The sequence below is a fragment of the Hemitrygon akajei genome, chromosome 1 (genome assembly GCF_048418815.1).
Source record: "Hemitrygon akajei chromosome 1, sHemAka1.3, whole genome shotgun sequence".
NCBI lineage: Eukaryota > Metazoa > Chordata > Chondrichthyes > Myliobatiformes > Dasyatidae > Hemitrygon > Hemitrygon akajei.
This window is the reverse complement of record NC_133124.1, coordinates 1,830,000-2,264,639: the sequence shown is the minus strand read 5'-3', so window position 1 is coordinate 2,264,639 and position 434,640 is coordinate 1,830,000. Positions and strand designations below refer to the sequence as shown.

Sequence of the window (434,640 nt, the reverse complement as noted above, 5' to 3'; positions counted from 1 at the left end):
GGTTGGCAACTTAACTGGAAGGAAAATTTTGATCTCAAACCTATGCTGCCTTGTGGCTATACCTACTCATGGGGAAGTCTTCAGGAGTAAATCTCGAGAGAAAACTCTGGAGCTGGAGCCCCTAAGACAGTCCTACACTGAATTCAATGTTGACCAGCAACTCCTGCGACACTACTGCTACCAACACGACTCCCTTGTCCATTCATCCCCCCCCATCCCTTCCCACCGATCTCCCTCCTGGCACTTATCTTTGTAAGTGAAACAAGTGCTACACCTGCCCTTACACTTCCTCCCTCACCACCATTCAGGGCCCCAGACAGTCCTTCCAGGTGAGGTGACACTTCACCTGTGAGTCGGCTGGTGTGATATACTGCGTCTAGTGCTCCCAGTGCGGCCTTTTATATATTGGTGAGACCCAACGCAGACTGGAAGACCGTTTTGCTAAACACTACACTTTGTCCACCAGAGCAAGCAGGATCTCCCAGTAGCCACACATTTTAATTCCACGTCCCATTCCCATTCTGATATGACAAGATGAAGCCACACTCAGGTTGGAGGAACAACACCTTATATTCTGTCTGGGTAGCCTCCAACCTGATGGCATGAACATTGATTTCTCTAACTTCTGTTAATGCCCCTCTTCCCCTTCTTACCCCATCCTTCCTTTATTTATTTATTTATTTATTTGTCTATCTATCCTTTTTTTTCTTCTTTTCTCTCTCTGTCCCTCTCACAATCACTCCTTGCCTGTTCTCCATCTCCCTCTGGTGCTCCCCTCCCCCTTTCTTTCTCCCTAGTCCTCCTGTCCCATGATCCTTTCCCTTCTCCAGCTCTGTATCCCTTTTGCCAATTGCCTTTCCAGCTCTCAGCTTCATCCCACCCCCTCCGGTCTTCTCCTATCATTTCGGATTTCCCCCTTCCCCTCCTACTTTCAAATCTCTTACTATCTTTTCTTTCAGTTAGTCCTGACAAAGGGTCTCGGCCCAAAACATTGACAGTGCTTCTTCCTATAAATGCTGCCTGGTCTGCTGTGTTCCACAAGCACTTTGTCTGTTGCATGAATTTCCAGCATCTGCAGATTTCCTCGTGTTTGAGTCTCTGCCATTCATCAAATGCGTGGAGAGGTGGAGCTCGCTGCATGGGTAACAGCTTACTCTCCATACATTACTGCCCAGGCTTGCATATCTAGAGAGATCAGACACAATATCCATGTTCAACTCTGACCGACAGAGGCCTCAGATATATTTGTAATTAATTTAGATCACTTTGTAGAGATCTGTTGTCACTTTGACACAAAATAAATTTTTTCTGTTAATTATTGTCAAAAATGCCAAGTTAAATCCACTGTGGTTCAATGTTGTAATGCAATAAAATGAAAAATTCCAAGGGGGTGGGGTGAATACCTTTTATAGGTGCTGTAGATGCTCTCCAAGGCAGTTTCTTTCACTTCCGGTAGCATCATGCTGAAAAATATGGCAAAGAGCGTTGGTGCGTAAATACAGCCCTGTTTCATGTTGGTACTGATGGGGAATGGGTCAGACAGGTTGCCGTTGTGTGTAACAGGATGGAGAGGAATTTCATTGGACTGCCAAGCTTCGACAGAATCTTCCAGAGACTATTGCAGCTGTCTGACTCAAAGGCCTTGGTCAGATCAATGAACACTGAGTACAGTCCCAGGCTCAGTTCATACTTCCCCTGTATCTGGCACAGGATGATAAACATGTCAAACGTGCCTCTGTTCGCTCTGAATCCTCACCGACTCTGAGAGGTGCATGGTTTTGTGTAACCTCTGTCATATCTCCTCTCAATTTTCACAGTCCAAGGAAAAAGACCATAACAAAATAAGGTATAGGAGCAGAATTAGCCATATGGACCGTCGAGTCTGCTCTGTCATTTCATCATGGCTGATCCAATTTTCCTCTCAGCCCCAATCTCTTGCCTTCTCCCTGTATCCTTACCTGCCCTGACCAATCAAGAATCTATCAACCTCTGCCCTAAATATACATAAAGACTTGGCCTCCCCAGTAGCTGGTGGCAAAGAATTCCACAGATTCACCACTCTCTGGTGGAAGAAATTCCTCCTCACACCCCTCTATCCTGAGGCTGTGTCCTCTGTGTTAGACTCTCCCACAAATACTCTATCAAAGTCTTTCTCCATTCGATAGGTTTCATTAAGGCCACCTCTCATTCTTCTGAATTCCAGTGAATACAGGCCCAGAGCCATCAAACGCTCTTCATATGACAAGCCATTCAATCCTGGAATCATTTTTGTGAACCTCATTTGAACATTCTCCAGTTTAAGCACATCCTTTCTAACTTAAGGGGACCGTAACTGCACACAATACTCACCAGTGCTTTATAAAGTCTCAACATTACATCTTTGAATTTATATTCTAGTCCTCTTGAAATGAATGCTAACATCACATTTGCCTTTGTCACCACTGACTCAGCCTGCACACTAACTTTAGGAAGTCCTGCACAAGGGCTCCCAAGTCCATTTGCCCCTCAGTTTTCTGTATTTTCTCTCCATTTACTAAATAGTCAACCCTTTTATTTCTTCTACCCAAGTGCATGACCATACACTTCCTAACACTGTATTCCATATGTTATTTCTTTGCCTATTCTCTGAATCTGTATAAATCCTTCTATAGCCTCTCCCTCAAAACTACCTCCCCCTCCACTTTTGTTCATATAATCTGCAACTTTGCAAGAAAGCCATCAATTCCATTAAAAGAATCGGTGAGATCCACAATTCAGTGTGAGGACACCGACCGTTCGCTGATGACACGGCCATAGTGGGGTGTGTCAGGAATGGACAGGAGGAGGAGTATAGGAAACTGATACAGGACTTTGTGATATGGTGCAACTCAAACTACCTGCGTCTCAATATCACCAAGACCAAGGAGATGGTGGTGGACTTTAGGAGATCTAGGCCTCATATGGAGCCAGTGATCATTAATGGAGAATGTGTGGAGCAGGTTAAGACCTACAAGTATCTGGGAGTACAGTTAGACGAGAAGCTAGACTGGACTGCCAACACAGATGCCTTGTGCAGGAAGGCACAGTCGACTGTACTTCCTAAGAAGGTTGGCGTCATTCAATGTCTGTAGTGAGATGCTGAAGATGTTCTATAGGTCAGTTGTGGAGAGCGCCCTCTTCTTTGTGGTGGCATGTTGGGGAGGAAGCATTAAGAAGAGGGACGCCTCACGTCTTAATAAGCTGGTAAGGAAGGCGGGCTCTGTCGTGGGCAAAATACCGGAGAGTTTAACATCGGTAGCTGAGCGAAGGGCGCTGAGTAGGCTACGGTCAATTATGGATAACTCTGAACATCCTCTACATAGCACCATCCAGAGACAGAGAAGCAGTTTCAGCGACAGGTTACTATCGATGCAATGCTCCTCAGACAGGATGAAGAGGTCAATACCCCCCAATGCCATTAGGCTTTACAATTCTACCGCCAGGACTTAAGAACTTTTTAAAAGCTATTATTAATGCTTTTTGAGATAGTGATTTAGATGCATATCATATTTTTTTACTGAGTTCAGTATTGTGTGTAATTAGTTTTGCTACAACAAGTGTATGGGACATTGGAAAAAAGTTGAATTTCCCCATGGGGATGAATAAAGTATCTATCTATCTATCTATCTATCGTTAGGATCCACAATTCGGTGTGAGGACACCGACCGTATCGGTGAGATCCACAATTCGGTGTGAGGACACCGACCGTATCGGTGAGATCCACAATTCGGTGTGAGGACACCGACCGTATCGGTGAGATCCACAATTCGGTGTGAGGACGCCGTATCGGTGAGATCCACAATTCGGTGTGAGGACACCGTATCGGTGAGATCCACAATTCGGTGTGAGGACACCGACCGTATCGGTGAGATCCACAATTCGGTGTGAGGACACCGACCGTATCGGTGAGATCCACAATTCGGTGTGAGGACACTGAACGTATCGGTGAGATCCACAATTCGGTGTGAGGACACCGACCGTATCGGTGAGATCCACAATTCGGTGTGAGGACACCATATCGGTGAGATCCACAATTCAGTGTGAGGACACCGACCGTATCGGTGAGATCCACAATTCGGTGTGAGGACACTGACCGTATCGGTGAGATCCACAATTCGGTGTGAGGACACCGTATCGGTGAGATCCACAATTCGGTGTGAGGACACCGTATCGGTGAGATCCACAATTCGGTGTGAGGACACCGACCATATCGGTGAGATCCACAATTCGGTGCGAGGACACCGACCGTATCGGTGAGATCCACAATTCGGTGTGAGGACACCGTATCGGTGAGATCCACAATTCGGTGTGAGGACACCGTATCGGTGAGATCCACAATTTGGTGTGAGGACACTGACCGTATCGGTGAGATCCACAATTCGGTGTGAGGACACTGTATCGGTGAGATCCACAATTCGGTGCGAGGACACCGACCGTATCGGTGAGATCCACAATTCGGTGTGAGGACACCGTATCGGTGAGATCCACAATTCGGTGTGAGGACACCGACCGTATCGGTGAGATCCACAATTCGGTGTGAGGACACCGTATCGGTGAGATCCACAATTCGGTGTGAGGACACCGACCGTATCGGTGAGATCCACAATTCGGTGTGAGGACACTGACCGTATCGGTGAGATCCACAATTCGGTGTGAGGACACCGACCGTATCGGTGAGATCCACAATTCGGTGTGAGGACACCGTATCGGTGAGATCCACAATTCGGTGTGAGGACACCGTATCGGTGAGATCCACAATTCGGTGTGAGGACACCGACCGTATCGGTGAGATCCACAATTCGGTGTGAGGACACTGACCGTATCGGTGAGATCCACAATTCGGTGTGAGGACACCGTATCGGTGAGATCCACAATTCAGTGTGAGGACACCGACCGTATTGGTGAGATCCACAATTCGGTGTGAGGACACCGACCGTATCGGTGAGATCCACAATTCGGTGTGAGGACACTGAACGTATCGGTGAGATCCACAATTCAGTGTGAGGACACCGACCGTATCGGTGAGATCCACAATTCGGTGTGAGGACACCGACCGTATCGGTGAGATCCACAATTCGGTGTGAGGACACCGACCGTATCAGTGAGATCCACAATTCGGTGCGAGGACACTGAACGTATCGGTGAGATCCACAATTCAGTGTGAGGACACCGACCGTATCGGTGAGATCCACAATTCGGTGTGAGGACACCGACCGTATTGGTGAGATCCACAATTCGGTGTGAGGACACCGACCGTATCGGTGAGATCCACAATTCGGTGTGAGGACACCGACCGTATTGGTGAGATCCACAATTCGGTGTGAGGACACCGTATCGGTGAGATCCACAATTCGGTGTGAGGACACTGAACGTATCGGTGAGTTCCACAATTCGGTGTGAGGACACCGACCGTATCGGTGAGATCCACAATTCGGTGTGAGGACACCGTATTGGTGAGATCCACAATTCAGTGTGAGGACACCGACCGTATCGGTGAGATCCACAATTCGGTGTGAGGACACCGACCGTATCGGTGAGACCCACAATTCGGTGTGAGGACACCGTATCGGTGAGATCCACAATTCGGTGTGAGGACACTGAACGTATCGGTGAGATCCACAATTCAGTGTGAGGACACCGACCGTATCGGTGAGATCCACAATTCGGTGTGAGGACACCGTATCGGTGAGATCCACAATTCGGTGTGAGGACACCGACCGTATCGGTGAGATCCACAATTCGGTGTGAGGACACCGTATCGGTGAGATCCACAATTCGGTGTGAGGACACCGACCGTATCGGTGAGATCCACAATTCGGTGTGAGGACACCATATCGGTGAGATCCACAATTCGGTGTGAGGACTCCGTATCGCCACAATTCAGTGTGAGGACACCGACCGTATCGGTGAGATCCACAATTCGGTGTGAGGACACCGTATCGGTGAGATCCACAATTCGGTGTGAGGACACCGACCGTATCGGTGAGATCCACAATTCGGTGTGAGGACACCGTATCGGTGAGATCCACAATTCGGTGTGAGGACACCGACCGTATCGGTGAGATCCACAATTCGGTGTGAGGACACCGTATCGGTGAGATCCACAATTCGGTGTGAGGACACCGACCGTATCGGTGAGATCCACAATTCGGTGTGAGGACACCGTATCGGTGAGATCCACAATTCGGTGTGAGGACACCGACCGTATCAGTGAGATCCACAATTCGGTGTGAGGACACCGTATCGGTGAGATCCACAATTCGGTGCGAGGACACCGACCGTATTGGTGAGATCCACAATTCGGTGTGAGGACACCGACCGTATCGGTGAGATCCACAATTCGGTGTGAGGACACCGTATCGGTGAGATCCACAATTCGGTGTGAGGACACTGAACGTATCGGTGAGATCCACAATTCGGTGTGAGGACACCGTATCGGTGAGATCCACAATTCGGTGTGAGGACACTGAACGTATCGGTGAGATCCACAATTCGGTGTGAGGACACCGTATTGGTGAGATCCACAATTCGGTGTGAGGACACCGACCGTATCGGTGAGATCCACAATTCGGTGTGAGGACACCGTATCGGTGAGATCCACAATTCGGTGTGAGGACACTGAACGTATCGGTGAGATCCACAATTCGGTGTGAGGACACCGTATCGGTGAGATCCACAATTCGGTGTGAGGACACCGACCGTATCGGTGAGATCCACAATTCGGTGTGAGGACACCGACCGTATCATTGAGATCCACAATTCGGTGTGAGGACACCATATCGGTGAGATCCACAATTCAGTGTGAGGACACCGTATCTCTTTATTGTTTTTAAAGCTCTGAATGGTCTGAGATCAGACTACATCACAGAATTGTTTTCATTTTATAATTCTGCTTGAGCTCTCAGGTCTTCCTTTGACAGTCCCTTAAATTTAAACAATCTCTTCTCAAAATATAATTGGCAGGTCAGATATTTTGAACTGTGCTCCTGAACTATGGAATTCAATGCCTAAAACCATAAAAGATGCAGACTCAATTGACGCTTTTAAACACCAGCTTTATTTACTAATTTACTTAACCTTGCTTTTAACTAACATATTTTTGTCTTTTATTTTCATGTAAATTTTACCCCATTGTGAACCGTATTGTCTGCATGAAAAGTGTTCTATAAATAAGCTGTTATTATTATTTATTTTTTCTTAGCTCAAGCTGATAAAACTTGAGGTATCGGCATTGCCAAGGACACTCAAGTCTCAAATGCTAGAAACTTTCTAACTTTTCTAGTAGCTTCTTGAAGATTTACATAAATATTGCTGTGTAGGCTTAATGGTTTAACAATATTGTGTAGTGAATTTGGGATGATACCAGTTGTAGATATTACTAACGGGACAATGTATATCCTGCTCGTAGAAACATAGAAAACCTACAGCACAATACAGGCCCTTCAGCCGACAAAGCTGTGCCAAACATGTCCTTACCTTAGAAATTATCTAGGGTTACCCATAGCCCATTCCATGCTGCTGCAAAATATAGTTTTTGGGACTCTGACTCTGAAGCTAGAACGGGCTTGTATTTATAGTAAAGTATATTATTAAGTTCAGTAACTTTTCATATTTTGCAGCCATCGTGGCCAATGCAGATACTGTTACAAACAAATACACAGGACTGACAACAGGGGTTGCACATGGGAGAATCTTTAAAAACATTTGCATATTTGTCTTGCACAATAAATAACTTTTATTGTTCTAGAGTATTCAATGTTTCAAAACAGCATCATCAGAACTTTTTATCAGCACTTTTATTATATTCTATAGAGATTGGTGTAGATGCATAAGATCATTTAGTGTTACAAAATAAACTTAATCAGTAAATCAGTTTTCAGAGAATCAGTGTAAAACACATCCATTAACAACAGTCCCAAACCCAGCTGCGAAAGGAGGAGGGTTGGATGTGAGGCTAGCAACGGCATCCCGTAAAAACCCAGAGCTATAGAAACGCCAGTGGAAGCTCCAAAGACCTCATTCCTGGGAGAGAAAGGATCTTCAATGAGTTACACCTGGGGCCAAATTGAAAGACAGGCCCAGGGGCTAAATTGAAAGACAGGCCCAGGACAGAGGACTGTGGAGAGCTGCTGTCAACAGCCTAGGTCCCAGTAGGGGTGATGGGTTTAACCAACCAACCAACCAAATACATCAACATAACAAATATTTGAGAACAGCATACTGACAAGAGATTGAAATCACTTCCGAAGGAATTTGCAAATTAGAAATCTGAATTATCACCAGGAAAACGGAGTAAAATTAGTTACATTCAGCGTTTCTGGCCTGGACTTCATTTGGAGAATAATAACGAGCCTTTGTTTTATCAGAAGCCAGAAAGAGTAACAGCAAGTACTGGCCTAGGTTTGTGCTTGTTTGTACAGAGAAATATGGCTTGTTTTCATCAGCTAACAGTGCAAAGCATATCATTTAAATATCTGACTGGTCAAGCATTATTGAAAGATCATTCAACAAAGGAATACATAAGGAAAAAGAAATCCAGTCAGATTTACACCTGCTTAACATCTATGGTTCAAGAGAGGTTCCTGTGAAAAGACAAAATCTTCAACATAGCACTGGAAACGTGCTGAGTATGAACTCTAACATAGAGCATCTTTATGAAGCTAAAGATTTAGTTTTAATCATCTCTATAATTCGGCAATAATCCCCAGACAGAAACACTTATAAATTGATAATGCAGGCAAGAAAAAGGAACAGCTTTATACACAAAAATGTATAAACGTAATAAGTCACTTTCTCATTCTAGTGTTTGAAAAAAGTTATCAGGGGTTAGGAGTAAATTCTTTAAGAAACAATGATATAACAATTTATTATAGAATATATGACAGAGATTGTTCCTTCAAAATTCTGCTAACTGTAAAACAAAATTTAACAATTGTTTTGTCCTGATAGCTGATGTCAAATCAATAGACATCCTAATCAGGAAAATAACCACAAAATATCAACGCTACATCTCCAGGTCACAAAAGTGCATTTTCATCAGTGGATGTATAAAAATAGAAGAGTTTGTTTTATGTCTCGGGATATCAATAAGTGAGAATACCATGTGTTACAGTATGCTCTTCGAATGTTCAAAGTCCTTTGTAGTTGTGTTGCTTGCTGAAGATGGGGGTGGGGGTGAGGGCAGTAGCAGATGAGCCTGGAACCCCTTGGCCACTGCTAGGAATGCTGGGTAAGCCTTCTGTAGTGCGGCAGCACTTCATGTTCGGAAAGATGAAGAGCAAATTCCAAGGCAACTAACACGGGAAACTCAAAGGCTAACAGTTCTCTTCGGTTAAGTCGGAATTTTTCTTCCAGTTTCTGTCGTGAGAAAAGAGAAAAACAAGCGTTACATTCCGATTTCCTCCCACAGTACAAAGATGTACCAGTGAGTCAGGTAATTAGTCATGTAAATTGTCCCGTGATGAGGCTAAGGGTTAAATAGGTGGGCTGCTGAGTGGTGTGGGTCATTAGGCTGAAAGGGGCTGTAAATAAACAAAGGAATAACATTTACTGTTACAATAGGGCTGTTAGGGTAGCACAGTAGTGGGGTGGTAGCTGTAGTGGGCAGCCTGGTAGCAAAGCATTAGAACATAATTTCACATCACCATCTGCAAGATGGGGGTTCAATTCCCACTGCTGTCTAGAGGAAGTCTGTACATTTCCCTCATGACCGTGTGGTTTTTTCTGGGTGCTCCAATTTCCTCCCACATTCCGATTAGTGTCAGTGAGCTGTGGGCGTAGTGTGCTGGGGCTAGAACTGTGGCAGCGCAAGTGGGCTGCCCAGCACAACGCTCACTGACTTCATTTGATGCAAATGACATATTTCCCTGTGTGCTTTGATGTTCATGTGACAAGTAAAGCTAAACTCTTTAATATTATCCAATTTGATTTGATGCATTTCACTGCATTTCGATGTACATGTAATAAATAAACTAATCTAATTGAAGCACATTTAATTTAATCTGTCTGAAATTGAACCACTGTGTTTTATATTTTTCACCTTAGCTCATGCTTAGAAGAGTCAGAATCGGGAGAACACTTACATGTCACGAATTTTTTTTGTTTTGGGGCATCAGTATAGTACAAGATATAAAGATACGGTGTCCTCACACTGAATTGTGAATCTCACCGATACAGTGTCCTCACACTGACATAAATCAAATCGTTTTTGGAAATTTGGAAGAAGGGTGATACCAAACACGTAGATGCAATAGTGATCTGGACACTGCGGAGTCTACAAGTACACTGCCAGAGGTTACAGTCTCAGAACTACATGGCACAGATAACAGCCCACAGTGCCTGTCACAATTTTCTGTGTTAGGGCCATATTCCTCTTAACCCCACCCCTCCATACCTATTCAAATGTTTCATAAATGAAACTGTCGTACTGAAACTGGCAGCTTGTTCCATATATTTATATATCTATATATATATATATATATAGTATATATTCCATATACCCGTCTCTGCATCTCTCCATAACAGCATCAGACTTGGAAGCAAAATTGGGCTGTTTGGCTATCAACTCTGCTCTGCCATTCCATCATGGCTGATCTATTTTCCCTCTCAACTCCATTCTCCTGTCTTTTCCTTGTAACCTTTGACACCCTGATTAATCAAGAATCTATCAAGCTCCACTTTAAATATACCCAGTGGCTTGGCCTCCAGGCCGTCTGTGGCAATGATTTCCACATATTCGCCACCCTCTGGTTAAAGAAATTCCTCCTCATCTCCGTTCTAAACAGACGTCCCTGTATTCTGAGACTGTGTCCTCTGGTATTTGACTCCCCCACTATAGGAAACATCCTCTCCACACTCTTTCTATCTAGGCCTTTCAATATTCCATAGGTCTCAATGCGATCTCCCTCATTGTTCTAAACACCCGTGAGTACAGGCCTAGAGTCAACAAATATTCCTCATACATCGAATCATTCCTGGTAAGATTAAGATTAGCTTGTTTGCCTCAACAATATATTGTGTCATGGTGTTCAATCTCAATATCTAATCCATTCATTTTTTTCTCTTTCTCTCCCCCTCTCTCTCTCCCATTCTCTTCCTCTCAGGTACTTACATCAATCAGATGTTTGACTTCATGCTTCCGTAGATCGCTGCCTACTTTGGCTGCTAGTAAAACGCAGGCGCCTGCACAGAGCTTGCGGTTTTGTTTGTTCAGTTTGCCTTTGAGTGCCAGTTTCTCAAAGTAGACAAAGGCCATGGCCACGGTTGGCTCTTCCAGACCACACTCCTCTTGTGCCAGCTTCCTCATCTCCCGTTTCAGACTGGGGAAATCAAAAATACCGTAAGTAATCTTTCTTTCCAAACAAATACAACTGTGTGAAGTTCAGGTAGTCCTGGGGCAATAATGTTTCTTCAGGATGTGTATATCGGGTTCTTTTTGTTTGACAAGATATCCTGATTTAAGGCAAACAAGTAGTGAGGTCATGGAACCTATACAGATTGAAGAGGAGGAGGTGCTTGCTGTCTTGAGGCAAATCAGAGTAAATAAATCCCCAGGACCTGACAGGGTATTCCCTCGGACCTTGGAGGAGACTAGTGTTGAAATCGCAGTGGCCTGTGACTAGTGGTGTGCCACAGGGATCGGTGCTGGGGCCATTGTTATTTGTCATCTATATCAATGATCTGGATGATAATGTGGTAAATTGGATCAGCAAATTTGCTGATGATACAAAGATTGGAGGTGTAATGGACAGTGAGGAAGGTTTTCAAAGCTTGCAGAGGGATTTGGACCAGCTGGAAAAATGGGCTGAAAAATGGCAGATGGAGTTTAGTACAGACAAGTGTGAGGTTTTGCACTTTGGAAGGAAAAAACAAGGTAGAACATACAAGGTAAATGGTAGGGCACTGAGGAGTGCAGTAGGACAGAGGGACCTGGGAGTACAGGTACAAAATTCAATATAAGTGGCATCACAGGTAGATAGGGTAGTAAAGAGAGCTTTTGGTACATTGGCCTTTATAAATCAAGGTATTGAGTATATTAGTTGGAATGCTATGGTGAGGTTGTGTAAGACATTGGTGAGGCCGAATTTGGAGTATTGTGTGCAGTTTTGGTCACTGAATTACAGGAAGGATATTAATAAGGTTGAAAGAGTGCAGAGAAGGTTTACAAGGATGTTGCCGGGACTTGAGAAACTGAGTTACAGAGGAAGGTTGAATATTTTAGGACTTTATTCCCTGGAGCATAGAAGAATGAGGGATTTGACTGAGGTATATAAAATTATGATGGGCATAGATAGAGTGAATGCAAGCAGGCTTTTTCCACTGAAGCTAGGGGAGAAAAAAACCAGAGGACATGGGTTAAGGGTGAAGGGGGAAAAGTTTAAAGGGAACATTAGAGGGGGCTTCTTCACACAGAGAGCGGTGGGACTGTGGAATGAGCTGCCAGATGAAGTGATGAATGCGGGCTCACTTTTAACATTTAAGAAAAACTTGGACAGGTACACGGATGATTTCTTCAGCAGTTTGAACGGGGCACGACTGCGCAAGTGTGTGAAGGTCGGCCTCTGAGACAGTGGGAGAGTTTAAAAAGTGAGCAGATTGAGAAGGGGAAGGTCACTTCTTCGGCAGTTTGAATGGGGCACAACTGCGCAAATGCGTGAAGGTCGGCTTCTGAGACTGCAGGAGCATTTAAAAAGTGAGCAGATTAACGGAGCAGGCGACGGAGTAGTGGGAGACAAAGTAGGAAGGCTTTGGCTCAAGAGGCTTCGGTGAGCAGAGGCTGAGGACGAGCTTGCTCCCAGTCAGGTAAGGCCGGTCAGCTCCTTTAATTAATCTAATTAACTTAGGAGTAGGTCTTCTTTTCCCCTTGGCGAATCGGTCCAGACAGAAGGAGGAACAGCAGGGCTCACACAGCTAACTGTACAAGCTAACGGTTTAAAAAGTTTGTGTGCTTGGCGAGGTAAGTGGGTGAGTAAACTTATTTTTCCTTGTTTCATTCCTGTAGAATTAGGTAGCATGTCTGCAGGGTTAGTGCTTTGTTCAGGGTGTCAGATGTGGGAATCCCGGGAGACCTCCAGCCTCCCTGATGGCCATATCTGCACCAGGTGCACCGAGATGCAGCTCCTCGGAGACCGTGTTAGGGATCTGGAGCTGAAGCTTGATGACCCACGGCTTATTAGGGAAAGTGAAGAGGTGATAGACAGGAACTACAGGGAGGTAGTCATCCCTAGGCTACAGGGGTCAGAAAACTGTGTGACTGTCAGGAGAGGGAGGGAAAATGCCCGGATAGTGGAGAGCACCCCTGTGGCTGCCCCCCTCAGCAACAAGTATATCGTTTTGGATGCTGTTGAGGGGGATGACCTGACGGGATGGCCACGGTGACCGGGTCTCTGGCACTGAGCCTGGCGCTGTTGTGCAGGAGGGAAGGAGGGAGAAGAGGAGTGCGGTAGTCATAGGGGATTCCATAGTCAGGGGAACAGACAGGAGATTCTGTGAGCCTGATAGAGATACCCGCATGGTGTGCTACCTCCCAGGTGCCAGGGTACGGGATGTCTCGGATCGGGTCCAGAATATTCTGAAGGGAGAGGGCGAGCAGCCAGCTGTCTTGGTACATGTTGGTACCAATGACACAGATGGGAAAAGGGAGGAGGTCCTGAAGAGAGATTTCCGGGAGTTAGGAAGGAAGCTGAGAAGCAGGACCTCCAGGGTAGTAATCTCAGGATTGCTACCAGTGCCACGTGCTAGCGAGGGCAAGAATAGAAGGATCAGGCAGATGGATGTGTGGCTGAGAGACTGGTGCAGGGGGCAGGGTCTCAGATTCTTGGATCATTGGGATCTCTTCTAGGGGAAGTATGACCTGTTCAAAAAGGACAGGTTACACATGAACCCAAAGGGGACCAATATCCTGGCGGGAAGGTTTAATAGAGCTGCTAGGGAGGGTTTAAACTGATTTGGCAGGGGGATGGGAACCAGAATGATAGAGCGGAGGAGGTGGAAAACAGAAATAAATCTAAGATAGTGAGCAGTTAAGATGTCAGGAAGGACAGGCAGGTGATGGGGCAAAATTGCAGCCATTGGGATGAGTTGCAGTGCAATAAAGTTACAGTACAATCAAAGCAAAAAGTACCAAATACTGGACTTAAGGTGTTATACTTAAATGCACGCAGCATAAGGAATAAGGTGGATGATCTTGTTGTACAGTTACAGATTGGCAGGTATGATATTGTGGCCATCACTGAGACGTGGCTAAAGGATTCATGTCTCTGGGAGCTGAACGTCCAAGGATACACGGTGTATTGGAAGGATAGGCAGGTAGGCAGAGGGGGGTGGCGTGGCTTTATTGGTAAGAAATGATATTAAATCATTAGAAAGAGGTGACATACGATTGGAAGGTGCAGAATCTTTATGGGTTGAGCTAAGAAATTGCAGGGGGAAAAGGACCCTGTTGGCAGTTATATACAGGCCTCCTAACAGCTGCAGTGATGTGGACTACAAATTACAACAGGAAATGGAAAAGGCTTGCCAGAAGGGCAGTGTTATGATAATTGTGGGGGATTTTAACATGTGAGTGGATTGGGAAAATCAGGTGGGCACTGGATCTCAAGAGAGAGAATTTTTTAAAATGTCTACGAGATGACTTTTTAGAACAGCTTGTTGTTGAGCCCACTAGGGGATCAGCTGTACTGGATTGGGTATTGTGTAATGAACCAGAGGTGATTAGAGAGATTGAGGTGAAGGAACCCTTAGGAGGCAGTGATCGTAACATGATTGAGTTCACTGTGAAATCTGAGAAAGAGAAGCCGAAATCTGATGTGTCGGTATTTCAGTGGAGTAAAGGAAATTACAGTGGCATGAGAGAGCAACTGGCCAAGGTTGACTGGAAAGGGACACTAGCAGGAAGGACGGCAGAGCAGCAGTGGCTGGAGTTTATGCGAGAAGTGAGGAAGGTGCAAGACAGCTATATCCAATAAAGAAGAAATTTTCAAATGGAAAAAGGATGCAATCGTGGCTGACAAGAGAAGTCAAAGCCAAAGTAAAAGCAAAGCAGAAGGCATACAAGGAAGCAAAAATTAGTGGGAAGACAGAGGATTGGGAAGATTTTAAAAGCTTACAAAAGGAAACTAAGAAGGTCATTAAGAGGGAAAAGATGAACTATGAAAGGAAGCTAGCAAATAACATCAAAGAGGATACTAAAAGCTTTTTCAAGTACATAAAGAGTAAAAGACAGGTGAGAGTAGATATAGGACTGATAGAAAATCATGCTGGAGAAATTGTAATGGGAGATAAGGAGATGGTGGAGGAACTGAACGAGTATTTTGCATCAGTCTTCACTGAGGAAGACATCAGCAGTATACCGGATACTCAAGGGTGTCAGGGAAGAGAAATATACGCAGTCACAATTACGACAGAGAAAGTACTCAGGAAGCTGAATAGTCTAAGGGTAGATAAATCTCCTGGACCAGATGGAATGCACCCTCGTTTTCTGAATGAAGTAGCTGTAGAGATTGCGGAGGCATTAGCAATGATCTTTCAAAAGTCAATAGATTCTGGCCTGGTTCCGGAAGACTGGAAGATTGCAAATGTCACTCTGCTATTTAAGAAGGGGGCAAGGAAGCAAAAAGGAAATTATAGACCTGTTAGCTTGACATCGGTGGTTGGAAAGTTGTTGGAGTCGATTGTCAAGGATGAGGTTATGGAGCACCTGGAGGCATATGACAAGATAGGCAGAACTCAGCATGGTTTCCTTAAAGGAAAATCCTGCCTGACAAACCTATTACAATTTTTTGAGGAAATTACAAGTAGGCTAGACAAGGGAGATGCAGTGGATGTTGTGTATTTGGATTTTCAGAAGGCCTTTGACAAGGTGCCGCACATGAGGCTGCTAAACACGATAAGAGCCTATGGAATTATGGGAAAGTTACATACATGGATAGAGCGTTGGTTGATTGGCAGGAAACAGGAGAGTGGGAATAAAGGGATCCCATTCTGGTTGGCTGCCAGTTACCAGTGGTGTTCCACAGGGGTCCATGTTGGGGCCACTTCTTTTTATGTTGTATATCAACGATTTGGATTATGGAATAGATGGCTTTGTGGCTAAGTTTACTGATGATACAAAGATAAGTGGAGGGGCCGGTAGTGCTGAGGAAACAGAGAGTCTGCAGGGAGACTTGGATAGATTGGGAGAATGGGCAAAGAAGTGGCAAATGAAATACAATGTTGGAAAGTGTACAGTCATGCACTTTGGTAGAAGAAATAAACGGGCAGACTATTATTTAAATGAGAAGAGAATTCAAAGTTCTGAGATGCAACGGGACTTGGGAGTCCTCGTGCAGGATACCCTTAAGGTTAACCTCCAGGTTGAGTTGGTGGTGAAGAAGGCAAATGCAATGTTGGCATTCATTTCTAGAGGAATGGCGTATAGGAGCAGGGATGTGATGTTGAGGCTCTATAAGGCACTGGTAAGACCTCACTTGGAGTACTGTCTGAAGTTTTGGGCTCCTTATTTAAGAAAGGATGTGCTGACGTTGGAGAGGGTTCAGAGAAGATTCACTAGAATGATTCCGGGAATGAAAGGGTTAACATATGAGGAACATTTGACCACTCTTGGACTGTACTCCTTGGAGTTTAGAAGAATGAGGGGGGACCTCATAGAAACATTTCGAATGTTGAAAGGCATGGACAGAGTGGATGTGGCAAAGTTGCTTCCCGTGGTGGGGAAGTCTAGTACGAGAGGACATGACTTAAGGATTGAAGGGCGCCCATTCAGAACAGAGATGTGAAGAAACTTTTTTAGCCAGAGGGTGGTGAATCTGTGGAATTTGTTGCCAAGGGTGGCAGTGGAGGTCAAGTCATTGGGTGTATTTAAGGCAGGGATTGATACGTATCTGAGTAGCCAGGGCATCAAAGGTTATGGTGAGAAGGCAGGGGAGGGACTAAGTGGGAAAATGGATCAGCTCATGATAAAATGGCGGAGCAGACTCAATGAGCCAAATGGCCGACTTCTGCTCCTTTGTCTTATGATCTTATGACGGGTGTATGGAGAGATATGGTCCAGGTGCAGGTCAGTGGGACTAGGCAGAAAAATGGTTCGGCACACCCAAGAAGGGCCAAAAGGCCTATTTCTGTGCTGTAATGTTCTATGGTTCTATATATTTAAAATGTCAGTTTCTACGGGTGAGGTGCTGGAGGATTGGAGGATAGCTCATGTTGTTCTGTTGTTTAAAAAAGGCTCTAAAAGTAATCCGGGAAATTATAGGCCGGTAAGTTTGACGTCGGTAGTAGGTAAATTATTGGAAGGCGTATGAAGAGATAGGATCTGCAAGTATTTGGATAGACAAGAACTTATTAGGGAGAGTCAACATGGCTTAGTGCATGGTAGGTTGTGTTTAACCAATCTATTAGAGTTTTTTGAGGAGGTTACCAGGAAAGTAGATGAAGGGAGGGCAGTGGATGTTGTCTACATGGACTTCAGTAAGGTCTTTGAAAAGGCCCCGCATGGGAGGTTAGTTAGGAAGATTCAGTCACTTGGTATACATGGTGAGGTATACTTGGTTCAATGGGAGAAGTCAGAGAGTGGTAGTGGAAGATTGCTTCTCTGAGTGGAGGTCTGTGACTAGTGGTGTGCCACAGGGATCAGTGCTGGGTTCATTGTCATCTATATCAATGATCTGGATGATAATGTGGTAAATTGGATCAGCAAATTTGCTGGTGATACAAAGATTGGAGGTGTAGTGGGCAGTGAGGAAGGTTTTTAAAGCTTATAGAGGGATTTGGACCAGCTGAAAATGTGGGCGGAAAAATGGCAGATGGAGTTTAATGCAGACAAGTGTGAGGTATTGCACTTTGGAAGGAAAAACCAAAGTAGAACATACAAGGTAAATGGTAGGGCACTGAGGAGTGCAATAGAACAGAGGGATCTGGGAATACAGATATATAATTCCGTAAAAGTGGCGTCACAGGTAGATAGGGTAGTAAAGAGAGCTTTTGGTACATTGGCCTTTATAAATCAAAGTATTGAGTATAAGAGTTGGAATATTATGGTGAGGTTATATAAGACATTGGTGAGGCCAAATTTGGATGTGTGCAGTTTTGGTCACCTAATTACAGGAAGGATATTAATAAGGTTGAAATTCGAGTGCAGAGAAGGTTTACAAGGATGTTGCTGGGACTTGAGAAACTGAGTTTCAGAGAAAGGTAGAATAGGTTAGGACTTTATTCCCTGGAGCGTAGGAGAATGAGGGGAGATGTGATAGAGGTATATAAAATTATGATGGGTATCGGCAGAGTGAATGCAAGCAGGCTTTTTCCACTGAGGCTAGGGGAGAAAAAAAACCAGAGGACATGGGTTGAGGGTGAAGGGGGAAAAAGTTTAAAGGGAACATTGGGGGGGCTTCTTCACACAGAGTGGTGGGAGTGTGGAATGAGCTGCCAGATGAAGTGGTAAATGCTGGCTCACTTTTAACATTTAAGAAAAACTTGGACAGGTATATGGATGAGAGGGGTATGGAGGGATATGGTCCAGGTGCAGGTCAGTGGGACTCGGCAGAAAAATGGTTTGGCACAGCCAAGAAGGGCGAAGGGCCTGTTTCTGTGCTATAATGTTCTATGGTTTTACATTTCTGTGTGTCACCAAAGGAATGATATTTACTTTGGAAAATTAAAGCAGAAAATTATAAATACAAGAGATTCTGCAAATGCTGAAAATCCAAAGCAACGCACACAAAATGCTGGAGGAACTCAGCAGGTCTGATAGCATCTATGGAGGGAAATAGCTGGTTGACATTATGGCCCCGATGAAGGGTCTCAGTATGAAACATGGGCTCTTTATTCTTCTGCATAGATGCTACCCGAGCTGCAGAGTTCCTCCAGCACTTTGAGTCCGTTATTGGGGTAAAAGGCATTTCTAAAGAACATTGTGGAAGTAAATTGAAGGCAAACATGATAAAGATCTTCACATCCAGAATGCTAAGGATTTGGCAAACACACCAGCTGGTGTCACTCAAACACATCCTTGAGGGCACTCATGTTGAGGATGACAGGGAAGGAGGAGCATAGAAATGTTCCTCGTCCTTGGACAAAGGATCATTTTCATACCAGCTTCAGCGAAGGCTGCAGAATTTAAAATGGCAGCAAATACAGCATTCAGAGTGTAATATCTCAATGCACGGATTGTAAGAAATAAGGTGGATGATCCTGGTGCACTACTGTAAATTGTTGGGTATAATGATGTGGCCATCACTGAATCGTGCCTAAAGGATGGTTGTAGTTGGGAGCTGAATGTCCCAATGTTACAACTTACACGTTGTATTGGAGAGCTAGGAAGGTAGGCAGAGGGGGTGGTGTCTCTGCTGGTAAAGAATGGAATCAAATCAGTGGGAAGATGTGACATAGGTTCAGAAGATGTTGAATCCTTGTGGGTTGAGTTCAGAAACTGCAAGGGTAAAAAGACCCTGATGGCAGTTATATACTGGCCTCCCAAGAGGAGCTGGGATGTGGACCACAGATTGCAACAGGATATAGAAAAGGTGTGTCAAAAGGACAATATCATGATAGTCATAGGAGATTTCAACATGCAGGTCAATTGGGAAATTCAGATTGTTAATGGATCTCAAGAGCGAATTTGTTGAATGTCTACGCATTGGCTTCTTAGAGCAGTTTGTCGGATTGGATGTGATGTAATGAACTGGAGGCCATTTGGAAACTTACTGTAAAAGAACCCTTAGGAGACAGTGATCACAATATGATTGAGTTCAACTTGATATTTGATGGGGAGAATATAAAGTGTGATGTAGCAGCATTTCAGGTGGAGTAAAGGAGATTACAGCGGTATGAGAGAGGAGCTGGCCAAAGTAAATTGGAAGAAGCTGCTGGCAGGGATGTCAGCAGAGCAGCAAAGGTGTGAGTTTCTGGGGAAAATGAGAAAGGTGGAGTATAGATGTATTCCAAAAACAAAGAGCAAAATAACACTACTGTACAACAAACAGTACAATAAGGGAAGTTAAAGCTAATGTAAAAGCAAAAGAGAAGGCATACAACAAAGCAAAAATTTGTGGCAAGATAGAGGATTGGGAAACTTAAAATTCTACAGAGCAACTAAAAGAATCATTAGGCGGAAAAAGATGAAATGTGAAAGCAAGCTCGCAAAGTGGATAGTAAAAGCTTTCTCAAGTATGTAAAAAGTAAAAGAGAGATGAGAGGAGATATGGGACTGCTAGAAAATGAGGCCGGAGAAATAATAATGGGAAACAGGGAAGCGGTAGATGAATTAAATGAGTATTTTGCAACAGTCTTCAGTGTGGAAGAGACTAGCAGTCTGCCAGATGTTGAAGGGTGTGAGGGAAGAGAAGTGAGTGCAGTTACTATTACAAGGGAGAAGGTGCTCAAAAAACTGATAGACCCAAGGGTACAGAAGTCATCTGGAGTAGATGAACTGCACACTCAGGTTCTGAAAGAGGTAGTGGGTAGAAAATATGGAGGCATTAGCAATGATCTTTCAAAAATCATTGGACTCAGGCATGGTGCCAGAGGACTGGAAAAATGCAAACGTCACTTCACTCTTTAAGAAAGGAGAAGGCAGCAGGGAGGAACTTATAGACCAATTAGCCTGACCTCAGTGGTTGGGAAGATGTTGGAGTCAACTGTTAAGGGTGAGGTTATGGAGTACTTGGTGATACAGGGCAAGATAGGACAAAGTCAGTGTGGTTTCCTTAAGGGAAAATCTTGCCAAACAAACCTATTGGAATTCTTTGAGGAGATTACAAGTAGGATAGATAAAGGGGGTGAAGTGGATGTTCTATATTTGAACAACCAAAAAGCATTTGACAAAGTGCCACACATGAGACTGCTTACCAAGTTAACAGCCCTTAGTATTAAAGTATTATAGTATTACTGGCATGGTTAGAGCATTGACTGATTGGTAGGAGGCAGCGAGTGGGAATAAAAGGATCCTTTTCTTGTTGGCTGCCAGTGACTAGTGCTGTTCTGCAGGTGCCGTTATTGGGACCACTTCTTTTATACTGTATATCAATGATTTAGATGATAGAAATGCAACTTTGTAGATGATATGAACCTCAGTGGAGGGGCAGGTAGTTTTGAGGAAACAGGTAAGCTGCAGATGAACTTAGACAGATTACGAGAATGGGCAAGAGAATGGCAAATGGAAGACAATGTTGGAAAATGCATGGTCATGCACTTTGGTAGCAGAAATAAATATGCAGACTATTTTCTAAATTGGGAGAAAGTCCAAAAATCTGAGATGCAAAGGGACTTGGGAGTCCTTGTGCAGAACACCCTAAAGGTTAACTTGCAGGTAGAGCTGGCCGTGAGGAAGGCAACTGCAATGTTAGCTTTCATTTCAAGAGGTCTAGAAGACAAGAGCAGGGATGTGATGCTGTGGTTTTGTAAGGCACTGCTGAGACCTCACCTTGAGTATTGTGAACAGGTTTGGGCTCCTTGCCTTAGAAAAGATCTGCTGACATTGGAGAGGGTTCAGAGGAAGCTCACAAGGATGAATCCGGGAAAGACAAAAATTATCAGACGAGGAATGTTTGATGGCTTTGGGACTGTACTCATTGGAATTTCGAAGGATGAGGGTGGTTCTCATTGAAACCTTTCGAATATTGAAGGGCCTAGATAGAGTAGATGTGGAAAGGAGATTTCCCATGGTGGGAGAGTCCAGGACAAGAGGGCACAATCTTAGGATAGCAGGGCCCCATTTAAAACAGAGATGGGGAGAAATTTCTTTAGCCAGAGGGTGGTGAATTTGAGTAATTTATCACCACATGCAGCTGTGGAGGCCAGGTCGTTGGGTGTATTTAAGGCATAGCTTGATAGGTTTTCAATTGGACACGGCATCAAAGGTTATGGAGAGAAGGCCGGGGAGTGGGGCTGAGGAGGGGAGAAAAAGGATCAGCCATGATTAAATAGCGGAACAGATTCAATAAGCCAAGTGGCCTAATTATGTGCCTAAGTTTTATTGTCTTATGATCTTATTGGCACTGTGTGATAATAAAATGACTTTTTTGAACTTTGCTCCCTGGCCTGATATAAACAAACTCTGACTGTTCTGCCCTCAGTGCAATTGATTTATGTTCTTCTCTGTGATTAAGTATATTCAACTTTTATTTTGAAATTAGAAGTTACAGGTCTGTATTGGATCATGGACAAGTACATGGAGCTGAGAAATATAGAGGGCTATGTGTATCCCTAGGTAATTTTTAAGGTAAGAACATGTTCGGCACAGCTTTGTGGGTCAAAGGGCTGTATTGTGCTGTAGGTTTCCTATGTTTCGATGAAAGTCAGCCAGTATGAGAACGACACAGAATTCAGGGGCTCTCTCCCTGCTATCAGTGTTAACATCGTTAAAAAACCACAGTCAATCTAGCAGAGTTACTCTTTAACTTCTCCTGAAACCTTGGGTTACTGACTACAGAGTGACTGTCTGTCTTACCTTCTTATCTTACTGAGGGTCAACTTGATATGGGGAAACTTTTCTCGGAAGGTTTCATTCATGTCCTTTTTAAGATCAGAGGGTTTGACATATTCAATCACTGTAGTCTAAACAGAAAAGAAATACTGATTTAGCATTAGATGTAACCATAGCTTTATGAGCTACCAATCAAATGTGCAGTTCTTGACAAAAACATCAACAAGACTATGAGTCATAGAAAACTACAGGACAGAAACAGGCCCTTCAGGCATAGTAACAGAATTAGGCCACTTGGCCCATTGATTCTGCTCTGCCATTCAATCATGGCTAATCCTTTTCTCCCTTCCTCTGCCCCGCTCCCATACCTTTGATGCCACGTCCAATCAAGAACCTATCAAGCTCTGCCATAAATACACAGAACGACCTGGCCTCCACAGCTGCCTGTGGCAATAAATTCCACCATTCACCACCCTCTGGCTTAATAAATTTCTCTGTGTCTCTGTTTTAAATGGACATCCCTCTATCCTGAGGCTGTAACCTCTTTTCCTTTCCACATCTACTCTGTCTAGGCCTTTCAACATTTGAAAGGTTTCAGTGAGATCCCTCCTCATCCTGCTAAATTCCACTAAGTACAGACCCAGAGCTTTCATATGTTCCTTGTATGATAACTCTTTCATTCCTGAATTCATCCTTGTGAACCTCCTCTGAACACTCTCCAATGCCAACACATTTTTCTTCAATGAGGAGCCCAAAACTGATCACAATACTCAAAGTGAGGCCTCTCCAGTGCCTTATAGAGCTTCAGCATCACATCCCTGCTCTTGTATTCTAGAACTCTTGAAATGAATGCTTGCATCTTTGGAAACAGATCTATTTCTACCTTTAATATCTTTATTTTTCCCTTTCAGGGTTCTTTTGAAGACCCTGACCTGGAATTACACACAGGCTTCAGTTCTTTGCGGGAATGGGACCCGTTCTTGGAGTTACACGACTGGCCGCTATTCAACATGCCAAGGGTTTGGCCTGAGAGTCTCGATCGTGTTCGGAAGCCTAAGATCTCGGGGATATGGAGATGTGCGGATCGAGGATCGGTATCACGGCAGGAGACTCGTGTCATCGGGGAGGCCCGAAAATCTTTCACTGTGGGCCCGAAGACCCAAGCTCTTTACGATCTTCGGACACAGAGCTCAAAAAAAGCAACAAAACAGACTTTTAAGATCGTAAACCAGCAGACTGTTGTTATGCCTCCCGCCCACTGTGAAAATGGGGAACACCTCCCTCTCCTTTGCCAGGGAGAGAGAGAACTGGCAGGTTGTCAAATTTCGATGAAATGTAAAACTTTTGGGGTAACTTTGGTCTGTGTCTTTGCTATCACTTAGCACATGCTTGGGCTCGGTGATTGTACAGATGCACGTTTATTTTTGCTGGTGGGGGGAGGAAGGATCGTTGCTTGCTGCCACTTACGCGCGGGAGGGGGGAGCTGGGGGGATTTTGGGTTCTCACGTTTAACTGTCGTTCATTCTTTGGGCACTTCTCTGTTTTCATGGATGTTTTGCAAAGAAGAAGCATTTCAGGATGTATATTGTATACATTTCTCTGACATTAAACTTGACCTTTGAACATTGCATTTGCTTTTCTCACTCAGCGATTCAGGAACAGCTTCTTCCCCTCTGCCATCCGATTCCTTTCTTTTTCAATCTTTTTATTAATATCAACATGATAAGATTAGTACATAGATAATGGGATTACAAACTTACAAAATTAAAATGAACATAAAAGGATACACAAGCAATAAGTACAATATAGATAAGTCTTCCCAAATCATGAATGATACAAATGTCATATAAACGAAACAAAAAAAACCAAGTAAATCATGTTGGAAAAAAAACAGAAAAGAGAAAAAGAAAAAAATATTAATACCCTAAGAAAAACTAAACTAACAAACTAACCACTAACTATTAAAGAAAAAAAAAAGGAAAAAAATGGGCTGTTTATAGTATCTATTAAAAAAATTACAAAATCATCAGTGTCCCCAACTCCGATCCTCTCAACATATGTATAATCAAAACCGGAAAAACAAATAGGATTGGAACAGGGTCAAATTACATCATGTGAAAATATTGAATAAATGGCCTCCAAATCTTTTCAAATTTAATAGAAGGGTCATATACGACACTTCTAATTTTCTCCAAATTTAGACATAACATAGTTTGAGAAAACCAATGAAATATGGTAGGGGGATTAATTTCTTTCCAATTCAACAAAATAGATCTTCTAGCCATTAATGTAAGAAATGCAATCATCCGACAAGCAGAAGAAGATAAATGGATTGACTCCATCATTGGTAAACCAAAGATTGCAGTAATAGGATGAGGTTGTAAATCAATGTTCAATACTGTCGAAATAATATCGAAAATGTCTTTCCAATATTTTTTCAAAAGCGGACATGACAAAAACATATGAGTTAAAGAAGCTATCTCAGAATGACACCTGTCACATATAGGATTTATATGGGAATAAAAAACGAGCCAATTTATCCTTGGACATATGAGCCCTGTGCACTACTTTAAGCTGTATCAATGAATGTTTAGCATATATAGAGGATAAATTAACTAATTGAAGAATTTTATCTCAATTCTCAATAGGGATTAAGTTCTCTTTCCCAATCATTTTTAATCTTATAAAAGGCCTCTGAATGTATTTTCATAATTATATTGTAAACATTTGATATTACACCTTTCTGAAAAGCATTTAGTTCTAACAATTTCTCCAAAATAACCGGAGAATCAAGATTTGGAAAGGTAGGAAGTACAGTGTTTAAGAAATTCCTAATCTGTAAATATCTAAAAAAATGAGATCTGGGCAAATTATATTTATTAGATAATTGTTCAAAAGACATAAAACAATTATCGAAAAATAAATCAGAAAATCGTAGTAATCCTTTAGTCTTCCAAGCTGAATAAGCTTGGTCCATAATAGAAGGATGAAAAAAGAAATTGGATACAATAGGAATAGTTAAAACAAATTGATTCAACCCAAAAAATTTCCGAAATTGAAACCATATACGTAAAGTGTGTTTGACTATCGGAACTATTTTAGGGACTTCTCTTCCCTTTGCTCTTTCTAAATTGCATAAACGAATCCGATTCCTGAATAAACATCGAAGCTTTGGACACTACCTCACATTTTTTAATATACAGTATTTTTGCTTTTGCACAATTTTTAAAATCCATTCAATATACGTAATTAATTTACTTGTTTATTTCTTATTATGATTTATTTTACTTATGATTATTATTATTATTTGTTCTTTCTCTACTAGGTTATGTATTGCATTGAACTGCTGCTGCTAAGTTAACAAATTTCACATCACATGCCGGTGATAATAAACCTGATTCTGATTTTGAACAGCGACTGAGAACAAGGGAGAACAGACACTTGGGGATTACAGGCACTGACAAGTGACATTGAGAACAGGGGCAACATACACTGAGAACAGGAGAGATCAGATACTGAGAACAGACAATCAGAATGGGGTCGGTCAGACACTGAGAATGGGGGAGAACAGACACTGAGAACAGTGGAAGGGATACTGAGAATGGGCAAGAACAGACTGGGAATGGTGGCCACTGAGAGCAGGAAAAAACAGACTTTGAGAATGGGTTTAACAGACACTGAGACTATGGGAGAACAGACACCTACAAGCGATAGCAGGCACTGGCAAGTGACACTGAGAACAGGGGAGATTAAATAACGAGAACAATGGGACAAAGATGGAGAACGGGGGTAACAAACATAGAGGACAGGGAAAACGGTCATGAAAACAGAGAAAAGACTGAGAACAGGAGAAACTGCACTGAATTTTTGGGAGAACAGCCAGTGAAAACGGTGGAGAACAGACATTGAGAATGGAACAGAACAGACACTGAGATTGGTGGAGAATAAGGAGGAAAGACACTAAGGATGGGATAAAAGACACTGAGAATGGGACAGAATTGACACTGCAAATGGGGAGAACAGGCACTGAGAAAGGTGAAGAACGGACCTTGAGAACTGAGAGAAAAGACACTAAGAATGGGGGCAGAAAAGACATAGGGAAGAAACGCTGAGAGCATACACTGAGAACAGGGGATTACAGACACTGAGAAAGGGAGAATGGAGACTGAGAACTGGGATGACGAGCAATAGAGAATGGGGGTCGCAGACATCGAGGACAGGGGGATGACGGCCAGTGAGAACAGGTAGAACAGACACTGAAAAATTGGGAGAATAAACACTGGGAACAGTGGAGAACAGACTTTGAGAATGCAGACAGGGAGAAAAGAAACTGAGAACAGGGGAGAATGGAAACTAAGAAAGGAAGAGAATGGACATTGAGACATGGCAAATAGACACTGAGAATGGTTGATAACAGACAGTGAGAATAGGAGAGGACAGACACTGAGAACGTTTGATAACAGTGAGAATAGGAGAAGACAGACACAGAATGGAGAGAACTGACTATAAGAACAGACACTGAGAACGGGGGAGAATATGTATTGAGAATGGTGGAGAACAGACACTGAATGGGTGGGAACAAACACTGAAAATGGGAATGAATAGGCACTGGCACTCAGAATGTGGAGAACAGACACTGAGAATAGACTGAGAATGGGAGTGAACAGACACTGGGGATGGTGGACAACTGGCATTGAGAGCCTGGGAGAACAGAGAATGGGAATGGGAGATAAAAGACACTGAACACGGGAGAAGTGGTACTGAGACAGAGAAGAACAGACACTGAGAACGGGGGACAACAGATGGAAAGAGAGATAGTGAGAACAAATAGTATAATACAGGGGAGAACAGATCCTCTGAAAATGGGGACGTCAGACACTGACAACGGGGACAACAGACACTTTTAACTGGGTCAACAGACACTAACAATGAGGACAACAGACACTGACAATGGGGACAACAGATGCTGACAATGGGGACAACAGATGCTGACAATGAGGACAATAGACACTGTCAACAAGGACAACAGACACTGACAGCAAGGACAATAGACACTTAGAACCAGGGAGAACAGACACAAAGAACAGGGGAGGACAGACAGTGATAACGGTGGAGAGCAGAGAGTGAGATCATGGGAGAACAGACATGGAAAATGGGGTAGAATAGTCACTGAGAGACAATCACCGGAATCCAAGAACAGAAACTCAGAAGGGGTGGGGGCAACAGTCACTGAGAATGCGGTGGAACAGACTGAGAATAGATACAATGGGAGAGAATAGACACTGAGAATGGAGATGAACTGTTTACTGGGAAGAATAGACACTGAGATTGGGGGAAGACAGGCACAAAGAGACACTGAGAACATGGAAAAAGGGGGAGAAAAGACTGTGATATGGAGAGAACAACCACTGAGAATGGGGGTATTAAACACTGAGTACAGTGGGGAACAGACTCTGAGAACAGGGAAACATATACAGAACAGGGGAGAGCAGACACTGAAAATGAGGGAGAACAAGCACTGAGCCACTGAGAACAGACAGTGAGAAAGGGGGACAACAGCCACTAAGAATGGGGAAAAACAAACATTGTGACTTGAGAGAACAGACACTGACAACAGGGAGAACAGACACTGAAAATGGGGAGATCATGCACAGAAAACCAGGAAAACATCACTGACAATGAGGAGAACAGACACAGAGAATAGAAACTGAGAACAAAAGAGATTAGACACTGAGAATGGGGGAGAACAGACACTGAGAATGGAAGAGAATAGAGACTCAGAATGGGGGAGAACAGACACTGAGAATAGAGAGAATGGGAGAGAATAGAGATTGAGAATTGGGGTGAACGGACACTGAGAATAGAGAGAATGGGAGAGAATAGAAACTAAGAATGAGCTTCAGATTTACCCTAAACTTAGACAGGACATAATGGAGGTAAGCCAATAGAAAACAGTAGGTGGATCAGAGTCCTTCCATTTAAGCAAAATGGCTCTCCTAGCCAATAAAGTTGTAAAAGTGATCATCCATTGAGCGGAAACAGGAATATATCTTGCTTCTGGTGGAGTGATCCAAAAATTGCTGTAATTAAATTTGGTTCTAGGTCCAAATTCAAGATTTTTGATAAAGTTTTAAAGACATCTTTCCAAAAATTATCTATCTTGATACAAGAGCAAAACATATGAGTTGAAGTAGCCACCTCAACATTACATCTGTTGCAAATAATGTTGCATCTGTTGCAAAGGGTTTGGCAAATAAGGTGGAAGTAAATCCGAAAGGTTTCTACAGTTATATTAAAAGCAAGAGGATAGTGAGGGATAAAATTGGTCCCTTAGAGAATCAGGGTGGTCAGCTATGTGTGCAGCCCAGGGAGATGGGAGAGATTTTGAACGATTTCTTCTCTTCGGTATTCACTAAGGAGAAGGATATTGAATTGTGTAAGGTGTGGGAAACAAGTAAGGAGGTTATGGAACCTATGACAATTAAAGAGGTGGAAGTACTGGCACTTTTAAGAAATTTTAAAGTGGATAAATCTCCGGGTCCTGACAGGATATTCCCCAGGACCTTGAGGGAAGTTTGTGTAGAGATAGCAGGAGCTCTGACGGAGATCTTTCAGATGTCATTAGAAACGGGGATTGTGCCGGAGGATTGGCGTATTGCTCATGTGGTTCCATTGTTTAAAAAGGGTTCTAGAAGTAAGCCTAGCAATTATAGACCTGTCAGTTTGACATCAGTGGTGGGTAAATTAATGGAAAGTATTCTTAGAGATAGTATTTATAATTATCTGGATAGACAGGATCCGATTAGGAATAGCCAGCATGGATTTGTGCGTGGAAGGTCATGTTTGACAAACCTTATTGAATTTTTTGAAGAAGTTACGAGGAATGTTGACGAGGGTAAGGCAGTGGATGTAGTCTATATGGACTTCAGCAAGGCCTTTGACAAAGTTCCACATGGAAGGTTAGTTAAGAAGGTTCAGTCGTTAGGTATTAATGCTGGAGTAATAAAATGGATTCAACAGTGGCTAGATGGGAGATGCCAGAGAGTAGTGGTGGATAATTGTTTATCGGGATGGAGGCCGGTGACTAGCGGGGTGCCTCAGGGATCTGTTTTGGGCCCAATGTTGTTTGTAATATACATAAATGATCTGGATGATGGGGTGGCAAATTGGATTAGTAAGTATGCCGATGATACTAAGGTAGGAGGTGTTGTGGATAATGAGGTGGGTTTTCAAAGCTTGCAGGGAGATTTATGCCGGTTAGAAGAATGGGCTGAATGTTGGCAGATGGAGTTTAATGCTGAGAAGTGTGAGGTTCTACATTTTGGCAGGAATAATCCAAATAGAACATACAGGGTAAATGGTAGGGCATTGAGGAATGCAGTGGAACAGAGAGATCTAGGAATAACAGTGCATAGTTCCCTGAAGGTGGAGTCTCATGTAGATAGGGTGGTGAAGAAGGCTTTTGGAACGCTGGCCTTTATAAATCAGAGCATTGAGTACAGAAGTTGGGATGTAATGTTAAAATTGTACAAGGCATTGGTAAGGCCAAATTTGGAATATTGTGTACAGTTCTGGTCACCAAATTATAGGAAAGATATCAAGAAATTAGAGAGAGTGCAGAGACGATTTACTAGGATGTTACCTGGATTTCAGCACTTAAGTTACAGCGAAAGGTTGAACAAGTTAGGTCTCTATTCATTGGAGCGTAGAAGGTTGAGGGGGGATTTGATCGAGGTATTTAAAATTTTGAGAGGGATAGACAGAGTTGACGTGAATAGGCTGTTTCCATTGAGAGTTGGGGAGATTCAAACGAGAGGACATGATTTGAGAGTTGGGGGCAAAAGTTTAAGGGAAACACGAGGGGGTATTTCTTTACTCAGAGAGTGATAGCTGTGTGGAATGAGCTTCCTGTAGAAGTAGTAGAGGCCAGTTCAGTTGTGTCATTTAAGGTAAAATTGGATAGGTATATGGACAGGAAAGGAGTGGAGGGTTATGGGCTGAGTGCGGGTAGGTGGGACTAGGTGATATTAAAAGTTCGGCACCGACTAGGAGGGCCGAGATGGCCTGTTTCCGTGCTGTGATTGTTATATGGTTATATGGTTAAATAGGATTCATTTTGGAAAAGATACGGGCTAATTTATCCTCTGACATATGTGCCCGACGTACTACCTTGAACTGTATCAAGGAATAACGGGCACAAATAGATGAAGTATTTACCAAATGGAAAATTTTATCCCATTGATTATCTGAAAATGACTCTCAAAATTCCAATTCCCATGCAGCTTTAATTTTATTGTTAGATACCATTCGCAAATTCAATAACCATTTATAAATTATAGCTATCAGTCTTTTTTAAAATGGTTTAACCTGAACAAGAGTATCTATTATATTAGGTGAATAAGCCAAGGGAAAATTTGGAAGTAAACTACATAAAAAATTCCTAATTTGTAAATACCTAAAAAATGTGCATTAGGTAAGTCATATTTGTCCACTAACTGAGTGAAAGACATTAAAAACAATCCCCCATAGACAAGTCTAAAAAAGTTTGATACATTTTTTAAATTTGAAGAAACCAGGTGACCTTTTATTCACTATTTTCATATGGTTTGAATTACTGCTCTTCCAGTTACTTTCTCGAAACTTTGGATTTGATCAGAAAGTTTCTCTTTTTTCTTGCTTTTACTCTCAGTATGGGCTGCCCAGTCCCTTTCTTTTCCTCTTTTCCTTTTTGTTTTGTTTAGTGTTTTTTTATGTATATAAAAATTGTAAAAGTTTCTTGATCTTTTTTCTTCTTTTCATGGAATGATAAGAGGAGAATTGATTATCTTACTTTTTATTACATACTATTAAATACTATACATGATCTTGATAATGTTTATTTTACCTTTTATATAAATTGTTATAGATATTTGAGATAATTCTCCTTTTGTTTATATATATATGTACTTTTTTAATTAATAAAAAGATTGATAAAGAAAGAAAGAAGAAACTAAGAATGGGGGAGAACAGGCACTGAGAATAGAGAGAATGGGAGAGAATAGCGGCTGAGAATGGGGGAGAACGGACACTGGGAACCAAAGAGAACAGAGAATGAGAACAGGAGAGAAAAGACACAGAACACCAGTGAAAAGAGTCACTAAGACGGAGGAAAACAGGCATTGAATACAGGGGAGAATGGACATTGAGAACTGAGAGAACAGTCACTGATAACTTGGCAAAGGAGGAAAACAGACACAGAACGAGTGAGGACAAACAATGAAAATGAGGGAGAACAAGCACTGAGACACTGAGAATGAGAAAAACAGACACTGAGAACAGAGGACAACAGACAGAAAGAAGAGACACTGAGAACAAACATTGAGAACGGGTGACAACAGACACTAACTAAGGGGAGAACAGACACTGAGAATGGGGAGAACAGACACTGAGAACAAGGAAAACAGACACTGAGAACATCAGAGAGAGCAGGGGAGAACAGACACTGGTCAACATCCTGTTGAGGAAACCAGCAAATTGATCTTGTTGGCACTGTGATTCAGCTATCTGTGGTCTGCATCCTACAAAACATCAGAGTCTTTTGGGCAACACAAACTACTGGAACTCAGCAAGTTAACAGTTGTCATTAAAGGTCTTATCCCAAAACATTGACTTTCTGTACATTTCCATTGATGTTGTTTGACTTTCTGAGTTCCTCCAGTATTTTGTGTGTTTTGCTCTGGATTTCCAGCATCTGCAGTATCTTGGGATCCTTCATCTGAATTCTGTTCCGATGAAGGGTCACATACCCAAAACATTTGCTGTTTCTCCTTCCCCAGATTCTGACTGGCATATAGTGTACGCACCTTGATAATAAATTTTCTTTGAAGTTTCCAAAAGTGGGTAGACACAGCAGATATACTCAGAAATTCCCTTTCCCATTTTCCCCTCAATTTGTGGCAGTGCAACAGCAGGAAAAGTTTTTGAAGGACGAACAAACAGAACCATTAATTGACCAACAGAGTGCAGCAAGCAGCCCCAATTTCCTATCAACAACCTCACAGCAGGAGACACAAGACATCAGTGGCTTCAAAGTCAATTAACAGACTGGGCCACTGCTTCTGCTGTGGAAAATTTGCTCTGCTTATCTGGTAAATAATAACCAGCAACATAACCCAAACCAATGCATACAATGTGTGTCGTGATGGCACACACCTGCCACTGACCAAAGTCTAAGCTCTACAAGGCGTTCATTTCTCTCTCTGATTAACGCTTTCAGGGATAGCTTAGGAGAGAGGCAATGTTTTAGAAATAGACGTGACATAAAATTCTGATGAATCTTGGCTGGACAGATTGAAAATTAATCTCAGGGTCATATTTGGTGATATATACAGAACAGTGCAATAGTCTTAGGCACATATGTATAGCTAGGGTGTCACGGCACTGTAGTAACTTCATGTATTGCACTGCACTGCTGCCACAAAAAAAACTAAAGTTCATTACATATGTGAGTGATGACAAACCAGATTCTGATACGAGTCCCTATTGTGGACTGACAGTGGGAAGGGGACAGGGAGAGGGGAGGGAGCAGGAAGCACAGACAGACATTCTGTAATGATCAATAAACCAATTGTTTGGAATCAGGTGACCTTGCCTGGTGCTTCAGGGCTGGGTGAGGCTGCACCCACGCCACCTTCTGCCCCTGGCACTCCTCTGCCAACTGTCCCACACCCCTCCCGAGGCGCTCCACCCTCACCATTCACAATATCCTTTGCTCCCACCAGATCTACAAACTCACTCTGCTCCACATTGACAAACACTGTACTGTGTACAGGTCTTAGATACCCTCGTTATATATATGTACCTCAGGCAGTTCTGTATGTACCTTGATAATAAATTTATTTTGAACTATGAGATTCCTTTATTGCAGTACTGTAGCCAAATTCCAAGCACTGGAGATATACTGCTGGTGTTGTGGCTAATGTTATACGTACAAAAAGACACAAACATAGAGCAAAGAACAACTCAGTACATGCTATTTGATTGTGCTGACCTTCTAAGACCTACTCCACTCTTAAAGAAAGGAGGAAGGCAGCTGAAAGGAAATTATAGATCAGTGAGCCTGACCTCAGAGGTTAGGAAGATATTGGAGTCAATTGTTAAAGATGAGGTTTTGGAGAACTTGGTGACACAAGTCAAGATCAGCATGATTTTCTTGAGGGAAAATCTTGCCTGATAAACTTGCTGGAATTCTTTGAGGAGATTACAAGTAGGATAGATTAAGGGGACGTAGTGGATGTTGTAAAGTTGGACTTTCAGAAGGCCTTTGACGAGGTGCCACACATGAAGCTGCTTAATAAGTTAAGAGCCCATGGTATTGCAGAAAAGTTACTGGCATGGTTAGAGCATTGGCTGATTGGTAGGAGGCAGCAAGTGGGAATAAAAGGATCCTTTTCTGGTTAGCTACAATGACTAGTGCGGTTCTGCAGGGGTTGATGTTGCGACCACTTCCTTTCATGCTATATATTAATGATTTAGATGATGGAATAGATGGCTTTGTTGCCAAGTTTGGAGATGATACGAAGACTGGTGGAGAAGCAGCTCGTGTTGAGGAAACAAGTAGGCTGCAGAAAGACTTATACATAGAAACATAGCACAATTCAGGCCCTTCAGCCCACAAAGCTGTGCCAAACATGTCCTTACCTTAGAAATTACCTAGAGTTACCCATAGCCCTCTATTTTACTGAGCTCCATGTACCTATCCAGGATTCTCTTAAAGGACCCTATTGTATCTGCCTCCACCACCATCACCAGCAGCCCATTCCACGCACTCACCACTCTCTGCATAAGAAGCTTACCCCTGACATCTCCTCTGTACCTACTTCCCAGCACCTTAAAACTATGCCCTCTCATGCTAGCCATTTTAGCCCTGGGAAAAAGCCTCCGACTATCCACATGATCAATGCCTCTCATCATCTTATACACCATCTACTAATTTCCTCAGAAAATTCTGTAAGATTGGTCAGACATGACCTATAATCAACAAAGCCATGCTGACTATCCTTAATCAGTTCATGTCTATCCAAATACTTATATAACCGGTCCCTTAGAACACCTTCCAATAAATTTTCCACTACTGATGTCAGGCTCACCAGCCTATAATTTCCTGGTTTATTATTAGAGCCTTTCTTAAAGAGTGGAACAAGATCAGCTATCCTCCAACATGCACATAAAGTACTGAAGGAGCTCAGCTGGCTAGGCAGCATCAATGGAAAGGAATAAAGAGATTTATCAGTACCGGAAAGGAAGAGAGGTGAGCGTAAAATGCTAAGAGGAGGGGAGAGGGAAGTACAAAATGGCAGGTGATCAGAGAGGGAGGGGTGAAGAAAAGAGCTGGGAAGTTGATTGGTGAAAGAGATAAAGGGCTGGAGAAAGGGAAATCTTATAGGAGAGAACGAAGACCATGGAAAAAAGGGAAGTGAGAGGAGCACCAGAGGGAGGTGATCGACAGGTAAGGAGATAAGATGAGAGAGGGAAAGAGGAATGGAGAATGGTGAAGGAGAGGAAGGGGTGGTTAGAGAAAGTTAGAAAAATTAATGTTGGAGGTTGGAGGCTACCCAGACAGACGTCAAGTCAAGTCAAGTCACTTTTATTGTCATTTCGACCATAACTGCTGGTACAGTGCATAGTAAAAATGAGACAACGTTTTTCAGGACCATGGTGTTACATGACACAGTACAAAAACTAGACTGAACTGCGTAAAAAATATAAGACGTTGCTCCTCCAACGTGAGCATGGCCTCATTGTGGCAGCAGAGGAGGCTGTAGACTGAAATATTGAAATGGGAATGGGAAGTAGAATTGAAAAGGGTAGCAACCGGGAGATCTCACTCCTAGTGGCCTTCGGAGCAAAGGTGCTTGACAAAGCAGCCTTCCAATCTACATCAGGTCTCACTGACACACGGGAGGCCAGACCGGGAGCACCGGATACAGTAGATGGCCCCAGCAGACTCGCAGGTGGAGTGTTGCCTCACCTGGAAGAACTGCTTGTGGTTCTGAATGGCAGTGAGGGAGGAGGTGTACTGGCAGAGTTTGACAGATTCTTGATTAGTCAGGGCATGAAGGGATACGGGGAGAAGGCAGGAGATCGAGGCTGAGAGGAAAACTGCAAGGCCATGATGAAATGGAGGAGCAGACTCGATGGGATAAAGGCCCTAATTCTGTTCCAATACTTTATGGTCTTATAGAAATGGACGCGATGCGGTTGAGGGCAGCATTGATGGTGAAGGAAGAAAAGCCCCTTTCTTTGAAGATGGAGAGCATTTCAGTAGTTCTGGAATGAAAAGCCTCATCCTGACAGCAGATGTGGTGGAGACGGAGGAACTGAGGGATGAGGATTTTATTTTTACAAGTGACAGGGTGGGAAGAGGTATAGTCCAGGTAGCTGTAAGAGTCAATAGGTTTATAAAAGATAACAGGAGAAAGACTGTCTCCAGAGATGGAGACAGAGAGATCGAGAAAGGGGAGAGAGAGACCATGTAAATTTGGGGCAGGGTGAAGTTGGAGGTAAAGTTGATGAAATCGACAAGCTCAGTATAGGAGTGGGAAGCAACATCAACGTAGCGTAGAAAGAATTGGGGAGCAATGCCAGTGTAGACTTGGGACATGGACTGCTCCTCATAACTGATGAAATGGCAGGCTTAGCTGAGACCCATGTGAATGCCTAGAGCTACACCTATGGTTTGAAGAAAGTGGGAGGAGCAGCGGGAGGAATTATTGAGGGTAAGAACGAGTGCCCACCGAGTTCCTCCAGCATTCTGTGTGTGTTGCTTGGGATTTCCAGCAGCTGCAGATCTTGTCATGTTTCTTAACTGTCCTCCAATCCTCACTTTTTACCACACCTACTGTACATTGAAACATACAGTGAAATATGTTTCTGAAATGTTCTCCCACTGAGAGTTCTGACACCTGACATGGTTCAGTGTTGAGCACCAAATCCAATATAGATTCTCCTCTAGTCAGCTTGTCTAAATATTGTGTCAGGATTTCTTCCTGGACACACCAAACAAATTTCACCCATCTAAACCTTTTGCATGAAGGAGGTACCAATCAATATTAAGGAAGTTGACCTGACTAATTAAGAACCTGTCTACCTGTGCTTTAACTATTCCTAAGAACTTGGCCTCTGTAGCCATCTGTGGCAATGGGCACCATCCTTGTGGTGACCAAAACTGTACTTTGCAATTCAGCTGCGTTTAATAGAGTTGCACCTGTAAACTCCCATTGTGAACACTGTCAGCACTTTTGGACCAATTATTTGAGAAAAGATGTGGAGAGGGTTCAGAGAAGGTTCACGAATATGATTCCAGGAATGAAAGAGTTAATGTATGAGGAGTGTTTGGGCCCGTGCTACCGAAGTTTAGAAGAATAAGAGGTGAAACTCATTGAAACCTATGAAATATTGAAAGCACTAGATAGAGTGGACTTGGAGAAGATGTTTCCCATAGTGGGGGAGTCTAGGACCAGAGGGCAAAGCCTCAGTACAGAGCAATGGCCATTTAGAACAGAGATGGGGAGAAATTTCTTTAGCCAGAGGGTGGTGAATCTATGGAAGTTATTGCTACACACGGCTGTGGAGGCCAAATCACTTGGTATATTTAAAGTGGAGGTTGATAGGGTCTCGATTAATAAGGGTTTCAGTGGTGGAGTGGACTCTACAGCCGCTCCTGTATCTTGGCAGCACTCCATAAGACCCTAAGGCCATAAGACATAGGAACAGAAGTAGGCCATTCAGCCCATCGAGTCTGGTGTGCCATTCAATCATGGTTTGATCCAATTCTTCCAGTCATCCCCACTCCCCTGCCTTCTCCCCATACCCTTTGATGCCCTGGCTAATTAAGAACCTATCTATCTCTGCCTTAAATGCAACCAATGTCTTGGTCTCCACAGCTGCTTGTGGGAACAAATTCCACAGATTTACCACCCTCTGACTAAAGTAATTTCAATGCATTTCTGTTCTAAATGGACGTCCTTCAATCCTGAAGTCGTGCCCTCTTGTCCTGGACTCCCCTACCATGGGAAATAACGTAGCCATATCTAATCTATTCAGGCCTTTTAACATTCGGAATGTTTCTATGAGATCCCCCATCATTCTCCTGAACTCCAGGGAATACAGCCCAAGAGCTGTCAGACACGTTCCTCATACAGTAAGTCTTTCATTCCTGGAATCATTCTCGTGAATCCTCTCTGAATCCTCTCCAATGTCAGTATATCCTTTCTAAAATAAGGAGCCCAAAACTGCACACAATACTCCGTGTGGTCTCACAAGTGCCTTATAGAGCCTCAACATCACATCCCTGCTCTTATATTCTATTCCTCTTGAAGTGAATGCCAACATTGCACTTGCCTTCTTCACCACTGACTCAACCTGGAGGTTAACCTTTATGGTATCCTGCACAACAGCTCCCAAATCTTCAGCTGAGAAGATTAACGGGGTCTCTCTTCCCGCCATTACGGACATTTACACTACATGCTGCATCCGCAAAGCAAACAGCATTATGAAGGACCTCATGCACCCCTCATACAAATTCTTCTCCCTCCTGCTGTCTCAGAAAAGGCACTGAAGCATTCGGGCTCTCACAACCAGACTATGTAACAGTTTCTTCCTCCAAGCTATCAGACTGCTCAATACCCAGAGCCTGGACTGACACCAACTTACTGCCCTATTGGCCTGTTTATTATTTATTGTAATGCCTGCACTGTTTTGTGCACTTTATGCAGTCCTGGATAGATCTGTAGACTAGTGTAGTTTTTTTTCTGTGTTGTTTTTTACGTAGTTCAGTCTAGTTTTTGTACTGTGTCATAAACACCATGGTCCTGAAAAATGTTGTCTCATTTTTACTATGTACTGTACCAGCAGTTATGGTTGAAATTACAATAAAAGTGACTTGTCTTGACTTGACTTGAAGTCCCATTGCATCTCTGCATTTTGAATTCTCTCCCCTTCTAAATAATAGTCTGCCTGTTTATTTCTTGCACCGAAGTGCATGACCATGCACTTTCCATCTTATGGTCTCCCAGCTGTTACATTCTATTCCCAGACTAATAAAGACAGCTATGCTATTTATGAGGATGCTGTGTTGGCACCATAATATGTGGCAACTCTCGCTGGCTGACCCCAGCACATCCTCGGGTTGTGCTAGTTGTTAACATGAATGTCATATTTCACTCTACAGTAGGTGTGGTAAATGAATCTGAGTCTGCTTCTCAGCCACATAGATGACCGCCAAATAGTTCAAAAAAACAACAAAATATTGTATATGTACAAAATCCAGAATTAGCACAGAAACAGCAAGCATTATTTTCTGAATTTTATCAATGTCTGGATGTTTGGCCTAGTCCCATACATATCCTTGAGAACTTCACCTTGAAGTCTGTTTCTCAACAAAAACAAGATTAACGCCCTTACGCTGCCTCAATGCTGCTCGCCATTACGCAGGCTGTTTAAAGGTGCTGAGTGTTATGTACTGTTTCTTCCATGGTAATCTCTTACAGTGCATTTTCAGATGACAGGGAGATGCTTGTCAAACCAACACTTTTGTTTTGACCATGCAGCTACATAAAACCACAGCACACAAGCAAGAGGAATGTGCCGGCACCTACCATATAGGAAGGGAAAATGAGAACTCGCTTGTGTTTTCCACACGGCCACTGTGGGTCATCCACCAGGTTGGGATTGTATTCTGCAAACTCTGTCACTTCAGTACCTGTGAGGAAACACCAGTGTTAATCTGTCCATCTGGGTAGCCTCCACCCTGATAGCATGAATATTGATTTCTTCAACTTCCAGTAATACCCCCACTTCACCAGTCCCCATCCCGCTTTTCCCTCTCTCTCCTTATCTCCATGCCTACCTGTCACCTCCCTCTGGTGCTCCTCCCCATCGTTTCTGTCTTCATGGCCTTCTGTCCTCTCCAGCCCTGTATCTCTCTCACCATTCAACTTTTCAGCTCTTCATCCATACCCCTCCCAGTTTCACCGATCACCTTGTGATCCTTTCTCCCCTCCCCCACCTTTTAAATCTACTCCTCATCTTTTTTTCTCCAGTCCTGCCCAAGGGTCGCAGCTCAAAACGTTGACTGTACACTTTTCCATTGATAATTCCCAGTGGGGACGAGTGAACAGGGATAATTCCCAGTGGGGACGAGTGAACAGGGATATTTCCCAGTGGGGATGAGTGAACAGGGATATTTCCCAGTGGGGATGTGTGAAGAGGGATATTTCCCAGTGGGGACGAGTGAACAAGGATATTTCCCAGTGGGGACGTGTGAAGAGGGATATTTCCCAGTAGAGACGAGTGAACAGGGATATTTCCTAGTGGATAGGAGTGAACAAGGATATTTCCCAGTCGGGATGAGTGAACAGGGGTATTTCCCAGTGGGGACAGGTGAACGGGGATATTTCCCAGTGGGGACAGGTGAACAGGGATAATTCCCAGTGGGGACGAGTGAACAAGGATAATTCCCAGTGGGGACGTGTGAACAGGGATGTTTCCCAGTGGAGAGGAGTGAACAGGGTTATTTTCCAGCGGAGAGGAGTGAACAGGGATATTTCCCAGTGGGGACAGGTGAACGGGGATATTTCCCAGTGGGGACAGGTGAACGGGGATATTTCCCAGTGGAGAGGAGTGAATAGTCCTGAAATAGTGTCCCAGCCCGAAATGCCAACTGATGAGATTGGGTGCAGATGAGATTTACAAGGATGTTGCCTGGATTGGGGAGCGTGCCTTATGAGAGCGTCGGAGGATGAAAGGTGACCTGATAGAGGTGTATAAGACGATGAGAGGCATTGATCATGTGGATAGTCAGAGGCTTTTTCCCAGGGCTGAAATGGTTGCCACAAAGAGGACAAAGGTTTAAGGTGCTTGGGAGTAGGTTCAGAGGAGATGTCAGGGGTAAGTATTTTACTCAGAGAATGTGAGTGTGTGGAATGGGCTGCTGGCAATGGCGGTGGAGGTGGATACGATAGGGTCTTTTAAGAATCTTTTGGATAGGAACATGGAGCTTAGAAAAATAGAGGGCAATGGGTAACTCTAGTAATTTCTAAGGTAGGGACATGCTCGGCATGGGCCGAAGGGTCTGTATTGTACTGTAGGTTTTCTAGTTTCTATAATTGTTCCGACAGGATGAGATTATTTCAGACTGACACAGTGGATAATTATTCCGATGGGATGGGGTTATTACAGACTGACACGGTGGATAGTTGTTCCGATGATATGGTGTCATTGCAGATTGACACAGTGGGTTGATTTAATAGAATATTTATTGCAGAACAGTACAGTGGATAATTACTGCAATGGGATTGTTATTACACAGTGGCACGATGCATACAGTCGGCCCTCCTTATCCGCGGATTCCGTATGCGCGGATTCAACCAACCACAGATCGGGAAAACCCGGAAGTTCTCTCTCCAGCACTCATTGCTTGAGCATGTACAGACTATTTTTACTTGTCATTATTCCATAAACAATACAGTATAACAACTATTTACATAGCATTTACATTGTATTGGGTATTATAAGTAATCTAGAAATGACTTAAAAGTACAGGCAGTCCCCAGGTTATGAATGAGTTCCGTTCCTGAGTCTGTCTTTAAGTTGGATTTGAAGTCGGAACCCGTACATCCGGTATTATTTAGCGTCAGTTAGTCAAACGTTTTTCTTAGTATATAGTACATATTTTAACTTTCTATGCATATAAAACACTTAAGTATTTAACACTTACGTATTTCAATAATTAAATCACTGCGTTGCTTAGTAATAATTGTAGCTTTCATCGGGGTAGGGCCTTTCTCATGCTCCATTAAAATTGTTCCGATCGTTCACCGACTGTAGCCTAACGCTTTTCTAATGACCGATGGCGTTTCAACTCTTTCCGATAGCTTTTTTCCACCTTTGTTTCAATCGCGATCATGATTATTTTCGTGAACAGAAACACTGCAGATTCAGAGCTGCGACGCCAGGTCCTAATGTCCACCACACGGAGACATGTTAAATAAAGTCCGGGGTTCCGCTGGGTCCTAAAGACCACTGCACCCATACATTAAGGGACTTGAGCATCTGCGAATTTTGGTATCTGTGGGGGGTCCCGGAACCAATCCCCCGTGGATAAAGAGGGCCAACTGTAATTGTTTCAAAGAGATTTGTATTGTTCCAAATGGATAATTCTTCTGATGGGATTGAGTTACTAGAGACTGGCATGATGGGTAATTGTTCTCTTGAGATGGGATTGTTACAAACTGGCACAGTGGATCATTATTCCACTACAATGAGGGAGGTATAAAACAGTGGCACAGTGGATAATTATTCCGCTACAATGGGGTGGGTATAGAACAGTGGCATGGTGGGATAATTGCTCCATAACATCATAAGGTACAGGAGCAGAATTAGGCCATTTGGCCCATCAAGTCTACCCCAGCATTTCATCATGGCTGATCCATTTTTCTTCTCAGCCCCAGTCTCCTGCCTTCTCACCATATCATTTATTAGAACAAAGAAATCTACAGCACATTACAGGTCCTTCGGCCCTCAATGTTGTGCAAAACCATGTAACCTACTCTAGAAATTTCCCTACCGCCCAGCTCTAGCACCATTGCTGGCAGTGCATTCCATGCATCCATCACTCTCTGTGTGAAAAACTTAACCCTGACATCCCCTCTGTAGCACTTCCATGCTCCTTAAAACTATGCCCTCTCGTGTTAGCCAAGGATCAATGCCTCTCATCATCTTATACACCTCTATCAGGTCACCTCTCATCCTCCATTGCTCCAAAAAGAAGAGGCCAAGTTCCCTCAACCTATTCTCATCAGGCACACTCTCCGGTCCAGCCAATCTCCTTGTAAATCTCCTCTGCACTCTTACTGTCGTATCCACATCCTTCCTGTAGTGTGGTGACCAGAACTGGGCACAGTACTCCATTTGGAGTCTGTACAAGTTGGGGATTGCCTGACAAATCAAGAGTCTATCAACCTCTGCCTGAGATGTACATAAAGTCTTGGCCTCCACAGCTGCCTGAGGCAACAAAGTCACCTTAAGACAATAGACAATAGGTGCAGAAGTAGACCATTCGGCCCTCTGAGCCTGCACCACCATTTTGAGATCATGGCTGATCAATTACTATCCATACCCGGTTCCTGCCTTGTCCCCATATCCCTTGATTCCCCTATCCATAAGATACCTATCTAGCTCCTTCTTGAAAGCATCCAGAGAATTGGCCTCCACTACCTTCCGAGGCAGAGCATTCCAGACCCCCACAACTCTCTGGGAGAAGAAGTTTTTCCTTAACTCTGTCCTAAATGACCTACCCCTTATTCTCAAACCATGCCCTCTGGTACTGGACTCTCTCAGCATCTGGAACATATTTCCTGCCTCTATCTTGTCCAATCCCTTAATAATCTTATATGTTGCAATCAGATCCCCTCTCAATCTCCTTAATTTCAGCGTGTACAAGCCCAGTCTCTCTAACCTCTCTGCGTAAGACAGTCCAGACATCCCAGGAATTAACCTTGTGAATCTACGCTGCACTTCCTCTACAGCCAGGATGTCCTTCCTTAACCCTGGAGACCAAAACTGTACACAATACTCCAGGTGTGGTCTCACCAGGGCCCTGTACAAATGCAAGAGGATTTCCTTGCTCTTGTACTCAATTCCCTTTGTAATAAAGGCCAACATTCCATTAGCCTTCTTCACTGCCTGCTGCACTTGCTCATTCACCTTCAGTGACTGATGAACAAGGACTCCGAGATCTCTTTGTATTACTCCCTTACCTAACTCTACACCATTCAGATAATAATCTGCCTTCCTGTTCTTACTCCCAAAGTGGATAACCTCACACTTATCCACATTAAACGTCATCTGCTAAGTATCTGCCCACTCACTCAGCCTATGACCTTTGAGTTTGCCTGGCACTTTTTTCTTTGTAATAGCAATGACACTCACTCCTTCTCCCTGACATTCACCGACTTCTGGCACACTGCTAGTGTCTTCCACAGTGAAGAATGATGCAAAGTACTAATTAAGTTCATCTGCACAAGACACACAAAATGCTGGAGGAACTCAGCAGGCCAGGCAGCATCTGTGGAAAAGAGTACAGTCGATGTTTTGAGCTGAGACCCTTCAGCAGGACTGGAGAAAAAAACATGAGGAGCAGATTTAAAAGGTGAGGGTCCATACTTTTGTCCTCCATTACTATCTCACAGGCATCACTTTCCAGTGGTCCAATATGAACTCTCACCTCCCTTTTACTCTTAATATAATTGTAAAAACTTTTCAAACTCTGCTTTATATTATTGCCTAGTTTGCCCTCAGATTTCGTCTTCTCCCTTTTTATAGCTTTTTTCGTTGCCTAAAATGAATGCAGCAAGGAAATAAGGCGAAGACTAGCAATGGCATGCACAAGCACTACCAAACTCTGGAACATCTGGAAAGATAGATCTGTGAGCACTGACACCAAGATACACCTCCTCAAGAGTCTCGTCTGGCCAGTAGCCCTACATGGCTGTGAAACATGGACCCTAAAGGAGCTGATGAAAAGAAGTTGACAGCATTTGAGATGAAGACATACAGACGGATCCTCAGGGTATCATACATTGAAAGGAGATCCAACAATTTCATCCTAGAAAAGGTTGGCATGAAACCAATACTTCTGGAAACTGTTATCCAAAGGAAACTTTGTTATTTTGGACACATCTCAAGAACCGATGACAAACGAGAACACACTGCGCTTAAAGGTAGAGTAGAAGGAGCCGTTCCCGAGGCAGTCAGAGGACAACTTGGATCGACAACATCAAGCACTGGACCAGCCTCACTGCCAGAGATGCAAGAGGTTTGACTGCCGACAGATCGCAGTGGAAGAAAGTGGTCGCCGAGGCTCTGGCAGAGTGTGGCACATGATGATGATGATGAGTTGCCTTTGGTTGGATTTTAAAAGCTTCCCAATCAGCAACATCCCACTCACTTTTGCTACCGTATGTGGCCTTTCCTTGGCTTTTATTCAGTCCTCAACTTCCTTTGTCAGCCACAATTGCCCACCTCTGTCCTTTGGGAACTTCTTCCTCTGTGGGATACATCTATCCTGCAACTTGTGACCTATTCCCAGAAACTTCAGCCATCTCTGCTCTGCTGTCATCCCCACCAGTATCCTCCTCCAGTCCACCTGGGCAAGCTCCTCTCTCGTGCCTCTGTAATTCCCTTTATTCCATTGTGACTCTGATACACGTGACTTATGCTTCTCCCTGTCAAATTGCAGTATGAATTCAATCATATTATAGAACATAGAAAGTTCTAAGATCTGGGTTATTACACAACACCCAATCTAAGATGGCCTTTCCCAGAGTAGACTCAAGCACAAGCTGCTCTAAAATCCATCTTGTAGGCATTCAAGAAATTCCTTTCCTTGCGATCCGACAGCAATCTGATTTTGCCAATCCCCTTACATATTGAACTCACCCATTACAATTATGTCATTACCCAACAAACAGAATTACAGATAATGAAATTTGTGGCTTTGTGGCAAAGTTTATGAATGATACTAAGATAGGTGGAGGGGTAGGTAGTGCTGAGGAAGCAATGTGATTCCAGCAGGACTGAGACAAATTGGAAGAATGGGCAAAAATGTGGTTGATGGAATACAGTGTTGAGAAATATATGATAATGCATTTTGGTAAAAGGAACAATAATGCTGACTATGGTATAAATGGGAAGAAGGTTCAAACATCAGAGGGACTTAGGAGTCCTAGGCCAAGTCATTGGGTGCACTTAAAGCAGAGATAGATAGTTTCTTGATTAGCCAGGACATCAAAAGGTATGGGGAGAAGGCAGGGGACTGAGGATGACTGGAAGAATTGGATCAGCCATGATTGAACGGCCAAGCATTCTCAATGGGCCAAATGGCCTACTACTGCTCCTATACCTTATGGTCTTATAGTCCTTGTCCAAACTCCCAGCAGGTTAATTTACAGATTGAGTCTGAGATAAAGAAGGCAAATGCAATGTTGGCATTTATTTCAAGGGGAAAAGAATATAAAAGCAAGGAGAAAATGCTGAGGCTTTGTAAGACACTGTTCAGGCCACACTTGGAGTATTGTCAACAGTTTTGGGGCTCATATCTTCGAAAGGATGTGTTGTCATTGCAGAGAGTCAAGAGGAGGTTCACGATGATGATTCTGGGAATGAAGTGGTTAAACTATGAGGAGCATTTGGCAGCTTTGGGCCTGTACTCACTGGAATTTAGAAGAATATGGGGGGGGGGGGGTGGAATCTCATTGAAACCTACTGAATGTATGTTGAAGAACCTAGATAGGGTGGATGGGGAGAGGATATTTCCTCTGGTGGGGGTATCCATAACTAGACAGCACAGCCTCAAAACTGAGGGGCAATCCTTTAGAGCAGGGGTAAGGAAGAATTTTTATAGCCAGGCAGAGTTAATCTGTGGTATGCTCTGACACAAACTACGGTGGAGGCCAAGTCCATAAGGCAGAATCTGATCTTTTCTTGATTGGTTAGGCCATCAAAGGATATGGCAAGAAAGCAGTTGTATGGGTTTGAGTGAGATCCAGGATCGGCCACGATGGAATGGTGAAGCAGACTCGATGGGTTGAATGGCCTAATTCTGCTTCTATGTCTTATGGTCTTATTACATTCCTTTCCAGCTCCCTTTGCAATCACAACCCCACATCTTGGCTATTACTTGGAGGCCTATCTATGACTCCTATTATGTTTTTCACCCTTGCAGTTTCTTAACTCTAACTACAAAAGATTCAACATTCTCTGACCCTATGTCATCTCTTTCAAACGAAGTAACTCCATCTCTTACCAACAGAAGAACCACACCACACCTAGGCCTTTCTGCCTGTCCTTTTGATACAAAGTATATCCTTTGATGTTAAGCTCCCATCTATGGCCTTCTTTCAGCCACAACTCAGTGATGCCCACAACATCATACCGACCAATCTATAATTGACCCACAAGTGCCTTTAAAAAAAAGCACCTTCAGTCCTTCATTCTTCGCCCTTCTGAATTTTGCCTCTCTGGTAAAATTTAACTCCTAGCTCTGTCTGCATTTGTACCCAATCATTGGATTGTCCTTCCTTACATTCATGTTACATCCATCATCTGCTTGTAAACCTGCTGGTTCATCCTCAGCTCCATCAAACTGGTTTCTATCCCCCTGCAATATTAGTTTAAACTATTCCCAACAGCTCTAGTAAATCTGCCTGCAAGCCTTCCCAGGATCTGGACCTGGACCTCCTTACCTCAACATACCACCACGTTGTTATGGTTTCCTGTCGTCCAGCTGTAATTTACATGGCAAAGTCAAGTATGAATTGGAACTTTATGTGGACTCTGTGTGCAGGTCTCTCGAACTCTGCAATAGGAAAGTCCAACATACAGTAAGCTTGAACTTCATGTATGATCATCTTACACCCATTACATACCTGTTTCGATGCTTCCCTGGGAACTGCTGGCCCTCCCGAGAGGAGTGTTACGATGGCTAGTGTTGCGAAACTGGGATAAAGATGCCGTGGAATCTATCGTGTTCCTCCGTCCACCAAGCACGTTAGTTGGATAAAGAAACTGTGTGTAGGAAACAGTCTGGGAAGGAAATGATTAAAAATGTTATCAGTGAAAATGTATCCTGAAACACTTCTTGTCCCTGATCCCCAACAGAGCCGACATTCCAGGAGACTGACAATAACCTGATCCTGATAGAGCTGAGGTTGTACAAGACTGACAATAACCCCCATGTCTCTGATCCCGATAGAGTTAACGTTGAAGAAGAGACAATAACCTCCTTGTCCCTGATCCCCAATAAAGCTGAAGTCGTACAAAGGGGACAGCCACCCTCTTGACCCTGATCCCGATAGATCCAAGATTGTATAAGGAGTACAGTAACCTCCTTGTACCTGATCGTACCGGATCCTGATAGAGCTGATGTCGTATAAAGAGGACAAGAACCTCCATGTCCCTGATCCCGATAGAGCTGAGGTTGTACGGGGGGGGGGGGGGGGGGGCAATATCCACCTTCTCCCTGATCCCAATAGAGTCGAGGTACAAGTTGGACAATAACCCCCTTGTCTCTGATCCCCATAGAGCTGAGGTTGTACGTTGGACAATAGCCCCCTTGTCTCTGATCCCAATATAGAGTTGAGGTTGCACAAGGGGGGACAATATCTGCATTGTCCCTGATCCTGATAGAGACAAGGGTGTACAAGGGAGACAATAACATTCCTGTTTCTGATCCCATTAGAGCCGTGGTTGTACAAGACAGACAATAACCTCTTGTCCCTGAGCCCGATAGAGCTGAGGTTGTACAAGGGAGACAATAATCTCTTTGTTTCGAATTCCCAATAGAGAAATTGGGATTATTGACCTTGTAACAGAGAAAGTTGGGATATGGAGGGGTTGGTTTCAAAGAAGCGAATCGTGCGTAGATCTGGAACATAAGGAGAAAGGGCATCCACTGGAAGGGTGATGTTGAAGGACATAAAGACACCTGTTCTCATACTTCCCCTTCGCTGATGATTTGTCTTCAAGCTGAATCCTTAAATCTATTTCTCTTTCCATAGATGCTGCCTGACCCAATGAGTATTTTCCATATTTTCTGCCTGTATTTATTATTTCCAACATCTATAGTTATTTGTTTTATGTTAGAAATAAACTTTTTGTAATAAAAGTCTGTTTAAATGAAAGTTCAATGTCAATTTATTATTGAAGTGAATATATGTCACCACTTACAACCCTGAGATTCATTTTCTTGTGGGCATACTCAATAAATCAATAATAGAATAATAACCATAATAGAATCAATGAAAGACTGCAACAACTTGGGTGTTCAACCAGTGTGTAAAAGACAACAAACTGTGAAAATTCAAAAAGAAAGTAGTAATAATAATAATAATAATAATAAGCAATAAATATCAAGAACCTGAGATGAAGAGTCCTTGAAAGTGAATCAATAGGAACACTTCAGTGATGGGGCAATTGAAGTTGAGTAAGGTTATCCCCATTGGTTCAAGAGCCTGATTGGAGGGGTAATAACTGTTCCTGAACCTGGTGGTGTGAGTCCTGAGGCTCCTGTACCTTCTTCCTGATGGCAACAGTGAGAAGAGAGCATGACATGGGTGTTGGGGGTCCCTGATGGTGGATCCTGCCTTCCAGTGACAACACTTTGTGTAGATGTGCTCAATGGTGGGGAGGGCTCTCCCCATGATGGACTGGGCCGTATCCACTACTTTCTGTAGGATTTTCTGTTCAAAGGCATTGGTGTTTCCATGCTAAACTGTGATGCAGCTAGTCAATATACTCTCCACCACACAACTCCAGAAGTTTGTCAGAGTTTTAGATGTCAAATCTTCGCAAACTGCTCGGGAAGTAGAGGCACTTCCATGCTTTCTTTATAATTGCCCTTACGTTCTGGGGCAAGGACAGGTGCTTTAAAATGATAACACCAAGGAATTTAAAGTGTCCGACCTTCTCTACCTCTGATCTCCCAATGAGGACTGGCTCATGGAAGTCTTGTTCCCTTCTCCTGAAGTCTACAATCAGTTCCTTGGTCTTGTTGACATTGAGAAATAGTCTGTAGTTCTGCCATCACTCAGCCAGATTTTCAATCTCCCTTCTATCTGCTGGTCATGACCTATGATTCAACCTACGACAGTGGTGTTGTCAGGAAATTTGAATATGGCATTGGAGTTGTGCTTAACCTCACGGTCATTGGTGTAAAGCCAGACGAGCAGGGGGCTAAGCACACAGCCCTGTGGTGCACCTGTGCTAATGGAGAGCACGGAGGAGATGTTGTTGCCAATCCAAACTGATTGGGATCTGCAAGTGAGGAAATTTAGAATCCAATTACATAAGGAGGTATTGAGGCCAAGGTCTTGAAGCTTATTCGAGCAACACACACAAAATGCTGGAGGAACTCAGCAGGCCAGGCAGCATCTATGGAAAAAAGTACAGTCGAGGTTTTGGGTCAAAACCCTTCAGCGGAACTGGAGAAAAAAAGCAGAGCAGCAGATTTGAAAGATGGCAGAAGGGGACAGAGAAACAGACGACAGGTGAAACTTGGAGGAGGAGGGATGAAGCAAAGAGATAGGGACTTGATTGGTCAAAGAGATAGAAGGCTATGGAAGAATGAAGATGGGGCGGGGGAGGAGCACCAGAGAGAAGCATTGGGCAGGCAAGGAGATAATATGAGAGAGGGACAAGGGGATGGGAAATGGTGAAGATGGGGGAAGGGGTGGAGGCATTACTGGAAGGTTGAGAAATTAATGTTTTAATTTCTGTTGAACCTAATGTTCATACCATCAGGTTGGAGGCTACCCATATGGAATAGAAGGTGTTGTTCCTCCAACCTGAATGTGGTCTCATCATGACTGTAGAAGAGGCCTTGGATTTTTTTTTCTTTTTTTAAAATCTTTTTATTAATCTTTAAACAAACATAAGAAGAAAAACAGCAAATACAGAGAGCTTGAGAGTACATAATTAATAAGGCTAGGATGCAAATACAGTTAATAATCCAAATATGTATAATAACTTCCCAAACTCATGGTGTATTACAAAAAATGGAAAAAAAACCCAAAAGAAAAAAAGAGCTAACTTAACCAACATGGGCTATTGTATCATGTCGAGTATACACAGTAGTGTCAATAACTCCGCACCTCCATCCAAATAACTAAAGGTGTTAAGAAAAAGGTTTGGGAAAGGTCAGTTTAACTCATGAAAATATTGAATAAATGGTCTCCAGGTTTCTTCAAATTTGACCCAAGGGTCAAAAATGACACTTCTAATTTTTTTCTAAACTCAAACAAGAAATAGTTTGGGAAGACTATTGAAATATAGTTGGGGGATTAATTTCTTTCCAGTTCAGTAGAATAGATCTTCTAGCCGTTAGTGTGGCAAATGCAATCATCCGCCGAGCTGAGGGGGATAAACAACTGTTATTCACCATTGGTAAGCCAAAAATTGCAGTAATAGGATGAGGTTGCAAGTTAATACTCAAAACTGTTGAATTGATACCAAAAATATCTTTCCAGTATTTTTGCAAGCAGGGGCATGACCAAAACATGTGAGTCAATGAGGCTACTTCAGAATGGCATCTGTCACAGATTGGATTAACATGAGAATAAAATTGAGCAAGTTTGTCCTTGGCCCTATGAGCCCTATGTACAACCTTGAATTGCATTAGGGCATGTTTGGCACAAATAGAAGAGGAGTTAACTAGCTGTAAGATTTCCTCCCATTGCTCTGCAGGTAAGGGACATTGAAGTTCTTTTCGCCATTCATTCTTAATTTTATCTGACATCCCTGGTTGTATTTTCATGATCATATTATAAATGACGACTACTAAACCCTTCTGATAGGGATTTAAACCTAGAATTTTTTCCGTAATATCAATTGGGCATGAATTCGGAAAGGACTGTAGCATATTATTCAAAAAATTTCTAATTTGTAAGTTTCTAAAAAAATGGGCCCTGGACAAATTATATTTATTGGACAGCTGTTCAAAGGACATAAAACATTTATCTGAAAATAAATCATGAAAACATGTTATACCCCTTGTTTTCCATAGCACAAAGGCTTGATTCATAAGAGAGGGCTGAAAAAGAAAGTTAGATATAATAGGGCTTGATAAGATGAACTTATTAAAGCAAAAAAATATACAGAATTGAAACCATATTCATAATGTATATTTAACCATAGGGTTAGTCATTTGTTTATTCAGTTTAGAGAGGACAAAGATGCTAAGATAGAGAACAATGAAAAACCTTGTACAGATTTACCCATTGTCAACTTTGTATTGCCACCAACTCCTGTGTCCAAAATATTAAATATCAGATGTTAACTGCCCAGTAGTAAAATCTTAGGTTTGGCAAAGCCAAACCACCTTCCTTCTTAGGCTTATGTACATATTTTTTACTTAATCTAGGATTTTTATTCTGCCATACATACGAGGATATTTTGGAGTCAATAATATCAAAGAAAGATTTAGGAATAAAAATTGGTAATGCTTGAAGTATAAAAATTTAGGTAAAACTATTATCTTAATAGAATTGATTCGACCAACCAATGACAAAGACAATGGGAACCATCTAGTAATGAGTTGCTTAATCTGGTCAATTAAAGGTAAAAAGTTAACTTTAAATAAATCCTCATGTTTCTTGGTAATTTTAATACCCAAATAAGTAAAGTTATCTGTAACTACTTTATATGGTAGATGTTTATAAATTGGAACTTGCGTATTTAATGGGAATAATTCACTCTTACTAAAATTCAGTTTATAGCCAGAAAAACTACTAAACTGAGCAAGCAAAGATAAAATAACAGGAACAGATCTCTCAGGATCAGAGATATATAGTAACAAATCATCAGCATATAGTGATCGCTTATATGTCCATTCCCCACGGGAACTACCAAAAATGTTAGGTGAATCACGAATAGCAATGGCTAAGGGTTCCAAAGCAATGTCAAATAGTAGAGGACTTAAAGGACAGCCTTGCCTCGTGCCACGAAACAGCTGAAAAAAGGGAGATCTTTGATTATTGGTAAGAACCGAGGCCAAAGACTTGTAATATATTAAATAAATCCATGATATAAATGTCGGGCTAAAGTTAAAATTCTGAAGCATATTAAATAAATACGGCCATTCAACTCTGTCAAACGATTTCTCAGTATAATTTCCAATCTAGTGGCCAAAATTTTGGTAAAAATCTTGGAATCCACATTCAGCAAAGATATAGGTCAACATGATGCACATTCAATAGGGTCTTTGCATTTTTTAAGAATTAGAGAAATGGAGGCTTCATAAAAAGATTGTGGTAATTTACCTACAGTTAATGCATCCTTAAAAATTTTACATAACCAAGGAGAGAGTATAGAAGAAAAAGATTTTAAAAATTCTGCAGTATAACCATCCGGACCAGGGGCTTTACCTGAATTCATTGAAAAATTAGCCTCTTCTATTTTGGTTTCCATAATGGGTGCATCTAATGATACACAATCCTCGGCTGTTAATTTCGGGATATTCAGTTTCCTTAAAAATTCATCCATTATGGAAGAATCATCAGAAAATTCTGATTGATATAAAGAGTTATAAAATTCTTGAAAGGCTTTATTTATCTCTTTATGATCAATCGTCAGAGTACCATCTCGTTTACGGATCTTAATGATCTGATGTTTAACCGAAGCAGTTTTCAATTGATTAGCCAATAATTTACCAGATTTTTCCCCATGTATATAAAACGGAGTCCTAGATTTAATTAATTGATTTTCAATCGAAGAGGATAATAGCAAACTGTGCTCCATTTGAAGTTCAACTCTCTTTTTATAAAGCTCTTTACTAGGAGTCACAGAGTAAGTCTTACCAATTTCTTTAATTTTATCAACCAACATAAGTATTTCAGTGTTAATTCGTTTTCTGACTCCAGCAGAGTATAAAATAATTTGTCCACAGATAAATGCTTTAAAAGCGTCCCATAATATTTCACTAGAAATCTCTTCTGTAAAGTTTGTTGAAAAGAACAAATCAATTTGTTGTTTAATAAAGTTGAGTAAGTCTGAATCCTGAAATAGAGAAGAGTTGAACCGCCATGATTTAACACTTGAGGATGAATCTGTTTTCTTAATAGATAGTTTCAAAGGCGCACAATCAGAGATAGTAATAGAGTCATAATTACAATCAATAATGTCTGTAAGTAAACGATGATCGATAAAGAAATAGTCAATTCTTGAATAATCATGATAAACATGACAGAAATATGAAAATTCTTTATCCTTAGGGTGTAGAAATCACCAAATTTCAGAAATTCCCGAATCAACCATAAAGGAGTTAATGAGAGAGGCCGATTTATTCGTAAGAACCTGAATAGATTTAGATCTATCCATTGAGGGATTTAAACAACAATTAAAATCCCCACCCATTATCAGCATATACTCATTTAAATTAGGAAGGGATGTGAATAAACACTTAAAAAATTCCGGACAGTCAAATTTTGGAGCATAAGCATCCACTAAAACAACTTTTTGGTTAAAAAGTAAACCAGTGAGGAGCAAAAATCTACCTTGTGGGTCTGAAATTATTTCATAATGTATAAAAGAGGTTGAGGAGTCTATAAAAATAGAAACGCCTCTTACTTTATCTTGAGAATTCGAATGATACTGTTGATCCTTCCAAAACCTTAAAAAAAGTTGACTATCCTCTTTCCTCACATGAGTCTCTTGTGCAAAAATAATATTAGCATTCATTCTATGGAATACTTTAAATATTTTTTTCCATTTAATCGGATGGTTTAAACCATTTGTATTCCAAGACACAAAGTTAATAATCTTATCCATATTGTTAATATTTATCATAGTAAACACACAAGGTTAAACAGAAGATAAACTCATGAATCCGGAAGAGGAGAGCAGATTCAAAGAGGAACCTATAGTTACGACACTTCAGACATTTTGGTATATTCAAGTCAGCCCATGAAGGTAAAACTAAGCGAAAAGCAAAAGAGAAACCCCCTCCCCCCACCCGCGAAAACCCAAGAAAAAGCCAGAGAAAGGCCAGCAGGCAAACTAACACTAATTTTACTCCCATCTCTCAAGATGGCAGCTCAAAAAAAAATGAAAAAAAGAAGACACAAACCGTCCATATTAAAAAAAACAAAGGGTTAGTATAACAGGAAGAAGACTATAAAATTAGTATTATTTAAAAAAATAGACAAGATTAAGAGAGAAAAAAAAGACTAAACCGTTAAAACCTAAAACAGGGTAGCATAATACTAATATTTCGATAGAACACCAGCAGTCTTGTTCAGACACACCAGAACGGATGTGACGTGTCCAAGAACTAAGGTCTTATGGGAAGAAGAAACAACATCTAAAAAGAGAAATTTTTTTAAAAGACTGAATGTTTCAGCATAAAAGATATAAAGCAAAAATATATTCAAACTTAAAAACATTTAATTAGTAGCTTTCAAAATCAAAAGAATAATGATAAAAGGGTCTCAAAAGAAGCCGAAAACAGCCCTTTACTTTAACATGTAGAAAGTAATTATACTACCAGTCATCACATACGGATCTTCAAATTATGAAAGGTCCGAATCTATAAGCTAGTTGTTAGCTTAAAAGAAAAAGCAGAAACAATAAAAACCATTAAAGAGAGATAATAAAAATACAATACGTTAATCAGCTCATAGTAGAAAGATGATGTTCCTCGAGAAATCTTTGGGCATCAGCTGGAGATTTGAACAGCCGACGAGAATTATCAGGAAGAACAACTCTCAGATGCGCTGGGAATAACAGCACTTGTTTGAAGCCTTTCCGATAGAATTCCGACATCACCTGTTTAAAAGCCATTCTTTCCCTCAAAACTTCAGGGCTAAAATCTTCCTCAATACGAAATTTGAAATCTTGAAAGTCGATCATGCCTTTTTGTCGGGCAGCTCAAATCAGGCGATCTTTAATATGAGCATAGTGAAGCCGTAGGATTACTGGCCGTGGTCTCTCACCTGGAGCTGGTTTTAAGCGAGAAATGTGGTGCCCACGGTCGATCACTGGAGGGGTATCCAGAACATGAGCCGAACACACCCATTAAGAATATAGAGAAAAATTCAACCGGATCTCCCTTCTTGACATTTTCCGGGAGCCCAATTATCCGCAGGTTCTGTCTTCGAGATTGATTTTCAAGATCAATAATTTTGGATTTGTAGCGTTCCAGCACTTGAGAAGTCGAAGACAGCTTTTGTTCCAAAGTTTCGATTTTACAATCTCTCTGACGGACGACTTCTTCAAGAGCTGAAATTCTTGCATGTTGTTGTTGAATTTCCGATTTAAGTGATTGAAGACTTACATTGACTGTCTTTAAAGTTTCATCAAGCTGAGAAAATTTTGGGCTGAGTTTATCCTCCAGTCTCTCATCCATGAGTTTCCTGATTGCATCCAGAGTTAATGGTTCTTTAGTTGGTCTCGCTTCTTTAGTTTCTTGTGATCACCCAGCCATTTTAACAAGTTGAAAATATAATTCAAAAAGTCGAAAAGTATATCTTAAATATCAACCCCTTTAGGGTAGGTATAAATAAGTCAGTTAGGGGGTGATTGCAGGTAAAAGTAGTAAAAGGATTGGAGAGAAGCCTAATTCAGCTTCACACCATGAGCGCCATCTTGAGAGTCTGGGATTTTCATATTGGAATGGGACGTGGAATTAAAATGTGTGGCCACTAGGAGATCCTGTTTTTTCTGGCAGATGGAGCGTAGGTGCTCAGCGGTGGTCTCCCAATCTACGTCGGGTCTCACCGATATACAGGAGGCCACACCGGAAGCACCAGACACAGTAAATGACCACAACAGACTCACAGGTGAAGTGTCGCCTCACCTGGAAGGACTGTTTGGGGCCCTGAATGGTAGTGAGGGAGGAGGTGTAAGGGCAGGTGAAGCACTTGTTCTACTTACAAGGATAAGAGCCAGGATGGAGATCAGTGGAGGACGAACGGACAAGGGAGTCATGTAGGGAGCGATCCTTATGGAAAGCAGGAAGTGGGTGGGGGGGGGGATGGAAAGAGGTGTTTCCATTCGTCCCTCCCCACTGGTCTCCCTCCTGGCATTTATCCTTTCAAGTGGGATAAGTGCTACACCTGCTCCTACACCTCCTCCCTCACTACCATTCAGGGCACCAAAAAGGCCTTCCAGGTGAGGGAACACTTCACCTGTGGTTTCAGCCCAAAACGTCGACTGTACTCTTTTCCATAGACCCTGCCAGGCCTGCTGAGTTCCGCCAGAATTTTCTGTGTGTTGCTGTTGAAGCTTATTGTATAGTTTTGATGGTACTTAATGCCGAGTTGCAGCTGATGAAGAGCATGCTGATGTATGCATCTTTGCTGCCCAGATGTATTGGGATTGATTGAAGTAGCTCCAGTAAGCAAATTGAAGCCAATTCAAATCACTTCACAGTCAAGAGTGGATATGCCTCATCGCCAGCCTCTCAAAGCACTTCATCACAACAGTCATTGAGGCAGATTACTATGTTCTTCTTAAGCATCGGTATAATTGAAGTAGGTGGGTACCTCAGATCGGCAAATTGAGAGGTTAATGATCTCAGTGAAGGCCAGTTGGTCAGCACAGTTCTTTAGTACTTGGTTAGCTACCCCATCTGGGGCGTGTGTGCTTCCTGGGTTCTGTATCGACCCCTGAGATATACATTATATCTTTAGCCAAAGAGTGGTGAATCTGTGGCATACTTTGCCAGACAGCAGTGGAGACGAAGTCTTTATGTATACATAAGGCAGTAGTTGATAGATTCTTGATTGGTCAGGGCACAATAGGATAAGGGGAGAAGGCAGAGACTGGGGCTGAGAAGAAAATTGCATCAGCCATGATGAAATGGCAGAACAGACTTAATGGGCCAAATGGCCTAATTCAGCTCTTATATCTTATGGTCTTAGGGAGTTTGTGATGGTTCCTCCACGTTTAGATGATCAAAGTGAGCACAAAAAGCATGCAGCTCATCTGGAAGAGAACTCCTGCTGTCACCAGTGTAGCTTCATAAAAGGTGATAGTTTTCCAGCCCTGCTACAACAGTCTTTCATCCTTTGTTGACTCGTTTAGTTCAGAATTGCCATTTTCTCCATGAGATGACTTTCCAGAGATCATAATACCACAGAATACAAGATGTAAGAACAGAATTAGGCCATTTGGACCATCGAGTCTGCTCCACCATTTCATCATGGCTGATCCATTTTACCTCTCAGCCACCCCCCGTATCCCTTCATGACCTGACCTATCAAAAATCTATCAACCTCTATCAGCCTTAAGTATACATAAAGACTTGGCCTCCACAGCTGCCTGTGGCAAAGAATTCCACAGATTCACCACTCTCTGGCTAAATTCCTCCTTATCTCCATTCTAAAAGGATGCCCCTCTATTCTGAGGCTGTGTCCTCTGGTCTTAGACTCTCCCACCACAGGAAACATCCTCCCCACAAACACTCTATCGAGGCACTTCACCATTTGATAGGTTTCAATTAGATCATCCCTTATTCTTCTGAATTCTAGGGAATACAGGCCCAGTAACATCAAATGCTCTTCATATGACAAACCATTCAATCTTGGAATCATTTTTGTGCACTTCCTTTGAAACCTCTCCAGTCTAAGATAAAGGGCCCAAAGCTGCTTACAATAGTCCAAGTGAGACTTCACCAGTGCTCTATAAAGTCTCAACATTACATCTTTGATTTTATATTCTAGTCCTCTTAAAATGAATGCTAACATTACATTTGCCTCAATCCGTACGCTAACTTTCAGGGAATCCTGCGTCTCAAGTCCCTTTACAGTTCAGATTTTTGTGTTTTCTCTCCATTTAGAAAGTTGTCAACATTTTCTTTTCTTCTATCAAAGTGCATGATCATATACTTCCCGATGCTGTATTCCATCTGCCACTTCTTTGTCCATGCTCCAGATCTGTCTAAGTCCTTCTGTAGTCTTTCTATTTCCTCAGAACTACCTGCACTTCCACCTAGTTTATCATGTGCCTCCAAATATTCTGAAACCACATCCTTAACAATTGACTCGAACATCTTCCCAACCACTGAGGTCAAACTAACTGGCCTATAGTTTCCTTTCCTCTGCCTCTCTCTCTTCTTGAAGAGTGGACTGACATATACAATTTCCAGTATTCTGGAACAACTCCAGAATCTAGTGATTCTTGAAATATCATCACTAATCTCCTCTGCCAACTTTTTCAGAACCCTTTGGTGTACACCATCTAGTCCAGGTGACAACTACTTTCAGACCTTTCAGTTTCCCAAGAAACTTCTCCCTAGTAATGATAACTTCACACAATTCAGGACCCCCGACACCTGGAACATCCAGCATATTGCTAGTGACTTTCACAGTGAACACTGATGCAAACTACTTATTCAGTTCATCCAACATTTCCTTGTCCCCCATTACTAGCTCTCCAGCATCGTTTTCCAGTGTTCCAATATCCATTGTCAACTCTCTTTTACACTTTATGTATCTGAAGAAACATTAGGTATCCTCTATGTTACTATTAGTGAGCTTACTTTCATATTTCATCTTTCTCAATGACATTTTTAGTTCTGTACTACTGGATTTTTAAAAGCTCTCAATCCTCCAACTTCCCACTAATTTGTTGCTCTATTATATGCTCTCTATCTTAAATTTGAAACATAGAAAACCTACAGCACAATACAGGCCCTTCAGCCCACAAAGCTGTGCCAAACATGTCTTTACATTAGACATTTCTAGGATAACCAATAGCCCACTATTTTTCTAAGCTCCATGTACCTATCCAAAAGCCTCTTAAAAGACAGTATCGTATTCGCCTCCACCACCGTTGCCGGCGGACCATTCCACGCACTCACCACTCTCTGAGTAAAAAACTTAACCTTGACATCTCCTCGGTACCTACTCCCCAGCACATTAAATCTGTGTCCCCTTGTGGCAACCAGTTTAGCCCTGGGGAAAAAGCCTCCAACTATCCACACGATCAATGCCTCTCATCATCTTATACACCTCTATCAGGTCACCTCTCATCCTCTGTCGCTCCAAGGAGAAAAGGCCGAGTTCACTCAACCTATTCTCATAAGGCATGCTCCCCAATCCAGGCAACGTCCTTGTAAATCTCCTCTGCACCCTTTCTATGGCTTCCACATCCTTCTTGTAGTGAGGCGACCAGAACTGAGCACAGTACTCCAAGTGGGGTCTGACCAGGGTCCTATATAGCTGCAACATTACTTCTCGGCTCTAAATTCAATTCCACGATTGATGAAGGCCAATACACCGTATGCCTTCTTAACCACAGAGTCAACCTGCGCAGCTGCTTTGAGTGTCCTATGGACTCAGACCCCAAGATCCCTCTGATCCTCCACACTACCAAGAGTCTTACCATTAATACTATATTCTGCCATTATATTTGATCTGCCAAAGTGAACCACTTCATACTTATCTGGGTTGAACTCCATCTGCCAGTTCTCAGCCCAGTTTTGCATCCTATCAATGTCCCGCTGTAACCTCTGACAGCCCTCCACACTATACACAACATCTCTAAGCTTTGTGTCATCAGCAAACTTACTAACCCATCCCTCCACTTCCTCATCTAGGTCATTTATAAAAATCACAAAGAGTAAGGATCCCAGAAGAGATCCCTGAGGCACACCACTGGTGACCGACCACCATCCAGAATATGACCCCTCTACAATCACTTCTGTGGGCAAGCCAGTTCTGGATCCACAAAGCAATGTCCCCTTGGATCCCATGCCTCCTTAGTTTCTCAATAGGCCTGGCATGGGGTACCTTATCAAATGCCCTGTGGAAATCCATATACACTATATCTACTGCTCTACCTTCATGAACGTGTCTAGTCACATCCTCAAAAATTTCAGTCAGGCTCGTAAGGCAGGACCTGTCCTTGACAAAGCCATACTGACTATTCCTAATCATATATCTCTCCAAATGTTCATAAATCCTGCCTCTCAGGATCTTCTCCATCAACCTACCAACCACTGAGGTAAGACTCACTGGTCTATAATTTCCTGGGCTATCTCTATTCCCTTTCTTGAATATAGGAACAATATCTGCAACCCTCCAATCCTCCAGAACCTCTCCTGTCCCCATTGATGGTGCAAAGATCATTGCCAGAGGCTCAGCAATCTCCTCCCTTGCCTCCCACAGTAGCCTGGAGTACATCTTGTCCAGTCCTGGCGACTTATTCAACTTGATGCTCTCCAAAAGCTCCAGCGCATCCTCTTTTGTAATATCTACATGCTCAAGCTTTTCAGTCTGCTGTAAGTCAGCACTACAATCACCAAGATCCCTTTCCATAGTGAATATTGAAGTAAAGTATTCATTAAGTACCTCTGCTATTTTCTTTGGTTTCATACACTTTCCCACTGTCGCACTTGATAGGTCCTATTCTTTCACGTCTTATCCTCTTGCTCTTCACATACCTGTATAATGCCTTGGGGTTTGCCTTAATCCTGCCCACCAAGGCCTTCTCATGTCTCCTTCTGGCTCTCCTAATTTCCTTCTTTTGCTCCTTCCTGTTAGCCTTATAATCTTCTAGATCTCTAACATTACCTAGCTCTCTGAACATTTCATAAGCTTTTTTTTTTCTTGACTAGATTTACTACAGCCTTTGTACACCATGGTTCTTGTACCCTACCATAACTTCCCTGTCTCATTGGAACGTACCTATGCAGAACTTCACACAAATATCCCCTGAACATTTGCTACATTTCTTCTGTACTTTTCCCTGAGAACACCTGTTTCTAAATTAAGCTTCCAATTTCTTGCTTGATAGCCTCATATTTCCCCTTACTCCAATTAAATGCTTTTCTAACTTGTCTGTTCCTATCTCTCTCCAATGCTATTGTAAAGGAGATAGAATATGATCACTATCTCCAAAATGCTCTCCCACTGAGAGATATGACACCTGACCAGGTTCATTTCCCAATACCAAATCAAGTACAGCCTCTCCTCTTGTAGGCGTATCTACATATTGTGTCAAGAACCCTTCCAGCACACACCTAACAAACTCCATCCCATCTAAACCCTTTGCTCTAGGGAGATGCCAATCGATGTTTGGGAAATTAAAATCTCCCATCACGACAACTCTGTTATTATTACACCTTTCCAGGATCTGTTTCCCTATCTGCTCTTTGATATCCCTGTTACTATTGGGCGGCCTATAAAAAACACCCAGTAAAGTTATTGACCCCTTCCTGTTCCGAACCTCCACCCACACAGACTCCGTATACAATCCCTCCATGGCGTTCATCTTTTCTGCAGCTGTGACACTATCTCTGATCAACAGTGCCATGCCCCCACCTCTTTTGCCTCCCTCCCTGTCATTTCTGAAACATCTAAAACCCGGCACTTGACTTAACCATTCCTGTCCCTGAGTCATCCGCACCTGGAGTACTGCGTGCAGTTCTGGTCTCCTTACTTGAGGAAGGATATACTGAGTTCTCTTGTTAGCCATGGTTCTGTCATCTTGCCTTTAGAATACTTCTTCCTCTTTGGGATGTATATATATTCTGTCTTCTGAATTGCTTCCAGAAATTCCAGCCATTGCTGCTCTGCCGTCATCCCTGCCAGTGTTCTTTTCCAATCAATTCAGGCCAACACCTCTCTCATGTCTCTGTAATTCCCTTTATGAGACCATAAGACCATAAGATATCGGAGCAGAATTAGGCCAGTTAGGCCACTGAATCTGCTCTGCTATTTCATCATGATTGATTCAATTTTCTCTCAGTCCCAACCTCCTTCTTTCTCCCCATATCCCTTCATGACCTGAACAATCAAGATACTATCAACCTCTGTCTCCTGTGGCAAAGGATTCCAAATATTCACCACTCCCTGACTAAAGAAATTCCTCTTCATCTCTGTTCTTTATTCCACTGTAACACGTTATTTACCTTTAGCTCTCTAATCAATTTTGGTTCATTGCACAACACACAATCCAGAATAGCGGAATAGGCGTTCAATAAGGTACCGCATAAAACACTTGTCCATGAGATAAGGAAGCATCGAGTTGGGGGTGATGTATTAGGATGGATAGAGGATTGGTTAACTAATAGGAAGCAGAGAGTTGGGATATATTGGGTTTCACTGGTTGGTAATCAGTGATGAGTGGTGTGCCACAGGGGTCGGTGCTGGGCCCGCAACTGTTCACGATATACATTAACAACCTGGAAGAGGGGACTGAGTGTAGTGTATCTAAGTTTGCTGATGACAATAAATTGAGTGGAAAAGTAAATTGTGTAGAAGACACGGAGAGTCTGCAGAGAGATATAGATAGGTTAAGTGGGCAAGGGTCTGGCAGATGGAATACAATGTTGGTAAATGCGAGGTCATCCAATTTAGAAGGAAAAATAGAAGATCAGATTATTATTTAAAAGGTAAAAAATTGCAGCATACTGCTGTTTAGAAGGACTTGGGAGTGCTTGTGCATGAATCACAAAAGTTTGGTTTGCAGGTGCAGTGGACTATCAAGAAGGCAAATGGGATGTTGGCCTTTATTGCTAGGGGGATTGAATTCAAGAGCAGGGAGGTAATACTGCAAATGCACAGTGTACCAGTGAGGCCGCACCTGGGGTTCTGTGTGCAGTTCTGGTCTCCTTACTTGAGGAAGGATATACTGGCTTTGGAGGCCGTGCAGAGGAGGTTCACCAGGTTGATTCCAGAGATGAAGGGGTTAGACTACAAGGAGAGATTGAGTCGCCTGGGACTGTACTCGCTGGAATTCAGAAGAATGAGAGATCTTAAAGAAACATGCAAAATTATGAAAAGGATAGATAAGATAGAGGCAGAAAAGTTGCTTCCACTGGCAAGTGAGACTAGAACTAGGGTATATAGCCTCAAGATTTGGGGGAGTAGATTTAGGATGGAGCTGAGGGGGAACTGCTTTTCCCAGAGAGTGGTGAATCTGTGGAATTCTCTGCCCAATGAGGCAGTGGAGGCTACTTCAGTGAATATGTTTAAGACAAGATTGAATAGATTTTTTGCAAAGTAGGGGAATTAAGGGTTTGGGGGAAAAGGCAGGTAGGTGCAGATGAGTCCCTGGTCAGATCAGCCATGATCTTATAGAATAGTGGAACAGGGTCAACGGGCCAGATGGCCGACTCCTGCTCCTATTTCTTATGATCTATTTGCTAGTGGGCTCAACCACAAGCTGCTCAAAAAAGCTATCTCATAGGCATTCTAGAAAATCTCCCTCTTGGGATCCAGCACACCAATCTACCTGCAAGTTGAAATCCCCCATGACTATAGTAACATTAGTCATACCTGGCCCCCTTTGAATTTCCTTGATCACCAGACTTGAAAACTTATCTGGCCCTCAGCAGATTGCAGATCTCATTGTTTATCCAGGACTTCATGTTGGGGAAGATTCTGAATGACTTCTGGGGGTAAGCTTGTCTACAACTATTTTAATAAAGTCCATGACAGCCATGGTATACTCATTCAGATCCACAGATTAGTCCTTGAACATGGCATAATTTATCAACTTGAAGCAATCCCATAGCCATCCCTCTGCCTCTTGCAAACACTTCTTTGTTGTGATCACCTCTAGAGCTTTGCTCTTTAGCCTCTGCCTGGACGCAAGTGGGAGGCCAGCCAAAGGATCAGATTCACCAAAATTGGGTCTGCTCATGGAATAGTAGGCACTCCTCACCTTAGTATAACAGTGGTCGCATATGTTGGGACCTCTGGTGCTACAGGTTATATGCTGATGGTAACTGGGCAGAGTTTTCTTCAAACAAGCCTAGTTAGAGTCTGACTATGATTTGAAATGCATCAGCGTGGATCGTTTCTTGTTTGGGGACGCTGGCATGCAGCATCTTAAGTGGTTGATTATATTCAACTGCTGGTGGTAAGTAAACTGTGGTCAGGATTATGGAGGAGAACTCCTTAGGTAAACAAAATGGGTAGCATTTGACCATGAGCTGTTCCATGTCAGGGGAGCACAAGTTCAACAATAACACCACACCAGAGTATCACAGGTTTATCATGAAACACACACACCTCCACCTTTTCTTAAGAGAAGAATAAGGGTACATACAGTGTCTTGAGGTTGGCAGGTCCTTGGTTAGTCAGGGCCTCAATAGTTATAGGGAGAAGGCAGGAGAATGGCACTGAGAGGGATACTAAATCATTATGGAATGGTGGAGCAGACTCAATGGGCCAAGTGGCCTAATTCTGCTCCTATACATGAAGAAGTCTGCAGGTGCTGGAAATTCAAAGCAACACACACAAAATGCTGAAGGAACTCAGCAGGTGCATTTGACCATAAGACCATTCAGCCCATCGAAGCTGCTCCACAATTCCATCATGACTGATCCCGGATCCCACTCAATCCCTTATACCTACCTTTTCATCATATCCTTTGATGCCCTGACCAATCAGGAAACTATCAACTTCCGATCAACATCTAGACAAATGAATAAGCAGTTGACATTTCTGGACAAGACCCAGGTCTCGGATTTTGTGTGTGTTAATTCTCTGCTGGGTCTGAGTGACATATCTTCTGTCATTGAGTGCAGTGGCTGAAAATGGGAGTAGATTCAATAATAACAATCAAAGGGTATTAGAGCTGGATTCGAACAGGAGGAAGTGCATTACCATGGAGGAACTGTGATTAACTGGATTAGTCTTTCAGAGAATTGACAGTCATGTTGACCTGAAAGCTCTGGTTTATGCCATGTGAATCTATTATTAGGCACCCTGGTCTAGGCAAGATAACTGAAGACAATGCCTCACCTTAACCTGTTCGGTATGCGTTATTCAGCCAACAAAAATGAAGAGACTAAAATGTCATTCCTTTTGTCACCATTTGTGGAAGTTTCACATTGAACAATTTAACTGATGTGTCTGCCCACAAAACAACTGCAGTTACAAGCCAGCCATGGGCTGTAAACTACCTTGAGATGTTTCAGGGTTTAAAGGCCAGTTGTACCATGGATTACTTCATAGAACACTGAACATCACAGCACAGTACAGGCCCTTTAGTCCAGAATGTAGTGTCAACCTCTTAAATACTCACACATCAATCAAACCCTTCCCTCCCAAATAACCCTCCATTTTACTATCATCCAATCAAAGAGTCTCTGAAATACCCCTAATGTATCTGCCTCTACCAGCACCCCAGGCAAGTCGCTATATGCACCCACCACTCTCTGTATAAAAAACCTACCTCTGACATCACACCGACACTTTCCTCCAATCACATTCAAATTATGCCCCCATGTATTAGCCCTTTTTGCCCAAGGACAAAGTTGCTCGCTGTCTACTCTGTCCATTGAACATCTGGACAGCAAAGATGTATACATCAGGATGCTCTTTATTGATTACAGCTTGGCATTAATATTATATTTGGCATGCCCTGCCCTTGACAAAGCCATGCTGACTACTCCTAATCATATTCTCCAAATGTTCATAAATCCTGCCTCTCCGGATCTTCTCCATCAACCTACCAACCACTGAGGTAAGACTCACTGGTCTATAACTTGCTGGGCTATGTCTACTCTCTTTCTTGAATAAGGGAACAACATCCGCAACCCTCCAATCCTCCGGAACCTTTCCCATCCCCATTGATGATGCAAAGATCATCGCCACAGGCTCAGCAATCTCCTCCCTTGCCTTCCATAGTAGCCTGGAGTACATCTCGTCCTGTCCCAGTTACTTATCCAACTTGATGCTTTCCTAAAGCTCCAGCGCATCCTCTTTCTTAATATCTACATGCTCAAGCTCTACAATCTGCTGCAAGTCATCACTACAATTGCCAAGATCCTTTTCCATAGTGAATACTGAAGTAAAGTATTCATTAAGTACCTCTGCTATTTCCTCCAGTTCCATACACTGTCACACTTGATAGGTCCTATTCTTTCACATCTTATCCTCTTGCTCTTCACATCCTTGTAGAATGCCTTGGGATTTTCCTTAATCCTGCCCGCCAAGGCCTTCTCATGGCTACTTCTGGCTCTCCTAATTTCCTTCTTTTGCTCCTTCCTGTTAGCCTTATAATCTTCTAGATCTCTAACATTACCTAGCTCTCTGAACATTTCATAAGCTTTTCTTTTTTTCTTGACTAGATTTACTACAGCCTTTGTACAGCACGGTTCCTGTACCCTACCATCCTTTCCCTGTCTCATTGCAATGTACCTATACAGAACTCCACGCAAATATCCCCTGAACATTTGCCACATTTCTTCCATACCTGTCCCTGAGAACATCTGTTCCCAATTTAAGCTTCCAATTTCCTGCCTGATAGCCTCATAATTCCCCTTACTCCAATTAAACGCTTTTCTAACTTGTCTGTTCCTATCTCTCTCCAATGCTATTGTAAAGGAGATAGAATATGATCACTATCTCCAAAATGCTCTCCCATTGAGAGATCTGACACCTGACCAGGTTCATTTCCCAATACCAAATCAAGTACAGTCTCTCCTCTTGTATGCTTATCTACATATTGTGTCAAGAAACCTTCCTGAACACACCTAACAAACTCCACCCCATCTAAACCCTTTGCTCTAGGGAGATGCCAATCAATATTTGGGAAATTAAAATCTCCCACCACGACAACTCTGCTATTATTACACCTTTCCAGCATCTGTTTCCCTATCTGCTCCTCAATACCCCTGTTACTATTGGGCAGCCTATAAAAAACACCCAGTAAAGTTATTGACCCCTTCCTGTTCCTAACCTGCACCCCCAGAGACTCCGTAGACAATTCCTCCATGGTGTCACCTTTTCTGCAGCTGTGACACTATCTCTGATCAACAGTGCCATGCCCCCACCTCTTTTGCCTCCTTCCCTGTCCCTTCAGAAACATCTAAAACCCGACACTTGAAGTAACCATTCCTGTCCCTGAACCATCCAAGTCTCTGTAATGGCCACCACATCATATCTCCAGGTACTGATCCACGCTCTGAGCTCATCCGCTTTGTTCACAACACTCCTTGCGTTAAAATAGACACATCTCAAACCATTGGTCTGAGCGCATCCCTTCTGTATTACCTGCTTATCCTCCCTCGCACACTGTCTACAAGCTTTCTCTATTTGTGAGCCATTATTCCCCAGTCTCTTCAGTTTGGTTCCCACTCCCCAACAATTCTTGTCAACAACATCTCCTCCATCATCTCCATTAGCACAGATGCGCAACAGAAATGTGTACTCAGCCCCCTGCTCTACTTACTTTGCACTTACGACTGTGTGGCTAAGCACAGCTCCAACACCATATTCAAGTTTGCTGATGACACCACTGTTGTGGGCCGTATCAAAGGCGGTGATGAGTAGGCATACAGGAGGGATACTGAACGTTTCACTGAGTGGTGTCATAACAACAACCTCTCACTCAATGTTAGTAAGAACAAGATCATAGACTTCAGGAGAGGGAAACCGGAGGTCTATGAACCAGTCCCCATCAGTGGTGGAGAGGGTGAGCAACTTTAAATTCTTGGGTGTTACTATCTCAGAGGACCTTTTCTAGACACAGCCCATAAATATAATTGTAAAGAAAGCATGGCAGCTCCTCTACTTCCTTAGGAGTCTCTGGAGTTTCGGCATGACATCAAAAACTTTGACACATTTCTATTGGTGTTTAGTAGAGAGTGCATTGATTGGTGGCTTCATGGCCAGGCATGGAAATACCAATTCCTACACAACAGAAAAGCCTGCAAAAGGGACTGGATTTGGCCCTCCCAATCACTGAGCACATCTACATGAAACACAGTCATAGGAAAGCAGCATCCATCATCAGAGATCCCCACCACCCAGGCCGTGCTCTCTTCTCACTGCTGCCATCAGGTAGAAGGTACAAGTGCCTGAGGTCTCACACCACCAGGTTCAAGAACAGTTACTACCCCTTATTGTTTTGTTAAACAGGCTCTTGAACAAAAGGGATAACTGCATTCACTTGCCCATCCATTGAGATGTTCCCACAACCAATGATCACACTTTAAGGACTCTTTATCGTGGTATTTCATATTCTAGTTATATTTTGCTATTTATTTATGTTTGCATTTGCAGTTGTCTCCTGCACTCTACTTAACCTTTCACTGGTCGTGTTATAGTTACTATTCTATATATTTGTTGAGAATGCATGCAAGAAACGAAGTCTCAGGGTTGTACATGGTGTATGTATATATGTATTCTGTATGTATGTATTATGTATTCTGATAATAAAATCAGCTTTGAACTTTGAACATTTTATGTCTCTTATAATATTGCACATTTCTATCAAGTCACCCCCCTTCCTTATTTGTTTCAACGAGAAAAGCCCTAGCTCGCGCAAACTCCTGTCATAAGGCACCATCCAGGTGAGTCTCCCCTGCACCTTCTCTAAAGGTTCTACAGTGTGTATGGTGTTAAGTGGGATCTGGGATCAGCCATGATGGAATGGCAGAGCGGACTTGATTGGCTGTAAGCCATCATTCTGCTCCTATGTCTTACAGTCTTATGATCTTATGGATCCTTCGGTCAATGACGTTGTGCCCACATCAATCAAGCTTATTGAATATGCTTCAACACAAGGAAATCCAGAGTAACACACAGAGTAAAACTGCTGGAGGCACTCAGCAGGTCAAGCAACATCTATGAAGCGTAATATACAGTTGACGTTTTGGACCGAGACCCTTCATCAGAACTGGAAAGGAAGGGGGAACGAGCCAGAATAAGAAGGTGGGGGAGGGAAGGAGTACCAGCTGGAAGGTGATTGGTGATTGCAGGTGAATTCCACACTCAGGCTTTCCTTTTACCCTACTCGTCTCCTCACCTGCCCATCACCTCTCCTGGTATCCCTCTTCCTTCCCTTTCTCCCTTAGTTCAATCTCCTCTCCTATCAGATTCCTTCTTCTTCAGCATTTTACCTTTTCCATCTATCACCTCCCAGCTTCTCCTTCACTCACCCCCTCTTCCCCACCCACCTTCTAGCTTGTCCTCCTTCCTCTTCCCCCACCTTCTTGTCCAGGCATCCTCCCCCTTCCTTTCCAGTCCTGATGAAGGGTCTCAGCCTGAAATGTCAGTTGTTTATTCCCCTGCCTATATGTTAAATTATTTATATAGAGATACATCGTAGGGCAGGCCCTTCTGGCCCACTGAGCTGCACAGCCCAACAGCTCACCCATATAACCCGAACCTAATCACACGACAATTTACAATGACCAACTAATCTACTAGTGTCAAGTCAAACTTGAGTTTCTAGAAAGTATTGGGACCTGGAGGCAAAAGAAAATAAAATTTAAAAGTAAGAGCAAGAATTCACCGACAGACCGGACGGAACCTACTGCCTGGAACATATGGGCGGACCCCGCAGCATCACAGCAGCAGTCAGGGAGCAGCGTTGGAATCTGTGGTAAGATGCCGAACTTTAAATACCTTCAGACTGTTTCAAGGAAAAGAGCACTGCTGTCACTGCGTTTGGGTTAACTCTGCCACGGGGATCATTGCACGAAGGCACTTCTTCGAAACAGCGCGAGGCTTAAGAAGAGCTTGCGAACCTTCAAGAGAGTTCACCCGGTTTGAAACCATAATGGTCGGAGGCCATAACGGTCCATTAGAGAAACGGAGGTGCAGGTCCGAATTCGTCTACAAAGTCCGAGAGGCAGCCAGTTTTTTCACCTTATGACTAACCTAATAACTTATGCCTTATGACTAATGACTTATGACTAGCCTAATGACTGACTTATGACTAATGACTAATGGAACTAACAGAACTATTAAACTGCCGCACTTGCGAAAAATAAAAGGGGGAAAAAAAAGGAAAAGTTGTTTGGTCATTGAGTGGAATCCGGTTAAAAACCTTCGGGTAGGCGTATTCAATCCCTTTCAAGTGAGGAAGCTGCACATGTTCAAGGAAGAACAAGAACTCCGACTTGACAACACACACACACACACACACACACACACACACACACACACACACACACACACACACACACACACACACACACACACACACACACACACACACACACACACACACACACACACACACACACACACACACATACTTGGAATTGAACTCTAAACTCCAAAGCCCTGAGCAGTCATAGCATCATATTAACCACTATGTTCCAAAACTTTGTGTGTTACTGAGCAAATATGCTTATCTTTAAAGTTGCTGTAGTCAGATACAAAAGCCATAGATCTCCTTGGATCCACAGGCACTAAAACTCACCTTGCCATTTGCACCCAGTTCCACTCCTTCCAGACCAACCACCACTTCCTTGGCACCAATTCCTCCAGAAGGATGCCTCTGCCTCGCACCCTCCGCTTGCATTTCCCTGAAACCAGAGTGAATAAACATCATTACAATTACAAAGTTTCACAATTTCCACTCGAACTTCTTGCACATTCACTGATGTTACATCAAAACTGAGGTAGATTTTGATTCATAGTCAAGATAACCACATTTGTATAGCACTTCTGCTAGAATGAAGGCAATCACAGCTTGCAGCAGGGTCTGCACCAGATGAAATAATATGCTGAAAAATGCATTAGATCATTAGGCATAGGAACAGAATCAGGCCAGTCTGCTCCGCCATTCCATCACAGCTGATGTATTATCTCTCTCAACCACATCCGTCTGCCTTCGCCCCATGAAGCTTTGACACCCTGACGAATAAAGAACCTATCAACCTCCACGTTAAGTTTGCTCAATGACTTAGACCCAAGAACAGACTGTGGCAATGAATTCCACAGATTCACCACCCTCTGGCTAACGAAATTACTCTCAGCTCTATTCTAAATGGATGCCCCTTTATTCTGAGGCTGTGGCCTCTGGTCCTAGACTCCCCACTATTGGAAACATGCTCTCCACATCTACGTCTTTCAATATTCAATAGGTTTCAAAGAGATCCTACCTCATTTACTAACCTCCAGTAACTCAGAAACAATATAATCATGGAGAAGGTTAAGACTGGACCCAGGGTAGAGATTTTTGATTGGAGAAAGGCTAACTTTGAGGAGATGTGAAAGGATTTACAAGAGTGGATTGGGACAACTTGTTTTATGGGAAGGATGTAATAGAGAAATGGAGGTCATTTAAAGGTGAAATTTTGAGGGTACAGAATCTTTATGTTCCTGTTAGGTTGAAAGGAAAGGTTAAAAGTTTGAGAGAGCCATGGTTTCCAAGGGATATTGGAAACTTGTTTTGGAAAAAGAGGGAGATCTACAATAAATATAGGCAGCATGGAGTAATTGAGGTGCTCGAAGAATGTAAAGAATGTAAAAAGAATCTTAAGAAAGAAATTAGAAAAGCTAAAAGAAGATATGAGGTTGCTTTGGCAAGTAAGGAGAAAATAAATCCGAAGGGTTTCTATAACTATATTAATAGCAAAAGGATAGTGAGGGATAAAATTGGTCTCTTAGAGAATCAGAGTGCACAGCTATGTGTGGAGCCAAAAGAGATGGGGGAGATTTTGAACAATTTCTTTTCTTCGGTATTCACTAAGGAGAAGGATATTGAATTGTGTAAGGTAAGGGAAACAAGTAGGGTAGTTATGGAAACTATGATGATTAAAGAAGAAGAAGTACTGGCGCTTTTAAGGAATATAAAAGTGGATAAATCTTTGGGTCTTGACAGGATATTCCCTAGGACCTTGAGGGAAGTTACTGTAGAAATAGCATGGGCTCTGACAGAAATATTTCAAATGTCATTAGAGACGGGGATGGTGCCGGAGGATTGGCGTATTGCTCATGTGGTTACATTGTTTAAAAAGGGTTCTAAGAGTAAACCTAGCAATTATAGGCCTGTAAATTTGATGTCAGTGGTGGGTAAATTAATGGAAAGCATCCTTAGAGATGGTATATATAATTATCTGGATAGACAGGGTCTGATTAGGAACAGTCAACATGGATTTGTGCGTGGAAGGTCATGTTTGACAAATCTTATTGAATTTTTTGTAGAGGTTACTAGGAAAGTTACGAGGGTAAAGCAGTGGATGCTGTCTAGATGGACTTCAGTAAGGCGTTTGACAAGGTTCCACACGGAAGGTTCAATCGTTAGGTATTAATATTGAAGTAATAAAATGGATTCAACAGTGGCTGGATGGGAGATGCCAGAGAGTAGTGGTGGATAACTGTTTGTCAGGTTGGAGGCCAGTGACTAATGGTGTGCCTCAGGGATCTGTACTGGGTCCAATATTGTTTGTCATATACATTAATGATCTGGATAATGGGGTGGTAAATTAGATTAGTATGTATGCAGATGATACTAAGATAGGTGGCGTTGTGGATAATGAACTAGGTTTTCAGAGCTTGCAGAGAGATTTAGGCCAGTTAGAAAACTGGGCTGAAAGATGGCAGATGGAGTTTAATGCTGATAAGTGTGAGGTGTTACATTTTGGTAGGACTAATCGAGCCTTGATCTTAAAGAAGTTAGTCAAAATGCAGCTGACCTTTCTTCTCGTTTGGAAAAGGCTCAACAACCAATCGTCAATCTGGAAGCTCGGTCGCATCGGAATAATATCCTAATTGTTGGATTAAAAGTAAAATCAGAATCTGCCGACACTCTAGATTACTTTGCTAAAATGTTTCAGTCTCTATTTCTGGAGGCTTGTTCGCAACCCTTGGAGACGGAAATGGCACACAGAATCGGTGCTTTAAAACTTTTGGACCAAGGTAAAAACGGGCATATTGTTGTGCGTTTTCTTCATTTTAAAGACAAAGACCGCATTATTAAGCTTGCAAGAAAACAAAGGTTGTTTCAATTTCAAAGTTCGGAGATTAGCTTTTTTGAAGATTTTCCAGGAGAAATTGTTAAGAAGCGTGCTGGATTTGCCTCGGCCATGCGTTTAGCTTAACAAAAAAAGCTCTATCCATCGCTTCAATATCCAGCTAAATTAAGGCTTTTTGTCAAAAATTCTGGGGCTCGTATTTTTGATGACCCAGCCGAAACATTGCATTTTATTAACTCTTTGCCTGACGAGTCTGAAGCCTGAAGTTTGAATGATTTACAACTGTTCAATTGTCTTGCAACGTAAGGAGTGATGAAATTGGAAGATTTGATGGTTATAGAAAGTCTTTACCTTAAAATGTATTTTTTCTCTGAAAAAGACTGGTTTGGATGGTTTTAACCTCAGAAGACATAGCGGGAGAACTGTGAAAGACTGTAGATAATTTTGAACCATCTAGAATTTTTTCTCTGCAGTATTTAAATGAACAGTTTTTTTTTGTTCCATATGCTTTTGTAAAGATCTCTTAAGTAATTATTTAAAGATGGTGATTGTTTTACTTTTGTGCAAATATTTCAAGAATTGTTTTGGATGTGTTTTTCTTCCCTTATCTAATATTATGAAGGTTACTCTCAAAATTGAAGGTCGTTTTGTTTTACAAAAAAAAACACTGTTCCTTCCAACTTACTTACATTGAGTTATATGTCGACTGTAACAAGTTTTATGTTTGGTAGAGGGAGACAGAGATTACTTTTTTCATTTTTCATTTTTTATTTAGATAGGTGGAGTTTATATTCCCTTTCTATGCTTTCTTTGGGGCTTGCGTCGATTGATATCGACTTATTTCCGGGCTTCATAGTTCAGGTGGGTTTTTTTCTTTTTCTTCCTTTTTATATCCCCATTATGGAATCCCGGAGCATACGCAGATAGTAATAATTATTGTTGTTCATCTCTGCCATTTTCGACTACCTTATCCTGACATGCGTCTAACTATTCTTTTTAGATACGAAGTCTCATGATGATATCTAAACAGTTAAATGTTTTAAGTTGGAATAATTCTATTAAGCATAAGAAAACATTTAAAATTATTAACCGATTCCAACCTGGTATAATCTTTGCTCAAGAGACGCATATCAGGTTATGTGATAAAAATCAATTTTTTTAATTTTGGAAGGATCCTCAGTTTCATGCAAACTCTCAGAGTAAAATTAGAGGTGTTTCTATTTTTATTGATTCCAATATCCCTTTTAATCAGGAGGATATTATAGCCGATACTAATGGTAGATTTTTGATTGTTAAAGGAATAATTTATAATAGGAAATCGGTTTTGGTTAATATTTATAGACCAAATGTTGATGATCCCTCATTTTTTAAAGCTGTCTTTGCTCTATTACCTGATTTAAATGAATATTTGTTATTAATGGGTGGTGATTTTAATACTTGATTAAATCCTTTAATGGGTAAGTCATCATCCAAACATCAACTCCCTAATCGTTCTGCATCACTTATTAATTCATTTTTAATTGATTATGGCTTAATTGAAATTTGGGGGCATATGCATCCTCGTGATAGAGAATACTCTTTTTTCTCACATGTTCATAATAAATATTCCAGAATCGACTTTTTTATAGTCGACCCTCGACTTCTATTTAATGTTCAGAAATGTATGATGCAATTGTTATCTCTGATCATGCTCCTTTAAACCTAATATTTGAACTGAAAGATGTTGCTTCTACCAGATCATTTTGGCGTTTTCCAGAATATTTGTTACAAAGTTCAGAATTTGTTGAGTTTATTGAAACTCAGATAAATGAGTTTTTCCTCTTTAATAATACAGGAAACGTCTCAAAGTTAGTAATCCGGGATAAATTAAAAGCCTATTTTCGTTGTCAATTATTTTGTATATAGCTAAACTGAAGAAACAAACAAGAATGGGATTAGATAAAATCTCTAAACAAATTAAAGAATGAGATAACATCAATGCAACCTCTCCAAATGTTGTTTCATTTAAAAGAAGAGTAGAATTACAATCACAATATAATTTATTATTAACATATCCTATTGAAGGATATTTGCTTAAATTGAAAACTCGGTTTTATATTTTTGGGGATAAAAATAATAAGCTCTTAGCTTCCCAATTAAGATCAGCTAGAGCTAAAAGACAAATTTTAAAGATTCGTAAAAGTAATGGAGATATAGCAAGTAACCATGAAGACATCAATAATATTTTTCAAGATTTTTATTCTGATCTTTATAGATCTCAATTTCCTGCAGATTCCTTCAAAATGAAGGCTTTTTTACATAAGATTAAATTTCCTCAAATTTCTGTTGAAGATCAACAGATGCTTGATGCTCCAATTACTGAGCATGAAGTTCAGAAAGCTATTCTGTTAATGCAATCAGGTAAAGCTCCTGGACTTGATGGTTATTCGGTAGGATTTTACAAAAAATTTGAAAGATTACTTTCTCCGTATCTTTTGGAAATATTTCATGAATCCTTTGAGAAGGGTAGTTTACCTTCTTTTTATGAAGCTTCTATTTCCTTAATCCTTAAGAAAGATAAAGATCCTACTGAATGTTCATCATATTGACCTATTTTGCTATTAAATATGGATGCAAAAATTCTCTTTAAGATAATGGCTAACTGCTTGGAAAATCTTTTAACTAAAATCATCTCTATGGATCAAACGGGCTTTATTAAAGGCCGTTACTCTTTCTCCAATGTTCGGAGATTGATGAACATTATATATTCATCATTATCTAAACAACCCCAATTTGTTATCTCTCTCGATGCAGAAAAGGCATTTGATAGAGTTGAGTGGCCATATTTGTTTAAAGTACTAGAAAAATTTGGTTTTGGTAATAATTTCAATAGGTGGATTCAAATGGTTTACAAGAATCCTATTGCCACTGTTATTACTAATAATTTCAGGTCCTCTTTTTTTCACTTTCACGTGGTACTAGACAGGGATGTCCATTAAGCTCTTTATTATTTAATCTTGTATTGAAGCCTTTGGCCATAACACTACGTGAAGCTAAAAATATTCATGCTGGCTTTTATAAATCAGAGCATTGAGTATAGGAGTTGGGATGTAATGTTAAAATTGTACAAGGCATTGGTAAGGCTGAATTTGGAGTATTGTGTACAGTTCTGGTCACCGAATTATAGGAAAGATGTCAACAAAATAGAGAGAGTACAGAGGAGATCTACTAGAATGTTACCCAGGTTTCAGCACCTAAGTTACAGGGAAAGTTTGAACAAATTAGGTCTTTATTCTTTGGAGCGTAGAAGGTTGAGAGGGGACTTGATAGAGGTATTTAAAATAATGAGGGTGATAGATAGAGTTGACGTGGATAGGCTTTTTCCATTGAGAGTAGGGGAGATTCAAACAAGAGGACATGAGTTGAGAGCTAAGGGGCAAAAGTTTAGGGGTAACACAAGGGAGAACTTCTTTACTCAGAGAGTGGAAGCTGTGTGGAACGAGCTTCCAGTAGAAGTGGTAGAGGCAGGTTCTATTTTGTGATTTTAAAAAAATTGGATAGGTATACGGACAGGAAAGAAATGGAGGGTTATGGGCTGAGTGCAGGTCAGTGGGACTAGGTGAGAGTAAGCGTTCGGCACGGACTAGAAGGGCCAAGATGGCCTGTTTTCGTGCTGTAATTGTTATATGGTTATAACTACAGGCCCAGAGCCATAAAACAGTCCACATACATTAACCCTTTCATTCCCAAAATAACTCTGGTGAACCCCCTCTGGACCCTGTCTTAAAAAGGGGGCCCAAAACTGCTCACAATAATCCAAGTCTTGGAGGCTGATGTCAAGCTGTCTTTCAAGAGGGTGAACTCTTGCAAGGCAGCAGGTCCTGATGGAGTACCTGGTAAGGATCTGAAAACTGGTGGGGGTGTTCAAAGATACTTTCAATCTCTCACTGCTACAGATGTAAGTTCCCACCTGCTTCAAAAGGGTAACAATTATATCAGTGCACAAGAAGAGTAGTGTGAGCTGCCTTAACAACTATTGTCCAGTATCACCCACATTCACGCTGATGACATGCTTCTATTGGCTATCATCAACTTTTGCCTCAGCAAGGGCCTGGACCCATTACAAGTTGCCTATCGCCCCGAAAGGACAACGGCAGGCACAATTTCACTGGTTCCCCGTGCGGCCCTAGATCACCTGGACAGTACAAACACCTATGTCAGGATTCTGCTCATCAAATATAGCTCAGCATTTAACACCATTGTTCTCACAGTCCTCATTGATAAACTACAGAATCTGGGCTTCTGTACCTCCCTCGGCAACTGAATCCCTGACTTCCTAATCAGAAGCCACAATCTGTGCACATTGGTAACAACTTCTCCACTCTACTGATGATCAACACTGGCACACCTCAGGGGTGTGTGCTTAGCCCACTGCTCTACTCTCTGTATACGCATGATTGTGTGGCTAGGCACACAAATGCCATCTATAAATTTGCTGATGATATGACTATTGTTGCCAGTATTTATGGTAAGACTCTTGGCAGTGTGGAAGATCAGAGGGATTTTGGGGTCCGAGTCCATAGGACACTCAAAGCAGCTGCGTAGGTTGACTCTGTGTTTAAGAAGGCATACGGTGTATTGGCCTTCATCAATCGTGGAATTGAATTTAGGAGCCGAGAGGTAATTTTGCAGCTATATAGGACCCTGGTCAGGCCCCACTTGAGGTGCTGTGCTCAGTTCTGGTCACCTCACTATAGGAAGGATGTGGAAGCCATAGAAAGGGTGCAGAAGAGATTCACAAGGATGCTGCCTGAATTGGGGAGCATGCCTTATGAGAATAGGTTGAGTGAAGTTGGCCTTTTCTCCTTGGAGTGACGGAGGATGAGAGGTGACCTGATACAGGTGTATAAGATGGTAAGAGGCATTGATCGTGTGCATAGTCAGAGGCTTTTTCCCAGGGCTGAAATGATTGCCACAAGAGGACACAGGTTTAAGGTGCTGGGGAGTAGGTACAGAGGAGATGTCAGGGGTAAGTTTTTTACTCAGAGAGTGGTGAATGCATGGAATGGGCTGCCGGCAACGGTGGTGGAGGCAGATACAAAAGGGTATTTTAAGAGACTTTTGGATAAGGACATGGAGCTTAGAAAAATAGAGGGCTATGGGTAAGCCTAGTGATTTCTAAGGTAAGGACATGATCGGCAAAACTTTGTGGGCCGAAGGGCCTGTATTGTGCTGTAGGTTTTCTACGTTTCTATTAATCTCAGATGGTAGTGAGAGGGCATTCAGGAGCAAGATTACTCAGCTAGTCGGTGTTGCAGCAACCACCTAAAGAGCTGATGGTGGACTTCAGAAAGGGTAAGATGAGGGAACATATGCCAGTCCTGACAGAAGGATCAGCAGTGGAGAGCAGGAGCAATTTTAAGTTCCTGTGTGTTAATATCTCTGAGAACCCACACTGGTCCCTAAAGCTGTAAAGAACACAAGACAGTGGATATATTTCATTAGGAGTTTGAGGCAATTTGGCATATCACCAAAAACTCTTGAAAATTTCTACAGATGTACCGTGGAGAGCATCCTGACTGGCTGCATTACTGTCTGGTATGGGGGGCGGTGACTACTGCACAGGATCAAGGAATGCTGCAGAGAATTGTTAAATTAGTCAGTTCCATCATGGCTACTAGCCCCATAGCATCCAAGACATCTTCAAGGAGTGGTCCATCATTAAAGATCCCTGTCACCTGGGATATGCCTTTTCTCATTGTTACCATCACGAAGGAGGCACAGAATCCTGAAGGAACACACTCTACGATTCAGGAACAGCTTCTTTCTATCTGCCATCTGATTTCTGAAGGGACATTGAAACCATGATCACTACCTCACTGCTTTTTTTTATTTCTGTTTTGGCACTACTTACTTGATTCACATATATATATATATACTGTGGCAAGCATTCAGGCCATGGTGACAGATAAAAGAGTTCCTTTATCTCAAATGGCTTCTTTACTGTGACAAGCACAAAAACAGACCGAGCGCTATGACCCAGGCAGAGAACTCACTCAGTCACATACAGACAAGGAGGTGTTTATTACACAGCCCACTTACAGTCAGGGTGACCCACAAACAGCCATGCAAATAGCTGTATAACCCAAGCTAAAATGTAACAATAAATGAACTTGAACATCCGAGCAATATCCCATTTGAAAACAAGAACAATAAATAGCGCTGGCCATTAGGAATGGGGAGGAGTGCTGTTGGCTATGCCCACCCCTGGAGCACTACACTGCCTCCACCTCCCCAGCAACACCAGAGTCCACAACAGAGTCAGAAAGTCCCGGCGGTGGTCAATGCTGCCACCTCAGGCACTGTGGGGAAGCCCCTCATGGGAAGCACTGTTTGGTGAGATAAGAGCAGGGCTCCCGCAGTGTCACTTCCTTCCTCCAGCCTCGCTGGCCTGGTGCTGGTCGAGGGCCAACGTGATGTCCGCTGGTCCCAGTACAGCAGGGTTGCTCTCTGCCACTGAGGAAACCGCACCCGGTATACACATCCGAGATGTGGTACAGCACCTCTCCCGGCCCCTTCCAGTGGCTTCCAAGCTTCTTGGAGAGGTAGCCCATTTCTCTGGAGGGGTAAGTACCCCCATACCAGGGTCCATACCAGGTACTGCTGGATGGGGGCCCATCACAGCAGTGCACGAATAGCTCCGCGTCCTGCCTACAGCCAGGCCAACAAAAACATTCACACAGCACCCACAATGTCGTTGTAACCCCAAAACAGCCAGCCCCCACCAGCTCATGCACTGACCACAGTGCGTTGCACGGAGTCCCCGGGAGACCACCAGCTCCAGCAGGTCTCTGTGCCATTGGAAAACTGTTACCGCCAGCTCAACAACCTGCCAACACGACTGGAAAATGATGCTGGTGAGGTAGTAATGGGAGAAAAATAAATGGCAGATAAACTTAATGAGAACTTTAGCAGTGTGCCAAAGGTCCATGAGTGTCAGGGAGCAGGAGTGAGTGCCATTGCTATTACAAAGGAAAAACTGCTAGGCAAACTCAAAAGTGCTAAGGTGGATAAGTCACCTGGGCCAGGTGGATATATCCCAGAGTCCTGAGAGAGGTTGCTGAAGAGATAACAGATGCATTGGTCATGATCTTTCAACAATCACTTGATCATGGAATGGTCCTGGAGGACCGGAAAATTGCAAATGTCACTCCAGTCTTTAAGAAGGGTTAGGAACCCTCATGCAAGGATGGCAAAAGAAAGGAAGTTATAGGCCTGTTAGCCTAACCCCAATGGCTGGGAAGGTGTTGGAGTCTGTTATTAAGGATGAGATACTCACTGGAATTTAGAAGAATGCGAAGGGATCTCATTGAAACCTACATGATGCAATGATGCAAATTACTTACTCAGTTCATTGGCCATTTCTTTGCCCCCCATTACTACCTATCCAGTGTTATTTTCCAGCAGTCCGATATCTACTCTCACCTCTCGTTTCCACTTTATATATCTGAAGAAACTTTCGGAGTCATAGAAAAAATACAGCACAGAACAGGCCCTTCAGCCCATTTAGTCCATGCCAAACCATTTAAACTGCCTACTCCCATCGACCTGCACCCGGACCTCAGCCCTCTATATCCCTCCTATCCATGTACCTATCCAAACTTCTTTTAAACATTGAAATCGAGCTCGCATGCACCACTTGTGCTGGCAACTCATTCCACACTCCAACAAACTTGCAAGTAAAGAAGTTTCCTGTCATTCTCCCCTTAAACTTTTCCCCTTTCATCCTTATCCCATGACATCTGGTTGTAGTCCCATCCAATCTCAGTGGAAAAAAGCTGCTTGCATTTACCTTGCTTTTTCCTTCATAATTTTGTATACTTCCATCAAATCTCTTCTCAATCTTCTGTGCTCCAAGGAATAAAGTCCTAACTTATTTAATTTTTCCTTATAACTCAGGTCTTTCAGAAAATTTACATCCTTTTAAATTGTCTCTGTACTCTTTCAACCTTGTTTACATCTTTCCTGCAGGTAGGTGACCAAAACTACACACAATTCTCTAAATTAGGCTTCAGAAATGTTTTATACAACTTCAACGTAGCATCCCATCTCCTCTTTTATTTTGATTTATGAAGGCCAATGTGCCAAAAGCTTTCTTTACGACCCTGCCTACCTGTGACACCACTTTCAATGAATTATGGACCTGTATTCCCAGATCCCTTTATTCTACCACACTCCTCAGTACCCAACTGTTCACTGTGTAAGACTTACCCTGGTTAGACCTACTTAAGTGCAACACCTTGCACTTAAGAAATAGGAGCAGGAGTAGGCCATCTGGCCCATCGAGATTGCTCCATCATTCAATAAGATCATAGCTTTCCACTGACGCTGGGTGAGACCTTGTCAAAGGTCAGAGGTCATGGGTTAATGGTGAAAGGTGAAAAGCTTAAGTGGAACATGAGGGGGGACCTCTTCACTCAGAGGGTGGAACGTGTTAGGGTTCCTCCAGCTCAGAGGACAAAGCCCACAGCTGCAGGGGCTTCTTAATGTTGCTCAACGACCACAGTCTCAGGCTCCTCATTGCATCGAGCGCTCACAGACCAGACTCGTCTGAGAAGAATTACAACCACAACAAGTTCAAAATCTCATTCTCCATTGAAAGGGATGGAACTAACGAGGGAAACAAGGGAGTAGTGTAGCGGTTAGCATAACATATTACAGCGTCAGCAACCTGAGTTCAATTCCCGCCATTGTCTTTCAGGAGTTTGTATATTCTCCACGTGACTGCAAGGATTTCTTCTGGGTGTTCCAGTTTCCTCCCTCTGTCAAAGTTTAAAGTAAACTTATTTTCAAAATGCATATGTGTCACCATGTACAATCCTAAGATTCATTTTTTTGCGGGCATTCACACTTCAGTGATTGGTAAGTTGATGGAGAAAATCCTAAGAGGCAGAATTTATGAACATTTGGAGAGGTAGAATATGATTAGGAATAGTCAGCATGGCTTTGTCAAGGGCAGGTCGTGCCTTACGAGCCTGATTGAATTTTTTGAAGATGTGACTAAACACATTGATAAAGGAAGAGCAGTAGATGTAGTGTATATAGTCTTCAGCAAGGCATTTGATAAGATACCCCATGCAAGGCTTATTGAGAAAGTAAGGAGGACTTTGCTTTGTGGATCCAGAACTGGCATGCTCACAGAAGGCAAAGAGTAGTTGTAGATGGATCATACTCTGCATGGAGGTCGGAGACCAGTGGTGTGCCTCAGGGATCTGTTCTAGGACCCTTACTCTTCGTGATTTTTATAAATGACCTGGATGAGGAAGTGGAGGGATAGGTTAGTAAGTTTGCTGATGGCACAAATGTTGGAGGTGTTGTGGATAGTGTGGAGGGCTGTCAGAGGTTACAGCGGGACATTGATAGGATGCAAAACTGGGCTGAGAACTGGCAGATGGAGTTCAACCCAGATAAGTGTGAAGTGGTTCATTTTCATAGGTCAAATATGATGGCAGAATATAGTATTAATGGTAAGACTGTTGGCAGTGTGGAGGATCAGAGAGACCTTGGGGGATCCGAGTCCATAGGACATTCAAAGCAGCTGCGCAAGTGACTCTGTGGTTAAGAAGGCATACGGTGTATTGGCCTTCATCAATCGTGGAATTAAATTTAGGAGCCGAGAGGTAATGTTGCAGCTATATAGGACCCTGGTCAGACCCCACTTGGAGTACTGTGCTCAGTTCTGGTCGCCTCACTACCAGAAGGATGTGGAAACCATAGAAAGAGTGCAGAGGAGATTTACAAGGATGTTGCCTGGATTGGGGAGTATGCCTTATGAAAACAGGTTGATTGAACTCGGCCTTTTCTCCTTGGAGTGAAGGAGGATGAGAGGTGACCTGATTGAGATATATAAGATGATGAAAGGCATTAATCGTGTGGACAGTCAGAGGCTTTTTCCCAGGGCTGAAATGGTTGCCACAAGAGGACACAGGTTTAAGGTGCTGGGGAGTAGGTGTAGAGGAGATGTCAGGGGTAAGTTTTTTATGCAGAGAGTGGTGAGTGCGTGGAATGGGCTGCCAGCAACGGTGGTGGAGGCGGATACGATAGGGTCTTTTAAGAAACTTTTGGATAGGTACATGGAGCTTAGAAAAATACAGGGCTATGGGTAAGCCCAGTAATTTCTAAGGTAGGGACATGTTCGGCACAACTTTGTGGGCCGAAGGGCCTGTATTGTGCTGTAGGTTCTCTATGTTTCTAAATAAAAGAAACACAATAGAATCAATGGAAGGCCACACCAACAGAACAGAGAACAAACAATGTATAAAAAATGTTATAAACTGTGCAAATGGAAAAGGAAAGAGGAAAAAAATAATATTAATTTATGAGCAATAGATATCGAGAATATGAGATGACTGTTTATTCGCCTTCATAGATGCCACCTGACTTGCTAAGAACCTCCAGCATTTCGTGTGTGTAATGTTTTAAAGATACTGTATATAGCTCTGCAATTTTTAGATTAGTTAATGTAGTCAGTGTTCTTTAAATGCATCTAAATCCTATTCGGTGCATTGACTGGTTTTTCTCCTGAGCAGATCACAGCTTTGCATTGTTTGTGTTCCCTGCTCCCTACTTCCCCTTATTTTTGAAGGGTCAAAACCCTGTGAATTTGGGTCACAGTGATGTGGACAACTCAGTTTCTGTTGGCTCTGAAGCTTTGAAAGCAGAGCTCTGACTGTGACATCCAGGAAGAGTGCACAGTCCTGTTACAGAGCCATCCAATCACTTCCTCTTGTTTAGTCTAGACGGGAACCCGTGGATCAGCATGGTAGGCAGTCAGCAAATCTCCCGTGAGATTCCCGACTCTGGCCCAAAACATCGGGCTTGTGTTTAACATGATAACATACAGAGAATGATTAAATCTCAACACTCACGCTTAAGGATAATTAATTACATTGCCCAGTTGTTATTAAGGCCAGTTATTTCATAATCAAGTACCACTGACAGTGGGTATTCCAGAAACAGATTTCACTCGGATAACAAGACCATAAGACAAAGGAGCAGAATTAGGCCATTTGGTCCATTGAGTCTATTATCGTCACCCCATTCTTCTGCTCCTCTCCCTGTAACATTTGATGCCCTGACTAATCAAGAGCCTATCCACCCCTGCCTTAATATACTCAATGACTTAGCCTCCACAGCTGCCTGTGGCAATGAATGGCTCAGATTTACCACCCTCTGACGAGAAGAAATTCCTCCTCATCTCTGTTCTAAATTGTCGCTCCTCTCTATTCTGATGCTGTGACCTCTGGTCCTAGAATCTTCCACTGTTGGAAACATCTACTCTATCTCGGTCTTACTCTCTGGCTAGTGATTACATTTCATTGTATGATTCTGGAAGCTTCTTCAGATCACATGTTTTGAATAAAGGCTCTCAGATTGGTTAACTAATATACTCTGATATACTAATTTGAATGGAAAACGGAGCTGAGGAGGAATTTCTTTAGCCAGTGAGTGGTGAATCTGCAGAATTATTTGCCACAGGCAGCTGTGGAGGCAAAGTACTTGTGTATGTTTAAGGCAGAGGTTGATAGATTCTTGATTGTTCAGGGCATGAAGCGATACAGGGAGAAGGCAGGAGATTGGGGCTGAGAAAAAAATTGGATCAGCCATGATGAAATGGTGGAATAGACTCGATGGGCCAAATGGCCTAAATTGGCTTCTATATTTTATGGTCTTATGGTATCTGTACAGATCACGGGGTTTATCTATCTATGCACTTTTCAGGGTGAATGTATCCATACAGTTCTCAGGGTGTAAATATGATCGATCACGTTACTTAAGATTGTCATAGCCTCTGTCTGTAAACCAACAGCACCATCCTCAGCCTCAGCCTTATCACTCTGGTTCCCATCCCCTGCCAAATTAGTTTAAACCCTCCCCAACAGCTCTAGCAAACCTGCCTGAAAGGATATTCGTCCCCCTCGGGTTCAGGTGTAACCCGTTCCTTTAGTATAGGTCATACCCCCCAGAAGAGATCCATGAATCTGAACCTCTTCCCGCTCAGCCACACATTCACCTGCTAAATCAACATATTCTTACCCTCACTGGCGTGTGGCACAGGCAGCAATCCAGAGATTACTACCCCGGAGGTCCTGTTTCTCAGTTTTCTACCTGGTTCCCTAAAATCTCTTTTCAGGATCTCCTCACATTTCTGTCCTATGTCAATGGTGCCAATATGTACCAAGATTTCTGCCTGCTCACCATTCCCCTTTAGAATGCCATGGACCTGATCCAAGACAACCCTGACCCTGGCATGTGGGAGGTAACATACCACATGGGTCTCTATCGCATCCACAGAATCTTGTGTCTATTCCTCTAATGTTGGAATCCCCTGTCACTACCGCAGTCCTCTTCTCCCCTCCCCCCCCCGGGCCACAGTGCTAGAGAACCGGTCACTGCAGCTTGCCGCTCGGTAAGTCACCCCCCTCAACAGTATGCTTATTATTGAGGGGAATGGCCACTGGCTACCCATTTCCCTTCTCTCTGCCGACATTTACCCATCCACCTGCCTCCTGCAACTTGGGAGTTACTTTCTTCACAGGTTGCAACACTGTCTGGTATGGAGGGGGGAGGGTTCACTGCACAGGATCGGACAAAGCTGCAGAGAGTTGTAAACTCCACCAGCTCCATCATGGGCGTTAACCTCCCCAGCACATCGAGAACATCTTCAAAAGGTGATGCCTCAAAAAGGTAACGTCTGTCTTCAAGGACTCTCACCACCCAGGATAATGCCTCTTCTCATTGCTACCATCAAGGAGGAGGTACAGGAGCCTGAAGACACACACTTCTTCAGAAACAGCTTCTTCCCCTCTGCCATCAGATTTCTGAATGGACAAAGAACCCATGTACACTACCTCACTATTTTTCTTTTTCTGCTCTCTTTTTGCATTACTTATTTAATTTTGTATACATACAGACATACAGCATATTGGTAGTTTTCTTATTATGTATTGCAATGTACTGCTGGCAAGATAAAACAGGGTTCTGGTACTATCACTGCTTATGTTGTTCCATGTAAAACCAGAAGTTAACCTTACTTCCTGCAAACCAAAGCACAGCCTGAGGGGTGTCTGAGATACATTTCACACATTTAACTGAAACTCTGTAGAAAAGAACTCTCTTTCGCTCCACTATCCTTGACCTTCTTAGAACTGTAAAGGCAAAAATTGAACAGAAGTGATCACCTCACAGAATAACTGGGTTCATACATACTGCTCAGATGCTGGAGGATGTCAGGCTGGAGATGAATTCTTCACTGGTCTGGCCACCCTGCAGACGCCAGACACACTGCTGACTGACAGGGCCATTGTGCTCTCTGCTGATTCAATACCAAGCACGAAGTGGCACATCACATTACCACATCAGCCCTTGGAGGGGTCTGACAAAACAAGCCACGACAGCCAAGATGACAGCTTACTACGTCCCATCAAAACCTCAAATTAAAGTGTTATTTTGGTCTTGGTTTTAAATTATACTTAAATATTGTTTCAAAGGCAAAATGTTAATGCTTACTTTGTCTACAGATCCAGAATGATGTCATACTGATAAATGCTTGGTGTCACAAAACAACATTAAAGGTTTGAAGGATACTCGCTTTCTCAGGAATGTTTTTAATATAGATGTGATCACTTAAACATACAGAGATTGATGGATAGAAATAAGCAGCTAGGAGACCATAAGACTGCAAGGCACAGAATCAAGACTCGGCCATTTGGCCCATTGAGTCTTTTGACTAGTACACCTGATTGAACATAAAGACAGAAATTCCTGCAACTGACTTCACCTCCTCCTCAAAAAATCCATTCCAGTAATGAGATGCATCTTAATAAACCCAGGCGGAAGTCTGATCGAAGAAGACAAAGATTAGCTTCATTTGCCGCATATACACTGAAACTTTGAAACATACAGGAAAATGCGTTGCTTGTGACAGCAACCATGGATATGCTGAGGGCAGCCCATAAGTTTCTGCCCCTACCGAAGCATGCCCACAACTTACTAATCATATTGCGTACATCTTTGGAATATGGGAGGAAACCAGAGCACCTGGAGGAAACCCACATGCACCTGGGAGAACAAATTAGCTCCTTACAGACAGTGGGGGGAATCAATGGTAAACGCTCGTGTTACAAAGTTATTGCGCTAATCACTACATTACCTGCCACACCAATTCATGCCTTTCTAAATGGAAGTTTGTATTGTCCCTCCAAATGGATGCCAATTTGTTAGCCAAAGTTAAAATAAGCATGTTACAATTAATTTTTAAACATTATCCATTTTAGGATCTTGTTAAGCAACCTCATGTGATGCACCTTGTCAAAGTCCTTCTGAAAATCCAAATAAACAACAGCCACTGATTCTCCTTTGTCTATCCTGCCTGTTATTTCCTCAAAGAATTCCCGTAGATTTGTCAGGCATGATTTCCCTTCAAGGAAAACATGCTGATTTTGTCCTATTTTATCGTGTGCCCCCAACTACCCTGAAACGCCATCCTTAGTAATAGGCTCCAACACCTTTCCAAACGTTGAGGTCAGGCTAACTGGCCGAGAGTTCCCTTTCTTCTGCCTCTCTCTTAAACGGTAAAGGAATAGCACACGTGACTTGTGGCGAGGGTTCCATACCATCGCAGACTTCAAAGCCAAACGTTGTGGTGCCGCCAACATCATGGCCTCCTTCTCAGTTGAGCTCAATCGTTTTTACGCTCAGTTCAATGTCGCTAACTCTGAGTCTCAGAGGAAAGCCACCGCTACAACCTGCAACCTGGTCATCTCCGAGGCTGAGGTACGCAGATGTTTCTAATGCGCAAGGCTGCGAGGCGAGTACTCAGAATGTGCACAGCACAACTGGGAAACGTGTTTACTGACATTTTTCATTTCTCCCTCTCAGTGTAGAGTGCCCTCCTGCTTCAAAGTATCCACCATTGTCACTATACCAAAAAAGACCAAGGTAACATGCCTGAACAACTGGCGTCCTGTCGCACTCAGCTCAATAATAAGCAAATGCTTTGAGATGCTGGTCAAGGTTTACATCTGCAACCTGCTACCACCCAAACTGGATCCCTTACAATTTGCCTACCGACACAACCGATCAACAAATGACACAATAGCCACTGCTCTACACACCATCCTTACATGCCTGGAGAAGAAGGATGTTTATGTGAGAATTCTGTTCTTGGACTACAGCTCAGCATTCAACACCATAGTTCCATCCAGGCTCGACAAGAAGCTCAGAGACCTCAGTCTTGACCACGCCTTGTGCAACTGGATCCTGGATTTGCCGTCAGATCACCAGCAAGTTGTAACAGTGGGCTCTTTCACCTCCACCGCTCTGACTCTCAATACAGGAGCCCGACAGGTCCCCTCGTTTATTCCCCGTATACCAATGACTGCATCACCACCCACAGTTCCAATCTGCTAATTAAATTTGCTGACGACACTACATTGATTGACCTTATCTCAAACAATAACGAGGTGGTCAACAGGGAAGAAGTCATCTCTCTGACACAGTTGTGTCAAGAAAACAACCTCTCCCTCAATGTCACAAAAACAAAGGAGCTGGTTGTGGATTACAGGAGGAATGGAGACGGGCTAACCCCTATTGACATCAATGGATCTGGGGCTGAAAGGATGAACAGCTTTAAGTTCCTCAGCATCCACATCACCGAGGACCTCACGTGGTCTGTACACTCCAGCTGTGTGGTGAAAAAGGCACAACAGCACCTCTTTCACCTCAGACGATTTAGTAAGTTTGGTATGAGCCCCCAAATACTAAGAACTTTCTAAAGGGACACAATTGAGAGCCTCCTGACTGGCTGCATCACTGCCTGGTATGGGAACAATTGCAGGACTCTGCAGAGAGTGGTGTGGACAGCCCAGCATATCTGTGGTTGTGAACTTCCCATGATTCAGGACATTTACAAGGACAGGTGTGTAAAAAGGGCTCGTAGGATCATTGAGGACCCAAGCCATCCCAAACACAATCTATTCCAGTTGCTACAATCTGGGAAGTGGTATCGTAGCATCAAAGCCAGGACCAACAGGCTCCGGGACAGCTTCTTCCACCAAGCCATCAGACTGATGAACTCACGCTGATTTAAATGTACTCTATATTACATTGACTGTTCTATTTATTATAAATTACTATGATTGCACATTGCACATTTAGACGGAGATGTAACGTAAAGATTTTTACTTCTCATATATGTGAAGGATGTAAGAAATAAAGTCAATTCAATTCAGCTCAATTCAAGAGAGTTGAGGGTAGATATAAGACCAATAGAAAATGACGATGGAGATATTGTAATGAGAGACGCAGAGATGGCAGAGAAACTGAATGTGTATTTTGTATCAGTCTTCACAGTGGAAGACATCTCCAGTATATACTGGATATTCAGGAGTGTCAGGGAAGTGAGGTTGGTGCAGTGAAAATTATGACTGAGAAGGTGCTCAGGAAGCTTAATGGTCTGAGGGTGGGTAAATCTCCTGGACCTGATGGAATGCACCCTTGGGGTTCTGAAGGAAGTAGCTAGAGAGATTGTGGAGGCATTAACGATGATCTTTCAAGAATCAATATGTTCTGGCATTGTACCGGATGACTGGAAAATTGCAAATGTTACTCCGTTATTCGAGAAGGGCGGGAGACAGCAGAAGGGAAACTATAGACCTGTTAGCCAGACAACAGCGGTTGGGAAGTTGTTGGAATCGATATTTAGGGATGAGATTACGGTGTACCTGGAGGCACATGACAAGATAGGCCAAAGCCAGCATGGTTTTCTGAAAGGAAAATCCTGCCTGTCAAACCTACTGCAATTTTTTGTGGAAATTACAAGCAGGGTAGACAAAGGAGATGCAGTAGATGTTGTGTACTTGGATTTTCAGAAGACCTTTGACAAGGTGCCGCACAGGAGGCTGCTTAACAAGATAAGAGCCCATGGAATTACAAGAAAGTTACTAACATGAGTGGAGCATTGGCCTGTTGGCAGAAAACAGAAATTGGGAATAAAGGGATCCTATTCTGGCTGGCTGCCGGTTACCAGTGGAGTTCCACAGGGTTCGGTGTTGGGACCGCTGCTTTTTACGATGTATGTCAATGGTTTGGACTACGGGATTAATGGATTTGTGGCTAAATTTGCCGATGATACAAAGAAGCAGGTAGTGCTGAGGAAACAGAGAGCTTGCAGAGATTTAGATAGTTTAGGGGAATGGGCAAAGAAGTGGCAAATGAAATACAATGTTGGCAAGTGTATGGTCATGTACTTTGGTGGAAGAAATAAACAGACAATTATTTAGATGGGGAGAGAATTCAAAACGCAGAGGTGCAAAGGGACTTGGGAGTCCTTGTGCAGGATACCCTAAAGGTTAACCACCAGGTTAAGTCGGTGGTGAAGGCGGCGAATGCAACGTTGGCATTCATTTCTAGAGGAATAGAATATAAGAGCAGGGATGTGATGTTGAGGCTCTATAAGGCACTGGTAAGACCACACTTGGAGTACTGTATGCAGCTTTAGGTTCTTTATTTTAGAAAGGATATACTGGCATTGGAGAGGGTTCAGAGAAGATTCATGAGAATAATTCCAGGAATGAAAGGGTTACTGTATGAGGAATGTCTGGCAGTTCTTTGGCTGTATTCCCTGAAGTTCAGGAGAATGGGGGAGGGGGGGGATCTCATAGAAACATTCCAAATGTTAAAATTTGGCCTGAACAAATTAGATAAGGCACAGTTATTTCCCATGGTAGGGGAGTCTAGGACAAGAGGGTATGACTTCAGGACTGAAGGACGCCCTTTTAGAACAGAGATGCAGAGAAAATACTTTACTAAGAGGATGGTAAATCTGTGGAATTTGTTGCTAGGAACGGCTGTGGAGGCCAAGTCACTGGGTGCATTGAAGGCAGAGATAGATAGGTTCTTGATTTGCCAGGGAATCAAGAACCTACCCTATTCAGTCCTTACAATATTCAGTAGGTTTCAATGAAATCCTCACCAATTCTTCTAAATTTCAGTGAGTACAGGCCCAAAGCTGCCAAACACCCCTCATATTACCAGAATCATCCTTGTGAATCTCCTCTGGATTCTCTCCAATGACGACACATCCTTTCTGAGATATGGGACCTAAACTGTTGACAATATTCCAAGTGCCACCTAAGTAGAGTTTATAAAGGCTCAGCATCATCTCCTTGCTTTTATATTCTATTCCCCTTGAAATAAATGCCAACATTGCATTTGCCTTCCTTACCACAGACTCAACCCCTAAGGAAAAATCCGGAGGTGGAGTCCCTATGGCAGTTGTGCTCTCTGGTAACTCCTGCGACGCCACTCCTACCAAACTACATCGGCCTTTGCTGTTCCTTTGGACTCATCCGCTTGGGGGAGAGGGGGAGCCTGCTGCATGGGCAACAGCTTGCTCTCCATATCGCTCTGCCCTGGCTTGTGTATCACGGAAACAGCTGGAAAGCAACATTTACTGTCGACCCCGATCAGTGCAGGCCTCACACTAACTTGAAATTGATTTTCTTGCAGCCATTCACAGTAGAATAAAGACGTACAATAGAACCAATGAACAAGTGTCTGCATTTTCACAGGAAATGCCACAAAAGCAGAAGATAGAGCCTATATAATGCGGTGTGGGGACTGTTAATCTACTCACCCAGGCTGACCGCTGTCTTGATACGGCATTACTGAGAACACCGAGCAGAAGGACCTCTTGCCGCTGATTAACACTATCCTAGAAAAGCAGAGATTAACAAATTACTCACAATTAGCTTTCAGGAATCCAGCAGCCAGAGGAATGTAATCACCTTCTCCATGTCAGCAGCACCAGATATCTCAGCACCAATACACAGTGAGTCTCGATTTATACGAATTTCCAAAAATAAACCATTGGTTTGTGCATGTTATTATCCAGTATCATGCATCAAGCCTTCAGCACGGCTTCCCAACCTCGGTTAATGGAAGGGGTCCACAGCATAAACATCTGGGAACACTTGCATGCACCGGAGGATGGTGAATCTGTGAAATTCATTGCCACGGATGGGTGTGGACGGCAAATCATTGGGAATATTTAAAGCTGAGGTGAACAGATTCTTGATAAGTCAAGGCATCAAAAGTTACAGGGAGAAGGCAGGACAGGGGTCCTTTCCGACCAATATGTGACCATAAGAAATAGGAGCAGAATTAGGCCATTCAACCCATCTAGACTGCACCAGCATTTTATCACAGCGGATTTACTATCTGCCTTCTCCCTGTAACCTTTGACACCCTGACCCATCAACTGTTCCTCATATTCATTCCCAGGTTTCAATGCCTGTGTCCTTGCCTGACAACATAAACAATTCAAGCCCTTTCTCTGCCATTGTTAAATGTACCAGTACAAAGCTGGATAATGAAAACTGGACCCTGTCCTGAATTTGCCCACAAACACTACTTCCTTATTCAGGAAACTCACTCACATTCATATAAACACGGAAAAGCTTATTCAGTAAGGCTCCTCCTTACTGCAGCCTCAAAGCACCACTCTCAACCCGAACCTCTCTCCTCCCTCATTCATTCATTCCTTGTTGTTTTATATCAATTCCAAAGATCATTTTTCTATGTCCAGGACAGAGAAGCAGACAGAACATCACTGCAACACTGCCCTCCCTGCAAGCTGCCTTTTCCAAAAGCTCCCTTCTAGAAAGTTCCATAGGGCTACTAAAACAAAAGCTTCACACCAACTAAAAAACATATTCCTCTAGGTAGTGAATCTGATCAACCATTCTAGTTTGCCACCCATCCCTCTCTATCTAATACCCCATCACTGCAACTGGCCGTAAACGCTTTGTCACTTTTATAATGCTCTGTAGATTGTAAATACTTGCTGGTATTATGCGCATTATATTACATATCAATACTTTAATTACTAAGTATATTTTCTTTATCTGACAAGGTCCCCCATGAGAGACTCATCCAGAAAGTCATGAGGCATGGGATCAGTGGAACCTTGGTTGTTTAGATAAAAAACTGGCTTACAGGAAGAAAGCAGAGGGTAGTAGTGGAAGGAAATTATTCTGCCTGGAGGTCGGTGAATAGTGGAGTGCCATAAGGATCTGTCCTTATGTTACTGTATTGTGTACAGTTCTGGTCACCGAATTATAGGAAAGATATCAACAAAATAGAGAGAGTACAGAGAAGATTTACTAGAATGTTACCTGGGTTTCAGCACCTAAGTTACAGGGAAAGGTTGAACAAGTTAGGTCTTTATTCTTTGGAGCATAGAAGGTTGAGGGGGGACTTGATAGAGGTACGGTATTTAAAATTATGAGGGGGATAGATAGAGTTGACATGGATAGGCTTTTTCCATTGAGAGTGGGGAGATTCAAACAAGAGGACATGAGTTGAGAGTTAGGGGGCAAAAGTTTAAGGGTAACACAAGGGAGAATTTCTTTACTCAGAGAGTGGTAGCTGTGTGGAACGAGCTTCCAGAAGTGGTAGAGGCAGGTTTGGTATTGTCATTTAAAGTAAAACTGGATAGGTATATGGACAGGAAAGGAATGGAGGGTTATGGGCTGAGTGCGGGCCAGCGGGACTAGGTGAGTGTAAGCGTTGGCACGGACTAGAAGGGCCAAGGTGGCCTGTTTCCGTGCTGTAATTGTTATATGGTTATATAGTCCTAGGACCCCTGCTCTTTGTGATTTTTATAAATGACCTGGATGTAGAGGTGGAAGGATGGGTGAGTAAGTTTGCGGATGACACGAAGATTGGAGGAGTTGTGGATGGAGCTGTAGGTTGTCGAAGGTTACAAGAGGATATAGACAGGCTGCAGAGTTGGGCACAAAAGTGGCAGATGACATTCAATCTGGATAAATGTGTGGTGATGCATTTTGGAAGGACAAACCAGAAGGTTGAGTACAGGGTTAATGGTTGGTTATTTAAGTGTGTGGATGAACAGAGGGACCTTGGGGTTCAAATCCATACATCCCTCAAGGTCACTGCACAGGTTGATAGGGTAGTTAAGAAGGCCTATGGGATGCTAGGCTTCATTAACGGGGGATTGAGTTCAAGGGTAGAGAGGTCATGTTGCAACTCTACAAATCTCTGGTGAGACCAAACTTGGAGTATTGTACTCAATTCTGGTCACCTCATTATAGGAAGGATGTGGAAGCTATAGAGAGGGTGTAGAGGAGATTTACAAGAATGTTGCCTGGATTCGAAAACAAGTCTTATGAGGCAAGTTTAATAGAGCTGGGACTTCTCTCTTTGGAGCGTAGAAGAATGAGGGGGGACTTGATAGAGGTCTACAAGATTATGAGAGGCATAGATAGGGTGGATAGTCAGTACCTGTTTCCCAGAGCACGAATAGTAAACACCAGAGGGCATATGTACAAAATTAAGGGAGAAAGTTTAGGGGAGACATCAGAGGTAAGTTTTTTACACAGAGAGTTTTGAGTGCCTGCAATGACTTGCCAGGGATGGTGGTGGAGGCTAAAACATTAGGGGTATTTAAGAGCCTCTTGGACAGGCACATGGATGAAAGAAAAATAGAGGATTACGGGGTAGTGTGGGTTTAGTACTTTTTAAGGAATATATGGGTCGGCACAACATCGAGGGCTGAAGGGCCTGTACTGTGCTGTAGTATTCTCGTGTCTAGTTCTAGTGTCTTATCATTTCATATTCTTTATAAGTGTTGTATGCTGTTGCTTTTTTTGTTGCATGTCATGCCTGAACAACACACCACAGCAACTCCTAACGTGTAAATGGATATGGTGAATAAAGATTATCCTTGATCTAAAGGACACTCTTCCTTTCCAGCAAACTCTGCACTCTGCTTCCACTTCTCTACTCATTTGCTTCCACCCTTCACACCATCGAAGTCCGACCTGCTCCAAACATTTTGTTACTGTCAATCTACTTCACCATCATGCTGCCGTGACTAGATCTGATTCCCCCTGCGTTACCGCCTTCCCCTTCAGCCCAGTCTCTTCAGCAGGACTATTCACTCCCACAGCTGCTCTGAGTTACAACAATGTGATGAATTTCATTCTCAAAGGGAATTTTATCATTCATTTATCATAACATGGGACAAATATACTCAAACGGAATGTTTCTGTGAGATCCCCCTTCATTCTCCTGAACTCCAGGGAATACAGCCCAAGAGCTGTTAGACGTTCCTCGTACGGTAACCCTTTCATTCCTGGAATCATTCTCATGAATCTTCTCTAAACCCTCTCCAATGTCAGTCAGTATATCCTTTCTAAAATAAGGAGCCCAAAACTGCACACGATACTCCAAATGTGGTCTCATGAGTGCCTTACAGAGCCTCAACATCACATCCAGACAGACAGACAGACATACTTTATTGATCCCGAGGGAAATTGGGTTTCGTTACAGTCGCACCAACCAAGAATAGTGAAGAAATATAGCAAAATAAAACCAGAAATAATTAAAATAATAATAATAAATTATGCCAAGTGGAAATTAGTCCAGGACCAGCCTATTGGCTCAGGGTGTCTGACACTCCGAGGGAGGAGTTGTAAAGTTTGATGGCCACAGGCAGGAATGACTTCCTATGATGCTCAGTGTTGCTCTTATGTTCTATAACTCTCAAAATAAATGCCAACATTGCATTCGCTTTCTTCAACATTGACTCAACCTGGAGGTTAATCTTTAGGGTATCCTGCACAAGGACTCCCAAGTCCCTTTGCATCTCTGCATTTTGAATTCTCTCCACATCTAAATAATAATCTGCCTGTTTATTTCTTCCACCAAAGTGCATGACCATACACTTTCCAACATTGTATTTCATTTGCCACTTCTTTGCCCATTCCCCTAAACTATCTAAGTCTCTCTGCAAACTCTCTGTTTCATCAACACTACCCGCTCCTCCACCTATCTATGTATCATTGGCAAATTTAGCCACAAATCCATTAATAGTGCAGTCCAAATCATTGACATAAATCATAAAAAGCAGCAGTCCGAACACTGACCCCTGTGGAACTCCACTGGTAAGCAGCAGCCAGCCAGAATAGGATCCCTTTATTCCCACTCTGTTTTCTGCCGACCAGACAATGCTCCACACATGTTAGTAACTTTCTTGTAACTCCATGGGCTCTTATCTTGTTAAGCAGCCTCCTGTGCAGCACCTTGTCAAAGGCCTTCTGAAAATCCAAGTACACCACATCTACTGCATCTCCTTTGTCTACCCTGTTTGAAATTTCCTCAAAGAATTGCAGTAAGTTTGACAGGCAGGATTTTCCTTTCAGGAAACCATGCTGGCTTTGGCTTATCTTGTCATGTGCCTCCAGGTACTCTGTAATCTCATCCCTAACAATCGATTCCAAAGGACTTCAAAAAGGGTAAGATGAAGGAACACATACCGATCCTTATACAGGGATCAGAAGTGGAGAGAGTGAGCAGTTTCAAATTCCTGGGTGTTAAGATCTCTGAGGATCTAACTTCGTTGAAGTTATAAAGAAGGCATGATAGCAGCTATACTTCATTAGGAGTTTGAAGAGATTTGGCATGTCAACAAATACACTCAAAAACTTCTATAGATGTACCACGAAGAGCATTCTGACAGGCTGCATCAATGTTGGTATGGGGGCGGGGGCTACTGCACAGGACCGAAAGAAGCTGCAGAAGGTTGTAAATTTAGTCAGCTCCATTTTGGGCACTAGCCTACAAAGTACCCAGGACACCTTCAGGGAGCGGTGTCTCAGAAAGGCAGCGTCCATTATTAAGGACCTCCAGCACCCAGGGCATGCCCTTTTCTCACTGTTACCATCAGGTAGGAGATACAGAAGCCTGAAGGCACACACTCAGCAATTCAGGAACAGCTTTTTCCCCTCTGCCAAGCGATTCCTAAATAGACATTGAACCCTTGGACACTACCTCACTTTTTAAAATATACAGTATTTCTGTTTTTTGCATGATTTTTAATCTATTCAATATATGTATACTGTAATTGATTTACTTATTTATTTATTAATACTATTTCTTTTCTTCTTCTATGTTATGCATTGCACTGAACTGCTGCTGCTAAGTTAAAAAATTTCATGTCAGATGCCTGATAATAAACATGATTCTGATTCTATATATAGTCTCTGACTACTTTACCTCCTGTACCTAATAAAGTGGCCATTGAGTGAATATTCACGGTTTCCACTTCAAGGTTCGATGTGTTGTGCATTCAGAGATGCTCTTCTGCACACCACTGTTGTAACACGTGGTTACTTGAGTTACTGTCACCTCCCTGTCAGCTTGAACCAGTCTGGCCATTCTCCTCTGACCTCTCATTAACAAGGCATGTTTACCCACAGAAGTACTGATCACTGGATGCTCTTTGTTTCTTGTACCATTCTCTTTAAGCTCTAGAAACTGATGCATATGTAAATCCCAGGAACAGATTCTGAGATTCTCAAACCACCCCGCCTGGCACCAACAACAATTCCACAGTCAAACTCTCTTAGATCACATTTCTTCCCCAGTCTGAACAATAACTGAACCACTTGACCACGTCTGCATGCTTTTGTGCATTCAGATGCTGGGAAAGTGTACAGGTGTACCTAATAAAATGGCCACTGAGTGTACATTATCAATACTGGATAAGGTAAATATTAGGATACCGTTCTTGCAATGTGTGAATTTGGATTTGTACGTGCCACCTACAATGAGAATATTAGTCACTATTTCCACTAGTTTTTAAAGATACAGATTAGCTTCATTTATCACAAGTACATCAAAACATATAGTGAAATGTGTTGTTTTTGTGTCAATGACCAATACAATTCAGCTCACAAACATTGCCACACATTCTGGCACCAACACTGCATGCCCACCATTTACTAAACCCAACCCGTATATCTTGGGGAATGTGGGAGGAAACTGGAGCACCCAGAGGAAACAGACAGCGGCAGACACTGAACCCCGATCAGTGATATCTGGTGCCATAAACGATTGGGTTAACTGCTATGCTCAGTACAGAAACACTATATATGCCCTAATCTTTCACAGACACAGCAACAAGTTTACATCATGCGTTGTGCGGTTCCAGCCTTCTACACGAGGTGCAACACAACACTACTATTGGAAAAAGGAAGATTGATAGTTTCTGAGCTGCAGTTAACTTGTTCAACTGAACAAGAATGGGAAAGAGATGAAATCTCCGCTGTCCAGAATAAGAATTTTCCAATTTAGGCCCAGGTGGTTTCCTTTAATGAATGACTCTTTGTAACAAGGAACAGTTACGACTTTCCTCTACGCTGGTTTTTACAGAATGCAAGTGATCACTTAAGAATTCAATTACAGCCCTTATCAAATCTTACTCACTGAGCGCATTCCCGATGTAAAACCTTGTAAGGCAAGACTACATTGATACTTTAGATGAAACAGATTTTTAGCACGTTTGTCAGTGTTCCATAGACAAAAAAAAATCCCTTCAAGCCAAGCAACACTGAGATGTTCCTTTAACTTTGATTCTCCAGAGTTCAAAGTTCAAAGTAAATTTATTATCAAAGTACAGATATGTCACTGTATACAAACCTGAGATTCAATTTTCCTGCAGACATTCATCGTAAATACAAGAAACATAATAGAATCAATGAAAGACCACACCCAACGGTACAGGCAAACAACCAATCTGCAAAAAACAAAGCACCATGATGATAACAGGCTTTATATTGGAGGGAAAAATGAGGCATTGATTGTGTGGATAGTCAGAGGCTTTTCCCCAGGGCTGAAATGGCTAACACGAGAGGGCATAGTTTTAAGGTGCTTGGAAGTAGGTACAGAGGAGATGTCAGGGGTAAGTTTTTTACGCAGAGAGTGGTGAGTGCGTGGAATGAGCTGCCGGCAACGGTGGTGGAGGTGGAAACGATCGGGTCTTTTAAGAGACTCCTGGATGGATACATGGAGCTTAGAAAAATAGAGGGCTATGGGTAAGCCTAGGTAGTTCTAAGGTAGGGACATGTTTGGCACAGCTTTTTGGGCCGAAGGCCTGTATTGTGCTGTAGTTTTTCTAATTTTCTTTGTAGGTTCCTTATTTATAGCCACAAGGGAAGGGGGAGGTCCAGGGTTCTAGTTCAAGCTCAAGTTGATTGTCGTCTGACTGCACATAAATACAACCAAACAAAACAATGTTTCTCTGGTACACAGTGACTCACAAAACATGTATCACATAAACCAAAAAATAAAGTATAATACAAAATGCATGTAGTGCACAGCAGAGGTAAATGGTAAACAGTTCGCTGTCCTAGTGAAGAGACCTCAGTGATGGCAGGGTACTGATTAGTCTCACAGCCTGTGGGAAGAAGCTGCTACCCAGTCTGGCAGTCCTAGTCCTGATACTCCTGTACCTCTTCCTGATGCTAGTAAGTCAGAGAGATTGTGGGATGGGTCATAGGGATCCTCAAGCCCGGCAAATGCCACAAATAGGAGGGAGGGAGACCCTGGCTCTCCTCTCAGCAGTGGTGGGCTTGATAGCTTTGTGTAGAGCTGGATCAGTGCATTCATTGGAGAGGCTCTGCTCAGACTGGGGCCCAGGAGAGAGAGAACCATTCCCACCCTTGGGTCACCAGTCCCAGGTAGTGCCCAGACAGCTCAGGAAATCAGAATCAAAATCAGCTTTATTATCCCGACCATATGTCATGACATTTGTTGCTTTGTGGTGGTATAGTGCAAGAGATAATAATTAAAACATTATTCTAGGTGAGAAAGGAAATATAAAAAATAAATAAGTAATGCAAAAAGAGAGCAAAATAGTGAGGTAGTGTTCATGGGTTCAACGTCCATTCTCAAATCTGATGACAGAGAGGAAGACTCCTATAATGTTGAATGTGTGTCTTCAGGCTCCTGTACCATCTACTTGATGGCAGCAATGAGAGGAGGACATGTCCTGGGTGATGGGGGTCCTTAAAGACAGATGGTCCCTTTCTTAGGCATTGTCTTTTGACCCAGGTGGCAGTTATATACAGGCCTCCCAACAGTAGCTGGGGTGTGAATCACAGATTACAACAGGAAATAGAAAAGGCAGGTCAAAAAGGGCAATGTTATGATAGTCATGGGAGACTTCAACATGCAGGTCGAGTGTGAAATCAAATTGGTAATAGATCTCAAGAGAGTGAGTTTGCTGAATGCCTACAAGGTGGCTTTTCAGAGCAGTTTGTCATTGAGCCTTCTCGGGGATCAGCTATACTGGATTGGGTGTTATGTAATGTACCAGAGGCAACGATGGAGCTTAAGGTAAAGAAGCCCTCAAGACAAACTTACTTTAGAAACATGTACTCACTTTAGAAGTTACCTGAGGTTACTCATAGCCCTCTATTTTTCTAAGCTCAATGTGCCTATCCAGGAGTCTCTTAAAAGACCCTATCATATCCGCCTCCACCACCGTCGCTGGCAGCCCATTCCACTCACTCACCACTCCCTTCATGAAAAACTTACCCCTGACATCCCCTCACTACCTACTTCCAAGCACCTTAAAACTATGCCCCCTGGTGTTAGCCATTTCAGCCCTGGGGAAAAAGCCTCTGACTATCCACACGATCAATGCCTCTCATCATCTTGTACAACTCTATCAGGTCACCTCTCATACTCCGTCGCTCCAAGGAGAAAAGGCCGAGTACACTTAACCTATTCTCATAAAGTATGCCCTCCAATCCAGGCAATGTCCTTGTAAATCTCCTCTGCACTCTCTCCATATTAACCATATCCTTCTAGTAGTAAAGTGACCAGACTGAACTCAAAGTGGGGTCTGACCAAGGCAACATTACCTCACAACTCTTGAACTCAATCCCATGGTCGATGACCAATGCACCATACACCTTCTTAACAATACTGTCAACCTGCGCAGCAGTTTTGAGTGTTCTATGGACGTGGACCTCAAGATCTCTCTGATCCTCCACACTGTCAAGCATCTTACCATTAATGCTATATTCTGTCTTCAAATTTGATATATCAAAATGAACCACCTCACAATTATCTGGGTTGAACTCTACCTGCCATTTCTCAGCCCAGTTCTGCATCCTATGGATGTCCCTCTGTAACCTCTGACAATACTCCAGGCTATCCACAACACCTCCAATCTTTGTATCATCAGCAAACTTACTAGCCCACCCTTCCTCTTCTTCATCCAGGTCATTTATAAAAATCTCAAAGAGCAGAGCTCCCAAAACAGACCCCTGTGGCACACCACTGGTCCCCAGCCTCCACGCAGAATCCTTTTAGAATGGAGATGAGAAGGAATTTTAGAATAGAGAAGGAATTTTTCCAGCCAGAAAGGTGAATCTGGGGAATCCTTTGCCATAGGCAGCTGTGGAGGCAGAGTCTTTATGTACATTTAAGGCAGAGGTTGATAAATTCTTGATTAGTCAGGACAAGAAGTATTACAAGAGACAGCAGGAGATTGGGGCTGAGAGGAAAATTGGATCAGCCATGATGAAATGCTGGAGCAGACTTGATAGGCCAAATGGCCTAATTCTGCTCCTATATCCTATGGTCTTATTGTCTTATTATCTGCCAAGTTTCATAAAGAGAAAGGCCAAGTTATCTACTGGCTAATATTCTTACAGCCTTATCAAGGCTGTGGAAGCTTTAGAGAGAGTGCAGAGGAGATATACTATACTTCCTTTATAGAAAGCATGTCTTCTGAGGATAGGATCAGGGCATCTCTCTCTGGAGTAAAGGAGCATGAGGGGTGACAATCGAGGTATACAAGTTAATAAGGTGCATCGATCAAGTTAAGCCAGAGACTTTTCCCCAGGGCGGATATGGCTCATACAAAGGGACATTATTTTAAGATGATTGGAGGAAAGTATAGTGGAGATATAGAACACAGAATGTAGAAATCTACAGCACATTACAGGCCCTTCGGCCCAGAATGTTGTGCTGACCATGTAACCTATTCCACAAACTGCCTAGAATCTCCCTACTGCATAGCCTTCTATGCTCCATGTATCTGTCCAAGAGTCTCTTAAAGACCCTATTGTATCCACTTCCACCACCACCTCTGGCACATCTGAGGAGTTTTTACACAGAGATGGATGGGTGTGTGGGATACCCTGATGGGGTGGTGGTAGAGACAAACGTGTTAGGGACATTTACAAAACTCTTAGATGGGCACACGGATGATAGAAAAATGGAGGGAAAGTGTGAGGGAACGGTTGGATTGATCTTGGAGTAGGTTAAAAGGTTGGCACAACATCGTGGGCTGAAGGGCCTGTACTGTGCTGTAGTGTTCAATGTGCCACAACCTCCACAACAACAGGACGCAGGAACCCACACTTGTCAGCAGCACAGTGATGGAGGAACTGGATGTAGGGTTGGGGGAGAGTTGCCCCTTGTTGCCCCCCTTGTCCTGGGGTTTTAAGGGTCCAACCTGAGGCACCTTTCACCAGTACACCACTGGCCACTTTTGGGCGACAGAGGTGACGCTCTGTTCGCAGAAATCCTCCCAAAACCTCTAGAACGACTGCAGGTCACACTGCTTGACTAGCTTAATCATAGATTAATACACATGTAGCAGATAGCACAACACTCAGGGCATCCCGGAGTTCAGAGTTCAATCCCTGCATCCTCTGTACATTCTCCCCATGACCCCGTGGGATTTCTTCCGGGTGTTCCCAATTCCTCCCATTGTCCAAAGACACATCGGCTGGTAGGTTAAATTGGGTATTGTACAATGTCCCGTGATAGGGTGAGGGTTGAGTAGGTGGGTTGCTGGGTAGTGTGGCTTAGTGGTTACACCCAAATAAAGACAGAAAACAACACATTACAGACTCTTCAGCCCACAGTGTTGTGATTTCTGTATATTACATTATACCTCTGCAGGACAGCTGTGAACTTTCAGTGTCACCATGTGGAATTGGCTACTGGTACAGAGGTGCAACCCCCAAGCAATCAGAACTATTCAAAAGCTCAATTCTGAATAAGAAACATCCTGATGAAGTGTCTCAGTCTAAAATGTCCTCTCCACAGAGGATAGCCTTAAATGCTGAGTTCCTACAGATTTCCAGCATCTGTAGAATCCCTTGTGTTTATGGCAAGTATATAATCTCAGTTTGCTCAAGGTCCAAAACACAAACAACCATAAAAACGGACTGTTTCTAACAGTCAGCCAACCTTGACCATATTACTGTTGACAAGCACACAGAGACAAAGTAAAATAATTCAGTTTAACAGAGGAAAACTGATTTCACAGCTGATTATATCACTATTCACCAAATATTAATTGTCTTTAATCACCCACATTATTGGATGTTGACAGAACAACTGTACTGGAAGAAATAATTAATTACCCAAATGTGAAGACAAGATTTGATCTGTCAGTACAGTATCCATAAGAGTCTTGACAGATGACTCAGCCATTGCCCAGACCGGCTACTCTCATTATATTACACGGACCACATTACTCTCATTATAATACATTGACTGCATTACACTCATTATATTACACTGACTGCATTACACTCATTATATTACACTGACAGGGTTACTCTCATTATATTACTCATTATATTATTATATTATTGCACTCATAAAATTACACTGACTGTATTACACTCATTATATTACACTAACCACATTATACTCATTATATTACATTGACTACATTACACTCATTATATTACACTGACCGCATTACACTCATTATATTACACTGACCGGATTACACTCATTATATTACACTAACTGCATTACACTCATAAAATTACACTAACTGTATTACACTCATTATAATACACTGACTGCATTACACTCATAAAATTACACTGACTGTATTACACTCATACTACACTGACTGCATCACGATCATTATATTACATGGAATGAAGTGCACTTATTAGACCATAGACCATAAGACATAGGAGCAGAATTAGGCCATCTGGTGCATCGAATCTGCTCCGCCATTCAATCATGGCTGATCCTTTTCTCTATCTACTCCTTCTCCCTGTAAACTTCGATGCCATGTCCAATCAAAAACACACCCAACGGCCTGGCCTCCACAGCTGCATGTGGCAACAAATTCCACAAATTCACCATCTTTTGGCTCAAGAAATTTCTCCACATCTCTGTTTTGAAAGGGCTCCCCTCTATCCTGAGGCTGTGCCCTCTTGTTCTAGACTCTCCCACCATGGGAAACATCCTTTCCACATCTACTCTGTCTATGCCTTTCAACATTCAAAAGGTTTCAATGAGATCCTCCCTCATCCTTCTGAATTCCAGTGAGTACAGACCCAGAGCCATTAAATGTTGCCAATATGATAACCCTTTCATTCCTGAAATCATCCTTGTGAACCTCCTCTCGACCCTCTCCAATGCCAGCACATCTGTTGTAAGACAGAGAGCAAGGCAGACAGAGGAACAGATAGACAATGAGTGAGGGGCAGAAAGAGACAAAGAGAGACAGACAAGAGAGAGAGTTGGACAGACAGACACAGAGACAGAGAGAGGCAGAGAGACAGAAAGAAAGACAGACACAGACGCAGACAGAGATAGAGCAAGGGATACACATGGAGAGACAGAGAGAGAGAGAGATGGTCAGGCAGACAGAGTTGTGGAAAATCTAACATACAAACTTGTACAATTACAACTTTCTAGGAAAGCACCCCTTTTGATACCCTGTAAACTGTGGTCTAGTAATCTATTTGTTAGTTTCAACACATACCCATGTAAACTGGCTACTGAATGAATAGTGTGCTTTTCTCATAGAATTTAAATTTGTTTGTTCTGGAAATCTGCAGAAGAGCCTGCAGTAATCAGCGTGATGCTTTAAAAAAGGACTGACGACAAATGTTTAGTCAAGGTCAAGTTTTATTGTCTCAAGTATGTTGAGAGGACGAGATAAAGTGGATGTGGAGAGGATGTTTCATATGGTGGGGTATCCAGAACTAGAGGTGACCCTTTAGAACCGAGGTAAGGAGGAATTCAGAGGGTGGTGAATCTGTGGAATGCTCTGTCACAGACTGCAGTGGAGGCCAAGTCCATGGGTATAGTTGAAGCCGAAGTTGATTGTTTTCTGATTGGTCAGGGCATCAAAGGATATGGCAAGAAGGAAGGTGTATGGCATTGAGTGGAATCTGGGATCAGCCATGATGGAATGGCAGAGCAGAGTCAAGGGGCTGAATGGCCTAATTCTGTTTTATGGTTGAAGTACATGTGAAGAGGGGCAACAAAAAACACTTGCAGCACCATCGCAGGTACTGTTGCAGGAATGCTGCATCAGATAAGCAGCATGCACAAAGAAAACAGAAATTATACATAGAACAAACACAACTAAAATACAAAAGATTGATTGTAGTGCAGATTGATCAAAATAATCAGTGTTGCTGTACTGAGGTAGTGATTAGTGATTTGATGGTGGTTCGAGATCTGGATGGTTTAAGGGAAGCAGCTGTTCTTGAACCTGGTGGCTTGGGACTTCAGGCTTCTGTAACTCCTGCCCAGTGGCAGCTGTGAGAAGATGCAGTGGCCTGGATGGTGGGGATTTTTGAAGACAGTTATTGCTTCCTTGAAGCCGTGCCTCCTGTAGATAGTACCAATTGTGGGAATGGATGTGCCCATGATATACTGGGCAGTCGACTACTCTCTGCACTTTCTCTGCATCTGAATTGCTATACCAGACTGTAGTGCAACCTGTCAGGATACTTTCCACAGTACATCTGTAGAAGTTGCTGCGTAGTGACAAGTAGAATGCCCTTAACCTCCTCAGAATGTAAAGAAACTGAAGCCTTGTACTTGCATCCATGTGATGGCCACAGGACAGGTAAATCTGTTCATTCTCTCCACTGTGAATCTACCAACGTAGACTGGCACATGGTTACCCTCTCTCTCCATTGTGAGTACACCAATGTAGACTGGCACATGTTGACCCTCTCTGAGCTGTGAATCTATCAATGTAGACTGGGACATGGCTACCCTCTCTCTGATCCTCCACACTGCCATGCATCTTACCAATAATACTATATTCTGCCATCATATTTGACCTATCAAAATGAACCACTTCACATTTATCTGAGTTGAACACCATCTGCCACTTCTCAGCCCAGCTCTGCATTCTATCAATGTCCCGCTGTAACCTCCGACAGCCCTCTAGACTATCCACAACAACCCCAACCTTCTTATGTCATCAGCAAACTTACTAACCCATCCTTCTACCTCTTCATCCAGGTCAGCAATAAAAATCACAAATGAGACGGGGTTGCAAAGCAGATCCCTGCGGAACACCATTTGTCACTGATCTCCCTGCAGAATACGAACCATTTACAACTATCCTTTGCCTTCTGTGGGCAAGCCAATTGTGGATCCACAAAGCTAGATCTCCTTGGATCCCATGCCTTCTTATTTTCTGAACCTTATGAAATGCCTTACTAAAATCCATATACACTGCATCTACAGCTCTACCTTCATCAATGTAAGGTTCCTTTAGCTTAGGCTTCCTAATCACCTCCAATTCATTACATAACACACAATCCACTATAACTGATCCCCTAGTAGACTCACTGACAAAATACTCTAAAAAACTACCGCACAGGCATTCAACAAACTCACTCTTGAGATGCTTTACCAACCAGATTTTAACCAATCTACTTGCATGTTCAAATCTCCCAAGACTATCATAACATTGCAAATTTGACATGTCCTTTCCATTCCCCGGTGTAATCTGTATCCACGCGTTGAGAGGCATATATATAACTGCCATCAGGGTCCAATCCCCTTGCAGTTTCTAAACTCAATCCACAAGGATTCACCATCTTCTGATCCTATGTCACATCTTTCTAACAATTTGATGCCATTATTTACCAGCAGAGCCGTGCCAACCCTCTGCCTGCCTTCCTATCCCTTCGATCTCCCATACAACATGTGACCTTGGACATTCAGCTCCCAACAACAACCATCCTTCAGACATGATTCAGTGATGGCCACAACATCATACCTAACAATCTGTAAAAGATCATCCACTTTATTTCTTATTCTCCGTACAGTGAGATATTACACTTTGAGTACTGTATTTGTTGCCCTTTTAATTCTGCATCCCTAATGCACTGATACTCACCATGTTGGCTACAATTTTGTGGAATTTGCTACCACAGACAGCTATTGAGGCCAGGTCATTGGGTGTATTTAAGGCAGAGATTGATAGGTTCTTGATTGGCCTTGGCATTAAAGGTTACGGAGAGAAGGCCGGAGAGTGGGGCAGAGGAGGTGATAAAAAATGATTAGCCATGATTGAATGGCAGAGCACACTCGATGGGACAAGTGCCCTAATCTAGCTCCTATGTCTTATGGTCTTGACTGGAGCACTCCACAGATGCAACTGAAGCATTCCCTCCCGCACAGATCCGGCAAAAAGCTTTCAAAGCCCAGTCTCTACAAAAGAGGAATTCCATCTAGTGGAGCGGCCATTGTCAGACTGGCCGTCATTGGAGTGGTCTGAGTCAGAGCAGGAAGGCTTTGGCTCAACAAGGCTATGCTGAGAACAGCCAAACACAAAGTAAATAGGGAAGTTTATTCCTTATTTATTTCTTTTCTTCTTATTTAACTCGGGAAAGAATAGTGGGTATGTCTACAGAGCCAGTGTTTTGTTCTGGGTGTCAGATGTGGGATATCTGGGAGACTACCAGCCTCCCCAATGGCCACATCTGCACCAGCTGCATCGAGAAGCAGCTCCTCAGAGTCTCTGTTACAGAACTAGAGCTGCACCTTGATGACCTTAGGTTGTTTATGAAGCAGTGATAGACAGGAGCTACAGTAAGATAGTCACCCCAAGGCTACAGGATTCAGATAAATTGGAGACTGTCACAAGAGGGAAGGAAGAATGTCAGATAGTGGAGAGCACCCCTGTGGCTGTCCCCTTCAACAAAGAGTACTCCATTTTGAGTGCTGTTGGGGGGAACAACCAACTTGGGGGAAGTAACAGTGGCCGTGCCTCTGGCACTGAGTCAATAGACAATAGACAGTAGGTGCAGGAGTAGGCCATTCGGCCCTTCTAGCCAGCACTGCCATTCACTGTGATCATGGCTGATCATACATAATCAGTACCCCGTTCTTGCCCTCTCCCCATATCCCTTGACCCCGCTATCTATAAGAGCTCTATCTAACTCTCTCTTGAAAGCATCTAGAGACTTGGCCTCCACTGCCTTCTGGGGCAGAGCATTCCACATAACCACCACTCTCTGGGTGAAAAAGTTTTTCCGCATCTCTGTTCTAAATGGCCTACCCCTTATTCTTAAACTGTGGCCTCTAGTTCTGGACTCACCCATCAACAGGAACATGCTTCTTGCCTCCAGCGTGTCCAATCCCTTAATAATCTTATATGTTTCAATCAGATCCCCTCTCATCCTTCTAAATTCCAGTGTATACAAGCCCAGTCGCTCTAATCTTTCAACATATGACAGCCCCGCCATTCCGGGAATTAACCTTGTGAACCTATGCTGCACTCCCTCAATAGCAAGAATGTCCTTCCTCAAACTTGGAGACCAAAACTGCACACAATACTCCAGGTGGGATCTCACCAGGGCCCTGTACAGCTGCAGAAGGACCTCTTTACTCCTATACTCAATTCCTCTTGTTATAAAGGCCAGCATGCCATTAGCTTTCTTCACTGCCTGCTGTACCTGCATGCTTGCTTTCATTGACTGATGTACAAGAACACCTAGATCTTGTTGTACTTCCCCCTTTCCTAACTTGACTCCATTTAGATAGTAATCTGCCTTCCTGTTCTTGCCACCAAAGTGGATAATCTCACTTATCTACATTAAAGTGCATCTGCTATGCATCTACCCACTCACCCAACCTGTCTAAGTCACTCTGCATTCTTCTAATATCCTCCTGACATTTCACACTGCCACCCAGCTTTGTGTCATCAGCAAATTTGCTAATGTTACTTTTAATCCCTTCATCTAAATCATTAATGTATATTGTAAACAGCTGTAGTCCCAGCACCGAACCTTGCGGTACCCCACTGGTCACAGAAGATTAGTCAAGCATGATTTTCCCTTCATAAATCCGTGCTGACTCAGACTGATCCTTCTACTGCTATCCAAATGTGTTGTAATTTCCTCTTTTATAATTGACTCCAGCATCTATCGCACTACTGACATCAGGCTAACCGGTCTATAATTCCGTTTTCTCTCTTCCTCCTTTCTTGAAAAGTGGGACAACATTAGCCACCTTCCAATCTGCAGGAACTGATCCTGAATCTATAGAACATTGGAAAATGATTACCAATGTGTCCACGATTTCTAGAGCCACCTCCTTAAGTACCCTGGGATGCAGACCATCAGGTCCTGAGTCTGGCCCTGTGGCTCAGAAGGGTAGGGAACAGAAGAAGATGGCAGCAGTAATAGGGGACTCTAGAAAGGGAGACATCAATTCTATTGACAGAAAAAGACACACTGATGATAGTTTGCCTCTCAGGTGCCAGGGTCCGCGAACTTTCTGAACACATCCACAATATCCTGAAAAGGGAGGGAGAGCAGCCAGAAGTCGTTGTACATATTGGTACCTACAACATAGGTAGAAAAAGGGAGGTGGGAAAGGTATGTAATAAGGGTAATGAGACGATTGTAATGGGGGACTTCAATATGCAAGAGGATTGAGAGGCTTTTTAGAGCAGTTTGTGCCTGAGCCTACTCTGGGAAAGGCTACCTTAGATTGGGTGTTGTGTAAAGACCCAGATCTTAGAAGGGAGCTGAATGTAAAGGAATCCTTAGGAGACAGTGATCATAATGTAAGACCATAGACTTCAGCAACCTCACTCTGGACTCTGGGTCTTAGTCCAGGTGACTTATCCACCTTAAGACCTTTGAGTTTAAACATAGAACATAGAATAGTACAGCACATTACAGGCCCTTCAGCCCACAATGTTGTGCCGACCCTCAAACCCAGCCTCCCATATAACCTCCCACCTTAAATTCCTCCATATACCTGTCTAATAGTCTCTTAAACTTCACTAGTGTATCTGCCTCCACCATTGACTCAGGCAGTGCATTCCACGCACCAACCACTCTCTGAGTGGAAAAACCTTCCTCTTTATCCCCCTTGAACTTCCCTCCCGTTACCTTAAAGCCATGTCCTCTTGTACTGAGCAGTGGTGCCCTGGGGAAGAGGTGCTGGCTGTCCACTCTGTCTATTCCTCTTAATATCTTGTATACCTCTATCATGTCTCCTCTCATCCTCCTTCTCTCCTAGCTCCCTTAATTGGAGCTACTCTCCAAAGAGTAAAGCCTAGCATTTTTCCTTTGTAATGGCAATGGCACTCACTCCTGCTCCAGGACACTCACAGACCTCTGATACACTGCTAATGTCTTCCACAGTGAAGACAGATGCAAAGTACCCATTAAGTTCATCTATCATTTCTTTGTCCCCCATTATTTTCCAGTGGTCCAATAACAACTCCCCTTTTATTCTTTATCCTGTTTTATATTATTGGTTAGTTTCCCTCATATTTCATCTTTTCCATACTTATAGCTTTCTTAGTTGTCTTTTGTTGGATTTTAAAAGCTTCCCAATCATCCAACTTCCCACTCACTTTTGTTACCTACATGCTCTTTCCTTGTCTTTTATGCAGACCTTAATTTCCCTTGTCAGCTACTGTTGCCTACCCCTGTCATTTGAGAACAATGTTTTCTTTGGAACATAACTATCCTGCGCCTTGTAAACTATTCCCAGAAATTTCAGCCCTCTCTGCTCTGCTGTCATCCCTGACAGTATGCTCCTCTAATGCTCCTACCAAGTTCCTGTCTCATGTCTCCATAATTCCCTTTATCAAGCTCCTGTCCAAGCTCCTGTCTCATGTCTCCGTAATTCCCTTTCTCAAGCTCCTACCAAGGTCCTGTCTCATGTCTCCGTAATTCCCTTTACCCCATTGCAACACTGATACATCTGACTTGTGCTTCTCCCTCTCAAATTGCAGTATGAATTCAATCAGTGATATTGCAAATGTCACTCCACTCTTCAAGAAGGGAGGAAGGCAAAAGAAAGGAATCTACAGGCCAGTTAGTCTATCCTCAGTGGTTGGGAAATGGTTGGAGTACGGTATTAAGGATGAGGTTTTGAGCTACTTGGAGACTAATGATGAAGTAAGGCAAAGTCAGCATGGTTTCTGTAAAGGGAAATCATGCCTGACAAATCTGTTAGAGTTCTTCGAGGAAGTAACAAGCAGGGTTGTCAAAGGAGAGGCAGTGAGTGGCATTTACTTGGATTTTCAGAAGGCATTTGATAAGGTTCCACTCTCACGGCTGCTTAACATGATAAAATTCTATGGGGTTATAGGAGAGATATTAGCATGGATAGAGGAATGGCTGAGAGGCAGGAGGCATTAAGTGGGAATAAAAAGGGCATTGTCTTGTTGGCTGCCAGTGACTAGTGGTGTTCCTCAGGGTCAGTATTGGGAGCACTACATTTCACATTGTTTGTCAATGGTTTGGATAAAGGAATTGGTGGCTTTGTGACAAAGTTCATGGATGATACGAAGATAGGTGGAGGGGTAGGTAGTGTTGAGGAAGCAATGCATTTGCTGCAGGACTAGACAAACTGCAAGAATGGGGAAAAAAATTGGCAAACGGAATACATTGTTTAGAAATGCATGATAGTCAGCACTATTACTTAAATGGGGAGAAGGTTCAAACATCAGAGGTGTAAAGGGACTTAGTAGTCCATTTGCAAGAATCCCAGAAGGTTAATTTACAGGTTGATTCTGTGGTAAAGAAGGCAAATGCAATATTGGCATTTATGTCAAGGTGAATAAAATATAGACACAAGCAGATAACACTGATTCTTTTAAGGCACTAGTCAGGCCACACTTAGAGTACTGTCAATAGTTTTGGGTCTCATGTCTCAGAAAGGATGTATTTTCATTTGGAGAGAGTCCAAAGGAGTTTCACGAGGATGATTCCAGGAACAAAGGGGTTAACATATAAGCAGCGTGCAGCAGCTTTGAGCCTGTACTCAATATAATTCAGAAGAATGCGTGGGGATGTTATAGAAACCTACTGAATATTGAGATGACTAGACAGGGTAGATGTGGAGAGGATGTTTCCTAAGGTAGGGATATCAAGAACTCAAGGGCACAGACTCAAAATAGAGTGGTGGCCTTTCAGAACAGAGTTGAGGAATTTTTTTTAGCCAGAGTGCACTGAATTTGTGGAATGCTCTACACTGAATGCGGTGGAGGCCGAGTCCATGGGTATATTTAAGATGGAAGTTGATCATTTCCTAATCGGTCAGGACATCAAAGGATATGGTAAGAAGGTAGGTGTATGGGGTTGAGTGGGATCCGAGATCAGTCAGATGGAATGGTGGAGCAGACTCGATGGGCTGAATGGCAAAATTCTGCTCCTGTGTCTTATGGTCTTGTAGTCTTATGTTCTTATATGCTGTACGATAACCATGACAATAAGGATCACAAACCTCTTTTATGGATAAATTACTCCAGGACAATCTTATAAGCCTCCCTACCATCAAGGACATTCAATAGGTGGTGCCTCAGGGTGGCATAGTATCCTCACCACTCAGGACATGCCCTCTTCTCATTTCTACCATCAAGGAGGAGGTACAGGAGCCTGAAAGCGCACACTCAAAGTATTAGAAACAGCTTCTTCCCCTCTGCTATTTGATTCCTGAATGGTCCATGAATACTACCTATTTTGCTGTCTTTTTGCATTACTTACTTTTTTTTCATATTTCTTATTATCGTTTATCATCATATTGCACTGTACTGCTGCCCCAAACCAAAAACATTTCACAACATATGTCAGGGATAATAATTGCCCTGCCATTTCTCAAACAATGGTAACCTTCATTAATGACTGAAGGTTGACACTGGGTGAAGAGCACCAAATCAAAGTCATAGAGGACACCAGCACAGAAACAGGCCTTTCAGCCCATCTAGTTCATACCAAACTATTATTCTGCCTACTCCTGTTGACCTGCACCGGGGACCATAGCACTCTATACCCCTCCCACCCATGTACCCATCCAAACTTCTCTTAAATGTTGAAATCAAACTTGATTGCACCACTTCCACTGGCAGCTCATTCCACACTCTCATCGCCCTCTGAGTAAAGAAGTTTCCCCTCATGTTCCCCTTAAACATTTCACCTTTCACCCTTAACCCATGACCTCTGGCTCTGATCTCATCCAACCTCAGTGTAAATGCTTGCATTTACCCTATCTATATCCTTCATAATTTTGTACACCTCTACCAAATCACCCCTCATTCTTCTGTGCTCCAGGAAATAATGCCCGAACCAATTCAACCTTTCCTCATAACTCGCGTCCTCAAGTCTTGACAACATCTTTGTAAACTTTCTCTGCACTCTTTCAATTTTATTTACATCTTTTCTGTAGGTAGGTGACCAAAACTGCACACAATACTCCAAATTAGGCCTCACCAACATCTCATACAACTTCAACATAGCATCCCACCTCCTGTACTCAATGCATTGATTTATGAACATGTGAAGGAGAGGCCTGCATACTTCAAAGAACCTCAGTCTCCTCAGGAAGTAGAGGCGACTTGGCCCTTCCAGTATAGAGTCTCTGTGTCGGTGCTCCACTCAAGTCTGTCATGCAGGTGCATCCCAGGTGCTTGTAGGTCCTCACCACATCCACATCCTCACTTTCAATAGTAACAGTGAGCAGTGCAGGCTTAGTCTTCCTAAAGTCCATCACCATCTCCTCTGTCTTACTGATGTTGAGCTGCAGACGATTCAGCTTGCACCAATTGACAAAGTCCTCCACCAGGGCCCTGTATTCACCCTACAATCCTCCCTTTATACATTGCTGAGCCATCAGAGATTTTCTGTAGATGACATGACTCAGTGTTGTATCTGAAGTCCGGGGTATACAGGGTAAACAGGAAGGGAGTCAGTACAGTCCCCTGTGGGGCCCCAGTGCTACTTATCACCATGTCTGACACACTGCTCTGAAGCCACACCAACTGTGGTCAGGTAGTCTATTATCCAGGACACAATGGAAGTGCCAACCTGCATTGAACAGAGCTTTTTCCCCAGCGATGAGGGTTGTATGGTACTGAAGGCACTTGAGAAATCAAACATCATGATTCTCACTGTGCTGCCCTGCTTATCCAAACAGGAGTGGGCTCTGTTCAGCAGGCAGACGGCAGCATCGTCGACTCCAGTGTGCTCCTGCTGGACAAACTGCAGGGGATCGAGGGCTGATCTGACCAGGACCAGCCTCTCTAGGGTCTTCATAATGTGTGAGGTCAGGGCCACTGGACGGTAGTCATTCAAGACCTGTGTTTGGCCTTCTTGGGTACTGCGGCCACAAATGTTCACACAAATGGCCGAGACTCAGATTGAAAATGCCCTGAAGAACTCCACACAGCTGTTCAGCACACTCCTTCAGGACCGTGGGGTTCACATTATCTGGTCACAATGCTTTGCCATGTTTCAGTTTTACCCAGAGCCCTTCTCACCTTCTCAGTAGTGAGTCCATGATAACTGGAGAGTTGGTGGAAGGTGGGACAGTAGCAGTTGGTATGTGGATGGCAGGAGCAGGGCAAGGAGGGAATGTAGACACTGGTAGCCTGTGTTGTTGAACTGGAGGGTAGGCATTGGTGCTGAGGGAGCATTGGATGCCTTGACACCAGGACTGGTGTGTTGAGGGGGTGTGAACAGGAGGGCAACAATAGAGGAATTGGATTAACTCATCAGCCCTTTCACAGCTGCATTCAGAGGCTTCACAGCTAGGCTGATTGAAGCCAGTGATGTTCTTCATGCCTCTTCACACCTCCTGTGTGCTACTCTGCACAAGCTTGTTCTCCAGCTTTCCCCCATATGCCTCTTTAGCCCCTTGATCTTCTCCTTTAGCTCCATCTGCACGTTTCAATCCCTCCCTGTCTCCTGATCTAAAGGCCCTCCTTCTGTGGTTGAGAAGAGCCTTTAGATCACTGTCCACCCACAGTCCCTAGCAGCACTGTGGGTGAACCTGCACCTCAGGGACTACAGCGGTTCAAGAAGGCAGCTCATCACCACCTTCTCAAGGGCAGCTAGGGATGGGCAATAAATGCTGGCTTAGCTAGTGACACCCACAACACAGGTGCCCCTCAGAGCTATGTACTAAGCCCCCTCCTTTTATCTCTGTATACCCATGACTATGTCACCACCCACAGCTCCAATCTACTAATTTAATTTGCTGAAGTCACTACACTGATTGGCCTAATCTCAAATAATAATGAGGCAGCCTACAGAGAAGAAGCCATCACCCTGACACATTGGTGTCAAGAAAACAACCTCTCCCTCAATGTCGCAAAAACAAAGCAGCTGGTTATGGATTACAGGAGGAATGGAGACAGGCTAATCCCTATTGACATCAATGGATCTGGGGTTGACAGGGTGAACAGCTTTATATTCCTCGGCATAAACATCACCAAGGATCTCACATAGTCTGTACATACCGGCTGTGTGGTGAAAAAGGCACAACAGCACCTCTTTCATCTCAGATGGTTGAAGAAGTTTGGCCTGGGCCCCCAAATTCTAAGAACTTTCCACAGAGGCACAATTGAGAGCATCCTGATTGTCTGCATCACTGCCTGGTATGGGAATTGTACTTTCCTTAATCGCAGGACTCTGCAGAGAGTGATGCGGATAGCCCAGTGCGTCTGTAGATGTGAACTTCCCACTATTCAGGACATTTATAAAGACAGGTGTGTAAAAAGGGTCCGAAGGATCACTGGGGACCCGAGTCACCTCAACCACAAACTGTTCCAGCTGCTACCATCCAGGAAACGGTACCACAGCATAAAAGCCAGGACCAACAGGGTCCAGGACAGCTTCTTCCACCAGGCCATCAGACTGATTAATTCATGCTGACACAACGGCAGTTCTATGTCATATTGACTATCCCATTGTACATAAAATTTACTATAAATTACTATAAATTGTACATTGCACATTTAGGTCAAGACATCACATAAAGATTTTTACTCATATATATGAAGGGTGTAATAGTCAGTTCAATTCAATTCAAACAAATAAATAAAGACAAATCAGTAAGTCCATTAATGTCCTCCCCATTTGGTTCAGAAAGCACATTCCAGTCACTTCAAAGCAGCCTTTCAAGGTCTCAGGTGCCTCAAGGGACCATTTCTTTACTATCTTGGTGTTGCTGGTTGTTGCTGTACTTTGGTCTTATACAGGGGCATGGGCTGAACCAAGGTTGTGATCCAACGGGGAAAGAGCTGTGGAGCTGTATCCATCTTTAACATTTAATGTAGAGTTATATCGCTCCGTCAAACACTACACAATACTATAAGATCTTCCAGCAGCTTCTGTCTCCACTGGTCTGCTCTTGATCTAGTTATTACCACTGTTGCTGAGTGACAAGACATACTGAGGATTGTCCAGAGACATCTAAATTAAAATACCATTGGATAAAATGTTCATGTACTCACATTAAACTTGGTTTTGAATTATTTTCTTAAAAGTACATCATACCTGCCATTCCTGGTGTCGTGTTGTCGCATGCTTTTGATAAAGTGAATCTTCTTAAAGCTCTTTGGTCTGGGGGAACCTGACAGAGTCCGACATCTGGAAAAAACCCAAGTTAAACATAAGTTACGAGACTGAGTGAGAGGAAGTACTCCCACCTTCAGTAATTGCTGTGTGAGAGAAATCCAGACTGGTGGCCCCACAGGGTCAACACCAATTATGACACTGATTGAAAGCAGATCCCCCCACCCTCAGTAACTCAGTGAGAGCCACACTGATAATGTGACCGAGACTGATTCCCATGGAGGGCAGATGATAGTTACAGAACCACTCTTTGCAGATTGGATGAGTAACCTACATACTCAGTGACAACTGGAATCAGCCAATCAGCTGGCAGCAACTCAATGTGTAAATGCATGCAGACATGGTCAAGGGGTTCAGTTGTTATTCAGATTAAACATCAGAAATTACAAAGAAATGTGAGCTAAGTGACTTTGACCATGGAAAGATTGTTGGTGCCAGACGGTGGTTTGAGTATCTCAGAAACTGCTAATCACTGGCATTTTCACACACGACAATCTCTACGGTTTATAGAGAATGGTGTGAAAAAAAAAATACAGGGAGCTGCAGTTCTGTGGATGAAAATGCCTTGTTACTAAGAGAATCAGAGGAGAATGGTCAGACTGATTCAAGCTGACAGGAAGGCAACAGTAAACCAAATAGACATATTTAATAACAGTGGTGTGCAGAAGAGGATCTCTGAACGCACAACACATCTAACCTTGAAGTGGATGGGCCACAGCAGGAGAAGGTCACCAACATACACTCAGTGATCACTTCATTCGGTACAGGAGGTATGTAATAAAGAGGCCACCGAGTGTACACTTTTCTGTGAAGAATGGATCTTTTGCAGTGTAATCCTTCAATGCATCAATAATTCGTCCTTGTAGAGTTGGGACGAATCCACCTGAGGCAACAATTCAGCATGTCTGCAACATTGCAGTTTGATGGAATAGATGTGATTCACTTGCATTCTGGGCAAAAGAGTGGTTTCACAATACTGAGACCCTCCATTGGCCAGGGTCGACCATGGATGTTATGTCCTAGCTTTCCACATAATATGCAAGGCAGACCAATACGATATGGAGAGCAAGCTCTTGCCCTTGCACAGGCTCCTCCTCTCCACACAGCTGATGAATCTAAAGGGCAGCACAGACCGATACACTTAGGCACCAAGAGTTGCCAGTCAGCATTGAACTGCACAGGACTGCCTTAGCTCCGGATTTTTCCTCAGGGTTTACTCCTGATGCCTTCCCCATAGCCGCAAGACAGTGGAAGTTTGAGATCAGAGTTTTCCTTCTCCAAGATGAGCTGCTAACCATGGTTGACGAGCCCCATCTGCCCGAAGCGAATAGTTTTAAGGTGCCAGTAACCCACCTTTTTCCCTTCTCCTGTCAACAGAAAAAGTTCCACTGGACTGAGTAGTGTAACGTGCTGTAAGGTTTCACCGCTAATGTAATGGCCTCTTTGTAATGTTCCACTGCTAATGTAATGGCTTCTCTGTAGCAGCAATGTTTGGGTTATGTCTAGAGATAATGCGGGCTTTGGAATGTGCACCATCCAATGAGAGGAATGTTGTTCTTTCTTGTCAGAAGGGATTTTGCAGTCTTTTGTTGGGGAGAGATGCAGAGAGAAGATGCGAGCAGAGAAAGTTAGTAGACCACCAGATGGAGTGGACGGAGTGAGGGTACAAGGACCCGCCACACTTGGAGAAGGTCAATGGGGAACGAATGGATGGAAACGAGCTCCAACGTACACATTAGACTGTCTCATTAAAATGGGCCCTTTTTTTTTTGTTTCTTTACTAACCTATAGTCAAATTAAGAATATAAAGCTCAATCGTTTAATTGCATATTGTGTACTGTTTGTTATTTTGTGGTACTGATTTGTAACAGGGGAACACATCACACAGCATCCACCCAAACAAGATTTCTGAGGTTTGGCTGGGCTGAGGGCTGTCTTCCCCTCGAGTAAGCTGCCAGCTGAACCTGAGGGTTACAGTAGTTAAGTCACACGTGAAGGACAAGAGCTGGACTTGGTTGTCATAGGCTGTTTGAGACGCATGCATTGGGAGCTCAATTACGGCCCCTCACACCCCACCACCGATGACAACCTGAAGGAATCATAATACTACAGCGTTAGAACTGCATCACAAGTTCAAGAGTGCTTCTGTTTTCACCAGTCATTTTCATACCTCCGCAATGGGGCATTTTCCTCAATGTCTTCCAGAGTCTCCAATGAAGAACGCTGAGAAACCAAGCGGCGCCTGGAAGGAAGAAGACCACACAATGAAACTCTGCTCTCCATAGTCCAGTTCAACCCACACTGACTGTGGAACTGTCTCTGAACCTGCGGGTCAGTAGAGGACAGAATTGCTGTTTCAAATGAAACTCCTTTGGTAATTTTGCACCAGAAACAATATGTAGAAATATTATTTTTGGACTGAAATGTCACTGTGTGTTCCTCTGGATTTCCAGCATCTGCACAATCTTTTGTTTAATGTTTAGAAATTCCTCTTTTTCTCTGGTGAAATATCTATAAACCAAATTATACCAACTTGGACAGGTTGTGAGGGAGAACACACAGACAAATTGTGCAAGCATCATCAGAGATCTTTCATCATGGACCAGAATGGTCTATGTTCTTCTACTCAGCGAATGTTGAAATGCCTTGATAGAGTGAACATAGAGAGTATGTTTCCTAGAGTGGGAGAGCATAGGGCCAGAGGGCTCTGCCTCAGAATAGAAGGACATCCATCTAGAACAGAGATGAAGAGGAATTTCTTTAGTCAGAGGATGTTGAATCTGTGGACTACATTGCCACAGATGACTTAGAGTGCAAGTTGATAAATTCTTGATTAGTCAGGGCGGGGAGAAAGCAGGAGAATGGGATTGAGAGGGATAATAAATGAGCCATGATGGAATGGCGGTGCAGACTCAAGACTCAGACTTATAAGACCATAAGACATAGGAACAGAATTAGACCATTTGGTCCATCTTTCTTTTTCAATCTTTTCATTAAATTTTCAAAAACAAATACATAGTGGTCATAATAATACAAAGGGCGTGGGAGTACATTGTTGGTAATTAATACACGTAGTAGAAACTATAGGTAACGCCAATGTAACTGACCTCCCAAACTCTTAATATAGACAAGATACGAAGAAATAAAAAGATGGAAAAAAGCCCAAAATGAAAAATCAAAAACAAAATAAACTAAACTAAATAAAACTAAAACTAAACTAAACAAAGCTGAGCTATTCTATTATATCGGATAAAGTAATTAATGTTGTCAACTCCACTCCTCTACTCAAATTAATAAATAATATAAAGGAATCGGAAAAGGTCAAATTACATTCTATGAAAGTATTGGATAAATGGCCTCCAAGTTTCTTCAAATTTAACCGAGGGATCAAAGGTACCACTTCTAATTTTTTCTAAGTTTAAACAGGATATGGTTTGGGAAAACCATTGAGATGTCGTTGGGGGATACATCTCTCTCCAATTCAATAAAATAGATCTTCCAGTCATTAAAGTAGCAAATGCAATCATCCGCCAAGCTAAAGAGGGCAGATCAATCATTGGAAAACCGAAAATTGCGGTAATAGGGTGAGGTTGTAAATCAATGTGCAGAACTGTAGAGAATGTATCAAAAATATCTTTCCAATATATTTCCAAAAGAGGACAAGACCAAACATATGAGTCAGAGAGGCTATCTCAGAATGACATCTATCACAGATCGGATTTATATGAGAGTAAAAACGAGCTAATTTATCTTTAGACATATGAGCCCTATGCACCACTTTAAACTGAATCAATGTATGTTTAGCACAAATAGAAGAGAAGTTAACTAATTGAATGATTTTCTCCCATTTCTCTATAGGTAAAGAAAGTTGAAGCTCCTGCTCCCATTCATTTTAAATTTTTTATCAGATATATCTGACTGTATTTTCATAGTCATATCATAAATGATTGCTATTAAACCCTTTTAATAAGGGTTTAAGCCTAAAAAAATTTCTGTGATATCAGTTGGATAAGAAATTGGAAAAGTAGGTAACATCGTATTTTAATAATCTCTGATCTGTAGATATCTAAAAAAATGTGATCTGGGCAAATTATATTTATTAGACAACTGTTCAAAAGACATGAAACAGTTAATTCAAAAATAAATCACGAAAACATATTATACCCTTTGTTTTCCATACCAAAAAGGCTTGATCTGTAACAGAGGGTTGAAAGAAAAAATTAGATATAATAGGACTTGATAAAATAAATTTATTCAAGCCAAAAACTTTACGAAACTGAAACCATATTCGTAATGTATGTTTAATTATTGGACTAACCATTTGTTTATTCAATTTAGAAAGAACAAAGGGAAGCGAGGTCCCTAAGATTGAAACCAATGAAAATCCTTGTGCAGAATTACATTCAAGGTTAACCCATTGCGGACTGACATTAATATCCACATCATGTGTCCAAAATATTAAATATCAAATATTAATTGCCCAATAATAAAATCTTAAATTCAGCAGTGCGAAGCCGCTGTTCTTTTTGGATTTCTGCAAGTATTTTTTACTTAACCTAGGATTTTTATTCTGCCACATATAAGATGAAATTTTTAAGTCAATAATATCAAAAAAAGATTTAGGAATAAAGATTGGTACTGCTTGGAAAAGATATAAAAATTTAGGTAAAATAATCATCTTAATAGCATTAATTCAACCAATCAGTGATATAGACAGTGAAGACCATTTAGTAAGCGATTGTTTGACCTGGTCTATTAGAGGTAAAAAAATTGGTGTTAAATAAATCCTTATGTTTTTTAGAGATTTTAACACCTAGATAAGTAAAATAATCCATAACCAATCTAAATGGTAAAAGTCTATAAATTAGAACTTACATATTTAAAGGGAAAATTTCACTCTTAAGATTCAGTTTGTAACCAAGAAAGTTACTAAACTGAGCGAGAAAGGATATAATAGCAGGAATGGATTTCTCAGGATTCAGAATATATAGTAACAAATCATCTGCATATAATGATAACTTATGTATCACATTGCCACGAGAAATGCCAAGTATAGTAAGTGAGTCATGAACAGCAATAGCAAGAGATTCCACGGCAATATCAAATAACAATGGGCTAAGAGGACAGCCTTGCCTAGTGCCACGAAATAACTGAGAAAAAGGAGATCTTATATTATTGGTAAGTACCGAAATATATCAATTTAATCCAAGATGTAAATTGCGGGCTAAAATTAGATTTCTCAAGCATACTAAATAAGTATGGCCATTCAACTCTATCGAACACTTTCTCGGCATCCAATGAGATGACACATTCTGGAGTTCTAGATGAAGGAGTACAAACAATATTCATTAATCTCCTAATATTAAAGGACGAATAACGGTTTTTAATAAATCTGGTCTGGTCAACCGAAATAATTCGAGGCAACATATTCTCCAATCTAGTTGCCAATATTTTAGAAAAAATCTTAGAATCCACATTCAATGAGGATATAGGCCTGTATGATGCGCATTAAGTGGGATCTTTATCTTTTTTAAGCATTAAGGAAATAGAGGCACCATAAAAAGATTGTGGCAATTTACCTATAAATAATGCATTGTTAAAGATTCTACATAACCAGAGAGAAATTATAGTAGAGAAGGATTTTTAAAATTCTACTGTGTAGCCATCTGGGCCAGGTGCTTTACCTGAATTCATCGAAGAAATAGCATCTTTTATTTCTTGTTCCATAATAAGAGCATCTAATACTAAACGTTCATTAGGTGATAATTTTGAAACATTCAATTTCCTTAATAATTCATGCATTATAGTGGGGTCATCAGGAAATTCTCATTGATATAAGGAGGTATAAAAGGGAAAAAATAATAAATAAGGGATGGGGTAAGAAGTGGAGGGAGGATTTAACTGAAGTTAGAGAAATCAATGTTCATACCATCAGGTTGGAGGCTACCCAAACGGAATATAAGGTGTTGTTCCTCCAACCTGAGTGTGGCTTCAACTTGACAGTAGAGGAGGCCATGGATAGACATATCAGAATGGGAAAGGGATGTGCAATTAAAATGTGTGGCCATTCCACATTCTCACCTCATCCCTTATTTATTATTTTTTCCCTTTTTTTCTTCTTTTCTCTCTCTCTTTTTTCCTCTCTCTGTCCCTCTCACAATCACTCTTTGCCTGTTCTTCATCTCCCTCTGGTGCTCCCCTCCCCCTTTCTTTCTTCCTAGGCCTCCCGTCCCATGATCCTTTCCCTTCTCCAGCTCTGTATCCCTTTTGCCAATCAATTTTCCAGCTCTCAGCTTCACCCCACCCCCTCCCACTTACAAATCTCTCACTATCTCTTCTTTCAGTTAGTCCTGACAAAGGGTCTCAGCCCGAAATGTTGACAGTGCTTCTTCCTATAGATGCTGCCTGGCCTGCTGTGCTCCACCAGCATTTTGTGTGTGTTGCTTGAATTTCCAGCATCTGCAGATTTTGTCATGTTTGTGACTTTGTACTATCTTGTTCTGTGTCACCAAGTACACCCTCACCTCATTCTTAACAATTGACTCTAACATCTTCCCAACCATAGAGGTCAGGCTAACTGGTCTATAATTTCCTTTCTGCTGCCTTCCTCTTTTCTTAAAGAATGGAGTGACATTTAAGAAAGCATATGGTGCATTGGCCTTCATCAATCGTGGGATTGAGTTTAGGAGCCGAGAGGTAATGTTGCAGCTATATAGGACCCTGGTCAGACCCCACTTAGAGTACTATGCTCAGTTCTGGTCGCCTCACTATAGGAAGGATGCGGAAACCATGGAAAGGGTGCAGAGGAGACTTACAAGGATGTTGCCTGGATTGGGGAGCATGCCTTATGAGTATAGGTTGAGTGAACTCAGCCCTTTTTCCTTGGAGTGACAGAGGATGAGAGATGATCTAATAAAGGTGTTTAAGATGATGAGAGGCACTGATCATGTGGATAGTCAGAGGCTTTTTCTCAGGGCTGAAATGGCTAGCACAACAGGGCACAGTTTTAAGGTGCTTGGAAGTAGGTACAGAGGAGATATCAGGGGCAAGTTTTTTATGCAGAGAGTGGTGAGTACGTGGAATGGGCTGCCGGCGACAGTGGTGGAAACGGATATGATAGGGTCTTTTAAGAGACTCCTGGACAGATACACGGAGCTCAGAAAAATAGAGGCCTTTGGGTAAACCTAAGTCATTTCTCAGGTAAGGACATGATCTGCAGAGCTTTGTGGGCCAAAGAGCCTGTATTGTGCTGTAGGTTTTCTACATTACTATTTGCAATCTTCCAGTCCTCTGTCACCATATCAGGGTCCAATGATCTTTTAACAATTATTACTAATGCCTCCACGATCTCTAGCGACACCTCTTTCAGAATCCTAGTGTGCAGTTCATCTGGCCTGGGTGACTTACGTACCCTTAGGTCTTTTTTGAAAGACCTTAGTTACCTTCTCGCTTGTAACGGTAGCCACACTTCCTTCTCCATGGGGATGAATAAAGTATCTATCTCTTCCCTCATGCACTTCAACATCTGGCACACTACGAGTATCTTCCACAGTGAAGACTGAATCAGTTCATCTGTTGCCTCGTTGTCATCCATTATTATTTGTCCGGCCTCATTTTCTGGTGGTCCTATATCCACTCTCAGCTCTCTCTTAGGGAACAGTGATCACAACATGATCCAGTTCACTTTGAAATTCGAGAAGGAGAAACTAAATTCCAATGTGTCGGCATTTCAGTGGAATAAAGGAAATTACAGTGGCATGAGAGGGGAACTGGCCAAAGTTGGCTGGAAAGGGTCACTAGCGGGAAGGACAGCAGAACAGCAATGGCCGGAGTTTCTGTGAAAAATGAGGGAAGTGCAAGACAGATATATTCCAAATAAGAAGAAATTTTGAAATGGAAGAAGGACTGTGGCTGACAAGTGAAGTCAGAGCCAAAGAAAAAGCAAAAGAGAGGTCATACAAGGAAACCAAAGCCAGTGGGAAGATGGATGACTGGAAAGCTTTTAAAAACGTCCAGAAAGAAACTAAGAAGGTCATTAGGAAGGGAAAGATGAGTTATGAAAGGAAGCTGGAAACTAATATCAAAGAAGATACTAAAAGCTTTTTGTGTATAAAGGGTAAAAGAGAGTTGAGGTTAGATAGGACCAATACAAAATGTTACTGGAGATATTGTAATGAGAGATGCAGAGATTGCAGAGGAACTGATTGTGTATTTTGCATCAGTCTTCACAGTGGAAGACATCTGCAGTATACGGACATTCAAGAGTGTCAGGGAAGTGAAGTCTGTGCAGTGAAAATTACGACAGAGAAGGTGCTCAGGAAGCTTAATGGTCTGAGGGCGGATAAATCTCCTGAACCTGATGAGATGCACCCTCGAGTTCTGAAGGAAGTAGCTGGAGAGATTGCAGAGGCATTAACAATGATCTTTCAAAAATCGATAGATTCTAGTATTGTACCGGATGACTGGAAAATTGCAAATGTGACTCTGCTATTGAAGAAGGGCGGGAGGCAGCAGAAAGGAAACTATAGACCTGTTAGCCTGACATCAGTGGTTGGGAAGTTGTTGGAATCAATTATTAAGGATGAGATTACAGAATACCTGGAGGTGCATGACAAGATAGGCCAAAGCCAGCATGGTTTCCTTAAAGGAAAATCTTGCCTGACAAACCTACTGGAGGAAATTAAAAGCAGGGTAGACAAAGGAGATGCAGTGGACATGATGTACTTGGATTTTCAAAAGGCCTTTGACAAGGTGCCGACACAAGGCTGTTTATCAAGATAAGAGCCCCTGGAATTACAGGGAAGTTACTGGCATGGGTGGAGCATTGGCTGATCGGCAGAAAACAGAGAGTGGGAATAAAGAGATCCTATTCTGGCTGGCTGCCGGTTACCAGTGGAGTTCCACAGTGGTCGGTTTTGGGACCGCTGCTCTTTATGATATACGTGAATGATTTGGCGAAGGTATTAATGGATTTGTGGGTAAATTCGCCAATGATACAAAGATAGGTGGAGGAGCCGGTAGTGTTGAGGAAACAGAGTGCCTTCTTAAAGAACAGGGATGCAGAGAAATTACTTTAGTCAGAGGGTGGTAAATCTGGAATTTGTTGCCATGAGCAGCTTTGGAGGCCAAGTCATTGAGTGTATTTAAGGCAGAGATAGATGGGTTCCTGATTAGCCAGGGCACCAAAGGGCACGGGGCCTAGGCAGGGGAGTGGGGATGACTGGAAGAATTGGATCAGTCCATGATTGAATGGTGGAGCAGACCCGATGGGCAAAATGGCCTACTTCTGCTCCCATACCTTATAGTCTTATGGTCTCTTGTATTATTTTAAACTATCCCCCCACCAATAGCTCTAACAAACCTGCCTGCAAGATTATTAGTTCCCCTCGAGTTTAGGTGCAATATGTCATTTTTGACAGGTCACACCAGCCCCAGAAGGGATCCCAAGGAAGCCTTGGCCCTGCACCAGATCGTCCTGCTTTTACCTTCACTGGAGCATGACACAGGGAGCATTGCAGACATTACTATCTGGGAGGGCCTGCTTCTCAGCTTTCTTCCTGGCTCTCTAAATACTCTTTTCAGGACCTCTTTCCTTCCTATGTTATTGGTATCAATACGTATCAAGATATCTGGCTGCTTTCCCTCCCTCTCCAAAATGCTGTGAATGTGATCTGAGACATCCCGGACCCTGGCACCTGGGAGGCAACATACCATCCGGGTGTCCCGTTCATGTCCACAGAACCTCCTGTCTGTTCCCCTGACTATTGAGTTCCCTATCACTACTGCTCCCCTCTTCTCCTTCTTTCTCTTCTGCGCCACGGACACATGCTCAGTGCCAGTAACCCGGTCCCCATGGCAACCTCCTGGGAGATCATCCCCCACCGCAGTACCCAAAGCCGTATCCTTACTATTGAGAGAATGGCTCTGCACAAACTGCCTCGTCACGTTTCCATTTCTCCTGACCGTCACCCAGCTACTCGCCTCCTACAACTCAGGAGTGATCCCTTCCCTGTAATTCTGATCAATTATCTCTGCAGCTCCGGATCCCTAACATGGTTCTCAAGGTGCAGCATACAGATGTAGTTCCCCATGAAATTCCGGGTCTTCCAGGACACTTCCGGCATGAAGAACACACAACAGCCACTTACTACACTAGGTACTGTAAGAGAAAACAGCAAGTAACGTTTGCTGAAATATATTTGGTAATTCAATTCCAGACTGCTGGCTCATTTGTTCTTCTTGAGGTTTGTTGTGATCTTCCCCACTGCTGACTATTCATCCCACAAAATGAACATTCTATCACTTTGCAAATTTAGAAAAAGATTTTTTGTTTTGATTCTGAAGACTGAATTAATATACTGCAGATTTTGAACAGCTGTAATGGTAGCTGTGATCCTTACAGATGCCCCTTGAACACCTTCTGCCACTCAGATCTGCCAGCCTTCTCTAACCACCCATTCAATTGTGCCAATTTTGTTGATCTAGAGATACAGAATGGAACAAGCCCTTGTCACCCTACGAGCTGTGTCACCTAGCAACCCACCGATTTAACTGTAGCTTAATCACACAACACTTTACAATTATCAGTGAACCTACTAACTCTTTCAACTGTGGGTTGGAACCGGAAGAGCCAGAGGAAACCCATGTGTAAACAGGCAGGAACATACAAACCTGTTTATTGAGGACATCAGAATTGAACTCTGAACTCCGAACTCCGACACCGAGATGTAATAGTGTTCCTCTAACTGCTATGCTACCATGGCGTCTCATGTAGATTAGCGTTTGTCACCTTTAAATTTCCTTTTTTTGCTCGATTTTATTTGCCATTAATGCACTTACGTAATGCTCCTATTTATTGGGAGTCAGTTCACCTATGCCAGTCTGATCGATACCGAAGCAATGGAAAAAATGGATATTTTGACACCTTCCTATCACAGCCTGTGATTGGACCAGCCCATTCCTATTCTCTGCACAACTTCACTGTCAACAGCAGAATCAGGTTTAATAATAATGGCATGTGTCATGAAAATAATTTGTTTGCAAAAAAACATAAATTACAATATATATATTTTAAAAAATAGTGAAACAGTGTCCAATCGGAAATTTGTTGGCGGAGCTGTTTCTAAAACATTGAATGGGTGTCTTCAGACTCCTGTACCTCCTCCTTGATGGTAGCAATGAGACCCAAAGGCATCTCAAAAAACAGGATAGACCGAACTGCTGATTCAGTGAAGGCAAAAGGTGGGGGTCTGTGTTTCATGGATAAACTCTTTGAGGAGTTCAGACATGGTGTTTTGTCAAACTCTTGTTCCCACAACCTGGAACATCTAACGATTAAGTGCTGACCATATACTTAACAAGAGAGTTGTCCTCTGTGACTCTGCCCAAATATCATCAGCATATAACCTGTAGCACCAGAGGTCCCAAGATGCTAGACCACTGCTATATTAAGATCAAGAATGCCGACCGTTCCATGCTCAGACTGCATTTTGGGAATTCTGATCACATGGCTGTTTGCCTCTTACCTGCACACAGGCAGAGGCCGAAGAGCAAGGCTCCAGAGATTAAAACAAAGAGGTGGTTGTGGGAGACAGAGTAGTGGCTGCGGGATTACTTCGAGTTGTGTGCTGCGTCCAAAAACTCAACACAGGATCTAAATGAATACACCACTGTCGTCGCAGACTTTCTTAAAACAGTTGTAGTTAAGTGTGTCCCTACAAAATCATTCAGACTCTTGCCCAAGCAGAAGCCCTGGATAAACCATCAGACCTGAAATATGCTAAGAGCCAGATCAAAGGCATTCAAAATGCTGGTGGAACACAGCAGGCCAGGCAGCATCTATAGGAAGAACTGTCGACGTTTTGGGCTGAGACCCTTCAGCAGGACTGGAGAAAAAATGATGAGAAGTAGATTTAAAATGTGGTGGAGGGGAGAGAAAAATACAAGGTTACAGGTGAAACCTGAAGGGGGAGGAATGAAGGAAAGAGCTGGGAAGTTGATTGGTGAAAGAGATACAGGACTGCAGGAGGGGAATTTGATAAGTGAGGACCCATGAAAGAAAGAAAAGGGGGAGGACCACCAGAGGGAGGCAATGGGAGATCAGTGGGGAAAGGGAAAAGGGGATGAGAAATGGTGAAGGGGGTGAGGGGCATTACCAGAAGGTCGAGAAATCGAAGTTCATGCCATCAGGTTGGCGGCTACCCAAACGGAATATAAGGTGGTTTTCCTTCAACCTGAGTGTGGTGTCATCGCAATAGTTGAGGAGACAATGGATTGACATGTCGGAATGGGAATGGAAAGTGGATTAAAATTGGTAGCCATTGGGAGATCCAGCTTCTTCTGCTGGACAGTGCATAGGTGCTCGATGAAGTGGCCTTCCAACATGCGACAGGTCTCAGTGATGTACAGGAGGCCACACTGGGAGCACCGAGCACAGTAAATGACCCCAGCAGACTCACGGGTAAAGTGTTGCCTCACTGGGAAGGACTGTTTGTGACTCTGGATGGTGGTGAGAGAGGAGGTGCAAGGATAGGTGTGGCACTTGTTCCACTTGCTTGTTGGGTGTATTTAAGGTGAAGATTGATTGGCCATGACATCAAAGGTTATTGTGTTCAGTTCTGGTCACCTCACTACTTCTGTGTTCAGTTCTGGTCATCTCACTACAGGAAGGATGTGGAATCTATAGAGAGAGTGCAGAGGAGATTTACAAGGACATTGCCTGCAGTGGAGGGCATACCTTATGAGAATAGGTTGAGTGCACTTGGCCTTTTCTCCTTGGAGCAACAGAGGATGAGAGGTGGCCTGATAGAGGTGTATAAGATGATGAGGGGCATTGATCGTGTGGATAGTCAGAGGCTTCTTCCCAGAGCTGAAATGGCTAACATTAAGGGGCATAGTTTTAAGGTATTTGGAAATAGGTACCAAGGGGATGTCAGGAGTAAGTTTTTTTAGACAGAGAGTGGTGGTGGTGGTGGAAACGGATAAGGTAGGGTCTTTTAAGAGACTCTTAAATAGATACATGGAGCTTAGAAGAATAGAGGGCTATGCGCTAGGGAAATTCTAGGCAATCTCTAGAGTAGGTTACATGGTTGACACAACATTGTGGGCCAAAGGGCCTGTAATGTGCTGAACATTTCTATGTTCTCTATGTTACGGGAAGAAGGTCAAGGAGTGGAGCTGAGGAGGGGAGAAAGGGTCAGCCATGACTGAATGGCAGAGCAGACTCGATGGGCCAAATAGTCTACTTCTGCTCCAATGTCTTATGGTCTTACATTTACTTTAATTTGTCATGGTCCGGTCCATGAAATCGGCGTTCCGGTTCACGGTCCGGTCCGTGGACGCTGGACTCCGGGTCTTCTGGCTGTCCGTTGTTTCAGTTGGGTTTAATCACAGGCACCTGATTCTCATATTGGGGCTGAAATATAAGTGGCCCTGGGTTCAAGTGTGGTTGCTGGTTCGTCTTGTTGGTATCCTGTCCTCACCTCTGTGGGGTATGTCAGGCCGTTATTTCCGTTACCCTACGGTTGGATCTGTCCCTTCCTGTCCTTGCCTCCATTGGGTAAGTCAGGCCATCTTTGCCATTACCCTGAGGCTGGACTGTTCCCTTCCTTCCCTCTGAACCCACGCCTGAAGCACTGGCGGCAACCTCGTCTGCGTCCTCGCCTGTATCACCGACAAGTTCAGCCACCGAAGTGAGACCAGAACCTTGCCACACCAACAGAAGGAACTATCTATCGTTGAGCTTGGAACTGTCTCTTTGTGTCCCTGTGTTTAGTGTCCGTGTATGAGTCCTGGCCCTATGTCCTGTTCCCTAGGAAGGGGCCCGGCTCTGTGTTCTGTGTTCCTGTGCTCCAGTCCAAGGCTCAGTGTTCCTGCGCTCAAGTCCAAGGCTCTGAGGAGGTTCCAGTCCATGTCCAAGGCTCCAAGGAGGTTCCAGTCCATGTCCAAGTCCAAGTCGTGGCCTAGGCCCTGAGTCCTGGTCTCATCCGGGGCCAGTGTCCGTATCCAGCTACGCCTCTCCCCACTTCTGCTTTGCTCTCCCTCGACCAAGACCAAGTCTGAGCTTCATGTCCTCCTCCAGCCCTGTAGTCCCGCGTCCTGCCCCCACATCCAGTCCTGTTGCCTTGCCACGACCAGTCCTCGCCTTGATCCGGAGTCCAAGCCCGAGTCAAGACCCAGGTTCCGGGTCCCTGTCCAGTCTCTAGCTTGGAGTCCTTGTCCAGGTTCCTCGTTCCTCATTCCCAGTTCCTAGTTCCTCGTCCAGGTCCCACTTTCCTACTCTAGTCCTAGTTCATGCCCTGTCTCCTAGTCTTGCCCAGGGCCTGTGTCTTGTCCCGTGTCATTTCTTCCCCACTTCCCTTGCTTTCATGATACACGTAGTCCTCTCCCTAGTACTTCAGTGTCTGTGTCTTGCATTTGGGTCCATTCCCAACGACCACCTTATGACATAATTTCCATTATTTACTTCTCAACTGATTTGATTTCTTGTCAATAATAAATAAGAAATCCCCCTTCATCAGTCTACATTCACACCAAATTCAGAAGATCTAAGGCAATACACACAAAAAGCTGGAGGAACTCAGCTGGTCACACAGCATCTACGGAGGGGAATAAACAGTCGACCTTTTGGGCCGAGGCCCTTCACCTGGACTGGAAAGGAAGGGAATTGTGAGAATAAGAAGGTGGACGGAGGGGAAAGGGTAATCTAGATGGTGACAGATGAGACCGGTGAGGGAGAAAGTGGGTGGATCAATGAGGGAGGATGAGGTAACAAGCTGGGACGTAATAGATGGAAAAAGTAAAGAGCTGAAGAAGGAAGAATATGATAGGACAGGAGAGCAGACCATGGGATAAAGGGAAGGAGGGGCCACCAGAGGGAGGTGATAGGCAGCTGAGGAGAAGAGAAGGGGAGGAAAGGAGTGAGAATGGGAAATGGAAAAGTAGAGAATGGGAAGGGGTAAGAAATTACTGGAAGTTAGAGAAATCAATGTTCATGTCGTCAGGTTGGACGCTACACAAACAGAATATGAGGTGTTGCTCTTCTGACCTGAAAGTGGCCTTGTCATGGCAGTAGAACAGGCCATGGGCTGACATGTTGGAATGGGAATGGGGAATGGAATTATAATGAATGGCCACCGGGTAATCCTGCTTGTTGTGAATGGAGCCAAGGTGCTCCAGAAAGCAATCGCAGTCCACCAATGTAAAGGAGACTATTTCAGGAGTGACAGATACAGTAGATTCACAGTGTTTGCTCACCTGGAAGGACTGTTCGGAGCACTGAATAATGGTGATTGGCAGGTGTGCAGTTCTGTCACTTGTAGAGCGAAGTGCTACGAGGAAGATTAGTGGCGAGGGACAAATGGACAAGGGAATCACAGAGAGAGCGGTCCCTACAGAAAGCGGTAGGGGCAGGGAAATTAAAGATGTGTCTTGTGCTAGGATCCTATTGAAGATGACGGTTGCAAAAAGTTATGTGTTGGAACTCCTCAAAGGATTTAATTTATAACTTGGCAAATGGATGATAGAAAACTGGAGAGCTATGTAAGAGGGAACAGTTACTTAACTTGGAGTAGGTTAAAAAGTCGGCACAATATTGTACACCAAATGACCTGTACTGTGCTGCAATGTTGATGAAGGGAGAGCAGTAGATGTAGTGCATATGAATTTCAGTAAGGCATTTGATAAGGTACCCATTGCAAGGCTTATTGAGAAAGTAAGGAGGCATGGGATCCAAGGGGACATTGCTTTGTGGATCCAGAACTGGCTTGCCCACAGAAGGCAAAGAGTGGTTGTAGAGGGGTCATGTTCTGCATGGAGGTTGGTGACCAGTGGTGTGCCTCAGGGATCTGTTCTGGGACCCCTACACTTTGTGATTTTTATAAATGACCTGGATGAATAAGTGGAGGGATGGGTTAGTAAATTTGCTGTATTGTGCTGTAGGTTTTCTATGTTTCTAGGTCAGTCAGCATCTACAGAGAGAAATAAAGAGTCAATGTTTTGGGCCAAGACCCTTCATCAGCACTGGAAAGGAAGGGGGATGAAACCAGAATAAGGTGGGCAGAGGTGAAGGAGGATAAATGAGAGGTGACAGATGAGACCAAATGAGGGGTAAGGTGGGTGGGTAGGGGCACCTGGCTTCACCTATCATCTTCTAGCTTGTACTCCTTCTCCCCCACCCCCCATCTTCCCTCGTCCTTTCCCGTCCTGAAAAAGTGTCCCAGCCTGAAATGTTGACTGATCATTCATTTCCATAAATGCCTGGTCTGCTGAGTTCTTCCAGCATTTTATAGGTGATGCTCTGCATTTCCAGCATCTGCAGAATCTTCTGTGTTTTTAATAATGAAATTAACTTCATTTCTAAACCAATATATTACTGATCTGAGAAGAGGTTTGATAAGATGCTTTTTAAAGAAAATGCTTTTAGAATATGCTTTGATATCATACAGGTGAGGTTCTTGCAAAGTTTTATTGCCCTGAGGTGCCATATAAGTGTAAGTTCTATCACTATTGGCTGTGGAAATAATACAGGCTTCATGCTCATGTCTCGCTGGGACAGGAGGAATGGCACTTCTTAGCAATGAAATTCAGTGGCAGTCTACAATAAGGTGTCCCATTTCACCTGTTACCAGGGAGCTAGCCTGATGCCTCATTCCATTTCGCCTGTTACCAGGGAGCTAGCCTGATGCCTCGTCCCACTTCACCTGTTACCAGGGAGCTAGCCTGATGCCTCATTCCATTTCGCCTGTTACCAGGGAGCTAGCCTGATGCCTCGTCCCACTTCACCTGTTACCAGGGAGCTAGCCTGATGCCTCGTCCCACTTCACCTGTTACCAGGGAGCTAGCCTGATGCCTCATTCCATTTCGCCTGTTACCAGGGAGCTAGCCTGATGCCTCGTCCCACTTCACCTGTTACCAGGGAGCTAGCCTGATGCCTCGTCCCACTTCACCTGTTACCAGGGAGCTAGCCTGATGCCTCGTCCCATTTCACCTGTTACCAGGGAGCTAGCCTGATGCCTCCTTCCATTTCGCCTGTTACCAGGGAGCTAGCCTGATGCCTCGTCCCACTTCACCTGTTACCAGGGAGCTAGCCTGATGCCTCGTCCCATTTCACCTGTTACCAGGGAGCTAGCCTGATGCCTCGTCCCATTTCACCTGTTACCAGGGAGCTAGCCTGATGCCTCGTCCCATTTCACCTGTTACCAGGGAGCTAGCCTGATGCCTCGTCCCATTTCACCTGTTACCAGGGAGCTAGCCTGATGCCTCGTCCCATTTCACCTGTTACCAGGGAGCTAGCCTGATGCCTCGTCCCATTTCACCTGTTACCAGGGAGCTAGCCTGATGCCTCGTCCCATTTCACCTGTTACCAGGGAGCTAGCCTGATTCCTCGTCCCATTTCACCTGTTACCAGGGAGCTAGCCTGATGCCTCGTCCCATTTCACCTGTTACCAGGGAGCTAGCCTGATGCCTCGTCCCATTTCACCTGTTACCAGGGAGCTAGCCTGATGCCTCGTCCCATTTCACCTGTTACCAGGGAGCTAGCCTGATGCCTCGTCCCATTTCACCTGTTACCAGGGAGCTAGCCTGATGCCTCGTCCCATTTCACCTGTTACCAGGGAGCTAGCCTGATGCCTCGTCCCATTTCACCTGTTACCAGGGAACTAGCCTGATGCCTCATCCCATTTCACCTGTTACCAGGGAGCTAGCCTGTTGCCTCGTTCCATCATTCCACCTTCTACAAATCACACAATGATCACCTAGGTCATGCAGGATAGCATAGTAGTGTAGCAGTTAGTGTAACGCTATTATCGTGCCAATGACCCAGCTTCAATTTTCACCGCTGTCTGTAAGGAGATTGTACATTGCCCCCGTGACCACGTGTGTCCCCTCTGGGTTCTCTGGCTTCCTCTGACATTCCAAAGATGTATTATTTAGTAAGTTAATTGATCATTGCAAATTGTCCTGGGATTAGGCCAGGGTTAAAGAGCAGCAGAGGATGAGAGGTGACCTTTTAGAGGTGTATAAGATGATGAGAGGCATTGATCGTGTGGATAGTCAGAGACTTTTTCCCAGGGCTGAAATGGTTGCCACAAGAGTACACAGTTTTAAGGTCTTGGAATTAGGTACAGAGGAGATTTCAGGGTTAAGTTTTTTACGCAGAGAGTGGTGAGTGCGTGGAATGGGCTGCTGGCAACAGTGGTGGAGGCGGATACGATGGGGTCCTTTAAGAGACTCCAGTCTAGATACATGGAGTTTAAAAAAATAGAGGGCTATTTGTAACCCTAGGTAATTTCTAAAGAAAGTACATGTTTGACACAGCATTGTGGGCCAAAGGGCCTGTATTGTGCTGCAGGTTTTCTATGTTTTACGTTTTTAAATAGGTGTACTGCTGACTGTAGGTTTTCTATGTTTCTATGTTTCTGAATAGGAGTGTTGCTGACTGTAGGTTTCCTATGTTTCTGAATAAGAGTGTTGCTGACTGTAGGTTTCCTATGTTTCTATGTTTCTGAATAGGAGTGTTGCTGACTGTAGGTTTCCTATGTTCCTATGTTTCTGAATAGGAGTGTTGCTGACTGTAGGTTTCCTATGTTTCTGAATAGGAGTGTTGCTGACTGTAGGTTTCCTATGTTTCTGAATAGGAGTGTTGCTGACTGTAGGTTTCCTATGTTTCTATGTTTCTGAATAGGAGTGTTGCTGACTGTAGGTTTCCTATGTTTCTATGTTTCTGAATAGGAGTGTTGCTGACTGTAGGTTTCCTATGTTTCTATGTTTCTGAATAGGAGTGTTGCTGACTGTAGGTTTCCTATGTTTCTGAATAGGAGTGTTGCTGACTGTAGGTTTCCTATGTTTCTATGTTTCTGAATAGGAGTGTTGCTGACTGTAGGTTTCCTATGTTTCTGAATAGGAGTGTTGCTGACTGTAGGTTTCCTATGCTTCTATGTTTCTGAATAGGAGTGTTGCTGACTGTAGGTTTCCTATGTTCCTATGTTTCTGAATAGGAGTGTTGCTGACTGTAGGTTTACTATGTTTCTGAATAGGAGTGTTGCTGACTGTAGGTTTCCTATGTTTCTGAATAGATGTGTTGCTGACTGTAGGTTTCCTATGTTTCTGAATAGGAGTGTTGCTGACTGTAGGTTTCCTATGTTCCTATGTTTCTGAATAGGTGTGTTGCTGACTGTAGGTTTCCTATGTTTCTATGTTTCTGAATAGGAGTGTTGCTGACTGTAGGTTTCCTATGTTTCTGAATATGAGTATTGCTGACTGTAGGTTTCCTATGTTTCTATGTTTCTGAATAGGAGTGTTGCTGACTGTAGGTTTCCTATGTTTCTATGTTTCTGAATAGGAGTGTTGCTGACTGTAGGTTTCCTATGTTTCTGAATAGGAGTGTTGCTGACTGTAGGTTTCCTATGTTTCTATGTTTCTGAATAGCAGTGTTGCTGACTGTAGGTTTCCTATGTTTCTGAATAGGAGTGTTGCTGACTGTAGGTTTCCTATGTTTCTATGTTTCTGAATAGGAGTGTTGCTGACTGTAGGTTTCTTATGTTTCTATGTTTCTGAATAGGAGTGTTGCTGACGTAGGTTTCCTATGTTTCTATGTTTCTGAATAGGAGTGTTGCTGACTGTAGGTTTCCTATGTTTCTATGTTTCTCAATAGGAGTGTTGCTGACTGTAGGTTTCCTATGTTTCTGAATAGGAGTGTTGCTGACTGTAGGTTTCCTATGTTTCTGAATAGGAGTGTTGCTGACTGTAGGTTTCATATGTTTCTGAATAGGAGTGTTGCTGACTGTAGGTTTCCTATGTTTCTATGTTTCTGAATAGGAGTGTTGCTGACTGTAGGTTTCCTATGTTTCTATGTTTCTGAATAGGTCTGTTGCTGACTGTCAGTTTCCTATGTTTCTGAATAGGAGTGTTGCTGACTGTAGGCTTCCTATGTTCCTATATTTCTGAATAGGAGTGTTGCTGACTGTAGGTTTCCTATGTTTCGGAATAGGAGTGATGCTGACTGTAGGTTTCCTGTTTCTACGATTCCGAATAGGAGTGTTGCTGACTGTAGGTTTCCTATGTTTCGGAATAGAGGTGTTGCTGACTGTAGGTTTCCTATGTTTCTATGTTTCTGAATAGGAGTGTTGCTGACTGTAGGTTTCCTATGTTTCGGAATAGGAGTGTTGCTGACTGTAGGTTTCCTATGTTTCTGAATAGGTGTGTTGCTGACTGTAGGTTTCCTATGTTTCTGAATAGGAGTGTAGCTGACTGTAGGTTTCCTATGTTTCTGAACAGGAGCGTTGCTGACTGTAGTTTTCCTATGTTCCTATGTTTCTGAATAGGAGTGTTGCTGACTGTAGGTTTCCTATGTTTCTGAATAGGTGTGTTGCTGACTGTAGGTTTCCTATGTTCCTATGTTTCTGAATAGGAGTGTTGCTGACTGTAGGTTTCCTATGTTTCTATGTTTCTGAATAGGAGTGTTGCTGACTGTAGGTTTCCTATGTTTCTGAATAGGAGTGTTGCTGACTGTAGGTTTCCTATGTTTCTGAATAGGAGTGTTGCTGACTGTAGGTTTCCTATGTTTCTATGTTTCTGAATAGGAGTGTTGCTGACTGTAGGTTTCCTATGTTTCTGAATAGGAGTGTTGCTGACTGTAGGTTTCCTATGTTTCTGAATAGGAGTGTTGCTGACTGTAGGTTTCCTATGTTTCTATGTTTCTGAATAGGAGTGTTGCTGACTGTAGGTTTCCTATGTTTCTGAATAGGAGTGTTGCTGACTGTAGGTTTCCTATGTTTCTGAATAGGAGTGTTGCTGACTGTAGGTTTCCTATGTTTCTGAATAGGAGTGTTGCTGACTGTAGGTTTCCTATGTTTCTGAATAGGAGTGTTGCTGACTGTAGGTTTCCTATGTTTCTATGTTTCTGAATAGGAGTGTTGCTGACTGTAGGTTTCCTATGTTTCTGAATAGGAGTGTTGCTGACTGTAGGTTTCCTATGTTTCTATGTTTTTGAATAGGAGTGTTGCTGACTGTAGGTTTCCTATGTTTCTGAATAGGAGTGTTGCTGACTGTAGGTTTCCTATGTTTCTGAATAGGAGTGTTGCTGACTGTAGGTTTCCTATGTTTCTATGTTTCTGAATAGGAGTGTTGCTGACTGTAGGTTTCCTATGTTTCTGAATAGGAGTGTTGCTGACTGTAGGTTTCCTATGTTTCTATGTTTCTGAATAGGAGTGTTGCTGACTGTAGGTTTCCTATGTTTCTATGTTTCTGAATAGCAGTGTTGCTGACTGTAGGTTTCCTATGTTTCTGAATAGGAGTGTTGCTGACTGTAGGTTTCCTATGTTTCTGAATAGGAGTGTTGCTGACTGTAGGTTTCCTATGTTTCTATGTTTCTGAATAGGAGTGTTGCTGACTGTAGGTTTCCTATGTTTCTGAATAGGAGTGTTGCTGACTGTAGGTTTCCTATGCTTCTATGTTTCTGAATAGGAGTGTTGCTGACTGTAGGTTTCCTATGTTTCTGAATAGGAGTGTTGCTGACTGTAGGTTTCCTATGTTTCTATGTTTCTGAATAGGAGTGTTGCTGACTGTAGGTTTCCTATGTTTCTGAATAGGAGTGTTGCTCACTGTAGGTTTCCTATGTTTCTATGTTTCTGAATAGGAGTGTTGCTGACTGTAGGTTTCCTATGTTTCTGAATAGGAGTGTTGCTGACTGTAGGTTTCCTATGTTTCTGAATAGGAGTGTTGCTGACTGTAGGTTTCCTATGTTTCGGAATAGGAGTGTTGCTGACTGTAGGTTTCCTATGTTTCTGAATAGGAGTGTTGCTGACTGTAGGTTTCCTATGTTTCTATGTTTCTGAATAGGAGTGTTGCGGACTGTAGGTTTCCTATGTTTCTGAATAGGAGTGTTGCTGACTGTAGGTTTCCTATGTTTCTGAATAGGAGTGTTGCTGACTGTAGGTTTCCTATGTTTCTATGTTTCTGAATAGGAGTGTTGCTGACTGTAGGTTTCCTATGTTTCTGAATAGGAGTGTTGCTGACTGTAGGTTTCCTATGTTTCTATGTTTATCAATAGGAGTGTTGCTGACTGTAGGTTTCCTATGTTTCTATGTTTCTGAATAGCAGTGTTGCTGACTGTAGGTTTCCTATGTTTCTGAATAGGAGTGTTGCTGACTGTAGGTTTCCTATGTTTCTATGTTTCTGAATAGGAGTGTTGCTGACTGTAGGTTTCCTATGTTTCTGAATAGGAGTGTTGCTGACTGTAGGTTTCCTATGTTTCTGAATAGGAGTGTTGCTGACTGTAGGTTTCCTATGTTTCTGAATAGGAGTGTTGCTGACTGTAGGTTTCCTATGTTTCTATGTTTCTGAATAGGAGTGTTGCTGACTGTAGGTTTCCTATGTTTCTGAATAGGAGTGTTGCTGACTGTAGGTTTCCTATGTTTCTATGTTTCTGAATAGGAGTGTTGCTGACTGTAGGTTTCCTATGTTTCTGAATAGGAGTGTTGCTGACTGTAGGTTTCCTATGTTTCTATGTTTCTGAATAGGAGTGTTGCTGACTGTAGGTTTCCTATGTTTCTGAATAGGAGTGTTGCTGACTGTAGGTTTCCTATGTTTCTATGTTTCTGAATAGGAGTGTTGCTGACTGTAGGTTTCCTATGTTTCTGAATAGGAGTGTTGCTGACTGTAGGTTTCCTATGTTTCTGAATAGGAGTGTTGCTGACTGTAGGTTTCCTATGTTTCTATGTTTCTGAATAGGAGTGTTGCTGACTGTAGGTTTCCTATGTTTCTATGTTTCTGAATAGCAGTGTTGCTGACTGTAGGTTTCCTATGTTTCTGAATAGGAGTGTTGCTGACTGTAGGTTTCCTATGTTTCTATGTTTCTGAATAGGAGTGTTGCTGACTGTAGGTTTCCTATGTTTCTATGTTTCTCAATAGGAGTGTTGCTGACTGTAGGTTTCCTATGTTTCAGAATACGAGTGTTGCTGACTGTAGGTTTCCTATGTTTCTATGTTTCTGAATAGGAGTGTTGCTGACTGTAGGTTTCCTATGTTTCTGAATAGGAGTGTTGCTGACTGTAGGTTTCCTATGTTTCTATGTTTCTGAATAGGAGTGTTGCTGACTGTAGGTTTCCTATGTTTCTGAATAGGAGTGTTGCTGACTGTAGGTTTCCTATGTTTCTGAATAGGAGTGTTGCTGACTGTAGGTTTCCAATGTTTCTGAATAGGAGTGTTGCTGACTGTAGTTTTCCTATGTTTCTATGTTTCAGAATAGGAGTGTTGCTGACTGTAGGTTTCCTATGTTTCTATGTTTCTCAATAGGTGTGTTGCTGACTGTAGGTTTCCTATGTTTCTATGTTTCTGAATAGGAGTGTTGCTGACTGTAGGTTTCCTATGTTTCTGAATAGGAGTGTTGCTGACTGTAGGTTTCCTATGTTTCGGAATAGGAGTGTTGCTGACTGTAGGTTTCCTATGTTTCTGAATAGGAGTGTTGCTGACTGTAGGTTTCCTATGTTTTTATGTTTCTGAATAGGTGTGTTGCTGACTGTAGGTTTCCTATGTTTCTATGTTTCTGAATAGGAGTGTTGCTGACTGTAGGTTTCCTATGTTTCGGAATAGGAGTGTTGCTGACTGTAGGTTTCCTATGTTTTTATGTTTCTGAATAGGAGTGTTGCTGACTGTAGGTTTCCTATGTTTCTATGTTTCTGAATAGGAGTGTTGCTGACTGTAGGTTTCCTATGTTTCTATGTTTCTGAATAGGAGTGTTGCTGACTGTAGGTTTCCTATGTTTCTAAATAGGAGTGTTGCTGACTGTAGGTTTCCTATGTTTCTATGTTTCTGAATAGGAGTGTTGCTGACTGTAGGTTTCCTATGTTTCTGAATAGGAGTGTTGCTGACTGTAGGTTTCCTATGTTTCTGAATAGGAGTGTTGCTGACTGTAGGTTTCCTATGTTTCTATGTTTCTGAATAGGAGTGTTGCTGACTGTAGGTTTCCTATGTTTCTGAATAGGAGTGTTGCTGACTGTAGGTTTCCTATGTTTCTATGTTTCTGAATAGGAGTGTTGCTGACTGTAGGTTTCCTATGTTTCTGAATAGGAGTGTTGCTGACTGTAGGTTTCCTATGTTTCTGAATAGGAGTGTTGCTGACTGTAGGTTTCCTATGTTTCTATGTTTCTGAATAGGAGTGTTGCTGACTGTAGGTTTCCTATGTTTCTATGTTTCTGAATAGGAGTGTTGCTGACTGTAGGTTTCCTATGTTTCTGAATAGGAGTGTTGCTGACTGTAGGTTTCCTATGTTTCTGAATAGGAGTGTTGCTGACTGTAGGTTTCCTATGTTTCTGAATAGGAGTGTTGCTGACTGTAGGTTTCCTATGTTTCTATGTTTCTGAATAGGAGTGTTGCTGACTGTAGGTTTCCTATGTTTCTGAATAGGAGTGTTGCTGACTGTAGGTTTCCTATGTTTCTATGTTTCTGAATAGGAGTGTTGCTGACTGTAGGTTTCCTATGTTTCTGAATAGGAGTGTTGCTGACTGTAGGTTTCCTATGTTTCTATGTTTCTGAATAGGAGTGTTGCTGACTGTAGGTTTCCTATGTTTCTATGTTTCTGAATAGGAGTGTTGCTGACTGTAGGTTTCCTATGTTTCTATGTTTCTGAATAGCAGTGTTGCTGACTGTAGGTTTCCTATGTTTCTGAATAGGAGTGTTGCTGACTGTAGGTTTCCTATGTTTCTGAATAGGAGTGTTGCTGACTGTAGGTTTCCTATGTTTCTATGTTTCTGAATAGGAGTGTTGCTGACTGTAGGTTTCCTATGTTTCTGAATAGGAGTGTTGCTGACTGTAGGTTTCCTATGTTTCTATGTTTCTGAATAGGAGTGTTGCTGACTGTAGGTTTCCTATGTTTCTGAATAGGAGTGTTGCTGACTGTAGGTTTCCTATGTTTCTGAATAGGAGTGTTGCTGACTGTAGGTTTCCTATGTTTCTATGTTTCTGAATAGGAGTGTTGCTGACTGTAGGTTTCCTATGTTTCTGAATAGGAGTGTTGCTGACTGTAGGTTTCCTATGTTTCTATGTTTCTGAATAGGAGTGTTGCTGACTGTAGGTTTCCTATGTTTCTGAATAGGAGTGTTGCTGACTGTAGGTTTCCTATGTTTCTATGTTTCTGAATAGGAGTGTTGCTGACTGTAGGTTTCCTATGTTTCTGAATAGGAGTGTTGCTGACTGTAGGTTTCCTATGTTTCTGAATAGGAGTGTTGCTGACTGTAGGTTTCCTATGTTTCTATGTTTCTGAATAGGAGTGTTGCTGACTGTAGGTTTCCTATGTTTCTGAATAGGAGTGTTGCTGACTGTAGGTTTCCTATGTTTCTATGTTTCTGAATAGGAGTGTTGCTGACTGTAGGTTTCCTATGTTTCTGAATAGGAGTGTTGCTGACTGTAGGTTTCCTATGTTTCTATGTTTCTGAATAGGAGTGTTGCTGACTGTAGGTTTCCTATGTTTCTGAATAGGAGTGTTGCTGACTGTAGGTTTCCTATGTTTCTATGTTTCTGAATAGGAGTGTTGCTGACTGTAGGTTTCCTATGTTTCTGAATAGGAGTGTTGCTGACTGTAGGTTTCCTATGTTTCTGAATAGGAGTGTTGCTGACTGTAGGTTTCCTATGTTTCTATGTTTCTGAATAGGAGTGTTGCTGACTGTAGGTTTCCTATGTTTCTATGTTTCTGAATAGCAGTGTTGCTGACTGTAGGTTTCCTATGTTTCTGAATAGGAGTGTTGCTGACTGTAGGTTTCCTATGTTTCTATGTTTCTGAATAGGAGTGTTGCTGACTGTAGGTTTCCTATGTTTCTGAATAGGAGTGTTGCTGACTGTAGGTTTCCTATGTTTCTGAATAGGAGTGTTGCTGACTGTAGGTTTCCTATGTTTCTGAATAGGAGTGTTGCTGACTGTAGGTTTCCTATGTTTCTATGTTTCTGAATAGGAGTGTTGCTGACTGTAGGTTTCCTATGTTTCTGAATAGGAGTGTTGCTGACTGTAGGTTTCCTATGTTTCTATGTTTCTGAATAGGAGTGTTGCTGACTGTAGGTTTCCTATGTTTCTGAATAGGAGTGTTGCTGACTGTAGGTTTCCTATGTTTCTATGTTTCTGAATAGGAGTGTTGCTGACTGTAGGTTTCCTATGTTTCTGAATAGGAGTGTTGCTGACTGTAGGTTTCCTATGTTTCTATGTTTCTGAATAGGAGTGTTGCTGACTGTAGGTTTCCTATGTTTCTGAATAGGAGTGTTGCTGACTGTAGGTTTCCTATGTTTCTGAATAGGAGTGTTGCTGACTGTAGGTTTCCTATGTTTCTATGTTTCTGAATAGGAGTGTTGCTGACTGTAGGTTTCCTATGTTTCTATGTTTCTGAATAGCAGTGTTGCTGACTGTAGGTTTCCTATGTTTCTGAATAGGAGTGTTGCTGACTGTAGGTTTCCTATGTTTCTATGTTTCTGAATAGGAGTGTTGCTGACTGTAGGTTTCCTATGTTTCTATGTTTCTGAATAGCAGTGTTGCTGACTGTAGGTTTCCTATGTTTCTGAATAGGAGTGTTGCTGACTGTAGGTTTCCTATGTTTCTATGTTTCTCAATAGGAGTGTTGCTGACTGTAGGTTTCCTATGTTTCAGAATACGAGTGTTGCTGACTGTAGGTTTCCTATGTTTCTATGTTTCTGAATAGGAGTGTTGCTGACTGTAGGTTTCCTATGTTTCTGAATAGGAGTGTTGCTGACTGTAGGTTTCCTATGTTTCTGAATAGGAGTGTTGCTGACTGTAGGTTTCCTATGTTTCTGAATAGGAGTGTTGCTGACTGTAGGTTTCCTATGTTTCTGAATAGGAGTGTTGCTGACTGTAGGTTTCCTATGTTTCTATGTTTCTGAATAGGAGTGTTGCTGACTGTAGGTTTCCTATGTTTCTGAATAGGAGTGTTGCTGACTGTAGGTTTCCTATGTTTCTATGTTTCTGAATAGGAGTGTTGCTGACTGTAGGTTTCCTATGTTTCTGAATAGGAGTGTTGCTGACTGTAGGTTTCCTATGTTTCTGAATAGGAGTGTTGCTGACTGTAGGTTTCCAATGTTTCTGAATAGGAGTGTTGCTGACTGTAGTTTTCCTATGTTTCTATGTTTCTGAATAGGAGTGTTGCTGACTGTAGGTTTCCTATGTTTCTATGTTTCTCAATAGGTGTGTTGCTGACTGTAGGTTTCCTATGTTTCTATGTTTCTGAATAGGAGTGTTGCTGACTGTAGGTTTCCTATGTTTCTGAATAGGAGTGTTGCTGACTGTAGGTTTCCTATGTTTCGGAATAGGAGTGTTGCTGACTGTAGGTTTCCTATGTTTCTGAATAGGAGTGTTGCTGACTGTAGGTTTCCTATGTTTTTATGTTTCTGAATAGGTGTGTTGCTGACTGTAGGTTTCCTATGTTTCTATGTTTCTGAATAGGAGTATTGCTGACTGTAGGTTTCCTATGTTTCGGAATAGGAGTGTTGCTGACTGTAGGTTTCCTATGTTTTTATGTTTCTGAATAGGAGTGTTGCTGACTGTAGGTTTCCTATGTTTCTATGTTTCTGAATAGGAGTGTTGCTGACTGTAGGTTTCCTATGTTTCTATGTTTCTGAATAGGAGTGTTGCTGACTGTAGGTTTCCTATGTTTCTAAATAGGAGTGTTGCTGACTGTAGGTTTCCTATGTTTCTATGTTTCTGAATAGGAGTGTTGCTGACTGTAGGTTTCCTATGTTTCTGAATAGGAGTGTTGCTGACTGTAGGTTTCCTATGTTTCTGAATAGGAGTGTTGCTGACTGTAGGTTTCCAATGTTTCTGAATAGGAGTGTTGCTGACTGTAGTTTTCCTATGTTTCTATGTTTCTGAATAGGAGTGTTGCTGACTGTAGGTTTCCTATGTTTCTATGTTTCTCAATAGGTGTGTTGCTGACTGTAGGTTTCCTATGTTTCTATATTTCTGAATAGGAGTGTTGCTGACTGTAGGTTTCCTATGTTTCTGAATAGGAGTGTTGCTGACTGTAGGTTTCCTATGTTTCGGAATAGGAGTGTTGCTGACTGTAGGTTTCCTATGTTTCTATGTTTCTGAATAGGAGTGTTGCTGACTGTAGGTTTCCTATGTTTCGGAATAGGAGTGATGCTGACTGTAGGTTTCCTGTTTCTACGATTCTGAATAGGATTGTTGCTGACTGTAGGTTTCCTATGTTTCGGAATAGAGGTGTTGCTGACTGTAGGTTTCCTATGTTTCTATGTTTCTGAATAGGAGTGTTGCTGACTGTAGGTTTCCTATGTTTCGGAATAGGAGTGTTGCTGACTGTAGGTTTCCTATGTTTCTGAATAGGTGTGTTGCTGACTGTAGGTTTCCTATGTTTCTGAATAGGAGTGTAGCTGACTGTAGGTTTCCTATGTTTCTGAACAGGAGCGTTGCTGACTGTAGTTTTCCTATGTTCCTATGTTTCTGAATAGGAGTGTTGCTGACTGTAGGTTTCCTATGTTTCTGAATAGGTGTGTTGCTGACTGTAGGTTTCCTATGTTCCTATGTTTCTGAATAGGAGTGTTGCTGACTGTAGGTTTCCTATGTTTCTATGTTTCTGAATAGGAGTGTTGCTGACTGTAGGTTTCCTATGTTTCTGAATAGGAGTGTTGCTGACTGTAGGTTTCCTATGTTTCTGAATAGGAGTGTTGCTGACTGTAGGTTTCCTATGTTTCTATGTTTCTGAATAGGAGTGTTGCTGACTGTAGGTTTCCTATGTTTCTGAATAGGAATGTTGCTGACTGTAGGTTTCCTATGTTTCTGAATAGGAGTGTTGCTGACTGTAGGTTTCCTATGTTTCTATGTTTCTGAATAGGAGTGTTGCTGACTGTAGGTTTCCTATGTTTCTGAATAGGAGTGTTGCTGACTGTAGGTTTCCTATGTTTCTATGTTTCTGAATAGGAGTGTTGCTGACTGTAGGTTTCCTATGTTTCTGAATAGGAGTGTTGCTGACTGTAGGTTTCCTATGTTTCTGAATAGGAGTGTTGCTGACTGTAGGTTTCCTATGTTTCTATGTTTCTGAATAGGAGTGTTGCTGACTGTAGGTTTCCTATGTTTCTGAATAGGAGTGTTGCTGACTGTAGGTTTCCTATGTTTCTATGTTTCTGAATAGGAGTGTTGCTGACTGTAGGTTTCCTATGTTTCTGAATAGGAGTGTTGCTGACTGTAGGTTTCCTATGTTTCTGAATAGGAGTGTTGCTGACTGTAGGTTTCCTATGTTTCTATGTTTCTGAATAGGAGTGTTGCTGACTGTAGGTTTCCTATGTTTCTGAATAGGAGTGTTGCTGACTGTAGGTTTCCTATGTTTCTATGTTTCTGAATAGGAGTGTTGCTGACTGTAGGTTTCCTATGTTTCTATGTTTCTGAATAGCAGTGTTGCTGACTGTAGGTTTCCTATGTTTCTGAATAGGAGTGTTGCTGACTGTAGGTTTCCTATGTTTCTGAATAGGAGTGTTGCTGACTGTAGGTTTCCTATGTTTCTATGTTTCTGAATAGGAGTGTTGCTGACTGTAGGTTTCCTATGTTTCTGAATAGGAGTGTTGCTGACTGTAGGTTTCCTATGCTTCTATGTTTCTGAATAGGAGTGTTGCTGACTGTAGGTTTCCTATGTTTCTGAATAGGAGTGTTGCTGACTGTAGGTTTCCTATGTTTCTATGTTTCTGAATAGGAGTGTTGCTGACTGTAGGTTTCCTATGTTTCTGAATAGGAGTGTTGCTCACTGTAGGTTTCCTATGTTTCTATGTTTCTGAATAGGAGTGTTGCTGACTGTAGGTTTCCTATGTTTCTGAATAGGAGTGTTGCTGACTGTAGGTTTCCTATGTTTCTGAATAGGAGTGTTGCTGACTGTAGGTTTCCTATGTTTCGGAATAGGAGTGTTGCTGACTGTAGGTTTCCTATGTTTCTGAATAGGAGTGTTGCTGACTGTAGGTTTCCTATGTTTCTATGTTTCTGAATAGGAGTGTTGCTGACTGTAGGTTTCCTATGTTTCTGAATAGGAGTGTTGCTGACTGTAGGTTTCCTATGTTTCTGAATAGGAGTGTTGCTGACTGTAGGTTTCCTATGTTTCTATGTTTCTGAATAGGAGTGTTGCTGACTGTAGGTTTCCTATGTTTCTGAATAGGAGTGTTGCTGACTGTAGGTTTCCTATGTTTCTATGTTTCTCAATAGGAGTGTTGCTGACTGTAGGTTTCCTATGTTTCTATGTTTCTGAATAGCAGTGTTGCTGACTGTAGGTTTCCTATGTTTCTGAATAGGAGTGTTGCTGACTGTAGGTTTCCTATGTTTCTATGTTTCTGAATAGGAGTGTTGCTGACTGTAGGTTTCCTATGTTTCTGAATAGGAGTGTTGCTGACTGTAGGTTTCCTATGTTTCTGAATAGGAGTGTTGCTGACTGTAGGTTTCCTATGTTTCTGAATAGGAGTGTTGCTGACTGTAGGTTTCCTATGTTTCTATGTTTCTGAATAGGAGTGTTGCTGACTGTAGGTTTCCTATGTTTCTGAATAGGAGTGTTGCTGACTGTAGGTTTCCTATGTTTCTATGTTTCTGAATAGGAGTGTTGCTGACTGTAGGTTTCCTATGTTTCTGAATAGGAGTGTTGCTGACTGTAGGTTTCCTATGTTTCTATGTTTCTGAATAGGAGTGTTGCTGACTGTAGGTTTCCTATGTTTCTGAATAGGAGTGTTGCTGACTGTAGGTTTCCTATGTTTCTATGTTTCTGAATAGGAGTGTTGCTGACTGTAGGTTTCCTATGTTTCTGAATAGGAGTGTTGCTGACTGTAGGTTTCCTATGTTTCTGAATAGGAGTGTTGCTGACTGTAGGTTTCCTATGTTTCTATGTTTCTGAATAGGAGTGTTGCTGACTGTAGGTTTCCTATGTTTCTATGTTTCTGAATAGCAGTGTTGCTGACTGTAGGTTTCCTATGTTTCTGAATAGGAGTGTTGCTGACTGTAGGTTTCCTATGTTTCTATGTTTCTGAATAGGAGTGTTGCTGACTGTAGGTTTCCTATGTTTCTATGTTTCTCAATAGGAGTGTTGCTGACTGTAGGTTTCCTATGTTTCAGAATACGAGTGTTGCTGACTGTAGGTTTCCTATGTTTCTATGTTTCTGAATAGGAGTGTTGCTGACTGTAGGTTTCCTATGTTTCTGAATAGGAGTGTTGCTGACTGTAGGTTTCCTATGTTTCTATGTTTCTGAATAGGAGTGTTGCTGACTGTAGGTTTCCTATGTTTCTGAATAGGAGTGTTGCTGACTGTAGGTTTCCTATGTTTCTGAATAGGAGTGTTGCTGACTGTAGGTTTCCAATGTTTCTGAATAGGAGTGTTGCTGACTGTAGTTTTCCTATGTTTCTATGTTTCTGAATAGGAGTGTTGCTGACTGTAGGTTTCCTATGTTTCTATGTTTCTCAATAGGTGTGTTGCTGACTGTAGGTTTCCTATGTTTCTATGTTTCTGAATAGGAGTGTTGCTGACTGTAGGTTTCCTATGTTTCTGAATAGGAGTGTTGCTGACTGTAGGTTTCCTATGTTTCGGAATAGGAGTGTTGCTGACTGTAGGTTTCCTATGTTTCTGAATAGGAGTGTTGCTGACTGTAGGTTTCCTATGTTTTTATGTTTCTGAATAGGTGTGTTGCTGACTGTAGGTTTCCTATGTTTCTATGTTTCTGAATAGGAGTGTTGCTGACTGTAGGTTTCCTATGTTTCGGAATAGGAGTGTTGCTGACTGTAGGTTTCCTATGTTTTTATGTTTCTGAATAGGAGTGTTGCTGACTGTAGGTTTCCTATGTTTCTATGTTTCTGAATAGGAGTGTTGCTGACTGTAGGTTTCCTATGTTTCTATGTTTCTGAATAGGAGTGTTGCTGACTGTAGGTTTCCTATGTTTCTAAATAGGAGTGTTGCTGACTGTAGGTTTCCTATGTTTCTATGTTTCTGAATAGGAGTGTTGCTGACTGTAGGTTTCCTATGTTTCTGAATAGGAGTGTTGCTGACTGTAGGTTTCCTATGTTTCTGAATAGGAGTGTTGCTGACTGTAGGTTTCCAATGTTTCTGAATAGGAGTGTTGCTGACTGTAGTTTTCCTATGTTTCTATGTTTCTGAATAGGAGTGTTGCTGACTGTAGGTTTCCTATGTTTCTATGTTTCTCAATAGGTGTGTTGCTGACTGTAGGTTTCCTATGTTTCTATATTTCTGAATAGGAGTGTTGCTGACTGTAGGTTTCCTATGTTTCTGAATAGGAGTGTTGCTGACTGTAGGTTTCCTATGTTTCGGAATAGGAGTGTTGCTGACTGTAGGTTTCCTATGTTTCTATGTTTCTGAATAGGAGTGTTGCTGACTGTAGGTTTCCTATGTTTCTGAATAGGAGTGTTGCTGACTGTAGGTTTCCTATGTTTCTATGTTTCTGAATAGGAGTGTTGCTGACTGTAGGTTTCCTATGTTTCTGAATAGGAGTGTTGCTGACTGTAGGTTTCCTATGTTTCTGAATAGGAGTGTTGCTGACTGTAGGTTTCCAATGTTTCTGAATAGGAGTGTTGCTGACTGTAGTTTTCCTATGTTTTTATGTTTCTGAATAGGAGTGTTGCTGACTGTAGGTTTCCTATGTTTCTATGTTTCTGAATAGGAGTGTTGCTGACTGTAGGTTTCCTATGTTTCTATGTTTCTGAATAGGAGTGTTGCTGACTGTAGGTTTCCTATGTTTCTATGTTTCTGAATAGGAGTGTTGCTGACTGTAGGTTTCCTATGTTTTTATGTTTCTGAATAGGTGTGTTGCTGACTGTAGGTTTCCTATGTTTCTATGTTTCTGAATAGGAGTGTTGCTGACTGTAGGTTTCCTATGTTTCGGAATAGGAGTGTTGCTGACTGTAGGTTTCCTATGTTTTTATGTTTCTGAATAGGAGTGTTGCTGACTGTAGGTTTCCTATGTTTCTATGTTTCTGAATAGGAGTGTTGCTGACTGTAGGTTTCCTATGTTTCTATGTTTCTGAATAGGAGTGTTGCTGACTGTAGGTTTCCTATGTTTCTATGTTTCTGAATAGGAGTGTTGCTGACTGTAGGTTTCCTATGTTTCGGAATAGGAGTGTTGCTGACTGTAGGTTTCCTATGTTTCCATGTTTCTGAATAGGAGTGTTGCTGACTGTAAGTTTCCTATGTTTCTATGTTTCTGAATAGGAGTGTTGCTGACTGTAGGTTTCCTATGTTTCGGACTAGGAGTGTTGCTGACTGTAGGTTTCCTATGTTTCTATGTTTCTGAATAGGAGTGTTGCTGACTGTAGGTTTCCTATGTATCTATATTTCTGAATAGGAGTGTTGCTGACTGTAGGTTTCCTATGTTTCTATGTTTCTGAATAGCAGTGTTGCTGACTGTAGGTTTCCTAAGTTTCTGAATAGGAGTGTTGCTGACTGTAGGTTTCCTATGTTTCTATGTTTCTGAATAGGAGTGTTGCTGACTGTAGGTTTCCTATGTTTCTATGTTTCTGAATAGGAGTGTTGCTGACTGTAGGTTTCCTATGTTTCTATGTTTCTGAATAGGAGTGTTGCTGACTGTAGGTTTCCTATGTTTCTGAATAGGAGTGTTGCTGACTGTAGGTTTCCTATGTTTCTATGTTTCTGAATAGGAGTGTTGCTGACTGTTGGTTTCCTATGTTTCTGAATAGGAGTGTTGCTGACTGTAGGTTTCCTATGTTTCTATGTTTCTGAATAGGAGTGTTGCTGACTGTAGGTTTCCTATGTTTCTGAATAGGAGTGTTGCTGACTGTAGGTTTCCTATGTTTCTATGTTTCTGAATAGGAGTGTTGCTGACTGTAGGTTTCCTATGTTTCTATGTTTCTCAATAGGTGTGTTGCTGACTGTAGGTTTCCTATGTTTCTATGTTTCTGAATAGGAGTGTTGCTGACTGTAGGTTTCCTATGTTTCTATGTTTCTGAATAGGAGTGTTGCTGACTGTAGATTTCCTATGTTTCTATGTTTCTGAATAGGAGTGTTGCTGACTGTAGGTTTCCTATGTTTCTATGTTTCTGAATAGGAGTGTTGCTGACTGTAGGTTTCCTATGTTTCTATGTTTCTGAATAGCAGTGTTGCTGACTGTAGGTTTCCTATGTTTCTGAATAGGAGTGTTGCTGACTGTAGGTTTCCTATGTTTCTATGTTTCTGAATAGGAGTGTTGCTGACTGTAGGTTTCCTATGTTTCTATGTTTCTGAATAGGAGTGTTGCTGACTGTAGGTTTCCTATGTTTCTATGTTTCTGAATAGCAGTGTTGCTGACTGTAGGTTTCCTATGTTTCTGAATAGGAGTGTTGCTGACTGTAGGTTTCCTATGTTTCTATGTTTCTGAATAGGAGTGTTGCTGACTGTAGGTTTCCTATGTTTCTATGTTTCTCAATAGGAGTGTTGCTGACTGTAGGTTTCCTATGTTTCAGAATACGAGTGTTGCTGACTGTAGGTTTCCTATGTTTCTATGTTTCTGAATAGGAGTGTTGCTGACTGTAGGTTTCCTATGTTTCTCAATAGGTGTGTTGCTGACTGTAGGTTTCCTATGTTTCAATGTTTCTGAATAGGAGTGTTGCTGACTGTAGGTTTCCTATGTTTCTGAATAGGAGTGTTGCTGACTGTAGGTTTCCTATGTTTCGGAATAGGAGTGTTGCTGACTGTAGGTTTCCTATGTTTCTGATTAGGAGTGTTGCTGACTGTAGGTTTCCTATGTTTTTATGTTTCTGAATAGGTGTGTTGCTGACTGTAGGTTTCCTATGTTTCTATGTTTCTGAATAGGAGTGTTGCTGACTGTAGGTTTCCTATGTTTCGGAATAGGAGTGTTGCTGACTGTAGGTTTCCTGTTTTTATGTTTCTGAATAGGAGTGTTGCTGACTGTAGGTTTCCTATGTTTCTATGTTTCTGAATAGGAGTGTTGCTGACTGTAGGTTTCCTATGTTTCTATGTTTCTGAATAGGAGTGTTGCTGACTGTAGGTTTCCTATGTTTCTAAATAGGAGTGTTGCTGACTGTAGGTTTCCTATGTTTCTATGTTTCTGAATAGGAGTGTTGCTGACTGTAGGTTTCCTATGTTTCTGAATAGGAGTGTTGCTGACTGTAGGTTTCCTATGTTTCTGAATAGGAGTGTTGCTGACTGTAGGTTTCCAATGTTTCTGAATAGGAGTGTTGCTGACTGTAGTTTTCCTATGTTTCTATGTTTCTGAATAGGAGTGTTGCTGACTGTAGGTTTCCTATGTTTCTATGTTTCTCAATAGGTGTGTTGCTGACTGTAGGTTTCCTATGTTTCTATGTTTCTGAATAGGAGTGTTGCTGACTGTAGGTTTCCTATGTTTCTGAATAGGAGTGTTGCTGACTGTAGGTTTCCTATGTTTCGGAATAGGAGTGTTGCTGACTGTAGGTTTCCTATGTTTCTATGTTTCTGAATAGGAGTGTTGCTGACTGTAGGTTTCCTATGTTTCTGAATAGGAGTGTTGCTGACTGTAGGTTTCCTATGTTTCTATGTTTCTGAATAGGAGTGTTGCTGACTGTAGGTTTCCTATGTTTCTGAATAGGAGTGTTGCTGACTGTAGGTTTCCTATGTTTCTGAATAGGAGTGTTGCTGACTGTAGGTTTCCAATGTTTCTGAATAGGAGTGTTGCTGACTGTAGTTTTCCTATGTTTTTATGTTTCTGAATAGGAGTGTTGCTGACTGTAGGTTTCCTATGTTTCTATGTTTCTGAATAGGAGTTTTGCTGACTGTAGGTTTCCTATGTTTCTATGTTTCTGAATAGGAGTGTTGCTGACTGTAGGTTTCCTATGTTTTTATGTTTCTGAATAGGTGTGTTGCTGACTGTAGGTTTCCTATGTTTCTATGTTTCTGAATAGGAGTGTTGCTGACTGTAGGTTTCCTATGTTTCGGAATAGGAGTGTTGCTGACTGTAGGTTTCCTATGTTTTTATGTTTCTGAATAGGAGTGTTGCTGACTGTAGGTTTCCTATGTTTCTATGTTTCTGAATAGGAGTGTTGCTGACTGTAGGTTTCCTATGTTTCTATGTTTCTGAATAGGAGTGTTGCTGACTGTAGGTTTCCTATGTTTCTATGTTTCTGAATAGGAGTGTTGCTGACTGTAGGTTTCCTATGTTTCGGAAAAGGAGTGTTGCTGACTGTAGGTTTCCTATGTTTCTGAATAGGAGTGTTGCTGACTGTAAGTTTCCTATGTTTCTATGTTTCTGAATAGGAGTGTTGCTGACTGTAGGTTTCCTATGTTTCTGAATAGGAGTGTTGCTGACTGTAGGTTTCCTATGTTTCTGAATAGGAGTGTTGCTGACTGTAGGTTTCCTATGTATCTATATTTCTGAATAGGAGTGTTGCTGACTGTAGGTTTCCTATGTTTCTATGTTTCTGAATAGCAGTGTTGCTGACGGTAGGTTTCCTAAGTTTCTGAATAGGAGTGTTGCTGACTGTAGGTTTCCTATGTTTCTATGTTTCTGAATAGGAGTGTTGCTGACTGTAGGTTTCCTATGTTTCTATGTTTCTGAATAGGAGTGTTGCTGACTGTAGGTTTCCTATGTTTCTATGTTTCTGAATAGGAGTGTTGCTGACTGTAGGTTTCCTATGTTTCTATGTTTCTGAATAGGAGTGTTGCTGACTGTAGGTTTCCTATGTTTCTGAATAGGAGTGTTGCTGACTGTAGGTTTCCTATGTTTCTATGTTTCTGAATAGGAGTGTTGCTGACTGTAGGTTTCCTATGTTTCTATGTTTCTCAATAGGTGTGTTGCTGACTGTAGGTTTCCTATGTTTCTATGTTTCTGAATAGGAGTGTTGCTGACTGTAGGTTTCCTATGTTTCTATGTTTCTGAATAGGAGTGTTGCTGACTGTAGGTTTCCTATGTTTCTATGTTTCTGAATAGGAGTGTTGCTGACTGTAGGTTTCCTATGTTTCTATGTTTCTCAATAGGTGTGTTCCTGACTGTAGGTTTCCTATGTTTCTATGTTTCTGAATAGGAGTGTTGCTGACTGTAGGTTTCCTATGTTTCTATGTTTCTGAATAGGAGTGTTGCTGACTGTAGATTTCCTATGTTTCTATGTTTCAGAATAGGAGTGTTACTGACTGTAGGTTTCCTATGTTTCTATGTTTCTCAATAGGTGTGTTGCTGACTGTAGGTTTCCTATGTTTCTATGTTTCTGAATAGGAGTGTTGCTGACTGTAGGTTTCCTATGTTTCTATGTTTCTGAATAGCAGTGTTGCTGACTGTAGGTTTCCTATGTTTCTGAATTGGAGTGTTGCTGACTGTAGATTTCCTATGTTTCTATGTTTCTGAATAGAAGTGTTGCTGACTGTAGGTTTCCTATGTTTCTATGTTTCTGAATAGCAGTGTTGCTGACTGTAGGTTTCCTATGTTTCTGAATAGGAGTGTTGCTGACTGTAGGTTTCCTATGTTTCTATGTTTCTGAATAGGAGTGTTGCTGACTGTAGGTTTCCTATGTTCCTATGTTTCTGAATAGGAGTGTTGCTGACTGTAGGTTTCCTATGTTTCTATGTTTCTGAATAGGAGTGCTGCTGACTGTAGGTTTCCTATGTTTCTGAATAGGAGTGTTGCTGACTGTAGGTTTCCTATGTTTCTATGTTTCTGAATAGGTGTGTTGCTGACTGTAGGTTTCCTATGTTTCTGAATAGGAGTGTTGCTGACTGTAGGTTTCCTATGTTTCTGAATAGGAGTGTTGCTGACTGTAGGTTTCCTCTGTTTCTATGTTTCTGAATAGGAGTGTTGCTGACTGTAGGTTTCCTATGTTTCTGAATAGGAGTGTTGCTGACTCTAGGTTTCCTATGTTTCTATGTTTCTGAATAGGAGTGTTGCTGACTGTAGGTTTCCTATGTTTCTGAATAGGAGTGTTGCTGACTGTAGGTTTCCTTTGTTTCTATGTTTCTGAATAGGAGTGTTGCTGACTGTAGGTTTCCTATGTTTCTGAATAGGAGTGTTGCTGACTGTAGGTTTCCTTTGTTTCTATGTTTCTGAATAGGAATGTTGCTGACTGTAGGTTTCCTATGTTTCTGAATAGGAGTGTTGCTGACTGTAGGTTTCCTATGTTTCTATGTTTCTGAATAGGAGTGTTGCTGACTGTAGGTTTCCTATGTTTCTGAATAGGAGTGTTGCTGACTGTAGGTTTCCTATGTTTCTATGTTTCTGAATAGGAGTGTTGCTGACTGTAGGTTTCCTATGTTTCTGAATAGGAGTGTTGCTGACTGTAGGTTTCCTATGTTTCTATGTTTCTGAATAGGTGTGTTGCTGACTGTAGGTTTCCTATGTTTCTGAATAGGAGTGTTGCTGACTGTAGGTTTCCTATGTTTCTAAATAGGAGTGTTGCTGACTGTAGGTTTCCTATGTTTCTATATTTCTGAATAGGAGTGTTGCTGACTGTAGGTTTCCTATGTTCCTATGTTTCTGAATAGGAGTGTTCCTGACTGTAGGTTTCCTATGTTTCTATGTTTCTGAATAGGAGTGTTGCTGACTGTAGGTTTCCTATGTTTCTATGTTTCTGAATCGGAGTGTTGCTGACTGTAGGTTTCCTATGTTTCTATGTTTCTGAATAGGAGTGTTGCTGACTGTAGGTTTCCTATGTTTCTATGTTTCTCAATAGGTGTGTTGCTGACTGTAGGTTTCCTATGTTTCTATGTTTCTGAATAGGAGTGTTGCTGACTGTAGGTTTCCTATGTTTCTATGTTTCTGAATAGGAGTGTTGCTGACTGTAGATTTCCTATGTTTCTATGTTTCTGAATAGGAGTTTTGCTGACTGTAGGTTTCCTATGTTTCTATGTTTCTCAATAGGTGTGTTGCTGACTGTAGGTTTCCTATGTTTCTATGTTTCTGAATAGGAGTGTTGCTGACTGTAGGTTTCCTATGTTTCTATGTTTCTGAATAGCAGTGTTGCTGACTGTAGGTTTCCTATGTTTCTGAATAGGAGTGTTGCTGACTGTAGATTTCCTATGTTTCTATGTTTCTGAATAGAAGTGTTGCTGACTGTAGGTTTCCTATGTTTCTATGTTTCTGAATAGCAGTGTTGCTGACTGTAGGTTTCCTATGTTTCTGAATAGGAGTGTTGCTGACTGTAGGTTTCCTATGTTTCTATGTTTCTGAATAGGAGTGTTGCTGACTGTAGGTTTCCTATGTTCCTATGTTTCTGAATAGGAGTGTTGCTGACTGTAGGTTTCCTATGTTTCTATGTTTCTGAATAGGAGTGTTGCTGACTGTAGGTTTCCTATGTTTCTGAATAGGAGTGTTGCTGACTGTAGGTTTCCTATGTTTCTATGTTTCTGAATAGGTGTGTTGCTGACTGTAGGTTTCCTATGTTTCTGAATAGGAGTGTTGCTGACTGTAGGTTTCCTATGTTTCTGAATAGGAGTGTTGTTGACTGTAGGTTTCCTATGTTTCTTTGTTTCTGAATAGGAGTGTTGCTGACTGTAGGTTTCCTATGTTTCTGAATAGGAGTGTTGCTGACTGTAGGTTTCCTATGTTTCTATGTTTCTGAATAGGAGTGTTGCTGACTGTAGGTTTCCTATGTTTCTGAATAGGAGTGTTGCTGACTGTAGGTTTCCTATGTTTCTGAATAGGAGTGTTGCTGACTGTAGGTTTCCTATGTTTCTGAATAGGAGTGTTGCTGACTGTAGGTTTCCTTTGTTTCTATGTTTCTGAATAGGAGTGTTGCTGACTGTAGGTTTCCTATGTTTCTGAATAGGAGTGTTGCTGACTGTAGGTTTCCTTTGTTTCTATGTTTCTGAATAGGAGTGTTGCTGACTGTAGGTTTCCTATGTTTCTGAATAGGAGTGTTGCTGACTGTAGGTTTCCTATGTTTCTATGTTTCTGAATAGGAGTGTTGCTGACTGTAGGTTTCCTATGTTTCTGAATAGGAGTGTTGCTGACTGTAGGTTTCCTATGTTTCTATGTTTCTCAATAGGTGTGTTGCTGACTGTAGGTTTCCTATGTTTCTATGTTTCTGAATAGGAGTGTTGCTGACTGTAGGTCTCCTATGTTTCTATGTTTCTGAAAAGGATTGTTGCTGACTGTAGGTTTCCTATGTTTCTATGTTTCTGAATAGGAGTGTTGCTGACTGTAGGTTTCCTATGTTTCTATGTTTCTGAATAGCAGTGTTGCTGACTGTAGGTTTCCTATGTTTCTGAATAGGAGTGTTGCTGACTGTAGGTTTCCTATGTTTCTGAATAGGAGTGTTGCTGACTGTAGGTTTCCTATGTTTCTATGTTTCTGAATAGGAGTGTTGCTGACTGTAGGTTTCCTATGTATCTATATTTCTGAATAGGAGTGTTGCTGACTGTAGGTTTCCTATGTTTCTATGTTTCTGAATAGCAGTGTTGCTGACTGTAGGTTTCCTAAGTTTCTGAATAGGAGTGTTGCTGACTGTAGGTTTCCTATGTTTCTATGTTTCTGAATAGGAGTGTTGCTGACTGTAGGTTTCCTATGTTTCTATGTTTCTGAATAGGAGTGTTGCTGACTGTAGGTTTCCTATGTTTCTATGTTTCTGAATAGGAGTGTTGCTGACTGTAGGTTTCCTATGTTTCTATGTTTCTGAATAGGAGTGTTGCTGACTGTTGGTTTCCTATGTTTCTGAATAGGAGTGTTGCTGACTGTAGGTTTCCTATGATTCTATGTTTCTATGACAATTAAAGAGGTGGAAGTACTGGCGCTTTTAAGAAATTTAAAAGTGGATAAATCTCCGGGTCCTGACCGGATATTCCCCAGGACCTTGAGGGAAGTTTGTGTAGAGATAGCAGGAGCTCTGACGGAGATCTTTCAGATGTCATTAGAAACAGGGATTGTGCCGGAGGATTGGCGTATTGCTCATGTGGTTCCATTGTTTAAAAAGGGTTCTAGAAGTAAGCCTGGCAATTATAGACCTGTCAGTTTGACATCAGTGGTGGGTAAATTAATGGAAAGTATTCTTAGAGATAGTATTTATAATTATCTGGATAGACAGGATCTGATTAGGAGTAGCCAGCATGGATTTGTGCGTGGAAGGTCATGTTTGACAAACCTTATTGAATTTTTTGAAGTAGTTACGAGGAATGTTGACGAGGGTAAGGCAGTGGATGTAGTCTATATGGACTTCAGCAAGGCCTTTGACAAAGTTCCACATGGAAGGTTAGTTAAGAAGGTTCAGTCGTTAGGTATTAGTGCTGGAGTAATAAAATGGATTCAACAGTGGCTAGATGGGAGATGCCAGAGAGTAGTGGTGGATAATTGTTTATCGGGATGGAGGCCGGTGACTAGCGGGGTGCCTCAGGGATCTGTTTTGGGCCCAATGTTGTTTGTAATATACATAAATGATCTGGATGATGGGGTGGTAAATTGGATTAGTAAGTATGCTGATGATACTAAGGTAGGAGGTGTTGTGGATAATGAGGTGGGTTTTCAAAGCTTGCAGGGAGATTTATGCCGGTTAGAAGAATGGGCTGAACGTTGGCAGATGGAGTTTAATGCTGAGAAGTGTGAGGTTCTACATTTTGGCAGGAATAATCCAAATAGAACATACAGGGTAAATGGTAGGGCATTGAGGAATGCAGTGGAACAGAGAGATCTAGGAATAACAGTGCATAGTTCCCTGAAGGTGGAGTCTCATGTAGATAGGGTGGTGAAGAAGGCTTTTGGAACGCTGGCCTTTATAAATCAGAGCATTGAGTACAGAAGTTGGGATGTAATGTTAAAATTGTACAAGGCATTGGTAAGGCCAAATTTGGAATATTGTGTACAGTTCTGGTCACCGAATTATAGGAAAGATATCAATAAATTAGAGAGAGTGCAGAGACGATTTACTAGGATGTTACCAGGGTTTCAGCACTTAAGTTACAGAGAAAGGTTGAACAAGTTAGGTCTCTATTCATTGGAGCGTAGAAGGTTGAGGGGGGATTTGATCGAGGTATTTAAAATGTTGAGAGGGATAGATAGAGTTGACGTGAATAGGCTGTTTCCATTGAGAGTAGGGGAGATTCAAACGAGAGGACATGATTTGAGAGTTAGGGGGCAAAAGTTTAAGGGAAACACGAGGGGGTATTTCTTTACTCAGAGAGTGATAGCTGTGTGGAATGAGCTTCCTGTAGAAGTAGTAGAGGCCAGATCAGTTGTGTCATTTAAGGTAAAATTGGATAGGTATATGGATAGGAAAGGAGTGGAGGGTTATGGGCTGAGTGCGGGTAGGTGGGACTAGGTGAGATTAAGAGTTCGGCACGGACTAGGAGGGCCGGAATGGCCTGTTTCCGTGCTGTGATTGTTATATGGTTATATGGTTATATGTTTCTGAATAGGAGTGTTGCTGACTGTAGGTTTCCTATGTTTCTGAATAGGAGTGTTGCTGACTGTAGGTTTCCTATGTTTCTATGTTTCTGAATAGGAGTGTTGCTGACTGTAGGTTTCCTATGTTTCTATGTTTCTCAATAGGTGTGTTGCTGACAGTAGGTTTCCTATGTTTCTATGTTTCTGAATAGGAGTGTTGCTGACTGTAGGTTTCCTATGTTTCTATGTTTCTGAATAGGAGTGTTGCTGACTGTAGGTTTCCTATGTTTCTATGTTTCTGAATAGGAGTGTTGCTGACTGTAGGTTTCCTATGTTTCTGAATAGGAGTGTTGCTGACTGTAGGTTTCCTATGTTTCTGAATAGGAGTGTTGCTGACTGTAGGTTTCCTATGTTTCTATGTTTCTGAATAGGAGTGTTGCTGACTGTAGGTTTCCTATGTTTCTGAATAGGAGTGTTGCTGACTGTAGGTTTCCTATGTTTCTATGTTTCTGAATAGGAGTGTTGCTGACTGTAGGTTTCCTATGTTCCTATGTTTCTGAATAGGTGTGTTGCTGACTGTAGGTTTCCTATGTTTCTATGTTTCTGAATAGGAGTGTTGCTGACTGTAGGTTTCCTATGTTTCTGAATAGGAGTGTTGCTGACTGTAGGTTTCCTATGTTTCTATGTTTCTGAATAGGAGTGTTGCTGACTGTAGGTTTCCTATGTTCCTATGTTTCTGAATAGGTGTGTTGCTGACTGTAGGTTTCCTATGTTTCTATGTTTCTGAATAGGAGTGTTGCTGACTGTAGGTTTCCTATGTTTCTGAATATGAGTATTGCTGACTGTAGGTTTCCTATGTTTCTATGTTTCTGAATAGGAGTGTTGCTGACTGTAGGTTTCCTATGTTTCTATGTTTCTCAATAGGAGTGTTGCTGACTGTAGGTTTCCTATGTTTCGGAATAGGAGTGTTGCTGACTGTAGGTTTCCTATGTTTCTATGTTTCTGAATAGGAGTGTTGCTGACTGTAGGTTTCCTATGTTTCGGAATAGGAGTGTTGCTGACTGTAGGTTTCCTATGTTTCTGAATAGGAGTGTTGCTGACTGTAGGTTTCCTATGTTTCTATGTTTCTCAATAGGAGTGTTGCTGACTGTAGGTTTCCTATGTTTCGGAATAGGAGTGTTGCTGACTGTAGGGTTCCTATGTTTCTATGTTTCTGAATAGGAGTGTTGCTGACTGTAGGTTTCCTATGTTTCTATATTTCTGGATAGGAGTGTTGCTGACTGTAGGTTTCCTATGTTTCTATGTTTCTGAATAGGTGTGTTGCTGACTGTAGGTTTCCTATGTTTCTATGTTTCTGAATAGGAGTGTTGCTGACTGTAGGTTTCCTATGTTTCTATGTTTCTGAATAGGAGTGTTGCTGACTGTAGGTTTCCTATGTTTCTATGTTTCTGAATAGGAGTGTTGCTGACTGTAGGTTTCCTATGTTTCTATGTTTCTCAATAGGAGTGTTGCTGACTGTAGGTTTCCTATGTTTCAGAATACGAGTGTTGCTGACTGTAGGTTTCCTATGTTTCTATGTTTCTGAATAGGAGTGTTGCTGACTGTAGGTTTCCTATGTTTCTCAATAGGTGTGTTGCTGACTGTAGGTTTCCTATGTTTCTATGTTTCTGAATAGGAGTGTTGCTGACTGTAGGTTTCCTATGTTTCTGAATAGGAGTGTTGCTGACTGTAGGTTTCCTATGTTTCGGAATAGGAGTGTTGCTGACTGTAGGTTTCCTATGTTTCTGATTAGGAGTGTTGCTGACTGTAGGTTTCCTATGTTTTTATGTTTCTGAATAGGTGTGTTGCTGACTGTAGGTTTCCTATGTTTCTATGTTTCTGAATAGGAGTGTTGCTGACTGTAGGTTTCCTATGTTTCGGAATAGGAGTGTTGCTGACTGTAGGTTTCCTATGTTTTTATGTTTCTGAATAGGAGTGTTGCTGACTGTAGGTTTCCTATGTTTCTATGTTTCTGAATAGGAGTGTTGCTGACTGTAGGTTTCCTATGTTTCTATGTTTCTGAATAGGAGTGTTGCTGACTGTAGGTTTCCTATGTTTCTAAATAGGAGTGTTGCTGACTGTAGGTTTCCTATGTTTCTATGTTTCTGAATAGGAGTGTTGCTGACTGTAGGTTTCCTATGTTTCTGAATAGGAGTGTTGCTGACTGTAGGTTTCCTATGTTTCTGAATAGGAGTGTTGCTGACTGTAGGTTTCCAATGTTTCTGAATAGGAGTGTTGCTGACTGTAGTTTTCCTATGTTTCTATGTTTCTGAATAGGAGTGTTGCTGACTGTAGGTTTCCTATGTTTCTATGTTTCTCAATAGGTGTGTTGCTGACTGTAGGTTTCCTATGTTTCTATGTTTCTGAATAGGAGTGTTGCTGACTGTAGGTTTCCTATGTTTCTGAATAGGAGTGTTGCTGACTGTAGGTTTCCTATGTTTCGGAATAGGAGTGTTGCTGACTGTAGGTTTCCTATGTTTCTATGTTTCTGAATAGGAGTGTTGCTGACTGTAGGTTTCCTATGTTTCTGAATAGGAGTGTTGCTGACTGTAGGTTTCCTATGTTTCTATGTTTCTGAATAGGAGTGTTGCTGACTGTAGGTTTCCTATGTTTCTGAATAGGAGTGTTGCTGACTGTAGGTTTCCTATGTTTCTGAATAGGAGTGTTGCTGACTGTAGGTTTCCAATGTTTCTGAATAGGAGTGTTGCTGACTGTAGTTTTCCTATGTTTTTATGTTTCTGAATAGGAGTGTTGCTGACTGTAGGTTTCCTATGTTTCTATGTTTCTGAATAGGAGTGTTGCTGACTGTAGGTTTCCTATGTTTCTATGTTTCTGAATAGGAGTGTTGCTGACTGTAGGTTTCCTATGTTTCTATGTTTCTGAATAGGAGTGTTGCTGACTGTAGGTTTCCTATGTTTTTATGTTTCTGAATAGGTGTGTTGCTGACTGTAGGTTTCCTATGTTTCTATGTTTCTGAATAGGAGTGTTGCTGACTGTAGGTTTCCTATGTTTCGGAATAGGAGTGTTGCTGACTGTAGGTTTCCTATGTTTTTATGTTTCTGAATAGGAGTGTTGCTGACTGTAGGTTTCCTATGTTTCTATGTTTCTGAATAGGAGTGTTGCTGACTGTATGTTTCCTATGTTTCTATGTTTCTGAATAGGAGTGTTGCTGACTGTAGGTTTCCTATGTTTCTATGTTTCTGAATAGGAGTGTTGCTGACTGTAGGTTTCCTATGTTTCGGAAAAGGAGTGTTGCTGACTGTAGGTTTCCTATGTTTCTATGTTTCTGAATAGGAGTGTTGCTGACTGTAAGTTTCCTATGTTTCTATGTTTCTGAATAGGAGTGTTGCTGACTGTAGGTTTCCTATGTTTCTGAATAAGAGTGTTGCTGACTGTAGGTTTCCTATGTTTCTGAATAGGAGTGTTGCTGACTGTAGGTTTCCTATGTATCTATATTTCTGAATAGGAGTGTTGCTGACTGTAGGTTTCCTATGTTTCTATGTTTCTGAATAGCAGTGTTGCTGACGGTAGGTTTCCTAAGTTTCTGAATAGGAGTGTTGCTGACTGTAGGTTTCCTATGTTTCTATGTTTCTGAATAGGAGTGTTGCTGACTGTAGGTTTCCTATGTTTCTATGTTTCTGAATAGGAGTGTTGCTGACTGTAGGTTTCCTATGTTTCTATGTTTCTGAATAGGAGTGTTGCTGACTGTAGGTTTCCTATGTTTCTATGTTTCTGAATAGGAGTGTTGCTGACTGTTGGTTTCCTAAGTTTCTGAATAGGAGTGTTGCTGACTGTAGGTTTCCTATGTTTCTATGTTTCTGAATAGGAGTGTTGCTGACTGTAGGTTTCCTATGTTTCTATGTTTCTGAATAGGAGTGTTGCTGACTGTAGGTTTCCTATGTTTCTATGTTTCTGAATAGGAGTGTTGCTGACTGTAGGTTTCCTATGTTTCTATGTTTCTCAATAGGTGTGTTGCTGACTGTAGGTTTCCTATGTTTCTATGTTTCTGAATAGGAGTGTTGCTGACTGTAGGTTTCCTATGTTTCTATGTTTCTGAATAGGAGTGCTGCTGACTGTAGATTTCCTATGTTTCTATGTTTCTGAATAGGAGTGTTACTGACTGTAGGTTTCCTATGTTTCTATGTTTCTCAATAGGTGTGTTGCTGACTGTAGGTTTCCTATGTTTCTATGTTTCTGAATAGGAGTGTTGCTGACTGTAGGTTTCCTATGTTTCTATGTTTCTGAATAGCAGTGTTGCTGACTGTAGGTTTCCTATGTTTCTGAATAGGAGTGTTGCTGACTGTAGATTTCCTATGTTTCTATGTTTCTGAATAGAAGTGTTGCTGACTGTAGGTTTCCTATGTTTCTATGTTTCTGAATAGCAGTGTTGCTGACTGTAGGTTTCCTATGTTTCTGAATAGGAGTGTTGCTGACTGTAGGTTTCCTATGTTTCTATGTTTCTGAATAGGAGTGTTGCTGACTGTAGGTTTCCTATGTTCCTATGTTTCTGAATAGGAGTGTTGCTGACTGTAGGTTTCCTATGTTTCTATGTTTCTGAATAGGAGTGTTGCTGACTGTAGGTTTCCTATGTTTCTGAATAGGAGTGTTGCTGACTGTAGGTTTCCTATGTTTCTATGTTTCTGAATAGGTGTGTTGCTGACTGTAGGTTTCCTATGTTTCTGAATAGGAGTGTTGCTGACTGTAGGTTTCCTATGTTTCTGAATAGGAGTGTTGCTGACTGTAGGTTTCCTCTGTTTCTATGTTTCTCAATAGGAGTGTTGCTGACTGTAGGTTTCCTATGTTTCTGAATAGGAGTGTTGCTGACTGTAGGTTTCCTATGTTTCTATGTTTCTGAATAGGAGTGTTGCTGACTGTAGGTTTCCTATGTTTCTGAATAGGAGTGTTGCTGACTGTAGGTTTCCTTTGTTTCTATGTTTCTGAATAGGAATGTTGCTGACTGTAGGTTTCCTATGTTTCTGAATAGGAGTGTTGCTGACTGTAGGTTTCCTATGTTTCTATGTTTCTGAATAGGAGTGTTGCTGACTGTAGGTTTCCTATGTTTCTGAATAGGAGTGTTGCTGACTGTAGGTTTCCTATGTTTCTATGTTTCTGAATAGGAGTGTTGCTGACTGTAGGTTTCCTATGTTTCTGAATAGGAGTGTTGCTGACTGTAGGTTTCCTATGTTTCTATGTTTCTGAATAGGTGTGTTGCTGACTGTAGGTTTCCTATGTTTCTGAATAGGAGTGTTGCTGACTGTAGGTTTCCTATGTTTCTGAATAGGAGTGTTGCTGACTGTAGGTTTCCTATGTTTCTATATTTCTGAATAGGAGTGTTGCTGACTGTAGGTTTCCTATGTTCCTATGTTTCTGAATAGTAGTGTTCCTGACTGTAGCTTTCCTATGTTTCTATGTTTCTGAATAGGAGTGTTGCTGACTGTAGGTTTCCTATGTTTCTATGTTTCTGAATCGGAGTGTTGCTGACTGTAGGTTTCCTATGTTTCTATGTTTCTGAATAGGAGTGTTGCTGACTGTAGGTTTCCTATGTTTCTATGTTTCTCAATAGGTGTGTTGCTGACTGTAGGTTTCCTATGTTTCTATGTTTCTGAATAGGAGTGTTGCTGACTGTAGGTTTCCTATGTTTCTATGTTTCTGAATAGGAGTGTTGCTGACTGTAGATTTCCTATGTTTCTATGTTTCTGAATAGGAGTGTTGCTGACTGTAGGTTTCCTATGTTTCTATGTTTCTCAATAGGTGTGTTGCTGACTGTAGGTTTCCTATGTTTCTATGTTTCTGAATAGGAGTGTTGCTGACTGTAGGTTTCCTATGTTTCTATGTTTCTGAATAGCAGTGTTGCTGACTGTAGGTTTCCTATGTTTCTGAATAGGAGTGTTGCTGACTGTAGATTTCCTATGTTTCTATGTTTCTGAATAGAAGTGTTGCTGACTGTAGGTTTCCTATGTTTCTATGTTTCTGAATAGCAGTGTTGCTGACTGTAGGTTTCCTATGTTTCTGAATAGGAGTGTTGCTGACTGTAGGTTTCCTATATTTCTATGTTTCTGAATAGGAGTGTTGCTGACTGTAGGTTTCCTATGTTCCTATGTTTCTGAATAGGAGTGTTGCTGACTGTAGGTTTCCTATGTTTCTATGTTTCTGAATAGGAGTGTTGCTGACTGTAGGTTTCCTATGTTTCTGAATAGGAGTGTTGCTGACTGTAGGTTTCCTATGTTTCTATGTTTCTGAATAGGTGTGTTGCTGACTGTAGGTTTCCTATGTTTCTGAATAGGAGTGTTGCTGACTGTAGGTTTCCTATGTTTCTTAATAGGAGTGTTGTTGACTGTAGGTTTCCTATGTTTCTTTGTTTCTGAATAGGAGTGTTGCTGACTGTAGGTTTCCTATGTTTCTGAATAGGAGTGTTGCTGACTGTAGGTTTCCTATGTTTCTATGTTTCTGAATAGGAGTGTTGCTGACTGTAGGTTTCCTATGTTTCTGAATAGGAGTGTTGCTGACTGTAGGTTTCCTATGTTTCTGAATAGGAGTGTTGCTGACTGTAGGTTTCCTTTGTTTCTATGTTTCTGAATAGGAGTGTTGCTGACTGTAGGTTTCCTATGTTTCTGAATAGGAGTGTTGCTGACTGTAGGTTTCCTTTGTTTCTATGTTTCTGAATAGGAGTGTTGCTGACTGTAGGTTTCCTATGTTTCTGAATAGGAGTGTTGCTGACTGTAGGTTTCCTATGTTTCTATGTTTCTGAATAGGAGTGTTGCTGACTGTAGGTTTCCTATGTTTCTGAATAGGAGTGTTGCTGACTGTAGGTTTCCTATGTTTCTATGTTTCTCAATAGGTGTGTTGCTGACTGTAGGTTTCCTATGTTTCTATGTTTCTGAATAGGAGTGTTGCTGACTGTAGGTTTCCTATGTTTCTATGTTTCTGAATAGGATTGTTGCTGACTGTAGGTTTCCTATGTTTCTATGTTTCTGAATAGGAGTGTTGCTGACTGTAGGTTTCCTATGTTTCTATGTTTCTGAATAGCAGTGTTGCTGACTGTAGGTTTCCTATGTTTCTGAATAGGAGTGTTGCTGACTGTAGGTTTCCTATGTTTCTGAATAGGAGTGTTGCTGACTGTAGGTTTCCTATGTTTCTATGTTTCTGAATATGAGTGTTGCTGACTGTAGGTTTCCTATGTATCTATATTTCTGAATAGGAGTGTTGCTGACTGTAGGTTTCCTATGTTTCTATGTTTCTGAATAGCAGTGTTGCTGACTGTAGGTTTCCTAAGTTTCTGAATAGGAGTGTTGCTGACTGTAGGTTTCCTATGTTTCTATGTTTCTGAATAGGAGTGTTGCTGACTGTAGGTTTCCTATGTTTCTATGTTTCTGAATAGGAGTGTTGCTGACTGTAGGTTTCCTATGTTTCTATGTTTCTGAATAGGAGTGTTGCTGACTGTAGGTTTCCTATGTTTCTGAATAGGAGTGTTGCTGACTGTAGGTTTCCTATGTTTCTATGTTTCTGAATAGGAGTGTTGCTGACTGTTGGTTTCCTATGTTTCTGAATAGGAGTGTTGCTGACTGTAGGTTTCCTATGTTTCTATGTTTCTGAATAGGAGTGTTGCTGACTGTAGGTTTCCTATGTTTCTGAATAGGAGTGTTGCTGACTGTAGGTTTCCTATGTTTCTATGTTTCTGAATAGGAGTGTTGCTGACTGTAGGTTTCCTATGTTTCTATGTTTCTCAATAGGTGTGTTGCTGACTGTAGGTTTCCTATGTTTCTATGTTTCTGAATAGGAGTGTTGCTGACTGTAGGTTTCCTATGTTTCTATGTTTCTGAATAGGAGTGTTGCTGACTGTAGGTTTCCTATGTTTCTGAATAGGAGTGTTGCTGACTGTAGGTTTCCTATGTTTCTGAATAGGAGTGTTGCTGACTGTAGGTTTCCTATGTTTCTATGTTTCTGAATAGGAGTGTTGCTGACTGTAGGTTTCCTATGTTTCTGAATAGGAGTGTTGCTGACTGTAGGTTTCCTATGTTTCTATGTTTCTGAATAGGAGTGTTGCTGACTGTAGGTTTCCTATGTTCCTATGTTTCTGGACAGGTGTGTTGCTGACTGTAGGTTTCCTATGTTTCTATGTTTCTGAATAGGAGTGTTGCTGACTGTAGGTTTCCTATGTTTCTGAATAGGAGTGTTGCTGACTGTAGGTTTCCTATGTTTCTATGTTTCTGAATAGGAGTGTTGCTGACTGTAGGTTTCCTATGTTCCTATGTTTCTGAATAGGTGTGTTGCTGACTGTAGGTTTCCTATGTTTCTATGTTTCTGAATAGGAGTGTTGCTGACTGTAGGTTTCCTATGTTTCTGAATATGAGTATTGCTGACTGTAGGTTTCCTATGTTTCTATGTTTCTGAATAGGAGTGTTGCTGACTGTAGGTTTCCTATGTTTCTATGTTTCTCAATAGGAGTGTTGCTGACTGTAGGTTTCCTATGTTTCGGAATAGGAGTGTTGCTGACTGTAGGTTTCCTATGTTTCTATGTTTCTGAATAGGAGTGTTGCTGACTGTAGGTTTCCTATGTTTCGGAATAGGAGTGTTGCTGACTGTAGGTTTCCTATGTTTCTGAATAGGAGTGTTGCTGACTGTAGGTTTCCTATGTTTCTATGTTTCTCAATAGGAGTGTTGCTGACTGTAGGTTTCCTATGTTTCGGAATAGGAGTGTTGCTGACTGTAGGGTTCCTATGTTTCTATGTTTCTGAATAGGAGTGTTGCTGACTGTAGGTTTCCTATGTTTCTATATTTCTGGATAGGAGTGTTGCTGACTGTAGGTTTCCTATGTTTCTATGTTTCTGAATAGGTGTGTTGCTGACTGTAGGTTTCCTATGTTTCTATGTTTCTGAATAGGAGTGTTGCTGACTGTAGGTTTCCTATGTTTCGGAATAGAAGTGTTGCTGACTGTAGGTTTCCTATGTTTTTATGTTTCTGAATAGGAGTGTTGCTGACTGTAGGTTTCCTATGTTTCTATGTTTCTGAATAGGAGTGTTGCTGACTGTAGGTTTCCTATGTTTCTATGTTTCTGAATAGGAGTGTTGCTGACTGTAGGTTTCCTATGTTTCTGAATAGGAGTGTTGCTGACTGTAGGTTTCCTATGTTTCGGTATAGGAGTGTTGCTGACTGTAGGTTTCCTATGTTTCTATGTTTCTGAATAGGAGTGTTGCTGACTGTAGGTTTCCTATGTTTCTATGTTTCTGAATAGGAGTGTTGCTGACTGTAGGTTTCCTATGTTTCGGAATAGGGGTGTTGCTGACTGTAGGTTTCCTATGTTTCTATGTTTCTGAATAGAAGTGTTGCTGACTGTAGGTTTCCTATGTTTCTATGTTTCTGAATAGGAGTGTTGCTGACTGTAGGTTTCCTATGTTTCGGAATAGGAGTGTTGCTGACTGTAGGTTTCCTATGTTTTTATGTTTCTGAATAGGAGTGTTGCTGACTGTAGGTTTCCTATGTTTCTATGTTTCTGAATAGGAGTGTTGCTGACTGTAGGTTTCCTATGTTTCTATGTTTCTGAATAGGAGTGTTGCTGACTGTAGGTTTCCTATGTTTCTGAATAGGAGTGTTGCTGACTGTAGGTTTCCTATGTTTCTATGTTTCTGAATAGGAGTGTTGCTGACTGTAGGTTTCCTATGTTTCTATGTTTCTGAATAGGAGTGTTGCTGACTGTAGGTTTCCTATGTTTCTGAATAGGAGTGTTGCTGACTGTAGGTTTCCTATGTTTCTATGTTTCTGAATAGGAGTGTTGCTGACTGTAGGTTTCCTATGTTTCTGAATAGGAGTGTTGCTGACTGTAGGTTTCCTATGTTTCTATGTTTCTGAATAGGAGTGTTGCTGACTGTAGGTTTCCTATGTTTCTGAATAGGAGTGTTGCTGACTGTAGGTTTCCTATGTTTCTATGTTTCTGAATAGGTGTGTTGCTGACTGTAGGTTTCCTATGTTTCTGAATAGGAGTGTTGCTGACTGTAGGTTTCCTATGTTTCTGAATAGGAGTGTTGCTGACTGTAGGTTTCCTATGTTTCTATGTTTCTGAATAGGAGTGTTGCTGACTGTAGGTTTCCTATGTTCCTATGTTTCTGAATAGGTGTGTTGCTGACTGTAGGTTTCCTATGTTTCTATGTTTCTGAATAGGAGTGTTGCTGACTGTAGGTTTCCTATGTTTCTGAATAGGAGTGTTGCTGACTGTAGGTTTCCTATGTTTCTATGTTTCTGAATAGGAGTGTTGCTGACTGTGGGTTTCCTATGTTTCTATGTTTCTCAATAGGAGTGTTGCTGACTGTAGGTTTCCTATGTTTCGGAATAGGAGTGTTGCTGACTGTAGGTTTCCTATATTTCTATGTTTCTGAATAGGAGTGTTGCTGACTGTAGGTTTCCTATGTTTCGGAATAGGAGTGTTGCTGACTGTAGGTTTCCTATGTTTCTGAATAGGAGTGTTGCTGACTGTAGGTTTCCTATGTTTCTATGTTTCTCAATAGGAGTGTTGCTGACTGTAGGTTTCCTATGTTTCAGAATAGGAGTGTTGCTGACTGTAGGTTTCCTATGTTTCTATGTTTCTGAATAGGAGTGTTGCTGACTGTAGGTTTCCTATGTTTCGGAATAGGAGTGTTGCTGACTGTAGGTTTCCTATGTTTCTGAATAGGAGTGTTGCTGACTGTAGGTTTCCTATGTTTTTATGTTTCTGAATAGGTGTGTTGCTGACTGTAGGTTTCCTATGTTTCTATGTTTCTGAATAGGAGTGTTGCTGACTGTAGGTTTCCTATGTTTCGGAATAGGAGTGTTGCTGACTGTAGGTTTCCTATGTTTTCATGTTTCTGAATAGGAGTGTTGCTGACTGTAGGTTTCCTATGTTTCTGAATAGGAGTGTTGCTGACTGTAGGTTTCCTATGTTTCTATGTTTCTGAATAGGAGTGTTGCTGACTGTAGGTTTCCTATGTTTCGGAATAGGAGTGTTGCTGACTGTAGGTTTCCTATGTTTCTATGTTTCTGAATAGGAGTGTTGCTGACTGTAGGTTTCCTATGTTTCGGAATAGGAGTGTTGCTGACGGTAGGGTTCCTATGTTTCTATGTTTCTGAATAGGAGTGTTGCTGACTGTAGGTTTCCTATGTTTCTATATTTCTGAATAGGAGTGTTGCTGACTGTAGGTTTCCTATGTTTCTATGTTTCTGAATAGCAGTGTTGCTGACTGTAGGTTTCCTATGTTTCTGAATAGGAGTGTTGGTGACTGTAGGTTTCCTATGTTTCTATGTTTCTGAATAGGAGTGTTGCTGACTGTAGGTTTCCTATGTTTCTATGTTTCTGAATAGGAGTGTTGCTGACTGTAGGTTTCCTATGTTTCTATGTTTCTGAATAGGAGTGTTGCTGACTGTAGGTTTCCTATGTTTCTGAATAGGAGTGTTGCTGACTGTAGGTTTCCTATGTTTCTGAATAGGAGTGTTGCTGACTGTAGGTTTCCTATGTTTCTATGTTTCTGAATAGGAGTGTTGCTGACTGTAGGTTTCCTATGTTTCTGAATAGGAGTGTTGCTGACTGTAGGTTTCCTATGTTTCTATGTTTCTGAATAGGAGTGTTGCTGACTGTTGGTTTCCTATGTTTCTGAATAGGAGTGTTGCTGACTGTAGGTTTCCTATGTTTCTATGTTTCTGAATAGGAGTGTTGCTGACTGTAGGTTTCCTATGTTTCTGAATAGGAGTGTTGCTGACTGTAGGTTTCCTATGTTTCTATGTTTCTGAATAGGAGTGTTGCTGACTGTAGGTTTCCTATGTTTCTATGTTTCTCAATAGGTGTGTTGCTGACTGTAGGTTTCCTATGTTTCTATGTTTCTGAATAGGAGTGTTGCTGACTGTAGGTTTCCTATGTTTCTATGTTTCTGAATAGGAGTGTTGCTGACTGTAGGTTTCCTATGTTTCTATGTTTCTGAATAGGAGTGTTGCTGACTGTAGGTTTCCTATGTTTCTATGTTTCTGAATAGCAGTGTTGCTGACTGTAGGTTTCCTATGTTTCTGAATAGGAGTGTTGCTGACTGTAGGTTTCCTATGTTTCTATGTTTCTGAATAGAAGTGTTGCTGACTGTAGGTTTCCTATGTTTCTATGTTTCTGAATAGGAGTGTTGCTGACTGTAGGTTTCCTATGTTTCTATGTTTCTGAATAGGAGTGTTGCTGACTGTAGGTTTCCTATGTTTCTATGTTTCTGAATAGGAGTGTTGCTGACTGTAGGTTTCCTATGTTTCTGAATAGGAGTGTTGCTGACTGTAGGTTTCCTATGTTTCTGAATAGGAGTGTTGCTGACTGTAGGTTTCCTATGTTTCTATGTTTCTGAATAGGAGTGTTGCTGACTGTAGGTTTCCTATGTTTCTGAATAGGAGTGTTGCTGACTGTAGGTTTCCTATGTTTCTGAATAGGAGTGTTGCTGACTGTAGGTTTCCTATGTTTCTGAATAGGAGTGTTGCTGACTGTAGGTTTCCTATGTTTCTATGTTTCTGAATAGGAGTGTTGCTGACTGTAGGTTTCCCATGTTCCTATGTTTCTGAATAGGAGTGTTGCTGACTGTAGGTTTCCTATGTTTCTATGTTTCTGAATAGCAGTGTTGCTGACTGTAGGTTTCCTATGTTTCTGAATAGGAGTGTTGCTGACTGTAGGTTTCCTATGTTTCTATGTTTCTGAATAGAAGTGTTGCTGACTGTAGGTTTCCTATGTTTCTATGTTTCTGAATAGGAGTGTTGCTGACTGTAGGTTTCCTATGTTTCTATGTTTCTGAATAGGAGTGTTGCTGACTGTAGGTTTCCTATGTTTCTATGTTTCTGAATAGGAGTGTTGCTGACTGTAGGTTTCCTATGTTTCTGAATAGGAGTGTTGCTGACTGTAGGTTTCCTATGTTTCTGAATAGGAGTGTTGCTGACTGTAGGTTTCCTATGTTTCTATGTTTCTGAATAGGAGTGTTGCTGACTGTAGGTTTCCTATGTTTCGGAATAGGAGTGTTGCTGACTGTAGGTTTCCTATGTTTTCATGTTTCTGAATAGGAGTGTTGCTGACTGTAGGTTTCCTATGTTTCTGAATAGGAGTGTTGCTGACTGTAGGTTTCCTATGTTTCTATGTTTCTGAATAGGAGTGTTGCTGACTGTAGGTTTCCTATGTTTCGGAATAGGAGTGTTGCTGACTGTAGGTTTCCTATGTTTCTATGTTTCTGAATAGGAGTGTTGCTGACTGTAGGTTTCCTATGTTTCGGAATAGGAGTGTTGCTGACGGTAGGGTTCCTATGTTTCTATGTTTCTGAATAGGAGTGTTGCTGACTGTAGGTTTCCTATGTTTCTATATTTCTGAATAGGAGTGTTGCTGACTGTAGGTTTCCTATGTTTCTATGTTTCTGAATAGCAGTGTTGCTGACTGTAGGTTTCCTATGTTTCTGAATAGGAGTGTTGGTGACTGTAGGTTTCCTATGTTTCTATGTTTCTGAATAGGAGTGTTGCTGACTGTAGGTTTCCTATGTTTCTATGTTTCTGAATAGGAGTGTTGCTGACTGTAGGTTTCCTATGTTTCTATGTTTCTGAATAGGAGTGTTGCTGACTGTAGGTTTCCTATGTTTCTGAATAGGAGTGTTGCTGACTGTAGGTTTCCTATGTTTCTGAATAGGAGTGTTGCTGACTGTAGGTTTCCTATGTTTCTATGTTTCTGAATAGGAGTGTTGCTGACTGTAGGTTTCCTATGTTTCTGAATAGGAGTGTTGCTGACTGTAGGTTTCCTATGTTTCTATGTTTCTGAATAGGAGTGTTGCTGACTGTTGGTTTCCTATGTTTCTGAATAGGAGTGTTGCTGACTGTAGGTTTCCTATGTTTCTATGTTTCTGAATAGGAGTGTTGCTGACTGTAGGTTTCCTATGTTTCTGAATAGGAGTGTTGCTGACTGTAGGTTTCCTATGTTTCTATGTTTCTGAATAGGAGTGTTGCTGACTGTAGGTTTCCTATGTTTCTATGTTTCTCAATAGGTGTGTTGCTGACTGTAGGTTTCCTATGTTTCTATGTTTCTGAATAGGAGTGTTGCTGACTGTAGGTTTCCTATGTTTCTATGTTTCTGAATAGGAGTGTTGCTGACTGTAGGTTTCCTATGTTTCTATGTTTCTGAATAGGAGTGTTGCTGACTGTAGGTTTCCTATGTTTCTATGTTTCTGAATAGCAGTGTTGCTGACTGTAGGTTTCCTATGTTTCTGAATAGGAGTGTTGCTGACTGTAGGTTTCCTATGTTTCTATGTTTCTGAATAGAAGTGTTGCTGACTGTAGGTTTCCTATGTTTCTATGTTTCTGAATAGGAGTGTTGCTGACTGTAGGTTTCCTATGTTTCTATGTTTCTGAATAGGAGTGTTGCTGACTGTAGGTTTCCTATGTTTCTATGTTTCTGAATAGGAGTGTTGCTGACTGTAGGTTTCCTATGTTTCTGAATAGGAGTGTTGCTGACTGTAGGTTTCCTATGTTTCTGAATAGGAGTGTTGCTGACTGTAGGTTTCCTATGTTTCTATGTTTCTGAATAGGAGTGTTGCTGACTGTAGGTTTCCTATGTTTCTGAATAGGAGTGTTGCTGACTGTAGGTTTCCTATGTTTCTGAATAGGAGTGTTGCTGACTGTAGGTTTCCTATGTTTCTGAATAGGAGTGTTGCTGACTGTAGGTTTCCTATGTTTCTATGTTTCTGAATAGGAGTGTTGCTGACTGTAGGTTTCCCATGTTCCTATGTTTCTGAATAGGAGTGTTGCTGACTGTAGGTTTCCTATGTTTCTGAATAGGAGTGTTGCTGACTGTAGGTTTCCTATGTTTCTGAATATGAGTATTGCTGACTGTAGGTTTCCTATGTTTCTATGTTTCTGAATAGGAGTGTTGCTGACTGTAGGTTTCCTATGTTTCTATGTTTCTGAATAGGAGTGTTGCTGACTGTAGGTTTCCTATGTTTCTGAATAGGAGTGTTGCTGACTGTAGGTTTCCGATGTTTCTATGTTTCTGAATAGGTGTGTTGCTGACTGTAGGTTTCCTATGTTTCTATGTTTCTGAATAGGAGTGTTGCTGACTGTAGGTTTCCTATGTTTCTGAATAGGAGTGTTGCTGACTGTAGGTTTCCTATGTTTCTATGTTTCTGAATAGGAGTGTTGCTGACTGTAGGTTTCCTATGTTTCTGAATAGGAGTGTTGCTGACTGTAGGTTTCCTATGTTTCTATGTTTCTGAATAGGAGTGTTGCTGACTGTAGGTTTCCTATGTTTCTGAATAGGAGTGTTGCTGACTGTAGGTTTCCTATGTTTCTATGTTTCTGAATAGGTGTGTTGCTGACTGTAGGTTTCCTATGTTTCTGAATAGGAGTGTTGCTGACTGTAGGTTTCCTATGTTTCTGAATAGGAGTGTTGCTGACTGTAGGTTTCCTATGTTTCTATGTTTCTGAATAGGAGTGTTGCTGACTGTAGGTTTCCTATGTTCCTATGTTTCTGAATAGGTGTGTTGCTGACTGTAGGTTTCCTATGTTTCTATGTTTCTGAATAGGAGTGTTGCTGACTGTAGGTTTCCTATGTTTCTGAATAGGAGTGTTGCTGACTGTAGGTTTCCTATGTTTCTATGTTTCTGAATAGGAGTGTTGCTGACTGTGGGTTTCCTATGTTTCTATGTTTCTCAATAGGAGTGTTGCTGACTGTAGGTTTCCTATGTTTCGGAATAGGAGTGTTGCTGACTGTAGGTTTCCTATATTTCTATGTTTCTGAATAGGAGTGTTGCTGACTGTAGGTTTCCTATGTTTCGGAATAGGAGTGTTGCTGACTGTAGGTTTCCTATGTTTCTGAATAGGAGTGTTGCTGACTGTAGGTTTCCTATGTTTCTATGTTTCTCAATAGGAGTGTTGCTGACTGTAGGTTTCCTATGTTTCAGAATAGGAGTGTTGCTGACTGTAGGTTTCCTATGTTTCTATGTTTCTGAATAGGAGTGTTGCTGACTGTAGGTTTCCTATGTTTCGGAATAGGAGTGTTGCTGACTGTAGGTTTCCTATGTTTCTGAATAGGAGTGTTGCTGACTGTAGGTTTCCTATGTTTTTATGTTTCTGAATAGGTGTGTTGCTGACTGTAGGTTTCCTATGTTTCTATGTTTCTGAATTGGAGTGTTGCTGACTGTAGGTTTCCTATGTTTCGGAATAGGAGTGTTGCTGACTGTAGGTTTCCTATGTTTTTATGTTTCTGAATAGGAGTGTTGCTGACTGTAGGTTTCCTATGTTTCTGAATAGGAGTGTTGCTGACTGTAGGTTTCCTATGTTTCTATGTTTCTGAATAGGAGTGTTGCTGACTGTAGGTTTCCTATGTTTCTATGTTTCTGAATAGGAGTGTTGCTGACTGTAGGTTTCCTATGTTTCGGAATAGGAGTGTTGCTGACTGTAGGTTTCCTATGTTTCTATGTTTCTCAATAGGAGTGTTGCTGACTGTAGGTTTCCTATGTTTCGGAATAGGAGTGTTGCTGACTGTAGGTTTCCTATATTTCTATGTTTCTGAATAGGAGTGTTGCTGACTGTAGGTTTCCTATGTTTCGGAATAGGAGTGTTGCTGACTGTAGGTTTCCTATGTTTCTGAATAGGAGTGTTGCTGACTGTAGGTTTCCTATGTTTCTATGTTTCTCAATAGGAGTGTTGCTGACTGTAGGTTTCCTATGTTTCAGAATAGGAGTGTTGCTGACTGTAGGTTTCCTATGTTTCTATGTTTCTGAATAGGAGTGTTGCTGACTGTAGGTTTCCTATGTTTCGGAATAGGAGTGTTGCTGACTGTAGGTTTCCTATGTTTCTGAATAGGAGTGTTGCTGACTGTAGGTTTCCTATGTTTTTATGTTTCTGAATAGGTGTGTTGCTGACTGTAGGTTTCCTATGTTTCTATGTTTCTGAATAGGAGTGTTGCTGACTGTTGGTTTCCTATGTTTCTGAATAGGAGTGTTGCTGACTGTAGGTTTCCTATGTTTCTATGTTTCTGAATAGGAGTGTTGCTGACTGTAGGTTTCCTATGTTTCTGAATAGGAGTGTTGCTGACTGTAGGTTTCCTATGTTTCTATGTTTCTGAATAGGAGTGTTGCTGACTGTAGGTTTCCTATGTTTCTATGTTTCTGAATAGGAGTGTTGCTGACTGTAGGTTTCCTATGTTTCGGAATAGGAGTGTTGCTGACTGTAGGTTTCCTATGTTTCTATGTTTCTGAATAGGAGTGTTGCTGACTGTAGGTTTCCTATGTTTCTATGTTTCTGAATAGGAGTGTTGCTGACTGTAGGTTTCCTATGTTTCGGAATAGGAGTGTTGCTGACTGTAGGGTTCCTATGTTTCTATGTTTCTGAATAGGAGTGTTGCTGACTGTAGGTTTCCTATGTTTCTATATTTCTGAATAGGAGTGTTGCTGACTGTAGGTTTCCTATGTTTCTATGTTTCTGAATAGCAGTGTTGCTGACTGTAGGTTTCCTATGTTTCTGAATAGGAGTGTTGCTGACTGTAGGTTTCCTATGTTTCTATGTTTCTGAATAGGAGTGTTGCTGACTGTAGGTTTCCTATGTTTCTATGTTTCTGAATAGGAGTGTTGCTGACTGTAGGTTTCCTATGTTTCTATGTTTCTGAATAGGAGTGTTGCTGACTGTAGGTTTCCTATGTTTCTATGTTTCTGAATAGGAGTGTTGCTGACTGTAGGTTTCCTATGTTTCTATGTTTCTGAATAGGAGTGTTGCTGACTGTAGGTTTCCTATGTTTCTGAATAGGAGTGTTGCTGACTGTAGGTTTCCTATGTTTCTATGTTTCTGAATAGGAGTGTTGCTGACTGTAGGTTTCCTATGTTTCTGAATAGGAGTGTTGCTGACTGTAGGTTTCCTATGTTTCTATGTTTCTGAATAGGAGTGTTGCTGACTGTAGGTTTCCTATGTTTCTGAATAGGAGTGTTGCTGACTGTAGGTTTCCTATGTTTCTATGTTTCTGAATAGGTGAGTTGCTGACTGTAGGTTTCCTATGTTTCTGAATAGGAGTGTTGCTGACTGTAGGTTTCCTATGTTTCTGAATAGGAGTGTTGCTGACTGTAGGTTTCCTATGTTTCTATGTTTCTGAATAGGAGTGTTGCTGACTGTAGGTTTCCTATGTTCCTATGTTTCTGAATAGGTGTGTTGCTGACTGTAGGTTTCCTATGTTTCTATGTTTCTGAATAGGAGTGTTGCTGACTGTAGGTTTCCTATGTTTCTGAATAGGAGTGTTGCTGACTGTAGGTTTCCTATGTTTCTATGTTTCTGAATAGGAGTGTTGCTGACTGTGGGTTTCCTATGTTTCTATGTTTCTCAATAGGAGTGTTGCTGACTGTAGGTTTCCTATGTTTCGGAATAGGAGTGTTGCTGACTGTAGGTTTCCTATATTTCTATGTTTCTGAATAGGAGTGTTGCTGACTGTAGGTTTCCTATGTTTCGGAATAGGAGTGTTGCTGACTGTAGGTTTCCTATGTTTCTGAATAGGAGTGTTGCTGACTGTAGGTTTCCTATGTTTCTATGTTTCTCAATAGGAGTGTTGCTGACTGTAGGTTTCCTATGTTTCAGAATAGGAGTGTTGCTGACTGTAGGTTTCCTATGTTTCTATGTTTCTGAATAGGAGTGTTGCTGACTGTAGGTTTCCTATGTTTCGGAATAGGAGTGTTGCTGACTGTAGGTTTCCTATGTTTCTGAATAGGAGTGTTGCTGACTGTAGGTTTCCTATGTTTTTATGTTTCTGAATAGGTGTGTTGCTGACTGTAGGTTTCCTATGTTTCTATGTTTCTGAATAGGAGTGTTGCTGACTGTAGGTTTCCTATGTTTCGGAATAGGAGTGTTGCTGACTGTAGGTTTCCTATGTTTTTATGTTTCTGAATAGGAGTGTTGCTGACTGTAGGTTTCCTATGTTTCTGAATAGGAGTGTTGCTGTCTGTAGGTTTCCTATGTTTCTATGTTTCTGAATAGGAGTGTTGCTGACTGTAGGTTTCCTATGTTTCTATGTTTCTGAATAGGAGTGTTGCTGACTGTAGGTTTCCTATGTTTCGGAATAGGAGTGTTGCTGACTGTAGGTTTCCTATGTTTCTATGTTTCTCAATAGGAGTGTTGCTGACTGTAGGTTTCCTATGTTTCGGAATAGGAGTGTTGCTGACTGTAGGTTTCCTATATTTCTATGTTTCTGAATAGGAGTGTTGCTGACTGTAGGTTTCCTATGTTTCGGAATAGGAGTGTTGCTGACTGTAGGTTTCCTATGTTTCTGAATAGGAGTGTTGCTGACTGTAGGTTTCCTATGTTTCTATGTTTCTCAATAGGAGTGTTGCTGACTGTAGGTTTCCTATGTTTCAGAATAGGAGTGTTGCTGACTGTAGGTTTCCTATGTTTCTATGTTTCTGAATAGGAGTGTTGCTGACTGTAGGTTTCCTATGTTTCGGAATAGGAGTGTTGCTGACTGTAGGTTTCCTATGTTTCTGAATAGGAGTGTTGCTGACTGTAGGTTTCCTATGTTTTTATGTTTCTGAATAGGTGTGTTGCTGACTGTAGGTTTCCTATGTTTCTATGTTTCTGAATAGGAGTGTTGCTGACTGTAGGTTTCCTATGTTTCGGAATAGGAGTGTTGCTGACTGTAGGTTTCCTATGTTTTTATGTTTCTGAATAGGAGTGTTGCTGACTGTAGGTTTCCTATGTTTCTGAATAGGAGTGTTGCTGACTGTAGGTTTCCTATGTTTCTATGTTTCTGAATAGGAGTGTTGCTGACTGTAGGTTTCCTATGTTTCTATGTTTCTGAATAGGAGTGTTGCTGACTGTAGGTTTCCTATGTTTCGGAATAGGAGTGTTGCTGACTGTAGGTTTCCTATGTTTCTATGTTTCTGAATAGGAGTGTTGCTGACTGTAGGTTTCCTATGTTTCTATGTTTCTGAATAGGAGTGTTGCTGACTGTAGGTTTCCTATGTTTCGGAATAGGAGTGTTGCTGACTGTAGGGTTCCTATGTTTCTATGTTTCTGAATAGGAGTGTTGCTGACTGTAGGTTTCCTATGTTTCTATATTTCTGAATAGGAGTGTTGCTGACTGTAGGTTTCCTATGTTTCTATGTTTCTGAATAGCAGTGTTGCTGACTGTAGGTTTCCTATGTTTCTGAATAGGAGTGTTGCTGACTGTAGGTTTCCTATGTTTCTATGTTTCTGAATAGGAGTGTTGCTGACTGTAGGTTTCCTATGTTTCTATGTTTCTGAATAGGAGTGTTGCTGACTGTAGGTTTCCTATGTTTCTATGTTTCTGAATAGGAGTGTTGCTGACTGTAGGTTTCCTATGTTTCTGAATAGGAGTGTTGCTGACTGTAGGTTTCCTATGTTTCTGAATAGGAGTGTTGCTGACTGTAGGTTTCCTATGTTTCTATGTTTCTGAATAGGAGTGTTGCTGACTGTAGGTTTCCTATGTTTCTGAATAGGAGTGTTGCTGACTGTAGGTTTCCTATGTTTCTATGTTTCTGAATAGGAGTGTTGCTGACTGTTGGTTTCCTATGTTTCTGAATAGGAGTGTTGCTGACTGTAGGTTTCCTATGTTTCTATGTTTCTGAATAGGAGTGTTGCTGACTGTAGGTTTCCTATGTTTCTGAATAGGAGTGTTGCTGACTGTAGGTTTCCTATGTTTCTATGTTTCTGAATAGGAGTGTTGCTGACTGTAGGTTTCCTATGTTTCTATGTTTCTCAATAGGTGTGTTGCTGACTGTAGGTTTCCTATGTTTCTATGTTTCTGAATAGGAGTGTTGCTGACTGTAGGTTTCCTATGTTTCTATGTTTCTGAATAGGAGTGTTGCTGACTGTAGGTTTCCTATGTTTCTATGTTTCTGAATAGGAGTGTTGCTGACTGTAGGTTTCCTATGTTTCTATGTTTCTGAATAGCAGTGTTGCTGACTGTAGGTTTCCTATGTTTCTGAATAGGAGTGTTGCTGACTGTAGGTTTCCTATGTTTCTATGTTTCTGAATAGAAGTGTTGCTGACTGTAGGTTTCCTATGTTTCTATGTTTCTGTATAGGAGTGTTGCTGACTGTAGGTTTCCTATGTTTCTATGTTTCTGAATAGGAGTGTTGCTGACTGTAGGTTTCCTATGTTTCTATGTTTCTGAATAGGAGTGTTGCTGACTGTAGGTTTCCTATGTTTCTGAATAGGAGTGTTGCTGACTGTAGGTTTCCTATGTTTCTGAATAGGAGTGTTGCTGACTGTAGGTTTCCTATGTTTCTATGTTTCTGAATAGGAGTGTTGCTGACTGTAGGTTTCCTATGTTTCTGAATAGGAGTGTTGCTGACTGTAGGTTTCCTATGTTTCTGAATAGGAGTGTTGCTGACTGTAGGTTTCCTATGTTTCTGAATAGGAGTGTTGCTGACTGTAGGTTTCCTATGTTTCTATGTTTCTGAATAGGAGTGTTGCTGACTGTAGGTTTCCTATGTTCCTATGTTTCTGAAAAGGAGTGTTGCTGACTGTAGGTTTCCTATGTTTCTGAATAGGAGTGTTGCTGACTGTAGGTTTCCTATGTTTCTGAATATGAGTATTGCTGACTGTAGGTTTCCTATGTTTCTATGTTTCTGAATAGGAGTGTTGCTGACTGTAGGTTTCCTATGTTTCTATGTTTCTCAATAGGAGTGTTGCTGACTGTAGGTTTCCTATGTTTCGGAATAGGAGTGTTGCTGACTGTAGGTTTCCTATGTTTCTATGTTTCTGAATAGGAGTGTTGCTGACTGTAGGTTTCCTATGTTTCGGAATAGGAGTGTTGCTGACTGTAGGTTTCCTATGTTTCTATGTTTCTCAATAGGAGTGTTGCTGACTGTAGGTTTCCTATGTTTCGGAATAGGAGTGTTGCTGACTGTAGGTTTCCTATGTTTCTATGTTTCTGAATAGGAGTGTTGCTGACTGTAGGTTTCCTATGTTTCGGAATAGGAGTGTTGCTGACTGTAGGTTTCCTATGTTTCTGAATAGGAGTGTTGCTGACTGTAGGTTTCCTATGTTTCTATGTTTCACAATAGGAGTGTTGCTGACTGTAGGTTTCCTATGTTTCGGAATAGGAGTGTTGCTGACTGTAGGTTTCCTATGTTTCTGAATAGGAGTGTTGCTGACTGTAGGTTTCCTATGTTTCTATGTTTCTGAATAGGAGTGTTGCTGACTGTTGGTTTCCTATGTTTCTGAATAGGAGTGTTGCTGACTGTAGGTTTCCTATGTTTCTATGTTTCTGAATAGGAGTGTTGCTGACTGTAGGTTTCCTATGTTTCTGAATAGGAGTGTTGCTGACTGTAGGTTTCCTATGTTTCTATGTTTCTGAATAGGAGTGTTGCTGACTGTAGTTTTCCTATGTTTCTGAATAGGAGTGTTGCTGACTGTAGGTTTCCTATGTTTCGGAATAGGAGTGTTGCTGACTGTAGGGTTCCTATGTTTCTATGTTTCTGAATAGGAGTGTTGCTGACTGTAGGTTTCCTATGTTTCTATATTTCTGAATAGGAGTGTTGCTGACTGTAGGTTTCCTATGTTTCTATGTTTCTGAATAGCAGTGTTGCTGACTGTAGGTTTCCTATGTTTCTGAATAGGAGTGTTGCTGACTGTAGGTTTCCTATGTTTCTATGTTTCTGAATAGGAGTGTTGCTGACTGTAGGTTTCCTATGTTTCTATGTTTCTGAATAGGAGTGTTGCTGACTGTAGGTTTCCTATGTTTCTGAATAGGAGTGTTGCTGACTGTAGGTTTCCTATGTTTCTGAATAGGAGTGTTGCTGACTGTAGGTTTCCTATGTTTCTGAATAGGAGTGTTGCTGACTGTAGGTTTCCTATGTTTCTGAATAGGAGTGTTGCTGACTGTAGGTTTCCTATGTTTCTATGTTTCTGAATAGGAGTGTTGCTGACTGTAGGTTTCCTATGTTCCTATGTTTCTGAATAGGTGTGTTGCTGACTGTAGGTTTCCTATGTTTCTATGTTTCTGAATAGGAGTGTTGCTGACTGTAGGTTTCCTATGTTTCTGAATAGGAGTGTTGCTGACTGTAGGTTTCCTATGTTTCTATGTTTCTGAATAGGAGTGTTGCTGACTGTGGGTTTCCTATGTTTCTATGTTTCTCAATAGGAGTGTTGCTGACTGTAGGTTTCCTATGTTTCGGAATAGGAGTGTTGCTGACTGTAGGTTTCCTATATTTCTATGTTTCTGAATAGGAGTGTTGCTGACTGTAGGTTTCCTATGTTTCGGAATAGGAGTGTTGCTGACTGTAGGTTTCCTATGTTTCTGAATAGGAGTGTTGCTGACTGTAGGTTTCCTATGTTTCTATGTTTCTGAATAGGAGTGTTGCTGACTGTAGGTTTCCTATGTTTCAGAATAGGAGTGTTGCTGACTGTAGGTTTCCTATGTTTCTATGTTTCTGAATAGGAGTGTTGCTGACTGTAGGTTTCCTATGTTTCGGAATAGGAGTGTTGCTGACTGTAGGTTTCCTATGTTTCTGAATAGGAGTGTTGCTGACTGTAGGTTTCCTATGTTTTTATGTTTCTGAATAGGTGTGTTGCTGACTGTAGGTTTCCTATGTTTCTATGTTTCTGAATAGGAGTGTTGCTGACTGTAGGTTTCCTATGTTTCGGAATAGGAGTGTTGCTGACTGTAGGTTTCCTATGTTTTTATGTTTCTGAATAGGAGTGTTGCTGACTGTAGGTTTCCTATGTTTCTGAATAGGAGTGTTGCTGACTGTAGGTTTCCTATGTTTCTATGTTTCTGAATAGGAGTGTTGCTGACTGTAGGTTTCCTATGTTTCTATGTTTCTGAATAGGAGTGTTGCTGACTGTAGGTTTCCTATGTTTCTGAATAGGAGTGTTGCTGACTGTAGGTTTCCTATGTTTCTGAATAGGAGTGTTGCTGACTGTAGGTTTCCTATGTTTCTATGTTTCTGAATAGGAGTGTTGCTGACTGTAGGTTTCCTATGTTTCTGAATAGGAGTGTTGCTGACTGTAGGTTTCCTATGTTTCTATGTTTCTGAATAGGAGTGTTGCTGACTGTTGGTTTTCTATGTTTCTGAATAGGAGTGTTGCTGACTGTAGGTTTCCTATGTTTCTATGTTTCTGAATAGGAGTGTTGCTGACTGTAGGTTTCCTATGTTTCTGAATAGGAGTGTTGCTGACTGTAGGTTTCCTATGTTTCTATGTTTCTGAATAGGAGTGTTGCTGACTGTAGGTTTCCTATGTTTCTATGTTTCTCAATAGGTGTGTTGCTGACTGTAGGTTTCCTATGTTTCTATGTTTCTGAATAGGAGTGTTGCTGACTGTAGGTTTCCTATGTTTCTATGTTTCTGAATAGGAGTGTTGCTGACTGTAGGTTTCCTATGTTTCTATGTTTCTGAATAGGAGTGTTGCTGACTGTAGGTTTCCTATGTTTCTATGTTTCTGAATAGCAGTGTTGCTGACTGTAGGTTTCCTATGTTTCTGAATAGGAGTGTTGCTGACTGTAGGTTTCCTATGTTTCTATGTTTCTGAATAGAAGTGTTGCTGACTGTAGGTTTCCTATGTTTCTATGTTTCTGAATAGGAGTGTTGCTGACTGTAGGTTTCCTATGTTTCTATGTTTCTGAATAGGAGTGTTGCTGACTGTAGGTTTCCTATGTTTCTATGTTTCTGAATAGGAGTGTTGCTGACTGTAGGTTTCCTATGTTTCTGAATAGGAGTGTTGCTGACTGTAGGTTTCCTATGTTTCTGAATAGGAGTGTTGCTGACTGTAGGTTTCCTATGTTTCTATGTTTCTGAATAGGAGTGTTGCTGACTGTAGGTTTCCTATGTTTCTGAATAGGAGTGTTGCTGACTGTAGGTTTCCTATGTTTCTGAATAGGAGTGTTGCTGACTGTAGGTTTCCTATGTTTCTGAATAGGAGTGTTGCTGACTGTAGGTTTCCTATGTTTCTATGTTTCTGAATAGGAGTGTTGCTGACTGTAGGTTTCCTATGTTCCTATGTTTCTGAAAAGGAGTGTTGCTGACTGTAGGTTTCCTATGTTTCTGAATAGGAGTGTTGCTGACTGTAGGTTGCCTATGTTTCTGAATATGAGTATTGCTGACTGTAGGTTTCCTATGTTTCTATGTTTCTGAATAGGAGTGTTGCTGACTGTAGGTTTCCTATGTTTCTATGTTTCTCAATAGGAGTGTTGCTGACTGTAGGTTTCCTATGTTTCGGAATAGGAGTGTTGCTGACTGTAGGTTTCCTATGTTTCTATGTTTCTGAATAGGAGTGTTGCTGACTGTAGGTTTCCTATGTTTCGGAATAGGAGTGTTGCTGACTGTAGGTTTCCTATGTTTCTATGTTTCTCAATAGGAGTGTTGCTGACTGTAGGTTTCCTATGTTTCGGAATAGGAGTGTTGCTGACTGTAGGTTTCCTATGTTTCTATGTTTCTGAATAGGAGTGTTGCTGACTGTAGGTTTCCTATGTTTCGGAATAGGAGTGTTGCTGACTGTAGGTTTCCTATGTTTCTGAATAGGAGTGTTGCTGACTGTAGGTTTCCTATGTTTCTATGTTTCTCAATAGGAGTGTTGCTGACTGTAGGTTTCCTATGTTTCGGAATAGGAGTGTTGCTGACTGTAGGTTTCCTATGTTTCTGAATAGGAGTGTTGCTGACTGTAGGTTTCCTATGTTTCTATGTTTCTGAATAGGAGTGTTGCTGACTGTTGGTTTCCTATGTTTCTGAATAGGAGTGTTGCTGACTGTAGGTTTCCTATGTTTCTGAATAGGAGTGTTGCTGACTGTAGGTTTCCTATGTTTCTATGTTTCTGAATAGGAGTGTTGCTGACTGTAGGTTTCCTATGTTTCTATGTTTCTCAATAGGTGTGTTGCTGTCTGTAGGTTTCCTATGTTTCTATGTTTCTGAATAGGAGTGTTGCTGACTGTAGGTTTCCTATGTTTCTATGTTTCTGAATAGGAGTGTTGCTGACTGTAGGTTTCCTATGTTTCTATGTTTCTGAATAGGAGTGTTGCTGACTGTAGGTTTCCTATGTTTCTATGTTTCTGAATAGCAGTGTTGCTGACTGTAGGTTTCCTATGTTTCTGAATAGGAGTGTTGCTGACTGTAGGTTTCCTATGTTTCTATGTTTCTGAATAGAAGTGTTGCTGACTGTAGGTTTCCTATGTTTCTATGTTTCTGAATAGGAGTGTTGCTGACTGTAGGTTTCCTATGTTTCTATGTTTCTGAATAGGAGTGTTGCTGACTGTAGGTTTCCTATGTTTCTATGTTTCTGAATAGGAGTGTTGCTGACTGTAGGTTTCCTATGTTTCTGAATAGGAGTGTTGCTGACTGTAGGTTTCCTATGTTTCTGAATAGGAGTGTTGCTGACTGTAGGTTTCCTATGTTTCTATGTTTCTGAATAGGAGTGTTGCTGACTGTAGGTTTCCTATGTTTCTGAATAGGAGTGTTGCTGACTGTAGGTTTCCTATGTTTCTGAATAGGAGTGTTGCTGACTGTAGGTTTCCTATGTTTCTGAATAGGAGTGTTGCTGACTGTAGGTTTCCTATGTTTCTATGTTTCTGAATAGGAGTGTTGCTGACTGTAGGTTTCCTATGTTCCTATGTTTCTGAATAGGAGTGTTGCTGACTGTAGGTTTCCTATGTTTCTGAATAGGAGTGTTGCTGACTGTAGGTTTCCTATGTTTCTGAATATGAGTATTGCTGACTGTAGGTTTCCTATGTTTCTATGTTTCTGAATAGGAGTGTTGCTGACTGTAGGTTTCCTATGTTTCTATGTTTCTCAATAGGAGTGTTGCTGACTGTAGGTTTCCTATGTTTCGGAATAGGAGTGTTGCTGACTGTAGGTTTCCTATGTTTCTATGTTTCTGAATAGGAGTGTTGCTGACTGTAGGTTTCCTATGTTTCGGAATAGGAGTGTTGCTGACTGTAGGTTTCCTATGTTTCTGAATAGGAGTGTTGCTGACTGTAGGTTTCCTATGTTTCTATGTTTCTCAATAGGAGTGTTGCTGACTGTAGGTTTCCTATGTTTCGGAATAGGAGTGTTGCTGACTGTAGGTTTCCTATGTTTCTATGTTTCTGAATAGGAGTGTTGCTGACTGTAGGTTTCCTATGTTTCGGAATAGGAGTGTTGCTGACTGTAGGTTTCCTATGTTTTTATGTTTCTGAATAGGAGTGTTGCTGACTGTAGGTTTCCTATGTTTCTATGTTTCTGAATAGGAGTGTTGCTGACTGTAGGTTTCCTATGTTTCTATGTTTCTGAATAGGAGTGTTGCTGACTGTAGGTTTCCTATGTTTCTATGTTTCTGAATAGGAGTGTTGCTGACTGTAGGTTTCCTATGTTTCGGTATAGGAGTGTTGCTGACTGTAGGTTTCCTATGTTTCTATGTTTCTGAATAGGAGTGTTGCTGACTGTAGGTTTCCTATGTTTCTATGTTTCTGAATAGGAGTGTTGCTGACTGTAGGTTTCCTATGTTTCGGAATAGGAGTGTTGCTGACTGTAGGTTTCCTATGTTTCTATGTTTCTGAATAGAAGTGTTGCTGACTGTAGGTTTCCTATGTTTCTATGTTTCTGAATAGGAGTGTTGCTGACTGTAGGTTTCCTATGTTTCTATGTTTCTGAATAGGAGTGTTGCTGACTGTAGGTTTCCTATGTTTCTGAATAGGAGTGTTGCTGACTGTAGGTTTCCTATGTTTCTGAATAGGAGTGTTGCTGACTGTAGGTTTCCTATGTTTCTGAATAGGAGTGTTGCTGACTGTAGGTTTCCTATGTTTCTATGTTTCTGAATAGGAGTGTTGCTGACTGTAGGTTTCCTATGTTTCTGAATAGGAGTGTTGCTGACTGTAGGTTTCCTATGTTTCTGAATAGGAGTGTTGCTGACTGTAGGTTTCCTATGTTTCTGAATAGGAGTGTTGCTGACTGTAGGTTTCCTATGTTTCTATGTTTCTGAATAGGATTGTTGCTGACTGTAGGTTTCCTATGTTCCTATGTTTCTGAATAGGAGGGTTGCTGACTGTAGGTTTCCTATGTTCCTAGATGGGGTCAGTTGTGCTGTGAGGATTACATTCCTTGACTTCTCTAGTGCCTTTAACACCATCCAGCCCAAGATCTTAAGGCACAAACTAACGGAGATGGGAGTAGACTCTCACATGGTGGATTGTATAGTGGACTACTTGACAGATAGACCTCAGTATGTGCAGTTGGGAGACTGTAGGTCTGACACGGTGGTCAGCAGCACAGGAGCGCCGCAGGGAACCGTACTCTCTCCGGTCCTGTTCACCCTGTACACATCAGACTTCCAATATAACTCGGAGTCCTGCCATGTGCAGAAGTTCGCTGATGACACGGCCATAGTTGGGTGTGTCAGGAATGGACAGGAGGAGGAGTATAGGAAACTGATACAGGACTTTGTGATATGGTGCAACTCAAACTACCTGCGTCTCAATATCACCAAGACCAAGGAGATGGTGGTGGACTTTAGGAGATCTAGGCCTCATATGGAGCCAGTGATCATTAATGGAGAATGTGTGGAGCAGGTTAAGACCTACAAGTATCTGGGAGTACAGTTAGACGAAAAGCTAGACTGGACTGCCAACACAGATGCCTTGTGCAGGAAGGCACAGAGTCGACTGTACTTCCTTAGAAGGTTGGCGTCATTCAATGTCTGTAGTGAGATGCTGAAGATGTTCTATAGGTCAGTTGTGGAGAGCGCCCTCTTCTTTGTGGTGGCGTGTTGGGGAGGAAGCATTAAGAAGAGGGACGCCTCACGTCTTAATAAGCTGGTAAGGAAGGCGGGCTCTGTCGTGGGCAAAGTACTGGAGAGTTTAACATCGGTAGCTGAGCGAAGGGCGCTGAGTAGGCTACGGTCAATTATGGATAACTCTGAACATCCTCTACATAGCACCATCCAGAGACAGAGAAGCAGTTTCAGCGACAGGTTACTATCGATGCAATGCTCCTCAGACAGGATGAAGAGGTCAATACTCCCCAATGCCATTAGGCTTTACAATTCTACCGCCAGGACTTAAGAACTTTTTAAAAGCTATTATTAATGCTTTTTGAGATAGTGATTTAGATGCATATAATATTTTTTTACTGAGTTAAGTATTGTATGTAATTAGTTATGCTACAACAAGTGTATGGGACATTGGAAAAAAGTTGAATTTCCCCATGGGGATGAATAAAGTATGGGACATTGGAAAAAAGTTGAATTTCCCCATGGGGATGAAGAAAGTATCTATCTATGTATCTATCTATGTTTCTGAATAGGAGTGTTGCTGACTGTAGGTTTCCTATGTTCCTATGTTTCTGAATAGGAGTGTTGCTGACTGTAGGTTTCCTATGTTTCTATGTTTCTGAATAGGAGTGTTGCTGACTATAGGTTTCCTATGTTTCTATGTTTCTCAATAGGAGTGTTGCTGACTGTAGGTTTCCTATGTTTCTGAATAGCAGTGTTGCTGACTGTAGGTTTCCTATGTTTCTCAATAGAAGTGTTGCTGAGTGTAGGTTTCCTATGTTTCTATGTTTCTGAATAGGTGTGTTGCTGACTGTAGGTTTCCTATGATTCTACGTTTCTGAATAGGTGTGTTGGCGCGTGGCCTAGTGGAGTGGGCAAGGCATCAGACTAGTAACCTGAAGGTCACTGGTTCGAGCCTCAGCTGAGGTGTTTGTGTCCTTGAGCAAGGCGCTTAACAACACATTGCTCTGCGACGTCACCGTTGCCAAGCTGCATGGGTCCTAGTGCCCTTCCCTTGGACAACATCAGTGGCGTGCCGTGGAGAGGGGAAGCTTGGGCAACTGCCGGTCTCTCATACAACCCTGCCCAGGCGCAGATCCATGGTCTCTCGAGACCGACGGATGCCACCACAAATAGGTGTGTTGCTGGCTGTGTGACTCATTGGGCCTGGAGAGCCAATCCCATGCTGCATCTCTAAAAAATAAAAAGTGATACAATCCTGTTCCCACATCAGATGAAACATTTGCAGCCAAGCATTCTGCCCATCCAGTTGGAAACATTGTGTGCCCCAGTGAACGAGGAAAACAATCTATTCCTGCAATGTGTTGAGTGATTTAGTTAAGCACTTAATGCATCATGCTCTGAGTTTGAATTGTGCAATTAATGGCCATGCCACAGTACAAAGCTTTTCTAAGCAGAGTTCTTTTTCTGCTTGGTCAGCAGACCAGGCTCTCCGCCAGAGAAACAAACAATATCAACCTGTAATCCTGGTTTTGGAGCTGGCAGCCAGTAAAGGAAAGAGCAGCCATCGCGTGAAATAACTGACGTAGAAATTAAGCTGAGGGCAGGATAGGTGCTTCCTCAATACAATGACTTCTGGAAATTGCACAGAATGAAATCTTACAGCAATCACTCAATGACTGCTTCAAGAAGGCTTAAAATATACAAGTGCCCAAGTAGAGTGTGGTAATCTGCCTCAATGACTCTCACCCAGCTGCACTTACATCCACAGTGATGAAGTGTTTTGAGAGGCTGGTAATGAAGCATATCAACTCCTGCCTGAGAGGCGATTTGGATCCCTTCAATTTGCCTACTGGTGGAACAGGTCCACAGCCGATGCCATCTCACTGGCTCTTCACTCAATCCGGGATTTTTACTCCTTATGTATGTGAAGGACGTCAGGAATAAAGTCAATTCAATTCAATTCCACCTGGACAGCAAAGATGCATACATCAGATGCTCCTTGTCATTTATAGCTCAGCATTCAATAACATCATCCCCACAAAATTAATCAATAACCCCCAAGACCTTGGCCTCAGTATCTCAACAGGGTGGTGTGCTTTGCCCCCTGTTCTGCTTGCTTCGTACCTATGACTGTGTGGCTAAGCACAGCTCCAATACCATATTCAAGTTTGCTGATGACATCACTGTTATAAGCCGAATCAAAGGTGGTGATAAATCAGCATTTCAGAGGGAGATTGCAAATCTGGCTGAGAGGTGCCATAACAACAACCTCTCACTCATTGTCATCAAGACCAAGGTGCTGATTATAGACTTCAGGAGGGGAAACCAGAGGGCCATGAGCCAGTCCTCATGAGAGGATCACAGGTGGAGAAGGTCAGCAACTTTAAAATCCTGGGTGTTACTATTTCAAAGGATCTGTCCTGGACCCAGCACATTAGAAAGCACAGCAGCACATCTATTTCCTCGCGAGTTTGCAGGGATTCAGCATGGCTTCTACCACTTTGGCAAACTTCTATAGGTGTAGACTGGAGAGCATATTAACCATATTAACAATTACAGCACAGAAACAGGCCATCTCGGCCCTTCTAGTCCATGCCGAACGCTTACTCTCACCTAGTCCCACTGACCCGCACTCAGCCCATAACCCTCCGACTGCATATTGACCGACTGTATCGCAGCCTGGTATGGAAATACCAATGCACTTCAAGGAAAAATCCGCAAAAAGCAGTGGATTTGGCCCCGTACATCACAGGTAAAGCCCTCTCCACCACTGAGCACATCTACAGAAGCACTGTCACAGAAAAGCAGCATCCACCACTAGAGATCCCCACCACCTAGGTCATGCTCTCTTTTCGATGTCGCCATCAGGTACAGGAGCCTCAGGACTTGCACCAGCAGGTTCAAAAACATTTACTACACCTCAACCATCAGGCTCTCGAATAATATACACAACATTACTTGCCCCATCATTGAAATGTTTCCACAACCAATAATCTCACTTTAGACCATAAGACATAGGAGCAGAATTAGGCCATTTGGCCCATTGAGTCTGCTCCGCCATTCAATCATGGCTGATCTTTTTTCCCCCCTACTCAGCCCCACTACCCAGCCTTCTCGCCATAACCTTTGATGCCATGTCCAATCAAGAAACTATCTGGCTTTGCCTTTTGCCTTAAATATATCCAACAACGTGGCCTCCACACCTGCCTGTGGTACAAATTCCACAAATTCATCACCCTCTAGATGAAGAAATTTCTCCGCATTTTTGTTTTAAATGAACACCCCTCTGTCCTAAGGCCCTCTTGTCCTAGACTCCCCCACCGTGGGAAATATCCTTTCCACATCTACTCTGTCTAGGCCTTTCAACATTTGAAAGGTTTCAATGAGATCTCCCTTCATCCTAAATTCTAGTGAGTACAGACATCAAATGTTCCTCATATGATAACCCTTTCATTCCTGGAATCATCTTTGTGAACTGCCTCTGGACCCTCTCCAATGCCAGCACATCTTTTTTTTTTAGATAAGGAGCTGAAAACTGTTCACAATACTCAAGGTGAGGCCTAGTCAGTGCCTCATAAAGCCTCAGCATCACATCTTTGCGCTTGTGTTCCAGACCTCTTGAAATGAATGCTAACATGGCATTTACCTTCCTCACCACTGACTCAAACCGCAAGTTAATCTTTAGGGTGTTCTGTACAAGGACTCCCAAGTCCCTTTACATCTCAGATTTTTGGATTTTCACCCCATTTAAAAAAAGTCTGCACATTTATTTCTACTACCAAAGTGCATGACAATGCATTTTCCAGCATTGTATTTCATTTGCCACTGTCTTGCCCATTCTTCTAATCGTCCTTCTTCAGCCTACCTGTTTCAACACTACCTGCCCCAACCAATCTTCGTATCATCTGTAAGCTTGGCAAAAGCCATCAATTCCATCATCTAAATCATTTATATACAGCATAAAAGTCCCAACACCGACCCCTGAGGAACACCACTAGTTACCTGCAGCCAACCAGACAACCATCCTTTTTTCCCCACTGACTGCCTCCTACCAACCAGCCAAAGCTCTAACCAGGTTAGTAACTTTCCTGTAATAATAGGCTCTTAACTTCGTGTGTGACACTTTTTCAAAGGCCTTCTGAAAGTCTAAATATACAACATCTACCACATCCCCTTTATCTATCCTACCTGTAGTCTCCTTAAAGGATTCCAACAGGTTCATCAGATAAGATTTTCCTTTAAGGAAACCATGCTGACTTTGTTCTATGTTGTCCTGTGTCACCTAGTACTCCATAACCTCATCCTTAACTCCTTCCCAACCACTGAGGGTAGGCTAACTGTTCTATAATTTCCTTTCTGCTGTGTCCCTCCTTTCTTAGAGTCACTTTAAGGACTCTTTATCTCATTTATTTCCATTGAGAGTAGGGGAGATTCAAACGAGAGGACATGATTTGAGAGTTAGGGGGCAAAAGTTTAAGGGAAACACGAGGGGGTATTTCTTTACTCAGAGAGTGATAGCTGTGTGGAATGAGCTTCCTGCAGAAGTAGTAGAGGCCAGTTCAGTTGTGTCATTTAAGGTAAAATTGGATAGGTATATGGACAGGAAAGGAGTGGAGGGTTATGGGCTGAGTGCGGGTAGGTGGGACTAGGTGAGATTAAGAGTTCGGCACGGACTAGGAGGGCCGGAATGGCCTGTTTCCGTGCTGTGATTGTTACATGGTTATATGGTTATCTCACACTCTCGTTATTTATTGCTATTTATTTATATTTGCATTTGCACAATTTATCATCTTCTGCACCCAGATTGCTCCTTTATTGATCCTGTTATGGTTACTATTCAATAGAATTGCCGAGCATGTCCACAAGAAAATGAATCTGAGTTGTATTTGGTGAAATATGGGTACTTTGAAAATTAAATTTACTTTGAAGTTTGAGCTTTTTGAACACACACAGATTTTTTTTGAGCAGCAGTCAGAATCTGAAGCTTGAGAAGACATAGTTCACTCAGTTTTGCCAATAGAATACATAAGGCATCGATTCACAGCAGTTTGGTGTTTTGAATAGCGGTCAATTTGTGATTGGGATTGATTGATAAGAACTAATTAAGGCAGGGGCAAGAGGAGCAGCCATTCGTGGAGGGGAGTGTAAGAGTTGGGATTTTGAGGCCTTTGCTCTTCGAGGCTTCAGCGGGGAGTAGAATGAGTGAGAGAAAGTGAAAAAGCTGTAGGTAGATTTTTTCCCATTTACTCATTGTTCTTTTTGGTCATGGTCGATCCAGGCACGACTATGCAAACACATGGACATCAGTGAGTTAGACCGGCAGGAAGGGTATATAAAACAGCTTTTTCTTCAGCGGTTCGATCGAGGCACGACTGCGCAAGCACATGGACGTCAGTGAGTTAGACCGATGGGAAAGATTTAAAAGAAGACAGCTTTATAGAGCAGGCATCAGAAAAGCAGATGACGGAGTAGAGAGAATCAGACTAGGTCAGCTTTGGTTCAACAGGGCTTCGATGATAACGGGTCGAGGTGAGGAATAGGAAGTATGTCTATGAGGCTGGTGTTCTGTACTGGGTGTCAGATGTGGGATGTCTGGAAGACTCCCAGCTTTCCGGAAGGCCACATCTGCGCCAGGTGAGTCGAGCTGCAACTCCTTAGGGACCATTAGGGAACTGAAGATGCAGCTCGATGACCTTCATCTGGTCAGGGAGAGTGAGGAGGTGATAGGAGCTATAGGCATATTCAAACTGGGGCCACGGGAGACTGATAAGTGGGTCACAGTCAGGAGAGGGAAGGGCAAGAGTCAGATACCAGAGAGTACTCCTGTGGCTCTCCCCCTTAACAATAAGTACTCCTGTTTGAGTACTTTTGGGGGGGGACAGCCTACCTGGGGGATGCAACAGTGGCCGTGCCTCTGGCACAGAGTCTGGCCCTGTGGTTCAGAAGGATAGGGAAAGGAAGAGGAAGGCAGTAGTGATAGGGGACTCAATAGTTAGGGGATCAGGCAGGCGATTCTGTGGATGCAGGAAAGAAACACGGATGGTAGTTTGCCTCCCAGGTGCCAAGGTCCAGGATGTTTCTGATCACGTCTACGATATCCTGAAGTGGGAGGAAGAACAGCCAGAGGTTGTGGTACATATTGGTACCAATGACATAGGTAGGAAAAGGGAGGAGGTCCTGAAAACAGACTACAGGGAGTTAGGAAGGAAGTTGAGAAGCAGTACCTCAAAGGTAGTCATCTCGGGATTACTGCCTGTGCCACGTGACAGTGAGAAGAGGAATAGAATGAGGTGGAGGATAAATGCGTGGCTGAGGGATTGGAGCAGGGGGCAGGGATTCGGATTTCTGGATCATTGGGACCTCTTTTGGGGCAGATGTGACCTGTACAAAAAGGACAGGCTGCACCTGAATACAAGGGGGACCAATATCCGGGCAGTGGGTTTGCTAAGGCTATTGGGGAGAGTGTAAACTAGAATTGCTGGGGCGTGGAAACTGAACTGAGAGACAGAGGAAGGGGCAGTTGGCTCACAAATTGTGAAAGCTTGGAGACAGTGCGAGAGGGAGGATAGGCAGGTGATAGAGAAGGGACGCACTCAGACCGATGGTATGAGATGCGACTATTTTAATGCAAGAAGCATTATGAACAAAGCAGATGAGCTTAGAGCGTGGATCAGTACTTGGGGCTATGATGTGGTGGCCATTACAGAGACTTGGATGGTTTAGGCGCAGGAATGGTTACTTAGAGTGCCGGGCTTTAGATGTTTCAGAGAAGATACTTCCGTATCTTGCCATGAAAACCCCATGGTCTATGAGGTCACAAAGAGTCAACTCAACGATTGAACAACAAGCCATTGGTTGCAGGAGGGGCAGGATTCTGGGATTCTGGGACAGAGCAGATGGGATTTAAGATAGAGGGGTGGAATTACTAGTCAGAGAAAATACCACGGCAGTGCTCAGTCAGGATAGACTGGAGAACTTGTCTAGAGAAGCTTTATGAGTGGAAATGAGGAATAAGAAAGATGTGACCACATTAATGGGGCTATATTATAGAGAGATCGCAAACTGTTGCAAGAAACATAAGGTTGTTATAGTAGGTGATTTTAACTTTCCACCCATTGACTGGGAGTCATGTACTGTGAAAGGACTAGATAGAATAGAGTTTGTCAAATGTGTTCAGGAAAGTTTCCTTAATCAGTACATAGAATTCCCAAAGAGAGAGTGTGCAATACTTGATCTCCTATTAGGAAATGAGACAGAGCAGGTGACAGAAACTTGCGTCAGGGAACATTTTGCATCCAGTGACTATAATCGCATTAGTTTCAAAGTAAATATGGAGGAAGATAGGTCTGATATACAGGCCGAGATTCGAAATTGGAGAATGGCCAATTTTGATAGATCCGAAAGGATCAGGCAAGTGTGGATTGGGACAGCCAGTTTTCCGGTAAAGGTGTCCCTGGCAAGTGGGAGGCCTTGAAAAGAGAAATTTTGAGAGTACAAAACTTGTATGTGCCTGTTGAATAAAAGGTAAAGATAAGGGTAGGGAACTTAGGTTTTCAAGGGCTACTGAGGCCCTGGTTAATAAAAAAAAGGAGGTGCATAGCAGGTAGGAACAAATGAAGTGCTTATGGAGCTTGAGAAATGTAAGAGAACACTTCAGAAAGAAATCAGAAAGGCTAAAAGAAGGCATGAAATTGCCCAAGCGGACATGGTGAAGGAGAACCCGAAGGGATTCTACAGATACGTTAAGAGCAAAGGGATTGCAAAGGACAAAATTGGCCCTTTGGAAGATCAAAATGGTAATCCATGTGTGGATGGGGGGAGATCTATTTACTCGGGAAACAGACACAGTCTATAAAAGTGAGGCAAAGCAGCAGAGAGGTCATGGACAGTACACAGATTACACAAGAGAAGATGTTTGATATCTTGAGGCAATTTATGGTGGATAAATCCCCAGGGCCTGACAGGGTGTTTACTTGGACCCTGTAAGAGGTAAATGCAGAAACTGGAGGGGCTCTGGCAGAGATATTTAAGGCATTCTTAGTGCCAGGTGAGATACCTGAGGATTGGAGGACAACTAATGCTTTTCTGTAGTTTAATAAAGGCTTTAAAACTAAACCAGGAATTTATAGGCCAGTGAACCTGGCATCATTAGTCAGACCCTAATGAGAGTTGTATACAGGCCTCGAAACAGCAGCCGGAATGTGGATTACAGATTACAGCAGGAGAGAGAAAAGGCGTGTCAGAAGGGCAATGTTATGATAAACACTGGGGATTTTAACATGAAAGTGGATTGGGAAAACCAGGCCAGTGCCTGAACTTAAGAGAAACAATCTGTAGAATGTCTAAGGAATGGCTTTTTAGAACAGCTTGTTGTTGAGCCCACTAGGGGTTCAGCTGTGCTGGATTGGGTGTTGTACAATGAACCGGAGGTATTAAGAGAGCTTAAGGTTAAGGAACCCTTGGGGAACAGTGATCATAACATGATCGAGTTCACTTCGAAATTTGAGAAGGAGAAGCTAAATTTCAATGTGTCGGTATTTCAGTGGGAAAAAGGAAATTACAATGGCATAAGCGGGGAATTGGCCAAAGTTGACTGGAAAGGGACACGAGCAGGAAGGACAGCAGAGCAGCAATGACTGGAGTTTCTGTGAAAAATGAGGGAAGTGCAAGACAGATATAATTCAAGTAAGAAAAATTTTTCGAATGGAAGGACACTACCGTGGCTAACAAGTGAAGTCAGAGCCAAAGTAAAAGCAAAAGAGAGGGCATAGAAGGAAGCCAAAGCTAGCAGAATATAGGGAATTAGAAAGATTTTAAAAACTTGCAGAAGGAAACTAAGAAGGTCATTAGGTAGGAAAAGATGAATTATGAAACGAAGCTGACGACTAATATCAAAGAAGACACTGAAAGCTTTTTTAAGTACCTAAAGGGTAAAAGAGAGTTGAGGGTAGATATAGGACCAATACAAAATGACGCTGAACATATTGTAATGGGAGACGCAGAGACGGCAGAGGAACTGAAAGCATATTTTGCATCAGTCTTCACAGTAGAAGACATCTGCAGTGTACCGGACATACAAGAGTGTCAGGGAAGTGAATTTATGTGCTGTGAAAATTACGACTGAGAAGCTACTCAGGAAGGTTAATGGTCTGAGGATGGATAAATCTCCTGGACCTGATGGAATGCACCCTTGGATTCTGAAAAAGGTAGCTGGAGAGATTGTGGAGGCATTAACAATGATCTTTCAAAAATCGATAGATTCTGGCACTGTACCGGATGACTAGAAAATTGCAAATGTTACTCTGCTATTTAAGAAGGGTGGGAGGGAACAGAAAGGAAACTGTAGACCTGTTAGCCTGACATCAGTGATTGGGAAGTTGTTGGAATCGATTGTTAGGGGTGAGATTACGGAGTACCTGGAGATAGGCCAAAGCCCTTTGTTCGGGTAGGCAATGTAAAAGGACTGGGTGAGGTCTTCTGTGATGTGAACTCCCAGCAACTTGGTGAACTTAACTCTCTCAATGGAGGAGTCATGTATTCTCACAGGGTGATGGTTTAGCTTCACCTTCCTGAAGTCCACAATGATTTCCTTTATTCCTCATGTTTAAGCTTAGCTTGTTCTTCTCACCCCAATCCACCAACTGCTCCACTTTCTCTCTACAGTGCGTGTCGCCATCATTCACAATAAAACCAACCACTGTTGCATCATCCACAAACTTGATGACAGAGTTTGAGCTGGATGCTGCGACACAGTCATGCATCAGCAGTGTGAACAGCAGCGGGCTGAGCACACAGCCTAGGGGGGACGCCAGTGCTCAGCATAATGGGACAGGAGACACTGCTGCCCACACGAGCTAACTGTGGCCTTAGTCCAGTATCTAACTGCAGAGGCAGGTGTTGAGAACCAGCGAGGACAGTTTCCCCACTAGTTTCTGGAGTAAGATGGTGTTAAGCACTGAATTGGTCTATAAATAACAGTCTAGCATATAAGAGCCCATTTTCCAGGTGGGACAGGGCAGAGTGGAGGGCAGAGGCTATTGCCTTGTCAGTAGACTGATATGAGCAATATGCAAACTGGAAAGGGTCCAATGTATCCAGGAGAAAAGTTTTAATATGCTCCATGACCAGCTGTTCAAAGCATTTCATAATGGTTGATGTTATTGCCACCGGAAGATAGTCATTTAGGCAGGTTACTGTCACCTTCTTTGGCACTGGAATGATGGTTACCGCCTTGGAAACAGGTTTATTTAAGAAACCTGTGTAACACTGGAGAGCACTAATCAGAACCAGGCCACCGTTATAAGCAAGCTTTATAACCACCAACTCTGGGATCCTTTTAAAATCTTTTATTGAGCTATTCACAGGTGCAATGGAAAACATTTGCAGCAGTGTCACAGACACAGAGCATCAGATAAACAGCATCAAAAAAAACAATAAGACCATAAGACAGAGGTGCAGAATTAGGCCATTCAGCCCATTGAGTTGCTCTGCCTTTCCATCTTGGCTGACTTACTATCCCTCTCACCCCATTCTCCTGCTTTCTCCCTGTAACCTTTCAGCCCAAACTAATAATAAATTGTACACAATTTTTACACTGGTACATTTTTGGACTGTCAGAGGAAACAGGAGAACTTGAAGGAAACACACACAGAGAACAACATACAAACTTCTTACAGATGTGCCAAAATTGAACTCCAAACTCCATTGAGCTGAGCTGTATAGCGACGTGCCAAACACTACACTTCCATGATGCCTCTGATTGCCCATTTTTTTGTACATTAAGGAAAGTTGACTCAGGAACAAGCCAGGTGTTAGTAGCTAAAATGTTTAAAGAGGACATTTAGATTCAAGGTTCAAGATTGTTTAATGTCATTTCCAGTACACGAGTGTGAAGGAGAACAAAATCACTGTTGCAGCACAATAACTCTGCAGCATAAAAAATGTCAATAAGCTAAAGAACACAAAAATAAAAAAACACAATAAATAGAAATACGTACGATAGCTTATATACACAGATTGGTTGTACGTTCATAAAGTGATGCTAGGCACAGGAGTGTCTGTGGTAACAGATCCTTCTGGTCTAACGAGCCTGTGCCACCCATCACATCCTTGAGCCCAATAAGCCTAGTAACCAGTACGTCTTTGGACCACAGGAGGAAACAGGAGCACCTGGAGGAAACACACGTGGTGATGGAGAGAATGTACTAACTCCTTAGAGACAGTGGTGGAATTGAACCCTGATCATTGGTGCTCTATTAGTAATGTGCTACTGCTACATTATCAACGTTTATGAGCATCAGACTGGCATACATTTCAGAGCTATAAAGATGGCTTTCAAATGAGTTCAGGCTCTCTGTTCATTCACTGCACTGCCTGGAAACAGCTGAGAAAACACCATGGCTACAAGACATTACTTTTCAATTCATTCCAAAATCACTGCTGAACTACACTCAATAAACTTGTAAATTTCTGCTTCCTGAAGTTTGAAAGGATTGAGTGTGATAATATTTTCCCAACAGTCTGTCATTTCCCCTAAAATCTACCTTCCCATGTCAGTTCTCTCCTCATAGGAAGACGTTTTTGAGATATGTTTCCAGGGGTTTTCATCATCCCCAATGCCTGGTCCAACCATTCACAAGCTGAAAGCAAGTTCAAATGAAGGGAGCTCACAGGTAATCCCAGTGGTTTAATCCTGAGCCAAACCAGTACGCACATAAATTCAACTGGTATATCATCTCCCTCAGGCAAGGAAAACAGAGGGGCCAATTAGGGAACAGCATTCCCTGTCCTATTGTGGTTAGCTCATTCTGCACAAGTCAATAGTACAAATTGGAGTGAGTGTGTGTCAGAGAAAGTGTATGAGAGTGCATGGTGTGTATGTGTGGTGTATGTTAAGTGTGTTTGTGAGAGTGAATGTGTGTGAGTGTGAGAGCAAATGAGTTTGTGAGTGTGTGTGTATGTGTTTGAGTAAGTGTGAGAGTGTGTGAGTATGTATGAGTGTGTGTGAGTGAGTGTGTATGGTTGTGAGAGTATATGTCAGAGTGTGAGAGAGTATGTGTGTTTGTGATGGAAGGTAGTGAAGAAGGGATGGGGTAGCGAAGATGTGGCTGGATAAACATTCACTGCAGCTGTAAGGGTCTATGTACACCTGTGCTACAAATTCTTGTATTTTTCTTAACTGCAGTTAGATTTAATTGCTACTTCATTTCCCAGAAATCAGATCAGGTAGGAGTAGAATTCAGCAACTGGCTGATTTATTATCCCTTTCCTCCCCTAGCTAACACAGATTCTGCCTCAGCTGCTCAGCTCCCCCAGCATTCCACGTTTCCAGTCTCACTCGTATCTCCAAATGAGATTTTTTGTGTGTTCTGAACATATGCATGGTCCAGGCCACACCTGTCCTCTTCTTGTGACTTCAGACTGTTGTGTGTTATGTGTGACCTCTCCCCTGATTAACAAAAAATTTCAGCTGGTTCAAAATACGTACATGCCTCAACATCCTCTGCTGTTAACAAGCGGGATTGCAATCAGAGATTGCTGGTCAGCCAAAGACATAAATTCAGCTCTTAATTTTCCACAAAGGGGTTAAAGGTGTCATCAAGATGCCATCCTTGGTGTTATCATTTTAGAAGATTTGTCCCAGGAGCAGCACGTAAGTGCCATCACAAAGAAAGCTCGGCAGCACCATGACTTTCTTTGAGGTTTGTCATCGCAGATCCACTATGACATCTCAAGCCTGGACAAACTGCTATTCATGGAGAGTATCCTGACCGATCGCATCACATGGATGGATGGAAACTTCAATGCCTTTGGAAAACCCAACAAAAAGTAACGGTACAGCCCAGTCCCTCCCCACATCCACACAGAGTGCATTTGCAGGAAGCAGCATCCATCATCAAGTGTCCCCACCATCCACAACATGCTCTCTTCATGCTGTTGCCATCAGGAAGGAGGTACAGAGCCTCAGGACCAACAGCACCAGGCTCGGGTGGAGGTTTATGTAATTAGTAGAAATGTGCATAATTTATAACCACCGACATTAAATTCAGGTTTACTTTAAAAAGGTCGGTCAGATGTGATGACGTATGAAGTTTTGTGACCACGCATTTTCTGTTCAGTGTTTGGACAAAAATAAATGAGGTGCTTTGGTTTTTCTTAAACATAAAATGCCTCATATTGCTTTATTTGCAAAACCCCGGTGTTCTAGGACCACTCCAGAGTAATTAAATGAAATCAAATCATTAGAAAGAAGTAATATAGGAAGGGAAGATGTTGAATCATTCTGGATAGAGCTAAGGAACTGCAAAATTAAGAAGACCCTGATGGGTGTTATGTACAGACTCCCAAACAGTAGTAAGGATGTAGTGTACAAATTACAATGGGAGATAGAAAATGCATGCTAAAAGGGCAATGTTACAATAGTCATGGGGACTTCAATATGCAGGCAGATTGGGGACATCAAGTCGGTACTGCACTCCAGGAGGGGGATTTTCTAGATTGCCAAAGAGATGGCTTTTGGAGCAGCATGTGATTGAGGCCACCAGGGGATCAGCGATTCTGGACTGGGTGTTGTGAAATGACCCAGAAATGATTAGAGAGCTTTAGGTAAAAGAGTGGAATGACATTTGCAACATTACTGATTGAATTCATACTGCGATTTGAGGGGGAGAAGCACAAGTCAGATGTATCAGTATCGCAATGGAATAAAAGGAATTACAGAGGCTTGAGAGTGGACCTTGGTAGGTGCATTGGAGGAGGATGCTGGTGGGGATGATGGCAGAGCAGAGTTGGCTGAAGTTTCTGGGAATAGTTCACAAGTCAAAGGATAGATGTGTCCCACAGAGGAAGAAGTTCTGAAATGGCCAGGGTAGGCAACTGTGGCTGACCAAGGATGTTAAGGACTGTATAAAAGTCAATGAAAGGGCATAGAAGGTAGCAAAAATGAGTGGGAAGTTGGATGATTGGGAAGCTTTTAAAATCCAACAAAAGGCAACCAAAAAGATATAAGAAGGGAAAAGATGAAATATGAGGGTAGACTAGCCAATAGTATAAAGCAGGATACCAAACATGTTGTTCGCTATATAAAGAGTACAAGAGAGGTAAGAGGTGAGAGTTGGGCCACTGGAAAATGATACTGCTGAGATGGTAATGGGAGACTAAGAAATGGTAGTTGAACTTAATAGGTACTTTGCATCTGTCTTCACTGTTGAAGACACTAGCAGTGTTGCAGAGGTCTGTAAGTGCCAGGGAGCAAGAGTGACTGTCATTGCTATTACAACGGGATAAGTGTTAGGCAGACTCAAAGGCCTTAATGTGGATAAGTCACCTGGGACAGATGGACTACTAGAGTTCTTCGAGGAAATAACATGCAGAGTGGACAAAGGAGAGGCAGTGGATGTCATTTACTTGGATATTCAGAAGGTGTTTGATAAGGTGCCACCCATGAGTCTGTTTAACAAGATAAAATCCAATGGTGTTACAGGAAAGAATTTGGCATGGATAGAGGAATGGCTGACAGGCAGGAGGCAGCGAGTGGGAATAAAAGGGGCCTTTTCTGGTTGGCTGCCAGTGACTAGTGGTATTTCTCAGGATCAGTATTGGTACGGCTACTTGTCACATTGTTTGTCGGTGATTTAGATAATGGAATTAACACGAGGAAATCTGCAGATGCTGGAAATTCAAACGACAACACACACAAAATGCTGGTGGAACACAGCAGGCCAGGCAGCATCTATAGGGAGAAGCGCTGTCGACGTTTCGGGCCGAGACCCTTCGTCAGGACTCATTTTGTGTGTGTTGTAGATAATGGAATTGATGGCTTTGTGGCAAAGTTTGCGGATGATACAAAGATAGTTGGAGGGGTAGGTGGTGCTGAGGAAGCAATGCAATTGCAGCAAGACAGACAAATTGGAAGAATGAGCAAAAAAGTGGCAGATGGAATACAGTGTTGGGAAATGTACAATAATACATTTTGGTGAAAGGAACAACAGTGCGGACTATTATCTAAATGGGGTGAAGGTTTAAACATCAGGGGTGCAGAGTGACTCGGAAGTCCTCATGCAAGTTGAGTCTGTGGTAAATACAATGTTGGCATTTATTTCAAGGGGAATAGAATATAAAAGCAAGGAGATAATGCTGAGCCTTTATAAGACAATAGTCAAGCCACACCTGGAGTGTTGTCAACAGTTTTGGGCCTCATAAAGGAGTTGTTGATTGGAAGAAGGCAAAGAGTGGTAATAATGGGTGTTTTTTCTGGTTGGCTGCCAGTGACTAGTGGTGTTGCACAGGGTTCTATGTTGGGACCAATTCTTTTTATGTTATATGTTAATAATTTGGATGATGGCATTGATGGCTTTGTTGCAAAGTTCACAAACGATATAAAGATAGGTGAAGGGGCAGGTAGTTTTGAGGAAGTAGAGAGGCTACAGAAGGACAAATGGATTAGGAATACAGTGTTGGGAAGTGTATGGTCATGCACTCTGGTAGAAGAAATGAAAGGGTTGACTATTCTCTAAATGGAGTTAAAAAATGAGGTGCAAAAGGACTTGAGGACTTCTTGTGCAGGACTCCCTAAAGGTTAATTTGCAGGTTGAGTCTGTGGTGAAGAAGGCAAATGCAATGTTAACATTCATTTCAAGATGACTAGAGTATAAAAGCAAGGATGTTATGTCGAGACTTTATAAAGTACTGGTGAGGCCTCACTTGGAGTTTTGTGTGCAGTTTTGGGCTCCTGATATTAGAAACTGGAGAGGGTTCAAAGGAGGCTCAGGGAAATGATTTAAGGATTGAATGGCTTGTCATATGGAGAGCATTTGATGGGCTCTGGGCCTACTGGAATCCAAAAGAATAAGGGATGACCTCATCGAAAGCTATCAAATAGTGAAAGTCCTTGAGAGAGTGGATGTGGAGAGGATGTTTCTGATGGTGGGAAAGTCCAGTACCAGAAGACATAGCCTCAGAAGAGAGGGGTGTCCCTTTAGAATGGAAATGAGGAGGAATTTCTCTAGCCAGAAAGTGGTGATTCTGCGAAGACTTTCTGTACATTTAAGGCAGAAGTTGATAAATTCTTGATTGGTCAGCGCAAGAAAGGATACAGGTGTAAGGTGTTTCTTCTTTTATGTTACTGCTAAGGCTAATAAAATGGCTTCTTTGTTATGTTAACTGGTGAGAGAGTGCTTTCTCTCACAGCTTGTTTGGGTTATAATTACTGATAACGAGAATTGGATTAATTTGTTAACCAATTGGGATAGCTGTTATTCTTTCTTGTGGGTCTGTAAGAGATTGTTTCGCGAACTTTTGGGGAGAAGGCACGATGCTGTAAGCTGAGCGAGCCCGAGGCTTACCGGGGGCTACACAGGGATCAGCCAAGAGGAAAGAGCAGAGCAGACTCAATAGGGTCAAATGGCCTAAACCTGCTCCTATATCTTATCTTATGGTATTAATTGACTTAGATTTTCTTTATGTTTACCCGGATGACATATTTGTCACCAGTGCATCCAAATCTGAACACGAATCTCATCTCCGCACACTTTCTGGGAGCTTATTAATCCTGCTAAGTGCCATTTTGGATTGTCAACCACTGACTTCCTTGGCCATCACATCTCTGCAGAAGGTGCAAAACCCCTCCTATTAAAAGTAGCTGCTATGATGGATTTGCCACCCGCTCCACTACTAACAAACTGTAGGAGTTTTTAGGCATGCTGAACTTCATTCCACTTCCTGCTGAACTTGTGCTCCACCTGGATAATGCATTTATAGACAATACCCCTCTGTGCTTGACTGTCAGCGGACATAATCAGGGCATTTGATGATACCAAACGAGCTCTTTCCAATCACCCTACTGGCACACCTTCTCCCCGACGCACCCATAGCCATTACTACTGACATTATGCTGTGTGTGCTGAGTCTGAACAGTCGGCCTTCTTTAGCCAGCCGCTCAGTCCCCCTGAAAGGAAGTACAGTACATTTTACCGTGAGCTCTCTCTGGCTGTCCGCCATTTTCATTTTCTTCTAGAGAGTCACCATTTCACAGTGTCTGTTAACCACAAAACCTTGTGCACATGATGGCCAAAATATCACACCCTTGTCTGCACGGCAGGAATACCTTATGGCCTGCATATCAGTGTTCACAACATATCAAGGGGAAAAGTAATGCCGTGGCTGATGAGGCCATACACATAGGAGTTGACTACGGCAGCCGAACAAGTTACCAACCCAGAGGTCGAGGCTTACCGAAGAGCCGTCATGGGCTTGTGGTTGGCTGACATTAAGTTCAGGAAAGCTGTGGGTTCTCCCGTGTGATGTCTCAACTGGCTGCCCTCAGCGCATCTGAAGGTGAACGGTTTTTGACCTTTTACATGATGTTTCGCATCTGGGCCAGAAGACCTCACAGAAAATGGTTGCACTAAAGTCTGTGGCATGGCTTTAGAAAGGTTATGTGTGATTGGACTTCAGCCTAAATGGAGTGCCAGCGGAAATAAATTAACCACCATGTTCAGGCGCTATTGGCACCTTTTGAGGTCCCTGAGCAATGGTTTGACTATGTCAATTTAACCTTGTTGATCCTCGTTTTCCCCTTGTGGTTTCATTTACCTCCTTACCATGGTAGACCATACAACCAGGTCCCTCTAGCATCGACGGCAGCCACAGACAAGGCTTTGGCATTAATCAACACTGGCATTGCTCAGTTTAGCATACCATCCAATATTTCCTCTGATTGTCCCCAGTTCTTTTCAGACCTCTGGGCTGTGATGGATCAGAACCTTGGCGTTAGGCTACCTCTCGCCATGGTCTATTTGCCAGTCAAATGGCCTATGCGAGTGGTTTCACCACTCCTTAAAGGCAGCTATGAGGGCTTCCCTGATGAATGAGTGTTGGCATGACCGTCTCCCATGGGTCATGCTAGGGTTCAGAACTGCTCCAAAAGAGGACTTGCAGTCATCCATGGCTGAGATGGTATATGGGCAACCATTAATAATGCAGGTTATTTTATTCCTGATGCCATGCCTCTCAACATTGTTCCACCCTCCTCAGTAAACTCAATCCCTTTCCACATATATCTGCCTCCCATTATGGTGTACAGCACTCTTGGGTTCCTGTTGACCAATATTCCACCTTGGTTGTTTCCGTCAGCCATAATGCACACCAAAATCCCCTTATGACGGCCCGTTCACATTTTGGAATGGAGGGAAGATGTTTATCATAAACAAGAGGGGTAAACCTGAATGCGTTTCAGTGGACCACCTTAAACCGGCCTACCAAGAAGAGAATTCCGCTACCATGGCCCTGCCATCACGACATGACCATGAGAGTGACAACACACTTCTGGACGAGCCTGAGGCACTTGCTGTTCCTCCATTCATGATACACAGGAGTGAAGCCGGGCAGCTCACCCGAGCTCTGGACAGTGTCGGTGTTAGTGAATTCTGGGGCAGGGCTGTGAAGGGTAATGTAACTGGAGGAAACATACAAACACCGACATTGAGTTGGGGTTCACTTTAAGAGGCTGGTCAGACATGATAACATTTTACATGAAGTTCTGTTACTACGCTTTTTGTGTTCAGTGTTTGGAGTGCAATAAATGCATTGTTACGGATTTTCTTAAACATGAAATGCCTCATGTCATTTTATTTGTAAAATCCTACATAGGAACAGTCATTACCCTTCAAACATCAGACTTCTGATTAACTCACCACAACTCTGGTTAGCTTCACACAACGTGGTTAACTTCATTCACCACAACTCTGAACTGTTTACACAACCTTACAAAGACTCACAAAGACTCTACAATTCAAGTTCTTAGTATTATTTCTTTATTATTATTATTATTCTTTCTCAGCTCAAACTAATAAATGCTGAGGTACAGGGATGGCCAAGCACACTTATTTCTTAATTGCTAGGAACTTTCCAACTATTCCAGTGGTGTCTATAATTGTGGCTTTCTGAGATTTACATAAATATTGTTGTGTAGTCCTAACTGTTTAATGCCATGTAGAGAAGGTATGTCAAGCTATAATTAATCTGATTGTTTCCAATTTGATACTCTATTTATCCGATTCAGTAAATTGAAGAGCATGTTTAAAGCTAGACAAAACCAGAGTCACCCTGGAAAATGCCTCGGTTTATTTTGAGTGTTAATAGATAAGGTGATTATGGTAGGCTTCATCAGTTGCTGTAGGAATTTCACAAGTATTGAATGCCGTTTATATGTATTAAGAACTTCTATGAACCATGAGTGTGGGACAGAATCATATGCTTTTTGGTAGTCAATAACATGAAAGATTTCTACTTTTCCACTTTACAGAATCTATTATCAGTTGCTCTTTACACCCTTTCATACCCTTACAGCAACCTTGCTGCTCTTCTGTAAGTATACTGTGGTTATCTAAGTGAGTGATAGTTAATTGAGAGATGCAGAGATGCATAACATTACAATTTAACGTATAGTTTGTAAACAAGTAATAGGACAATATTTTGATGGATCATCTGTGCTTTCTCCATTAGGTAAGAGATATGTTTTGCCTCTGTCAAAAGTTCCGGCACTTTTAAAAAAATTGTTAATAGGTACAGATGTAGGCAAGTAAATTATTTATACAAATAATTATGAACATTATCACTGCTGGTATTTTACCAGTAGTGGGTATTTTTTTATAAACACTTTTAGCATATCCATTGTAACTTCAGGTTGCATTTCTTCAATTGTGTGAGTGTGTTCCTTTTCCTCCCTCACCCAGCTTGCTTCTTAATTGTGCATAAACCTGTTTGACCAGATATTAGACCAAAACTTCATTATCTCTCCGTTTGTTGGTAATTCTGCATTGAATTTAGTTTCAATACCCTGTTCAAACCTTTTTCATTGTTTCTGAACTGATAATTCTGTTTCCTTCATCTATCACGTGTCAAGTATATATTTAGTCTGGCTTTCTATGCACAAAGCTTTTTGTTTTAGCGTATCTAAAAATTCCACAATACTTTTGTTAGGTTGATCATATCTGACATGGATCTTATATATCAATAATATTTCCTTAGCTTTTCTCTCAGATTTCTTGCTCAGGTTGTCCATTTTATACTCCATTCGGTGGGTTATTTCTGCTCTTAAGGATCCAATTTTGTTTCTTAATCTCTTCTGCCATTTTGGTGTTCTCATTTTATTACAGTTTAGGATCTCTATTAATGAGTGCCTCTAATCTGAGACATTGCACTGCACTGCTATTAATATCATTAATAAAAACACATTTTCTTTTCTCAGCTCGAGCTGGTAAAACCTGAGGTACGGGCATAGCCGAGCACACTCACTTCTCAATTGCTAGCAACTTATAGAGACTATTCTAGTGGTGCTATTGTGGCATTCTGAAGATTTACATAGATATTACTGTGTAGCCCGAATTCTTTAATGCTTTGGGACGAAACCAGTTGTAAATATTACTATCGGGACAATGTATAGCTTCTTCATGTATCAAAGTTTTTCAATTTCCTCTTCCAATTCAGCATATTTCGGGTGTTTTTCATCGATTGATTTCTGTAGGTTGTGTGTGTTTGGAATGGCTGTTTCTATTAAATAAGTTGTTCATCTTTGTTTATACTCTATTATTATATCCTGATGGTTATTATGGAATATCCTATCTGTAATATTGATCGGTCACAATATAATTTGTGGTATTCTGACTCTAAAACTGGATCAGGCTTGTATCTCTGCCAATGAAGCAATGGAAGCTACCTCAGTAAATATATTTAAGACAAGGTTGGATAGATTTTTGCATTGTAGGGGAATTAAGGGTTAAGTGGTGAAAATGACTCCATGGCCACATCAGCCACGAACTTACTGAATGGCGGAACAGGCTCGACGAGCCAGATGGCCGACTCCTGCTTCCATTTCATATGTTCTTATTTATAATAAGGAGCGATTTCATTTATGTGTTTGCATTTTAAAGCAAGCTTTTGATGAATGATGTTTGCCACTTGTTTGTGCCTGTGTAAGTAATCAGATTATGTTAAACTGCTACAGGATCCTGTAATGTGTTGGACTGATTCTATTTTTTTTGGACAATTTCTACATTTATCATCTTGAATCTGTTGGTCTTTTATTATGCGTTTTTGAATAAACCACAGGAGAGGTCTCCAACACTGAGCCAGGCTTTTGATGCTTTCTTGTGAACATCTAATCTACTCGGATCATGGGGATGCCTTCCTTGGAGGGTCGTGCCCTTCCACTGATTAACTTTTTCTTCAATAGTGATAATTTCTTCATTTTTCTGCATTGTGGTCACATTTAAGTTTAGTGGTGTCTACTTCTTATCGGAATGGCATATGCTTGTGTGGAGTGCAGATGCCTGCTTTTGTTGATGAAAGTATATCTTTAGAAGTTTTATCTATCTGTTGTGTAGATTGTTAATGTCTGTTATTCCTCTTCCCTCTCTATCCCAGGTAGTGTTTATCTAAGCACATTTGAACAAACATAATGTTTTCTGAAATCTGTCATTTCAGTTCTTACGTTTCTTTGTAAATTTTGCAGATCGGTTTTGGACCAAGATATTATGCCGAAAGATTACACTGATATAGGTGTATCGAAAGTGTTTATTGCCTCTGCTATACTTTTACTTCTGAGCTCTGACAGATTTTCTTAAGACTTAAAGTAAATATTCATTCATCTATTGGTTGTACTGTGTCCTGCTACTCTGCTTTGTATTCTATTAGCCCGGTTGCACCTTTCTTTATGTTTAATGTTCTACGTTTATCCACTCCAAAGGTCATGTTTGTGTCTTTTGAAAATAGTTCAGCTACTTGAATTAATTGCTTTACCTTAAATGATGAAGGAGCATATAATTTCAAATCACCTATACGTAAAAGACGTGTTAAGGTATTGTTCATTTCCTTGTTTGTAATTTGATACCCAATTAACGTCCGATTCAGAAAATAAGGGTGCAGGTTTAAAGCTGGGCAGAACCATCACGGACTAACGATGGTTGTTCTTTTCTGTTGTTAATACATAGGGTGATTACAGTTCGCCAATGCTTCAGATGTTGCAGGAACTTCACAAGCATTGGGTGCAGGCCACAGTGACAAGGTTTCTCGCAGGTTGTTTAAAAGCACAAAAGGGACAAGCAGGTCAGCCATTGTTGGGAGTAGCCAGTGGTGAGAGTAGGATTGTCAGGCTTTGGCACGAATGTGATGTTGGCTGTAGTTAAGTTTCTGTTCAGGTTCCTTTTTCCCTCTTACCACAGAGTACGGTAAATGGCTGTTCTCTGTTCTTTATGCCGGATGTTGGAGCCCTGGAAGACCCAGAGTCTCCCAGGCAACTACACCTGTGTGGTGTATCCAGCTGCAACTCCGCGAAGAACATATGAGGGATCTGGAGCAGCAGCTGGATGACCTTCAGCTTGTACGGGAAAGTGAGGGGATTATCAGAGATACAGGGAAGTAGTCACCCCTAAATTACAGGAGGTGAGTAGCTGGGTGACTGTCAGGAGAAATGGAAATGTGAATAGGCAGTTAGCACAGCGCGCCCTGTGGCCATTACCCTCAATAATAAGTATACCATTTTGGATAATGTTGTGGGGGATGATATCCCAGGGGAATGCCATGGAGATTGGATTTCTGGCACTGAGCATACACCCATGTTACACAAGGTAAAGAGGGAGAAGAGGGGAGCGGTAGTGATAGGGGATTCAATAGTCAGGGGAACAGACTGGAGAATCTGTGGACAAGAACAGAACACCCGAATGGTATGTTGCTTCCGAGGTGCCAGGGTCAGGGATGGCTACAATTTCATCCACAACATTTTGGAGAGAGAGGGAGAGCAGCCTGATGTCTTGGTATATATTGGTACCAATGACATAGGAAAGAAAAGCAAAGAGGTCCTCAACAGAGAAGTTAGAGAGCTGAAAGCTGAGAAGCAGGACCTCCAGGGCAGTAATTTCTGAATTGCTCAGGTGCCAGGTGCCAGCGGGATGATTTGGCAGATAAATGTGTGGCTGAGAAGCTGGTGCAGGGGACAGGGCTTCAGGTTGTTGCATCATTGGGATCTATTCTGGGGGAGGTATGACCTGTACAAGAGAGACGGGTTGCACCTGAACCCGAGGGGAACCAATATTCTCACGAGCAGGTTTGTTAGAGCTGTTGGGGAGGATTTAAACTAATTTAACAGGGGATGGGAACCAGAATGAAGGGACTCAAGATAGGATGGATGGTAAAAAAGCACGGATAGCTTAGTCAGACTGTCAGGCAGGTGATAGTACCTAATTGCAGCCAGCAGTGTGAGTATCAGTGCATTCGGGATACAGAATCAGAAATGGTAGCAAATACAGTACTCAAAGCGTTATATCTCCAAGCATAGAACATAAAAACAAGGTGGATGATCTTATTGCACTATTACAGATTGTCAGGTATGATATTTGTGGCCATCACTAAAACATGGCTGAAGGATGGTTGTAGTTGGGAGCTGAAAGTCCAAGGTTACAAGTTGTATTGGAAGGGTAGGAAGGTAGGCAGAGGGGTGATATGATTTGCTGGTAAAGAATGGCATTAAATCAGTAGAAAGATGTGACATAGGATCGGAAGATGTCGGATCCTTGTGGGTTGAGTTAAGAAACTGCAAGGGCAAAAGGACCCTGATGACAGCTATATACAGGCCTCCCAACTGTGGCTGGGACGTGGACCACAGATTTCAACAGGAAATAGAAAAGGCGAGTCAAAGAGGCAATGTTATGATAGTCATGAGAGATTTTAACATGCAGATGGAAACGGCAAATCAGGTTGAGAACTGATCACAAGAGAATTAATTTGTTGAATGCCTATGAGATTTTTTTTTTAAGAGCAGCTTGTTGTTCATCTCACTAGGGGATCAGCTATACTGGATTGGCTGTTATGCAAAGAACCGGAGCTGATTAGGAAGCTTACGGTAAAAGAACATTTAGGAGGCAGTGATCACAATATGATTGAGTTCAACAGAAATTTGAAAGGAGATGCTGGAAGGGATGACAGCTGAGCAGCAAAGGTGTGATATTCTGAGTAAAGTGAGGAAAATGCAGGAAAGATGTATTCCAAAAAACATGGCAAAATTGTACAACCATGGCTGACAAAAGAAGTCAAAGCTAATGTAAAAGCAAAAGAGGGCATACAACAAAGCAAAAATTAGTGGAAAGATGAAATATGAAAGGAAGCTAGCCAACAATATCAAAACAGATAGTAAAACCTTTTTCAAGTATGTAAAAAATAAACGAGATGAGAGTGGATATTGGACCACTAGAAAATGAGGCCAGAGAAATAATAACGAGGGACAAGAAGATAACAGGTGAACTAAATGAGTATTTTGAGGCAACACAAGTGAATCTGCAGATGCTGGAAATAAATAAAAACACAAAATGCTGGCAGAACTCAGCAGGCCAGACAGCATCTATGGGAGGAGATAGTGACGATGTTTCTGGCCGAAACCCTTCATCAACCCTCCTGATGAAGGGTTTCGGCCCGAAATGTCGTCACTACCTTCTCCCAAAGATGCTGTCTGGCCTGCTGAGTTCTGCCAGCATTCTGTGTTTTTATAAATGAGTATTTTGCATCAGGTTTCACTGTGGAAGACACTAGAAGTGTGTCACATGTTGAAGGGTGTGAGGGAAGAGAAGTGAGTGCAGTTACAAGGGAGAAAGTGCTCAAAAAGCTAAAAGACCTAAAAGTACATGTCACCCGGATGAGGTGAACTGCACCCTTGTGTTCTGAAAGAGGTAGCGTTAGAGATTGTGGGGGCATTAAGAATGATCTTTCAAAAATCAGACTCTGGTATGGTGCCAGAAGACTGGAAAATTGCAAACGTTACTCCACTCTTTAAGAAAGAAGGAAGGCAACGGACAGGAAGTTACAGACCAGTTCACCTGACCTCAGTGGTTGGGAAGATGTTGGAGTCGATTGTTAAGGATGAGGTGATGGAGTACTTGGTGACACAGGACAAGACAGTACAAAGTCAGCATGGTTTCCTTCAGGGTAAATCCTGCCTGATGAACCTGTTGCAATTTCATTGCTTCATCAGCACTACCTACCCCTCCACTTACCTTTGTATCATCTAAAAACATTACCACAAAGCCATCAATTCCATGATCCAAATCATTGAGAAATGATGTGAAACGCAGTGGTCCCGATACTGACCCCTGAGGAACACCACTAGTCACAGGCAGCCAAGCAGAAAAGAAACTTTTAATCCCACTCACTGCCTCCACAGGATAGAAGAATGTTCATTTAAAACAGAAATGCTGAGAAATTTCTTTAGCCAGAGGGTGACAAATTTGTAGAATTTATTACCACATGCAGCTGTGGAGGCCAGGTCGTTGGGTGTATTTAAGGCAGAGCTTGATAGGTTCTTGATTGAACACGGCATCAAAGCTTATGGGGAGAAGGCTGGGGAATGGGGCTGAGGAGAGAAAAAAGGCTCGGCCATGATTGAATGGCGGAGCAGACTCAATGGGTCAATGGCCAAATTCTGCTCCTGTGTCTTACGTTCCTCTGTAAGGAGTCTCTATACTTCCTCCCCATGGAATGTGTGGGTATTTTCTGCATCCTCTGGTTTCCTCCCAAGGTAGATTAAATGGTCATTTTAAATTGTCCGGTGATTAGGTTGGGGTTAAGTCAGGGTTGTCGGGGTTGCTAGGCAGCAAAGTTCCAAGGTCCAGAGGACACTACATAGACTGGAGCCTTGCTCACAGACTCATTCAAAGTTATGTGTTGGCCTTCATTAGTCAGGAGGCATTGAGTTCAAGAGCCATGAGGTAGTGTTGCAGCTCTATAAAACCCACTCTATAGACCACACTTGTTCAGTTCTGGTCGCCTCATTATAGGAAGGATGTGGAGGCTTTGGGGAGGGTGCAGGAGATATAGCAGGGTGCTGCTGGATTAGAGAAGATTTCTTCTGAGGGTAGGTTGAGTGAGCTAGGGCTTTTCTTTTTGGTGCGAAGGAGAATGAGAGGTGACTTGATAGAGGTGTACAAGAAGATAAGGCACATAGGTAGACTGGATTGCTAGAGACTTTTTCCCGGCTAATACAAGAGTACGTAATTTTAAGGTAGTTAGAGGAAAGTATAGGGGGGAGTTAGAGCTAAGATTTTTGCACAGAGATAGGCACATGCATGGTGGAAAAATGGAGGGCTATGCAGATTGCAAACATTAAATTGATCTTTGAGTAGGTTAAAAGCTAAGGAAAGGTACGGTTTGATACAAATTTACAAGGTGATTATGAATCTGAACCAGAATCAGAATCAGATTTATTTTCACTGGCATGTGACATGAAATTTGTTAACTTAGCAGCAGCAGTTCAATGCAATAGAGAGAGAGAAAAAATAATAATAAATAAATAAAATAAAACATAATAATAAATAAACAAGTAAATCAATTACATATATTGAATAGATTATTAAAAATGTACAAAAACAGAAATACTGTATATTGAAAAAAGAGTGAGGCAGTATCTAAAGCTTCAATGTCCATTTAGGAATCATATGGCGGGGGGAAGAAGTTTTCCTGAATCACTGAGTGTGTGCCTTCAGGCTTCTGTATCTCCTACCTGATAGTAACAGTAGTACAGTATGGGGTTATGGTCTCCACATCTAAGGAATAATCTGTCTGATTGGAAGTGAGCTGATTCCTGGTTGTCACAGAAGATAATTTGAGCAGGTTTGACTTATGGTCACTGAGGTTAGACCATGATCATTGTTTGATCCATGGCACTGAGGTGAGACCCATGGTCATTGTTTGATCCATGGCATTGAGGTGAGACCCATGGTCATCGAGGTGAGACCCATGGTCATTGTTTGATCCATGGCATTGAGGTGAGACCCATGGTCATCGAGGTGAGACCCATGGTCATTGTTTGATCCATGGAATTGAGGTGAGACCCATGGTCATCGAGGTGAGACCCATGGTCACTGAGGTGAGACCCATGGTCATTGTTTGATCCATGGAATTGAGGTGAGACCCATGGTCATCGAGGTGAGACCCATGGTCACTGAGGTGAGACCCATGGTCATTGTTTGATCCATGGAATTGAGGTGAGACCCATGGTCATCGAGGTGAGACCCATGGTCATTGTTTGATCCATGGTCACTGAGGTAAGACCCCTGGCCATTGATGCTCTGAAGAATGAGATGTGATCTTGCTATAACATACAAAATACCAAGGGTGGTTGACAAGGTTAATGTTATTTCCCTTATAGCAGTATCTAGAACTAGAGGTTACAACTGCAGATAATCACTATCCTAGAGGGCTGTGGAGGCAGAATCATTGAATCTATTCAAGGTAGAGATTAATGAATTAGAACAACAAGGAGACTAGTAGAGTGAACAGTAGAGAAGCAGGGATGAATGGCCTATCCCTGTTTCGGTTCACTGACATTCTTGTGTAAGATCTTCGATAAAAATCCTACATATTGAAGAATAAATTATACAATATATCAACGTTTATTTCTATTAAGAAATATATTCCGTCTAGGCAGGCTTCAAACTGATGGTGTGCACACCAATTTTTCCAACATCCGGTAATTTTCCCCTCCCCTTTCCTCCTCCTTTAATTCCTGCTCTGGTTTTTTTACCTCTTCTCCTCAACTGCCTATCACCTACCCCTACTGACCCTCCTCTACTTTCTCCCATGATCCACTCTCCTCTCCTATCAGATTCCTTCTCCAGCCCTTTACTGCTTCCATCTATCACCTCCCAACTTCTTACTTCATCCCCCCCTCGGCTGGTCTCACCCATCAGCTTCTAGCTTGTACAACTCTCGCTCCCACACCCTTCCATTCTGGCATCTTCCCCATCCTTCCCAGTCCTGGTGAAGGGTCTCAGCCTGAAACATTGACTGTTTATTCTTTTCCATAGATGCTACCTGATCTGCTGAGTTCCTCCAGCACTGAGTGTATGTTGTTGATGGATTAACGTGTTGTTCTGCATTTTAGACGCACTGTATTATGTTTGAAAACCTGCGTAATCAGCTGGATAATAGTTGTTCTACTTCTTCCCAGGAGATGGACAAGAGCTCTGCTCAGTGCTCTGTGAATCTATTACACCAGTATTTTCCAAAAAAAAGTTCCAGTTTCTTCCTACACTGAAGACATTGACTGGTTGGGACATACAAATTGCTGGACATTCTCCAGAATTTCAACAACTGGTGGTCCATCATCTCTACAACTTGGCAGAGAGTGATACCCTACAATTCAACTGCGGCCTCCGCACAGCCAAGTCGATCCCAGCAGCAAACCATTTCCCACACAAGAAGCAATCCTCACTGGATCTAATCAGAATGGGAACAGAAGACAATTCCAATCTCCAGCTCTTCAGAGCTCACCTAAGTCAGCATACAGCACGGAACAGTCTCAAACTATGTGGTTCAGTTTAACATAGTGTTCTGTTTCTGCACACACAACTGAGGAAAAGTTTACCTAACTCTTTACTAAACAATGCTTCACCCTAGGTTGAATAGGTTCGGACTTTATTCCCTGGGGCGGAGGAGAATGAAGGAAGATTTAATAGAGGCATACAAAATTATGAGGGGTATAGACAGGGTAAACACAGGCAAACTTTTTTCCACTAACATCAGGTGAGACTAGAGGTCATGGGTTAAGGTGAAAGGTGAAATGTTTAAGGTGAACCTGAGCGGGAGTTTTTTCACTCAGAGTGGTGAGAATGTGAAACGAGCTGCCAGAAGTGGTGAATGTGAGTTCATTTTCAACATCTAAGAGAAATTTGGATAGGTACATGGATGGGAGGGGTATTTTGGGCTATGGAGATCAAGATGTGGGTGAATGGGATTAGGAAGAATAATTATCGGGCATGGACTAGATGGGCTGAGGGCTTGTTAATGTGCTGTAGTGTGCTATGTGAATCTTCATTATAGGGAATAATTGCATGTACAATCGCTGTCTTACATCCCTCTCAGACACCAGGCATACACTTGCACAAGGACTGATTGCAATTACCGTAGATTCCGGACTACAGAGCGCACCTGATTAAAAGCCGCTGGCTCTAATTTTAGAAATAAAATCAATTTTTTACTTGTAAAGGCCGCACCGGATTTTAGGCCGCACCGATTTTCGGCCGCACCGGATTTTCGGCCGCAGGTGTCCCACGTTGTAATATGAGATATTTACACAGAAAGATATTACACGTGAGGATTTTTTAACTTTTAATTAAATCCATATGGTAACAAAAACAAATACATATTGCAAATGCTTTTTTTCAAACCGTGCCCGTAACGCGGCTACTTTTAAATATACGTTGCGTATACTTCTTTACTGAACAACATTCCAATATCTCCTAACGACTGGTAAAAAATATATATACTGCAGCCTACCAGGAAAAGTTATTGATCGCCTTTAACTTAAAAGCAACGTTTTGGCTCCGCCGCTCCCCCCCTCCTTTCCGTTTATCGCAAACTGGTATCCCACAAGACGCGGCGAAACCGGGTGTGACGTCATAGCATCCCGCGATGTAGTACAGAAAACAAATATAGTTAAAACTCTTCTAACTTTAACTAGAAAATGAATTACTAAGCGAAAATATTATAAACTAAATAACTGCCATAAAGGCAGCACAATGCTTTTCTTCGAGTGTTTTCCATGTTGATGAGGGTGAGTACAAATGACTGATTTACAATAATTTAATTGTGAAAGTGCACTTGATTTATCGTACAATTTCATTGGACCTCTGTGAACTACTCATCAATTTTATTGGTCTACTGTTACGAGGCAAAATGTTTTTGGCGGCATGAAAAAAAATAATGCATTAGCTGCTCCGTATTAAAGGCCGCAAAGTTCAAAGCAGTTCAAAATGTGGGAAAAAAGTAGCGGCTTAAAATCCGGAATCTACGGTATATGTCAACACACAAAATACTGGAGGAACTCAGCAGGTCAGGCTGCATCTGCATTCAGCGGCCATTTCTTTAGGTAAAAAATTGCAAATATCTAGTCAGATATGTGGTATATGATATAATATCTAGTCAGATATATGATTGCTGTCAATCATGTGACAGCAACACAATGCATAAAAGCAAGCAGACATGGTCAAGAGGTTCAGTTGTTTAGACTAAACATCAGAACAGGGAAGAAATGTGATTGAAGTGACTTTGACCGTGGAATGATTGTTGGTGCCAGACAGAGTGGTTAGAGTATCTCAGCAGAAACTGCTGATTTGAGATTTTCACACACAAGTCTCTAGTGTTTACAGAGATCAGTACAAAGAACAAAAAAACATCCACTGAGAGGCAGTTCCGTGGGCATAAACGCCTTGTTAATGAAGCTCATCTGAACAAACAATACCACAAACCTTGAAAAGGATGGGCTACAGCAGCAGAAGACCACACTGGGTTCCAGTCCTGTGGTCACTATATTAGTTACGCACCTGTTCCTGTGCTGTGGAAGACGTCCTGCCTCGTTCCTGTACCGAAGACGCCCGCGCCCCAGTGGCTCCAATGACTACAGACCGGTGGCATTGACCTCCCACATCATGAAGACCCTGGAGAGACTTGTTCTAGAGCAGCTCCGGCCTATGGTTAGGCCACACTTAGACCCCTCCAGTTCACCTATCAGCCCCGACTAGGAGTTGAGGATGCCATTGTCTACCTGCTGAACCATGTCTACGCCCACCTGGACAAGCCAGCGAGCACTGTGAGGGTTATGTTTTTTGACTTCTCCAGTGCGTTCAACACCATCCGCCCTGCTCTGCTGGGTGAAAAGCTGACAGTGATGCGGGTGGTTGCTTCCCTGGTGTCACGGATTATTGATTACCTGACAGGCAGACCACAGTACATGCGCTTGCAACACTGTGTGTCAGACAGAGTGGTCAGCAGCACTGGGTCTCCACAGGGGACTGTCCTGTCTTCCTTTCTCTTCACCATCTACACCTCGGACTTCAACTACTGCACAGAGTCTTGCCATCTTCAGAAGTTTTCTGATGACTCTGCCATAGTTGGATGCATCAGCAAGGGAGATGAGGCTGAGTACAGGGCTACGGTGGGAAACTTTGTCACATGGTGCGAGCAGAATCATCTGCAGCTTAATGTGAAAAAGACCAAGGAGCTGGTGGTGGACCTGAGGAGGGCTAAGGTGACCCCTGTTTCCATCCAAGGGGTCAGTGTGGACATGGTGGAGGATTACAAATACCTGGGGATACGAATGGACAATAAACAGGACTGGTCAAAGAACACTGAGGCTGTCTACAGGAAGGGTCAGAGCCGTCTCTATTTCCTCAGGAGACTGAGGTCCTTTAACATCTGCCGGACGATGCTGAGGATGTTCTACGAGGCTGTGGCGGCCAGTGCTATCATGTTTGCTGTTGTGTGCTGGGGCAACAGGCTGAGGGTAGCAGACACCAACAGAATCAACAAACTCATTCGTAAGGCCAGTGATGTTGTGGGTGTGGAACTGGACTCTCTGACGGTGGTGTCTGAAAAGAGGATGCTGTCCAAGTTGCATGCCATCTTGGACAATGTCTCCCATCCACTCCATAATGTACTGGTTATGCACAGGAGCACATTCAGCCAGAGACTCATTCCACCAAAATGCAACACTGAGCGTCATAGGAAGTCATTCCTGCCTGTGGCCATCAAACTTTACAACTCCTCCCTCGAAGTGTCAGACACCCTGAGCCAATAGACTGGTCCTGGACTTATTTCCACTTGGCATGATTAACTTATTATTATTTAATTATTTATGGTTTTATATTGCTATATTTCTACACTATTCTTGGTTGGTGCGGCTGTAATGAAACCCTCGGTACAGTGATAAAGTTTGTTTGGCATGCTATCAATACAAATCATTTCACCACATCAGGACATAGAGTCACAGCAACAAGCCCTTAAACTCATCTAATCCAAGTGTCCAAGAGTAGAAGGGGAAAGCAAACAGACGAAATGTGCAAAGCCCCGGCAAGATTGTGAGATCAAGAGTTTAATCAGAGCTCCATTCAATACTCATAACAACAGGATAGTCACTGTCCTTTGGCCTGGTGCCATATGCCTTCAGGCCTTTTGATTTGGCATCTCCGTGGTTGGACCAACACAAACTATTAATGATTCTTACTCCTCGGAATGTGACACTCAACCTCACTCCAAGCACTAGATATAAATAAGAGTATTTACTCTTTAGGAGATCTTTAGGTGGACTTTAGGAGATCTAGGCCTCATATGGAGCCAGTGATCATTAATGGAGAATGTGTGGAGCAGGTTAAGACCTACAAGTATCTGGGAGTACAGTTAGACGAGAAGCTAGACTGGACTGCCAACACAGATGCCTTGTGCAGGAAGGCACAGAGTCGACTGTACTTCCTAAGAAGGTTGGCGTCATTCAATGTCTGTAGTGAGATGCTGAAGATGTTCTATAGGTCAGTTGTGGAGAGTGCCCTCTTCTTTGTGGTGGCATGTTGGGGAGGAAGCATTAAGAAGAGGGACGCCTCTAGGCATTACCCGTGGAGAGACGATGTATAAGGTATCATTATATGCGGACGATTTATTATTATATATATCTGATCCTGAAAAATCTATTCCTGCTATTTCTTCTTTACTTGCTCAATTTAGTAATTTTTCTGGTTATAAATTGAATTTTAATAAGAGTGAACTTTTTCCATTAAATATGTATATTCCAATTTATAATCATGTACCATATAGAATCGTTACAGATTATTTTACCTATTTAGGTATTAAAATTACTAAAAAACATAAAGATTTGTTTAAAACTAATTTTTTCCCCTTAATAGATCAAATTAAGCAACTTGCTAATAGATGGTCCCCACTTTCTTTGTCTTTGGTAGGCAGAATTAATGCCATTAAGATGATGATATTACCTAAATTTCTATATTTATTTCAAGCATTACCAATTTTTATTCCTAAATCTTTTTTTGATATGGTTGACTCTAAAATATCTTCCTATTTGTGGCAGAACAAAAATCCTAGATTAGGTAAAAAATATTTACAGAAGTCAAAGAAAGAAGGCGGCTTGGCTTTACCAAACCTAAGATTTTACTACTGGGCAGTTAATATACGGTATTTGATATTTTGGACACAAGAATTGACTACAGTAGCTGGCCCACAATGGGTAAATTTAGAATGTAAATCTGTGCAAGATTTCTCATTGATCTCAATATTAGGATCTTCACTTCCTTTTTCGTTACTCAAAATTAATAAACAGATAACTAATCCCATAGTTAAGTATACATTACGAATCTGGTTTCAATTTCGTAAATCTTTTGGCTTGAATAAGTTTATACTGTCAAGTCCTATAATATCTAATTACTTCTTTCGGCCATTATCTATAGATCAGGCTTTTTTCCTATGGAAAACAAAAGGTATAAAATGTTTTCGTGACCTATATTTGGATGATAACATTATGTCCTTTGAACAGTTATCTAACAAATACAATTTACCTAAAACCCATTTTTTTAGATACTTACAAATTAGAAATTTTTTATATAATGAATTAAAGTCTTTTTCGAAAGAATGTCCACTGGACATTACAGAGAGAATTCTAACTCTTAATCCTTATCAAAAGGGTTTAGTAGCTATCATTTACAATATGATTATGAAGATACAGCCGGATATATCAGAAAAAATTAAGAAGGAATGGCAGGAAGAATTGCATTGCCCTATATCTACTGAGCAATGGGAAAAAATTTTATTATTGGTAAACTCATCCTCTATTTGTGCTAAACATGCTCTAATACAATTCAAGGTTGTACACAGAGCCCATATGTCTAAAAATAAAATTGCTCGATTTTATTCTTATGTTAATCCAACCTGTGATAGATGTCATTCTGATATTGCTACATTGACTCATATGTTTTGGTCTTGTCCTTGTTTACAAAGCTATTGGAAGGATATTTTTAATATCATTTCAAGAGTTTTAAATATTAATCTTCAACCACATCCTTTTACTGCAATTTTTGGTCTACCTATGATAGATAATATGTGTTTATCTGCTTCTTCTCAGCGAATGATTGCATTTGCTACACTATTGGCTAGAAGATCTATTTTATTGAACTGGAAAGAAATTAATCCTCCAACTGTATTTCAGTGGCTCTCTCAAACCATTTCCTGTTTGAGTTTAGAAAAAATTAGAAGTGTGGTCTTTAACTCCTCAGTTAAATTTGAGGAAACTTGGAGACCATTTATTCAACATTTTCATGTGAGTTAAATGGTCTGATCCTGAACCTTATAGCTACCATCCTGAATTGTATAAATGGAGGTTCGGAGTCATTGGCACTACTGTGTGTACTTAACATTATACAATTGCCCATGTTAGTTTTTTTTTACATATTGTTTTTTTTTCTTCTTTTTTTTGGGGTTTTTTTTGTGCTTTTTGTCTTAAATCCTTCATATTAATATTATAAGTTTGGGAGACTTTTTACATTGATAATATATAATTGATTATTAATGAATCTATTGTGTACTCTCAAATGTTTTTTGTACTTATATTTTACTTATGTTATGTTCTTAAAATCAATAAAAAGATTTAAAAAGAAAGAAAGAAGAGGGACGCCTCACGTCTTAATAAGCTGGTAAGGAAGGCGGGCTCTGTCGTGGGCAAATTACTGGAGAGTTTAACATCGGTAGCTGAGCGAAGGGCGCTGAGTAGGCTACGGTCAATTATGGATAACTCTGAACATCCTCTACATAGCACCATCCAGAGACAGAGAAGCAGTTTCAGCGACAGGTTACTATCGATGCAATGCTCCTCAGACAGGATGAAGAGGTCAATACTCCCCAATGCCATTAGGCTTTACAATTCTACCGCCAGGACTTAAGGACTTTTTTTAAAAGCTATTATTAATGCTTTTTGAGATAGTGATTTAGATGCATATCATATTTTTTACTGAGTTAAGTATTGTATGTAATTAGTTTTGCTACAACAAGTGTATGGGACATTGGAAAAAAGTTGAATTTCCCCATGGGGATGAATAAAGTATCTATCTATCTATCTATCTATCTATATGTATCACATCACTTCCTTAAGTCAAAACAGCCCAACACATCGCCAGCACCACCCTACCCACTATCAGCAGTTACTGTATACAGAAAGGTGCCGGAAAAGGGCCAGTAACATTTTGAAGGATCCCACCCACCCTGCTATTGGGCGGTTGGTCCCACTCCCATCAGGGAGAAGGCTAGCTGGCATCCATGCCGGGGCCATGAGACTAAAAGATAGTTGCTTTCCCCCAGCAGTAAGGCTGATCCACACCTCCACCCACTAATCAACCCTCCACACCCAAACCACCACTTTATCATTTCCTTTCAAAGTTATGTTATGTACAGACTACTGTGCCTAGTGCCACCTTATGGACATACAATCAGTGCATATAAGTTGTCTTATGTATTAATAATTATTCTGTTTTTATATCTATTATGTTTCTTTTCTGCTCCATTAGGTCCGGAATGACAATTATTTTGTTTTCCTTCACATTTGTGCACTGGAAATGACATTAAACAATCCTGAATCTTGGAGGGAACTGCTTTAAGTAAAAAAAAACTTACCTCTGACGTCCCCCACCTACACATTCCTCCAATTATCTTAAAATGATTTCCTCTTATATTAGCCATCACAACCCTGGAGAAGTGTCTCTAGCTGTCCACTCAATCTGTGCGTCTTATCAAAAATAATTATCTTCTGGAATTAATAAAGATCAAGCCCAGATGTTAGAGGCTTTCAGAAATATATTTTTTGTAGTTTTGCTTTTCAGTCTGCTTCATATCTTGATCAACTCCTGCGAACGATTTCATGTTAGTTTATTCTTTCTGGTTCGGAAAACTCCCATGCTGACATTGTGAAGACATGCTGATAAGGAACCTGCTTGAACGTACTGTAGATTCCCCACAGAAGGGTGGGAAAGGATTGCCGAATCCAGCTCACAGAAGGAAAAAACCTGTGTGCAGTTGTAAAGACCATAAGACAATAAGACACTGGAGCAGAATTAGGCCATTCAGTCCATTGAGTCTGCTCTGCCATTCCATCATGGCTGATCCTGGACCTCACTCAACCCTATAAAACTGCCTTCTCGCCAAATCCTTTGATACCTTGATCAATCAGGAAACTATTAATTTCCAATTTCAATATATGCATTCCTCCAATTCACCATACGCCGGCTAAAAACATTCCTCCTTACCTCTGTTCTAAAAGGTTGCACCTCAATTTTGAGGTCGTCCCTCTAGTTCTGGATACCCCACCATACGAAACATCCTCTCCACATCCATCTTATCTCGTCCTTTCAACATTTGGTAGGTTTCAATGAAGTCACCAAGCATTCTTCTAAATTCCAGATAGTACAGTCCCAGAGCTGCCAAACACTCCTCATATGTTAACCCCTTCATTCACAGAACCATCCTCTGGACTCTCTCCAATGACAATACATCCCTTCTGAGATACGGGGCCAAAAACTGTTGACAGTATCCCAAGTGCGGCCTGACTAGTGTCTTATAAAGGCTCAGCATTATCTTCTTGCATTTATATTCTATTCCCCATGAAATAAATACCAACATTGTGTCTGCCTTCTTTACCACAGACACAACCTGTAAATTAAACTTTTGGGAGTATTGCACAAGGACTCCAAAGTCCCTCTGCACCTCTAATGTTTGAATTTTTCCTTATTTAGATGAAAGTCCACATTATGTATTATCATACATTTCCCAACACTGTATTCCATCTGCCACATTTTTGCCCATTCTTCCAATTTGTCTAAGTCCTGCTGTAATCGCATTGCTTCCTCAGCACTACCTACCCCTCCACTTATCTTTGTATCATCCGCAAACTTGGAAACAAAGCTATCAATTCCATTATCTAAATCATTGACAAGCAATGTGAAAAGTAGCGATCCCAATACTGATACCCAAGGAACACAACTAGTCACTGGCAGCCAACCAGACAAGACCCCCTTTACTTCCACTCGCTGCCTCCTGCCTGTCAGCCATTCCTCTATCCATGCCAGTATCTTTCCTGCAATGCTACGGGATTTTATCTCGTTAAGCTTTTTATCTTTTGTGGCACCTTATCAAATGCCTTCTGAAAATCCAAGTAAATGACATCCACGGTCTTTCCTTTGGCCACCCTGGTTATTACTCCCTTGAACTCTAACAGATTTGTCAGGCAAGATTTCCCTTTACAGAAACCATGCTGACTTTGACTTATTTTATCATTAGTCTCCAAGTACCCCGAAACTTCATCCTTAATAATGACTCCAACACTTTCCCAACCACTGAGGATAGGCTAACTGGCCTATAATTTCCATTCTTTTACGTTCCTCCCTTGTTGAAGAGTGGAGTGGCACTTGCAATCTTCCAGTCATCCAGGAACTTGCCAGAATTAATGGATTCTTGAAAGATCATGACCAATGCATCCATTATCTCTTCAGCAACCTTTCTCAGCACTCTAGGATGTCGTCTATCTGGTCCAGGTGACTTATCCATCCTAAGGCCTTTGAGCTTGCCTTGCACTTTTTCCTTTAAAAGCAATGTCACTCTCTCCTGCTCCCTGACACTCACGGACCTCCAGCACACTGCTAGTATCTTCAACCTGAAGGCTGATGCAAAGCACCCATTAAATTCATCTGCCATTTCTTCTCCCCCATTTCTACCTCACTAGCATCATTTTCCATAGACCAATATCAACACTTTCTTCCCTTTTACTCTTTATATAACTTAAAAACTTTTAGTATCCTCTTTATATTATTGGCTAGCTTGCCCTCATATTTCATCTTTTCCTTTCTTATAGCTTTTTAGTTACTATTTGTTGGATTTTAAAAGCTTCCCAATCATCCAACTTCCTACTCACTTTTGCTACCTAATATGCACATTCCTTGGCTTTTATACAGTCTTAAAACCATAAAGCCATAAGGCATAGACACAGAATTATGCCATTTGGCCCATTGAGTCTGCTCCACTATTCAATCATGGATGTTGCTTTTTTCCCCTCCTCAGCCCCAGTCCCTGGCCTTCTCACCATAACCTTTGATGCTGTGTCTAATTGAGGATCCATGAAGCCTGGCCTTAAATACACCCAATGACCTGGCCTCCACAGCTACCTGTGGTAACAAATTCCACAAATTCACCACCCTCTGGTGAAAAAAAAATTCTCTGCATTTCTGTTGTAAATGGACACTCCTCTAACTTGAAGCTGTGCCCTCTTGCCCTAGACTCCCCCACCATGGGAAACATCCTTTCCACACCTAGTCAGTCTAGACCTTTCAACATTCAACAGGTTTCAATGAGAACCCTCCTTATCCTTCAAAATTCCATTGAGTACAGACCCAAAGCTATCAAACGTTCCTCATAGTATAACCCTTTCATTCCCGGAATCTTCCTTGTGAACCTCCTCTGGACCCTCTCCAATGCCAGCACATCTTTTCTAAGATGAGCCAGTTAGAAGAGTGGGCTGAAAGATGGCAGATGGAGTTTAATGCTGATAAGTGTGAGGTGCTACATTTTGGTAGGAATAATCAAAATAGGACATACATGGTAAATGGTAGGGCATTGAGGAATGCAGTAGAACAGAGTGATCTAGGAATAATGGTGCATAGTTCCCTGAAGGTGGAATCTCATGTGGATAGGGTGGTGAAGAAAGCTTTTGGTATGCTGGCCTTTATAAATCAGAACATTGAGTATAGGAGTTGGGAAGTAATGTTAAAATTGTACAAGGCATTGGTAAGGCCAAATTTGGAGTATTGTGTACAGTTCTGGTCACCGAATTATAGGAAAGATGTCAACAAAAGAGAGAGTAGAGAAGATTTACTAGAATGTTGCCTGGGTTTCAGCACCTAAGTTACAGCGAAAGGTTGAACAAGTTAGGTCTTTATTCTTTGGAGCGTAGAAGGTTGACGGGGGACTTGATAGAGGTATTTAAAATTATGAGGGGGATAGATAGAGTTGACGTGGATAGGCTTTTTCCATTGAGAGTAGGGGAGATTCAAACAAGAGGACATGAGTTGAGAGTTAAGGGAAAAAAGTTTAGGGGCAACACAAGGGGGAACTTCTTTACTCAGAGAGTGGTAGCTGTGTGGAATGAGCTTCCAGTAGAAGTGGTAGAGGCAGGTTCGATTTTGTCATTTAAAAAAAATTGGACAGGTATATGGACAGGAAAGGAATGGAGGGTTATGGGCTGAGTGCAGGTAGGTGGGACTAAGTGAGAGTAAGCATTCGGCATGGACTAGAAGGGCCGAGATGGCCTGTTTCTATGCTGTAATTGTTATATGAAAATGGAATAGTTTGTAGTCAAGTAGTTGTTATATGGTTATATAAACTGTTCACAATACTCAAGGTGGGGCCTCACCAGTGCCTTATAAAGCCTTAGCATCACATCCCTGCTCTTGTATTCTAGACCTCTTGAAATGAATGCTAACATTGAATTTGCCTTCCTCACCACTGACTCAACCTGCAAGTCAACCTTTAAGGTGTTCTGCACAAGGACTCCCAAGTCCCTCTGCATCTCAGATTTTTGGATTTTCTGCTTGTTTAGAAAATAGTCTGCTCATTTATTTCTGCTACCAAATTGCATGGCCATGCATTTTCCAACATTGTATTTCTTTTGCCACATTCTTGTCCATTCTCCTAATCTGTCTAAGTCCTTCTGCAGCTTGCCTGTTTCCTTATCACTACCTGCCCCTCCACCAATCTTTGTATTATCTGCAAACTTGACTACAAACTATTTCATTTTCAAAATCATTGATATACACCATAAAGAGAAGCAGTCCCAACACCAACCCCCTGGAACACCACTAGTCACTGGCAGCCAACCAGACAAGGATCCTTTTATTCCCCAAACACGAGGAAATCTGCAGATGCTGTTAATTCAAACGACACACACAAAATGCTGGTGGAACTCAGCAGGCCAGGCAGCATCTATAAGGAGAAGCACCGTCGACGTTTCGGGCCGAGACCCTTTTATTCCCATTCGCTGCCTCCTACCAATCAGCCAATGCTCTAACCATGTCTGTAACCTTTCTCTAACACTATGGGCTCTTGATGTGGTAAGCAGCCTCATGTGTGGCACCTGGTCAAAAGCCTTCTGAAAGTCCAAATTTACAACATCCACTGCATGCCCTTTATCTATCCTACATGTAATCTGCTCAAGAATTCTAACAGGTTTGTCAGGCAGGATTTTCCCTTAAGGAAACCATGCTGACTTTGTCCTATATCACCAAGTACTCCATCACCTCATCCTTAACAACTGACTCCAACATCTTCCCAACCTCTGAGGTCAGGCTAACTGGTCTATCATTTGCTTTCTGTTTCCGTCCTCCTTTCTTAAAGGGTAGACTTCCCTTGTCAGCCTTGATTGCCTACACCTGCCATTTGAGAACTACTTCTGTGGGACATATCTATCCTCTGACTTATGAACTATTTCCAGAAACATCAGCCATCTCTGCTGTACTGTCAACCCCAGAAGTATTTGCCAGGGCAAGCTCTTCTCTCACGCCTCTGTAATTCCCTTTATTCCATTGTGATACTGATACATCTGACTTGTGCTTCTCCCTCTCAAGCTGCAGCGTGAGTTCAATCATATTATGATCACTGCCTCCCAAGGGTTGCTCCATATTATGCTTGCAAATAAGATTTGGGTTATTACACAACACCCAATCTAACAGCCTTTCCCTGAGTAGGCTCACACAAAAGCTGCTCTAAAAAGTCATCTCATAGACATTCAACAAAATTCCTCTCTTGTGACCCAGAAGCAAACTGATTTTTCCAATCCCCATTACAATTGTCACATTACTCTTATTACATGCCTTTTCCAGCTCCCTTTGCTGCCTCAACCCCACATCTTGGCTACTATTTGGAGACCAATAAATGATCCCCATATAAAGGGGGTTTTTTTATCCTTGCAATTTCTTAACTCTAACACAAAGATTCAACATTCTCTGACCCCATGTCACCTCTTTCTAAAGATGTAACTTCATCTCTTACCAACAGAGCCACACCACTGCCTATGCCTTCCTGCCTTATCCTTTCAATACAAAGTATATCCTGTGACATTAACAATGCTCTCAATCTTCTTTCAGGCATGACTCTGTGATGCCCACAAAGTCATAGTAACCAATCTCAAATTGCGCTACAAGTTCATCCAGCTCATTCTGAATACTATGTGCATTTAAATACAGCACCTCAGTCCTACATTCTTTGCCCTTTTGAATTTTGCCTCTATGGTACAATTTAACTCTTTGCTCTGTCTGCATTTGTACCCAGTCATTGGCTTGTCCATCCTTACATTCATATTACATCCATCATCTACTTGTAAACCTGTTGGCTCATCCTCAGCTCTATCATCCTGGTTCCCATCCCCCTGCCATATTAGTTAAAACCACTCCCAACAGCTCTAGTAAACCTGCCTGCAAGAATGTTGCCCGCCCTTGCATTCAAGTACAACCTATCCCTTTTTTACAGGTCCTACCTGCCCCAGTAAAGGCAACTAAAGGAGTAGCAAAAACTGCCGAAAGAATCACTGGGGTCTCCCTCCCTCGTATTTGTGACACTTACGAGGAACATTGCAGACGAAGGGCCTGAAGCATTGTTGAGGATCCATACCACGATCTGTTTGACCCATTACCATCAGGAAGCAGTAATGGTCATCTGCTCACCACTGGCCTGTTAGTGCCAATATCAGGAAAAACTACACAGCATTCTCAAAATGTTCATGGGTAGTCACTACCACTCAAAACAAATGGGCGTCATGGTAACACAGCGGTCTGTGCAACACTATTACAGCTCAGTGTGACAGAGTTCAATTCTGATGCTGTCTGTAAGGAGTTTGTCTATTCTCCCCATGAACACATGGATTTCCTCCGGGTACTCCACTTCCTCCTACAGCAAAAAGACATACCAGTTCATAGGTTAATTGGCCATTGTAAATTGTCCTGTGATTAGACTAGGGTGAAATCGGGGGTTGCTGGGCGGCGCAGTTTGGTGACATAGGAAGGGTCTGTTCCACACCGTATCTCTAAATAAATAAAAAAAATTATTGTGTGAGCCACTCTGCAAAATGATACTAACCACCGGACTTCGTTCAGGGTTTTAATTCCATTTGTTACAAGTACGGCAATTTTTGTTCTTGTTTGCCAGTTTCCTGCAGCATACTGGAGCCAGTAATCCAATCCAAACACATCATCTGACATCCTCCTCAAAGAAAACAAAGCTACTATTCAGGGTGTCTTGTTTTGGTCACTGTCTGAAATACAGCTGGAGCAGCGCTCATTTAAAACCAGTTTAAACATATAGTCTCGGTGTTACAAAATGAAACCACTAATTCGCCTGTTCTGGACGTGCATTTTAACTTTCTACACTGTGCTGAAACTGGCTCCTCTCCCGAGCCATGAACCAGTTCCTGCTGTTGTAAACTCATAATTTATCAGTCTCGGCAGCCACGTGGGCCGTGCTGTGCTCTTAAGAATGTTAGCATTACTGCAGTCCTGGCTTAACATGCACGTTGAGCGGGGCAGCCCAAAGTCACTGAACAATAGCAGGCTTGCTGCTGAGCACTGTGTCAGCTGATGAGAGCCTGGAATTTCACAGGATAGTTCTCCATAGACATCCAGTTCAGGCACAATATAATGGGACCCAGGCAACTTGTCAGAAATTGCTACTCTAACAAGTTCATAAGATAAAATATTTCTCGGACAACTTTGAAAATGCTCTCCTGTGATTGAAGATTCAAAACTGTTCAGTGTCATTTCCAGTACACAAGTTTAAAAGAACAAAATTATTGCCACTACTGATCAAAAAAACACAGTAAAATAAAGAACACTATGTTTAAAAAACACACAATAAATATAAATACATATCAACTGTATATACACAGATTGATTGTATCTCCATAAAGTGATGCTAGGCACAGGAGTGTCTGTACATCAGGTGACTCTGACAGGAAGTGATCAAGCAGTGGTGATTGGGGTGTGGAGGGGTGGGTGTGGGTGGTTGGGAGTGTGGAGGGGTGGGTGAGTGGGTGATTGGGGTGTGGAGGGGTGGGTTAGTGGGTGGTTGGGGGTGTGGAGGGGTGGGTGAGTGGGTGGTTGGGGTGTGGAGGGGTGGGTGAGTGGGTGGTTGGGGGTATGGAGGGGTGGGTGAGTGGGTGATTGGGGTGTGGAGGGGTGGGTGAGTGGGTGATTGGGGTGTGGAGGGGTGGGTTAGTGGATGGTTGGGGTGTGGAGGGGTGGGTTTGTGGGTGGTTGGGGTGTGGAGGGGTGGGTGAGTGGGTGGTTGGGGTGTGGAGGGGTGGGTGAGTGGGTGGTTGGGGTGTGGAGGGGTGGGTGAGTGGGTGGTTGGGGGTGTGGAGGGGTGGGTTTGTGGGTGGTTGGGGGTGTGGAGGGGTGGGTGAGTGGGTGGTTGGGGTGTGGAGGGGTGGGTGAGTGGGTGATTGGGGTGTGGAGGGGTGGGTTAGTGGGTGGTTGGGGGTGTGGAGGGGTGGGTGAGTGGGTGATTGGGGTGTGGAGGGGTGGGTTAATGGGTGATTGGGGTGTGGAGGGGTGGGTGAGTGGGTGATTGGGGTGTGGAGGGGTGGGTTAGTGGATGGTTGGGGTGTGGAGGGGTGGGTTTGTGGGTGGTTGGGGTGTGGAGGGGTGGGTGAGTGGGTGGTTGGGGTGTGGAGGGGTGGGTGAGTGGGTGGTTGGGGGTGTGGAGGGGTGGGTGAGTGGGTGGTTGGGGGTGTGGAGGGGTGGGTGAGTGGGTGATTGGGGTGTGGAGGGGTGGGTGTGGGTGGTTGGGGGTGTGGAGGGGTGGGTTAGTGGGTGGTTGGGGGTGTGGAGGGGTGGGTGAGTGGGTGGTTGGGGGTGTGGAGGGGTGGGTGAGTGGGTGATTGGGTTGTGGAGGGGTGGGTGAGTGGGTGATTGGGGTGTGGAGGGGTGGGTTAGTGGGTGGAAGTGTGGACCAGCCTTACTGCTCGGGGAAAGTAGCTGTTTTGAGTCTGGTGGTTCTAGTGTGAATGCTACTTAGCCTCCTCCTTGAAAGGAGTGGAACAAACAGTCGAGAAGAGAACGGATGATGTTACTGGCCCTTTCCCAGCACTTTTCTGGATATATGTCCTCAATGGTGGGTAGGCTGCTGCAGGGATGCATTGCGCAGTCTTGACTCTGTATATAGAGCCTACCTGTCTGCAGCATCTTATGATGAACAGTGGTGGATATGGTCCAGTCCATTATGGTTAAACCCCAGCCAACATTTTGAGCACATCTGCATGGAGTATTGTCGCACCACCTAGTTTAGGAACAGTTATTAACCCTCAACAGTCAGGCTCTCAAACCATAAGACCATGAGACAAGAGCAGAATTAAGCCATCCAGCTCATTGAGTCTGCTGTGCCATTCCATCATGGCTGCTCCCAGATCCCATTCAACCCCATACACCTGCCTTTTCGCTATATCATTTGATGCTCTGACTGGTCAGGAAACTGCCAATTTCCACTTTAAATATACCCATGACATGGCCATGGCAGAGCATTCCACAAATTCACTACTCGCTGGCTAAAAAAATTCCTCCTTACCTCTGTTCTAAAGGGTCACACCTCAGTTTTGAGGCCCTCTAGTTCTGGATCTCTTCTAGGGCCCCGGCAATTTCAGCTCTTGCCTCCCACGGGATCCAAGGGTACACCTTGTCCTTGAGGATTTATCCAACCCGATTTGCCTCAAGACAACAAACACCTCATCCTCTGTATTATACACGAGTTCCATGAAGTTGTGCTGCTTTGTCTCATTTCTATAGACTCTGCGTACTCTTGAGTAAATATAGGTGCAAAAAATCCATTTAAGATCTCCTCCATCTGTTTCTTTTCCTTACGTTTTAGTATTATTTCAGTGAACTCTCTTTTCCTTATATTTTGATATAATTAGGGACATTAAGACCAATTGTGTTTTTTGTTTCACAGAATCTTGGCTAACCTCTTCCATTCCAGATACAGTTTGATGGGATCACAATTCAAGATAGGACAGCTGAGTCTTTCAAAGGCAGATGAGCTGCAGTATGCTTGTGGTGTACAAATGTGGTGGTGTTGTCCCAGTCTCCCTCACCCAATCTGGAACTTCTCGTGATCAAGTGCTACAGGAGATTTCAGCAATCATCTTGGTAGCAATGTACAACCCACCTCCAACCCATTTGGCCAATGTCAAACAGATTCTAGATGACCTGAGCGATGTGATAAACACGCATGAAACAGCGCATCCTGATGCCTTCCTTATCATTTTGGAAGATTTTAACCAGGCCAGCTTGAAAATGTCCCTCAATAATTATTACCAACAAATCACCTGTAATACCAGAGGAATCAACACGCTGGACCACTATTACACTACCATCAAGACAGCTTACCGTGTTATCCCACACCCACACTTTAGAAAGTCTACTCACCTAGCTGGACCTCTGCTCCCTGAGTATAAGCAGAGACTGAAGGCTGCAGCATCAGTAATGAGTACCAAGACAGTATGGACAAGGGAAGCACTAGAATGCTTTGAATCGGCGGACTGCACTGTATTCAGGGATTCATCTTCGAGTCTGAATGAGTATGTCACAGCTATCGCTGACTTCATTAGAACCTGTGTGGATGAGTGTGCCTACAAGAACTTACCATGCATACCCAAATCAAAAGCCACAGATGAACCAGTAGGTTCGTAGTTTGCTGAGAGCTAGATCTGTGGCATTCAAGTCTGGAGATCCAGCACTGTACAAGAAAAACACATCAACTTACAGGGGACTATCTCAAAAGCAGAGGAACAATTTCAAACAAGGTTGAAGGCAGAATCAGATGCACATCAACCCTGAGTCAAAGACTCATGGTGAAGTACAGCACAAAAACAGGCCCTTCAGCCCCTCTAGTCTGTGCCAAACCCATTTAAACTGCTTACTCCTATTGACCTACCTTGATTAATCCTACCAAAGTGCAAAACCTTGCACTTGTCTGCATTCAATTCCATCGGCCACTTTTCAGCCCATTTCTGAGGCTCTATAAGGTACATGAGTCCACATTTGGAGTTTTGTGTGTAGTTTTGGGCTCCTTATTTCAGAAAGGATATACTGACATGGGAGAGGGTTCAGAGAAGATTTACAAGAATGATTCCAGGAATGAAAGGGTTACTATATGAGGAATGTCTGGCAGCTCTTGGGCTGTATTCCCTGGAGTTCAGGAGAACGAGGGGAGATCTCACGGAAACATTCCGAATATTAAAAGGCCTGAACACATTACATATGGCAAAGTTATTTCCCATGGTAGGGAAGTCCAAGACAAGATGGCATGACTTCAGGATTGAAGGACATCCATTTAGAACAGAGATGCGGAGAAATTACTTCAGTCAAAGAGTGGTAAATCTGTGCAATTTGTTGTCATGAGCAGCTTTGGAGGCCAAGTCATTGGGCACATTTAAGACAGAGATAGATAGGTTCTTGATTAGCCAGGGCATCAAAGGGTATGGGGAGAAGACAGGGGAGTGGAGATGACTGGAAAAATTGGATCAGCTCGTGATTGAATGGCGGAGCAAACTCGATGGGCCGGATGGCCTACTTCTGCTCCTATATCTTATGGTCTGATGGTCTTTTCCCACTGATTTAGATTCTTCTGCAAGCCATGATAACATTTTTACCTCAAGGTGTGCAATTGTGTGCACATACACATCTTTTGCTACCAGTACAAAAAGGCATTAAATCTGCGCACAAAAGGTTGTCACCCTCTACCTCACTACCATGTTAAGAATATTTCACAATCGTACATAATCACATTTCCTTTTCCAGCTTCTGATGCAGACAATGTTGACCATGTAGAGGTTAGCATGATTTTTCTGTAGATTTTAGAACAGGGTTCTTTATACTATTTTATTGAAGAAATTATTGATTCACCATGTCAAATTCCAAAGAAGCAAAGAGAGCAAAGCACAAAAGAACTGCAAGAACATCCTTCTCTACTTGCTACAGGCCTGCTACGTATGTTTTGTGAGAGTGCAGATGAACAAGAGCGAAAATGATCAAACACAAAGGAGATCAAAGTTCTTATTAACAGTTATTTTATTATTTTAAATCATGAATAACAAACTGGACTTTATGATAGCTTATTATATTTAGAATAGCATCACGTTTCAAAATTCAGTGCGCACACATTGTCATCACTGGACAAAAAAATTGCACAGCATAAGATTTTTGCACACGCTGCTCATTACAAACTAGAGGAAACATTGCATGATAGCCTTTCTCACTGTCCACCACACTCCCAATCTTGGTGTCATCTGCAAATTTGCTGATCCAATTAACCACATTATCATCCAGATCACTGATATAGATGACAAGCAACAAGGGACCCAGCACCAGTCCCTGTGACACACCACTAGTCACAGGCCTCCAATCAGAGAGACAACCCTCTATTACCACTCTCTGGCTTCTCCCACAAAGCCAATGTCTAATCCAGTTTACTACCTCATCCTGAATGCCGAGCGGCTGAACCTTCTTGACCAATTTCCTTACTAGAGTTCATGTAGATACCATCCACTGCCTTGCCTTCATCCACTTTCCTGGTAACATTCTCGAAAAACTGTATAAGGTTGGTTAGACATGACCTACCATGCACAAAGCCATGCTGACTATTTTTAATCAGTCCATGTTGATCCAAATACTTATATATCTGGTCTGTTAGAATACCCTCCAATAACTTTCCCACAACAGATGTCAGACTCACCAGCCTCTAATCTCCTGCTTTCTGTTTGTAGCCTTTTCCAAACACACTGACAATCCTCTGGTACCTTCCCTGTTGCTAAGGATGTTCCCTGCTAGGGCCCTGGCAATTTCTGCACTTGCCTCCCATAGGGCCTGAAGGAACACCTTGTCAGGCACTAAATGTGCAATTTATAGTAATTTATAATAAATATTAGGTACTGCAGGACAGTCAATATAACATAGAAATACAGTTGTGTTAGCATGAATTAATCAGTCTGATGGCCTGGTGAAAAAAGCTGTCCCAGAGCCTCTCGGTCCTGACTTTTACGCTGCAGTAGCATTTCCTAGGTGGTAGCAACCGGAACAGTTTGTGGTTCGGGTGACTCGGGTCCCCAATGATCCTTCGGGCCCTTTTTACACACCTGTCTTTGTAAATGTCCTGAATAGTGGGAAGTTCACAACTACAGATGTACTAGGCTGTCCGCACCACACTCTGCAGAATCCTGCGATTGAGAGAGGTACAGTTCCCATACCAGGCAGTGATGCAGCCAATCCTGCTCTCAGTCGTGCCCTTTAGAAAGTTCTTAGGATTTGGGGGCCCATACCAAACCTCTTCAACTGTCTGAGGTGAAAGAGGCACTGTTGTACTTTTTTCCACCACACAGCTGGTGTGTACAGACCACGTGAGATCCTCGGTGATGTGGATGCTGAGAAACTTAAGCTGTCCACCTTCTCAACCCCAGATCCATTGATGTCAATAGGGGTTAGCCTGTCTCCGTTCCTCCTGTAGTCCACAACTAGCTCCTTTGTTTTTGCGACATTGAGGGAGCGGTTGTTTTCTTGACACCACTGTGTCAGGGTGATGACTTCTTCTCTGTAGGCTGCCTCATTATTATTTGAGATTACACCAATCAGTGTAGTGTCATCAGCAAAAGGGCTATGCATTATGGAAATTCTAGGCAGTCTCTAGAATAGATTACATGGTCAACACAACATTGTGGGCTGAATGGCCTGTAATGTGCTGAAAATTTTTATGTTCTATGTTCAAATTTAACTGCAGATTGGAGCGGTGGGTGGCGATACAGTCATGGGTATACAGACAGTAAAGGAGGGGGCTTACTACACAGCATTGAGGGGCACCTGTGTTGAGGGTCAGAGGGTCAGAGGTGAGGGTTCCCACTCCTACCATCTGCCAGCGATCTGACATGAAGTTCAGAATCCAGCTACACAAGGCAGGGTGAAGGCTGAGATCTCTGAGCTTTTAGTCAAGCCTGGAGGGAATTATGGTGTTGAATGTTGAACCGTAGTCCAAGAACAGTGTTCTCACATAAACATCCTTCTTCTCCAGATGTGTAAGGACAGTATGTAGAGCTGTGGCCATTGCGTCATCTGTTGATCGGCTGTGTCGGTAGGTGAATTGTAAGGCGTCCAGTGTGGGTGGTAGCATGCTGCAGATGTAGTCCTTGACCAGTCTCTCAAAGCATTTGCTTATTGTCGAGGCGAGTGTGACAGGACACCAGTCGTTCATACATTTTACCTTGGTCTCTTTAGGTACCAGAACAATGGTGGATGTTTTGAAGCAGAAGGGAGTGGGAGAGATTAAAAATGTCTGTAAACACACCTGCCAATTGTGCCGTGCACGCTCTGAGTACCTGCACTGGGAGGCCATCTGGTCCCACAACCTTATGACTGTCCACTCTTTGGAAACACCTGGTCTTCCAAAGGATCAATTTTGTCTCTTGTAATCCTTTTGCTCTTAACATATTTTTAGAAGCCCTGTGGATTCTCCTTCACCTTGTCTGCTAGACTAACTTCATTCCTTCTGTTAGCCTTCTTGATTTCCTCCTTAAGTGTTCTCTTGCATTTCTTTACTCCACAAACACCTTACTTTCTCCTTCTCGCCTATAGTTGCTACGCACTTCCTTTTTTCTGAACCAGTGCCTCAATATCTCTTGAAAAACAAAGTTCCCTACACTTGTTATCTTTATCTTTTATTCTGACAGGCACATACAAGCTTTGTACTCTGAAAATTTTGTTTTTTTCCCAAGGACAACTTTTCCAGAAAACAGCCTGTTTCTGGCAAATCTTGCCATACTTGCAAGATCATTTCTGATACCATCAAAATTGGCCTATCTCCAATTCAGAATCTCAACCCACAGACCAGACCTATCTTTTTGCATATTTACTTTGAAACTAATGGCATTGTGGTCACTGGATGCAAAGTGTTCCCCTACACAAACTTCTGTCAGCTGCCTTGCCTCATTTCAGAGTAGCAGATCTAGTAGCACATACTCTCTCATTGGGACTTCTACATACTGATGAAGGGAACTTTCTTGAACACATTTGACAAACACTATCCCATCTGGTCCTTCTTGCCATAGAGGGAGTACAAAGAAGGTTCACCAGATTGATATGGGATGGCAGGACTTTCGTATGAAGAAAGACTGGATTGACTAGGCTTATACTCACTGGAATTTAGAAGATTGAGGGGGGATCTTATTGAAACGTATAAAATTCTAAAGGGATTGGACAGGCTAGATGCAGGAAGATTGTTTCTGATGTTGGGGAAGTCCTGAACGAGGGGTCACAGTTTAAGGATAAAGGGGAAGCCTTTTAGGACCAAGATGAGGAAAAACTTCTTCACACAGAGAGTGGTGAATCTGTGGAATTCTCTGCCACAGGAAACAGTTGAGGCCGGTTCATTGGCTATATTTAAGAGGAAGTTAGATATGGCCCTTGTGGCTAAAGGGATCAGGGGGTATGGAGAGAAAGCGGGTACAGGGTTCTGAGTTGGATGATCAGCCACGTTCATACTGAATGGCGGTGCAGGCTCGAAGGACCGAATGGCCTACTCCTGCACCTATTTTCTATGTTTCTATATTTTATATTGTGGATTTCCAGTCAATATGTAGAAAGTTAAAATCACCCACTATAACAACCTAATGCTTCTTGCAACACTTTGCAATCTCTTTACAAGTTGTTTTTTTCTAAATCCCTCGGACTGTTGGGTGGTCTGTAATACAGCCCCGTTAACGTGGTCATACCTTTCTTATTTCTCAATTCCACCTACAACCCCTCATTAGATGATTTCTCCAGTCCGTTCTAATAGAGCACTGCTGTGACATTTTCCCTGACAAGTAACAACACCATACCTTTAATCCTTTCTACTCTGTTGTGTCTAAAATAATGGGACTCTGGAACACTGAGCAGCTAGTCCTGTCCTCCTGCAACTAAATCTCATAATGGCTACAACGTCATGATTCCAGGTGTCAATTCATGCCCTGAGATCATCCGTCTTTCCTATGATACTTCTGGCATTGAATTATACGCAGCCCAGAACACTAGACGCATCATGCTCAGCCTTTTGATTCCTGACTTTGTCCGACATCTTACCAACATCTGTCTCCACAACCTCACAACTATTTGTTCTGGCACTCTAGTTCCCATCCCCCTGCAGCTCTAGTTTAAACCCCACATGCAGCATTTACAAACCTCTCTGTTAGGATGTTAGTCCCCCTTCAGGTCAAATGCAAACTGTCCTTTCTGTACAGGTCCACTCTACATGGAAGAGAGCCCAATGATCCAAAAATCTTATGCCCTCCCTCCTACACAAACTCCTTAGCCACGTATAAAACTGTATAATCTTCCTCGTTCTGGCCTCACTAGTACATGGCACAGGCAGCAATTCTGAGATCACAACCCTGGAGTCCTGCCCTTTAACTTGGCGCCTAACTCCTTGAACTCCCTATGCAGAATCACCACACTTGTCCTGTCCATGTCATTGGTACCCACATGGACCATAACTTCTGGCTCTTCACCCTCCCCCACTTAAGATTTTTGAGGACTTGATCTAAGATGCCCCAGACCCTGGCACCTGGGAGGCAACATACTATTTGGTAATCTCGCACTTGCCCAAAGAAACTCCTGTCCATTCCCCTAACTAACAAATCCCTTATCACCACAGCGTGCCTCTTCTCCCCTCCTTCTCTTCTGAGTTACAGAACCAGACTAAGTGCCAGAGACCCGACCACTGTGACCTCTCTGCTGGATCAACTCCCATGCATCCCCCAACAGTTTACAAAGTGATATACAGTACCTGTTGTTGAGGGGGATGGCTATCGGGGTATTCTGTACTGCTTCTAAACCCCTTTCCCTTTCCTGACTGTCACCCAGTTTCCTGTGTCCTGCACCCTGGGTCTAACTACCTCTCCATATGTCCTGTATATCACCCCGTCAGTCTCCCAAGTGATCCGGAGTTCATCCAGTTCCAGCTCCAACTCCTTAACACGAACTGTTAGAAGCTGCAGCTGGATTCACTTCTCACAGTTGTAGTTGTCATTTCTCCCTGCCTTCCCACATCCTGCAAGAGGAGCATTTCTCCTGTCCTAACTGAGCACACATAAAGAAAAGGGAAAAATAAGTTTACCTCAAGCTTTACTTTTTTTTCCCTGCTTTCTCTGACTGAAGCCTCGTAGCGCTAAAGCCTCAAGATCACCACTCAACTCTGTCCATTCAGACTAAGGCCACTGCGCTTGGCTCTACCTTCCTTTAACTTGCTCTAGCTAATCAATCCTAAACACGGCTTGATCACTGGTCAGAGCTCAATCAGGTTGCCGCGATCCACTGCTGCCTTTTTCAGCTTGGACTATGGACCTGAGTGAAATCTCCTCCTGGCAAACATCTAACGCCTGGATTGGTCACTGATCAGAGCTCGAGTGCGCTGCTGCCTTTTTGTACTCTGGCTAGGGTAGCAGACCATTACTTCCTACAAAGCGAAACCCAACATCATGAATGGCAGTGACGCTTCACTACCCTACGAGCTCAGTGCCTTTTATGCTGGCTTTGAAAGGAAGAATAAAACTACAGCTACAGGATCCCTACAGCACCCGGTGACCCTGTGATCTGTGTCGACATCCAGCTGTCTTTCAAGAGGATGCGCTCTCACAAGGCAACAGGCCCTGATGGAGGACCTGGTAAGGCTCTAAAAACCGGTGTGAACCAACTGGTGGATGTATTCAGGGACATTTTCAATCTCTCATTGCTACAGTCAGAGGTCCCCACCTGCTTCAAAAGGACAATACCACTGCCCCAGAAGAGCAGGATGAGCTGCCTTAACAACTAATGTCCAGCAGCACTCACATCTGTGGTGATGAAGTGCTTTGAGAGGTTGGTTATGGTTAGAATTAACTCCTATCTCAACAAGGACCTGGAAGCTCTGCAATTTGCCTATTGACACAATAGGTCTACCGCAGACGCGATCTCATTGGCTCTTCGCGCCTAGACAACACTAATACCCACAACAGGACACTGTTTATTGACTACAGCTCAGTGTTTAACACCATCATCCCTACAGTTCTGATCATAAAGCTCCAGAGCCTGGGCCTCTGTACCTCCCTCTGCAACTGTCTCCTCGCCTTCCTAACTAGAAGACCACAATCTGTGTAGATTAGAAATAACATCTCCAGCTACTGACCGTCAACACTGGTGCACCTTGGGGATGAGTGCTTAGCCCACTGCTCTACTCTCTCTATACCCATGACTGTGTGGCTATTTATAGCTCAAATGCCGCTATAAATTTTCTGATGACACAACTACTGCTAGCAGAATTTCGGACGAGCACTCTCAAACTTGCACTCAACATCAGTAAAACCAAAGAACTTCAGAAAGAGTAAGGCCCTCGAGGGGACACACCAGTCCTCATTGAGGGATCAGAAGTGGGCAGAGTGAGCAGGAAACCAGCTTCATTCCATCAGGAGTTTGAGGAGATTCGGTACGACATTCGCAAATTTCTACAGATGTACCATGGGGGGCATTCTAACCGGCTGCATCACCATCTGGTGTGGGGGGTGGGGCTACTGCACAGGATCGAAATAAGCTGCAGAAAGTTGTAAAAGAAGTCAGCTCCATCTTGGGTACTAGCCTCCGAATTACTCAAGACGTCTTCAAGTAGTGGTGCCTCAAAAAGGTGGTGACCATCATTAAGGACCCCCCACCACCCAGGACATGCCCTCTTCTCACTGTTACCATCAACAAGGAGGTACAGAAGCCTGAAGGCACACACTCAGTGATTCAGGAACAGCTTCTTCCCCTCTGCCATCAGATTTCTGATGGACATTGAACCCATGAACACTGCCTCACTACTTTTTTTATTTCTATTGTTGCACGACTTGTTTAATTTAACTATTTTATATAAACATTTACTGTAATTCATGCTTTCTCTGTTATTACGTATTGCACTATACTGCTGCTGCAAAACAACAAATTTCACGATGTCTGCAAGTGATATTAAACTTGATTGAAATTCTGGCAGAATAGTGCAATGACAGCAACCACATACTCAATGTCAGCAAGATCAAGGAGCTGGTAATAATTTAGGAGGAGATTGGAGGTCCATGAGCTAGACCTGATCGGAGGATCAGAGGTGGAGAGGGTCAGCAACTTTAAATTCCTCATTTCACAGGCTGTCCTGAGCCCAGCTCATAAGTGCAATCACAGAAAGAGCTTGGCAGTGCCTCTACTTCCTTAGAAGTTTGTGAAGATTCTGCAAGATATCTAAAACTTTGACAAACTCCTATCGATGCATGGCGGGAAGTACTGATTGGCTGTATCACAGCCTGGTATGGAAACACCAATGCCCTGGAGTGGAAGAGTCTGCAAAAAGTTGTGAGAGTAGTAGCCTCAAAGGAGGCTTCGGCTCAAATGAAGCATCGGCTCTGGGTAAGTTTAATAGAACATAAAAATTTACAGCACATTACAGGCCCTTCAGCCAACAATGTTGTGCCAACCATGTAACCTACTCTAGAAACTGCCTAGAATTTCCCTAGTGCATAGCCCTCTATTTTTCTAAGCTCCATGTACCTATCCAAGAGGCTCTTAAAAGACCCCATTGTATCTGAGTTCTGTTAAGGTTCCCTTTTTCTCCTCACTTAGTGTAGTAAACGGCCATTGTGTGTTCTTCATGCCGGATGTTGGAGTCCTGGAGGACCCAGGGAACTACATCTGCATGAAGTGCATCCGGCTGCAGCTCCTTGGAGACCGTGTTAGGGATCTGGAGCAGCAGCTGGATGACCTTCAGCTTGTACGGGAGAGTGAGGAGATAATCAATCAGAGTTACAGGGAAGTAGTCACCCCCAAGTTGCAGAAGGCGAGTTGCTGGATGGCTGTCAGAAGAAAAGGAAATATGAATAGGCAGTTGGCACAGAGCACCCCTGTGCCCATTCCCCTCAATAATAAGTATACAGTTTTTGGATAGTGCTGTGGAGGATGACATCCCAGGGGAATGCCACAAAGACCAGGTTACTGGCACTGAGCATGGGTTCACAGTACAGAAGGGAAAGAGGAAGAAGAGGAGAGTTGTAGTGATAGGGGACTCAATACTCAGGGGAACAGAAAGTAAACTCAGTGGACATGAACAGGACACCCGAACAATATGTTGCCTCCCTGGTGCCAGGGTCAGGGACATCTCAGATCATGTCCACAGCATTTTGGAGAAGGAAGGAGAGCAGCTGATGTCTTGGTACATTTTGGTACCAATGACAAAGAAAGGAAAAGCTGAGAAGCAGGAACTCCTGGGTAGTAATTTCTGGATTGCTGTCTGTGCCATGTGCCACTGAGGGTAGAAACACGATGATCTGGCGGATCAATGAGTGGCTGAGAAGCTGATGCAAGGAGCAGATTCTTGGATCATTGGGATCTCTTCTGGGGAAGGTATGACCTGTTCAAAAGTGACCTGAACCCGAGGGGAACCACTATTCTCGCAGGCAGGTTTGTTAGAGTTGCTTTGGAGGGTTTACACTAATTTGGCACAGGGGTAGGAACCAGGGTGAATAGACTCAGATTAGGATGGATGGTAAAAAAGCAAAGATAGCGTGCAGTCAGACCGTCAGGAAGGGCAGGCAGATGACAAGACAAAATTGCAGCCAGCAGGGTGAGTATCGGTGCATTAGGGATACAGAATCAAAAATGGTAGCAAATACAGTACTCAAAGTGTTATATCTCAATGCACAGAGTATAAGAAATAAGGTGGATGATCTTGTTGCACTATTACAGATTGTCAGGTATGATATTTGTGGCCATCAGTGAATCGTGGCTGAAGGATGGTTGTAGTTGGGAGCTGAATATCCAAGGTTATACATTATATTGGAAGGATAGGAAGGTAGGCAGAGGGGTGGTGTGGCTAAGCTGCTAAAGAATGACATCAAATATGTAGAAAGATGTGACAAAGGACGAGAAGATGTCAAATCCTTGTGGCTTGAGTTAAAAAACTGCAAGGGTAAAAGGACCCAGATAGCAGTTATATACAGGCCTCCAAACAGAAGCTGGGATGTGGACCACAGATTACAAAGGGAATTAGAACAGGCATGTCAAAAGGGCAATGTTATGATAGTCATGGGATATTTCAACATTTGAGAACATCAAGTTGGCAATGGATCTCAACAGTGTGAGTTTATTGATTGCCTATGAGATGGCTTTTTAGAGCAGTTTGTCATTGAGCCTACTAGAAGATCAGTGATACTGGATTGGGTGTTATGCAATGAACTGGAGGTGATTAGAGAATTTAAAGAACCCTTAGGAGACAGTGATCACAATATGAATGAGTTCAACTTGAAATTTGATGGGGAGAAAATAAACTCTGACGTAGCAGTATTTCAGTAGAGTAAAGGAAATTACAGTGGTATGAGAGGGGAGTTGGCCAGAGTAAATTGGAAGGAGCTGCTGGCAGTTATGACAGTTATGAGTGTCTGGGAAAAATGAGGAAGGTGCAGATTAGATGTATTTCAAAAACAAAGAAATACTCAAATGGGAAGATTGTATGACCATGGCTGACAAGGGAAGTCAAAGCTAAAGTAAAAGCAAAAGGAAAGGCATACAACAACAAAAATTAGTGGTAAAACAGTGGATTGAGAAGCTTTTAAAAACCTACAGAAATCAACTGAAAGAATCATAGAACGTAGAACAGTACAGCACATTACAGGCCCTTCGGCCCACAATGTTGTGCTGACCCTCAAACCCTGCCTCACATATAACCCCCGACCTTAAATTCCTCCATATACCTGTCTAGTAGTCTCTTAAACTTCACTAGTGAGTCTGCCTCCATCACTGAATCAGGCAGTGCATTCCACGCACCAACCACTCTCCGAGTGAAAAACCTTCCTCCAATATCCCCCTTGAACATCCCTCCCCTTACCTTAAAGCCATGTCCTCTTGTACTGAGCAGTGGTGCCCTGGGGAAGAGGCACTGGCTGTCCACTCTGTCTATTCCTTTTAATATCTTGTACACCTCTATCATGTCTCCTCTCATCCTCCTCTCCAAAGAGTAAAGCCCTAGCTCCCTTAATCTCTGATCATAATCCATACTCTCTAAACCAGGCAGCATCCCGGTAAATCTCCTCTGTACCTTTTCCAATGCTCCCACATCCTTCCTATAGTGAGGCAACCAGAACTGGACACAGTACACCAAGTGTGGCCTAACTAGAGTTTTATAGAGCTGCATCATTACATCGCGTCTCTTAAACTCTATCCCTCGACTTATGAAAGCTAACACCCCATAAGCTTTCTTAACTACCCTATCTACCTGTGAGGCAACTTTCAGGGATCTGTGGACATGTATCCCCAGATCCCTCTGCTCCTCCACACTACCAAGTATCCTGCCATTTACTTTGTACTCTGCCTTGGAGTTTGTCCTTCTAAAGTGTACCACCTCACACTTCTCCGGGTTGAACTCCATCTGCCACATCGCAGCCCACTTCTGCATCCTATCAATGTCTCTCTGCAATCTTCGACAATCCTCTACACTATCTACAACACCACCAACCTTTGTGTCGTCTGCAAACTTGCCAACCCACCCTTCTACCCCCACATCCAGGTCGTTAATAAAAATCACGAAAAGTAGAGGTCTCAGAACAGATCCTTCTCGGACACCACTAGTCACAACCCTCCAATCTGAATGTACTCCCTTCTCCACGACCCTCTGCCTTCTGCAGGCAAGCCAATTCTGAATCCACCTGGCCAAACTTCCCTGGATCCCATGCCTTCTGACTTTCTGAATAAGCCTACCGTGTCAAACCTTGTCAAATGCCTTTCTAAAATCCATGTAGATCACATCCACTGCACTACCCTCATCTATATGCCTGGTCACCTCCTTAAAGAACTCTATCAGGCTTGTTCGACACGATCTGTCCTTCACAAAGCCATGCTGACTGTCCCTGATCAGACCATGATTCTCTAAATGCCCATAAATCCTTTCTCTAAGAATCTTTTCCAACAGCTTTCCCACCACAGACGTAAGGCTCACTGGTCTATAATTACCTGGACTATCCCTACTACCTTTTTTGATCCAGGGGACAACATTCGCCTCCCTCCAATCCTCCGGTACCATTCCTGTGGACAACAAGGACATAAAGATCCTAGCCAGAGGCTCAGCAATCTCTTCCCTTGCCTCGTGGTGCAGCCTGGGGAGTATTCTGTCAGGCCCCGGGGACATCCATCCTAATGTATTTTAACAATTCCAACACCTCCTCTCCCTTAATATCAACATGCTCCAGAACATCAACCTCACTCATATTGTCCTCACCGTCATCAAGTTCCCTCTCATTGGTGAATACCGAAGAGAAGTATTCATTGAGGACCTCGCTCACTTCCACAGCCTCCAGGTACATCTTCCCACTTTTATCTCTAATCGGTCCTACCTTCACTCCTGTCATCCTTTTGTTCTTCACATAATTGAAGAATGCCTTGGGGTTTTCCTTTACCCTTCATGCCAAGGCCTTCTCATGCCCCCTTCTTGCTCTTCTCAGCCCCTTCTAAGCTCCTTTCTTGCTACCCTATATTCATCAATAGACCCATCTGATCCTTGCTTCCTAAACCTCATGTATGCTGCCTTCTTCCACCTGACTAGATTTTCCACTTCACTTGTCACCCATGGTTCCTTCATCCTACCATTCTTTATCTTCCTCACCGGGACAAATTTATCCCTAACATCCTGCAAAAGATCCTTAAACATCAACCACATGTCCATAGTACACTTCCCTGCGAAAACATCATCCCAATTCACACCCACAAGTTCTAGCCTTATAGCCTCATAATTTGCCCTTCCCCAATTAAAAATTTTCCTGTCCTCTCTGATTATATCCTTTTCCATGATAATGCTAAAGGCCAGGGAGTGGTGATCACTGTCCCCCAGATGCTCACCCACTGACAGATCTGTGACCTGACCCGGTTCGTTACCCAATACTAGATCTAGTATGGCATTCCCCCTAGTCGGCCTGTCAACATACTGTGACAGGAATCCATCCTGGACACACTTAAACTCTGCACCATCTAAACCCTTGGATCTAAACAAGTGCCAATCAATATTAGGGAAGTTAAAGTCACCCATGATAACAACCCTGTTATTTTTGCACCTTTCCAAAATCTGCCTCCCAATCTGCTCATCAGTATCTCTGCTGCTACCAGGGGGCCTATAGAATACTCCCAGTGGTGTAACTGCTCCCTTCCTGTTCCTGACTTCGACCCATACTGACTCAAAAGAGGATCCTGCTACATTACCCACCCTTTCTGCAGCTGTAATAGTATCCCTGACTAGTAATGCCACCCCTCCTCCCTTTTCCCCCCTCTCTATCCCTTTTAAAGCACTGAAATCCAGGAATATTGAGAATCCATTCCTGCCCTGGTGCCAGCCAAGTCTCCGTAATGGCCACTACATCATAATTCCATGTATGTATCCAAGCTCTCAGTTCATCACCTTTGTTCCTGATGCTTCTTGCATTGAAGTACACACACTTTAGCCCTTCTACCTTACTACCTTTACACCCTTTATTCTGCTTCTCTTTCTTCAAAGCCTCTCTATATGTTAGATCTGGCTTTACTCCATGCACTTCTTTCACTGCTCTATCACTCTGGGTCCCAACCTCCTTGCAAATTAGTTTAAACCCTCCCAAACCATGCTTAGGAGAGAAAAAATGAAATATGAAAATAAGCTAGCAAGTAATATCAAAGTAGATAGTAAAACTTTTTTCAGGTTTGTCAAAAATAAAAGAGATCCAAGTGGATATAGCAACGCTAGAAAATGAGGCCGGAGAAATAACGGGACAGGGAGATGGCAGATGAACTAAATGAGTATTTTGCATCAGTCTTCACTGTGGAAGACGCAAGCAGTGTGCCAGATGTTGAAGGGTGTGAGGGAAGAGAAATGAGTGCAATTAATATCACAAGGGAGAAAGATGCTGAAAGACCTGAGAGTACACAAGTCACCCGGAGCAAAAGAAATGCACCCCAGGGTTCTGAAGGAAATAGCCGTAGTGATTGTGCAAACATGAGTAATGATCTTTCAATAATCTTTGGAGTCTAGCATGATGCCAGAGGACTGCAAAATAGCAAATGTCACTCCACTCTAAGAAAGGAGAAAGACAGCAGAAAGGAATTTATAGACCAGTTAGTCTGAACTCAGTGGTTGGGAAGGTGTTGGAGTCAATTATTAAGGATGAGGTTATGGAGTACTTGGTGATACATCACAAGATAGGACAAAGTCAACATGGTTTCCTTATGGGCAAAATTGCCTGACAAACCAGGTAGGATAGATAAAGGGGATGAAGTGGACGTTGTATATTTGGACTTTCAGAAGGCCATTGACAAGATGCCACAAATGAGGCTGCTTACAAGTTAAGAGCCCATGGTATTACAGGAAAGTTACTAACATGGTTAGAGCATTGGCTGTTTGGTAGGAGGCAGTGAGGGGGAATAATAGGATCCTTGTCTGGTTGGCTGCCAATGACCAGTGGTCATTCCACAGGGGTCAGCACTGAGATTGCTTCTTTTTATGCTATATGTCAATGATTTAGATGGCTATGCTACCAAGTTTGCAGATGTTACAAGAACTGGTGGAGGGGCAGGTAAATGGTTCTGGGACTATACTCGCTGGAATCGAAAAGGTTGAGGGGGGAGTCTCACCGAAACCTTTCAAATGTTGAAAGGCCTAGACAGAGTAGATGTGGAAAGGATGTTTCCCATGGTGGGAGTCTAGAACAAGAGGGCACAGCCTCAGGATAGAGGGGCATCCATTTAAAACAGAGATCCAGGGAATTTTCTTTAGCCAGAGGATGGTGAATTTGTGGAAATTATTTCCACAAGGTTGTTGGGGTGTATTTAAGGCCAAGGATCTTAATTGCACATGGCATCAAAGGTTATGGGGAGTGGAGTGGAGCTGAGGAGGGTAAAAGGGGACCAACGTGATTGAATACCAGAGCAAACTCGATGGGCCAAATGGTCTAATTCTACTCCTCTGTCTTATGGTCTTATGGAAAGTAACTGCTTTTGTCCGGGCGTGGATGCTATGAACCCTGCAGGGAGTGGGACAAACAGTCCATGAGCAGGGTGGGCGGGATTCTTCATAAAAACACTTTCTCTATCTCACAAACAAAAGAAAATCTGCAGATGCTGGAAATCCAAGCAACACAGGCCTGGCGGCGTCTGTGGAAAATAGGTACAGGCAACATTTTGGGCTGAGACCCTTCATCAGGACTTTTCCATTGATACTGCCTGGCCTGCTGAGCTCCTCCAGCACTCTTGTGTTACTTTATACCTGTTGTTCTGATTCTCGACAAAACCACATGGTGTAGTTAATAAACTTAACTTTAGTCTTAGCTTTCAAGGCTATAATCATTTGAAGTTTTATTGTTTGCAAACATCATGCACCCAATACAGAGTTAAGAATTAACTATTTTTTCCACATTGACAGGGTGCCATAAGCGTTGCTACACAGGCATGATTGTCCATCCCAATGTCAAGTTCATATTTAGAGAAAGTATATTTCCTTCCGTTGTTGATGATTTATCTTGTGCTTTTGCATTTTTATGGTTTCTGTGGCACAGATCACAGCTGATTAATGTCTGTTCATAGTCCCCACTGCACTGATAATTTACAATCCAGAGTTCTTAACTGAGCATCAGAACCTGTGGTAGTTGAGAAATAATACACTCAGTGGCCACTTTGTTAGGTACTCATTAATGAAAATATCTAATCAGCAAATCATGCGACAGGAACTCAATGCATAAAAGCCGTCAGACATGGTCAAGAGGTTTAGTTGTTCAGAACATACATCAGAATAGGGAAATAAATGTGTGGACTCTTTTCTAAAAGGGGGAGAATGAGGGGGAATCTCACAGAAACATTCCGAATGTTAAAATACCTGAACAGTTTAGATATGGCAAAGTTATTTCCCATGGTAGTGGATTCTAGGACAAGAGGGCACGACTTCAGGATTGAAGGACGTCCATTTAAAACAGAGATGCAAAGAAATTACTTTAGTCAGAGGGTAGTAAATCTGTGGAATTTGTTGCCACGAGTGGCTGTGGAGGCCAAGTCATTGGGTGCACTTAAGGCAGAGATAGATAGGTTCTTGATTAGCCAGGGTATCAAAGGGTATGGGGAGAAAGCAGGGGAGTGGGGATGACTTGAAGAATTGGATCAGCCCATGATTGAATGGCGGAGCAGACTCAATGGGCTGAATGGCCTACTTCTGCTCCTATATTTTATGGTCTTAAATGGTAGTTAAAGGAGGGCTACCTTCATTGCTGATCTTGGACAAAAGCAGAGTGGACACCTATCTCACCCAAAAGAGGAGATTGATCAACATATCTGGGACACCAATGTACACACAACTATGGAGCAAGACTTGGGGGTATGCAGGAACCTGATAAGTCCACCAGCACCTACCACTGAGTTCGACAACAGGGAGCCCAGCTTGAAAGAGGTCCCAGAAATAGTAAGGACAGCTAGGGCAAGCTCAGTACCTGAACCAAATGAAGTACCATAGAAGGTATAAAAGTAGTGTCCCAAACTTCTGTACAGACTGTGGAGGATGCTCAGGGTGATTTGGAGGGGGAGATTGGCCCATCAATGGAGATTTGCAGATGGTGTCTGGATTCCCAAGGAGGAGTTCTCCAAGAACATCCTCGAGTCATCTCACTGCTCAGCACTGAGGGGTAGATATATTTTAGTGTTGTTGCCCAACACCTAACTGAGTACCTCCTGACGAATCACTACATTACCATCTCAATGCAAAAGGTCAGAACAGAGCAGGTTCCAGGGTGCTTAGAGCACACAGGATCACTCAGTTGATCAGAGAAGCATGGGAAGGCAAAGGGGATCTCCCCATGCTCTGACTGGACCTCACAAATGCCTACAGTTCCATACCACATAAGCTGGTTGAAGTTGCCCTCGTGTGCCACCATGTCCCAATAAGGACCAGGGAACTCATTCTGGACTACTTCTTCAGTTGTCCATTGGAATCCGATGGTGACGTCCACTCCTTTAACGGTGAGATCTTTGATGACCATACAGTCCTGTCCTGGATCCACAAGTTCTATTGCAGGTGGGACATGTATATGTGGTAGTGGTGGTGGTGGTGATGGCAGCCATGGCTGCATTTCTCCTGGCTCTCCTCTGCTGTCTTCTGGTTGTTTTTTCCATCTCCAGAATACGAACACCATCCCTACACAGCTGTTGCGAAGTGTTACGGTCAGCATCAACATCCACCAGGTCCTCAGGTCTGATCTTGCACTTCCTTAAAGCTTTCTTCATCTGATCCTTACAGCGCGTCTTCGGCCCTCCAGCTGAGCATTGACCATGATGTAACTGGCCATATAACACTCTGCGGGGTAGCCGACATGGGGGCATCCTTATCACATGCCCCAGCCATTGCAGCTGACACTGGGTGATCATGGCCTCAATACTTCTGCAGTTAGTCTCTAAAGTATTTCAGTGCGAGGCACCCGCTCATGCCAGGTAATTCCCAGGATGCGCTGAAGGCAGCTTATGTGGAAGCGCTCCAAGGATTTGATGTGACGGCTGTAGGTTACCCAAGCTTCACAGCCATAAAGGAGGATGGTGACACACACTGCTTGGTATACAGCAAACTTTGTGGAGGGGCGAAGGCTCCTGTTCTGAAAGATTCTACGCTGAAGTCTCCCAAAGGCAGCTGATGCCTGTTTAATGCAGCTCTGGATGCCGTTGTCAATGCCGCCATCCTCAGAGAGAATGCTCCCCAGATATTTGAAAGATGGCACTACTGACAGCTTTTCATCACCAACAGTGAAGGCAGGTAGGGTGGGTGGGACACTGGTACTCCACTGGCAAACCACTTCTGTCTTGGTGGTGTCGACGGTCAGCCCCATCCTGCTGTACGCTCTCACCACCACAGCAAGGACAGTCTGAAGATCCTCCGGAGTATGGGCCACAAGAGCACAGTCGTCTGCATACTGCAGCTCCAGGACCCGCTCTCTACGGAGTTTGGTGGTTGCCTGGAGCCTCCTGATGTCAAAGAGGTTGCCATCTAATCTGATGTCCACTGCCACACCGCTGCTGTCCTCAATCTCATTGTGGAGAAGCTTGGTAACACACAAGAGGAAGATGTTAAAGAGCACTGGCACTAGCACACACCCCTGTGACTACTACAGAAACGTCAGTCTAAGAGTCACCTTTGGGACAGTCACATCTGATTGGCATCATCTTGAGAAGAGGATCATGACACGATGTATTAGCCAAGTTTGCTGAGGTGGAGTGCAGAGGCCTGTTGACCAGGTCTGGTGTCCATGAACCACCTACGGATGGCCTGACTATAACAACAACTTCGGTGCCAGGATGCAGATGGAAGCCCTCTGCTTGGGTAAGGATCAGCTTCAATCCTAACAAATCCAGCTTTAGTACTTAAGAAAGGAAAGATGGTTGACAAATTCTGCTTCAACCTCAGAGGTGCCCAGTTCCAAGCCTACCAGAGAAGCCGGTGAAGAGCCTTGGCAAAGTGATTAACAGCTCACTGAAGACACAGCATTCGTCGAAGCAGTTGGGGAGAAGCTGCAGCAATGGTTGGCTGCTGGGGACAAGTCAGGGCTGCCGGGTAAATCCAACGCCTGGATTAATCCGTATGTTATTCTCCCTCGGATCCTGTGGCCTCTGCTAGTCTAAGATGTCCCACTGTCAACAGCTGACAGTGAGAAACAGTGACAGCTGACTTTTCAGAGAAAATCCAGCCAGCATCTGGGGAGGCGGCTGGATCTGCCTAGGAGCCTGGTACGGGAAGGAAAACGGACTGAAACTCCCTGTCAACGGTGTGAGCGAGGAGTTCATGGTCACCCGTGCAAGAGAAGTGCTGCAACACAGCGAGCCCAGCAACCCGAAGGTCTCACATGCTGGCTTTGAGGTGAGGACGGGCATGAGGTAGAGGGCACAGGATGCGGTTGAACAAACCGAAGCACGGCTATGCCAGAGCGTGCTGGTGGGCTCAGTGGCATCGGGACGGGTGGGCTTTGGGTTGTTTCCCAATAGTCCGCTATGATAAGGAGCAAGGAAGAGCGAGGCACTGGTTGGTCCAGCAGGAAATACGAGCTCCGGTGGAGGAGCTATGCGCCAGTGACATTGCTGGCATGCGGCAACAAGGCACGTGGAGAAGATGGAACCAGGTAATGGAGTACATCCCACGGGGGGAAGTTTGGTGAACATCAAGTTCCTGATCCAGTCGGTCTATGATGCCTTGGTAAGTCCGGCGAACATCTACCACTGGGGCAATGCCAAAACTCCAGCATAGTCCCTGTACCAAGGGAAGGGAACACTAGAGCACATTCTCAGCTGCTGCCCAAAACCCTTGGGGGAGGCACTTTGTCATTGGCACCACAACCAGGGGCTGAAGACAGTGGCTGACACCTTGCGCAAAGTAATTGCTTTTATCAAGGCAGGGGAGAAGGCCAAACCCAATCCCGGGAGCACGCCGGTTTCCTAGGAACTGCAAAGGGCTGGCAATTGAGAGCCGACCCTGGGGAAGCAGCTCAGATTCCCTGAGCACATCTCCTCGACCATGACTAGACCAAACATAGTGCTGCTGCCAGAGTCATCTATACAGGTGGTCATGGTGGAGCTGACCGTTCCCTGGGAAGACCAGATGGAGGAGGCCCATGAAAGGACAGAGATCAAGACTTGGTGGAGGAGTGCTGCAGCACAATGTGTGCCCACAGGGGTGGGCTGCAGAGGGTTTGCTGGTTAATCCCTCTACCAAGCCTACAACCAGATGGGCATCTCAGGAGCCCCAAAGTGGAAAGCCATCAGGAGCACCACAGTGGCAGCAGGGTGAGCCTCAAGATGGGCTCAAGTAGGGGCCTGATCAACACTGGCTGGGTCACCCGGACGAGGACGTCTGATGTTAAAAGACCTGAAACACCCTGTGACCCCGGGTTGCATAAAATCTTTTGAATCATTGTATATAGAACTAAAGAACTGCAAGGGTAAAAAGACCATGATGGGAATTATATACAGACCCCCAAACAGTAGTAAGGATGAGGCCTACAAATTACAACAGGAAATAGAAAATACATGCCAAAAGAGCAACGTTACAATAGTCATGGGGGATTTCAATATGCAGGTAGATTGGGAAAATCAGGTTGGTGCTGGGTTCCAGGAGGGTAATTTCTAGAGTGCCTATGAGATGGCAGCTCATGGTTGAGCCCACTAGAGGATCAGCTATTCTGGATTGGGTGTTGTGCAATAAACTAGAATTGATTAGAGAGCTTAAGGTACAAGAACTCTTAGGGGAAAATTATAAAATTCACCCTGAAATTTGAGAAGGGGAAGCTAAAATCAAACGTATCAGTATTATAGTGGAGCAAAGGGAATTACAGAGGCATGAGAGAGGAGTTGGCCAGAATTGATTGGAAAAAACACTGGCAGGGATGATGACAGAGCAACAATGCTGGAATTTCTAGAAGCAATTTAGAAGGCACAGGATATATACATCCCAAAGAGAAATAATTCCAAAGGAAAGATGACAACCGTGGCTAACAAGAGAAGTCAAAGCCAACATAAAAACCATACAATAAAGCAAAAATTAGTGGAAATTTAGAGAATTGGGAAGGCTTTAAAAACCAATTTAAGGCAACTAAAAAGTCAATAAGAAGGAAAAGATGGAATACAAAAGTAAACTAGCCAATAATATTAAAGAAGATTCCAAAGGTTTCTTTAGATACATAAAAGAGAGGCGAGAGTCGATATTAGACCACTTTACAACGAAATGGGGAATTCACTGAATAAGTATTTTGCATCAGTCTTCACCGTGGAAGACTCTAACAGTCTGGTGGAAGTTCCAGGTGTCAGGGGGCATGAAGTGTGTGAAGCTAACATAACTAGAGAGAAGGTTCTTGGGAAACAGAAAGGTCTGAAGGTAGATAAGTCACCTGGACCAGATGGTGTACACCCCAGAGTTCTGAAAGAGGTGGCAAAAGAGATCATGGAGGCATTAGTAATGATCTTTTAGAATTATTAGATTCTTAAATGGTTCCGGAAGACTAGGAAATTGCAAAAGTCACTCCACTCTTCAAGAAGAGAGAGAGGCAGAAGAAAGGAAACTATAGGCCAGTTAGTCTGTCCTCAGTGGTTGGGAAGATGTTGGAGTCGATTCTTAAGGACGAGTTCTCAAGGTACTTGGAGGCACATGATAAAATAGGCCATAGTCAGCATAATTTCCTCAAGGGAAAATCTTGCCTGACAAATCTGCTGGAATTCTTTGAAGAAATAACAAGTAAGATAGACAAAGATGTTCAGAAAGTCTTTGACAAGGATGGATAAAGTAGAGGCTGATTGGCAGGAGGCAAAGAGTGGGAATAAAAGGAGCCTTTTCTAGCTGACTGCCAGTGACTAGTGGTGTTCCACAGGGGTCAGTGCTGGGACCAATTCTTTTTTCGTTATATATCAATGATTTGGATGATGGAATTGATGGCTTTGTTGCAAGTTTGCAGACAATATGAAGATAGGTGGAGGGCAGGTAGTTTTGAGGAAGTAGAAAGGTTACAAAAGGACAGATAGATTAGGAGAATGGGTAAAGAAATGGCTGACGGAATACACTGTCAGGAAGTGCACTTTGGTAGACAAAATGAGAGGGTTGGCTATTTTCTAAATGGAGAGAAAATATAAAAACTGAGGTACAAAGGGACTTGGCAGTCCGTGTGCAGGATTCCCTAAAGTTTAATTGCATGTTGAGTCTGTGATAAAGAAGGCAAATGCAATGTTAGAATTCATTTCAAGAGGACTGGAATATAAAAGCAAGGATGTCATGCTGAGACTGTATGAAGCATGAGTGAGGCCTCACATAGAGAACTGTGAACAGTCTTGGTCCTCTTATCTTAGAAAGGATGTGTTGAAACTGGAGAGGGTTTAAAGGAGGTTCACAAGAATGATTCCAGGATTGAATGGTTTGTCAGACAAGAGTGTTTGATGGCTCTGGGCCTGTATTCACTAGAATTTAGAAGAATGAAGGGTGACCTCATTGAAGCATGTCAAATCGTGAAAGGCCTTGATAGAGTGTGTGCGGAGATGTTTCCTATGGTGGGAGAGTCTAAAACTAGAGGACACAGCTTCAGAATAGAGAGGCATCCTTTTAAAAGGGAGATAAGGAGCAAGTCTTATAGCCAGAGAGTGGTGAATCTGTGGAATTCTTTGCCGTAGAAGCCAAGTCTTTATGTATATTTAAGGAAGAAGTTGATAGATTCTTGATTTGTCAGGGCATGAATGGAAATGGGGAGAAGGCAGGAGACTGCGGCTGAGTGGGAATTGGATAAGCCATGATGAAATGGCAGAGCAGACTCAATGGGGCAAATGGCTTAATTCGCTCTTATATCTTATGGTCTTTATTAGATACAGGATGTACAGAAGGTAATAATTATGTAGCCACTGAGTGTAAATTAAATACAACTTGATGCACGGAAGTTGCTCTCTTCTGATTGGAACCATAAAGCGATAAACTTCAAACCTATACAGACTGACACTGATCTCTAAATGTGCCAGTCTGGAATAGGAGGCCCTCCATTGGTTGAGATCAACCATGGATGTTGCGTCCTACCTGCCTACATTGCAGAGGCAAGGCAGGGCAGTATGATATGAAGAGTGCACTTTTGCCCATTCAGAAACCTCCCCCTCTCCACGCAGCTGGCAAACACTGGTACAGTTTGGGACCAGTGGCATCACAGGAGTTGCCGGTCAGTGTTGAATTCCGTGTAGGAATGCCTTAGGACTCCAGCTCCTGATCTTTCCCTCAGGGTTTACCCACCAAAGCCTTCCCCATGCGTGGGTTTAGATGCAATGCAGTGAGGTTTGAGACCAAAGTTTTCCTTCTCCTTATTACTTAGGCTGGATTACATATCAGTTTAAACACCAGTCACAAGTTACCTGCATCATCAGGTCATGACTCGGAGGGTTATAAACCCAAAGTAAACAATGAACCACAGATCACGTTCATCATTAGAGAGTGTCTTCTTGGAACTTGACTGGAAGTGTGACATTGGCCTATTCCCTCTGACCATAGGCCATCTACAGCAACTCAGTGACAGCAACAAGATAATTACTCTGTTATGCTACACCTACAGGGAGATGTTATTGACACATTGGGGTGCCATGGTAGTGTAGCGGTTAGCAAGATGTTATTTTAGCTTGGGACTTTGGAGTTCAAATTTAAATCCCGACCTCATCTGTAGGTTCTCTCCACGAGTTCCCTCTGGGTGCTCCGTTTTCCTCCTACATTCCAAAGGTTAGTCAGTTAATTGATCTTTGTAAATATCCTCTGATTAGTCGAGGGTTAAATGTCGGGCACCTCCACGCCATCCACAAAACAGCAGAATTTCCTTGTGGTTAACCATTTTAATTCCTATCCCCATTCCTATTCTGCCATGTCAGTCCATCACCTCTTCTGGCATAATGAGTTCATTCTCAGGGTGGAGGAACAACCCCTCATATTCCCTCTGGGTAGCCTCTAACCTGATGGTATGAATATTGATTTCTCTAACTACTGGTAGTTTTTCACTCCCCATTCCATCTTCCTCTATTCCCCACTCTGGCCTCTTGCCTCCTCTCCTCAGCTGCCTATCGCCTCTCCCTGGTGCTCCTTCTTCACTTTCTCCAATGGTCCACTCTCCTCTCCTATCAGATTCCTTCGCTCGTCTTCTATTCCCCTCTATGTTCTCTCACCTCTTGCAATCAGATTGCTTATGCTTCAGCCCTTTACCTTTTCCACCTATCACCTCTCAGTTTCTTAACTCACCCCTCCCCCACCCACTTGGCTTCACCTATAACCCCCCCCCCCCCACTTGTTGTCCTTCCCTCACCCTTCTTATTCTGACTTCTTCCCTCTTCCCTTCCAGTCCTGAAGAATGGTCTTGACCCAAAATGTCGACTATTGATTCACTTCCATAAATGTTGGGTGTATTTAAGGCAGAGATTGATAGGTTCTCGATTGGACATGGCATCAAAGGTGATGGGGAGAAGGCCGGGAACTGGGGTTGAAAAAAGGATCAACCATGACTGCATGGCGGAGCAGACCCGATGGGCTCATTCTGCTCCTATATCTGACCGACCCGCTGAGTTCCTCCAGCATCTGCAGAACCTCTTGTGCTTATGAAACACTTATTTCTTTACTACCTCTTTTTTTAAACCAAACACTATAAATACAGACAAGGCCCTTGTGGTTGAAAGGATTCAGATAAACTTTAAAAAATAAAAATGTTCCAAAATTATAAAAGTCATGGAATGATTATTGCAACAATTTTAAATCCAAATTTCCATCACTGTAAACCATATTACATAAATATACCACAACTGAAAAATATATTAAATAAATATATTTAAATACTGCACATACTGACTACAAAGTATGTAAATCAGGCATTCCCAACCTGTGGTCCATGAACCCCTCAGTTGATGGCAGGGGTCCATGGCACAAAAATGGTTGGGAATCCCTGTTCTAAATCAATTAACAACAATTAATCCCTCAATTATCCTTCAACTTCTTCAAAACTGAAACATCCTAACTTTAAACTACCCAAAACTTTGGGCTAGATTGTACAGTACCAATCACCTAATGGAATGTGGCCTTAGACTTGTCATTCCACGCTCCACTATTATGTTTTGGTAAAGCAAGATGCTGATAATTCGAATTGATGGGAGCACCAAGGGGCTAACAGGATACCTGGGTCCTTACTGAACAAGGAGAGCAACAACATAGGTCTCCTTTACAAGTGAGGATTGTGAGAATGCAAGGACTGACAAGTATTTTAAACTTCAGAGTTACATCAACAGAATGAGTTAAAAGTGAACTTGAGTTTCTTATGTGTTCCGAATGCATTTGCCTCTACCTCCACTTCTGGCAGGGTATTTGAAACACTCACTACTCTGTGCAAAAAACTTGTCTTTGACAACCCCTGTCGTACTTTCCTCCAAATATCTTTAAATTATGCGGCCTAGTATTAGCAATTAGATTTTTTTAAATAAATTGTATAATCTAACATTTTAGCAGTGTCCAACAATTCATTCTTGTTGAAATTAGAATTGTTGCTGGAAATAGTTCATATTTAATACCAGTGATCTTGATGGACAGTAGTTAATAGATCACTTTGATAAACCAGTTTTTAAACTTTTAAATGTTACAACTTTAACCAACCATCTTCAGCTTACAGTACAACTAAGTTCAAAGTACAAAGTAAATTTATTATTAAAGTATCCATAGAGTCTCAGAGTCATAGAACACTACAGCACAGAATCAGGCCCTTTGGCCCATCTAGTCCATGCCGATCTATCAATCTACTTAGTCCTATTGTTCTGAACCTGGACGATACACTCCAACTGTGCTAATCAAAATTTTCTTAAATGTTGAAATCCAACCTGTTTCACCTTTCACCCTTAACCCTTGACCTCTAGATCACCCAGCCTCTGGAAAAAGCCTGTTTGCATTTACCCTATCTATACCCTACATAATTTTGTAGATGTCTATCAAATCTCCCTTCATTCTCCTACACTCCAGGGAATAAAGTCATAACCTATTCACCCTTTCCCTACATCTCAGATCCCCAAGTCCTGGCAACATTCTTGTAAACTTTATATGTACTCTTTCAATCTTATTGATATCTTTCATGTTGGTATGTGACCAAAACTGTACAAATACTCCAAATTAGGCCTCACAGTTGTCTTATACAACTTCAACTCTTATGCTCAATACCTTGATTTATGAAGGCCAATGTGCCAAAAGACCATTGACCATAATATATAGGAGTGGAATGAGACCATTCAGCCCATTGAGTCTGCTCCATCATTTCATCATGACTGATCCATTTCCCTCCTCAGCCCCAACCTCATATCCCTTCTCCCTGTATCCCTTCACACCCTGATTAATTAAAAATCTATCAACCTCTGCCTTAAATATGCCCAGTGACTTGCCCTCCACAGCTGCTTTTGGCACCAAATTCCAGAGACTCCCCATTAGCTGGCTAAATAAATTCCTCCTCATCTCCCTCTGGTCTTAGATTCCAAACCTTCCTTTACAACTCTATCTAGCAGCATGCATACCTTCACTAATCCCAAAACTGAACTGATTCCACAACCGAGGGACTCACTTTCACGGACTCTATAACTTGCTCTTTTTTGGATTTGCACAGCTCGTTGTCTTTTGGTTGTTTGTCTCACTCAGCATGTTTCACTGAGTCTATAGTGTTTCTTTGTATTTACTGTAAATGCCCGCAAGAAAATGGATCTTAGGGTTGTATATGGTGACATATGTGTACTTTGATAACAAATCTTTGAGCATAACCAAGACTAACAAAAAATGTGCAAAAAGACAAACTGTCCAAGTAATGAATACTGTACAGTACATAAAGAGTATTGCCCAGCTTCCATTAAATGAAACAGCCAAACACAGATAATGCTGTGCTTGATATTATGAATTTGTGTAAATTAGCTGTACTATTTCTACGTAAATATTAACACCATTTGCCTCACTTATCTGAGAACAATGTTTGCCACAATAATAAACTGAAAACATAATATTGACAGTCAAGGTATAAACACATTGAAACTGTACACATCTAGATTGCCCATAGACAGATATACAGCAACATCACTGTACAATACAGATTACAGTAACAAACTCGTGGTAACAAGGCAGTATTGAGAACCGTCTCAATTCAATAGAAATTGTATTGACTACCATCAGAAATCTACCAAGCCCGGCTGTGAAAGCAGGGCTGGGCATGGATCTAGCAACCCAGAGCTACAGAAACGCTAACAGAAGCTCTGGACACCTCATCCCCAGGAGAGGATGCATCTTCCATGGGCTACACCTGGGACAAACTGAAAGACTGGCCCAGGACTGAGGACTCTGGCGAGCTGCTGTTGGCGGCCTATGCCACAGTCGGGGTAAGTATTATCAGGGTTTATTTATGCAGAGATTAGGCACTGACCTGGATCGCTGTAAATCGAAAGCGGCGCTGCCAATCTGGCCCTGCTCCAGGCAGTAGTTCGGCACTGACGCCTGCCTCAGGAAAGCAGTGGGCACAATTCCCAGAGTGAAGGAATTGATCCTCCCCCTGGGGGAAGCGCCCGCACCGCCGGTGTGCACCCTGCGCTCGGCGCACCTCGCCGTCGGCTCCCCTTCCGCTGAATTCCCGCAGCTCGGAGCGCCGGCTTTGCAAGACAGACAGGAGTCGGTACGAGTCGGCGCTTCCTCCTCTTCTTCCTGCGCTTCTCCCTCACCCTGCGCCGGACGCCCATCCAGGGAGATGTTGGTAAGGAAGCTGAGAGCCGCCTGCCTTCTCCTCGGGTCTATGCGCTTCTTGGGGGGCTCCAGGCTGCCGTGTGCGGTGTGCAGTGCGGCCGAGGTACTGTTGCTGCGCGTTGCAGCCGCCATCGTCTAATGCTAATGCCAACCCTCTGCCCGGTGTCTGCAAATGTGGATTTATATCACTATGCATGTAGAAATTTGTCCGAGTATGTTATAGATGTAAATGCATATCTGTTCGTTCGCCTGTCTGTGTCCGCGTCTACGTGTGTGTGCATGAGCGAGCGTGAGGCTGCACTGCACCGTGCGGACACTATGAAGCGCTCTGACAGTCTCCGGACACGCATGGGGCGGAGAGAGGGGAGGAGAGGGGAGAGAGGGAGGGGAGGGGAGGAGAGAGGAAGGGGAGGAGAGGGGAGAGAGGGAGGGGAGGGGAGGAGAGAGGAAGGGGAGGAGAGGGGAGAGAGGGAGGGGATGAGAGAGGGAGAGGAGAGAAGGAGGGGAGGAGAGGAGAGAAGGAGGGGAGGGGAGGAGAGGGAAGGGAGGGGAGGGGAGAAAGGAGGGAGAGTGGGGAGGGAGAGGAGAGAGAGGGGGAAAGGAGGAGGAATACAGGAGCGGAAGGAGGAGGCAGGGGTATGGAGGTAGGGAGGAGCGAGGGGAAGGGAGGAGAAAGGTGAGAAGAGAGGAGAGGGGGAAGGGAGTGGTAGGGGAGGGGAAGGGAGGAGGGGAGCGGGGGAGGGGAGACGGAAGGAGAGAGAGGGCGGGAAGGGAAGTAAAGGAAGTGGGAGGTGAAGCGGTCAGCGGGAGAGAAGGAGGGAATAGAGAGAAGGAGTGGGACGAGAGGGGAGGGTGGAAGGAAGTGAGAGTGAGTGGGGTGGGGGAAGGGAAGTAGGGGGTGAGGAGGAATAGAGGGAGGGGAGAGATCCGACCAGTTGCAGCACCGCGTCCAGGACAAGTGGATCCTGCGTGCCGCCGTGTCACTGGGCGTTCGTGGAGGGTTTCGGGGTTTCCGGACACTGCAACATACTGAGTGTGCATTCCATAGACAGGTTCCTTTGCGAGAAGCCGAGCGCCTGCGGTCAGTGTGCTCTGCTGTCTGCTCTCGGTACTTTGGCAGCCCTGGCGCTGATTGTTCAGCTTGCGTACGTGAAACTGCGAACTAGTCAGGCAGTATATAGTGTAAAATACCACAATAACCAAAGCAATAGTGGTCTTCGCAGTTCATCCTGTTGTGTAGCAAATTTGCTCAAATTCCTGGAAGTCTTAGCTCAGACTTAAACAGGACAGCACAGGAACAGACCCTTCGACCCACAAAGTTTTGTCAAACCAATTAAATTAGGATTCAAATGGCCAACTAAACGAATCCCTCTGCCTAAGTATTCATATCCTTCCATTTTCCTCACATTCATGTGCAGATCTAAACGGATCTTGTAAGTCCCTAATGTACGGCCATCCCAGGCATCACCTTTCGGGAACCCACCACTCCCTGTGTACGGAAACTTGCAGCTCACGTCTCCTTTGAAATTCTTCCTTTCACCTTAAATGCTTGGCTTCTGGTACTAGACTTTTCAACCCTAGGGAAAAAAAGATATTGGCTCTTTACTCTTTCTATGACACTCAGTTTATAAACCTCTATCAGATCTCTCAGCTTCTGCCGCCGAAGATAACAACCCAAGTTTATCCAGCCTCTCATGATAGCACATGCCATCTAAACCAGGTAATATCCTGGCAAACTTCAGACCTTCTCCAAAACTTCGGCATCCTTCCTATAGTGGGGTGACCAGAACTGTGTGCAGTACAAGTTGAAGTGTGGGGCTGTAGTCCAACGGTTTAGTTGGCAGAAACTGGGCAGAATTTTTTAAAATCTGAAAATAATAGGTCAATGAGCAGCTGGTGGTGGGAGAATCAGGAACATCTTTTTAGTTCTATGACCTTTAGAATATAGAATGCTACAGCACAGTACAGGCCCTTTGGCCCATGATGTTGTGCTGACCTTTTAACCTACTCCAAATTTAATCTAACACTTTCCTCCTGCACTTTTTCTATTATCCATGTGCCAAAGTGTTTCTTAAATGGCCCTAATGTATCTGCCACCACCACCTTTGACATCCCCCTATACTTTCCTCCAATCATCTTAAAATTATGCTTGTAATAGTCATTGTTGCCTGGCTGTCCACTGAATCTGTACCGATTACTATCTTGTACATTTCTATCAAGTCACCTCTCATCCTCCTTCATTCCAAAGAGAAAAGCGCTAGCTCACTCAAAGTATCCACATACAACTTTTATTAGGTCCCAGAAGCATTAACCCAAACACTGGGACTATGGAGGAATTTGATGGATGAATTTGTAATCAAAAAGACCTTGAGACATAGGAGCAGAATTAGGCCATCTGGCCCATCAAGTCTGCTCTGCCATTCAATCATGGCTGATCCATTTTTCTTATATCTCCTCCTCAACCCCAGTTCATGGCCTTCACCCCATAACCAGTCAAGATCCTATCAATCTCTGCTTTAAGTACACCCAATGACCTGGCTTTCACAGCTGCATGTGGCCACAAATTCACCACCCTTTGGCTAAAGAAATTTCTCCGCATCTCTGTTTTGAAAGGGAGCCCCTCTATCCTGAGGCTATGCTCTCTTGTTCTAGACTTTTCCGCCATGGGAAACATCCTTTCCACATCTGCTCTGTCTAGGCCTTTCAACATTCAAAAGGTTTCAATGAAATCCCGTCTCATCCTTCTGAATTCCAGCGAATACAGATCCAGAACCATCAAGCATTCCCCGTATGATAACCCTTTCATTCCTTGCCAACCTCCTCTGGACCCTCTGCAATGCCAGCACATCTCTTCTATGAGGGGCCCAAGACTGTTCACAATACTGAAGGTGAGGCCTCACCAGCGCCTTATAAAGCCTTAGCGTCACATCTTGCTCTTGTATTCTAGACCTCTTGAAATGAATGCTAACATGGTATTTGCCTTCCTCACCACCGACTCAATCTGGAAGTTAACCTTCAGGGTGTTCTACACAAGGACTCCCAAGTCCCTCTGCATCTCAGATTCCTGTATTTTCTCCCTGTTTAGAAAATAGTCCGTACATTTATTTCTACTACCAAAGTGCATGATCATGCATTTTCTAACATTGTATTTTATTTGCCACTTTCTTGACCATTCTACTAATCTGTCTAAGTCCTTCTGCATCCTATCTGTTTCCTCAACACTACCTGCCCACCAACAATTTTCATATCATCTGCAAACTTGACAACAAAGCCATCTATTCCATCATCTAAATCATGCTCTATCCATGTTAGTAACTTCCCTGTAATACCATAAGCTCTTAACGTGGTAAGCAGCCTCATATGTGGCATCTTGTCAAAAGCCTTCCGAAAGCCCAAATATACAAAATCCATTGTATCCCTTTTTTTTCCTACCTGTAATCTCCTCAAAGAATTCTAACAGGTTTTTCAGGCAGGATTTTCCCTGAAGGAAACCATGCTGACTTTGTACTATCTTGTCCTGTGTCACCAAGTACACCATCACCTCATCATAAACAATTGACTCCAACATCTTCCCAACCACTGAGGTCAGACTAACTGGTCTATTGTTACGTACCCCATAACTGGCTGTCTAACCAGCAGAGAAAGTAGAATCCATTGGAGTCTGGTGGTACTATATTTAAAGGTGTTTATTAATAAAAATAAGCAAAACCATATCAATAATGCAAATATACATATAAAACAAGTTAGCAGTAATAAACCTAAAAGTGTAGGAATAATAATAATCAATAATAAACAAGCTCTATCGATGTCTGGGGTAAATAAATTGTCATAGAAAAGTATAAAGTTCAGTTCAGTTCATGAGTGCTGATGTAGTTATGGTTGTTGTATTGTAATCGTTGGAGAGAGAGAGAGAGAGAGAGAGAGAGAGAGAGAGAGGTAACAACTACAGCAGCCAAACCTTCCTTTGCTTTCTTAATCCGTCATATCTTTGTTATGGTGGTCATTCAGTTATGACCCCTCTGGTCTTCAGCCAGACTGTTCTTCTGTGGTGGACTCGTCACTCTGGCATGAGTGGACACACACACACGTCCCCACCGGCCCTGCTGTAACACTGTGAGCTTTACTGACCGATCTCCTGGTTCGATCTCCGAAGCCCCCACCTTTCTGTGGGTTCCAACACTCAATCAGTGTCCAGTGGTGTGTCTGAAGGGTGCCTCTCCAGACCTGTCTTTTATCCCTACTCACGGGGTCTCAGCTATCAATCAATTTTGAATGACTGTGTCCATCAAATCAGGCCACTCCTTCAGTCCACTGAGGAATGTTTATGAGCAAACTATTGTCCTTGCAGCGAAACAGTAAATAATTCAAAAAGGAGTCACAGTACAGTTAATCAGCAATTTCCCTCTCTCTCTTATCTGTCGCAGATGTTCTTGCCTGTTTTTCGTCTCTCTCATGGTCAGCATAGCAACAGTAATAGTTCGTGGTTCTCGGGGGGGGGGATGGTTAACTCTGTACCCCATTGTCCATCAGGTCTGTTCATCACTCATAACACTATAATTTCCTTTCTGCTACTTTCCTCCTTTCTTAAAGAATGGAGTCTTTTGCAATTTTCCAGTCCTCTGGCATCATGCCAGAGTCCAATGATTTTTGAAAGATCTTTTCTAATGCCGCCACAATCTCTAACGCTCCCTCTTTCAGAACCTCTTTGCAGTTTCAGAACTGCAGGTGCAGTTCATCTGATCCAGGTGACTTATGTACCTTTAGGTCTTTCAGCTTTTTGAGCACCTTCTCCCTTGTAACAGTAACTACACTCACTCCTCTTCCTTCACACACTACAACATCTGTAAAGATTATACAGACAGCAAAGAAACCCTTCCCATGGGGCAGACAAATCAAGAACCAGAGGTTTAAGATGAGTTTCAGAAGACCCAAGGGTGGCCCAAAGAAGAACTTCCTTGTGCGTTGGAATGACATGATCTAGAAGTTAGAGACCATTTTCACGGGGTAGGTACCTGAGAACAACTGCAGAATTACAGTTCAAAGTTCAGAAGTAAATGGTGTCATCAGAGGGCAGATATGTCACCACAAACAACCCTGAGACTCATTTTCCTGTGGGCATACTCAACAAATCTATAGAATTGCAACTACAACAGGATCAATGAAAGATCAAGTAGAGTGCGGAAGACAACAAAATACAAATGGAAGTATAAATAAATAGCGATAAATAATGAGAATGTGACATAATAAGATAAAGAGTCTTTAAAGTGAAATCACACATGAAATGCTGAAGGAACTCAGCAGGCCAGGCAGTATCTAGGAAAAGAGTACAGTGCCGTTTGAGTGGAAACCCTTTGGCAAGTCAGAGTGAGATAATTGACTATCTCAAAGAATGGGCAATTGACTGTAATTATCTCCTTTTGTTCAAGAGCCTGATGGTTGAGGTAACTGTTCTTGATCTACTGATGTAATGATTATTTCTTTGTGTTGGACACAAACTTTATAATTTAAAAGAAAACTGGTTAAATAAACTAAACTGCTTTAATGCAAATTTTAACCGTTTTACACCTATGACTGTGTGGCTAAGTACAGCTCCAACACCACATACAAGTTTGCTGATGACACCACTGTTGTGAGCCATATCAAAGGTGGTGATGAATCAGTATACAGCAGCGAGATTGAAAATTTGGCTGAGTGGTTGTTGTGATGGAAATGAGACAGATTCTTTGGGTCTCAAAGGCAAGGGCTTTGGACACAGTTTTAATAATAAGAGTTTATTTACAAGGGGAGAAAAGCTTGGGAACAACACAAATGGCTACAATATTCGCACAAACGCGCTTAGAATAGACAAGCATGGGAAAAGTCAGGTTGGCAGTACAATACACAGGAAAACAGTGTGGGGACAGAGTACAGGTACACTTACAAGCAAAGGAAAAGTAACTACAATATCTGCCTCCCTTGACTATGGGCAGGCACGGCTCTCTGCAACAGGGACAACAATAAATGCTCCCAAAACCCTGTTCAATGCACAGCTCACCACATGTCTCCAGCACTGTTCTGCAGTCTTCAGCTTGGAGTGAAGCAGGGTGGTCCCTCGAGGATGGCAAAAAGAGAGCGAGCCAAGCACATGTAGCACCCTTTATAGGTCAGGGGGCTGGATGGTCCAGCCCAGGTGATTCACCGGGGGGCCAACGGCTTGGTGCCAGATGGGTTAATCCAATTAAGGTGGCCAATGCATTGATTAGTTCGAAATGTTGACTGGCATGTGGTGTGCCTTCCGACCAGGTGAGGGCAGTGCTGTCACATGACAGACACAGCTCTCTGGATACAGTGGTGTAATAACAACAACCTCCCACTCAATGTCAATAGGACCAAGGAGCTGATTGTAGATTTCAGGAGAGGAAAAACAGAGGCTCATTCAGTACTTATTGGAGGATCAGAGGTAGAGAGGGTCAGTAACTTTAAATTCCTGCCTGTCGCTATCTCTGAGGACCTGTGCTGGACCCATCATATAAATATAATTGCAAAGAAGTCACAAAAATGCCTCTACTTTCTCAGGACTCTGCAGAGATCTGGTATGTCATCAAAAAACTTGGCAAACCTCTTAGGTGTGTGGTGGAAAGTGTGCTGACTAGCTGAATTATGGCCTGGAAAGGGAACACCATTGCTTTTGAGTGGAAAATCCTACTAAAGTTAGTGGATTGGACCCAGTCCGTCATAGGTTAAGCCCACCCAATCATGAAGCACATCTACATGAAATATTGTTGTAGAAAAGCAGCATCCATCATCAAGGATCCTCACCACCCAGGCCAGGCTCTTTTCTCGCTGCTTTCATTAGCTAGAAGGTACAAACACCTCAGGACTTGCACCACCAGATTCAAGAACTGTTACTACCCCTCATTCTTCAGGCTCTTGAACAAAAGGGATAACTACACTCATTCTATTTCTGCCCTCAAACAATGGTCTCACTTTAAGGACTTTTTATCTTGTTATTTCATACTCTTTCATTTCATGTTATCCCATACTTGTCATTTATTGCTATTTGTTTATATTTGCATTTGCACAGTTTGTTGTTCATTGATCCTGTTTGCCATTACTGTTCTATAGATTTCCTAAGTATGCCCACAGGAAAAAGAATCTCAGGGTTGTATGTGGTGACATGAGAGGCCCCATGTGCCACCTAGGCACTAAGGGGTCAGACGACGATGTGATGACATGTATGTACTCTGATGATAAATTTTACTTTGAACTTTGAACTATTACACACTGAAGATTACTTCATTAGGTGCGAGTCTTGGGCAACATGTCCATCTGAAATTTAGTAAGTTCCTGATCCACCTGCTCATTCTTGTTATTTGGATTTACTGTACTTCCACTCAGTTTTCATTCCACTGAAGACCTGGGATCCCTCAAAGTTGCCACACAAGGTGACAGGTGGTTAAGAAGGTGTATGGTGCATTGTCCTTCATCAGTTGGGGCACTGAGTTCAGGAACCATGAGATACTGGTGCAGCTCTATAAAACCCTGGTTAGACCACACATGGAGTATTGTGTTCTGTTCTGGTCACCTCATTATAGAAAGGATGTAGAAGCTTTAGAGAGGATGCAGAGGAGATTTATCAGGATGCTGTCTAGATTAGAGAGCATGAAGATAGGTTGAGCAAACTAGGGATTTTCTCTTTGGAGTTAAGGAAGATAAGAGGTGACTTGATAGTGGTGTACAAGATGAAAGGAGGCATAGGTCAAGTGAACAGCCAGAGACTTGTTCCCAGGGTGGAAATGGCTAATATGAGGGGGCATAAGAAAGTATAGTTGGGGACTATTAGAGGTAAGGTTTTTTATATAAAGAATAGTGGGTGCATGAAACACCCCACTAGGAGTGGTGGTAGAGGTAGACACATTATTTCAGTATTCAGATAGATAGGGAAATTTAGGTTGGTGCTGGATCCAAATGAAAGAATTTGTAGAATACCTACAAGATGGCTTTTTAGAACATCTTGTGGTTGAGCCCACTAGGTGAAAGGCTAGTCTGGATTGGGTGTTGTGTAATGAAATGGATTTGATTAACGAGCTTAAAATAAATGAACCATTGGGGCAAGTAGTCATGATATGATAGAATTTACCCTGCAGTTTGAGAAGGAGACACTAAAGTCACATGTATCAGTATTATAGTGGAGTAAAGTGAATTACAGAGACATGAGGGAGGATCTGGCCAAAGTTGGTTGGAAGGGGACATGAACTGGGATGGCAGCAGAAGCACAGCAGCTGGTATTTCTGGGAGCAATTCAGAAGGCACAGGATAGATCCATCTCAAAGAAGAAGTATTCTACAGGCAAGATGGCACAAACATGGCTGACAAGAGTATAAGAGAAGTGAGAGTACATATTGGACTACTGGAAAATACCATTGGATAGGTAATAATAGGGGACGAGGAGATGGCAGATGGACTAAATAAGTATTTTGTATTGTCTTCACTGTGGAAGACACTGGCAGTATGCCAGAAGTTCGAGTGTGTCGGGACAGAAGAGAATGCAGTTGCTATTACTAGGGAGACAGTGCTTGGGAAGCTGAAAGGGCTGAAGGTAGATAAGTCATTTGGTCCAGATGGACTACACACCAGGGTTCTTAAAGAGATGGTTGTGGAGATTATGGAGGCATTGGTATTAATTTTTTAAGAATCACTAGATTCTGGCATGGTTCCAGAGGACTAGAAAGATGCAAACGTCACTCCACTCTTCAACAATGGAGGGGTGCAGAAGAAGGGAAATTAGAGGCCAGTTAGCCTGACTTCAGTGGTTGGGAAGATGTTGGAGTCGATTTTTAAGGATGAGGTCTCAAAGTACTTGGAGGAACATGATAAAATAGGCCAAAGTCAGCATGGTTTCCTCAAAGGAAAATCTTGCCTGACAAATTTGTTGGAATTCTTTGAGGAAGTAGCAAGCAGGAGAGACAAAGGAGAATCAATGGATGCTGTGCCCTTTGAATTTCAAAAAATATCCAAGATTGTGCTGCATATGAGGCTACTAGACAAGATAAGAGTCCATAGTATTACAGGAAAGATATTAGTATGTGGCAATACATAATAAAAAGTATAAATTACGGTAAGAAATATGTATATTTAAGTAGTGCAAAAAAAGCACAGAAAACATAGTGAGGAAGTGTACCTATTTGTCTATTCAGAAATCTGATGGCAAAGGGGAACAAGCTGAGTGTGTGCCTATAGGCTCCTGTAGATCCTCCTTTCTGGTAGCAATGTGAGAAAATGCTTGTCCTGGGTGATCAGGCCACACTCAGGTTGGAGGAGCAACACCTTAATTTCCATCTGGGTAGCCTCCAACCTGATGGCATGAACATCGATTTCTCAAACATCCACTAATTTCCTCTGCCACCCCCCCCCCCCCCCCCCACCGCCTCACCATTCACCCATACCTGTTATTCCTGTTTCCCTCTCTCACCTTATCTCCTTACATGTCCATCACATCCCTTTGGTTCTGCCCACCCCCTTCTCTATAGTCAGGGGAGCTGACAGGAGATTTTGTGAACATGAGATGGAAACCCGCATGGTTTGTTGCCTCCCAGGTGCCAGGGTCCGGGATGTCTCTGACTGGGTACATGATATTCTGGTACGAGAGGGAAAGCAACCAGAAGTCATGATACATGTTGGGACCAATGACATAGGCAGGAAGAGGGATGAGGTCCTGAAGTGTGAGTTTTGGGAACTAGGCAGAAGGTTGAAGAACAGGACCTTAAGGATGGCGTTCTCAGGATTGCTGCCAGTACTACGTGATAGTGATGGTAAGAATTGGAGGAGATAGCAGTTGAATGCGTGGCTGAGGAGTTGGTGCAGGGGGCAGGGTTTTAGATTTTTGGATCATTGGGATCTCTTCTGGAGAAGGTGGGACCTATACAGATTGGAAGGGTTGCACGTGAACTCGAGGGGGAGTAATATCCTTGCTGGTAGGTTTGCTAGCATGGTTCGGGAGGGTTTAAACTAATTTGCAAGGGGGATGGGACCCGGAGCGATAGAGCAGTGACAGAAGTGCATGGAGTAAAGCCAGATCTAACATATACAGAGGCTTTGAGGAAAGAGAAGCAGAATAAAGGGTGTAAAGGTAGTAAGGTAGAAGGGCTAAAGTGTGTGTACTTCAATGCAAGAAGCATCAGGAACAAAGTTGTTGAACTGAGAGCTTGGATACATACATGGAATTATGATGTAGTGGCCATTACAGAGATTTGGCTGGCACCAGGGCAGGAATGGATTCTCAATATTCCTGGATTTCAGTGCTTTAAAAGGGATAGAGGGGGGGAAAGGGGAGGAGGGGTGGCATTACTAGTCAGGGATACTATTACAGCTGCAGAAAGAGTGGGTAATGTAACAGGATCCTCTTTTGAGTCAGTATGGGTGAAGTCAGGAACAGGAAGTGAGCAGTTACTCTACTGGGGGTATTCTATAGGCCCCCTGGTAGCAGCAGAGATACCGAGGAGCAGATTGGGAGGCAGATTTTGGAAAGGTGCAAAAATAACAGGGTTGTTATCATGGGTGACTTTAACTTCCCTAATATTGATTGGCACTTGATGAGTTCCAAGGGTTTAGATGGGGCAGAGTTTGTTAAGTGTGTCCAGGATGGATTCCTGTCACAGTATGTTGACAGGCCAACTGGGGGGAATGCCATACTAGATCTAGTATTAGGTAACGAACTGGGTCAGGTCACAGATCTGTCAGTGGGTGAGCATCTGGGGGACAATGATCACCGCTCCCTGACCTTTAACATTATCATGGAAAAGGATAGAATCAGAGAGATCAGGAAAATGTTTTAACTGGGGAAGGGCAAATTATGAGGCTATAAGGCTGGAACTTGCGGGTGTGAATTGGGATGATGTTTTTGCAGGGAAATGTACTACGGACATGTGGTCGATGTTTAAGGATCTCTTGCAGGATGTTAGGGATAAATTTGTCCTGGTGAGGAAGATAAATAATGCAGGGTGAAGGAACCATGGGTGACAAGTGAAGTGGAAAATCTAGTCAGATGGAAGAAGGCAACATACATGAGGTTTAGGAAGCAAGGATCAGATGGGTCTATTGAGGAATATAGGGTAGCAAGAAAGGAGCTTAAGAGGGGGCTGAGAAGAGCAAAAAGGGGGCATGAGAAGGCCTTGGCGAGTAGGGTAAAGGAGAACCCCAAGGCATTCTTCAATTATGTGAAGAACAAAAGGATGACAGGAGTGAAGGTAGGACTGATTAGAGATAAAAGTGGGAAGATGTGCCTGGAGGCTGTGGAAGTGAGCGAAGTCCTCAATGAATACTTCTCTTCGGTATTCACCAATGAGAGGGAACTTGATGACAGTGAGGACAATATCAATGAGGTTGATGTTCTGGAGCATGTTGATATTAAGAGAGAGGAGGTGTTGGAGTTGTTAAAATACATTAGGACAGATAAGTCCCCGGGGCCTGATGGAAAATTCCCCAGATTGCTCCATGAGGCGAGGGAAGAGATTGCTGAACCTCTGGCTAGGATCTTTATGTCCTTGTTGTCCACGGGAATGGTACCGGAGGATTGGAGGGAGGCGAATGTTGTCCCCTTGTTCAAAGGAGGTAGTAGGGGTAGTCCAGGTAATTATAGACCAGTGAGCCTTACGTCTGTGCTGGGAAAGCTCTTGGAAAAGATTCTTAGAGATAGGATCTATGGGCATTTAGCAAATCATGGTCTGATCAGGGACAGTCAGCATGGCTTTGTGAAGGGCTGATTGTGCCTAACAAGCCTGATAGAGTTCTTTGAGGAGGTGACCAGCATATAGATGAGGGTAGTGCAGTGGATGTGATCTACATGGATTTTAGTAAGGCATTTGACAAGATTCCACACGGTAGGCTTATTCAGAAAGTCAGAAGGCATGGGATCCAGGGAAGTTTGGCCAGGTGGATTCAGAATTGGCTTGCTTGCAGAAGGCAGAGGGTTGTGGTGGAGGGAGTACATTCAGATTGGAGGGTTGTGACTAGTGGTGTCCCAGAAGGATCTGTTCTGGGACCTCTACTTTTTGTGATTTTTATTAACGACCTGGATGTAGGGGTAGAAGGGTGGGTTGGCAAGCTTGCAGACGACACAAAGGTTGGTGGTGTTGTAGATAGTGTAGAGGATTGTCGAAGATTGCAGAGAGACATTGATAGGATGCAGAAGTGGGCTGAGAAGTGGCAGATGAAGTTCAACCCGGTGAAGTGTGAGGTGGTACACTTTGGAAGGACAAACTCCAAGGCAGAGTACAAAGTAAATGGCAGGATACTTGGTAGTGTGGAGGAGCAGAGGGATCTTGGGGTACATGTCCACAGATCCCTGAAAGTTGCCTCACAGGTAAATAAGGTAGTTAAGAAAGCTTATGGGGTGTTAGCTTTCATAAGTCGAGGGATAGAATTTAAGAGACGCGATGTAATGATGCAGCTCTATAAAACTCTAGTTAGGCCACACTTGGAGTATTGTGTCCAGTTCTGGTCGCCTCAGTATAGGAAGGATGTGGAAGCATTGGAAAGGGTACAGAGGAGATTTACCAGGATGCTGCCTGGTTTAGAGAGTATGGATTATGATCAGAGATTAAGGGAGCTGGGGCTTTACTCTTTGGAGAGAAGGAGGATGAGAGGACACATGATAGAGGTGTACAAAATATTAAGAGGAATAGATAGAGTGGACAGTCAGCACCTCTTTCTCAGGGCACCACAACTCAGTACAAGAGGACATGGCTTTAAAGTAAGGGGAGGGAAGATCAAGGGGGATATTAGAGGAAGGTTTTTCACTCAGAGAGTAGTGCGTGGAATGCACTGCCTGAGTCAGTGGTGGAGGCAGATACACTAGTGAAGTTTAAGAGACTACTAGACAGGTATATGGAGGAATTTAAGGTGGGGGGTTATTTGGGAAGCAGGGTTTGAGGGTCAGCACAACATTGTGGGCTGAAGGGCCTGTAATGTGCTGTACTATTCTATGTTCTATGTTCTTTCTTTGATAATCCTCTACCCTCTCCAGCCCTTTATCTCTTTCACCAATCAACTTCTTCCTCTCCTCCCCACAGTTTCTTGCTCTGATTTCTCATAATTTATTCCAGCCTTGATGGATGGTCTCAGCCCGAAACATCAACTGCTTACTCCTTTCATAGAAGTACTTGAACGAAAGACATCAGTTCCCAAAGTTTATGGATCCCAAAGGAAATTACAGTGTCACAGTACCATTACAAGTGCACAGATATATAAATATTAGGAAATAAGTATAAGTATGAAAGAAGAAAATTAAGTTCTCTAAAATATAAGATGTACAAGATTTACAAGGCAAAGATTACAATATAACTTCCCCAGCTATAGGTTGACTCTTTATAGAGCTTGATGGTCAAAGTTTCAGATCTCTTGGGAGCATCATTGGGATCTCAAAGCATCATTGGGATCTCTTCTGGGGCAGGTGGGACCTACACAAGAGAGACAGGTTAAACCTGAACTACAAGGGGACCAATATACTTGCAGGGAGTTTTGCTAGTGTTATTGGGGAGGGTTTAAACTAGATTTGCAGTGTGGTGGGAACCAGAGTGCCAGAGCAGATAGTGGAGCGGGAGTGAAATAAATGATGTTAAAAGTTCATGCAAAGTCACAAATAGAAGGGTTGTGTGTGGTGGTAATAATCTTCTGAGGTGAGTCAATTTCAATGCGAGGAGTATTGTGGGGAAGGCTGATGAGCTGAGGGTGTGGATTGACACATGGAATTACGACATTATAGCCATTAGTGAAACTTGGTTACAGGAGGGTCAGGACTGGCAGCTCAACGGTCCAGGGTTCCGATGTTTCAGACGTGATAGAGGCAGAGGGATGAAGGGTGGGGGGTGGCATTGCTAGTCTGGGAAAATATTACAGCAGTGCTCAGGCAGGACAGATTAGAGGGCTTGTCTACCGAGGCCATACGGGTGGAGCTGAGAAACAGGAAAGGTATGACCACATTAATGGGGTTGTATTATAGACCACCCAATAGTCAGCGAGAATTGGAGGAGCAAATCTGCAGAGAGATAGCAGAAAACTGCAGGAAACATAAAGTTGTGATAGTAGGGGATGTTAATTTTCCACATATAGATTGGGACTCCATACTGTTAAAGGTCTAGATGGGTTAGAGTTTGTAAAATGTGTTTAAGAAAGTTTTCTAAATCACTATATAGAGGTACCGACTAGAGAGGATGCAATATTAGATCTCCTGTTAGGAAATTAGTTAGGGCAGGTGACAGAAGTGTGTGTAGGGGAACACTTTGGTTCCAGTGATCATAACGCCATTAGTTTCAACTTGATCATGGATAAAGATAGATCTGGTCCTCGGGTTGAGGTTCTAAACTGGAAAAAGGCCAAATTTGAAGAAATGAGAAAGGATCTAAGAAGTGTGGATTAGGACAGGTTGTTCTCTGGCAAGGATGTGATTGGTAAGTGGGAGGCCTTCAAAGGAGAAATTTTGAGAGTGCAGAATTTGTATGTGCCTGTCAGGATTAAAGGCAAAATGAATAAGAACAAGGAACCTTGGTTTCAAGGGATATTGGAACTCTGTTAAAGAAGAAGAGAGTTGTATGACATATATAGGAAACAGGGAGCAAATAAGGTGTTTGAGGAGTATAAAAAGTGCAAAAAGAATACTTAAGAAAGAAATCAGGAGGGCTAAAAGAAGACATGAGATAGCTTTGGCAGTCAAGGTGAAGGATAATCCCAAGAGCTTCTACAGGTATATTAAGAACAAAAGGATAGTAAGGGATAAAATTAGTCCTCTTGAAAATCAGAGTGGTTGGCTATGTATGGAACCAAAAGAAATGGGGGAGATCTTAAATGGGATTTTTGTGTCTGTATTCACTAAGGAAACTAGCATGGAGTCAATGGAAATAAGGCTAGCAGGTAGAGAGGTCATGGAACCTATACAGATTGAAGAGGAGGAGGTGCTTGCTGCCTTGAGGTAAATCAGAGTAGATAAATCCCCAGGACCTGACAGAGTGTTCCCTCGGACCTTGAAGGAGACTAGTGTTGAAATTGTAGGGACCCTGGCAGAAATATTTTAAATGTCGGTATCTACGGGTGAGGTGCTGGAGGATTGTTGTTGTTCCGTTGTTTAAAAAAGGCTCTAAAAGTAATCCAGGAAATTATAGGCTGGTAAATTTGATGTCGGTAGTAGGTAAATTATTGGAAAGAGTACTAAGAGATAGGATCTACAAGTATTTGAATAGACAGGGACTTATTAGGGAGAGCCAACATGGCCTTGTGCATGGTAGGTCATGTTTAACAAATCTATTAGAGTTTTTCGAGGAGGTTACAAGGAAAGTGGATGAAGGGAAGGCAGTGGATGTTGTCTACATGGACTTCAGTAAGGTCTTTGACAAGGTCCCAAATGGGAGGTTAGTTAGGAAGATTCAGTTGCTAGGTATACATGGAGAGGTAGTAAATTGGATTAGACATTGGCTCAATGGGAGAAGCCAGAGAGTGGTAGTGGAGGATTGCTTCTCTGAGCGGAAGCCTGTGACTAGTGGTGTGCCACCCCATTGTTATTTGTCATCTATATCAATGATCTGGATGATAATGTGGTAAATTGGATCAGCAAATTTGCTGATGATACAAAGATTGGAGGTGTAGTGGATAGTGAGGAAGGTTTTCAAAGCTTGCAGAGGGATTTGGACCAGCTGGGAAAATGGGCTGAAAAATGGCAGATGGAGTTTAATACAGACAAGTGGGAGGTATTGCACTTTGGAAGGACAAACAAAGGTAGAACATACAAGGTAAATGGTAGGGCACTGAGGAGTGCAGTAGAACAGAGGGATCTGGGAATACAGATACAAAATTCCCTAAAAGTGGCGTCACAGGTAGATAGGATCATAAAGAGAGCTTTTGCTACATTGGCTTTATAAATCAAAGTATTGAGTATAAGAGTTGGAATGTTATGGTGACGTTGTATAAGGCATTGGTGAAGCTGAATTTGGAGTATTGTGTGTAGTTTTGGTCACCGAATTACAGGAAGGATATTAATAAGGTTGAAAGAGTGCAGAGAAGGTTGACAAGGATGTTGCCAGGACTTGAGAAACTGAGTTACAGAGAAAGGTTGAATATGTTAGGACTATATTCCCTGGAGCGTAGGAGAATGAGGGGTGATTTGATAGAGGTGTATAAAATTACGATGGGTATAGATAGAGTGAATGCAAGCAGGCTTTTTCCACTGAGGGCAGGGAGAAAAAAACCAGAGGTCATGGGTTAAGGGTGAAGGGGGAAAAGTTTAAAGGGAGCATTAGGGGGGCTTCTTCATGCAGAGAGTGGTGGGAGTGTGGAATGAGCTGCCAGATGAAGTGATGAATGTGGGCTCACTTTTGACATTTAAGAAAAACTTGGACAGGTACATGGATGAGAGGGGTTTGGAGGGATATGGCCCAGGTGCAGGTCAGCGGGACTAGGCAGAAAAATGGTTCAGCACAGCCAAGAAGGGCCAAAGGGCCTGTTTCTGTGCTGAAATGTTCTATGGTTCTATAGTTCTATCTATATCTCTCTGCAGGCTCTCCATGTCTTCTGCATAATTTGCTCTTCCACTCAATTTAGTATCATCAGCAAACTTAGATACACTACACTTGGTCCCCTCTTCCAGATTGTTAATATATGGTATAACCCAGGTCAATTAAACCCAAAGATGTGATGCTAGAAAGTTCCAGCTGCAGAAATGAAAATGCTAAGCAAGGGCGGGGCATGACTGACACAAGCACGGACCAGGAGGGAAACGCTGCAATGATTAGAAGCTGAAGACGTGAACTGTTAAGAGTGGAATTAGTAGTGAGTATCTTTACCCTACTAACATGAAAACCTCAGGGTGAAACCGCTAGAGGAGAGACAATAGCGATAAAAGATTTATTGAAGCTACAGCTATAACATGCGGCAGCTTTAACAAGACAATATTGGCAGAGACAAGTGTCTCTAGTGTCTCTAAATCCCGAGTGTAGTTGGGATTTGGTCAAGTTTTTGTACAAGTTTGTGAACTGATTTACTTTCATTCCAATGAACCAAGAAAGAAGATGGTGAGCTACCCAAGATTCAACAAACCAGCACAGGAACGAAATGTGTAACGATGCAGAGGGTTTAATACGGTTGGATGTATAAGTCTATTTTCATTCAAAGAATCCATTTTTGATTTTCTACAAGAACTGGGTTTTTTTTGCTAAGGCTTTGATAAGTTACTGAATGAGATTTACTTTGTTTAAAAGTTGTGATGTTGGAGAATTGTTGTGAAAGGAGTTTGTGTGTGTGTGTGTGTGTGTGTGTGTGTGTGTGTGTGTGTGTGTGTGTGTGTGTGTGTGTGTGTGTGTGTGTGTGTGTGTGTGTGTGTGTGTGTGTGTGTGTGTGTGTGTGTGTGTGTGTGTGTGTATGTATATGTATATAAACTTGTATTTAAATGTATGAATTTAAACTTGTAGTAGCCTGGAACTGAAACTGAAGTTAACTATAATACTTGAGTATTGGAATTATATTTGGTTTTCCAACTAATCAGTAAAAAGGAAAGTTTAGTCTGTAAACTTTTAAAATGGGAGTAACACTTGAGCAAGTTATTTGGAGAGATTAGAGTAATAAAGGAATCTCATTGATTCTAATTAAAAAGGAATTTGTTTTGGTTGATATCTAAGATTTGGAACCTAAACAGAATGTTGGAATTTTGAATTGTTCTTGATCATATAAATGTTTTGTACATTCTTTTTCTAATAAACAAAACTTATCTCCAGAAATGTGTGGTTTCTATTCACTGCCTCCTTTTGATACCTAGAATTTTCTGATAACGTACTAGTGCTTAGTGTAATTTGTTCTTCTCAAAAATTGCAGTGACTAGTCACACACAATAAGATGGGTGCTACACAGGTAGTACAATATAGTGAATAGTTGCAGGCCCAGCATCGACCCCTACAGCACACCACTCACCACTGATTGCCAACCAGAGAAACACCCATGTATCTCAACTCCCTGCTTTCTATTAGTGAACCAATTCTCTATCCATGCTAATACATCACCCCAACTCTATGCATCCTTATTTTATGAATAAGTCTTTTCTGCGGCACCTTATCAAACGCCTTCTGGAAATCCAAGTAAATAATGTCCATCTGTTCCCCTCTCTCCACTGCGCTCATTATATCCTAATAGAACTCCAGTAAGTTTGTCAAACAGGACCTGTCTTTGCTGAATCCATGCTGCGTCTGCCTGATGGATCCATTTCTTTCCAGATGCCTTGCCAATTCTTTTTTAATGATAGCTTCAAGCATTTTCCCAACTACAGATGTTAAACTAACCAGCCTATAGCTATCAGCCTTTTGCCTACATCCTTTTTTTGAACAGTGGCATGACATTCACCTTCTTCCAATCTGCCAGGACCTACCCAGAGTCCAGAGAATTTTGGTAAATCATCACCAAAGCTTCTATTATAACTTCTGCCATTTCTTTCAGTATTCCATACTGGGATGTATTCCATCAGGACCAGAGGATTTGTCTATCTTCAGGCCCACAAGTTTGCTCAGCATTATCTCTTTAGTGATAGCTATTGTAGTGAGGTCCTCACCTCCCATTGCATCCATAACATTTCTCTTTGGCATATTAAGACACATTCTCCACCATGAAGACTAACACAAAATAGTCATTCAATGCCTCTGGCATTTCCTCATTACCCAATATCAATTCCCTTCTCATCCTCCACGGGACCTATGTTCACTTCAGCCACCTTTTTCCACTTATTATAATTATAAAACTTTTACTATCTGTTTTTACATTTTGTGCTAGTTTATTTTCACAGTAAAGCTTCCCGTGGGAGACCGCCTCTGTCTGTCGATGGAGTAGCAGTAATTTTCTGCTGCTCTTAGTTTTCTCTCTCTCCCCACAGTTTAAATTTTGAATTTAATATTCTTAATTGCGGAGTTCCGGTGACGTCATCGTCGAGAATGGTAGCTTAAGTCACTAGCTCCTCCATAAAAATGCATATTAAGCCCCATTAACCCATCAAATATAGTATTTTTTGAAAAATATTTGAACTGAAAAGAGGGGCAAGAATGGGGAAAAGGAATGGAAATAAAAAAAGCGACACTGCAGAGCCTGCAGCCGAGAGGAGTGCAGCGAGCGGCTCTCTGACCCGACCGCGTGCTAGCAAGGCGGACGCTGGGCCTCATTCAGGTGAAGCGGCGAATATGATCGAAATCCCGAAAGAGATAAAGGAGTTCCGGAAAGAAATAGAGCAGCAGCTCCGTGATATTAAGGCAGAGCTCGCCAGCATTAAAAAATAGCGGTGGCAGAGACTCGAATTGAGAAGGTGGAAAACCGTATTCAAAACGTGGAACGGATACTGAGTAAGACAATAAAAATATTAAATCACCAAGAAGGTAAACTGCTTGACCTGGAGGGAAGATCACGGCGGAAAAATATCAGAATCTACAACGTTCCCAACAGAGCGGAGGGCTCGTCTATGACAGAGTTTGTCAGAAAGTTACTGCGGGACACGCTGGATCTTCCCTCCACTATGGAGCTGGAAGTCGAAAGAGTCCATTGTGCGCTCATCCCAAAACCTACTCGGGATAGAAAGCCATGCTCAATAATAATAAAATTCCTTCAGTACAGCACCAAAGCGGAGATTCTACGAAGGGCCTGGGGTAAGAAGAGAGTGCTTTTAGAGGATAAATTAATATATTTCAACCAAGATTACCGCCCCCCCCCCACCCCATGGTCCTACAGAAACGCAAAGAATACTTCGAAGTAAAGTGAGTACTAAAGCAAAAAAAGACTAGATTTCAAACTCTGTACCCTGCTAAACTTTGAGTGTTTTATAACAACGAGATGCGGCTGTACCAAACAGTGGAAGAGGCAACTACAGACATGAAGGCCAGAGGGTTGCCCGTCATTATGACCAAAACGAGGGAAAGCCTGGCTGAGGAATTATCCCGCTCCGCTTGGGAAATGGAGGCCAAGAGAAATATAGCAGGAAGAGACCGGGAGTTTCCCAAAGACAGTCCTCTCCCCCTTCAGAAGAGCCATAAGGTTTGGCTAACTTTAAAACTGTTGAGAAGCTAAACGGAAGCAAAAGTAGACGATGATATACCTATCTCAAGAAATACTTATTATAATGTGGATTTTATATCACTTAGTTGGTATTCCTTATTCACTCACTTACTCCTTTTTCCCCACCAAAATGAGAATATATATATGTGTGCATATATGTGTATGTATGTAATATATATGTATATATATTTGTGTGTGTGCATATATATAGGAGAAGTACACAGGGAAATCTTTTCTGTGTAATGGATTTGTTCACTGACTTTTATGAATACTGCAATGGGGGCCCTCAACTCACAAGTAGGAGGGGTTATCCCCCACAGCTAAACATTTCCTCTAGCTCGATGCAGGGTCATCTACTAGAGACCTCAGCCTTGGAATCACACGTTCGTTGACATTTTTGTTATTATTTGCGTTTCTTGGTTTTTATTTGTTCAGGGAGTAGATCAATTAAGTTTTATTCTAATTTCAATGATACATTGACAGATAAATACAGATGGCTAAGGACAAGGTAAAGTTCATTTCCTTTAATGTCAATGGGCTATTAAATCCAATCAAACGTAAGAGAATTTTATCCAAAATGAAAAAAGAACAAACCCATGTAGTATATTTACAGGAAACTCATTTAAGTGATAATGGGCATAAAAAACTAAAGAGAATGGGCTTCACTAATCTGTTTTTCTCCTCATATAAATCAGGACATAGGAGAGCAGTTGCTATTCTTATCTCAAGTAAGCTAAATTTTGAAAAAGTATTCGAAATGGGAGATAAAGAGGGCAGATATATTCTGGTAAGGGGGAATATAGATGGAAATTCAGTTACTCTATTGAATATATACACACCCCTGGGAAGTGATATTGGTTTCTTTCAGAAAATTACTGATATTATGGTAGCGGAAACAAAAGGTCTCCTGATATGCGGGGGAGACTTAAATTTACAATTACAACCAAACTTAGATTCTTCCAATAGAAAAACCTATGAAACAAAATCTTTACATAAGAAAGTTAATGCTCTTTTTGAGGATGTTGGTTTATTGATATATGGAGGGCCCTTTTCCCCGACAGAACGGATTACTCTCATTATTCTCTCCCCATTCTGTATATACAAGAATAGACTATTTCATAACATTTGGAAAAGACAAAGACAAAATAAACACCTGTGGAATTGGGACAATAGATGTAAGTGACCATGCACCTATATATTTATCTGTTGATTTTGACCGACAACCAAAGAATACTATTTGGAAACTAAATTCAAGTCTACTCAATGATCTGGTCTCTACTTAGAATTTAAAGATAATGAAGAGGTTTCACCTCCCATTTTATGGGATACTCTGAAGGCGGTCTTAAGAGGGAAAATTATAGCGATATCTTCATATAAGAAAAAAATAAGGAATAAAACATTAGAGGAATTACAAAACAGGCTGAAGGAACTAGAGAAAAAACACAAATTGAATTTGGCACAGGATACATTAGGGGAAATTAAAAGAATTAGGAATGAAATAAATAGTTTGGCTATGCAAGAAATCAGGAAAACTTAATGTTTCTGAAACAGAGACATTATGAAAGTGGATCAAAATCTATGAAAATACTGGTGTGGAAACTGAAAAAAAAGATACCAGAAATTACAATTCATAGAATTAGGGACCCAAGAACGAAAATGATAAAAAATAAGCTAAATGAAATTCAAGAAGCTTTTAAAATGTTTTACAAAACTCTATATTCCAAAGTTTCAGGGGAAAGCAGAACCCAAATTGACACCTTCTTGAATTCTCTAGAGTTACCCACTTTAAGCAAAGAACAAAATAGAACGATGACTGCTGACATAACTGAAGTTGAATTAAAAGCTGCAATTAGTAGGCTTAAATTAAGTAAGTCACCAGGATCAGATGGGTATACGACAGAGTGATACAAAGAATTTAAAAATAAGTTAATTCCTGTTTTACTCCCCACACTGAACTGGGCTCTAAAAAAGGCACAAATGCCACCCAGTTGGAAGGAAGCGATAATTTCAGCTATACCGAAAGAAGGTAAGGATAAAATGGAATGCAGGTCATTTAGACCAATATCCGTTCTTAATGTAGATTATAGGTTATTTACCTTCATCATGGCCAAACGACCAGAAGAGTTTCTATCCATACTGATACGTAACGATCAGACAGGTTTTATACGATAATGCCAGACACAAGACAATATACGAAGGACACTTCACATTATGGATCATATACAAAAAAATAAAATCGAAGCAATAGTGATAACCGTGGATGCTGAAAAAGCATTTGATTCAGTTAATTGGAATTTCTTTACAGAGTTTTACATAGATTTGCTTTCCAAGAGACAATTATTAAAACTATACAGACACTATATGACAATCCTACTGCTAGGATTAAAATCAATGGATATTTATCAAATAGTCTTATCCTAGAAAGGGGCACGAGACAGGGTTGTGCATGGTCACCACTACTCTTCGCGTTATATCTTGAACCATTAGCTCAATACATCAGACAAAATGAAGATATCAGGGGGGTTACTATTAAAGGGACAGAGCATAAATTGGCCTGTTATGCGGATGACATTTTGATCTACCTAGGGCAACCAATATACTCTTTACCTAAATTGATGCAATCCTTTGAACAATATGGTCAATTATCAGGATACAAGATCAACATAGATAAAACCCAATTACTTTCATATTACTATAGCCCACCAAGAGAAATTGAAAGTCGATACCCCTGGGCATGGCACACAGAGTCTTTCAAATATTTGGGCATCATTATGCCAAAAGATTTGGCAAAATTATCAGAATGTAATTATCAGCCTTTATATAAAAAAATTAAGGAAGATGTGGCAAGATGGAACCTGATTCCTTTTTTCAGTCTCAGTTCAAGGATTGAGTCTATTAAAATGAATATACTGCCCAGACTGTTATATCTCTTTCAGACCCTACCAATAGAGATTAATCAAAATCAATTCATTGAATGGAACAAGATGCTATCAAGGTATATTTGGCAGGGTAAAAGGCCTAGAGTTCATCTTAAAACTTTGCAATTAGCAAAGGAAAAGGAGGGATGTGGCCTACCTTCTCTTAGAGATTATTATTTTGCAGCACAGTTGAGAGCTGTGACATGTTGGTGCAACCCATCATATGACGCTCAATGGAAAAACATTGAGGAGTGGGTACTTCCCATTCCCATACAAGCAACTTTGGCTGATAACAACCTGCAAAGGTACATAAATACTATTGATAACCCATATGGAAAACTACTATAAAAGAATATAATCTAGAGGGAGATATTGCAATTCTTAAATGGTGTGCATATGACTCGGATTTTACACCAAATAAATTGGATGCTAGATTTAAGGACTGGACAGCTAAAGGAATAACAGTTCTTTGCAACGTAATGAAAGAAGGAACACTGTTCAGTTTTGAAATGCTTAAAGAGAAACACTTATTAGAAAAACAAGATTTTTATCGGTATTTACAGATGCGTCAATATGTTAATAAGACACTTAAAAATGTAACCAAGGCAAGTACATGTTTGATAGAGCTCTTTAGAAAAGCATATAATTCAGATAATGGTAGTAGAATCATTTCAAGCATGTATAAGGGGTTGTCAAATCTTAAAACACATTCGACTTCATACATTAAAACAAAATGGGAGAAGGAAGGAGGGATAATTATATCTGAGGAAGAATGGACAACAATATGGAGGTATCAATGGAAGTGTACCAGTTCACAGAAATGGAGGGAGTTCGGATGGAAAAATTTGATAAGATATTTTATTACATCCTCTCAGAAATCCCATTATGATAGTAACTCCCCTGTTTGCTGGAGAAATTGTGGAAATCAAAATGCAAATCATTATCATATTTTTTGGGACTGTCCTGTTATCAAAAACTATTGGAGGGAGATACACAATGCCCTACAATACATCTTTAAATGTGAAATACCCTTAGAGAGTAAGACCATATATTTTGGATATATACCTCAAGAATGGTTGAAAAGAGATAAATATTTAATGAATATACTGTTGGTGGCTGGTAAAAAGACTCTTACCAGGAAATGGTTATCACAGGAGAACCCAACTTTAAATACATGGATGGAAATTACAATGGACATTTACAAAATGGAGAAGATAACAGCATCTGTTAATCATAAGCTGGAACAATTTGATTCATACTGGGAAAAATGGTTTAACTACATAATGTCTCATAGGCCTGATTTTATTCTCACAAATCAATGAATCTGTTGTAAAAAAAAATCACTCCCTACTTGTACATAGTTCTTTCCTTTTGCTTGTTTTTTCTTTCCACACTTTTCTATAAGGGTATACCTCAGATAAATACTTTGTGGAGATTTGTGATATATATATGATTATATGATATATATGTACAATGTCTGAAACACATCTTATGAAAATGTTTGTTTGATGATGAATTTCAATAAAAAAATTACAAAATAAAATTATTAATTGCTGATTCTTGAAGGGGAGTAATATGTCTATGTCTATGAGAAGTGGGAAGAATCTGCGTGAACCTACTGACAAAGGTAATGGAAAAGGAAAGATGCTGAAGGAAAGATCTGATGAAATGCCATCATGGGCTGAAGATATTGTTCGGAATTCAATTCAAGATCAGAACAGGGCAATTAAAGATCCAAGATCCAAATAATGAAATGAAGTTATTTCTGGGAAAATTTAAAGATGTGGAAACTCAAGTTACTAAACATGAAGAGGAATTGAAGTTAACTAAGCAAAAATTGTCTGAAACTACAACCCGTTTGGAAAAATATCAAAATAAGATTATAGACCTGGAAACTAGGTCTTGCCGAAACAATATATGAATCATTGGATTGCAAGAAGGAATTGAAAATGGAGACTTAACGGTTTACTTTGGTAATCTCTTTCAAACTCTATTTCGGACTATTTTATCACAGCCGCCTGCTATTGAAAGAGCACACAGGCTGTCTACTTCGAAATTTAAAGACTCAACTAGACCAAGATTTATTTTGGTTGTTTTCATCACTTTAAAATTAAAGATCAAATAATGCGACAGGCAAGAAAACAGAGAGTTTTCAAATTCAATGAGTCTGAGCTCCGTTTTTATGAAGATTATCCGAAAGAAGTAATGGAACAAAGATCAAGATTTGCTTTGGTAATGAAACAAGCATATGATAAGAAACTATTTCCCTCTTTTACCCGACAAGAATGAAAGTTTTTCCTCCTAATTCTTCTCCACGTACTTTCTTCGACCCAAAATTCGCACTGGATTTTGTGCAGGCTATACCTGTCACTGGCGTTACTACCGAATGAACTATCTGAAAAGCTGTTTGATTATCTGTATACTATTCACATTTCGAAAAGAAGATATATGAAGGCTATTTGGATATTTAATTGAGAGATTAATAAAAGAAGAGAAGAAAACCTGCTCATCATTATATCCTATTGGATTCTTTTTTTGGAAAGAAGATTTACAGTTCAAGTTTGACTGTTTAACAAGTTTGACTGTGGAAAACGGCCAGTGAGTGAGTGGGCCAGTGAAGGAGTGGAGATTTGAGGCTTTGACTCAAGAAGCTTCAACAAGAAGAGGCAGAGGACAAGTTTGTTCCCAGTTAGTCTTTCCAATGCCTGCTGAGACAGTGATGTGCCTCTCCTGTGAGATGTGGCAGTCTTGGGGGAACTCCCCTCTCCCGCAGAGTCACATCTGCCAGAAGTGCTTGTGACTGGGTGATCTGGAAGACTGTGTGAGAAATCTGGAGCAGCAGCTGGATGACCTTCAACTCATAAGGGAGAATGAGACAGTCATAGATGAGAGTTACAGGGAGGTAGTCACACCTAGGCTGCCAGAAGCAGGTCATTGTATGACAGTCCGAGGGGGGAAAGTGAAGGAGAGTAGACAGGTAGTGCAGAGCACCCCTGTAGCCATTCCCCTGAATAATAAGTTTACCGACCTGGATGCTGTTGGTGAGGACGACCGACCAGGTGTGAGCCACGGTGGCAGGGCCTCTGGCACTGAGTCTGACCCTGTGGTGCAGAAGGATGGGATGGAGAAGAGGAGAGCTGTCGTCATTGGAGATTCTATAGTCCGGGGAGCAGACAGGAGATTTTGTGGACGTGAGAAGGAAACCCACATGGTTTGTTGCCTCCTGGGTGCCAGGGTCCAGGATGTCTCTGACTGGGTGCATGACATCCTGGTACGAGAGGGAAAGCAACCAGAAGTCATGATACATGTTGGGACCAATGACATAGGCAGGAAGAGGGATGAGGTCCTGAAGTGTGAGTTTCGGGAACTAGGCAGAAGGCTGAAGAACAGGACCTCAAGGGTGGCGTTCTCAGGATTGCTGCCAGCACTACGTGATAGTGATGGTAAGAATTGGAGGAGATGGCAGTTGAATGCGTGGCTGAGGAGTTGGTGCAGGGCACAGGGTTTTAGATTTTTGGACCATTGGGATCTCTTCTGGGGAAGGTGGGACCTGTACAGATTGGATGGGTTGCACCTGAACTCAAGGGGGATCAATATCCTTGCAGGTAGGTTTGCTAGCATGGTTCCAGAGGGTTTAAACTAATCTGCAAAGGGGATGGGACCCGGAGCGATAGAGCAGTGAAAGAAGTGCATGGAGTAAAGCCAGATCTAACATATACTGAGGCTTTGAGGAAAGAGAAGCAGAATAAAGGGTGTAAAGGTAGTAAGATAGAAGGGCTAAAGTGCGTGTACTTCAATGCAAGAACAAACGTGATGAACTGAGAGCTTGGATCCAATAATTGGCTTGCCTGCAGAAGGCAGAGGATTGTGGTGGAGGGTGTACATTCAGATTGGAGGGTTGTGACTAGTGGTGTCCCACAAGGATCTGTTCTGGGACCTCTACTTTTCCTGATTTTTATTAACAACCTGGATGTGGGGGTAGAAGGGTGGGTTGGCAAGTTTGCAGATGACACAAAGGTTTGTGGTGTTGTAGATAGTGTAGAGGATTGTTGAAGATTGCAGAGAGACATTGATAGGATGCAGAGTGGGCTGAGAAGTGGCAGATGGAGTTCAACCCAGAGAAATGTGAGATGGTACACTTTAGAAGGACAAACTCCAAGGCAGAGGACAAAGTAAATGGCAGGATACTTGGTAGTGTGGAGGAGCAGAGAGATCTGGGGGTACATGTCCACAGATCCCTGAAAGTTGCCTCACAGGTAGATAGGGTAGTTAAGAAAGCTTATGGGGTGTTAGCTTTCATAAGTCAGGGGTAGAGTTTAAGAATCGCGATGTAATGATGCAGCTCTATAAAACTCTGTTTAGGCCACACTTGGAGTACTGTGTCCAGTTCTGGTCGCCTCACTATAGGAAGGATGTGGAAGCATTGGAAAGGGTACAGAGGAGATTTACCAGGATGCTGCCTGGTTTAGAGAGTATGGATTATGATCAGAGATTAAGGGAGCTAGGGCTTTACTCTTTGGAGAGAAGGAGGATGAGAGGAGACGTGATAGAAGTGTACAAGATATTAAGAGGAATAGATAGAGTGGATAACCAGCACCTCTTCCCCAGGGCACCACTGCTCAGTACAAGAGGACATGGCTTTAAGGTAAGGGGAGGGAAGTTCAAGGGGGATATTAGAGGAAAGTTTTTTACTCAGAGAGTGGTTCGTGAGTGGAATGCACTGCCTGAGTCAGTGGTGGAGGCAGACACACGAGTGAAGTTTAAGAGACTACTAGACAGGTATATGGAGGAATTTAAGGTGGGGGTTTATATGGGAGGCAGTGTTTGAGGGTCGGCACAACATTGTGGGTGAAGGGCCTATAATCTGCTGTACTATTCTATGTTCTATGTTCTAAATGGCTATTTAGATATTTGACCAAGAAAAGAGGATAAAAGGATTTGTTCGTTTTATCTAATATTTGGTTTGATGTTTCTTTTTGTTGTTTCTTAATTTACTAATTGGTAGTTTTTTCCCTACTAATAGAGTTTCTGTTTATATATTTATCTGGGAGGGTAAAGTTACTTATGATATTACTAATTAATATTTTTGTAAATTTAGTTTGGCTAAATATACTACTAACCTTTTTATCTCCTTTATTATAGCGTCCTATAACCGAATTTAAAGTTTTCTTAGATTCAAAACTAAACTTAAGATGACGCTGGATTTTCTCTCTAAAAGATTATATTATTTTGGTTCTTTTTTTGTTTAATATATGATGGAATGTAAAGACTCTCCTTTGTTGAGACGTTACTGTCTTTCTTGCAAGGTCATTTTATTTTTTTGTGTGTTGGCTGGGGGGAGGGAGAGACGAGACCAACAGAGTGGCCCATGGCTTTGTATCCTATCTTAGTTCACTTGCCTTTTTTTCGGGCTTTTGGGAGGGTGGGTGGGTTTAGAGTTATGAGTTTTTCCCATTGGGTGGTTCCGGAGCATGCGTGTTTTCTATATGGTTGTATTCTTCATCAACGCCATCTTTGATAATCCCATATTGGTATGTGTTCTGAGCATGTATAAAGTAAATTAGAATAAAATTATAGTATGGCCGTTAAACGGATTAATGTAATAAGTTGGAATGTACGTGGTTGGAATCATCTTATTAAATGGAAAAAGACTTTTAAAATTATTAATCGATTCCAACCTGATATAATTTTTGCTCAGGAGACGCATATCAGGGTGGGAGGTCAAAATAGGTTTTTTGGATGGTGGAATAGATAACAGTTCCATGCTACTTCTCAGAGTAAAACTAGAGGCGTCTCTGTCTTTATTAAATCTAATATATTTACTCAACAGGATATTGAATCAGATTCTAATGGTAGATTTTTAATTGTTAAAGGAGTGATTTGTAATAGAAAGGTTGTTTTGGTCAATTTGTATGGTCCTAATTTAGAAGATCCTTCTTTTTTAAAAAAAACGTATTTGCTTTATTGCTGGATTTAAATGAATATATGTTGATAATGGCTGGGGATTTTAACTGTTGTTTAAATCCTATGATTAACAAGAGCTCAACTAATCAGCGACTTCCAAATCGTTCTGCGTCAGTTATTAACTCCTTTTTGATCAACTTTGGGTTGATCGAATTATGGAGGCATTTGCACCCTGATAACAGAGAATATTCGTTCTTTTCGCATGTCTATAAAAAATATTTGAGGATTAATTATATTATAATTGATCCCCGCCTTTTGCCTAACATTAAAAACTGTGAATATGAGGCTATTGCTATATCTGATCATGCGCCTTTGAGTTTATCCTTTGAATTTGATGATGACATTTTTGCCCGTCCACCATGGAGCATGTCTCAGACTTTATTGCAAAACTCTGATTTTGTCAGTTTTATTGAAAGCCAGATAAAAGAATTTTTTCTTTTTAATGATATAGGAGGTATGTCCAAATTAATTATATGGGATACATTCAAAGCATTTTTACATGGTCAGATTATTTCTAATTCAGCTAAACTTAAAAAACAGACTAAAGCAGAATTAGATCAAATTTCAGAACAAATTAAAGATTTAGATAATATCTAGATAGATAGATAGATAGATAGATAGATAGATACTTTATTCATCCCCATGGGGAAATTCAACTTTTTTTCCAATGTCCCATACACTTGTTGTAGCAAAACTAATTACATACAATACTTAACTCAGTAAAAAATATGATATGCATCTAAATCACTATCTCAAAAAGCATTAATAATAGCTTTTAAAAGGTTCTTAAGTCCTGGCGGTTGAATTGTAAAGCCTAATGGCATTGGGGAGTATTGACCTCTTCATCCTGTCTGAGGAGCATTGCATCGATAGTAACCTGTCGCTGAAACTGCTTCTCTGTCTCTGGATGGTGCTATGTAGAGGATGTTCAGAGTTTTCCATAATTGACCGTAGCCTACTCAGCGTCCTTCACTGAGCTACCGATGTTAAACTCTCCAGTACTTTGCCCATGACAGAGCCCGCCTTCCTTACCAGCTTATTAAGACGTGAGGCGTCCCTCTTCTTAATGCTTCCTCCCCAACACGCCACCACAAAGAAGAGGGCGCTCTCCACAACTGACCTATAGAACATCTTCAGCATCTCACTACAGACATTGAATGACGCCAACCTTCTAAGGAAGTACAGTCTATGCGACTTCCCCTAATATTGACTTATTTTTAAAAAGGGTGGAACGTCAATCACAATATAACCTATTATTAACTCATCCAATTGAAGGTTATCTACTTAAATTAAAGAGCCAATTTTATATGTTTGGAGATAAAAATAATAAACTACTTGCATCTCAATTAAAATCGGCTAGAGCCAAAAGGCAAATTTTGAAAATTCGTAGAAAGGATGGTACCCTGGCTTGGGAATATGAAGAAATTAATAAGATTTTTCAAGATTTTTATACTGAACTTTATAAATCTCAATGTCCGGTAGATTTTTCTGAAATGAATGCTTTTTACGAAAGATTGCTTTTCCTAAAATTTCTGCTGAGGAACAAAAAACTCTTGATGCCCAAATTACTGAATCTGAAATTCACAAAGCTATTTTTTCAATACAATCTGGTAAGGCCCTGGGACTTGATGGTTATCCTGTAGAATTTTATTAAAAATTTGGAAAATTGCTTTCTCCATATATGTTGGAGATATTTAAAGATTCTTTTGTGTAAAGTGATTTACCCTTTACTTTTTATGAGGCTTCTATTTCTTTAATTCTCAAAAAGGATAAAGATCCTACTGATTGTGCCTCATACAGACCTATTTCATTATTGAATGTTGATGCTAAGATTCTCTCAAAGATAATGGCCAATCGGTTGGAGAGTATTTTGGGTAAAATCACTTTTAAAGATCAAACAGGCTTTCTAAAGGGTCATTATGCTTTTTCAAATGTTTGGAGACTATTTAACATTATATATTCACCCTCTTCTAAAACTCCACAATGTGTTGTATCATTGGATGCTGAAAAAGCATTTGATCAAGTCGAATGGAAATATTTATTTATTTAAATTCTTAGACAAAATTGGCTTTGGTATTAATTTTAATAATTGGATTAAAATTATAAATAAAGCTCTTATTGCTGCTGTTGTCACTAATAACTGTAGATCTTTTTTTCAGCTATCACGGGGGACAAACAAGGTTGTCCATTAAGTCCTTTGTTATTTAATTTAATATTAGAACCCCTGGCTATTGCTCTTCATGAAGCCAAAAATATTCATGGGATTTTTGTGAATGAGACCATGCACAAGATCTCTCTTTTTGCTGATGATTTATTGGTATATATATCTAAGCCTGAAGAATCTATTCTTGCTTTGCTAAAATTATTTGACAGATTTGGAGATTTTTCAGGATATAAAATAAATTTTAGTAAAAGTGAATTACTTCCTTTAAATGAATCTATCTCTATATGTGATAATATTCCTTTTAAAGTTATGGATTCTTTTAGATAGCTAGGTGTCATATTTACAAAAATATATAAGGATCTTTATAAAGCCAATTTTCCTCCTTTAGTGGACTCTATGAAGTACTCATTTAGTAGATGGAGCCCACTTACATTTTCACTTGTTGGTCGTATTCATGTAGTTAAAATGATGATTTTACCAAAATTTTTATATTTATTTCAGAATATTCCTGTTTTTTTGACTAAGAAGTTTTTTGATCGGATTGATTCTATTATTCTATCTTTTATTTGGGATAATAAAAGACCAAGAATTAGTAAATGTCATTTACAAAAGTTGAAAAAGGATGGAGGTCTCGCTTTGCCAAATCTAAGAATATATTATTGGGCTGTTAATTTGTGATATATGTCCTTTTGGTTATATTGGGATGATAGGAATGATCAGCCAATTTGGGTAGACTGGAACTGAGAGCTGTGAAAGAGTTTTATTTAACTTCGTTATTAAGAGTTGCTCTACCTATACAATTAGCTAAAGTTGCTAATTTAAACCTATATCCTGTGGTTAAGCACTCTTTACAAATTTGGCTCCAGTTCTGCAATTTTTTTAATCTTAAAAAATTTAAACTTTGTAGTATAATTTATCGTAATTACTTTTTTAAACCTTCCTGGAGTGATCCAATTTTTTTACTTTGGAAAAATAAAGGTATAAATTCTTTTTTGGATTTATTTAAAGAAGGCAGATTGATGTCTTTTGAACAATTAGTCAATAAATATTCTCTCTCATATTCACACTTTTTACAATATCTTCAAGATAGATATATTTTACAAAAATATTTAAGTAATTTTCCTTACATATTGGAGGCTGACTTGTTAGATACTATTATGAATATAAACACTTCGATAAAATGTTCTGTTGGAAGAATTTATAATTTATTATTACAAAGGGATAAGCGCCCTTTACTTAAGATTAAACAGGATTAGGAGAAGGAAGTCAATTTGACTTTTATATGGGAAGATTGGACGAGGATTCTGAAGCTGGTTAACTCTTCTTCGATCTGTGCTAGTCATTCACTGATTCAATTTAAAATTGTACATCGTTACCATTTGACGAAGGAGAGACTTTCTAAAATATTTCCCAATGTTGACAAGTATTGTGATAGATGTAAAACTGAGATAGCTACACTGACACATATGTTCTGGTCATGTTTGATATTAAAACAGTTTTGGAAGTCAGTCTTTTTGACAATTTCTAAAGCACTCAGAATCAATCAACATACAACCTAATAAATTGACTGTGCTTTTTGGAATAATTCCTCAAAATATCCATGGTATTTCTGTGTCTGACCAACATGTTATTGCGTTTGTTACATTGATAGCTAGGAGGGCCATCTTGTTGAAATGGAGGAATATATCAGCTCCTACTTTGTCACAGTGGTTCTCTCAAGTGATGCTGTGTCTTAGCTTGGAGAAAATTAGAAATCGAACTTTTGAACCTTTGACTTTGAGAAGAGATGGGGCTCATTTGCTTGTAATTATCATTTCAGTTAACTGATAGATTTCCTCCATGATCTAAGTGTAAATTTTTTTCTTGACTTATCTTTCTTTCTTGTTGGCGGTTTGGTGTTTATTTTTAGAAGCTTTCTGTATGACGCATGGCTCCGGGGTTGTACCCCCAATGGGTTTCTTTTTTTTCTCACTTTTCTTGCTTAGTAGGGGTTTTTTATTCATAAAAATTTTCAATCTTTGAGATAATTTCTTTTTTTGAGGCATTGTAAGTGTTGTTACTTCGATATAATAAAAAGATTTAAAACGAAAAAAGAATCTAGCTTCCCTTTCCTTATTGCTCACATGGTGGTTCTTTGCTGCTTCTTAAACTTTTCCCAATCTTCCAGTTTCACACTACTCTTGGCAACTTTGTATGTACAACCATTCAGTTTGATACTATCTTTTATTTCCTTAGTTATCCAAGGCTGGCTCTCCCCACCCTTACTGTCCTTACTTTTAACTGGAATATACTTTTGTTGAGCACCGTGAAAATTCTCTTGAAATTCTTCCACTGTTCCTCCATAAAGCCTGTGTTCCTAGTCTACACTAGCCAAATCCTCCCTCATCCCATTATAGTCTCCATGTATTTGGATTTTCAGAAGGCCTTTGACAAGGTGCTGCACATGTGGCTGGTAAACAAGATAAGAGCCCATGGAATTACAGGAAAGTTACATATGTGGATAGAGCGTTGGTTGATTGGCAGGAAACAGAGAGTGGAAATAAAGGGATCCCATTCTGGTTGGCTGCTGGTTACCAGTGGTGTTCCACAGGGGTCCGTGTTGGGGCCGCTTCTTTTTACGTTGTATATCAATGATTTGAATTATGGACTAGATGGCTTTGTGGCTAAGTTTGTTGATGATACAAAGATAGGTGGAGGGGCCAGTAGTGCTAAGGAAACAGAGAGTCTGCAGAGAAGCTTGGATAGATTGGGGGAATGGGCAAAGGAGTAGCAAATGAATTACAATGTCGGAAAGTGTACAGTCATGCACTTTGGTAGAAGAAATAAACGGGCAGACTATCATTCAACTGGGGAGAGAATTCAAAGTTCAGATGCAACGGAACTTGGGAGTCCTCGTGCAGGATACCCTTAAGGTTAACCTCCAGGTTGAGTCGGTGGTGAAGAAGGCGAATGAAATGTTGGCATTCATTTCTAGAGGAATAGAGTATAGGAGCAGGGATATGATCTTGAGGCTCTATAAGGCACTGGTAAGACCTCACTTGGAGTACTGTCTGAAGTTTTGGGCTCCTTATTTAAGAAAGGATGTGCTGACATTGGAGAGGGTTCAGAGAGGATTCACTAGAATGATTCCGGGAATGAGAGGGTTAACATATGAGGAACGTTTGACCACTCTTGGACTGTACTCCTTGGAGTTTAGAAGAATGGGGGGGACCTCATAGAAACATTTCGAATGTTGAAAGGCATGGACAGAGTGGATGTGGCAAAGTTGTTTCCCATGGTGGGGGAGTCTAGTACAAGAGGACATGACTTGAGGATTGCAGGGCGCCCATTCAGAACAAAGATGTGAAAAAAAAATTTTAGCCAGAGAGTGGTGAATCTGTGGAATTTGTTGCCACAGGCGGCAGTGGAGGCCAAGTCATTGGGTGTATTTAAGGCAGAGATTGATAGGTATCTGAGTAGTCAAGGCATCAAAGGTTATAGTGAGAAGGCGGAGGAATGGGACTAAAGGGGAGATTGGATCAGCTCATGATGAAATGTCGGAGCAGACTCGATGGGCCGAATGGCTGACTTCTGCTTCTTTGACTTATGGTCTTATGGCTTAGGCATAATACAAGGGTTTTACATCAAACTATTGTACCCTCCATTTGTATGAGAAACTCAGCCATACTGTGATCACTCTTTCCAAGAGGATCCCCAACTACAAGATCACTAATTTTACCTGTCTCATTGCACAGGACCAGATCTAAGATAGCACGTTCCCTTGTAGGTTCAGTAACATGCAGGTCTTAGACACTGAACAGTAGGGCACTGAGGAGTGTGGTAGAACAGAGGGATCTGGAAATACAGATCCATAACTCATTGAAAATGACACCACAGGTAGATAGGGTCATAGAGAAAGCTTTTGGCATATTGGCCTTCATAAATCAATGTACAGAGTACAGGATATGGGATGTTATGTTGAAGTTGTATAAGATGTTGGTGAGGCCTAATTTGGAGTATTTAAGTCAAGTCAAGTCACTTTTATTGTCATTTCAACCATAACTGCTGGTATAGTACATAGTAAAAATGAGACAACGTTTTTCGGGACCATGGTGTTACATGACACAGTACAAAAACTAGACTGAACTACGTTCAAGGCAACTCACAGGCTGCTCGTTGCTTTCTCTCTCTCTTGCTGAATTAGCACACACACTCTCTCTCTTTTTAAAGGAACAGTCCATATTGAATAATCCTTCAGATCACTTCTTTAGGTATGTGAAGAGGAAAAAATTAGTTAAGACCAAAGTTGGGCCCTTGAAGACAGAAACGAGCGAATGTATTATGGGGAACAAGAAAATGGCAGATGAGTTGAACAGGTACTTTGGATCTGTCTTCACTAGGGAAGACACAAACAATCTCCCAGATGCAATAGTGGCCAGAGGAACTAGGGTAATGGAGGAACTGAAGGAAATTCACATTAGGCAGAAAATGGTGTTGAGTAGACTGATGGGACTGAAGGCTGATAAATACTCAGGGCCCGATGGTCTGCATCCCAGGGTACTTAAGGGGGTGGCTCTAGAAATCGTGCATGCATTGGTAATCATTTTCCAATGTTCTATAGATTTAGGATCAGTTCCTGTTGATTGGAGGGTAACTAATGTTATCCCACTTTTTAAGAAAGGAGGGAGAGAGAAAACAGGGAATTATAGACCATTAGCCTGACATCAGTGGTGGGGAAGATGCTGAAAGTCAATTATAAAAGATGAAATAGCAGCACATTTGGATAGCAGTAAGAGGATCGGTCTGAGTCAGCATGGATTTATGAAGGGAAAATCATTCTTGACTAATCTTCTGGAATTTTTTGAGGATGTAACTATGAAAATGGACAAGGGAGAACCACTGGATGTAGTGTACCTGGACTTTCAGAAAGCCTTTGATAAGGTCCCACATGGGAGATTAGTGGGAAAAATTGGAGCACATGGTATTGGGGTAGGGTACTGACATGGATAGAAAATTGGTTGGCAGACAGGAAGCAAAGAGTAGGGATTAATGGTCCCTTTCGGAATGGCAGGCTGTGACAAGTGGGGTACCGCAAGTCTTGGTGCTGGGACCGCAGCTATTTACAATATACATTAATGATTTAGATGAAGGGATTAAAAGTAACATTAGCAAATTTGCAGATGACACAAAGCTGTGTGGCAGTATGAAATATGAGGAGGATGTTAGGAGAATGCAGAGTGACTTGGACAGGTTGGGTGAGTGGGCAGATGCATGGCAGATGCAGTTTAATGTGGATAAATGTGAGGTTATCCACTTTGGTGGTAAGAACAGGAAGGCAGATTACTACCTGAATGGTGTCAAGTTAGGAGAAGGGGAAGTACAATGATATCTAGGTGTCCTTGTTCATTAGTCACTGAAAGTAATCATGCAGATACAGCAGGCAGTGAAGAAAGCTAATGGCATGTTGGCCTTCATAACAAGGGAAGTTGAGTATAGGAGCAAAAAGGTCCTTCTGCAGTTGTTCAGGGCCCTGGTGAGACCACACCTGAAGTATTGTGTGCAGTTTTGGTCTCCAAATTTGAGGAAGGACATTCTTGCTATTGAGGGAGTGCAGCGTAGGTTCACAAGGTTAATTCCTGGGATGGCGGAACTGTCATATGTTGAAAGATTGGAGTGACTGGGCTTGTATACACTGGAATTTAGAAGGATGAGAAGGGATCTGATTGAAACATATAATATTATTAAGGGATTGGACACGCTGGGGGCAGGAAACATGTTCCCGATGTTGGGGGAGTCCAGAACCAGAGGCCACAGTTTAAGAATAAGGGGTAGGCCATTTAGAATGGAGCTGAGGAAAAAATTTTTCACCCAGAGTGTTGTGGATCTGTGGAATGCTCTGCCTCAGAATGCAGTGGAGGCCAATTCTCTGAGTGCTTTCAAGAAAGAGTTAGATAGAGCTCTTAAAGATAGCGGAGTCAAGGGATATGGGGAGAAGGCAGGAACGGAGTACTGATTGTGGATGATCAGCCATGATCACATTGAATGGCGGTGCTGGCTCGAAGGGCCAAATGGCCTACTCCTGCACCTATTGTCTATTGTCACAGTTGACACAACATCGTGGGCCGAAGGGCCTGTAATATGCTTAAATTTCTATGTTCTATGTTGTCAGCCACTATTGTTATTGTCCTGCCTTTAGAATACTTGTTCCTCTTTGGGATGTATATATCATGCACCTTCTGAATTGCTCCCAGAAATTCCAGCCACTGCTACTCTGCTGTTATCCCTGCTAGTGTTCCTTTCCAATCAGTTTTGGCTAGCACCTCTCTCATGCCTCTGTAATTCCTTTTACTCCATAATAATACTGATACACCTGACTTCAGCTTTTTCTTCTCATATTGCTGGGTGAATCTGCTCATATTATGATCACTGCTCACTAAGGGTTTTTTTTTATCTTAAGCTCTCGAATTAATTCCGGTTTATTGAACAACACCCAATCCAGAATAGCTGATCCTCTGGTGGGCTCAACCATGAACTGCTCTAAAAAGCCATCTCATAGGCATTCCAGAAATTCCCCCTTGGGATCCAACATCACCCTGATTTTACCTGCATGACTATCATAACATCGCCATTTTGGCATGCATTTTCTATCTCCCACTATAATTTGTAGACCACTGTTACTTATTGCTGTTTGGGGGTCTGAGGGTATTTTTACAGGGTACATCAGGGTATATTTACCCTTGCAGTTCCTTAGCTCTATCCACAATGATCCAGCACCTTCCAACCCTATGTCACCTCTTTCTTATGATTTGACTTTATTTTTTACTAACAGAGCCATGCATTCCCCTCTACCTACTTGTCCTTTTGATACAATGCGTCTCCATGGAGGTTAAGCTCCCAGCTGTAATCTCCGTTCAGCCTTGATTCAGTGATGCCCATAAGGTCATACATGCCAATCTGTAACTATGCCACAAGTTCATCTACCTTATTTCGTATACTGCATGCATTCAAATATAACACCCTCAGTCCTGTATTCACACTTTAGGATTTTGTCCCCAATAAACACTGGGAGCAGAACACTTTGAAGAGGTTACTCACAGGTCGGCAAAGCTTGTATAAAAGGAGAGCTTTGCGGGCATTCAGACATTCCGGAGGCCCTATCGGCGTTGGGAGCAGAGCACAGCAAATTAAATATACAGTATGTACAGAAGGGGAGCAAGCAGGGTGGCCATTGTTCAGAGTAGGCCAGCGGTGAGAGTAGGAGCATCAGGCTTTGGCTCAAGAGGCTTTGACAAGAAGAGGCTGAGGCCAAAGACACTGGTTTGAAGATTTGGTCTTGGTTGCCCATTGTACAGTACAGGCAGGATGGCAGACATGTCAGTGGAATGCTCCTCCTGTAGGATGTGGGAATTCATGGAACCTGATGGTCTCCCTGATGATTACACCTGTGGGAAATACAGCCAACTCCTGAAAGTCTCATGAAAGATCACATGAGGAGCAGGAGCTGGAGCTGATGAACTTCGGATCATCCAGGAGGCAGAGCAATTGATAGAGAAAACTTTTGAGCAGGTGGTTACACCCAGAGTGCAGAATTCAGGGAGAAGATTGGTTTATTCCATAAGAGGGAAAGGGAGAGGAAGTCAGTGCAGGGACCCCACCCCCATGACCATTCACCTCAGCAAAAGGTATACCCCTTTGGATACTGCAACAGCCAGACCAACAGCTCTGTGGTCGGCTCTGAGCCTCCACAGGGTAGGGTGAAGTCAGGTGAAGCAATAGTCATAGGGGACATGATAGTTAGGGGGACAGATAGGAGATTCAGTGGCAGCAAAAGAGACAACAGGATCATGTTGCCTTCTGGGTGCTAGGGTCCAGGGTGTCTCTGAGCGGTTCCAGAATATTCTTGAAGGGAAGGGTGAGCAGCTGGAGGTCACAGTGCAAGTTCGTACCAATGACATAGACAGGAGAGGAGTAGAGCTCCTGCGCAGTAAGTTTAGGGAGTTGGGAAGGAGGTTGAAGTGTAGGAATCTCCAGATTACTCATGGTACCACGAGCTAGAGAAGGTCAGAACAGATGAATGAGTGGCTGAAGAGATGGTGGATGGGTAGGGTTTCAAGTTCTGAGGTCATTGGAATTTTTTCTGTGTTTTTTGAAAGCATTAAGATAGATAAGTCGCCGGGACCGGACAAGATATTCCCCAGACTAGATAGATAGATAGATAGATAGATAGATAGATAGATAGATAGATAGATAGATACTTTATTCATCCCCATGGGGAAATTCAACTTTTTTTCCAATGTCCCATACACTTGTTGTAGCTAAACTAATTACATACAATACTTAACTCAGTAAAAAAATATGATATTCATCTAAATCACTATCTCAAAAAGCATTAATAATAGCTTTTAAAAAGTTCTTAAGTCCTGGCGGTAGAATTGTAAAGCCTAATGGCATTGGGAAGTATTGACCTCTTCATCCTGTCTGAGGAGCATTGCATCGATAGTAACCTGTCGCTGAAACTGCTTCTCTGTCTCTGGATGGTGCTATGTAGAGGATGTTCAGAGTTATCCATAATTGACCGTAGCCTACTCAGCGCCCTTCGCTCAGCTACCGATGTTAAACTCTCCAGTACTTTGCCCACGACAGAGCCCGCCTTCCTTACCAGCTTATTAAGACATGAGGCGTCCCTCTTCTTAATGCTTCCTCCCCAACACGCCACCACAAAGAAGAAGGCACTCTGCACAACTGACCTATAGAACATCTTCAGCATCTCACTACAGACATTGAATGATGCCAACCTTCTTAGGAAGTACAGTCGACTCTGTGCCTTCCTGCACAAGGCATCTGTGTTGGCAGTCCAGTCTAGCTTCTCGTCTAACTGTACTCCCAGATACTTGTAGGTCTTAACCTGCTCCACACATTCTCCATTAATGATCACTGGCTCCATAGGAGGCCTAGATCTCCTAAAGTCCACCACCATCTCCTTGGTCTTGGTGATATTGAGACGCAGGTAGTTTGAGTTGCACCATATCACAAAGTCCTGTATCAGTTTCCTATACTCCTCCTCCTGTCCATTCCTGACACACCCCACTATGGCCGTGTCATCAGCGAACTTCTGCACATGGCAGGACTCCGAGTTATATTGGAAGTCTGATGTGTACAGGGTGAACAGGACCGGAGAGAGTATGGTTCCCTGCGGCGCCCCTGTGCTGCTGACCACCGTGTCAGACCTACAGTCTCCCAACCGTACATACTGAGACTACTGTGGGAAGCAAGGAAAGAGATCGCTGAGACTCTGGCAATGATCTTTGCATCATCTATAGGGATGGGAGTACCATCAGAGGATTGGAAGGTTGCAAATGTTGTTCCCTTGTTCAAGAAAAGGAGTAGAGGTTACCCAGGAAATTATAGACCAGTCAGTCTGACTTCAGTGTTGAGCAAGGTGTTGGAGAAGATCCTGAGAGGCAAGATTCTGAGCATTAGGAGAGACGTAATCAGATTATGGATAGTCAGCATGGCTTTGTTAAAGGCAAATTGTGCCTTACAAGCCTGATTGAATTCTTGACACAATATGTAGATAAGCCTACAAGAGGAGACTTGATCTGGGATTGGGAAATGAACCTGGTCAGGTGTCAGTGGCAGAGCATTTTGGAGATAGCGATCACAATTCTATCACCTTTACCATAGCTTTGGAGAGAGATGGGAACAGACAAGTTAGGAGAGCATTTAATTGGAATAAGGGGAAATATGAGGCTATAAGGCAGGAACTTAGAAGCATAAATTGGAAACATATGTTTCAGGGAAACGTACGGAAGAAATGTGGCAAATGTTCAGGGGATATTTGCGTGGAGTTCTGCATAGGTATGTTCCATTGAGACAGGGAAAGTATGGTAGGATACAGGAACCGTGGTGTACAAAGGCTGTTGTAAATCTAGTCAAGAAGAAAAGAAGAGCTTATGAAAGGTTCAAAAAACTAGGTAATGATAGAGATCTAGAAGGTTATAAGGCTACCAGGAAGAAGCTTAAGAATTAAATTAGGAGAGCTAGAAGGGACTATGAGAAGGCTTTGGCAGACAGGAATAAAGAAAACCCAAGGCATTCAACAAGTATGTGAAGAGCAAGAGGATAAGACGTGAGAGAATAGGACCAATCAAGTGTGTTTGGAACCAGAGGAGCAGCAGAGGTACTTAATTAATACTTTGCTTCAGTATTCACTGCGGAAAAGGATCTTGGCGATTGTAGGGATGACTCACAGTGGACTGATAAGCTTGAGCATGTAGATATTAAGGAACAGGTTGTGCTGGAGCTTTTGGAAAGCATCAAGTTGGGTAAGTCACTGGGACCAGATGAGATGTACTCCAGGCTACTGTGCAAGACGAGGGAGGAGATTGCTGAGCCTCTGGTAAAGATCATCGCATCAACAATCAGGACAGGAGAGTTCTGGAGGATTGGAAGGTTGAAGATGTTGTTCCCTTATTCAAGAAAGGGAATAGAGATAGCCCAGGAAATTATACATCAATAAGTCTTACTTCAGTGGTTGGTAAGCTGATGGAGAGGATCCTGAGAGACAGGATTTATGAACATTTGGAGAGGCATAATATGATTAGGAATAGTCAGCTTGGCTTTGTCAAAGGCAGGTCGTGCCTTATGAGCCTGATTGAATTTTTTGAGAATCTGACTAAACACATTGATGAAGATAGTCAAGTCACTTTTATTGTCATTTCGACCATAACTGCTGGTACAGTGCATAGTAAAAATGAGACAATGTTTTTTCAGGACCATGGTGTTACATGACACATTACAAAAACTAGACCGAACTACGTAAAAAATAACACAGAGAAAAACTACACTTGACTACAGACCTACCCAGGACCGCATAAAGTGCACAAAACAGTGCAGCCATTACAATAAATAATAAACAAGACAATAGGGCAGTAAGGTGTCAGTCCAGGCTCTGGATATTGAGGAGTCTGATAGCTTGGGGGAACTAAGTTTGGTTGTGAGAACCTGAATGCTTCAGTGCATTCGGGAGAAGAGATTGTATGATGGGTGTGTGGGGTCCTTCATAAAGCTGTTTGCTCTGCAGATGCAGGGTGTAGTGTAAATGTCCGTAATGGTGGGAAGAGAGACCCCGATGATCTTCTCAGCTGACCTCACTATCCGCTGCAGGGTCTTGCGATCTGAGATTGTGCAATTTCCGAACCAGGCAGTGATGCAGCTGCTCAGGATGCTCTCAATACAACCCCTGTAGAATGTGATGAGGATGGGGGGGGGTGGGAGATGGACTTTCCTCAACCTTCACAGAAAGTAGAGACGCTGCTGGGCTTTCTTTGCTATGGAGCTGGTGTTGAGGGACCAGGTGAGATTCTCCACCAGGTGAACACCAAGAAATTTGGTGCTCTTTTTTTTTTAAACTTTTTTTTATTGTTTTTAAATAGTTACAGAATAAATGTGTATGAAAAAAAAGTGTAACCCAGCCCCCCTCCCCTTAACCCCTCCCCCCTAACATCCCTATTAAAAAAATAAGAAAGAAAAAAAAGGGAATGCCTGGATGTTGGAAGATCCCCACATGCTCCACGGAGTTCTCATTCTTTTAATATATGTTAAAATTCTTTTTCTTTTTACTGGCCCATTAAGCCCATTAACATTAAAACTTAAAAAATTTAGTAGATTAGTCATTATTTTTTATTATTATGTTACTCCAATCTATAATAATACCTAATCTTTCCACTTTCGTGGTATCCTGGGAAATCTTTATAAAAATCTCCGTATTGCTATGTGTGTCCCCACCAATCATCCAGGCAAAAAGATAGAAAAAAATTAAAATATAAAGAAAAAAAACCAAAATACCCCCCTACTAATGTTGTGGGAAAAAAAACACAACATTACCCCCCTCTGCTGTACGGGTCATGGCAACCGCCATGATTACACACGTGAATCCCGCAGTAACCGATCCACAGCCTCCCAGCCCCCCCCCCGCAACATAAAAAAGTATATGTATAAGAGAAAAAAAAATACTGTTCTCATTTAGTATTTCTAAAACTTTGCTTTTCTCTTCTATAATATCCATAAATGTCCATCACTTCTGTTCCTTGGGTCTATCTTCATCTTTAATCCATTACGTTTGGAAGCCTCTATGTGTAATTAGCGAATAGATGGAAGTTCTTGTACAAACTCCTCCGCTTTTCGATAATCGGAAAAAAAAAATTTTCCCTCCTCCAAAAAAATTATCAGTGTTGCTGGATGACGCATTGTAAATTTATAACCCTTTTCCCATAAGGCTTTTTTCACTGGGTTAAATTCCTTCTTTCTCTTCAACAGGTTGTAACTTATATCCGGATAAAAAAGAACTGGTTTCCCTGCTATCATCAATGGCCCGTTTCTATTTTTGGCACTTTGGGCAGCGGCCTTCAGGATCTTTTCTTTGTCTTGGTATCGTAAGCATTTTATCAAAATTGATCGTGGGTTTTGATCAGCTCGAGGTCTTGACCTTAAAGATCTATGCGCCCTTTCAATCTCAATTGGAGTTTCTCTTGCCATTTTCAATTTTTCAGGGATCCATTTTTGAAAAAAATTTATTGGATCTTCTCCTTCTATATCTTCTTTAAGTCCAACAATTTTAATATTATTTCGTCTACTGAGATTTTCAAGCTTATCAATTTTTTCCATAAATTGTTTTCTTTCTGATGTCCAAGCCGTATTTTCCTTTTCCATTTTGTCCATTCTTTCAACCATGTCCTCCGTTGTAGTTTCCAAGTCTGTAATTCTTTTTTCCATTTTTTCCTGTCTCTTTGTCATTTTATCAAGCATACTCTCCATATTGGTCATTTTTTTTTCGAGTATTTTTTGATTATTTTTAATTACTTTTAATGTGTCTAATTTACGCATTATTTGCCTCAAAGTCTTTTCTATATTTCTAGAAGGACTTTTATCTCCTTCTTCAGCTGATCCTTCCGAGAGATTTGACTCTCCCTCCGATTCGCTATCACTTTCAGTTGCAGTGGTAGCTGGGCTTTGTAGTTCTTGTTGCTCCCGTTTGCGCGTGCTCCATCCTTCGCGTTTGCACAGCTCACGGTGGTCTTTTCCTGTGGCCAGTGTTGCCACAGTCTCCTGTTCCGTATCGCCGGTGATATAATGTACCTGAGACCGCGGTTCCTCGGTAGACGTGGGCCTTGTTCTTGTTCCAACTTGCGTAGTCTTCCCGGTAATAGTTTTCTTCATCTTCCTTCTTTGAGGCATAGCTTGACACAGTCCGGAGTCGTTTATAAGTAACTTTTAGAAAGTATTGACTAACTTTTCTTCATTTAAACATTAATTTATTAACTTTTTACGGGAGAGCTGGGTCCCTGCATCTCGATCCTACGTCATCACTTGATGTCCCCCCCCAAATTTGGTGCTCTTAACGATCTATACGGAGGAGCCGTCAATGTTCAGCGGAGAGTGGTCGCTCTGTACCCTCCTGAAGTCAACAACCATCTCTTTTGTTTTGTTCACATTCAGAGACAGGTTGTTGGCTCTGTACCAGTCCGTTAGCCGCTGCACTTCCTCTCTGTAAGCTGACTCGTCGTTCTTGTTGATGAGACCCACCACGGTTGTATCAGTGGCGAACTTGATGATATGGTTCGAGCTGTGTGTTGCAGCACAGTTGTGGGTCAGCAGAGTGAACAGCAGTGGACTGAGCGCACAGCCCTGGGAGGCCCCCGTGCTCAGTGTGATGGTGTTGGAGATGCTGCTCCTGATCCAGGCTGACTGAGGTCTCCCAGTCAGGAAGACTAGGATCCAGTTGCAGAGGGAGGTGTTCAGGCCCAGTAGGCTCAGCTTTCCAATCAGTTTCTGAGGGATGATTGTGTTGAATGCTGAACTGAAGTCTATGAACAGCATTCAAATGTACGTGTCTTTTTTGTCCAGGTGGGTTAGGGCCAGGTGGAGAGTGATGGCAATGATGTCATCTGTTGAGCGGTTGGGACGGTACGCAAACTGCAGAGGGTCCAGTGAAGGGGGCAGCAGGGTCTTGATATGCCTCATGACGAGCCTCTCGAAACACTTTATGATGATGGATATAAGTGCAATGGGATGGTAGTCATTTAGGCAGGACACTGAAGACTTCTTCAGCACGGGGACCATGGTGGCGGCCTTGAAGCACATTGGAACGGTGGTGTTGCTCAGGGAGATGTTGAAAATGTCAGTGAGAACATCTGCTAGCTGGTCTGCACATCCTCTGAGCGCTCTACCAGGGATGTTGTCTGGTCCAGCAGCCTTCCGTGGGTTGACCCTACACAGGGTTCTTCTCACATCGGCCACGGTGAGACACAGCACCTGGTCATTTGGAGGAGGGGTGGACTTCCTCGCTGCCATGTCATTTTCCGCCTCAAACCGGGCGTAGAAGTTATTCGGCGCATCTGGGAAGGAGGCATCACCTGCACAGTCAGGTGATGTTGTCCTGTAATTGGTGATGTCCTGGATGCCCTTCCACATGCGCAGCATGTCGCTGTTGTCCTGGAAGTGGCTGTGGATTCACTGGGCGTGTGCACGCTTTGTCCCTCTGATGGCTCGGGACAGCTTGGCCCTTGCTGTTGTTAGAGCTGCCTTGTCGCTTGCTCTGAAGGCGGAGACATGGGTCCTCAGCAGCCCACGCACCTCCGCGGTCATCCATGGCTTCTGGTTAGCGTGTATAGTGATGGACAGAGTAACATCATCAATGCACTTGCTGATGTAGCTGGTCACTGATGGTGTGTACTCCTCTAAGTTGGTAGAGTCGCCATCGGTTGCAGCCTCCCTGAACATGGGCCAGTCAGTGTGCTCAAAGCAGTCTTGAAGAGCAGAGATGGCTCCTGCTGGCCAGGTTTTCACCTGCTTCTGAACTGGTCTGGAGTGCCTGACGAGCGGTCTGTATGCTGGGATTAGCATAACGGAGATGTGGTCTGAGTAACCGAGGTGGGGGCGGGGCTCTGCCCAGTACGCGTCGGGGAATTTGTATAAACCAGGTCCAACGCGTTCTCCCCCCCCCCGTTGCAAAGTCCACATACTGATGGAATTGGGGGAGCACTGATTTAAGGTTCGCGTGGTTAAAATCTCCGGCGACAATAAACAGTCCATCAGGGTGTGCGTTCTGCAGTTCGCTAATAGCCCCGTACAGTTCACAGAGCGCCTCCTTAGCATTAGCGCCGGGGGGAATGTAGACACCGAATAGAAGGTGAATTCCCGTGGTAAATAAAATGGTCTGCATCGAACAGCCACAAACTCCAGTGGCGATGAGCAGTGTCTGGAAACCAGCACAGAGTTCTTGCTCCATTCCGTATTGATGTAAACACACAAGCCACCACTGCAGGTCTTACCGGAAAGAGCTGTGTCCCCGTCCGCTCGAAACAAGGCGAGCCCATCCAGCTGAACAGCGGCATCCGAAATTATATCAGTGATCCATGTCTCCGTGAAAACATACGCACAGCAGACTCTGTACTCCCGCCGAGAGTTTTGTTGGAGTCGGATGTGGTCCATTTTATTGTCCAGGGAGCGGACACTGGAGAGCAGAATCGACAGGAGAGCCGGCTGGCTAGGGTTGGCTTTTTTCCTGGCACAGACCCCTTCCCGCTCTCCTCGCTTCCGCTTCCTCGCACATCGCTTACGACGTCTCCATCTCCAGCCACCAGCATCAGGCGAGTCCGAGGATTGTGGGCCTGTTCCCCTCAGCGAGCCAAGGTCACATAATTTGACCAGCAAATCTTTGTGAAGGTTTGTTTTTGGGCGATCTCTGTGATGCTCCATCAATAACTCACTCTGAGACGTAAGAAGCGAGATATCGGCTTTTATTGACTGGAAGAATGAACAACACTACATCCTGGAGAATGAGGCCGGGCTCAGGCCTCAATCGCCTTTTTACAGAGGTCTGTGGGAGGAGCCACAGGAGCAGTCCAGACAGGTATATGTAGTTCACCACATTCACCCCCCCCCCCCCCCTTTGTTTTAAAAAGAGTCCCCAGGTGGCGAAGTTTCTTACAAGTATATTTACAGGTTAAGTCTATCAGGTGGTCGAATCTGTCACTGCGATCTACGTAGCTCCGGCTGCGATTGCACAGGTGCCGGTGGTGATTGCACCGGAGACGGTGGTTGTGCTGGTTCTGGCCTAACTGGAGGTGTCAGGGATCCCTCACGTGTGTGCGAGGCGCCCGGAATATACGCGTACGAGATGCCTGGTACATGAGCATCATGAGGAGTCTGTGCTGGGCGTGGTGTGCGCGGTGTCACCTCGGGTACAGGGTTCATAGTTACCGTGGAGTGTACGGGGTAGTGGTCTGCTGCTCCTGCGGGCGCCAGGTCGCGGACAGAGACCGTGTCCTCCCGCCCAGCAGGCAAGACCACGTAGGCATACTGGGGGTTAGCATGCAAAAGGTGAACCCTCTCGACCAGCGGGGAGTATTTTTCGTAGCAGCACTGGCCCCGGGGACGTCAGCCAAACTGGTAGGGTGGTCCCAGTGACAGACTTCCTGGGAAAAGAGAATAGGCGTTCGTGAGGGGTGGCATTGGTGGACGTACATAACAGGGAGCGGATAGAGTGGAGTGCCTCAGGGAGGACCTCCTGCCATCGAGAGACCGGCAACCCTTTTGACTTAAGGGCTAAAAGTGTGGCCTTCCACACTGTGGCATTCTCCCTCTCCACCTGTCCATTCCCCCGGGGATTGTAACTCGTGGTTTGACTAGTAGCAATGCCCCTAGCTAGCAGGTACCGGCGCAGCTCGTCACTCATAAAGGAGGACCCTCTATCACTGTGGATATAGCAGGGATATCCGAACAGAGTGAAGAGCTGGCGCAGGGCTTTTATGACGGACGTGGTAGTGGTGTCGGGGCAGGGAATGGCAAAGGGGAATCGTGAGTACTCGTCAATAATATTGAGAAAATAGACATTGCGGTCGGTGGAGGGAAGGGGGCCCTTAAAGTCAACACTCAGTCGCTCAAAAGGGCGGGTGGCCTTGACAAGTTGCGCCGTGTCAGGACGGTAGAAGTGCGGTTTGCACTCAGCGCAGATTTGGCAGTCCCTGGTCATCGTCCTGATGTCCTCCAGGGAGTACGGCAGGTTCCGGGCTTTAACGAAATGGTAAAATCAGGTGACCCCCGGATGGCAAAGATGTGCATGAAGGGCATACAGCTGGTCGAGCTGTGCGCTAGCACACGTTCCCCGGGATAGGGCATCAGGGGGCTCATTGAGTCTGCCAGGCCGGTACAGGATATCATAATTGTAGGTGGAGAGTTTTATCATTTTTGATTTTGCCCCGCTGTTGGTTGCTGAACATGAACACAACCGAGCGCTGGTCGGTCAGCAATGTGAACCTTTTGCCGGCGAGATAGTGCCTCCAGTGCCTAATAGCTTCCACTATGGCCTGGGCTTCTTCCTCCACTGCGGAGTGCCGAAGTTCAGAGCCTTGAAGGGTACGAGAAAAGAATGCTACTGGCTTGCCTTCCTGATTGAGGGTAGCGGCAAGCGCAAAATCGGAGGCGTCACTCTCTACTTGGAAGAGTCCAATAGCACAGGTGCACACAGTCGAGGCATGACCAGTAGCGCAAAGTTCCGATATTCTATGCCCTGCACTATCAATGTCGCTACACAACCCACCCGGATGTCTATGGAATGCGACCCAGAAGCCAAGGTGATCCTGTGACTTACCGGCCGTGTCACAAGTCCACAGCGTTGCACTGTGTCCGGGTCAATAAAACTCTCAGTGCTGCCTGTGTCAAACAGGCAGCTAGTCCTGTGTCCCTCCACCAGGATGTCCATCATTGACCTTGCGAGCTGGTGCGAAGCGCTTTGGTTGAGGGTTACGGTGGCCAGAGTTGAAATGCCGTCTTGGTGCCCAGTAAACACTGGCGAGTCGGGGGCGGGGCATGGTGACGCCGGCAAAGATGGCCGCCCACATCCGGGCATGCAAGATGGCGGCCCCCACGTCTCACATGGGTAGGTAAATAGTCGCTCTGTTATCCATGAGCCCGAATCGAAAATTGTGTATCAAACTTAAATTAGAAAATTAAATTAATGTAACACCAGGTCTGAAAGGCTGCTGCTGCCGTGCTGCGCCGCCTCATGGGAGCCTCATAGAGTCGTACATGTAGTGTATATGGATTTCAGCAAGGCATTTGATAAGGTATCCCATGCAAGGGTTATTGAGAAAATAAGGAGGCATGGGATCCAAGGGGACATTGATTTCTAGATCCAGAATTGGCTTACCCACAGAAGGCAAAGTGTGGTTGTAGACGGGTCATATTCTGCATGCAGGCTGGTGACCAGTGGAGTGCCTCAGGGATCTGTTCTCGGACCCCTACTCTTCATGATTTTTATAAATGACCTAGATGAGGAAGTGGGGGGGTGGGTTAGTAAATTTGCTGATGACACAAAGTTTGGGGGTGTTGCGGATAGTGTGGAGGGCTGTTAGAGGTTACAGTGCAACATTGATAGGATGCAAAACTGGGCTGAGAAGTGGCAGATGGAGTTCAACCCAGATAAGTGTGAAGTGGTTCATTTTGTTAGGTCAAGTATAATGGCAGAATATAGTATTAATGGTAAGACTCTTGGTAGTGTGGAGGATCAGAGGGATCTTGGGGTCCGAGTCCATAGGATACTCAAAGCTGCTGCGCAGGTTGACTCTGTGGTTAAGACGGCATATGGTGTATTGGCCTTCATCAATCTTGGAATTGAATTTAGGAGCCGAGAGGTAAAGTTGCAGCTATATAGGACCGTGGTCAGACCCCACTTGGAGTACTGTGCTCAGTTCTGGTCACCTCACTACAGGAAGGATGTGGAAGCCATAGAAAGGGTGCAGAGGAGATTTACAAGCATGTTGCCTGGATTGGGGAACATGCCTTATGAGAATAGGTTGAGTGAACTCGGCCTTTTCTCCTTGGAGTGACAGTGGATGAGAGGTGACCTGATAGAGGTGTACAAGATAATGAGAGGCAGTGATCGTGTGGATAGTCAGAGGCTTTTTCCCAGGGCTGCAATGGCTAGCACGAGAGGGCAAAGTTTTAAGGTGCTTGGAAGTAGGTACAGAGGAGATGTCATGGGTAAGTTTTTTTATGCAGAGAATGGTGCATGTGTTGAACGGGCTGCTGGCAACAGTGGTAAAGGCGGATACGATAGGGATTTTTAAGAGACTCCTGGATAGGTACATGGAGCTTAGAAAAATGGAAGGCTATGGGTAATTTCTAAGGTAAGGACATGTTTGGCGCAGCTTTGTGGGCCGAAAGGCCTGTACTGTACTGTAGGTTTTTCTATGTTTCTATCCCCCCTCATTCTCCTGAACTCCAGGGAATACAGCCCAAGAGCTGCCAGATGTTCCTCATATAGTACCCTTTCATTCCTGGAAACATTTTCACTCATCTTCTCTGAACCCTCTCCAACGTCAATATATCCTTTCTAAAATAAGGAGCCCAAAACTGCACAGAACACTCCAAGTGTGGTCTCACGAGTGCCTTATAAAGCCTCAACATCACATCCCTGCTCTTATATTCTATACCTCTAGAACTGAATGCCAACATTGCATTTGCATTCTGCACCACTGACTCAACCTGGAGGTTAACCTTCAGGGTGTTCTGCACAAGGACTCCCAAGTCCCTTTGCATCTCTGCATTTTGAATTCCCTCCCCATCTAAATAATAGTCTGCATGACCATACACTTTTCAACACTGTATGTCATTTTCCACATCTTTGCCCAATACCCTGAACTATCAAAGTCTCTCTGCAGGCTCTCTGTTTCCTCAACATTACCTGCTCCTTCACCTATCTTTGTATCATTGGCAAATTTAGCCACAAATCCATTAATCTTATAGCCCAATTCGTTGACATACATCATAAAAAGCAGCAGTCCCAAAACTGACCCCTGTGGAACTCCACTGGTAACTGGCAGCCAGCCAGAATAGGATCCCTTTATTTCCACTCTCTGTTTTCTGCCGATCAGCCAATGCTCCACCCAGGCTAGTAACTCCCCTGTAATTCCATGGGCCCTCAACATGGAGGTAAACATTGGATAACAAACCGGTAAAACCTGGACTAGGGCTTGGGCTCAGAACCTGGATTGGGATTGCAGCTTGGGCTCAGAATCTGGATCTTGACTTGGACTCAGAACTTGGACAATGAGCTTGGACTTGGACCACGAAAAGGCAGAATACCCAACTCAGAGTAGCGGCAAACAGCCGGATCTACCCAGCTGGAAAGGACTTTGACAACAAGGGGACAGAATACCCAACTCAGAATAGCGGCAAATGGCCAGACCCATTCGGCTGGAAAGGACTTGGACAATGAGGAGACAAAACCACACAACGACAGTCCATACATATCTTTGCTCGTAGTAGCAGCAAACTCTCAGTCTCAGCCAGCCACGAAAATGACAGAATTCGTACCTTACTCGGAGCTGCAGCAAAACAGCCGGCAACTCAGCTGGACACAAAAACGACTGAATTCGCTAAGCAGCCACAGGCACCAAGGTGACTAGAGTCCACGATTGATGGCAGTCTCGGGATGAGTATAATCGCAGTGGCTACGGTGAGAAGACTGGCTTCCGGTGACTGGTTTCCAGTGATGAACCTCTGGTGACGGTCCAGCAATCACTGTTGTCGGTACAAAATGAAGATCAGGTGCCTCAGTCAAGGCGCCCAACGGAACACGGGAAAAGGAAATACAGTAACTGGAATGAGGAATCCATGGACCGGACCATGACACTTAGACAGATTAGGAGAATGGGTAAAGAAGTGGCTGAAGATATAGTGTCAGGAAGTGTATGGTCATTGTCACGCAGGTGAGAAACTGCTAGAAAATTCAGCAGTCTAATGAACAAGGAGGCAATTAAAAGAGAGAGAGGACTCTGACTTGGTTTTGATAACACTTTTAATTGTGACCTTGAGAGAGAGAGTACAGCACCAGCTGAGACACGAGCTGGGAAGTCACCATGGTAACAGCTCAGAGCGGTTGAGCTAACAGACGGTTGGAATTCCAGATAGAATATAAGAAGTTGAGGCGTTGGTCTGATAACGACAAAGGAGACACGACACGGGAGAAGTGCGGAAGCTACCCGAGAAACCACTGTTGGAGTTTAAGACCACCACAAGGGTGGAGGCCATGGACCAATTAATTTCAACCCGTGATTACCAGTGTGGGTAAGAGCTTGCCTGTGGGGGTCTGCTGGTGGTGATGAGGAGACCTTGTTATGACTAGAACAATTAAGAATGGAGAGACTTAAGTTCGAGGCTGCAGAGGCAGAGAAACAGAGGGAGTTTGAGAGGGAGGTGTGGCATCAAGAGGGTCAAATGTCAGGCCGTGGTGGCAGGAGGGGGGTATCAATTAATGTCAGTCAGGAAATTAAGTTGGTACCTCCATTTGCCGAAGGAGACGTTGATAGGTACTTCCTATTCTTTGAGAAAGTGGCTCAGAACAGGAAGTGGCCGAGGGAGGACTGGGCAGTATTGCTGCAAAGTGTGTTAAAAGGGAAGGCGCAGCAAGCATGTTCTGTCTTGTCTGTGACTGAGTCGACTAATTATGATGCTGTGAAGGAGGCTGTGCTTAAGGTCTATGAAATGGTGCCAGAAGCGTACCGACAGAAGTTTCGGGGTTTGAGGAAGTCTGGGAACCAGACATATGTAGAGTTTGCCCATGAAAAGGAGAGGTACTTTGATCGGTGGTGTGCCTCGAGAGAGGTAGACGAGGACTACCACAAAGTGAGACAGCTGATGCTGATCGAGGAATTTAAAGTGTGTGTCCCTAGTGAGATACGGACATACTTAGAAGAGAAAGAGGTTGAGACTCTTTCTGCGGCCGCTAGGTTAGCGGATGAGTTTGCCCTGACTCACAAGATTAAGTTTTTCCCGAGCAAGGGTTATCAGAAGAGTTACCGGGATAATCCACTGAGTAACACAGGAAACAAGGCAGGAGCTAGTGACAGAGGTAAAGAGGAGGGGAAACTGACCAAAGATAAGTTTTCCACTTATACCTGTTACTACTGCAGGAAGCCTGGCCATGTGGCGTCCAACTGTCGTATTCGGAAGAAAGAAATGGGAAAGGAGAAGGGGAAAACTCTGACTTGGTTTTGACAACACTTTTAATTGTAACCTTGAGAGAGAGAGAGTACAGCGCCAGCTGAGACACGAGCTGGAAAGTCGCCATGGTAACAGCTCAGAGTGGTTGAGCTAACAGACGGTTGGAATTCCAGATGGAATATAAAAAGTTGAGGCATTGGTCTGATAACGGCAAAGGAGACACGACCCGGGAGAAGTGCGGAAGCTACCCGAGAAACCACTGATGGAGTTTAAGACCACCACTCCAGGTGTGTTCCATTTCTGCTGGTCCTTTTCAACTTGTCACAGGATTCGTGACATCATGTTATGGTCTGGTCCGGAGCCCCCATTCCGGGTATTGATCCGGTCTGCGGACTCCGGACTCTGGGCTCCGGGTCTTGTAGCCTTCCCTCCTTTCACCCTTAAACCCAAATAGGATCATCTTGGCTTAAGGAGATACACCTGATGCCTATTGGCTGGCAGGTGTATGTATATAAGGGGCTCTGGGACTGAGTCTATGTGTGTGTGTGCGCGCGCGCTAGTTTGTGTTCTGTTTGCCTTATATGTGCTGGTCCTGCTGTTCTGTCTGGTTTGCCTTGTTCGCACTGTCTGCCTGTCTATCCTGTTTCGACCTGGTCATCCTGGTTGTGCTGTCTGCCTGTCTATTCTGTTTCGACCTGGTCATCCTGGTTGCGCTGTTTACCCTGTCTATCCTGTTTCGACCTGGTCATCCTGGTTGCGCTGTTTACCCTGTTTACCCTGTTCTGACCTGTGCATCATGTTTGTCCTGCTTGTGCTGTTTGCCCTGTTTACCCTGTTCTGACCTGGTCATCCTGGTTGTGCTGTCTGCCTGTCTATCCTGTTTTGACCTGGTCATCCTGGTTGCGCTGTTCGCCCTGTTTGCCCTGTTCTGACCTGGTCATCCTGGTTGCGCTGTTTGCCCTGTTTACCCTGTTCTGACCTGTGCATCATGTTTGTCCTGCTTGTGCTGTTTGCCTGGTTTCGTTCTGTTTGTCCCAGCTTGGAGGACCCACTGTTAATCAACTAGTTCTGTAAGTCTGTTCTCGTAGTCACCCTGCACCAAGCTCTCTTCCTATTCCTTGCCTCCATTGTGTAAGCCCGGCCAGACTGCCGTTGCCTGGCGGGGGACTCTGACCCTTTCCTACCCCTCTCTTCTGATGGGTTGTGCCCCGCACCTGCCCAGGTGCCCTGTGACCTGCCCAGGCCTCTGTGTTCCTGCCTGGGAGGCCGGGCCCTGCCCAGGAGTTATGTAGCCTGCCCAGGGGGCTATCCTCCCAGCATTCCTTGTCCCATAGACCCATCCTCGCCACGAACCCCAGGGTCCTGCCTCGCCATGAACTATCTCTGAACCCCAGGATCACCTTTGAATGCCTGCATCCTGCATTTGGGTCCAGTCTCCATGTCCCCTTGTGACACATTATGCACTTAGAAGAAATGAAAGGGTTGACTATTTTCTAAATGGACAAGAAATACAAAAAAACTGAAGTGCAAAGGGACTTGGGAGCCCTGTGCAGGATTCCCTAAATGTTAATTTGCAGGTTGAGTCTATGGCACGGAAGGCACGTGCAATGTTAGCATCCATTTCAAGAAGACTAGAATATAAAAGCAAGATTGTAATTTTGAGACTTTATAAAGCACTGGTGAGGCCTCACTTAGAGTATTGCAAGCAGTTTTGGGCCTTTTATCTTAGAAAGGATGTGCTGAAATTGGATCGGGTTCAAAGAAGGTTCACAAGAATAATTCCAGGAGTCAATGGCTTGTTATATGAAGTGCGTATGATGGCTCTGGCCCTGCATTTGCTGGAATTCGGAAGAATGAGGGGTGTCCTCATTGAAACCTATTGCATGGTGAAAGGCCTTGATAGAGTGGATGAGGAGAGGATGTTTCCTGTGGTGGGAGAGTCTAAGACCAGAGGACACAACCTCAGAATAGAGGGATGTCCTTTTAGAAAGGAGATGAGTTGGAATTTCTTTAGCCAGAGAGTACTGAATCTGTGGAATTCTTTGCCACAGGTAGCTATGGAGGACAAGTCTTTATGTATGTTTAAGGCTGAGGTTGATAGATTCTTGATTGGTCAGGGCAAGAAAGAATACGGGGAGAGGGCAAGAGATTGGGGCTGAGGAAAAAAAATTGGATCAGCCATAGTGAAATGGCAGAGCAGACTCAATGGGCAAAATAACCTAATTCTGCTCCTATATCTTGTGGTCTTATGAGCCATTTGGCTCTTATATTCTCTTCTGCCATTCCATCTGAACACCTGTTTTCTGATGTCATTTTTGACAATTCAATCTTTCTTGATGCTTTAACTGACTGGAGTAAAGGAGTCATGTTCCACCATAAGGAATCGATGCAGTGTACACTCCCCCAGCAACAGTGGTCATTGCATTCTTCATTCTCAGCCACACCAAGTCTCCCCAGGGATCACAGAGGTGCCAGGTATATTTGGAAGATGAAGAAGAGTATCTAGTAGTTTTGTAAGCTGTCGCCATTAGTCACTGGTGCCATTTTGCCAGCCACCCTCTGGCTAAAGAAATTCCTCTTCATCTCTGTTCCAAACAGACGTCCTTGTACACATACAAAATTCGACTTATTTATTTAGAGATACAACATGGAGTAGGCCCTTCTGGCCCTTCAAGCTCTGCTGTCTCAGCAACCCTTAACAACCAGAATTTAAGCGTTAACCTTATCACAGGACAACTTACAATGATCTATTGTATTGCCTAGTATGTCTCTGAACTGTGGAAGGAAATTGGAGCACTGAGGGAAAACCTATGCATTTCACGGTATAGAGACACGTTACAGAGGATGTCAGAATTGAACTCTGAACTCCGATACTCTGGGCTGTAATAGCGTTGCGCTAACTGCTATGCTATCATGGCGAAAATGCTGGAGGAACTCAGTAAGCCAGGCAACATCGATGGAAATGAATAGAGTCAATGTTTCAGTCTGACCCCTTTCATTAGACTGAAAAGGAAGAGGGAGGATAGCAAAATAAGAAGTGGAGAGAGGACAGGGTAAAAGCTGACAGGTAAGAAGTGAGACCTGGTGGGTGGGGGATGGGGCAATGAAGTGAGAAGCTGGGTGGTGATAGGTGGAAAAGGGCCAAACAAAGAGGAATCTTATTGGAGAGGAAAGTGGACCTTGGGCGATAAAGATGGAGGAAGAGCAGCAGAGGAGGTGAGGAGAAAGGGTAAGAAAGAGGGTAAGAGAGATGCCAAAGTGGGGAATGAAAGAAGAGGAAGAGTCAGGGGGAAAATTACTGGAATATAGAGGATTCAACACTCATAACATCAGGTAATGTGTTGCTCCTCCATGCTGAGAGTGGCCTCATGGTGGCAGTAGATGACAATCAAGGGATGGTATCCATCAAAGGTTGATGGCTTTGGTATTACATGGCTACTTACCTCACACCATCATGTCCGAACAGTCCGGCCATAAATGTGATTCCATTCAGGAGTCTTTACATTCTCTCGGCCATTGTCACTGCCTGTACAGCTGAGTAATCTCAGACAGTGTTTGTAAATCATGAAGTTTTATACCACCTGTAAAATAGCAAACTACTTATTACACAAAACACTGAAAGAACTCAGCAGGTCAGGCAGCATCTATCAAGGGGAATAAATGGTCAACATTTGGACCGAGACCCTCCATTGGGACTGTTTATTAATCTCAGCAAATTAGAAAATTCAGAACATGGTGTTCAAAGAATGTGTAAGGTCACAGAAAACACACAGTTTCATAAAGTGTTTAAGCAAGGTGCTGTCAACTTGAAATCAAATCAGATAGGACACGAAACTCTACACTAAACCACACTAACCATAAAGGCAGTGTTTGATTAGACTGTTTAATTATTTTCTTTGTAATTTGACAATTAATTACCTGCTTGTATTTCACGTCACTACTTATATACATACAACTGTCCAGTATGCTTCCTATTGTCCACACTATGTATATGTAGCTGTTCAATGTGCCCCCTCATGATTACTTTTGCACGATTTTAGAAAGGTCTGGAAGCTCCTCTGGCACTGCATTATCTGAAAATCTGAATGGTAAGTCCCTTATCTGTGGGTACAAAGAAAGCTGACCAGGAGCTGGTGCCACCTTCTTGCTCTTCTCTCTCTCTTCACTTACTGGACCCCTATCACTGTCCATTTTTTCAATTTTCTTTGATTTAATAATGCTTAATAAAATGATTGTGAAGCAACAAGTGGTGTGCCCTTTTCCTGACTCCTGAAAGAACCTTGGATCAAGAACATCAAAATCTAACAGCAGTTATCTGTATCTTCATGGGGAAATGTTGGCATTACCGTTCAACAGGCAACGTATCACCAGATGGTGAAACATGTTTCAGATGGAGATGCAGATAAACCCTGCTCAGGTAAAATGTGCAACATGGTAAGAACATTGTCCTTATATTCTCTTATCATGGTGATCTCCTCCATGGGGAGAACAAGCTGATAAATGCAGGAACTTTCTATCTCGAATCTCACACAGCACCGGAAATAAAATCTCACCTTTCACTTGGTCTTATGTGAGCACCTAACTTTGGAAAAGTTTGAAGAAACTTGGTATGTCACCAAAGACACTTGCAAGTGTACCATGGAGAGCATTCCAACTGGTTGCATCACTGTCAGGTATGGGGACATGGATGCGGTAGGGAGGGGGACCACTGCACAGGATTGGAAAAAGCTGTAGAAAGTTGTAAATTCAGCCACCTCCGTTATGGCCACTCGGCTCCAGGGCATCCAGGACACCTTCAAGGAGCAAAGCCTCATAAAGACAGCATCCATCATTAAGAACACCCATCAGCCAGGACATGCCCTCTTCTCATTGCTACCATTGAGGAGGTTCAGGAGACTGAACACACACTCTCAGCAATTCAGAGACAGTTTCTTCCCCTCTGCCATCAGATTTCTGAATTGACAATGAACCTATGTATACTACCTCACAGAATCTTACTCTCTTTTTGCACCAACTACTTAATTTAATTTTTATATATATGTTTCTTATTGCAATTTATATATTTTACTGTTATGTATTGCAATGTACTGCTGCTGCAAATCAACAAATTTCATGACATATTGTACACCAGTGTTATTAAATTGGATTCTGATTCTGATATCATGTAGCCCAAAGCAACCCTCCTCACTATCATTAACATCATCAATCTTTGTGTCATCTGCAAGCTTACTAATCATACTCCTACATTCACATCCACAGTGTCCAGATGAGTTCTGGCACCAATCCTTGCAGTACACCACTGGGCAAAGACTTCCAAATGCAAATATACACTCATCATCCTAGTCATTACCAAGCCAGTTTTGGATCTAATTTGCCAACATCCTCTGGGTCCCATGCCATTATCTTTCTGTGGGCCCTTTATTGAAGTTCATGGAGACTACATCAACTGCACTAACCTCTATTTTCTTGGGAAAATTCAGTCAAATTAGGCATACCTAACTGTCCTTGAGGTGTCAGTCCTGCCAATCTCTCAAAAACAGTATCAGAGGTGTTATAGGACATAGCACCCCACAGCACAGTACAGACCCTTCAGCCATTGATGTTGTGCCGACCTTTTAGCCTACTCCAAGATCAATCTAACCCTTCCATCCTACATAACCCTCCATTTTCCTATCATCCTTGTGCCTGTCTAAGTTTCTTAGATGTCCCTAATGTATCTGCCTCTACTACCAGCCCTGGTAGCACATTCCACACACTCACCATAAAAAAAATCACCCTGTCATCCCCTATACATTGCTCTAATCACCTTAAAATGATGCACCCTGTATTAGCCATTTCTTCCTTGAAAAAGTCTCTGGCTGTCCTTTCAATCTATGCCTCTTGTCATCTTGTACACCTCCATCATGTTGTCTCTCATTCTCCTTCACTCCAAAAAGAGAAGTCCTAGCTCACTGTAGCTCACTACATATACCTGTCTGGACAGGCCCCCCCCCCCCCCCCACCGCTGACTGCTCCTGTGGCTCCTCCCACAGACCCCTGTATAAAGGCGATTGGAGGCACTGTTCCTCCCTCAGTCTCCAGGATGTTGTGTGGTGGCCTCTTGCTGCTGACGGTGCTTTCTTCCAGCCAATAAAAGCCTATATCTCGCCTCACGTCTCTGAGAGTTATTAATGGTGCATCACTCACTCAAACTGTCCTTGTAAGACATGTTCTCTAATCCTGGCAAATAATAACTGTCTTCAGTCATCAGTTTCACTCATCAGACTCCATTCATTCCAAACCAAACTGGTTACAGCCCCCTTGTGCCTGGATTCAGTTCCATATATTCTTACTCAATTCTTATGCTGTGTATTAGTTTAAATCTTCCCAAATAAGTCTACAGCCACAAACCTCACACTGCGGATGTTATATAAAAGGCTGCAAATACACAGTAAATTGTAAATATTCTGTAGAGCAGTGGTGTCCAACCACCAGGCCGCAGACCGGTACTGAGCCACAAATCATGTGCGACCGGGCCGCGAGGAAGTGATATGATCTGGCGATAGGAAATGATATGAGTCAGCTGCACCTTTCCTCATTCCCTGTCACACCCACTGTTGAACTTGAACGCACGCGAGGTCTTTAACCTACAACTACTCGATGAATAAAAAACAAACGTCGCTTGAGAGTTTCTTTGGAAGAGGTGGTAGGGGACATAAAAGGCCTAGTGATGATAACAATGCAGAGACAGCTGAGGCCAAGACTGCAAATAAAAAAGAAAGCTTCAACAGAAAATACGACGAGTCGTACATAAAATATGGCTTTAATGCGACCAGTGACTTGCACGCTCCAAGTCCCCTGTGTGTGATATGTGGAGACAAGCTGTCTAATGAGGCAATGAAGCCCTCAAAACTGCTTTGGCACCTTGAGACCAAGCAACCTGCACTTAAAGACAAACCCGTTGAATTTTTTGAGGGGAAAAAACATGAGCAAGCGGGACAGAAGCAAGTGCTGAGAGCCACCACCTCCACAAATGCTGCTGCTCTGAGAGCATCGTACCTAGTGGCAGCCATATTGCTAAGGCTAAGAAGCCTTTCACTGTTGGTGAAGAATTGATTCTGCCTGTTGCCAAGGACATGTGCCGTGAACTGTTGGGAGAAGCTGCAGCTAACAAGATGGCACAGGTTTCTCTTTCAGCTACCACAGGTTCAAGGAGAATTGATGACATAGCGGAGGACATTGAAGCACAGCTGTTGGAACGGCTTAACGAGTCACCATGGTATGCCATCTAAATTGACAAGTCTAACGATGTCAACAACAAGGCAATACTGCTGGTTTATGTGCAATATATATTTCAAGATGATGTGCACGAGGATATGTTGTTTGCACTGCCACTGCCAACTAACACAACTGGGGCAGAACTATTCAAGTCTTTGAATGATTACATGTCAGGCAAACTGGACTGGTCATTCTGTGTTGGAGTATGCACAAACGGGGCTGTAGCTATGACTGGACGGCTGTCTGGTTTCACTACCCGAGTCAGAGGTTGCTCCTGAATGCCAGTGTACACACTGTGTCATACACAGGGAAATGCTGGCTAGCCAAAAATGTCACCTGACCTTAACAGTGTATTGAGTGACGCTGTTGTAGTTGAAATGAATTGAATTTCAGTTTATTGTGATTTATAAACCACAAATGCAATGCAGTTAAAAAATGAGACAACGTTCCTCCAGAATGATATCACAAAAGCAGTTGACCAAACATTCTACACCAGAAAATCCACATAACGTTTGGCAATCCCCAAATCCAGAGTCTGGAGAGGCTGCTGCGTATTAATATCACGCTACCATCTTAGCACGTTCCCTGGAAAGGAGCTACAAACCCACCAGACAAAACAATACTACCCAAGACACACCAAGTCGGGAGACCAACTCTACCATCCAACAAACCAAAAACTAAAGCTACAAGACCTACACAAAACCACATAGTTACATATAGTTACAACTGTGCAGACAATACCATAATTGATAAGAAACAGACCATGGGCACAGTAAAAATAGTCCAAAGATGTTAAAAGACTATAAGTTCGAAAGAAACCACCGCACAGTATCCACAAATCCTCAGGGTCCCAATAGACTTGTCATCCCACCAGGTGGCAGAAGGGAATACCCCTGCTATGGACTTCCACGGCACCAGACTCAGCCCCATAGACACAGCACGCAGTGAAAGCACCCCGACCGCAGCGGACTCCGAGTCCGTCGAACCTCCGAGCCTCCAACCATCCCCTCTGCCACAGCCTCTCTGAGCACTATCCTCTGCCGAGCGCACTACAACGCCCCTGCCATCGGCAACGCGACCCCAAGGACTGGAGGCCTGTTCTTCTCAGCAGAGACCTGGACCTCACAACAGCAGCAACAACGAAGAAGGCCTTCCTGGAGATTTGCAGATGTTCCTCCGTGCTCCCATGTCCATTTTTCACCAGATTAGGATTGTGCACAGCACTCCACTTGACAAATAACAGATATCAACTCCAGAGAGGCCGCTGCAAATTGCATCACGCCGCCATCGTGAGACTTGAGAATTATCAATCACATCAAAGCAAAAGCCCTTAACTCAAGTCTGTTTCAGCAGCAAATGGATGCAGAGCACAAACGCCTTCTCTTACACACTGAAGTCAGGTGGCCATCAAGGGGGAGAGCTCTGGCCAGGGTTTTTGAGTTAAGAAAGCTGCTACAGAGACTTCTTTCAGGAAAAAACTCACCACTGGCAGCACACTTCAGTGACGAGGAGTGGATAGCAAAACTCGCTTATCTGTGTGACATCTTCAACCTACTCAATGAACTCAATTTGTCACTTCAGGGGAGAATGACAACTGTCTTCAAGTTGGCAGATAAAGTGTCTACTTTCAAAGCCAAACTGGAACTGTGGGGACGGCGAGTGGACAGGGGCGTATTTGACATGTCCCCAACATTAGCTGGGATTTTGGGAGAGACTAAGGCTGCACCGTCCTTCTCACAGCTGGTGCGCGATCACCTATCGTCACTGTCGACAGAATTCATGCGTTACTTCCCAACCGCAAATGACCCAAGACGTGCAAAGTAATGGGTCCGTGACCCATTTGTGAGTCCCCGGTGTATCATCCATGTCAGCGTGGGAAGAAGATCAACCCCTCGAGCTTGCAAATGACGGTGGGCTGAAAAGTATGTTTGACATAACATCTCTGCCGGCATTCTGGATCAAAGTCAAGGCTGAATATCCCAAGATAGCCACGAAAGCACTGAAAACGTTGCTTCCATTTCCAACATCATATCTGCGAAGCAGGGTTTTCTGCAATGAATGCAATGAAAACTAAATTGCGGAATAGACTGGACATAAGGAACCCCCTTCGAGTATCGCTGTCTCCCATCACCCCTTGATGGGACCATCTTGTTGCAGGGAAACAAACCCAGGGCTCCCACTGATTCAGCGATATTGGTGTGATTTTATATGGTCATACGAGGAAAATATGCGCTGTGTGTTTAATATCCAAATGTTACTTAAAATGTTATGATGCTATTGACTTATAATTGACTTATCATTATATTCATGCAAGGAAAATATGCACTGTGTGTTTAATATTAAATTCATTAGATAAACCCTTTTAAAAATGAAATTGAGTGTATTAGCCACTTATAAGTGACCTATAGTTGATTTATCACCTATATTCCGGTCGTGATTAACACCACCAACCCCCCCCAACCCTGGTCAGCCAGTCCACAAAAATATTGTAAATATTAAACTAGTCTGCAGTGCGAGATGGGTTGGTGACCCCTGCTGCAGAAGACTGAAAGCTTATACAGAAACATCAATGCTGTACAAATGTTATCTTTTTTAAAATATTTTAATTTTAAAAACAGAAAACCTAGAGCACAATACAGGCCTTTCGGCCCACAAAGTTGTGCCGAACATGTCCCTACCTTAGAAATTACTAGGGTACCCTATTTAGCCCTCTAAATAGCCCTCTTTAGCCCTAAATAGGGTACCCTATTTAGCCCTCTATTTTTCCAAGCTCCATGTACAGATCCAAAAATACAAAAAGACCCTATCGTATCTGCCTCCACCACCTTTGCCAGCAGCCCATTCCACGCACTCACCATTCTCTGCGTAAAAAAACTTACCTCTGACATCTCCTCTGTACCTACTCCCCAGCACCTTAAACCTGTGTCCTCTTGTGGCAGCCATTTCAGCCCTGGGAAAAAGCCTCTGACTATCCACACGATCAATGCCTCTCATCATCTTATACACCTCTACCAGATCACATCTCATCCTCTGTCACTCCAAGGAGAAAAGGCCGAGTTCACTCAACCTATTCTCATAAGGCATGTTCCCCAATCTAGGCAACATCCTTGTAAAACTCCTCTGCACCCTTTCTATGGTTCCCATGTCCATCCTATAGGAAGGCAACCAGAATTGAGCACAGTACTCTAAGTGGGGTCTGACCAGGGTCCAATATAGCTGCAAAATTACATCTTGGCTCTTAAACTCAATCCCACGATTGATGAAGGCCAATACACCGTACACCTTCTTAACCGCAGAGTCAACCTGCACAGCTGCTTTGAGAGTCCTATGGACTCGGACCCCAAGATCCCTCTAATCCTCCACACTGCCAAGAGTCTTACCATTAATATTATATTCTGCCATCATATTTGACCTACCAAAATGAACCACTTCACACTTAGAAACATAGAAAACCTACAGCACAATCCAGGCTCTTCACTCCACAAAGTTGTGCTGAACATGTCTGTACCTTAGAAATTACTAGGCTTGCCTATAGCCTTCTATTTTACAAAGCTCCATGCACCTATCTGTAAGTCTCTTAACAGACTGAGTTAATTTGTCTGGGTTGAACTCCATCTGCCACTTCTCAGCCCAGTTTTGCATCCTATCAGTGTCCCGCTGCAACCTCTGACAGCCCTCCACACTATCCACAACACCCCCATCCCCAACCTTTGTGTCATCAGCAAATTTACTAACCCAACCCTCCACTTCCTCATCCAGGTCATTTATAAAAATTGCAAAGAGTAAGGGTCCTAGAACAGATCCCTGAGGCACACTACTGGTCACCAACCTCCATGCAGAATATGATCCATCTATAACCATTCTTTGCCTTCTGTGGACAAGCCAGTTCTGGATCCACAAAGCAATGTCCCCTTGGATCCAATGCCTCCTTACTTTCTCAATAAAAGAATGAGGAAAACATCATCGAGCCAGGTAGGAGTCGAACCTACAATCTTCTGATCCGTAGTCAGACGCGTTATCCATTGCGCCACTGGCCCACTTCACTTTAACTTTAAATACATTCATGTCATCAACCATAAAATAGGACCATAAGACATAGGATTAGGCCATTCAGCCCATCAAGTCTGTTCGACCATTCCATCATAGCTGGTTTATTATCCCTCTCAACCCCTTTTTCCTACTTTCTCCTTGTAACCTTTGACACCCTTACTAATTAAAAATCAGCCTCCACTGTAAATATACCCAACGACGTGGCCTCACAGCCATCTGTGGCAAAGAATTCCACAGATTCACCACACAGTGGCCAAAGAAATTCATATTCATCTCTGTTCTAAATGGACATTTCTCTATTCTGAGGTTGTGCCCTCTGGTCTATGACTCCCCCACTATAGTAAACATCCTCTCCACATCCAATCTATCTAGACCTTTCAGTATTTGATACTGAATTCAAAAGGTCAAACTTTAACTATGTTTAGTTCTGTTGTCATCTCTAATTGTTCTCAGTAAATTCAAACGATGCCAATGCATATTGGAAATGACTTGACTGACCTCTAAAAATCTTCCTTGTGGTCGTAATGCCTGAAAGGTGATTCTGCTCTGAATATTATTGTATATTTCACTGTCTAAATCACTACCACAGTTATGAAGGTTCATAACAAACCTTTATTTTAAAAATCAGTTTATCACTTACTCTGCACACTAAATGTGGAATTATCTTCATCATTACTTTTGGCAGAACGTTTTGTCTTAGCCTAAATTGAGTTTCAATGAAAAGCATCAGACCACGAGACATAGGAGCAGAATTAGGCCTTCAGCCCATTGAGTCTGCTCTACCATTCCATCATGGCTGATTTATTAGTGGTGAGTACATGCAAAAAAGGACTCCGTATTAATGCTAAACCTCTGGAGAAGTTAGTAATCTTTAAGTAAGTTTATATTGTAATATAGATACCACAAAGAAGTTACAAGATCAATGACAGATTGAAGTAATGAAATTTTGATGAAATTACTGAAGAGAATGGTGCTTGACAGCAAGGCCAGAATACTGTAGGATTCTCACATGGACACAGTAACATCACAGACACTGTGAAGGCATGCATGAGGAGAGAAATAGACAATAGACAATAGGTGCAGAAGTAGACCATTCGGCCGTTTGAGCCTGCACTGCCATTTTGAGATCATGGCTGATCAATTACTATCCATACCCGGTTCCTGCCTTGTCCCCATATCCCTTGATTCCCCTATCCATAAGATACCTATCTAGTTCCTTCTTGAAAGCATCCAGAGAATTGGCCTCCACTGCCTTCCGAGGCAGTGCATTCCAGACCCCCACAATTCTCTGGGAGAAGAAGTTTTTCCTTAACTCTGTCCTAAATGACCTACCCCTTATTCTCAAACCATGCCCTCTGGTACTGGACTCTCCCAGCATCTGGAACATATTTCTTGCCTCTATCTTGTCCAATCCCTTAATAATCTTATATGTTTCAATCAGATCCCCTCTCAATCTCCTTAATTCTAGCGTGTACAAGCCCAGTCTCTCTAACCTCTCTGCGTAAGAAAGTCCAGACATCCCAGGAATTAACCTCGTGAATCTACGCTGCACTTCCTCTACAGCCAGGATGTCCTTCCTTAACCCTGGAGACCAAAACTGTACACAATACTCCAGGTGTGGTCTCACCAGGGCCCTGTACAAATGCAAGAGGATTTCCTTGCTCTTGTACTCAATTCCCTTTGTAATAAAGGCCAACATTCCATTAGCCTTCTTCACTGCCTGCTGCACTTGCTCATTCACCTTCAGTGACTGATGAACAAGGACTCCGAGATCTCTTTGTATTTCTCCCTTACCTAACTCTACACCGTTCAGATAATAATCTGCCTTCCTGTTCTTACTCCCAAAGTGGATAACCTCACACTTACTCACATTAAACGTCATCTGCCAAGTATCTGCCCACTCACCCAGCCTATCCAAGTCACCCTGAATTCTCCTAACATCCTCATCACATGTCACACTGCCACCCAGTCTAGTATCATCAGCAAATTTGCTGATGCTATTCTCAATGCCTTCATCTAAATCGTTGACGTAAATTGTAAACAGCTGTGGTCCCAATACCGAGCCCTGTGGCACCCCACTAGTCACCACCTGCCATTCCGAGAAACACCCATTCACCGCTACCCTTTGCTTTCTATCTGCCAACCAGTTTTCTATCCATGTCAATGCCTTCCCCCCGATGCTCTGAGCTTTGATTTTATCCACCAATCTTCTATGTGGGACCTTATCAGATGTCTTCTGAAAATCGAGGTACACTACATCCACTGGATCTCCCCCGTCTAACTTCCTGGTTACATCCTCGAAAAACTCCAACAGATTAGTCAAGCATGACTTACCCTTGGTAAATCCATGCTGGCTCGGCCCAATCCTATCACTGCTATCTAGATATGCCACTATTTCATCCTTAATAATGGACTCTAGCATCTTTCCCACCACCGATGTCAGGCTGACAGGTCAATAGTTCTCTTTTTCTCCCTCCCTCCTTTCTTAAAAAGTGGGATAACATTAGCCATTCTCCAATCCTCAGGAACTGATCCTGAATCTAAGGAACATTGGAAAATGATTACCAATGCATCCGCAATTTCCAGGGCCACCTCCTTTAGTACCCTAGGGTGCAGACCATCTGGACCTGGGGATTTGTCAGCCTTCAGTCCCATCAGTCTTCTCATCACCGTTTCCTTCCAAATGTCAATCTGTTTCAGTTCCTCTGTTACCCTATGTCCTTGGCCCATCCATACATCTGGGAGATTGCTTGTGTCTTCCTTAGTGAAAACAGATCTAAAGTACTCATTAAATTCTTCTGCCATTTCTCTGTTTCCCATAACAATTTCACCCAATTCATTCTTCAAGGGCCCAACATTGTTCTTAACTATCTTCTTTCTCTTCACATACCTAAAAAAGCTTTTGCTATCTTCCTTTATATTCCTGGCTAGCTTGCGTTCGTACCTCATTTTTTCTCCCTGTATTGTCTTTTTAGTTAAGTTCTGTTGTTCCTTAAAAACTTCCCAATCATCTGTCCTCCCACTCACCTTAGCTCTGTCATATTTCCTTTTTTTTAATGCTATGCAGTCTCTGACTTCCTTTGTCAACCACTGTGGCCCCTTTCCCCCCTTTGAATCCTTCCTTCTCTGGGGGATGAACTGGTTTTGTACCTTGTGCATTATTCCCAAGAATACCTGCCATTGCTGTTCCACTGTCTTTTCTGCTAGGCTATCCATCCAGTCAACTTTGGCCAGCTCCTCCCTCATGGCTCCATAGTTTCCCCTGTTCATCTGCAACACTGACACCTCCGAGCTGCCCTTATCCTTCTCAAATTGCAGATAAAAGCTTATCATATTGTGATCACTACCTTCTAATGGCTCCTTTACTGCGAGATCGCTTATCAAATCCTGTTCATTACATATTCATCAGAGCTGGAAAAAATTAGGCATAAACAGGATGTAAGGTGCAGAAAAAGAGGAGGGGAGGACAGAACAAAAAAGAACAGTGCATCGAGTGTGAGAGTTGGTTAATGACCAGCACTTGAGCAGCAAGAAAAGGAGAAGACTTCCTCAAGGAATCATACTGTGGATAAAGGAGGATGCCAACATTTTTGTCAAATATCACTTTCATCATGATGTGCCATGTTGATGATATAGGCAATCATGGTCTTTAACTATGTTTGTTCTTGGCAAATTTTTCTAGAGAATTGGTTTGCTGTTCCCTTCTTCTGGGCAGTTTCTTTACAAGACGGTGACCCCAGCCATTATAAATAATCTTCAGAGATTGTCTGCTTGGTGTCAGTGGTCACATAATCAGGATTTGTGATACACATCAGCTGCTCATACGGCCATCAACCACCTGCTCCCAAGGCTTCACATGTGTCAAATGCGGTGTACATGTAAAGGGAGGCAAAAGTGGATATTGGACCACTGGAAAATTATGCTGCGGAGGAAGTAATGGAGGAACAACGAAATGGCAGGTGAACTCAATAAATATTTTGCGTCAGTGAGGAATGACACCAGCAATGTGCCAGAAATTCAAGTGTCAGGGGGAAGAATTGAGTGTTGTTGCTATTACCACGCAGAAGGTGCTTGGGAAACTGAAAGATCTGAAGGTGGATAAGTCACCTGGACCAGATGGACTACAACCCAGGGATCTGAAAGAGCCAGATGAAGAGATTGTGGAGGCATTAGTATTGATCTTTCAATAATCAATAGATTCTGCATGGCTCCAGAGGAAAGTAAAATTGCAAATGTCATTCCACTCTTTAAGAAGGGTGGGAGAGAGAAGAAAGGAAATTATAAGCCAGTTATCCTGATGACAGTGGTTGGAAAGATGATGGAGTCCATTATTAAGGATGAATGTTCAGGGTATTGCAGACACATGATAAACTAGGCCGGTCAGCATGGTTTCCTTGCCTGACAAATCAATTGAAATTTTTTGAAGAAATAACAGGCAGGATGGACAATGGAGAGTCAGTAGGTATTGTCAACTTGGATTTTCAGAAGGTCTTTGATAAACTGCTGCAAATCAGGCTGCTTAACAAGAGCCATAGAACCATAGAACACTACAGCACAGTACAGGCCCTTCAGCCCTCCATGTTGTGCCGACCCATATAATCCTTTAAAAAAAAGTACTAAACCCACACTACCCCATAACCCTCCATTTTTCTTTCATCCATGTGCCTGTCCAAGAGTTTCTTAAATACCCCTAATGTTTTAGCCACCACCACCATCCCTGGCAAATCATTCCAGGCACTCACAACTCTTTGTGTAAAAAACTTACCCCTGATGTCTCCCCTAAACTTCCCTCCCTTAATTTTGTACATATGCCCTCATGTGTTTGCTATTGGTGCCCTGGGAAACAGGTACTGACTATCCACCCTATCTATGCCTCTCATAATCTTGTAGACCTCTATCAAGTCCCCTCTCATTCTTCTATGCTCCAAAGAGAAAAGTCCCAGCTCTGCTAACCTTGTTTCATATGACTTGTTCTCCAAACCAGGCAACATCCTGGTAATCTCCTCTGCACCCTCTCCATAGCTTCCACATCCTTCCTATAATGAGGTGACCAGAATTGAACACAATACTCTAAGTGCAGTCTCACCAGAGATTTGTAGAGTTGCAACATGACCTCTCTACTCTTGAACTCAATCGCCCTGTTTATGAAGCCTGGCATCCCATAGGCCTTCTTAACTACCCTATCAACCTGTGCAGTGACCTTGAGGGATGTATGGATTTGAACCCCAAGGTCCCTTTGTTCATCCACACTCTTAAGTAACTGACCATTAATCCTGTACTCAGTCTTCTGGTTTGTCCTTCCGAAATGCATCTCCTCACACTTGTCCGGATTGAACTCTATCTGCCATTTTTCTGCCCAACTCTGCAGCCTGTCTATATCCTCTTGTAACCTTCGACAACCTACATCTCCATCCACAACTCCTCCAGTCTTCGTGTCATCCGCAAACTCACTCACCCATCCTTCCACCTCTACATCCAGGTCATTTATAAAAATCACAAATAGCAGGGGTCCCAGAACAGATCCCTGTGGCACTCCACTAGTTACCAACCTCCAGGCAGAATACTTTCCTTCCACAACTACCCTCTGCTTTCTTCCTTTAAGCCAATTTTTTATCCAAACAGCCAAGGTTCCACTTATCCCATGCCTCATGACTTTCTGGATGAGTCTCTCGTGAGGGACCTTGGTATTAAAGGAAAGATACCAACATGGATAGAAGATTGACTGACTGCAAGAAGGCAAAAAGTAAGAATAAAGGAGCCTTTTCTAGTTAGCTGCTGGTGATTAGTAGTGTGCTGCAGTGGTTTGATAGGGCTGCTTCTTTTCAAATCATTTGGATGAAGGAATTGATGGCTTTATGGCCAAATTTGCAGATAATATGAGGATAGGTGTAGAGACAGGTATTGTTCTTTCTTTTTACAATATTTTTATTCAGAAGAAAAAAAAGATTTACAGAGTGCAACACATAGATACATCTCAACATAACTTGTGTACATTCATATATTGTAATAAAATTGATCAAAATGTTATAGCATAACACATAAAGGTATACCACTCTGTAATCAAAAATTTAAAGATAGGTCATACATCATAAAATAATTTTTATATATATTAAAAAAAAAGGTCAACCCCCTACCAACTACCAAAGAAAAAAGCTGATGGATGACAATGGATAATTAGAAAAAAAACATATTCACTTAAGAAGAGAAGATAAAAATATACATAAAAGTCTGTGCACTGTTAAACTTTATAAATTGGAAAAGTAATTTAGGAAAGGTCCCCAAATATCATAAAAAGATTGTTTCGAATTTAAGACTGAGCAGCGGATCTTTTCTAAATTTAAATACGACATAATATCACGTAGCCATTGAAGATGTGTAGGAGGGGTAGACTCCTTCCATTTAAGCAAGGTTGCTCTTCTTGCTAAAAGAGAGGTAAAAACTAAAACCTGTAGGTTAGGAGTATTTAAAGTTATATCTTCATTTGCAATAATACCAAACAAGGCAGTAAGGGGATTTGGGTCAAATTGGACCCTAAAAAGTTGAGAGAAGGTATGAAATACTTCCCGCCAAAACTTTTCAATTGTAGGGCAAAACCAAAACATATGAATTAAAGAGGCATCAGCAGAGTTGCATTTATTACAAAGTGGAGAAACATTCGGGTAAAAACTGGAGAGCTTCTGTTTAGAAATGTAAGCTCTATGAACCACTTTAAATTGTAGAAGAGAATGATGAGCACAGAAAGATGATTTATTAACCCGTATTAGAATTTTATTCCATCTATCATCAGAAATCTGACAATTTAGGTTATCCTCCCAAGCAAGCAGGTATTGTTGAGGAAGTAGGGAGTCTGCAGAGGACTTAGACAGATTGGGAGAATGGGCAAAGAAGCTGCAGATGGATTACAGTGTAGTGAAATGTATGCTGATGAACTTAAGTAGAATGAATAAAAGCATAAACTATTTTCTAAATTTAGGATAAAATTCTGGAATCCATGGTGCAAAGGAACTTGGAAGTCCACGTGCAGGATTCTCTAAAGGTTAACTTGCAAGTTGAATCGGTGGTGAGGAAGGCAAATGCAGTGTTAGCATTCACTTTGAGAGGACTAGAATATGAGCAAGGATGTAATGCTGAGTCTTTACCAGGCATTGGTCAGACCACACTTGGAGAATTATGAGTAATTTGGGGCCCGTTATCTAAGAAAGGATGTGCTGGCATTGGAGAGGGTATCTTCCTCTCAGTTCACTACTAAGCCCAATAGGATGTCTTTGCCTTTGTAGAAACAGACAGGATATGCTCTCTTTCCTCTGTCCTGCACGTTTTGCTGCAGACCCAGAAATCATCAACACAAGAGATACTGTAGGCACTATAAGTTCAGAGCAACACACAAAATGCTGGAGGAACTCAGCAGGTCAGACAGCATTTACAGAAATTAATAAACATTTGATGTTTTCGGCTGAGACCCTTCTTCAGGACTGGTAAGGAAGGAGGAGAATGCCAGAATAAAAGATCATTACTAGTGCCTCTACAATCTCTTCAGATAGATTCTTTCAGAACACTGGGTTGTAGTTCATATGGTCCAGGTGACTTACCTACCCTCAGATCTTTCAGCTCACCAAACACCTTCGCTGTCCAAACTATTGAATGTTTATTCATTTCTATAGCTGCTGCCTGATCTGCTGAGCTCCTCCAAATTTTGTGTGTTGCAACAGACCCAGCAATTCTATGGCAGGCGAATGGCCCTACATGCCTCTGAATCCAGAGGACAATGGAGAATGCAGGCATTGATCCTACTACCTCTTGCATGCCAGGCAAATGCTGTACAATTTGAGGTAATTCCCCTGCACTCTTGTCTTGGTGCCAGACCCACCAATATGTGGTCTGCAAACGATGCCCCAGCACATTTGTAAGAGCCAACAAACGCTAACTCTCACCCTTCAACCAGCTGTTGCTGCTCTCATTCTGGCACTCCATGCTGGTGTAGATTTGCAACTTGGAAACTAGAATGCCTGCTACTGGCTGAAGAAATTTATCCTTCAGCCAGTAGGAGGCATTCCAGTTTTATCTTTGTGGACAGTGTACTGAATCCACTTGCTATTAATGCCAGATTTCTATCTACTCTTCGCTTTGAGACAAACTGAAGCTCAGACTGGTGATTGTCAATGTTAATTTCAGAGAACGTAGAAAATATACAGCACAATACAGGCCCTTCAGCCCACAAAGCTGTGTTGAACATTTCCCTAACTTAGAGCTACCTAGGCTCTATTTTTCTAAGCTCCATGTACCTATCCAGGAATCTCTTAAAAGACCTTATCGTTTCCACCTCCACCACTGCCGCCAGCAGCCTATTCCTCACACTCACCACTCTCTGCATAAAAAATTTATCCTGACATCTCCTCTGTACCTACTTCCAAGCACCTTAAAACTATGCCCTCTCATACTAGCCATTTCAGCCCTGGGAAAAAGCCTCTGACTATCCACACGATCAACGCCTCTCATCATCTTACACACCTCTATCAGATCACATCTCATCCTCTGTCACTCCAAGGAGAAAAGGCCGAGTTCACTCAACCTATTCTCATAAGGCATGCTCCCCAATCCAGGCAACATCCTTGTAAATCTCCTCTGCATCCTTTCTATGGTTCCCACGTCCATCCTATAGGAAGGCAACCAGAATTGAGCACAGTACTCTAAGTGGGGTCTGACCAGGGTCCAATATAGCAGCAATATTACATCTCGGCTATTAAACTCAATGCCATGATTGATGAAGGCCAATGCACCGTATGCCTTCTTAACCACAGAGTCAACCTGCACAGTAACTTTGAGTGTCCTATGGACTCGGACCCCAAGATCCCCCTGATCCTCCACATTGCCAAGAGTCTTACCATTAATACTATATTCTGCCATCATATTTGACCTACCAAAATGAACTACTTCACACTTATCTGGGTTGAACTCCATCTGCCACTTCTCAGCCCAGTTTTGCATCCTATCAATGTCCTGCTGTAATCTCTGACAGCCCTCCACACTATCCACAACACCCCCATCCCCAACCTTTGTGTCATCAGCAAATTTACTAACCCATCCCTCCACTTCCTCATCCAGGTCATTTATAAAAATCACAAAGAGAAGGGGTCCCAGAACAGATCCCTGAGGCACACCACTGGTGACTGACCTCCATGCAGAATATGATCCATCTACAACCATTCTTTGCCCTCTGTGGGCAACCCAGTTCTGGATCTACAAAGCAATGTCCCCTTTTATCCCATGCCTCCTTACTTTCTCAATAAGCCTTGCATGGGGTACCTTATCAAATGCCTCACTGAAATCCATATACACTACATCTACTGCACTAGCTTCATCAGTGTGTTTAGTCACATCCTCAAAAATTTCAATCACTCTCGTAAGACACGATCTGCCTTTGACAAAGCCAGGCTGACTATTCCTAATCATATTATGCCTCTCAAAATATCAATAAATGCTGCCTCTCAGGATCTTCTCCATCAACTTACCAACCACTGAGGTAAGACTCACTGGCCTATAATTTCCTGGGCTATCGCTACTCCTTTCTCGAATAAAAGAACAACATCTGCAACCCTCCAATCCTCTAGAACCTCTCCTGTCCCCATTGATGATGCAAAGATCATTGCCAGAGGCTCAGCAATCTCATCCCTCGCTTCCTATCCTGTCCAGTTCCAGTGACTTATTCAACTTGATGCTTTCCAAAAGCTCCAGCACATCCTCTTTCTTGATATCTACATTCTAAAGCTTTTCAGTCCCCTGCAAGTCATCACTACAATCTCCAAGCTCCTTTTCCATAGTGAATACTGAAGCAAAGTATTCATTAAGTACCTCCGCTATTTCCTCCGGTTCCGTACACACTTTTCAATTGTCACACCTGATTGGTCCTATTCTCTCACCTCTTATCCTCTTGCCCTTCACATACTTGTAGAATGCCTTAGGGTTTTACTTAATCCTGTCTGCCAAGGCCTTTTCATGGCTCCTTCTGGCTCTCCTAATTTCATCCTTAAGCTAGCCTTATAATCTTCTAGAATCATATCATTACCTAGTTTTTTGAACCTTTCATAAGCTCTTCTTTTCTTTTTGACTAGATTTACAACAGTCTTTGTACACCACGGATCTTGTACCCTACCATCCTTCCCATGCCTCTTTGGAACGTACCTTACTCAGAACCCCACGCAAATACCCCCTGAACAATTGCCACATTTCTTTGGCACGTTTCCCTGAGAACATCTGTTTCCAGTTTATGCTTCCAAGTTCCTGTCTGATAGTCTCATAGTTCCCCTTACTCCAATTAAACATTTCCCTAACTTGTCTGTTCCTATCCCTCACCAATGCTATAGTAAAGGAGATAGAGTTATGATCACTATCTCCAAAATGCTCTCCCACTGAGAGAACTGACACCTGACCAGGTTCATTTCCCAATACCAGATCAAGTACAGCCTCTCCTCTTGTAGGCTTATCTACATATTGTGTCACACCTAACAAACTCCACCCCATGTAAACCCCTCACTCTAGGGAGATGCCAATCAATATTTGGGAAATTAAAATCTCCCACCGCAACAACCTTGTTATTATTACTCCTTTCCAGAATCTGTCTCCCTATCTGCTTCTTGATGTCCCTGTTAATATTGGGTGGTCTATAAAGAAAACCCAGTAGAGTTATTGACCCCTTCCTATTCCTAACTTCCACCTACAGAGACTCCGTAGACAACCCCTCTGTGACTTACTCCTTTTCTGCAGCCGTGACATTATCCCGGATCAACAGTGCCATGCCCCCACCTCTTTTGCCTCCCTCCTTGTCTTTTCTGAAACATCTAAAGCCTGGCACTTTAAGTAACCATCCCCTGCACCATCCAAGTCTCTGCAATGGCCACAATATCATAGCTCCAAGTTATGATCCACGCTCTAAGCTCATCCTCTTTGTTCATGATACTCCTTGCTTTAAAATAGACACTTCTCAAACCATCGGTCTGAGCACATCCCTTCTCTATCAGCTGCCTATCCTCCCTTTCGTACTGTCTCCAAACTTTCTCTGTTTGTGAGCCAACCTCCCCTTCCTCCGTCACTTCAGTTCGGTTCCCACCCCCCAGCAATTCTAGTTCAAACTCTCCCCAGTAGCCTTAGCAAACCTTCCTGCCAGGATATTGGTCCCCCTGGGATTCAAGTGCAACCAGTCCTTTTTGTACAGGTCACACCTGCCCCAAAAGAGGTCCCAATGATCCAGAAATCTGAATCCCTGTCCCCTGCTCCAATCCCTCAACCACGCATTTATCCTCCACCTCATTCTATTCCTATACTCACTGTTGCGTGGCACAGGCAGTAATCCTGAGATTACTACCTTTGTGGTCCTGCTTCTCAACTTTCGTCCTAACTCCCTGTAGTCTGTTTTCAGGACCTCCTCCATTTTCCTACCTATGTCATTGGTACCAATATGTACCACGACCTCTGGCCGTTCTCGCTCCCACTGCAGGATATCTTGGACGTGATCTGAAACATCCCAGACCCTGGCACCTGGGAGGCAAACTACCATCCGAGTTTCTTTCCTGTGTCCACAGAATCGCCTGTCTGACCCCCTAACTATAGAGTCCCCTATCACTACTGCCTTCCTCTTCCTTTCCCTACCCTTCTGAGCCACAGGGCCGGACTCTGTGCCAGAGGCATGGCCACTGTTGCATCCCCCAGTTAGGCTGTTCCCCCCCACCCCCCATAGTATTCAAACAGGAGTACTTATTGTTAATGAGGACAGCCACTGGGGTACTCTCTAGAACCTGCTTCTTGTCCTTCCCCCTCCTGACTGTTACCTACTTGTCTGTCTCCTGTGGCCCCAGTGTGACCACCTGCCTATAGCTCCTCTCTATCACCTCCTCACTCTCCCTGACCAGACGAAGGTCATCGAGCTGCAGCTCCAGTTCCCTAACACTGTCTCTAAGGAGCTGCAGCTCAACACACCTGGTGCAGATGTGGCCATCCAGGAGGCTGGGAGTCTCTGGGACCTCCCACATCTGACACTGAGCACAGAAAAATGGCCTCACACATGTACCTTCTATCTTTATTTTAAACAGTTAACTGACCTGGCCTTGACACCTTATCGCCGAAGCCTCTTTGAGCCAAAGCCTTCCTACTCTGTCTCCCTCTACTCTGTCGCCCGCTCCATTGATGCCCGCTCTGTAAATCTGTCTTCCTTTTAAACTCTTCCCGCTGTTCTTACTAGCCGACCTCCACGCACTTGTGCAGTCGTGCCCTGTTCAAACTGCCGAAAAAATAACAATGTACGTATGTTACTATACACCACACAGAGATTCATTTTCTTACAGGTATTTACAGGAAAATTGTGAAATACCATCCAGTTTATGCATACCTATTCCTATACAAAGACCAACAAACAACTGATGTGCAAAAGAAGACAAATCGTCCCAATAAACAATAAATAAAGCCGAGAACATGAGTTGTAGAGTCCTTGAAATTGAATCTGTAGATTGTGAAATATGTTCAGTGCTGAAGTGAGTGAAGTTATCCATATCAGTTCAGGAGTCTGATGGTTGAAGTGTAATAACTGTTCCTGAACCTGGTGATGTGGGAGCCAAGGCTCCTGTATCTCCTATGCAAGAAATCATGGCCTGGAAGCTTGATGGATTTTTTTTCCCTTTCTTTTTTGTATTTGCACAGTTGGTTGTCTTTTGCAGACTGGTTATCCACCCAGTTGTTCTATTGTGGTTATTGGATTTGTTGAGTATGCCTACAAGAAAGTGAATCTCGGGGTCATATATAGAGGCATTCCTGATAACATATGTGTCCTGATGAAGGGTCTCGGCCTGAAACGTTGACTGTTTGTTTCCACTGATGCTGACCTGCTGAGTTCCTCCAGCGTGTTATGTGTGTTGATATAATATGTTTAGTTTGTACTTTGAACTTTACTTCGTTGTAGTGAGAGCCCTCTATGTAAATGTGCTCCATGGTGATCGAGGGTAGCATCCACCATTTTCTGTAGACATTGGGTTTTCCATGCCCGCAGTGATGCAACGACATTTGGTTTTGCAATAGCAGCATGTGTGAGGACCTAGCACTCTGGGACGCCACCCTGTCTTAAAGAAAGTCTTGGTTATTGTTTAGTTTCATCCTGGTCGTGTGCCTGAGTGCTGATGCTAGCAGCTGGATACCACCTGGTTGCTCCATAATGCAGGAATTGCTGATTTGCATAAGAAAATAAGACCCGCGTCATGCTGCTGTCTGGCCATCTGGGGGAGGGGGTGAGAGTCCTCCAGGCTCTGACATTCCTCCTCCCCTAATTACTAGTTGATCATTTTCACCTACTCTTGTTTTAGTTATCAAAAAGTCTATGCCTTGTTTTGTTTGTCTATTTAAGTTCCCTCTGTTTTGTTGGTCTTTACTAAGTCTTGAGTTTACCTTCCCTCTGCACTGGGGTTCACCTGATCTAAGTACTGTATGTTCCGGAAGTCGACTGGTTAAAGATACGGAAGTTCACCATAACAACCTGATGCACCATCAATAACTCTGAGACGTGGGTTAAGGTAGGCTTCTATTGGCTGGAAGAAAGAACAAGCAGCAAGTGACCACCACACTACATCCTGGAGACTGAGGCCAGGGCTGTGTCTCCAATCGCCTTTATACTGGGGTCCGTGGGGGGAGCCACAGGAGCAGTCGGCGGGGGGGGGGGGGGGGGGGGGGGGGCGTGTCCAGATAGGTATATGTAGTTCACCACACAACCTTGGTTCAAACCCAACCAGGGTTGTAACTTATTCCAGTTACAGCTGCTCCTTTGAGCCGGAGGTGAACCATTGACCAGTAATCTAAGGATAACTACATTCTCTGCTCAAGCATCTGAACTGTTGAAGAAAAGCTGGCAGCAAACTTCACAACATTGACCCTTGCTGGTAATGTTTATGGAGACCAGTTACAGTAGTTTGCCTAACCACAAACAAGAGAAAATATGCAGGTGCTGGAAATCCGAGCAACACACATCTATGAATGCTGCCTGGCCTGCTGAGTTCCTTGTGTGTGTTACAGCTGTTTGTCTGCCTCCTGTCAATTGCAGCTATCCACTTCTTTAAGCAGTGTAGGCTAGTGGATAACGTGTCTGATTAGGGATTGGAAGATTATAGATTTGGCTTTCTTGCCTGTTCTATTGCTAGCCCTGCCAGCTGCCTTCTGCCAGCACATTCAGCATATCGGGCAACAGACGCTGCAATTCTATGACAGATGGATGGCGCTACGTATCTGTGAAATAAAAAGGAGCACTGGAGAATGCGGGCATCGATCCCGCTACCTCTCGCATGCTAAGCGAGCGCTCTACCATTTGAGCTAATTCCCCACGAAATACTTTTTCGTTATTTCTTTGCACTGCGTCACACCCATCAAAGCGTGGCGGCGATCCCTCAGGTGCAGAAGTTATTAGTAGCAATGAGCAGATGCTTCCTCCCTCAGGCTATTGCTGTGCATTTGCTGACGCTGCCGGATGGTGCAGATTAGTAACTGCAGAGACCAGTCCTTGTCCACTCAGACATAAAGAAACTTCACTATCTTTTGTGGGATTTTAACCAGGCCAGCTTGAAACAGGCATTAAATAATTATCATCAACAAATGACTTGCAGTAATAGAGACACCAACTGACTGGGCCACTGTTTCCACCGCTATCAAGAGTGCTTACCACTCTTCCCCGCCCACACTTTGAAAGTCTGATTTCCTGGCTGTACTTCTACTCCCTGTGTACTGTTACGTACCCCGTAACTGGCTGTCTAACCAGCAGAGAAAGAAGAAGATCCGTTGGAGTCTGGTGGTACTATTTTCAAATAGTGTTTATTAGTAAAATACACAAATCAATATCATAATGCAAATATATAGATAATACACGTTAGCAATACTAAACCGAAAAGTGTGGGTATAATAATAATCAATATAACAAGCTCTATCGATGTCTAGGGGATAATGAATTGTCAATGGTGAATATAAAGTTCAGTTCAGTTCATACGTGCTGAGGTAGATATGGTTGTGTTGTAATCGTTGGAGAGAGAGAGAGAGAGAGAGAGAGGAGAGAGAGAGAGGAGAGAGAGAGAGAGAGAGAGAGAGAGAGAGAGAGAGAGAGAGAGGAGAGAGAGAGAGAGAGAGAGAGAGAGAGAGAGAGAGAGAGAGAGAGAGAGAGAGAGAGAGAGAAGTAACAGCTACAGGCAGGCAAACCTTCCTTTACGTTCTTGATCCGTCGTTTTGTTGTGGCCATTCAGGTATGACCCCTCTGTCCTTTAGCTGGACCGTTCTTCTGTGGTGGACTCGTCACTCTGGCATGAGTGACACACACACAAGCCCCCACCGGCCCTGCTATAACACTGTGAGTTAAACCGACCGATCATTTGTTCGGTCTCCGATGCCCCACACCTTCACGTGGGGTTCCAACACTCAAGCAGTGCTTAATAGTGTGTCTCCGGTGTGTCTGAGGGGTGTCTCTCCAGACCTCACTTTTATCCCTACTCACGGGGTCTCAGGTGTCAATCAGTTTTGAATGGCTTTGTCCATCAACCCCAGCCCACTCCGGCTGTCCGCTGAGGAATTTTAATGAACAGAATGGGTGTAAGATAAATAACCCTCTCAGAAGCCATAAGTCTCCCAGAAGTCATAATACGGTGAATCAACAAGTCTCTCTCTCCCTGCTTTATCTCTCTCTTATCTGTAGCAGATGTTCCAATTTGTTTTCTTTTACATCTCTCTCTCTCATTAGCAGCATAGCAACAGTAACGGTTTGTGATTCTCCCGGGGGGGGGGGGGGGGGGGGGGGGACATGAGCAACTCTGCACCCTTCTGCCCATCAGAGCTGTTACATCTTCCGTAACAGTACAGACAGAGGCTGGAGACTGCAGCAGGAGTAGTGAGGACCAAGAAATGGACCAGGGAGGCACAGCAGCGCTCACATGCCTGCTTTGAATCGGTGGACTGGACTATATTCAGGGACTCATCTTCGAATCCGGATGAGTATGCTGCAGTTGTTACCGACTTCATTAAAACCCGTGTGGATGAGTGTGTGCCTACAAAGACTTACTGTACATTCCCAAACCAAAAGCCGTGGGGTGAACCAGGAGGTACGTCGTCTGCTAGATCTGTGGCATTCAAATCTGGTGACACAGGTCTGTACCAGAAAACCAGGTATGACTTGCGGAGAGTTATTTCAAGAATGAATAAACAATTAATTCCGAGCGAGATTGGAGGCGACATCGGAAGCACGTCAACACTGGCAGGGTTTGCAGGACACTACTTCCTACAAAGCGAAACCCAATAGCATGAATTGCCCACTACCAGATGAACTCAACACCTTCTATACCCGCTTCGCAAGGAGAATATTACTTCAGCTGTGAAGACCCCTGCTGCACCTGATGACCCGTGATCTGTCTCGGAGGCCGATGTCAGGCTCTCTTTTAGGAGGGTGCAAGGCCGCAGGCCCCGAAGGGGTACTTGGTAAGGCTCTGAAAACTTCCGCCAACCAGCTAGCGGGAGTATTCGAAGACATTTTCACCTCTCGCTACTACGGTTGGAAATTCCCACCTGCATCAAAAAGGCAACAATTATACTAGTGCCTAAGATAAGCAGTGTGAGCTGCCTTAATGACTATTGTCTCACATCTACAGTGATGAAATGCTTTGAGAGGTTGGTCATGACTAGCTGAACTGTCTCAGCAAGGACCTGGACCCACTGCAATTTGCCAATCGCCACCACAGGTCAACGGCAGATCCAATCTCAAATGGCTCTTCACACGGCTTTAGATCACCCTGACAACCCATGTCAGGATGCTATTCGTTGACTATAGCTCAGCATTTAACACCATCATTCCCACCATTCTCATCGTTAAGCTACAGAACCCTGGGTCTCTGTACCTCCCTCTGGAATTGGATCCTCGACTTCCTTACCGGAAAGTCACAATCAGTGCGGATTGGTAATATCTCCTCCTCGCTGTTAGGAAGTCCTGTGTCCAATTGCAGAGGGAGGTGTTGAGCCCCAGCGAGGACATTTCTCCACCAGTTTCTGGGGTATGATAGTGTTAAACGCCGAACTGAAACAGCAGTCTGTTTATAAGTAAGTGTATATATGTATATTAAATAGCTAAATTAAACATAGCGCAAAAGCAGACATAATACGAAAAAGTGAGGTAGTGTCTGTGGGTTCAATGTCCATTTAGGAATTGGATGGCAGAGGGAAATAGCTGTTCCTAAATCGCTGAGTGGGTGCCTTCAGGCTTCTGAACCCAGTCCCTGGCGGTAACAATGAGAAGAGCACGCGTTCTGGGTGATGGAGGTCCTTAATAATGGGTGCCGCCTTTCTCAGGCACCGCTCTTAGGAGATGTCCTGGATACTAAGGAGCCTAGAACCCATGATGGAGCTGACTAATTTTACAACTTTCTGCAGCTTCTTTCGATCCTGTGCAGTAGCCCCCACTCCCAATACCAGACAGTGGTGCAGCCTGTCAAAATGCGTATTTTATCACGATATCAGATAACATACAGTACAGATATACTTTGATATTCGACATACATGACAAATACTGTAATATAGCCCAAGCACGTGAGCGGCAGGAATCTCGGCTCAGGCTTAGTTGCGTTTTAAGTTGGTCTTGGTGACAAGGAGGAGGTTGATGATCATTTTAGCGTTTTCGGATAGTGATGTAGGGGAGATAGAGGTAATATGTGGGTTGAGGGACAGGTATGTGGAGGAGTTAATGTCTGGCCTCTGCTCCGCTGTCCACGCTCGAAGGGCGACGAGGGGATCCATGGCTGTCCCAGGTCTGTGGTCCCGGGGTCAGATGTCTTGTGCGAGCAGAAAGCACGAGAAGGTACCAGGGCTGGTCAGTCACAAACAAGAGAAAATCTACAAATGCTGGGAATCCGAATCACACACAAAATGCAGAAAGAACTCAGCAAGCCAGGCAGCATCTATAAAAAATAGTACAGTCGACGTTTCCAGCCAAGACCCTTCTTCAGTCCTGATTATTAGCTTCAAGAGGAGGACACTGGAGGTCCATGAGCCAGTCCTCAATGAAGGAACAGAGGTGGAGAAGGTCATCAGTTTTAGGTTCCTCGGTGTTATCACTCCGGAGGGCCTGTACTGTGGCAGCATGTACGTGCAATTACGAAGAAAGCGCCGCAGCGCCTCTACTTCCTTAGGTGTTTCCGAAGATTCGACATGCCGCCTAAAACTTTGACAAACTTCTGTAGATGTGCAGCGGAAAGCATTACGGCTTGGTATGGAAACACCAGTGCCCTTGATCAGAAAATCTATCAAAACGTAGCGAATACAGTCCTGCATTACGGTTAAAGCCCACCCCACCACTGAGCACAGCTACACGAAGCGTAGTGGCTGGAAAGCAGCGAAGATCAGCAGGGACCCACACCACTAGCGTTAAGTTCTCTTCTCGCTGCTGCTATCAGAAAGAAGGTACAGGAATCTCGGGACTCGCGCCACCAGGTTCAGGAACAGTTATTAACCCTCAACCATCTGGCTCTTGAGCCAGAGGGGATAACTTCACTCACCCCAAAAACTGAACTGTTCTCACAACCTAGGGACTCACTTTCAAGGACTCTTCATCAAATGTTCTCAATATTTATTGCTTATTTATTATTATTAATTTTTTCTTTGTATTTGCACAGTTTGTTGTCATTTGCACACTGGTTGAACGTCCAGTTGGCGCGGTGTTTCATTGATTCTGAATGGTTATTAGTATATCCTGGAATTATTGAGTGTGCCGCAAGAAAATGAATCCAAGGGTTGTACATAATGACATATATGTACTCCGATAATAAATTTACTTTGAACTTTTCCCCGCGTTTTGTTCTGCGCCCGGTGTTGTTCTGCCGGGCATACTCCGTTGGCGCTGGGATGTGTGGCGACGCTGGCGCGCTGACCCCAGCACATCCCCAGGTTTGTTGGCTGTTTACACATTGACGTTGTTTCGATGTACATGTGATAAATAAATCTGAATCAGAATTTAACAAGATTTAGCCTCCTTCCTGCACAGCAACAGACCCAATTGTATGACACACGGACGGCCCTAGATGCCCCTGAATGCAAAATGAAACCCTGGAGAATGCGGGCATCGATCCCGCTACCTCTCGCATGCTAAGCGAGCGCTCTACCATTTGAGCTAATTCCCCGGCACGACTGTATTTTTGACACAACTAGCAGCGTATGCCTGCCAACACTGTTTTAACACACTGGGCAGGAACAACAAATTGAAATTCTCACCCATCACCAATTGCTGCACACGTTCTGGCGCTCCCTGCTAGTGTGATTATGCAACTGAGGAAACTAGAATTCCTTCTACAGGTTGTCCATTCAGACACGAGGAAAGTTACCCGATGTCTTTATGGATACCATACTGAATCCATTTGCTATTAATGCAAGATTTATTGGATTTTCTGAAAACCTTCGTTAAGGTGCCACACATGAGGTTGCTTAACAAGCTACGAGCCCATGGTATTACTGGAAAGATCCTAACATGATGGGTAAAGCAGTGGCTGATTGGCAGAGTAGAAATGAAGGGAGTCCTTTTCGCGTGGCTGCTGGTGACTAATGGTATTCCACAGGGGTCTGTGTTGGGACCAATCCTTTTTATGTTCTATGTCAATGATTTGGATCATGGAATTGATGGTCTTGCTGCAAAGTTTGCAGATGATATGAAGATTAGTTTTGAGTAAGTACAGATGTTACAGAAGGACAGATTAGGAGAATGGGCAAAGAAATGGCAGATGGAATTCGGTGCCTGGAAATGTACGGTCATGCACTTTGGTAGAAGAAATGAAAAGATTGACTATTTTCTAAATGAAGAGCAAATACAAAACAACGAGGGGCAAGGGGGCCAGTGGCGCAATGGATAACGCGTCTGACTACGGATCAGAAGATTGTAGGTTCGACTCCTACCTGGCTCGATGATGTTTTATGTCAAGAAGAAGCCACACGCAGGATGGAGGAACAACACCTTATATACCGTCTGGGTAGCCTCCAACCTGATGGCATGAACATTGATTTCTTTAATGCCCCTCCTCCCCCTCTCACCCCCACCCGATTTCTTTATTTCCCCCCTCCACTTTTTGTTCTCTCTCTGCCCTACACTCTGCCTGTTCTCCATCTCCCTCTGGTGCTCCCCTCTCCCTTTCTTTCTCCCTAGGCCTCCCATCCCATGATCCTCTCCCTTCTCCAGCTCTGTATCACTTTTGCCAATCACCTTTCCAGCTCTTAGCTTCACCCCTCCCCTCCTGTCTTCTCCTATTATTTCGCATTTCCCCCTCCCCCCACTACTTTCAAATCTCTTACTATCTTTTCTTTCAGTTAGTCCTGACGAAGGGTCTCGGCCCGAAACATCGACAGTGCTTCTTCCTATAGATGCTGCCTGGCCTGCTGTGTTCCACCAGTATTTTGTATACGTTGCTTGAATTTCCAGCATCTGCAGATTTCCTCGTGTTGGCATTTGGAATTTGGAGTGCTTATGCAGGATTCCCTAAAGGTTAATTTGCAGATTGAGTCTGTGGTGAGGAAAGCAAATGCAATGCTAGCATTCATTTCAAGGGAACTAGAATATAAAAGCAAGGATGTAATGTTAAGACTTTATAAAGCACTGGTGAGGCCTCACTTGGAGTATTTTGAGCCATTTTGGCCCCATTATCTTAGAAAGGATGTACTGACACCAGAGAGGGTTTAAAGGAGATTCACGAAAATAATTCCAGCTTTGAACAGTTTGTCATATGAAGGGTATTTGATGGCTCCGGGCCTGTATTCAGAAGAATGAGGGGTGACCTATCAAATGGTGAAAGGCCCTGATAGAGTGGATGTGGAGAGGATAGGAATTTCTTTAACCAGAGAGTGGTGAATCTGTGGAATTCTTAGCCACAGGCAGCTGTAGAGGTCAAGTCTTTATGTATATTTAAGGTAGGGATTGATAGATTCTTGATTGGTGAGAGCAGGAAAGGATAGGGGGTGAAGGAAGGAGACGCAATGGCAGAGCAGACTCAATGGGTTAAATGGCTAAATTCTACTCCTCCATCGTATGGTCTTAAGATTTCTATATATTCTTTTCTTGGAGACCAATCGAAGCTGAGACAAGTCAAAATCAAAGTAAATTTATTGTCAAAATACATATATATATATATTTCCATATACCACACTGAGATTCATTTTCTTGCAGGCATTTACAGGAAAATAAACCAAACTTTATGAAGTTTGAGACATTGTTGAGGTCCTCACTTTAAATTTTTTATTTTGTTGCTTTTGCTTTCCATTTTGGTTAATATTTCCTCTGCCGTTCAAGTCAGTGGTGTTTGGTTTAAGATGAAGAAAAGACCAAAGATGCTGGAACCTGGAGCAAAGAGAAACTGCTGAAGGAATTTGGGGCATCAAGCAGGATCAGGGTCAGGGGTGGGAGGGGGAAGAGAGTTGTCGATTAATGTTGTGGAGACCCTGCCTCAGGACAGAGTTTGCTTTGAGCCTGATGACTACAAGCATACAGACACTGCATTATTTATATTAACCCATTCAAGTTTTCTCAGCCACTTAAGCAGTGGAACTATTGCTCAAAAGCCCATTTCATCTGCTCACACCGCCCATGTTACTGGACACTTTACCACATGCAGTTTGGTGGTGGAGTGGAGAAATGTCTCTAGCAAATGAGATGCAAGGGACTTCTGCTCTCCACTAGCCTGCTGGTCACACTTAGACAAGGTGTAGTGTCTGCTTACCCTCCGATCAGGGTCGTATGAAGCCACTGGAACTGCTGTGCATATCACTAGTCCTGGTTATGCAGCCACTGATGCTAGGCAACCTCTGAAGAGTATTGATTATGGTTGGGGTCGCCCATCTTGTAAAGACACTGCCCAGAAGATAATGGCAAACCAGTTCAGAAAAAAAATTGCCAAGAACAATTATGGTCAAAGAAACACATGGTACGTGGTATTAGGGGTAAGGTACTAACATGGATAGAAAATTGGTTGGCAGACAGGAAACAAAGAGTAGGGATTAACGGGTCCTTTTCAGAATGGCGGGCAGTGGCTAGTGGGGTACCTCAAGGCTCGGTGCTGGGACCGCAGCTATTTACAATAGACATTAAAGATTTAGATGAAGGGATTAAAAGTAACATTAGCAAATTTGCAGATGACACAAAGCTGGGTGGCAGTGTGAAATATGAGAAGGATGTTAGGAGAATGCAGGGTGACTTGAAAAGGTTGGGCGAGTGGACAGATGTAGTTTAATGTGGATAAATGTGAGGTTATCCACTTTGGTGGCAAGAACAAGAAGACAGATTACGATCTGAATGGTGTCAAGTTAGGAAAAGGGGAAGTACAATGAGATCTAGGTGTCCTTGTTCATCAGTCATTGAAAGTAAAGATGCAGGTACAGCAGGCAGTGAAGAAAGCTAATGGCATGTTGGCCTTCATAACAAGGGGAGTTGAGTATAGGAGCAAAGAGGTCCTTCTGCAGTTGTACAGGACCCTGGTGAGACCACACCTGGAGTATTATGTTCAGTTTTGGTCTCCAAATTTAAGGAAGGACATTCTTGCTATTGAGGGAGTGCAGCGTAGGTTCACGAGGTTGATTCCCTGGTGGCGGGACTGTCACATGTTGAAAGATTGGAACGATTGGGCTTGTATACACTGGAATTTAGAAGGATGAGAGGGGATCTGATTGAAACATATAAGATTATTAAGGGATTAGACACGCTAGAGGCAGGAAACATGTTCTCGATGTTGGGGGAATCCAGAACCAGAGGCCACAGTTTAAGAATAAGGGGTAGGCCATTTAGAACGGAGTTGAGGAAAAATTTTTTCACCCAGAGAGTTGTGGATCTATGGAATGCTCTGCCTCAGAAGGCAGTGGAGGCCAATTCTCTGGATGCTTTCAAGAAAGAGTTAGATAGAGCTCTTAAAGATAGCGGAGTCAAGGGATATGGGAAGAAGGATACTGATTGTGGATGATCAGCCATGATCACATTGAATGGCGGTGCTGGCTCGAAGGGCCGAATGGCCTACTCCTGCACCTATTGTCTATTGAAACACCATGAACATCCATGTCCTACAACACAACACACAATGATGAAAATGATGAGATCCTTTATTAAATCTCAGAGCCTTATTGAAACTGCAATAGTCCATGGACATCAGAGGGCCCTCTGTACATCTAAGCTGTTATTTAGGACATAGACCATAAAACGTTGGGATAGATTAGGGTGACTTGGCCCATCAATTCTGCTCCACCATTTCATCATGATTTCTCCTGGGAGTGCACATCATACACAACTTCCCATATAGTCCCAGATCACATTTTATACAGTCAGACAAACTCAGCAATGCCTCTACTTTCTGAGGAGGGTGAAGAGAGTTGGACTATACTCACATTATTCTACAGATGCGCAGTGGAGAGCGTGCTAACAAGCTACATCACTGTAATGTCTGGAAACTACACTGAGGCAGACAGGAAGGCCCTACAACAGGTAATCAAAACTGCCCAATTCATCACCAGCACCAGCCTACCTGCCATCAATGACATGTGTACCGAAAGGTGCCAGAAAAGAGTCAGTAACATCATGAAAGATCCCACCCATTCTCCTCATGGACTGTTCGTCCTATCTGGGAGCAGGGTAGGTAGCATCCACACCAGAACCACCAGACTCAAAACCAGTTACTTTCCCTAAGCAGTAAGGCTGATCAACACCCCTATCCACTAACTCCATCAGTAATTTGTTATTTCATTACTTCATTCCAGAGGCCCATTCAGCATCAGGAGCAGAACACTTTGACAAGGTTATTCGCAGGTCAGCAAAGCGTGTATAAAACAAGAGCTTCGCGGGCAATCAGTGGAGGGAGCAGAGCACTGCAAATTAAATAAAAATACAGAAGGGGCAAGTGGGGCAGCCATTGTTGGGAGGAGGCCAGGGGTGGGATGACCCCCGAATAGTAACAGAGACATTAAGGAGCAGACAGGCAGGCAGATTTTGGAAATAGTGCAGTAATGATAGGGTGGTTGTGATGGGTGATTTTAAACTTTGCTAATATTGACTGGCATCTCCTTAGAACAAGGGTTTTAGATGGGGTGGAGCTTGTTGGGTGTGTTCAGGAAGGATTCCTGATGCACTATGTAGATATGCCAACTAGAAGAGAGGCTGTACTTGATCTGGTATGAACCTGGTCAGGTGTCACATCTCTCAGTGGGAGAGCATTCTGGAGGTAGTGATCACAAGTCTATCTCCTTTACTATATCACTGGAGAGGGATAGGAGAAGACGATTTGGGAAAATATTTAATTGGGGTAGGGGGAAATATGATGCTACTGGGTAGAAACTCGGGAGCATTAATTGGGAGCAGAGGTTCTCAGGAAAATGCATGGCAGAAATGTGGCAAACATTCAGGGAACATTTGCATGGTACTTTGCATAGATATGTTCCATTGAGACAGGGAAAGGATGATAGGGTAAAAGTACCATGCTGTACAAAGGATATAGAAAATCTAGTTAAGATAAAAAAAAAAGGTTCAAGAAACGAGGTTCTGTTAGAGCCCTAGAAAATTACCAGGGTGCCAGGAAGGAGCTTAAGAATGAAATTAGGAGACTAGAAGGGGCCATGAGAAGGCCTTTGGCGAGCAGAATTAAGGAAAACCCCAAGGCATTCTACAAGTATGTGAAGAGCAAGAGGATGAGCCGTGTGAGAATAGGACCAATCAGGAGCGATAGTGAAAATGTGTGCATGGAGTTGGAGGAGGTAGTGGAGGTACTTAGTGAATACTTTGCCTCAGTATTCACCTGTGGAAAGGACCTTGGCAATTGTGGAGATGGCTTATAGTGGACCGAAACGCTTCAGCATATAGACTTCAAGAAAGAGGATGTGTTGGAGCTTTTGAAAGATATTAAGTTAGATAAGTCATCGGCACTGGACGCGATATCCCCAAGCTACTGTGAGAAGTGAGGGAGGAGATTGCTGAGCCTCTGGCGATGATCTTTGTACCATCAACAGGGACAGGAGAAGTATCAGGGGATTGGAAGGTTGCCAAATGTTGTTCCTTTGTTCAAGAAAGGGAGTCAAGATTATCCAGGAAATTATAGACCAGTCAGTCTGACTTCAGTGGTGGGCAAGTTATTGGAGAAGATTCTGAGAGGCAGGATTTATGAGTATTTGGAGAGACAATCTAATTAGGGATAGTCAGCATGTCTATGAGCCTGATTGAATTATTTGAGGATGTTACAAAACTCATTGATGAAGTTAAAGCAGTGGATACAGTGTACAGGGTATATGGATTTCAGTAAAACATTTGATAAGATACCCCATGCCAAGTTGATTCAGAAAATAAGGAGACATGGGATTCAAGGAGACTTTGTTTTGTGGATCCACAAATACAAGTGACCCAAAAGTTGGGGGTGTTGTGGATAGTCTGGAAAGTTGTCAGAGGTTACAGCAGGACATCAATAGGATGCAGAACTGGGCTGAGAAGTGGCAGATGAAGTTCACCCTAGATAAGTGTGAAGATTGTGGGCCGAAGGACCTGTAATGTGTTGTAGATGTCTATGTTCTATGTTCTATTTCCTGCCAGTCGCATTATGTAAGACGTAGTGTCACTTTATGGACATAACAACCAATCTATGTATACAAGCTATTTTATGTATTTATATGTATTGTGTTATTATTATTGTTGTTGTGTTTTTACCATGTTTTTTGTGCTGCATCAGATCCAGAGTAATAATTACTTTGTTCTCCTACACTTGTGTACTGGAAATTACATGAAACAATCTTGAATTTATTATCCCTCTCAAGCCCTGACTAATTAAGAACCTATCAACCTCTGCTTTAAATACACCCAATCACCTGGCCTCCACAGCCACTTTTAGCAATAAATTCCACAGATTCACCACCCTCTAACTAAAGAAATTCCTCCTCATCTGTTCTAAAGTGTATCCTGAGGATGTGCCCTCTGGTCCTAGACTCACCCACTATAGGTATCATCCTCTCCACATAGGCTCTGTCTAGGCCTTTCAATATTTGATAGGTTTTAATGAGATCCCTGTCAATTTGCTAATCTCCAGCGAGTATAGGCCCAAACCCATCAAACAATCTTCATATCTTAACCCTTTCATTCCTGGGATTATTCTCATGACCTGTCTCTGGATCCTCTCCAAAGCTAACGCATTCTTACATAGATCAGGGGCCCTAAACTGCTCACAATACTTAAGTGTGATCTGAGCAATGCATATTATACCCATATGATCTACAAACACAAGTTCGCCGTCACAGTCTCAATGTTGTGACCACAAAGCACATGAAAATGGACAGGTTTCACAAAGATCAGCATGTGAAGTGGTTGTAGGTCATTACTGATGCACTCTACCCATCTTGCATCACATTGTCAAAGTAACTTAAAATGCAATATTAGAGCTTTATCAAAGTATTCAAAACTCTTTATTTACAAATTTCTAATACATTCACTATTTTAGACGGTATCTATTAAATATAAGTACATTCATTCTTATTAGTCATCATTTGTGAAAACATTCTGAGAGCACGAGACATAAAATCTTGGAAGTTTTGCACATTCTAGGAGGTCCATAACATAACTCGTGGATCCTCAATACCAGAATGCTTGTCCACTCGTATGCTAAGAAAGCAAATTCAAATCTGAAGGTGTAGAGGGAAGGGAAATACATTTCCAATGGACAATCCAATCTACTTTAGTAAAGTTTTCAACCGTTCAATCGCTGCTTAATTCTGTATTTGAATAACTGACACAAGGAAAATGGAATCAATGAACAATTTCTAACAAGCTTTTTTAAAAAAACAGACATATTGTAAAACAGAAAGGGGAACACAAGGAACTAATTAAATTTATCTTGAGTAATATATCAGCAAATTTATCTACACCCACAACTGTGGCTAGGCACCTGTAACTTTGCCAATTACATGACTATTGTTGGCTGAATATCAGATGGTAATGAAGACATGTATAGGAGCAAGATAGATCAGTTGGATGAGTGATGCAATAATCTTGTACTCAATATCAGAAAGATCAGGAATTCATTGTGGAGTTGAGGGAGGGGAAGACAAGGAAATACACACCAGTCTTCATTGAGGGATTAGACCATAAGACATAGAAGAATTAGGCCATTTGGCCCATCAAGACTGCACCTCCATTCAATCATGGAAGATCATTTTCCCCTCCTCAGCCCCACTCCCCAGTCTTCACCCCGTAACCTTTAATGCCATGTTCAATCAAGAACTTTTCAAGCTCTGCCTTAAATACACCAAATGACCTGGCCTCCACAGTTGCTTGTGGTAATAAATTCCACAAATTCACCACCCTCTGGATAAAGAAATTTCTCCATATCTCTGTTTTAAATGGGTGCCCTTCTATCCTGAGGCTGTGTCCACTTGTTCTAGACTCCCCCAGCATGGGAAACATCCTTTCACATCTTCTCTCTTGGTCTTTCAACATTTGAAAGGTTTCAATGAGATACCCCTATCATCCATCTAAATTCCAGTGAGTATAGACCCAGAGCCATCAATCATTCCTTGTATGATAACACTTTCATTCCTTGAATCATCCTTGTAAACCTCCTCTGAACCCTCTCAAATGCCAGCACATCTTTTCTAAGATGAGTGGCCCAAAATTGTTCATAATACTCAAGGTGAGGCCTCACTAGTGCCTTATAAAGCATCAGCATTTCATCCCTGTTCCTGTATTCTAGACCTCTTGAAATGAATGCTAACATTGCATTTGCCTTCCTTACCACAAACTCTACCTGCAGGTTAACCTTTAGGGTGTTCTGCACAAGGACTCCCAAGTCCCTTTGCATCTCAGATTTTTGGAGTTTCTCTCCATTTAGAAAATATTCTGAACATTTGTTTCTACCATCAAAGTGCACAACCACACATTTTCCAACATTGCTTTTCATTTGCCACTCTCTTGCTCATTCTCCTGATCTCTCCAAGTCCTTCTGCAGCCTACCTGCTTCCTCAACACTACCTGCCCCTCCACCAGTCTTTGTACCAACTGCAGACTTAGCAGAAAAGCCATCTATTCCATCATCTAAATACAGCACAAAAAGAACCGGACCCAACACCAACCCCAGCAGAACACCACTAGTTACTGGCAGTCAACCAAAAAGGGATTATTTTATTCCCACATGCTGCCTCCTACCAATCAGCCAATGCTCTAATCATGCCAATAACTTTCCTACAATACCATGGGCTCTTAACTTGGTAAGCAGCCTCATGTGTGGCACCTTGTCAAAGGCCAGTAAGTCCAAATATACAGCATCCATTGCATCCCCTTTATCTATCCTACTTGCAATCTCCTCATTGAATTCAAACAGGTTCATCAGGCAGGATTTTCCCTGAAGGAAATCATGCTGACTTTGTCTTACCTTGTCCTGTGTCACCAAGTAATCCATAACCTCATCCTTAACAACTGACTTCAACTTCTTCAACCACTGAGGTCAAGCTAACTGGTCTATCATTTCCTTTCTGCTGCCTTCCTCCTTAAAGAGTTGAGTGACATTTGCAATTTTCCAGTCCCCTGGCAGTATGCCAGAGTCCAATAATTTTTGAAAGATCATTACTAATACCTCCATAATCTCTTCTGCTACCTCTTTCAGAACCCTAGGGTGCAGTTCATCTGGTCTGGGTGACTTATGTACCCTCAGGTCTTTCAGCTTTTTGAACACCTTCTCTCTTGTAATAGTAACTGCATTCACTTCTCTTCCCTCACTCCCTTCAACATCTCGCACATTGCTAGTGTCTTCCACACTGAAGACTGTTGCAAAATACTCATGTAGTTCATCTGGTATCTCCTTGGCCCCTGTTTTTATTTCTCCGGCTTCATGTTCTATTGGTCCTATATCCACTCTCATCTCCCTCTTATTTTTTCTTTTACATACTTGAGAAAGCTTTTACTCTCCACTTTGATATTGTTTGCTAGCTTGATTTCATATTATCTTTTACATCCTAATGATTCTTTTAGTTGCTCTCTGTAGGGTTTTAAAAGTTTCCCAATCCTCTGGCTTCCCACTAATATTTGCTTTGGTGTATTCCCTCTCTTTTGCTTTTATGTTAACTTTGACTTCCCTTGTCAGCCATGGTTGTACTATTTTGCCATTAGTAGTTGAAGGGGTGAGCAGTTTCAAGTTCCTGAATGTCAATGTCTTTGAATACCTATCCTGAGCCTCAAAATATTGATGCAATTACAAAGAAGGCACACCAGCAGCTATATTTCTTAAGTATTTGAGGAGATTTGGTATGTCACCAAAGACACTCACAGATTTCCATTGATGTACCATGGAGAGCATTCTAACTGGTTGCATCATCAACTGGTATGGAGGGGGATTGCACAGGATCAGAAAAAGATACAAAGAGTTGCAAACTAGCCAGCTCCATCATGAGCACTAGCCTCCCCATCATCAAGGACATCGTCAAAAGTTGATGTCTCAAAAACATGGCATCCATCATTAAGGACCCTCATCTCCTGGTCACACTTTCTTCTCATTACTACTTTCAAGGAGGTTGTTCAGGAGACTGAAGACACACACTCAAAATCTTAGTAACAGCTTCTCCCCCTTCGCCATCATATTTCTGAATGGACAACGTACACCACCTCTTTCTTTTTTTGGCTCTCTTTTTGCACTACTTATTTAATTTATATTATGCATATTTTTCTTAATGTAATTTATAGTTGTATTATTATATATTGGAATATACTGCTGCTACAAAACAACAAATTTCACAACATAGGCCAGTGATATTATATCTGATCCTGCCATGAGGCACAAACAGGGTAAACAAATGTAAATAACCAGGAGGCAGGGAATTAACCAGTAGATGAACTAGAAGGGAGTTGGGGGTACAACCTCAACACATGGTGAAGATAAATTGGGTGCCTTACATTTGCTGCTGTTACAAGCCCCTAAGATCTAGACTAACAGCTCTATCCTTTACAACTCACCCATTAGGGGCATCTCTTTAAAACAGAGATGAGAAGAATTTCTGTAGCTGGAGGGTGATGAATCTGAGGAATTCATTGGCACAGATGGCTGTGGAGACCAAATTATTGGGTATACTTCGAGTGAAGATTAATAAGTTCTTGATTAGTCAGGATGCCAAAGGCTACAGGAGAAGGCAGGAGAAGGGTAGAAATCAGCCATGATGGAATGACAGAGAAGACTTAATGGGCTGAATGGCCTGGTTCTGTTCCTATGTTTTACGGCCTTAATTTCTTATTCTGTCATTGATAACATGACTCTGGAGTGTGTTCACAATCCCTTCAGTGATCTTGTCACCATCAATCCCTCTTCCATATTCAAAATAATGGAGGCAAGTGATTTGGACAGCAGGTTATTACCCCGGTTGGCTTCAGATCAGGTGAAGTATTCAGAGAAATCATGCAACGCCTCGGACAGCTCCCTTCTTCTAGTAGGTCTGTTGCCAAGTTGGAAATGAGTCCAGTATGTCAGTTGGTGAATTCATCTCGACAAATAGGAGGACTTATTGCCCCTGAATTTGTCTGCTGCCCAACTTTGGCAAAGGCTTGCAAACGTTAGAAAACTGCACTTTGCAGATTGTTTAGCTGGTTTTGTCTCCATTGACCAGGTAGTAGTTAACTGCCCATATGGCCATTTCTTTGTGTTTTAAATACAATTGAGTAGCTCATGGAAGGGAGCAAGAGAGAGTGAACATTATTGGCATTGGGTTGAATGGGCATCATAAAGGGGGACCTTCATGCAAGTATATTCATAAACTAGTTAGGATTAGGTTGCCAACTTGGTCTGAATGCTTTGCTTTAGTTCGTCAAATTTTCCAGACGTTTCGAGCCTTTCATTGCTTCACTTGTAGAAGTGTCAAGTTACATTTATACTTGATAACCTATTGGAAGAAAAAAGTTAGTTACATTAGACCGTTACCAAATGTAAAGATATATGTCCATGATAATAAAACGGATTCTGATTCTGACACTCTCAGTTTGTGTTTTGATGTGTTGATTGGAACAGGAAGGGCAGATGGAGTGTATGCAATTTACTGGAAGGAGAGGAAGCAGACAGCCCATCAGGGAGGCCTCACAGTGAATCTCACTCCATTAGACCAGTACAGCACAGGAACAGGCCCTTCTGACTCACAATGTTGTGCAATGCCAATTAAGTTAGTAAGCAAATGGCTAACTAATCTCTACTGCCTACACTCCAGCACTACTTTCCCATATTTGCATTGGGCAGTTTTCTGAATTACAATCATTGTTACTGGAAACTTACTTCAGTCTTTGTTTGATGTGACTTCCTTACAAAGAATTAAAATATTGATTAGATCAATATGACAGAAAGCAGACTTTGAAATGTAAAATAAATACATGTTTTTGCATAGGGAGTTCAGGGAGTTAGGTGCCAAGTTAAAGGGCAGGACCTCCAGGGTTGTGATCTCAGGATTGCTACCTGAGCCACGTACTAGTGAGGGCAGAACTAGAAAGGTTATACAGTTTAACACATGGCTAAGGGGTTGGTATAGGAGGGAGGGCATAACATTTTTAGATTATTGGTCTCTCTTCCAGGGAAGGTGTAACCTATGCAGAAGGGATGGTTTGCACCTGAACTGGATGGGGACTAATATAGTAGTGGGACGGTTTGTTAATCTTGCCTATGCCATAAAACACAGGAGCAGAATTAGGCCATTCAACCCATCAAGGCTGCTCCACCTTTACATCATGGCTGATCCTGGATTCCACTCAACCCCATACACCTGCCTTCTCAACATACCATTTGATGTCCCGACCAATCAGGAAACTATCAACTTCTGCCTTAAATATACTGATGGACTTGGCCTGTGCAGCAGACCGTGGCAGAGCATTCCACAGATTCACTACAGTCTGCCTGAAGAAATTTCTCCTTACTTCTGTTCTAAAGGGTTGCCCCTTAATTTTGAGACTGTGCCCTCCAATCCTGGATACCCCCACCACAGAAAACATCCTTTCCCCATCCACCCTATCTAGTCCCCTCAACAGTTGGTAGATTTCAATGAGATCCTGTGCTCTCCCCCTGCCACCTGCGTTCTTCTAAATTCCAGTGAGTACAAAGCTGCCAAATGCTCCTCATGTTAAAGCACTAATTCCTGGATTCTTCATCGTGAAGTTAATAACTCTTCAGGGCTGATTGATAAGTTTGTGGCCTAAGGTAGAAGTAGATGAGTTATTAACTTCAAACTTTCTGCATAATCAAACAGTAGAACTGGTTGTGCATGTAACAAGAGCTGTACAACTCATCTCCTTCTACCTTAGGCCAGGAACTTATCAATCAACCCTCGTAGCTGGGAGCTTAATCTCCAAGGATATATGTTGTATCGAAAGGATAGGCAGCAAGACAGAGGAAGCAGCATTGCTCTGTTGGTAAAAAAAAATGAACTCAAATCATTAGAAAGAGGTGACATAGGGTTGGAAGGTGTTGAATCATTGTGGATAGAGTTAAGGAAATGCGAGGGTAAAAATGTCTATGGAAATTGTATAGATAGCTAGATAGATTACTTATCTCAAAGAAATTAGTGTCACAGACACTAGCATTACAAGTGCACAGACATACAAATATTGGAAGAGAAGTAAGAAAGAATTTAAAAAAAATCCCTCTAACGGTCTAAAAGGAAGGGGGGTCATCACTTCTCCAGCAACAGGCTGGTTCATTATAGAGCCTAATGGCTGACGATAAGAATGATTTCATATAGCACTCTTTGGAGCAGTGCAGTTAGAAACATAGAAAACCTACAGCACAATACAGGCCCTTTGGCCCTCAAAGTTGTGCCAAACACATCCCTACCTTAGGAATTACTAGGCTTACCCATAGCCCTCTATTTTTCTAAGCTCCATGTATCTATCCAAAAGTCTCTTAAAATACCCTATCATATCCGGCTTCACCATTGTTGCTGGCAGCCCATTTCACGCACTCATCATTCTCTGAGTAAAAAACTTACCCCTGACATCTCCTCTGTACCTACTCCCCAGCACCTCAAACCTGTGTCCTCTTGTAGCAACCATTTCAGCCCTGGGAAAAAGTCTGACTATCCACACGATTAATGTCTCTCATCATCTTATACACCTCTAACAGGTCACCTCTCATCCTCCGATACCCCAAGGAGAAAAGGCCAAGTTCACTTAACCTATCCTCATAAGGCATGCTTCCCAATCCAGGCAACATCCTTGTAAATCTCCTCTGCACCCTTTCTATGGCTTCCACATCCTTCCTGTAGTGAGGCAACCAGAACTGAGCACAGAACTCCAAGTGTGGTCAGACCAGGGTCCTATATAGCAGCAACATTACCTCTCGGCTCCTAAATTCAATTCCACGATTAATGAAGGACAATACACCATATGCCTTTTTAACCACAGAGTCAACCTGTGCAGCTGCTTTGAGCATCCCATGGACTCAGACCCCAAGATCCCTCTGATCCTCCACACTGCCAAGTCTTACCATTAATACTATATTCTGCCATCATATTTGACCTATCAAAATGAACCACCTCGCACTCATCTGGGTTGAACTCCATCTGCCACTTCTCAGCCCAGTTTTGCATCCTATCAATGTCCCACTGTAACCTCTCACAGCCCTCCACACTATCCACAACACCTCCAACCTTTGTGTCATCAGCAAACTTATTAACCCATCCCTCCACTTCCTTTTGTGTGTACGTAATCACACACATACACCACCCCCCACCCCCCAAAAAAAGGTAATGTTACAATAGCCATGGGGGATTTCAACATGCTGGTAGATTGGGAAAATCAGGTTGGTGCTGATTTCCAAGACGCTGAGTTTCTAGAGTGCCTATGAGATGACTTTTAGGAGCAGCTTGTGGTTGAGCCTACCAGGGAATCTGCTATTCTGGATTAGTTGTTGTGCAATGAACCAGAATTGATTAGAGAGCTAAGGTGAAAGAACCTTTAGGGGAGAGTGTTCATATTTCACCCAGAAATTTGAAAAGGAGAAGCAGAAAGTCACATGTATCAGTAAAGGAAATTACAGGTGGAGTAAAGGGAATTACAGAGGCACGAGAGAGGAATTTGCCAGAAATGATAGGAAAAGACTCGGGCAGGGATGATGGCAGAGAAGCAATAGCTGAAATTTCTGGAAGCAATTTGGAAGACACAGGATACATATATCCCAAACAGGAAGACATATTCTAAATAAACGATGACACAACTATGTCTGATGAGAAAAAATAAAGTGAGGCATATAATAAAGCAAAAATTAGTGGAAAGTTAGAGGATTTTGAAGCTTTTAAAAACCAACAGAAGGCAACCAAAAATGTCATTAAGGGAGAGATGGAATACAAAAGCAAGCTAGCCAATAATATTAAAGAGGATAACAAAAGTTTCCTCAGATATGTAAAGTGTAAAAGAGAAGCAGAGTGGATATCAGACCATTGGAAAATAATGTTGATGAAGTAGTCATGGGGGACAAGGAAATGGTATACCATCTGAATAAGTACTTGGTATTGGTCTTCACTGGACCAGATGGTGTAAACCCCAGGGTTCTGAAAGAGGTGGCTAGAGAGATTGTGGAGGAATTAGTAATAATCTTTCAAGAATCACTAGATTCTGGAATCGTTCTGGAGTTCTGAAAAACTGTAAATGTCACTCCACTGAAAGGAGGGAGGTAGAAGAAAGGGAACTATAGGCCAGTTAGCCTAACCTCAGAGGCTGGGAAGATGTTGGATTACAAGGATGAGTTCTCAGGGTACTTGGAGGTATATGATACAATAGGCCATAGTCAGCACAGTTTCCTCAAGGAAAACCTTGCTTGACAAATTTGTTTGAATTCTTTGAAGAAATAACAGGCAGGATAGACAAAGGAGAATTGGTTGATGTCGTATACTTGGATTTTCAGAAGACCTTTGACAAGGTGCCACACATGACGCTGCTTAACAAGCTATGAGCCCATGGTATTGCAGTAGAGATTCTAGTATGGATAAATCAGTGGCTGATTGGCAGCAGACAAACAGTGGGATTAAAGGGAGCCTTTTCTGACTGGCTGCTGGTGACTAGTGTTCCACTGGGGTCTGTGTTGGGACCGATTCTTTTTACATTTTATGGTAATGATTTGGATGATGGAATTGAAGTCTTTGTTGCAAAGTTTGCAGATGATATGAAGATAAATGGAGGGGCAGGTTGTTTTGAGGAAGTAGAGAGGACTTAGACAGATTTGGAGATTTTGGCAGCTGTAATACAGTGTCAGAAAGTGCCATGTACTTTGGTAGAAAAAATGAAAGAGTTGACTATTCTCTAAATGGAGAGCAAATATATAAAATGAGGCATGTTTGGACTTGGGAGTGCATGTGCAGGATTCCCTCAAGGTTAATTTGCAGGTTGAGTCTGTGGAAAGGAAGGCAAATGCAATGTTAGCATTCATTTCAAGGGAACTAGAATACAAAAGCAAGGATATAATGTTGAGACTTTATAAAGCACTGGTGAGGCCTCATTTAGAGTATTGTGAGCGATTTTGCACCCCTTATCTTAGAAGGGATGTGCTGAAACTGGAGAGGGTTTAAAGGAGGTTCACAAAAATGATTCCAGGTTTGAACGGCTTGTCATATCAAATGATAGCCCTGGGCCTGTATTTGCTGGAATTCAGAAGAATGAGGGATGACCTCATTGATATCTATCAAATGTTGAAGGGCCTTGACAGAGTGGATGTGGAGAGGATGTTTCCCATGGTGGAAGAGTCTAAGACCAAAGAACACAACCTCAGAATAGAGGGGTGTGCTTTTAGAAAGTAAATGAGGAGGAATTTCTTTAGCCAGTGGGTGGTGAATCTATGGAATTTTTTGTTACAGGCCGATGTGGAGGCCAAGTCTTTATGTATATTGAAGGCAGAGGTGGATAGATTCTTGATTGGTCAGGCATGAACAGTTACAGGGAGAGGGCAGGAGACTGGGGCTGAGAGGAAAAATTGGATCAGTCATAATGAAATGGCAGAGCAGACTCGATGGGTGACATGGCCTAATTCTGCTCCTATGTCCTATGGTATTATGGCCATAGTTTAGCCTGATGTCTTGATTGTTAAGAAGGCCTGATATGAGACCCTTCACTTGATATTTCTGAACTGGGTAAGGCCCGAATGGCGGCAAGCTGAAGGAAAACCAAGCCAGGCTCAAGGCAAGTGGAACAATGGACCATCTGTTCAAGAGGATTCACATGACCATGCTTCTTCTTGTTGCTTAACAAGAATTAACTTTGGCACTGGCATTTCTTTGCCTTAGTGTGGCACTGAGCAGAACTCCTGCACATTCCTTCAGAGTTAGATCAAGTGGCACTGAGTTCTTATGTTAATCAGAAATTAGCCTGATGCCAGAAATCGCAGGAAAGCAGTGACTGAACAGAGCTATGTTGTGATTCTGCCCTCTCTAATTCAACTCTCTTTTGTCTAGCACAGGCTTTATTCTCAGCTTTTGGAATCTCGAGACCTTAAGGCCTCTATTGGTCGGGGTTGACCATGGATGCTGCATCCTAGCTATCAAACTACCAGCCAGCGCAATATGATATGGAGTGTGAGCTGTTGTCCACACAGCAATCTCCCTCTCGCCACGCAGCTGATGTACCCAAAGACATGGCAGAGACCATCACAATTTGGCACCAGCGGCATTGCAGGAGTTGCCAGTCAGCAATGAACTCAACGTAGTTGAGCCCTAGGCTCTCCAACTCTGGATTTTTCCCCTCAGGGTTTACTGCCGAAGCCTTCCCCATGAGCGGGTATAGCTGCAAGGCAGCGGAAGCCTGTGGTCAGGTTTTCCTTCTCCTAGATGAGCTGCTTGAAGTGACTGGTTTTAAGATGCCAGTAAACCGCCTTTGCCTCTATTCCTGTCAGTAGAAACGGTCCGGCCAGGCTCAGTAGCAGAGCTACACGTGAAGTCCAGGAGCTGGACTTGGTTGTCAGAGGCTATTTGAGGCACATGCCATTGGGAACATTTAGTAACATAGAATAACAATTGGGAGCAGGGAATGACAACTATTAAAGTACAGGCCACTACAAAGACAAGCACTGACTGCCCTTTCTTTCTTCCTGGTTCTGTTGAAAACCTGCTTCTCTCTGCAGTGATGCTGCCTCACCTGCTAAATGTCTCCAGCATCTTGCGTTTTATTTTCCTCTTCCTGCCAGTTTGGTGTTTCTTGGTCAACCAAGATGGATGCGCAAGCACGGGTGACGTCAGTGGCGAGCGCGGGCTTTAAAAAGTGACCCACTTTCAGGAGCGGGCAGTGTCGGTGCGGGCAGCGGAGTGTGCAGGAGCAAAGTGCTGGGCTTTGGCTCAGCGGGCTTCGGCGCAAGAGGACTTCGACAAGTCTAATCTAGGATCAGGTAATGGGGGAGACGGTTAGAGCAGTGGTGTGCTCCGTATGCAGTATGTGGGAGGTCAGGGTCAACGCAGTTGTCCCTGATGACCACACCTGCAATAGGTGCATCCAGCTGCAGCTCCTATCAGACCGAGTTAGGGAATTGGAGCAGGAGCTGGATGAACTACGGATCATTCGGGAGGCAGAGGCAGAGATAGATAAGAGTTATCGGGAGGCAGTCACACCGAAAAGACAGGAGGTAGGCAAATGGGTGACAGTCAAGAGAGGCAGGGGGAGCAGACAGAGAGAGCAGAGCACCCCTGTGGCCGTTCCCATCAACAATAAGTATACCGTTTTGGATACTGTTGGTGGGGATGACCTACCAGGAACAAGCTGCAGTGGTCCTGTCTCTGGCACTGAGGTTGGACCCGTGACTAGGAAGGGGAGGAGGGACGAGAAGAGAGCGGTATTGATAGGGGATTCTATAGTCAGGGGGGCGGATAGGAGATTTTGTGGGGAAGATCGGGAGTCTCGGATGGTATGTTGCTTCCCTGGTGCCGGGGTCCGAGACATCTCAGATCGGGTGCAGGTTATTCTCTAGAGGGAGGGCAAGAATCCAGATGTTATGGTCCATGTAGGGACCAATGACGTGGGTAGGATGAGTGAAGGGGTCCTGCGAAGGGAGTTCAGGGAGTTAGGTGTGAAGCTGAAGAGCAGGACCTCCAGGGTAACAATCTCAGGATTGCTACCTGTGCCACGTGCGAGTGAGGCAAGGAACAGGAGGATTATAAAGATTAATATGTGGCTGAGAGGATGGTGCAGGAGGGAGGGCTTCAGGTTTGTAGATAATTGGGCCTTGTTCCAGGGAAGGTGGGATCTGTTCCGAAGGGACGGTTTACACCTGAACTGGAGCAGTACTAACATTTTTGCAGGGAAGTTTGCTAGAGCTTCTTGGGGGGGTTTAAACTAAATTTGCAGGGGGCAGGGATCCAGAATGTGAGAGAGGATAGCGAGAGGAAGAATAAAGGACAGGTGGGGACTACACGGTTCCAGAATATTAAGTGTGTAGTAGAGGAAGGTGGGGCGGAACAAGTGATAAGGAGGACTCGTGTACAGAGGGATGGTCTGACGGAACATGGAGTTAAATGTGTTGAAAGAATAAGTAAATGTAGGAAGGACAACAAAATTCTAGGGGCGTATAGCCCGATGGGAGTTCAGGGAGCTGGGTTAAGCACAATAGGCAGCGATTCAAACAGAGAGAGGAGAAATGGGTTAAAAATTCTATATCTGAATGCATGAAGTGTCAGGAATAAGGCGGATGAGCTTGAAGCCCAGGTGCGAATGGGTAACTATGATGTTGTTGGGATAACGGAGACATGGCTGCAGGGAGATCAGACCTGGAAAATGAACGTACAAGGGTATACGTGCTATTGTAGGGACAGAAGTGTGGGCAGAGGGGGTGGGGTGACCCTGTTGGTGAGGAATGAGATTCAGTCCTTTGCAAGGGGGGACATAGAGTCAGGAGAAGTAGAGTCTGTGTGGATAGAACTGAGGAACAGTAAGGGCAAAAGGACCCAAATGGGTGTTGTCTACAGGCCACCAAACAGTAGCATGGATATTGGGTGCAAGTTGAATAGGGAGTTAACATTGGCATGTGGCAAAGGTAATGTCGCAGTAGTTATGGGGGATTTCAACATGCAGGTGAACTGGTAGAATTAGGTTGGTGCTGGACCACAGGATAGGGAGTTTGTAGAGTGCCTACGGGATGCATTCTTGGAACAACTTGTACGAGAGCCGACCAGGGACAAGACTATTCTGGATTTAGTGTTATGTAATGAACAGGATTTGATAAGCGATCTCGCAGTAAAGGAGCCATTAGAAGGTAGTGATCACAATATGATAAGCTTTTATCTGCAATTTGAGAAGGATAAGGGTAGCTCGGAGGTGTCAGTGTTGCAGATGAACAGGGGAAACTATGGAGCCATGAGGGAGGAGCTGGCCAAAGTTGACTGGATGGATAGCCTAGCAGAAAAGACAGTGGAACAGCAATGGCAGGTATTCTTGGGAATAATGCACAAGGTGCAAAACCAGTTCATCCCCCAGAGAAGGAAGGATTCAAAGGGGGGAAAGGGGCCACAGTGGTTGACAAAGGAAGTCAGAGACTGCATAGCATTAAAAAAAAGGAAATATGACAGAGCTAAGGTGAGTGGGAGGACAGATGATTGGGAAGTTTTTAAGGAACAACAGAACTTAACTAAAAAGACAATACAGGGAGAAAAAATGAGGTATGAACGCAAGCTAGCCAGGAATATAAAGGAAGATAGCAAAAGCTTTTTTAGGTATGTGAAGAGAAAGAAGATAGTTAAGAACAATGTTGGGCCCTTGAAGAATGAATTGGGTGAAATTGTTATGGGAAACAGAGAAATGGCAGAAGAATTTAATGAGTACTTTAGATCTGTTTTCACTAAGGAAGACACAAGCAATCTCCCAGATGTATGGATGGGCCAAGGACATAGGGTAACAGAGGAAATGAAACAGATTGACATTTGGAAGGAAACAGTGATGAGAAGACTGATGGGACTGAAGGCTGACAAATCCCCAGGTCCAGATGGTCTGCACCCTAGGGTACTAAAGGAGGTGGCCCTGGAAATTGCGGATGCATTGGTAATCATTTTCCAATGTTCCTTAGATTCAGGATCAGTTCCTGAGGATTGGAGAATGGCTAATGTTATCCCACTTTTTAAGAAAGGAGGGAGGGAGAAAACAGAGAACTATTGACCTGTCAGCCTGACATCGGTGGTGGGAAAGATGCTAGAGTCCATTATTAAGGATGAAATAGTAGCATATCTAGATAGCAGTGATAGGATTGGGCCGAGCCAGCATGGATTTACCAAGGGTAAATCATGCTTGACTAATCTGTTGGAGTTTTTCGAGGATGTAACCAGGAAGTTAGACGGGGGAGATCCAGTGGATGTAGTGTACCTCGATTTTCAGAAGGCATTTGATAAGGTCCCACATAGAAGATTGGTGGGTAAAATCAAAGCTCAGAGCATCGGAGGGAAGGCATTGACATGGATAGAAAACTGGTTGGCAGATAGAAAGCAAAGGGTAGCGGTGAATGGGTGTTTCTCGGAATGGCAGGTGGTGACTAGTGGGGTGTCACAGGGCTCGGTATTGGGACCACAGCTGTTTACCATTTATGCTAATGATTTGGATGAAGGCATAGAAAATAACATCAGCAAATTTGCTGATGATACTAAGCTGGGTGGCAGTGTGACATGTGATGAGGATGTTAGGAGAATTCAGGGTGACTTGGATAGGCTGGGTGAGTGGGCAGATACTTGGCAGATGGCGTTTAATGTGGAAAAGTGTGAGGTTGTCCACTTTGGGAGTAAGAGCAGGAAGGCAGATTATTATCTGAACGGTATAGAGTTGGGTAAGGGAGTAATACAAAGAGATCTCGGAGTCCTTGTTCATCAGTCACTGAAGGTGAATGAGCAAGTGCAGCAGGCAGTGAAGAAGACTAATGGAATGTTGGCCTTTATTACAAAGGGAATTGAGTACAAGAGCAAGGAGATCCTCTTGCATTTGTACAGAGCCTTGGTGAGACCACACCTGGAGTATTGTGTACAGTTTTGGTCTCCAGGGTTAAGGAAGGACATCCTGGCTGTAGAGGAAGTGCAGCGTAGATTCACGAGGTTAATTCCTGGGATGTCTGGACTGTCTTACGCAGAGAGGTTAGAGAGACTGGGCTTGTACACGCTGGAATTAAGGAGATTGAGAGGGGATCTGATTGAAACATATAAGATTATTAAGGGATTGGACAAGATAGAGGCAGGAAATATGTTCCAGATGCTGGGAGAGTCCAGTACCAGAGGGCATGGTTTGAGAATAAGGGGTAGGTCATTTAGGACAGAGTTAAGGAAAAACTTCTTCTCCCAGAGAGTTGTGGGGGTCTGGAATGCACTGCCTCGGAAGGTAGTGGAGGCCAATTCTCTGGATGCTTTCAAGAAGGAGCTAGATAGGTATCTTATGGATAGGGGAATCAGGGGATATGGGGACAAGGCAGGAACTGGGTATTGATAGGAATTGATCAGCCATGATCTCAAAATGGCGGTGCAGGCTCGAAGGGCCGAATGGTCTACTTCTGCACCTATTGTCTATTGTCTATTGATTGGCAGATTAGACTCAATGGGCCAAATGGCCTAATTCTGCTCCAATGTCTTATGGTATGAACAATAACTGCTTTCTTACAACTGGGTTAGGGACTGTTCCTGGCTTAGAGTTTAAGTATTTCAGTGCAACCGTTCAATAGTTCCCATCAGTCTACAATAAAAAGTCATCCCTACCTCAGCCTGTGTCTGTTGCAGGATCTTTTGCGATTTAATGAAATGAGTATACGCTAATCTTGCTGTAGCTGGAAAAGGAAAGGTGCACTATAATTCACCATTAACATGAGTGTGAAAAATCAGAAGAAATGACTGCATATGATGTTTACGTACTCAGTACGGTTGCAAACAGCAGTGTGGTGCTGATCAGTGCAGCAATCATTCCTCCGAAAAAGCATCTGTTGTTTTTACAAATATACAAAATATTATTCAAATACAACATGGTCAGGGCTTTACAAAACCGTTAACAATTTCAAATTAAAATACAGTTCCTATTGCCTATAAAACACTGAGGGGACCACTGTACTCATAATGACCACATGCTCCCTCTCTAAGGTCACCTGGGCATGAAAGGAAACCCGGAAGAAGGGCAGGCAGTCAGTTCGGGCAGAGCTCTTGACTACCCGCGACTTGGACTCATAAATGGCCATCTGGTCCAGGCCCAGGACCAGGCTAACCAAGAGAGCCTCAGAGCGGTCAGCTTCCTCTGAATTCTGAGTAACAGTAGAGCAGGAGTGTAGGGTTGATGTGCAGCCAGAACCTGATATTCAGAGACTGCAACATCTCACACTTGATTTATACATGTATACCATCTCTTCCTGGCCACAGAAAGGACATGTGGATAGAGGGTCGGCAAACCCACTCAAATCTGTGACATATCACAGTGAGGATTAACAATAAAACTAAAATCGAATCAGACCTTCCAGTCAATCTTAAAACAAGCAAACCTTGCGAATACAGCGATGCTGATGGAGAGGGCCAGAATTATCAGGTGGGAGAAGTAATTCCTGATGGTTATTAAATCTGAAATAGAATCAAGAAACACCTTCTAATTAGTGATACAGCATTAATGGCTTGTTTAGTGAAAATGTGGCTTACTTAACTAGTAACACAATCAACTGTATATATATTTACAATGTTGGATCCAACTGTTTAATTCTTAGATTAGACTGTTTAATTGTTATTTTCTTTGAAATTTAACAATTTATTATCGCTTGTATTTTATGCAAGTTCCGTATGAACTTAGTGGTTATGCAAAGTATGATTCTGGAAAGCTCTGGAAGGTTCTTTGTTCTATAATATTTGAGTGAGTGCTTTGGTTAATTTGGTACTGCAGTATTTGAATAAGTCCTTTCTCATTGGTTAACTATTATCTAAAATTGTGAATGGAATTTTCCTTCTCTCTGTAGTAGAAAAGTAGCTGCTCCACGCTGAGCACGACCTTAGTCTCTTTGTCTCTAACCCCTCTGCTACTAGCTTCTGCTCCCTTTCTTTTGTTCTATCAACACTTAATACAATGATCGTGAAGCAACGAGATTTGTGCCTCTTCCCTGATCTCTGAAAGAACCTTGCATTGAAACATCAAACCCAACATCTATTAGGAATTTGCTGGAATGTGTTGCTCAACATCAATAAGATAAAGAATTAATTGCAAACTTCATGAAGGGGAAGCCAAAGGATCACACACCAGTCCAAATCAAGGGGTCATCAGTGGAAAGGGTGGGCAGTTCCAAGTTCCTGGCTGTCAACACTTCTGAGGATCTATCCTGCACCCGATATATTGATGCAATTAGAAAGAAGGTATGACAGCGGCTATATTTCATTAGGTGTTTGAGGAGAATTAGTATATCACCAAAGACACTTGCAAGTTTCTACAGATGTACTGTGGAGAGAATTCTAATTAGTTTCATCTTTGTCTGAAATGGGAGGCGGAATGATGGTATTAAATGCTGAGCTATAGTTGATTAACAGCATCCTGACATAGGTGTTTGTGTTGTCTAGGTGGTCTAAAGCCATGTGGAGAGCCACTGAGATTGCGTCTGCCTTTGACCTATTGTGGCTACAGGCAAATTGCAATGGGTCCAGGTCCTTGCTGAGGCAGTTCAGTCTAGTCATGACCAACCTCTCAAAGCATTTTATCACTGTGGATATGAGCGCTACTGGGTGTAGTCATTAAGGCAGCCCACATTATTCTTCTTAGGCACTGGTATAATTGTTGCCTTTTTGAAGCAAGATGAAACTTCTGCCTGTAGCAGTGTGAGGTTGAAAATGTCCTTGAATACTCCCGCCAGTTGGTTGGCACAATTTTTCAGAGCCTTACCAGGTACTCCATCAGGACCTTCCGCCTTGCGAGGGTTCACCCTCTTTAAAGACAGCCTAACATCGGCCTCTGAGACAGAGATCACAGAGATCACATAAATACCAGTGTGTATTTATAATATAAACAACATTATAAAAAGTGGCTTAAAGTGTTTACAGTGCAGTGACAGGGGTAACAGATAGAGGGGGTTAGGAATGGGCCAACTAGAACATTTGAATTAGTAAAACAAAATGCAACAAAATGAATGATGATAATCAAAAAGATGATTATTCCTCACTGGATCTCACTACCAAACAGCCTGTCTAGGAACGGTTCACACATCACTTACAGCTCATCTCACCTGGGCTATTTGGCGCATTATTGACGTAGCACCTTGCAGGTTGGATCTGGGAATGAGAAGGAAGATCCAAGAATCTTTGTGACCTGTCTATCAATAGATCTTCAGTGGAGAAAACTTTAGCATTAATGAAGGGTTGAGTTTCTTCTAATAACCAAGATTTATCAGTCATGGACAAATCCACACTGCTTTGTCCTGTAATTACAAAGCATGTTCTAGCATTATAACCATGTACACATCTTTATCTGTTAGATATTTAAACATTTACACTCTCTTTTCTCACAATAGTACATTCTACTGGTAGGAAAGGAAAATGATTCAAGCACTGGCAATCTCAGCAAAAAACAGAAAAGTCTAAATGAATGTCATATCTATTTGTACGGGAAACAGTCAGCTAAGTATTTTCAGCGCAGTCAACATCTTTGGATGCAAAATGTTTAAAATCAGAGAATCACTATGTTGGTCAAGTCTATATTGGCACTTCGTGTGCCAATTCAGTCATCCCATTTCCTTGTATGCCTGCAGGTAATCACCCCTCAAGTATCCATTCATAACTCTTTTCAATGTCCAGTTTGCTTTTTTGTACCGACCTCACAGTCACCACGTTGCAGATTCAAACCAATCACATTAACCTTCTTCTCGTTGATCTTTTCATCTTTCATATACCAAAGTACAAGTTAATTTTGTTCCGACTTCAGCTCTGAAATCACTGGATGTGCTAACCTTCCTGCTGTCACCTTCACTAGCTTGTCTCCACAGATTACCACCTCGGAAGTCCTGCTCTTCGGCCTGCTTCCCAACTCCATAAATTTAATGTGCAGGACCTCCACCCCTCTCCTGCCTATGTCATTGCCTTACATATAGATCAGATCATTACACAGTGCATTGAGGCAGTACAAGGTAAAACAAGAGCAAGATGCTGCCACAGAGAATGGGAAGTGCAGATAAACAATGAGGTGCAGGGCAATTTGGCTGTTTAACTTAATCTCCGAGCACTGGATCATTAGAAGATGCTGGATTTTGTGCAGCAGGAAAGGGAGTTCAAAAGAAGAAAGCAGGGGCAGTAGGGACATTCTGCATGCCACAGAACGTTGGGTTGTGCAGAATCAGGCACTTGGTTAGGACCAATAAAAATAAGTTAGATTTAAGCAGCGATCAATCTGGAATCAGAAGTTTGAGAGTAGGGTATTTCACTCAGGTCCACTGCCTGAGCAGAAAAAGGGAGCAGTGAGTCGTGGCAGCATAGTAGACCATAAGACCTTAAGATACAGGAGCAGACTTAGGTCATTTAGCCTATCACGTTTGCTCCACTATTTTGTCCTGGTTGATCCAAATTTCCTCTCAGCCCCAATCTCCTGCCTTCTCCCTTTTGTTATTGTAACTGAAAAAGTCATTAAGGTAAGGATGAAATACAAAACTAAGCTAGCCAAACAAAGAGGATACCAAAAGATTTTTCAGGTACATAAAGTGTAAAAGACAAGCAAGAGTGGATATCGGACCGCTGGAAAATGACGGTGGAGGTGTAGTAATGGAGGACAAGGAAATTATGGACAAACTGAATAAGTATTTTGCATCAGTCTTCACCACAGAAGTCTCACAGGGTTCTGAAAGAGGTGGCTGAAGAAATCATGGAAACAATAATAATTATCTTTCAAGAATCACTAAATTCTGGAATGGTTCCGGAAGAATGGAAAATTGCAAATGTCACTCCACTCTTCAAGAAGGGAAAGATGCAGAAGAAAATAAATTATAGGCCAGTTATTCTGACTTCACTGGTTGGGAAGATGTTGGAGTCGATTTTTGAGGATGTAGTTTCAGGGTACTTGGAGACAACATGATAAAATAGGCCATAGTCAACATGATTTCCATAAGGGAAAGTCTTGCCTGATAAATCTGTTGGAATTCTTTGAAGAAATAATAAGCAGAATAGATGAAGGAGAATCGATTGATGGTATTATAGGAAAGATTCTAGCATGAAGAAAGCAGTGGCTGATTGGCAGAGTGGAAATAAAGGGAGCCTTTTCTGCTTAGCTGCTGGTAAGTAGTTATGTTCCACGGGGTCTGTATTGGGAAGGATTCTTCTTATATTATATGACAATAAGTTGGATGATGTGTTCTGTACCCCTAGGGTTCATATTTTCTGTGGACTATTTAAAATGTCGGGAGAATGAGACTGACTTTTGGACACTGTTTGAGGTGTTATTAAGAGAGAGAGGGAGGCATCCAATGCAGAGACCCTGTTATTGAGGGAGACAGAGAGTAACAGCTCGAAAGATTGATGTTATGGTTTCGCTACAAGTTGTTTACCTTTCCACAAGGACACTTGCCTGCTTGTAAAGTTCTTACAGAGAGAGGAGGGCAGAGCAGGTTGATGGACAGCTGGTGTCCAACATGTGGAGATAAAAACCAGGTCCGCTGTTACACAGACAGACACACAGTTTCGGACACTGAACGAGCTTTGTTGCACCCACAGGCAGGTGGGGTTTTTGGAGGATTGATTCGGGGAAAATCGATCAGTGGCTCTAGCAGTGTGAAAAGGTGCAACCGGTGGGGAATTATTTGTGTGTCCACCTTCGCCTGGGTGATAATTCCATCACTGAAGAACGGTCGTACGTGTTATGATCATGGTCGGTGACTACAAGAGGATTTTGGAAGACAACGGGAAGATTGACGGCATCAGCTCACCTCTCACCTCTCTCTCTCCAACGTTACTCAACCAACTACCTCAAACTGAACTGAGCTCTCTTCATCATCGTAAGACTACATCCATCCACCCCTAGGTTTGAAAGAGCCTAGTTTTGTTCCTATTTCCACACTTATGTACATATATATCATTGTTGACCTGTTTAACATATCTGTATGAAACTCGACAGGATTCAAAGAGTTAGAATTAGAATTTTATTTCTTACATCCATCTCACAACATGAGGGAGTAAAAATCTTTATGTTGATTCTCTGTCGCTATGTACAAGCAATAAGGAAGGGAAATGTGGGAGGATATTGCCCAAACATTAAGATTGTATACATACTTGTACAAAAGGGAATGGGTTGCACTTGAATACAAGGGGGACCAATATTCTTGCAGGTAGATTTAATAGAGCTGTTGGGGGAGGTTTAAACTAATATTGCAGGGGGATAGAAAGCAGTATGATAGAGCTGAGGATGAACCAGCAGGTTTAGAAATTGATGATGGGTGTAACATGAATGTAAGGAATGACAAGCCAATGATTGGGTACAAATGCAGATTGAGCAAAGAGTTAAATTGTACCGCAGAGGCAAAATTCAAAAGGGTGAAGGATACAGGACTGAAGGTGCTGTATGTAAATGCACGTAGTGTTTGGAATAAGGTGGACAATGGAACTAAAGATCAGTCGGTATGACATTTTGGACATCACTGAGTCATAGCTGAAAGAAGGCTAGAGTTGGGAGCTTAATATACTTCATATTGAAAGGACAGGCAGGAAGGCATAGGCATTGGTGTGGTTCTGTTGGTAAGAGATGGAATTACATCTTTAGAAAGAGGTGACATAGGGTCAGAGAATGTTGAACCTTTGTGGTTGGAGCTAAGAAACTGAAAGGTTCAGAAGACTATTATGGGAATCATATATAGGCCTCCAAATAGTAGCCAAGATGTAGGGTTGGAATTGCAAAGGGAGTTGGAAAAGGCATGTAATAAGGTAATGACACAAATGTACTGGGGGTCTTCAACATGCAAGGTGATTTGGTAAATCTGGTTGGTGTCAGATAGCAAGAGAGAGAATTTGTTAAATGGCTACAAGATGACTTTTTGGGGCAGTTTATGTATGAGTCTATTCGGGGGAAGGCTACCTTAGATTGGGTGATGTGTAGTAGGGAACTTAAAGTAAAAGAACCAACAGGAGGCAGTGATCATAACAATATTGAATTCATATGCAATTTGAGAGGTAGAAGCATAATTCACATATACCTGCATGGCAATGGAATAAAGGGAATTACAGAGGCACGAGAGAAGAGCTTGCCCAGGTGGATTGGAGGAGGACACTAGCAGGGGTGACGGCAGAGCAGAGATGGCTGAAGTTTCTGCGACTAGTTCACAAGGCACAGGATAGATATGTCGATAGAGGAAGAAGTTCTCAGATGGCAGGGGTTGGCAACCATAGCTGACAGAGGAAGTTAAGGACTGTATCAAAGCCAAGGAAAGGGCATATAAGGTAGCAAAAGTGAAAGGGAAGTTGGATGATTGGGAAGCTTTTAAAATCCAACAAAAGGGAACTAATAAAGCTACAAGGGAAAAGATGAAATATGAGGGCAGACTAGCTAATAATATAAAGCAGGTTACCAAAAGTTGTTTCAGTAATATAGAGTAAAAGGGTGGTGACAGTTGATATTGGACCATTGGAAAATGATGCTGGTGAGGTAGTAATGGGGGACAAAGAAATGGCAGATGAACTTAATGAGTACATTGCTTGGGTCTTCACTATGGAAGACACTAGTAGCGTGCCAGAGGTCAGGGAGCCATTGCTATTACAAAGGAAAAAGTGCTAGGCAAACTCAAAGGTCTTAAGGTGGATAAGTCACCTGGGCCACATGGACTACATCCCAGAGTCCTGAGAGGGTTTGCTAAAGAGATAATGGATGTATTAGTCATGATCTTTCAAGAATCACTTGACTCTGGCATGGTCCCACACAACTGGAAGATAGCAAATTTCACTCCACTCTTTAATAAGGAAGGAAGGCAAAAGAAAGGAAATTATAAGTGAGTTAGGCTAACCTCAGCAGTTGGGAAAGCATTAGAATATATTATTAAGGATGAGGTTACGAGGTACTTGTAGACTAATGATAAAATAAAAGTCAGTATGGTTTCTGTCAATGGAAATCTTGCCTGACAAATCTGTTAGAGTTCTTTGAGGAAGTAACAAGCAGGGTGGACAAAGGAGAGGCAGTGAATGTCATTTACTTGGATTTCAGAAGGTGGTTGATGAGATGCCACACACAAGGCTACTTAACAAGATAAAATCCTGTGGCATTACAGAAAATGGATAGCAGAATGGCTGACAGGCAGGAGGCAGTGAGTGGGAATAAAAGGGGCCTTTTCTGGTTGGCTGCCAGAGACTAGAGGTGTTCCTCAGGGGTCAGTATTGGGATTGCTGCTTTTCACATTGTTTGTCAATGATTTAGATAATGGAATTGATGGCTTTATGGCCAAGTCTGTGGATGATACGAAGATAGGTGGAGGGGTAGATAGTGCTGAGGAAGCAATGTGATTGCAGCAGGACTTGGACAAATTGGAAGAATGGGCAAAAAATAGTGGCATATGGTATACAGTGTTGGGAAATTTTGATAATGCATTTTGGTAAAAGGAACAATAGTGCGAACTACTATCTAAATGGGGAGAAGGTTTAAACATCAGAGGTGCAGAGGGACTTAGGAGTCCTCGTGCAAAACCCCCAGAAGGTTGAGTCTGTGGTAAAGAAGACAAATGCAATGTTGACATTCATTTCAAGGGGAATAGAATATAACCGCAAAGAGATAATGCTGAAGCTTTATAAGACACTAGTCAGGCTGCACTTGGAATATTGTCAACAGTATTGGGCCCCATATCTCAGAAAGGATGTGTTATCATTGGAGAGTCCGGAGGAGGTTCACGAGGTTGATTCGGGGAATGAAGGGGTTAACATATGAGGTGCATTTGGCAGCTTTGGGCTGTACTCACTGGAATTTAAAAAGATGCAGGGGACCTCATTGAAACCTACCAAGTAGTTAAAAAACTAGATAGAGTGGATGTGGAGAGGATGTTTCCCATGTTGGGGGTATCCAGAACTGGAGGGCACAACCTCAAAATAGATGGGCAACCTTTTAGAATAAAGGTAAGGTAAAAGTGGCAAATCTGTGGAATGCGCTGCCACTGACAGTGGTGGAGGCCAAGTCCATGTGTATATTTAAAGCAAAAGTTGATTGTTTCCTGATCGGTCAGAGCGTCAAAGGATATGGCAAGAAGACAGGTCTGTGGGGTTGAGTGGGATCTGGGATCAGCCATGATGGAATGGTGGAGCAGATCTGATGGGCTGAACAGCCTAATTCTGTTCCTCTGTCTTATGGTCTTATGGTATTATCTCTCTATTTCTTCTACCAAAGTGCATGACTGTATCCCAACACTGTATTGCATTTGTCACTTCTTTGTCCTTTCTCTTGATCTTTCCAAGTCCTTCTGTAGCACCTCTACTTCCTCAAAACTACCTGCCCTTCCACCTATCTTGATAGTGCTTGCAAACTTTGCAAAAAAGGTATCTATGCCATCATCTAAATCATTGACAAACAAGGGTGATTGATAAGTTCGTGGCCTAAGGCAGGAGGAGTCAATTTTAGAAAATCTAGCACATTTATTTTTCAACAAAGTCCCCTCCTACATTTACAGACTTAGTCCAGTGGTCGTGGAGCATATGGATCTTGGACCTCCAGAAAGTGTCCATAGCAGGGTTGATTGATAAGTTTGTGGCCTAAGGTAGAAGGAGATGAGTTACACACACAAAATGCTGGTGGAACACAGCAGGCCAGGCAGCATCTATAGGGAGAAGCACTGTCGACTTTTCCGGCCGAGACCCTTCGTCAGGACTAACTGAAAGGAAAGATAGTAAGAGATTTGAAAGTAGGAGGGGGAGGGGAAAATGCGAAATGATAGGAGTAGACCGGAGGGGGTGGGGTGAAGCTGAGAGCTGGAAAGGTGATTGGCAAAAGGGATACAGAGCTAGAGAAGGGAAAGGATCATGGGACGGGAGGCCTATGGAGAAAGAAAGGGGGAGGGGAGCACCAGAGGAAGATGGAGACATGGAAGGAGTGATTGTGAGAGGGACAGAGAGAGAAAAAAGGGAAATAAATAAATAAATACATAGATAAGGGATGGGGTAAGAAGGGGAGGAGGGGCATTAACAGAAGTTAGAGAAGTCAATGTTCATGCCATCAGGTTGGAGGCTACCCAGGTGTTGTTCCTCCAACCTGAGTGTGGCTTCATCTTGACAGTAGAGGAGGCCATGGATAGACATATCAGAATGGGAATGGGATATGGAATCAAAATGTGTGGCCACTGGGAGATCCTGCTTTCTCTGGTGGACAGAGCGTAGGTGTTCAGCAAAATGGTCTCCCAGTCTGCGTCATACAGCTGTCGTTACATGCACATGCAGTTCAACTCTTTGAGTGATTATGCAGAAAGTTCAAAGTTAATAACTCATCAGTTAATAACACATCAGGGGTGATCAATTAGTTTGTGGCCTAAGGTAGAAGGAGATGAGTTTTATATAATTTTACATTTGAGAAAGATTTCAATAATTTCCACATTTAATCAACTTTCAGAAATGAATTCCAGAAACTGGATGAGTCACTAACAGTTGTGAATACCTTCCGCATCATTTACCGTGCAGAAAATGATTCATTTTCTTCTCTTCACCTGCCTATCATATCCCTCTGGTGCCCTTACTCATCAGTTAATAACACATCGGGGTGATTGATTAGTTCGTGACCTAAGGTAGAAGGAGATGAGTTATTAACTTCAAACTTTCTGCATAATCACTCAAGAAGTTGACCTGCATGTGACGTAACGAGAGCTGCATAACTCATCTCCTTCTACCTTAGACCAGGAACCTATCAATCACCCATCTGTGGACACTTTCTGGAGGTCCAAGATCCGTATGCTCCACGACCGCTGGACCAAGGGTTTAAATGTAGGATGGCACTATGTTGAAAAATAAATCTGCAAGGTTTTCTAAAATTCACTCCTTCTACCTTAGGCCACGAACTTATCAATGACCCCTTGTATGAGGAACCTCTGGCAGCTCTTGGGCTGTATCCCTTGGAGTTCAGGAGAATGAGGTGGGGATCTCATAGAAACATTCCAAATGTTAAAAGGCCTGAACAGATTAGATATGGCAAAGTTGTTTCCCATGTTAGGGGACTCTAGGACAAGAGGGCATGACTTCAGGATTGAAGGACATCCTTTTAGAACAGAGATACAGAGAAATTACTTTAGTCAGAGGGTGGTAAATCTGTGGAATTTGTTGCCCCGAGCGGCTGTGGAGGCCAAGTCATTGGGTGCATTTAAGGCAGAGATAGATGGGTTCTTGATTAGCCAGGGCATCAAAGGGTATGGGAAAAAGGCAGGGGAGTGGGGATGACTGGAAGAATTGGATCAGCCCATGATTGAATGGCGGAACAGACTTGATGGGCTGAATGGCCTACTTCTGCTCCTATAGCTTTTGGTTTTGTGGTCTGAAGCATCCTGAGTGGTTGCATCATGGTCAAGTTCAATTTGAATGCAAGAAGCTGTAAAGAGTAATGGATTCTGTCCAATGTATCACAGGTGAGGAGGTTTATCAAACCTCCTCACCATCAGTAGTCTCTACAGGAAGTGCCGCCTCAAGAGACAACATCCTTCTTCAAAGATCCCCACTACCCAGGCCATGTCGTTTTCTGACAACTAACATCGGGCAGGAGGTACAAAAGCCTAAAACCTCACACCACCAGGTTCAGGAACAGTTACTTCCCTTCACCATTTGGTACTTGAACCAAGCTGTGCAACCCTATTGGTTGAAATGTGAAATGGGTTGAAATATGTCTATTTCAATGCTAGGAGTATTAGGCACAAGGAGGATGAACTTAGAGCATGGATTAGCACGTGGAACTACGATGTTGTGGCCGTTACTGAAACTCGGTTGGAGGAAGGGCAGGATTGGACGATGTAGGTCCCGGGGTTCAGGTGTTTTAAAAGGAATAGGATGGGAGGTAGAAGTGGGGGGGGAAGTGGCATTGCTGGTCAGGGATAGTATCATAGCTATAGAAACGGATGACGCTGTAGAAGGAGTGTCCACGGAGTTTGTCTGGGTGGAAGTCAGAAATAGGAAGGGATCAATCACTGTGCTGGGAGTAGTCTATATAGGCCCCCAAATAGCCCTCGAGACACTGAGGAGCAGATAAGCAGGCAAATTTTAGAATGGAGCAGGAAATACAGGGTTGTACTTATGGGTGATTTCAACTTCCCTCATACTGACTGGCACCTCCTGAGTGCAAGGGGGATAGATGGGGCTGAATTTGTCAGGTGTGTTCAAGAAGGATTCCTGACACAGTATGTGGACCGGCCGACGAGAGGAGAGGCTATACTGGATCTAGTTCTGGGTAATGAACCTGGTCAGGTGATAGACCTCTTGGTGGGGGAGCATTTTGGTGAGAGTGACCACAACTCCCTTAGCTTCAGCATAGCTATGGAAAGGGATAAAATCAGATGAAATGGTAAAGTGCTTAACTGGGGAAGGGCTAACTTTGAAGGGATGAGGCAGGAACTAGTGTGATTAAATTGGAAACAGATGTTCAAAGGGGAAAGCACAGAAGTAATGTGGGAGAAGTTTAGGGACCACTTGTGCTGGGTTCAGGATAGGTTTGTCCCACTGAGGCAAGGAAAAAATGGTAGGGAAAGGGAACCGTGACTAGTGAAACACGTGAGGCAACTCGTCAAGAGGAAAAAGGAAGCATATGTTAGATATAAGAAGCAGGAAGTAGGAAGGGCTTATGAGAAATATAGGGTAGCCAGGAAGGAGCTAAAGAAAGGACTTAGGAGAGCTCGAAGGGGGCATGAAAAGGCCTTGGCATGTAGGATTAAGGAGAACCCCAAGGCGTTCTATGCATATATGAAGAATAGGAGGATGACGAGAATGAAGGTGAGACCGCTAAAGGATAAAGAGGGTAACGTGCCTGGAGGCAGAGGAGGTTGGGGAGGTCCTAAATGAATACTTTGTTTCAGTATTCACAAGTGAAAAGGATCTTGATCAGGATGAGGTCGAAGTAGAGCAGGCCTGTGTGCTGAACAATGTGGAGATTAGGGAAGAAGTGCTGGATCTTCTTAAAAACATTAAGATTGATAAATCCCCAGGGCCGGATATGATACACCCCAGGTTGTTGTGGGAATTGAGAGAAGAGATCGCAGGAGCGTTAGCCATGATCTTTGAATCTTCTTTGACTGCAGGGGACATGCCGGTGGACTGGAGAATGGCAAATATAGTTCCCTTGTTTAAAAAAGGTAATAGGGAGAAACCTGGGAACTATAGACCGGTGAGTCTTACGTCAGTGGTATGCAAACTACTGGAAAGGATTCTTAAGGATAGGATCTATGAGCATTTGGAGAAGTACAGTCTACTCATGGATTGTCAACATGGCTTTGTGAAGGGAAGATCATGCCTCACAAGCCTGATTGAGTTTTTTTGAAGAGGTAACAAAAGAAATTGATGAGGGTAGGGCAGTGGATGTGGTCTACATGGACTTTAGCAAAGCATTTGACAAGGTCCCTCATGAGAGACTCATCCAGAAAGTCATGAGGCATTGGCTGTTTGGATAAAAAAATGGCTTAAAGGAAGAAAGCAGAGGGCAGTTGTGGAAGGAAAGTATTCTGCCTGGAGGTCGGTGACTAGTGGAGTGCCGCAGGGATCTGTCCTGGGACCCCTGCTATTTGTGATTTTTATAAATGACCTGGATGTAGAGGTGGAAGGATGGGTGAGTAAGTCTGCGGATGACACAAAGATTGGAGGAGTTGCGGATGGAGCTATAGGTGGTCGAATGTTACAAGAGGATATAGACAGGCTGCAGAGTTGGGCAGAAAAATGGCAGATGGTGTTCAATCCGGACAAGTGTGAGGTGATGCATTTTGGAAGGACAAACCAGAAGACTGAGAACAGGATTAATGGTCAGTTACTTAAGAGTGTGGAAGAACAAAGGGACTTTGGGGTTCAAATCCATACATCCCTCAAGGTCGCTGCACAGGTTGATAGGGTAGTTAAGAAGGCCTATGGGATGCTAGGCTTCATTAACAGGGCGATTGAGTTCAAGAGTAGAGAGGTCATGTTGCAACTCTACAAATCTCTGGTGAGACCACACTTAGAGGGTTGTGTTCAGTTCTGGTCACCTCATTATAGGACGGATGTGGAAGTTATGGATGAGAGGGGACTTGATAGATGTCTACAAGATTATGAGAGGCATAGATAGGGTGGATAGTCAGTACCTGTTTCCCAGGGCACCAATAGCAAACACCAGAGGGCATATGTACAAAATTAAGGGAGGGAAGTTTAGGGGAGACATCAGGGGTAAGTTTTTTTTACACAGAGGGTTGTGAGTGCCTGGAATGAATTGCCAGGGATGGTGGTGGAGGCTAAATCATTAGGGGTATTTAAGAGCCTCTTGGACAGGCACATGGATGAAAGAAAAATGGAGGGTTATGGGGTAGTGTGGGTTTAGTACTTTTTTTAGGGATTATATGGGTCAGCACAACATGGAGGGCTGAAGGACCTGTACTGTGCTGTAGTGTTCTATGGTTCTAACCCTAGTCACTACTATGACCACTTTGGACTATCATGGGCTTGTTTTAATAGAACATAGAACATAGAATAGTACAGCACATTACAGGCCATTCAGCCCACAATGTTGTGCTGACCCTCAAACCCTGCCTCCCATATAATCCCCCCCCACCTTAAATTCCTCCATATACCTGTCTAGTAGTCTCTTAAACTTCACTAGTGTATCTGCCTCCACCACTGACTCAGGCAGTGCATTCCACACACCAACCATTCTCTGAGTGAAAAACCCTCTGCTAATATCCCCCTTGAACTTCCTTCCCCTTACCTTAAAGCCATGTCCTCTTTTACTGAGCAGTAGTGCCCTGGGGAAGAGGCACTGGCTGTCCACTCTGTCTATTCCTTTTAATATCTTGTACACCTCTATCATGTCTCCTCTCATCCTCCTTCTCTCCAAAGAGTAAAGCCCTAGCTCCCTCAATCTCTGATCATAATCCATACTCTCTAAACCAGGCAGCATCCTGGTAAATCTCCTCTTTACCCTTTCCAATGCTTCCACATCCTTCTTATACTGAAGCGACCAGAACTGGACACAGTACTCCAAGTGTGGCCTAACTAGAGTTTTATAGAGCTGCATCATTACATCGCGTCTCTTAAACTCTATCCCTCAACTTATGAAAACTAACACCCCATAAGCTTTCTTAACTACCCTATCTACCTGTGAGGCAACTTTCAGGGATCTGTGGACATGTACCCCCAGATCCCTCTGCTCCTCCACACTACCAAGTATCCTGCCATTTACTTTGTGCTCTGCCTTGGAATTTGTCCTTCCAAAGTGTACCACCTCACACTTCTCTGGGTTGAACTCCATCTGCCACTTCTCAGCTCACTTCTGCATCCTATCAATGTCTCTCTGCAATTTTCAATAAACCTCAACACTATCCACAACACCACCAGCCTTTGTGTTGTCTGCAAACTTGCCAACACACCCTTCTACCCCCACATCCAGGTCGTTAATAAAAATCACAAAAAGTCAAGGTCCCAGATCAGATCTTCGTGGGACGCCACTAGTCACAACCCTCCAATCTGAATGTACTCCCTCCACCACGACCCTCTGCCTTCCGCAGGCAAGCCAATTCTGAATCCACCTGGTCAAACTTCCCTGGATCCCATGCCTTCTGACTTTCTGAATAAGTCTACCGTGTGGAACCTTGTCAAATGCCTTACTAAAATCCATGTAGATCACATCCACTGCACTACCCTCATCTATATGCTGGTCACCTCCTCAAAGAACTCTATCAGGCTTGTTAGGCACAATCAGCCCTTCACAAAGCCATGCTGACTGTCCCTGATCAGACCATGATTTGCTAAATGCCCATAGATCCTATCTCTAAGAATCTTTTCCAACAGCTTTCCCAGCACAGACGTAAGGCTCACTGGTCTATAATTAACCTTGACTACCCCTACTACCTTTTTTGAACAAGGGGACAACATTCGCCTCCCTTCAATCCTCTGGTACCATTCCCGTGGACAACGAGGACATAAAGATCCTAGCCAGGGAGTCAGCAATCTCTTCCCTTGCCTCGTGGAGCAGCCTGGGGAATATTCTGTCAGGCCCCGGGGAGTTATCCATCCTAATGTATTTTAACAACTCCAACACCTCCTCTCTCTTAATATCAACATGCTCAGAACGTCAACCTCACTCATATTGTCCTCACCGTCATCAAGTTCCCTCTCATTGGTGAATAGCGAAGAGAAGCATTCATTGAGGACCTCGCTCACTTCCACAGCCTCCAGGCACATCTTCCCACTTTTATCTCTAATCGGTCCTATCTTCACTCCTGTCATCCTTTTGTTCTTCACATAATTGAAGAAAGCCTTGGGGTTTTCCTTTACCCTACATGCCAAGGCCTTCTCATGCCCCCTTCTTGCTCTTCTCAGCCCCTTCCTAAGCTCCTTTCTTGCGACCCTATATTCCTCAAAAGACCCATCTGATCCTTGCTTCCTAAACCTCATGTATGCTGTCTTCTTCCATCTGACTAGATTTTCCACTTCACTTGTCATCCATGGTTCCTTCACCCTACCATTCTTTATCTTCCTCACTGGGACAAATTTATCCCTAACATCCTGCAAGAGATCCTTACACATTGACCACATGTCCATAGTACATTTCGCTGCAAAAACATCATCCCAATTCACACTCATAAGTTCTAGCCTTATAGCCTCATAATTTGCCCTTCCCCAATTAAAAATTTTCCTATCCTCTCTGATTCTATCCTTTTCCATGATAATGCTAAAGGTCAGGGAGCGGTGATCACTGTCCCCCAGATGCACACCCACTGACAGATCTGTGACCTGACCCAGTTCGTTACCTAATTTTGTTCTGATTGTTTTTTATTTGAACAAAAATTATACTGTTTTTATGTTTTTCTTGTGAGTGCTGCTTATCAGATGCTCTGTGTCTAAGATGACGCTGTGAGTATTTTTTTCATTTCACCTGTGCCCACATGCACCTGTGCTGATGACAATAACCTTGACTTTGAAATGGTGAAATTCCATACCCTGCTTATGGCTGTAGCTGGTGTCACAATCACTTCCCTCATCAATCCATGAGGATTCTGCAAGGGGACAATTGGCTCCACTGAAGAGTTGGCTGTTCAGCCACGAACCTGAGGAATCCATGTTAAAGAAGCTTGCAAAGGATCGACGAGCCTTTCTCCTCCGTCGGAAGACTCTGCAGGATTGCAAAATCAGTTGCTTCAGCATATGACTGGAGATGGAATTACATGCTAGATATCAGTTCCAATGCCCTGAGCCACTTCTACTGATGGATAAACACAGACCTCAAATGTCCAAATGCAACTACATCACTGACAATCCTACCCTCTAAATAAGAATTGATGAAAATTGAAGACCCCGAGGGTCCTTGGCTTTGAGGAAATTTCCCTTACTGGGAGGGCAGGAGACCCAGAACTGTGGCATACTTTCAAAAGTATGACATCAGAGCAGAAATGGCTGAAACTTCTGGAAGCAATTTGGAAGGCACAGGATACATACATCCCAAAGAGAATTCTTTAGAAGTATTCTCAAGGCAAGATGACAACTGTGGCTGACAAGAGAAGCCAAAGCCAACATGAAAGCCAAAGAGGGCATATAATAGAGCAAAAATTAGTCAGAAGTTAGAGGATCTTAAAACTTTTAAATACCAAGAGAAGGCATTAAGGTAAAGATGGAATATGAAAGCTAGCTAGCCATAATATTAGATCATAAGACCATAACACACAAGAACAGAATTAGGCCATTTGGCCCATCGAGTCTGCTTCACCATTTAATCATGGCTGAATCATCTTTCCCCCTTCTCAGCCCCACTCACCAGCCTTCTCCCCGTAACCTGTGATGCTGTGTCCAGTCAAGAACCTTTCAAGTTCTGCCTTAATTACACCCCAAACCTGGCCTCCACAGCTGCCTCTGGTAATAAATTCCACAAGTTCACCATCATCTGAATGAAGAAATTTCTCCACATTCCTGTTTTAAATGGAGGCCCCATTATCTTGAGGCTGTGCGCTCGTGCTTGACTCCCCCACGATGGGAAATTTGTTTTCCACATCTACTCTGTCTAGGCCTTTCAATGTTCAAAAGGTTTCAATGAGATCCTCCTTCATCCTTCTGAACTCCAGTGAGTACAGACCCAGAGCTATCAAACATACCTTGTACGACAACCCTTTCATTGCTGGAATCATCCTTGTGAACCAACTCTGGATCTGCTTCAATGCCAGCACATCTTTTCTTTAATGAAGAGCTCAAAACTGTTCACAATGCTTAAGGTGAAGCCTCACCAGTGCCTTGAAAATGCTCAGCCTCACATCCCTGCTCTTGTATTCTAGACCTCTTGAAATGAAAGCTAACATTGCATTTGCCTTCCTCACCACCAACTCTACCTGCAAGTTAACCTTTAGGGAGTTCTGTACAAGGACTCCCAAGTCCCTCTGTATCTCAGATTTTGGATTTTTTCCCCATTTAGAAAATAGTCTGCATATTTATTTCTACTACCAAAGTGCATGACCATGCATTTTCCAGCATTGCATTTCATTTGCCACTTTCTTGCCCATTCTTCTGATCTATCCAAGTCCTTCTGCAGCCTACCTGTTTCCTCAATACTTCCTGCCCCTGTACCAATCTTTATATCAGGAAACCTTGCTGATTTTGTCTTATCTTGTCCTGTGTCATCAGGTAGTCCATAACACCTCATCTTTAACAATTGACTCCAACATCTTCCCAACCACTGAGGTCAGGCTAACAGGTCTATAATTTCCTTTAAGAGTGGAGTGACGTTTGCAATTTTTCAGTCCTCTGGCACCTTGCCAGAGTCCAATGATTTTTGAAAGATCATTGCTAATGACTTCATAATCTTTACCACTACCTCTTTCAGAACCCTGGGGTGTAGATCATCTGGTCTGTTGACTTATGTACCCCATTATCAAGGATTATCAAGGATGCATCTCACCCTAACCATAGTCTTTTTACTCTCCTCCCATCCGGTAGGCGCTACAGGAGCCTCTGCTCCCACACCAGCAGGTTCTGGAAGAGCTTCTTCCCTGAGGCAGTGACCCTGCTGAACCTCACATCACAGCGCTAAACAGTATTGTACCCATATTGTACTGTCTCAGTACTTTTATATTTGTATGCTTTAGCACTTTTTATTCGCAGTTATTTTGTAAATAACACTATTCTTTTGCACTTCTGGTTAGACATTTTCTTTTTCAATATTTTTATTAGTTTCTACATAGAAGAAGAGTACAAGAAAGTGTATATATAAGGTCAAAGGCCACTTCTGGTTAGATCCTAATTGCATTTCATTGGCTTTGTATCTGTACTCAGTACAATGACAATAAAGTTGAATCTAATCTAATCTAATTTTAGGTCTTTCAGCTTTTTGAGCACTTTCTCCCTTGGAACAGTAACTGCACTCACTTCTCTTCCCTCACACCCTTCAACATCTGGCTGATCATCTGTGAAGACTGATGCAGAAAGAGGATACCAAAAGTTTCATCAGATACATGAAGTGTAAAAGAGAGACAAGAATGGATATTAGACCACTGGAAAATTATGCAGGAGAGGTAGTAATGGGGGACAAAGAAATGGCAGACAACCTGAATAAGTATTTTGCATCAGCCTTCACTGTGGATGACACTAGCAGTATGGTAGAAGATCCAGGTGTCAGGGATCATGAAGTGTGTAAAGTTGCTATTACTAAGGAGAAGGTTCTTGGAAAATGGAAAGATTTGAAAGTAGATGTCACCTGGACCAGATGGTGTACACCCCAGGTTTCTAAAAGAGATGCCTGAAGAGATTGTGGAAGCATTAGCAATGATCTTTTAAGAATCATTCGTTTCTGGAATGGTTCCAGAAGATTGGAAAATTACAAATGTCACTCCACTCTTCAAGAAGGGAGAGAGAAAGAAGAAAGGAAATTATAGGCCAATTAGTTTAACCTCACTGGTTGTAAAGATGTCAGAGTTGATTGTTAAGGATGTGGTTTTGGGGTATTTGGGGGCACAGGATAAAATAGACCATAGTCAGTATGGTTTCCTCAAGGGAAAATCTTGTCTGACAAATCTGTTAGAATTGTTTGAAGAAATAACCAACGGGACAGACAAAGTAGAATCAGCTGATGTTGTGTGCTTGGACTTTCAGAAGGCCTTTATACATGAGACTGTTTAACAAGCTACAAGCCCATGGTATTATGGGAAAGAGTCTAGCACTGATAAAACAGTAGCTGACTGGAAGGAGACAGAGAGTGAAAATACAGCGAGTCTTTGCTGCTTGGCTGCCAGTGACCAGCGGTGTTGGGACCAATTCTTTTTCTTTATGTCAATGATTTAGATGATAGAATTGATGGCTTTGTTGAAATAATCAAATTTCTATCTAATGAACTACTTTTAGCAATTATTCTCTGCACAAGAGATTCTACAGATGCTGGAAATCCAGAGCAACACACACAAAATGCTGGAGGAACTCAGCAGGTCAAGCAGCATCTATGGAAATGAACAAACAGTTGATGTTGCAGGTCAAGACCCTTCCTCAGGACTAAAAAAAGAGGGAAGAAGCCAGAACAAGGTGATAAGGGGAGTGGCAGGTGATAGGTGAGACCATGTGAGGAGGAAGGTGGGTGGGTGGGAGAAAGGGATGAAGCGAGAAGCTGGAAGGTAACAGGCGTAAGAGATTAAGGACTGGAGAAGAAGAAATCTGATATCTGATACAAGAGGAGAGGGGATCATGGGAGAAAGCAAAGGAGTAGGGGCACCAGAGGGATATAATAGGCAGGTGAAGAGAAGAAAATGAATAATTTTCTGCACAGTAAATATGTAAATTATGTGGAAGGCTATTCATAACTGTTAGTGACTTGTCCAGTTTCTGGAATTCATTTCTGAAGGTTGATTCATTGTGGAAATTGCAATCTTCCTCAAATGTAAGATTATATAAAAGTTTAAAGTTCAAAGTTACAAGTTCAAAGTAAGTTTATTATCAAAGTACATACATGTCACCATATACAAACCCAAGATTCAATTTCTTAATGTTAGTAGTACAGATATGGACTAAAATGTGCATAAATATAGATTAAAGTTCAAGTTTATTGTTATTAATTCATACAGCTAAACGTAACGTTGTTCTTCTTGGGCCAAGGTGAAAAACACAGAACCAGTAGGTACACACAACACCTCTAGATACAATCCAGCACATACAGTCACAAAATAACATTAGCACAAATCCCTGAGTGACATGGTCTGAAGATTGACAGGTTGACATAAAGTGTGAGGTGCAGGTTTATGTGAGACAGGATAATGTCACTGACACTATCACAAGCAGTGGTGAAAGGGGAGAGAGAGAATACACATTTTATATCTGTACTTCTAACATTATCTTTATACAATTTTTTATACTTATTAAATGTTGTTGTATGTCACACACACCAATGCAAATTCTTAATATAACTATAGGACACAAGAGCAGAATTAGGTCCAATGGACTACCGATTCTGCTCTGTAATTTCATCATGGCTAATACATTTCCTTTTTTGACTAAGAATGTATCAATCTTGGCCTTAAATATTGTACAGCCAATTACCAGGCCTCCACAGCCATCTATGGCAACAAATATCACAGATTCAGCACCCTCTGACTAAAGAAATTCTTCGGCATCTCCATTCTAAACGGACACCGTTGTTTTCTAGGTCAGTGCCCTCTGACCCAAGACTCTGCCACGCTAGGAAACGACCTCTACACATCCACTCTAGCTGGGCATTTCAGTGTCCTCTACACATCCACTCTAACTAGGCATTTCAACATTCCGCAGGTTTCAATGAGATATTCCTCCCCCGCCCCACAAGTCTTATAAATCCCAGAGAGTTAAGGCCCAGAGCCATCAATGACTCCTCATATGATGTCTTTCATTCCTGGAATTGTTCTCGTGAACCTCCTCTGAACCCTCTCCAATGTCAGCATATCCTTACTTAAATAATGGGTCCAAAACTGCTCACAATACACCAAGTGAGGTCTCACCAGTGCTTTATAAAGCCTCAGCATCACATCCTTGTTATTAATGTTCTACTCCTCTTGAAATGAATGCAAACATTACATTTGCCTTCCTCACCACCAACTCAACCTGCAAATTAACCTGTAGGGATCCTGCATATGGAATCCCAATTCCCTTTGCATCTCAGATTTTTGAATTTTTTCCCCATTTAGAGAAGAGTCTATGCTTTTATTCCTTCTACCAAAGTGTACGACCGAACACCTTGCAGCACTGTATTCCAACTGCCACTTCTTTGCCCGTTCTCCTACTTGTCCAAGTCTTTCTGCAGCCTCCCTGCTTCCTCAACTATAGCTGTCTCTCCATCCATAAAACCATAAAACACTACAGCGCAGTACAGGCCCTTCAGCCCTCTATGTTGTGCCAACCCATATAATCCTTAAAAAAAAGTACTAAACCCACTACCCCATAACCCTCCATTTTTCTTTCATCCATGTGCCTGTCCAAGAGGCCCTTAAATACCCCTAATGTTTTAGCCTCCACCACCATCCCTGGTAAGTCATTCCAGGCACTCACAACCCTCTGTGTAAAAAACTTACCCCTGATGTCTCCCCTAAACTTCCCTCCCTTAATTTTGTACATATGCCCTCTAGTGTTTGCATCTTTGTATTGCTCATATATTTGGCCACAAAGCTATTAAATCCGTCATCCATTGACATATAACGTTAAAAGAAGCAGTCCCAACATAGACCCCTGTGGAACACCACTAGTGTGTCCCTCTGACAGCCCTTTGCACTACCCACAACACCTCCAACCTTTGTGTCATCAGCAAATTTACTAATCCACCCCTCCAATTCTTCATCCAGGTCATTCATAAAAATCACGAAGAGTAGGGGTCCCAGAACAGATCCCTGAGGCATACCACTGGTCACCGGCTTCCATGCAGAATATGACCCACACTGACCCAATTTCTTCAAAGTGTTCTAACAAATTTGTCAGGCTTTAACCTGAGGAAACCATGCTGACTGTGACCTATTTTATCATGTGCCTCTAACTACCGCAAAACCACATCCTTAACAATCGACTCCAACATCTTTCCAACCATGGAGGTCAGACTAACTCACCTTTAATTTCCTTTCTTCTGCCTCTCTCCCTTCTTGAAAAGGAGAGTGACAGTTGGCATTCTCCAGTCCTCTGGGATCATTCCACAATCTAGTGTTTCTTGAAAGATCATTACTAATGCCTCCACAATCTCTTCATTCTCCTCTTTCAGAACCCTGGGCTATACATCATCTGGATCTTTGAGTTTCCAAAGCACCTTTTTGCTAGTAATAGTCTCTGTACTCACTTCTGTCCCAACACCCTCAAAATTTTGAAATACTCCAAGTGTCTTCCACAGTGAAGATTGATCCAAAATATTCATTCAGATCATCCGCTATTTCCTGGTCCACATTACTATTTCTCTAACTTCATTTTCCAACATCCACTTTGTCACTCTTTTATTGCTGGTATATTTGAAAAAACCTTTGCTACCATCTTCAATATTATTGGCGGGCTTACCTTCATATTGTATAGTAACTGTAACTGGTAAATAAAGATAATCCTTTATCCTGGATCTGGTAAGAATACCCAAGCTGAATATCATGCCTGATGCAGGTTGTATCCATTGTGGTTGCTACGTTCTGATTTCCCCACAGTGATTATGGGAATAGACACTCACCTTACCAGGTTTTCCTTGTAGCTGATGTTTATTTTGGATGGAGTTAAGGTAATATTCCCTTCTTCATCAATGAAGCTCTCTTCACTCACATCATAATAACCGTTAGTCAACAGTCGTGGACTCCGACGGCACACACATGGGGAGCCTCCCAGAAGATTTAGGTGACAAGGCGAATAAGGGCTCTCACTGGTCATCAATGAGATGCTAGAAGCAACAAAATACAAAAGAAAGAAAACAGCCAGATTTATTAAGGCAAACAGGAGACTGCAGATGCTTGAAGAATTTATGGGGTCAAGCAGTATTGTGGAAGTGAAAGGATGGTCACCTAGATCTCCCAGAGGCCACCCATTTCAATCCAACATCCTATTCCAACTGTCCACCACCTCCTCTTCTGCCACACTCAGTTTGGAGGTAACTCCATCTGGCTAGCTCCAAATTGTTGCCATTAACCTCAATTTCTCTCATTTCTAGTAATTTATCTCCTCTCCCCCATTTTTCGTTTCAATTTCCCATTCTGGTTCCCCTCTTACCCCACCACATCTCCTCACCTGCCTCTGATTCCTCTCCTCCCTTTTCTTTCACCTATAGTCCACTCTCCTCTCCTATCTGACATCTTCCACCTATTTCCTCTTCCCCACTTACCTACCTTCTCACCAGGTTTCACCTATCACCTGCCAGCTTGTCCTCCTTCCCCTTCTCTCACCTTCATTTCTCTCAGCTTCCTCCCCCTTCCTCTCCAGCTGCTTAGTCCTCTCCACAGATGCTGCCTGTCCTGCTGAGTTCCTCCAGCATTTTGTGTGCATTGCTCAAGATTTTGAGGTGATTAGAGTTAAGCATTGGGGGGGGGGGGAGTTAATGGAAAGAAGGTAGGAAATGGGGCTGAGAGGAAATGGATCAGCCATGATGAAATGGTAGAGCAGACCTGATGGGCCAAATTGCTTAATTCTGTTCCTATGTCTTATGGTCTTAGGGGATGTCAGAGCTAAGGTTTTGTTTACATGTTGAGTGGTCGGTGCACTAACACCCCGCCAGGGGTGGTGGTATAAATAATATTTATATTTTATATATATATATATATATATAAATAAGTTAACTCTTAGGCACATGGATGATAAAAATGGAGAGTTGTGTGGGGGGAGGGAAGGGTTAGAATGATATTAGGGTAGGTTAAAAGGTCAGCACAACATCATGGGCCAAATGTCCTGTACAGTGCTGCAATGTTTACGTTACATGCAGAAATCTACTTAAACTTCTAAGTAAAGGAGCTATCATACCTTCCTTGTGATGACAAAAAAAAACATGTTTCTGAGCATTGACTTTGGAAGAGTCACATTTTAAACAAGGTACAATAAAAGCAAACTTTAGTATGCATCTGAATACCTTTGAAGGACCCTTTTCGGAGACAGCTCCTTCGGAACTTCCTCTGGAAATATCTGTGCAGCTGCCAAAGGCAATAAATACTTTGTTAGCTGTTAAAAAATGTTCAGAAAGATTGGATTAAGCTAGTGCACCCAACAATCTCACGGAATATTGGCTGTTTGCACACATTTAAATACAGATCATGTGAAGGTACAAACCCCAAGAGCTTCATATGACCAAGCTGCAAGGAATGGCCAAGAGGGGAAAAAGGAAAGTGGAGTTGGGAGGCAGGGGCAGAAAGAAGATATACTATATAAAATATCTTATAAATATTATGAATGGATTGTACGAGTTAGTTCTGCCTTCTTTAAAATTCACATCAGCCTTTAAAATGAGCAGTTTAGCAAAAGTGTAAATGGGGGTCTAGTTGTAAGTAATGACTTATCTAATACCAAGATGAAGGGTTCTGATGAAAGGTCTCAGCCAGAAACGTCATCTGTACTTTTTTTCCATAGATGCTGCTTAACCTGCTGAGTTCCTCCAGCATTTTGTGTGTGTTGCTTGCATCTGCAGATTTTCTCTTGTATCTAATACCAAGGTTCCTTAAGGTTGTCATAGCCAGTGGGTGGGGGTGGTAGGATGTGGTCTAGCTGTAAGTAATGACATATCTAATACCACAGTATTTAAGGTTGTCATAGCTGGGGCTGCAGTGGGGATGAGCTCCTACTACCTATTAAATGCTCCCAATGGCGTGCGCCTCAAATAGCCTCTGACAACTAAGTCCAGCTCCTGGTCTTCACATGTGGCTTAGCTACAATGCCAGGCAGAACCTGGACTTAGTAGCTAAGCCATACGTGAAGGCCAGGAGCTGGACTGACAGAAGAAGGTGGGTTACTGGCACCATAAAACCAGTCAATTTAAGCAAATGGGGCTCATCAGCTATGGTTGGCAGCTCATCTAGAAGGAAAACTCTTATCTCAAACCTCTGTTGTATTGTGTTATACCCACTCATGAGGAAGACTTCGAGAGTAAACCCAGAGGAAAATTTTAGAGTTGGAGTCCCTAAGCAGTCCTATGTGGAGTTCAACACTGACTGGCAACTTGTGCCATGCCACTGGTGCCAAACCGCATCAGTCTCTGCCGTTCCTTTTTGATTCACAGCTGCAAGGAGAAAGAGAGCCTGCTGCATAGGCAACAGTTTGCTTTCCATATCATACTCCCCTGGCTTGCGTATCACAGCTAGGAAGTAACATTCATGGTCAACTATGATCAATGAAGAAGCTCAGTCTAATACCATGGGCAAAGCCTTTTCCCCCAAACATGGTCCCAGTGCATTGATATTGTTTTCCCGGGACAATAGCGGGTTACCATTTCCGAGTCGAGGATCTGATTTAACTTCAAATACTCTTGCACAGAACAATTTTATTCAGGAATCACAGAATCAGAGCACCGGATGGCCCATAGGCACAGATTCCAATCTCAGGCACACACCAGAACCCAGACCTGAAGCAAACCAAAATTCACAGAGTGCAGAGGAGATCTACCAGACCACTGCCTGGATCACAGAGCAGTCTTATGAGGATAGATTGTCCAATCTAGGGCTTTTCCCTTTGGAGTGAAAGAGGATGTGACTTAACTTGATGAAGTTGTACCAAATGATAAGAGCCATAGATCGCGTGGACAAAGATTTCTTCCTTGGGGAAGAAATGGCTAATGCCTGTGAGCATAATTTTAAGGTGATTGGAGGAAAATATCAGGTGGATGTCAGAAGTTTTTTTTAAAAAAAAACATAGAGTGGTGGGTGTGTGAACACACTGCCGGGGTGGTGGCAGACGCAGACACATTAGAGACATTTAAGAGACTCTTAGGCATATAAATGATAGAAAAATGGAGGGCTATGTGGAAGGAAAGGATGAGATTGATCTTAGAGCAGGTTAAAAAGTGGGCACAATATTATAGGCCAAAGGGCCTGTACTGTGCTGTAATGCTCTATGTTCTAGAACCAGAACACTGAATGGCTGTAGGCACAAATTCTAATCTCAGGCATGCACCAGAAGCCAGAATTGGAGAAAACTAAAATTAACAGAGGGTTCAGAGTAAAGCTCTGTGTCATGGAGGAATTTGAGAAGAACAACTCTGGGGTGCTGCTGAGTCAAGAGCTGATGTGGAGCAGTGAGTACAGAGCTGGTGGAAGAACAGGGTTTGCGGGAGACAGCAGGCTTAGGTTTAAGTTTACAGAAAGAAGGTGATGGGACATTAGAACAGCATGGACAAGGAATACAAAAGCAGATGTCCTGAAATGAGGAATTTAATGGAAACATTTCGATGATTTTGTTGAAATGGATTAAAATAAATATGGAGTTGCTGAAATTTTCTTAAGTCATATGGCAATAAATTGTTCAGCATTTAATTTCTTGATAGTTTTCTTTCAAATTACCATGTAATGAGTTTGACAAATATTCTGATCCTGGATACATTTCTGCTGTTTGTCAACGGTCAAGAATGGATGAAGACCTGTTAAAAGAGAAACATATATAAATTATTTCATTTTAACACTGAACAGTTGCACAGTAATATGAAATCTTTGGTCACAACAAATGTCCCCTTGACTCTTTCATTCCTCAATCACAATAGACATGAGCAGTTTCTACCCTTTTTAGTGCTGTGTTTTATGATAGAAACACCTCAGGGAGGAATGGGGTAATGGGAGGTTTCCACAAGTCTGGTGGGACATTCTAATCTCAATGACTGCAGAGAAAAAGCATCTACATTGCAATCATGTTGCACCTTCAGAGACTCAAAATGTCCTTGCCAAGAACCAGGCACGCTGCAACCCCAGCCCATAAGACCACAAGACGTAGGACAGAATTAGGCCATTCAGCCCATTGAGACCGCTCCACCATTCCATTGTGGCTGATCCCAGATCCCACTCAACTCCATGCATCTGCCTTCCCAATCATGAAACTATCAAATTCCACTTTAACTATATTCAAGGACTCTGCCTGCAATGCAGTCTGGGGCAGAGAATTCCACAGATTCACTACTCTCTGGCTAAAAAAATTCCTCCTTACCTCTGTTGTAAAAGGTCACCCCTCAATTTTGAGCTATGCCTTCTAGTTCTGGATACCCCCACCAGAGGAAACATCCTCTCCACATCCACCCTATCTAGTTCTTTCAGCATTTTTGGTATGTTTCAATGAGATCTCCACACATTCTTCTAAATTCCAGTGATTACAGGCCCAAAACTGCCAAATGCTCCTCATACGTTAACCCCTTCATTACTAGAATCATCCTCAAGAACCTCCTCTGGACTCTTTCCATTGACAACACATTTTTTCTGAAATAAGGGACCCAAAACTGTTGACAATATTCCAAGTGCTGCCTGACTAGTGTCTTATAAAGCCTCTGCATTATCTCATTGCTTTTATATTCTATTCCCTTCGAAGTAAGTACCAATGTTGCATTTGCCTTCTTTAACTACAGACTCAACCTGTAAATTAACCTTTTGGGCATGTCATGGTTCTGGTTGGCTGTTCCCCTTTAACGCTCCTTTCTCCCTAATTATGCCCTGATTTCAGTCATTAGATCTCCAATTGCTGCTAGTTTACTCAATTACAATACACCTGGTTTTCATCAGAGACTGTGAAATAAATACGATGGTGTCACTATCACAGGTTGCCAGTTTGTTGGTCTATTCCCATATGATAACCTAGTTTCTTGACTGCTTAGAACTGTTTGTTCCAAGTTCAGCTCCAGTTTCAAGATATTCCATGAAAACCCAATCTCCATGTCAAGACTCTATATCAGAGCTCTGGTTTGCTGTTCAACATTCACATCTGCACCAGCATCCCCAACTCAGCCTCCACGCCTGTGTCCTGCACTTGAGTTCTGCTTAGTCACTCTGTGCAACAGGGCAGTCTTCCATGAGGAATCTTAACTCCTTCTGCATCTCCAATGTTTGAATTTACTCCCCATTTAGAGAATAGTATGCACTTTTGTTCCTTTTACCAAAATGCATTATCATACATTTCCCAATATTGTATTCAATCTGCCACTTTTTTGTTCATTATTCCAATTTGCCTAAGCCCTGCTGCAATCACATTACTTCCTCAGCTCTACCTAGCCCCTTCACTCATCTTTGTATCATCCACAAACTTTCCCACAAAGCCATCAATTCCATTATCTAAATCATTGGCAAACAATATGAAAGGTAGCGCTCCCAATACTGACCCTTGAGGAACACCACCAGTCCCTGGCAGCCAACCAGAAAAGGCCCCTTTTATTCCCATGCACTGCCTCTTGCCTGTCAACCATTCCTCTATCCATGCCAGTATCTTTCATATAATGCCATAGTATTTGATCTTCTGAAAATCCAAGTAAATGACATCTACTGCCTCTCGTTTGTCCACCCTACTCGTTACTTCCTCAAAGAACTCTGACAGGTTTGTCAGGCAAGATTTCCCTTTAGAAAAATCATGTTGACTTTGACTTATTTTATCATTAGTCTCCAAGTACCTTGAAACCTCATCCTTAATAATAGACTCCAACACTTTTTCAATCACTGAGGTTAGGCTAACTGGCCAAGAATTACCTTTCCTTTGCCTTCCTCCCTTAAAGAATAGAGTGACATTTGCAATCCTCCAGTCCTCTGGGACCATGCCAAGATCAAGTAATTCCTGAAAGATCATGACCAATGCATCCGTTATCTCTTCAGCAACCTCTCTCAGGACTCTGGGATGTTGTCCATCTGGCCCAGGTGACTTGTCCATCTTAAGACCTTTGAGCTTGCCTAGTACTTTGTAATAGCAATGGCACTCACTCCTGCTCCCTGACATTCAGGGACCTCTGGCACATCGCTAGTGTCTTCCACAATGAAGACCCAAGCAAAGTACTCATTAAGTTCATCTGCCATTTCTTTGTCTCCCATTGCTACCTCACCAGCATCATTTTCCAATGGTCCAGTATCAACTCTCACCTCCCTTTTACTCTTTATATAACTGAAAATCTTTCAGTGTTCTACATTATATTATTGGCTAGTTTGCCCTCATCTTTTTTGCCCTCACATTTCACCTTTTCCCTTCTTATAGCTTTTTTAGTTGTTTTGTGTTGGATTTGAAGAGCTTCCCAATCATCCAACTTCCCATTCACTTTTGTTACCTTATATGCACTTCCTTAAGCTTTAATGCTGTCCTTAACTTTACTGGTTAGGCACAGTTGCCTACCCATGACATTTGAGAACTTCATCTTCTGTGGGACATATCTATCCTGCACCTTGTGAACTATTCCCAGAAACTTCAGCCATCTCTGCTCTGCGGTCATCCGGGCCAGTATCCTCCTCCAATCCACCTGGGAAAGCTCCTCTCTCATGTCTCTGTAATTCCCCTTATTCCATTGCGAATCGATACATATGACTTGTGCTTCTCCCTCTCAGATTGCAGTATGAATTCAGTCATATTATGATCACTGCCTCCTAAGGGCACCTTCACATTAAGCTCCCTAATAAGATCTGGGTAATTACACAACACCCAATCTAAGATAGCCTTTCTCCGAGTAGACTCAAGCACAAGCTGCTCTAAAAAGCCATCTCATAGACATTCAACGAATTCCTTCTCGTTTTCCAATGCCAACCTGATTTTCCCAATCCTCTTGCATATTGAAGTCCCCCATTACAATTGTGACATCATCCTTTGTACGTGCCTTTTCCAGCTCCCTTTGCAATCTCAACCCCACATCTTGGCTACTATTTGGAGGCCTATATATGATTCCCATAATAGTTTTTTTTACCCTTGCAGTTTCTTGACTCCACCACAAAGATTCAACATTCTCTGAACCTATGTCACCTCTTTCTAAAGGTGTAATACCATCTCTTACAAACAGAGCCACACCACCACCTATCCTTTCCTGCCCATCCTTTCAATATAAAGTATATCCTTTGACGTTAGGCTCCCAACTATGACTTTCTTTCAGCCACGACTCAGTGCCCACAATGTCATACTGACCAATCTCTAACTGTGCCATCTTATTCTGAATGCTACACACATTTAAATACAGCACCTTCACACCTGCTTTCTTCGCCCTTTTGAACTTTGCCTCTGTGGTATAATTTAACTCTTTGCTCTGTCTGCATTTGTACCTAATCATTGTCTTGTCCATCCTTACATCCATGTTACACCCATCATCTATTGTGAACCTGCTGGCTCGTCCTCAGCTTTATCATACAAGTCACCATTCTCCTGCCATGTTAGTTTAAACCACTCCCAACAGCTCTAGTAATCTGCCCACAAGAATATTGGTCCCCCTTGGATTCAAGTGCAACCCATCCCTTTTGTACAGGTCCCACCTGCCCCAGAAGAGGTTCCAATTATCCAGAAATCTGAATCCCTGCCCCTTGCTCAATTCTTCAGCCACGCATTTATCTGCCACCTCATTCTATTCCTATACTCATTGTCACGTGGCACAGGCAGCAGATTACTATCCTTGAGATCCTGCTTCTCAGCTTCCTTCCTAACTCCCTGTAGTCTTTTTTGGGACCTCCTCCCTTTTTCTACCTGTGTCGTTGGTATCAACATGTACAACGACCTTCGGCTGCTCACCCTCCCATTTCAGGATATCGTGGATACGTTCAGAAACATCACCGACCTTGGCACCTGGGAGACAAATTATCATCAGTTCTGTCTTTTTCACATCAATAGGATTGATGTCTCCTTTTCTATAGTCCCCTTTTACTGCTGCTATCGTTTTCAATTCCCTACCCTTCTGGGCCACAGGACCAGACTCTGTGCCAGAGGCACGGCCGCTGTTGCTTCCCCCAGTTAAGTGGTTTCCCCCCCAACAGCACTCAAAGTAGAGTACATATCGTTGAAGGGGACGGCCACAGGGGTGCTCTCCACTATCTGATGTTCTCCCTTCCCTCTCCTGACAGTCACCCATTTATCTGTCTCGTGTAGCTTTGGGGTGACTACCACCCTGTAGCTCCTGTCTATCACTTCTTCGCACTCCCTAATAAGCCAAAGGTCATCAAGCTGCAGCTCCAGTTCTTTTATACGGTCTCTAAGAAGCTGCAACTCGATGCACCTGGTGCAGATGTGGCCATTGGGGAGGCTGGTAGTCTCCCAGAAATCCCACATCTGACAACCAGAACAGACACTGGCTCTGCAGACATACCCTCTATTCTCTCAAGAGTTCAATAAGGAAAAAGAAATACATAATGAACTTACCTAATTAACTTGCCTCCGCCTATTCTCGCCAAAGCCCTGTTGAGCTAAAGCCGTACCACTCTGACTCAAGACCACTCCCATGATGACCGCTTCACTGGAAGGTACAGTCTCTTTTGAGGAGACTGGGTTTGTAAAGCTCTTCGCTGGACTTGCACGGGAACACTTCTGCTGCACCTGCGCTGTACTCCAAAGTCTCCCACAAGTGCAATCCCTGCCCAAGACCCAATCAAGGTAAAAACACGTTGCACCTTAAGAACCTCCCATTGTCCCCAGCTGCATCAAAGGAATTTGACTTGCATCTTAGTGAGCCGATGAAACTTGACATGAAATTTTATATGGCTGATATTCACCAACTTGGCTGAAAGATTTATAAATGAGTTGAAGTAGAACGGTTTAGAGAGGGCATTCCAGAATTGGAAGACTAACGAAGTGAACCAAACAAATTGCATCAAATTGTACTTTACTCATTTGATATGCTGTCATTTACATTTCAGACAAAATGATCTTGATTTTGTTGGTCATCTCAACTGGTCAACTGGCATGGCCAAAGAGCCCTTTTTGAGATGAAGGTATTTTAAAAGAAGCTTGTCACCTGTCAGAACTGCATGTCATAGAACATGGTCAACTGAATGGCGATGCAAATACTGAACAAGTCTTGAACTTTTCATGAACCCCCATGAACTCCCTCAGTAGATATATTTAAGACAAGGTTGGATAGATTTTTGCATAGTAAGGGAATTAAGGGTTATGGGGAAAAGACAGGTAGGTAGAGATGAGACCTTCGCCAGATCAGCCATGATCTTATTGAATGGCGGAGCAGGGTCGACAGGCCAGATGGCCTACTCCTGCTCTATTTCTTATGTTCTTAAGAAGTGAAAAACAGAGAAAAAAAGTCCAAGACTGCTACCTTGTTAAATTGGCATTATGGGAAGAGAGGGTCATAAAGAGCTGTTGGCACAAAAGATGCAGGAGCAGATGGGCCACTCAGCCCATTGGCCTTCATGAATCAATGTGTTGAGTACAGGAGTTGAAATTTATGCTGAAGTTGTATAAGACATTGGTGTTACCTAATTTGGAGTAATGCATTTACCTGTAGGTGAGATTTGATAGAGGTATAAAAATCATTGAGGGGTATAAATAGGGTTTATGCAAGATACAGCTCTATTCCCATCTTTAATATCTTTATTTTTCCCTTTCAGGGTTCTTTTGAAGACCTGACCTGGAGTTATATACTGACTTTGGTTCCTTGTGGGAAAGGGTTTCAAACTCTCTGGGTTTCATAACTGGCCATTGTTCGGCATGCCAAGGGGTCGGTGTCACAGCAGGAGACCCATTTGTCATCAGGGGGATTCGAAATATCTACGGCTGTGTGTCCAGAGACCTGAAATCTTTGAGATCTTCAGGCACAGAGCTCGAAAAAAGCAATGTAACAGACTTTTAACATCGTAAACCAGCACATTGTTTGTTATGTTTCCCTGCTTGCTGGGAAAAATGGAGACACCATCTTCTCCCTTATTAGGGACAGAGAGAGAGAGAGAGAGAGAGAGAGCCAGTGGTATATCGAATGCCGGGTGAAACGCAAAATCTTTGAAGTAACTGCAAGTCCGTGTCTTTGCTGTTGCTTTGCACACGCTTGAGTGCTCGGTGGCGGGTGCCAATACTTTTTGCTGGTGGGGGGAGAGGAGATTGTTGCTCGCTGCCACTTAGGCATGGGAGGCAGGGGAGCTGGGGGGGGGGACATTGGGGTTCTAACATTTTACTGTCATTCATTCTTTGGGGCACTCCTCTGTTTTCATGGATGGTTGCAAAGAAGAAGCATTTCAGGATGTATATTGTATACATTTCTCTGACATTAAATGTACCTTTGAACCTTTGAAGAAGGCTTTCCACTGCGGTGAGGTGGGGCTGCAATTAGAGGTCAAATGTTAAGGGTGAAAGGTGAAATGTTGAAGAGGAACACAAGAGGGAACTTCTTCACTCACAGGGTGCAGGTTCAATTTCAACATTTGAGAGAAATTTGGACAGGTACATGCATGGGAGGGGTATTGAGGACTATGGTCTGGGTGCAGGATAATGGAACTGAACAGCATAATAGATTGGCACAGAATATTGACAAGCATCCCCTTAGAGCAAGGGGTGTAGATGGGATGGAGTTGCTAGGTGTGTTCAGTAAGGTTTCCTGATGTGATATGTAGATAAGCAACTAGAGGCTGTACATGATCTGGTATTGGGAAATGTACCTGGTCAGCTGTTAGATAGCACAATGGGAGAGCATTTTGGAGGTAACGACCATAACTCTATCTCCTTTACGATAGTAATGGAGAGGGATAGGAACAGACAATTTGGAAAAATATTTAATTGGGGTAGAGGGAAATATGATGTTATTAGGCAGAGACTTGGGAACATCAATTGGAAGCAGATGTTCTCAGGGAAATGCATGACAGAAATGTGAAATGTTCAGGTTCTTCCCAAACCAGAAACCCTGGATTCTGAGGCTGAGGTACGGAAAGGTTTCCAACAAGTGGACAGTCGCAAGGCTGCGGGACCGTACGGCATCCCAGCTAAGTACTCAGGATGTGTGCAGCACAACTGGCAGGTGTGTTTACAGACATTTTTAATCTCCCCCTCTCCCAGTGCAGAGTGCCCTCCTGCTTCAAAACATCCAACCTTGTCCCTGTACCAAAAAAGACCAAGGTAACATGTCTTAATAACTGGTGCCCTATCTCACTCACCACAATAATAAGCAAATGCTTTGAGAGGCTGATCAAGGACTACATCTGTAGTTTGCTACCACCCAAGCTGCAGATTCCCTACAATTTGCCTACCAACTCAACAGATTGACAGACTACACAATAGCCACTGCTCTACATACCGTCCTTACACATCTGGAGAAGAAGGATGCTTATGTGAGAATGCTGTTCTTGGACTACAGTTCAGCATTCAACACCATAATTCCATCCAGGTTCAACAGGAAGCTCAGCGACCTTGGCCTACACCCTGCCTTGGATCCTGGACTTCCTGTCAGATCGCCAGGAGGTGTTAAGAGTGGGCTCCCTCACCTCCACCTATCTGACTCTCAGCACAGGAGCCCCTCAGAGCTGTGTACTAAGTCCCCTCCTTTACTCCCTGTATACCCATGACTGTGTCGCTACCTGCAGTTCTAATCTGCTAATTCAATTTGCTGATGACACCACATTGATTGGCCTTATCTCAAACAATAACGAGGTGGCCTACAGGAAGAAGTCATCTCTCTGACACATTGGTGTCAAGAAAACAACCTCTCCCTCAATGTCGCAAAAGCAAAGGAGCTGGTTGTGGATTACAGGAGGAATGGAGACGGGCTAACCCCTATTGACATCAATGGATCTGGGGCTGAAAGGATGAACAGCTTTAAGTTCCTCAGCATCCACATCACCGAGGACCTCACGTGGTCTGTACGCACCAGCTGTGTGCTGAAAAAGGCACTTCATACATCAGACGGTTGAAGAAGTTTGGTATGGGCCCCCAAATCCTAAGAACTTTCTACAGGGGCACAATTGAGAGCATCCTGACTGGCTGCATCACTGCCTGGTATGGGAACTGTACCTCCCTTAATCACAGGACTCTGCAGAGAGTGGTGCGGATAGCCCAATGCATCTGTAGATGTGAACTTCCCATGATTCAGGACATTTACAAGGACAGGTGTGTAAAAAGGGCCCAAAGGATCATTGGGGACCTGAGTCATCCCAACCACAATCCAGTCCAGCTGCTACCATACGGGAAACGGTACTGCAGCATAAAAGCCAGGACCAACAGGCTCCAGGACAGCTTCTTCCACCAGGCCATCAGACTGATTAACTCACAATTTGAGTGTATTTCTATACTACATTTTTCTATTTATTATAAATTATCATAAATTACTATGATTTTTGCACATTTAGACAGAGACGTAATGTAAAGATTTTTACTCCACATGTATGTGAAGGATGTAAGAAATAAAGTTAATTCAATTCAATTGGCAATAGACAATAGGTGCAGGAGTAAGCCATTTGGCCCTTTGAGCCAGCACCGCCATTCACTGTGATCATGGCTGATCATCCACAATCAGTACTCCGTTCTTGCCTTCTCCCCATATCCCTTGACTCTGCTATCTTTAAGAGCTCTATCTAACTCTTTCTTGAAAGCATCCAGAGAATTGGCCTCCACTGCCTTCTGAGGCAGAGCATTCCATAGATCCACAAGTCTCTGGGTGAAAAAGTTTTTCCTCAACTCCGTTCGAAATGGCCGACACCTTATTCTCAAACTGTTGTCTCTGGCTCTGGACTCCCCCAACATCAGGAACATGTTTCCTGCCCTCTAGCGCGTCCAATCCCTTAATAATCTTATATGTTTCACTCATTTGTGGCGAAAGATTGTAGCTGGGAGTTTAATGTCTAGGGATATATATTGTATCAAAAGGACAGGCATGGCTTTGTTGTTAAACAAGGACATCAAATCAACAGAAAAAGGTAACATAGGGTCAGAAGGTGTTGAATTGTTGTGGGTAGAGTTGAGGAACTGCAAGGGTAAAAATCCTGATGGCTGTTATATTTAAACCTCCAAACAGTAGTAAGGATGTGGTCTACAAATGACAAAGAGAGATAGAAAATGTATCCCAAAATAGCAATGTTATGATAGTCATGAGGATTTCAATAGATTGGGACATTCTTGTTGGTGCTAGTTCCCTAGTGGGAGAATTTCTAGAATGCTTATGAGATGGCTTCTCAGAGCAGCTCGTGCCTTAGGAGATCAGCTATTTTCAATTGGGTTTTGTGCAGATTAGAGTTAAGGTAAAGGAACCCTTAAGGGAGTGATCATAATACAATTGAATTCACCCTGAAATTTGAGATGGAGAAGCTAAAATCAGATGGATCAGTATTACAGTGGAGTAAATGGAATTACAGAGGCAAAAGAAAGGAGCTGGCCAGACCTGAGTTGAAAAGAACACCGGCATGGATGATAGCAGAGCAGCAATTTGCTAAAATTTCTGGAAGCAAATTTCTAGAAGCCGCAGGATATATACATCCCAAAGAGGAAGTAGTAACATAACTGTGGCTAACAAGAAAGTCAAAGCCAACATAAAAGCCCAAGAGAGGACATAGAATGGAGCAAAAATTACTGGGAATTTCAGAGAATTAGGAAGCTTTTAAAAACCAGCAGAAGGCAACTAAAAAATTCAATAAGAAGGAAAAGATGGAATATGAAAGTAATCGAGCCAATAATATTAAAGGGGATATCAAAAGTTTCTTCAGATACATAAAGTGCAAAAGAGAGTGGCTATTGCACCACTGGAAAATGATGCTGGAGAGATAGTAATGGGAGAGAAGGAAATGGCAGATGAACTGAACAAGTATTTCACTTCAATCTTCACTGTGGAAGAAACTAGCAGTATGCCAAAAAAATAGAGTATCAGGGGGCGGAAGAAGAAATAACAAACAAGATAGACAGAAGAGAATCGGGGAAATGGTGTATACTTGGGTTTTCTGATGGCTTTTAACCAGGTACCACAGGCGAGGATGCTTAACAAAAGCTCATGGTACTTCTAAGAAAGATTATGCTGACATTGTCAAGTGTTCAAAAGAGAATCACAAAAACAACCCCTAGATTGAAAGGCTTGTCATATGAAGAGTGTTTGATGGCTCTGGTTCAGCGTTCAGAAGAATGAGGGGTGACCTCATTTAACCCTTCGAAGGGCCTTGATAGAGTGGATGTGGAGAGGATGCTTCCTGTGGTAGGAGAATGTAGAAGACACAATCTCAGAATAGAGGGGAATCCTTTTAGAATCGAGATGAGGAGGAATTTCTTTAGCCAGGAAGCGGTGAATCTGTAGAATTTGTTGCCAGAGGTAGCTGTGGAGGCCAAGTCATTGGGTATATTTAAGACAGAGGTTGATAGAACTTGATTAGTCAGGGCATGAAGGGATATGTGGGGAAGGCAGGAAATTGGGGCTGAGAGGGAAAATTGATCAGCCATGATGAAATGCTGGGGTAGACTCAATAGGGCAAATGGCCTAGATCTGCTCCTATATATTATGATCTTATGGTCTAAAGAGGCCAAAGAATAAATGCCACCAAACTGTTGGAGAGTCGGGTTTGAATCATTCACCACTATTGACACCTCCTCCCTCACAACCCCCAGGTGTTCCTGACATAAAAGTAGCAATAAAGGTGGTAGAAACTGCCAAAGCTTTTAAAAATGTCCTTCCTTACTGGAACTTTTTCCAAAAAAAAATCAGATTTTGGCTTCATACAATTTTCATTTCCTTGCTCTTTCATTCCTGTGATTATTGTTCACAAATTAGCATTTTCCTGTAAGCTGCACGAAAGGGCCCCTGCAGATTCATCCATTCACACGGGACAAAGTTTGGATTTTGTTTCAAGGAGCAGATGAGGAGAGCAGAGAGGAAGAAAATCATATTTTGGTGAAAAGAGTTAGGGAGCAGTGACACCTTGAGCTAGTTTTCATGTTGCGAATTCTATGCAGTCCTATAGACAAGCACCCAGAAAATTCATGTATTAGAATATGGAATATTTATTTATTGAGATACAGCACAGAACAGGCTCTTCCAGCCCTCTGAGCCACACCAGCCAGCAACCTTCTTTTTAACCCTAGCATAATCACAGGACAATTTAGGACAAACAAACTCACAGATGGTGCTGGAATTGAACTCCAAACTCTGGAATGCCCCAAGCTGTAATGGTGTTGTGCAAACCGCTATGCTACCGTGGCACACATATAACACTACAATGGAGCACAGTCCCTTCAGCCCATGATCTTTCAGCCTACCCCAATATCAACCTAATCCTTTCCTCCCACATAGCTCTCCATTTTTCTATTCTCCATGTGGCTATCTAAAAGTGTCTTAAGTGGCCCTAATATATCTGCCTCTACCAGCACCCCAGGTAGTACTCTCCACACACGCACCACTCTGTGTAAAAAAAAACTACCTCTGACATCCCTCCCATACTTCCCTCCAAACACTTTAAAATTAACTAGGAGCAAATATCCTGCCAAGCAACTGACATGAAGCCAGTTATCTCAGCGAACTGGCATGAAGCTTCAAACAGACATACTTGAGTGAGAGAACTAAACTAGAACAATAATATTCCTGTGCTGAATGCTTTTCCAACACGTCATTAAATTCCCCAGTATTCGACAAACTTTCTATTTATAGAACAGCTGCATATTGTCCTGAAGTAACTGCACTCATGTCTGGCAGAATGATTTCCTTTCAGACATCTGGCACCACACACACACACACACACACACACACACACACACACACACACACACACACACACACACACACACACACACACACACACACACACACACACACACACACACACACACACACACACACACCTTGTAACATTTTAAGTTTAATCCCTTTTACTTTATTCAAGCAACATCTTGTATTTACTAAATTTTAAAGAAATGTCATTTTCAGCTCAGTTTCATTCCTTCAAGCTCCATTGTCAAAAGTTAACATACAGTTCAGAATCACTACAGACACTCAGAACCAGCCACATCAAGCTCAAATTCAAGATAAATTGTCATTCATTCATACACATAAATGCAGCAAAACAAAACAGCCAAGGTGCAAAACACAGAACCAATAGCCATTACACAGCACAAGGCACATATAAGGCAGCAGTAAACGTAAGTCACACAAAAAATATAGTGTAGCTCAAGTCCCTCAGTGATACGTTCTGTAGATTGATGGTGCATGGGTGTTGTTGGCAAGAAGAAACACACAGCAGATCGAGCATCTCATGTTCGTGCAGCCGCAGGCGAGCGCAATCCGGCTTGTTTTTCATCAAGTGGACACTGCAGGGCAGCAGCACTGAGAGGGGCTAGTCCCCAACATAGTATGAACTCCAGTGCATCGGCTGCGCCTCTGATCCCGTCAACACCAAGTTTGCAGTATTTCACATTACCAATGTCCAACAGGGTCTTGCAATCACAATAAAAACATCCAGGACAAATAATCATTTCTCACATTACCGGCTTCGTGGTTTGAAACTTGCTGTGCCACTTCTAACAGAAACACAGGCTAGAAAGAGCTTAGCCAGTGAAAGGGTGCATTAAGTGACTTACACAAGTCTCCACTGTGGAAAACACTAGCAATTTGGTGGAGTTCCAAGTGTTAGGGGTCATGAGGTGTGTGAAGTTACCAGCTTAGGGAGGTGGCAGTTCTCATACCCTGGAAGGGGCAGTTAGTTTTGAGGAAATAAGAGGCTACAAAAGGACTTAGACATATTGGGAGAATGGTAAAGAAATAGCAAATGGAATACAGCATCAAGAAGTGTATGGTCATGCAATTTGGTAGAAGAAATCTCTTAAAATACCTAATTGTATCCGCCTCCACCACCGTCGCCAGTAGCCCATTCCACGGACTCACCACTTTCTGCATAATAAAACTTACCCCTGACATCTCCTCTATACCTACTTCCAAGCACCTTAAAACTATGCCCTCTTGTGCTAGCCATTTTAGCCCTGGAAAAAAGCCTCTGACTATCCACACGATCAATGCCTCTCATCATCTTATACACCTCTATCAGGTCTCCTCTCATCCTCCGTCACTCCAAGGAAAAAATGCCGAGTAAGATGTTGTTGTTGTGACACTACTAGCCAGGTTTTCAATCTCCCTCCTATGGCCCAGTTCACCGACTTGCAGCAACCCTGTAGCCCCTCCTCTGCCTCCTACATTCACCTCTCTGTTGTCCCAACTTCTGGAGCCTTGCACCTCAGCCTCTTCCTAAAGGACAGCCAAGTGATCAGATTTATCTAAATATGGCCTGGGTGTGGAACAGGAGGCATTCCTTATCTTATGTTGGGACCTCTGGTACTACAGATTACAGTATATGCTGATGGTAATAGGCAGGGTTTTCTGGTTGAAGTCCCCAACTATGATTTGAAATGTGTCAGGATGGACTGTTTCTTGTTTGAGGATGATGTCATTCACTATCTCAAGCGCTTGATTATAGTTGGTGGCTAGTTGTATGTAAACTGTGGTCAGGCTTGTGGAGAACAACTCAGGGCATGCCCACTTCTCATTGCTACCATCAGGGAGGAGGTCCAGGAGCCTGAAGACACACACTCAACAGCTCAGTAACAGCTTCATCCCCTCCACCATCAGATTTCTGAATGGACAATGAACCCATGAACACTACCTCACTATTTTTTGCTCTCTTTTTGCACTCCTTACTTATCTTTTCAATAGTATATATTTCTGATTGTAATTTATAGATTTTTTATTATGCATTCCAATGTACTGCTGCAAAACAACAAATTTCACGACAATGTCAGTGATACAAAACCTGATTCTGATTCTGACCTGAAGCAGGCCAGTATTTAGCTGGCGGGAAAATTAGGTGGAGGAGGACTAATAAATCCCTGGGGCCTAATAAGAATTATCCCAGGTTGCTGTGACAACCAAAAGAGGAGATAATTGTATTTATACACAAATTTCACTGCCAGAGGTGACGTGAAGTCTGATACAAACATTACATTTAAGACTTGCTCTACTTAGACAGGCACTTAAATAACCAAGGCCGAGAAAGAAATGGTGGCAGTGTGGGGAAGCAAAATTGTTGACATGGATATGGCCAGCTGTACTATCTATTTCTCTGTAGTAACATTAAAAAAATTTTAAATACAGATACAACACAGTAAATGGTCCTTGTAGCCCAGGTACACTCATGTGACCAATTAACATACCAACCTGAACATCTTTGGAATGTGGGAGGAAAATGGAGCACCTGGAGGAAACCCAGGGAGAATGTACAAACTCCTTATGGACAACAGTGGAACTGCACTGGGTTGCTGGTGCTGTAATAACTAACCATTACCCCAGTATGGTTTTGAATGTCACTGTTCACAAATGGGTTTTATTCAGTAATTACAGAGAGTTGATAACACAGCCACAGGCTGACTGATTCAAGCTGGTATTTACATCCCCCGACCTATTACTACTAATTCTCCTATAATCCTATTAACTATTAATTCCACTTCCTTGTCTCATTTTAAATCCTGTTTTCTCTTAAATAAATCCAAGCTACCCATCATAAACATATCATTGGTCATTCTAACCATTCACTGGGAAATGAGTTTTCTCTTTAATTCCCTATTGGGCCCATTAATAACAACCCCATTTCCACAGAAAATTGGTTTGACCTTCAAGTAAGGAGATAGTTTATCTGCATCTGTTTGCAATACCTACTGTGATGGAAATCGATCAATGTAACAGTTCAGTGCAATACCTCGTATTGGAAATTGGTCTGTGTACACAGTTTAATGTAATGTGATTGAAGTTCAGTTAATGCACGGTTTTGTGCAATACCTCTGATGATGTACCATCAGTTTTTACTCTTACCGGAAACAGGAATTTGTTGTGCAAGTGAAACATTTTTCAGAATATAGTCCAAGATTGAATTAAAAAATACTCTGGTACAGAATTCAGATAAAATACTGTAATGCAAGGTCTGATATCATGTTATTTCAAAACTACAAAATATTAATTTATTCAGACATAGCTCAGAGTCTTCCCTTCCAGCCATTTGAGCATGCAACCTGCAATCCCAATCAAATCCTTGCCTAATCATGGGGCAATTTATAATGATCAATTAACTAGATTGCTGAGCCTCTGTCAATGATCTTTGCCTTATCAATGGGGGCAGGAGAGGTTCTGGAGGATTGGAGGGTTGCAGATGTTGTTCCTTTATTCAAGAAAGGGAGTAGAGATAACCCAGGAAATTATAGACCAGTTAGTCTTACCTCAGTGGTTGGTAAGTTGATGGAGAAGATCCTGAGAGGCAGGGTTTATGAACATTTGGAGAGGTATAATATGATTAGGAATTGTCAGCATGTCTTTGTCAAGGGCAGATTGTGCCTTGCGAGCCTGATTGAATTTTTTGAGGATGTGACTAAACACATTGATGAAGGAAGAGCAGTAGATGTAATGTATATGGATTTCAGCAAGGCATTTGATAAGGTACCCCATGAAAGGCTTATTGAAAAAGTAAGGAGGCATGGCTGCTAAGTTAACAAATTTCACTCACATGCTGGTGATTGTCGACCCGATTGTGATTCTGATTCTGGTGCAGCAGGAACCAATTAACAGTGGGTGTTGAGTCTAGAAGTATCAGCTATTGGTGTAGTAATTACCACACATTGCTCAGCACAGAATCTGAGCAAATAAAGCTGCCTTTCAAATGGGGTCATTCACACTACTGAAACATATTCCACACAAGTCCACTTCCACCCGACTACATACGACTGTAACCACCTGTCTCATCAAATCACATCATGGACAATGCAGAGGTCCTTTCTGGCTGCTGCTCCCACGCACGTTCAAGCTGGGAACTGTCACTGTTCGCGCACCATTCGAGCAGGGAGGCGGGCGGTCCCTGCTCCTCTGCAGTGGGGAGCAGGGGAGCTGTTCGCGCACTATTCGGGGTTGGGGGGGGGGCGGGGGGGTGAAGAATGTTTCTGTCCCGCAGCGTTTGTGTGGGGCGAGTGGGGAGCAGTTCGCGCACTATTCGGGGTTGGGGGGGGGGTGAAGAATGTTTCTGTCCCGCAGCGTTTGAGTGTGGCTGGCGGGCGGGGGTGGGGTGGGGTGGGGGGAGCTGCTCCTCTGCCGGGCTGGTGATGGGGGCTTTCCCCCACCCATCGGGCGGGTGTGGGGAAGGGCGGTTCCCCCCACCCATCGGGCGGGTGTGTGTGGGGGGGGGGGGAGCTGTTCCCACAACTTTCGGGTGGGCGGGAGGGGGGTGTTCAGTATTTTTTTCTAAGAACATGAAATCGTGCTTCAGACCGGCACGGGCTATGCTGAATAACTGCCCCGTGAATAACTGGGCATGTTTTGTTCTAACCTTTACCGAAAAGTTAATTTTAAAAATTCGATTGGAAATTTAAGATGGGTGTAGAGAACTTCCAAGAAGATCAGTGCTTCAGTACTGAGCACTATGGGTCGTGTGAAAGACGCAACAGTTGGGTAGTTTATTGTCTCCGCAGACGGTTTATTTTCAAATGTAGACGCACGCGATTATTACAAGACGAACCCTGTGGTTGCCACAGGAAACATCTCTTTGTTTCTACTTGGTTAACGTGCCTGCAATGAAGAGGGAAATTTAAGAAGGAACATATTTCGCCGATAAAGTTTTAAAAAGCCGTACAACATTAGAGAGCGCTGCACTTCCCTGCAACAATTAACTAGCCATCTCAGAAGAGCCATAAATGGACACGGGATGTACAGTAAACTTCAATCCTCCTACAGAATATTTCATGATATACAATTGAAGATTACGGCCTCAGTATTTTTAGGTGGATTCCACAGCAGGTTATTACTTTGAAGAGTCCATGCAGATAACTCAAATTGAAGTTTAATTGTCGATCAACTGTACACATGTATACAGCCAAAACGAAACGACATTCCTCAAGGGCCAAATTGTAAAACGCAGCCAATTGTTACACTCAACACATATAGTACATACAGTCACAAAATAATGTTAGCACAAGTTCCTGAGTGGCATAGCCTGGGATTACTGGTGCATGAGATGCTGTCCTGGATTCTGCAAGAACAAGCAGGCAGCAGTTCCTCATCTTGCTCTGAGTCAGCCACAATTGAAGGCAATTCAGCTAGCTGACACTGGACAGCAACACCTAGCAGAGAGCTGGCAAGCTGGGGCCAGTTCCCAACCCTACAGGCCGGCCACTGTACGTACACACATGCTGGAAGCTCAGTTGTGAAGCAACAACAAGCAAAAGCAAACGTGAGAGGTTCTGCAGATGCTGGAAATCCAGAGCGACAACACTCACACAACATGCTGGAGGAACTCAGCAGGTCAGACAGCGTCTGAATAAACAGTCAGTGTTTCAGGATGAGACCCTTCATCTGGGCTGGAATGGAAATAGGACCAGTCCTTCAACTTCATAAACTTCTCCACTCTTATTCCTGATAATGGGCTAGATGAATGCCAGTGATTACAGACAGAACTGTCAACTGGCTATTCTGGCCTCACATGTAAATGGTAACAGACTCAAAGCAAAGAACACAATCTCTCTCAAATTCCTCCATCAGTGACTTGTCATACAGAAGTCACTCAGCATTTATTCTGAAACAATTGGCCTCTGGGTCCCATACCAGATTACACATGCTCTCAATGAAACTTATCGACTGGTGAAAGAGAGTGGATGTGGAGAGGATGATGATGGATTACTCTCTGGATGCAAAGGAGAGATGTTCGACAGGGATATGGATCTGTGACAAAGATCGGTGTCGATCCTGTTCCACGCAGAGCTGCCATCTGGGACTTCACAGCCTAATCCTGATCCCACTTCCTCTCTTCTTCCATTGCCCACCTCACTGTGTAGGCCGAGAAACAAGACGAGATGATGGAAAATTATCCAAAGGATTGCATTACTTGGGAACAATCAACTGGAGTTACAGAAAAATCTCCAAATGCTTTGTAAAGGCTGAAGAAATGGAGGATGAGTATTAGACCATAAGACATAGGAGCAAAATCAGACCATTTTATCATGAGGGAAGGACAGACGGAGCCGAAACATTGAGGCTCGGGCCAGGGCAGCTGAAAACTGTTCCACCACTTCACAGAGGTAATGCCCTCCACTTTCAACCAGGGATCAACTTTCAGAAACACCTCTATCATCAATTTTGTGTTCTTTTTCCTAAAACTAGGCTCCCAAGATTTAGTGTCTCGGGGTGAGAGGAAACAGCCTCAGTATTTACATCTGTTTTTATCACTGAGATTTGGTCATGCGTGGTTGATAAATGTGTAGTTGCTTTAAGGTACTTTCCTCCCGTATGTTATTAACATATCATATTATCCAAATATCACAATAAGTATTATCAGAGTAATGTGAATTATAATGTAGTTCCTTGCAGTCTTGCATTAGGAGATATGGTGAATATAATCCAATTTCTAATTAGCTTCCTGCACTGGTTAAAAAATGTTATTCCTAGTTGCAGGTGTGGTCGATTCAGAACGTCCTGGAATAAAGAGCAGCCAATCAGAAGATGACTTAAAGAAATCCCTCTAGTCTGATCCATTGGGACAGATTCCATCTGTCCTTCAGGGGACCATTCAACCCAAGAAGAAGATAGATGCAGACTAAACCAGTTACTGAGTGGAGTCTATTCCACCAGTCACCAGCATCAGGGATGGTCTAAGGGTTGAGTTGGTATGTCTGCTTTGGCATCATGCCCCTTTATTTAAGAAAAAGAAATGCAAAGAGACCATAAAACCATGACACAGGAGTAGGATTAGGCCATTCAGCCCATCGAGTCTGCTCTGTCATTCGATTACAGCTGATTTATTATCTCTCTCAACCCCATTCTCCTCTCTTCTCTCCACAACCTTTGATGACCTGACGAATCAAAAACTTATCAACCTCCACTTTAAATATATCCAATGATTTAGCTTCCAGAGATTCACCACTCTCTGGCTAAATAAATTCCTTCTCATCTCTGTTCTAAATGGATGTCCCTCTATTCTAAGTCTGTGCCCTTTGATCCTAGACTCCCCCACCACAGGAAACATCCACTCCACATTTACTCTATCCAGGCCTATCAATATTCATGAGATCCCCTGGTCCTCAGTCATCTAAACTCCAGCAAATACAAGCCCAGGGCTATCAAATGCTCCTTAATTTAGGGAACAGCAATCTAACAAGCTCAGATTCAGAATGAATCGGCCCTGTGGTGATTACCATTGGTGGCAGAGGTCCTGGGAATCAATGTCACCAATGGAGTATGACCTCCAATCCATGGGATGCGTATAGGGGTCCTGTGTCGCCATCCGCAAGACATAGGAGAAGAATTGGGCCTTTCAGCCCATCGATTCTGCTCCATCATGGCTGATTTATTGTCCCTCTCAATCCCATTCTCCAGTCTCCTCACGACAATCTTTAACACTGACTAATTCTGTGAAATATTACGAATTCTCTCGCTCTCTCAAACTGTACACTTCCCAATCCCTGTGGAGCCACAACATATGGATTGACAAACCCAGCAAAACATGCCCAAACTTGTCAAAAATACTCAAATCTGTTGCTTTTGTGGTGATGCAAGTCAAATAGTTTCAGGAAATAGCATCATTTACAAGTTTACAAGGTCATTTAAATAGAGCGCTTGTTTTGAATGTGAATTCATAGCAAAACACGTACGCTTCAACTTCGCAAGGACGAATTCTGTGAAATTAGCCCGTAAAACTGAGGACATGTGCTTTGGAAAAACATCAGCTAAACGTTTAAAATTCTCTGCCAAATGTCAGCACTCCGTCGCATAAACTAAAAAATGTATTTTGACTTTTTGTTACTTTAAAGATGCGGCCAGGAATTTGAGACATTTGAAAGGTATTCTAATTATGTAGAATGAATACAACGATCTTATGAAGTGCAGGACCACACGGTGCAGCCATCGAGATCCACAGGCCAGACTCGCAATGACATTCTATCTGAGGATTAACGGTCACAACATCCTTTTACCAAGAGTCAATCAATACTTGTGTACTGCAGTAAGTCACCACCCCCGTTTCTGTAGTGAACTATCCAATGTTCAGTACGCCTAGATTCAAGATTGTTTAATGTCATTTCCACTACAAAAGTATAAGGAGAAAGAAATATTGTTACTCCGGATCCGATGCAGCACAAAAAATACAATAAAAAACAATAAATGTAGATACATAAGAGTTTATATAGCTAATCACAGGAAACAGTTAATTAAACAACGCGTGCATGACATGTAGTTTGCGGAAGAAAATAAACGTTCTCCAAGTTTCCCTATTTATAGATACATTAGGCTTGGTTACTAAAGTGGCTTTTCTCATTATTTTAAATGAACGGTAAACAAGGCAGCAGGGTTACAGTGAGTGACAAGCGAGTCTCTGGTGACAAAGTTACTCTACTCACACTGTTCGCCGTCCACCTCTGCTCCCTCAGCCGTTTCACTACTTTACGCCGTGACTGTACACTGCAAAAACCACCCAAATTAATCTGCATTTGTCCCGGGACGGATGTTGCAACTTCTTGTTATCTTTCAAGTGTAGCTGACGTAAAGCTCTCCCGCCTCGGCGCGCCCCAGGTCCTAGTGCCTGCTGCATACGACCGTCTACTTCGAGAATCAGGTGTAATTTCCTGCAATTTGCTGTTTTGCGGCAGCAGTACATAACAATAAAAACTATAAATTACAATAGGTACAATGTATATAAAGAAGAAAATTAAATTAAATGAATAGTGCCAAAGAGAGGGGAAAGGAATGAGGTAATATGCATTTAGATATCTGATGGCAGATGGGAAGAAGACTTTTCTGAAAAGTTGAGTGTGTGTCTTCAGGCCCCTGTACCTTCTCCTTCACTCGGAGGAAACAAAGATTCAAGTTCAAGTTCAAGTTTAATAGTCATTCAGCAATACATATGAATGCAGCCAAAAACACTACATACCTTCTGGGCCAAGGTGTAAAACAGTACCAGAGCGGAAAAGCATACAATCACAAAGAGATTTGAGAGGCATGGCCTGCAGATTGATAGAACACGGGATGTTATCGTGAAGCCACATTTCCATAAGAACAAGCACACACAATTCCTCATCTCATGCAAGTGCAGCTGCAAATGTAGGCAATTCATCCTGTCTTCAGTCAAGCAAACACTGGAGAGCAGCATCAGTGGATGGGCCAGCCTCCAACCCAACACAAACTACAGCACGGCTCGCCACATCGATGCACTCTCCCACATGGCCTCCAGCATCTCCTCCTGCAGACGACTGCAATAGGCACAAAGGCCTGGTCCATGGAACAGCCAATGCAACACAACCCCCTGGCCATTAGACTCTCCAGTGAACCAGTCAACCAGACTTGCAGTATTCTACATCACCATAGGAGCAGAATTAGGCCATTCAGCCCACCAAGTCTGCTCCACCATTACATCATGGCTGATCCCAGATCCCACTCAACCCCATACACCTGCCTTCTCGCTATATCCTTTGATGTCCTGACTGATCAGGAAACCATCAACTTCCGTCTTAAATATACCCACAGACTTGGCCTCCACTGTCAGAAGCAGAGCATTCCACAGATTTATTACTCTCTGACTAAAGAAATTCCTCCTTACCTCGGTTCTGAAGGGCCACCCCTCAAAACTGAGGCTGTGCCCTCTAGTTCTGGATTCTCCACCATAGAAAACATCCTCTCGATATTTACCCTATCTAGTCCTCTCAACATTCAGTAGGTTTCAATGCGAGCTCCCTGCATTCTTCTAAATTCCAGTAAGACAAGGCCCAAAGCTGCCAAACATTCCTCATATGTTAACCCCTTTATTCCAGGAATAATCCTCGTGAACCTCCTCTGGATTCTGTCCAATGACAGCACATCCTTTCTAAGATATGGGACCAAAAACTGCTGCGAATACTCAAGTGCGGCCTGACTAGTGCCTTATAAAGGCTCAGCATTATCTCCTTGTATTTATAGAAACATAGGTGAGTGCATGGAATGGGCTGCCGACAACGGTGGTGTGGCTGGATATGACAGGGTCTTGGATAGGTACATGGAGCTTAGAAAAATAGAGGGCTATGTGTAACCCTAGGTAATCTCTAAAGTAAGTACATGTTCGGCACAGCATTGTGCTGTAAGTGTAAAAAACTTATCCCTGACAACTCCTTTGGACCTACTTCCAAGCACCTTAGAACTATGTCCTATTGTGCTAGCCATTTCAGCCCTGGGGAAAAAGCCTCTGACTATCCACACGATCAATGCCTCTCATCATCTTATACACTTCTATCAGGTCACCTCTCATTCTCTGCTGCTCCAAGGAGAAAAGGCTGAGTTCACTCAACCTATCATAACGCATGCTCCCCAATCCAGGAAACATCCTTGTAAATTTCCTCTGCAACCTTTCTATAGTTTCCACATCCTTCCTGCAGTGAGGTGACCAGAATTGAGCATAGTACTCCAAGTGGGGTCTGACCAGGGTCCTATATAGTTGTAACATTACCTCTCGGCTCTTAAATTCAATCCCACAGTTGATGAAGGCCAATGCACCGCATGCCTTCTTAACCACAGAGTCAACCTGCATAGCAGCTTTGATTGTCCACTGGACTTGTACCCCAAGATCCCTCTGATCCTCCACACTGCCAAGAGTCTTACCATTAATACTATATTCTGTCATCATATTTGACCTACCAAAATGAACCACTTCACACTTATCTGCATTGAACTCCATCTGCCACATCTCAGCCCAGTTTTGCATCCTATTGATGTCCTGCTGTAGTATTTGACAGCCCTCCACACTATCCAAAACACCCCCAACATTTGTGCCATCTGCAAATTTACTAACTCATCCCTTCACTTCCTCATCCAGGTCATTTATAAAAATCACAAAGAGAAGGAGTCCCAGAACAGATCCCTGAGGCACACAGCTGGCCACCAACCTCCATGCAGAATATGACTCATCTACAACCACTCTTTGCCTTCAATTAAGATTCATAAATATAATTCCTTTAATCGTATGCAGTGTACAGTCTGTTATTTTGTAGCATTAATTTGTAACAGGGTAGCAAATGACACAGCATCGAGACAAACCGAGGTTTGGGGTGGGATCAAGCACACCTCAATCTCACGAGTTTGGCTGAAGGTTGTCTTCCCTAGACTTACGCAGCCATGGAAACCAGGGTATTGCTCTTGCAAGATTACTACCCTTGAGGTCCTGACTCTCAGCTTCCTTCCTAACTCCCTGTACTCTTTCCTCTGAACCGCCTCCGTTTTTTACCTATGTCATTGGTACTAATATGTACCAGGACTTCTGGCTGCTCACACTCCCTTTTCAGCATATTATGGCTGCATTGAAAAATGTTGAGGACCCTGGCACGTGGGAGGCAAACCACCTCCATGTTTCCTTCACCACCCCTGCTACGGTACTCAAAATGGAGTACTTATGGTTCAGGTGGGTGACCATAGGGGTGCTCTCCACTATCTGATGTTTTCCCTTCCTTCTCTTACACTTCAATTGAAATAAACATCTTCAAAGGAAATTATCTCTCGCGAAATAGTTATTGGGATAGTTATCCCATCAATTTCATTTGATAACATTTAAGGGTAGTAGTGAGATATCTCAAGTCAAGTATGAAGTTCTCCTAAGGGGTTGTCTATTGGTGGGTCCTCAGATGGCCAATCTGAGATCCAATATTCTGGTGCAGTGTACAGTGGTGCTTGGAAAGTTTGCCAGCCCTGTAGAATTTTCTCTATTTCTGCATGAATATGTTCTAAAATGTTATCAGATCTTCATGTAAGTCCTAAAATTAGATAAAGAGAATCTTACTGAATAAATAACACAAAAACCATTACACTTGTTCATTTATTTATTAAGAAAAATTATCTATGTATTTGTTGGAAAAAGTATGTGAGCCTCTGGGGTAATGCCTTCCACAAAAGCTGTTTGGAGTCAGGTGTTACAATCAAAGAAATGAGATTGGAGGTGTGGATTGTAGATGTGCCCTGCCCTATAAAAATACACACCAAGTCAGGTTACTCTCAGAGCCTGCTTTTCTCAAGAAAGATCTGTTTATGTGCACCATGCCCCAATCAGAACAACTTTCAGAGGATCTTAGAAGAAGAATTGTAGAGATGCATGAGCTCGAAAAGGGTCAAATGCATTTCTAAAGACTTGAGTGTTCATCAGTTCACAGAAAGAGAAATTGTCTGTAAATGAAGCAAACTCAGAGACAGACAGACATACTTTATTGATCCTGATGGAAATTGGGTTTTGTTACAGCCGCACCACCAAGAATAGTGAAGAAATGTAGCAATATAAAACCATAAATAATTAAATAATAATAAGTTAATGCGAGGAGGGGGCATCTTGCAAAGATCATACCAAGAGCACAATGTGCAATGCTGAAAGAGGTGAAAAAACCCATGGGTAATAACAAAAGACCTGCAGAAATCTCCAGAACTCGTTAAAGTGTCTGTTCATGTAACCACTATAAACAAAACACTTGGCAGAAATGCACATTGCTATATTTAGAGGAAAAGGGGCACAGCACACCAAAACCAAACCCTCAACCCATCTGCGAAGCATGGTGGAAGGAACATCATGATTTGTGACGGCTTTCTGCCTCAGGGCCTGGACAGTTTGCAATCATTGAGGGAGAAATTAATTCAAAATTTTATCAAGACATCTTTTCAGGAGAATGTCAGGGTGGCTGTCCATCACCTGAAGTTGGATAATGCAACAAGACAACGATTTGAAAGACAAGAGTAAATCAAATACAAAATGGTTTAAAACAAAGAAAATTTCATGTTTTGGAATCGACAAGTCACAGTCCTGACCCAATCCTACAGAAATGTTGTGGAGGTCCTGAAGCAAGCAGTTCATACAAAGAGGTCCAGCAACATCCCAGAGTTGAAGCAGTTTTGTAAAGTCATATCACCTAAAATCCCTCAAAGCCAAAGTGCAGAACTGATCAACAGTTACCAGAAACATTTGCTTGAAGATATTGCTGAACAAGGGGGATAGGGGTCACCCCAGTTACTGAAAGCAAAGGTTCACTACTTTTTCCCAACAAATACATGTCATATTGGATCATTTTTTTCAATAAACAAACAAATAAGTATAATGTTTTTGTGTTATTTATTTAACTGGGTTCTCATTATCTAGTTTTAGGACTTATGTGAAGACATGACAACATTTTAGGTCATTTATGCAGAAATTGAGAAAATTATACAGGCTTCATAAACTTTCTAGCACCAATATAAATGGTGGCTGTGGTTAGTGGTTGGGTCTTTCAGGAAGGAAAATTGCCAATATGTTATAGATATGATTTGATAAAAATTATGCAAGAGTATTTTGGCTTTCATTAGTTGGGGGATTGAGTTCAAGAGCCACATGATAATGTTGCAGCTTGAGTAAACCCTGGTTAAATCAGCATGTATGAATACTATTTTTGTACTATTTGAACAAAGGTGACTTAGCCAATTTTCTTGTGATCACTAAACCTTGTTGGACATTGTTAACATGGAATGCTGCAAGTCGGATTCATTGATTTATAGGCAGACGGCACGGGCAGGTGGCAGGGGAGCTGCATGTTCTCGGCTGTTGCAAGGACTAAGCCTCAAGCTGGTGTGTTTGCAGCCACCCAGGAGAGAGGTGTTGGAGTTGGTGCTGCCTCCTGGCACTTGACTGCAGATGGCTGCATCATTCATGGCCCTAGGAGTTAGACTACATTTTCCTGTGTGACTGTAGTTTACAAATGCCTTGCACTGTGTGTGACTGTTGGTATTGTGTTTTGCACCTTGACCTCAGAGGAACACTGTTTCATTTGGATGAATTCATGAGTGTTCATGTATTGTTGAATGACAATTAAAACTGAACTTGGTTTAATGAACCTCAGTGAAGTGCAGGCTTAAACGAGAATACAACCCGAGTAATGATTACTCAGAATCAATCACATTGTTTCTCTACAAGTGCTGCCTCAAGTACTGATGATTTCCATGAGTTTCTGGTTTTACTCCTTATAATTTGAATTATATTGTAGTTACTCATATCAAGTGAAGATATTTCTACTTTTGGTTGCTTGTCAGAATCAAATGTTTTAAGAATAAGACAGTCACTAAAAAATGCACCAAGAATCCAGCAGAAACTTTAAAGTTCAAAGGAAATTTATTATCAAAGTACATGTAGGTCACCATATACAACCCTGAGATTCATTTTCTTGTGGGAAAACTAAATAAAATCAATAACGACAATAGAATCAATGAAAAACTACACCAACAGGGTGGACAACCAGCATGCAAAAGACTACAGACTGTGGAAATATAAAACGAAAGAAAGAAAAAATACTACTAACTATAAACAAGCAATAAATTAGAACATTAGAAAGTTGTTGACAAGAAGAGGCCATTCAGTCCAACAAAGCTTGCCAAATTCCTTTTCAAATAGTGTTGAAATAACTATCAAATTTAGATTTGTAAGTCCCTAAGGTACTGCTCTCAACTACATAACTACGTAGCTTGCTCCGTGTGTCCATAACTTGGTGTGTAATGAGAAATATAGAGAACATGAGTTGAAAGAGCCCTTGAAAGTGAGTGTATGGGTTGTGGAAACTGTTCAGTGATGGATCTAGTGAAGTTATCTCCTCTGGTTTAAGAGCCTGCTGATTCTTCCTTACTCAGAGAACAGCTAGTAAAATGTAATTAATGTCATAAAACCATAAGAAAAGAATTAGCTCATTAGGTCCATCCAGTCTGCTCTGCCATTCCATCATGGCTGGTTTGTTATCCCTCTCATCCCCATTCTCCTACCTTCCCCCTGTGTAACCTTTGTCACCCTGACTAACCAAGAACCTATCAACCTCTGCTTTAAATATACTCAATGACTTGGCCTCCACAGCCACCTGTGGCAACTAATTCCACAGATTCACCACCCTCTGGCTGAAGAAATTCCTCCCCTTCTCTGTTCAAAATAGATCTCTCTCTATTCTGAGGCTCCGCCCTCTGTTCCCATTCAGTGAAACCTCATCACCAAAATAAATTGAGGGTTTCTTTAGTCCAAACATAACTAATCATGAAGATAAATCATGTACTAAGGTACTAAGGTTTTTTGTATATGTTAAGACTGACAGCTCTATCCTTCACAACTCAAGCATTAGAGATGCCCATTGAGAACAGAGATGAGGAAGCTAGTAGGTTATTGATTAGTCAGGACAGGCTGCTGCCAGTAATGCATTAGACAGTTTTGATTACCTGTTGTAAAGCCTTCCTGTCTGCTACAGTGCAGTTTCCATATCATGCACTGATGCAGTTTGTTAGGATGCTCTGCACTATTCAACCATAGAATGATGTGAATATAGATATGTGTAGACCAGCTCTCTTTAGCCTCCTCAGAAAGTATGTACGATGTGTTCTGGGACCGTGGGAAATTCTGTGCAATGTGCACTCCCAGGAGAAATCAACCATGATGGAATGGTGGAGTAGAAATGATAGGCTGAATAGCCCGATTCTGCCTCTCTATTTTATGGTCTGTGGTCGAACTAACAGCCTAAATGTACAGAGGCACCTCTGATGTCCATGGGCCATTGAGGTTCCATAAGGATCTGAGTGTCATGGTCTGGTCCATGAAAAATGCATTCCGGTTCATGGTCCGGTCCGTGGACCTCAGACTCCGGGTCTTCCGGCTGTCCCTTGTTTCAGTTGTGTTTAATCATAGGCGCCTGATTCTCGTCTTGGGGCTGGGAATATAAGTGGCCCTGGGGTCGATTGTGGTGGCTGGTTTGTCTCGTCAGTATCCCCTTGGAGCAACCCGCCAGTGGAAGGCTAGAGCAGCCCTCCATGATCTCTAGGCCTGGTTGAAGGACCACCGCTTCATGAAGCCTTGTTTATAGTCGGAGTAGTTATCGGGGGTATGGATTCGGCCGTTTCTGGGGCCAGCTGAGTGGCCGTCTGCCACTCTGAGCTAGATATGGATTCCGCTGTTTCCTTAGCCAGCCAAGATTGCTAGCCGCCCCGAGACTCGGAGCCACCCCTGATTGAGCTCCCTTCCTGTCCTTGCCTCCATTGGGTAAGCCAGGCCGTCTTTGCCATTACCCTGAGGCTGGACTGTTCTCTTTCCCTCTCCATCTGAATCCCTGACAGCTTCCTCAGCGGTTTACCTCGGCAGTCATCCAGGTCCCACAGCCTAGTAAGCATCCCGGCCCGGTGTCCAAAGCAGGGGCCTGGCTCTGCAAAAACAACCCAGCCCTGTGTCCTAGGAACGGTCCTGGCCCAGTGCTCTAAGGAGTCCTGGCTCTGTACCTAAGGGCCTAGCTGAGTCTCGAAGAACCCAAGCCTCATCATGTCCTCGCTTAGTTCTGGGGTCCGAGCCCAAGTCAAGACCCAGGTTCTGGGTCCTAGTCCAGTCTCTGGCTTGGAGTCCATGCCCAGGCTCCTAGTTCCAAGTTCCTCATCCTGGTCCTGCTTTCATAGCCCAAGTCCGTGCTCCTGTTCCAACTCCTAGTCTGTGTCCAGTCACACCCTAACTCTAGTCCAGTCCAGTTCCCAGTACTTCAGTGTCAGTGTCTTGCGTTTGGGTCCATTCCCAAAGCCCCGCCCTTCGTATGACACTAATAGCCAATGGAGGATCAGCTTCCAAGATTTCCTGGGTGTGGTCATCATCATCATCATTATGTGGCATTTTGTATGACATGGGTGCTCATCGTCTTTCCATCACCATGATTGTTCTTGAAAATTTTTTCAGCAAAAGTGGTTTGCCATTGCCTTCTTCTGGGCAGTGTCTTTACAAGACAGGTGACCCCAGCCGTTATCAATACTCCAGATTGTCTGCCTGGTGTCAGTGGTAGCATAACTTGTAATATGGATCAGATGCTCATAAGGCCATCCTCCACCTGCTCCGGTGGCTTCATGCAACCCTATCTGGGATGGGGGGAGATTAGCAGATGCTAATTGTGACTTGTAGGAAAGAAGGGCCTTAGACTTCCTCAGGGAGAGACATATCCCCAGTCCACCAACCAAATAGCATGTCCAATAACAAGGCCACCATGAACCCATTTACCTGTATGTCCAGATTTAATATGCAGGGCATCACCTTGTAACAGGAACTCAGATTAGATAAAACAGCCAGATTTCACTGCATTTTTCAGTCAATTTGTAACAATGGATAAGAGGAATTTCTGTACAGACTAACTGAGATGAATGATTTGGAGTTTACTAATTAGCTATACAATCTGTTCATGTTCGTGGTCAAGGAAGATTCAAACTCCATCTCCAAACCACTGGTAGCTATGACCCATCAGATATAATGGGCTTTTGAGCAATCGTTCCATTGCTTAAATGGCTGAGAAATCATGAATGGGTAAATATAGATAATGGAGTGCCTGTATACTTGAAAATATAAGGCTCAAAGCAAACTCTGTCCTGATGCAGGATCTCCAACCCATTCATCAACAATTCTCTCCCCCAACCCAACTCAATCCTGCCAGATGCCCTGAGTTCCATGACCAATTTGTTTGCCCCAGGTTCCAGATTCTTTGGTCCTTTCTTTGTTGCAAGCCAGACTTGAACAACAGAGCAAATATTAAACAAAATGGAAAGAAAAAGCAATAAAAAAATCAATGTGGGGACCTCAACAGTACTTCAAACTTCCTGAAGATTGGTTCATTTTTCTGTGAATGCCTGCAATAAACGTGGTATATAGAAAACTAAAATCAGATGCATCAGTAAATTATAGGCACAAGAAAGGAGTTGGCCAGAATTGATTGGAAAAGAATACTGGCTGGGATTGTTGCAGAACAGCAAGGACTGGAATTTCTGGAGACCATTTCAAAGGCACAGGATATATACATCCCAAAGAGGAGGAAGTATTCTAAAGGTGACACAACCATGGCTAACAATGGAAGTTGAAGACAACATAAAAGCCATAGAGAAAAATTAGTTGGAAGTTAGTGGATTGGGAAGCTTTAAAATACCAACAGAACAAAAGGCAACTAAAAAGTCATTAAGAAGGTGGAGATAGATTACAAAAGTAATCTAGCCAATAATATTAAAGAGGATACCAAAGGCTTCTTTAGATATATAAATTGTAAAAGAAAGGTGAAAGTGGATATCAAATCACTGGAAAACGATGCTGGAGAGGTAGTAATGGGGGACAAAGGAATGGCAGATGAACTGAATATTATGCATCAGTCTTTATGGTGGGAAGACACTAGCAGTATGGTGGAAGTACCAGGTGTCAGGGGTCATGAGGTGTGTGAAGTTACCATTACTGGAGAGAAGGTTCTTGGGAAACTAAAAGGTCTGAAGGGACATAAGTCACCTAGACCAGATGTTGTACGTTCCAGAGTTCTGAATGAGGTGGTGGAAGACATTGTGGAGGCATTAGTAATGATCTTTCAAGAATCACTAGATTCTGGAATGGTTCTGAAAGACTGCAAAATTGCAAATGTCACTCCATTTTTCAAGAAGGAAGAGAGTCAGAAGAAAAAAGGAAATTATAGGCTTGTTAGTCTGACCTCAGTGGTTAGGAAGACATTGGAGTCGATTGTTAAGACTGTGGTTTTGGGGTACATGGAGGCACATGATAAAATCTGTTGGAATTCTCTGAAGAACTAACAAGCAGGATAGACAAAAGAGAATCAGCTGATGTTGTGTACTTGGATTTTCAGGAAGTCTTTGACAAGGTGCCACAGATGAGGGTGCTTAACAAACTGCGAGCCAATGGCATTGCAGGAAAGATTCTGCATGGATAAATCAGTGGCTGATTGGCAGGAGGTAAAGAATGGGAATAAAGGGAGCCTTTTCTGGTTGGCTGCCAGTGACTAGTGATGTTCCACAGGGCTCTGTGTTGGAACCGAATTATGAATAAAGGAATTGATGCCTCTGTTGCAAATTTTGTAGATGATATGAAGATAGCTGGAGGGTCAGGTAGTTTTGATAGGGAGAAAGTAAAGTCTGACGTAGCAGTATTTCAATGTAGTAAAGGTAAGTACAGTGGTATGACAGAGGAGTTGGCCAAAGTAAATTGGAAGAAGATGCTGGCAGGGATGACAGCAGAGCAACAATGGCTTGAGTGTCTGGGTAAAATGAGGAAGGAGCAGGACAGACGTATTCCAAAAAACAAAGAAATACTCAAATGGCAAAATAGTACAACCATAGCTGACAAGGGAAGTCAAAGCTAATGTAAAAGCAAAAGAGATGGCCCACAACAAAGCAAAAACTAATGGGAAGACAGAGGTCCGGTAAGCTTTTAAAAACCTACAAAGAGGAATGAAAAGAATCATTAGGAGGGGAGAGATGAAATATGAAAGCAAGCTAGCAAACAATATCAAAGGGGATTATAAAAGCTTTCTCAATTATGTAAAAAATAAAAGAGATGTGAGCAGATATAGGACCACTTGAAAGCAAGGCCGGAGAAATAATAACAGGGGCCAAGACGATGGCCGATGAACTAACTGAGTATTCTGCATCAGTTGTCACTGTGGAAGACATTAGCAGTGTACCTGATGTTGTAGTGTGTAAAAGTAGAGCAGTGGGTGAGTTAGTATTAGAAGGGAGAAGGTGCTCAAAAAGCTGAAAGACCTAGAAGTACGTAGGTCACCCGGATCAGATGAACTGCACTCTAGGATTCTGAGAGGTAGTGGTAAAGACCGTGGAGGCATTAGTAATGATCTTTCAAAAAACATTGGACTCTGGCATGAAAAATTGCAAAGGACACTCCACACTTTAAGAAAGAAGGAAGGGATCAGAAGGGAAATTATAGACCAGTTAGTCTGACCTCAGTGATTGGGAAGATGTTGGAGTCAGTTGTTAAGGATGAGGATATGGAGTACTTGGTGACACAGGACAAGATAAGACAAAGTCAGCATGTTTTCCTTAAGGGAAAACCTTGCCTGACAAACCTGTTGGAAGTTGTTGAGGAGATGACATATTATAGATAAAGAGGATGCAGTGGATGTTGCATGTTTTTAACTTCCAGAACCTTTCACAAGGTGCCACTTAAGTGGCTGCTGACCAACTTAAGAGCCCATGTTATTACAGGAAAGTTACAAACGTGGTTAGAGCATTGACTGATCGGTAGGAGGCAACAACTGGGAATAAAAGGATCCTTTTCTGGTTGTCTGCCAGTGACCAGTGGTGTTCCACAGGGGTCAGTGTTTGGACCACTTCTTTTTATACTGTATATCAATGATTTAGGTGATGGAATACATGGCTTTGTTGCCAAGTTTGCAAAGATTGGTGGTGGGGCAGACAGTGTTCAGGAAACATGTGGGCTCATGATAGACTTAGATTAGGAGAATGGGCAAGAGAGTGGTAAATGAAATACAATGTTGGAAATTGCACGGTCACACAATTTGGTAGAAGAAATAAATGTGCAGACTATATTCTAAATGGGTAGAAAATCCAAGAATCTGAGATGCAAAGGAACTTGGGAGTCCTTGTGCAGAACATCCTGAAGATTTACTTGCAGGTAGAGGCGGTGGTTGGGAAGGCAAATGCAATGTTAGCATGCAGTTCAAGAGGTCTAGAATACATGAGCTAGGATGTGATGCTGAGGCTTTATAAGACACTGGTAAAGCCTCTCCTTGTGTACTGTGAGCAGTTCTGGGCTTCTCATCTATGAAAAAATCTGCTGGTATCGAGAGGGTTCAGAGGAGGGTCACAAGGGTGATTCTGGGAATGAAAGAGTTATCATATGAGGAAAGTTTGATAGTTCTTTGATTTGTACTTGCTGGAAATTAGAAGGATGAGGAGGGATCTCATTGAAACCTTTCAAATGTTGAAAGGCCTATATGGAGTAGATGTGGAAAGTATGTTTCCAATAGTTGGGGAGTCTGGGACAAAAGGGCACAGCCTCAGGATAGAGGGGTATCCATTTAAAACAGGGATGGGGAGAATTTTCTTTAGCCAGTGGGTGTTGAATTTGAGGGATTTATTACCACAGGGAGGTGTGCAGGTCAGGTTGTTGGGTGTATTTAAGGCAGAGTTTGATAGGTTCCTGATTGGAAATGGCATCAAAGGTGATGGGGAGAAGTCCAGCGAGTGGGGCTAAAGAGGGATAAAAAGGATCAGCCACTATTGAATGGCAGAGCAGACTCGATGGGCCAAATGGACTATTTCTGCTCCCATGACTTATGGACTTACTCTAAATGAGAATTTGCAGGTTGAGTCTGTGGTGAGGAAGGCAAATAAGGTGTTAGCATTCATTTCAAGAGGACTAGAATTTAAAAGCAAGGATGTATTGCTGCCAGTGCTACGTGATAATGATGGTAAGAATTGAAGGAGATGGCAGTTGAATGTGTGGCTGAGGAGTTGGTGAAGGGGGCAGGGTTTTAGATTTTTGGATCATTGGGATCTCTTCTGGGGAAGGTGGGACCTGTTTAGATTGGATGGGTTGCACCTGAACTCGAGAGGGAGCAATATCCTTGCAGGTAGGTTTGCTAGCATGGTTCCGGAGGGTTTAAACTAATTTGCAAGGGGGATGGGACCCAGAGCGATAGAGCAGTGAAAGAAGTGCATGGAGTAAAGCCAGATCTAACACATAGAGAGGCTTTGAGGAAAGAGAAGCAGAATAAAGGGTGTAAAGGTAGTAAGGTAGAAGGGCTAAAGTGTGTGCACTTCAATGCAAGAAGCATCAGGAACAAAGCTGGTGAACTGAGGACTTGGATACATACATGGAATTATGATGTAGTGGCCATTACGGAGACTTGGCTGGCACCAGGGCAGGAATGGATTCTCAATATTCCTGGATTTCAGTGCTTTAAAAGGGATAGAGAGGGGGGGAAAGGGAGGAGGGATGGCATTACTGGTCAGGGATACTATTTCAGCTACAGAAAGGCTGGGTAATGTATAAGGATCCTCTTTTGAGTCAGTATGGGTAGAAGTCAGGAACAGGAAGTGAGCAGAAGAGATTGGAATTGGTGACACTGATGATTCTTTGTCTATTCTTAGATACTATAAAAAGCTCTTTTTTCCCTTTCTTTCTTCTTTTTTTTATTAGTTAGAGGTTAGTTTGTTAGATTAGTTCTTGTTTTTTGGGGTAATAATTTTTTTTCTCTTTTTCTTTGTTTTTTCTGTTCTTTTTTCATATGGATATACCTAGTTTTTTTTCTTGTCTATATTATATTTGTATCATGTATGATTTGGGAAGACTTAACTATATTGTACTTATGGCTTATGTATCCTTTTATGCTCATTTTAATTTTGCAATTTTGTAATCTAAATAATTATGTATCAATCTTGCCATGTTGATATCAGTAAAAAGATTGAAAAAAAGGAAAGGAGCAGTTACTCTACTGGGGGTATTCTATAGGCCCCCTGGTAGCAGCAGAGATACTGAGGAGCAGACTGGGAGGCAGATTTTGGAAGGGTGCAAAAATAACAGGGTTATTATCATGGGTGACTTTAACTTCCCTAATATTGATTGGCACTTGATTAGTTCCAAGGGTTTAGATGGGGCAGAGTTTGTTAAGTGTGTCCGGGATGGATTCCTGTCACAGTATGTTGACAGACCGACTAGGGGGAATGCCATACTAGATCTAGTATTAGGTAACGAACTGGGTCAGGTCACAGATCTGTCAGTGGGTGAGCATCTGGGGGACAGTGATCACCGCTCCCTGGCCTTTAACATTATCATGGAAAAGGATAGAATCAGAGAGAACAGGAACATTTTTAATTGGGGAAGGACAGATTATGAGTCTATAAGGCTAGAACTTGTGGGTGTGAATTGGGATGATGTTTTTGCAGGGAAATGTACTATGGACATGTGGTCGATGTTTAAGGATCTCTTGCAGGAAGTTAGGGATAAATTTGTCCCGGTGAGGAAGATAAAGAATGGTAGGGTGAAGGAACCATGGATGACAAGTGAAGTGGAAAATCTAGTCAGGTGGAAGAAGGCAGCATACATGAGGTTGAGGAAGCAAGGATCAGATGGGTCTATTGAGGAATATAGGGTAGCAAGAAAGGAGCTTAAGTAGCGGCTGAGAAGAGCAAGAAGGGGGCATGAGAAGGCCTTGGCAAGTAGGGTAAAGGAAAACCCCAAGGCATTCTTCAATTATGTGAAGAACAAAAGGATGACAGGAGTGTAGGTAGGACCAATTAGAGATAAAAGTGGGAAGATGTGCCTGGAGGCTGTGGAAGTGAGCGAGGTCCTCAATGAATACCTCTCTTTGGTATTCACCAATGAGAGGGAACTTGATGACGGTGAGGACAATATGAGTGAGGTTGATGTTCTGGAGCATGTTGATATTAAGAGAGAGGAGGTGTTGGAGTTGTTAAAATACATTAGGATGGATAAGTCCCCGGGGCCTGACGGAATATTCCTCAGGCTGCTCCACGAGGTGAGGGAAGAGATTGCTGATCCTCTGGCTAGGATCTTTATCTCCTCGTTGTCCATGGGAATGGTACCAGAGGATTGGAGGGAGGCAAATGTTGTCCCCTTGTTCAAAAAAGGTAGTAGGGATAGTCCAGGTAATTATAGACCAGTGAGCCTTATGTCTGTGGTGGGAAAGCTGTTGGAAAAGATTCTTAGAGATAGGATCTATGGGCAATTAGAGAATCATGATCTGATCAGGGACAGTCAGCATTACTTTGTGAAGGGCAGATCATGTCTAACAAACCTGATAGAGTTCTTTGAGGAGGTGTCCAGGCATATAGATGAGGGTAGTGCAGTGGATATGATCTACATGGATTTTAGTAAGGCATTTGACAAGGTTCCACACGATAGGCTTATTCAGAAAGTCAGAAGGCATGGGATCCAGGGAAGATTGGCCAGGTGGATTCAGAATTGGCTTGCCTGCAGAAGGCAGAGGGTCGTGGTGGAGGGAGTACATTCAGATTGGAGGGTTGTGACTAGTGGCGTCCCATGAAGATCTGTTCTGGGACCTCTACGTTTCGTGATTTTTATTAATGACCTGGATGTGGGGGTAAAAGGGTGGGTTGGCAATTTTGCAGATGACACAAAGGTTGGTGGTGTTGTAGGTAGTGTAGAGAATTGTTAAATATTGCAGAGAGACATTGATAGGATGCAGAAGTGGGCTGAGAAGTGGCAGATGGAGTTCAACCCGGAGGAGTGTGAGGTGATGGACTTTGGAAGGACAAACTCCAAGGCAGGGTACAAAGTAACTGGAAGGAGACTTTTACTTTGGAGTAAAATGTGGAGGAGCAGAGGGATTTGGGGGTACATGTCCACAGATCCCTGAAAGTTGCCTCACAGGTAGATAGGGTAGTTAAGAAAGCTTATGGGGTGTTAGCTTTCATAAGTCGAGGGATAGAGTTTAAGAGACGCGATGTAATGATGCAGCTCTATAAAAGTCTGGTTAGGTCACACTTGGAGTACTGTGTCCAATTCTGGTTCCCTCACTATAGGAAGGATGTGGAAGCATTGGAAAGGGTACAGAGGAGATTTACCAGGATGCTGCCTGGTTTAGAGAGTATAGGTTATGATCAGAGATTAAGGGAGCTCAGGCTTTACTCTTTGGAGAGAAAGAGGATGAGACGAGACATGATAGAGGAGTACAAGATATTAAGAGGAAGACAGAGTGGACAGCCAGCACCTCTTCCCCAGGGCACCACTGCTCAGTACAAGAGGACATGGCTTTAAGTTAAGGGGAGGAAAGTTCAAGGGGGATATTAGAGGAAGGTTTTTCACTCATAGAGTGGTTGGTGCGTGGAATGCATTGCCTGAGGCAGTGGTGGAGGCAGATACACTAGGGAAGTTTAAGAAACTACTAGACAGGTATATGGAGGAATTTAAGGTAGGGGGTTATATGGGAAGCAGGGTTTGAGGGTCGGCACAACAGTGTGGGCCAAAGGGCCTGTAATGTGCTGTACAATTCTATGTTCTATATTCCATGTACTGCTTACACTTTATAAAGCACTGGTGAGGCTTCACTTGGAGTATTGTGAGTAGTTTTGGACCCCTTATCGTAGAAAGCATATGCCAAAACTGCGGACGGTTCAAAGGAAGTTCACAAAAATGATTACAGGATGAAATAGCTTCTCATATGAAGAATGTTTGATGGCTCTGGGCCTGTATTCACTAGAACTTAGAAGAATGAGGAGTGACCAAATTGAAACCTATCAAGATGCTTTACCCTTAATGGACTGAGCCACATCTATTACTTCAGGTAGGACTTTCCATTCATTGGCATTCGTGTTTGCAAACCAACTGTGATGCAGCTGATCAATATATTCTCCTCCACACATCAAAAGAAGTTTGTCAGAATTTTAAATGTCATGTCATATCTTTGTAAACTCCTAAGGAATAAGTTGCTGCCATGCTTTTGTTGTAATTGTGCTGAGCCCAGGACAAGTCCTCTGAAATGATAACACTGAGGCATTTAGAGTTGCTGACCCTGTCTACCTCTGAACCTCCAATGAGAACTGGATCAGTGTCTCTGGTTTCCTTCTGATGAAGTCAATAATCAGATCCTAGTCTTGCTGACATTGAATTGGGAGGTTGTTGTTGTGGTACCGCTCAGCCAGATTTTCAGTCTCCCTTCTATGATGATTCATCACCACTTTTGATTTGGCTTAAGGCAGTGGTGTCACCAGCAAACTTGAATATGGCATTGGAGCTGTGATTAGCCATACCACCATATGTGTAAAGCAAGCAGAGCAGAGGGCTAAGCACCAAGCCTTGCTGTGCGCCTATGCCAATGACAATTGTGGAGGAGATGTTGTTGCCAAACTAAACTGACTGAGGTCTGAAAGTGAAGAAATCGAGAATCCAGCTGCACAAGGAGGTAAACACGAGGAAATCTGCAGATGCTGGAAATTCAAACAACACACACAAAATGCTGGTGGAACACAGCAGGCCAGGCAGCATCTATCGGGAGAAGCACTGTCAACGTTTTGTCAGGAAGGGTCTCGGCCCGAAACGTCGACAGCACTTCTCCCTATAGTTGCTGCCTGGCTTGCTGTGTTCCACCAGCATTTTGTGTGTGTTGCACAAGGAGGTATTGGGGCCAAAGTCTTAAAGCTTATCGATTAGTTTTGAGGGGATAACAGTAATGAATGCTGAGCTATAGTTGAAAAAGAGCATTTTGATTTCTGCATCTTTCTGCCCATATGTGCCAGGGTTGAGTGAAGAGCCAAAGAGATGGCATCTGCAGTGCATCTGTCCTTCTGATAGGCAAATTGGAGCAGGTCCAAGTACCTTCTCAGGCAGGAGTTGATATGTTTCACTATCATCCTCTCAAAACACTTCATCACTGTGGATGCAAGTGCCACTGGATAATAGTCATTTGGGCAAGTTACTACGTTCTTCTTAGAAATTTTCAAGCCCCTCTACTCCCTTGCATCCACCCACCCACTAATACAAACAGACAATTCTTCAACTCCAGGATAGGCTTCCAGTCTCCTACTCAGAATCTTCTGCCTTTAGGCTTCAACCTCAAACATCAGATTGACCCTCGGCTCCAAACTTCGTTATCTTCCCAGATAAGCCAATGTTGGAACACTGAACTCCTGGCTAGACCTCCGGGTGCACTGAATGACCAGCCCTGGTACCTTCTCGTACCTTCTGTTTGCATGGATATCTGATCCCGGGAGCCACAGACCTGGGACAGCCCAACTACCACAGATAGCCTTCGTCTCCCTTCAAGCATGGATTGCAGAGTGAAGGCCTGACATTAACTCCTCCATATCCCGATCCTTAATTCCTCCAAAGTTCTCTATCTCCCAAACGTAGAGTCATAGAAACATAGAGAAGTTCAACACAGAAACAGGCCCTTTGGCCCATCTAGTCCATTATTTCACACTCTCAGGGCCCTCTGATTGATGAAGTTTCCCCTCTCATGATCCACTGAGTGAAGATTCCCCTCATGTTGCCTTTAAATTTCTCACTTTTCACCCTTAACCCATGACCTCTGATTGTAGTCCCACCCAACATCAGTGGAAAAAGCCTGCTTACATTTACCTTCTCTATACCTCTGATATATTTGTGTACCTCTATCATATCTCTTTTCATTCTTCTACATTCAAAAGAATACAGTCTCAGCTTATTCAATCTTTCCTTATAACTCAGGTCCTCCCGATGTGGCAACATCCTTGTAAATTTTCTCTGCGCTTGTTAAAACTTGTCTACACCTTTCCTGTAGGTAGGTGACTTTGTCTTATCTTGTCCACTGTCACCAGTACTCCAGATTAGGCCTCACCAACATCTTATACAACTACAACATCCTCTCTGCTGTGCTCAGCACTTTGATCTATAAACGCTGATGTGCCTAAAGCTTTTTAACAACCCTGTCTCCCTGTGACACCATCTTCAACGAATTATGGAGCTGTATTCCCAGATCCCTTTGTTCTACTACACTCTTCAGTGTCCTACTGTTCACTGTGTAAGACCTTTCCTGGTTGGTCCTATCAAAGTGCAAAACCTCACACTTGCCTGCATTAAATTCCATCTGCCATTTTTCCAGCTGATGCAGTTCTCTCTGCAAGCCATGATAGCCTTCCTCATTGACCGCTACAGCCCCAGTCTTGCTGTCATCTGCAAATTCACTGATCCAGTTAACCACATTATCATCCTGATCATTAATATAGATGACAAACAACAAGGACACAGAACCCATGCCTGCGGCACACCGCTAATCACAGCCCTGCAGTCAGAGAGGCAACTCCCTACTCCCACACTCTGGCTTCTCCCACAAAGCTAATGTCTAATACAAATTACTACCTCATCCTGAATACCTAGTGACTGAACCTTCTTGACCAGCTTCCCATGCGGGATCTCAGAATCAGAATCAGGTTTATTATCGCCGGCATGTAATGTGAAATTTGTTAACTTAGCAGCAGCAGTTCAATGCAATACATAATGTAGCAGAGAGAAAAAACAATAATAATAAATAAAATAAATATTATATGTTACGAATGCAGCAGGGTTACATTGAGACAGGGTTTAAGGCAAATCCCGAGATTTATTAACCTCTACTCAAACTTAGAAAAGTAAACAAACGACTAACTTAACCAAAAGTTTACAGTTAGGCAGCAGAAACATTCAAACTTAGAAACTGTTCTTAACGAGTTCTCATCCAAGCACAGACTTAAAGTGATAAATTCAAAAGTCCATGTGATTTATACAGTCAGTAAGGAGAGACTTCCCCAAAACAAACGATTCGTTCGAAGTATCGACGATCTGCCAATTTCACAGCTGGGAGATGCCTTGTCCGCGGAAATCATGAGGAAATAAAAGGAACAGACCTTTTGACTGGAGGGTGGTCACTGCACAAACCTTCCCCACCTTGCAGGGGATTAACTCAAATATGCATGCCACAATTCCTGAATGAAGTCACAAAGGTCCATCATTCCCCAAAAAGCTGAACAACATTAACTTTATCCAATCCTTTGAGCGCAGATAACTCTGATAATGCCTCCACTCTCCGCTACTGGACTGTAAGGGACAAATAAATGTGCAACAAACAAAACCGGTGGACCCTCCACACCGCCAACCGGCACCAACAACGTTGCATCAAAAATAAAAATGAGAACTGCGTCACAGATCGCAGGCTTTGGTTTAAATACTGTTTGGAATATGCCATCATGTGACATAACATCATTCCACTCATAAGACCATTACATCACCCCTCTCACAAGACCATTGCATCATCCCACTGTCCCATGTTCAAACTGTGGGTATGTAACAAATAATTATAACAAATAAGTAAATTAATTATGGTATTGGCCAGCTGGTGGCGCAATGGTATCAGCACCAGACTTCAGAACGAAGGCTCCCAAGTTCGAACCCAAGTCGGGCCACCCCCCTCCCCCCCTTTCCATCCACACTTTCCATCCGTGCCAGGTTGAGTGCCGAGCTAGCCACTCAGCCTCATAAAAAAAACAAGAATCGAATCAGGAACATTCATATCGTGAACCGGTTAATGTGAAAGGACACCAATCCTGACACCATGTGCCAGACTAGAATGGCTGACTGTCTGGTGTGACACACTGAAAAAAAATTATGGTATATGTACAGTATAGTGAATATTTTTTTTAAAAACCGTGCAAAAACAGAAATACTGTATATATTTAAAATGTGTGGTAGTGTCCAAAAATTCAATGTCCATTTAGGAATCGGATGGCAGAGGGGAAGAAGCTGTTCCTGAATCGCTGAGTGTGTGCCTTCAGGCTGCTGTA

General features: G+C 42.8%; 2 protein-coding genes and 4 non-coding genes across 8 annotated transcripts; 1 reads left to right on the top strand and 5 right to left on the bottom strand.

The window, feature by feature from the left end:
- Positions 1-7,052: 7,052 nt before the first annotated feature.
- Positions 7,053-260,681, bottom strand: LOC140741428 (CDK5 and ABL1 enzyme substrate 1-like). 2 transcript variants are annotated; one of them, XM_073071649.1, is made up of 10 exons: positions 260,008-260,681; positions 118,353-118,424; positions 116,105-116,197; positions 91,321-91,398; positions 70,145-70,250; positions 46,906-47,062; positions 39,076-39,179; positions 22,463-22,569; positions 11,129-11,336; positions 7,053-9,375 (listed from the first exon to the last, which is right to left on the bottom strand). In XM_073071649.1, exons 1-10 carry the CDS (start codon positions 260,451-260,453, stop codon positions 9,235-9,237), a joined length of 1,512 nt encoding a protein of 503 aa, XP_072927750.1. In that variant the 5' UTR covers positions 260,454-260,681; the 3' UTR covers positions 7,053-9,234. The 2 variants fall into 2 exon arrangements, with proteins under 2 accessions (XP_072927750.1, XP_072927833.1); XM_073071732.1 differs by lacking the exon at positions 91,321-91,398.
- A 63,937-nt stretch (positions 260,682-324,618) lies between these two features.
- Positions 324,619-324,691, bottom strand: trnar-acg (transfer RNA arginine (anticodon ACG)). The gene has a single exon. It is a non-coding gene; the product is annotated as a tRNA-Arg (tRNA).
- A 14,290-nt stretch (positions 324,692-338,981) lies between these two features.
- Positions 338,982-339,054, bottom strand: trnaa-agc (transfer RNA alanine (anticodon AGC)). Its single transcript has one exon. It is a non-coding gene; the product is annotated as a tRNA-Ala (tRNA).
- Positions 339,055-343,797: 4,743 nt separating this feature from the next.
- Positions 343,798-343,870, bottom strand: trnaa-agc (transfer RNA alanine (anticodon AGC)). Its single transcript has one exon. It is a non-coding gene; the product is annotated as a tRNA-Ala (tRNA).
- Positions 343,871-344,571: 701 nt separating this feature from the next.
- trnar-acg (transfer RNA arginine (anticodon ACG)) lies at positions 344,572-344,644 on the top strand. The gene has a single exon. It is a non-coding gene; the product is annotated as a tRNA-Arg (tRNA).
- Positions 344,645-351,123: 6,479 nt separating this feature from the next.
- On the bottom strand, positions 351,124-414,065 carry tmem71 (transmembrane protein 71). Of its 2 annotated transcripts, XM_073071440.1 has the most exons (11): positions 413,940-414,065; positions 393,209-393,285; positions 390,793-390,853; positions 389,413-389,616; positions 382,724-382,896; positions 368,864-369,055; positions 368,524-368,592; positions 367,151-367,226; positions 366,537-366,601; positions 366,384-366,451; positions 351,124-355,598 (listed from the first exon to the last, which is right to left on the bottom strand). In XM_073071440.1, exons 2-11 carry the CDS (start codon positions 393,246-393,248, stop codon positions 355,551-355,553), a joined length of 996 nt encoding a protein of 331 aa, XP_072927541.1. In that variant the 5' UTR covers positions 393,249-393,285; positions 413,940-414,065; the 3' UTR covers positions 351,124-355,550. The 2 variants fall into 2 exon arrangements, with proteins under 2 accessions (XP_072927541.1, XP_072927632.1); XM_073071531.1 differs by lacking the exon at positions 368,524-368,592.
- Positions 414,066-434,640: the final 20,575 nt, after the last annotated feature.

What these genes read in the sequence shown, in the direction of transcription:
- LOC140741428 (XM_073071649.1), bottom strand. Translation starts at nt 260,453, where the DNA reads ATGGCGGCTGCAACGCGCAGCAACAGTACCTCGGCCGCACTGCACACC. An exon ending in CACGACACCAGGAATGGCAG is followed by an intron (nt 91,399 to 116,104) that starts GTATGATGTACT and finishes CTGCTTTTCTAG; the next exon opens with GATAGTGTTAATCAGCGGCA. An exon ending in AAGTCAAACATCTGATTGAT is followed by an intron (nt 9,376 to 11,128) that starts GTAAGTACCTGA and finishes TTCTCACGACAG; the next exon opens with AAACTGGAAGAAAAATTCCG.
- tmem71 (XM_073071440.1), bottom strand. Translation starts at nt 393,248, where the DNA reads ATGTATCCAGGATCAGAATATTTGTCAAACTCATTACATG. An exon ending in AGGTCCTGATGGAGTACCTG is followed by an intron (nt 367,227 to 368,523) that starts GTAAGGCTCTGA and finishes ATTCTATTTCAG; the next exon opens with ATTTAATAACCATCAGGAAT. An exon ending in TGCAACAGACACAGGCTGAG is followed by an intron (nt 355,599 to 366,383) that starts GTAGGGATGACT and finishes TTCTTCCAATAG; the next exon opens with GTTATCAAGTATAAATGTAA.